The sequence below is a fragment of the Giraffa tippelskirchi genome, chromosome 9, assembly GCF_054371585.1.
Source record: "Giraffa tippelskirchi isolate mGirTip1 chromosome 9, T2T-mGirTip1v1.2.pri, whole genome shotgun sequence".
Taxonomy (NCBI): Eukaryota; Metazoa; Chordata; class Mammalia; order Artiodactyla; family Giraffidae; genus Giraffa; species Giraffa tippelskirchi.
In genome coordinates, this window is record NC_137283.1 from 14,655,261 (window position 1) to 15,127,285 (window position 472,025).

The 472,025-nt window shown below is 42.3% G+C and overlaps 4 protein-coding genes, 4 long non-coding RNA genes and 1 other non-coding gene across 70 annotated transcripts; 4 read left to right on the top strand and 5 right to left on the bottom strand.

Annotated features, from left to right (window-relative positions):
* The first annotated feature begins 3,666 nt into the window (after nucleotides 1-3,666).
* Nucleotides 3,667-145,510, top strand: SNRK (SNF related kinase). Of its 19 annotated transcripts, none has more exons than XM_081527750.1 (12): nucleotides 57,471-57,762; nucleotides 62,419-62,514; nucleotides 63,017-63,094; nucleotides 77,619-77,730; nucleotides 78,454-78,634; nucleotides 92,831-92,892; nucleotides 96,434-96,553; nucleotides 96,649-97,122; nucleotides 131,879-132,020; nucleotides 135,528-135,740; nucleotides 138,478-138,612; nucleotides 142,063-145,510. In XM_081527750.1, the coding sequence occupies exons 7-12, from the start codon at nucleotides 96,481-96,483 to the stop codon at nucleotides 143,291-143,293; spliced, it is 2,268 nt and encodes a 755-aa protein (XP_081383876.1). In that variant the 5' UTR covers nucleotides 57,471-57,762; nucleotides 62,419-62,514; nucleotides 63,017-63,094; nucleotides 77,619-77,730; nucleotides 78,454-78,634; nucleotides 92,831-92,892; nucleotides 96,434-96,480; the 3' UTR covers nucleotides 143,294-145,510. The 19 variants fall into 19 exon arrangements, with proteins under 19 accessions (XP_081383882.1, XP_081383876.1, XP_081383877.1 ...); XM_081527751.1 differs by having other exon boundaries at nucleotides 77,622-77,730; XM_081527742.1 differs by having other exon boundaries at nucleotides 96,434-97,122.
* Nucleotides 48,393-57,365, bottom strand: LOC145520684 (uncharacterized). Its single transcript, XR_014064716.1, has 3 exons — nucleotides 57,300-57,365; nucleotides 52,196-52,328; nucleotides 48,393-49,086 (listed from the first exon to the last, which is right to left on the bottom strand). It is a non-coding gene; the product is annotated as an uncharacterized LOC145520684 (long non-coding RNA).
* Nucleotides 77,504-79,835, bottom strand: LOC145520685 (uncharacterized). 3 transcript variants are annotated; one of them, XR_014064717.1, is made up of 4 exons: nucleotides 79,712-79,835; nucleotides 79,174-79,430; nucleotides 78,713-78,779; nucleotides 77,504-77,693 (listed from the first exon to the last, which is right to left on the bottom strand). It is a non-coding gene; the product is annotated as an uncharacterized LOC145520685 (long non-coding RNA). The 3 variants fall into 3 exon arrangements; XR_014064718.1 differs by having other exon boundaries at nucleotides 78,698-78,779; XR_014064719.1 differs by having other exon boundaries at nucleotides 78,698-78,779; nucleotides 79,170-79,430; nucleotides 79,712-79,815.
* Nucleotides 131,001-131,497, bottom strand: LOC145520682 (cytochrome c oxidase subunit 6C). Its single transcript, XM_081527804.1, has 2 exons — nucleotides 131,454-131,497; nucleotides 131,001-131,406 (listed from the first exon to the last, which is right to left on the bottom strand). Exon 2 carries the CDS (start codon nucleotides 131,383-131,385, stop codon nucleotides 131,161-131,163), a length of 225 nt encoding a protein of 74 aa, XP_081383930.1. The 5' UTR covers nucleotides 131,386-131,406; nucleotides 131,454-131,497; the 3' UTR covers nucleotides 131,001-131,160.
* An 8,734-nt stretch (nucleotides 145,511-154,244) lies between the features above and the next one.
* Nucleotides 154,245-408,712, bottom strand: ANO10 (anoctamin 10). Of its 40 annotated transcripts, XM_081527779.1 has the most exons (18): nucleotides 407,673-407,909; nucleotides 374,310-374,364; nucleotides 374,029-374,210; nucleotides 368,323-368,517; nucleotides 366,450-366,610; nucleotides 365,908-366,016; nucleotides 354,709-354,861; nucleotides 351,281-351,478; nucleotides 350,018-350,152; nucleotides 339,506-339,625; nucleotides 336,617-337,186; nucleotides 334,659-334,714; nucleotides 331,615-331,689; nucleotides 329,619-329,801; nucleotides 321,006-321,197; nucleotides 315,052-315,180; nucleotides 208,700-208,816; nucleotides 154,245-154,576 (listed from the first exon to the last, which is right to left on the bottom strand). In XM_081527779.1, exons 7-18 carry the CDS (start codon nucleotides 354,845-354,847, stop codon nucleotides 154,508-154,510), a joined length of 1,983 nt encoding a protein of 660 aa, XP_081383905.1. In that variant the 5' UTR covers nucleotides 354,848-354,861; nucleotides 365,908-366,016; nucleotides 366,450-366,610; nucleotides 368,323-368,517; nucleotides 374,029-374,210; nucleotides 374,310-374,364; nucleotides 407,673-407,909; the 3' UTR covers nucleotides 154,245-154,507. The 40 variants fall into 40 exon arrangements, with proteins under 40 accessions (XP_081383905.1, XP_081383887.1, XP_081383885.1 ...); XM_081527761.1 differs by lacking the exons at nucleotides 374,029-374,210; nucleotides 374,310-374,364; nucleotides 407,673-407,909 and adding exons at nucleotides 355,201-355,282; nucleotides 407,912-408,017; XM_081527759.1 differs by lacking the exons at nucleotides 374,029-374,210; nucleotides 374,310-374,364 and adding an exon at nucleotides 355,201-355,282 and having other exon boundaries at nucleotides 407,673-407,986.
* On the top strand, nucleotides 154,317-162,060 carry LOC145520683 (uncharacterized). Its single transcript, XR_014064715.1, has 9 exons — nucleotides 154,317-154,599; nucleotides 154,684-154,786; nucleotides 155,128-155,295; nucleotides 156,476-156,599; nucleotides 156,798-156,912; nucleotides 157,974-158,107; nucleotides 159,124-159,428; nucleotides 159,879-160,037; nucleotides 160,151-162,060. It is a non-coding gene; the product is annotated as an uncharacterized LOC145520683 (long non-coding RNA).
* LOC145520686 (uncharacterized) lies at nucleotides 365,445-367,106 on the top strand. Its single transcript, XR_014064720.1, has 3 exons — nucleotides 365,445-365,606; nucleotides 365,825-365,992; nucleotides 366,747-367,106. It is a non-coding gene; the product is annotated as an uncharacterized LOC145520686 (long non-coding RNA).
* On the bottom strand, nucleotides 368,775-368,843 carry LOC145522104 (small nucleolar RNA SNORD36). The gene has a single exon (XR_014065918.1). It is a non-coding gene; the product is annotated as a small nucleolar RNA SNORD36 (small nucleolar RNA).
* On the top strand, nucleotides 407,683-446,071 carry ABHD5 (abhydrolase domain containing 5, lysophosphatidic acid acyltransferase). Of its 3 annotated transcripts, XM_081527800.1 has the most exons (8): nucleotides 408,059-408,207; nucleotides 426,917-427,002; nucleotides 429,548-429,920; nucleotides 436,694-436,848; nucleotides 438,067-438,129; nucleotides 441,025-441,136; nucleotides 444,015-444,201; nucleotides 444,794-446,071. In XM_081527800.1, the coding sequence occupies exons 1-8, from the start codon at nucleotides 408,161-408,163 to the stop codon at nucleotides 444,881-444,883; spliced, it is 1,113 nt and encodes a 370-aa protein (XP_081383926.1). In that variant the 5' UTR covers nucleotides 408,059-408,160; the 3' UTR covers nucleotides 444,884-446,071. The 3 variants fall into 3 exon arrangements, with proteins under 3 accessions (XP_081383925.1, XP_081383926.1, XP_081383929.1); XM_081527803.1 differs by lacking the exon at nucleotides 438,067-438,129; XM_081527799.1 differs by lacking the exons at nucleotides 426,917-427,002; nucleotides 438,067-438,129 and having other exon boundaries at nucleotides 407,683-408,207.
* Nucleotides 446,072-472,025: the final 25,954 nt, after the last annotated feature.

The following is a 472,025-nucleotide window of genomic DNA, read 5'->3' on the forward strand; positions in this document are numbered from 1 at the left end:
TGGACAGTGTACAGAGACTCACAGCCGACAGCCGGGTGGCCCCTTCTGGAAGAGGGTGTGTGAGGCGCCTGGCTGCTGCTGTCTGCTGTCCAAAGGTTGGCTCCTGAAGTTTGGGGTTTTCCCAGGATGTATGTTTCCATTTCCTGAAGCTCATGTGCTTCTCCAGAAGGCCAGGAGGGGTCCTGATGAGGTCTCAGATCCTGTAGCAGTCATTTTTAGGTCCTGATGGCCTTTTAACACAGTCCAGGATGGTCCCGTGTGCCTATGCAGAAGGCCAAGAAAAGACAATTCAAACTGTCCTGGCCCTGGCCCAGAGACTGACTTGGGAGAAAGTCAGTTGGGCACCTTGACCATGGGCTGGATGAAAACATTTTGACCAGTGGTTCTCAGAGCGTGGCCCGCACATCAGCATCAAGTGGGAACTTGTTAGAAATGCTAAAGCAGAGACTCAGCTTTCTATATTTGAACATGTACTCTAGATGATTCTAATACTCAATAAAGCTTGAAAACCACTCCATTAAAAGAAAGCTGGGCGTATGGTTTAAAAAAAAACCTTGCTTTGGCTAAGACCTAGTTCAAATTAGAGCAAAAGGAGAAAACTTCGTGGCAGAGGGATGTGGGAGGTAGTCTGTGCCCCAAACTCAACCAAACACGAAAACTAATACCCGAGTTACAACTTCTCAACCCAACAAAACCACGTCATGAAGCTTTACTAATAAAGAGTAATCTCGGGCTACTACTCCCAACCAGATTCCAAGGCCTGAGTTTATTCTTGGTGCACTCTGGAGACTCCTGGAGCCTGCATGCATTCCTTCTTTCATTCCCACACTCTTAGCTGCTGAATATACAAAGATAATAAAAAAAAAAAAAAAAAAAAACAAAAACCCTTCCTCCACCCTCGAATAGTCTGTTTCAAGGAGAGGCGTATGATTTGTGAATGAAAAATTACAGGGCAGGGTAATCAGTATTGCTACTACCAGGGCACTCTGGGTTGAAGTGGGACTCCCCGCCTAGGGCAGGGAGGAGGAGGTCTCAGCCAGGCCCAGAGGAACAGAAATACTGGGGTGGGGCAGGGGTTAATCCAGTTCAGCCAGTCTAGTGTCTGAGTCAGATCATGACGCAGTCAGATGGGAAAGCTGGAGTTCACAGTTGTAACTTCCCCCTGAGAACAGAATTATCTGCAGAGCCCAGATACACCCTGTGACCACAAGTGTGTGCTGGAGGGTGCAGGGTGTTGACTGGAGGAACCACGGCACCACTGGCAGCTCCAGCCCTCAAATTACTGACCAGCGGCTACATTCTCGACTCTTTTTTCTGATGAGTGTTCCTGTGAGCATTGGCCTGTTCCAAAACCTGGTAACCTGTTCTCAGTCCTATCTCTCCAGTAGACACTGCACACCTCACTTCTATCCCAGCATTTTGTCCTTTTGGAAGTACTTTCAATTGACTGTACTGATCTAGAAAGGACTAGGAATATACCCCCATCCACACAATCAACAGCCTCAATCTTTAGCACTGTCTTAGCAGTACTACTGAGACACACAGCGTGGTGGTCCCCCTTTTGGTCATTTGTTCATTCAAAACTATTGTGCCAGGCTCTGATCCAGAGGGCTCCTGTTACTGATGGTTAATAATTATAGGTTAAGTTTTGAAAGATTTTCTTTGATGTGGACCACTTTTAAAGTCCTTATTGAATTTATTACAATATTGCTTCTGCTTTATGTTCTGAATTTTTGGCCAAGAGGCATGTGTGATCTTAGCTCCCTGACCAGGGATCGCACCCACACCGCCTGTGTTGGAGGTGAGGTCTTAACCACTGGACAGTCATGGAAATTCCTGCTGTAACTTTTAGTCTCCCTAGGAATGAAAAATGCGACAATGAACTACTATTTCTCAGCAATCAAATTAATACTTTGTTTTAAAGAAAATGCTTGGTACTAGCGAGGAGGCTGTGAGAAGGGGCACCTGCGACATTATCATTAGTAATAGAAATGGGACATCCTATCTGAAAAGCAGCTTGACAGTATGTATCAAAAACTATTGAGATGTTAAAACCTATTAACCCAGAAGTTCATCTGGAAGTTTATTCTAAGGAGATTATCAGGAATGTAGACAGAGATTTATACCAGCTACCACTGTGGAAAATTCTTAAAGAGATGGGAATACCAGACCACCTGACCTGCCTCTTGAGAAATCTGTATGCAGGTCAGGAAGCAACAGTTAGAACTGGACATGGAACAACAGACTGGTTCCAAATAGGGAAAGGAGTACATTAAGGTTGTATATTGTCACCCTGCTTATTTAACTTACATGCAGAGTACATCATGAGAAACACTGGGCTGGAGGAAGCACAAGCTGGAATCAAGATTGCCGGGAGAAATATCAATAACCTCAGATATGCAGATGATACCACCCTTATGGCAGAAAGTGAAGAAGAACTAACGAGCCTCTTGATGAAAGTGAAAGAGGACAGTGGAAAAGTTGGCTTAAAGCTCAACGTTCAGAAAACTAAGATCATGGCATCTGGTCCCATCACTTCATGGGGAAGTAGATGGGGAAACAGTGGAAACAGTGGCTGACTTTATTTTTCTGGGCTCCAAAATCAGTGCAGATGGTGACTGCAGCCATGAAATTAAAAGACGCTTACTCCTTGGAAGGAAGGTTATGACCAACCCAGCAGCATATTAAAAAGCATAGACATTACTTTGCCAAAAAAGGTCCGTCTAGTCAAGGCTATGATTTTTCCAGTGGTCATGTATGTATGTAAGAGTTGGACTATAAAGAAAGCTGAGCACAGAATTGATGCTTTTGAACTGTGGTGTTGGAGAAGGCTCTTGAGAGTCCCTTGGGCTGCAAGGAGATCCAACCAGTCCATCCTAAAGGAGATCAGTCCTGGGTGTTCATTGGAAGGACTGATGCTGAAGCTGAAACTCCAATACTTTGGCCACCTGATGCGAAGAGCTGACTCATTGGAAAAGATCCTCATGCTGGGAAAGATTGAGGGCAGGAGGAGAAGGGGACGACAGAGGATGAGATGGTTGGATGGTATCACCGACTCAATGGATATGGGTTTGGGTCGACTCCGGGAGTTGGTGATGGACAGGGAGGCCAGACGTGCTGTGGTTCATGGGGTCGCAAAGAGTCGGACGTGACTGAGCGACTGAACTGACTGATGCATGCACCAACAAAGATGTCACCAAAACATTGTTTTCCGTGGCAAAAAATTAGAAACAGGCTATTTACAACAATAGAGAATGTTTAAACACATTAGAATAAGTCATAGAACATAAACTGTTCGTTAAAAACTCTCTTTAAAGAATTTTAAATGCCACAGGAAATATTCTTATATATGTAGTATGGTTCCAACTTAAAAAAATATATAGTTAATATAAATACGTTTAAAATAACAAAATACTACTGGATAGAATGGAAACTTTTTTTTTTTTTTTGGCTGAGCTGTGTGGCATGTGGAGTCATAGCTCCTCAACCAGAGATCGAACCCGTGCCCCCTGCGCTGGAAGCACAGAGTCCTAACCACTGTACTGCTAAGAATTCCCAAAACTTTAATTTTCTTAACGCTTTCAGCGTTTCTGTATTGTTTTCCTACCATTAGCGTATATCCCTTTAACAACGAAAAGGTGACAAAGCGCGCATGCGCGGGTACGCGGGCGCATGTGCGCGTGCACGCGGGCGCATGTGCGCGTGCACGCACTCACGTGACTTCCGCTCCTGCATGAGGAGCGCTGTATAATGTTTTCTTCAGACGGCTGCCTCCTGGTCCGGTCCTGGTGAGTCACCCAACTCGTCTGGGTTTGTTAATTTTCTCTTTGCAAAATGACTGTGATAATCCCGGCCTCTCCACCAAACAAGATAGTTGTATGTTGCTACTCACTCCTGCCTGTAAAACCCCAGGTGAATGCTAATTACTGTTATTACTAAAACACCAGTGCATTTTGGGAGAGGTGAGTTCCAGTGACGGTGGCATCTCCGCAAAAATAAATAAGACTCAAATAAGCTAGGAATGGTCTCCTGGGACATTGAAGCCTTCATTTCACATGAAGTCTCTTCTTGCCAGAAACCTTCCTCCTGCGTATCACTATGCAGGTACTATTGCTGGTACCAAATGACTTGAAAGCTCGGTAGCAGGGAGCGTTTGTCTATCTCTCATACATGTCAGCTGGGGTTTGGCTGATCTTGACTGGGATCAGCTGAGTTGGGTTAAGGTTGCCTTTTTTTTTTTAATTTTTAAAAATTATTTATTTGGCTGTGCCAGGTGTTGTGGCCTGTAGGATTTTTTTTTTTAAAGTTGTAGCTCGCGGGATCTTCAGCTGCAGCGTACCAATTCTTAGCTGTGGCGTGTGGAATGTAGTTGGACCACCAGGGAAGTCCCCAGGCCTTCTTTCGGATACAGGTCTGTTCTGTAAGCCTGTCATCTTCCCAGGACCAGCAGCCTAGCTGGGGCATGTTCTTTTCCTGGTGATAGGACACGCCCAGTCACACAAGCACATTTCAAACCACTGTATGGTCACCTCTGCTCCTTCACCCTGGCCAAGCCTGAAATCATGGAGCAGGGAAGCTCTCCCCCCACCCTCTGGAGATTCTGGGGGATCTGCAGAATTACAGAGCAAAGAGTGTGGATGCCGCAGAGGGTGAGGAGTTGAGACTAATGATTCAACCTAGCACAAGGAGGGTGGGGGAGGTAAAACGAGCCACGAAGCTGTCAGCTCTGTTCAGACTGAAGGCAAGGAGGGAAAGAGATGGAAAGTCCTGGCTGTGACCTGTTGGAGGCAGCCCAGAAACACCTACTCTGCATCCCTTGATACAGCCAGTATTCATTGGGAGTTTGCCTTGGAACGTGGTGAGGCTCTGAGCTGGGACAAGATGTAGGTGACAATGAAGGCAGGACTCTGTTCCCTCTATTATTTTCCTAAAAAACTTTTCTTTCCACACCTGCAGCCCATTGCTGGGTTTTAAATGCACTTCTATTTGCAGCTTTCTTGTCTTGTGTTGCTGTGGTTTTAAAAGGTGGCATGTACTTAAAAAAAATTGAAGTATAGTTGATTTACAATGTTGTGTTAATTACTGCTATACAGAGAAGTGACTCAGTTATATATATATATATATATACACACATATATACACACATTGTTTTTCATATTCTTTTCTGTTAACGGTTTATCACAGGATATTGAATATAGTTTGCCATGCTATACAGTAAGACTTGTTGTTTATCCATTCTATGTATTATCATTTGCATCTGCTAACACCACACTCCAAGGCCATCCCTCTTCCCACCTTGGTAACCACTATTCTATTCTCTATGTCCATGATTCTGTCTGTTTCATAGATAGGTTGATTTGTGTCAATTTTAGATTTTACATATGAGTAATATCATATGGTATTTGTCTTTCTGACTTGACTTTGCCTAGTATGATAATCTCTAGTTGCATCCATGTTGCTGCAGATGGCATTATTTTACTCCTTTTTATGGTTGAGTAATACTCCATTGTATGTACATACCACATCTTCTTTATCCATTCATGTGCCAATGGACATTTAGGTTGCTTCCTTGTCTTGGCTATTGTGAAGAGTGAACATACGGGCACATGTATCTTTTTGAATTCTAGTTTTATCCGGACATATGCCCAGGAGTGGGATTGCTAGATGATATGGTCATTCTATTTTTAGTTTTCTGAGAAGGTGGCATGTGTTTTTATCATCTCAGGACTGTATCTGAAGCACTTTCCTCATGTGTAAACGTGTTTCTGATTAGAATTCTCCCTGGCAAAATCAAATGGCTGTGTTCCCAGTCTAGACTGTCAGGATCCATCTGATGGTGTGGCCTGTCATCTAGGAAGGAGGGCCACCTGCCAAGACAACACCTGAGGAAGGTGGGGAGTGGGGGAGCTTCTACATACGTGCACGAGCTGAGGAGGTGCCTCGGAAGAGACAGCGGGAGTGGAGAGGTCAGAGACAGAGCCAAGGCTTGGCAGCTGGGAGGCAACTGGCCCCGCATGGGGTGTGGGCTGTGGCTCTGGGCTCATGGGAGTTTTGAGGAAGTGTTGGCTGAAAGGAAGCAAATAGAACCCTCCAGAGCCCTACAGGACCAAGTCCCCGACTGTTCCCTTCATGCTTCTCTGTGCCAGGATCTGAGTCTTAACATGGATGATCAGGGCCTGGCTGGAGAGACCGCATGCACCCTGGGATCCTGAAGATGGAAACTAGCATAGACCAAGGGCTTTACCCCAGCAGGAGAGTCTCACGTAAGATGATTCTCTTTACTTGGAACCAGATGATTCAGCAAACTACCAAACAGAGTCCTCTTTTTCCTTCTAAAGACAAAAAGTACCTAGTGTGGATTTCTGCCAGACAGTGGCACAGGTCCCCGTTAGGTTGGCACCTGCCTGGCAGGAGCTCACTGGAACTGTTAAAAGTCGAGGATTGGGCCCCAGTCTAATGATGCGAGAACCTGTCAGAAGCATCCGCAGACACCTGATGAGCACTGCTCAAAACCATCAAGGTCATCGAAAACACGGAGTGTCAGAGAGACTGACTGCCACAGCCAAGAGGAGGCTAAGGAGACGTGAGGACTGCAGGAACCTGGGTGGGATCCTGAACCAGAACAGGACATTAGGAAAAACTTCAGGAAATCCTGATAAACTGTGGACTTCCGTTAAGAATAATGATCAGTCTTAGTTCATTAATCGTAACAAGTAGACCATCTTAATGTAAGAGGTCTGTAACAGGAAAAACTGGATAAGGGATGTTTTGGAACCTTCTGTGCTTTCTTAATTTTTCTGTAAATCTTAAACTGTATGTTAAAAAAAAAAACTATTAAAAGATAAGCTGGGAGGTTGAAAGTAGACTTGGAAGCCAGCCTTCCAGGGATCCAGTCCCAGCTCCTCCTCGCCTTGGGCAAATCACTAGACCCTTTCTGCTGCACCTCGGTTTCCTCCTCATGAAACGGGACTCCTCACAGGACCTCTGATTGTCCTGGGGACTGAATGAGTTAAAGTTGTCAAATTCTGGAAGAATGTGCCTGGTACCAAACAAGTGCCACACGTGCTTATTTAGTACGTAAATAAAACTATAGGTGTGGATTTACCTCAAATGTCCTGTGAAACAGAAGGAAGTGTACAGTAGCTTGAGTTTTAATTTTCCTTAAAAAGAAATAAAGCATGCTCAGGGCTCAGTTTGGGCTCCGCTGTCCCAGAAATTCCGTGACCCTGCCCGCTCCCTCTGGCTTGGCCTGGATTTGGTTCTTCCTGTTCTTTCTCCCAAGGGGTTCCCATTCTCTGCCAGGTTCAGACAGGATGACTCAGCCTGGAAACCTCCCATCAAAAGGCACATCAGCACAGGCAGATCCCCAGCCCACTTGCCTGTCCTGACTCTTCTTCCCTGGGAGGGTGCTCTGGCATCTTGGTTCCAGCAGTGGCCCCCAGACACCTCTAGCCCCACCCTCTTCGCCGAGACACACAGCCGCAAGCCCTCTAGCTGACTTTCCTGCCTGCACTGATGCCCTTCCAGCTCGGAGAGCTCGGTAAAGAGGGGACATCCCTGCCCAACAGGATGCCTGGGAAATGCGTGTGTTCCTTACGGCTCAGGAAGAGGTCTCTCTCTCAAGAACAATCCTGAACTTTGTCCAAACTGTTGAGAGCTTGCTGCGAGTCATCTTCCTGTGAGCATCTGGAAAAAAAGCCTTGTGTCCAAGCAGAATTGGAAGCACACATCTGCCGTTTCCTTTAGTCAAGACCTTGAATTCCTGGAGCTGTTTCCTGCCCCCGCTGATGGCCACAGTCCCTCTCCAGGGCTGCCAGGTACAACCGAAGCCAAGCTCTGCAGTGTGGCAAAAAACAAAAACCTGAAGCTTCAGAATGAGGCTGAATCTCCCAGTCCTTGTCCCTGGTGGGTTCCCCTACTTTTTTTTTTTCCTAAAGAGGCTTATTTCTTGTTCAGAGACACTGGTGAAGGGGATCATTGACATGCCCCTCTGTTTACAGGTAAGGAAGCCAAGTCCTTCTGGAGACAAAAAAGATTTCAGACACGTTTCCCGTTTGCAGAAGGGGTTGCAAATCCTCATCCACATTCTAGCTGGAGTTAACTTGTTTTCTTTGCTTTTCTTTGTCAGCACTTGGCAGTGACCTACATAGCCCACATGCCTAATAATAACTTGAGCTTTATTAGCACCCAGCATTCAAGGGCCTCTGGGAATTTGGCAAAAGGCGGTATTTAGTAAATCATCTGCTTGTTGCAAACAGACTTTGCACTTCTGGAGCAGCCTTTGAAGAGGAGAGGCTGCTGGCTGGGTCGCTTGTCTGACTATTTTCCTCTTCATCTTTTTATCTGGAAATCTCCAAGGCCATGGCTCACTTGTAAAGAGTTGATATTTGAGACAGGTAACCACTAGTCTGTCTCAGGTATCGACCTATCAGAATGGCTTTTGGCCAAGGGTACCCTCCCAAAGTTCTACCCCCAACTCCTGCCTCTGATTGGCCAGGCATTGCCCCTGAAGCTGCAGGATTAGGGGAAGGTCCAGGGAGTTCCAGGGAAGGTTTCTAGGTGGTGGGACAATGACTGTTCCAAGTGACAGGAAAATAATTCAGTATTTAACCAGCTGACTGTCAACCCTATATGCTCACATATTCTCAGTTCCTAGGAAGTACAGATCCATGCCATGTGGCTTAACATAGACTTGTTCCTAAGTGTACATGATGGCAGATCAAGGAGTAGAAGTGTTTGGATTCAAGAGCCTTGAGGATTTCGTTTGGCTGTGTCTTAGCTCCTCTATGGTCCACTGGAGTGATGGCCAGGTGTAAGAAGAAGAAGAATGGGTGCAAGTCATAAATGATAACACACGATAATCAGAGCGAGGGAAGCCCAAGAGGGCCCCTAAGTCCAAAGGATGGTGTAAAACTAGACATGAGAGACAGGGCAGGACAGGGAAGATGCTGGAAAGATCCTAGGACCAGAGGGTTGGGAGGGTCAGAGCGTCCTGAAGCAAGAGGGTCTAAAACACTTGCCTCAAAAGTATCATCACTTGCTGCCAGGGAAGCTTAGCCATGGTTAAAAATGTCAGGAAGGTGGAGCTACTCAATTCTCAGCAGTTCTTAGAACTGCCTTGTGAAAAGATTTTCCCCAAGTGTTTCCCCTGCAACACATCCAGCAAGCTGTTTCTAGAAAAGTTGTCCCAGATGCCAAAGCTGGTACTTATGAAGGACCATTGTTTGAAGGGCTGCTTCCCACTGGCAAAAAGTGTGATTTGGTTGCAGGAGGGGGTCATTTCCATCACAGAGTCCAAATTCCCTAGGACTTTGGCCATCTCAGAGCAGGATAGCTTTATAGATTTGTACCAATACCATAATTCTAACATAGCCATTTTCAAAGTGGTCTTGAAGCCAATGGAGTTGCAAGAAGTCTCCTGATGGATGCAGATTGCTTTCCAAACATATGAGTCCTTTCTTCTACTCTTCTCAGTGAATGCCACACAATCGTCCAACCATCATTTAGGGAGAACTAATCCCTTCTTACCGGTAACTTATTAAGTGAGTCATTAAGGATGACTGAATTTGTGAACCAAAATTAGCATGTGCCCAGAATACTTTTATTCAGCATTCTACCCCAAATCCTGTCATGCATGCAACATGTGGCAACTTGCAAAGCTCCTGCTGGGCCTGCAGAACTGTTGACAACCAAATGCCCACACTTAGGAGGAAGCAAGTTTTGTTTTCTCTCTTTATCAGTTTGCTGCTACTGTGTTATCCGTGCGGTTGGTTTTTAGATGGCCTGATCTTTATGGTGTTTAGAATTCTATATTCACCACCTCAGTATCTTGGCCCTGTAATTTTCTGGTAACTAGATTGAAAGATACATTGTGGCTCACATGTTTACATAATGCTATAGCCTCCCCCAAAAGCAAGCTGCTTGTACATTGACACTTTGTTATCTTAAACACTGTTATTATTTATATATAAATATAAACATAAATAATATAAATATAAATATAAATATATATAGTGAAAGAAAGTGAAGTTGCTCAGTCATGTCTGACTCTTTGGGACCCCTTGGACTGTACCCTACCAGGCTCCACGGTACATGGGATTTTCCAGGCAAGAATACTGGAGTGGGTTGCCGTTTCCTTCTCCAGGGGATCTTCCCAACCCAGGGATCGAACCCGGGTCTCCCGCATTGTAGACAGACACTTAACTGTCTGAGCTACCAGGGAAGCTATTGCTGTTCTCAGGGAAGCTCTTTCAAATGTAATTTTATTTTTTAAATAGGTTATAAGTTCCTACCATTCAAAAGTCAAAGTAATATCCAAAAGTATAATGGAGAAGTTCTGCTCTCTCTGCTACAGTCTGCTTGGATCCTCCACCCCAGAAGTCATTACTTCACTCTTTTCTTGCATTATCTCTCTGGTGTTTCTTGGGGCAAATAGACAGTTTTCATGTTTCCCTTTTAAGGGAAGGTTTTTAATATTTCACTAGGGCACAAAGCTCCCTTGACCCCACACGAGGAGGTAAAGTTAGATGCGGTGGATAAATTCAGAAGTGACTCCAGAAGACTGAGATTGCCTCTGAAGTCTGTCTTCCTAGGGCAATGAGCAGCACTGTCATCTTTTTACATACCCTGCTCTTGGAAAATGATGGGATAGGATTTTCTTGTGGGTCCCTGCTGCTCTTTTCCCGTCTGCATCCCCCCGTTTCAACAATCCCACAAAAGTCTCTGACAGAGGTGCACATTTTGTTCTCTTCCCCACCCCCACCTCCCTCAAACACACCTGTCTAGGGCCCCATCTCCACTGTGCCTGTGGGGTTAGGTAAATGGATTCTAATGTGTATATGGAATTTCAGGGAGAAGTGACCAGCTCCTTCCAGTCAAGGTTTTTTTGGGCTGGAAGCAGTCCTTCAACACGAGTCTAATGGGAAAAGCTGACACTGGAGGATGTCCCAGATGTACAATATTCAGCTTATTGATGGAGTGTTTACTGTGTGCCAGGTGCTGTGGCGGGTGCCAGCTCAAAGGGTGAGCAGGACACGGTGCCTGCCCTCATGGGCCTCAGGAGGAGGGTTACAATACACTGTGGGAAGAGCTGTGAGAGTGCAGAGCACAGAGAAGGTGTTGCGGGGGGAGGCCTTATGAAAGCCAAGATAAGAGGGGCAGGTAGACTCAGCCAGGCAGTGAGTGGGGCTCCGAGGCAGCATCATGTGCAGAGAGTTCCTTTCTCCTCTCCTACAGCATCCTTTACTAGTGGGACCTCATAGAGATAATTCTGGTGGCGAAAGGAGTGACTTGAGTGGAGATGTAGGGGCCAGAGGAGCTGGAGGTGCTCGGGCGTGGGTGGAGGCAGGGAACCCTTCCCATCCCAACACGTGGACACAGCCCTGGTGGTGCTCCGTCCAAGGGCAGGTAGGAGCCGGTGGTACCAGGAAAGAGTCAGGAAATCCCAAATTCATTCCAGGCTCTGTACCTGGCTGTGGAAGCCTCAGGAAATACCGTGGCAGTGGGAGTGTCAAGGGAAAGGTTTTGAAATATCAGTGAGTCAGAAAGTGAGGCAGTCTAGTTCCCAACGGAAAGTAGATAGCCCATTCAAAACAGGGTAACCTGGGGAGGAATTATTTACAAAGGTGTGGGCGGCTGGGGACCCAGTTGGCGCTGCACCCCGGGGGCCCAAGAAGGAAGGAGATGAGGGATGATTACCAGAGTCTGGCAGGACTGAGTGTCTTGTTAGTCTCCTGGGTCTTGAAAGGAGCAGTGACCTTGGGCAGAGGTGACCCTGCAGGGAGGGGACTAGGGGAAGAAGTTCCCCCATTAACACTGTCTTTCCCTCTGCCAGGCCTCTCAGGTAGTGGGACCCTGCCCTAGGAGAGCGTGCAGGGCCTGTAGATGAGACTCCAGGCAGAGAGGCCCCTGGGGACGGGGAGGGGGCAACAGGAAGCAGGAAGGGAACCCACCAGGCCTTCATTCACTGTGGCCTGCAGTGGCAGGAGACCAGACAAGATGGCTTTTCTTTATGCTTTTCTCCGTCATTTTTGTAACAGTCTCAAAATGAACACACATGACTGTGGATTGGAGAAACTGTGATTTTTAATTTTATAATGCGAAACCACAAACCACATCAACAGTAATAATAACAGCAAGGAATGTGTCCCCAAGGAGACCCCCCACCCCCCAACTCTGGGCAGTACCAGTGCTTTCATTAGTGAGAACGGGAGAGGGACGCCTTGCCAACACTGCAGGCCCATGCCGCACCCTTTCCCATGGGACGCTGACCACAGACAGAGCACACACAACCATCACTCGCAACTAAAGAGTCGCTGGGTCCTCAAGAAAGTGGTGCCAAGCCACTTGTTACTCTGAAGCAAACTTTGTATCTGTGCATGGGGTGGGGGTCGGGGGGGAGGCGGTGGAGGATCATAGAGGAAGATGCTCCGATATCCAGGGTCATGGATTCAGGTCCTGTCCCAGGTGCTTCATCATGGGGGAGCCTTGAGCATTTACACTCTCTGAGTCTTATATCCACGTGACCTGTGAGGGTGATGATGATGATCCTTCCCTCTAAGAGTCATTGTGAGGGTTCATGACCTTGTAAAGTTAGACTCTCTGCAGATATTCCTTGTACATGAAGGAGAGCAGTGTGCAGAGGTCATCACCACCACACAGGCAAGAACAGATACATCCACAGCCTCTAGGAGGCCCGAGTGTGGCACAGCTCATGCGTGGACAGAAAGAACACAGCCTATGGTGAATTGAAGAGAAACACACCCAGCCCCAGAGCCTGCTGGCAGCGATTTCTCTAGTTCCCATCACACAGCCCTCCTCCCTCTAGTCTTTTCCCGTTTCTCTGCCCCCTCCTCCCCTCAGCTCCCTGGGATCCCTGTGCCCAGGATGTGGCTAGGAGCCTCTCGTGGGGGTCTCTCCCTGCCTGCAGGGTGGATGTAGACCCTCAGGTTTAGGACTTTCAGAGGCCTCAGAGGACAGCAGCTATGACAGCCACCTTTCTCTTGCCACCTTGCCTACCTCTGGCATGTAATTTCAGCATATGATTGTTCGCAAAGGCCCCGGCCCCACAAGGGAGGGACAGGACAGGTGAGGCCAGTAAAAACCCCATCTCACCATGAGAGAAAAATCACTGCAGAAGAGGGCATGAAAAGAAGGCAAAATGAGGAAATGGGAAATTTGTGCTGAAGACTGATAGTGTGATCTCACTGTTTCATGCTGTTCTTGTCCAGTCCCTTAGTCGTGTCTGACTCTTTGCGACTGCATGGACTGCAGCACTCCAGGCATCCCTGTCCTTCACCATCTCCTGGAATTCACTCACGTCCATTGAGTTGGTGATGCCATTCAACCATCTCATCCTCTGTCATCCCTTCTCCTTCTGCCTTCAATCTTTCCCAGCATCAGGTCTTCTCTAATGAGTCAGCTCTTTGCATCAGGTGGCCAAAATGTTGGAGCTTCAGCATCAGTCCTTCCAATGAATATTCAGGACTGATTTCCTTTAGGATTGACTGGTTGGATCTCCTTGAAGTCCAAGGGACTCTCAAAAGTCTTCTCCAACACCATAGTTCAAAAGCATCAATTCTTCAATGCTGAGCTTTCTTTATGGTCCAACTCTCACATCCATACATGACTACTGGAAAAGCCATAGCTTTGACGAGAAAGACCTTTGTCGGCAAAGTAATGTCTCTGCTTTTAAATATGCTGTCTAGGTTGGTCATAACTTTATTCCAAGGAGCAAGCAGCTTTTAATTTCATGGCTGCAATCACCATCTGCAGTGATTTTGGAGCCTAAGAAAATAAAGTCTGCCTCTGTTTCCATTGTTTCTCCATCTATTTGCCATGAAGTGGTGGGACCGGATGCCATGATCTTCATTGTTTGAATGTTCAGTTTTAAGCCAGCTTTTTCACTCTCCTCTTTCACCTTTCATCAAGAGGCTCTTTAGTTCTTCTTTGCTTTCTGCCATAAGGGTGGTATCATCTATGTATCTGAGGTTGTTGATATTTCTCCCAGCAATCTTGATTCCAGCTTGTGGTTCCTCCAGCCCGGCATTTTGCATGATGTACTCTGCATATAAGTTAAATAAGCAGGGTTACAATATACAGCCATGACGTGCTCCTTTTCCAATTTGGAACCAGTCTGTTGTTCCATGTCTGGTTCTAACTGTTGCTTCTTGACCTGCATACAGGTTTCTAAGGAGGCAAGTAAGGTGGTCTCATATTCCCATCTCTTTAAGAATTTTCCACAGTTTTGTGATCCACACAAAGGCTTTAGCATAGTAAGTGAAGCAGAAGTAGATGTTTTTCTGGAACTCCGTTTCTTTTTCTATGATCCAGTGGATGTTGGCAATTTGATCTCCAGTTCCTCTGCCTTTTCTAAATCCAGCTTGAACATCCAGAAGTTCTCAGTTCACATACTGTTGATGCCTAGCTTGGAGAATTTTGAGCATTACTTTCCTAGCGTGTGAGATGAGTGCAATTGTGTGGTAGTTTGAACATTCTTTGACACTGCCTTTCTTTGAGATTGGAATGAAAACTGACCTTTTCCATCCTGTGACCACTGCTGAGTTTTCTGAATTTGCTGGCATATTGAATGCAGCACTTTCACAGTATCATGTTTTAGGATTTGAAAGAGCTCAGCTGGAATTCCATCACTTCACTAGCTTTGTTTGTAGCGGTGCTTCCGAAGGCCCACTTGACCTCGCATTCCAAGATGCTGGCTCCAGGTGAGTGATCGCGGCATCGTGGTTATCTGGGTCATTAAGATCTTTTTTGTATTGCCACCTCTTAATATTTTCTGCTTCTGTTAGGTCCAGACCTTTATTATGCTCATTTTTGCATGAAATATTCCCTTGGTAGCTCTCATTTTCTTGAAGAGATCTCTAGTCTTTCCCATTCTATTGTTTTGCTCTATTTCTTTGCATTGTTCATTTAGGAAGGCTTTCTTATCTCTCCTTGCTATTCTTTGGAACTCTGCATTCAGATGGGTATATCTTTCCTTTTCCCCTTTGCCTTTCGCTTCTCTTCTTTTCTCAGCTATTTGTAAGACACTTTCATAGTCATTCCCAGTCCCTTTGACGTTTGGCACCATGGGTGTGAGGCAGTGGCACCCAGTTCTGGAAAGGTTTAGGGCTGGAGAGAAATGCAGTGACGACCACCTCCCCGGACCCTCACCAGCTCTGCCACCTCTGACCGTGACCCAGAGGACAGAGGGAGCACCCAAGCCATACCTCGACCTCCTGGTGCTTAAAAGCACTGACCTCATCTTCTTCTCCAATTTAAACCATGAGATCTGACCTACAACTAGTGGTCTTTGTCCTCAGTATTGGAGGAGGATAGGTGGGCACAGGGAGTCTGGAAAGAGACGAAAGATTATCAGAGCGAAGCGCTTGTTTATCCTGCAACATGTGGAGAGAGAGGTTGCTGTGGCGGCTAAAACTACAGTCTAGAATTGGAATGAGAAGGTCCAAATCCTGTGTCCTCTGGTTGTTGTCAAGGTGATCCACTTACTTGACTCCTAAGCCTCTGATCTATCATGACAAGTGGGATGACCAGATCAGATGTTCTCCTTAAGGAGTGCATGCGTGCAGGCTAAGCTGCTTCAGTTGTGTCCGACTCTTTGCAAGTCCAAGGACTATAACCCGCCAGGCTCCTCTGTCCATGGTATTCTCCAGGCAAGGATACTGGAGTGGGTTTCCAGGCCCTCAAGGAGTTGCCATATCAAATATATGGTATCAAATATACGGCATCAACTTGGACACATTTTTGCCTTAAAAAACAAGAATTGATCCTGAAATTATTCTAGCCCCTGGATGTTTACAGGGAATAAAGGGGACTGAAGAACAAATTAAGGAGCACTACAAAGCACCAAGCATCCCGGTCCCAAATGTGGGACATCCTACAAGAGAAATGATGCGGTTATCTTCAACAAACCAAATGCAAGGAGATGACACTTTTAAAAGGAGCGAGAACTGTTACAGAACAGAGGGGACCATCAAAAGAAATGTGTGAGACTTGTTAAATCCCAATTTGAAAAAAAAAAAAAACCCTAAAAACACATCTTTAAGAGAACTAACCTGATGTGAAGGAATAACTGTTAATTTTGTGGATAGTGGCCTGGCAGTTATATTTCTAAAATGTCCTCACTAACTGCAGGTACACACTGAAGTATTTATGGTGATATGAAAGGACAGCTGGGATTCAGAGGGCCGATGGTTTGGAGTAGCAGGGTTAAAACTGTTGGAGCTGAGTGATGAGTGTCTGAGTTTTCATTTTACTCTTCTGTCTATATTGTATATTTTTGAAAATTTTCATCATGAAACATTTTAAAAATATTTGTCAGGTCTTAGATGTGGCGTATGGGATCTTTTTCTTCCACCAGGGATTGACCCCAGGCCCCCTGCGTTGGGAGGGCAGAATCTTAGGCCCTGGACCACCAGTGAAGTCCCTCATCACAAAACATTTTAATATAGGTACAGATATGTGAGTACCACGGCATTAGGTTGGATCAGACGCCTTTGATGGGGCCTCGTCATCCATGGGCTTACCTGTGCTTATTCCTGGAAGGGTGTGGGTTGCGGGGGGTTTAGGGGTTCTATCCAGCTTTGACTTGCTTCACTTCCTGACTGAGCCACGTGTCTTTCTGACCTGTAGCCTGAGATCCAGCCAGAGCCCACTCAGGGCACCCCACATTGGACCATGACAAGCCCAAAATTGCAGGGGAGTCAGTACGCCATAGGCAGTAAGGCTGGTTGCCTTGTTTCAAAGGTACCTAAACTGTGGTTGAGCGAAGTGAAGGGAGCCCTTCATGACAGCCGGTGGGGAGCAGAGATGGATGAGCGATTCTGTCCTGAGGCCTTCCATGGTACCCGGTGGAGGGGTCTGCCCACAGGAGGCCCTCGATAAGGATGTTATTCATGAGTAAATAAATGCCAGCATCGAAAGAGTAGAGACCATAACGACATCACACCATGAGTAATAGAGTTTCTGAAAGTCAATTTGTTTTGCTTTATATGACTGATTTTAATGTTTTAAAGTTGAAGCATAGTTGATTTACAATATGGTGTTAGTTTCAGGTATACAGCAAAGTAATTCAGTTTTTTATATGTGTGTGTGTGTGTGTGTGTATGAATGTGTATGTATATATACACATTCTTTTTCAGCTTCTTTTCCATTATAGGTTGTTACAAGGTATTGTCTATAATTCCCTGTGCTATACGGTAGGTCCTTATTTGTCCGTTTTATATGTAGTAGTGTTACCTGTTAATCCCATACCCCTAGTTTATCCCCTCCCCTTTCCCCTTTGGTAACCATAAGTGTGTTTTCTGTGTAGCTATATTATTTTCTGTGACTGATTTTAAAATTCCAAAATACCATTTGAGAAAACAAGTAAATGTGAAGACAATCCTTCACCCCACAGCAATACACTTCTGCAAAAGTGGTCAGACATCAAGCTTACTGTCCCTTAGCTCTGCCTTCAACATAATGAACCCCAGTGTCCATGCACATAGATGCATGTGCTGACAGGTGTGTGTGCTCCATATTTTTTCAGATAAAAATAGCTCATGAGCTTGGAAGAACAATCTGCTTTAATTCTGGGAATTTGAAAAAATACATGTAACCAAGAATGGATTCTCAGTTTTGAAGATAATTGACATTTCCTCACAACCGTAAATATTTTAAATATTAGCATAAGTGAGATAACATGCAGAAGCCACGCCTCAGGTCCCTGTCCTGTGATCTTGGGAATCCTTTTTCTCTCTTCTTCCCCTTTCCACTGTCTCCTGGGACTTCCCAGGAGCCATGATTGAATCTGTAGGATTGCCAAATTTTAAAAAATAAGCTACGTGGTTGTCAGGTTAAGCTATACAAAAGGTATCCATATCATGTGTGTTTGTGTGTGTAACAAATACTTTTTTTATAAGAAGCCTGGCAAGAAGAAAGCTAGTTGAGAGATGAAGCTTCCTGCTGCGTGGGTAACCTGTTTAGCCAGGACCAGATGGTTTAGAGGGTGGGTAATGAGATCCAAAGTCCTCTCTATCTAGGTCAGTGTTGAATCCAGCCCCGTTCACAAATCACAGAGATTTGTGTGGCCAGATGTGCGTTCAGGCACTGATGGAAAAGAGAGGATGTTCTGAGACAGACACATCTGAATGTGGGTCGGATTTGGCTCCTTTGGGGGCAGCTTTTAGTCCTGAGTTCTCAGGTGGAGCTGTCATGGAAGAAGAGATTTCCATATAGGATGGATATGCAACTGTGGTATTTTCCCAAAAGATTGCACCATGTCACTGACTTTCCAGGACTTTAAAGAACAACATAGTGTCTAGTGTAAACTAGAACACAGGGACTCCTTTCATATATGGGAGATGAGTGTAAATTATTCAAACTTTTTTACAGATAAATGTGACCATGCATATAAAAAACCCTAATAGTTTGCAAAGCATTTGCCCAGCATTTCACTTCTAGGAATTCATTCTAAGGAAATAATCAAGGTCAAGTCCTAAGATCTTGATAATAATAATAGTAACAGTGATTATTTTCTGCCCAAAATAGAGCAGTGACCTAATCTTACTGCCCAACAATAGGGGATTTTTAGAAAACAATGGTGCAATGGAACATTTTCAGCTACTAAGAACACTGTTGTAGATACATATTTACTGATATGGAAAGGTGTCTTTGGCATATTGTTAAGAGGTAAATATCTGGTTATAAAATAGTCTAACCCCACGTTTGCTTTTCAAAAGCTTTTTCCACACACATGCATGTACAGACAAACATACAAGTATATATGCTTAGAAAAATATATGAGAAGTTAGTTATCTCTGGGTAATAGAGTAACGGGCAACTTTTCTTTCCTTTTTAATTTCCTCTCTTTTCTAAATTGATTTATGATAAACAAGCGTTTGCTTTTATGTCTTTTATTGAAAAGTATTTTAAAACAGAAATTAAGAGCTTTTCAGAAGGACTGTGCAGTGGTGAGAAGGACAGTAGTGGAGGGCTGTGATCCGGGGAGGAAGAGGTCCACCGAGGGGACGGGTAACCAGACTCAGTCCTCTTCATGGGAGACGTGCTTCTGGGGGAGTCAGCCCCAAGCTTGCTTGGAACGACCTTGCGTGGAGTTGAGAAGTGTCTGTGGTCCTCCCTCAGCAATGCGTGGACTCCTGTATGCTTTAGAACAGTCAGGCTGCACACACGGGCTAGTTCGTAGCCAGAGCAAAACCCAGGCCACCATCCCTTTCTTAAAAGTTACTCTTCTTGGCTCACCCCTTATCTTCACTGATTTAAATGTTAGATTTCCCAGTCCATCAAGATAGTTCTTTGAAAACATGAGAGGAGCCCAAATAACCATCAAAAGAAGACAGAGGCAGCCAAAGGTGGTTTCTTTCCTTTTTTTTTTAATTTTTAATTTTTTTTGGCTGTGTGCCATGTGAGGTCTTAGTTCCCCAACCAGGGATCCAGCCCCTGCCTCCTGCTGTGGGAGTGCAGAGACCTAACCACTGGACCACCAGGGAAGTCTTGGCGGTTTCCTTTTAGTTTTGGGGTGTTCCTTTCTTATCACAGATGTCTTGGCTGCAGGGGGGCCCAACCCCAGGTTAACGGTCCTTTTTCCCTCTGGCCCTCTGGGGTCTGCAGTCAGTGCCCTCCCGCCCTTCTCCCACATGTGTGTCCTCAACAAAAGCGAGTGCAGCTGTAAAGTGGGGGTGAGTGAGTCAGCCCTAGAGTGCTAACATCAGCTGGAAAAGCAAGCAAACTGGAAGCCCATCCTAGAGTTCCCAGCCTCCAGGATAAGAGCAGGGCTGGGGTGATGTACCCAGTTTGCCATATGGTGGGCTGCTGGAGTCCTGCAGGGCAGGGCTGGGAGTTAGAAGACATAAATGTTTGGAGGTGAGCATGCCTGGAGCTGAGAAACCCAGAGAGACCCACACAACCATTCCCAGACCCTCTGCCTGCCCCCTGGGTGCTATAGACAAAGGGCTGATTCTGAAAGATTTAGAGGCCAATGGCATAGTTTATGGAACTGCTTTGGATAAATGACACAAACTCTTGGAATCCTGCCTTTGTTTGGAAAGTGGAAATAACACAAACCCAGGGAGTTGTATTGATTAAATTGACTGACCGGAGAGCCTAGAAGAGTCTCATGTAGAAGGTCTGTGGTCCTTATGCTAAAAAAGCAGTCCTGAGTTCTACTTTCAGAGGTAACTTCCTGGGGGCAATGACTGCTCATCATTGACCCCAATGTCAGCCCTCCCTTTCCTACCTGGATTAAACATCCATTTCCCCACTTCTCTTGTAGCAAGGTGTGGTCATGAGAACATGTCCTGACCAGTGGGATATACATGGAGGGATTATGTGCAATTTATGTTACTAGAAGGAGGGGACCTCTTCACACCTTCAACTGTCTCCTGGGCCAGAAACTAGACCTGATTAAGGCTGATGCTTAGTTAAATGTTCACATTGACCCATGAGCTGAGGATGGCAGTAAAACAGAAGGAGCATGGGTCCCTGACAACCTCACAGAACCATCACACCAGCCCCAGACTCCCTGCTTCTGGATTTGTTTACAAGGAAGAAAGGAAACTTCTGAGCTATTTAAGCCACTATTGTTTTGTATTTTCACTCATTTGCAGACTGGCCTAATTCTAACTTAAATATCACTCATGCTGTTTTTAAGACAGTTGGGTTTTTTTTTTTTTTTCTTTTTTTGTCTCACCTGTGAAAACGTTGCTTAGCAGCCTGCCACCCTGACAACAGCCATTCACATTTGTGACATGTCCTCATAGATGCCTCCCAGCTCTCAGAGTGTCTTCAGCCACACTGTCCCCCACCAACCTGATCTGCCTCCCTTTTGTCTGTGGCGAGTCACTGCCCATCCTGAAGAGTTTCCCAGTTGACTTAAGGACTAGGGCTCTTCTGTGGGCGCCCACCATAAGGAGACCCCAGAGTCACCTAATCTCTTTGAACAGCAAAGGAAATTATGTTTATAAGAGAGGAAGTGAATGCGTATCTGGGGAGTGGGTGGAGGCCATAATATTTGAAAAGCTTTAAACTGCAACATTTCAGAGACATTTTTAAAGGTCCAGAGAGATCTGCTTGTGAACTTTTAGGAATGATTTTGTTTTTTTTTGAAACAAGATTTATTTTAGTCTCCCATTTCCTGTTTCTGTTTATTTTTTGTTAAGGGACCTTGATATGATGAAAGAAGCTTGTTCTGAACAAATTTTCTAAGGATTTTTATCTCTGACAGTGTTTTGTACAAAAAAAAAGTTGTTGACTATGAAATTTCTTTGACGTGTTTTATTCCCTTGCTGGAAAGAACTGCATAGGTTTTTTGCTTTTTTTTTTTTTTTTTGTCATTGCTGGCTTGTTGAGTTTTTCTGTGTGTGGTAAAATATACATAAAATTTACCATCTTAACCATATTGAAGTGTACGGTTTGCTGGCATTAAGTATATTCATGCTGTTGTACAGTCATCACCACCATCCATCTTCCATATTTTTTCATTTTCCAAAACTGAAACTGTGTACCCATAAAACAGCTTCCCACTCCTCCCTCCCCTCAGCTCCTGTTCTGCCTTTCTGTTTCTGCGGATTTCTACTTTAGGATCCTCAACTAAGTGGAATCATACAGTATTTGTCCTTTTGTGTCTGGCTTATTTCACTTGGCATAATGTCTTCAGGGTTCATCCACGATGTAGCATGTGTCAGAATTTCATTCCTATTTAAGGTTGAATAATACTTATTTTATGTATATACCACATTATCCATTCATCTGTCTTAACAATTGGGTTGCTTCCACCTTTTGGTTATTGTGAATAGTGCTGCTGTGAACATGAGTGTACAGATATCTGTTTGAGACTATGTTTTCAGTTCTTTTGGTTACATACGCAGGAGTGGAAATGATGACTCTTACAGTAATTCTATGTTTAATTTTTTTTGAGGCGCCATCTCTCCAGTTAGGGGTTGCTTCAGAGTTAAAGTCGGAAGGTGCAGTTTTTTTCCGTAGTGGATAAAACAGTGATCCTAAACTGGACTATGCATCAGAATTATCTGGGAACTCTTAAATACAAAGTCACGAGTTCCCCACCCTCCAGGACTTTTAAGGGAGGTTATGTAAGGGAAGGCAATGGCACCCCACTCCAGTAGTCTTGCCTGGAAAATCCCATGGATGGAGGAGCCTGGTAGGCTACAGTCCATGGGGTCGCTAAGAGTCAGACACGACTGAGCGACTTCACTTTCACTTTTCCCTTTCATGCACTGGAGAAGGAAATGGCAACCCACTCCAGTATTCTTGCCTGGAGAATCCTAGGGACGGCGGAGCCTGGTGAGCTGCCGTCCATGGCGTTGCACAGAGTCGGACACGACTGAAGCGACTTAGCAGCAGCAGCAGCAGCATGTAAGGGAAGAGCCTGGAATCTTGAATTTAGAAAGTTTTCCATGACTCTCATCTATGGAGCGGCCTTTGGGAGCAGGAGTAGTAGTCGTGTTAGTTGCTCAGTCGTGTCCAACTCTGCGATCCCATGGACTGTAGCCTGCCAGGCTTCTCTGTTCATGGGCTTCTCCAGGCCAGAATACTGGGGTGGGTTGTCATTCCCTTCTCCAGAGGATCTTGCCAACCCAGGGATCAAACCCAGGTCTCCTGCATTGCAGGCAGATTCTTTACCGTCTGAGCTACAGGGATGTCTTAGGGACGGTAAGACAGGAGAAAGATTCCAGATGCTCAGATACCATCCGCTACACACACCCAAAGGGAGCTGAGCTTTGTTAAGTCACCAGGGCCCTCTCTGCCTACATCTCCACGTGTGGTAGGCGTTTCTTGTGCAAAAGTGAAGGAGTCAGGCGAGCCATTCGTGTGGCCGCCCGAGGAACCAGACTCATAGCTCTCATGGCTGGGGATTCCCAGCTGCTTACTGGCCTGATTGTCCTTGTTAATCTCGGGCAGGGGGAGGATGTGTGTGCAGAGGAGCTTCCTCAGGGAGTGTTTTCATGCGCCTTTCCGGAGACAGGATCTGATCAGCTTATTTTTCACTATCCAGTGTCTCAGGCTCCTATTTGATGGTGCCCGGAGCCAAGCCTCCTCATAGGTGGTTGGGCTTCCTTCCGCCCAGCCCACCTGGAGCCTTTAATAGGGATTCCTGGTTCAGTGGTGTGGCCAGGGTGGCAGGGCCACCTGGCACATAGCCTGGCAACTCTGCACAGGAGGGAACATCTGTTTGGCCTCTCTCCCAGCAGCCTATGCTTACAGGAAGGCTCCTAGAGGTCTGTGGATCCTCCAGGACAGGCATCAGAATTTTTTTTTTAATTAGGATTTTCTTTTTAGTTTTGTTGTTTGGAATAAAGTCATTCATAGGGAGCTTAGAAAGTTTAGAAACTATAGGAAGATGAAATGGAGGAAAGAAAAAAACCACTGCTAATCACTCCTCAGAGTCTCCCATTTTTAGTGAATTTCCTTCTTGTCTTTCTTTTCCTTACATGGTTTCTTTACTTGCTCACTTTCCCCATGTTGTTATAAACTCATAAACACATTTTACTGGGTGCATGGATCTACCATGGTTTACTTAATTACTTCCCTCTTATTTCATATTTTTTGTTGTTTTTCAATTTTTTCTTTCTATTGAAAATAGTACTCCAACGAACATCGTTAGAGATATAGCCTCTTGCAGATTGTTTCCTTGGGGCAGAGTCCAAGAAATGGGATTAAGTTAAAAGTCATAGATGCATTAAGGCCTTTGTTATGTATCACATTTGTGAAAGGATTGGTACCAAATTGCACAGCCATTAGCAGAGTTCAAAAATGGGTACCATGACCTAGGCTCTGGCCCAGAGGTTTACAGCTACGGGTGACTGGGCACCCAAGGACATCTGTCAGTGTCTGGAGGCATGTTCAGCTCTCACAGTTGGACAGACACTCCTGGTGTCTGTTGGGTAAAGGCTAGGGGTGCTGCTCAGTATCCTACAACGTATGTTACGGCCACACACAGCGAAGAATCATCTCTTCCACAGTGTCACAGGGACCAAGGTAGAGGAAGTCTACTGTAACTGTCAACTGGATCACAGCTCTTTTCAGACAGAAAAATGGAGAATCTTATCAGTCCAGGTTCAGGTGCAGCTGTCAGCTGCGGTGGCTTCTGTCAGTGTTAGACGACATTGATGTTGAAAACTGGTATGACACTAGTTCAGTGTGTCATTTTCAAGGACTTGGCAACCTGCTCCAGAATCACATTTCACCTTGACCTGCCCAGGGCACCACTCGAAGTACCCCTTCCTCCAGGGCCCTGAGAATTGTTACTGGTCGCTTGCCAGTGGTTCAGTCCAGACCACTGCCACCCGTCGGAGATGTTCTAATACAATTATACTTCAAGAGGGGGGTCTACATACTCTTGTTTTTGCTAAGTATTTTGGAATTCTGTGCAAATTTACTTACATGTCAGTTCAGTTCAGTTCAGTTGCTCAGTCGTGTCCGACTCTTTGCGACACCCTGGACTGCAGCACACCAGGCCTCCCTGTCCATCACCACATCCCGGAGCTTGCTCAAACTCATGCCCACTGAGTCAGTGATGCTATCCAACCATCTCATCCTTTGTTGTCCCTTCTCCTCCTTCCTTCAGTCTTTCCTAGCATCAAGGTCTTTTCTAGTGAGTCAGTTCTTCACATCAGGTGGCCAGAGTGTTGGAGCTTCAGCTTCAGCAATAGTCCTTCCAATGAATATTCAGGACTTATTTCCTTTAGGATTGACTGCTTTGGTCTCCTTGCAGTCCAAGGGACTCTCAAGAGTCTTCTCCAATACCACAGTTCAAAAGCATCAATTCTTTGATGCTTAGCTTTCTTTATGGTCTAACTCTCACATTCATACATGACTACTGGAAAAACCATAGCTTTGACTAGACAGACCTTTGTTTGTCAAGTAATGTCTCTGCTTTTTAATTTGCTATCTAGGTTGGTCATAACTTTTCTTCCAAGGAGCAAGCATCTTTTAATTTTATGGCTGCAGTCACCATCTGCAGTGATTTTGGAGCCCAAGAAAATAAAGTCTGTCACTGTTTCCATTGTTTGCCCATTTGTTTGCCATGAAGTGATGGGACCAGATGCCATAATCTTTGTTTTTTGAATGTTGAATTTTAAACCAGCTTTTTCACTCTCCTGTTTCACCTTCATCAAGAGGCTCTTTAGTTCCTCTTCGCTTTCTGCCATAAGGGTGGGGTCATCTGCATATCTGAGGTTATTGATATTTCTCCTGGCAATCTTGATTCCAGCTTGTGCTTCATCGAGCCTAGCATTTTGCATGATGTACTCTGCATAGAATTTAAATAAGCAGGGTAGCAATACATGTCGACTTACATGTCACCTCATTCCAAATCCACAGTAGGCTCTGTGCAATATGTCAAAACCCTCAGACTTTGAGGACAGAATCTCAGAGTCACCTGTGTAGCATGTTGTAGGGCCAGCTAGCTCTTCACAGTATCTGTCCTCCTTCTCCTCCGCTGGTAATAGAATCCCCAACTTTCAGTTGGTCAGTGGCTTCTCAGAATTTATACCTCATTTCCTAGACTTTCACAGCCACCCAATGGCTTATGACTGGAAATGCTGAATGTAACTTCTGGTGGTGCTGTTTCACAGAGGCAGTGTGCCCCTTTTCACTGACAGAAGAAATGAGGATGTGCTGGCTTGACCTAGAGTAGCCACCCTACACCAGGAGGTGGAAGTCGAGTTTTGAGGATGGCAGAGCAATAGTATAGAAGGAGCCTGGGTCTCTGATGATCACAGTGGTACTCTTAACTGCCAGGCTTCACTTCTCAGAGAGTAGCCTCATGTTTAATTTAAGCCACTGTTTGGTGTCTGTTACAGTTGAGGTGTGTATTAATCCTCATTGATATAATTGATGTAATCCAACCTCTCTCATTTCAAAGATATAAATGGAAGCCCGAATGGATTACATCAGGCTCAGTTCATGGTGCCTTTTCTGTTAGCTGTCTGGGAGTTTGCTAAATAAGATTTTTTAAATATGTGAATCATTTAAGAGAAATGGTGTTTTGGGATACTTTGTGAGGTTGATAATACACAAGAAGACCAAAGAACTGGGAGGAAAGCAAAGGTTTTAGCATAAGAGATGAGAGTCAGGGCATACTCGGAAAGGGGAAAAACAAAACATCCTTTATTTTTCAGGGTTAGAGCCTCTGAATCTGGGAGTAGCTACTCTAACAACACCCTTGGTCAGGTAGTGATCCCGTTTTCACAGTTGGCATGTCTGAATGCAGAGACTGTTTATAGAGCAGCATAATTAGTAGATACTTCATGGAAGTGATTGCTGCTGGTTCAATTATTCTTTAATAGATTGGCTAGATCAAGGGGCTGCTCGGGAAGGAGAATCAATCTTTCTTTTCTCCGTATCACGGTAAGTGAGTGCTCATCATTTATTAGGCTTATCCCCTTGGTTTCATTTCATACATTATGTCCTTTCTTAAAATATACAGATTTCTTTCCCCTCGGGTCTAGCAAGTAAAGGAAAAGATAATCTGCATCCCATTGAGTTAGAAGAAAGCTGTGTCTGCGCATCACCTAAGCAACCAGTTACTCAGGGCAATTCCGCCAAAACACCCATCGATTCTGTGAAAAATCCATCAGCCTGGTTGCGAGGCATACCACAGCCTTCTGTTTGCCCTTCCTGGGTTGAGTAACTGAATTTCTCATTTTCCACTGCCTGTATTGGCTTCCTAAAGACCCTGCTGCAGATAGAGCTTTGATTTCATAGAGGAAGTCATCTATCTTTAAAACTCTCATCTTTAAAATTCACTAGGGCTTCACTCACCATTATCAGAACATTCTCTGCAATGAAGTTTAATTGCCCAGTTCAGCATAGAGGGTCAGATGAAACCCAGTCCCTTGGATGAGAAGAAACAATTTAAAAGATGATCGTTACTTGGCTTTTTTCATTTTCTTCTTCCCAGTGCCCAGAAGATGGTTTTTCTTGGCTCTGGGACTAAATGGAGTGAACACCTGGTCCAGATTTACTTGGATCTGTCTTCTCTAGGCAACTGATTCCTGCTGGAAAATATGCATATACCACGTAGGCTCATACCAAAGACAAGAGAAAGCTTCCATTTATGCTGTCTCTTTGATTTAGTTTCTGCCTCCTGAAGGTGAAGTCAGCCCAGGCAGGCCTCGTCCGCTGCTTCAACGGCACAGAAAAGAGGTTGGCCTGGCTGACTGCATGATTACCACAGCGTAGCAGAACCTTGGCAGCAGCCTTTTAAGCAGGGTGCTGTGTTTCTGAAGACTGTTTGCATCACAAAAGAGAAATTCTGAGATGTACCAAGATTCAGCCTACAAAATGCATGGGTGACCAGCCCTGCGAACACCCTCTTTTCAATGCCAAGTTACTCTTCTAATCTGCGTGTGACTGGCCTACTTTCATTCAGCCTCCTTCTCTCACACCCCTTGGTCTAGCTGGTTACATAAGCTGCCACGCCTTGATTCTATCTGTTGTTTTCAACTCTCACTTCAACCTGTGGTGTGCTGGAGTCGGCTTCCGACGGCTCAGGAAAGTGATTGTGTGTTGCTCTTCCCATGTCATGTTCAGTAACATGACATTGGTAGCTTGAAGTCGAGCATGGTAAGGTAATTGTATCACAGAAACCAGCAAATCCTACAAATAGGGCTCCCTACTTCCCCCAGGAACCAGTTGTTAAACATTCTCTGCCATCCAACTGGATTTAGTCCTTTTAAGTCCTTTAAAATAAGGATTGATTTTATTTCGACAAATGTTTAGTTTTATCCTCAGTCCTATAACATAAAAAGAGTATCAATCCTGGACAAAATGGTTATATGTGCCCTGTGTATGTCCAGTTAGAACTGGACGTGGAACAATAGACTGGTTTCAAATCGGGAAAGGAGTATGTCAAGGCTGTATATTGTCACCCTGCTTATTTAACTTATATGCAGAGTACATTATGAGAAATGTAGACTAGATGAAGCACAAGCTGGAATCAAGATTGCTGGGAGAAATATCAATAACCTCAGATATGCAGATGACACTACCCATATGGCAGAAAGCAAAGAAGAACTAAAGAGCCTCTTGATGAAAGTGAAAGAGGAGAGTGAAATAGTTGGCTTAAAACTCAACATTCTGAAAACTAAGATCATGGCATCCGGTCCTATCGCTTCATGGCAAATAGATGGGGAAACAGTGGCAGACTTTATTTTTGAGGGCTCCAAGATCACTGCAGATGGTGACTGCAGCCATGAAATTAAAAGACGCTTGCTCCTTGGAAGAAAAGTTATGACCAACCTAGACAGCATATTAAAAAGCAGAGACATTACTTTGCCAACAAAGGTCTGTCTAGTCAAAGCTATGGTTTTTCCAGTAGTCATGTATGGATGTGAGAGTTGGACCATAAAGAAAGCTGAGTGTCAAAGAATTGATGCTTTTGAACTGTGGTGTTGGAGAAGACTCTTGAGAGTCCCTTGGACTACAAGGAGATCCAGCCAGTCTATCCTAAAGGAGATCAGTCCTGAATATTCATTGGAAGGACTGATGCTGAAGCTGAAACTCCAATACTTTGGCCTCCTGATGTGAAGAACTAACTCACTGGAAAAGGCCCTGATACTGGGAAAGGTGAAGGTGGGAGGAGAAGGGGGTGACAGAGGATGAGATGGTCAGATGACATCACCGACTCAATGGACATGAGTTTGAGTCAACTCTGGGAGTTGGTGATGGACAGGGAGGCCTGGCGTGCTGCATTCCATGGGGTCGCAAAGAGTCAGACATGATTAAGCAACTGAACTGAACTGAATTGATGTATGCCTGCACAGTTTTCTTCAGAACAGGCTCCTCCAATTTGGCCCCCCTCCCTTCATGACTCTAATCTACCTCTAAGGAAGCCTCAGCAAGGCTGGACCAGCTGGAACTTCCCTGACCATTCTTCCCTGTCAGAACTTTTAAAAAAAAAAAAATCATTGGAGTATAGTTGATTTACAATGTTGTGTTAGTTTCAGGTGTACGGCAAAGTGAGTCAGTTATATGTATATTCACCTTTTTTAGACTCTTTTCCCAGGTAGGTCATTACTGAGTATTAAGTATTAAGCACACCTACTGTGCTATACAGTAGGTCCTTGTCAGCTGTCTGTCTTGTATATAGTAGTGTGTGTATGTTCATCCCAAGCTCCTGGTTTATCCCTTCCTCCCAGCATTCCCCCTTTGGTAACTGTAAGTTTATTTTTGAGATCTGTAATAAGTTTTATTTTTTATATCTCTTAAGTCTGTTTCTATGTTATAAATAAGTTCATTTGTGTCATTTTAAAAAATTAGATTCCACCTGTAAGTGATATCCTATGATATTTGTCTTTGTCTGACTTAGTTCACTTAGTATGATCATCTCTAGGTCTGTCTGTGTTGCCACAGATGGCATTATTTCATTCTTTTTTATGGCTGAGTAATATTCCATCACATATATATATATATATATATATGTACCACATCTTTATTCATCGTTGATGAACTAGGTTGCTTCCATGTCTTGGCTATTATAAATAGTTAAAACTCTTAAGCTGAAAAAATCCACATTTCTGTATTCATAGATAAAAGCAACTATGGACTTGTGTAGTACTGTAGTACTTAGTTATTGAAAAAAATCCACATATAAATGGATTCATGCTGTTCATACCATGTTGTTCAAGGATCTAAACCTTACGTATAAACTTTAAAAATATATACAAGATCTCTATATGAGGAAAACTACAAAATTCTGATGAAAGAAATCAAAGAACTAAACAAATAGAGAGAGATTACATATCCATGGATATGAAGACTCAGTATTGCCAAGACATCAGTTTTTCCCACCTTGGTCTGTAGATTCACAGCAATCCCAATCAAAATTTCATTCAGCAAGTTATTTTGTGAATGTCAACAAACGAATTCTAAAATTCACACAGAGGGGCAAAAGATCCAGAATAACTAACACAGTATTGAAGAACAGCAAAATCAGAGGACTGTCAATACCTGACTGTAAGCCTTACTGTAAAGCTACAGGAGTCAAGATAGTGTAGTATTCACAGAAGAATAGACAAATAGACCGATAGAATAAAGAGTCCATAAACACAGTCAAGTGATCTTTGACCAAGGAGTAAAGATAATAGAATGGAGGAATGATAGTCCTTTTAACAAATGGAACTGAAACAATTGGACATCTACTTGCAAAAAATAAACCTAGACACAGAGCTTACACCCTTCACAAAAATTAACTCAAAATGGTTCACAGTCCTAAATAAAAAAGGCAAAACTGTAAAATTCTTAGAAAATAACATAGGAGAAAATCTAAGATGACCAAGAGTATGGCAATGACTTTTTAGATAAAACACCAAACGCATGATCTAGGAAATAAATAATTAATAAGCTGGATTTCATTAAAATTGCAACACTATGCTTTGCAAAAGACAGTGTCAAGAGAATGAGAACAAACCAGGGATAGGAGAAGATATCTGCCAAAGATGTGTCTGATGAAGGACCTCTATCCAAAAGAAACAGTTCTTAAATGCAGCAATAAGAAAGCAAACATTTAAATAATGATTTTTATTTTTATTTTTATTTTTTTATTACTAGATATTGTATACTGTTCCCTGTGCTATACTGTAGACGGTTACTGTTTATCTAGCTTTATATATTAGTTTTTTTTTTTGTTTGTTTGTTTGTTTTTACTTTTTTCTTTTTTTTTTCAATAAATTTATTTATTTTAGTTGGGGGCTAATTGCTTTACAATATTGTAATAGTTTTTGCCATACATTGACATGAATCAGTCATGGGTTTACATGTGTTCCCCTTCCTGGACCCCCCCACCCACCTCCCTCCCCATCCCATCCTTCTGGATCATCCCATTGCTCCGGCCCTGAGCCCTTGTCACAAGCATCGAACATGGAATGGTGTTCTGTTTCACATACGATAATATACATGTTTCAATGCTATTCTCCCAGAACGTCCCACCCTCACCTTCTCCCTCAGAGTCCATAAAATTGTTCTATGCATCTGTGTCTCTTATTCTGTCTCGCATATAGGGTTATCGTTACCATCTTTCAAATTCCATATATATGCATTAGTATACTGTATTGTTGTTTTTCTTTCTGGCTTACTTCACTCTGTATAATGGGCTCCAGTTTCATCCATCTCAGTAGAACCGATTCAAATGTATTTTTTTTAATGGCTGAGTAATATTCCATTGTGTATATGTACCACAGCTTCCTTATCCATTCGTCTGCTGATGGACATCTAGGTTGCTTCCATGTCCTGGCTATTGTAAACAGTGCTGCGATGAACATTGGGGTACACGCGTCTCTTTCAATTCTGGTTTCTTCGGTGTGTATGCGCAGCAGTGGGATTGCTGGGTCATATGGCAGTTCTATTCCCAGTTTTTTAAGGAATCTCCACACTGTTCTCCATAGTGGCTGTACTAGTTTGCATTCCCACCAACAATGTAAGAGGGTTCCCTTTTCTCCACACCCTCTCCAGCATTTATTGCTTGTAGACTTTTGGATAGCAGCCATTCTGACTGGTGTGGAATAATGGAACTGCAGGAATCAACCTGCCTGACTTCAGGCTCTACTACAAAGCCACAGTCATCAAGACAGTATGGTACTGGCACAAAGATAGAAATATAGATCAATGGAACAAAATAGAAAGCCCAGAGATAAACCCACGCACCTATGGACACCTTATCTTCGACAAAGGAGGCAAGAATATACGATGGAGAAAAGACAATCTCTTTAACAAGTGGTGCTGGGAAAACTGGTCAACCACTTGTAAAAGAATGAAACTAGAACACTTCCTAACACCATACACAAAAATAAACTCAAAATGGATTAAAGATCTAAACGTAAGACCAGAAACTATAAAACTCCTAGAGGAAAACATAGGCAAAACACTCTCCGACATAAATCACAGCAGGATCCTCCATGACCCACCTCCCAGAATATGGGAAATAAAAGCAAAAATAAACAAATGGGACCTAATTAAAATTAAAAGCTTTTGCACAACAAAGGAAACTATAAGCAAGGTGAAAAGACAGCCTTCAGAATGGGAGAAAATAATAGCAAACGAAGCAACAGACAAACAGTTAATCTCAAAAATATACAAGCAACTTCTGCAGCTGAATTCCAGAAAAATAAACGACCCAATCAAAAAATGGGCCAAAGAACTAAACAGACATTTCTCCAAAGAAGACATACAGATGGCTAACAAACACATGAAAAGATGCTCAACGTCACTCATTATTAGAGAAATGCAAATCAAAACCACAATGAGGTATCATTTCACACCAGTTAAATAATGATTTTTAAAATAAGCAAATGACGTGAATGAACATTCCATCAAAGAAGATGGCAAGTGAGCATATGAAAAGATGCTCAGCATCATATGTCATTAGGTAATTGCAAATTAAACCAACAATGAGATACCACCGCATACTATTAGAATGGCCCAAACCCAGAACACTGACAATGCCAAATGTTGTCAAGGATGTGGAGCTACAGGAACTCTCAGTTATTGTTGGTGGAGTTGCAAAATGATAACAGCCACTTTGGATGACAGCTCAGCGGTTTCTTCCCAAACTAAACATATTCTTAGCATACAATCCAGCAGTCATGCTCAGCAGTCATTTATTCAAGTCGGTTGAAAACTTGTGTCCACACAGAAACCTGCACATGCATGTTTATAGTAGCTTTACTCATAATTGCGTAAATTTGGAAGCAACCAAGATGTTTTTTTAGTAGGAAAATGAGTAAATAAACTGGCACATCCAAACAATGGAATATGATTCAAAGCTAAGAAGAATGAGCTATCAAGCCATGAAAAGATAGAGGAGAAGCTTAAATGCTTATCACTAAATGATAGAAGTCCATCTAAAAAGATCGTATATCTATACAGTTGCAACTCTGTGACATTCTGGAAGAGGTAAAACTATGCAGACAGTAAAAAGTGGTTCCCAAGAGTTAGCGGGTTAGATGAAGAGGTTCCCTGGTAGATCCGATGGTAGAGAATCTGCCTGCAGTGCAGGAGACCCGGGTTCGATCCCTGGGTTGGAAAGATCCCTGTAGAAAGGAATGGCAACCCACTCCAGTATTCTTACCTGGACAATTCCGTGGAGAGACCATGGGGTTGCAAAGGGTTGGACATGACTGAGTGACTTATACTTAGATGAAGGGGTACAGCACAGAGGATTTTTAGGGCAGTGGTACGATTCTGTCATAATGGGTACATGTCATTATACATTTGTCAAAACCTGTAGGATGTACAATACCAGGAGCAAACTCCAGTATAAACTATGGACTTTGGGTGATGATGGTGTGTCACTGTAGGTTCATCGCCTGTCACACAGGTACTACCCTAGTGGGAGACGCTGGTCATGAGGAGGCCATGTGTGTGTGGGGGCAGGCGGTCTATGGGAAATCTTTGTATCTGCCTCTCAATTTTTCTGTGAATCTCAAGCTGCTCTAAAAAATAGTCTTTTTTAAAAATTGGATTATGGTTATATAGGAAATTGTTTCTGTAGTTTAAAGAAGTATTTAGAGATGAAATGTCATAACGTCTGTAATTTTGCTTTAAAAATACTTCATAAGAAAATGAAACAAACGTAGGAAAATGTTAACAACTGTTAAATCTGAAGGATGGCTATGTGGAAGGCTATGATTCTCTGCTCCTATGGATATGTTTGAAAATTTTCATCACAGTTATTTCAAAAGCACTTCTAGTCATGGAATCTATACATTTGGTCAGTCTCAAGTAGAACCGCTCCTCTGAGTCCCCTGAAATCCAGGCCTGACTCAAGGTTGTCAGCCTGTCAGGTTGTTTTAATCCCAGTAAACGCCTGCGACAGAGCGTACTGTAGAGTTGGCCCTGGGTTGAGAAGATCCCCTGGAGGGGGAAATGGCAACCCACTCCAGTATTCTTGCCTGGAGAATCCCCATGGACAGAGGAGCCTGGTGGCCTACAGTCCGTGTCCATGGGGTTGCAGAGAGTCGGACATGGCTGAGAGACTGAGCCCTGAGTGTCTCTGTTCCCATGGGCTTAGCTCAGGCTCTTGCGTCTGCAGCGGGCAAGATGAGGAGTGACTGACCAGCAGGTATTTAGGCTTTTCCCAGTTCAGCTGGAGGGAGTTCAGTGCAGAACACATGTCATTATCTTACTTTGTTGCTTTTTGTGATTGTACAGACTGACTGAAAATAACTGTTTTTCACTAACCCTCCTAAGCATGACCCTGCTCATGTAATCAGAATAATATTTAAAAATGCACAAAAATATATTTGCTTGTAGTGACACCTGCCTCTTTGACGTAACAGGGAATCCTTTGCTTTTAGAGATCTTTCCTTTCATTCTATCTGGTTGCATGGAGATCTTCCTTGTTCTTTCAGGAGGTTCTTAACCTAGCGTCTTTTGTCTGGCTTCAGGAATCACCACAGATCATGCCCATGGCCTCCCTGCCTTCTCAGCCCTCCCTGCCCAACGTTATCCTGTACTTGCCCCTCAGACTATGAGGAACTCCTGGTGTTTCTTGCCCTTGATGTGGGACCTCAAAGGAACCGAAATCCCAACTCTCATCCTTATCCCCTTGGCCAGATCTCTTGATTCTGGGCTTCCAAGTTCCCTCCTGCTGAGGCTTGATGACTTGAAGAGAACCACAAAGCTGAGACAGGACAGTCTGTGGTCTTGGACAGCCCATGGAATCTTAGTTTCACCTCATAATGAGATTAATAAAAGCCATTTTTTATCTGCCTTGCAGGGCTGTAACAAGAATCAAAAGAAGGAAAGTCTGTCCAAGTCTAAGCTTTGTGTTAAATCCCAGTACAAATGTTTCCTGTTACCCATTTCTATATAATTTGGTTTTTAATGTTACGTAGTATCTTTAGTGACTCTCCACATAGCCAATGCTGTTATTACTATCTATTTACTCATCTGGAATAAAAAAGGTTTAATGCAATATTTTCTACCTGAAAAGTTGTGAATAAGGAAAAAGGGGGTCAGGGGGTCAGTGTCCTCAGCAACAGCCCATGAAATGCCCCTGTAAAGAGGATGCCTGGGCCTACCCAGGTGAGCATCTCTAAAACAGGTTCCTGTTCTAGTCACTGGCTACAGATCTGGCTCCTGTTCGTTTGGGAACTGCTGACGTTGAATTTTGACCAGCTTTGATTTTCCGTCAACCTTCATTTCTTCCTTCCTCCCTCGCTGGTTTCCCAGGCTTCTGTGCTGTTCAGACCTTTGGCACACGGGACTGCTGACATGCCTTTGGTACAGCAAGTTGTTGTGTTCTACTTTTAGAAGTAAACAGAATCAAATGTTATTTATTTAATAAATTTTTTTAAAATTTATTTTTCATATTCTTTTCCATTGTGTTTTATCACAGGATATTGAATAGAGTTCCCTGTGCTCTACAGTAGGACTTTGTTGTTTATCCATTCTATGTATAATTGCATCTGCTAATCCCACATCTCCAATCCATCCCTCCCTTCCCCTCACTCGCCCTCGGCAACAAGTCTGTTCTCTGTGTCTGTGACTCCGTTTCTGTTTCATAGATAAGTTCATTTGTGTCATATTTTAGTTTCCACATGTAAGCGATATCATATGGCATTTGTCCTTCTCTTTTTGATTTGTTTTCACTTAATATGATAGTCTCTAGGTCCATCCATGTTGCTGCAGATGGCATTATTTCATTCTTTATGATGGATGAGTAGTATTCCGTTGTATCACATTGTACCACCTCTTTATCCATTCATCTGTTGGTGGACATTTAGGTTGTTTCCATGTCGTGGCTATTGTACATAGTGCTTCTGTAAACATAGGAGTTCATGTCTATTTTTTAATATTTATGTATTTGGCTGTGCTGGATCTTAGTTTTGGCATGTGGGATCTTTAGTTGCGGGATGCAAATTCTTAGTTGCAGCATGGGGGATCTAGTTCCCTGATCAGGGGTTGAATCTGGGGCCCCTGGATTGGGAGCATGGAGTCTTAGCCACTGGACCACCAGCGAAGTCCTTGTATCTTATTTATTTATGGGTTTTTTTTGGATATGTGCCCAAGAATGGGATTGCTGGATCATATAGCAAGTCTGTTTTGAGTCTTTTGAGGAACCTCTGTACTGTTTTCCATAGTGGCTGCACCAGTTTACATTTCTACCAGCAATTGTAAGAGGGTTCCCTTTTTTTCACACACTCTCCAGCATTCATTATTTGTATAGTCCTGTTTTAGAGTTGAGCAGAGTGAGGTCTGGAGAGTTTGAAGGGGTTCCCCCAAGGTCCTACCATTGGTAAATGACAGAATTCTTTCTCAGCCCACATATGTCCACATCTGATGCAGTTTCTGTACAGCCAGCAGGTTCTTAACCTAGCACCTTTTTTTTTTGCTTGATTTTTTAAAAAATATTTTTTAAAGTTTATTTTTAGTTGGAGGAAAACTGCTTTACAATGTTGTGTTGGTTTCTGCCATACAACATCACAAATCAGCCATAATTATACATATATCACCTCTCTCATGAGCCTCGCCTCCCCAGTCTCACCCCCTAGGCCATTACAGAGCGCCAGGCTGGGCTCCCTGTGTTATAGACTGACTTCTCACCAGTTATCTCTCTCACACTTGGTGGTATATGTGTGTTGATGCTACTTTCTTCACTCACCCCACTCCCTCCTTCCCTCACTGTGTCCACAAGTCCTTTCTCTATATCTGAGTCTCCATTCCTCCCTGCAAATAAATTATCAATACATACTAGTTTTCTAATTCCATATATATATGTGTTGCTGTTGCTGCTAGGTCACTTCAGTCGTGTCCAACTCTGTGCAACCCCATAGACAGCAGCCCACCAGGCTCCTCTGTCCCTGGGATTCTCCAGGCAAGAATATATGTGTTAATACATGATGATTTGTTTTTTTCTTTCTCACTTACTTCACTCTGTATAACAGGCTCTAGGTCCATCCACCTCACTAGAAGTGGCTGAGTAATATTCCATTGTGTATATGTATGACATCTTCTTTATTCATTCATCTGCTGATGGGTATCTAGGTTGCTTCCGTGTCCTAGCTATTGTAAATAGTACTGCTGTGAACATTGTCTTTTTCAGTTATGGCTTTCTCAGGGTATATGCCCAGTAGTGATATTGCTGGGCCATATGGTAGTTTTATTCCTAGTTCTTTTCCTCCATACTGTTCTCCATAGTGGCTGTTATTAATTTGCATTCCCACCATCAGTGCAAGAGGGTTCCCTTTTCTCCACACCCTCTCCAGCATTTATTGTTTGTCGATTTTTTGATAATGGCCATCCTGACTGGTGTGATGTAATACCTTGTTATAGTTTTGATTTTCATTTCTCTAACAAATAGTGATGCTAAGCATCTTTTCGCTTGTTTATTACCCGTCTGAACTTAGCATCTTTTGTCTGACTTCAGGAAATCACTACAGAAACTTACATGTACGTACATTTTTCTAGATAGAGAGTCCACAGCTGCCAAGGGGTCTTCAAGAGATACAAGACTTAAAAATTAAGAACATGCTGCCCATTTTGCCTGGCGTAGAGCCAGTGTTCAACATTTGTGTGCTAGATTGAACTGAGGCCAAGTGGGGGGCGGGGAGGTGGGTCTCAGAGGGATAGCACTCTGTTTACCCTGAAGAGCACCCTGTAGGGAATGACCCCCCTGTTGTAACAGCTGCGGTCTTGGCTATGGTGACTCAGAGAACACACGTAGAGGTTGTGGAGCAGGCCAGGGAAATTTCATGATGGCTGTATAGCCTGTGACCATTTCATACCATGAACAGTATGAAAAGGCAAAAAGATATGGCACTGAAAGATGAACTCGCCAGGTTGGTAGGTGTCCAATATGCTACTAGAGAAGAGTAGAGAAATAGCTCAGGAAAGAATGAAGAGGCTGAGCCAAAGCAAAAACAACACACAGCTGTAGATGTGACTGGTGAGGGAAGTAAAGTCCAATGCTGTGAAGAACAGTATTGCATAGGAACCTGAAATGTTAGGTCCATGAATCAAGGTAGATTGGAAGTGGTCAAACAGGAGATAGCACGAGTGAACATCGACATTTTAGGACTCAGTGAACTAAAATGGACTGGAATGGGCGAATTTAATTCAGATGACCATTATATCTACTACTGTGGGCAAGAATCCCTTAGAAGAAATGGAGTAGCCATCATAGTCAACAAAAGAGTTTGAAATGCAGTAGTACTTGGGTGCAATCTCAAAAATGACATAATGATCTCTGTTTCCAAGGCAAACCTTTCAGTATCACAGTAATCCAAGTCTATGCCCCAACCACTAATGCTGAAGAAGCTGAAGTTGAACGGTTCTATGAAGACCTACAAGGCCTTCTAGAACTAACACCAAAAAAAGATGTCCTTTTCATCATAGGGAAGTGGAAGGCACATCAAAAGATACCTAGAGTAACAGGCAAGTTTGGCCTTGGAGTACAAAATGAATCAAGGCAAAGGCTAACAGAGTTTTACCAAGGGAACGCACTGGTCCGAGAAAGCGCCCTCTTCCAACAACACAAGAGACAACTCTGCACGTGGACATCACCAGATAGTCAATATCAAAATCAGACTGATTGCATTCTTTGCAGGTGAAGATGGAGAAGCTCTCTATAGTCAGCAAAAACAACACCGGTATCTAACTGATTCAGATCATGAACTCCTTATTGCAAAATTCAGACTTAAATTGAAGAAAATAGGGAAAACCACCAGACCATTCAGGTATGACCTAAATAAAATCCCTTAAGAGTATACAGTGGAAGTGACAAATAGATTCAAAGGATTAGATCCAATAGACAGAGTGCCTGAAGAACTATGGACAGAGGTCCGTAACATTGTACAGGAGGTTGTGATCAAAACCATCCCCAAGTAGAAGAAATGCCAAAAGGCAAAATGGTTGCCCAAGGAGGCCTTTCAAATAGCTGAGAAAAGAAGAGAAGTGAAAGGCAAAGGAGAAAAGGAAAGATACATCCATCTGAATGCAGAGTTCCAAAGAATAGCAAGGAGAGATAAGAAAACCTTCCTCAGTGATCAATGCAAAGAAATAGAGGAAAACAGTAGAATGGGAAAGACTAGAGATCTCTTCAAGAAAATTACAGATACCAAGGGAGCATTTCATGCAAAGATGGGCACTATAAAAGACAGAAATGGTATGGACCTAACAGAAGCAGAAGATATTAAGAAGGGGTGGCAAGAACACACAGAAGAACTATACAAAAAAGATCTTCATGACCCAGATAACCATGATGGTGTGATAACTCACCTAGAGCCAGCATCTTGGAGTGTGAGGGCAAGTGTGCCTTTGGAAGCATCACTACAAACAAACCTAGTGGAGGTGATGGAATTCTAGCTGAGCTATTTCAAATCCTAAAAGATGATGCTGTTAAAGTGCTGCACTCAATAAACCAGCAATTTCGGAAAACTCAGCAGTGGCCCTAGGATGGAAAAGGTCAGTTTTCATTCCAATCCCAAAGAAGGGCAATGCTAAAGAATGTTCAAACTACTTCACAATTGTACTCATCTCACACACTAGCAAAGTAATGCTAAATTCTCCAAGCCAGGCTTCAACAGTACATGGACTGAGAACTTCCAGATGTTCAAGGTGGATTTAGAAAAGGCAGAGGAACCAGAGATCAAGTTGCCAACATCCACTGGATCATAGAAAAAGCAAGAGAGTTCCAGAAAAACATTTACTTCTGCTTCATTGACTACACTAAAGCCTTTGACTGTGTAGATCACTACAAACTGTGGAAAATTCTTAAAGAGATGGAAACATAAGACCACCTTACCTGCCTCTTGAGAAATCTGTGTACAGGTCAAGAAGCAACAATTAGAACCGGCCATGGAACAACAGACTGGTTCCAAATTGGGAAAGGAGTACGTCAAGGCTGTATATTGTCACCTTGCTTATTTAACTTTTATGCAGAGTACATCATGTGAAATGTCGGGCTGGATGAAGCAAAAGCTGGAATCAAGATTTCTGGGAGAAATATCAATAACCTCAGATATGCAGATGACACCACCCTCATGGCAGAAAGCGAAGAACAAAAGAGCCTCTTGAAAGTGAAAGAGGAGAGTGAAAGAGTTGGCTCAAAACTCAACATTCAAAAAACTAATACCATGGCATCTGGTCCCATCACTTCATGGCAAATAGATGGGGAAACAGTGACAGACTTTATTTTGGGGGGGCTCCAAAATCACTGCAGATGGTGACTGCAGCCTTGAAATTGATAGATGCTTGCTCCTGGGAAGAAAAGTTATGACCAACCTAGACAGCATATTAAAAAGCAGAGACATTGCTTTGCCAACAAAAGTCCGTCTAGTCAAAGCTATGGTTTTTCCAGTAGTCATGTATCGATGTGAAAGTTGGACCGTAAAGAAAGCTGAGTGTCGAAGAATTGATGCTTTTGAACTGTGATGTTGGAGAAGACTTTTGAGAGTCCCTTGGACTGCAAGGAGATCTACCCAGTCCATCCTAGAGGAAATCAGCCCTGAATATTCATTTGAAGGACTGATGCTGAAGCTGAAACTCCAATACTTTGGCCACCTGATGCGAAGAACTGACTCCTTAGAAAAGACCCTGATGCTAGGAAAAACTGAAGGCAGGAGGAGAAGGGGATGACAGAAGATGAGATGGCTGGATGGCATCACCAACTTGATGGACATGAGTTTGAGCAAGCTCTGGGATTTGGTGATGGACAGGGAAGTCTGGCGTGCTTCAGTCCATGGGGTCATAAAGAGTCAGACACGACTCAGCAACTGAACTGAACTGAGATAACCTGTAACCCAGGACCAACACAGCTCACCTGAAGAAGGCTGATCCCTGATGAAGTCTGTGGAGAGAAGTGTTGAAAGAGAAATGTCCTGCCCCTCTCCTAGACTTGTAGTCTAGTGGCCAGCTGAGGGGTTCCTGCATCTTCTCTGGGTGAACGGACCCTCTAGAAGTTTCCTAGAAGCAAAGAAGTGAAACCTTCTTGAGGAGACTGCCTTCGTCAGCCAGCCCAAGGCTCATTACCGAGTGAGACCAAGTGGAGAGTTGAGCTTCCCAACCTTAAGCAGAGAAGAAAAATGAATAGGAGACTCTGGCAAAGGAACTGCAACAAATGTGGAGATCAAGGAGCATCACTGGCAAGCCAGTTGTCATCCTGGCAACTGCACCAGCCTCCAGCACTCTCATTTGGCATCTTAAAGAACTAGACGTGGATCACGGTTTGGCATCCATTCAGAGACATGAAGTAAAATCAGGACATTTTTATTTTAACAACAGAATATTACAGAACACTTGCTATTAGAATGCATAAAATCTGACTAACATGGGCAGTAAGAAACAAGCGTGAACACCCCCCTCCCCCAGTCAGGCCTCCACTGTGGGATGTTTTTGGTCTTTTGTGTTTCACAGGATGTGTTTAGAGGAGAGATTTCCGTGGCCACTGAAACACAGAAACTCAGTGCCCAGAAAAAGAATGAGGGGAAATAAGAGCCTGCGTGTGTGTCCCGTGGTAAACAATGAGACCGGAAGCATCCATCTGGAACGCAGTCAAAAAACACAACTGCCTGCTGAAATGCTGGGGGACCAACGCTCTGAAAATGGAGCAAGCCCTTACCCAGACTTTGCTAGAGAACAGTATAAAAGAGTTGGGGTGCAGGAGTGAGATGAATGAGGAAAAGTTGGGAGCAAGAATCCCTAGCAGCCAAATACTGTGTGTGTGTGTGTGTCTGTGTGTGTCTGTGTGTCTGTGTGTGTGTCTGTGTGTGTGTCTGTGTGTACGCGCATCAGGCAGAGACAGAGAGGGAAGAGAAGCCCAAATCCTGTTGTTAGAAATGGCTCTGAGTTTAAAATTCCACCCACAACCCATCTCAGTTCCTTTCAGTGGAGTCCTGGCTCTAGACTTGGGTTATGGCAGCTTCTTGAAGGGACCCTGAATGTAAAAGCATGAGAAGAAATACAGGATATGTTTCAAGAGCTTTTAATGTTTCTTAACCAGGTTATGGTGAAGAGGAGAGGTTCATGCAGCAAGCTGGCGTTATTTTAATTCACCTAGTGGAAGATTATTGAAGCATTTATCATACAATTAGGGTCAAGAATGAATCTGGCATCATTTAAGGCAAATGCCCCAAACACAAAGGCGATTCAGTTGGCGTGATTTCTGGTCTTGAGAACAGCAAATCTGGCAGCGATTAACCAGGCAAGAGGAAACGGCAGAGAGCCCACTGTGTGGCCATCCGCTGCCCAGACCAGGACGAGGAACTGTAGGAAGCCAGCAACGAGCAGCAGGAGGGGCCCGCTGGAGCACAGCACGCTGCTGTGGGTAATGGCTGGTGCCTGGAACGTCTCAGGAAGTTTTATGAATGTTAATGTGACTCTGACGGAGAGTAAGTGGTGCCTGTTCTGTAAACACGAGGTATGCCGGGAGCTGGGCCTCCTGGAGGAGGCTCACCCAGTGTCCTGGGGTGAGTTGACTCTAGATCTAGTGCTGCAGAATGAAAAAAGAGAGAGAAAAGCAAAGGAAAGAAAAGAAGTACACTGACCATATCATCAACACAGCTAATGAACAGAAACGAGATTTGAAAGAAAACCTTGATGCTTCTTACAGATGCTTCCATTCATAACCAAAAATTTGTTCAGAGCCTTAAAGCTGTCAAGCTGTGGCAAGAAAGGGTGGCCGTGACGCCCCCTCGCCCCCAAACATCAGGGCAGTCTTCGACCATGAGCCTCCAGTGAGCCTGTCTCCCAGTGTGTGGGAGTCTGGGGTTCAAGCATGGTAACATCTTGGCTTGCTGGTGGATGCTATGAAGCCTGAGCCAAAAGATACATATGTACACATGGCATCCTTTTTTTTTTTAATGCTTATTTATTTGGCTGCACTGGGACTTAGTTGTGGCTCTCAGAATCTTGATCTTTGTTTTATCACATAGGATCTTTGGTTGTGGCTTGTGAACTCTTAGTTGCAGCATGTTCTAGTTCATGTTCATGTTCTAGTTGCAGCACGTGAGTCTAGTTCCCTAACCAAGGATAGAACTCAGGCCCCCTGCATTGGGAGCATGGAGTCTTAGCCACTGGACCACCAAGGAAGTGCCCACATGTGGCATCCTTGTGATTGCTTTGCTTCCCCCTTAGGCTACTCCCTGTAGATGTGTTGAGGTTAAGACTGGCAGACTTCTCTCCAGGCACATACCAAGGGGACTAGTAGGAAGCAAAGTACCAAAATCTGTTCTGGACAGCAGAGCACAAAGTGGGTGGATGGAAAAAGGGAAACCTCACAGACAAGAGGTGACATAATGTAAGAGGGATCCAGATAACACTGGTTTAAACAAGATGGAGGTTACTTCTCTCTCTTATAACACCCTGAACATAGCTGACAAGGCCACTAGGATGGTTTATGATGGAGCAAAGACCCATACACTGGAAAGACCCAGTTTCCATCTTGTTCTCTATTCTCCCTAGGGTGTTGGTATCATCTAAGTGGTCCAAGATGCCTCATCACCGCCATGTGCACATTCCAGCAGCAAAGAAGAGGGGGAGGGTACTCCTCTACCCAACAAGGGATCATTCTGGATGCTCTGCACATCTCATTGGTCAGGAGGTAGTCATGTGACCACACCTAGCTGCAGGGGAGACTGGGAAATTTTTTTCTTCCCTGGGTAGCTGTGCACCCAGCTAAGCACTGTATTTCTATGGCAGCAGGAGAGAGGCAGTCTGCAGGAGTTGGATGTGATAGTTCAGTCTTAGAAATCTTCCACTCCACCCTCCTTCCCAGGTCAGACTTCTCTTCCTCTCTCTGACCCCCCACACCTCCTCTCTGTGTTCCACACAGCACTTCCAGACTTTGTCACAGCTTCTTTCCCCAGATTCCATGGCCCCACTCAGAATTATCTGCTTGTTCTTCTCTTAGTCTCTTCTGCCATCAGATCAGAGAAGCTTTAACACAAGGAAAGGAAGACTGCATTTTGGCTGCATCTCCTTGCATTATGTTGACCACATTCCACCATTATCTCCATAATATAATGGGGGCTTCCTGTAAGTAAAAAGTGCCTCTAACGAGTATGGTGCTATAGGTGCTCAAAAACACTAAGTAAATTATCCCAAACACACTGTCAAGATTCACTCTGTTCTGGAGGGTGGTGACATGCATGTATACACATGTAGGAGGATAAATATGCCAGTGGACAACGACTGGATCATGACAGCAGGACTTTGACCCACATTAGAAGCCCCAGGTACCAGACTGCAACCTCCAAAGCAAATGCCCCAGAGCAGAGTAGGACTTGGTCAGTATATACTTGCTTCCATATTTTTTTCCACTCCCCCTTCCCACCACCCCGACACTTGCTTCCAATTCATTCCCAACCAGGGAAAGCCAAATATCATATATGTTTCCCTGGGACTTCCCTGGTGGTCCACTGGTTAAGACTCGGTGCTTCTAATGCAGAGGGTGTGGGTTTGATCCCTGATTAAGGGAGCCAAGATCCTATGTGCTGCACAGCACAGCCAATAAATAAATAATAATAATAATATAATTTTTTAAAAATAAATACTTTAAAAAAGAATATACCCTCCTAACCAATAATGTAGGATGATCCACTTCTAGTTATTCACGTCCGGCACTCTCGTGCCGGTAACCTCCAATCAGAGCATACCCGAAGGCTTCCCTTTTCTTACTATAAATGCAAATTAAACCCAGACAATTAGAGAATGAAGAACTCCTCCCCCTCGCCCCCACCACCACCAATACACCAATTTTGTGGGGAGGAAGAGTTTCATTCAGTGTAGTTCTAGGAACAGAATGGAACTTCCCCCACTCAGCGTTTTGGCTAAGTTTCTGACTCAAGTTTTACGGCACTAAATATTCAAAGAAATCAAATATTAAAAATTAAACAGGTTTATACTTAGGATTAGAGTCGAGGCACTGCTCAAAGTCAAAGGATCCATGGTGCTATTTGTGACAGTAACACCAGGCTGCCCTTCCAGATTCCGAAGTTGAATTTCAAACGTAAAGACTAAGCCCTTCAGTTTATACTCCGGCTGGAGTGAAGTCTGGCAGATTATAACATGTATCGGTGACCTGACACCAAGCAGTGCATCCCTGGCGCTCCAAGCACCAAAAGTTCACAGGTATCACCAGGGGCATAAAGAGATGAAGGATGCAGGGAAAGATGGCTCCTCACAGGCAGTGGGCATGAGAGTCAATTCGATGAAGTTAGTCAGTTGCCAAGTAGAAGACAGGACATTAAATATGAATGCTGGGAAGAAACTAATTATACGCAAGTCCTGGGTACAGCACGGGCTGCTCGCCTTCCAGGCAGCACATTACCTGCCAGGTGTCAGTGAGCCCTTCCAGGCTTCCTTAACTCATCCGTGGCAGCTCTGAGTCTGTAAACTTTTCCTGTTTACAACCGCAGCCTTATTGTGGCACCAAATGTGGTATCAGTGTCACCCCAACCATCACCTCCTGATGGACAGTATCTTGGTCAGCTCCCCACACCTCCCTGACTCTGGACACCCTTAGACTCTTATCAGAGAGGCCCTTTCCCTTCCTCTCCATCAGCCACAGATGCTCACATTTCTCCCTTTCTTGCCCATTTCTCTTGTCCTCTGCTAGTCAGGCCTTTGTGTGGCTTAGCTGGACTCTCACCCTAGCCCCTGCGGGCAGCTCTGTGCCCTGGCCTCTCTCCTCTCCTGTGTGTGTTTTTTTTTTTTTTTTTTTAATATTTATATATTTATTTGGCTGCACCAGTTCTCAGTTGCAGCATGTGGGATCTTCAGTCTTCATGACAGCATGTGACATGGAGTTCCCTGACCAGGGATGGAACCCGGGCCCCCTGCAATGGGAGCTCTGAGTCTTAGCCACTGGGCCACAGGGAAGTCCCCTTAATAAATTATTAGAGAATAAACACCTAGATAATCACCAGCCAGTTCAACAGACAGGTCACAATGCTGTCTCCCCTCCTAGGAAGAATAACTGCTGGTACTAAATCTGAGTCTCTCATCATCACAGTTCAGTTTGCCTTTTTAAAAACTTCATGAAATGCAGTCCTACAGTAGATTATCCCCAGCAGCCTGGCTCCTTCATCATTGAGTGCACAAGATTCTACCATGTGTCCTTTTGCCACAATTTAGGCCTACGCATCTTTCCTCCCGACTCCTCCCACTAGAATATCTGTCCCCCACTGATCCAACCATCCTCTGTATCCACTCACCTAATTATCATCCATTCTTAGAATTCAATACAAAAGCCCCTTCCTCCTCCAAGAAACACCCCCACATAACCCCATAAACAGCTGTCATTCCTGCCTGGAACTCCTCCGACAGTTTGACCTTCTCTTCCAGCTCTTGCCCCTACATTGCCTCACACCATGGTTTCTCATGCTGCTGTTTCAACCTGCTGTAGAGTATAGCCCCCCAAACCAAACAGCTGGATCATTTTACTTTCATGGGACCCCCATAGAATGCTTAGCATTCATCCAGAAAGATGGTAGATGTCCAGTGAGTTCAATCCGGATGGATCTACTAACCACACTCTGCATGCATGAAGCAGAAGTATCGTGGACTCATCGTTGGGCCGCAGCCTGGCAGTGCCTGGAAGCTGTCCTTAATCTGTGATTGTTTTGTCTGGCACTGTAGATAAACGAGCTTCAGGAACTCAGCGTGAGGCTGCGGTTTGTTCTGGGAGTTGCTTTGAGGACTAGATCCACCCTTAAACTGTTTCCACTGTGTCTGCCTCTAGAGAAGTGACGTGAGAATATCATCTGGCTCTTTGAGCTTCCTTTTTATTTGGATTCAGAGTAAACAGTAGTTTCCTTTCTGGCTCTCCAGGATTAAACAAGTTGGTATATTCCTTCAGTTTGAAGGAAAACAGCAACATCTCTGACATTGCATTTGAGACATGGAAATGGGAGATGATCTTGGTGCAACTTGAATGATCCGTGGCAGAGAAAGGAGTGGGTGGGAAGCTTTAGAAAACCTGTCTGTCTGCTCTGAAAATGGGTGTGAAGTGGACCCAGGGGAGAGGTAGAAGCTGAACAGGCGCCCAAACCCCCATTTGGTCCCCTGACAGTGGCCATGAGGACCGGGTCTCTCTCCTGAGGCTGGAGCAAAGCCCTCTAGGGGCCCCGTTGCCTAGTAGGGACGCTCTGCTTGGGTCTTGGGTCCTATTATTTGCCCTCCATGGAGTCCAGAAGCCGGAAAAACACCTTTAAGCTAGTGGGAGGAGGAGGAACAACTTACCTCCCTCAAAAGCTGAGCAATTGGCAGCAACTTGGATGAACCTAGAGATGATCATACTAAGTCAAGTGAGTCAGAGACAAATACAAATGTCACAAAGAGAAATATCATGTGATACAGAGTCTAAAACACTGATACAAATGAACTGATTTACAAAACATAAACAGACTCACAGACAGACAGACTAATGGTTGCCAAAGGGAACAGGAGGAGGGAAACATGAGTAAGGAGTTTGGGATTAAAATATACACACCTTTAAATAATCAACACGGACCTACCGTATAGCACAGGAAACGATACTCAATATCTTGTTTTTTCTTTTAAATATTTATTTGGCTGTGCTGGGTCCTAGTTGTGGCTGCAGGATTTTTAGCTGTGACATGGGAACTCTTAGTTGCAGCCTCTGGGATCTTGGTTCCCTGAGCAGGGATCGAACCCCATCCTCCTGCATTGGAGGTGCACAGTCTTAACCGCTGGACCACCAGGGAAGTCCCTGTACTCAATATCTTATAATAACCTATAATGGAAAAGAATCTAAAATACATACATATTTAACTGAATCACTCTGCTGTATACCTGAAACTAACACAACATTGTAAAACAACTGTATTTCAATAAAAAAAAAAATTTAAAAGCCAAGAGAAAGAAACAAACAAAAAACCCAGTTATTATGACCAAACTACTAGCAGCAGTTACTAGTGGGAGATAGGCTTATGGTGGGGAACGGAAGAGGATGAGTTTCTGTATTGCATCTTTCTGAATTGCTTCAGTTACTCTATAGCAATGAAAATATTTGAAAAAGGAAACCTAGAAACAGTGGACAGGTATAACGTTGGTTGCCTGGTGAGCATGAGGACACCCCCAGGCTCTCCCACAGTCCTGTTCCGTGTCATATGCTCATCGTAGCCAAGCACCCACTGCCTTCACCCCACCAGTGGCCTACCCCCTTGTTGCATGTTCCCACCCACCCCTACCCTCTTTGCAAGAAACCCTTGGCTTGCCAGGCCTGAGAGACAGTGCTCTTCTCCTACCAAAAGCCACCCACAGCATATTCTACTTCATCAGCTGAGGGACCAGCCTCAGTGGACTGTCCCATTTGATAGATGACTTCACGAAAAAGTATTAGGTTGGTGCAAACGTGATTTCAGTTTCAGACTGTGAATTTTAAATCATTATAACTAGGCTCAGACACATCTTTATTAATCAAAATAGGAACTATTACAATCAACACATTTTTGCCAATGAGAAATAAGTACTCCTGTAACGTCCAAATTCATGCTTTGGGATTCGATGAACTTTTGGAAAGCGTTTTCTGCATCCTACTGGTTGTGGAAGCTTTTTTCCTGCAGAAAGTTGTTGAGAGGCTTGAAGAAGTGGTAGTTTGTTGGCAGGAGGTCAGGTGAATGTAGTGGATGAAGCAAAACTTTGTAGCCCAGTTGTTTCAACTTTTGAAGTGTTGGTTGTGTCCATGCAACCAGGCATGGTCATGGAGAAGACTTGGGCCCTTTCTCTTGACCAATGCCGGCTGCAGGCATTGCGGTTTTTGGTATATCTGATTAATTTTCTGAGCATACATCTCAAATATAATGGTTTCACTGGGGTTCAGAATGCTGTAGTGGATCAGACTGGCAGCGGACCACCAAACAGTGACCTTGACCTTTTTTTGGTGGAAGTTTGGCTTTGGGAAGTACTTTGGAGTGTCATCTTGGTCCAGCCACTGAGCTGGTAGTTGCCAGTTGTTGTATACAATCCACTTTTCATCAGACTTCATAATCCCGTCAAGAAATGTTTCACTGTACGTTCATTAGCAGTTCCTGGGCCAAATGCGTTGTTGATGTTGTGAGTTGGCTCTGCTGCTTTACAACCCACTTTGACCTAAAATAAGAAGATCGTTCAAATTTGCTTTTTGTCTAATGTCATTTCCACAGTCTAAAATAAATATAAAATAAACAGCAGGTTTATCAGGGCTTCCCTGATAGCTCAGTTGGTAAAGAATCTGCCTGCAACACAGAAGACCCCGGTTCGATTCCTGGATCGGGAAGATCTGCTGGAGAAAGAATAGGCTACCCACTCCAGTATTCTGGCCTGGAGAATTCCGTGGACTGTATAGTCCATGGGGTTGCAGAGAGTCAGACACGACTGAGCAACTTTCACACACACATAACATAACCACATTTATTGAGAATATATTCTCATATCAAAGAGCAAAGTTCAACAATGCAAAAATCAGTTCTTTTTGCACCAGCCTAATAGTAATGACTGGGCTAATGCCCACATTTCTTGCACCATGGAGCAGGTTTTAAGAGTTAATCCCTGCTCCACCATTTTTTCTAATGGTCCCACTTCTCAGAATATGTTCCAAACAGAGTGGAGTAGATACTGCTGGTTCCTTACCCAGGTCCCTCCACAATGCCAGAGCCCTGTCCTCACACCTGGAGGGGTTTCTGACCTCTTCCCCAGAGCTGACTTGCCGGATAAGTAATGCGCCCTCCTCCACCACCCAGGACAGCCCTGCAGTCCATGACTAACTGGAGTTCCTCTGCCTCGAGGGAGATCAGGGGATGGATTCTGTGATGCAGCTCATGCTCCAGAGCACGCTGTGGGATCAGGCGGAAGCCAAGTCTGGCAGAGACCCTGTCTTTGCTCAGCCTCTTCCCCACCCCATCCTGTGCCCCTTGCTCCTGTTCTCAGGTCTGCCCTCAGGGAATCATGGTCATCAGAATCCCACCTCAGGCTCTGCTTTGGGGAAACCTGATCTGAGACACAGGGAAAAGTTTTGTGCATGGAAAAGATTTATTACAGAGTCATAAACATAATAAGAGGAAAGCAGATGCTAATTAGAGAGGTGGTCTTAAGGGGGTGGCACTGGGTTTGGAGGCTGTTCCTTTTCACTAGGAGCTATTCTGTTCGCTTGTTCATTATCATGTGCTTGCATCACTGTGATTAAACTATTTTTAATTTAAAACAAAAAAATAAACATCCACCCCCACCTCCGAAGGAAGTTATGGTCCTGCATTTGACTATCATCTGGATCTCATTTTGGAAGGCTGGGTCAGAAAATTCAAAAGTGTGGTTAGTCCTTGAATGAAATCCATATGCCAGGTGAATTTCTTTCTGTAGGTAGATAAGATTTTGTATCATTTTCTACTGTGATTTGGCTGTTTTATAAAAGTAAATCCCAAATCAGAATAGAGTGAAAAAAAAATGGGGTCCAACTGTTTGTTACTAAACTGTGGGACAATGAGTGATGGCAGAACCAACCAATGAGGATGGCACCCTATGTGCTTTTTTAAATTAAATGACAAGGAAGGAGAATTTGAGAAATAGGATAGTCAGCCAAGCAGAAAGACACTGGCCCTGTGGGGACAGATCTAAAAGAAAGGCAGCTCCTGCCTATGGATGGAGTGAAGTGTTGTTTGGGAGGAAGGCAAAGTCCTCACTGTGCAGTGGGCAGGGACAGGGAGGCTGGGAACCCAGGCGCTGCTGTATGACCAAGTTGGCCTCCCTGCACTATGGGATAGGGATGCTGGCTGACGGAGACCTGGAGAAAGGGATGTGGTCCACAGGGACCGGTTCAGAAGCCATTCAGGCAATAGCTGTTTGGTGCCTCCTCCATGCCGGGGGCTATAAGGGGCATGGGGGACCCAGTGGAGAGAGATGCAAAGAAATAAAGTGCATCAGTCAAGCATGTTTGATGACCCTCAACAGAAACAGATTTTATCTCACAGCAGCAAAGGCGAATGTATGGAAAGGAGCATGCACCATGGAATCATAAGAAGATTATAGAATTACCTTGGAAATTGGAAGGAAAAAAAGGCAGCTCAAGCTGGAGGGGCTAAGAAGAAAGGAACTATAGGAAGGGTCGCAGAGCAGAAGGATGTGGTCAGTGCTGTTAGGATAAAAAAAAAACCTCTAGCACATCTTCCATCTGGTGTGTTCCAGAAAAAGGCATGGCAATGGCCAAGCACGGGTCACACATCTGTCCCTGGCCAGGTGGGAGTGAGCAGAGGAAGGATCAGCCCCTCTCATTTGTGGGAGGTGGGGCTCCACTGGAGTTACTCCTCTTTTTTTATGTATTTATTTTTATTTATTTGACTGCACTGGGTCTTAGTTGCGGCATGTGAAATCTAGTTCTCCTACCAGGATGGAAACCCGGCCCCCTGCATTGCAGGGCAGTCCAATGTGGAGTCTTAGCCACTGAGCCACCAGGGGAGCCCTGGAGTTTTACTCTGCTAACAAGGCCACATACTGTGGTGGATTTCCCACAAGGAAACTTGAGGTGCTCCTTAGAGAGGAAGGTGAGATCTAAGCTGTTATGTGAAGGGTCAGTCCAAGTCAGCTCAGGGAGTGGGCAGTGGAGAAATGCTGTGGTCAGGGGACACTGCCCAAGGCTGGGTGCTATACAGCCCGGAGCAGTTTTGGAAGTGCTGAGAACCATAGCTCCCCATTTTCTGTGGTTTCTTATTCTTAAAGAGGTGATTCAGTTGAGGTGCAGCCTCAGGATAATAATGCCATGGAATGGGGGAAATCAGCATGTCTCTGGGCTGGATGCAGAGGGTGAGGAAGGGTGCTCTGTGCTAACAGCTCTGGGCAGTGAAGGATGTCTTCCTTCAGCAAGTAGGAAGGATTGTAGACCTAGAGGCAGGATGGGAGCCAGAAAGCCGCTGCTGTGATCCAGCAGAGGCAAGACTGGGGCTAAAGAGGTGGGAAAATGCATAGGCAAGAAAGGCTTTGCCATGAAGCCAAAGGGATCCCCAAGGACAGTCTCTGTGCGTATGCTACATGGTAAACCATCTGGTTGCCCGTTGACATTTTTGCCCCAACTGAGACACCCAGAGTTGGTGAGGTCACTTGTATGGAGTGGATTTTAAGGACAGAAGGGGCTAGGTTTAAGATCTCCCACTCTACTGCTTTCTTGCTGTGTGGTCCTGCAGGCCTCCCTTCACTGCTCCAGGTTTTCACTAAGGCAGATTTCTTCACCTACCTGTGCTGGACATGAATCTGTGGTTTGGATACTCAGCATATGTTCCCCTTGGTTTAGTAAGACCTCTGATTTTTGTTTGAGGATCTGTCCTGTCTTCATTCTCCAGGAGTGGAGCCCATTCTCAGTCCCCCACCTGACAACAATGATTGGTTAAAGGACAAGCACACATCCGAAGCCAGTCGAATCAGAGCCAATCTTGGGAACTTTTGTAGAAGCCACTGGAAGAGTGTTAACTCTTTTCCACTAAATGAAACCCTGAAGTTAGTCATTCTTAGCCACAACACAGAGCTCAAGAATGGAGCCACAAATGGATGGCAGAGTTGCGAGACCAATAGAAAACAAACCATAATGACCCTCTTTTAGCACCTAGATCAAGCTTGACCTAAAGCCAGTGATACTCCTGGATTTTTATTACGTGTAAATTGCTAATCATGTTGCCTGTTTCACCCCCACAGGAAAACAGAAACAGATAAGATCTGCAGATGTTCTCAAATCACTACCTTGACTCTAGGGCTGGAGTTTGGTTGGCCTTGTCTTTCAGGTGAACTTTGTCCTCTGTAGCAATCGCCCCCTGGGCATGTTCAGCCTGTTTCAGACACACCCATGCTGGCCCACCATGAGGAAACAGGCAGGCCTAGTTGGGCTGCGGTGGGAGCTGCGTGGGAGGGCGCTGGGCCCACAGGTCTGCATTGCCATCTCCATACCAGCATCCCCCCGCACTGTGACTGCTTCTCAAAGAGGTGTTTCTCCCCAGGAGGTGCTGTGGACACTTGTGGTGCCACCTGGGAGGGAATGGGAGGTGCCAGGGTGGGAGTCTCATCGCGGAAGCGTCCAGGTGGGGGGTGTAGCTAGATCCCCTCGTGTGGGTTAGTAATAAAGGCTGTGGACTTGAGGTGGGCTTAAGGGTTCTTGTGCCCACCCCTCCCCAAAGGAGCTCATGGCCCCCAAAGGGTCACCATCATCATAGCAGTCAATTTGGTGGTGGCAGGTTCTTTAGGACTTTGGTCCACCTCAAGTTCTCAGTAACACCCAGCGCACAGGCGCTGAGGGCTGGGCAGAATACGAGTAGCTATGTGAGCTTGGCCAATTGGCTTAACTTCCATGCCTTGATTTCCCAATCTGTCAAGTATGGATAATAACAGTACTGGCTTTGTGAGTTATGAGGATTAAATGAATTAATACCTCTGGGGCTTCAGGACAGGACCTGGCTTGCAGTGTGGGCTTGTGGGTCATGTGGGGGAAGCATTTTTAATGAGCCTGTTTTTGAACTGACTGGCAAGGCCAGGCCCTGGACCAGGTCTTCTGATTCCAGATCTGCCTGTGACTCAGCCAGGAACATGAGGGTGATATTCACAGACTCGAGTGACGTTCAGGCGAGTGCATCCACGCCCTCAGAACACAGAAGCCTCCAGCCGAGTCTTGGTCAGGCGCTCTGTCTGAGTCAGTGGTACATGGGGGGCACACTCACAGCTAGGCTGTGTCCGCATTCACATACCCACCTTGGCAACTGCGAACAGCTAGGGACACTGAACAGAGCTCACTGTGTGTGTCTGTCAGGTTCATAGACTGTTCTACCTTCTTAACGTACCATCTTCTGGCCGCTTTGATGTGAAAGGGATTTGGTTAACAGCTGACCTGACTTTCATGGTGACAAATCTGGGGAGTCTCCCGCATCCGGTTGGTGTGAGTGAGTGAGGGTCTTGAGCTTGCGACTCTAGATCGAGGGTCCTTGTGTCTTGTGGATACACCCTAGGTTTACGTAACAAGCCCCACGACCTACTGGAGACTAAATGAGATTCATTTGCACTGGGTCCACTGCCCTAATTGGCTAGTTGAGGGACTCTTGTCTCTGAAGTTGGGGTGGGAAGGCTGCGGTAAAACATTAGTCACCCTGAATATCTCCCCACTCAGCTTTGGATAAGAACCAGTTCCGGGCAGAAGGGCCACTTCCTCAGGTCTGAAGGCAGCCTTGTGAACAGACTGTTGTAATGGTCTTCTAACTGATCTCAGGCATTCTGTTATGCTCCCATTTTTTCTTTTTTGGTCGGCTCCCTGCCTGGCATGCAAAATCTTAGTTCCCCAAGCAGGAATCGAACCGTTGCCTCTTGCAGTGGAGGCTTGGAGTCCTCGCCCCTGGCCTGTCAGGGAAGTCTCATGTTATGCTCCCTTCTGATCCATCCCCAGGTGGCCACAGGGAGGGCTCCGTGAAATACAACGATGGCATTGGCTTGCTTAAACTTCCCGCGTGCTTCCCACAGCCCGGAGCAGCGCTGTTCAGCAGAACGTTCTGTGACGATGGCTATGTTTTGTGTCTGCACTGTCCAATGTGGTAACCCCTAACCACATGTAGCGATTGAGCACTTGAAATGTGGGGAGTGTGTCTGAGGAAATAAATTCTTAATTGCATTTTATTTCAACCAATTGAAACTGAAATTGCCACACATGGTTAGTGGCTACATATTAGACGGCGTCAGCCTGGAGAATGAAATCCAAAGCCTCAGGCGTGTCCCAGCCCTATCTGAGCAGCCTTCATTTTTTGCCAAAATTCATTCAGGCTGGGGATTCCAGCAATAGCGAATGACTTACAGCTCCCTAAACCTTGTGCCCACTTCACACCTCCTAGCCTTGGCATCTGCTGTTCTCCCTGCCTGGAATGTTCTCATCTCCTGCCCAAACATGCCTTTAAACTGCCTGCCAGTTGCACAACCCTCCTTCAAGATATCGCTCCCATGTGACTCCTTCCATCAAGCTTTATCAGCCACCCCTGCCTTCCCCATGCAGAACTAAGCACCCCTTCCTTTACGCATCTGGAAAAGACATGCTCTGAGGCCCTTCCAGCACATACACTGCCGTGTTTCCTGATTGTGAGTAGACAGTCATATTCACATCCGCATCTCCAGTGCCTGGTGCAGGGTTTGGCTCAGATCAAGCAGTCATTAGATGGTGGCTGAGGAAATAAAATTATTGTAGTAGACATAGGTCATAGTTCAGGCCGTCTTGCATCCAACTTTCTGTCCTAATTTACCCCAGTCACTTCTGGGGACTTCTCTTGAGAGTTGGAAATCAAAGCAGAAGATTGTTTTTTCAATTGAAGTATGGATGATTTACAATATTGTGTTTCAGGTGTACAGCAAAGTGATTCAGTTAGTTATATATATTATATATATATAAATAATTTTTTCAGATTATTTTCCATTATAGATTATTATAAGATATTGAATATTATTCTCTGTATTATACAGAAAATCCTTGTTGCTTGTCTATTTTCTAGTAGTAGTATGGATCTATTAATCCCAAACTCCTAATTTATTCCCTCCCCACTGCCTTTCCCCGTTGGTAACCATCAGTTTGTTTTCTATGTCTGTGAGTCTACTTTGTCTTGTAAATGAGTTCATTTGAATTATTTTTTAGATTCCACATGTAAGAAGTGATATATATTTGACTATCTCTGTCTGACTTATTTTATTTAGTATGATCATCTCTAGGTCCATCCCTGTTGCTGCAAATGGCGAAATTTTGTTCTTTTTATGGCTGATATTCCATTGTGTGTACGAACCACATCTTCTTTATCCATTCATCTGTCTTTGGACACAGATTGCTTCCATAACTTGGCTATTGTAAATAGTGCAACAATGAACATTGACGTGTATGTCTTTTTGAATTAGGGTTTTCATCTTTACTGAATATAGGCCCGGGAGTGGATTGTTGGGTCATATGGAAAGTCTAGGTTTTTAAGGAACCTCCACACTGTTTTCCATAGCAGCTGCACCAATTTACATTTCAAAGGGGAAGATCTTTTCCTTGCCCAGGTTAGTCTTTCTAGGGACTAACAGGAGCATGAGAAATACAGTGAGGCCAGGGCAGGTAGAGGTCACACTCATCATAGCAGCAGCGCACGGGTCACACCCTTTCTGTTGTGCAGCCTGCAGCCTGCCGGAGCTCCAAGATTGATTCTCCAGCCTCCTGCCGAACTTGTGAGCCCCTGATGGCCTCCCAGAAGTTTGCTGGGAGAATTGGCTGGCTCTTGGTCATTGGCTACCAAGAGACCCTCAGTAGCAGCAGTCATGTAAAGAAGCTTCCAGGTCTGCAGAGCCCTGCAGGAGGAGAGGGCGTGTCCTTCTGTGATAGACTCAATGGGTGACAGGACTGAGTTGTCAAAACGCACATAGCTGAGGCTGAAGCCAGAGCAGAAGACCACCCCACTGTAATGCAGTTGAGGAGGACCTGCCCAGCAGTAGACGGAGTGTAACTGACAGTGCTAGGAGCTTGGTATGTGCCAGTGGGGCAGAGCACTGTCCACTCCAACCAGAGGGACTGGGATGTCTGGGCAGTGATGGGCTGGGTCACCCTATGGAGTGAAGGAGAAGAGACTCCAAGTGATGCTGAACGGTTCTGTCGATGGGGATTGGGAAAGTGAGGGCCACCAAGGATTTTTCGGGTGTAACTGGCAAGTCTTGTTAGTGGGAATTCTTTTAAGTAAATATCCCTTCAGTTACACTGTGAACTGAGAACTTCACTCATGCATTCAATAAAGTTTATGAAGGACCTCTTCCTCTCCACAGTGGACCACACGAGCACCTTTTCCCACCTCAAGGCCTTTGCTCAAGCTGTGTCTTCTGCCTCGATTTATCTTTCTGCCTTCTCTGAACAGCTGCCCATCATTCACACCTAGTGTAAATGTTCCTTCCCTATGGAAATCCTCCATGGCACCAGCTGAGGTCTCATGAACCCTGGTACCTCACATAACATCACTTATCAGACTTCCCATTGTGTAGTTATTGGTGGGGCCATTTGAAGAAAAGCCTTTCTTCTCGCTCAGTGGCAGACTCCCAGAGGGCAAGAAGGCCATGTCCTGCTCACAGATGCGGCCTTAGTGCTGCATGGCGCTGTGTCCAGCACTCAAGGAATATATGCTGAATGAGAGGGCAGGTGAAGAGGAAGGAAGGAGGGGAGGGAGGAAAGGAAGCAAGGCCCTCTGGGTGCCCACAATATGGTATTTGTCCCTCATGGTGCTCTGTGCCCTGAAAAATAATAAGTAGCCTCTCCAGACCATGCACTTGGGGCCAAGCAGGGTCAAGACTGTGTCCTCCATATAACCTCATACCTGATCCTTTGTAGGGTGAACACCCCCGGGTTCTGGACAAAAACAGCTCAGACTCCCTGCTGCTATGTCCAAACGCTCATGTTCCCCCCAGAATTCCAATGTTGAACTCATAATGCCCAATGTGATGATATTTGTAGTGAGGTGATTAGGCAATGAGGGTGGAGTCCTCATGAGAGGGATCAGTGCCCTTAATCAGAGAGGATCAGGGAGCTCTCTGCCCCTTCCTCTGTGTGATGATACAATAAGTCTGCCACCCGGAAGGCAGCCCTCACCTGACCTCGCTGGCACCCTAATCTTGGTTATGGAGAGATGTCTGAAATAGCCGCAGCCCCGTGATGCATCACACCTTCACGTTTAGTCTGTTTGTGTTGGGGAAGATTTCACACAAAGTCTGGAACTGAACACTGTGTTTCAGCGTCGGAACTGCTGCGCCAGAGGTGTTAAAGCTCACTTCCTAGTGCAGGTACTGCTAACGTTGGCCATACCTTCTAAGCGTTCTTCGTGAGTTCACTCATTTGATCCTCACATCAGCCACCCTTTGAGGCAGGTGTTATTATTCCAGAATACCGGTGCCAGCCGGAGGCCTGGACCGTACTTGGATGGCAAGAAGGCGGCCCATCCAGGACCCCGAGTCAGTGTGTTGCTTCCCCTTTTGGCTGTTCAGGGGTGAGCAGGGGGCACACAGACAGGATCTAAAGTCACTTAGTCAGACTGTGGTAGTGGTAGTTTAGCTGCTAAGTTATGTCTGCCACCCCGTGAACTGTAGCACACCAGGCTCCTCTGTCCATGGGATTCTCCAGGCAAGAATGCTGGAGTCAGTTGCCATTTCCTTTTCAGGGAAGTCTTCTTGACCCAGGTATCGAACCCCGGTCTCCTGCATTTCAGGTGGTCTCTTGCACTGCAGGCAGATTCTTTACCATCTGAGCCACCAGAGCAGCCCTAATCAGACTGAGGCTTCTTTAAGGGCTTTCTTCAAACCTACGCATACATAATTGACCTATCTCCGGAATTCATCTATCAGCCAGTGGTACCTGCAGTGCAGGTGATACTACAATAAGATAAAAATACAGATCAGGAGCTTCACCTCGAGGCTTTCCAAAAAAGGCTTAATAGGAGTTGTGCAGCAGAGACAATAATTGGGGGAAGTTGTCATCATCAGTTCAGTTCAGTTGCTCAGTCGTGTCCGACTCTCTGCGACCCCATGAATTGCAGCACGCCAGGCCTCTCTGTCCATCACCAACTCCCGGAGTCTACCCAAACCCATGTTCATCGAGTCGGTGATGCCATCCAACCATCTCATCCTCTGTCGTCCCCTTCTCCTCCCGCCCCCAATCCTACCCAGCATGAGGGTCTTTTCCAATGAGTCAACCCTTCGCATGAGGTGGCCAAAGTATTGGAGCTTCAGCTTCAACATCAGTCCTTCCAATGAACACCCAGGATTGATCTCCTTTAGGATGGATTGATTGGATCTCCTTGCAGTCCAAGGGACTCTCAAGAGTCTTCTCCAACACCACAGTTCAAAAGCATCAATTCTGCGGTGCTCAGCTTTCTTCACCGTCCAACTCTCACATCCATACATGACCACTGGAAAAACCATAGCCTTGACTAGACGGACTTTTGTTGGCAAAGTAATGTCTCTGCTTTTAAACATGCTATCTAGGTTGGCCATAACCTTCCTTCCAAGGAGTAAGCGTCTTTTAATTTCATGGCTGCAGTCACAATCAGCAGTGATTCTGGAGCCCAAAAAAGTAAAGTCTGACACTGTTTCCCCATCTATTTCCCATGGAGTGATGGGACCAGATGCCATGATCTTAGTTTTCTGAACGTTGAGCTTTAAGCCAACTTTTTCACTCTCCTCCTTCACCTTCATCAAGAGGCTCTTTAGTTCTTCTTCGCTCTCTGCCATAAGGGTGGTGTCATCCGCATATCTGAGGTTATTGATATTTCTCCCGGCAATCTTGATTCCAGCTTGTGTTTCTTCCAGCCCAGCGTTTCTCATGATGTACTTTGCATATAAGTTAAATAAGCAGGGTGACAATATACAGCCTTGACGGACTCCTTTACCTATTTGGAACCAGTCTGTTGTTCCATGTCCAGTTCTAACTGTTGCTTCCTGACCTGCATACAGGTTTCTCAAGAGACAGGTCAGATGGTCTGGTATTCCCATCTCTTTCAGAATTTTCCACAGTTTATTGTGATCCACACAGTCAAAGGCTTTGGCATAGTCAATAAAGCAGAAATAGATGTTTTTCTGGAACTCTCTTGCTTTTTCGATGATCCAGCGGATACTGGCAATTTGATCTCTGGTTCCTCTGCCTTTTCTAAAACCAGCTTGAACATCTGGAAGTTCACGGTTCACGTATTGCTGAAGCCTGGCTTGGGAGAATTTTGAGCATTACTTTACTAGCATGTGAGATGAGTGCAATTGTGTGGTAGTTTGAGCATTCTTTGGCATTGCCTTTCTTTGGGATTGGAACGAAAACTGACCTTTTCCAGTCCTGTGGCCACTGCTGAGTTTTCCAAATTTGCTGGCATATCAAGTACAGCACTTTCACAGCATCACCTTTGAGGATTTGAAATAGCTCAACTGGAATTCCATCACTTCCACTAGCTTTGTTCGTAGTGATGCTTTCTAAGGCCCACTTGACTTCACATTTCAGGATGTCTGTCTCTAGGTGAGTGCTCACACCATTGTGATTATCTGGGTCATGAAGATCTTTTTTGTACAGTTCTTCTGTGTATTCTTGCCACCTCTTCTTAATATCTTCTGCTTCTGTTAGGTCCATACCATTTCTGTCCTTTATCGAGCCTATCTTTGCATGAAATGTTCCTTTGGTATCTCTAATTTTCTTGAAGAGGTCTCTAGTCTTTCCCAATCTGTTGTTTTCCTCTATTTCTTTGCACTGATCAGTGAGGAAGGCTTTCTTATCTCTCCTTGCTATTCTTTGGAACTCTGCATTCAGATGGGATGTCTTTCCTTTTCTCCTTTGCTTTTGGCTTCTCTTCTCTTCCCAGCTATCTGTAAGGCCTCCTCAGACAGCCATTTTGCTTTTTTGCATTTCTTTTCCATGGGGATTTTCTTGATCCCTGTATCCTGTACAATGTCACGAACCTCTGTCCATAGTTCATCAGGCACTCTGTCTATCAGGTCTAGTCCCTTAAATCTATTTGTCACTTCCACTGTATACTCATAAGGGATTTGATCTAGGTCATACCTGAATGGTCTAGTGGTTTTCCCTACTTTCTTCAATTTAAGTCTGAATTTGGCAATAAGCAGTTCATGATCTGAGCCACAGTCTGCTCCTGGTCTTGTTTTTGCTGACTGTATAGAGCTTCTCTATCGTTGGCTGCAAAGAATATAATCAATCTGATTTCGGTGTTGACCATCTGGTGATGTCCACGTGTAGAGTCTTCTCGTGTTGTTGGAAGAGGGTGTTTGCTATGACCAGTGCATTCTCGTGGCAAAACTCTATTAGCCTTTGCCCTGCTTCATTCTGTACTCCAAGGCCAAACTTTCCTGTTACGCCAGGTGTTTCTTGACTTCCTCCTTTTGCATTCCAGTCCCCTATAATGAAAAGGACATCTTTTTTGGGTGTTCGTTTTAGAAGGTCTTGTAGGTCTTCATAGAACCGTTCAACTTCAGCTTCTTCGGCGTTACTGGTCGGGGCATAGACTTGGATTACCGTGATATTGAATGGTTTGCCTTGGACACGAACAGAGATCATTCTGTCGTTTTTGAGATTGCATCCAAGTACTGCATTTTGGACTCTTTTGTTGACCATGATGGCTACTCCATTTCTTCTAAGGGATTCTTGCCCACAGTAGTAGATATAATGGTCATCTGAGTTAAATTCACCCATTCCAGTCCATCTTAGTTCGCTGATTCCTAGAATGTCAACGTTCACTCTTGCCATCTCCTGTTTGACCACTTCCAGTTTGCCTTGATTCATGGACCTAACATTCCAGGTTCCTATGCAATATTGCTCTTTACAGCATCGGACTTTGTATCTATCACCAGTCATATCCACAGTTAGGTATCGTTTTTGCTTTCGCTCCATCCCATCATTCTTTCTGGAGTTATTTCTCCACTGATCTCCATTAGCATATTGGGCACCTACTGACCTGGGGAGTTCATCTTTCAGTGTCCTATCCTTTTGCCTTTTCATACTGTTCATGGGGTTCTCAAGGCAAGAATACTGAAGTGGTTTGCCATGCCCTTCTCCAGTGGACCACAATCTGTCAGACCTCTCCACCATGACCCATCCGTCTTGGGTGGCCCCACACGGCATGGCTTAGTTGTCATCATACGTGGTATTAAAAACAAGAGGAATGGAGTTTGGGATTAACAGATACACACTAGTATGTATAAAATAGATAAACAATGTCCTACTGTATAGCAAGGGCACTATATTCAATATCTTATAACTGAAAAGAATCTGCATCACTTTGCTGTACACTGGAAAATAACACAACGTTGTACATCAACTATTTTTAAAGAAGAAAGGAAAAAAAAGGAAAAAGCACAGAAACTTTTTGGTTTTGGCCTCATGGATGAGAATGATGTGCCCAGGCCTCAGCATTTCAGCTTTCATCCTGCGAAACTTCCCTGACATGGAACTCAGAGACATTGACCTCAGCACCTTTTCTGAGTGGAGCTCTCCCATGGTCCTCTAGGGTTATTATAACATATATTGAATTTTAAAACAGTCCCAATCTTCAGCCCATCAGGAACGAAACTGCAGTCTTTTTTTCCCTCCTTTGACACTTTTTACAGAGAGAAAATGTGTGACTTTTCTTGATGAGCAAACAGCCAAAGGTGTGTAGGAAAGGTCTGTCATTTTTTTTTCTGGTGGCAAGACACCCTCATCTGAATTCATTAGCAGCTCTTCTGTTTGGGGTTTTAAAATATTCTCTGACCTATATAAGTTCCTTGTTATGTCCTCTACTAATTCAAGAACATTAACTGATGCATGCTATGGCTTTCGGAGCAAATGAAGAAGTAAAGTGTAATCGAAAAAGGACTTGGAGGCTATTCCACTGTCAAAGACATCAAAATCTGTGCTCTACCCATGCTTCTCCTCCTCCTAAGAAAGTTTGTTCTGTTTTTTGTCTGTGCCAGGTTTTAGTCGTGCCATGCGGATCTAGTTCTCCAACCAGGGATTGAACCCGTCCCCCCTGCACTGGGAGTGTGGAGTCTTGACCACTGGCCTGCCAGGCAAGTCCCGAGAAAGGTTTTTCATGTTTATAATTTTGTGAATAAAAGATACTGCTTTTTAGACACGAGTCAGATTTTTCAGTCTACACGTGTATGTTGCTTAATTGTGTTCCTGTATTTTCCAAACTTCTAGAAACTATTAGAGGAACACCAGGACAGGTGTATGTCTGTGTCTTATGAGCAGCTAAGTGTAACGAGTCATGTGGTTAAACACTTGAGCTGATGACCACCAACTCCGGAAATCAGTTCCCTTCTCAGTTTTCTTTTCCCGAATGCATGTGATGCATTATCCCCATTAGTTTATTTATGTGGCAGATATTTATTGAGCTCTTATTCTGAGCTGGATAGCAGTGTGAGATTCCAGAGCTGCAGTGATGAACAAAATACATGACTTGCCCTCGCGGAATTGAAATACTGGTGGATATGAAAGCACTGCAGAAGCAGAAAGCAATATGCCTATCTACTTATGGACACATTCTTTCTTCCTTGTCTCTAAAACCAGTGCTCTTGCAGACTGCACTGTGTGTTGGCATTTACTCTCTGACATCTTGGCAGCAAAGGAACAGTAACCTCCTTGAAGGTAAGACACGGCTTATAGTTTTCACGTTCGCTGTGCTTAGGATGATGGGGTTGTTGGCTCTGAGCCCCACACGTGGTCGTAGGCCCAAGAGTCCCTGGTTTCTTTCCTTTTCTAAATGGCCTTTCAGCTGGAGCAGGTTATTGTGGGCACTGAATATTCAATGACAGTGATAATGAGATTGATTTTTCCTACCAGAACTAACAGTGAGTGAATCTGTTGGAAACATTCCTTTGTAAAAATAAGTTATTTGAATATTCAGTTCTGAGTGTATAGACATTTGGGCATAGTACGTTCCATGTTCAGTAAACGCAGTTGGTTTAGTCTGGTGAGTTTTTCTACCTGGTTTATGACCACAATTGGTCCCTGAAATCTGAATTAGGCCCTTTTGGTTGATTTCACTGAATGGTAAATGAAACAAGGCTGTTTCAACTTTTTGTGCATCTGGGTACTTTCTGGTCTTTTTTGGGCTCTGAGTTCACATAAGTGCTCCATTACCTTGAGTGACTGAGAGTTTACCGTTTAGGAAGTATGGGGAGTATCATGAATAACTCATATTGCAGATTATCGCAGATTGAGATCTACTAAGTAACCAGGTCCAGGCACAGGGAGGGGCCCTGCGTACTGATCAGGGCCCAAGGTTTAGTCATCTTCCTGATGAGTCAGGTCCCCGTGTGCTGTAAGGGGGAGCAGGAGCAGCGGAAAGAAGGGCTCAGCTCTTGCCAGCGGTTTTTGTCCCTTTTACCACTATCCCACACCTCCATGTCTTCTCTATTCAAAGAGGACAGAACAAACGACTGGAAGAGGAGGAAGAGTAAAACCTCCACTGGTCATTTCAGAGGTGGTGGCTGGAGAGAAAGAGAAAGAAGTGAAAGAGGAAGGTGTGGTGGGTACCTGCAAAACCCATTCCACTTCTGTCCAATCTTTCCATCACTTTCTGAGAGCTAGGTGATTCCTTCCTTTTCAGCATTAAATTTAAGTTAAACCTTCAGGACAAAAGGTGTTTCTTGAATGCCTTAATAAGTCAAATGGTTTAAATTTAGAGTCTCAATTGCTGAACGTTTGACTCTTGAAAGCCTTTCGTTTGATTACTTGTGTATTCATGAAGCAAGTGTTTGTGGAGGGGTTACCATGTGCCAGGTGCTGGGGAAACAATGGTGAAAAACAGTCTCTACCTTGGCAGAGCTTGTTAGCTACGGTGAAGGTAAGCAAAAACCAAAAAGTGTGTTGGAAGAACCATGTCAGATGAGCTGTGACTTGCTATGGGAACACAAAGAAGGCCACCCACATGTACACACTGCTACATTCAAAATGATAACCAGCAAGGATTGTATAGTACATGGAGCTCTTCTCAATGTTATGTGCCAGCCTGGGTGGGAGGTGGTTTGGGGGAAGAATGGATACACGCATATGTATGGCTGATTTCCTTCACTGTTCACCCGAAACTACCACAACATTGTTAATCAGCTATACCCCAGTACAAAATAAAAAGTTTAAAATTTGAAAAGAAATCCCAGGTAGCTACACAAAAAAAAAAGCCAATAAATTAAAAAAAAAATATATATATATATATAAAAGAAGTCTGCCCAATCTAGTTTGGGGGTAGGAGTCGGGTCAGAGGTTGTGACATTTAAGTAAGCAACAAGGCTGAGAAACAAATGTCTTGGTGGCTTTCCATCACTGTGGTTTGTACTCTGGGGAGTATCAGAGGAACAAAAGGGCTTTCTGGAAGATGGGCCAGGTGGACTCCCTGAGTGTGAAGCTCTTGCCGAAGACATAGCTCAGAGTGGTCAGCAAGGCTCAGAGAAAACTGTGGTCATTTCCAGTTAGGAGTGGATTGCCATGCATGCCAGTCATGACACTGGGCCCAAACTCAAGAAACATTGAAGCTGTTTCCTGTTTCCTTTTCTTGACTCAGCAAATTAAAAGCGGAGTCAACTAAAGGAGAACTAAAGGAAAGAGTTCCTAGCTCTGAAAGCATGAGTACTAAGGATTTCATGAGTGGTGGTGGTGGTGGTGGTGGTGGTGAGAAACAATGCCTTATTGTCTATGTTATAAAATTACTTATAATCCCGTCTGCCTAAAACAGATTTGGGTAATGTCTTCTGGAAAGATACAGAAGTGTCACAGCAGAGCACGTGATGAGTTTGTTGTGAGAATTGGAGTTTGGGGAACATTGGAAATGGCACATTGGACACTGGTAGAGGGAGGCTCTGCTCACGATGAAGACTTCTAGAATCAGCCATGACATTCAGAAATAGCCTTGGGTTAGGAATGAGAAGGTGTAAGTCCTCAGGAATGGTTCTGATTCTGAAACATTGTAGTCCTAGCCTAGAAACTTCAACCCTTGGTGTGTCAGAGTCCACAGGTATAAAACAGCAGATTGGATTGTGTTCATACAGTCCCCAAATATTCATTGAGCACCTACCGCACACGTGCACTATGTGTTAATATCAGCCTACTGTAGAGAGAATAATGGGAATTGATTCTTGGTCCTTGACTGAGAGTGGGAGGAGGGAGGACGGCTCACAGACTGGTGGGAAAGAATGAAGGAGCTATTAGACATCAATGACAAAAGCAAAGTGCTTTTGGGAACGTGTGGGAAGAGGGGAAACAGCCTTGGGAAGCCCACAGGTGGATGAGAACACAGGTGTTGGGTAGGACTAGCATCTCTTCAGTACCCCCAGAAACACCGTGCTTTAAAGTACAGACACATGACATCGCGTTATATTCCAGTTTTGGGATTGTAGCATTTGTTGTAGCTTGTATGAAAATATCATCACGAAGGAAAGAAACAGAATTCAGGGACTTTGACAGGATTTTCTTTTTTTAAATTGCTTTCTCATTTCTGTTGCTGTTGGCATCTAGAATGCAGGAAAATCCAATTAAAGTAATCAGTTCAAAAAAACACTTAAACAAAATGTTCAACCATATCTAAGTGGAGAAAAAAATTACAATGAACCCCTTTGGGGATCACTTGATTCTGTTTCCTCTCTACTCTCCCCTCAGCTCCACCACACACAATATTTGTTTGGCTGTTGTTGGAATATTTTTAAAGCAAACTCCAGGCATTATTACATTTCATCCATAAATATTTCAGTAGGTATTCTATCAGAGAAGAACTTTTTTAAAATACATAACCACAATGCCATTATCATGGGAAGTAAATACTCATAATGTACCATATTTTCCCAATTAACTCATATTTTTACAGTTGTTTCATTCAGCTGTAAAAATCCCCATTTTCTTTTAAGGCCATTCCCTTGAGGAGGGAGAGAAATGAGTCATTTGTCTACTGGAATAGCCTACATTCTGGACTTGGTTGGTGGTTTCCTCCTGGTGTCATTTAACTTGTGCTTCTGTTTCCTGTAAACTGGATTAGAGTTGGTATTTTTGTTGGTGTTTTGTTTTTTTTTCTAGAAAACTTCACAGAAGATGCTGTGTACTTTCTGGTGTATTACATCACAAGGGTGATTGTCCCATTTTTAGAGATGTGAAAATTGATGAATTTGGGCTCAGGTATTATCAGCATGGTCCATCCAAAATTCCCTGTCACCCTTTTATCTAATTTTATTTATTCATTCATTCATTTGGCTGCTCCAGGTCTTAGTTGTAGCATGTGGCATCTTTTGGTTGTGGCATGCAGTATCCTTAGCTGTGGCATGTGAACGCTTAGTTGTGGCATGTGGGAAAGAGTTCCCTAACCATGGATCAAACCCAGGCCCCCTGCATTGGGAGCAAAAAGTCTTAGACATTGGGCCACCAGGGGAAGTCCCTACTTAAGTTATTGATGGTTGTTGCCTAGATTCTTTATTTCAGCATGTATTCCAAAGCAGTGGTTTTCTAATTCTGTCCTTTCTGTCTCTGTCGGCTGGAATTCTACTCCTTGTCATCTCTTCAGGCCTCCCAGGTGGCGCTAGTGGTGAAGATCCTGCCTGACAATGCAGGAGACTTAGGAGACATGGGTTCGATCCCTGGGACGGGAAGATCCACTGGAGGAGGAAATGGCAACCCACTCCAGTATTCTTGCCTGGGAAATTCCATGGACAGAGGAGCCTGGCAGGCTACAGTCCACAGGGTTGCAGAGTCTGACACAACTGAGCATCTGAGCAACAACTGAGCAGCTGAGCAACAGCATGTCTTTGGTTTCTCCGAAATACAGTTCAAACAAGGAAGGCAGGATACATGCTTGGTTATTTTCCTTTCTTCATTTTTAATGTATTTTAATCCATTGTAATCACTGTTTTTTTGTTGCTCACATTGTCCCCTCCTTGGCGAGTGAAAGCCCTTTCAATTTGGCTTCTATGTGTTTTGACTTGACCCTAGTGGGAATGGATACCTATTTGCTTGGAGAGCAAGCATCCAGAGCTACTTTCCCAGGTAGTAACTTGGGACATCTTCTCTGGCCCTCCATCTTTGTGGTTGCTGTTGTTTTTGGCCTATTTATGACAATTATTGATTTATAAGAGTTGTGTCAGTTAGAAATGCTTTGCCTGCTGTAAGTAAGCATAAAGAACAGAGTTTTCAATTTTTTTCACAGTACAAAAAGTCTGGAGCAGGCAGCTGTTAGCATTTGTTCAGCAGCTCATGAGGTCCAGAGCCAGCATCGCTGATTCTCTTGGCCTCCCCTTCATGGTTGCAAGATGGCAGCTCCTGTTCTGGGCATCACGCCCACTGTCAGGGCAGGAAGAAAGGGGAAGGCCAGAGCCAGCTGCAGCTGTCCTTTTGTATCAGAAGCAATAGGTTTCCCCAAACCACCCCCACCTCCAGCTGAATTCCACCCAGATCTTACTGGCCAGACTGGATCATATGGCCATCTCTCCTCGCAAGGGAGGCTAGGAAGTGAGCAAGTCACTTTGCTGGTCTCTGCAGTCAAGGCTGTCAAGGGGCTGGAGTTTGGAAGTGAATCTAGGGCTTTTGTTTCTGGAAGAATGGTTTTAAGTCCTGAACCAACTTTCCCTATTCTGCTTTTACTTTTTTTATTTTTATATGAGGTCTAACTCCCCTTGATTTGGAAGTAGGGTGGGACAGCTAAAAAGAATTGTGAGCTGGAAATGAGGAAAGCTTTATTTGCAAGAGCACCCTAAGGAAAAAAGTGTTAGCCGTTTTGACGTCCATGATGGTTCGGCTTGGCTCTGTTCAGTTATCAGATGCCAACTCCAGGGCTGGGGTCCGTGCTGCCAAGTATCGTGTCTGCTCCCATGTGTGAGGAGACAGATCAGTTTTACCTTCATGAAGAGATACTGCATTTGTACTGTAGTGATTCCATATGATGCCCAAGATATTTTGTGGCCACAGTTTCACCAGAGGTCACCCAGCCTTCATCCTCTTTTGGCAAAAGAGACATCACTTTGTCAACAAAGGTCCATATAGTCAAAGGTATGATTTTTCCAGTAGTCACATAGGGATGTGAGAGTTGGACCATAAAGAAGGCTGAGCGCTGAAGAACTGATGCTTTCGAATTGTGGTGCTGGAGAAGACTCTTGAGAGTCCCTTGGACAGGAAGATCAAACCAGTCAATCCTAAAGGAAGTCAACCCTGACTATTCACTGGAAGTGCTGAAGCTGTAAGTTCTTTGCCACCTGATGTGAAGAGCACTCATTGGAAAGGACCCTGATGCTGGGAAAGATTGATAGCAGAGGAGAAGGGGGCAGCAGAGGATGAGATGTGGGATAGCATCACTGACTCAACGGAAATGAATTTGAGAAAACTCGAGGAGATAGTGGAGGATGGAGGACCCTGGCATGCTGCAGTCCATGGGGTCACAAAGAGTCAGACACGACTTAGCAACTGAACAACAGTGTGCTAACCTTCAGCCAGCACTCTGTGGGGAGGTGGGAACACTGAGCTTATTCTCGCTGACTGCCACAGATCTGCTTCCTAGAGCCTCAGAGTCCTGCTGCCTTGGTCATCCTGCCTCCCCTCGAGCAGCTCACCTGCCCTGCCCAAGGCCTCCTTACACTGGAGAGTGGGGCCCGAAGACCCTTCTCTGGCCAACACTATGGCCGTCCCATTCTGTGTCCAAATATTTAGTGGTCACGTGGGTCTGATTTTTAAAATATTTTTAATTTCTCCCCTGGAAAAGAATACTTGCTATACTCACTGGTCATTTCCCCTGACTGTTCATGGTTGAAGGGCCGATGAGTAGTTAATGATAACCAACTCAAGGAGGAGCAGTGGATTAATTCCTTCACCAATAGTCTTGGTTTCCTCAAGGCTAATTAATAAGTCACTTGTTAGATTTCATTTATTTATTTCGGCCATGCCATGTGACTTGTGGGATCTTAGTTCCCTGACCAGGGATGGATCCTGGGCCTTTGGCAGGAAAGGTGTGGAGTCCTAACCACTGGACTGCCTGGGAATTCCTTGTAGGAATCTTATTTAGACAACGCTGAAAAGGAGGAAACACTATGTTTCAAGAGTGGATACTCTTTGGGAAAACACTGACAGGGAAGGGGCACAAGAGGGCTTCGGAGGTGCTGGTCTTGTTCTTTTCTATGATCTGGGTGTTGAAACTGCTGGTCACTTAACCAGTATCCATCCTTTTCTCCTACTGGAGCCCTGACATCCTTGTTGGGGCTGCAGTAACATGTGACAAGATGAAAACATTTCCTGACCTGCTTTGGAACTAGTACCGTTCACATGACATACTTTTGGCCAATGCAGTGTAAGTGAAGGTTGATGGGACTTCCAGGAAATCTCAGGTGGACAGGCTCTGTGGGTCCATGCATTTGACCCCTCCAAAGTGCACTGAGGTTATGGTGCCCGCAGCCTTATGTCCAGTCAGTGGTGCCAGATATCCATTCATGTGCTGTTCTGTCAGATTCCCCTGCATGTTGCCTGTTTGGGGGTTTGATTCACTCCTTCAACAGATAATTACTGAATACTTACTACAGGCTGGGCATGTGCTGATCAGGGTGGTTACAGATTCAGATGTCCCAGGGCCAGGCATGTAATTGGAGATGGAGGCCTAGGGTGAAAGGTGAGGGCTGATAGACTGGAGGTCCCAGACCCGGGCCAGCAAGGAGGATGGGAGAGTCACTGCTCTGCTCTTGCTGATGGTTTGACATGTGAGAAGCTCAAATCTCAAATTTCAGAGTCTTCCCATTTTTTCGAGAGAAGCCAGAAATCTTGATTTATTTTTATTTTTTCAAAATTAACTCTGCCATGAGGCAGGTCTTCTATAGCAGAGGAAAACTGGATGAAGTTGGTGTATTAGTTTTCTCATGGTATGTAACAAATTTCCAGAAACTTCGCAGCTTAGAACTCAAGAATTGCGTCAGTCAGAAGTCCAGGTAGACTTGATTGGGTTCTTGGCTTAGTGTCTCACAGGCTCAAATTAAGGTACTAGCTGGACAAGGCCCTTATCTACAGGCTCAGGAAATGTATCTGCTTCCAAGTTCACTGAGGCCAAAGACATGACAATGTACCACATGAGCGTAAACACAAAAATCAAATCTAGTAACACAAAATGACCCAGTGAGATTATCTTGGGAATTTGTTCAGTTGCTCAGTTGTGCCTGACTCTTTGCGATCCCATGGACTGCAGCACGCCAGGCTTCCCTGACCTTTACCATCTCTCAGAGCTTGCTCAAACTTATGTCCATTGACTCAGTGATACCATCCAACCATCTCATTCTCTGTCATCCCCTTCTCCTCCTGCCTTCAATCTTTCCCAGCATCAGGGTCTTCTCTAATGAGTCAGCTCTTTGCATCACGTGGCCAAAGTATTGGAGTTTCAGCTTCAGCAAAAGTCCTTCCAATGATTATTCAGGACTGATTTCCTTTAGGATTGACTGGTTTGAACTCCTTGCAGTCCAGAGGACTCTGAAAAGTCTTCTCCAACACCACAGTTCAAAAGCATCAATTCTTTTGCACTCAGCTTTCTTTATGGTCCAACTCTCATATCCATACATGACTACTGGAAAAACCATAGCTTTGACTAGATGGACCTTTGTCAGCAAAGTAATGTCTCTGCTTTTTAATATGCTGTCTAGGTTGGTCATAGCTTTTCTTCCAAGGAGCAAATGTCTTTTAACCAGGTTGATTTAGCATCTGGAAAATTAAGGCAATATGTCATATTAATATAATAAAGGACAGAACATACCTGGTCATGTTAATATATGCAGAAAAAAGCAGTTGTCAGAATTCAACACTTATTCATGATAAAACTCTCAAACTCCAAGTATAAGGGAATTTCTTCAGGCAGGTAAAAGAGAGTCTAAGAAAAAAACCTATAGCAAACATCAGACTTACTAGCGATAAGACTAAAGGTGTCTTTCATAAGTGTAAGAAGAAAGCAAGGATGTCCATTCTCAATACTTCTGTTTAGTAGCATAGTGGATGTTCTAAGCCCATCAAGAAGATAAGGAAAATAGATTAAAGGTATCCAGGTTGAAGATGAAGAAATATTATATAAAACTGTGTTTGTTTGCATATGATTTGATCCTGTATCTGGAAAATCCTAGTGAATCTTAAAAACCAATTAAAACTAATAAATGAGAATGTCAGAGGATACAAAAACCAGTATTTCTACATACTGATAATGGACAATCTAAGAATGAAATGAAGAAGAACAATGCCATTTACAATATAGCACTTAAAGGAATAAAATACTTAACAGAAATATAACAAAAGATGTATGAGAGCTAAAGATTATAAAACACTGCTCACTAAACTTCAAAAGATCTAAATAAATGGGGATATATACCATTTTCATGAATTGAAAGAGTCACTACTGTTAAAATGGCAGCTCTCCCCAAACTGAATTATATATACAATTCAAATCAAAGTCCAAAACCAGTTTTTTGGTGGTAGAAATTGACAAGCTGATCGTAAGATTTACATGGAAATGCAATATACCAGAATAGCAAAACAATTGTGAAAATCAACAACACAGTTGGGGTACTGTTTTACTCATTTTCAAAGCTTATTATAAAATAATAGTTGTCAAGACTGTGTTACAATGGTGTAATTATAGATGTACATCAGTGGAAATCAATAGAAAGTCTAGAAAATCCTTATGTTTGTGGTAAATCGATTTTCAACAAAAGTGCCAAGGGAATTCAACTAGGGAAAGATATTTTCTTTTAACAAATGGTTTGGGGACAATTGGCTATCCATATGCAAAAAGATAAATAAATTTAAAACTTTATATCATGTGTAAAAATTAATTCAAAATCAATTACAGATTAGATGTTAAATTGAAAACTATAAAACCTGAAAAAACCCACAGGAAAAAATCTTTGTGACTTTGGTTCAGGCAAAAATTTCTTAGATATGATACCAAAAACACAATTCATAAAAGAAAAATTTTCTAAATTGTAAGTCATTGAAATAAAAAATCTTGGCACTTCCAAAGATATCATTTAAAAAAAGAAAATACACTCCACAGCCTGGGAGAAAATATTTGCAAATCATATATCTTATTAAGGACCTGTATCTGAAATAGATAAAAAATTCTTATAACTCAATAAGGCAAATGACCCAGTTAAAAATTGGCAACAGTTTTCAATAGATGCTTCACCAAAGAAGATATTTGTGTGGCTAAAAATAATATTAAAAGATGATCAACATCACTAGTCATTAGGGAACTGCAAATTAAAATCACAGGAGATACCACTATACATTTATTAGAATAAAGATCATCTGAAAGTCTAATGATGCCAAGTGTTGGTGCAGATGAGGAGAAATAAGAACCCTCCTACATTGCTGCTGGGAATGTAAAATGTGGTACAGTCACTTCAGAAAACAATTTGTCAGTTCCTTATAATGTTAAACGTAACAGTTATAGCATGACCCAACAATTTCATCTTGCAGTACCCTAGAAAAATGACAGCATATCCCCATTAAGAGTTTATGTAAATATTCACAACAACATTATCCATAACAGCAAAAATCTGAAAATAAATGAAATGTTCATCACCTGGTAAATGGATAAAGAAGATCTAGTGTATGTAATGGAATACTATTCAGCAGTAAAAAAGGAACTAACTGTTTATATAGCTACAACATAGATAAACGTTATGCTCAGTGAAAGAAGCCAGACACACAAGACTGTGATTTCATTTAAGTGACTTTGTAGAAAAGGCAAATCTGTAAGGATGGAAAACAAATCATTGGTGGCCAAGAGATGGAAATTGGATTGTGACTGACTGCACATGGACAGAGGAAGACTTTTGGGGAGTGATGGAAATATTGGGGTGAGAGAGTCAATTCCTAGGTAGGTTGATAAGAAGTCCAGGGTCCCAAAGGAGGAGAAAGGGGTATGGGGCATCAAGGAGAAAAGGACAAACATGTTTTTTTCTACATTGCTTTGTCTTAGTCAATATAACAGTGTATCAAGAACCTTCTGACTAATCTTGTTATCTTAAGAGGTATATTGTGGGAGTGGGTCTGGTAAGACCTTTCTATTGTTAGTTCTAATCTTGTTAATTTAAGGTGTATGTTGTGGGAGTGGGTCTGGTAAAAGTATATAAGGCCTTGCTAAGACTAGTGAGTGGGGGTACTTTCTGACCCCTTCTGATGTCTTTGTCAGAAGCTTTCTTTGTCCCCTTTTATACTTTAATAAAACTCTGCTACATAAAAGCTCTTGAGTGATCAAGTTTGGTCCCTGGTCTGGAAGCAATATCTTCTTCGGAGATCACGAATCTGACATCGTTCACCATAAGCTATCAGGGGCAGATCAGGTGATAGTTTCATAACTTTTTAAATTTACTAAAAATCATTGAATTACCTGGAGGAGGAAATGGCAACCCACTCCAGTATTCTTGCCTGGAGAATCCCATGGACAGAGGAGCCTGCTGGGCTATGGTCTACGGGATTGCAAAGACTTGGATACAACTTAGCAACTGTAATGCTCAAAATTCTCCAAGTCAGGTTTCAATAGTATATGAACCGTGAACTTCCAGATGTTTGTTCAAGCTGGATTTAGAAAAGGCAGAGGAACCAGAGCTCAAATTGCCAACATCCATTGGATCATCAAAAAAGCAAGAGAATTCCAGAAAAACATCTACTTCTGCTTTATTGACTACACCAGAGCCTTTGTGTGGATCACAACAAACTGTGGAAAATTCTTCAAGAGAAGGGAATACCAGACCACGTGACCTGCCTCCTGAGAAATCTGTATGCAAGTCAAGAAGCAACAGTTAGAACTGGACATGGAAAAACAGACTGGTTCCAAATTGGGAAAGGAGTATGTCAAGGCTGTATATTGTCACCCTGCTTATTTAACTTATATGCAGAGTACATCATGAGAAATGCTGGGCTGCAGGAAGCACAAGGTGGAATCAAGATTGTTGGGAGAAATATCAATAACCTCAGATATGCAGGTGACACCACCTTTATGACAGAAAGCAAAGAAGAACTAATGAGCTTCTTGATGAAAATGAAAGAGAGTGAAAAAGTTGGCTTAAACCTTAACATTCAGAAAACAAAGATCATGGCATCGAGTCCCATCACTTCATGGCAAATAGATGGGGGAAATAATGGAAACAGTGACAGATTTTATTTCCTTGGGCTCCAAAATCACTGCAGATGGTGATTACAGCCATGAAATTAAAAGACACTTGCTCCTTGGAAGAAAAGTTATGACCAACCTAGATAGCATATTAAAAAGCAGAGACATTACTTTGCCAACAAAGGTCTATCTAGTCAAAGCTATGGTTTTTCCAGTAGTCATGTATGGAAGTGAGAGTTGGACCATAAGGAAAGCTGAGCGCTGAAGAATTGATGCTTTTGAACTGTGGTGTTGGAGAAGACTCTTGAGAGTCCCCTGGACTGCAAGGAGATCCAACCAGTCCATCCTAAAGGAAATCAGTCCTGAATATTCATTGGAAGGACTGATGCTGAAGCTGTAATTCCAATACTTTGGCCATGTGATGCAAAGAGCTGACTCATTAGAGAAGACCCTGATGCTGGGAAAGATTGAAGGCAGGAGGAGAAGGGGATGACAGAGGATGAGATGGTTGGATGGCATCACTGACTCAATGGACGTGAGTTTGAGTAGGCTCCAGGAGTTGGTGATGGACAGGGAGGCTTGGTGTGCTACGGTCCATAGGGTCAGAAAGAGTTGGACACGACTTGAGTGACTGAACTGAACTGAGCAACTGAGCAGGCGCACACACACATTGAATAACCATGTATTAATGGTGAACTTTATGGTAGGCAGATCACACTTCAGTAAAACTATTTAAAAATTAAATCTTCCAATTCTAAAATGTTTTGGGGAATTCCTTGGTGGTCTAGTAATTAAGACTCTGTGGTTTCACTGCAAATGGCCTGGGTTCAATTCCTGGTTGGGGAACTAAGATCCCACAAGCCACAAGATACAGCCCTGCACACAAAAACACCAAAAACACTGTTCTCACCTAGTTCAAATTCTTAAAGAACCTCTGTGGAAAATAATGCCCCAAGTTTAAGCCCTTGGGCTGCCTACTTGCTACATTAGTGCTAAGCTGCATGAAGAGAAATTTGAATAAAATAAAATCCTTGTCCTCCAGGAGTTTAAGATCCAAAGGGAGAAAATGGAACAGTTAAGTTATGAAACCCTATAATAATAAATATTCATGGGCAAGGAGGTATAGGTTCAGAGAAGGCCTGGCTCTGACTCAGCAGGATTGGGGGTGGCACAGATGAACCTGGACACTCAAGTGAGGTTTTGAAAGGTAAGTAGGAATTCAGGAGATGGCCAGGTATAGGAAGTGGAGAAAAGGGGTAGGTTATATTTCCAGGTAGAGGGAACAGAATGGGCAAAGGCTTGGAGGTATGAGAAGGCAATTCTCTTTTGAAAACTGGGAAGGTCGCAGATACAGTTTACCTGGAGATAAAGAGCAGGAAACAAAAGCAGGGGCCAGATCATGAAGGGTTTGGCAGGCAGTGTGAAAAGTCTTTGGACAAAAGATTAAGCATTAAGAATTTATTTGTTGGAGGAATATGGGCTTCCTTCCTGTGGCCTGAGTTAAACTGTATCTTGGCAACATCATATTGCACTAATTAAAAAAAATATCCACTAATATACTACTTACCATGTGCCAGCACTATTTTAATACTTCCCTGGTGGCTCAGACAGTAAAAGAATCTGCCTGCAATGCAGGAGACCTGGGTTTGATCCATGGGTTGGGAAGATCCTCCAGTATTCTTGCCTGGAGAATTCCATGGAGAGAGGAGCCTGGCGGGCTACAGTCCATGGTATCTCAAAGAGTTGGACATGACTGGGCAACTAACATACATAAACCCCCTTAATCCCATCTGTAGTGGTTCTCAGACTCTCACCTGTGTCAGATTCACTTGGAAGTCTTCTTAAAACAGAGAAACCACCGAGTTTCTAATTTAGGAGGTCTGGAGTAGAGCTGGAGAATTTACATTTCAGTCTAGTTCCCAGGAGAAGCCACCGCTGCTGGTCCAGGAGGCACACTTGGAGAACAGCTGCCTTACACACACCTTATAAGAAAGGTATCATCATCATCACCATCTTTCCCACTTTACAGAGGAAACAGATGGAAAGTCAAGCAGTCTGCCCACAAGGGCATATAACTCTTAGTGATGGAGCAGGTGGTCAATGCCAGGCAGCGTCTGCCATGTTTCCTGGTTCACAGGTTGCAAAGAAGCAGAGTTAAGGGCTGGCATTTTCAGTCCTTCCTTGCAACTGTCAAGAATATATTACACATGCATACACACACACACACACACACACACACACACACACACACACTCATGCACACATATGCATAGGCCTTAACAAACATCTGAGCTAAAAGAATTAGGGATGCTAACGGATGCCAAGTGGGTAGTGAGGGAAACTGTTTGAGAAACTCTTCAGGCCATTCCAGTGAAGTATTGTTTTGGTCCTACTGGAATGAAGCCAGGATTCAGACATGCACAAGTATCAATGTACAAAATGACTAGTTAAATACGCAAAAGGAAATAATAAAATTAAATGTCACAACTCAAAACTGAACCATACGTGAATCCTCAGTCTCTGTTGTTTCCAATATATTTGAAATGTTTTTGTATTATGAAAATTAACAATATCTAGAGATGATATAACCTTGTTATACATGCTGCTTTAGGTGGGTAGTCCCAAGATGAAAATGGCAGTTCTTTCATGAATCGGCTTGCTTTTCACATCTTAACCTAATTTGTAGCATCTCCCTGGTTGCCTTCCAATAAACAGCAACTTCCCTAAATCAGTGGCATTATGTTATTTCGGAGATCTGAATCACAGAGAGTGTAATCCAAGCCCGCATGCTCCATCTTGTCATTTGTGCGGAGTGCTGTATATCTAATTAAAGCTTCTTACAGGTCCATAAAAAGACCTAACATTAAAAAAGCAGTCTGGGCTGGAGAAAGCCCCAGGGCAGATTGAAGAAGGGGGTTCTCATTAACAATGAACACATTTGCTTAAATTCAAAGTTAAGTAATCATATATTAATTTATACTTGAATATTTTAAAATATTGCCTAAGCATAATCAGATCATGTTACCACATTGATGGTGTGGAACTGAAAATGGGTCATGTTCTTGCCAGCAGCACTCCAGCTTCCCAAGAAACACCGGAGATGAATAAATGATTCACCACATGGCCAGGACTGCAGCCCTTTCTCTGGAAGAGAATTCAAGCCCACTTTATTTAAGCCAAGGTATTATTCTGTTCCTTTTTTATTTATTGTTTTTCTATTCTTGTGTCCTGTTTTCCTTATAGAATTTATTCAAAACCTAAGTTACATTATTTTCCAAGGGCTTATCTAGTAAGACATTGTTTTGTGATGAGTGTTCTATCGCAGGGGCTACAGACCTGGTGGTGGTCTTCAACCACTGGAGTTCCCTTGGGAGACCATTAGAATGGTATTTTTTTCCCCTTTTCTTGGCTATGGGGTTCCCTGAATAGTAATCCCTCCCTAAGGAGAAAAGCGCAAGGCCTTGCAGCTTTGTTTTCCAGCAACAAAGGAATGAATTCCACAAGCTCCTGCTGAACATACTGCTCGAGTTAGAATGTGTGTCAAAGTGAGACGATTCTTTGAAGGCCTTTGTAAGCCAGTGTTATCCCAGAGGTGGGGCCTCAACTCAGGCCTGAGGGGCAGAGGCCCACAGCCCAAGGCTTTCCCCAGCCAGTGACATCACCCCATGCCAGAGTGTTAGAGTAACTTGGAGTCCTCCTTTAAACCCCCCCTTTTTAAAAAAATAATAATAAGCCTTTATTAGATACCTTTTATATAGCAAGACTGTTCTAATTATTTTATTTTTGCTTTTTTAAAAAAATTGGAGTATAGTTGCTTTACAGTGTTGTGTTTCTGCTATACAGCAAAGTGAATCAGCTATATTTATACATATATTCCCTCTTTTTGGATTTCCTTCACATTTAGGTCATCACAGAGCAGAGTCCGTTCCACTCTGTGCAACCCCATGGACTGTAGCCCTCCAAGCTCCTCTGTCCATGGGATTCTCCAGGCAAGGGTACTAGAGTGGGTTGCCATTCCCTTCTCCCTTCCTGACCCAGGGATAGAACCTGCATCTTTTCCTGGACTGCGTCTCCTGCATTGGCAGGTGGGTTCCTTAGCACTAGTGCCACCTGGGAAGCCCCCCTTAACTTTAACCTTCCCTTATTACCCTGAGTGTTTGTACCTCCCAACAATCCACTCTTGCTTTCCAGTCATCTTCAGACATGCAAAGTAGATGCCCAGGAGACAGTCTGGAAAAAAAAAAAGGCTTCTGACGTTTGCAGGTCAGCAGAGACAATTGCTCAAGCCATCTAGATTTCTTTTTCCCCTCCAGTCGATTTAATCACATTTGGAGCATCTAAGCAGCTCACCCCCTCCCCCGCCCTCCCTGCAGCAGGTTGTGCCCTTTTTTGCTAGGGGTTCTCTCTTGGGGGAGGGGTGGAGGGCTGGGAGAATCCGAAATGGAAAAGCAGGTTGGAGAATCTGGCATCTGGCGTGTCACTTATTTCCAGAAAGCAAGGGAAGCTGATCTCCATGGCGCGCCAAGCTTCCAAGGATTGGGAGATGGGAGCGCCTGCCCCTCTCCCCCACCCTCCCAAACTTTCCACTCCGGCCATCGCTAAGCTCCATTTGGGAGCCACCTGCCTGGTGACCATGCCGCTGAACCATCCGGGGCACGGTTAATGCCTGGCATGTTCTGAGTCCCTGACTTCACATGCTTTAATACTTCTCACGACCTTTCGCCTTTTCACGCTTTTCCAGAGGAGGCAGCCTGGCCAGGCAAGGGTCTCCTGCTGACCTTTAAAGCCAGCACTGTGTTCAGATGCTGGGCTTTTCTCTTTTTTAAAAATAGCAACAAAATCAACAAAATTCCTTCTAATTGGGTTCCCAGAGAGAAGAAACTGTAGAGAAAAAAAATACATGTACGTATATTCGTGAACGTATATATTTTTTTCCCGCTCTTTGTTTAAACCTGGGCGGGAGATGGGGGTGAACCTTTAGAAGGGTGAAGTGCCTGGTGCCCTCAGACCCCCGCCCCAAGACGCAGAGTCCTGTGAGGACGCGGTCCCTTCCCTCCGATTTCCGCCACGCCTCGGCTGCTTTTCTGGGCCATTGTCCCGTGTCCCTAGTGCCTCCTCCTTCATCAGCTTGCCCTTGCTCGGGCGCCTCGCCCGCTTCCTACCGCCAGCCGCAGCCCAGACTCGCTGGGGTCGGGGCGCTGCCAGGATGCCCTGCAGCAGCTCGCGCGCCGGAGCCCGCAGGTGCGCCCCGCCCCGCCCTCGCCGCGGCCCCGCCCCGGCGCCTACGTCACAATGACGCGCGTCCCGCGCAGGCGCATCTCTGTCCCCCACCCCCTCCCCGCGGCCGGCTGCCCGCTTGGTATTATGATTAGTGCTGGGTGCGGGGATTCGGCGGCCAGGAGGGAGTTGTCGGCGCCGCGGCCGCTGCGGACTGAAGCCCGCCTGCTTGCTGAGGTAGGGGCGAGCGCGCAGTGCAGCCGGGAGCGGCGGCCGTGGGCGAGGGACGGGCTGGCCGCCGCCGCCGAGCGGCCTCAGCGGTTGCCGGGCTGGGCGCCGGGGCCGGGGCGCCCGCCGCAGGCGGAAAGTAAGTTGCGCGCTCCCCGCGTCGCGGGCCCGGGAGGACGCGGGCCCGGGGCTGCGGCGGCCCGGACTCCGCGCGGCGGCGGTGCGGCCTGATGGCCTGGCGGCAGGCAGCGGGCGGCGGCGGGGCCCGCACGGGAGCGGGCATTGCGGCGGCCGGCCACGGGCGCCCCGAGGCCCTGCCCTTGCGGCCGCGGCGGGATTGCGGCACCTCGGGAGGCGCCTGCATCCCCGCGCCCCGCCCCGGAGCGGGCCGAGTGCGGCGCCCGCGGGTCTCCGCGCCCAAGGTTCTCTCGTATGGTGTTTTCTTCACTAAAGGTGTTTTCCTTTTTCAAAAGAATCTGGAGATCTGGCCGCAGCAAGGGAATTCCTTGCTAAGACTGCAGCCGTACAATAGAATGGGGATATTGTTGTCTGTAGAGAAAGGGCATCGGGGTAAGGAAGGAGGAGCAGTGCTGTTCCCGAGGGACAGCTAGAATTTTTCAGATTGGAAAGCCTCCGTTCTTTTCCATAGTCATCGCCTGTTGATTCCTTTCTGGATCGTTTTACAAAACCCTTCCTTCCTTTTGCTTGGACTTGGGATTCAGGAAAGTGACAGCCTTTTACCCTGAGTGCGGTTGCTGGAGCTATGCTGTTCTTAACAGTTGGGTCAGTTAAAATTCGGTAGCTGTATAGTGAGTTCTGTTCAAGTCCAATATTTGGAGGGTTGAGAGGGGATTTAGGAGTAGGGTTCGTAAGCCTCTGGACGTCTAAGGGTATAGGATTTTTCACACTATCTAGTTACTCCCCCCCCCTTCCATTTAATTGAGTACATTTTCACAATCTTAGGAGCAGGTGGTAAAGCTGACTTAATGCGTTTCACGTTTTATGGTGAAAGGTGAAGCGTGGCAAGCAGGTAATGGAACTGCAAGTGTTCCGCGTCTTGATCAGATTCCACCTGATTCCTATCAAACACCAGATGCCTCAGTTTGGGTTCCTTGTATGGGGTTGAGGTGCTAGTCCCAAATCAGTCTAATTTATCAGAATGTGTATCAGTGTACTTTAAAGCCTGAGGTTGTCAAGGCTTATGTAATCAATTTGTTAATTTATAATCTTGTTACATTGCTCTCCAGATTTATAAAATCATTCCCTTAAGGAAATCTGTCTTCAGCGTCTGCTTAAATATTTTTCTTGGAATTGGATTCCTGAAGAGGAATGTACTGTACTAGTGGTGATTAAAGCAAACTAATTAGACAAGTTTCTTCAAAAAAAAAAAAAATCACGTTGGTTCTTTTATTCGACCAATTGTCTCTAATAGGAAAACAGATGACATTCCCATTTTACAGAAGTAAAAATGAGAGAAGTGACATGACATTCCCAAGGTCACTTATTGAGGCAAGTCACTTACTGAAGCAGTATAGTAATTGAAAGTCAGGTGTATTGAGTTAGCTTTTCTTATTTCTCCATCTTTAAGGTTTTTCTGGCAGGGAACTTTGCCACCTTTCTGTTAATTTGCACAATCAGTTTTTTATCGTTTTCTTTAGTATAGAAAAGTTACTTTCACTGTATATTTTTTTTTCTGCTATTCTGAATAAGTCTTTCTGTATTATTCCAGTAAGATCCATTTGTAGAAAACATACAAGGACTGAGAAGTTATGTAATTTTTATTTTTCTAGAACAGAAGTATACATTGGGCCGTTAAGGTTCAAATGTAATCCCATAATCCTAAAATGAAGGCCTTGAATGTTCGTATTAAAATTGAAGAGCTTTCAGATAATTTTACTTGTTGCAGGAAATATTGTGTGTCTAAACTTTACGATGGGTGTTTCATATAGAAAGTGAAACTAAATAGAAGAAAAAACTATTTTTGGAGCTATTGAGTAGCCCAGGTTCTAAGCATTGGTATAAATAAGGCTTGGTTGCTTCTCTGAAACAGGTTGTTTGAGCCTAAGAATTCATTACACTTCCCAGGAAAAAAGGGTACACTTTCCACGTGATCAGAATTTTAGGAATTAAAAACATAGATGAGGATTTTACTGCATGCTAGCTGTTTGTTTAACCACCAAAATTTAGAGTTTCTAGCCAAGATGTTCTTATAAGAAGACTAATTATTTAGAATATAGATACTTCCCAGTGTGTGTGTGTATATGCAAGTCTATTCTTAGAGCAATTTAGGTGGAAGAGTTGAGTGGTTTGTAGCAGTTTTGAAGGTAAACTAAACCTAAGATCATTTATTCATGGAGCCTTTGTCTACTTTGGGGGCCCTGGGTTAGCAGGTGGCAATAGAAAAGTGAATAAAAATGAGTTCCTGGCTTTCAGGCTATTGTGAATTATATTTACACAGGGGTAAACAATGACAGCAGGTTCAAGTGCTGTGATGAGGCACAGGCAAAACCCCTGGGCAAGGGGCAGTTTGACTGGGGAATGCCTCACAGAGTAGGCGATGGTTGAACCAGTCTTGGACAGGTAGAGTTCCCAGGCAGAGAAAAGGGGAAAGGGCTCCATGGGTTTAGGGAGGTTGAAAAGACAAGGTCAGATGGTGGAGGAAGAATTTAGATCCAAGTGGGTGAAAGGGAGCTGAGGAGGTAGAGACAATGCAGCTGTTTTTGTTTTTTTTAAGGCTGTGGAAAGGAAGGGGGCAAAGAAGGGCAGTAGGCTTGGGGTTGAAGGGGAGGACGTGTTTTGGTATTGTTTTCGTTTGGGAAGGGCCAGTATAAAACCTCTCAGATTTAATGACCTCCTGAGTGAGCGCTGGAAATGTGTTGTCTGGTCTGGATAATCTGGAGCTGCGTTATTCTCACTGCAGATCATTTCCTCATCTTGTTTTCCTGTATTATCTGCTTTGGGTTGAGGCCTTACATCCCGTGGGAAACCATTTCTTCCTGGTGGAAGGGGAGGAACCTGACTAAAGAGGATTCCTGCTCTACCTTCCCTGAATGTTTATTTCTCTGCTGTTACTTCCAGAGCCTTCTGAGATTCTACTTTGGCACCTCCAGCGTTTGGCCTCTGCTCAGGTAGGCTCTTTCCTGACCAAGCAGGCCTCTCTCCCTGTCCTTACTGGTTGTGTCCTATTCCCCAGACTGCTGCCCTGTGGCTACAGCAGTTACTTCAGAGTTGGAGGGCACTGGCTGCCCATGCCCCATGTTTTCAGTTCTGCAGTGTCTCCAGGCTCAGAGCAAGATTAGGGGGAGGGGTGTCTGTCTGAATGTCCAAACACGCAACCCCTCAACTACATGTTGGCCTGAAATGTGATGGAAGTTATGAAATCAGTGCTCCAGAAATGTAGGTTACAGGACATGTAACTGGTCAAATCATAGCCTCGCTGGCCTCAATTTCTCAGTTGTTGTCACGCAGTTACTTCTCTCAAACGCAGAAGACTGTCAGCTCCTTGGAGGCAGAGATGCCTCTTCTTTGATTGTTGTATCCCCAGACCAGTGTTACGCCTCACACGTAGGCAGTGTACCTAAGAAATGTCCTGGTGAAGAAATGTGAAAAATCTGAACTGTAATTTGCTGCTCATTAATGAATACCATACCCATTTTATCCAAATGGGTTGGATAGAAATTGCTTCTCATTCATAGAATCCCAGAGCTAGAGGCAGATGTTCCACTCTAGAACAGCAAATGGTAGATGCTTAGGAAATGTTTGTTGCCATCCTGTATTCCTGGTGTGAGTAAATGCCCCACCTGCTACCACTCTCCACTAGAGTCATTCCAGATTCCTGTCTTTGCTTTGCCCCCTGTGCGTTGCGTTTCTGGATTCTACTTCCTAAGCGTGTCTCCTCCATTACATCCTCCTCACCACTGCCCAGATTCAGGCTGCCCTCATTTTTAAATCTTTAATCATTTTTCTGGAGACATTTTCAGTAGTCTCCTCACTTGTGTTCAGGATCTAGTCTTGCCCTTCCAATCTGATCTTCACTTTGCTGCCAGAGTGGTTTGTTCAGCTGTCATCTCTGATTGCCATGCCCCTGCTCAGGATTCTTCCTTGGCTTCTTAGTGCCAGCTTTCATTTGTTCATTTAATAAAGTGTATCTATATATTTCAGGCAGATGCTACACTCGGCGGGCCCAGGGATGCAGAGCTGAATAAAGCAGACATGTGTCTTACGCGGGCTGAATTTATCATGTAGTCTAGTGAGGGGTACAGATTATTAATCACATAATCACACAAATAATTATATAACCACAACTGTGATACAGGCCATGATGGAAGAGGGCATAGTGCTGTGAGAGGGACAGGAGCTGGTGTGCAGAAGTATAGGAGGAGAGAGAGAGGAATGGTCTGGATGGTGGCCTTTGTGCTGGCCCTAAAGCATGGCAGAGGCTGGCCACGTGTGAGCAGTATCCACTCATGTGCATGGGACACGAGGACCTTCGGGTATGCGGTCCTTCCCTGCCTATCTCTCACCTTGTCTTGTACCCTGTGCTCTGTGTGTGTTACTGTCCCAGGCACACTGAGGCCACTTTCCACCTCAGCCAGTTTCAGTTCTTAGCTTAAACAAAATAATTCTCTGAGATGCCTCCTGTGAACTCCCCAAAGGCAGGTTTAGGGGAAAGAACTCCTCTTCCAGCCTTCCAGTGAGAGGTGTAAACAATGGAGGGCAGTGGCCTTCCTGTTATATCCAGTACAGCCCTTGAGGGGTAGTGTTTTGGGCCAGTGAAGGGTGAGGATAAGGATGTCAAAGTAAGATGGGGAACTAAGTATACAACTCCGCTCAGATGTCAAACTCTGTGAAAGGGAAGCCAGTTGTGAAAAAGCTGGGGTGATTTTAATCCCACTGACATATTGCTGATGTGTATTATCGCCTTTGGCTTCATAATTGTTCCAGGCGGCGCTTATCTTTGTGTTATAGACGAAAGACGTGCCTGTTGACAGAAGTGGAGTATCTCCTTGGGCTCCAAGTCCTATAGTACTCTTTTATGCTATGATGCTGCTCCTCATATTTGCTGAGGAAATGAATTTTGATAATTTTTAATGTGCACCTCAGAGGTTTAGACAATGAGAAAATTTGGCTCTGTGGCACTTTGAAATGTGACTCTTAGGTTGCTGTCCCAGCTCTTCTCTGATGTTCCCTCCCCTTCTATGTACAGACTTATCTCTTAGGTCATTACATTGTCTTCATATTGCATAGGTAGGGGAAAATGTTTAAATAGTATATCTAACTGGGTTTATTATTTAGACACGTTGGTTCTTTTGTATTAAGGAGAGTATATTTTAGGTAATGTAGGTTTCACTCAGTATAATGTATGTAGGTAAAGTTCATTTTAGATCTAGGACACTATACTAACAAATATTCATTGGACAGATTATGAAGCTTAGAGCATGCCGTATTTATGGGTCTGTTAAATAGTCCAAATATTGCACAGTAATTTTTTTTTAATAGTGGACAACAGTTAGGCAATTGAATTTAAGAGTTTAGCTTTGTGTTCTATCTCATTTTCTGCAGGTTAAACAATTCTCTCTTTATTGATAATAAAGCATTATGAGTACTACAGAAGACATGTAGAATGACAATACTCAATCTACAGTTTCAAGACATGATCTGATCCTTTGTTCTCCTCTTCTATGAGTATTTGCTAATCCTCTTGTGAAGGAAAATGCTTTGTTTGAAACAAATGGAGAGACTGTAATTTGCAAAGTATATTAAAATGCAGTTTGAGTAAGGATAAATTTTTTAAAGCAGAAATAGCACCTTCTTAAATTGTACTTAAACGATTTGCCTGGTGTTGACTGTTCTGGGCCATTGGGGAGAAATCTTGCCATAACAAAATTGTATACCAACTGTAAAGATGAAGTTTTTTCCAAGGTGCCATTGCGTTTTTAGATGACCGGTAATTCTCTGTCTTTTGAATGGTTATTTGCCTGTTGTTTCCTTTCTCAAACTGTAGTTTCTAAATATTTCAGAAAGTTTTTAATGGAACTGTTTGTTAATAATGTTTATTAGATGAGTCCTTGGTGGCACTCTTGTTAGTTGATGGCTGGGTCAGGTAACTTGCATGGCGTGTCAGAATTGGAGAAAAAACAGAATTGTCAGAGTAGATTTATTTTAGTGCTGCTGCTGCTGCTAAGTCGCTTCAGTCGTGTCCGACTCTGTGCGATCCCACGGACGGCAGCCCACCAGGCTCTGCCGTCCCTAGGATCCTCCAGGCAAGAATACTGGAGTGGGTTGCCACTTCCTTCTCCAGTGCATGAAAGGGAAAAGTGAAAGTGAAGTCGCTCAGTCATGTCTGACTCTTAGCGACCCCATGGACTGCAGCCTACCAGGCCCCTCCATCCACGGGATTTTCCAGGTAAGAGTACTGGAGTGGGGTGCCATTGCCTTCTCCGTATTTTAGTGCAGAGTAGATTTATTTTAGTGCTGTTGTTTTCCTGGGAATTAGAAAGGCCCAGATCAAAGCGGGGAGGCATTGTATTATTGCAGGAAAAAATACAGGGCTCAGGAGTCAACTCAGGCAGCTCTTACCTGGACATAGGACTGGGGCATAGAAAGACTTTATCCTGTATGACCTTTCTGTTCTATAAAATGGGTATGATACTTCCATCACATTCCTGATGATAAGGAATAAATTATAGAACAAATGTAAAGAATTCAGTGCATACATAGATTCCCAGTAGTTAAATTGTTTATTCTTTTTTTTTTATTGTTTACTGTTTTTGAAACCTACATTAAAAAAAAGTAAACTTCTCAAATGGGCAGTCGTGGCAGTGAAAGATATTTTAAAACTTGAAATGAGACAATGAAAAGAAATGTCAACTGTGGTTTTGCTATAAGTCTCATTTCTATATAAACCTGTAAACCTGCTTAGTTATAAGTTAGTAGGTTTTTATGAAAGTAGTATTGGTAATAATGAGAGAATCTGGTAAGTCAAGACAAAAATTGGTATTTTATGGAATCTTAAAGTGAACACTGAACTTTTGTAATTGGTTTAAATTTTCTAATGACCTTATTCTTCTGTTGCTTTCATGTTAAAACCTAGAGTTTTCCTTTCTCTTGAGGCCTCACATCAGCTCTGTCATGTGAAGCTGCTTCTGTGCATTTTTAACTCTTTGATGACACTTGAATTAACGTAAAGTACAGTTCGAAGATAATGTGGTGAATTTAGTCTAGCAAGTTTTCCATTGATGTTGAGAGACTGAGAGTTCATCACAGTTCCCTAAATAGTGAACTACTAGGTAGTTTTCAGGATCAGCCTTCCTAACCCTATTATATTAATAATCTCACTTCTGCCCACTGGCCTGACTTCACCCACATACCCTCTGCTGTCCGTTTCTCCTATTTCCAGAAAGGGTGTCCCACTGCTCCCTGTGAGGGGTAAGGCCTGATCTGTGCACTGCCCCGTCCTTGGGGGTCCTGCCTTTAGTATCCTTTGCTCTTCCTTTGACATAACTTGCCCAGGTTTTCTTAGTCACTAAGTCGTGGCCAACTCTTTGCAGCCCCATGGACTGCAGCACGCCAGGCTTCCCTGTCCATCACCAACTCCCTCCGTTTGCTCAGACTCATGTCTGTTGAGATGATGATGCCATCCAACCATCTCGTATAATTATTATCTGTTTATACGTAAATAACTTATTTGTAAGATTCTAGGACTGGGGGATTGTATTGTTGCCCACAGTTCATCCCCCACAATTAGGGCTGAAATATTTGCTAATAAAAAGTTAGACTCAGTGTTCCTCTTCCTTCCTTAGCCTGAAAGAATTGCATACTTTGTCCCTCAAAGGAGGCAGAATATTTCATTGAGTATGTCTGTTTACTAAGATTATATAAATATATGTATATATTTCAGGGAAATTGGTTTATTTCATCGGTGTCAATTGAAAAGTAAATTGAATGAATAATTATGTACAGAAATTCAAAATTTTAGTAACCTCTGCCTTTCCTAAATTATAAAGGCAGCACATATTCACTGCTAAAAATTTGAAGAGAAGAGAAAAGCATAAAGAGAAAAGAAATCTGTAATGTTAACATTTTTTTTTTTAAGTATATATGTAGGCAGATTGTATGTTCTGAGAACATTTGGGATCCCGTGCCATGAAATTTAGTGTGAATTTTTTTACTTAACGTTTTATTGTGACCATTTCCCATGAGATTGAATAGATTCAAAATATAGCAGCATAGTTTTGTATTAGGTGTACCATTTCCTTATTGTAGACCTTCTGGTTATTCTGATCTTTTTTTTCCCCGATATAAATGTCCCTGAACATTGTGACTAAATATTTGTCTATTTCTTTAAGACGTAAATCTATTAGTAAGATTATTAAATCAAAGATATTAATTATTTTAAGGCTTTTGATACAGGTATTGCCAAATTGCTTTTCAGAAAAGTAATCTGTGGTGCCAGCAGTATGAGAAAATTCCCAAATGCTTCTGCCTTTTAAGTCAAAGTCGGTGAAACAATTAGGTGCCGATATTTTTGTTCATGGATTAGTTTTTTTTTTTTTCTTTCCAACATTCTTTTTTGACCACTTTTTCATGACCATCTTTGTCACAGCATCAGCAGGGGGTATAAAAAAGATGATATGTAGTTAAAATGAATTTTTACAGTATTAATAAAAGCCCTGGAAGAGAGATTTAGATTAAGTTTTTAAATTCTCCATAGTTCCACCTTACATTCTGTTTTCCTGGCAAAGGAGCAATTGTGGGTTGGCTTTATTTATTTTGGAGTAATTTCTACACACCAACTTGTGCTTAAATCATTATTTATTATGTGGGCACTTTATACCAGAGCTGTCATACTAATTTTTAAGGACTCATTTACCCTCAGGTAGCAATGGTGACATGCCTAGCATTTTTCATCACTTTAATGAGAGGCAGTTCTGTTGAAGAATTTGAACTTATTACCTGTGCTGCTGGTCTAGGTTTTGTGGCTTGGATGTTAACCCCTTTCTCTCTATAAACACTAAGTGCTACTTTCCATCAGTTAATAGATTGTCTGACTCCTCCTTTCATTCAAATCCCTGGGATATAGCTTGTTATATTTAGGGAAAATAAAGATTTCTTAAACCAGCACTTTAAGGGATCGATCTGCGTTGGCAACCCAGTCGCTGCCTTGAGAGACCAGAGCAGACTTTTCAGCCTGGCATTCCTGGTTACCTCAAGTGGCCCTGAGTCCATTAAAATTGACTACCTGGAAGAAAACTCTGAGGACATACTTTAGTAAACAGTTACTTTACCTTCCCTTGGCAAATGCTTTATTAGACATTTGGAGGTGCGTTTTTGCATGTTGGGCCATTTCTCATAATAAATGATTGACTGAAACCTTCTAATTTGCAGTTTCTGTCTTGATTGCATCTAGTGGCTCCAGACTGATCCTGATACCCACATAGTAATATTCAACCAGTCCAGTGAGGAACTCTGGATTCTTCCATAACTTGGGACCTGTTGACTTGTTTGTGATGGTTTCTTCTGTCTTTTTTTGGCCATGCTATGAGACATATGGGTTCTTAGTTCCCCGAGCAGAGGTTGAACCCAGGCCCCCTGCATCGGAAGTGCCAGATCCTAACCACTGGATGACCCTGGTTGCGTCATCCTTGCCTTATAGCCTATGTTAATGCCCAGGAGAAGTACCAGTCCAAAAATGTGGAGTACTTTGGATGAAAAAAACAGCAATGGTGACTGCCACTGGGATTGCGTTTTTTTTGACTTGAAGGTTACTGATATTTCTGGAGGATTGAGTCTACTGCCTTCTTTTCAGCCTATACTGTTTTTGTTATAGGTATCTTTGAAATTTTAGCAGTGAGATCAGGGTGGCAATTTTTGTGAAATGTGCATTAGCTCCTCTACTTGAGTTGACTTTTCTCTAAACGTAGGTTTAGTCTGACATTTCCCATGAGTAAGAGTTACAGTTTTCATATTTTTGCTGTTTGTGAAAGATACCAGATAATTTCCATGTATAAGAAGCTTAAATACAGTTTTAGCATGGTTGCATAAAAACTCATCTTTTAGCTGTCTATATGGAGGGGGAGCACTGGCACAGATCATTTTTTGAGGCATGTAAATTGTTTGGAAGGTTTTTCTGTGTTTGAATACTAGTGGTCTGGTTTAACAGGGGAAATTTATAATATCCCAAAGTGGAGAGAGGCTATGGAGTAGCCTAATTTTTGCATATGGCCTTTTTTTGTGTGACCTGCTTTCTCATGCCATGGCTTGCTTGATAATGATTATCCGCACGAAGCCACCTTTGTTCAGCGTGCTGTTCCCTGCCTCTTCAGGAGAGAGGTGTGACTGGGAGACCTTAGTTTCGTATACAGACCACACTCCAATGGTAAAGATGTCAGTGAAAAGCTAGAAGTGAGTTTTGACAAGAATAACAGGGTGCATTCCAAATCGACAGTAGGTTTTTAACAGAGGCTGGTTTTACAACTGTTTTCAGCAGCTTGCAAAATGTGTGTAGGGCCACCCACACTTCCTTCCTCTTCTCCAGCCACGCCCGCACACTTCAGTTGCTTCTGCTCTCTTTAGTAAACTGGGAGAACATCAATGTATTCTTGCAACACACACCAATACTTGTTTCTCAAACACGAATTTCCATATTATAAACACCCTCGACTGGATAGTCTGTTCCATTTAGGTCCAGCCGCATCATATCCATGTATGAGCGTATGCTATCATAAGTAAGAAGACTGCGTTAGAATGGCCTAATGTAGTGCTTTTGCTGTTTTAGAAGATGTCATAATAGTTAATGTCATTAAAAATAGTGGTTTAGAAGAACATAGTGCATGGAAAATGTTCATCCTGTAGTAGAGGAAAAAGCAGTGCTGTGACTTCATGTGCAGAATCGTAGCTTTGTATAGAAGCCCAGGTGTAAAGAATATAAACTAAAGCTGAATAGAGGCTATCCTTGATGAGATTGTAGATGTTTTTTGTTTGTTTTTCATCTATGGTGCTTTTCTGTATTTTCCAGATTTTCTAAAATGACCTTGTTTTGTGGAAATACTTAGAAAATGGTTGCAACTTCCCTGCATCCCCAGTGTGTATATGTGTGTGTGTGTGACCCCATTTTGTGTCTAACATGGATTATACATGGAAAATAATTTGGAGGGCTGGGTCCAAAATGTTAACAGATGATCACAGACAGTAGAATACAGTAGAATAATGGATGATTTTTTAAAAAAGCTTCCCTTTTTTTGCCAGTATATATGTTCTAATTGTATTTTTTCTTACACTGCGTAGATGTTTCTTTCATAATTGAAACAAAAATACTGAAAGGAAAGTAATTGGTCAATTGAAAAAAGCAGAATACAAGATATAAAGCATGGTCTATGCCATGCTTTTGCTACTGATGTTTTCTAATGAGGCGACTGGCCATACAGAGAGGTCAAGTTTTTCTCAGATCCAGTGGCTAGTGGCTGGTGAGCTGGCATTCAGATCCAGTCATAAGCCTTAACAGACCCAGTCCTCAGCCAGGTTGGACCATCACGCTGCCTTGCTAGACTGTGGATGAAACTGTCTGTTGGAAAGAGAAGCAGGCGTGGGTAATGGGAGGAGCTATTGTATCTCACTTGGAGCTGAAGGAGCAGGTCGGCATCCCAGAGTTCACCTTTCTCCAGACGTGGGCCCGTGCCCATGACTTTGCTTGGCCCCGTCTGTGTGAGCAACTGTCTGCATGGCTCTTCAGCCCCTCATTCCCAGCAGTAATCTTGTTTTCACAGCCACATTTCTTTCTTCCCCAACCTCTTCAACTGCTCTGTTCCCCAAGCTCATACGAGCTTGAGCTTAATGATTACCTGGACTCACCTGTACTGTGCTGTGTAAAGAGCATTGGCCTAGTTTGAATGTTTAGAACTTAAAATTATTAATACAATGTTCCAATGTTGAGGAAAGGCCTGCAAGGCTGCCTTAGTTCCCTCCCTGTGCCACGAGCTTAGGTATCAGTGATCCTGTCATGTTCTCTTTGTTCATGGAGTTTTTTACTCTCAAATGGAAAGCGTCTAGTGCAGAGCTGTTGTGTGTGTCCCCCAGAGCTAGTGTTGATTCCTGCTGGCCTTCTGGAGGACGGAGTGTTGGAGAGGTTGCCCTCCTTGGCTATTGGAGTGAGTATGTCATGCGCCAGAGAGGCTCTTGCAGGCGTGTTGGGCTTTGAAGCCTGGCTGAGCAGCTTGGAGCCGTAGGCTGCTGCTCGTGGGGCAGGTGGAGCCTCCTGGTGCCTCCCTTGCAGGCTCCTGGTGAGGATTCGTGCTCATTACCCAGGAGGCATTTCAAAAACAGTGACTTTACTCTTCATTATTATAATTCCTTCCTCCTTCAAGTGGAATAATCCTTTTACTCTGTCTGCCTGCACCAATCTCTGTGTGACTTGTTCACTGTGAAATCAGTCAGTTCAGTTCAGTCGCTCAGTTGTGTCCGACTCTTTGCGACCCCATGGACTGCAGCACGCCAGGCCTCCCTGTCCATCACCAACTGTCAGAGTTTACTCAGACTCAACGTCCATTGAGTCGGTGATTCCATCCAACCACCTCATCCTCTGTCGTCCCCTCTCCTCCCGCCTTCAGTCTTTCCCAGCATCAGGGTCTTTTCACCGTGAAATACCTGTTGCCTAAAGATTCCTCGGACGGGCTGTAGTTGACAGAGGGGAGAAAAATAATGGAAGACTGGGTCACTGAAAACAGATTGGCCATTTTTATATTATGTCTGTGTGTGTCCACCCTGAGGGTTTATATTTTAACTTTCAGCAAAAGTTAAAACAAATAGAACTAAACTAATATCTTTGTATTTTCTTTTAGGAAAAAGAAGCGACTAACAAAACACAGTAATAACAAGGATTACTCCGCATGCAGTTTGCAGGGTATGTCTTGGAGTTGGTACACAGTTGCCTTTACATAAGCCGCATCTTAACATTCTACATTGGTGTTCAGAATGATTTTCAGGCATTGCGAGATCCTCAGATATCAAAAAATGATTTAATTATTTCCTGTGTTAAGTTGCTCAGTTGTGTCTGACTCTTTGGGACCACATGGACTGTAGCCCGCTAGGCTCCATTGTCCATGGGGATTCTCCAGGCCAGAATACTGGAGTGGGTTGCCATGCCCTCCTCCAGGGGATCTTCCCAACCCAGGGATTGAACCTGGGTCTCCTGTGTTGCAAGTAGTTTCTTTACCGTCTGAGCCACCAGGGAAGCCTAATTATTTCCTATACTAACTCAAAATACACCTGATAGTATGATTAAACAGTATTTTAAAAGATGTTCAATAACAAGGATATTTTTCCTCTCAACTTTCAGTTATTTGTAACTTTCTGTTTTTTAGGTTCATAGTTGTAGTTTGATAGACACAGAAAGTCACTCAGTCGTGTCCGACTCTTTGCAACTCCATGGATCATCCATGGAGTTCTCCAGGCCAGAATACTAGAGTGGGTAGTAGTCTTTCTCTTCTCCACGGGATCTTCCTGACCCTGCAGGAGACCTGGGTTCGATCCCTGGGTTGGGAAGATCCCCTGGAGAAGGGATAGGTTGCCCACTCCCAATATTCTGGCCTAGAGAATTCCACGGACTATCTAGTCCCTGGGGTCGCTGAGCCACTTTCATTTCACTTCACTTTCAGACAATGAAAAAGGGATATGTATATCCAGAAAAGTACCCAAAAAGTGAATTCTTTGATAGTGAAAGCAATTAATCATTTTACTACAGGGTAGCTTGTCATTAAGAAGATAGCCTATGAGATTTTTCCTCATAAACTTGCTAGTAGATTAAAAGTTATTTCATTGTGCCCTTTTGCTAACGCAGTTTTGGAAAGAGAAACGACAATGTGAATAGTGATTTTCTCTGGGTGTCTGAGACCCTAAAAAAGACTCCCCCCCCATATCTGTATATTCCTTTGTAATACATAAATCTTTAAAAAATAATTAAAATGTAAACCACCTGAAATTTGTTTATAAAGCTTTGATTTCTGTGCCACTTTCCAGGAATACATCTAAAGTGATAGATGAAAAAATAAATATTATATAACTTGGGGGCAGCCTAAAGAAGTTTTTTTTTTGAAAGCCAGAGTTGCGTTTGTAAGCTTATGCAATAGAAACATAAGCTCAGGTAGAATTTTAAGAGTTATTACTGCCCTTATAATTAATTGAAGTTAAAGATTTAAAGATAGTTTTCTGCCCCCTGGAGTTAGCTTAGAGTTTTTGTTTTTGAAAATTAAATATGCTTAAATTACTTTCTTTTGGGGAACTACTGTCCAAATAAAGCACGATCTTTCCTCTTGGATTTTCCTATTATCAGTAAAATGAGCAGCTCAGATGACAAGGATAACACACAATACAAAAGAAATTTGCTTTTTCTCCAAAGAGAAAGCCATATAATCTGTATCTTAACAGTGCAGGTTTCTCATTTTAAAAAGTCTCAATAGAAATAGGATTTTGTTTCTGAAATTAATTTGCAGAAACAGTGTAGAGCAGTGGTTAAAAGCAGACTTCAGTAAATCTCAGCTCTTTAACACACTGGCCTTATAGCCTAGGCCAGGTTACTCACTGTTTTTTTTGTGCCTCAAAATGAGACTAATAATCCTATCTCTGGGGGCAATTTACAATTAAATGAAGCACTCAGAATTACTCTGAGGGTAATTTACAATTGCAGAGAAGTTTGAGGTGGCCCCAGATATGTGATTCAGATCATTTTAGCCTGCATGGGAGAATGACTGCGAGAATTTTTTTTTAACATCACGGTATTATTATCCTAAATATAATATTGTTTAGAATGGTTATATGTTTATAAGAGGTCTGCGCTTTGAAATAAGAATTCAGTTTGAATCTTAGCTTCAGCATTTACCTGAAACACAATGCTTTCTTGGCTATAAAATGGGAATAATACTGACCTTTTAGGATTGTTAAGATCCAATGACACAATCTAATTTGATTCACTTTTTGCAAATATATATATAGTGGGTTTTCAGTAAATGTTAACTGTTAGCTTTTCTTCTGTTCTTTTAAGCAAAAATGAGATTTAAAGGTATTTACTGCTAGTGCTTAAAAAAAGACTTTTATGTACAGTTTAGGTTTTTGGGATGTTTTCACCTAAGTAGAGTAATTGCTCTGAGTACTGCTAATAAAAAGTTAACTGAAAATGTGAAACTGAATATGGGAGCATTAGAAAAGGCTTCACTGCACGGATTAATGTGCACTAATAGGAAAGATCTAGTCTTAGGAGATGGCTGTATTTTTCATGGGATTTTGTTATTCTATTTAATTGGTTAAAAAAAAATAATAGAGTTTAGTCTGTGAGATTTAAAATGATGTCTTAATTTGTATAATTATATACATTAAAAAATTTTTCTGAGTCAGGGTCATTTATAAGAACCTATTTCTATATTTTAAGGTTTATACTATAAAGGTTAAGAATTTTAAACTCCATGTAAAATGAGGTCTTTAAAGCCAAATAATCTTTAACATGTAAATAGTTTAAATGCATGCTTTTGTGTTCTTGAAATTGTATGCACGTCATGGTAGGTTTTGTTTGAGAGGTGGAAAACCATAATAGAGACAAGCATAACAGATAAGCACAAAGAATAAGTACTGTCGGTCAGCAAATATTAAAACACCTAATGTGTACCAGGTACTGTTCTAGGTACCAGTGATGCAACAGCAAACAATTTACTTGTAAATGTTTTGAAAAAAGTTGCATTTCAAAATTTGAAAAAATTTTGATTACTTGTTCTGTGTAAAACACTGTTCTTGGCATTAGCAGAGGGTAGAAATAAAACATGGAACCAACCATAGAGTCCTCAAGAACCTTGAGGCCTCAGGATAGAGGTGGTGTGTACTGAAACCTATAAGATGAAGACCACCTGGGATAGAGGTGTCTCATGGTGCTTTGGAAATACAGGGGAGGGAAGGTAGATGAAAAGACTCCAGAAAACTGAATTGTACTCTTCTGGGAGAGTCAGAAGTCTTTACTGAAGGGATATTATATTAAATAGTGCTAATTTTGGGATAGCAGGAAGAAGTTGTTGGTTTCCTTCCAAGTGTATATTTGTTGTGTTTTCCCTTTCTAGTCAGTCCCAGACTTCTTTTTTAAGATGCTAATTGAAATTACTTTTGGAAAATACTCTTCTTTAAACGCTTCTTTAAAGCGTATCAAACTTGCCAGTTTTCTTGTGACATCACCCAAAAGTTGTTTCAACAGATTAACTTTGTATCAGTTTGCAAAATAAAATGGCATTTACATGATCAAGCTTTATAATGTAAACCCTAAATCTGTAAATAGGTAATTATAAATGCCCCTGACTGATTTTGTCTCAATATATTTCAAGCTTCTTATAAAACAAAATTTTCAAAAAATGAAGCTATAAAAGGATAAGTCACAGAAAACTTAATTTTTTATTTCTCTTATTTTGTAGATGTCCATGACGATATTGAAAATGAATTTCTTATTTTCACCGGATATATGAGAAGATCCATTTTAAACAGTCTAAATATTTTTTCTTACGTTGGACCAGCATGGCAGGATTCAAGCGAGGGTATGATGGGAAGATTGCTGGATTATATGATCTGGATAAAACCTTGGGTCGAGGTCATTTTGCAGTGGTTAAACTTGCCAGGCATGTCTTTACAGGTGAAAAAGTGGCAGTAAAAGTTATTGACAAGACAAAATTGGACACACTAGCCACTGGTCATCTTTTCCAAGAAGTGAGATGCATGAAACTAGTGCAGCATCCCAACATCGTACGCCTTTATGAAGTGATTGACACCCAGACCAAACTTTATCTTATCCTAGAACTTGGGGATGGAGGAGACATGTTCGATTACATAATGAAGCATGAGGAGGGACTTAATGAAGACTTGGCCAAGAAGTACTTTGCTCAGATAGTTCATGCCATATCTTACTGTCATAAACTCCATGTGGTTCACAGAGACTTAAAACCTGAGAATGTGGTCTTCTTTGAAAAACAAGGTCTTGTAAAGTTGACAGACTTTGGTTTCAGCAACAAATTTCAACCAGGGAAGAAGCTCACTACCAGCTGTGGATCTCTTGCATATTCTGCCCCAGAAATTCTGCTTGGTGACGAGTATGATGCACCCGCAGTAGGTGGGTACCTTTCAGTATTTGCTGTCTGGAATTCTACTGGTTGAAGTATAGTTGGTCAAATCAGTTGTTGTTCATATGTAAATAATTTGTAAGAGAATTTCTGTTAAATGGATCATAGTAAACAGATTGGGTTTCATGACTGCCGTGTTTCCCTAAAGCTGTCTGAGTTTATTTTACCTTATAGATAGCTAATGTCTAAAGTGTATTTGTTAGCACAAAAGAAGAATAAGTTACTTTTTAAGATAACCTCTCATCGGCCTGTTTTGTTTGTTTTTTTTTTTTTAAGGATCTGAGTGCTTTTCCTATCTTTTTAGATACTTCTAGTTATTTCCTTCCTGTGAATACATTTAAACAGTCATGAGACCCATATTAGAAAGGTACTGTGAATATTACAGTGTATAGAGTGAAGAATTCTGGCATTGGAATCATTTATTGTGACCTTGACCTCTCTGCTTCATTCATCGTCCATAGAATAGAATTCGATCAGATACAGGTATTGGATGTTATCTTGTTTGCTTTTCCCAGTGACCCGTATGGTGGTTACTGTCTGTCTTCCTGTATAGGATAGAAGGTTGATGACAGAGTGCCTACTGTGTGGTGAATCTCACAGTAGTGGTAGCCCTTGGCATCCACCGGCCTGCTCCCTGCACTCCAACACTTTCTGATACTCTCACTCATCATGAGTTACTTAGTTGTGACAGAAGTGTTTATTGCTTTTCAGCTTGTGTCATTTTTGTCCCCTTGGAATCGTATTTGTTGTGAAGGTCATCTAGGAATTTATTTTCAGTTTTTAAGGATTTGTTACTCTGAAGGTGTGGTCAGCTTTTAAAATTTCAGGTTTAATCTTAGAAAAATAATTCTAATATTACAGGCATATGATGTCAAACTTCATAGATAATGAGCCTTTCATTTGCATTCTGATCATTTAAAATGCAGGTTATAGAAGATGAAAGATAACGCATTGAAGAACGCTGATCTTGTCCTGAATACTCTCTACACCAAGGCACTGTTTTTCATGTTAGACTATATGTCCCGAAAAGAAAGGGTTAATAAATGGTTTCTACCCACTACAGATAACCAGGCTTCACTGAAGTCTTTCCTTAGAATATTTGAGGCAGACAGTTTTTGATTAGTGGAGACTCTAATCTGAAAATGGAGGCAAGAATATGCAGATGAGGTAACATCAATGTGTCAACATGAAAAGGATATTCAGCCTCACTAATAATCAGGGAAAGGCAAATTAAAACCACAGTAAGACACGGTTTCTTACTTTTCATATTGAGCAAAGCTAAAGGCAGGCAAAACCAAGTGTGGATAAGACTATAGTACATGAAGAACTCTTGTACTTTGTAGATGACAGTTTGTCAGTATCTAGTAAAGTTAAGTAGACATCCTGAGACCCAGTGGTTCTGCTTCCTGTGTATGCACCATAGAGAAGCTCTCACATATGCTGGAGATTTTCAAAGAATGTTTTTAGCAGTATTGACTCTTCATCAGCAGGAGAATAAATTGTTATATTCGTATGGTTAAACTATATGAATATTAATGAATTATGAAAATTAATGAATTATGTCAGCATGGCTGGAGTTTCACAAACTTGTTTAAGTGAGAAAATGAGTAAAGAGTACATACAGTATTAGAACATTTATAGGAAAGTTTAAAACATACAAAGCAGTATGATACATTGTTGAGGGCTGCAGTACATGCTATGAAGTATGAAGAACGTGTGAGGTCAAGGTAGTTAACTACTTCTGAGGTGCAGGCCTGTCTACAGAGTTTCAGCTGTATTGGTGATGCTTATTTCCGAAGTTGGGCAGTGAATACGTAGGTGTTCATTGTAATGTTCTTTTTTTCCCCTCCTCTTAAATATTGCATCTTAGAACTTTAAATAAGTTTTTAAAAACAAAAAGAAAATTGTCTGAAAGGATAATCACCAGTCTGATAAATGATTAACTTAGGTTGGTAAAGTGGAATTGGGTAGAGTTCATTTTCATTATTTGTATTTATTTCCATACATTTTGTGTGGTTGTGTGATTGGAAGTACTATAGAATTGCTTTAAAAAACAAATGGAAAGTTACATTTCTGTTAATGTAGTATTAGTTTATTATGCCAAAATCAATCACTGATTTTTCACAGATATTTAGCAAAATTAGTTGGGGATAAAGATTAGAATCTGCCACTTAATTATCAGATATTGTTAAGTAAAACAACTTTGGTTCAATTTTATAATTAAGTTTTTTAAGAGTACATTGGTCCTCAACATTGAAAATTAGTTCAGAAATTGTATTTTATTATATTCAAAGATTCAAATTTGATTTTATTTAACTGTTTTTTTTCTGTATCATTACTTTTCTTTCACTTTTTATTAATTCTTTCTAGGACCTTTGATTTCCCTTCTGATTTCTTTTTTAGTGTCTTGAGTTGAAAGCTTTTTTCTTTTATTGTCCTGATTTCTGATGAACACATCTAAGACTGTGTCGTCTTCTCCCACGGTCTCTGGGAACATCCCAGGACTTTCACTCTGCAGTCATTGTTCATCGCTAAACTTTACTGCTTTGTTTCTTGTTGAGATTTTTTGTTTGTTAAAAATTCAAAATGGATACATTTATTTTTCCTTTTAGCTATTTGGTTTTAACTTCTAATTTTAGTATATTACAGTCAAATATGCCTGATTCGTTTCTGCTTTGGGGAATATTTTTAGATTTTCTGTGTGGTTTAGTACATAGTAATTTTTGGTTATGCGTCCCTGTGTGATAAAAATATTTGTATTTTTGGTACATATAGAGTTTTTATACATAATTAAGATTGTTAATTATGTATTTTGTTCCTTTGTGTCATGTTTTTATTCTTATCTGTTACTTTTTGAGAGAATTGTGCTAGTCCCCTACTCAAATCTGTCAATTTTGTATTTTAATCATTCTTTGCTTATACATGTTATTTTCATGCTGCGTTAGGTATATAAAAGTCTATATAATTTGTTTTACATGATGGGCTATCACTTTTAGTAATATGAAACTATTTATTTGCTTATTGCTTTAAATCCCATTTGTGATTTTGTTTCAGGTTTATATTAAACAATATATAGCTTTATTAGGTGTCTGTAATCCATAAGACTTTTAATAGGTGAATTTAGTCCATTCATATTTGTTTTTTACTGGAATATTTGGGCTTATTTGTGCTATTTTGTATTTTTCATTTGCCTTATTACTTCATTATTACCTTTTGCCATATTTTGTTGGAGTATTCAAGTTGTCTTTGCTCCTCCTTTACTGGTTTGCAAGATGTGCAGTCTGTTTCTCTGTATTACTGTCTACTCTTAATGTCTAGAGTTAGTATTTGTATCATTCCCTCTACCATACAAGACTATAGTTTGCTTTCACTTTCCTTTATTTGCTTTTATTTATTTTATACAAAATTTTTAATTTTGAACTTAATTTTACTAATTTTTTGGTTTACCACTGACTTGTCACCTTTCTATCTTAGATTACTTTTGTTTTGTTTTTAATTCTTTAGAGAAGACTTCTGAAAAGTTTCCCAAGTCTTTGTCTGAACGTATCATCACATTTGAATGGTACTTTGGCTGAGTACAGAAGTACATATTAAGAATCGTTTTCTTTCCAACTTTAAAGATACTTTCCAATCATCTTTTGTTTCAGACGCTGCGGGGGCACAGTCTCACGTGAGATTAATTTTATTGTCATTGTTGGGCTATACTTTTCATCTAATCTGTGGTGCATAGTTTCACTTCTAGAAATGCTGTGTTAAGTGGTTTTTCTTGGGTGTTAGTTCTGCTTGGTGCACTTGGTTCATGTCTCCTGCTGCTCCTGTCGGCTTGGTGCTTGGGGATTGTTCGTTGTGTGCTTACCTTCTGTATTGTTTTTGGAGATTCTCTAGCAGTCTGCAAATTCAGTGTCTGAGTAACCTCCAGTTGATGTGGGGGAGGAGCAGAGGGTGGCCTGGTATCTGATCTTAGTGTTTGACAGACTGTCAGTACACCTCTGCCCCTGTGTCCACAGTCACTACCCCCACCTGGAACAAACACCTGCTTGTTCATGCTCAATGAGTTACAGAGGGAGAGAACTGGATTCATTCTTTTTAAAGTTTTTTTCTGGATTCATTCTTGTAGTGATTGTCTTAAGTGCAAGTCTTTCCTGTTTCCAGACTGTCTTCTGAAAAGGACCAACACAGATGCTTCTGTCAGCTGATTCCTCTGTTAGTCTGATCCTGTGTGCCATCTACCTTTGCTCTCATATCGAGAGATTTGTGGGGAGAAAGAGGCTGGATCATACTCAGTGAGCTGTTGATTCCAGTTGCCTCAGTTGGCTTTCAAGAACGTGTACTAAGTTGACTTCACCGAGTTAGAAGGGAAAAGGAACAAAATGGGATTATTCAGGCAAGAATACTGGAGCTGGTTGACATTTCCTCCTCCAGGGGCTCTTCCCGACCCAGGGATCGAATCTGCTTCTCTTGCATTGGCAGGGGGATTCTTGACCACTGAGCCACCAGGAGAAGACTTTACTCTGCTTTAAAAAGCAAAACTATGTTTTATAGGTTTCTTCAAATACAGAAACTCTAAAATGAAAAAACTGTTTCTCAGATCATGCACAGTGTAAAACCCTGACATTGTTTATATCTTTTTACTTCAGTAAATTTTTAAAGTTTAGTTTCAAGTTAAAATGAACTAGATTTGGTATCGAAAACTTGATCATCTCACTTGAGATTCAGAGGCTTCCAGGGAAGTTACAGTTTTGGAACTGAAAACCCCTATATTAGATACTTCCTAGTTTATAGACAAACAGTTTCAAGGATGAAATATTAGGTCTCTTCATTAGTTTATTATTTGCTAAGTTAATAATCAGGAGAAATCATTGAAAGCTAAATTATGTAAAACGTGGCACCATGTTAATACAGTGCAAAGGTTTGGACTTAGAAGTCAATGTGTATAAGCTTTTTGGGATGTAAACAGAAAATCTGTCTACACTGTCCACAATTTGCAGTTCAGTATTTAGTAAAGATTATTCATTTATGGAGTTATAAAAAGTGTCCTCATGCATATGAGTATGCAGAAAACTAGAGTTCTTTTTATAAATCTGTGTTTCGTCCCACATTAAAATATTACTCTCAGTAAACTAGGAAAAGAGGGGAACATTCTCAACTTCATAAAGAACATCTTCAAAAATCTACAGCTGACATACTTAATGATGAATGACTGAATGCTTTCATCTTTATGCTTTCCAAGTTTGGAAGCAAGACAAGGATGTTCACTCACCACACTTATTGGGCATAGTACTAAAAGGCATACAGAGTGGAAAGGAAGAAATAAAACCACCTCAATCTGCAGATGACATGATTTTCTGCATTGAAAATCTCAAGATGTGTATTTACAGAAAAATTACTAGAAATGATAAGTGAATTCAGCAGGATCACAGGATACAAGATAAACACACAAAAACCAATTGCATTTCTCTATATTAACAAACATCTGGAGCCTGAAATTAAAAACAATAATATTTACAATCCTATGAAAGAAAATGTATGTATCTAAGAAAACACATATAAGAAAATAATTTATGCTGAAAAATGCAAAATGCTAATGAAGGAAATTAAAAAAGACTTAAATGAATGGAGAGATAAATCATATTCATGAATTGGAAAACCAGATAGTACAGATGTCACTTCTTCCCAATTGATCCATAGGTTTAATCCAGTTCCTGCCAAAAGCCCTGCAGAGTTTTTGAGGACATAGACAACATTACTCTAAAACTTGTGTGGAAAGGGCACGGACCTAAAGCAGCTAGAACAGTTATGAGAAAGAAGAGCTGGAGAGGAATTGCTACTACACCACTCTGGAAGATAGTTCGGCAGTTTCTTATAAAACTAAATATATACTTCCCATACAACTCTGCAGTTGCACTCCTGGGAGTTTATTTTCACATGAAAATCTGTTTGTGGTTGTTCATAGGAACTTTATTTATAATAGCCCCAAACTGGAAACAGGCCACATGTCCTTCAGTGGGTGAAATTGTGGTGCATCCTTGCCCTGAAATGCTATGCAGCAATAAAAAGGAACAAATGATTCATATAACAGCCTGAATGGATTTTAAGAAAATTACGCTGAGTGAAAAAATGCCAATCTCAAAAACTTACATACCGCATAATTCCCATTTATATAACTCTTGAACTAAAATTACAGAGATGAGAGAACAGACCGGCAGTTGCCACAGGCTGGAGCTGATAGTGAGTGATGTAGTTATAAAGGGATCACATGAAGGAGCCTTGTGGTGATGGAACACTTCTGTGTATCTGGTGTCATTAAATGAATCGATACATGGGATGAAATTACATGGACGCTATACACAAATGAGTGCATGTAAAACAGGGAAATCCGAATAAGCTCTGTGGAGTAAACCAGCCAGTTTCCTAGTTGTGATGATGTGCTCTAGTTAAGTAAGCTGTTGCCGCGGGGAAAATTGGGTGAAGAGTACATGGGACCTCTCTGTGCTTTTTTTTTTTGTGGGGGGGGAGCAGCTCTTGTGAATCTATAATTATTTTCAAATAAAAGTTAAAAAAAATACTTACTATTCTTTGCCTAAAGTGAAAGTGAAGTCACTCAGTCATGTCTGACTCTTTGCAACCCCATGGACTGGAGCCTACCAGGCTCCTCCGTTCATGGGATTTTCCAGGCAAGAGTACTGGAGTGGGTTGTCATTGCCTTCTCCAGGGGATCTTAGCAACCCAGGTCTCCTGCATTGCAGGCAGACGCTTTAACGCCTGAGCCATCAGGGAAGTCAAGTATTTCAATGTAGATGTTCCTGAGCTGTTGTGTAGGGGTTGTTTTTACTTTATTTTTAACAATAATGCCTGATTATGGTCTGAGAGTGAAGGTCGCCATGGCAGAAACACACTGCATTTTTTCATTGCTAACAAATTATTTTTATATTGTATTTTTAAAAATAAAGCCAATTGTAAAACCAGATAATCAGCCAAAAATAATCCTGTATCCACTGAGGTCGGAGCATTTAACCTTCACCATGTTGAAAATATGTACTTGCATTTATTTTGGAGAAGTGGTTCTTAGGTTTTTCTGACTCAGTAATGCCTTAACATCCGATGAAGTCTATGGACACATCTTAGAATTGTGTTCTTTTTAGTTATTCTTTTCTTTGCCTTGCCATACTGCATGTGAAGAACATCTCAAAATCCAGTGTGAATTTAAAAATGACTGTGGTCTCCCTGAAAAGAATTACCTTGTCTTGTCAAAAAGTAGATCAGTAAAACATAAATTCAGACATTCTTGACTGTTAATTTATATGCTAATTATATCTTGTATAATATTTGGGAAATCTTGGTGTATTTAAGCCCAGAGCTATAGTTAAGCTGGAAGCCACGTATAATGTGCTTATAGCGGTCATTCCTCAGTCTGTTCTAGTCCTGTGATAAAATATCTCTACATGCTCTTAACCATGAAAGAGTCTATCAGAGGGCTTAGGAAACAGGAACCACCAAAAGACCTGTGATTCTAGCATTATGTGTATAAAACATTTAAATATTCTCTCTGATATTTTTTTAAAGGATTCCTCCTTCCTATACAGATAGTGCAACCTAACCTAAACTTTGTGACACAACTTTGAAATAATCCAAAAAAGTGTAAACAGATGAAAAATTTTTTCATAGGTTTACGTCAGTCTGCCGTTATAGTTTATACTGTGACTTGATAGCACCTTGCTTTTATTTCAGACTTACTACAGAAAAGCTGTTTATATACTTGCTAAAGCTGTTTATATACTTGTTTATATACTTGTTTATATACTTACTTCGTGCTTGCCAGGCTGCACCAAATTTGTGTACAGTTTGATTTTTCTCAGTTGTCACTTATTAGAGACAGATGTGTTTGTAATGTTTCAGTATTTTCCGACTTGAACCTTTTCTTCCCAGTCAGAATCTGGCCAAGTTTTATATTATTTATTCTTATCCTATTTGTCATTTGGACATAAGGTCTCGATGAGTGTAGGTTGTAAGACCTTAGGCGTGTGTCAGAGTTTTAGGCCCCAAACTCTGGAATTTGGGATTACATATTTCTAAGGGATGATTTATGCCTCTTCTGTGTGTGGGTAAGGAAGTTTGGTCCTTTTTAAAGTAGCACCTTGTGTTACTCTAAAAAGGAGACATAGAACCTACTTGTGTAGGTGTGCCCAGCATGAGCTGCACTAGGGGCTCAGGCCTAGTCACACAGGTAGCATTTGTTTGCCGAGAAGTGAAAAACACATCCCTAGAAATGTGGCACACGTCTTCCACAACCCAACTGTGAAACACAGGGTCACATGCTCCGAAAGGTACCTTTTCAAAGTATAGTGCCATCACTTGTCGTATAAAACCAAAAGAAAAAATGAAAATCCTTCCCTAAACTTTTTGAAGTTTCACATGCCTAGGAGAAATGAAAATTATTTCAGAGATCACAATTAAAAATTGATCTGGCATGAGCCCTTTGTAAGTAAAAGCACTTGATTTAGTATTAGTTATGTCTTCACAGTGCGTTGGCTTTAAATGTGAATGTTGTTTAATTTGAGAAGGCAGTAGCAGTGCCTTGAGTAAAATCTTTTGGGTTTTATAAATAAACTGTTATTAAATTTCATGTCTATAAGGAGATTCTTGAGCAGGAAGTGTCAGGTGTGGTATAGGCTTATAGGTGCCCTTTAGAGGGGGTTTTTTACGCTAACTCAACCGTTGATTTCTTAGTGAAAGGTTTGAGAAACATGATAGAAATGATTTGCGTGTTTTTGATGTTTTCCCTGCTGCCTTTTTAGCCATGGTATATATTGTTCTTACTGTGTAATAAGGTCAGAGAAAATGAAACAGATGATTCTGTTTTGAAAAGTATAACTTACTGTCTAGTGGTATGGTAAGATCTAAACCGGTGGTCCTTAACTTTTCACTCACCAGTTTCACTGGGGGAGATTTAAAAAAGAAAAAAAAAAAAAACTTTGCCTGGGCAACCCTGCTAGAGATTCTGATTCTGATAGTCGTTGGGTGAGGCCCCCCACCTGAAGCTTTCATGAGATTCCGATACGCATCCAGCCTTGACTACCACTGATTCGAATCCATAGAATCAAATGTTTTCAGCGACTAGTGAAAAAATAGATTCCCAGTATTCTAATGTTCTTTAGAGAATTAGTAAGGGAAAAAAAAAAATTTTTAACCTTTAGGTTCAAAAAAGGTGAGAATGTGGATTCATTTTGATGTTGATAATGAAGCTTAATTTCTCCACTCCACCTCCCACTTTTAGGCACACTGTGCTCAGTCAGTGAAAACCAAATTTCAGGTCCCTTTGAAAAGTTCTCTGATGCTTCTCTGCTGCCTGGAACTTGAAGCTAAACACTCAGAGGCTGTCCTGCCTGCTTCCTTTCCACAGCGGTCAGAAGGTTGCTTCATTGCATCGCTCAGAATCAGTTTCTTGGTCAGAAGATGGACAGTACCTTTGCGGTTTTCTCAGGGCTCTGATGACTGTTAACTCGACAGGGGTTTCGTTTTGTTTTAGGTGAATCTTAGTGCACCTCTTCCTCCCTGTAAAATGCTGTAGACAAAGGTGTGCAGAGCTGGTAATTGCAGGTCCTATTCGAATAAAAACCAGAAGTTGGTGTTCACCTACATTTGTGTGTGTGTGTGTGTGTGTATTTTGTCTGAGGACAGTTTTGGGTTGGGGTGTGTGTGTGTGTGTGTGTCTCCCTCTCTAAGGAAGCAAGTGAGAGAAGGCATTTTAGCAGCAGGCTTCCTTTTCCCCGTTCTGTGCTGCTGCCCTTCTCAGACACTGACAGTTGTGGGGAGAGGCGGCCCCTGGGGCTTGGGTGAGGGCGAGTCGGGGTTGTCCTGGGGAGCAGCTCTAAGGAGAGCTGTAAAGAGGGGGCTTTCTTGGGTCTGCAGCCTGAGGTCGCTGTCTCAGGTACCCAACGCTCAGGAGGAAGACAGTGCTTCTCAGTGCCTTCAAAACAGGAATCTGCTATGTCACTCCTCTGCTTGGGACATCTTAAAGACTTGCCATTTCACTCGGTCAAAACTGGCATCCTCACAGTGGCTGGCCTGGCCCTTGAGATTGGTTCCCCCATTTCTTTCCTGACTTTCCCTCCCAGTTTTTCCTGTCATTGCTCAGCCACCGGGCCTGTCAGTCACCCTCCTCCTGCTCCAGCCCTGCCCTCAGGCCTCATCTCCCCACCACTTCCGCTCTCCTTCCCCACTTAGCCCCATCCCTCTGTGCTCTGGGGGTCGCAGTAGTTGCTGCCTTAGGATTGTTGCAGGGATTGGTGAATGGAGACCCCAGGGAGTCAGCCTTGAGCCATCGGCTGTAAGTGTCTCTGCACAGCCACCTCTGGAAGAGAAACGTGACGCCTTACATTTCTCTGGCGCTGCAGTGGCCTCATCTTCCTTCCTGAGGTGCTCTCTCCTCTGGGAATGTGTCCTGGCGGAATTTCTGAAATGTTGGCTGCGTGGGGAGTCTGGGAGGAAGGGCAGGCCTGTGTGGATGTGCTTTTGCGCTCGTGTTTGTAGTTGTGATTGACTTTCAGGATGTTAGGTTTGTGTTGAGGGAGTAGGTTGACTTCTGAAGAAGGGTGTGTGTGTGTGAGTGTGTGTTTAAGGTTACTTTTAAAAAAAAAAAAAAACACATGAAGGTCCTGGTATTTACTTGATAACTGCTTAGGTTCTTGCAACTTCAGAAGAGTTGTTCAAAATATCCAAAACAGTAACTATTTTGATACAGAAATACATATGAAAACTGAAGCCGCCTGTCTTCACCACTTATCTTCACTTCAGGTGTGACATAGCAATCTTTGGGGTGTTGGAAATGTCAGACTGGGTTGTTTTTTAAGCCTTTTATTTGTGGAGAGAAATACACACCTGTGAAAGACTAGTTTGCAGAACAAAGAATAATCTCAGTGACACAGGAAATTCGGAATCCTTTCAGTCAGAATGCACTATGTTGGACAGACTCAGAGCTCCAAATGCCTCCACAGACTGACTGTGGTGTGTTTAAGAACTGTTGAAGGATATGTATCTGCTCCCATGAGGGTTCTGGGCTTCATCACTCTCCTGTGTGTCTCCTGAGGTGAGACTGGTGGGACTCGTCAGCGACAGGCCCCCACTTTCTGGGGAGACCCTGCCCGATGCGTCCTGGAGCTGTCGTGACTCCCACGGTGGCTGTTGGGACATGCTTTCACAGTCACCTTAACACACAGCTGATTTACTTCTTTCAAGGGCTGTGACTTCTTTCAGTCAGATCCTCATGGTAGTGTTGACTTTGGTAGAGAAAGGTGGCTCACTCTTGGCACAGGGCGCCTGGAGCTAGGCCAGGTTCATCAGCAGAGACTCCTGTGGAGCTGATGCTTCGATACAGCCATGATGCCAATTCATGTCCTTCACCAGTTTTCATTTCTTAGTCGCATCATTCTGTATAACCCATTTTCTGTATAATCTGCTCTGTCTCTGGAAGACATTGGTGTATCTTAAGTATTTCTGTCGATTTATTAGCCTGACGGTGATTTAGTTAAAATTATACCCAGTATAGTATAAAGCACTGCCTAATTTACTATTTTAGAACTTTTAATTCGAAATTATTATAATTATTTTTTAATGTTTATTTATTTGGCTGCATCAGGTCTTAGTTGTGGCATGTGGGATCTTAGTTCCCCAACCAGGGGTCAAACCTGTGTCTGCTGCATTGGAAAGCAGATTCTCAACCACTGGGCCACCAGGGAAGTCCCCTAATTCAGAATTATTTTAAACCCTGAAACCTAAGGAAAAATTGTGGGTCCCCAGCATTTGTGGCAACATCTGATGAGTAGGAAAATAAGATTGTGAAGTTAGATCCTCCTCACAAATACACCTTAGTCTCCCTGGTGCCTGGGGTGCAGCCAGGCACAGAGTAGGCACTCTGGTTTGTTGGATAAAAACAAAGGCTTGTAAATGGCTTTAAAAAAAAAAGGGGGTGATGAGATGCAGAGGACATACGTCCTGTTGGCCTTTTCCCTTCGGAATTGGATGGCATGATGCCAAGCATAATCGCTCCAGATGGCAAGTTTGTCCCACGTGCTCAGTAGTAAGGTCGTGGAGAGAGGGAACTGCGTTTGTTTCCATCTTCTCTACGTTCCGTCCTCGTCTCCTGGCAAACACAACGAGCTGTTCCTGTTGGTTGAATAAACATTGCAGAGATGAAGTAATGAAAATTTACCGTCTTCTAGACTTCTTTACAAAGTTGAGTTGTGGCTGCCCTCCCTGACTCTTCCTGATCTCTTTGGTCACATCATACCTCCTTTTTCTCGCCTTCTGTTTGGATATTTCACGAGTGCTACGCTCACCACGAGTCTGATGAGAGCTGTGGTGCTTCTTTGCAGAGGTGCAGTTTCTGAGGTGTTTTACCATGTTTTATCATGAAGCTCTTTTTAAAATCGGACCTTGGAGCTGCGTAAGAAGTGGGCCCAGAACTTTTCGACAGAAAGAACGAGCACGGGCACTACTGCAGTAAACCTGGGGGCATGAAATCCAGATGCAGAACAGTGGCCTTGTTTTTTGTGTGTAACTCTTAAGAGTTCTCATTTTCCTTATTGAGTTTTCAGTTTCCTAGCTATGACTTGGGAAGATAGTAATGGAAAATTGGAGGTCAAGTTTTAGAAAGGGCTACTTCCAAAAGGAACGTCATGTCATTTGAGGGAGCACTGTTTTATTTTTAAAAGCTAAAATAGATTTAATTTGTTGGTTATTGGGTGTGACCGATAGGATTTTTTTTTTTAAGATTTTTTTGATGTGGACCATTTTCAAAGTCTTTATTGAATTTGTTACAATAGTGCTTCTGTATTATGATCTGGTTTTTTGGCCCCGAGTCATGTGGGATCTCAGCTCGCCGGCAGGGATTGAACCTGCACCCGCCGCATTGGAAGGCGAGCTCTTCACCACTGGACGCCAGGGGGGCATCCCATGATTTAAAAAAAAGCAAAACGAAAAGCCCACATACTCATTTTTGTGTTGTAACAGAGTTTTTGTGTATTAACTCTTCACCGACATTTGGAGGTTCTTGTTCCAGTGTGAGAGAACATGGATCGGGAGCTCCAGTAGATTCAGGGAAGCCCCTCGGATGATGTGACAGCGTGTTGGAGCCCAGTTTTGTACTCAGTGGTCGTTTCTAGAGGGCAGAGACTGATTTAACAAATCCTTAAGAGACTAATGTATACAGATACCAGTTGACAGATGTATGAGACATTAAATATCAGTTCACTGTAAGCTTCTATTCTCGCATCAGAGTAGCTGTATTTTCCCAACCTTACCTGTTTTTCAGGGTTTTAAAAAGGATGTTATACCTAAGGTCCTCTTATAGTGTATTAAAAGTTGATTGGGCTTAACCTTTTCAGGAACTTCTGTGATCCATTGAAACTCTGGAGGTCACATGATTCTTGTTTGAGTTGCTGCCTCGGCTCTAGAAGGGGCCCTTTCTGATCTGGAATTTTAGTTCACCTATTTCTCTTGTTTCCAGGGCTTCAAAAACATGATTTCTGCAAGTTATCGTTTTGTTTCTAGTTGTTAGAGCAGGGCCGTCGGTCAGTCGGCTGTAGCCCATTCTGCTCTGCCTGGAAGCAGAAGATTCCCAGAGGTTTTAGACTAGTCCGAATTTTTTCCTCAGTCATGAGTTTGTGGTTGGGGCACAGTGCCATCTGTCCCGTGGACAGTCATATTATCAAGTTGTCAGTAAACAGCTTGATAAAAGTTTCTTGGATTTACCATCTAGCTTCAGTAGTGAAATCATCAGTCAGCAGAGGCAAGAATAGAAAAGAGCTTGTGTTCTGTGACTTTCTAACCTTTGACTCTCTGAGCTGCTATCTGGAGTAAAGGGAGCAGCTTTTCATATGGTGACAAGGCTTTCTCAAGTTGTTCTGGTGTTGTTTTAGGTAGGATAAGTGAACTTCAGAATCCTCAGCCATCAGTGTCTTGTACCAGTTAGGGAACTACTTACTGATCCCTTTCTTTAGATGAATTCTTGGGTTGTCCCCAACACAAGAGAGCACCGGAAAGCAAGCAGATAAAGGCTGTTGGGATACAGAAATGGGCTGTCCACGGCCTGCGTAAGGCTCATGTATTTGGTTTACAGTTGTCATTTTCAGAGTCTCACTCATATCCTTATTTATTAGTTAATTTTACATAAAATTCTAGCAAGATCAATAAATTTGTTTTTTTAACCTTCAGCTCATAGGTAACACAGGGACTTCCTAGAGGCCAGCACACTGATAGCAACAAGAGTTGAGGGAAGAATCGTGAAATTGTAATCAACAACTCTTATTTTTGTCCCTTTGTTTGTTGTCTAGACTCCAGGCTTTTATCTGGGCTTGTGGGTCCTTCGGAGGTAGAGCCAGATATGTGGAAGCATTCTAGAATGGGAACCCTAGGTGGAGGATAAGGTGGAGCCATCTTTTATAAGCCAGATGTTTATTATTTTCTCTGCAAATGAATGAACAGAGATGAACTGTGGCAAGACCCAGGACACAAAGGGTCGCAGAGCCATGTCTCCTGGAAATTCATTACCAACCTGTAAGGTCTTACTACATTTCACCACCTAGCACAGTGCCTGGCAAACAGTGGTGCCGTATACTTGCTGAACACACACATCCGTTTCTGCTTGTGGCCTTTTAGTGTAAGGACTGATGCTGGTGATTAAGTGATGCAGAAAAAAGAAGAGGCCCTAATGCTTTGAAATTGTTCCATTATCAGAAGGCATCACAGGAAGAATTGTATAGTAAGTTGTACTGGCTTAATTAAATATTTCAAGAAGGGATGATAGATCCCTACCTGCGTCATATGTCACAGTAAATTCCAAGTGAACTCAGGATTTGTATATGAAGAATTAAGCTCCCCCAGAGTTGAGTATTCATAAGATCTTGACATTTCTAAACAGGAATCATAAGAAATTGCTGATAGATTTGATTACTTTATGGGTATGGTGCATGTATGTTTAAAATAAAGTTATAATGGGAACAAACAGGGGAAATAATTTGTAATATAGATACCTATTCTTACTAGAGAACGAGCTCTTAAGAAATCATTGAGAAAACTCTCCTAAAGACAAATGCAAAGAGTTGCTTTACAAGTCCTAAGACTAGCCAATAAAGAAAGAAAAGGTTAACCTAAAAGTAATTAGAATATTTGGTACTTAGTGTAAGGGTACAATAATCAAGACTATGTGGGGGACTTCCCTGGTGGCCCAGTGGTTAAGACTTTACCTTCCAATGACGAGGTTGCAGGTTCGATCCCTGGTCAAGGAGCTAAGAGCACACGTGCCTCACGGCCCAAAATCCCAAACATAAAACAGAAACAGTATTGTAACACATTCAATAAAGACTTAAAAAAAAAAGACTATATGGTATTTAAAAAAAGGATTATGTGAGTGGAATTGAATAAAGAATCTGTAAATGAACACACACATGTTGTTTGATAGTTTCTAATAAAACGAACATGCAACCCAGCGAGCCCACTCCTAGGTGTTTACACAAGACAAATGAAAATTTAAGTTTGCACAGGTACCTGTACACACATGTTTTCAGTGACTTTATTCATAACTATCTCAAGCTTAAATAAGCTGTGGAACACCTGTGCAAAGGGATACCACTCAGCAGAAAGAAATGATGAATTACTGGCACGTGCAGCCACATGGACAGATCTCAGATGCATCGGTGAAGAAAGCCAGACTGTCGACAGTACACACCGCATGAGTCCATTTATAGGCAAGACTTTAGGGACATAAAACAGACCTGCTGTTGCCAGGGGCTGGGCTGGGAGGAGTTGTCTGCAGGGCGGCACAGGGCACTCTCTAGAGTGGTGCTCTAGATCTCTGTGTGTCTGCTGTGACGGTGGCTCCCTGACCGCTCATGTTAGAGCTTGCAGAGGTGCACACTAGCAGGGGGGAGCTCTGGTGTGTGTCAGTTTTACCTGGGGAATTGGGGGGAAATAACCGGGACAGTGCAAATTAAAGCAAGTCCACTACATCTTTACCCTCTCTATTCATAATAGGCTAATATGAAAGATTGTGGTATTGGGAAGTGGAGGCTTGCCTCATGCTGCCAATAAAATCTTACTGTCATTAAACACATATCTCATAATCTGAAGAAAGTAAATGTTAACTTGTAAAAACAGGAAATATGTGGTTATATTTAGGAGCTTCCTAGGTAAAGTTTTAATGTGAAGGAATCTAACAGTTATAATTCTGTGTAGAACCAACCAGATTGTACATTTATTGTAATCCCTAGAAAGATATATTGCTTTTTTTTTAATGTAGGAAAATATCCTGTGTATGTTTTTAAACCACATGGCTTGTGGTGGTTTCATCACTAAGTCGAGTCCAACTCTTTCGTGACCTGATGGACTGTAGCCCACCAGGGTCCTCTGTTCACGGGATTTCCCAGGCAAGAATACTGGAGTGGGTTGCCATTTCCTCCAGGGGATTTTCCTGACCCAGGGATTGAACCCGGGTCTTCTGCACTGCAGGCAGATTCTTTACCAGCCAGGCCACCAGGGAATTCCATGCATTTTAAAACCACATGGCTAGTTTAGGCTTTATGCATAGAGAACTAACCAAAACACACATTTCAAGAACTAATATTTTGAATTTTGAACCTTTTTTTATATATAGCAAATACACTATTTTAAAGTTTATTTCTCTTTATCCTCAAATGAAAATGTTAAAATCTCTTGACATGCTTAACATTTTAGGGAGTCTAGAGAAATGCTGTGTTCCGTTAAAGGACACACCTCATTTGACTTTGTGCCTCTGCACCCAAAAAGTTGACTTTGCTGCATTTTCAGAGAGAATCGCAAAAGTCAGCATATGCAGGTGATTTTTATTAACTGGTATTTTAATGGCTTATATATTTGTCTCATGTTAGAACATCTCAATCTTACACAAAAGGCTCAGTGTTTTTAAAAGCAGTTTGAGAAGACATCAAAATGCTCCACTAGCTATTAAATTAAAGCAACAAGTTAATGGATACTTCACATTTATTCTTTAGTCCGTATAATTGGTATTGTTTGAGATGACATTTTTAGGTTTGGTACTGAACTTGGACATTTTTTAACTTTCTAGATCAGAGTCAAATTGTGACATCACTTCGCATTTGTCATAATCCTGTAAAATCACTTCTTAAAATGAAATCAAAGTCCCTGAAGTGTCCATGATGTGGCCGTGTTCCCGTACACACCCTCTCCTTGAAAAGTATCCATGTTGAAATTTGTAGTAGAAGGATGTCCTCTTAGGCATGTTGCCATCCTCTTGACCTTTGTTACTAGGATAAAATATTTCTCATATGAACATTTTAAACTTTGTGGCTAGTATTAAAATTGGACAAAAGTTAGAGATTTTTCTCATAAACTTATAAAAGGAAGTATTTAGGTTTCACAGGTTTTTTGTTCTAAGATCTAATTTTGAAAAGATACGAGTTTGTAACTGACTGTTGCTTCACCAGAGTAGATAGAAACCAGTGCTTCGAGGGAGGAAATTTCTAGGATGCCGGAGTATCCACACTGACTCTGGGAATGTTCCCCAGCTGGATGACTGGTGGGTCTGGCTTCAGGGTCACCTTCCCCTTGAGAACCCTCAGGTTTGTCCTGAAGCAGGGAAATGGAGCTAGAGGGTTACCCAGCCAGCAGCACTGCTCTGACCCCTTCCCAGGCTTCACCAGACCCAAGCCCTCTTCCTAGACACTGTACACCAAGATACCACCAGGAAAACAGGTTACCCAGAGTGTCTCTGGACCACAGCTTTGCCCTTTTTCTTTTCATCACATTCTGTAAGACTCTCAGGGGGTGTTTGTGAAAATCAGTGAGTTTAATATTTGAGTTTTCTTAATCCTTGAAGGAAATTATTTGTGCTAAAAATTAAAAGTAATATAATTCCCATTGTTGCTATTCATGCAGTGGGGAGATTGGTCTGTGAAGCCCTTAAGGGAACCCTGCAGAACCGAATGTCCCCACCCCACAGGTTCACTGTGAGCCAGTGGCTCAGTGAATAGAGAAAGCGTCCTACACGTTCTTTAAATTATCTTTTACATTCCTATAAAGAGGTTTCTGCTTGTTCATTTAAAATATTGACGCATCAGAATAGTCTGTTAAGCACAGCTAATTTAGATTTACTTTTTAAAACAAGTAATAAATGAATGGTCTTCTAAGGTAATTCAGATAATACAGAAGTATATTTAAGAAAAAGTGTAAAATCCCCTTTGCTTTCTCCTGCCGGTTCCACTGGGGCCTCCCAGTTTGCTCAGTAGTAAAGAATCCTCCTGCCAACGCAGGAGATGCTGGAGATGTGGGTCTCCTGGATAGGGAAGATCCTTTGGAGGAAGAAATGGCAACCCACTCCAGTATTCTTGCTGGGAAATCCCATGGACAGAGGAGCCTGGTGGGCTACAGTCTCCGGGTTCGCAGTGAGTCGGACACTACTGGGAGACTGAGCACGCACACATGCTAGTCCCACTGCTGTGTCTAGAGGTGAGCATTCATGATCCTTGCAGACTCTGCGGTGATACATGTAGTACTGTTTGCCCAGACATCCTCTCAGAAAGTACCAGATAGGTAGTGGTGTCCACATTTTGAAGAAGAGAAAACTAAGATGTAAAGAAGCTGGCTCACTTGACTAAGAATACATAACTCATTCGATGGCCGAGGTAGAATTCGGACCTAGGTCTCTGATGCTGTAGCCCAGGCATGCTCTTTTCCTTAGGCTACCCTGAAAGGAATCACACAGCTATTGTGTTCTAGCCTGGCTTATCTTTCCTTCCTCACCTATGAAGTCACTTCCCAACTGGTATCAAAATTAGACTTGTAAAGTGACTTAGGAAAGAATGCTGAGTTGGAAGAGTGTCTGGTGCTTGTCTGGTTCAGATCTGGGTGAACGTGTGTAGTCCTACAGTGTGGGCTTCAAAACCTTTGGCTTCTTGAACTTTTCCCTGTTTTTTCTTGACTTGAAAAAACAAGTTTGCATAAGGCCTTAAACAGCTGACACTGCGAATTATCCTCATTGACATCCCCCCCCCTCACTCAGAGCTTTCCTTAGTCTCCTTGCCCTCTCACTAGCCACTCACTGCCCCTGTTCCTCAAACTGCTGCTTCCGCTGCTTTCTGGGGGCCCATCCAGACGGTCTTTGTAGAAGTTTCTCGTTCTCGCCATTCAGCAGACTTCCGTTGAGCAGACACCGCCTGGGTGCAGCGGATGGACTCGACACTCAAGGAGCTCTAAGCAGTGGAAGAAAACAGAGCTTGTATGGTTAACAGCTCACTGTGGTGATGCTGAAATCACCAGGTGGCCCATGTCTCCAGATTGGAGGGCAGTGAGTGTCAGTGGTAGGAGCCTTTGCTTCTAAGTACATGTTGGAACTGGCAGTATCTGCCTCACCTGGAGGTCTGCCCTGGAGGCTCACATGGTAAAGAATCCACCTGCAATGCAGGAAACCTGCATTCAGTCCCTGGGTTGGGAAGATCTCCTGGAGGAGGGAATGGCTCCCCACTCGAGTATGCTTGCCTGGAGAATTCCATGGACAGAGGAGCCTAGCAGGCTACAGTCCATGGGGTCACAAAGAGTTGGACAGGACTGAGCGACTCATACTGGAAGTCAGAGAACCCACAGAGTGTAGAGTCTGGGATGTCTCCAGAGTTTTGATTGGGTAGACGGAGGTGCCATTGTCCAGGTCAGAACACAAATGGGAACAAATAGGTTTGGGTGAAATGTGATAAGCTTGGTTTGGGCAGCATTGCTTTTTGAAGTCCCCAGGGAACATTTAGGTGGATTCAGGTCTGGGAAGTTTTTTCAAGTAGATGTGAGATGATGACATTCATTCTCACTCTTTCAAGAAAAGAAATGATTCTTTGTTAAATAATAAAACTTCACGGGACTTCCCTAGTGGTCTGGTGGCTAAGACTCTGCACTTTCAGTGCAGGGGGCCTGAGTTTGAATCTTGGTCAGGGAACTAGATCCCACATGTCACAACTGAAGAGTTTGCATGCCTCAATGAAGATGGAAGAGGCTGCGGGCCGCAACTAAGACCTGCTGCAGCCAGATAATATTGAAAAATAATAATAAAACTTGGCTTCCAACTAGAGTGTTGATAAAATCAGGAGTAACAGAGCTATCGTAAAGCATAGACTTATCCACGTTCTGCTTTCCTCTTCTGCCTCACTCCTCAAGGTGTTAGTTCAAATTACCTGACAGTTTTCTACTTTTAGAATGGCCTCTAGTTATGTTCCTTAGATCCAGCCACTGATTTTGTTCAGAACAAGAAAAAATCCTTAAGAAAGAGAGCTCCAGGTGATTTTGAATGCAGATGAGTAGCTCTTACTGTGTAGATAGGAATTCACATCAGTGGACCATAGAGATTAGGCTTCTGAATGTCATACAAGAAACAGAGGCCCTCGATTTTGTTATAGAACTCCTGGGACCCGCACACTTCTGTGACAGTACTTGCTATTCTGAGAAAGCATTCCCTTTAACATCAGTATTGGGTCATATGTCAGTTGCTAGTGACCGTAGTTGGAACTGCAAAGTGATTGCATAAATTCTGCCAGTTGTAAGTAGTGTTATGCAAGGTGCGGATCCCTACCTCATCTGTAGGGGTTTTAGAACATTGTTTTCTTGTCGCTTGTTTCATGAGTCATGACTCATGGCTACTGATAAAAGAAAGCCAGAGGGAAAAAATAGAGGGTTCTACCTAAAACCTTCCTTCTGGTCATCCCATTTTTATTACTGTTTAATCCCTGTTCATTTTTTCTGCTGGCTAGATAATTCACTTCAAAAATGATTTTTCAGAAAACCTTTCAGTAGTTCTGACGTTTTCCCTTCTACACCTTTTGGCAGTTACTTTTTCTCAGCGTAGTCATTCTTTTATTGTTTTGTGTTCATTTTGTTCTTTTGTTAGCCTGCCTGAGTGAACTTTGTAATATAAACTTCACTTCCAACCCTAGAAATGGAGTAATTCAGTTGTATTATGATGAATTGACCTACTGAGTGTTAGCAGATGAGACTTCAGTGCTCATTTTTGTCATCTTGTTTACAGCTACCTTGAGAGCCAGTAAGGACACCAGTAGTTTCCACCCTTTATACTTTCTTTTAAAAAATTTTTTGTTTATTTATATATTTGTCTGCACTGAGTCTTAGTTGCAACCCACAAGATCTGTGATCTTCATTGTGACATGCAAACTCTCATTGGCGGTGTATGATCTAGTTCCTTGATCTAGGGATCAAACCCAAGCCACTTGTATTGGGAATGCAGAGGCTTAGCCACTGGACCACCAGGGAAGTCCCTCCCATACTTTATACTAAAAAGACTTGATTATCTTTCCATCCCTTCCCCTTCTATGAGTTGAAAGATTTTTTTTTTTTAAACCACAGGAACTGTATTTGTGAAGTGATACTTTCTTTTTCTATTATTAACCGAGGGCCTATAGTCAGGTATGAAATAAAAACATGTTTCAGATAGTAGTATCAACATTAAGTTTGATTTTTGAGATAATTGGTGTTTGTTTCCCTGTGGACCTTTAATATGATAGACAGTTGTGTTAACCTTTTTTCTTTTTTAATGAAAATAAAGTCCGTGTTGTGTACTCTCTTCCTTTCCCCACTCATCTCACCCCCTCAATTACAGACTTGGTGAATTCCTTTTGGTCCTGGGATCTCAAGCTGCGACTGTGATCTATACCTTGGGAGTTTGTAGTTTTATTAGCAATTTTTTTTAATGGAAAAGGTAATTTAAAATATCCACTAAAATGAATTTTTATTAAGCCAAGTACCGTTTCTCGTCTCCATTTTGGGTTTAACAATCATTTTTGATTCCATTTTAAATCCTGATTTCACCAGATGTCTAGTCCCCGGGCCCTAACCTTTTTTTTAAACCTGAATTGCTAAAAGACCTTCCCTGTCCTCCGGCCCCTCCCATCTCTGTTAGTTTCTCTTTTGTGTGTTGTCTTTGTGCCATCTTGAACTTTTATCTACTTTCTTTTTCTGTTACGTGCTGTCTGTTTCTCGCAGTGAATTGGGAGCCCTGTAAGAGGAAGAGTGTCTCCCATTTATTTCTGTCCTCGCTGTGACCTGACAGCCTGGCACAGGTGAACAAGAGTGGGGTGGCAGCCACCTCCTCGGAAATGCTTTCTGTGTGCTGGGTCCATCCTGAATACTTACTGTGAATTCCATTCTAATTTTTTTAATGACCACAACAGCTTTAAGAGGAAGTCACGATTCCCGTTTTAAAGATGGGAGACGTATTTTTCAGTAACTTGGTTTAAGTCCTACTTTGTGTTCATTTAGTGACGGTTTTTATCTCTTTCCTTTGGCTGTTAGGATGGAAAAGTTAATGATTCCAGAGACAAAAAGGAGAAGAAGAAGAGAAATAAAGATTCTGGGGGAAAAAAGTAAATGGAATAAATGGTCCCTTGGATGATGTCTCCATGAGAAAGTCATTTGCCCTTTCCAAAAACTGACCCCCTCAGTTACACTGCTGTTCTTCTCCAGCTTCAGTGCTTCAGATGTCATGTAGCTTTGTAAACTACTTGCCCTAGAATTGTATTTCTGAGTTTCTCAAATTGTAAGCATTTCCATGTTCAGCAATTATTTGAGCCTGAACCAGAAACAGAACAATGTATACATTTACATTATTTTTCTCCTTTACTCTTCTAGACATGCGTCGCTTTATAACAAGCTGAGTGTGTTAGCTTGCTTGGGCAAATGATCCTGAAGAGAACTTTTCCAAATAGCTATTGCTGTTGAGGTTACTATATAACAGAAAAAATAAAGTTTTTTAAACAAATTAAAATTTGGGGGTAATTATTAGTTGCTGCTGCTGCTGCTGCTAAGTCGCTTCAGTCATGTGTGACCCTGTGCAACCCCATAGATGGCAGCCCACCAGGCTCCCCCATCCCTGAGATTCTCCAGGCAAGAACACTGGAGTGGGTTGCCATTTCCTTCTCCAATATTATTAGTTGATATTTATATTATTTGTTATATATATATATTTTTATATCTAAACTTTATTTTTTTAATTAATTAATTTATTTTAGTTGGGGGCTAATTACTTTACAGTATTGTAGTGGTTTTTGCCATACATTGACATGAATCAGCCATGGGTTTACATGTGTTCCCCATCCTGAACCCCCCTCCCACCTCCCACCTCCCTCCCCATCCCATCCCTCTGGGTCATACCATTGTCCCAGCCCTGAGCATTTGTTGCATGCATCAAACTGTTTGTTATATTTTTTAATCATTGGTTTTATATAATTGTATTGTCAAATGTCATCTCCAGTTTAGCATAGAGAAAAAGTAAAAAAGCCAAACTAGTTTATCCAGAGTATGAGCTGGCCGAAGAAATAATACAATCAAACTTACTTCATAAAAATTTTTTTGTTCTTTTTTTTTTTTCACAATTTATATGGAAAAATATGAATTTGTTGTATCTCATTACATATGTGTTAATGGTTAGGTTTGGTTACGGTAGTAGCATTGTCAGTATTTTAAAGACAGAAGAAAGTTTTTAACTATCCTGGTATTTATGTTTATGCATTTTATTGGAAAATAAATGCTTAACAATGTTGTGTTAGTTTCTGCTGTTCAGCGAAGTGAATCATCTTATGCATACATATATCCCCTTCCACCCCAGCCCTCTAGGTCGTCCCAGAGCGCCAGGCTGAGCTCCCTGTGCTTTGCAGCAGGTCCCCGCTAGCTGTCTGTTCTACACATGGTGGTGGGTTTATGTCCCAGTCTCCCAGTTCATCCCACCCTCCCCTCCCCCTCTGTGTCCACCTGTCCATTCTCTGTGTCTGTGATTCTGTTCCTGCCCTGGAACTAGGTTCATCAGGACTGTTTTTCCAGATTACACAAACATGTTAATATATAGTGTTTGGTTTTCTCTTTTTAACTTACTTCACTCTGTACTACAGGCTCTAGGTCCATCCACATCTCTAAAAATGACCCGGTTTTGTTCCTTTTTATGGTTGAGTAATAGTCCATTGTATATATGTACCGCGTCGTCTTTATCCATTCATTTGTTGATGGGCATCTGGGTTTCCATGTCTTGGCTGTTGCAAATAGTGCTGCAGCTGTGTGTTTATGCCCAGGAGTGGGATTGCTTGGTCATATGGTAATTTTAGTTTTTAAGGAAACCTCCATACTGTTCTCCATAGCCCTTGTATCAGTTAGTGCAAGACTGTTGCCTTTCCTCCACACCCTCTCCAGCGTGTATTGTTTGTAGATTTCAAAAAATACCTATGTGTCTTCATTGCTGTGTTAGGGCTTTTTCTAGTTACAGGAAGCGGGAATTGACTCTGTTGCGGTGTGTGGGCTTCTTGTGGTGGCTTCTCTTGTTGCAGAGCACAGGCTCAGTAGCTGCGATGCACAAGCTTAGTTGCTCTATGGCATATGGGATCTTCCCAGACCAGGGATCGAGTCTGTGTCCCCTGCATTGGCAGGCAGATTCTTAATCACTGGACCACCAGGGAAGTCCCTGTGTGTAGAGTTGTTGATGGTGGCCATTCTGACTAGTGTGAGTTGATACTTCATTGTAGTTTTTATCGGCATTTCTGTAATAATTAGTGATGTTGGGCATTGTTTCATGTGCCTCTTGGCCATCTGTGTGTCTGCTTTGGAGAAATGTCTGTTTACCACTTCTGCCCATTTTTGATTGGGTTGTTTATTGTTTTAAAAAATTTTTTTTGCTATTGAGCTGCATGAACTGTTTGTATATTTTGGAGATAAATTGTCTGTTGCTTCATTTGCAAATATTTTCTCCCATTCTGAGGGTTGTCTTTCCATCTAGTTTATGGTTTCCTTTGCTGTGCCAAAGAGTTTAAGTTTAATTAGGTCCCATTTGTTAATTTTTGTTTTTATTTTCATTATTCTAGGTGGTGGGTCAAAAAGGATCTTGCTGTGATTTATGTCAGAAACTATTATGCCTATATTGTCCTTTAAGAGTTTTATAGTGTCTGGTTTTACATTTATGTCTTTTACCCATTTTGAGTTTATTTTTGTGTATGGTGTTTGGGAGTGTTCTGATTTCATTTTTTCACATGTAGCTGTCCACTTTTCTCCGTTGTATGTTTTTGCCTCCTTTGTCTTAGGTGAGTTGACCATAGGTTTATTTCTGGACTTTCTGTCCTGTACCATTGGTTTATATTTCTGTTTTTCCATCAACACCATACTGTCTTGATTACTATAGCTTTTATAGTACAGTCTGAAGTTGAGGAGCCTGATTCCTCTAGCTCTGTTTTTTCTTTCTCAAGATTCCTTTGGCTATTTGGGGTCTTTTGTGTTTCCATATAAATTGTAGAATTTTTTGTTCTAATTCTGTGCAAAGGTGCCATTGATAATTTGATAGGGATCGCACTGAATCTGTAAATTATTTTGCGTAGTATAGTCATTTTCACAATATTGCTTCTTTGCGTCCAAGAACATGGTATATATCTCCATCTGTTTGTATCGTCTTTGATTTCTTTCATGAGTGTTTTATAGTTTTCTGAGTATAGGTCTTTTGCCTCCTTAGGTAGATTTATTCCTAGGTATTTTATTCTTTTTGTTGTGATGGTAAATGGAATTGTCTCCTTAATTTCTCTTTCTGATCTTTCATTGTTAGTGTGTAGGAATGCAAGAGATTTCTGTGCGTTACTTTTATATCCTGCAACTTTACCAGATTTTCTGATTTGCTCTAGTAGTTTTCTGGCGTTATCTTTAGAATTTTCTATGTATAGTATCATTTCATCTGCAGTGACGGTTTTACCTTTTCTTATTTGGATTCCTTTTATTGCTTTTTCTTTTCTGATAGCTGTGACTAGGACTTGCACAACTGTGTTGAGTAATAGTAGTGAGAGTGGACATCCTTCTCTTGTTCCTGATTTTAGAGGAAATGCTTTCAGTTTTTCACCACTGAGAATATTTACTCTGGATTTGTTGTCTATGGCAACAAATTATGTTGAGGTAGATTATGTTGAGGTAGATTCCCTCTCTGCCTTTTTTCTGGAGAGTTGTTTTTTTTTTTTAAATCATAAATGGGCATTGAATATTGTCAAAAGTTTTTTCTGCATCTATTGAGATCATCTCATTTTTATTGTTTAATTTGTTGATATGGTGTATTACATTGATTGATTTGCATATATTGAAGAATCTTTGCATCCCTGGGATAAATCCCACTTGATTGTGCTGTATGATTCTTTTATTGTATCGTCAGATTTTGTTGAGGATTTTTGTGTCCATGTTTATCAAGAATATTGGTCTGTAATTTTCTTTTTTTTGTGATATCTGTGTCTGTTTTGATATTACCGGATGGTGGCTTTGCAGAATGAATTTGAAAGTGTTCCTCCCTCTGCAGTTTTTGGGAAGAGTTTGGGAAAGATGGGTGTTAGCTCATCTCTAAATGTTTGATAGAATTCGCCTGTGAAACCATTTGGTCTTGGACTTTTGTATGTTGGAAGACTTTTGATTGTAGTTTCAAATTCATTGCTTGTGACTGATCTGTTTATATTTTCTAGTTCTTCCCAGTTCAGTATTAGAAACTTGTACCTTTCTGAGAATTTCTCCAGTTCTTCAACGTTGTCCATTTTATTGGCATATAGTTGCTTGTAGTAGTCTCATGACTCTATATTTCTGCCATGTCAGTTCTAATTTCTCCTTTTTCATTTCTGATTTTATTGATTTGAGTCCTCTCCCTTTTTTTCTTGATGATTCTGGCTAAAGGTTATCAGTTTCGTTTATGATCCCCAAAACCAACTTTTAGCTCTACTGATATTTGCTATTGTTTTATTTGTTTCATTTTTTTCTGCTCTGATCTTTATGATTTCTTTACTAACTTTGGGTTTTGCTTTTCTTTCTCTAGTTGTTTTAGGTGTAAGATTAGATTGTTTGAGGTTTTTCTTGTTTCTTGAATTGCTGTAAACTTCCTCTTAGAACTGGTTTTGCTGTGTCACAGTAGGTTTTGGGTCATCATTTGGGTCATGTTTTCATTGTCATTTGCTTGTATTTTTAATTTTTTTTTTATTCCTTCAATGATATCTTGGTTATTCAGCAGCACACTCTTTAGCCTCCATATGTTTGTGTTTTTTACAGTTTTTTTTTTTTTCTTTCTGTGATTGATTTCTAATCTCGTAGCATTGTGGTCAGAAAAGATGATTGATATGATTTCAGTTGTCTTAAATTTTCCAAGGCTTGATTTGTGATTCAAGATGTGATCTGTTCTGGAGGATGTTTCATGTGCACTTGAGCAGGAAGTGTATTCTGCCCTTTCAAGTGAAATGTCCAGTTTAATCAATTAAATCTGTCCGGTCTGTTGTGTCATTTAAGGCTGTGTTTCCTTATTTTCTGTCTGGATTATCTGTCCATTGGCGTAAGTGGGGTGTTGAAATCCCCCTCCACTATTATTGTAAAGTCTATTTTATCTAAGAGTGTTACTGCTCCAGCTTTGTTTTGCTTTCCATTTGCATGAAACGTCTTTTTCCATCCCCTCATTTTCAGTCTGTATATGTCTCGGGTTCTGAAGTAAGTCTCTTGTAGACCATGTATGTATATATGGGTATTGTTTTTGTATCCATTCAGCCAGTCTGTGTTTTTTGATTGGAGCGTTTAGTCCATTTACAGTCAAGGTAATTATCAATATGTATGTGCCTGTTACCATTTTAAAAATGGTTTTGGTTTGTTTTTGTGGACTTTTTTCTTCTCTTATGTTTCTGCCTAGAGCAGTTCCTTTAGCATTTGTTGTAAAGCTGGTTTGGTGGTGCTAAAGTCTCTTAGCTTTTGCTTGCCTGTAAAGCTTTTGATTTCTCTCTGCCACTCTCTCTGGCCTGCATAGTTTCTGCTGAAAATCAGCTGATAACCTTGTGGGGATTTCCTTGTATGTCATTTGTTGCTTTTCTCTTGCTGTGTTTAATACTTTTTCTTTGAATATAATTTTTGTTCGTTTGAATATTATATATCTTGGTGTGTTTTTCCTTGGGTTTATCTTGCATGGCAGAGGCCCCTAACCCTGGTGCTTGTCTGTGGCCTGTTAGTACCCAGATGCCCACGCAAAGCTTCATCTGCCGCGCCCATTGCTCACATGACCGCCTGGACCACCTCCTCCCCCAAAGTCCATGGAAAAATTACCTTCAGTGAAACTGGTCCTGGTGCCAAAATAGGCTGGAAACCCCTGCTGTGTGAGACGCTCTGTGCTTCCTGAACTTGGGTGGCTGTCTCTTATCATGTTAGGGAAGTTTTCATCTGTGACCTCTTCAAATATTTTCTCAGACTCTTTCTCTTCTTCGGGGCCCCCTGTCATTTGAACGGTGGTTCGTTTAATGTTGTCCCAGAGGTCTCTGAGACTGTCCTCAATTCTTTTCTTTTGTATAAATTCTGCTCCTCAGCAGTTATTTCAACATTCTGTCTTCCAGCTCACTTACTTGTTCTTCTACCTCAGTTACTCTGCTGTTGATTTCTTTTAATGTGTTTTTCATTTTAGTTATTGTGTTGTTTATCACTGTTTATTTGTTCTTTTGTTCTTCTAGGTCCTGGTTACACATTTCTTATATTTTCTCCGTCTGTGTCTCCATTCTGTTTCTGAAATTTTGGATCATCTTTGCTATCATTTCTGTTAATCCTTTTTCAGGTAGCTTGCCTATTTCCTCTTCTTTGTAGATGTTTACCTTGTTCTTTCATCAGTGATAAGTTTTTTTGTCGTCTCACTTTTTTGGTGGGTGAAGCTGTCTTCCTGTCTTCCTGTTGTTTGGGTTGCACTGGAGTTTGCAGGCGGTTGGGTAGAGCCAGGTTTGGCTGTGGAGGGCAGGGTCTTGGTGAGGGTGGGGCCTATGCTCAGGACCCCTGTGCAGGGGAATAGGTCCTTGTAGGGGAGGTGCAGGGGAGGGAGCTTAGGTTCTATGTAGTTGGAAGGGAGAGGTCTGGCCCAGGACCCCAGCAGGCTTGGCAGAACCCAAGCAGGTGTGGAGAGTGCTGGCTGGCTCCCCTCTAATTCCCCAATCCCCTGAAGGTCTTCCCCCATCCTTGCTGATCTTCTTACAGAGAGTGGGCACCCCTGAATGCGGGAAGCCCCCCCCCAGCTGCCCCTTAGGGGCTCCCATCCATCTCACCTCTACTTGACCTCCCCCTCTCCCTGCCTCCCACTATCCCCCAGGATCTGCAAGGCTGGAGAGGGCCTCGGAGGACTGAGGTTCAGGCTCTGGACCCCAGCAGGCCCCCTGGGACCTGAGTGGGCTGCAGAAGCACTGGTCCCATTCCCTTCTGGTCCTCCAGTCCCCTGAGATCCCCCCCTTTGCTGATCTCCTCACGGTGAGTGAGCCCTTCAAGCATGGGAACCTCTCCCCTCCCTCAGCCCTCCCTCAGGGTGGCTGGTCCCAGCAGCTCCACTTCTCCTCCCCTCCCAGCCCCCTAAATCCTGCCTGGTCATGAAGGGGGTTCCTTGCGTCTGCTTAGGTGTCCACGGCCCCACATCAGTGCCTGGAAGTGCCCTAGTTGTGAGGAGACACTAACTTTGCATTCTCCTACCTGCCATCTTGACTCCGCCTCAGTGTTTATGCATTTTTATTGTAAGCAGTTTGAAATCGCCTCCTCCTGTGGGGAGGAGATAGCCAAGTGCACATTATAAGCAAAAATGTGAATTTCCATCCTCGTGTAATGAACGTCAGTGGAAGGTTTACTTTACAGTTAATTTCTAGATTACGACCACCGTGTACCGTGAATGACACATGCATTGAAGGGAGAATAATTGTAATTACCACCTGTTCACAGTGGCTTGAGAGTTGGAGCAGGTGACCAGAAATAGGTTCATGTTGTACAAATCTGGTTTAAGTTAAACATCAGCTATATAATTTTCTTTAAAATTCACAATAAGGTATTCCTAGAGCTGAGGTTATAAACAAGTTTTAATTCCCGTGGAACCTACATAATTCTGAGTATTTAACCTTAAGTGAAAACAGCAGTTGAGTGTTAACAGATGCGGTGACCAAGGCCGTGTGCCCTGTCCCTTGCTCTCTTTGCTTTTTGTGGCCTAGAAAGCTGCTTGAATTGATGTTGTGTTACTTGAACGTTGATATTACCGTGTCTACACTTTTAGCTTTTGGATTAAATGAATGACTTATGATGTCCTTCCTAAATAGAGTCATTCTTTTTTCATCTGAAAGAAACATCATTTTTCCATCTCAGTGATGGCTTCATTTTTTATTTAGCGGCAAGAAGTAGTGGGTTGTTTGTTACAGGAGTTAGTGTAACGATGGAGTTTTGAAGGTCCTCAGATTATCAGCTGGTCCAGCTTTAAAACTAGTACAGGTGCCTATGCAGGAGACTAGACAGATGATTACTCAGCCTTTCCTTGAATACTTAGAGGGATAAGAAACTTACTAACTTTTCCAGTGTTTTCATGGTAGTAGCATCTGCTATTGAAGTCAGTGTGTGCCCTCCCGGTTGCTTATACCTTCAATCCTAGTTCTTTCCTCTGAAGTAACACATAACCAGTCTTTTTCCTCATTGACATCCCAGCCCAGGAAAATTTTTCTCCTCCATGAGCTTTAATTTTCTTGTCTGTTACACGATTTGGTTTACCTAACCAAGATTGGGGTTTAAGAACAACTTGGATAATTGTGACCTTAGGCAAAACCCTTTTCATGTTTCAGAGTATTAATATCTTAGTTTTATCTCTGGTGTATAATGTAATGGGAAAAATGGCAGTATGTGTCCATAGATTTGAGAATCCTGACAGGTAGTTTAAATTTCTGTTCTTGTCACTAAGAAAGGAATTAATTCATTTCTTCATTGAACATTTATTGACTGTTCTCTATGTGCCTGACACTTGTATCTTAAGTGAATATAAAAACAGAGTAAGATACCTTCTCTGACTGGTTGGGGCTTAACTTCTCTTCCCTAGATCTTTTTACATTGAGTTATAAATGGTTTTTTAAAATTTCTATTTTCTTTAAATTTTTTTATATTTATTGGAGTAAAGTTGATTGACCATGTTGTGCTAGTTTTGGGTATGCAGCAAAGTGATTTAGTTATACATGTCAATTCTTTTTTTCAGATTCCTTTCCTATATAGGTTATTATAGAGTATTGAGTAGAATTCCTTGTGCTGTATAGTAGATCCTTATTGATTATCTGTTATATGTGTGTGTGTATGTATGTGTGTGTATATATATATATATTTGTATGTATACATTAAACCCAGCCTCCTAATTTTTCCCTCCCCTCCATCTTTCCCCTTTGGTAACCTTAAGTTTGTTTTCTAAGACTGTGAATCTCTTTCTGTTTTGTAAGTTCATTTGTATTTTTTGGATTCCACATAAAAGTGATATTACATGATACTTATCTTTGTCTGACTTATTTACTATGATGATGTACAAGTCTATTCAGGTCACTGCAAATGGCGTTATTTCTTTTTCATGACTAAGTAATAGTCAATTGTAATATATATGTACCACATCTTCTTTATTCATCTACCAGTGGATGTTTAGGTTGTTTCTATCTCTTGGCTATTGTAAATAGTTTGCAAAAAAAACATGGGATTGCATGTATCTTTCAAAAGTATGGTTTTCTCCAGATTTATGCCCAGGAGTGGGATTGCTGGAACATTCGGTATCTCTGTTTTTACAGTTTTTCAGAGAACCTCAGTACTATTCTCCATAGTGACTGTTATCAATTTACATTCCCACCAACAATGTAGGAAGGTTCCCTTTTCTTTACACCCTCTCCAACATTTATTGTTTGTAGACTTTCTGATGATGGACATTCTGACTGGTGTGAGGTGATACCTTAGTTTTGATTTGCATTTCTCTAATAATTAGTGATGTTGAGCATCTTTTCATGTGTTTTTTGGACATCTGTATGTCTTCTTGGGAGAAATCTATTTAGATCTTCTGTCCGTTTTTTATTGTTGTTTTTTAATATATTGAATTGCATGAGCTGTTTGTATATTTTGGAAATTAATCTCTTGTTGGTCAGATCATTTGCAAAAAATGTTTTCTACCATTCTGTGGATTGTCTTTTTGTTTTGGGTTTTTTGTTTTTTTTTTTATGGTTTCCTTTAAGTTTAATTAGATCCCTTTTGGTTTTTTTTTTTTTTTTCATTACTCTAGGAGGTAGATCCAAAAAGATTTTCCTGCAATTTATGTCAAAGAGTGTTATCATATTTTCTTCTAAGACTTTTATAGTATTCAGCTTTACATTTAGATCTTTTATCCACTTTGAGTATGCTTTTGTGTATGGTATTAGAGAGTGTTCTGATTTCATTCTTTTAGGCATAGCTGTCCAGTTTTCCCAGCACCACTGATTGAAGAGACTGTCTTTTCCCCATTGTGTGTTCTTGCCTTCTTTGCCATAGATTAATTGACCATAGGTACATGGGTTTATTTCTGGACTTTCAGTCCTACTGATCTATAAGCCTGTCTTTGTGCCAGGTACCATATGGTTTTGATTATTGTAGCTTTATAGTATTGTCTGAAGTCAAAAAGCTTGATTCCTCCAACTCTGTTTTTGTTTCTCATGATTGCTTTGGCTTTTTGGGATCTTTTGTGTTTCCACATAAATTTTAAGATTTTTTTGTTCTAGATCTGAAAAAATGCCATAGATAATTTGGTAGGGATTGCATTCAGTCATTGGATAGTGTAGTCATTTTGACAATATTGTTCTTCCGATCCAAGAACATGGCATATCTTTCCATCTGATTGTGTCATCTTTGATTTCTTTCATCATTGTTTTATAGTTTTCAGATTACAGATCCTTTGTTTCCTTATGTAGGTTTATTCCTAGGTGTTATTCTTTTTGATGCGATGGTAAATGAGATTGTTTCCTTAATTTCTTTCTTATCTTGTGTTATTAGCGTATAGAAATGCAGGAAGTTTCTGTGTATTAGTTTTGTATCCTACAACTTTACTGAATTCATTGATGAGCTCTAGTAATATTCTCGCAGCATGTTTAGGATTTTCTATGTGTAATAGCATCTCATCTGCAAACTGACAGTTTTACTTTGTTTCCAACTTGTATTCCCTTTTTCTTCTCTGATTTTTATGGCTAGGTCTTCCAAAACTGTGTTGAATAAAAGTGGCAAGAGTGGACATCCTTGTCTTGATCCTGATCTTAGAGGAAATGCTTTCAGCTTTTCACTGTTGAGAATGATGTTATCTGTGTGTTTGTCATAAATGGCCTTTATTATGTTGAAGTAGGTTCCCTCTGTGCCCACTTACTGGAGAGTTTTTGTCATAAATGAGTGTTGGATTTTGTCAGAAGCTTTTTCTTGCGTCTATTGAGATGATCATCTGGTTTTTGTTCTTCAGTTTGTTAATGTGGTATATTACACAGATTGATTTGTGAATATTGAAAAATCCTTGCATCCCTGGGATAAAACCTACTTGATCATTGTTGAATTCAGTTTGCTAGTATTTTGTTGAGAATTTTTGTATTTGTGTTTATCAGTGATACTGACCTGTAATTTTCTTTTTTGTGATATCTTTTTCTGGTTTTGGAGTCAAGGTGATCTTGGCCTTTTAGAATGAGTTTGGGAGTTTTTCTTTCTCAGGGATATTTTGAAATATTTTCTGAAGGATAGATGTTAACTCTTCTCTAAAGGCTTGATACAATTCACCTGTGAAGCCATCTCTTGCTGGACTTTTGTTTGGGAGCTTTTGGGTTTTTTTACCCACAGTTTCAATTTCCTTGTTTGTTATTGATCTGTACATAGTTTCAGTTTCTTCCTGGTTCAGTCTTGGAAGATTGTACCTTTCTAAGAATTTGTCCATTTCTTTTAGGTTGTGCATTTTATTGGCAGACACCTGCTTATAGTAGTCTTTTATGATCCTTTGTATTTTATGGTGTCTGTTATAACTTTTCCTTTTTCAATTCTAATTTTATTGATTTGAGCCTTTTTCATTTTTTTTTTTTTTTTTCCACAGTATTTGTTAATTGTTTATTTATTGAGAGACTATTTCTCACCCAAGATAGTCATAGTTTCATAGTTCCGGAACACAGGAAAGTGACAAACTTCCATGGAATTCAACCCCAAGAAATTCTTTATATTCCAAATCACTTTGCACTCTGAAAGATACCCGCCTTCCTCATCTCCTCAAAATCTTTCATGGAATCATAATTTCTGTAGAAATCTGCATATGCCTTCTTTCTTCGTTCAGCCACAGCAAACTTATAGAAAGTTGCAAACCCCAGGGAGACTATGAATGCTCCAACAATATGAAATCGCAGACGTTTGGCCAGGAGGCCACGCATCTGAGGTTTTGCCAAAGCAGTGGACATGGTAGTTTTTCTTCTCGACGGCTAGAATTATAAGAGACGGCTCTTAGAGCTCTTCTACATTTTAGTACCTCAACCACAACGTCCTTCCAGGCTGATGGAGAAATGGACGGCCGCCTTTTTCATTTTTTTTATTTTCTGGTTAAAGGTTCATCAATTTTCTTTATCTTTTCAAAGAACCAGGTTTTAGTTTTATTGATCTTTGCTATTATTTTCTTCATCCCTGTTTCATTTATTTCTGACCTGATCTTTATGATTTCTTCCCTTCTACTTTCTTGTTTGTTTTCTTAAGTAAGATTGTCTTTGCTCTAAACTTCCTTCTTTGAACCGCTGTTGCTGTGTCCCACAGGTTTTGGATCGTCGTTTTCATTTTCACTTGTTTCTAGGTTTTTTGCCTGTTCAAAATAAAATAAACTTGATAGTCTACTTTTATTCCTCTGAATGTTTTTAGTTTTCTTATCAATTTAGTATTTAACAGTATGTCTTTGATTTGCAGATATATGGAGTCTGGGAGTGATCCTTTTCATGTTGGTATGTGGGCAGCCACCCTTTCAAGAGGCCAATGACAGTGAAACATTGACCATGATCATGGATTGCAAATACACAGTACCATCCCACGTGTCTAAAGAGTGTAAAGAGTAAGTAAAAATAATAAAAAGTATATGTGTGTCTTTGTTCATTTTAACTTTTGAACCCAGTGTTTCTACTCTTGGTAAGGGTGTTTTGGGAGTTAACCCCAGAATATGATTTGAAGTTTAACGTTGGAGAACATACTGTATTAGTCTGTGTTTCAAATAAGCTAGTTTTCAAGAAACCGATTATATGCCTCCTCAGCCTCCAGGAGTGGTGGGTTACTTTTACTTGAAGAATTGCAGGAAGAACTACTTTCTGTTTTTGCTCCTGGAATTATTTAAAGCTCCAGAGAAGAGTTAGGGGATTTGCTTTCCTGAAATAGACTACCAGCACACCATTTTTGGGTTTCCATAGCGTGCCTCATAATTGTATTCATGCCCTCCTCCCCGCAGCTGAGTAAAGAGCTCTGTGTGGTCCATGTGACTATAGGAAGCTGATTATTTGGAATTTAAAGTACTATATGTAGCACTGTGATGTATATAGTGATAAATTCATAATGAAATAAAAGAACTGTTGGAAGTTCAGTATTTCGTTGATTTAAAGTTTTTAGTTTCTCCCATCATTTGATATGAAGGAAATCTGATAATTTGAGGAATCTTCTCTGCAAATGGATCGCTAACTTAGGCCATAGTTAAGAACTTAGGAATTCAAACTCTCAAGATTCAAATACTAGTTTCTCAGTTTACTAATGATGTGAGAATGGTGGAACCTACCTTACAGGGTTATTGTGAAAATGAAGTGAATTAATGTATATAAAGCTAATAGCTCAGTCTTAGCACATAAGTAGCACTCAGAATGAATATTGGTGGTGATTGTCATCGTCATCATCCTTATGCCCTGACTGTTATTATTCTTTACCCCAGGAAGTAGGCGCTGTCTGTGGGTGTATATTGTGTGTGTGTGTTAGATGTTTGTATTTCAGGAGTATCTTCATAGCCCCTTCTGAAAAAAAACAGAGTAAGTTATTTTTGTGTTGACATATATCATTCAGAAGAACGGATAAAATGTATATGTGATAAAGTGAGCACCTTTGTACCCAGTAGCCAGCTCACGAAAAGGAACAATTCTAATATTTTAGAAGCCTCTTCTTGGCATCTCCTTCTCAGAGGGATTATCTTGAATTAATCATAGGACCATTCAGTTTCTCCTCTTTCCTGTGTCAGTTTTGCTAAGTTTTGTTTTCTAAGGAACTTATCCATTTTATCTAAATTATCAAATTTCTTGGCCTGAAGTATTTGTAACATCCTCTAATTGTATTTTTAAAGCCTATAGATTAGTGGGTTTGTTGTCCTTTTTTCATTCTAGTATTGATTTTTTTGCCGCCTTCTATTTTTGCTTTCTCTGTTTTTGTCTTGATCAGGCCTGCCTGAGGTTTGTTCATTTTAATGTTTCTAAGAGCTGTCTTTTGTCTTTCTTGATTTACTGTTGTATTTTTTTGCTTGTTTGTTTTATGCTACTGATATTCTTTTGTCTGTGTTATTTCCTGCTACCTACTTAACGAGCTAGTTCTTTTTTCCATTTTCTTACGTTGAATATTCCATAAATATTTCTTTTCTAATGTTTAGTACCATTTTACCTGCATCCCACTAATTTTGATTATAGTCCTTTCGTTATTCCGTTCTGATTATTGTCTAGTTTCCATGTATTTATTTAACCCATTACTTTTAGAAGGGTATTTTAAATTTCCAAATGTGTAAGAGTTTTACTGATTAGCTTTTTGTTATTCATTTCTAACTTAATTGCATTGTGATCCAAAGCTATCGTCTATATGGTCCTAGTTTTTATTAAATTGGTAAGGCTTGCTTTTGGATTAGCATGGAGTCAGTTTTTGTAAATAATCCTTTTATTCTGGAAAAGAATGTACACATTGTTGGGGTCAGATATCTTTATAAATCCTTAAAACTAAGCTTGTTAATTATGCTGTTCAAAATTATTTAAATCCTTTCCTAGTTATTTGATTGCTTAATCTACCACTTAATGAGATATTCTTCCACTGTGTAGAAAGGTATCATAGGCACATAAAAATAGTTATTACCTCCATTAATACAACATGGCCAGCTTATTTTTTTTGTACTTGGAAGTCTCAGTTTTTGATTTTGGTGTTTTGGGGGGAATGTTATTAAATCCAAACAAGTTGAAAACTGTTGTGTCTTCCTGGTGAGTTGGACCTTTGTATCACTGTCTATCTCTAATAATGCTTTGGGCCTTAAAGTCAGTCTGTATCATCTAGTTTTAGCTAATCACACCAGTCTTCTTTTGGTTAGCAGTCAATTGTCTTGTTTTTAGGTACTTCTTTTTTTAGCAAACTGGGAGCTAGAATTTTGATTAATACCACGTAACCATTTGAGCATTTTGTCTTTTAATTGGAGAGTTCATTTGATTTATTATTATTGTACTCACTGATAGATGTGGATGTATTTGAAGTCTGCATTCTTAATTTGCCATCCTGTCTTGAAGTTCTTGCAGTGGAGCTTTGTTTGCATTGCATTTTTTTTTTTTGGATTGGGAGATCAGGTTTCTTGTAAGTTCTTTTAAGTTATAGTCCCTGCACAAAGAATTTGTATTTGCTTTCTTCCTAGTTACCCAGGGGCATTTCCACCCTGAAACCTCTTACAAGTAACTTTTTCACTGTGTGTACCACACAGATTTAGTGTCATTAATTTCGACCACAAACTTGTGTGAGGACCAGCTTGTACCTAGAAGTTCTTAGAAGAAATGCTTCTGTCCCACCTCCACAGCAGTGTTGAGGCAGGCAGGTTTCCATCTTGACATCTTAGCAGGAGATTTATTTCTCACTTCTCATTCCTCCTCACACTGAAGCTGGGTCCCGGTTCTTTGCTGGGTTCTTCTTGTACTTCTCACCTTCAGGAGGCTCTGCACATTATATTCTGCGTATATTCTGTTTTGAGTTATTCAGTGTAGAAGCAGAAAAAATCAGAACAAGGCCAGCTTTGTCATTTGCTCTTAAGAGTGTTACTTTTACTCTATTTTTACTTGCTGAGTAGTTCGTCCATCTCTCCATCCTTCTATCTTTTCCCCTCTTCCTTCCTCCTTCCTTCCTTCTTGCCAACACAACGCCCTTAAACAGAATGTGTGTCTAAAGGTAGATGACATTTTGGTTGCGTTCATCAGGATGGTCGTTCTTTCTTCCGGAAACCGAAGTTAGCTCCGGCTCCCTGTTCTGTGCGGTCGCTGGTTGTTGTATCAGGCTCTGGTGTGCCGCTGCCCCAGTTCACTCAGGGGCAGCTGTTGATACCTAGTGTTAATTCTAGACGACAGGAAACTGCATTTGTGTGTTTGGCTTGTCACTCTATCTGGTGGTTATGATTTTTTATTCTGTGAATCTGATGGGACCACATTTCCTTTATTCCCATCAGCCCCACCATCAGCACTGGTGAACCTAATGAAATCGGTGGTATAAGTTTAGGAAACAGTGTTGAAAAATGCATTAGCTCACCGTTACTCATCCCTGCCAGGACTTTGTTTAACAGTGGACTTACCTTCCTTTCCAGCCTGATCACACGAATGCTACAGAGAGATCCCAAAAGGAGGGCCTCTTTAGAAGAGATTGAAAACCATCCTTGGCTTCAAGGAGTGGACCCTTCCCCGGCCACGAAGTATAACATCCCGCTTGTGTCGTATAAAAACCTGTCGGAAGAGGAGCACAACAGCATCATCCAGCGCATGGTGCTCGGGGACATAGCGGACCGTGACGCCATCGTCGAGTATGTCGGCGCGCGCCAGTGCGGGGCCGCGGGGTCAGGGTTCTTGGGCTGGGCCCTTTTTTTTTTTTTTTTAAATAAGATTGTCTTACAATTTTGTTGATTCATTTATTTTTGGCTCTGCTGGGTCTTTGTTGCTACGTGGGCTTTTCTCTAGTTGCAGAAAGCAGGGGCCGCTCTCTAGTTGAGGTGCGTGGGCTTCTCAGTGCTGGCTTCTCGTTGTGAGCGCAGGCTCCAGGACTCCTGGGCTCAGCAGTCGCGGTTCCCAGCCTCTAGAGCACAGGCTCATAGCTGTGGTGCATGCCTTGCTCCGAGGCACGAGGGCCCTCTGGATCAGGGAAGGAGCCTGTGTCTCATGCGTTGGCAGGCAGATTCTTTACCCTGAGCCGCCAGGGAAGTCCTGGGCTCTATCTTAGTGTGTCGGGGCCTGTGGACACGGTGGAATGGCTAGAGTTCCCAGTTGGCAGGGCTTACATCACTTATCTCTAGAGTTCCTGGCCCCGAGCCTGGCTCATAGGTTTTGTTGTCTTTTGTTTTTATTTTTGTTCTAGTAAATAAGCAAACCGCTGCTAGCAGTGTCAGTGAGTCCTGTGGCCTTTCTCCCTTCTCACAGAGGTGAATTGGAGTAGACCGTTTTGTGTCTTGGTAGCTGCAGTGTCCATTACTGGGTCCTCCTAACTCCTGGGTCTCCCTCTGGTCCCCACAGGGAAGCAGGGGCAGCACCACAAGTTCTTGAAATCAGGAGTTAGCCTATCTATAGTCACACATTTGCATAAGTAAGGGCGAGTGGTCCACAGCCAAGCCCATTTGTGCGCATGTTCAGAGTCATTGTGAGAAGGACCATATGACTTAACGAAACTCAGAAGATTTTACTCTTTGGCTTTTTAGAGCCTTTGCTACAGTAACCTGGAGCCCATGAGATGCACAAGTTAGTTATATTTTTTAAAAACCAAAGCCGGTTTTTTATAACCTATGAAGTTTCAAATCAAGGATAATATAAAGATACAGTTGCTTTAAAAGATACAGTTGCTTTAACAATGATTCATTTCTCTAAGAGGTCCTGTCTGTAAAAATATGAAGTGTTTTACAAGTCAAAAGTCATTTAACTAGTTGGATGAAGCAGTTGAGGGTGATAGAACGAGGATATACTCTGGGGGTTTCCCCTCAAGGGGGCCACTCTGGCCTGGCTGGGTGTTATGACCCAAGTGTCTGACCGCGGGGAAGAGGAGGCTGCAGGCTGGACGTACCGCTGCAGCGGGGCGGACTGTCAGGCTCAGCTCCCCAGGTCTGGTCCGTGAGAAGGGTGGTGTCTTTATAAAGGACATGCATCTTTAGGGTATACTGGAAAGAAGAATTTATAAACTCAGGCTCATAGTTTTGGTTTAAGTACAGATATCTGCAGGTTTCTGAGTGTGTTTTTTGAGTTTTCACAGATTGACCTGCAGCTACTGAAACGACCTAAACAAATGGAGAAGAGCAGGACACTTGCTCTTTTTGCCAAGGATACTCACCGTAGGCATGTGTAGAGAGTGATTTTTCACTTTTGAGTAGTTAAAAGGCTATTTGCATCTCCTTGAATTGGCCTGAGTCTTAAATAAATACATGCAGTGGTGTCCTGTAGAACTGTTTAATTTATGTAAATTCAATTATAAATCCAAAAGGAGGGATAGTTTAAAGCCTCAGGTCTTCCCAGCTGTTCTCAGGCTCGTCTTGCCTGCTGCCTACATTATGAGCAGCTCCCATTGCAGGCTGCTTCCCGAATTCAGAGACACATTTGTCAGTCCCCTTAACACAAGCTCACAGCTTTATCAGAGTGTTGAGGAAACACTCTGAGAAGTCATTCTGGTCCCAGATTTCACCTCGATGTCTTACTTCAGAATCTCTCACCTTGGCCCTGGTTGCCCTCGTGAGCTCTGGCCCCACCATCTGTTTTATGAGTAGCAGCCCCTGTATTGTGTCCTTCCTGAGTGTTCATTGTGTACGTTTGCTAACGACAGAAGGGTCCTGAGCAGCATCCTCATGTGTTCCTGGGCCTTGTGGATCCTCGGTAGCGCACCCCTCCAATGTGTCCCACAGCAGGCCGGCTGCGGGGGCCGGGTGCCCAGTGGGCATGTGCCCCAGCACAGTGCCGGCCAGACTGAGGACTCAGAGCACTACTTTTGAGGTGGATGTACAAATTTTATTTTATTCATAGATTTTATTCAAAGAAGAGGCTAATAACATGCTTTCATTATAATAGATTAATAATGCATTAGTGTCTGAAAATGCCAGGAAATACATAGTGTAAAAGGAAAAGCTTTTTCTGATTTTTCTGATTGATACTCGTGTTTGCATGCACATTCATATAACTCATTTCATAATTCTGTCGGAAGCAAGTAAGCAACTTGCATGAAAATAAACTGACACGCATTAAATTTTTGGATAATGTGTACATTATTGGAAACTTCATTATCTTAAGCATCTAAAACCGACATCCAGCTCAGTTGCCATCAGCAGTTTGGGTTTTTCCTACAATGTTTGAAATGTTTTCAAACATTTTTATGCAGTTGTTTCTTAGAATTTTAAGAATGATCTACTACCAGGTGTTTTTTTTTTTTTTTTCTCCTTTCTGTGGGGGTTCCCCCTCCCATAATTTTAAAGAATTCCAGGTCATTGGATTTCATTTGCTTTTACTTAAAAAACCGAAAACTCAAACAGACCTGGTAATGCGGCTTACGTTCTCTCTCCCTTACTTCCTCAGGGCCCTGGAAACCAACAGGTACAACCACATCACAGCCACTTACTTCTTGCTTGCTGAAAGGATCCTGAGGGAAAAGCAAGAGAAAGAAATACAAACCAGATCTGCAAGCCCTAGCAATATCAAGGCCCAGTTTAGGTGAGAAAAAAATCTTCACTGATTTTAGTAAGTTAACGTTTTGAAATAGCCAACTTTTCCTAAATGTTTCCTAACTCTGGGGCGAGAGGATAAAGAGTGCTGGCAGCCTCGCTGAGGGGCCTCGTGTGGGCTCTCCATGGGCGGGAGGGCCCGGGGTCCTCAGTCACCGGGGACACCCTCCTCTCCTGGGCTCCGCGGGGAGATGGGCTGTAGCTGCTGACCTGGCTGGGAAGACGTCTGTGCAGAAGCGGCCTCAAGCTAGGGTGTTGTCGCTATTTCTGTTAAACTCTTCAGATCTGACATGTAGAGATATGTCATTTTCTTTTAAGTTTTATTCCAGGAACAAGGCTGGGTTTTCCCTCAGTATCTGGAATAATTTTAGAAAACCTACAGGGCATATCTGTGGCATGATGTTATCTCAGGATTGCAGGAATGTGATAGATCAGCTAGTTGATTTATTAGCTACTTTACCTTGGGAGTTCACCTAACCTCTGACTCCGCTTCCTCACCTGTGAAATGGGTGGAATAATGCTCTTTACTTCTTGGGGGTATCTTTGGGATAAACGAGTTAATACGCGTGCGAGGTGGTTGGCGCTGGGTCCTGTGTGTTCGCTGTCATTGCTGTGGACGTGGCCCCACCAGGTCCCCTTCGGCAGAGCAGTGACCGTGCGCTCATCTCCCCTGTGCCTTTTCCAACTTTTTCCTGCTCCTCCTCTCCCGCTGCCTTCCTACTCTTCTTTTTCTTCTATTATATTAGCTTTTCATTGAATATCAAAACTTGGGAAGGGTTACTGTTTTTGTCACCATTACGAAAATTTATTTAGAATTTCTCTTTGTTCAGGTAAAATAATGGAATTATAGTGGAATTAATAGTGATTCAAAAACAGAAGGATGCTCTTGATTCTTAGTAATTCTCTACTTGTACATCCAACTATATATGAACCTATGTGTGTGAATATGTAATAATAAATACTGTTTAAAAGAAGAGTACCCTTGGATTTTAAATTACTTGCAGTCAGCTTGCCATGGGTAGGTTGTTGCTTGGGATGACGCGACAGAGAAGAGACAAGAAAACATTCCCGGGTGACCAAAGACTAAATATTTAAAAGTTTAGTTTGACTGGAGGATGAATTTGGTAACTTCATTTATATCCTGGATGTTTTCTTGCATAACGAAAACCAGGCACTCTGTCTGTTGTCAGCTTGGAAAAGGACTGGGCCCCAGGGAAGGTGGGAACCCTTGCACGTGGGACAAACCAGGAGGAGGTTAGGTGAGTGTTAGGGTCAACCCAGCCCTGACCCGAGCCCTCGAACCCTCCTGTGTGAAAGAGCAGAGTCACCGCAGGCCTGGCCACCTGGCCACCCCAGTGTTTGGGAGAAGGGAACATTTGGAATTGAACTGTTTTATTTTCAGTGGAACAGATCAGAACTCAATCTAAAGTTGATCAGACAGGTAAATGAATTAAACTGGTTTTACTTTATTATAGAAATTACACAGCCAGCAGTAGCTATAAAGAAGTATCAGAGCCTTACATGCAGTTTTCTTTTACCCACCCTGGGGATTAGGGAGTGGAGATGCTCTGGGGGCCTGTCCCCCTCCTGGGCCCCTGCGCCCACTGGCACGTGGTAGATGTCTGCTGACTTGCCTTGTCTTCATTGTCAAAATCCTAGACCCTAACTCGGTTCCATTGCTGGGTGCGCCTTGGGGTCAGGGTGACCTGGGATGCAGAAACGTGGCCTGAGACAGGAGACTGGTGTTAAGCAGCAGAGTTAGCTGTGGAGGGGGCAGTGGGTCCAGCCAGGGAGAGCCTGCCTGGATAGAGAGTCCATTCTTTGTGTCCTGCCAGTGTGCACTCTGTACGGGAGCCTTGAGAGGTCCTCCAGGAGCCGACCCTCTCCGTGTGAACTGTGCCATCAGTGCAGTGCATTTACCGTTCTTGTTGGCAAGCTTTCTTGTCTCTTGTTAAGATAAGCTGTGATGTTCTCACAATGTCATGCTTCTTTAGTCGCGCACAGCATTGGACCCAGATATGTTCTTAATAGATGTGAGCTATTTAACCATCTGATTAACTCATGTAAATAAGAACCGTTGGTTCAGAAGTGGTGATGGAGCGGCCAGTTCAGCTGCAGGGCTTTCCCCTCTTGTTTCCGGGGTGGGTTCTGTTGTGGGGGAGAGGCGAGAATCACCTCCAGTCTTTGCCCCGCCCCCCTCGAGTGGCCTGGCTGCTGATCTGGTGGGTCTGACGTGCCTCCCACCACAGGGCCACCCCAGTGCTTGCCAGGGTGACATTTTGAGCGGTTGCTCTTTGAGGAATATATCCTGAAAGGAATGTTGGGTGCCATTTCCCAGGGCCCAAGGCTCACCTGGAGTTGGCACAGTTGTGTCGTGAGGACAGAGGACTTGTCCAGAGATGCTGCTTGACCTCAAAAACATTGAACACTCAGCTTCTGTAAACTACCAGGCAGTGAGCAGCAAGCAGGCCCACTCCATCCTTGAGAGAGAGGAGGAAGCTCTGAGTTGGGGAAGAGAGGTCTGCTTTAAACTCCTCTGGGTTTTCTTAAAGCTACAGGTTTGATCGGGTTTTGTGTCTGGGATAACATAATTGGTGTGAAGGGCAAGTGTCAGTCTAGCTGTGGCCGCGTCACTGTCTCTGGTGTCTCCTGTTCTCCTGGGCAGAGAGGGCAGTTGGGAGTTCCAGATGTTTATTCAAAAGAGGCTAGAGACCTCGCTTTCAAAAGTTGTCCTTGGGCTGCCAAGCAGTGTTCTTACTACTTGGGTGACTCTGGATCAAGAGTAAAATCAAAGTTCAAGTAACAATAGATTTTGCTGTGTGGCACTCCTGTGTGGTCATTAAAAATATATATATGTATATATATAAATAGAGAGCTTATGGGGTGCATAATTTAATTGATGAAGAAGAGATTTATAGGTGCCAGGATTCACTGACTTTTTCATCAGTAGTGTAAATCCATTAAACTATTTTTATTTATTTTTTTACATGCCATCTTTTCACACCATCCTGTAAAATCTGGAGGACTAGAAATTTCAGGTGAATTTTTTAGCAATAATATACCTACAAAGATTGTGATCTAAGACCAGAAGGAGCAAAACCTGACTGGTGATAAACTCCCTTGTACTGGCTTTTCCTGTGGTATAAAACGTTGATATAGAAGAGATGTTTGCCCCCTTTTTGACAGCTGTGATGAAGTTTTCATTTGGTCAATAAGCCAGAAACTGAACCACATGTGAGAACCACATTTACAAACCTTCTGGTGTCCTTGTGATGTTTACAGGATGTTGAATGGGTTTGCAGGGCCGCTATTTCTTTTTGTTGCTTTCGTTTTCTTTATGTCTGTGGCTTTCGTCCCAGTGTTTTATATATAAGGTATTTGAGTAAAGTCTACATATTATTACACAGCTTTTCTTTTTTTTTTCCAATCTGTTAAATAGGCAGTCCTGGCCAACCAAAATTGACGTGCCCCAGGACCTTGAGGATGACCTCACGGCCACTCCTTTGTCCCACGCGACTGTCCCTCAGTCTCCTGCTCGGGCCACCGACAATGTCCTCAACGGGCACAGGAGCAAAGGCCTGTGTGACTCGGCTAAGAAGGAGGACCTCCCCGAGCTGGCGGGGCCCGCGCTGTCCTCGGGGCCGCCGGCCGGCCTGAAGCCCGCGGCCAGTGGGCGGAAGTGCCTGTTCCGTGTGGAGGAGGATGAGGAGGAGGACGAGGAGGACAAGAAGCCCATGTCCCTCTCAACCCAGGTGGTGCTGCGCCGCAAGCCTTCCGTGACCAACCGGCTGACGTCCCGCAAGAGCGCGCCGGTCCTCAACCAGATCTTCGAGGAGGGGGAGTCGGACGACGAGTTCGACATGGACGAGAACCTGCCGCCCAAGCTGAGTCGCCTCAAGATGAACATCGCCTCCCCAGGCACGGTGCACAAGCGCTACCACCGCCGGAAAAGTCAGGGCCGCGGCTCCAGCTGCAGCAGCTCGGAGACCAGCGATGACGACTCGGAGAGCCGCCGGCGGCTGGACAAGGACAGCGGCTTCACGTACTCCTGGCACCGCCGGGACAGCAGCGAGGGGCCCCCGGGCAGCGAGGGCGATGGTGGCGGCCAGAGCAAGCCTAGCCGCGGCGGCGGGGGCGTGGACAAGGCCAGCCCCAGCGAGCACAGCGCCGGCGGGGGCGGCCCCGCGGGGGGCTCGGGTGGCGCCCCGGGGGGCACGTCGGGCAGCGCGCGCCGCTGTGCCGGGCCCGGCTCGTCCACATCCACGTCCACGCAGCTGGCCGCGCGCAGTGCCGGGGAGCTGGTGGAGAGCCTCAAACTCATGGGCCTCTGCCTCGGCTCGCAGCTGCACGGCAGCGCCAAGTACATTCTTGACCCGCAGAGCGGCCTGTCCTTCTCCAGCGTGAAGGTCCAGGAGAAGTCCGCCTGGAAGATGTGCATCGGCTCCGCCGGCGGCGTGGCTCCCGCCCCGGCCGGGGGTGGCATGAAGTTCTTCTCCGACCACGTGGTGGACACCACCGCGGAGTTGGACCGGATAAAGAGCAGGAACCTGAAAAACAACGTGCTCCAGCTACCTCTGTGCGAAAAGACCATCTCTGTGAACATCCAGCGGAACCCCAAGGAGGGGCTGCTGTGCGCCTCCAGCCAGGCCAGCTGCTGCCACGTCATCTGAGCTCGTTGCGCCTCCTGCTCAGAGCGGCCAAGACCGGCTCACTCCACTGGTCCCCTTTCGGTTTTACTCTCTTAAAGCGGGCAGTTATTTATTACTTTCTCGTTCGCCTGACGACGTGACAAATGCATGGTCTTTGTGCATGCTGCTAGACACTACTTTTCTTTTCCAGCTGAAAAGTCTCGTGTCATTTTTACATTTATAATTTTAATGTGGATGATCAGGATTAAATTAAAATGTATATTTGGAACCTAATATCCATGGAGCACTTAGAAATTTGATGTTCTGCACTTAACTTAGAGAAAATGCTTTTCCCTGTGAAAAATCTAAATTCCCGCCCCGACCTTCAGTGACATGGAAACTCCATGCTCTGAGGCACACTCTGGTGTCTGAGACAGAACCAAAGCAATAACCTTGTGATGCCGATAGGCCTGGAGCCCGCGAGCGTGGGGTGCCCAGCCTCCAGGGCCTGTGCAGAGCAGAGTGCAGCAAGCGTCTGCACTGACAACCTTAAAACCATGACTTCAACGTAACCCACACCTGTTTGTCTTAAGCTATAGTGTGAAAACAGTTTGGGCTCTTAAAATTTAACTGAAAAAGATGTTCTTGTTTTGTAATAGGTGAGATAAAGTACATAGATTTATAAGGCAGCTTCCTCCGTAGTCATCAATCACAAGCAGACAATCTCATTTTGTAATGTGATAAAATGAACTGAAGATGTCTTCACTTGACTTCTAGAGCATGTGTCTGTCTAACAGAACAAAAGGATGCTTGGTGTAAATTCCCTTGAGGAGGGCATACCCCATGCTTCCTGGACAACCATGTAGGTAGAAGAAACGCTAGGGCCTAAATAACATGGAAGCAAAGGTGTTGGCAACGTCAAAACCCCATTTAAAAAAAAAAATTGGCATTCGATTTTTAGGACTTGGATAATTAGGTTGTCTGTTGGTAACTTCCATTCTTTTATGTCCTTTAGCTCAACTACCTATGAGAAGTGGCTGATTAAAAAGTACACATAAAAGGTTAAATACACAAACAGCCAACAAAAATGCACAAAGCCTGCTTTGTTTTTTTTTGTTTTTTGCTGGAAGTGTTTTTTACCTTACCTTCCTGCCTAAACAATAATCAGAGAACTCTTGCTTTAAAACTACTCCTGTACAAGACTACTCTTGACCAGATAATCATCTTTCGTGGCTTTTATCTTGTAGGACACAGTATCATTTTGGGAAGGGGCCAGATGCTACTCTTTCTTGCTGTGCCCAGAGGGTCTTAAAAGCAACGCTTAGTGACACTGATTATAGGATGTGGCTGGTCCCTCTGGCTTTCTCACGCTCCCCAGCGTCCCGTCCTGTCTGAGTGACGGCCGTCTGGTCTGTAGAGCAAAGGACCGCATTCCATTGGTCACGGTTTCTCCAAGTGCACCCCGACTCTGCTACTTTAGGATTCGTGTAGTTTACTCAGAACTCTGAATTGCACAGTATGCTTACTAACCTAAGTAAAGATGATACTCAAAATACCTGTTTTACTTTCTAGACCAAGACTAGATAACGTTTTAAGCTACAGCTCTAGTTCATTGTGATATTTATAATTGAAAGCTATGAGGATAGATGTGTGGGTGAAGCCATAGAACATATTTGCTTGAAATTTCTTGAGCAGGGATCTTACAAAGGGCCAGAAATAAGATGTGTGGTTCACATAGATGGTGAGCGTAACATCTGTATTAAACGTAGGAGGGAAGTTTATAAAGGGCATTGGCAATAAACTCTTTGTTGCAGCTGTTTCCCAAGTAATGTAAATACTTTTTCCTGTGATTATGTATAGCCTTGGAATGGCACCTTTTAACTAACCCATATGTGTTTGGTTTTCAATCGTTTTTTATATTCAGATGTATATATGGTGCTCACTTTTAGGATCAGCAGTGTTGACCATTTATGCTGCATAGCTGTATCATAGCCTTATTAGTCGTGTGTGGTTGGTTGACCCTCTGGGTAGACAGATGTTAGTCTGAGTGGTGTCTTACTCCTTTGTTCATCAGTGAATGATTGTGCATGTGTTGTATGTCATAGTATGTCGTCACAGAAAAGGGAGGGAGCAAATAACCATTACGTTAATATTGGACCAAACGACTTAACTTGCTCTAAAGCTTTTTGTACCCCTTAACCTGTCTTCAGAAGTTGCAGAGTTACAGTAGTGTGTAAATTAAATATTGTGGAAAAACAATTAGTCTTGTATTTTTCTGTATGTGTGTGTGTATATATATATATACATCATATATATATATATAAAATTATGTACTCCTGGCAATTCTATCTGTATTTAAAGTTGTGACAATCTCGACACCGATTTTAAGAATAACCGTGAGACTGAATCAAATTAAAGATGTCCCTTCCAAGTTAGAATCGATGTGTGTTAAGAGGGAACAGAATTATCAGCTGATTTTGGCTGGTTGCTTCCACTGCTGGTTGATTTTCCTCACTGTATAAACATTGACAGGTATGTGACAAACGGGAAGAAAAAAGCCCAGATAATAAAGTGGCATATTGGTGTTCAGCAATATAAACTGTGTCCCATGTTCTGTTTCTTCTCATGAACGCAGCTGTGTGTAGTCCTGGCCTGGGTTAGACCGACGTTCTCCATGCTCTGTGCGTGCCTGCTTCGCCAGATGTGACTGAAAAAATGCTATTGCGACTGTTCTCACTTTAAACTCGTGACCACTCGTGACCAAGTCTCAGGTGGGTGTCAGGACTGTCCGTTAATTAAACTGTATTTCCCCAATTATCTGCTTTCCTCACTCAACCAGTCACCATCCTCCCAATAAATAAACCAAGGCAGTTATAACTGCCCCAGGCTCCTCCTCCTGTCTGCCTGCCTTGCTGTGTATTCACGTGCCCTGTCCTGGCCAAGTGCCCTGCCTTGGCTCTGGTCGTGTGAGTGAGTCCAGGTCAGCCTCTTCTCGTGCAGGTTGAAGACTTCACCTGGGTGTCAGGGAGACAGACCTGAGGACCTTGCCATTCTTTTCTTCTCCTTGCACCATCAGTCTTTGCTTTTCCACCGGATCTTTCATAACAGCAAACCAGACAGACATGATTTTATTCCCCTTTCTTCAGTGTTTCTGTTCTCTCTCTAGCTGTTGTCACCTTTTTCTCCTTCCACTTCTCTTCTCTCTGAACCCTTCCAACCAGGCAGGGCTGCTGTCTCCCCACCAAAACTGCTTTGCTCAAGGTCGGCAGTGATCTCCTCCCTGTGCTAAACCCAATAGTCAATTTTTAGAAACAGCTTTGAGATGTAATCCTCATACCACATAATCCACCTATTTACACTGTACAGTTCAGTACATTTTAGTAAATTCACAGAGTTGGGCAACCATACACCCAAAAAGAAACCTTGTGCCCTTTAGCGCATTCTCCCTTTCTCCTCAACTCCCAGCCCAGCCTCAGTCAGACACACCCTGATCCAGCGGTGAGTTCCAGTCCCACGTCAGCATTTAGAGAGCGCTCGTCCTTGCAGGCTTTGCGTTGCTCAGGACCTTACTTCTCCCTTGCTGCTCTTCAGCCCGCTGGCTCCACTGTTTCCCGACTGCTAAACCTGGAATCCCTCAGGATTCAATTCTGGATCTTTTCTGTATCTTCACACAGTCTCGTGATGATCCCATTCAGTGTTTGTGCTGACAGCCATGTGCTGACAGGAAGCCCGAAATATATTTAGCCCACATCTCTCACAGGAACGCCAGAATCCAACTACCCATTTGATTTCTCCACTTGGATGCGTCTGATAAGCACGTCAGTTTGTACAAGTCCCGAACTCCCTCATAACCCCCTCAAATCTTCACCCTCCTAATGCTCCCCATCTCATAAAAGACAACTTTGAACCTTCGTTTGTTCTGCACAAGTCAAATATCTTGGTGTCAACACTCACTCTTTGATCCCAACATCTAACCCATCAGCACATCTTATTCATCATTCAAATATTGACACCTCACTGCTTCCACTTCTAACATTCTGGTCCATGACACCATCATTACTTGCCTTTTAAAGAGTTGCACCAATTTTGCCCGTGTCTCTCTTCTCCATTCAGCATTGTGAGTGATCCTTCTAAAAGCTAAATCAATCATGTCAGTTTTAAAAGGTGTTTAATTTCCAAACATTTGAGGATTTTCCACATAAGTTCCTTTTACTAATTTCTAGTTTAATTCTGTTTTTGTCAGAAGTTGTCCTTTGTGCAACTTAAATTTTTTAAATTTACTGAAATTTGTTTTATGGCCCAGCTAATGGCCTGTCTTAGTGAATGCTTATGTGAGTGCTTGAGAAGTGCTGCTGCTGACACACTGTTCTGTATGTTCTGTGCATGTCAGTAATTAAGTTAGTTGATAACGGTATTCACGTCTTGCGTATCCTTACTGATTTTCTTCGCCATATAAATTACTGAGACAGGAATGTCAACATCCAACTGCAGTTGTGAATTTGCCCATTGCTCCTTGTAATTCTATCAGTTTCAAGTTACAAATTTTGAAGCTCTGTTGTTAGATTGAAGATTGTTGTCTTCTTGATGAATTGATCCCTTTCATCATTAGAAAGTGTTCCTCTTTATCCCTAGTGAATAATAAAGTCTGCTTTGTGTGATAATGATAGAGCCATTCTAACTTTTTTTTTTTTTAACTTATTGGAATATATTTTGCTTTTAACCCTATCTGTATATTTAAAATGAGAATTTGGGGGTTTTTTGGCAGTCTTTTTATAGAAAGCATGTAGTTGGGTCTTGCTTTTTTGTCCAGTCTGCAAGTCTTTGCGTTTTATTTAAAGTAGAGGTCCCCAAACGCTGGGCCACAGATGGGTACCAGTCTGTGGTCCTTTAGGAAAAGGGCCACACAGCAGGTGAGTGGTGAGCAAGCAAGTGTATCTGCTGTATTTAGCCGCTCCCCATGGCTCACATTACCTCCTGAGCTCTGCCTCTTGTCAGATCAGTGGTGGCCTTAGATTCTCGTAGAAGTGTGAACCCTGCTATGAACTGCACACTCAGAGGATCTAGACTGCATGCTCCTTATGAGAATCATCATCAAACCATCCCCCCTCAGCCCCCTCGCCAATCTTTGGAAAAATTGTCTTCCACGAAACTGGTCCCTGGTGCCCAAAAGGTTGGGGACCACTGATTTATTCAGACCAGTTAGCTTTAGGGTAATTGTCAACATAGTTGAGTGTAAATCTATCTTCTAATTGTTTTCTACTTGTCTCATCTGTTCTGTTTTTCTCTTATTTACTGTCTTCTTCTGGTTTAACTAGCACTTTTTATTGGCTAATTGGCTACATGCCTCAAGTTTTTTTTAGTGGTTGCTGTGGGGGGGGGTGTATTTTTTTTTTAAGGTAGACTGATTTTATACAAATGTAATCTACCTTAAAATAATGCTCCTTATAGAACATAATGTTACAACTCTATACTTCCATTTTTTCCTCTTTTGTTGTCATTTTATTTTTATATTTGCACACATGAGTTTGTTTTAGGCAGTTTTCTTTTTAAGAGATGAAATGGGGAAAGTCTTTTATTACCAAAATCTTTGTTGTTTCCATCCCTCTTCATTTTCTAAAGATCTGCATTTTGGTATTTTCCTTCTGCTTGTAGAACTTTAAATTTTTAATATTACAGGTCTGTTGTCAGTATATTCTGATAGCTTTTGCTTGTCTGAAAACATATTTTTACTTCATTTGTGAAAGGTATTTTCATTGGGTATAGAACTCTAGCTTTTTTATCGCAGTGCTAGTCGCTGTGAATTTCCCTTTGTTGAGTGCTGGATTTTGTACTCATGTAGAAAGTGCTGAGTTTCATTTTGGCATGGGGTTATTTGGAGTTGTTCTCGTTTGGGTCTTGCTTTTCAAGTGATAGGACAGACCCAGAGAGGTCTTTTAGTACTGACTTGCCCACGATGGAGGCAGTGCCCTTCTGAGCAGTTCACCAAGTTCTTCCCACTCTGGCCAGCGGAGCGTGAGTTCTCAGCTTTGTCTAAGTTCGCAGTGTCGGTCAGTCTCCTGCTTTCCTGGGGCTTCTTTCTCCAGCTTCAGGTAATTTCCTACCTGAAAACGTGTATTGATCAGCACTGAATCATAGGCCATAGATTCTGGTGCTCGCTCACTCCCTGCACAGCAGGATACGCCAGACTTCAAGCCCCCTCTGCCCTGCAGTCCAGCAGGGATCGGGTCCCTCAGACTTGTGGGCCTGGCGAGGAACCGTTGAGAGGGGGATGTGGGATCTGGTCTTTCTGGAGCTAATAGAAGCCAGGCGCATTGTGACTGCTGGGGAGTCACCTGTACTCCGGACATCTCTCTCCCAGCAGAGTGCCAAAGGTTGGCAAGGAAGAAGAGGAACACACCAGAATCTTGGTCCTTGTGAGTTCACGATGCCCTTGGGGAAGAAACGGCTTTCAGTTAGCACCAGACGCCCATCTGAGACGGTGACAGGTCTCAGGGCGCTGCTGTGAGGTGCTCCTGAGAGCTCCAGGAATGGGGGAGTCAGGGAGGGGCTGCGGGAGGCAGAGGGGAGGAGGGCGGGGAGCATCGAGCTGGGCAGGATTCGAGCCCAGGGTTCCTCTGTGAGCCAGGGGAGAGCGAGGAACAACCCATTGTTCTTCTTGACTGCTCTATCCCTTCACAGGGACTCCAGGATTTGTGGATTGGGAGCCTGGAAGAATTGGAGGACCTGGGGGCATGGCTAGAAAGAGTGTTGCCGGGAGGAAGACCAGCGTTAGGGCGGGAAGAAGGCAGTCAGCGTCCCGCTGTCACTCAGGGAGCCCTGCTTATTAGAAGGGCCCTCTCTCGGTTTAATGCTCTGCTCTTAGTTTGTTGTCTTGAAATTCTTGAAACTTTTTAAGAGAGAGGCTGTGCGTTCATTTTGCACTGGGCCCTGCAGGTTAGGCACCAGGCCAAGGGGTTAGGTCTGTATTCTGCAGGTATGAAGCAGGTGGTCTCAGCCGCGAGGATGGGAGGCTTTGGCGAGAGCAGAGGCCCACAGAGAGCAGCCAAGGCTTGAGACAGAAGCCTGGGGGCTGCCTCCCGTGTGGGGCTGAGCAGAAGCCTGAGGACGCCAGGAGTGAAGGCCGCAGAGCGGGAGAGCAGCAGGTGAGCACCAAGGCTGTGGCCGGGCACTGGGGTGAGCGGGGTGAGCGGCTCTTCGGCCTCCCTTAGGGTGGAAGCCCTTGTTTTCTGTTTAGAGCCAGACCGCTCTGTAAAGGGTGGTGTGGATCTGTGTCTGCACCATGATTTTCCTGGTACTGAGCAAATGACCGTCTTCACACCGCCTGTGCCTGTGCTGGGGGCGGGGGTGTCGTGCTCCCTGCAGAGGGTCAGCAGACCTGGACTTAGCTAGCTGGGCCTTCCCCGCGTCCTCCCACAGGAGGTGATGGGTAGTGGCAGGAGCCATGTGATCCTGACGCTTGGTGCCGTGTTTTTCCTGTCCCTGAGGGAGTTCCCCAGTAACCAGGAAGGTCTGGAGAGGAGGCCACATGTGGTCCACGTGATCTGTGCTGCAGCTCAAGGAAAAACACCACTGTCCCTCTCCATGGTCAGTTGATGGCTAAGGCTCACAGACCCCTGAGCAGGGAGCCCAGTGCCCCTTCCCTCCTGCAGGACGCGGCTCCGCCTCTGACCCGCCCAGATAGCCAGGAGCTCCCGCGGAGAGTGTGGGTCATCTAGTGATGGACAGCAAACTGGAAAGTCTCTTTGGTCGCAGAGTCCCAGGCCAAACTGCCGAAACCCCATTCCTCAGGCCTGGGTGGTGGCACCGAGCGTCACTCTGATCAGAGTGTGGGTTCTCTTGGGGGATCTGCAGCTATACGCTGAGGCCCAGCTGCTGATGCCGGTCACACTGCCCTCCAAGTGCCGGTCTTGGCTGGGGCTCCTCCTAACTTGCTAGACCTCCTGACTTGACTCAGAAAGTTGCGATGAGCGGCATGCCACACCCTCCCTCAGTGCCTACCTCTGCAGCCCCCAGAGACCACAGACAGGCCTCTGGTTGGGACCGGGGGAAGGCTGGTGCCCCAAGGCTGATGGAGTCCTGAGGACCCAGCCGCCCCCACGGAGGGGCCACGTCTTTCCTTCAGTCCCTGGTGGCCCCGGCTTCTGTCAGGTCCCTTCTCTCCAGGCCACCCTGGGGTGGGGTGCGGAGACATGGGGGCCGTGCTTGGGCCTGGCTGAGCAGCGAGAAGTTCACCGTTGCTGTCCTTGGCGGGGTGTGAGTTAAACTAGGTCAGGAGGCGTCTGGAGCCCAGGGTTCCTGTTCTCGTTGCTCGTTTCCTGCCGGAAGTGGGGCTGGAGCTCGGGGTCAGGACTGAGGAGAGAGCTGCGCTGTGAGCCGTCCTGGCCACGCTGCTGAGAGGTCGGGGAAGTCACTGAGGTCCCTGTGCCTCAGCTTCATCTGTAAAACACAGGAGCAAACCGGAGCTCGGGGGGCATACAGAGGATGGCAGGGGCTCCTGGCTGCCAGCTTCACTGTAGGGCTCGGTATGCCTAACCGTTTGTTTCTGGTTTTGTGCCTAAAACCAGAGGGTAAAGATTTGTTCTCAGATCTTTGTTCTGTTTTGGAGCTGCTGGCGAGGAGTGAGTGAGTGTGGCCACCAGGAGGGAGGGACCGGTCCACTGCCTGCCCCCCACCCCACCCAGGCCTGACCATAGAGAGCATGGGGGCGCCCATGGGGGCGGGTGTTGGCTCAGCCCCTGCCCAGGGGCCCCAGCAAATGTCAGTGGCACAGAACTGAGCGTCCTGCTGGTGGCATGAGAGGGGACAGTTGGGCTGAGTGGTGAATCCGGCCAGGACCCACTGGCAGTGTGTGGACTTGCTGACAGTTTGTATCTCATGCCTGAGGGAGGCGGGGGGGAGGGTGGCAGTTGGGAGAGGCTGGGGTGGGCTCTGCCTGGTCTCCAAGGGGCCTCTGTGCGGCTGCACATGCCTCGTTTGGCTCAGACCCTTCCAGCAGGGAGTGGACGGCGTCACCTCTGTGTCCGGCTTTCCCCACGCGGCCGGGGCTCCTCCCCTGGGGACCTGCCCACACAGAGCTGTCTGGTGACCTGGCTCGGGTCCGGAGACCCCAGGTCACCACCGTGTGGACAAGGCCTCGCACGCCCTCTGAGAACCGAGGGGGCTGTGCACACGGGAGGCTCTGGATTCCTGTCCGCCTGCTCTCCGCTTGGTCCGGGCACACTGTTGGTGTCTCCTCCTGGCACCGTTTCTTTATGCACCTTTTCTCCCGTGGGCTCGGGCTCCATCTCTGGGGGTCTTCTCTGTTTCAGGCGGGCGATGCCTCAGCTCCTGTCAGCCTGTGGGAAAAGGCGGGCTAGGAGAAACGGGAGGAGGCTCTCACCAGGGGGTGTCGGGGAGGACTGGGGAGGGGCCCAGGGGACGACCTGTGGGTCACCACGGGGCCGGAAGCAGCCGAGCCGAGTGGGGGGAGCACGAGGACCCCGGGGCTAGCAGGGCGGGGGGGCTGGATCTGAGGCTGGGGTGGAGCCGCCTGGGGTGAGGCCAGGAGGAGAGGACGGGAGGGGGCCGAGTTGGGGAGGAGACAGTGACCTCGGGGGCTGAGGGTTCATCCGCTTCATGCATGTGAGCCCAGTGTGCTGCGGGACAGCGTCCCCCGGGTCTGTCTCAGGTCAGTTATGGCGACAAGACCATAACTTGTGAAGGTCACCGTGGTTTGTTCCAGCCCTGCTCCTGGGCACCTGCCAGGGGCCAGACGCCACCCTCTCCGAGCACAGGACACACAGAGAGGTCCAGGCGTCTGGCGGCCCCACGCGGATCCGCGTCCTGCCAGCCCCCGTGGACTCCGCCCGAGCGGCTCGCGTGCCCGTCCTCTCCGCAGCCCAGGAACACGCCCCAGTGGAGGTAGGTCCTGTGCGTCCAGGCTGCCCCCAGGTCCCCTGCTCCCCGAGCAGGACTGCCTTAGTGCTGGCTGAGTGATGGGGTTCTGCCAGGGCAGGCTGAGGAAGGGCAGGGCAGGCTTCTGGAAAGGACAGTCACGCGTGCAGGGAGCCTGGGTCCATGCTGATGCGGGGCAGGGAGGGCCGCCTGGAGCAGCTGGGAGCCCGCGGGTGGGAGATGGGCCCCTGGGATCCACACCTGGAACCCAGCGCCCCCCACCCAACCGTGCTCATGTGACTCCCCAAAGCCCACTCTGGGGGAGACGGAGTTGGGTCCAAGGACCCACCTGAAGTGTCTCCTTTCCCAGGAAACAGGGGGCGCCCCGGCTGGGACTTTGGGGCGGCTCTGGGGGGCTCAGGACTGGAGTGGAAGCTACTCGTCCCTGGTGTTCTGAGCTGGGAGTATGTTCTAGAAAGTATCCACCAGGGAGTACTTGCGCCGTGGAGGGGGCTGAGACCAGGGTGGGCAGGGCAAGGCTGACCACAGGTGCCCACACTGGTAAAGGTGGGCTGGCAGAACCCCTAGAACAGCCACGAATGGCAGACAGGAGAGTCAGGCTTCCAAAACCCTGTGTGTAGCAGGTCTGCTGCGGCCACCCCCGTCTTGATGAGAAGGAGGGGCTCGAGGGGCCGGGCCCTGGAACGAGGGAGACGGGTGGAGACCACCCACCCTCCCCATCTTCCCCTGACCGCCTGCAGCGCCCGCAGCTTCCCACAGGAAGGTCCCACTGGCCGCGATGCCCGGCTCGGCGGGCCCCGTGGGGCAGGGCTGGCTGGGCCCTGGGGCGGTTTGAGCAGCCGTTGGTGGGAAAGGAAGCCAGGCTGGGTGTCCCAGGCGGGCTGGGGGCTGCTGTGCCTGTGAAGCCCCTCGGGCACAGCCAGGGCACCCCCCACCCCCATGCAGGTGTGTCCCAAGCACCCCGGGGGCTTCTGCAGGCTCTAGGAGGGGCCCAGCCTCCAGGCAGGCCCAGCCCTTGGCTCCCCTCAGGGCCCCCTATTCCACGACCGGGCCCAGAACAGAGGGGCTGCTCTGTCTACACACATGGAAGGACACGTCATACGTGCACGTGGCCTTTAATAGCTCGGTGGGCACTGTTTCCGTCAGTGAAGGGTTTGTGAACTTATTGCAGGACAGAGCCAGGAGTGTGGAAACGCCGTCTCACTGGACGCCCGTCACTCTCAGCAGGGGCTTGGCTGGATGCCACCCCTGTCGGCCAACAGTGGTGGCGCGGGGAGCTGGTGCTTGGTCCATACGCGAGGCTGGGCCGTGGTGGCTCCAGAGCAAAGTCGGGTAGGAACCTGGAAGTGGGTCCGCCCACCCTCAGGGCGCCTTCTCCTTCCCGCCTTCTCTGCATTCCTCTTTCAGGTTCTCAGCTGTGAGCTTCATCTGCTGTTGAGAGAACACAGGACACGGTGAGCCACGCAAGCCTGGGTGGAGGCACCTCAGGGGTGCCCCCCCACACACACTCTGGGAGACGCCTGGCGCTGCTCCTTCAGGTCCAGGGACGCACACTTGGAACCGAGGAGCCGGGACCACTGACACTGCCCGAGGCCTCCCACGAGTCCGGAGCCTGTTTCTGACCCAGAGGAGCGGGAAACGGTAGGTGTGGGTGGAATGTGTTGTGTGCGCCCAGCTCAACGGGGGTTTTACAGACACTGAAGTGAGAAGCAGCTGGCACCTCTTCCTCCCTGGACCTCCAGCAGAAGGCGGGGAACCACAGGGCTGGGGGCTGGAGCCTGATGGGGGCCAAGTCCGTGCTCTGCCCCTGCACACCGAGTGACCTCGGAAGTGTGACCTCTGAGCCTCGTGTCACACCTGCTCCGTGGGTGAGAGGTGCACACCCTGCAGGCTGATGCTGGGGTTACCGCCCCTGAAGTCCCTGGCCCAGAGCAGAGGCCCCCCAGAACAGCGGACATCTCACCAGCTCTCTGTCCCAACAGCCACATCCAAGAGCCTCGAGGACATGCTATGAAGGCTCAGAGGGACGTGTCCGAGGAAGGGGTCCGCACCCAGGACCACGGCCTGTGAGGACGGAGCGCTCCGGCTCCAGTCCTGGGGCCCCACCCGGCCGCGGGGCCCGGACACCTCTGCCGTGGGTGCTGGAAAGCGTGAGTACAGCTCTGCACTGTTGACTGAATCAGTGATGCCTTTAGAATTTGACTTCACACACACAGATTTTTGATAATAGCTATTTACTTATGGAGAAAGCACAACTCTGAGCACAAACACCGCTGGGGCTCGGGTCCCTGGCTGCCCCCCTGGGAGCCCCAAGTGCCACATGGCTGGACACGACGCACACTCCCCCTGCTTTTGGGGAGGAGACACCTCTGCAGACTGTAAGTCAGTCTCTGCCTCCTGCTCCGCTCTGAAGGCCCCCTTCACTCCAGACAGTCCTCCTCTCTCCTGCCCTGGGTTTAGGGGATGAGGACGAGGGAGGGTGCCGGGGGGCTCAGCCCGTGAGCAAGCCCAGCGCCGGGGGTGGCCCAGGAGCTGACGTTGGCCTAAGGCCACGCCTGTCTGATGGACCCTCAGATTATGTAGCCTTCAGCCTACAGGGTGATGAAGACGGTGTGATCTAGCTCACAAGCCTGGAGAAGTAGAACAGCCATGCCATCTAAGTCTCCCCGGGAAGTTACTTTTGCATCTGGTGCCTTTTCCATCACTGATGTTTGCTGTCCTGTCACGAGCCCACTTCGCCTGTTAACCACTGATGTAAAATGCAGTGTTTCACCCCAGATTCACTGCGGACTCTCCTAGCTGGTGTCACTTAATACTTAGGAGACCTTTTCAAATGTCTTTTCATGAGAGAGAAAAAGGGGTTGGGGGACAGAATTTGACGAGTAGCCATCAGGAATTAAAATCTAAACTAGCATCATAATGAGGATAAAATATTCCCTGGTTTCTCACAGAATCATACAGCCAGGAGTCTTCTTCCACATGGGAAGGAAAATCTTAATGAGGTTTTTTTTTTTAAGTCTTTATTGTTACAATATTGCTCCTGTTTCTATGTTGTGTTTTTTTGGCCAAAGGGCATGTGAGTTTAGCTCCCTGACCAGGGATTGAACCTGCCTGCCCTGCACTGGAAGGCGAAGTCTTAACCACTGGACCGCCAGGGAAATATCCGTAATGGCTTTTGATCAAACGAATTTTGATTGAAAGGCACCTCTGAGGTTCCCCTCGAGGTGCAGACAGCACCCTCCCCATCTGTGTGCGTGGCTGTGGATAGTTCCTCTCCCCTGAATGACCCTGCTCCAAGTGACCTAATTTTGGAGATGCCTCTTTTTTCAGGGCCAAGGCCTGGGAAGAGACTCTGAACCCACCGGGCTGGATGACTCCCACCTGCAGTGCCTGCCCTGCTGAGGGCAGCTCCTAAGGGCAGGGGTCCGCACTGGACTGCATGGCTGGATCAAAGGTAGGGATCTCAGCCAGGACCCTCCATGCCCTCAGCCTCTGCGTTGGGCCAACCCTCCCCCTGATCCCCCTTCCCACCCTGGGTCCTGCAGGGCTCCATCTGTCTCATGGAGCTTTGTGATCCCCAAAGGCCACATTGCCCGCAGTGGGTAAGGAGCTGGGGCTCAGCCTGTCTCCTCCTCGTCTTCTGCACCCCCAGCTGGATATGCTAAGCAGAGAGCAGGACCAGACCTTAAGACCCTAAAGAAAAACCTAAGGGGAAACAAACTGCCACAGCCCGCCTGCCCAAGATGAAGAGTTAAACCGAATGTGAGGTCAGTGAGTGACGCACCAACCTTTCCCGTGCAATCGGGGCAGGTCTCCATGGCTGCTGCCTGCGAGGGGGGGTTGGGGGCCATCTGGCCTTGAGATGGCTCCCCCGGGTCACCCGCCGTTCTCCACTGCTCACAGGTCTGCATCCCCTCACACTGTGCGGTCAGGGAACTCGTAATGAAACTGCCCACATCCTCGCCTTCCAGCGAAATGGGGGGCTTTAGCGGAACTAACTCTAGAAGCATAAAAGTTCTGATCTGAAGGAACCTTGATGATTATTTGGTGCTGTAGTCCCTGGACCTTGTTAAATGCAGACTCCTGGTCCCTCCCTGAGATGATAAAATCCCATCATGCTGGTTTGTAGAGGGAGCCAGGACTCTAAACTTTTACTAGGCCCTCCAAGTTCCTCCATGGGCACACCCAGGCCTGGCAGTCTGATCTGTGGTCTGCCATCTTTTACCAGAACGCAAACTGGGTCACTGGGCAGGTCCAGACCACAATCCGTGCTGAGGGTGCTGGGGTGGACCCTACAGGACCCCAGGCTGCCTCCCGCAGCTCAGCTCTTTGGTGAGGGCGCTTCAGCTGCCCTGCTCAAGAGGGTGGGGTGGGAAGGAGCAACCTCATTCCCTTAAAAAAAAAAAAATAGCTGGCTTCTTTGGGGACTTTAGAATCAAAACCTTTAAAAATATAAGCAGGATAATAATGCTGACTTCTTTCCCATTAAGAAGCATCAGAATGAAGAGCAAACGAAAATTTCCTCAACTCACAAGTCATTAAAACACTCATGTTCCAAATTGTTCTTTAAAAAGCACAGAATGATTTTTGGCACCATTATTAGCAATGATTATACAGGCAGACCTTCTACTGTGCTTCGCAGGTAGTTTTTTTTTGTTTAACAAACTGAAGGTTTGTGGGCAATCCTGTGTTGAATGAACAATTCTATTGGTGGCATTTCTTGAACAGCGTTATTTTTTAAGGTTTTCAACGTTGTTTTTTTAAAGACATAATGCAATTACACACTTAATAGACTATACTACAGTGTAAACATTACTTTTATATACAGGACAAAAAGAAATTCACAACTTGCTTTACTGCAGTGGTCTGGAACCAAACCCGCAGTATCTCGGAGGTCTGCCTCTTAACAGGAACTGACTCACTACGTGTGTCGGCCAAATGTGCAGCTTAACCTGAGACAAGGTGAGTGACAGGGTCCCTGTTCCTGCGGAGAAGTGAAGTGCTGTCTGAGACCTGCACTGCTCCGCGTGTCGCAGACACAGCCTTCCCCTCCCAGACTTGTAGCCGCAGAGACTCCCTCGCTGAGCCCACAGTCACTTTGAGGATCCTTCTCTTCACCTAACTCAGGAAGTCAGTTGATGACACACTACCTGGTTTTCAGTTTGGTAGCAGCTGCTCTGCGACCCCTTCCCCCAGAAGGACCCTGCGAGTTCCTCTCCCCCGAACGCTGCAGGCCACCAGGCTGTCTCAGGGCAGAGCACCAGCCCTACTTCCCCTGCCCCCTCCATTCTGATTTAATGGGGGGCATGGGGGTTAGGAAAGCACCCCCTGGGTGATTTTCTCATGCAGCTGGGGTGGAGAAGCATTACCTGGAACGAAGCCACTTCGGCAGTTAAGGGTGTGGGGGGGGTGTGACGCGGGCCGGAGGGGAGCAGGACCAGGGCCTCCGTTGTCCACAGCTCTGCCCTCGCTTGCCGTCCAGCACAGCAACCCTGCGCCTGTCTCCTCTGCCCATGTCACTGGCTTGAGATCATGTAGTTAGAGTCAGGGCAGACTAAGCAAGGGTCTGCCATCCAGTGAAAAAAGGAAAGTAGACAGCAGGCCTTCTGACGTACCGTGTTTTCACAAAGGGGAGCTTTGAGAGACCTAGAGAGAAGCCCCTCAAACGAGCAGCACCTCCCTGCACCCCCAGCCACCTTTCTCCCAGTCTTCCCCGGCTCAGGGACCACTACCGCCCAGCCCCAAACTTGAGACGTCATCATAGATGGCTCCCTGCCCCTCCCCAGCAGGTCCAAGCACACCACCTCCTCCCACCTTAGGACTGATGCCCCTCCTGCCCTGAAACCACCTCCTGGAATTCCCTACTCGTCTCCAAAGGCAGCCCGAGCCATGTTTAGAACAGGGGACCAGAAACATGCCACTCGAGGGGCTTCCCAAAGACTCGGGGCTAAGACTCAAGTCCCCCTTTTCTCTCTCAGCCCTGCAGCCTTGGCTCTGCTCCTCAAGCACCAGCTCCTTCACCGTCTGCCTCACCCGCCCTGCCGCTGAGCCTTGCTCTTCAGCCCGGCTCCTCCCGGAACACTCAGCCTGGAGGAAGCATCTCCATCAGGTCCCTCTCCTGGACTCGACTCGGGTTTTCCGTTCTCTGTGGAATGTCCAGCGTCTCCTCTCCTGACTCCACCCCAGGGCCTCCAGCAGCTGCACCCCAAGTTGGTGCTCATGAAACACCTGTGGGGGAGCCCCCAGCACAGCTCCAGGCGCAGCCTCAGCGAGAACAACACGGGTAAGTGAGACACACCCACTTCCTGAAGTGAGATCACTTTCTGAACCCAGCCACACATCTGGGACCACAGCGCACACACTGTGATATGGGTTGTACGTCAAGTGCCAGGACTTGAGAGAGTCCAGATGGTGACCTAGCCTGCTAACGGTGCAGACCTGGGTCCAGCCCCTCAGGTTCTCACCTGGTGGGAACAGGCCTCTCAGCTCCCCAAGCCTTCAGGGCTGGCGAAGGGAAGGGGGGTCTGCAGGTAGAGCTGGGGGAAAGAGGATGATGGGAGAGTCAGCCGACATCAGCTTGGTCCCTGCTGGAAACCAAGACGGTCCAAACCCAGCTCCCCCACCCAGTGAGGTGTGGTGTCCACAAGTTCAGTAACTGCATGAGCTGACCCTAGGGAACATAACTGTCAGTTTGACTTAAAGAAAACTAATGTCTACTTAAATCTTTTGGAAGGAGGCGACTGACGTGGTGAAGTAGAAGAACGCAGAGTTCACTCCACCCACAAATACATCAAAACTACACTTAAAACTGGAACAATTTTCACAGAACACCAGCTGAGAGCAGGCAGATCTCCAGTACCCAGCGCTGAAAGAAAGACCCCCACGTAACCTGGTAAGACTAAAGGAAAAAACCGGAGCAGGGTGAAGCCAGGTGGGGCCTGTGCCCCAAGGGAGGGAGCTGTGAAAGAGGACAGGTTTCCTCACCTTGGGAACCTCCTGTGCCAGGACAGAGGGGAGGCTGCAGGGGCCTGGACTCGGCCCACGAGGAGTGTACACTGGCTGCCGGCAGAGAGGAGCCGAAACCGACAGCAGCCACATCCCCACACTTCCCGGCTCAAGACATGCGCCTGCTCTTGTGTACATGCCCGGTACTGAAACTCACCCGACGAGGGGACTTGGTTTGGTGGTGTGGTCCAGAGTACCGGTCTGCCCTGGACGCCTTGTTCTCAGAGTGCTCCCAGGGCGGCGGTGCTTTCATGGGCTGCAGGAGCTCACACTGTGTGAGCGTGCACATGCCCAAGGCACAACCTCTGGCAGTGGAGACTAGGTCAATTTTGTGGCTGTGCACACTGGGTGGCGGGCAGCATCTCAGAGTTGCCTATCCGAGCAGGAGCGCTCCAGTCCCACCTCCCTCGCAGTGTAGGACCGGGTCTGGGGGCTTCTTCAACATCTGGGGAGCAAACCTTAACCCCCAACGAGGCAGTGACCAGCACTGAGCAAAGAGGAGGCCCTGATCATCACAGCACCATGCACACCCCCCCAGTAAGGGGACAGTGGCCAGCACACCCCGAGCCAAAGACACGGCTGGTGTTCACAACAAATACAGCTGTTGCACCAGAAATATTAGAGTGACATAGTTCTACAGAGGGGTGTCCCCACATAAAAACAGTCTTTCAGGACCACAGTACATCACTGTTTCTCCTAAATTTATAGAGAAAAAGAAATAATACATATAAAATGAAAAAGTAGAGGAACTACTCCTGCTTAAGAGAAATTCCTTGAAAGAACAAACAGACCTTTCCAGTCTAGTAGGCCCCCAAGTTGAAAAGGGAGTTAATAAAAATGATGAAGTAATTAAGAAGGCTATCAATAGAAATGTAGATCCTGTAACAAGGAAGTAGAAACCATAAGGAAGAGCCAGTCAAAATCAGACAACTCAACTGCCAAGGTTAAAAACCAGCAAACTAAGTAATTCAGAAGAACCAATATGTGACCTGTAACAGAAATCACCCAATCAGAACAGCAGAGAGAAAGACAGATGAAAAAAATAAAAGAAACATACTAGGTATATGAGATAATACTAAAGCGTGCCAACCTACGCATTTCAGGAGGAGGAGAAAGGGAAAAGTGGATCAAAAATGCATCTGAAGAAATTATGGCTGAAAACGTCCCAAACCTGAAGAAGGAAAAAGGTATCCAAGTGAAAGAAATAGAGTCCCAAATGGGATGAATCCACACGGACCCACACCAAGACGTGTCATAATTAAAATGCCAAAAGTTAAACAGGATTCTAAAGGCGGCAAGAGAAAAAGTCAGTTACGTAAGGGAACCCCCATAAGGCTACCAGCTGATTGCTCTGCAGAAGCACTGAATGTGTGTTACCACTCTCTGGCCTGCAAAGTCCTGAAAGGGAAAAATCTGCAACTTGGGACACTATTCAGAAAGATGATCATTTAGACTAGAACGAGAGGGAAAGAATTTCTCAGACAAGCAAAAACGGAAAGGATATAGCAATACTAAGCCTATCCTAAAGGAAATACTGAAAGGTGTTCTCTAAATAGAAAAAAAGCAAGAACCTATAGGAAAGGGAAAGTCACATTAGGAAGGGCAGATACATAAAAGGATTGAAGATCAGTTAAATAAGCCAGCACATAATCACTTTCACACACAAAAAATCTATCACCTACAAGATGTAATTTTATGATTTTTTGTGATTCACCAGAATCGCAAAATGTGGAAAACGTACATCTGTAGAATGTAGAGCAAAGAGGGCACATGACTATCAGTCTAAAGCAGGCAGATACAATAATAATAAACTTGAAATAATAAATTTGAAAACCAGGGTAACCACAAATCAAAAACATATAGTAGACTCACAAAAATCATTAAGAACTCAAGCATAATACAAAAGAAAATTATCAAGCCACAAAAGGAAAAAAAAGAACAAATATAAAATCAACTGGAAAACGAGGTTTAAAATGTCAATAAATACAGACCCATCAGTAACTACTCTTACATGTCAGTGGACTAAATGCTTTAATCAAAAGACACAGAGTGACAGACTGAAGAATAAAACAAGAACCTACAACCTGCTGCCGACAGGAGACCCCCTTCAGAACCAAAGACACACAGATTAAAAGTGAGGGTGGCGTCTTTGGAGAAATGTCTATTCAAGCCCATTTTTTTTTTATTGGGTGGTTTGGTTTTTTGATACTGAGTTGCATGTTTGTATGTTTTGGATTTTAGTCCTTGTTGGTTGCTTCATTTGCAAATATTCCTCCAAAGAAGACATACAGATGGCCAATAAACACACGAAAAGATGTTCAGCATCACTAATTGTTAGAGAAATGCAAATCAGAACTACAGTGAAGTTATCACCTCACACCTGTCACAATGGCCATCATAAAAAAAAATCTACAAACAATAAGCGCTGGAGAGGATATGGAGAAAAGGAAACCCTCCTCCACTGTCTGTACCAATTTACATTCCTACTACCACTACGTAGAACAGTATGGAAGTGCCTCAAACTCAGAACTACCACATGCCCCAGAAGTCCTACTCCTGGGCATATACCTGAAGAAAACCATAATTCAAAAAGATACATACACCTCAGTGTTGACTGCAGCACTTCTGAAAATAGCCAGGACACGGAAGCAACCTAAATGCCCATCCACAGGGATGGATAAAGATTCGGTACATATATACGATAGAATATTACTCAGCCTTAAAAGGAACAAAACAGTGCCATTTGCAGAGATGTAGATATGCCTAGAGACTGTCATACAGAATGAAGTCAGAAAAAAGTCATATAATATGGATTCTATGTGGAATCCAGAAAAATTGTACAGCTGAACCTATCTGAAAAGCAGAAACAGACAGATGCGGGGAACAAACTTACAGATTCTAAGGGGATGAAGTGGGATGAACTGTGAGATTGGCGTTGACTTATACATACTACCGTGTATAAAGCAGATAACCAATGAGAACCTACTGTATACCACAGGAAACTATATGCAATAATATTCTGTGATAAACCATAATGGAAAAGAACATGAAAAAGAATAGATATACACATATAACTGAATCACTCTGCTTACACCAGGAGCTAACACAACATTGTAAATTAACTATACTTCAATAAAATTAAAAAAAAAAAAAAGGTTACCAAAGGGTAAGGTGGGTGAGAGGGGTAAATTTGGAGTATGGGATTAGTAGGTACACATCACTATATATAAAAAAGACAAGAATTTACTGTATGGGACAGGGAACTACATTCAGTATCTTGCAATAATCTGTAGCTGTACACTTGAAACTAACACAACATTGTAAATCAACTGTAGTTTAATAAAATTTTTAAAAAGTCATCTCTTGAGCCTGTGTTCTCTGCATATTTGAGTTTCAGAGCAAAATTCTCAGGAGCTAAAGCCATTTCAAACAAAAGCCTCACAGATCCGTCTTCCGGTTGAGAGCAAGGGGCCCACAGAAGCCCGAGGCCTGGTTCTCAGCCTGGAGCCGGGAGCCCGAGCCACACGTGTCGCCAGCCACAGCCGGTCAGAGCTGTTCATCATCCTGGACCTGCCAGGCCTACGGGCCTCGCGGTTCCACAGGTGGCGGCACCGGTTGCAAAGATGGCAAAGCGCAACCAGGGAGAGTCTGGCCCCCCGCCCTGGGTTTGGGAAACGTTAGGAAGGAAAAGCCCTCATCAGAGCTGCTCTCTGCTGTGTCCTTTCACACTCCACCAGTGGGTGCAGATATTTTCTTCAAATTAAGTGATCCTTACCACTTATCCAAAATCCGTATGAAATCACTAAGTGAGAACTCTCCACAGACACCTCCGTGGACGCCCCGGGCCTCAGCGTAGGGCGAACACACTCCGTACAGACTGTTTCCTGCGGGCCGTGGGGCTCAGGCAGGGTCCAAGGCCTCGTGCTTCACGGGCGTCTCGGCTGCTGCCCTCCCCCCTCCTCCCCATTTCCTGCATTTCTAACTGTGCTTCTGTGTCAAAACCTCTTTTTTCCTCCTGCTTTGCTGACATAACTTTTAATGTCTATTACATTCTGTCACCCACCTGTAACTTAATTAACAGTGACCAACACTGGCCACTTGATGCGAACAGCCGACTTATTGGAAAAGACCCTGATACTGGGAAAAGTTTGAGGGCAAAAAGAAAAGAGGGCAGCAGAGGATGAGATGGTTGGGTGGCATCACTGACTCAATGAACCTGAGTCTGAGCAAACTCCGGGAGACAGTGAAGGAGCGGGAGGCCCGGTGTGCTGCAGTCCATGGGGTGGCAGAGGCAGACCGAGCGACTGAACACCAAAGAACACTTCACATTACACAGCCATGCGGTGACATTTTCTCCAAGGTAAGCGATCCTTAACACTTACCCAAAAATCCACACGACATCACTGAAGTGAGAAATCTTAACAGACACCTCCATGGGCGCCCCGGGCCTCAGCGCAGGGCGAACACAGTCTGTATAGATTGTTTTCCGTGGGCAGTGGGTTACTTACATTACATACAAGGTACATACACTATTTGTTCCTCGTAACTGCCCTATGAGAGGCACACCATTATCAACATTTTAAACATGAGACACAGGGAAGTTACAAATCCTGCCCGAGGTTGCACAGTTCTGAGGGGGTTTTGCACCCAGTCCTTCTGGCTCCAGGGCCCGGGCTGCCAGCCTCAGCTGCCCGGCTGCTGCTTTATGGCCTGCCAGCTCTGGGCTGCTTTTGGACCACCTATAACATCACCCCACTATCCACTGGGTTCGCCCATGCCATGAGATTCAGATTCCAATGAATCACACTTCCATCCTGTGAAGGTTTGCCTGTATTTTGGAAATGCTAGATCAGGCTGAAATTTTGTCCTGTCCCACCTGGCCCAGATTTTTTCTGCTTCAGCTGAATCTCTCTAAACCAAGGGAGTCCAGCTCTAGAACACACCACGTTTACCCTACTCTGACCTTTAAGCACAAACTGAATCAAGATTTTAAAAGTTGCTTAAAATTCTGGAAAGTTTAAGAGTTAATAAAAAGCACAGAAATCCATTCGAGTATGTTTGAAAGAAAGGCTTCTAAAGGGCACAAGAACAAGAAAGTGGAAAATGTGGCGGGGAAGTTAGCTGGCAAGGCACAAGCGCTTGAGTCGCTAAAACTTGGAAAAGAAAACTAGTGAGAGGCAAACGGCTTGAGGGAGCATCTCCGATGGAGGGAAACGTGAAGAACGAGCAAACCTAAAGCTGGCAACAAAGTGCCACTTACTCAAGACCTGCATGGGGAGAGTCAAACTGCTCAGGAATCATCCGGGAACAGGAAAGGTTAAGATACGCAAGGTCTCCTTTGCTGGATAATGAGAAAGGCTTAGAAGGCCGCTGAGTTGAATGGGTGTCATTTGGACACACCCAGACATGAGAGTGGAGAATAAGAGCTCTGGGCTCTGGAAGGCCTCGGGGACACCCACCGAGGGGGACAGCAGAGCAGCAGGGCGATTCCAGCTCAGGTGGACGATGCCTTAACCCTGGCCACTCGGGCCCGGAGCAGTGGGCCCCGCCGTGTGGGATAAGGTCAGAATGCAGACGGGGTCTGTAAGAGAGAAGGGTGTCTGGAAATAAAAAGAACTGGTGTCCGTAAGATCAAAAGCAAGCTATGACTACTCATGAGGAAATGATATATATAAAAACCATGATGACTACTTCTGGAACATCGCATCAGGTAATGTGCATCGTGGCCGTATCAGAGGCAAGAGTGACATCACAGGGACGGCCCAAAATGGCAGGACAGAAAAGACAAAGGTGACACCAATTCTGTGTAAGAAGGGAAAAGAGCATTTTGTATTTTGGCAAGTAATGATGTGAAACTAGTACAGTGACTCCCAAGTCAGAGGACTAATAACCAAGTTTCTTGTAAAAAAATGGAGTTCCTTTTTTAAAGGCAACATTCACTGTAGTAACTAGATCTCTGGGTGTGATGTTATCCTGCAAACTGAAGTGCAGGAGGAAATCATTCAGGCTGCGCTACAACGCGATCCTGGGCTGTTTATCAGAAGAGCGAGGTCACCAGTCTGATCTGTTACCATCAGCCCACAACACCAACACTTCCACAGTGCTGCCAGGACACTAACCCAGTTATCCAGGCCATCCAGGTGACCCAGAGCATCTGGTCTGCAGGAGGCACTTCCTGGACAAGACGTGCACAGGAAGTAGCTGCCTCTTGATCTGGATACAGGCCTGGGAGGAAGGGTGTGCCCTTCCTGTCTGGAAGCCTGGGGGCAGAGGTTGGGGGGGTGGCTCTCCTCCTGCAGCACGAGCTTGTCGAGGTCAGGAACCCCCTGTGGAGTACAAAGATCACTCAGGTTCCCGGGGACACGAGACCCAAGGAGTCTGGAACCAGCCAAGCCGCGGCAGGAGCGCTCAGTCCTCATCTTTAATGGGCAGTAACACCCCCAGGCTCAGGGTTCAGGCTGGGGGGCAAGGCGTGGATGGGGGCGGACACAGGGATCACAGCAACCCGCCCACAGGGGCCGCTCCAGAGAAGCCTCCCCGTCCACCAGCTCCTTCCGTGAGTCCCGAGTCTCATGAGATGCGACTCGGGGATGGGTCTTCACTGTGGCAGGAAGGAAACCAGAGTTCAGAAAACAAAAGGCTGACATAAACAGTCCACTAAATGACACGGAGGACACCGTCCACTGCCCACACCAGGGCTTCAACCAAGAGTTTAAAAAAATTTAAACATTCTTCCTAAATATCAAGGGGGAACAGTGCTTCATCTAAGAAAACACTGCTGGTAGCCACCAGGCGCCAGAGCACCCGTCACCCATGGCAGCGTCCCTGGCAGTGCTGGGTTGTCTCCCACCTACATGGGGTGTGGCCCTTTGATCAACACAACATCCATATCCTCCATTCATGTCATCGTAATATCTAAAAGTCAACACGATGACTAAAACCAAGGCCGTAATCACCGTGTTGACTCGGATTTTACTGCCTCCACCCCTAGGGTTAGGGATGGCCAGCTGGGTGCCTGTTGATGAGTGGTGCTCCCAGCCCCGACGCCCCTTCTGAAGAGCCTGGGTCAAGGTGGGGCCACAAATGGCTGATGCTTGATCTCTTTCTGCAAGAAAAACACCGTATTAGGCAGACACGTGAGCCTTCATTCTCTTGACTTCCTTTTCCTCAAAACAGCTAATTCCCACCTCTAAGCCTCGTGGACAAGGACTAGGCCCTGTGTTGCCTCTACCTCTTCATTTCACTTGAACTCCCCGTCACCTGCATCCCTCGGGGGGCAGGGGGGTGGCAGGAGGTACTGGGACGGACAGCACTGGCACGGCCCGGCCCCCACTGCCCTGTCACCTAGACCTGCAGTGACACGCCGCCGTGACAGCCATCTGAGGACCCACAGCACCCAAACGCAGCAGACACGTCTGTGGCTTTCCCACTTCCTCTTTTATACTGATGTCCAGAACTGACCTTTCTTAGAGGAGCCAGCTTAACTGTGTGTACACGGCAGAAACACCTGCCTCGGGACACAGCACAGCTTTGTCCGTGAAGAAGAAATGACTTTTCCGCAGACCTGTACTCTAGGTGTCTGAGAGCAAAGAATCCAAGCCCCCAGTGTGATCAGAGCATCCGGTCCATGTGATCAGTGCTTTCTTTAGTGTGACCTTTGGAAAAAGAGATCACAGTCCCCTCTGACGTTAATCCATCAGCCAGCACAATCCTGCTTATGCCTCGGACTTTGGTTCTGACAAAAGCTCTAACCCAAAATCACGTGGTCTGGAGTGGGTCAGAACTCAGCCTCCTCACTCTGTCATTTAGAAACATGAGCTGCTGCGTACATACACGCTGAATCAAACATGTCTTCCCCTATCCAGCTCTTCCTCTACCATCGTCACTGTTATCTTGTGTGGAGCCAAGAAGAGCAGAAAGCATAAGAGAGAAGCTATTTGCTAACAGAGACTCCCCTGGTAGAAGTCATAAAATACAGATGACTTCTGCCTGTTACCCTGAACGACCTGCAAGTCATTTTGTTAAGACAGGATAAATGTTTTAGGAGCACTCGGCCAGGTTTGGGTGGAGTGATATCTGTTGTCTCCAGCAAAGCCCACGGCTGATTCACAGATAAGTTATGCGGCTCTAGAAGAGACAATCAAACCAGTGTTTCCATAAGTTGTTTTGGACAATCAGAACAAACCAGCTTGCACCAAACACACAGTCATGCAGTTGTTCAGGTTGTTGGGCATATATGTTTTTTACCCTTTGAACCAAGCATTCCAGGTAAGTACATGGCAAGCCACGCAGATAAATGCTCTTATTCATACAGGCTTAATTAGACGGGCATGAAATGACTGGAAGGGAAGAGAATAACATTCATAATGACTAATAAAATAAGCTTGGGGTCACGGCCTCAGCATTCCTGTTTTCAAAAAGGAACTGGTGTCAGTAGGAAGGCTTCCCCTGGTGGGCTAGGAAGCTAGTGATGCCCTGGGTACACGCACGGCCACGTGTCCTGAGCTGTGGAAGTGATGGCGACAAGAGGAAAGCATGTGCTGGACGGAAATGAAACAAAACCAACAGCGGGTGAGTTGGGGCCCAGAGGCCTCTTTTCAGACAGCGCTGCACACTCCAGCCCGCCCCGCGGCGCCGGAGCCCCGCCCTCCAGGGATGCTCCTCACTCTCCGGGGAAGCCGAGTCCCGCTGACCTGGCTTGGCAGGCTCTGTGCTGGGAAGAACCTGCAGCTCCCGGAAGAGGGTAGGAGACCCCTGGGCTTCCAGCCAGGCTGACACACTGGACAGGCCCTAGAACCCGCCTCTTGGGTCATCTCTCCGGGTCCTCTAGTCCCCTCCCTGCCTCCTTCTCCCCCGCTCTCAATGCCAAGGACAGGCCGGGCTCGGCTCTCACTTCCCAGACTAGCACCTGGCGGCTGATGCCCGGTCTCCAGGTCCCACTGCTTTACAGGAACCTGTGAATTCCTGCTGCTCTTCAAAGACACACGTGTTGCACCTTCCACAAAGCCCCTCTGGCTGCCACAGGAAGGTGCCAGCCCACACCCTGTGCTCCTGCTTCACCATGCCTGGGCACAGAGGCACCCACTGTAGGAGCTGGCATGACAGCCCCAGATGGCAGGCTCCCCAGGGCAGGGTCCCCTGCAAGGGGAGTGAACAAGATGTGTCCAGATCTGTGGGTGAGCCGGAGAGGCAGATGGAGCAGACGCACAGTTCTGTGCTGAGACCAATGGTGCCTGCCCTTCACAAACCCCTCCCGGGGCACTCTTTTCTTCTCGAGGCTTCAGCATCAGAATCCCTGTCTCTCAGAGGGCCAGTTCTACGGCTCAGGGAGAGCTGAAGCTCCGGCGAGGGGATGAACAGCCTGTGGACAACCTCCTTTAGCACAGAGCAGAAGCCCACTTACAACCACAGAGGTTTGATAGCAGCTTTGGAGCAAAGTGAGGTGGTTTCTCAGGCAGTGAGACCCAAACCTTGACGGTCAGTCATCATCAGTCTGTACCTGATGATCTTTCATAAAACGAGTTCCCAATTGCAGTGTTCATCTAGCAGGTTTGGGAATTTCTTTTTACAAACTCTAAAATTTGCTGTTATTTCAAACTGACAGAAAAAATTGCAAGCAGACTACAGAGATCTTAAATAAAATACCCTTGCTTGGATTTACCAACTGGTTCCGCTTTGCACTCTGCTTTATCATTTATATTACCTTTCTCTTGATCATTTGGGAGTAAGTTGTAGACAACACACCCCTTGCCCCTAGGCACATCCATATATATTTCCTAAAAACAAAGCCTTTTTCTTCCATAATACAGGAGAATGTTCCCTGATGATTTTGAAGGGTGAGGTGACCGTCATTTCCTATTTTATCAAACTTTCCAGATGTTATCAAGTTGACAGAATTCAGAAAGTGTAAAAACAGCTGGGAGCCCCTAAAGCTTCACCGCAGGATGACGAAACAGCAGCTGGCTCTTCTGAGGAAAAGCAGACAGTGATACCTGCACATTTCCCTCACGTTCACGGCAGATGTGACTGTGATGAACTGGGGTACGACAGGACCATGTCAACAAGCGTTCCTGAGCCAGGATGGACGGTGGGCAGCCTGTGAGAAGGCCCCTGTAACAGCTGCTGCCTGTGGATAACCCCTCCCTCGGAGTGTGGGCTGGAGCCAGGACTCGCCTGTAGACCAGAGCACAGCACGGTGAGGGGACGTCACTCCAGAGACGCGATCGCAAAGAGGCTGCGCTTCCGTCCTGGGGGCCCCTCTCTCCCTCGCTGGTATGCGCAGCCCCATGGGGGGACCCACGCAGTGAGGAATGGGTGTCCCGGCCCCGAGGCCATGAGCCTGGGAGGGACCCTCGCTCAGTCAGCTGGGAGACGCCTGTAGGCCTGGCCGACTCCTTGCTTATAGCCTCGAGGGGCACCCTGGTGAGCCTCTGCAGACCCACGGACACTGTGAGGAAGCCAGCGTCTGTTTTGGGGTCATTTGCTATCCAGCAATAGATGCAGGGGATGGTCATGATGGAATATCACCACATCTCATCTGAGGTAAAATATGCTTGATTTCATGAAGCTCCGGGCCGTGGTGTAATCAAGGGTCTAGGGGTCCTGGCCACAGAGGAGGGAGGCGGTCACTTCGCTCTCTCCTCTTCTGATTACTCAACCTGTCTCTCAAATGAATCCTTCTGAATGACTTTTAAGTTTATTTTTAAAATACAACAATAGATCAAAACCTGCTGTATAACACAGGGAACTCTACTCAATACTCAGTAATGACCTATATGGGAAAAGAATCTAAAAACTAGAGTGGATATATGTATATGTATAACTGACTCACTTTGCTGTACCCCTGAAACCAAGACAACACTGTTGAACAACTACACTCCAATAAAATTTAAAAAAAAACAGAATAAAAGGGCCAGTAAGAGAGGTGGGATGATTTACTTATTTTGGTAATATAGATGCACAAGTGTTAGTGTTGGTTTATTTTTTTCTCTGTACCTTGCCAAGTAATAAAAAAAAATGTTGGCACGATTAACCATAAAAACATACATGTGCATAGTTTAAAAGACTCAAGAAAAAATGCTGTGAAAAAAATTCACCCCATCTTGTGCCCCAGTCCCTCACCTTACAGGTAATTGCTTATTAATTACCAATTTCATGATCATTCTTTCAAAAGTTCCCCCCCCCGAAAAAATACATGTCGGCATATGTTATTTTTGAAATATCTATCTTCCTGTTTTTAATACAAAGTGCAGCATAAAATACCCTATTTTGCATTTTGCAAAAAAATCGGGGGATGGCCTGATAACAGGAGTTGCAGAAAGTTCTTATTCTTTTGGCTATCTGCAAGAACTCTTGTGTATGGACAGGGCAATTCACTTAACCAGCCTCCCCGAACCAGGATATTTAGGTTACAGGTATGTGGGTGTCCTAATGAACATATGCATATAGTGTCAGTCGCTTAGTTGTGTCCGACTCTTTGCGACCTCATGGACTGTAGCCCGCCAGGCTCCTCTGTCCATGGGATTCTCCAGGCAAGAATACTGGAGTGGGTTGCCATGCCCTTCTCCAATATGCATTATCTGGGACATAAATCCCTAGAATTCTTCACAGGTTACTAAACACCCTAGTTTCTCTCATTAAACAAAGCTCTCTCCTTCACCTCATATCCAAATGCTGACACTGTAGTTAGTGCCCCCCTTTCCTGCCACACTTGGTCGAGTGTCTATTGTGCTTGTTTTCTCACCTCTCACTTGCCAACCACTCCAAGTAGCTCCTAGTTCCATGAACCCACTGCAGCAGACCCACTGAGGTCACCCTGTGTGCCATACTACTCAACCCCAGGGGCATGCCCTGATCTTCATCTAGTGTTTTCACAGCCACATTTGACATGCTGAAACTACCCTCTTCCTAATACTTCTGCCCTTGACTCTGACGTGACAGCTCACCTGCCTCCTATCCTCCCACATCTCTATCTGGTCTTCTTCTGGCCTGCCCTCAAGAGCTGGCATTCCTCAAAGATCAGTTCTAGGCCCTCTCTTCATTCTAGATCAGCGCTGTCCAACAGAACTCTCACTGAGGATGGCAATGTTTTATTAAGCACTCAATGTGGTCAGTGTAACTGAGGACCTGAGTTTTTTATCTGATTTAATATGAACCAATTTAAATGTTAGTAGCCACTGGTTATGAAATTAATAGCAGCCATGAAATTAAAAGACGTTTGCTCCTTGGAAGAAAAGCTGTGACAAACCTAGACAGCATATTAAAAAGCAGAGACATTACTTTGCCGACAAAGATCCACCTAGTCAAAGCTATGGTTTTCCCAGTAGTCATGTATGGATGTTGAGAATTGGACCATAAAGAAGGCTGAGCACCGAAGAAATGATGATTTCAAACTGCAGTGTTGAAGACTCTTGAGATTCCCTTGGACTGCAAGGTGATCAAACCAGTCAATTCTAAAGGAAATCAACCCTGAGTACTCATTGGAAGGACTGATGTTGAAGCCGAAGCTTCAATACTTTGGCCATCTGATGCGAAGAGCTGACTCATTGGAAAAGACCGTGATGCTGGGAAAGATCGAGGGCAGGAGGAGAAGGGGACGACAGAGGATGAGATGGTTGGAGGGCATCACTGACTCAATGGTCATGAGCTTGAGCAAGCTCTGGGAGATGGTGAAGGACAGGGAAGCCTGGCATGCTGCAGTCCATGGGGTCACAAAGAGCCTGACATGACTGAGCAACTGAACAACAAGCCACTGGTGGCTAAAGGCTACCATGGACAGTGCAGTTCGACATGCTCTCCCTAAGAGAGAGCACAGGCCTCTGCACCACGGCCTCAGCTCCTGGCTCCGGGCAGAGCTCACACAGCTCTACTTCCAGCCTGGATTCTCCCCTAAACTCACGTAACACCCATAACCAAAGTCCACCTGACAGCTTCCTCTGGGTAGTACCAAACTGACAGAATTAAATTCAAGACCCTCTTCTGAAGCTAGGTTATCTTCCCAATTAGTGAAATGCATGGGTAAAGGAGTCTGGTTGCCTCCATCTCCTAATCATTCCTCAGCTTTGTCTACCTCTCCACATCTTGACTCCCTTCCCATGAACCCACCATGGAAACTGGTGGAACATGCTCATTTATTGGACCACGGGTATCCTCTCTGGCTCCACCTCCCAGGCTGCCCTCTATGATGTCACATAATGTAACTAAGAAGATGCTCAGGCCCCTTCAGTGGCTTCCTGTGCCTTGGGGATAAGTCCAGTGTGCAAGGTTCAATGTTGCCAACCACTGGCCAGCTCTCGGTGGCCCTCCCCCCTTCCCTGCAGCCACCCTGGGCTTCTGTCTTCTGCAGTTACCCTGAGGGGAAGATACCATTTCTTTCTGATCCTTTTCCTTGTTGTCAACACCACCTTCTCTAACTCTGGGAAGCAAACAAACAACCCGTCTGTTAGTCACACCATGAAGATTCCTGAAGAGCCGGCTCCTGAGTCCATGTCCCTTCCATACCAATGCACAACCAGAAGGGACTTTGCTGGCTGCCCCTTCACCCGCTCTCCTGCCAGTTGGGCAGCAAAGTCTGCTTAGACATGCCCAGTCAGAGGCAGGGCACTTTTCATAAAGCAGACCCTTCCTCCCCCTCCTGGTGCTGGCTTACATTGATAATTAGAAAGGTCTTCTTTATACTTTCCACATCTACCCCATCACCCCTTCTGGCCTGATCCCAGGTCCCCCTGTTGGAGTCATAACAGAAATGACAACAGTGAGAGCAGCTACCATTACCACGTGCCTGCACCGCCAGCCTCGCAACCACTCCACGAGCTGGGTACTATCACTGCCGCTAGTTGCGAACACAAGAACCTAAAATGTAGAGCAACCAGAAATCCTCCCCCAGTATCAGAGCATTCTGATTGCTCCTGAACTCTTCCATGTCTTTCCTGTAGTGCCTGGAATTTAACGACACTCTGGTCCTTGCCACGCCAAGTGTGGCCCAAGGAGCAGCAGCAGCAGCTTCACCTGGGAGCCTGCCCGGACGCAGAATCTGGGGCTCATTCCCAGACCAGCTAGATCAGAATCTGCATTTTAACAAGATCCCATGGGCACTTTAGAGCCTGAGAGACACTAGTCTTGGTGTGCCCAGGACACAATGGAACATACACTTGTTAATTCACTAGACCAATGACCAATCACAAACACCTACTATTCATGCTGGCATTATACAGGCACCAGGATCCTCTGAGCCCCTCACAGCTGAGCTTGTGTCCAGCAGAGAGATGGGGAGGGGAGGGGAAAGATGTTAGGCAGGAGTGTGGTGGGGGAAACAAGGTGTCAATGCTCCCGGGGGCCACGGGTCAGGGAGGACTGGGGAGCTGGCACCTGACCAAGTGTTATATGAAGGAAGGAACTGGCTGGGCTGTCACTGAGATGGGCTTTCTGAGCAATGGGAGGGTGACACCAAAGAATGAAGGTGGCAGAGAAATCCAGGGAAAGAGAGTGGGCAGGAGACAGGGATGGGCCCAGGAGGCCTTGAGGTCGCACCCCCTTGTCCTGGAAATTATTCTCTTCCTGCAGCCTCTGGTTATGTAATCTTTTCTGGCAGCCTCACCTCTATCTTATTTGAACTTGCAGCTAAGGAGACAGGCCAGCTTTTTCCACATGTACTTGATCTGGTCAGATTTTTTTCTGCCTGTACTTTTGTGATTGATTTTTTTTTAAAGCAAGACCTTCAGTTGCTCCTGATTAAATTTTAACTTGTCCTTTTTGACTATCATCACTGAGGCCTGCTATGATCTTTTTGAGCGCCTTCATCCAGCACATCCCCCAACTTTCCCCCCATCTTTCCTTTTCATCTTCGTTCCACGCAGCTCCCTTTGGCTATGCATTTTCCTGATACTCAGAGCTTCTGGCAGACTTTAATCTATCAGAGGCAATTACAGGCAAATATCCCTGATGAACACAGACACAAACATCCTCAATAAAACACTAGCAAACAGAACTCAATAATACGTTAAAAGGATCATACACTGTGAACAAGTGGGATTTATCCTAGGGATTCTTCAACATATACCAGTCAATCAATGTGATACAACATATTAACAGACAATAAAAACCATATGGTCATCTCAATAGATACAGAAAAAGCTTTTGACAAAATGCAACACCCGTTTATGATAAAAACTCTCCAGAAAGTAGGCACAGAGGGAATTGATCTCAACATAAAAGGCCATTTATGACAAATCCACAGCTAATGTCATTCTCAGTGGTGAAAAGCTGAATGTATTTCCTCTAAGATCAGGAACAACACAAAGATGTCTATTCTTGCCACTTTTATGCAACATAGTTTTGTAAGACCTAGCTATGGCAATCAGAGAAGAAAAGAAAAATAAGAGGGATCCAAACTGGAAAAACAACTGTTAGTGTTTGCAGATGACATGGTACTATACATGGAAAATCCTAAAGATGCTGCCAGAAAGGCACATCAATGAATTCAGTAAAGTTGCAGGATACAAAATTAATACACAGAAATTTCTTGCATTTCTATACACTAGCAACACAAGCTCAGAAACAGAAATTAAGGAAACAATCTCATTTACCATCACATCAAAAATAATAAAATACCTAGAAATAAACCTATCTAAGGAGGCAAACGACCCATAGTCTGAAAACTATAAGACACTGATGAAAAAAAATCGAAGATGATATAAACAGATGGAAAGATATACCAAGTTCTGAGATTGGAATAATCAGTATTCTCAAAATGACTATTTTACCCAAGGCAATCTACAGATTCAGTGCAATCCCTATCAAATTACCAATGGCATTTTTCACAGAACTAGAACAAAAAATTGTACAATTTGTATGGAAACAACAACAACCAAACAAAACCCTGAATAGCCAAAGCGGTCTTGAGAAAGAAAAATGAAGCTGGAGGAATCAGGCTCCCTGACTTCAGACTACACTACAAAAACTACAATCATTACAACAGTATGATACTGGAACAAAAACAGAAATATATATCACTGAAACAGGACAGAAAGCTCAGAAATAAACACATGTACCTATGGTCAATTCATCTATGACAAAGAAGGCAAGACTATACAATGGAGAAAAGGCAACCTGTTAATAAGGGGTGCTGGAAAAACTGGACAACTACATGTAAAAGAATGAAATTAGAACATTCTCAAACACCATACACAGAAATAAACTCAAAATGGATTAAAGGACCAAATATAAGGCCAGATTCTATAAAATTCTTACTAGGAAAATATAATCAGAACACTCTTTGACATAAATTGCAGCAATATATTTTTGGATCCATCTCCTACAGTAATATAAATAAAAACAAAAATAAACAAACAGAACCGAATTAAAGTTTCTGCACAGCACAGGAAATCATGAACAAAATGACAACCCACAGAATGGGAGAAAATACTTGCAAATGATGTGACCAAGGGATTAATCTCCAAAATATACAAACAGCTCATGCAGCTCAATATCAAAAATACAAACAACCCAATCAAAAAATGGGCCAAAGGTGTAAAGAGACATTTTTCCAAAAAAGACATATGGATGTCCAAAAAACCATGAAAAAATGCTCATCATCACTAATCATTAGAGAAACGAAAATTAAAACTACAATGAGTTATCACTTCACACCAGTCAGACTGGTAATCATCAAAAAGTCTACAAACAATAAATGCTGGAGAGGGTGTAGAGAAAAGGGAGCCCTCCTACACTGCTGGTGGGAATGTAAATTGGTAACAGCCACTGTGAAGAACAGTATAGAGGTCCCTTAAAAAATGACTACAAATAGAGCTACCATATGATCCGGCAGTCCCACTCCTGGGGCTATATCCAGAGAAAACTGCAACTGGAAAAATATATGCACCCCAGTTTTCATTGCAGCACTATTTACAATAGCCAGTACATGGACACAATTTAGATGCTCATTAACTGAGAAGTGGATAAAGAAGATATGGAATACACACACACACACACACACACAATGGAATATTACTCAGCCATAAGAAAGAATGAAATAATGCCATTTGCAGCAACTGAGATGGATCCAAAAGATTATTATACAAAGTGAGGTAAGTCAGACAAACTTATGGGAGTTCCCTGGTGGCCCGGTGGTTAAGAATCCGCCTGCCAATGCAGGGGACATAGGTTTGATCCCTGGTCCAGAACTAAGAACCCACATACCGCAGGGCAGCTAAGTCTGTGCACCGAAAACTACTGAGCCCGTGCACTCCAAATACTGTAGCCTGCATGCCCTAGAGTCCACCCTCTGCAACAAGAGAAACCAGCACAATGAGAAGCCTGCACACTCGAGAGTAGCCCCTGCTCGCTGCAAAGAGCCCGTGTGCAGCAATGAAGACCAGTGCAGCCAAAAATAAATCAACAAATTTATGGTTACCAAAGGGGAAATGTGGGAGAGGGTCATAAATTAGGAGTTTGAGATAAACACACACACACTACTATACACAATCAACAAGGTTCTACCATATAGCACAGGGAACTCTATTCACTATTCCGTAAAAACCTGTATGGGAAAAGAATCTGAAAAAGAATGGGTATAGGTATAACCAATTCACTCTGCTGAAAGCCTGAAACTAACACAGCTTTATAAATCAACTATACTCTAAAATAAAATAAACCTTCAATCTATCAGAACAAGGTGCCTTCCCTTTTACTGCTGCTCAGCATTGTCCCTTCCCAGCCAGTCTCTATTTCTTCCTTCCTACCAGAGCCTGTCTTTCCCTTTAGAACCTGAATATGCCAGGTGCTTCCAGTCTCCCCATTGGTCAGGGCATGAACTAGTAGCTGAATTCTGGCCAGTGGGGCTTGAGGATGAGTCTGTTGGAGGACTTTTGGGTAATGTTTTCTTCCTTAATATAAAGAGGCTCTGAAGAACAGCACCGTTTTCTCCCTTGCCTTCGGATGTGGGTGTGAAGCCTTGATGCCTGGAGCTGTGGCAGCCACCCTGTGACTATGAGGAAAGCCAATGCACTGAGGGTGGCTGGACTGGAAGACGGAAAAGGCTTCCCTAGTTCCTTAACGATGTCACCGGCTGTTCCCAAAACCCTGGGCCAGACCCACTTAGGGATCTACTGTTGTATTACACTTTGAATCCATTTAATAACATTTATTATTTATAAATAATATTTATTCTTTATATGGGAACAAACCAGAAATATCCCAGGTTATGAAAGTTCCTAAATCTCATCATTCTTACCTCCTGTAAATTACTGGGCACTTTCTCAACTAAATGTGTCATCTCTACTGTTTATAATTCCACCTCGTCTGAAGGCTCTGTCTGGGCACGTTTTTCTCCCTTAAATTATAAAGTTCTCTTAACTGCACCAGTCAATTTTCTGACAAGTTCATTCTTCTGGTGTACGTCGAGGTACTGTCTGTGGTTCTTAGTTATACTATATTTTATATATTTCATACTGTGATATTTTAAGGTTTGTTCAGAAATCCAAATCACGTTCTTTGACATTCCAGGCAGCTGTTATTTCCCTTTCTCTTTGGTTACAAGCTCTTGACCTCTCTCTGCACAGGGAAGCAGGTCTAGGCCCCTCTCTGCACACAGGGCTCCAACACAGTGCAGAAGCACCTTGAGGCCCTTCCTGTGAGCTGACTCTTGTGGCCCACCTCGGGCATCCCCAAGTCCCCCTCGGCCCCGCGAGTGTGCCCCGGCTCTGGTCTCTGCCCCCTCCTTCATTTTCAGATCTCTTTCTTCCTCGTCTGCTCTCATCGGTGAAGCAACCTGGCCATCGCCTCAGCCCTCTCTCCAGCGCACTGTTCTGCTCTGCACACAAGCCAATGCCAAGCTGGCAGAGACAGGGCCCTCCCACGGGAGGCAAGGTGTGGGCGCACAGGCATGACAACTGTTTTTTCGATCACACTTCATTTTCACAAGAATCAGGGGGAGTTTAGGGTGACTGGCAGGGTGAGAGGTGTTGGCAGATTTGCTTCTGCATCTTGGAAACACATGCCAAAGAGACCACATCCTTCCCACTTGGCAGTGCGGGCCTTATACTCACGGTCCTCTGGTCCCACTTGGGCCAGTGGCCTGTGTGGTCAGTACCAGGCGTCCTCTGACCAGGCTGACGCTTCTTCTTGTTTCTGGGCCTGGTGTGCCGTTGCCTCTCAAACCGGTCAGAGTCTCCCGCCATGGGAACAGCATCTGCTGTAAATACTCCACCCGTAGCTCTGCATTTTTCCTTTTCCCTCATGTCAAATTCTTCCACCCTCACCTCTTGACTCTAAGCCTCCTTGGGATACTTGTTTTCCTGGCTTCCTTCTTGAATTTTTCCATCCTGCACAGGAATGTTTAATCCCTTCTGAAATGTTAGAGCCTCGACCTTCTCTTCTAACAAGGAGATCAGTGAGAATTTACAGGAAACACATCGCCTTACACTTGCAAGCACTTTGCACGTGTGATGGGACTGGTTCTCAGGCCGGGAGACCCCGAGGCATCCCAAGTGAAAAGGGGCTCGTTGCAGGCCACTGGTGCTGGGGTGGGGGCATGTGGCCTCCCCTTCTCTACGTCTCACTAGGCTTCCCGCTTCACAGATGGGTAACTGTGCTGAGGTCACACGTCTGCAGCTAATGAGCTTAGCAGGCTACAATGCAGGGCTGCCTGGCACCAAACCACTACTTTCCCAGTCCCCTCCATTTCCACATTTTCTGTCACTCAAGGGAAGTATACATTTCTCTGTGACTTTTCCTAAAAACAGTTGTTTTGATTTCAGGAAACTGCAGTTTTCCTATACTTGTCTGCCACTCTATTTCTGCTCCTACCCTGTGGAGCAGGGCACGGGCTGTGTAGCTCAACTCTGACCCAGCACACTTCCAGCTCTGAGTAACCATCAGTGTTCCAAAGGGACCCCCCCGGCCCCGCCCCCGCTCCCGGATTGTTTCCCAGAAGATTCTCCTGCTTTTTTCTTTTAGCCTTCTCATGGCACAAATGACAGATTTGGAAAAGCACGTTTTCAAGTTTGATGATGTGCCATTTGTCCATTTGTCCATTTCTCCTTTTATAGATCGTGCTTTAGGAGGCTAGGAAATCTTAATGCCTAATGCAAGAGACTCTTGAGAGTCCCCTGGACTACAAGGAGATCAAACCAGTCAATCCTAAAGGAAATCAACTCTTGAATATTCACTGGAAGAACTGATGCTGAAGCTGACGCTCCAATACTTTGGCCACCTGATGCGAAGAGCCAACTCATTGGAAAAGATCCTGATGCTGGGAAAGATTGAGGGCAGGAGGAGAAGGGGACGACAGAGGATGAGATGGTTGGATGGTATTACTGATTCAATGGACATGAGTCTGAGCAAACTTTGGCACATGGTGAAGGACAGGGAAGCCTGGCGTGCAGCAGTCCATGGGGCCACAGAGAGTCAACGCGACTGAGCAATAGAGCAACAAATGCAAGGTCACAAAGATTTTGTCCTATTTTCTCTCCCAGATTTATAGTTCTGGGTTCTACCTTTAGGTCTGTGGGCCATGGTGATGTGAAGTGTGGGTCTGTGTTCATTTTGTTGTATATGGAAGCCCAACTGCTCCAGCACCATTTGTTGAAAAGACTGTCTTTGCATCTTTGTCAAACATCAGTAGTACCGCCTGGTGTCTGTCTCATACTATTGGTTTTCCTCAAATGTCTGTTGCTCCTTAGTGGTTCCTTTGCATTTCTGGAAGAAGGCACTAGGTGATCTTTGGTGGCCTACTTGCGTTTGGGGAAGGGGGACTAGGTGACAAGATGGGGGGGGCCTCCTAGGGTGTCCTCTCTCCTGGTCCCACGTCTCCACCTCGTTCTCCCCTCTGCATGGGGGAGGGGCGTGGGCTCCGTGGAAGCAGACTGTGTCACCCCCCAGCCTCTTTCTCTTTGGGGTGTGCGTGCAGGTGGCAGGAAGGGACCTGCAGCCCGCAAGGAGTGCAGGGTTAGCATCTTCCAGCCCCAGGCACAGGGCCTTTCCTGTGGCCCCTCCCTGTGGTCGCGGAAGTCCAGAATGACCTGGAGATCCCTCACAGTTCCAAAGCTCCTTGCCTGCCTCACCCGCTTCCCAGCTTTTCTCCCTCTGGGGAAGAGGAGCTCCCGTAATGATGCTGGCCTGCTCCCCACCCCCCTCCCCACGGCGCCGCCCTTAGCTCCCAGCCGTCAGCTGCAGCATCTGTGCTCCAGTACTCTTGTCAGCCTTTCCTAGTCTGCTTTCTTTCTACAGAAATCTCTCCCATCTTTTGTGGTTAGCTGAGGGTGCTCTTTCTTATTTTCCCATGTTTTTAACGCATTATGCTTTTATTTTTCCTTTTGTTTGAAATGCTCTTTGGAGGAGGCAGAAGGAGAGGGGCTATTTTGAGCTCGGAAGTCCTACTGGATGGTCACAAGGGTCGGGGACACACGAACTCACTGTCGCACAGAACGTCCATCAAGTCATCCCCAGAGACAGAGGGGAGGCTGGACAGATCACCAGGCTGACTGGATGCGCTGTATGTAGAAAGCGGGCTGGCCGGGAAGTCTGGGAGAGTCCTGAGCTTGTGTGGTCTCACTCTCCACCTGGGAAAGACTGCATCTTCTTAACAAAGGCTCCTCTCACCCTCCAGCTCTGTGGGAGGGAGCCAGAGAGCAGGGCGTGGGAGGGATGCTGGAAACCGCAAGTCACATGTGACTGACTGGCCCGAATCAAGCCCATGGTCTGTCACATCAACAACTTTGTTTCTTTCCCTTAATCATCTTTCAAGATGGACTAGGGTCTGCCTCTGTTTTCTGGAAGAAAAGTACACATGGATGTATTTGTAACATCAACCCAGTACTCAGTCATGCTGCTGCTGCTGCTGCTGCTAAGTCGCTTCAGTCATGTCTGACTCTGTGCGACCCCATAGACGGCAGCCCACCAGGCTCCCCCGTCCCTGGGATTCTCCAGGCAAGAACACCGGAGTGGGTTGCCATTTCCTTCTCCAATGCATGAAAGGGAAAAGGGAAAGTGAAGTCACTCAGTCATGTCCGACTCTCAGCGACCCCATGGACGCAGCCGACCAGGCTCCTCTATCCATGGGATTTTCCAGGCACGAGTACTGGAGTGGGGTGCCATTGCCTTCTCCACTCAGTCGTACTAGGCTTTTAAAAACTATATTAAGAGATTCTCTGTCGTCCTTAGAAGCATCAATACTCTTGGTCCCACAGACTGTTTTTTTAAGTTTCTGTAGCATTTTCTTCTGTGATAAGGCCGGCTAGCCACCATGGTGAAATATCAGGGACCAGCATCGTCAAACATGTGATTTCCACCATATTTATGATCCAAAGAAGGACACAGTTGACTCTAAAATTTTTCAGGTTCCCATATAGATTGAAGTTCTCTCATTAAATCACTCTGTGTAAAAAATTTTTTAAAAGGGGGAAAAAAGTAAACACAAAAACATACCAGATATCTTTCAAGATTCTCTTCATTTGTTAATGGGTTCCTGCTTCTGCCGTTCGTTCTCTTGCTAATTTTGATCTGTGTGTTTACACATATTTTTAATTCATTCAATGATTTCACACACCAGCAGTTTCAATTTGTTTCAGGCACAATGGACTGTTAAAAAAGATCCAGGCTATTTTCAGGTTGGAAAAATAATAAATTGAAATTGGGATGAGTCTACAGGATTTTTTTATTCTAATTACAAAATGGAGTTCTTTCCATAAAAGTAAAAATGTTCTTGTATAAACATATAGCGTGCTCAGTCATGTCTGACTCTTCGGGACTCCATGGGTGGTAGCCCGCCAGGCTCTGATGTCCACCGGATTTTCCAGGCAAGAATACTGGAGTGGGTGCCATTTCCTCCTCCAGGGATCTTCTCAACCTAGGGATCGAACTTTTATCTCCTGCGGCTCCTGCAGTGGCAGGTGGGTTCTTTACCACTGAGCCATCTGGGAAGCCCATAGTACATATAACAAACAAGATCAATTCAAATATCCTCCTATATTTCCTAATCTTTCCCTTGCATGTTTTTTCTGGTTTGTTTGCTTTTTGGCTACACCACACAGCACGTGGGCTCTTAGTTCCTCAACCAGGGATAGAACCCATGCTTCCTGCAGTGGAAGAGCGGAATCTTAACCACTGAACAACCAGGGAAGTCCCTCCCATGCATCCTTAGAAGCATCCAAAAGTCATCACATTTGTGGAGGCAGGTTTTACCAATGCTCACTCAGTGGTAAGTGCCAGGCGTGGGCACTGCTATTTCTTCTTCATCTGCACGATGGTTCTGAGAAGTGGAATGACCACCCCATCGTCCTGATGAGGAAGTTCAGCTCTGAGAGGTCGGTCACTGTGCCCAGAGTCAGAGCAGTGCTGGGGGCAGGGACCCCCCCCAAACACTCCATCCCCAGCTTTTCCCTCAGCTCGGTGGCCAAAGAACTCAGTAACCACAGACCAGAGGGACCCTGGTGTACCTGCTCCTTGGCTAGTTTTCCTCAAATGAAGAACACAAACGGAACAACTTAATTCTCATAAACATGTGAAATATTACTCTTCCTATTAAAAATTATAAAATATTTCACAAAGACATTGCATGGGAAAGAATTCCATACAATCTGCACCCCTCCCCACCCAACTTCTTTAAGAAACGAGCATTGTTTACATGCTCCTATCCTGGCAGCCCCTTGGAGCTCATCCTTCACCCTCCACCCCAAGCAGGGTCCACTCCCCTGGATCTGGTGTTTATATTCCCACGTGGTGGTTCCCCCCAGATGTATTGTGCCTAAGCAATATATAGAATTACTCTGTATGCTTCAAAGCTTTATGTCAGCGGCAGAGTGGCCCACATGGGGCTCCACGGTGAACGGTTTAGTAATGTGCCACTTCCTGCAGCCCCTGGAGAGTGGTCTCCTCTCCCAGCAGCCCTCACTCTGTGTGTAGCAGAGGTGCCTTCACCGTGCTGGATGCTGGGGGAGTCCTGGTACACCTCCACCTGTGCCCTCCACCCCACAGCTGTCCTGCATCCTGGCCCCGTCAGCACAACGCCTGGCCGCCAGCACCCAGGACCTCTTGGCCAGCCCAAGGGTGAGTGCTGAGGTGGGACAAGTGACTAGAGTTCTTGTCTTCTCCTCAAGCCAATTAAAAAACACACCTCGACGTCCTCACTGAGGATGATCAGACAGCTTACATCTCAACTGGAAGAAATGAAGATATTAGCGACAACAAATCAGCAGACCATCAAGCCCTCATCCATTGTCTACCAAGGGTGTCAGCTCTGCTCCAGGCAAAAGAGAAGGGCCTGTTTTCAGGAATCATCCTGCCATGGCGGACACTTGTTTTGTCTTAGGGCAAATGGCCCCTTTCCACACCAACCAGGATTAACCATGCCTCCTCTGTCCTCCCCAGAGGGAGGGCCTGGGAAGCCTCTAATCCAGCCTGCTCCGTGTTCAAGTCCTTGGTTGACATATTCCTTCCTCCACTTGCCACTGAGCCCCAGACACTGGAGCTTGCAAACAGTGAGTGCTCAGCAGAGGAGCTGGGGGGAGGGGTCCCTGCCAGAGTAGAGTCACAGCTCTCAGTGGTGCACAGGGCACCCGGAGCACTGCACTGCACTCACAGCAGCACCACAGACACTTCAACGTTTCCAGGGAAACAGTAACACCCAGCATCCGCTGTCAGAGCCGAGCCAGGGAGGTCAGTCTTTCTCCCCGGTTAGACACAACAGGGCAGAGTAGAAGGACCCGAGCTCATCTCCTCACGAAAACACCAAAAATCACAACTACCTGCTGGACGACCATTGACAGAAAGAGACTGGGGCCTGTCAAAGAGATATTCTACATCCAGAGACAAAGAAGCCACAACAAGATGGGAGCAGACTCCAGAAGCATGAGGAGCTACAATTCTGCAACCTGCAGAACACAGACCACAGACACAAGAAGCCAGACAGAACGAGGTGGCAGAGGAGTATGTTCCAGACGAAGGAGCAAGATAGAGCCCCCAAAGGACAGCGACGTGAGGTGGAGACGGGCAAGCTACCCGATAAAAGAGGGCTTAGGTGCTTCACTGCCAACTCTGAAGAAGGAACTGCCAGGTTGTGAGAGGCCAATGGATAGGGCTACCTACACAGGAAGGAGCTGTGGGTGGCCTCCAGGAGCCAAGAACAGCCCCCAGCAGACAGCCAGCAAGAAGACAGGGACCCCACAGTCTTACTGCCACCAGAGATAAATTCTGTGCATCTCAGAGAATTGAAACCAGACCTCTCTCGACTTAAGCCTCTGAGGAGCCCAAAGGCCTGGCCTCCACCTTGGCTGCAAGGTGGTAAGACCCGAAGCAAGGGACCCAGAGAAACTGTGAGATGATAAAGGTATGTTGTTCTAAGCCTATAAGTTTGTGCTCATGGTTACAGAGCAATCAAAAACAGTACCCAAGCTATAAGCTATTTATACTACATTCTTGATGAACTGAAGACATGAAAATAGTTCAGCAGAAATTATCTCCAAAACTTTTATGGTTTTAAATAAAAGAAAATTGAGAAAATGTATCAAATACGGGCCATAATTTTCAGCTGTACATTGACCTAATATCCTTTCAATCTTAGGCAAAGTCATAACATTCCTGTGTGTTGCCTGTGTGTAGCTCTTCTGGAAAACTCTTCCTAGTTTTGCAGGATTTTGGCAGCTCTAAATGCAACCCTTTGGTCACGTCTAAACACTATAGTTCCAAGCAGTCCAATCTGGAGATATCTTGGGGTAAACAGGGTGCTGTATCTTTTTTTTAATTTGGCCATGCTGCGAGGCATGTGGTATCTTAGTTTCCTGACCAGAGATCGAACCCTTGGTCTCTGCATTGGAAGCATGGAGTGCCAACCACTGGACTGCCAGGGAAGTCCCAGGATGCTGCATCTTAAAGAGGAAGGACCTTCTGTAAACTCACAGTGTTAGGACTTTATCAAGATTCAAAACTTTGTGTTAACTTATGAGAAACTGGAAAACTTCTTAAACCTTTTTTAAACTGTAGGTTTTTCCCAAAGAACCTAAAATGTATCCTTGTGTGTGTGTGTTTGTGTTAGTCGCTCAGTCGTGTCCAACTCTTTGTGACCCCATGGACTATAGCCTGCCAGGCTCCTACATTCATGGAATTCTCCAGGCAAGAATACTGCAGTGGGTAGCCATGCCCTTCTCCAGAAAATGTATACTTATTATTGCCTAAGCATTGATAAATTTATCTGATATTGCTATATTTTCATCAGCTACCTTGTCAAATGTAAATTACCTAGTTCTGGCCTGAAGAGAAAAACAATTTTCCTCTAATTTATTTCAAGTGGCACCGTAGGTAAGGTAAAATAATGTTAACTGTTCTTGAAAGTGTACTGTGGAGAAGGAGAAAGAAAAGAAAGAGATCATGACAGTGGAGAGGGCCCTGTCAGCATATGAGGAAGCTGATCACACACAGGTTCTGGGATAAACACACATCAGTCACAGCTGGAGCAGGAGTGACCCCACCTGCCACGGCAACTCCTCAGTGCCGCCTTCAGGCCCCTTCTAAACAGGCCTCTAGATGGCGACGGGCCTGGGTGCAGGACGATGTAAGACTCCTGCTCCTGTGGGGCTGCGCCTGCCCCCTGGAGTGCTGGCTGCCTGTGGTGCTTGCTGAGGGAGAGAGACCCAGAAACAAGGAAACACCAAAGCCACACAGTGTGCAAATGTGTCCACTCACCACTTGACTCATTTCCAAGTCGGCAGGATATTTACTGAAAACTATCATGACCACATTTTTCGAGGCCAATCTTTAAATCCTGCAATACTGAGATGTGGGAGGTTTAAAAAAAAAAAAAAAAGGAGCCATCATCACCTGTTTGTTGCAAAGTCTGAAACAAAAGTCATATTGTTATGCTCATAATGTACCAGTACTTGCAGAATTGTGTCCTGCACACACATCCAGCTGACAGGAACATCAAGTATTAATGACACTGGAAGGCTTACATCACGAATTGTGTGACACCTAACTCCTGGCAGCCAAAACATGCAGAATGCACTCTAAAGACATGTGTGCTGGACGTCTCTCCCAAAAGCAAACTGCTGCTTCATATCCCTCATTACCCACAGAGCAAGAAAGATGAAGTGAATGCTAAATTCCAGGTACTGTTCCCTCTCCATCCATGGGCCCACAGGCAGCTTTGGACAACGGTGCAGCTGGCCACAGGACTGCTGTTTGAACACCTGAGGGGAAGCCCGGTGGCTCCCCCTACCGCACAGCGTGCACGCCAAATCTCCGTAAGAGCAGATGCCCTGTAACAACAGGGACACTGGGTGACCACAGGGCCCAGTCATCAGTTTAGTGATGGGAACACAGAAGCCAAGGCTGGGAGACTCACCCAAGCTTCCACCATGGCTTCTGCACCCAGAGCTCAGACCGGAATCCAGGCTTCAGCATCATAAACGCCTAGAAGGCTGCTGGTTAAGGTCCCTTGACCCAGGAGTCCCCAATCCCTGGGCCACAGACAGGCACCAGTCTGTGATCTTTTAGGAACTGGACCACACAGCAGGAAGTGAGCGGTGGGTGAGTGAGAGAAACTTCATCTCTATTTACAGCCACTCCCCATCATTCTCATTCCCACCTGGGCTTCCGATGATTCTGCATTATGGCGAGTTCTAGGATTATTTCATTATATATCCTATGTAATAACAGAAATAAAGTGCACAATAAATGTAATATGCTTGAATCATCTGGAAACAACCCCCCTCCGTTCCCCTACTCCGTGGAAAACCTGCCTTCCATGAAACCAGTTCCTGATGCCGGAAAAGGTTGGGGACCACTGCCCTGACCCAAGGAATGTATCAAACTGACTGCAGGGGTTCTAATCCCAAATAAAATGTTTCTCTTCCCACTCCACCCTTCTCTGCTCCCAGAAACAGGGCCTGTCCCTTGGGATCCCTCACAGGGATGGTACTATCTTCTCTGGATAAACAGATGGACAAACGGGGTCACCGGGTCAAGGGGGAAGGTATCACTCTAGAAGGCACGTCCACGACAAGCTGGGTCCTGAGCACACACAGAGGGGCCGCACTCTGGCTGTGGCGCATCCAGGACGCAGGGGTGCACAGCAGAGAGCACAGCGGGTAGGACCCGTGCCCACAAGCGACAGCCTCCCTGGGGCCATGACCACAAGTCTTCAAAGAGAAGAAGAGTTGCCAGGAAGACAAGGGGACATGGGAGCCAGCAGAGGGAACAGGAGATGCAAAGGCAGAAGGCCAGGGGTGTCCTGGGACCAGAGTGCCGCTCCGTGCGGCCGGGCAGAGGGCTTGAGCGGGGAAGTGAGGCGGAAACACGGGACAGTGAGGGGCCAGGGGTCTCCTGAGGAAGGCGGAGGTGCTGAAGGACTCTGAGCAGGAGCATGATGCAGAGTTATGCTTACATTTGGGAGAGCAGCTGTGGCCACAAAGGGGGAGCTGGGCCGGAGAGGAGAGAGGGAGGTGGAGACCAGGCAGAGGGCAGGTAACACTCTCCCCCAGGGTGACAGGGGAGCCTGGCAACACCCTCCTCATCACAGTCCTGCTAAAAACAAAGTGTTGCTAAAAAAAATAGTGGCAAAGTCCACGTACCCTTTAAAGTCACAAGTCAGGGATGTGAGTTCCTAACTCTAGCAAAGGAAACCCTGAGACACTGCTTGTTGCCCTCATGAGCAGCTCTTGATCAGAGAGACTTCCCCAGTGATGTAAAAGAAGAATCTTAGTTCTTCTAAAAAAAATGATTTACAAGCATAGTTAATTTATTAAGTATACCTTATTATTAAGTATACCTTAGAGGTCTGGGTTATATTATTATGGTCCTTAGAAATGATAATTTCTGTACTTTTTAAGGCACCAAATGAAAATAGAGACATAAGGAAAACCAGCAGTATATACTGTGATTTTTAAAATGGGTTTGATTTTCAACCCAAGTGCTTCCTGTTTTGAGAAATTCAAAGGTATAATTTAAGGGTCTGGCAAGTGAAGAATTTTAACCAGCACTTAAGAGATTCAACGAATATATACCGTGTCCCAATCTGCTCCTCTCACACTGCCCCAAGTTTAAGGCGCCGCAAGGGTACACAGCATGTCTGCTGAGTGAGTGAGTCAAACTGCAATGGTCTTCACCCTCACCTGGCCCTAGGGGCAGGACTGGGTTACCCTCTTGCTGGTTCTTCACTTATACTTGATCACAGGTTAAGAGTTCTGTACTCCAGGTATTTCCTGACTGGTTACAATATTTGTCCAACATCAACCTCTTCTTGCTTTCAAGTTACCTTAACTATGAAGTATTTAGCACTAACTGATCATGCTGATTTAAACACCACCAGTGCCCAGATAGCCAGCATCCATGGGGGAGGACCAGACATGGAACAGCTGGGGCTGAGCCACCAGCAGAAAGAGGAAGCACCATTCTTACTTCCTCTGTAGTTGAGCATCTGTATCTTTCAGAATCCTGTTTCCTCCGATACAAAACATAGTTCATGTTACTTTTAGTTAGCTGCTGCCGGGAAACAGAAGGAATTTTACCAGTTGATTTTAATATACAATAGAAGAACAGTTAATAACAAACAAGAAAACCATTCAACAGCATATGCATACAACACTACTAAACTGTCAGTCAGATCAAAACCAACTAACCCATATAATTTGTATCTCACACTCAGGATGAATGTCGTGTTAACAAAATGCTGGACTGAAAAAGCACTATCAAAGCTAAGTGTCTTTAAGTGGGGGTTGACTTTTTACAACTTTTTACATTACATACGAATATTATTCTTTCTTTTGTCAGCATTATTACTCCTGAGGATCCATCCTTTGAGAAGAAGATTGAAAGGAGGAAGAGAGTGATTTGTGTCCTTCACTTGTGTTAGATGAGAAGCTGGGATACCACCACACTATTTGCTTTGAAAATGAACAATAAAATATATTCCACTCTGTGAGATGATCTAACCTTTTCCTGCCTCACAAAGCCTTCCATATTTAACATATGTTGAGAAAAAGGTAAAAACAAAGGGAGTGAGAATGTTGCACAAGTTGTGTTTTTCAACTGTATTTACTACGAAGTTATGTCAAAAAGATTTTCCCTCCAAGTAATTTTAAATACATCGTATTACTGTCATTTTAAAGTATATTTTAAAATATTCATATCTTCTTGCTGGCCCCATATCTGATTTTGGTGGGCGATACTACTTGAATTCCATTACCTAGATGGTTATGAAACATTCTATGGCTGCAATATTCTGAGTCCTTCTGCATTTAAAAATCTCTTAAAAAAAAAAAAAAAAAAGACATTCCAAGCCGGCAGCATAGTAAACTATTTTTGATGTGCTCTTAAAAACCATAAGGAAGCACAGTGTACCTTTTATAAGACTAATAAGACAGGAACGTTTCCAAGCCCACTGCATCCTATTAGCCTCACCCAACTGAACAGGCAGAGAGATCTGCGCCAGCCCTCTGCACTGAGCTGCATTAGGACATTTACTCTGAGTACAACGGTGCTATACTTGAGAAAAAGATGTTTTCTGTGACCTTTTCCAGGTGGAGAATATGACTGCAAATGGTCTGAAGGATCACTTTTCTCTGATAACTCTTGATAAATGACTGTGGTTCTGGGGATGTGACAGATAGAGGCTAACATCTTCCCCACTGGTTCACCTATAAGAAACATTCCATGACGAGGTTCTGGTGTGTGCACTGAAAACTAACGATTACCTCAACCGTCACATCTATGGCCTTGGCAAGAAGTGCTGTGATTTGCTATTACACGTGAATGTAGTTACCCTAGGAGAGAGCTGGTGCTGGATAACAGGACAGGCACCAATGCCATCTGACTGACACATTAATCCAGGATGTACTGGGTGCTACACTAGGAATCAGAGGGCAACCCAGCCCACTCTGGTGCCACACTTCATACCACCTTGGTGTCTTGTAATTTTCCCATGAGAGAAATTTGCCTCCCCATTCACATTCCTTCAAAAGCAGATCATACTGATTTTGGCCACTGTCTTCCAGCTGAAGACTCATGACTTTGTATGTCTGAAAGCAAACAGGTCCCTGATGAAGGAAGATTAAATGAGATTTAATCCTTGGAAAGCCCAGGGGGCTGGCAGAGGAGTGGAGCTAAATTTTGAAAAGACATTCTATTTTTCTTTGGTTCTTTGTCCCCTAATCAAATCGATGGAAACACACTTGAAGTAACTCACAGAGCAGGTTGGTGGGAGTCTCCACGAGGCTCCCATTCGTCCTGATTCTCTGTGGAGTGATGCCATCGTCACGATGCCCAGAACAGTGCAAAGTATATACCTGGGGTGCAAACAAGCAGGTGGCTTCAAGCCTAGTGGAGGCCCATTGAAAGATGATACCTCAATCTGTACTGCAGCGCCAGGAACGAGAGCATCCTGGAGTCAAGTCACTGTTTCTCAGAAAACTTAGTTTCAAGGGGATTGACTATGGGCTAACCAATCATTTCTTCCCAAGACTTGGAAAGTGGCAGACTTCTTCCCAAGACTTCCCAAGACTGCCACTGTGTTAAGATGTAATTAACTCTCAGGAACTTCGATGTTTTCTCTCTGCAGTGAAATTGTTTGATTTGAGTGCCCTGCGTCTGTCTACAGCATAGGCCCAGGTATTAGAGGGGAGATGTGTGCACGTATTTTATTAATTAATTAATTAATTAATTCATTTTTTAAGGCCACACTGCGCAGCTTGTGGGATCTTAGTTCCCCAACTCGGGATTGAACCTGCACTCTCAGAAGTGAAACTGCCAAGTCCTGACAACTGGACTACCAGGGAATTCTTATGTGCGTGTATTTTAACCTGACAAATCCCCAAATAACAGACACGTCTGAACTGTCACAAGCTCATGACTTAAATTTAAGATTCCTGAAGCCAGGGATGGAAAAACAACCAGGTCACACAAGCAAACATGAGTGAAAACCAAACCCACTCGCCCTCTGAGGTAGTGATACTAACTAGTTACCACTCATCCACCCTCTAACCAAGAACACAGGGCTCGAATGGGAATCTGAAGAAGGCTGAAGAATGGTGGGTAAAAATGTGGCCAATCAGAAATGCCAGAGCAGAGAGTTGTAAGAGATCGTGGAAAGGAGGTCATGAGAGCCGTCAGCCCAGACCCCTGGTGGCGCCACCGTCCCCTGTGTGACCGCTGACGCTGGCTGACAATAGTCAACGGCTGAGGCACCAGCCCACTTAGCAGCCAGCCCTACGGAGCATGCGGTGCCCACTCTGGACGGCCCTCGGCCCTTCTCAGCCAAACGCTCATCTTTATAGTGAGGCGTTCTGGTACCACTTCTCAGTCACAGAGAGAATTCTCCCTTTTGATCAAATCAAAGAAACCATACACAAGGCAAACAATGGCCTTTATTCCCTGCCTTGTTTGAACAATGAAAATTATGTGCACTATGATCTCAAACAAAATCTTGGCTATGACAGAGCCATAAAGACAGCCTGCACTTGGGATTACAACAGTCCAGATACGTCTGGAGGCCGCAGCTGTTGGAGACCTCAAACGCTCCACTTTTTGTTTCCTGTTCGGTCCTACTTTCCACTTTTCTGTGCCTATGTCTGACTGTAAAAGAGGCCCGAGGAGAGGATGAGCACAGTTTTCTCCGCCCTAGAATGTGTGAACCTTTCTGGTTCCAGGTCAGTTAAAGGCACGTTATTGTTTGCATCTAGTGGGGCAACCCTTACAAGGGAAACATTTTACAGTCATCCACGGAGGCAGAGCACTTTCTTCAGAGAACAGGCAATTAAATGGGCTGCAGGGCTACGTCCCTGACAGCAGGAGCTGAATCAGATCCATTTTCACCTCACCTGCTCTTACCAGGAAAGCAGCCTGTGTGTCCCCCGGGGCACCTGCAGGGATCAGCAGCACTGGGAGGGCTTCGCCGAGCCTGCCTGGCCAGCGTGGGCCACGTGCAGCTGAAAGGGCAGGGCTCTGAAGCCCCCCACCACACAACACCCGCCTCCACCACAACCATTCAGAGAAGCCAGCCTTGTGAGGGACGTAATCCTCAACAGCTTCCCCAGCAGGAAGGCTGGCCGGCAGCTCAGACCTCTGGGCCTGAGCTCATCCCTGGAAAGGATGTGAGACTAAGCCCTGGGAGGCTGAAAGACAGAAGCACCAGAACAAAAGGGATGTACGAGCTCCTGAGAAGACAAATGGAAAGAAAAGCAGGATAATTTGCTAAAAGGAAATGAAGCCAAAAAATGAGGATGCAACTAGTAACCCACAGACAAAGAATGAAGGTTAAGAGTAAGGCTTTTGGACATCAACAAATTCAAAGAGTGGCTCCTCTGTCCTTTTCCTTTCTTGGAAAACTGAAAAAGAAAGAAGAGATAAAGATGAGGAGTGGGAGGAGGGGGCAAAAGAAAGGAGAACAGTGACTGACTTGCACGCAAAGATTCTATAGAATTTTATACCTGGAGCTCAGCTCTATCATGTTGAGTTAATATCATTATTCTTATGAGAAACTTCAGGCTCTAAATTCATTTCTACCACCAGATGAAGTCTGCCACTGAATGAGCAAAGGCTTTCAAGCATGAGCCCAAGAAGAACCATCCAACGAGAGCCCCGCTGCGATTTCTGAAGGAAGGGCTGCCATCCGGAGACCACCACTCTACACTTCCAGAACCCCCTTGAAATCCAAATTAGTTTTGGTTGATTAGCATTCCAAGAGGGCTTGTTAGGGATTAAAACACAGCTGGACAGCAAAAAATTTTAAGGACTCCCAGGGCTTGGAGGGATCCACGACTGCTCATTGCCAGAAAGCAGGACGATTTTCAAAGTAGGTAATTATTTCTCTTCTGCAGGATCTCCATGGGTGGACTACTAAAAAGGAGGACTTTATTTCCTAGTGGCCAAAAGTTTCTTGTGGCGTTCCACTGAGAAATCTGTTATTTACCCTGAGAAAACCGTAAGTAAAAATGATACATACCTCCCAATGTTCACTGCAACACTCTGTACAATAGCCAAGACATGGAAACAACTCAGATGTCCATTAACAGAGGAATGGATAAAGAAGATGTGGTACATATATATAATGGAATATTACTCAGCCATAAAAAAGGAACAAAATTGGATCATTTTTAGAGATGTGTATGGACCCAGAGTCTGTCATACAGAGTGAAGTAAATCAGAAAGAGAAAAGCAAGCATCATATATTAACACATATAGGTGGAATCTAGAAAAATGGTACAGAAGAACCTATTTGCAGGGCAGATGTAGAGAATGGCTATGTGGACACAGAGCAGGAAGGGGAGGGTGGGATGAATCGGGAAATCGGGACATAGAACCACTACCACGTGTGAAACAGACAGCTAGTGGGGGCCTGCTGCAAAGCACAGGGAGCTCTGTGCTTTGTGCTCGGTGTCAGCCTAGAGGGCTGGGATGGGATGGAGGGTCAACAGGGAGAAGATATATGCATACATGCAGCTGATTCACTTCACCGCACAGCAGAAACCAACACAACATTGGAAAGCAACTGTACTCCAATTAAAAAAAAAAAAATCTGTTCTTTATACCCATTTGTTCTATGGTAGAAAAGCCACAGATTTAGAGGCTCTGATTTGTGCCTCCATCTACTTGCTCACCCCATGTGTTTGTTTCTGACATTATGCCCATTTTACAGAGGATGAAACTGAGGCCCAGAGAGGTTTGGGAACTTGTCCACAGTTACTCAGTAATGGTAAAGCTGGAATTCCCGAGACACGTATACCTGATGCCAAAAGCCATTTGCAAACCACCCACCCAGTTCCTGGCACACTGTATGTCCTCAGAGGCCCTACACACTTCCTTTAAGGTCAGTGTTTCGGTAGAGACTGTGAGAATTACAATTCTTTAGTACACTGTTCTGATTGTAATTGTTTAATCACAGATCATCTTCGCGGAAATGATTTGTGCACACCATCCTGCATACAGTTTAAATAAACCAGATTGAAGTTTTTGCAAATGGTTTTCTACAACATACCTTAAAAAATGGTGAACCCATTAGTCTAAGAAGTTAAAAAAAAACAATCTGGATTTTTCTGTCTCTACTCAAAGCAGTATTTATCACATGTGAAAGGAGAGGAGGTTGGAGTTGTGTTTTCCAGACATTTGGCAGCTCATTTTCTCTTGTGCCTATGACTAAAACCAGACTTGCAAATTTAAAATATGACTATCATTTTTTTCCCAAAACAATTTAAAGAAAAGAGGCTGCAAATCTACCCACACAAACACTGCTTTAAGCAACTTGAATGAAGAACTGGAGAGAAACTTAAGATTCAAAATAACAAATAAAATAACAATAGAAGATTCCAAACAAACAAGATTTTTTTTCCAAATTTGCCTTAGGCTGGGGGAAGAATGAAGGATATAAAGCTATAGCCCTGATAACAAAGTTACCTGGCCAGTAGTAAGTGCCTTGTAGACTTTACCTAAAAGGACTGCCACCAACAGGAAGGAAAGAAATGAAAACTCAAAAATGTATGACGGAAAAATTCATTTCCTCCCAACCACATGCTAAGGATAGGAACACACATTATTAAACAATCACTTAATAACATTATTTAAACAGATCTCTGAAAGAAAAAGGGAAAGAGATGATGTCCTGGTGAACTGAGTTTTGGCATTCAGAGGCATTTTTTCACATTTGGAATTTTGCTCTCTGCTCTCCCACTACCTTCTTCGCCTGTTCTCAAAGTTGTATCTCATTTGTAAATGTCATCAGCAAGGACATTTGGTTAAGTGTACAGAAAGCATGAGCTGTTCAAAATCTAACACTAAATCTTATTTCATGATTGTCCTGGGGAACTACAGGAGCAGAATAATCCAGACCTGTTCTCTGAATCCAACACAAGAACCCTTTTGGGGATCAGTCCAATCAATCAAAAGATAGGTTATTTCAAATATCTATTTCATGCACCTAACAATTAACACATTATCATTTATATTGCCAATTAAAACCCTGTGAAGGTGATTTCCAATTTCAAAGGTGTTTTAAAGGGAATGTAAACACACTGATTGAGAACCTACTATGTGCTAAGCACCGTGTGAGGTATTTCACATAGTCATTTTATTTGAAGTCAAATTCTACCTGCTTCTCCTCAAGCCCGGGAGAGGTGGTACAGGGAGGAAGAAAGAACACTGGACCAGGGGCTAGATTCTGGACCCCGCTGAACACGGAGTGGGTAGCCACTCCCGTCTCCAGTGGATCTTCCTGACCCAGGGATCGAACCCAGGTCTCCTGCATTGTAGTTGATTTTGTCACCGTCTGAGCCACCAGGGAAGCCCATTTAAATTCTGATTCTCCAAATTTCTCATCTATAAAATGCTAGAGTGAAACCTGCCAGGCCTACCCTCCCAGGCTGTGTAAGAATTCATTAAGGTATTGGATTTGCTAGTATCCTCCTGAGAGCCAAGATCAGTAAGAATGTAAACTGTAAGTATTATTATACCCCAGGTCACATCAAGGCTGGACTCTGTAGAGCTTTGAACAGGGCTCCATCTCTCTGTAATGACTGTTTTTTACAGTTTACAGTGTAAAGAGGGGCTTCCCAGGTGGCTCAGAGGTAGAGAACACGCCTGCCAAAGCAGAAGACACGGGTTTGTTCCCTCGTCCAGGAAGATCCCCTGGAGAAGGAAATGGCAACCCACTCCAGTATTCATGCCTGGAAAAATTCCATGGACAGAGGAGACAGAGGAGCCTGGGGGGCTACAGTCCACGGGGTCGCAAAGGGTTGGACACAACTTAGTGACTAAACAGCAACAACAGTGTAGAGGGATAAAGAAGTAAAAGCCTCAGAGATGGCTCAACAACAGCAATGGTATCAAAGTTCAAAGAACTATCTTGGATATTAAGTTAAAAGTATTAAGGTGCAATGAAATCAGTGGAAAACAGAGGCCAACAGCTAAGGTTCTGCTAAAAGAGGGGGCCAAGAGAACACAGGGTTCAGAGCCAGAGACCTCGGTGAGCAGCACAAGCATCAGGATTTATTGATGCTCTGATTTTAGATAATTATCTAATAGTTTCTTTTTCTGTTTTTTTTTTCCTTTTAACCTTTTATTACACAGAAGTAGAGATAATAATATAATGAACCTCCATGGACCTACCCACCACCTAGCTTCAATAATTATCAACTGATAGCCAAGCTTGGTTCATCTGTCAGCCAGCCTCCTCTCCTGGATTAGTTACTTATTATTGCATTAGGTATCTACTATTGTGTGACAAAATACTTCAAAACTTGGTGGCTTAAACATTAAGTATTTATTCTCAGGAATTTGGAAGCAGCTGGGTGGCTCTGGCTCAGGGACTCTCAGGAAGCTTCAGTCAGAACACAGGCAGTGACTGCAGTCATCTGAAGGCTTGACAGGCTACAGGAGGGGTGATAAGCTGCAGTCCTCAGGCCGAATCTGGCCTACTGCCTGTTCTTGTAAATAAAGGTTTATTGGAACACAGCCTCTTCCTTTCATTCCCATACTGTGCATGGCAGCTTTTGCTCTATAATAGCAGGACTGAGTAGGTTCAAGAGAGACTCTATGGCCCACACACCTAAAATATTTACTATATTTTTACAGAAAAAGTCTGCCAACCCCTGGATTAGACTGTGTACTTCCAAGATGGTTCGTTCATGTGGCTATTGGTGGTCAATCACGTTCCTAGTCATGTGGGCCTCTCCACTGGTGACCTGAGTGTTGGTCTGCAACCTCAGGAATCCCCCAGGTGACTGGCCCCCTTACGTGGAGGGCAAAGAGAGACCAAAGAAAGGGGAAGACCACTCCAGACTGCTAGGGGGAAGTTTTAATAAACAAAAGAAATTACATACATACAAGGCTTGTCTTGTGTGGCTGCAAGATAAGCAGATCTCTGCATCCACCCACCAAAACCTTAAAAGTTAATATAAAGGCTTTCACTGGGTTCGGTCACAGGCACAAGACATGACTCCCTCAAGGCTGCATCCTTGAAACCACTCCTAGTGTGAGAATGGTGGGCAGAATGTACACTCCAATGATGAGGGAGGGTTGAGGAGCCTCGAGTGCCTACATTCACCTCTGGAGCCAACCAGCAGTCGTGTCCTCTGATGACCTACCTAATGCAGAGTGTCCTCACAACATGGCAGCTAACTTCCCAAAAGCAAATGATCCACAAGGGAGAAGAAGGCAGAAGCCACAATGTCTGTCTTACGATCTAGCCCCAGAAGAGACATACCAATGCTTCTGCAGTACTCTACTGATTACACAGACCAACCAGGATAGAGGGTTGGTGGGGACTCCCAGGGTATAGACACTAGGAGGCAGGGGTCACTGGAGACCATTTTGGAAGGTAACAACCATGGCTAATGACCCTTTCCTTAGACCATATAGTTAGCCTTTGGGACAGGATCTTTTCTATAGGGCTTTTCAATTCTACCATTTGACAATTATACGAATTGCAGAACTTTCTGATACTTCACATTTTTGTGCTTTGACCATACCATGTCCTCAATATTTGTTGCTGAATTTTAATATCTGTACTTTAATTTTGACTTATTATGAAGTCAGTAGAATTAACTACTTATATTCTTAAAGCTGTTATCAACATGAAATGGTTACCTTCCTTTAGTTAAATATTTCAGGAAGTCCTTATATCCAAATATTTCCTGTTTTCTGCATTACGTTCTTAGGAGAAAGAAGCAAAATCACTATATAGCCTGCTCTTAGGGATTTACTTTAAAGGCTCAACTTCCAAGGCTCTCAATCACTGTATTTCCAGCCCAATCTCAGGTTTACATTCACTATATGATATGATATTCAAAATCATATCCCTGAGGTTCTGCAGCATTGGAAATCCATGCAAACTAATATTATTTATTATATTTAAACAGGTTTTCCATTTTAACAGTCGACAGAGGATGAGATGGCTGGATGGCATCACCGACTCGATGGACATGAATTTGGGTAAACTCCGGGAGTTGGTGATGGACAGGGAGGCCTAGCATGCTGCAATTCATGGGGTCGCTGAGTTGGACACGACTGAGTGACTGAACTGAACTGAGTAATTAAAAATGAAAGTAATTTTTTAAAAAGCCTGTCACAGGACACAGCTTTAAAAAGCCTGTCCTGACACAGTAAGAACTCAATGATGGTTTCCTAAATCCCAAATATAACACACAGAGGACAACTTCAAAGCCAAAGGACTACAATTTAATAACAGAAAAAGGCACAAAGGGATGAGGCTGTGGCCCATCATCTAATTACTGACTCATTCATTCAACAGATATGAATTCTGTGTCTGAAGTAATCCTGTCTCTAAGATGCTTCTAGTCTGGTAGTCACAGAAATATATCTTTGATCTTAAGGAAGCCAATAATACAGTCTTTTAATATCTTTAGAACAACAAAGCTATAGTAATAAAGACAGTATGTTACTGGCACAAAAACCAGGAATATACATTAATGGAACAGGATAGAACGCCCAGAGATAAACCCACACATCTGTGGTCACCTAATCTATGACAAGAGAGGCAAGAGCATACAATGGAGAAAAGACAGTCTCTTCCACATGTGGTGCTGGGAAAACTGGACAGCTACATGTAAAAGAATGAAATTAGAACACTCTCTAACATCACAAACAGAAATAAACTCAAAGTGGATTAAAGACCTAAATGTAAGTCCGGACACTATAAAACTGTTAGAGGAATACATAAACGGAACACTCTTTGACATAAATAGTGGCAAGATCTTTTCTGATCCACTTCCTAGAATAATAAAACATAAAAACAACAACAAACAAATGGGACCTAATGAGACTTAAAAGCTTTTGCACAGCTAAGGAAACCATAAACAAGAAGAAAGACAACCCACAGAATGGGAGAAAATATTTGCAAATGAAGCAATGGACAAAAGGGTTAATCTCTATACAAACAGCTCATACAGCTTAATAACAAAAAAAATAAACCAATCAAAAAATGGGTAGAAGACCTAAACAGACATTTCTCCAAAGAAGACATACAGATGACCAAAAGGCACATGAAAACATACTTAACATCACTGATTATTAGAGAAATGCAAATCAAAATTACAAGATATCACCTCACTCCAGTCAGAATAACCATCATCAAAAAGAACTATAAACAATAAATACTGGAGAGGGTGTGGAGAAAAGGGAACCCTCTTACACTGTTGGTGGGAATGTAAACTGATAGTCACTATGGAGAATATGGAGGTTCCTTCAAAAATTAAAATGAGAACTACCATATGACCCAGCAATCCCAGTCCTGGGCCATACCTGGAGAAAATTATAATTCAAAAAGACACATGCGCCCCAATGTACACTGCAGCTCTATTTGCAATACCCAGGACATGGAAGCAACCTAACTGTCCATCAGCAGAGGAAGGGATGAAGAAGATGTGGCACATACATATACACAATGGAATAGTTCTCAGCCAAATGAAGGAATAAAACTGTACCATTTGCAGGGATGTGGATGGACCCAGAAGTGAAGTAAGTCAGAAAGAGAAAAACAAATATTGTGTTTTAGGCATATACCTGGAATCTAGAAAAATGGTACAGATTAACCTATCTGCAAAGCAGAAATAAGACAGCGATGTAGAGAACAAACGTGTGGACACCAAGAGAGGGGAAGCAAGGTGAGATGAATTGGGAGATTGGGGTTGACATACATACGCTACTATGTATAAAAAAGATAACTAATGGGAACCTTGGAGAAGGAAATGGTGACACACTGGTATTCTTGCCTAGAGAATCCCGTGGATGGAAGAGCCTGGTGGGCTGCTGTCCATAGGGTCGCATAGAGTTGGACATGACTGAAGCGACTTCGCATGTATGCATGCATTGGAGGAGATGGCAACCTACTCCAGTATTCTTGCCTGGCGAATCCCAGGGACGGCGGAGCCTAGTGGGCTGCCGTCTATGGGGCTGCACAGAGTCGGACATGATTGAAGTGATTAGCAGCAGCAGCAGTGAGAACCTACTGTATAGCACGCGGAAATCTACTCAGTGCTCCTGGTGACCTACATGGGAAGGAAATCCAAGAAAGAGCGGATACATGTATACATATAACTGATTCACTTTGCTGTATAGCTGAAAATAACAGAACATTGTAAAGCAACTATATTCCAATAAATTAAAAAAAAAATACATCTTAGAACATTTGGTTTAAAAAAAAAATAGATGCATTCCTAACAGCCCACGCATTTATGTGGAGAAGGAAGACCTGGTCTCACACATGTGGGCCCTCAAGGCAATTATACAATTACTAATCTAGTATAGAAGCTGAGACTGGAACTCTAAGAACTTTTAATACCTCACCAGAAAACATCTTTCTTTTCTTTTTAAACATACAGTTTTAAGCATTTCTGAAGTTTCTAGAATAATTTATTATAGGGTGAAGTTTTTTCTTTACAAACACAGACATATTTTAATGATATATGTATACATGGTTCAAAGCACATGTACAGTTCATGTGCTCAATTCCACAGTACAGTGAGCCTGAGGCCCTTCCCTGCGGGGGACATCTCTGCTTCCAGACCCTTTCTGCCCTCACTGCTGCTCATCATCTCATATGGCGACTAGGAAGATGCCACATTTTATTCTGTTTCATGGCTTATTAGTAATTTCCAGAAGAAAAAATAAATCTGGTTCTGATTTAGCCATATCTTTTACGTCTGGGGGAATAATTAAATATACAAATGTTAAATTTTTCTCAGAGGCCTAGGAAATGAGAATAAGTAGCAATTTATACTGATTGTTTACTAGGGAGACAGAAATGATCAGAGGCTTTCTTGAGCTTTCGTGAAGCATCTTATTCTAGTGTCTGGACGCATTCGTGCACTTTAAAACGTTTTTCCTTCAGTCAGAGCAAAAGCTGCAGAGGGGAAAAAAAAACAACCCTAACCAACAGTGGTAAGGACAAGATTATTCCAGAGTCAAGTACAAACTACTTTAGAATTCTATCTGGCTTGATTTAGGGTTATTTTATGGTCTCTTCAGGAGCTACCCTTTTTACCGACATCAACCACAGTCAGTCCTTTCAGAAAAAGTAGGATTTGGGCTTCATCAAGGCTAGGCATGGAGTCCTTCTCCAGCGCTCTCATGTAATTCCTCAGAATGTATTCCCTTCCCCAGTGATCCCAGAAAGGCAGATGACCTAACTGTTTCCATTTTTGCCCGAGCACCTATTTTAAGATTCCTCTTTTTTTGTCCAAGGACATCATTTGTCATTTACCTAATATATTAGCTTCTGAACTATGTATGAGTCAACAAACTCAGTTTGATTAAGTGGAGATTTAGTCAGAGCTGGCTGAGGGGACTTGGGTATGAAAGGCATCACCTGGCCAAGGGCAGAGCGGTAGATACACAGAAGTGGGCGCCAGGCCCCTCTGTCACACGGTGGAGGGGGGCTCTCTGGGGAGGGAGGGTCTGAGCAGCTGGAGGTGGTTGGGGTCTCTGGGTAGTCAGGGTTACCATACAGGAGGGGTGCTTGGGGATCCATGAGCAGTGTGACTCTGTGAGACCCATAAGAGGAGACCTACTTTGGGGTCTCAGTAAGAGGTACATGGGCCAGTGTTTGTTGGCGCACTAGTTACTTTGAAGACAGTTATCATTTATGAATTGGAGAGAAATGTACCATGTGAAAAATCAAGTGCAAATGGCTAACAGACCCCACCTCCGAGCACTGCTATCAGGAGTCGCAGCCCACGCAGCAGGCTTAGAAGAGTGCCTGGCTCAGCCGTCCTCCCATTGCTTGCTGTCTGCTACCACCCTTGGTGATCGTCACTGCCCGGCTGTGCTCGTCCTGAAAACAGGCAGGGCTGCTGCAAAAGTGGAATTGACTCACCATTCCCTCTGCTTTTACGGCACCGTTTCACCAACCGTTTCACTCCTGGTTTGCCCAGTGACTCGGGGCACCCAAGCCTGAGGTGGTCCCCCTCCGGCACCAAACTCATCTCCCTGCCACTGCCCTTCTTCACGTGTGTGTCTCACACTGTGTCACTGCGGCTTCACTCTGCCCGTGTGTGCGAGGACCATCTACGGAGACTCTGAAACGGGGGGTCAACCCACTTGCCCCGAAGCTGCACAAGGCTGTGAGACAAACTCCTGACATGGGAGAGAGGGAGAAGCCAGCTCAGAGGGGCCTGCTGGAACTGTGGACTTCAGTTTACCTTTAGGTCGTTTGAGTTCATGAAGCTGGAGCCGACTCGGCACCCAGGGAAATGGACCATCCCCTCTCCAACGATGGAGGCTTCAGCAAAAACTGCCTCCATAACTGGCTCCTCAGGAGCCAATTCTTTATCTGGATTCAATATTTCCTTCTCAACTACATGTTGGCAGATCAACACGTGATTACATATTCAATTGTCAAATACTTTAACATCCTCATTCTATGTTGTAAAACTCGTAACTTTCCATTAAGAATGTAGATCTAGCTACCACACCTTGAGAGAACAAATAGGCAGGGAAAGTAAAACTCAGAAGCTCCTGGGAAATGTCAGAAATGGCTTAAATACACTTAACCCTAGAAAACAAAAATGTTACTTAATGCAGGCTGGCCCAGACGGCCCGCTGGTCAAGGTCTCACATTTGGTTAGAACCCTGGAGGGCCCTAATTCACATTGTGGCATCGTCTTCAAGTCCTTATTTGTTCTTTCAACTGGTTTCTGAGGCTGTTCTCTTTCTCAGAGGCACCACTGGACCAGCTCCGGGGCTTTCGTGGGCGCTCGGCTCCTGAGAGGGCGGTCTGCCCAGAGGATGACTGCTCTGAGGATGTTGCGTCCTTGTGCTCCAGGCCAGCCAGGGAGCAAACGGTACCTGGATAAGACTCCTTTCTATTTTTAACTGGATCTTAAAAATTACTGAGAGTTGAATACATCAATTTGAAAAGAAATAAAAGGGCATCACTAGGCTGATATTTACTGTCTAGAATTCTCTGTAAAGGTCTCACTGACTGAAGTCTAATCATTTCAAGATGCCCTTTGCAAAGCAAACAATTTTATTTTCCCCCGTTTGCCTCTCACCTTCAAGTATACTTCATTTGCTTATGTATTTAGAAATGCCACAGTTTCCTATCTGATGCTGAGAAAAGAACTGCTCTGGGTACCCTTCCCCTCCACGCTCACTCCCCCACTTCCCACGGCCCCTGCCCCATGAGCTGGAGGAACAGCCAGGTCCCCCGGGGCCACACCTCCTGCACTGGAATCACTTGGGTGTTGGCTAAAACATGCATGTTTCTGGCCCATAAGTCCAACCTTTTATTCTATAAAACAAAAATCTGAGGTGTGAATATGCTACCTGCTTATTCCTGGGGCAGAACCTGACTCCGAATTTGCTGTTTTTCGGCATTCACCTGATGGCACTTGGGATCCAGCTTTGCTGGGGGCCAGGGTTGAGGAGAGGGTTCCTGGAGCAATAGGAAGGGTCTTTTAAATGTAGGTAATCTGGGTCCACCTTAGATTTAGAGGAACAAATCTTCATGGTGTGGTGCCTAAAAATATGCTTTTTTTTTTTTTTTTTGTCACACCACACAGCTTTCGGGATCTTAGTTATCCTACCAGGGGCTAAACCCTAGGCAGTGAAAGCTCGGAGTCCTAACCACTGGACCACCAGGGAATTCCTACACATGCATTTTTGAAAGTTTTACTTTCAAGATGTACAGCCCTGGTGACTCAGTGGTAAAGAATCCGCCTGCCAATACAGGAGACACAGGTTTGATCCCTGATCCATGTAGACCCCCACATTCTACAGAGCAATGAAGCCCATGTGCCACAACTATTGAGCCCGTGCTCCAGAATCTGAGAGCCCCAACTACTGAGGCCACATGCCACAACTACTGAAGCCCATGCATCCTACAGCCTGTGTTCTACAGCAAGAGAAGCCACTGGGATGAGAAGCCTGCACACTACAATTATAGAGTAGCCCCCACTCTCCTCAACGAGAGAAAAGTCTGTGCAGCAAGAAAGATCCAGCACAGCCAAAAATAAAATAAATAAAATTACACATAAAAAAAGAACTGTCCAATGACTTAAAATTTCTCAATCACGTTTTGTCCATAAAATGAGAATGGTATCGAAAAGTAGCAATTCAAATATAAATTAAACACAATATAATAAGTATTCATGAATAATCTTTCCTACTGACAAGTCTGTTGTCAATTTCTGGTCACTTAACAGTGAAAGAGTCTGGGGACAGGCTAGGCATTAATGAGATTTATTCTTAAATATGTTTTCCATAACTCCACTTCTGATCAGGGCCCAACTGACCAGAAGATGTGGCAGAAGTCCTCCTCTCTGCCTTTAGTCCACGGGAACAGCCCAGTGAGGTGAAGCTCCACTTGTTTACAAAGCACACAGTTAAACGTCAGAGTGAAAAAGAAAAAGAAAAACTCTATATCCTAGAAATGACACTAGTTGAGCAAGTCAAACTAAAGACATGCCACTGAATCAGAGTTTTTGAAAAGCACAAAATGGGTGACCTTCCACACCTGTGACCTTTCAGAACCTCCGCACAGTGAGACTAAAGAGGAAACACGATGAAAATCTTTGTCTCCAACTGGCAGCAGTGTGAGCTTGGGTGACCCAGGCAGCGGTGTCAACCACACAGCAAAGTCCTGGGCCAGAAAGAGACAAGAGAGCAAGAGAGGACCTTCTGCCCAGATTGTACTCTGGACGGTTTTTAGTCTCAAGATTATAATTTTAACAAAAACCAGCAGGGGTGGGAGGTGGGGGGAAGGATGCTTTTCCTGGATTTGCAGTCAAGGCCCTAGGAAACCACAAGTACTCAACATGGCTCCCTCCCTACTTGGATCCAAGACACTGGAGCTGCATCTGCATGAATTACATCACCTTCAGGGCAAGCCAGAATACCCTCTATGGAGGCATTTGATACATATACTGAGTCGACAGGCTTCCCAGGTGGCTCAGTAGTAAAGAATCCATCCTGCCAACGTAGGAGACGCAGGAGATGTGGGTTCAATCCCTGGGTCAGAACGATCCCAAAGGACAGAGGAGCCTGGAGGGCTACAGTCCATGGAACTGCAAAGAGTCGGACACAACTGAGCATGTACACACACACACACACACACACACACACACACACAGAGTCAACACCTCTTGGATATCTGTGTTCCACCACACACAACTGAGCACGTACACGTACACACACACACACACACACACACACACACACACACACACACACACACACACACACACACACACACACACACACACACACACACAGTCAACACCTCTTGGATATCTGTGTTCCACCAGAAACTTAACAGTAAAATCGACACCAAAATCACGTTTTCTTAGAAGGGGATGTTAATCAGAGAATCGTGTCTATGTCCTCAGGAGAAAAGACCTCAGAGAGACTTAAAATCACTTACAGTTTTTCATCTTTTTAAATAATAGACAGACTTTAGGTTAATGTTTCACTTCTTAACGAAGATGAGCGTAAACCAAACTCATCTTTGACTTTGGACTTTGCTTTACTGTCAGCTAGGGAGTACCTGAAGATGAATCCAGGAGCCGAGAGGGCTGGGGACATTACTTAGCCACATCCGTAGTAAACACTAATATCCATCAATCCCTCCAAAGCAAATATGACAGATCTAAAGTAGGACTTTCCAGTAAATATGTTTAGTAACAGGAGACGTGTTAGTCATCTCCAGCACTGAGAAAGACCCTTTGCTTTTTAGAAAAAATTCATGGCAGGGTGAAATCCTAAGTGAGAGGAGAAGAAAGCTTAACTAACATGAAATAAGACCTCCCTGACATGGAGGAAAGGTGTGTACACAGCCAGCCTGCCCCAGTCTATAAAACTTCACTAGAAATGGAATCAGTGGAGAAACATGATTTACCAAAACTCTTCCATAGACAATGCTGTTCAATTAAAACAATTTCTGCTTACATCATCCCTAAATGTTTTGAATGCCAAATGCCCTCCCATACAATTTTAAGCTGACATCTAATATTTCATCATAAATTAAAACAGCTGCAAAATATATTTTCTAGCATACTGTGAATATTGACATTTTAAAAGTAAACTCTAAGGCCACTCTTTTAAAGATATCCAAGAAATGCTTAACATTATAGTGATGTGATATTCACCACCATCCATTCAAGAGACACAAATATACTCCTAATGATAAGTAAAAATTTTGTTTTCCCCTTTCTCCTTCTTTGAAGTACTATTTTCTTTCTACTACTTCCAAAGAATCTTACCCTAATCAAATATTTTTTTGCTTGAAAGTCTTTATCAATCACTTTTTAATACTTTGCTGTAATAATTTTATGCTCAAAATGGAAACTTAAGAAGACTTTAAAATTTCCTATGAACAGAAGTCTCAAGATAAGTATTTAAATTTTCTTCTGGTCTGACTGATCATTACAATTATTATTAGCCAACCCTCAGAATGAGAGAAAATAATAGCAAATGAAACAACTGACCAAGGATTAATCTCCAAAATACACAAGCAGCTTATTCGGCTCAATACCAGAAAAACAAACAACCCAATCAAAAAGTGGGCAGAAGACTGAAACAAACATTTCTCCAAAGAAGGCATACAGATGGCTAATAAACACATGAAAAGGTGTTCAACATTTCTTGTTATTAGAGGAATGCAAGTCAAAACTACAATGACGTATTATTACCTCACACGGGCCAGAGTGGCCATCGTTGAAAATATCTACAAACAATAAATGCTGGGAAGGGTGTGGGGAAAAGGGAACCCTTTTGCACTGTTGGTGGGAATGCAAAATGACACAGCCACTGTGGAAGACAGTATGGCGATTCCTTAAAAAACTAGGAATAAAACCACCACATGACCCAACAATCCCACTGCTGGGCATATACCCTGAGAAAACCATAACTGAAAAAGACACATGTACCCCAATGTTCACAGCAGCACTACTTACAATAGCTAGGAATGGAAGCAACCTAGGTATCCACTGATGAATGGATAAAGAAGTTGAGGTACATAAACACAATGGAATATTACTTAGCCATTAAAAAGAATGAAATAATGCCACTCGCAGCAACACAGATTGACCTGGAGATGATCATTCTGAGGGAAGTGAGACAAAGGCAAATATCATGTGGTATCACTTATATGTGTAATCTAAAAGAAAATGACACAAGTGAACTTATTTGTAAAAATGAGAAACAGACTCACATAGAAAACAAACTTATGGTTCCCAAAGGGGAAAGGTATGGGGGGAGGAGTAAATAGGGAGTTTGGGGACTGAAATATATACATTACTATATTTGAAATACATAACAAGGACCTATACTGTGTAGCACAGGGAAGTGCTCTCAGTATTCTGTAAGAACTTAAAGAATTTGAACAAGAACAGATACATTATGTGTATAACTGAATCACTTTGCCATGCACCTGAAACTAACACAACATTGTTAGTCAACTATATCCAATACAAATTAAAGAAGATAAACTGGAATCTTCTATACTCACTTAAACTGGTTAACTTCAAGGTTGCAGGAAGTGCTGAGCAGAAATTCTCCGATTTATGTCTCCTTGCATTTGCTAAAGAAATACATTCTTATTTTCAGGACAGTTGCCCTTACCTGCTGCTTGAGCGCCTCCAAAGATTCAAATTCCAGTCTGGCCAGTTTCATCTGGATATGCCGTGGCTTATCAGGTATGGCAAATGCAAGGATGAACTTCAAAGCCAGGAGCGTATGCTGAAAAGAAGAAAGAGCACATGTTGCCGGGACACACTGGACCGTGTGGGCAAGGAGACAAATTAGCACCTAAACACTGTGATCCTCTCATCGATCCTGGGTCACTTCTAACTACTGGCCTGTGATGAATCACAGATCAACCAGGTCCATAACTTATATTTAATTCACCCTACTGTGGCCACTCAATCATTACTGACTTACTTTGCTTTCTTCTTTTAAAATCAGTTATTCCCTTAAAATGATACCATATGCTAGGCTCAATGAAAAATAAAGTTTGTTCTGAAAAGTCTACCACCAAATGCATTTTTCTACTTGTGTCTTAATTCCCAGTGTATTTAGGGTGCCACATGTACAGAGTCAAATGTGTCTCTTTGTGTAACCACACCCTCGTCTGTGCTGTGCTTCAGGCTAAGTTACATGAAACATGCATGTGCCTTAAACAGCAGGTGCCTTGAATCCTCTGCTTCCCCAAGAGTGTCTGGTGCAGTGTCTTTCATGAAATGGCAATCAATGAGTATTGATGAGCTGACTGACTAATGTACTGCTTTATGCTGCAGACTCCATATATTGTGAGGCAGAATACAGACAGGTAGAGTATGTCCTTTATATGATGGGAAGTGGATCCATTATAACACGGGAAACTTAGAAGCTATTTTATTTCTCTTCTCTACCAACGCCATATAGAGATTCTCTAAAATAATCATATGAGGTTTGTGACTATGCTTCTTTCTCTGCAGAAATAAGCCAGCAGGACTGCTTCCCCTGCTCAGATGCGCAGCCTCGACTCAGTGTTTCTCTAATGCTGCCATCATCTCGTGACCCAGGGCCAACACCCACAGAAACCTGAACGGTCGTAAGAATGAAGTTGCCTCTTTGATGATGGCGTGAATTAGTAAATATCAAAGGCTGTAAACTAAAAATTCAAGGTAGGTAAAAATTAAAAGGCATTAAGAAAATCAGTGAAGGAGAGGGAACAGCCTCTAAGATATGTTGCACCGAATAATTGGCAGAAAAGACAGTTAAAAAAGAAAAGTGAATTCTTTACTGTGATATTTTAAAAAGGGGGATGAAGGACAAATAACATGTGGATATCTCCTGGGAGAAGCATGAAATAATGGAGGAAATCAGCATCATGCCAGAACAAGCAATAATTCAATACAAAGACTTGAAAACTGGCAGAAGCCCAGGGCAGGCCGGGGACTGCCTGGCATTAACAGGAGGTCTGGAGTGGACTAGGGAAGGGTAGTCTTCTCTGAAATGTGACTGTCATGACCAAAGAAGGCACTGGAAGATACTGCCTAGGTGTCTGCAATGTGAAAACAAGGAAATAAAACAGATGACATCATGTGTTGCAATTCTGAACTAAGTGAATTAACAGGAACCTGGAAAAAATCTACAAGTAAGAAATGAATAATTCAGAAAGAGCTATAGTGTGTCATTATTTCATTCCACTGGACTACCAAGATATAATTTTATATAAGACTTAACCTCTCTAGCAGAAGAGTTAACACAGGAAATATCCTTTATTTTTTAGAAATAGTGTGGTGTGTCCTCAAGTTGCCAGAGCCCCACCATGATCCAGTCGTGGGCCGCGTTCCATTTCTCTTAACAAATCTGTCCCTATTTTCTCTTCTTTGGAGTCTCAGTAGGAATTACTGAGAAAGAAGACCCTGCCAAGGTCTTCCCTTGCACACAGGGGACTTGTGTGATAGGACCAGCTACTGGGTGACTGGGAAAGGCTGCCACAGACCTTGGTCCTCCTGGTTTCCATATGAAATGTCCATAAAACTCTCTCGAATTGAAAAGAACTTGATATTGATTAGACAATACTATTTAAAATAGGAAGTCATTTTAACATTGTTAATACACTTAAATAGCAACAACCTTTTGTGTTCTCTACAGTGAACCACTCAAAGGAGAAAGGGAGAGATACACGCATCTGAATGCAGAGCTCCAAAGAATAGCAAGGAGAGATAAGACAGCTTTCTTAAATGAACAATGCAAGGAGAGATAAGAAAGCCTTCCTAATTGAAAAATGCAAAGAAACAGAGGAAAACAACAGAATGGGAAAGACTAAAGATCTCTTCAGGAAAATTAGAGATAGCAAGGGAATATTTCATGTAAAGATGGGCATAATAAAGGACAGAAATGGTATGGCCCAGCAGAAGCAGAAGAGATGAACAGGTGGCAAGAATACACAGAAGAACTAGACAGAAAAGATCTTAATAACTCGGATAACCATGATGGTGTGGTCACTCACCTAGAGCCAGACGTTCTGGAGTATGAAGTCAAGTGGGCCTTAGAAAGTATTACTACAAACAAAGCTAGCGGAGGTGATGGAATTTCAGCTGAGCTAGTTCAAATCCTAAAAGATGATGCTGTGAAAGTGCTGCACTCAATGTGTCTGCAAATTTGGAAAACTCAGCACTGGCCACAGGACTGGAAAAGGTGAATTTTCATTACAAGCCCAAAGAAGAGCAATGCCAAAGAATGTTCAAACTACTGCACAATTGCACTCCTCTCACATGCTAGCAACATAATGTTCAAAATCCTTCAAGCTAGGCTTCAACATGTCCTATCTTTTTGTCTTTTCATACAGCAGAGGCATTAGTTTGCCAACAAAGGTCCATCTAGTCAGAACTACGGTTCTTCCAGTAGTCATGTATGAATGTGAGAGTTGGACTATAAAGAAAGCTGAGCACGAAAGAACTGATGTTTTTGAACTGTGGTATTGGAGAAGACTCTTGAGAGTCCCTTGGGCAGCAAGAAGATCCAACCAGTCCATCCTAAAGGAAATCAGTCCTGAATATTCATTGGAAGGACTGATGCTGAAGCTGAAACTCCAATACTTTGGCCACCTGATGTGAAGAATTGACTCATTGGAAAAGACCCTGACACCGGGAAAGATTGAAGGCAGGAGGGAAGGGGACGACAGAGGATGAGGTGGTTGGCTGGCATCACTAACTCAATGGACATGAGTTTGAGTAAGCTCTGGAAGTTGGTGATGAACAGGGAAGCCTGGTGTACTGCAGACCATGAGGTCACAAAGAGTCTGACATGACTGAGCGACTGAACTGAACTGAGGCTTCAACAGTACATGAACTGAGAACTTCCAGATGTACAAGCTGGATTTTGAAAAGGCAAAGGAATTAGAGATCAAACTGCCAACATCTGTTGGATCATAGAAAAATCAAGAGAATTCCAGAAAAACCTACTTCTGCTTCATTGACTAAGCTAAAGCCTTTGACTGTATGAATCACAACAAACTGTGGACAATTCTGAAAGAGATGAGAATACCAGACCACCTTACCTGCCTCCTGAGAAACCTGTATGCAGGTCAAGAAACTACATTTAGAACCCGACATGGAACAAAGGACTGGTTCAAAATTGGGAAAGGAGTATGTCAAGGCTGTATATTGTCATTTTGCTTATTTAACTTATATGCAGAGTTCATGATGTGAAATGCCAGGCTGGATGAATCAAAAGCGGGAATCAAGATTTCTGGGAGAAATATCAATAACCTCAGATATGCAGATGCCACCACTTTAATGGCAGAAAGCAAAGAGGAATGAAAGAGCCTCGATGAAAGTGAAAGAGGAGAGTGGAAAAGGTGGCTTAAAACTCAATATTCAAAAAATTAAGATCATGGCATCTGGTCCCTTCACTTCATGGCATATAGATAGGGTAAAAATGGAAACAGTAATAGACTTTATTTTTTTGGACCCGCAAAATCACTGTGGATGGTGACTACAGCCAGGAAATTAAGAGACGCTTGCTCCTTGAAAGAAAAGCTATGACAAATCTAGATAGCATATTAAAAGCAAAGACCTTTGCTAACAAAGGTCCATATAGTCAAAGCTATGGTTTTTCCAGTAGTCACATATGGATGTGAGAGTAAGGCAGTAAAGAAGGCTGAGCACCAAAGATTTGCTGCTTTTGAACTGTGGTGCTGGAGAAAGCTCTTGAGAGTCCCTTGGACTGCAAGGAGATCCAACCAGTCAATCCTAAAGGAATTCAACCCTGAATATTCATTGGAAGGGCAGATGCTGAAGCTCCAATACTTTGGCCACCTGATGTGAAGAGCCGACTCACTGGAAAGACCCTGATGCTAGGAAAGACTGAAGGCAGGAGAAGAGGGCAGCAGAGGATGAGATGGGTGGATGGCATTACAGACTCAATGGACATGAGTTTGAGCAAGCTCTGGGAGATAGTGAAGGACAGGGAAGCCTGGCATGCTGCAGTCCACAGGGTCGCAGAGAGTCAGACACGACTTAGCAACTGAACAACAACTCTACAGTTTACTTTCCTAAAAATACCCTATTTAAAAAAATGCTTTTAAAAGCCCATATGCAGAGAAATCATTTTCTTTGGAATTGTATTTTCAGCATAGGTTCCCAGCAGACCTACTTATTTCAAGCTTTTCACTTCCTACTGAACAGCTCCAGGGTCACGCTCTTGAAGAGACTCCACCAGCCACACAGTCGAGCGTTCTTCACTGGCCCCCAGCACCACCAAAAGCCAACAGGGAAGCATCCCTGTGTACATTCCCTCTGTTCACAACTAGTGTCCTTAACACTGCAGCGAAAGAGATGTTCTGGCTCCCTGTCTAGGTGGGGAGATGAGTAAAGACAGGCCGCCACGGTGCCACGTGGGAGTGTTACTGCTGGGTCTACACTGGGACCAGGGGCACTCGGACCAGCAGGAATCCCAACGTTCACTAGGTCAGAGAGGGTTCCCTGCAGGAAGTGAGTTTGAGCAGATACCCGATGGATGAGAAGGAATTATCTAGGCAAGGAGAAGGGGGCTGAAGTGTTTCCAGAGAGAGGTTAAGCACACAAAGGCCTGGGGGTGCTGAGGAGAGAGGGGCTGCAGAGGCAACTGGAAGCCAAGTGACATAGGAGCTGTGTCACCTGGCAGAGGAGTGAGGCGGCGCCGAAGGCATGAATGCAGGGTGACTCGATCAGACTTCTTAGTCTGTGGTGGGCGGAGTGAACACGTATGCAAGTGCAGGCAAGTCAGCAGGGTGACCGGACTGTGCGGGAGAGCAGCGGGGCTGCAGCAATCACCGGGGGGCTCGTCAGGAGAAGACTCACCAGGTCCCCTCGACACGTGCACTCAAATGATAAGCCCAGGGCGAGGGGCAGTTGAAGGGGAGGAGGGGTCTGCACAGGCCATAGATTTTTAGCTGTCTGGGGGAATGTCTAAATGGAGATAGACATCAACACGCAGTGTGATGGATGGGTCTCAAGTTCGCGAGAAGGCTGGAGGCAGAGACTTGGGGTCACTGATGTGCGTGTAAGTGGCCGATGAAGCCACGGGAATGGATGAGTTGCCCAAGGCTGTGCGGTGAGATGCAGCAAGATGCAGTGGGGGAACTGAAACATGAACGACAGGCAAAGGGGAGGGGTCAGCAAGAAGCCTGAGAAGCAGCAGGCGGGGGCAGGCAGAAACCAGGAGGTTCTGGAATGACAGACACACAGTGGAGAGAAAGAAGCCCGTCAAGGTGGGTGTTGGAAGGTCAAGTTTACCTGAAGCCTGAGGAGGAACGTTCGGGTGTAACCACCAGCAGCTGCTGGTGACCCTGGTGGGAGTGGTCACAGATGCGGGACTCAGAGGGCTGAGAAGAGCCTGGCGGGCGAGGCTGGAGGAGGCAGGGACCAGCAACAGGCTTCAGAGAGTCTGCCTGCCAAGGGGGGCTGCGGGCTGAGGGTCCATCTGGAGGGAGACCTGGGCTGGCTGGCTATTTGCTCTTTAAAGATGTAAGTCCTAAACATGAGAGATGCTTTGGGGCAGAGGAGAGGACGGCCAAAGCTGAAGATCCTGGAAGAAGTCCCAAGGAACGGAGCCAGGATGAGTGCCAGGTAAAGGCCAGCCATAGACAGGGGGTCTGCATGGTCCCTGGCGAGGAGGGACGGGTGACCCACGAGTGCCAACGGCACTGAAGGGGGCAAATTTGAGACCAAAGAATCTTAAGAGACATTTATTGCTTAGAATATGCAACTTAATACTTAAAACGAGGATGAACAGGTGAGAATCATATGTAGGGTCCTCACTTTTCTTTCACAGAACTAATTGCAAATCATCAGTAAATATCCTTTCCTCAAAACAGGTAATCACAGTCCCCAGCAGAGGGGGAAAAAAAAGTATCTCAAAGAACAAAATAAAAATGCCAACTCTTTTACCTATATTGGAAAAAATATCAACATCTCCATAATGAAAGTTTGTTTGGATGGTGGCAATTTGAGTGAGCTCTTTACCTTTAGTCTTTAACAGATACGTGTTATTTTTGTACAGGAAAAAATGCTTATGTGGAAAAGAACACAGGGATTCTACTTCTCATGTAACAGATGAACTACACGGGCCTCACCCGGCTCCTAACCCGCCTGGTCACCACTGCCCATGTGCCCAGTAAATAGACCCAAACCACACAACCTGTAGCTCAGAGAATCTGGCTTTTAATCTCGAGCCCAGGAAGCTGGAGACAGCGATCACTGTGCATCTGTACAGTCTGCAAACACACAGAGTGCACTGGTGAGGGGCCAGATTGCTTTGATGGTGGCCTTCTTATCTCTCAAAATCTTCTGAATGTTGATTATTCCACCACTTGGCTACAGGTTCAGAAGTTCCACCAACTATAGATTCATTTAGATTAATGCATATCATCTTTAAAAAGTGAAAATACTCTGGGAGGGTTAAGAAGCATCACCATTCACAAATTAATTTAACTGGCTGGAGTTAGCAGACATTCGGGGCTTTCCTGATGGCTCAGCTGGTGGTAAAGAATCTGCCTGCAAAGTGGGAGACCTGGGTTTGATCCCTGGGTTGGGGAGATCCCCTGGAGGAGGGCATGGCAATCCACTCTAGTATCCGTGCCTAGAAAATCCCCATAGACAGAGGACACTGGCGAACTACTGTCCATGGGGTTTCAAAGAGTCAGACTAAGCACAACTAGATGCGACTAAGCACAGCACAGCAAACACTCCCCCACCCCCCAAACCGTGAGCGCTAGGAAGTGGGATGGGGAAGGCACCACCACAGGAGCTTCAACACAGGGAACCAGCTTCAAGGAAGAGGGGTAAAGAGACGCAGAGACGGTTATGTGGCAGTCTGATGGGAGGGGAGTTTGGGGGAGAATGGATACATGTACATGTATAGCTGAGTCCCTTTGCTGTCCACCTGGAACTATCACAACACCGTTAATTGGTTATATTTCAATATAAAATAAAAAGTTAAAAAAACGCATCGTGGGGAAGAGAGAAAAGCAAATCATTCCTTATTGGAAAAATAAAACAAATAGAAAAAAAGAGAGAGAGAAGCTGAGAGGAACCAACATTGTCTGAGTGAGAAGCAAAGAATAAATCAGACCCCACTTTCTTCTTCCTGAGTTCTTATACCAGGATCCAGAATTCAAGAGGAGCATCATGATAGATTAAGTAAGCTTCTGTAGGCTAGCCTAGAAACCTAAATAACATTTATAGCACTGTGTTTCAAAAGATCAATTTTTAAAATCTCATTTATATTTTTCCCACAGAAAATCTGTTTCAAGGCTGGGAACTATTTTATGCTAACTGAACAGAGGAAAAAAATTGTAAAAAGCATTTTAGCTATTTTTACTTGTTTTCATAAATAAAAGAAAGCCTAAGATAAAACACAAATCTGCTCAGATGTGAAGAAGAACACCCTTGAAATGAATAGCTGGATTAGATTTTCATAGCCTGTCTGTGAAAAGAGAAGACATTTTGTGGGCCATGATTGTGATTATTTGCCAACTATCTTCCTTTAAAGTGAAACTCATAAAGTTTACTCTAAACAAAGTAAAGGAGAAAAGAAAAAGTGAGGGGTAGGGTGGGGAGATGGGTAGAAGGCTGAAACTAACCAACACAAAGAAGTTGGCGACCCATAACAACATGCTTCAAATAGTGATTATAGCGTGTCTTAGCTGGGAAAGGGAAAAGGAAGAGGACCAGGGGAAGCTGGCACTCAGAAGCTATGCGCTATCTGATGCCAGCAGTAAAGTACTGCCATCACCACGTTGCTCACTTGTGGTCACTGCAGGGCTGTCAGGCTCTTGGGAATCTAGTAACCAGGTGCACAGTGAGTGAGTGGAACCACTTTTACAAAAACTAGAAAATTCATAATATGATCGACAGTAGCAGCTGTGTTTGTAGCAGTGTGCCCCAAACCCTGTCTCTGCTGGAATAGAAAATGCAAATAGAGTTAAATGCTTGGAATTCTGTAAAGCTAATTTGATTTCTACAGAGGTAGGTCTGCCAGGTTACCTCTTTTCATTCAGAGCCCACTGAATAAAAGAAAGTCCTTCAAAAAAGCATCCTCTCCTCCTCATCAGATAAATTCAATGCCAAGTGCCAATTTACAAATGATTAACTAAACTGAGACTGAAAAAATTATTGAATCAAGCCCTTAAGGGAAAAAAATCAAGGATTTTCACTTTAAAATGGTAGATCAAGCATGCACACGTCTTACTCTACCTCTCTAGGGTCTCCTGAAATGACAAAATATATAATCTAAAAAGAACAAGACTGGAAAACAAGAGAATTTGCCAGAACTTCTGGATATAGGGCTTATGGAGTGGAAAGGGCTGCTCAGGTCTCCTGAGACAAAGGCAGGTCCTCCCAAAGGAGACTCAGAAGAAAGCCAATGTGGGATTCAGCCCCACAAAAGGAAAGGATTGGGGCAGGGAGTTAGCACCAAAGTGAATGCATTAAAGAATTGCCTTCAGAAAACTTGGGGCCATAGGAGGTCCCTTCTCATGCCACCTTATGAGACTGGTTCGAGATGGCAGAGTAGAAAGATGTGTGCTCATCTTCTCCTGCGAGAACACCAAAATCATGCCACCTTGTAAGAGAGAAACCGCAAGTTCTACTGTTAAACTAAAGCCAAAGACTTGCCCTTTAAAGAAAACATGTCGTCTTCTGGGACAGCTCCTTGTGTGGGGTTGCCAGGCCCAAGAAAGTTGAGACCAAGGTCATACCAGACTCTTACTAAATACTTGGCACAGGTGGGAGAAAATATCCACTCTTGGCTTCTCCTTCAAGAGTAGAGAGATGAAACTTACATTCAATGTTTCATTTTATCGAAAGACTTCCCTAGGAACTGGTTACTGTCTCACTAGACTCAGCACTGGAGAGGCTCCTTCATACTTTCCCTGCCTGGGGCGGGCGGGGGCAATGAGAACAAGGGAGCGATTGTTCAAAATACCAGAGAAACTGCAATACTAAAGTTAGACACCAGAGGGAGCAAGAGATTACAAACACTCCCCCCCCCCCCCCCCCCCCAAAAAGAACAAGCAAACTTCTCTAACTGGGAAACTATGTGAACAAATCCAGCAAAGACACCATCTCCAGAAAAGGTTTGAGACATTCCCAGAATCTCTATCTGGGCTGACTAACGGAGGTCTTTGCCTGTACAAAGCTACTCTGTAAATATTGGGAGAGGTGGCTGTTTTTTCAAGTGCCCAAATCTCAGCAAAATTTAACAAGAACACAAACAGGGAAATATGACACAATAAAGAAAAATAATAAATCTCAAAAAAGACCCAAAAGAAACAGAATTTTATAAATTGTATGACAAAGAATGCAAAACAATCATCTTCAAGAAGCTTAGTGAATTACAAGAGAACACAGATAAACTAATCACAATCAGGAAAATGATGAATAAGAGGAGTGAAAGTGAAAATATCAATAAAGAGATAGAAACTATAGAAAAAAAGAGAGAACTAAACCAATTCTAGAGCTTAAGAATGCAATAACTAAATTGAGAAGTTCACTAGACGGGTTCAACATCAAACTTGCTCAAGGAGAAGAAAATAACCATGAACCCTAAGACGGGTTATCTGAAATGACTGAGTCAGAAAAGCAAAATGAAAGAAGAAGAAAAATGAAGAAAGCTTAAGATACTTAGTAGAGGGACTTCCCAGGTGGTCCACTGGCTGAGAATCCACCTTCCAATACAGGGGATGCAAGTTCTTTCTCTGGTTGGGAAACTAAGATCCCTTATGCCATGATGCAACTAAGCCCATGCACCACAACTGATGAGCCCATGTAACACAACCAGAAAGAAGCACATGTGCTGCAGTGAAAGCCTGCATGCTGCAACGAAGATCCCATGTGCCACAACTAGGATCTGACGCAGCCAAAAGTAAAATGAATAAGTATTTACAAAAAAAAGATATTTAATGTACATCAGCCAGGCTTCATATTCTCCAAACCAGGCTTCAACAGTGTGAACCAAGAACTTCCAGATGTACAAGCTGGATTTTGAAAAGGCAGAGGAACCAGAGATCAAATTGCTAACATCAGTTGGATCACAGAAAAAGCAAGAAAATTCCAGAAAAACATCTACTTCTGCTTCATTGACTACACTAAAGCCTTTGACTGTGTGGATTACAACAAACTGAACAATTCTTAAAGAGATGGGAATAAGAGACCACCTTACCTGCCTCCTGAGAAATCTGCATGCAGGTCAAGAAGCAACAGTTAGAACTGGACATGGAACAAAAGACTGGTTCAAAATTGGGAAAGGCGTTATGTCAAGGCTGTATATTGTCACCTTACTTATTTAACTTATATTCAGAGTATATCATGTGAAATGCCAGGCTGGATGAAGCACAAGCTGGAATCAAGATTGTAAGGAGAAATATCAATAACCTCAGATATGCAGATGACACCACCCTTATGGCAGTGAAGGGTGAAAGCAAAGAGGAACTAAAGAGCCTCTTGATGAAAGTGAAAAAGGAGAGTGAAAAAACTGGCATAAAACTCAACATTCAAAAAACTAAGATCATGGTATCTGGTCCCATCACTTCATGGCAAATAGATGAGGAAACAATGGAAACAGGGACAGACTTTATTTTTTCAGGTTCCAAAATCACTGCAGATGGTGACTGGGTCACAAAATTAAAAGATGCTTGCTCCTTGGAAGGGAAGTTATGACAAACATAGACAGCATATTAAAAAGCAAAGACATTACTTTGTCGACAAAGGGCTGTCTAGTCAAAGCTATAGTTTTTCCAGTAGTCATGTATGGATGTGGAGTTGGACCATGAAGAAGGCTGAATGCCAGAGAAATGATGCTTTCAAACTATGGTGTTGGAGAAGACTCTTGACAGTCCCTTGGACAGCAAGGAGATCAAACCAGTCAATCCTAAAAGAAAGCAATTCTGAATATCCATTAGAAAGACTGATGCTGAAGCTGAAGCTCCAGTATTTTGGCCACCTGATGCGAAGAGCTGACTCATTGGAAAAGACCCTGATGCTGGGAAAGACTGAAGGCAGAAGGAGAAGGGGACAACAGAGGATGAGGTGGTTGAATGGCACCACTGACTCAATGGACATGAGTTTGAGCAAGTTCTGGGAGATGGTGAAGGGTGGGGAAGTCTGGCGTGCTGCAGTCCATGGGGTTGCAAAGAGGTGGACATGACTGAGAGACTGAACAACAATGTACATCAGCAAGCAGACCAATACATGCATCATGGGAATCTCAGAAAGACAAGAGCAAGAAAGAGGCAGAGAGCTTGTTTGAAGAAATAATGGTCAAAAACTTTCCAAATCTGAGGAATAAAATGGACATTCAAATTCAAGAAATTTAAAAGACTTCAACTAGGATGAACCCAAAGAATCTGATATTGAGATACACTGTAATAATACTGTCAAAGGACAAAGAGAGACTCTTGAAAGTAGCAAGACACGTGCCACGTTCAAGGAAGATCCCATAAGATTATCAGAGGAGTTCTTAGCAGAAAAAAGTACAGGCCAAAGGGGAGTAAAATGACATATTTAAAGGGCTGAAAGTAAAAACCTGCCAACCAAGAATACTATATCCTGCAAAACTATCTTTCAAAAATGATAGAGAAATAAAACCTTTCCAGATAAACAAAAGCTAAGGGAATTCATCACCAACATCTTCCTTACAGGCAATGCTAAAGAGAGTCCATCAAGTTAAAATGAAAGAATGCTAGACAAAAACACAATAGTATATAAAAATATAATATTTCCTGGTGAAGGTAAATACATTGACAAAAACAGTATACAGTAATGGTGTATCACTTTTGACTCTGCTGTAGAATTTAAAGGATAAATTCATTAAAATAACTATAACTATAAAATTGTGTAATGAGGGGAAACATAAAAGAGTAGAGATTTTGTATATGAGTGAAGTTTTTTTATCTTTTTTAGAATAGACTATTATAAGATCTTTTATGTATTCTCCATGTTAACCACAAAGAAATACCTATAGAAAATAGATAAAAGAAAAATGAGAAAGAAATCAAACCAAGATGCTACCAAAAAAATCAGCAAAACACAAAGGAGTATATCAAGAGAGGAAAAGGACAAAATAACTGTAACCATACAGAAAACAATGAATAAAATTGCAATAATAATTTTGTTACCACAAGTAATTACTTTAAAGGTAAACAGATATTCCCCGATCAAAAGACACAGAGAAGCTGAGTGGAATAAAAAAGATCCAACTACATGCTAGCTCTAAGTGCCTCACTTTAGATGTAAGAACACACGTGATGAAAGTGAAAGGACACAGAAAGATACTCCATGCAAATGGTAACAAGCAAAACAAAGACAAACAAAAAATAGGTGGCCATACTTACAAAATAGATTTTTTTTTTCAAAATAGATTTTCAAGACTGAGATAGACAAGGAAGGGCATTATACGATGATAAAGGGTCAATTCACCAGAAACAATAATTACATATTTTAACATCAGAGTACCCACATATATGACGCAAAAATTGACCAAACTGAAAGAAAAAGTAGGCAGTAACATAATAATAGTAGGAGATTTAAATACTCTGCTCTCAATAATGGATAGAGTAACAAGACATTAGAGCAATAAGAAAATAAGAGGACTTGAACAGCACTGTAGACCAACCGGACCTAACACGGGCAGAACACTCTGCTCCACAAGAGCAGAACACACATTCTTCTAAAGCACACGCGGAGTATTCTCTAGGATGGATCACCTGTTAGGCCACAAAACACATCTTAACAAATTTAAGAAAAATGAAGTTATATCAATTATCTTTTTAGACAACAGTGGAATGAGTCTAGGAATCAACAGCAAAAGGACAGCTGAAAAGTGAACAAATGTTAAGTGAAAAGTAAATAGCACACTCTTCAACAACCAACAATGGGCCAAAGAAGAAATCACAAGAGAAATTAGAAAAAATTTTGAGATAAATGAAAATACAATATACCAACACTCACGGGGTTCTGCAAAAGCAGAACTAACAGGGGAAATTATAGTCTTAAATGCCTTCATTAAAAGAGGAAATATCTCAAATCAACAACCCACTTTATGGCTCAAGGAACTAGAAAAAGAAGACCAAACTAAATCCAAAGTTATCAGAAGGAAGGAAATAATAAAGATTAGAGCAGAAACAAATGAATTAGAAAATAGAAGGCAATAGAAAAAAAAAAAAATCAATGAAACTAACAGTTGGTTTTTTGAAAAGACCAACAAATCAACAAACTTTTAGTTTGACTAACAAAGAAAAAAAGCTCAAATAACAAAAATAAGAAATGAAAGACAAGACACTATAACTGATGCCAGAACTAAAAAGGATTATAAGAAACTACTACAAACAATCAGATGCCAAGGATTCTAGGGAAAAAAATGGATCAAATCCTAAAAACATAAAACCAACAAAGACTGAATCATGAAGAAATTAAAAAAGTCTGAACAAATATAGAACTAGTAAAAAGACTTAATCAGTTATTAAAAAAAAAAAAAAAAACTTCCCAGCAAAGAAAAGCCCAGAACCAGATGGCTTTACTTAAGAATTCTACCAAATATATAAAGAGAAATTAACACCAGTCCTTCTCAAATTGTCCCCCAAAAAACTCAAGAATAAAGGAACACTTTCAAATTCATTCTCTGAAGTCAGCATTACTTTAATACCCAAACCAGACAAACATACTGCAAGAAAACTGTAGACTAATATTCCTGACAAATATTGATGCCAAAATCCTCAACAAAATGCTAGCAAAGTGAATTTAGCAGCACACTGAAAGGATTATACACCTTTATTTTTAGCCAAGTAGTTTTTATTTCTGGAATACAAGGATAGTACAACATATGAAAAGAAATCAGTATAATATAACACATCAACAGAATGAAGGGGGAAATGATCATTTCAACTGAAAGAAAAAAGCATTTGACAAAATTCAACTCCTTTTCATGATATATTTATCATATATCATATTGACTGTATTCAGTCAATAAAAAGAAAATAAGGAAAGTACCTAAACATAGAAACGGCCAGATACGAAAATCCTATAGCTAACATCACTCAATGGTGAAAAGCAAAAAGCATTTCCTCAAAGATCATGAACCGGGCAAGGATGACCTCTCCCACTCCTTCTGTTCAATGTGTTACTGGAAATCCCAGCCAAAGCAATTAGGCAGCTGCTATAGAACACAGTATGGAAGTTAAAAACAGAATTACAATATGATCCAGGAATCCCACTTCCAGGTACATATTCCAGGAGAAAAGAAAACAGGGTGTTGAAGACATATTTGCATATCCACGTTCAACGCAGCACTAATCACTGCAATAGCCAAGAGACAGAAGCAACCTAAATATCCATGGGTGGATGAATGGATGAAGAAAATGTAGTGCATATATATGGTGGATTATTACTCAGTCATTTAAAAAGAAGGCAGAGAGTTTCAGTTTAGCAAGCTAAAAAAACTCTACAGAGATCTATTTTACAAAACATGCATACTGTTAACATCACTGTACTGCACAGTTAAAAATGGTTAAGATGCCAAATTGTATTGTTAGGTGCTTTATGCACAGTTAAAAGACTCAACGGCCAAAAATCCCAATGGCTCCCACTCTCCCTGCTAAAAAAAAGCCAAACAAGGAGCAGTACTGATGTCCAGGATGGCAGACACTCAAGTTCTTCAGACACAGAGTGAGGCCAGTCAAACCTTGGGTGGCCAGTCTGTTCCCTGCTCCTGAACCTTCTGGGACTCTCCTCATGTAGAATCCCCTACCAGGAGAGCCCTTCTGGGAACAGACCTGTGCACCCATGCTGGCAGAGGGAAGCCACCGCAGCTCCTGTCTCACCATCCCAACCACCAGAGGTCTACAAGGCTGAGGACCACCAATGCAAAGAGCAAGATGAACAAACAGAGTTAACCCTTGAGGACAAAAGCAGACAGTTGGGGAGCACTTAGGAACTCGAAGTTTACTGTCCACAAGTGCTGTACGAAAAACAAAAATTATTCAAGGAGTTACTCTAGGAAGACAGAAACGGAATCTAAGAGGACAACATGGAAAACAAGAAACAGCAGCATCTGACCATGACTTACAAGAGACTAAAAGAAAACAGGAGATGACCCTTTGGAGTTGAATGCTTAGAAGCTTCTTCTTTTAGAAGCAAAGTATTAATCCTAGGTTGTATTTCCTTCTCTTCAGGTTCAATAACATGATTGGTTAAACAGTATATGATATTCATAACATTATAAATTTTCATTCTGTTTTTATAATCAATTGGGAGACAAATCATAGCAAATTATAATGATAATCTAGAGTATAAAAATAATAAAGGAGCCAGCAAAAATTGGGAGAGGAGAGGGCAGTGGAAGCCAAAGAAAGATTACCTAAGTTAACAGCCTCATGTTCAAGGAGAGCACACAGTATTGCCTAAAGTTGACATATTAAGAGACACATCTTTTAATGAAAATTTTAAAGCTGTAATGCAATCTCTATAATAATTTATAAAATAATACTATAATAAAAATTGAGAGGATAAAGTGGGAGATGAGGTAAGTGGGCTAAATAATTATAGCAACCAATACTGTCTAAGTTGATAGATCAAAAAAGGAAGTACATTACTGAAAGTTATAATGATGAATACAGGGGGAACCCAAACCAGAAACTGTTAGCACTGACTGCTTTTGGGTAGAGAGAACAGGAATGGTGGAGGAGCTATTCACAATAGTCAAGACACATAAGCAAGCTAAGTGTCCACTGACATATGAACAGATCAAGATGTGATACATACATATAATGGAATATTACTCAGCCACAAAAAAGAATGAAACAATGCCATCTGCAGCAACATGGATGGAACTAGAGATTGTCATACTTAGTGAAGTAGGTCAGAGAAAGACAATACAGGATACTGCTTATATGTGGAATCCAAAAAAAAAAAAAAAGGTTACAAATGAACTTATATACAAAACAGAAATAGAGTTACAGAGGTAGAAAATAAATTTATGGTTACCAGGGGGTAAGAGGTCGGGAAGGATACACTGGAAGATTGGGATTGACACATACATACTATTAATATGTAAAAAACAGCTGAATAATAAGGACCTACTGTATAGCACAGGGAAGTCTACTCAATACTTTGTAATGGCCTATTTGGGAAAAGAATCTAAAAAAGAGTGGATACATGTTTACGGGTAAATGATTTACTTTGCTGTACACCTGAAACGAATACAACACTGTATATCAACTAGACCCCAATAAAAACTAAAAAAAAAAAAAAAAACAGCCAAAAAACAATGATGATTTCTTTCAGGGTCTTCAGGCTCTAACCCTGGTGAGTCACTGCCAGAACCTGAGAGGCGCAGTGCCTAGGATCCCAGCGCACTGTTCTCCCGACCAGAGTCTCTGCCAGGTGCATGGAGATGTATGTACAGGGCAGGACTGAGGCTGCCACCATCACAGCCAGCCTGGGCCTCTGCTCTGTCCACATGATCAGTCAAGTGAGGGAGTAGGGTTTAAAAGGTAAATGGAAAGCTGAATCTAAAGGAAGTGAACAAGGTAAAAATAAATAGGAAAATGTTAGGAGAACCAATTAAAACAGAGAGAGATATAAAAGTAGTTGATTACTATAAAAACACAAAAAGTTATTTTATCTCCTCTTCCTCTGTCTCATCCCTTAATACATTATTGACCAGAGATGTATGAACACCACAGGCATTAGTTTTCACAAAAAGCTCCCAGTCAATCATGTGTTAATAAAACAGTGGTTTGAAAAAAACATGCCAATTAAACTAAAAGAATAAAAGGAAATAATTTTAAGGGTTGCAAATAAATTAAGCTGAACACCTCATCAGCTTTTCCCTTAAAAAATATAATCTCCATTGTAGGGACCTGCCAACAGAAGAGGCTCCTCATGGGTGAAGGACATAGAGTGATGAGACTGTCATTTGTTGCTGGGGTGAAAAAGCTGGCTTTCAAGGCTTTGGCAATCCCTGTGTCACCAAACAACACATCTACCCAGCGTGAAAGCTCGTTGCCCTTGAAGTGATTAATTTATAGGCTCTCTGAGTTTCTCTCAGCTCTAAAGTCTGTGTATTTCCAATATAGAGCTTGTAAAGCTTGTTCTCTTCCTGACCAGAGGTACATTTCATGCACAAAGCCATTTCTAGGCCAGATTTGGAAGGAAGTGGAATCTGTAGGAGGGTTATGTTTTATTTGGAGTTTGCTTTGTTTTTTCAACAATTATTTCGATCACTTGCCAAGTAGAAAAATTCAAGCAACAGTTAATAACGGTGTGCCAGCAAATGCTAACTAAGGCCTGTGAAGCAAAGTGATACCCTGAGATTGCGGTTTCATTTCACTATATACTTACTTCATTTACATTAAGTGGACCATCAAGTGGGAAATTAAGTCACGCTGGAGAGACACACAGTGTGTGTCTCTAGACGTGAGACACAGAGGCCAGCCTCGGTACACTCCAGAGACCACAGGGTGGTGGCTCTGCCACAGCGCAAAGAAATGGAATCGGCCTCCAGGGACTCACCTGCCTGATGCCTGGCTGGCCAATGACAGAGCTGACCCAGCAGCCCTGACTGCTCACCTGACCCCGCCAGGCAAGGAGGGCAGGCTCAGGAGATCAGGCGGTGCGAAGTCCGGCAGGAAACCAGGTGCAGTCTTGAGCCAACTGGGCTATCCCTTCCTTCCTGGCTTCCCCAAACACTGTTTATACTCAGATACATACAGGTACAGTGGACACTTGGAAGAACCTCAAAACTGGGGAGGGGGGGATGTCTCCAAGGCCCAACGGCAGGGGGATTTCAAGCCACAGGTACGAGAGGGGAAAACAGTTCTTCCCCTTCACTGAGGGGGTGGCAGGATGTGTTCACAGCTACAGCACATATGTGACATGAGCCTGTGACCCCTGAGATGCGTCTTCATTCACAGACTTTTTCTTCTTTCCTCTAAGTCTTTTTTTGTCTTCCTAGTCCCCCCCCCCGCCCCCGGCTCTAACACATATGCTGTGGCCATGGGAACAATTTGTTCAGTGCAGAACTAAATGAATTAATAACTAGTCATACTTAATCACACTTCCTTGAGTCTCAATGTAAAGTGAAGATACATCTTCACTACATACAAGTGAAGATGGCATTTCTTTAACTCTATTGGGCAAAAGCTCTCTCCCTTCTCGTCAGGTCCACCTGCCTGCTTTGAACTGGTCTGAATTTGACAAGGCCCTGTCTCAACTTGACCTCTGCAACATGCCCCCTCCAGGGGATGAAGCCAGGGTCTCTGGAAGGTTCACGCCTCTTCCTTCTTCCCTAAAGCATCACTTTCCTTTACTCCTACCACACTCTGGTCATTATGAAGCTCAATCAGGTATGTACGGGAGTAAACAGAAGCTACAGCTTTCATGTAAGGATCCCCTGGTGGACAGTGATGCCTGTTGCCATATCAGGTATGCAAAGATTTTAGAGTTGAAACAATCTGCAAGAGTTTTTAAAGTCACTTCCAGGGCCAGAAACTGACCTTCACTGATTATGTGTCACAGCTGAGAGCAAAATTCTAGATATTCCTTTCTACAAGACACTTCTTCTCCCCATGGGACCCTCCTGGTGGTGCTCTGTGAACACACAGCAGCTACGGCAGAGCAAAAGCTTAGGGACCGGGCAGACCTACATGCAGACACCTCCCGCCGGCTCTTGTGCACGTCAGAGCTGCGTGGGAGCCTTGCTCTCCTCAAGTGACAAGAGCACCCTCACACCCGATGTGTGCTGAGTAGTCAACATATAGAAATGCTAATTCTTGGGGACTTCCCTAGTGGTCCAAAATTGGGAAAGGAGTATGACAAGGGTGTATACTGTCACTCTGTTTATTTAACTGCTATGCAGAGTACACCATGCGAAATGCCAGGCTGGGTGAATCATAAGCTGGAATCAAGCTACCCGGGAGAAATATCAATAACCTCAGATATGCAGATGATACCACTCTAATGGCAGAAAGTGAAGAACAACTAAAGAGTCTCTTGATAGGAGTGAAACAGGAGAGTGAAAAAGCTGGTTTAAAACTCAACACTAAAAAAACTAAGATCATGGCATGCACTATCACTTCTCAGCAAATGGAAGGGTAAAAAGTGGAGGTAGTGACAGATTTTCCTTGGGCTCCAAAATCACTGTGGGTGGTGACTACAGTTATGAAATTAAAACATGCTTGTTTCTTGGAAGGAAAGCTATGACAAACCTAGACAGTATATTAAAAAGCAGAGACATCACTTTGCTGACAAGGGTCCGTCTAGTCAGAGCTATGGTTTTTCCAGCAGTCATGGAAAACACATCTCCCTCGTGGAGACACATCTCCCTTGTGGAGAACTCCAAATAATTCATAGAGATAGCCCTCAAGATCATTACACATTAGGGCTCAAGAGCGCATGTGGCTTCATGAAGCAAGGAATGCTCCCCATCTTCCGCTTCCCAGGGCTCATTAGGATATAGCATCCACAACTATTCCGTGTAGAACTTACCAGCAATATCCTATTGTTTGACAGGTGTTGCCTTAACAGAACATTTTATATCTTTGCCAGAGCAAGGAAAATAGAAAAGCAGTTGCATAAAGGCAGTGGATGTAAAAGAAAGAGGAAGGGAAAAAAAAATAAAGTCTGCTTTAAAAGAGAAATAACTTCATATAACTGAACAGGGAGTTGGTGTGAAAGAAAAGGGCTAGAACTTTTTATACCTACACATTTAAACAACAGACCAAAGATAAAATTTTACATTTTCCACTGACACACTTTCTTAGAGGAAATACTAGCTTGCTACCTTTTCTCTTCTTACATCAACTAGATATGTTTAATGAACATTATTGTTAGAAAAGTTAAAACAAAAATTGAACTTACTTTTTCAGCAAAGTCAGATTTTCACTGGGAATATTAAAGTCCCCTCACAGTTAAAAAAATAACTTTAACAGCTTACCCAAGAGAGGAATTTTCATATGCAAATAATAATAATTTCTAAGCTTTGATAATAGCAAAAAGCAATTTTTCCTGGCTATTCTGAGTTTACCATAAATCTGAACACTTGAATTTTTTTTGTCTTTTGAAATACATATTTGAAGGTAATGTAGTTCTATGGTTGGGGGGAGACGTATACAGTGAAAATTTTCCTTCTTGCTCTCACCTCTGTCTGCCAAGGGTCATGTTGTGCTCAGGGGCCACAGATACAAGTGCCAACTACAGAAGGTCACTCACCACCCTGTTCTACAAGAATGAATTCATTTGCCACTGCAGTCACTGACCTTCAACACACCCTGAAAAGAATGGCGCAGAACAGACCTTCAGATAGATATTTTCAGGAGAAATTTTTTATGAACTTGGGTTCTTGCATTTTCCCACACTTAGACAAGCATTAACACCATGAACTAAAATATCCGTTCCCTGTGACTAGCAGCAACCTTGTTAATGAGATGTGAGCTTGATTATACATATCCATAGCCAAGATCACCTATATGCTTGAGACAGGCTGGGACCTGTGACCTGAGACCCTTTCCTGCAATATTTGCACTTGAACAAATGTTTCCAAGCAACAAAATACAAAGAAGCTATAAGGGCTTAAAAATAACTGCATGAGTGTGCAGCTGGGACAACTTATGGACAATAAGACACAAAAAGACCAAAAAAAACACAACTGCCACTTATGAAGAAACTGGAGCAAAAACAGAATGCTGGGAGCAAAAGCAGGGTACTGCCCATTCCCCCTGCACTCAACACCACCAAAGGGGTGGGCAAACCCCTCTGGTCCAACTCCTGGACATATCCCTACCCTTACCCCACGTAAAGAATCGGCTCTCCTCCCCGCCTCAGGGAGTAAGCAAGGAAACCTGTTATGTGTTTTTGCTGTTCCCCTCTACTGCAGTATGAGTCCCAATAAAGCCTTGTCTGAATTTCTTGTCTGGCTTGTAGTCAATTTCTTTTGATTGGAGAAGGCCAAGAACTCTGGTTGGTATCATGCTGACCTCCTCCCTTACTTCTTCAAAACAGTTTCTCAGGGCTATCCCAGAGCCTATCCCTGGGCCATAGTCTTCAGTAAGACACTGGATAATCTCAACTAACAGCTCCTACGATGTTAGTCGCTTTTTTCCCCCCAAGTCAACACAAGTAAATACGACTATATTATCGTTATTCTTCATCTTAACAAAAAAGGAGTATACAGCAAGTGTTCTGCATTTTTATTTTTATACGTATTATTATTGGAGCTCTTTTCATATTTCTACATAGAAAGCATCCCTAATTTACTGAACCAGTGATGGACATTTATGTTATTTTCAGTATTTTGTTATTATTAGGGATACTGCAATGAATATCCCTATATATTTATCATTTTGTACATATGCAAGTATACTTGTGGGATAAATCCCCAAATGTAGAATAGTTTTTCAAAGGATATCTGTTATTGTTCCAAACTGTTCCCTGTGTGGTGCTGAGCCAGTGTGCGCTTCCAGCAGCTGAGTATGAGGGTGCTTGCCCCTCTGCGCCTGGCCAACTCAAGATAATCTCCCTCTTGAGGATTTCCAACAGTCTGATAGGTGACAACTTATGTTTCAGTTTGGTTTCACTTTGCATTTCTTACTCAGCAGTGTTAAGTACCTATTCATATGCTTAACAGTCATTTGCATTTTATTTATTTCTGAACTTTCTGTTCAACTTGAAAAGTATCTGAAAAGACAGGAGTTGGAGAAAAAAGAAAAAGGAAGGCGAGGAAGAACAGAGTACACTAAGTTTTGTGCAAGCACAAAGAATTTGACTTCTGGCTTAAATTTAATGTAATTGATATTAGAACATGTTAAATTATAATGATTTTTTTTTTTTTACTATCATTCTTTATTAAGAGATCTTATTTTTAGAGGAATTTTAGCTTTGCAAAGTAATTGGATAGAAAGTAGAGAACATTTCTATGTCCCCTTCACTCCCCCTCAAAGGTTTTCTCTATTATTAACATGATACTGTGCTACATTTGTTACAACTGAAGAACCAATATTGATACATTATTATTAACTAAGGTCCACAGTTCACATTTGGGCTCACTGTATGGGTTTTTACAGACTGTATAACGTCATATACCCACTATTATACAGAATAGTTTTACCACCATAAACATCTGTCAGCCACTTCATCCCACCCTTTTTCCCTCCCTAACAACTCCTGGCAACCACTGATCTTTTTCCTGTCCCTATAATTTTGCCTTTTGTAGAATGTCATATAGGACTCACAGAGCATGTAGTCTTTCCAGATTGGATTCTTTCACTTAGTAATACATATTTAAGGTTCCCTTCTACCTTTTCATGCTTGATATCTTATTTCTGCTTAAGAGTGAAAGCACTCCACTGTATACGTGTGCCATAGTTTATCTAGCCATTTACTGAAGGGTATCTTGGTTGCTTCAAATTTGGGGGAATTATGAATATGGCTGACATAAACATTCACATGGAGGTTTCTGTGTAGACTTTAGTTGGGTAAATATCTAGGAGGGCAATTGCTGGAATGTATGGTAAACCTACATTTAGTTTTGTAAGAAACTGCTAAACTGTTTTCCAAGAGGCTATACCATTTTGCATTCCCACTAGCCATGAATCAACTGTTGGGTTTATTTATGGGTTGTTATGTTATTTTATGGGTTGTTATGTTGAGTTTTAGGAATTCTTTGTATATTTTGTATACAAGTCCTTCAGGAGATATGTCTACTGAAAATATTTTCTCCTAGCCTGTGGCCTGCTGTCTTGTCATTACCTTTTGAAGAGAAGTTTTGTAATTAAAAAAATTTTTTTAAGTCCATCTTATTTCTTTCATGCTTTTGGAACTGTATAAAAATTCATTGCTAAACACTAGGTCACCTAGATTTTCTATATTATCTTCTATAAGTTTTATAGTTTTTGTTTCACATTTAGGTTTCTGATACATTTTGGGTTAATTTTTGTGAATGATGTAAGGTCTGTTAACTATATATATATATATATATTTGCATGTAAATGTTCAGTTAATTTAGCACCCTTACATCCTCAGTTGAAATGACTATCCTTTCTCCATTAAACTGCCTTTGCTCCTTTATCAAAGATCAGTTCACTGTTTATTTGAGTCTATTCTGTTCAACTGATATATTTATCTCTTCTTTTACCAATACCACATCATCTTGATTTCTATAGCTTTATGGTAAGTCTTGAAATCAAGAAGTGTCAGTCTCCTGACTTTGTTCTTTCTTTTTCAGTACTGTGTTGACTATTCTGGGTGTTGTGCCATTCCACAAAAATCTTTAGAATCAGTTTGTCAAGATACAGAAAATAACTTGATGGGATTCTGATTTGGACTGCATAGAATATATAGATTAAGTTGGGGGAAAACTGACATTTTAACAATATTGAGTCTCTTCATCCATGAACATGGACTATTCAGATTTTGACTTAATTTCATCAGAGTTTTACAGTTTTCCTTATTAAGACCTTGCACGTATTTTGCTAAATTTATACCTAATTCAACTTTTATTTTGGTACTAAGGTAAGTGGTGATGTGTTTTTTATTTCAAATTCCAATTTTTACTGCTAGTATTTAGGAAAGCATTTGACTTTTGATCTACTAATTTTTACCACTGTTTTTAGAGTCAAATAGAAAAAAGTTGTCTATATGTTGGTGAATGCAAAATAAAAAACACATAATCTGACCCCTGAGTTTGTGAAAAATAACATATTCGGCTCTCTATCCATACCAGAATCAGACATCTTAGAGAGTTCCCGTAATGATAAAGAAGTTTAATGTTAATAACTTTTCCATTAATAACTTTCCCATTTTACATTTTTAAAACTCAAGCAGCAAACTTGAAATAAGATTCCTGAACAAATTCTCAAGCCACATGAACTAAAGTCATATTAAGGGCACCCTGTGCATTAGAAAATGTTGATGAGAAGAACACGCATGTAGTCTCGGGATGCAATAGAGCAGTAGGTTAAAAAAAACACTTCTGTTAAACTGTGCTACAGTTCTGAAAAACTGCATCATGGTCATAAATTCTTAAGCTTCTAATCCATTCACAGATGAACTTCCATGAGTGGATTAGATGTCTGACAAGTCCAGGTACAGTAGTCTTTTTTATTACTTTTACTTAGGCTTTACAATATACAGTATTAATAGCAGATATATTATTCCAGGGAACTAAAATTACAAAATCATAAAGGGTTTTAGAACTCTTAGCTGTTCAGCCAGAGTGAGCGAATGGAAGTAGCTTTCAGTTGTTGGTGGTTTTCTACTCCCAACTGTATAAGTCAGTTTGGCCATCCAGTAAACTCTCAAGATTTGGTACTAAATTATTTTTTTCTATTTAAAGTTCCACCTTCAAAGGCTAAAAAGTCAACTGCACAGCAATTCTAAAACAAGCTTAAGAACTAAACAGACACTTCTCCAAAGAAGACATACAGATGGCTAACAAACACATGAAAAGATGCTCAACATCACTCATCATCAGTTCAGTTCAGTTCAGTTCAGTTCAGTCGCTCAGTCGTGTCCGACTCTTTGCGACCCCATGAACTGCAGCGCGCCAGGCCTCCCTGTCCATCACCAACTCCCGGAGTCTACCCAAACCCATGTTCATCGAGTCGGTGATGCCATCCAACCATCTCATCCTCTGGCGTCCCCTTCTCCTCCCGCCCCCAATCCTACCCAGCATTAGGGTCTTTTCCAGTGAGGCAACCCTTCGCATGAGGTGGCCAAAGTATTGGAGTTTCAGCTTCAACATCAGACCTTCCAATGAACACCCAGGATTGATCTCTTTTAGGATGGAATGATTGGATCTCCTTGCAGTCCAAGGGACTCTCAAGAGTCTTCTCCAATACCACAGTTCAAAAGCATCAATTCTGCGGCGCTCAGCTTTCTTCACCGTCCAACTCTCACATCCATACATGACCACTGGAAAAACCATAGCCTTGACTAGACGGACTTTTGTTGGCAAAGTAATGTCTCTGCTTTTAAATATGCTATCTAGGTTGGCCATTACCTTCCTTCCAAGGAGTAAGCGTCTTTTAATTTCATGGCTGCAGTCACCATCAGCAGTGATTCTGGAGCCCAAAAAAGTAAAGTCTGACACTGTTTCCACTGTTTCCCCATCTATTTCCCATGGAGTGATGGGACCAGATTGCATGATCTTAGTTTTCTGAACGTTGAGCTTTAAGCCAACTTTTTCACTCTCCTCCTTCACCTTCATCAAGAGGCTCTTTAGTTCTTCTTCACTCTCTGCCATAAGGGTGGTGTCATCTGCATATCTGAGGTTATTGATATTTCTCCCGGCAATCTTGATTCCAGCTTGTGTTTCTTCCAGCCCAGCGTTTCTCATGATGTACTCTGCATATAAGTTAAATAAGCAGGGTGACAATATACAGCCTTGACGGACTCCTTTTCCTATTTGGAACCAGTCTGTTGTTCCATGTCCAGTTCTAACTGTTGCTTCCTGACCTGCATACAGGTTTCTCAAAGACAGGTCAGATGGTCTGGTATTCCCATCTCTTTCAGAATTTTCCACAGTTTATTGTGATCCACACAGTCAAAGGCTTTGGCATAGTCAATAAAGCAGAAATAGATGTTTTTCTGGAACTCTCTTGCTTTTTCGATGATCCAGCGGATATTGGCAATTTGATCTCTGGTTCCTCTGCCTTTTCTAAAACCAGCTTGAACATCTGGAAGTTCACGGTTCACGTATTGCTGAAGCCTGGCTTGGAGCATTTTGAGCATTACTTTACTAGCATGTGAGATGAGTGCAATTGTGCGGTAGTTTGAGCATTCTTTGGCATTGCCTTTCTTTGGGATTGGAATGAAAACTGACCTTTTCCAGTCCTGTGGCCACTGCTGAGTTTTCCAAATTTGCTGGCATATCGAGTGCAGAACTTTCACAGCATCACCTTTGAGGATTTGAAATAGCTCAACTGGAATTCCATCACCTCCACTAGCTTTGTTCGTAGTGATGCTTTCTAAGGCCCACTTGACTTCACATTCCAGGATGTCTGGCTCTAGGTGAGTGATCACACCATCGTGATTATCAGAGCAATGCAAATCAAAACCACAATGAGGTACCATTTCACGCCCATCAGAATGGCTGCTATGCAAAAGTCTACAAGCAATAAATGCCGGAGAGGGTGTGGAGAAAAGGGAAACTTCTTACACTGTTGGTGGGAATGCAAACTAGGACAGCCACTATGGAGAACAATGTGGAGATTCCTCAAAATACTGGAAATAGAACTGCCATATGACCCAGCAATCCCACTGCTGGGCATACACACTGAGGAAACCAGAATTGAAAGAGACACATGTACCCCAATGTTCATCGCAGCACTGTTTATAATAGCCAGGACATGGAAGCAGCCTAGATGTCCATCAGCAGACGAATGGATAAGGAAGCTGTGGTACATATACACAATGGAATATTACTCAGCCATTAAAAAGAATACATTCTAATCAGTTCTAATGAGGTGGATGAAACTGGAGCCTATTATACAGAGTGAAGTAAGCCAGAAAGAAAAACACCAATACAGCATACTAACACATATATATGGTATTTAGTCAATCGGTAAAGATAACCCTGTATACGAGACATCAAAAGAGACACAGATAAATAGAACAGTATTATGGACTCTATGGGAGAGGGCGAGGTTGGGATGATTTGGGAGAATGGCATTGAAGCATGTAAATTATCATAGGTGAAACGAATCGCCAGTCCACGCTGGATGCATGATACAGGCGCTCAGGGCTGGTGCACTGGGATGACTCAGAGAGATGGGATAGGGAAGGAGGTGGGAGGGGGGTTCTGGAAGGGGAAAACATGTACACCCATGGTAGATTCATGTCAATGTATGGCAAAACAAATACAATATTGTAAAGTTAAAAAATAGATAAATAAACTAATTTTTAAAAAATAAAAAACAAGCTTACTTACCACTCGCTAAACAGGTTTTCCTTAATTAAAAAAAAAAGCAGCTCTGATATATGATGTATCATCATCCCATTTGAAGTGTACAATTCAGTGGCTTTTAGTATATTCACAGAAGTGTGCAACCATCACCACAATCAAACACTGTCCTCACACCTCCAGTGATTTCCCTGGTGGTTCACTGGCTAAGAATCCACGCTTCCAATGTAAGGGCCCCCGTTCAACCCCTGGTCACAGAACTAGATCCCACAAGCTGCAACTAAAGACCCTGTGTGCCACAACTGAGACCTGGTGCAGACAAATAAATATGTATTTAAAAAAAATGTTACTTCCTTACACCTCCAGAAACATCCATTCCCTTTAGCCATCATCGGTTCATGATCTCCATCTCCTGGGGCCCTAGGTAATCATTAGTCTACTTTCTGCATCTACAGATGTGTCTATTCTGGACATTTTATATAAATGGAACCATACAACAGATGGTCCTTTGTGACTGGCTTTTCATTTAGCATAATGTTTTCAAGTTTTACCCATATGGTACAGCATGTATTAGTAGTTCATTTCTTTGTTCTGTCTGCTGCTGCTAAGTCGCTTCAGTCGTGTCAGACTCTGTGCGACCCCACAGACGGCAGCCCACCAAGCTCCCCCGTTCCTGGGATTCTCCAGGCAAGAATACTGGAGTGGGGTGTCACTGCCTTCTCCGTTTTTCCGTCTAATAATACTCAATCGTATGGACTAACCATATTTTACTTATCCATTCATTAGTGGATGGACATTAGGGTTGTTTCCATTTGGGGTCTCTTATAAAAAATACTACTATGAACACTGATGTACAAACGTTTCTGTGGACACAGTTTTGTTTCTCCTGGGCACACACATAGGAGTGGAACCACCATACTAAAGAAAAGCGGCAGGAGGAAAAGTAGGTGATACAGGGCCCTGAAGCCAAATGAAACAAGTTATCTCCAGGAGAGGGGAGTCAAGTCAAAGTAGAAATGAATGGCTAAGAAAAAAGATCGAGAAAGAGGTGACTGTGTGTTAGCACTAGTGACCTTGAGAGTGGCATTTGGTGGAATGATGGTTCAAAAGAAAATGAATAAGAATAACTGGAGGCCGTGATCACAGCCAACTTTTTTTAAAGGAGTTTGTTTAAAGAAAAATGGGGCAAAATTGGAAGATGTGAGGTTGCGGTGGGAGAAACAGCGGTACGTTAGTGTTCCGACAGGAATGATCCCGTAAGAGAGGGAATGCGATGATTCAGGCGAGAGCGGGGGACTGCTGGGCCACCTGCTGGAGGGACGTGAGAGTGGGGCCTGCTCACAAGTGGGGAGGTGTCCTTCATGGGGTACAGACATGGTTCTCCTGTAGTTACCAGAGAGGTGGGTAAACATGGGGAGGGGTGCAAGCAGCACAGGGGCTGGGAGTTTTCATCTGATACCTCTGTTTTCTCAGCAAGGTGAGAAGCGAGGTCATCAGCCAAGGGAGAGGGAGGGGAAGGAGGTAATGGAGGACTGAGAGAGGAGAAGGCATGGAATTGTCATCTCAGCGAGCAGGAAAGATAACAGGCCAAGAAAAACCACACGACTACATGGGGGCCACTGAGGTCAGCAACCGGGGATTTAAACTGAGGCCAGTCACATGGCTGTATCCCAGGATGTTAGGGCCATCTCCCTTGGCATGTTCCCTCCACTGATCCCCCTGAGGACCAGCTGAGTTAGCTCACTGCTCAGACTGGATGGTTAGTCTTTCCCCCCTTTTACCATCTGAGGGCCCCTCCTAGAATTGCATGGGCACAGGCTGCTTGATCTTCTCAGAGTCTCTGAGGAAGCTGAGTGTGCAAAATTTCCAACCGTACCAACATGATTCACCACGTGCTGGTTCCAAATGCTTTTTTTTTCATTTTTGGTACCAGACTCTGTCTCTAGGTCTTAGGGCACAAAGATGAAAAAGACATATATAAACCAAGTTATAAAATCCTGTAGAGCGGTGTGCTCCAGTACTGTCATTCCAGAGCAAGGGCCAGGTGCAACAGGAACAAGGAATTGTGTTCACTCTAATTTCTGTTGCATGGAGATGAAGAAAAGCAAAGAGGATTTTTAACATTAAAAAAAAAAAAGCTTAAATACCTGCTACATGATGAAATACTTAATTTCTTTACATAGAACTCAATGTACTACTTTGCCCACTCCTCAGATAACTCAGCTTGGTTCCCTCCCTGGGAACTGAGCACCTACCAAGGAGCGACAGTCACCAACACCTGCGGAGCCATTAGGAGGAAAGGAAAAGGCGGCTGGGAAAACAGAATCTTCAGATTCCTAACAGGAATCTCAACTGCACATCTGAACGTCGTCTTTTATACAAAATGTGTATATTTTAAAGCCCCAAAAGTTCGATATTACACTGGTGGCACTAATTTTTACCTTTGGGATGCTAAACACCCGCTAAACCTGGGCACTGTCTCCACCTGTGCTTCAGTGTAAGCTCGTGTACACATCCACGAGGGACCGCACAGCAGGCTGTGCAGGCTCATGTAGCAATGGCTTTAGGAGCAAGGAGCTGAGGCAGGTGTTTATCACTAGGAGCGTGGATATGTCAATTCTGGTACATTCAAACCATGGAAATATATGCAGAAGACAATGAACCAGATTTATATGGGCTTTCCAGGTGGCACAGTGGTGAAGAATCTGCCTGCCAATGCAGGAGACCTAAGAGACATGGGTTCGATCCCTGGGTTGGGAAGATCCCCTAAAGAAGGAAATGGCAACCCACTCCAGTATTCTTCCCTGGAAAGTTCCGTGGACAGAGGAGCCTGGTGGGCTACAGTCCATGGGGTTGCAGAGAGTCGGACACAACTGAGCACATAGATTTATATCTGGCCACATAGATGTGTATCATAAACATAACACTGAGCAAAAAAGAATCAGGTAGACATTCGGAGACCAAATCCATGCACATAAATTAAAAAACAAAAACAGGCAACACAATTAATAAAAGTGAGTATTAAAAATGAGAAATATACCAGCATGGGTACTTATGCTGGGGAAGGGCCACAGAAGTGGAAATATAAATAAAATACAAACAAAGATGCTTGTGCCATGAATCAAAGAGTAGGATCAACTTGATTTTGTGTGTCTAACGTGGTGGTGGTCATAGGGAAGGGGAACAGCAGTTAGTAAGGATGGATTTTGTGTACTTGCAGATTTCCAGTATGTCTAGTCCTTGTAAATCATGCTCCAGAGACATCTACAACGTGCCGTGACCTGCACCTAACAGTCTATCACAATTCTATCACCATGCCGTGTTTTGCTACAATCGTCATCTCGATGTAAGGATGGTATTTAATAGGAACTAGAAAGCTAAATTAGCTCATGCTCAATCTAATGCAGAGTAAAGCTTTGAAATAAATTCAGAAAGAACGGTAGATGAAAAGACTCCTATAGAATTGAACTTGACACCGTGATGAGTAACTTAGCACACGAAATACCACACAGCAGACCCTGTTAACCACATGTATCCAAGCTCATCCTGACAGCTAGAGCTGACTGCAAAAATGTGCGTGCGTTTCACTTTAGAATAAATACATGCTTCCTACAGCCTTCTGGTTTCTCACACGCTTTCTGTTCTCTATCTCTAAACTAAAAATTATACCCTAAAATAAAACCAGCTACAAGGAGGAGACCAGCACAGGTGGAAATCAAATGAACTCGTGTGTCGTGAGAAAGTGCCAATCACAAGGCTCCGGCTCCAGGGAGATGATACAATGCGAAGCCTGGGGCCGGAGCGGCTCTGGGTCTGATCAACCAAGACTCACTGCCCCTGTTCCTACTCCAGGGGGAAGTTTTGTGTGATCCTGGAACAATCGCTCAGGTTTCTTTGCCTCCCTTTCCCTGAGTGACACAGCTCCTGGCAACAAAGACAGCCGATGAATGAGCACTGGAAGAAGGGTCAGGAGCTCTTGTTTCGTTCCCAGCTTATTACCTATAAAAGAGGCGATTATAACCAATCCCCACTGGGCTACATATGACCTCTGTTACTTGGAAAATAAAAATATGAAAACCCTGGAGACCTGTTACAAATGCTGATCCTGGAGTCCTTGTCAAGAGACCCCTTACAATGGAGACTATTGTTCAACAAGATCCATACAGCCGGCAAATCTCCTTCAAGGGCTAAGACAGACACACTTTAGAAAAAACTGTTCTAAGGAGAAGTTGAACAAAGATTTCCACTAAACCTGTTTTCCTGTTCTGAGGATGTTCTTAGCACAAGACAAGGCAGCCCTGAAAAGCTTTTAGTTTAAGTTGAGATAATTTAATTTGCTCCACAAAATTCCTTCACATCCTCCTTTTGCTTACTGTAACAATAAAATATCCTGAAAATAGTTCTACGTAGAAAATATTTCTACGTGAATTCTCTCATGAAAATTATGAACCCCGTTAACAACAAACGAAGACATAGACAGGAAACACAAAGTCTTAAATCTCCCATCAGTCTTAAACCAATTTCTTGCATTCCATGAGCTTCTAAGTCCCTGCAAGGCTGAGACAAAGTCCCTGAGCATCTGAGTTGCACGGAATATGGCGGAACCTAAGGACACATGCGTAGAGTGCCAGCACCGTTCAGGGTAAGGCAGGCGAACTCCACCTAAAGGCCACATGGTGGCTCCAAGGGCGATGGCGGGCTCACCCTGTCACTGTTCACCTACTGCGGCTCTCTTCTCTTTCCCTGACCCACTCCTGCCATGGTGTCACTTCATCTTTGTTCTATTCTTCTGGAAGCTACCCCTTCTGGAGGCAGTGTGGGTGTGGATCCCAGTTCCATCCTGCATGCTTCCCAGTAAGGGCAGGGTAACAAACCCGAGCACCACCCATTCAGTGGGTAACAGGTGAGGGGGTAATACTAGGAAGAGGCCAGGTTTGCACAGACAGAGTCACCTGTGAGGAGGCTTGTTGGTGACTGAATGTGGTTCCAGAGGGCCCATGGGAATACCCGTGTGGGGGCTGCTGTGGAAGAATGACCTGTGGGAGAAGCTTGGAGCAGGGAGCGGTGAGTGAGGGCGAAGAGATGACTGGGCTGAGAAGGTTATCAGAACTGCTAGGTCCCACCTGGGACCCTCCTGAGGACAATGCTTCTCAGCTGGCCCCAGAGGCTGGCGAGAGCTTCCTGTCAGTGCCTGTCAGGAGCTTCTACTCAGTCTTCCAACCTCTGTGAGTGAAAAGCTGCCTTCTTTGCCTTGGAAAAGCTCTGCCCTGGATGGTGGGCACTGAGGCGGTAGGGGGCGGTCAATCAGGACAGGAGGGACAGGGCTCCAGGCCAGTGGGCTGGTTCTAACTGAGCCACTGCCATGGTTTGCTCTGTGAGCACACTCCATGTGGGTGAGGGGAGCGCCCACTCCACACCTCGAAACTAGTAGGAATTCTAAATGCAGATAAATGTAATTTAATGTATTTAGTTATTACTACATCTCTGTAGCTGAGGGATGAAAGTACTGTCCATCCCCATTTGTCCATCACCTTGGAGAAAAGATGAAAACCACTGAGAATCTTCACATCCACAGCTGCTAGGAAGGTAAAGAGCAAAAAAGCTATATGGTCTCTCGGTGAAAATCTGCAGCATGTGGGTGCTGCCCTCCCCTGCCACAAGCAATGCCCACCTTCTGCAGAATGACTTTCCCGACATTCCCAGAGCATGACATGAAGCCGGGACCCCATCACAGCACTGTCATGACACACACAGAGAAGCTGGAGCCAGCCAGTGAGTGTGTGTACAAACAAGTAGCCACAACTGAAAAATAACACAGAAATCTTTTCAGGGCCTACTGGTGCTAATTTGTTCTAAGGGCTTTACATGTAGTGACTCATTTAGTGCTGACAATCACCCTATGAAGTGAGTACTCTTATTATCTCTGTTTTTAAAAACCAAGGCACAGAGGAGTTAAACAACTTGCCCAGGATCACAGAGCCAAGGAAATGGCAGCATGTGATTAGAAATCGGGCACGCCATAGACTACAGTGTAGAGCAGTTAAAAAGAGAATGAAGTACATTGATTTTAGATGGAAGCTGAGGATTCCTATTTCTCTCTGATATCAAAAGACTATCGAAAGAACAACAAAGAAATTAAAAAGGCACAACTCATAATAATGAAGGAAATGGGAAGGAGACCATAAGAACATGGGATATTTCTACAAATTTCTGGGAATCCAAAAATAGATGCAAGAGTGTAAGGCGAGGAAACTGAGAGGAGGAAACTGGGCCCAGAGCCCCGATGGAGGGAGCTTCAGCTATGAAGGAAGCTGACCAGTTAGAAGTTGGGAAGTCTCCAGACCTGCACAGTCCCCCATAATGGTGGGAACAGTGACATGGGGGCTCCTTCCCTCCCCACAGCCCTGTGTGCAAATGTTTTACAGCTAAGTAACAACCCTGATACACCTGCAAGACACAGGCCACACACACACACACACACACACACGACATACTTACTAAACACAGGAAGGGAACTTTCTTGGGGTGAGGGGACTAAGGAGCTGAGCAACATGGTCTGTATTCTGGTCGTGGGGAATGGGCAGCACATTCTGCCTGTCAGATCATCTATCATAGAGCTAAGCTTCTGCTAGTAGGAAAATGTCACTTTGATGATGATATCCTGAGCCAGCCATGCTAGAAACAGACAGCCAAGAATCACCAGACACTTGAGAAAAGCCATCATAAAAACAGAGAAACAGACAGACACACTGCCATGCACACATATCCCAGGGTGAAAGAAAGAAAATGAACCTCAGAGGAAACATAATTCAGGTAATTCAGATAATTCAAGGAACAGAAGATATGTTTGTTTGTTTTTTTTTAAAAAGATGATAGCCTCAGAGAGAACTAAGAAAATTTTGCATTCATACAGGGAGTGTGGACTCTCATGAGAAAGGAAAAGCTAGAAAACCAGAAAGAAGTCTTAGAAATTACCAAATGTTTGCCAAAATGAAAACTTCAACAGGAGAGTGAGGGAATCTAGTCTAAGCAATTTACAAAACAGAATCAAGAGAGGCTAGGAAAAAACAAGGTTCCCAGTAACTCAGCCATCAAGAATCCGCCTGTAATACAGGAGACACAGGAGATGTCGGTTTGATCCCTGGGTCAGTAAGATGTCTGGAGGAGGGCATGGTAACTCACTCCAGTATTCTCGCCTGGAGAATCCCATGGACAGAGGAGCCTGGAGGGCTACAGTCCATAAGGTTGCAGAGTCGAACACGACTCAAGCAACTGAGCACATACAGCACAGACAAAGAACAAATTAAACCAAATTAAACAGAATGAAGAAAATACTAACAGAAAATAAATAAGTAAAATAGAAAACAAAAATACAGAAAAATCAGTAAAACCAAAAGTTAGTTCTTTGAAAGATCTATAAAATTGATAAACCTCTAGCTAAACGGATTAAGAATAAAAAAGAAGACACAAATTACAGTATCAGGAAGAAACAAAATCTGAACAGCTTTCTGCACCTATTGAAGACACAATGCATAATTTAAGAATTTCTCAGGCCCAGATGGTTTTACTGAGAAATTATGTCAGACATACAAGGGATAAATAATATCAACCCTATATGACCTCTTGGGCTTCCCAGGCAGCTCTGTAGTAAAGAATCCACCTGTCAATGCAGGAGACAAAGGTTCGATCCCTGGGTCAGGAAGATTCCCTGGAGGAGGAAATGGCAACCCACTCTAGTATTTTGCCTGGAAAATCCCACAGATGGGGGGGCCTTTTGGGCCACAGAGTGGCAAAAGAGTCAGACGCGACTTAGCAACTGAGTATGCACACATATGACCTATCTCAGAAAAAAAGGGGAGAGGCTTCCCTGGGGGTCCAGTGGTTAAGAATTTACCCTGTAGTGCAGAAGATACCACTTCAGGCCCTGGTCCAGGAAGATTCCACATGCTGCAGGGCGACTAAGCTTGTGTGCCACAACTACTGAGTCCATGTGCCACAACTACTGAAGCCCAGACACCTAGAGCCTGTGTTCCACAACAAGAGAAGCCACTGAAAGGAGAAGCCTGAGCACTGGAACTAGAGAGTAGCCCCAACTTGCTGCAACTAGAGAAAAACCTGTGCAGCAGGAAGACCCAACATACCCAAAGATAAAAAACTAAAGAAAACCTCTTAAAAAAGACTTAGCAATTTCACTCTGAGGAATTCACCCAAGAGAAATGAAGACATATATACATGAAAAAGCATGTACAAGAGTGTTCACTGCACCTTCATTCAGAACAGTAAACATATGGAAATGATCAAAATGTTCATCAACTGGTGAATGGATAAGAAAATTGTGGTATATTCACACCATCAGTTCAGTTCAGATCCGTCACTCAGTCGTGTCTGACTCTTTCCATTGTTTCCTCGTGGACTGCAGGACGCCAGGCCTCCCTGTCCATCACCAACTCCCAGAGTTTACTCAAACTCATGTCCACTGAGTCAGTGATGCCATCCAACCATCTCATCCTCTGTCGTCTCCTTCTCCTCCTGTCCTCAATCTTTCCCAGCATCAGGGTCTTTTCCAATGAGTCAGCTCTTCGCATCAGGTGGCCAAAGTATTGGAGTTTCAGCTTCAACATCAGTCCTTCCAATGAACATTCAGGACTGATCTCCTTTAGGATGGACTGGTTGGATCTCCTTGCAGTCCAAGGGACTCTCAAGACTCTTCTCTAACACCACAGTTCAAAGCATCAATTCTTCAGTGCTCAGCTTTCTTTTTTTTTATTTTTTATTTTATTTTATTTTTTTTATTTTTATAAATTTATTTATTTTAGTTGGGGGCTCAGCTTTCTTTATAGTCCAACTCTCACATCCATACATGATTACTGGAAAAACCACAGTGTACCTTTGTTGGCAAAGTAATGTCTCTACTTTTTAATATGCTGTCTAGGTTGTCATAACTTTTCTTTGAAGGAGTAAGCGTCTTTTTATTTCATGGCTACAGTCACCATCTGCAGTGATTTTGCAGCCCCCCAAAATAAAGTCTGCCACTGTTTCCACTGTTTCCCCATCTATTTGCCATGAAGTGATGGGATGGGATACCATGATCTTTGTTTTCTGAATGTTGAGCTTTAAGCCAACTTTTTCACTCTCCTCATTCACTTTCACCAAGAGGCAATTTAGTTCTTCTTCACCTTCTGCCACAAGGGTGGTGTCATCTGCATATCTGAGGTTATTGATATTTCTCCCAGCAGTCTTGATTCCAGCCTGTGCTTCATCCAGCCCAGCGTTTCTCATTATGTACTTTGCATGTAAGTTAAATAAGCACGGTGACAATACATAGCCTTGACGTACTCCTTTTTCATATCATGGAATACTATTAAGCGGTATAAAGAAAGACACTATACACAGGGACATGGATGAATCTCAAAAGCATTATGTTGAATTTAAAAAGTCAGACACAGAGAATTCTCACTATGTTATTCCATTTCTAAGAATACAAAAGACAATTACATTTATAGTGATAGAAAGCATTTCAATGATAGTCTTTGACTGGGAGTAGGAGGGTCTAGGGCTTCCCTGGTAGCTCAGCTGGCAAAGAATCCGCCTGCAATGCAGGAGACCCTGGTTCGATTCTTGGGTCAGGAAGATCCCCTGGAGAAGGGATAGGCTATCCACTCCAGCATTCATGGGCTTCCCTGGTGGCTCAGACAGTAAAGAGTCCACCTGCAATGCGGGAGACCTGGGTTCAATCCCTGGGTTGGGAAGATCCCGTGGAGGAGGGCATGGCAACCCACTCCAGTATCCTTGCCTGGAGAATCCCATGGGCAGAGGAGCCTGGAGGGCTACAGTCCACGGGGTCACAAAAAGTAGGACATGACTGAGCAACTAAGCACAGCACAGGAGGGACTAATTGCAGAGGGAAAGGAGGGAACTTTCTGGAGTTATGGAAATAGTCTCAGTCTCTTTGTGGTGGTTCTTACATGGATGTATACGAATACGAATTGTGAACATTTAAAATGGGTGCATTCTGTTTACAATAGCCAGGACATGGAAGCAACCTAGATGTCCATCAGCAGACGAATGGATAAGGAAGCTGTGGTACATATACACAATGGAATATTACTCAGCCATTAAAAAAAATACATTTGAATCGGTTCTACTGAGATGGATGAAACTGGAGCCCATTATACAGAGTGAAGTAAGCCAGAAAGAAAAACAACAATACAGTATACTAATGCATATATATGGAATTTGAAAGATGGTAACGATAACCCTATATGCGAGTCAGAATAAGAGACACAGATGCATGGAACAATTTTATGGACTCTGAGGGAGAAGGTGAGGGTGGGACGTTCTGGGAGAATAGCATTGAAACATGTATATTATCGTATGTGAAACAGAACACCATTCCATGTTCGATGCATGAGACAAGGGCTCAGGGCCGGGGCAATGGGATGACCCAGAGGGATGGGATGGGGAGGGAGGTGGGTGGGGGGTCCAGGAAGGGGAACACATGTAAACCCATGGCTGATTCATGTCAATGTATGGCAAAAACTATTACAATATTGTAAAGTAATTAGCCCCCAACTAAAATAAATAAATTTATAAAATTAAAAAAAAAAAATAAATAAAATGGGTGCATTTTGTGGTATGCAAATCATACCTCAATAAAACTGATGTAAAACCACGCACAAGATAATGCAGAGAATGCTTGACTCGTCCAATTTTATCTGCAATATTAACTGTGTCAGATTGAGATTTGCACAAATCAAACTGTAAAGATACAGAGGAATTCAGAGTTTTCTGTCAATATACAACTATGGAACTATGTGGGCAAACAGTGACACTTCATTTAGCTTTCATCACAGTGACGGACTTCTTAGGATTAAGCATAGGTCTTCTTTTGAGTTGCCTGAGGAAGCATAATGCAAGTATTATGGGTCATATTTTAAGTTTTAATTATAAATCCTTTCACTCTACAAGTTGTTTACCTCAAGCAAAGTTACTTTCCTGCCTTAGCTATGATGTCGTAACTTTCAGCAGTGCCTTCTCATAAACATTATGCAAATATCACTGTTTAAAAGATTAGCTGTGGGCACTATGCTGGATGGGCAGGTAATTCTAAAGGATTCCACACTAGTCTATTCCACTCATTAGTTTCATAGTTCCCACAAATACGTCAGTCACCACTGTATCCCTAGTGTGCAGCACAGCACAGGCACACGGGCCCCTGGGAAATGCTGAAAGGATGAATGAACTCTCTCTCTCTAACCCAGAGATATTCTTACAACAGGAAATGGGAATGGCAGGTTCTTGTGCAGGAGCTAAACAGAATGACCGAGCCCAGGAGATGGCAGAGACAAGAGAAAGATCGGCCCCATAGCACCCAGCATGTCTGTACATGGTTCAACATGGAACCAGGACTGTAGAAAAGAGCGACCTTATGAGTTTTCCAGCCCTAGCACAAACTGTGAACATAATCAAGCTTTACAAAGCTCCAAGAGCACCTGTGTGCAATCTCAGGCAGTCAGCCTGTGGTGGTTGGTATGGAAATCTCTAAAATCTCTAGGTAGGTTTTCAATTCTCTATCAAATGGCTTTTCATGTTTTCACCCTCCTGACAATTTTTTTAAGTTGATACTGACTTCATCTATTGATTCATCAAATCAATCAGACTTGATGGCCAGAGGGAGATCTGTTACTATCCTCTTCTGTAATATTCCAGGTCCGATGTTAAAATTATTGTTTCATTACTTGTACTGTCAGAGGAGTGAAAACTTGAAATGTTTCTGGAAGTGCCAAGGACCGTAACTTTTATATTTAGAAATGAAACCACTCTAACTAAGATATGCATGATGGTCATAGTCAGGGGCCTCTTCTCCAGGACCTCTTCCAAGGAAAAGCAAGGCCGTGGGTCTCCAACTATTCCTTAAACATATTTCTGTCTCCAGTGTTTAATCTTTTAATGACTAAAAGTACTTAAATATTCTTGTAAGCATTCACATATATCTGTGTTTATATTTAAGTCCTCAGACATATTTTTTTACATCATCTAGCTTTCCCTCGTTACACTGCAAGTTCCATGAGGCAAGGGGCTTAATCTGCTTGTGTGATGGTGAGTGCCACCTGGAAATATTGTTGGACCCACCCAAATATTGTTGGACCCACTCAAATATTGTTGGACCCACCCAAATATTGTTCAGTCAGTGCAGTTCAGTCGCTCAGTCGTGTCCGACTCTTTGCGACCCCATGAATTGCAGCATGCCAGGCCTCTCTGTCCATCACCAACTCCCGGAGTCTACCCAAACCCATGCCCATTGAGTCAGTGATGCCATCCAACCATCTCATCCTCTGTCGTCCCCTTCTCCTCCCGCCCCCAATCCTACCCAGCATTAGGGTCTTTTCCAATGAGTCAACCCTTCGCATGAGGTGGCCAAAGTATTGGAGTTTCAGCTTCAACATCAGACCTTCCAATGAACACCCAGGACTGATCTCTTTTAGGATGGACTGGTTGGATCTCCTTGAAGTCCAAGGGACTCTCAAGAGTCTTCTCCAATACCACAGTTCAAAAGCATCAATTCTGCGGCGCTCAGCTTTCTTCACCGTCCAACTCTCACATCCATACATGACCACTGGAAAAACCATAGCCTTGACTAGACGGACTTTTGTTGGCAAAGTAATGTCTCTGCTTTTCAATATGCTATCTAGGTTGGCCATAACCTTCCTTCCAAGGAGTAAGCGTCTTTTAATTTCAAGGCTGCAATCACCATCAGCAGTGATTTTGGAGCCCAAAAAAACAAAGTCTGCCACTGTTTCCACTGTTTCCCCATCTATTTCCCATGAAGTGATGGGACCAGATGCCATGATCTTAGTTTTCTGAATGTTGAGCTTTAAGCCAACTTTTTCACTCTCCTCTTTCACCTTCATCAAGAGGCTCTTTAGTTCTTCTTCACTTTCTGCCATAAGGGTGGTGTCATCCACATATCTGAAGTTATTGATATTTCTCCCGGCAGTCTTGATTCCAGCTTGTGTTTCTTCCAGCCCAGCGTTTCTCATGATGTACTCTGCATATAAGTTAAATAAGCAGGGTGACAATATACAGCCTTGACGTACTCCTTTTCCTATTTGGCACCAGTCTGTTGTTCCATGTCCAGTTCTAACTGTTGCTTCCCACTCAAATATTGTTGGACCCACCCAACAATTGTTGGGTGTTGCTGTTGTTGTTGCTTAGTCACTTAGTCATGTCCAATTCTTTGTGATCCCATGGACTGCAGCCCACCAGGCTCCTCTGCTCATGGGATTTCCTAGGCAAACATACTGGAGTGGGTTGCCATTTCCTTCTCCAGAGGATCATTCCAACCCAGGGATCGAGCTTGTATCTCCTACCCTGGCAGGCGGATTCTTTACCATGGAGCTACAGGGAAGCCCAATAGCAAATGTAGATACTGCTTAACTTAAAAGAAGTATCAGTAATTACAATTGTATTTTTAAAATTACATTGTAGTTTGTAGCCACTTTATTTACAACTGCCCCAAATTGGAAGAAACCAAGAGTCCTTCGGGAGATGACTTGATAAACGGACTATGAGGAACAGCTACACAATGCAGTATTATTCAGTGGTGAGAAGAAATGAGCTGTCAAGTCATGAAACAACAGGGAGGGGATGTCCCTGATGGTCCAGTGGCTGGGATTCTGCACTCCCAATGCAGGGTGCAAGGGTTCAAATCCCTGGTCGGGGCACTAGATTCCTCATGCCCCAACAAAAGATTCCTCATGCCCCAACTAAAAAGAGCCTGCAAGAGCCACAAACAAGACATGACAGAGTTCACAAGGACGCATCTTAGATGCATATTACTAAGTGAAAGAATTCAATCTGATAAGGCTACATATCATATGATTCTAATTCTGTGACATTCAAGAAAAGACAAAAGTATAGAGAAAGTATAAAGATCAGTGGTGGGAGGGAGGAAGGGCATGATAAAGAACTGTAGTACAGGAGATTTCTGAAGATGCTGGAACTATTTTCTATGATACTATAACGGTGGCATCATGCATTTGTCAAAACACATAGAATGTACAACACAGAGTGAATCTTAATGTAAATTGTGGACCTCAGTTAATAATATTTATCAATATTAGTTCATCAACAGTAACAAATGTACTAAACTAATGAAGGATGTTTAATAATAGTGGAAACTGCTTTGAGGAACTGGAGTTAACTCTATACTTTCAATATAATATTTGTTCAAACTGAAACTGATCTAAAAAGTAAAGTCTGTTAATTTAAAAATTACACTAGAAATCAAGATTTCAGAGTTTTTACTATTACATCTTTCAACAGATATATTCTGATTGCAAAATTATTTTCCATTAAAATATTTTTAGAAGGATGCTATAATGATTTCCTCTCTTACATAACACTGCTGTAATGGCCCAGAAAAAATACTCAGAAAACACTTTCCCCCAGTTGGAAACCTATTTAAACACTTTATTAAACATAAAATATTCAATCCCATGAATATGGGGATGGGTAAACAGTGACAAACTTTATTTTGGGGGGGCTCCAAAATTACTGCAGACAGTGACTGTAGCCATGAAATTAAGACACTTGCTGATTGGAAGAAAAGCTATGACCAACCTAGACAGCATATTAAAGAGCAGAGATATTACTTTGCCAAGAGAGATCCATCTAGTCAAAGCTATGGTTTTTCCAGTAGTCATATATGGATGTGAGAGTTGGACTGTAAAGAAAGCTGAGCGCCAAAGAATTGATGCTTTTGAACTGTGGTGTTGGAGAAGACTCTTGAGAGTCCCTTGGACTGCAAGGAGATCCAACCAGTCCATCCTAAAGGAAATCAGTCCTGCGTGTTCACTGGAAGGACTGATGTTGAAGTTGAAGCTCCAATACTTTGGCCACTTGATGCGAAGAGCTGACTAATTAGAAAAGACCTTGATGCTGGGAAAGATTGAAAGAGGGAGGAGAAGGGGATGACAAAGCATGAGGTGGTTAGATGGCATCACCAACTCAATGGACATGAGTTTGAGCAAGCTCCAGGAGTTGGTGATGGAAGCCTGGCGTGCTGCAGTCCATGGGGTCTCAAAGAGTCAGACATGACTGAGCGACTGAACTGAACTGATTAAATCCCAGGTTTAACTAATAGAAAAAGTGTATCCAATTTAAAAAGAAATATTAATGGAAAAAATCAAGTATAAATAAAACAGTTATTTTTCTCCTTACTCACATATTTTGAGAAAACTAAGTTTCAAAATTTCAAAATTCTATGCTGAGGAAATGGAATATTCCTTGCAAGTGTAGATTTTCTACTTTGGTCTGAAACCTCCTAACGCCTGTCTCCTACAGAGAATGAGTATTCAGGGTATCTGGATGAATACCAAGGATGTCACAATTCTGCACTGTAACCAGTCTGACTGATATACTCCATGGGTACCCCCACACTTTGCTAAAATCCCCCAAAGTGAAGGCCTGTGATTAATTGATATGGCTCTAATTATTAACAATACACTTACAACAATGGCTTCAGGAAGAAACACAACTCCAGTTGATCCCACTTTAAATTCATGCCCTCAGGAGGCGTCTTAGGGCCCGGCATTTGTTCTTTTTTCCTGGTCCATTCAATCTCCCACTCTCCTATCCAACTCCACACATCTCCAACTCCAACTCCAACATCTAATACCTCTCTCCACTTCTTTGCTTTTAGCACCGACCTTGCAATTTCATGGAGAGAAGAGAAGCTTTCAGAAGAGAATCTATGTGAGTTCCCACCATCACTCAACCCCACTGCCTGCCTGGACCCTCCCCTGCTCTCTCTGGATTGAGGTCCAACCTGTCCACTTACGTTTGATCCCATTTGTCCCTCACACACAGTCAAACGCATCAGTCTAGCTCTTCTCACCCTTAAGGAAGCTGCTACAATGCCGTGAGTGACAGCATTCAAGGTGTGACTTTGAATCTGCTCCAATTCATTTTTTAAAACCCCTCACATATACATCATTCATGAAATATTCTTGCAAAATTGTTTAAACTTAATTGAATCAATCCTCCAGCTCTAATTTCCAATATAATAGAGGAACTAGTTTTTAAAAAAGAAAAAAGGAAGGAAGGAAAGAAGGAAGAAAGAGAGTGAGGGAGGGAAGAAGCAAAAGAAAAAATGACAGATCTACACTGTGAAACAGCCTATAGGAAACTGACCTAGATGCTTCATAAGTTAACATCACAGTCACTTCATCAAAGAAAATCTGTGATCACAAATGAACACCTAAAACATTAGTCAATAGAGAAACACAAGGGCAGATAACACAACATACCTATTAGAATGGATAAAGCAAACAAAAAACAAACAAAAAAAACCTGTCAATACCAAGTGCTGACAAGGATGTGGAACAACTGGAAATCACACATTGCTGATGAGAATGCAAAATGTTACAGTCATTGTGAAAGACAACTGGCCGTTCCTTACAATTTCAAATATTCCCTTAACATATCACACAGCAATCCCACTCCTAGGTATTTTATTCAAGTGAAATGAAAGCCTATATTCACACAAAATACTCTGGGCAAATGCTTATAATAGCTCTACCCAAAACTGCAAAGACTGGAAACAATCAAAACATTCCTTTTCTACAGAAGAACAAACTGTGGTGCATCCACACAATGAAACACGACTCAGTCACACACAGGAACTATCAGTAAGTGCAACAACATGGACGGATTTCAAATGCCTTATGCTAAGAGAAAGAAAACAGACCCAAAAGGCTGTATGCTATATGATTCCGTGTGGATGATACTCTGGAAAAGGCAAAACTGTAGTGAAGAATAGACCAGTGGCTGCCAGGGGTTAAGGATGGAGGAGGTTTGAGTACCGAGAAAATCTGAGCTCTCTTTTTCTCTAACCTCTTCATTTTTATTAACGGAAGACTGTCCACACATTTGCTCATGAAAGAAAGCCAGTGGGCTCAAAAAATCCACCAGACTTAATTATCCAAAAATAAGACTGTTTCTCCAAGTCAATAAATGGAGGACTCTAAGCAGGAGGGGAAACACTTTTCCAGAAATGAGGGTTTTCTTGTTGGCAGTTGAAAGCTCCTTGGTTGACAATGAGCGGAAACAATCTCTCTTTGATTACTGTTTTAAGTTATTAACATTTTAAGTTGGCCAAACCAAAGCTTTCACTAAGAGACACCTTCACTAACTTTGGTGTTTCACAGTATATTTATATGTTAAAAACTGTTCTTTGTATAATTCAGAGAAACTAAACAAAACAAAGACGGGTTAAAGGGAATGAATGTATACATAAACAAATATCAACTACAGTAAGAGAAACCACCATTTAAAAATACAATCTTTTATAGTTATTTTAGAAGGAAGGTATACATTTGGCTTTTATGCTTAAAGAAATGTGTATTTGTAGTCATGATAGATATAAGTTGCCATGTAATGAAATGCTGTTATCATGGATTAAAACAGATGATCTACAAGATCCTTCTAAGAAATCTATCTAGTCTAGTCAGGTGAAAGTGTTAGTTGTTCAGTCATGTCCGACTCTTTGCAACCACGTGGGGGTAGCCTGCCAGGCTCCTCTGTCCACGGAATTCTCTAAGCAAGAATACTGGAGTGGGTTGCCATTTCCTTCTCCAGGGGAATCTTCCTGACCTAGGGATGGAACTCAGGTCTCCTGCATTGCAGGCAGATTCTTTACCATCTGAGCCACCAGGGAAGGGAAGTTTAAACCTCTGTTTTCTCTCCAATTTTATTACCACCAGTTATTTTGCAAAATTTTTTTGTCCTTTGGTTTTTAGATTAAATATATAATCATGATTTCTAAAAATGTAAAGACATAGAAAATTCAAAGGGAAAGAAATCACCCAGATCTTAAAAGCCAAAGAAAAAACAGTGCTGTTAGCATTTGGATTACCACCATCCAGGCCCTTTCCTATAGAAATGCATACATGTAAACATACACATTCATTAAGTTTTTCACTTAGCATTATATCAAGGTTCTCTTCCCAATGATAAGGCTTTACATACAGTTTTATTTTTGTAGTGGCAAGGTATACCATTATAAGCAGAGGCTAACATTTAATATCAGACAAACAGCAGCTTTTCAGTCTTAAACCTTACATTCAATATTGTGAAAAACTTGTGAGTCTTCACTGTCAGTTTCTTCCTTTGGTGTCATTCTTATAGTAAAAGGTTTCCCCATTCAAAGATCAACTAGATATTCACTTGGAATTCTTTCTAGTACTTCAATGATTTTCATTTTTACATTTATATCTTTAATTTTTTTTTGAATCTATATCTAATGCCTAATTCAAAGAGGGGATTTAATTTTAATTACCCCCCTCAAATAGCCAGCCAGTTGTCCTAACACCATTCAATAACCAATTTATCTTTTTCTTTAGACAGGAAATACCTATCCTAACATATATCAAATATATGTACATCTACACTTTTGATGGGCTTCCCTGATAGCTCAGTTGGTAAAGAATCCACCTGCAATGCAGAAGACCTGGGTTCAATCCCTCGGTTGGGAAAATCCCCTGGAGAAGGGAAAGGCTATCCATTCCAGTACTCTGGCCTAGAGAATTCCATGGACTGTGTCCATGGGGTCCCAAAGAGTTGGACATGATTGAGCGACTTTCACTTTCACAGTTTTTACAGCTCCTAAAAACTTTATATTCTGTTCTATTTATCTGTCTGTCTACTCTGGTGCCAATACCATGTTTTTCAGTGGTTGCAGCTTTATAACACATGATAAGGCAATCCCCTTCCCCTGCATTATTTTTTCCAAAAATCTTCATAGTCATTATCTCAGCATTTATTTGACCTGACTTACTAGGCGGCATATTAAAAAGCAGAGACATTACTTGCCAACAAAGGTCCATCTAGTCAAAGCTATGGTTTTTCCAGTAGTCATGTATGGACGTGAGAGTTGGACTTAAAAAAAGCTGAGCGCCGAAGAATTGATGCTTTTGAACTGTGGTGTTTGAGAAGATTCTTGAGAATCCCTTCTACTGCAAGGAGATCCAACCAGTCCATCCTAAAGGAAATCAGTCCTGAATGTTCATTGGAAGGACTGGTGTTGAAGCTGAAACTCCAATACTTTGGCCACCTGATGCGAAGAGCTGACTCACTGGAAAAGACCCTGATGCTGGGAAAGATTGAGGGCAGGAGGAGAAGGGGATGACAGAGGATGAGATGGTTGAATGGCATCATCGACTCAATGGACATGAGTTTGGGTAAACTCCAGGAGTTGGTGATGGACAGGGAGGCCTGGTATGCTGTGGTCCATGGGGTTGCAAGGAGTCAGACGCAACTGAACTGAACTGACTCCAGAATCAGATGTTTTGACATGCTGTTTATTCACTGTTATTTTATGTTAACTAGTCTTCTCTGGTGTTAGATTTGAGTGATGTATTTTCTCTTTGGCTATTTACTTTTTCCATAAAACTGTCATGTACTTAATCACATTTAACTAAGAACCAAAAGGAAACAGAAGCAACTCAATAAAAAGAACTGTCGGGAGACCTGATGGCTGTCCCTGAATTTTTGTTTTATCACGGCAGTATCCTGTGCCAAGTCTCTGAATGTTACTGAGTCCTGGGGTAGACACAGCCCCTGCTTCTCCCAGACCACCTGTTGTCTCTTCAGTTAGCAGGGTTTGCTGGAGTGTGTGGAATTTCATCCTCATGACATGGCACCAATCTTCTCAAGAGAGGGAAGTCACAGACTGATTTCTGGCGGTTTTCCTGAAGTTGATCTGTCCTTCTTTCCTTCCCATGTTACATCAGGTGAAAACTCTGTGCTTATAGGATGCAGGGAGCCCCAATTCCCGACCAGCTCCCTGTGTCTGTACCAGTGGAGTTCTCCCCCTTTCTCTTCGTAAGCTTCTCCCCTTACCTCACCATCTTATCAGGAAATCCTGAGCTAGATCACATTGTGGAAATTTGTATAAGCAAACTGTGCCACTAATAAACATTAAAATCATTAGAGAACCTAAGATTACCTGTTAAAGGGGTCTTTTGCAGAGAATAGTCAAGGGTTAAGAAAAAACAAAAAAAAAACTAATACTGGGGTTTCAGAGGCTTTTGAAACAAACTGATTAATTTTTATTTCTATTTTTCAAAACCTCACTAAAATGACAGCCCACAGTGTCCGGACCCCAGCAAAGCTCAGGAGGCAGGGCTCTGGGATCTCTGTCGGGTCAGCTGAAGGTCTGCAGGAGGGCAGAGACTCCCCCGAGTCCCTCTCTCCCAACCTTGAGAGCCAGGCCTCCAGCCCAGTGGAAGACAACAGACCTTCTCTCCAGCCACCCCAAAAGTGAAAATGCCGCTACACTGCAAGAGAGGTCCGGAGACAGAGACAAGGCAGGGAACAGAAGAAAACTTCAGAGAGACCACATTGCATTCATGAAACAAAGTATAGAATATCAGTTTTAAAAGGGAGTGGGAAGGGGTATTCCCTGATGGTCCAGTGGTTAAAGCCTCGCCTTCCAGTGGAGGGGGTGAGGGTTCAATTCCCACTTGGGGAACTAAAATTCCACATGTCTTCCAGTCAAAACACCAAAACATAAAACAGAAGCAAATTTGTTACAAAAATTTGTAACAAACTCAATAGAGACTTTTGAAAATGGTCCACATCAAAAATTTCTAAAAAAAAAAAAAAAATGAGGGTGAGTGAACAAAGAAGAGCTCTTGGATGCTAAACATCTGATAGCAGAAATAAATTGGATAGAAGAATTAGAGAATACTGCTGAAGGCATCTTTGCAAATAGACAAAAACAAAGCAAAACAAACCAAAAAAGGAAACAGAAATTGAGGGTGGGGGAGAAAATACACAACAAACGATAAGTCCAGATAATGCAAAAGAGGCCCAGAAATAAAGTGAGATGATGGGGAAGAGATGATTTTCAAAGAGATAAATCAAGACATTTCACAGAACTGAAGAACAAGACTGCAAATGTCACATTCAACTGATGGTAAATAAAACAAAAACACCAACCCACAGAAGCATATTATTATGAATTTCTAACCACCAGGGCTAAGAGACAACTGTGGAAGCTTCTAGAGAGGATGAATAGGTCACATACAAAAGACTAGGGCTAAGACTGGCATCAGCCTGTCAACAGCGATGCTAGAGGCAACCAAGCAACATCTTCCAAATTTGGAAGGAAAACAAGCATGAAGCTGTTTTCTGACATACAAGATTCCAAAATTTCTTGAATGCTCTTGCCAGCACAGGAAGGGGACTAATAAAAGGTGTGGGATGAAGAAGAGTAAATTCTTATGACGTTGGAAGTGAGGGTGAGAACTGGGAAGCATATTTAAGGAGTAGCCTGACCAGGAGGAACAGGATGACACGGATTACAGGAACACCCTCTACAAAGAAAAGAACACTGATTGGTCACTTATCAGCTGATAAGAAAACCTGATCACGACACACTACATGCTCATCTATAAATAATACCTGCACAGTAACAATCATTTAAAGATTAATTTAAGCAAAAGCCGTGATGTAAAACTACACCAGGAGGATGGAGCAATGAAAGTATATGGTGGGTGTAAAAGCATTGGCATTACATAGCAGGAAATCAGTAACACTGAAAAACATTTGGAAATGTACAGGTAACACGCAGAAGAAGAAAGGGCTAAAATGTTGAGTCACTGACTCTAGGATATTAGAAAGGGGCAGTGACCTCTTATTTTGTTATCACTTTCAAAAGAATATTCAGTTTTTAGGATTATGAGTATGTGTTATTTGCGAAAGTAAAGTATGATTAGAAAAGGAAATGGACTGTGTGGTCAATTATAAGCAGAAAAATGTGTAAAATCTAGCTTCTAAATTACAATGAGTACTAAGGTTGACCCTTAATTTGTGCCTTTAGAGAACCATGGGAACTCAGGGCTGCAAGCACGTGATCAGTTATCTGATTCATGCCACCTACCGCCAAGAGTGAAACCCACCAGTTCATGAACATCTGCTCCAGGAACTGCTCTCAGGACAGCCATGCCCTCCGGAGTGGGCATCTCAGTGGACGACACACTCAAGGGAATGTGCTCACAACAAGCCCTGGCCCCCGAGTCTCTCCCTTTTCTGAGTTCCTACTTCTGACTGCTCTCTGCCTCCTGAGGGGCTCTCTCCACTTTCCAAAATGTGCGACCCAAGCGGCCAATAACAGTTCCAGACTTAAACCCTTCACCAGGAGGGCAGCCAGACCGAGACAGGCGTCCCTGGCCAGTGATTCCAAACCCTCCAAGGAAGGCTGCACAGTGGAGCCTGGGCTGCGAGCTCACAAGCTCACCACTGGGCAGGGAATGGGGTGGGGTGCAGTTGGGCAGCTCCCACCAGGAGCCTTGGCTGTACCCACCACAGTCAGGGAGCAGGGAGACCAGCTTCCAGAAGAAACAGGTAATGGGCAGGCAATCCAATAAATAAGACATCTATGTTAGAGCAAGAGACTGTTTATTGAATTTATGCCTTATGAGATTCAATTTGGGGCCATGTTCAAGAATTATTTAATTATATCTCCTCTTAGGAACAAATGATTGTACGCTCTAAGCTTCCTGTGCTCTGGGCACTGATGACTGATCAGCACCAAATTCTACAAAGCAGAAATCCAACAAGACAATCATTCTTCAGGAAAAAAAAAAATCCATTCTCTTCTTTGTCAAGCTTTGTCCATTTGTACTGGAAAGTGACTCAACTCAGAGAAGAAGGTCTGTTTCCTGCTCTTGGCCTTTTTCTCAGCGTTTAGTAACCAGATATTTTTACAGTGTTTGGAGGAAATCTTGCCATTTTTCCTTCATGTGACAGGTTTTGCTCTTTTCATTCACATTTCATCAAAGGGACCATACTTCTGCCACTAGATTTGCGTTAATAGTCCCTGCAGATGCACCCTGGGGTGTCACTCAATACAAGGCCAGGTTCCCAACCAAGCTGAAGATACATATGACTAAAATGAATGACCCCAGCACCTCGTCTGGCTCAATGGACTCATAAGCCAGGATTGTGTATGGAGGGGCGGTACTCTCCCCCAATGGCATGACCAACCAATTGAGTGTTTGGACTTTCTCAGCCTGCAGCTTACCGTGGTGCTCAGTAGGGACACGGTGTGAGGACCCTGCTGACAGCAGGGGCAGGGAGGAGGCGGCAGGTGCTCACAGTGACGCTGCCGAGATCACACAGGCTGACAGGGTGGACTCTTCAACCATTCCCATTTCAGGTGCTCAAAGCATTTTGTGATTCAATTAGCGAATAGTATTGGTACATGCTAGAGAAAATTATTTTTCCTTTTTGTGTGCGCTAAAGAAGCATTTTGCTACTAAAAAGGGGGAGTCTATTTCCAGGTGACTAAATAAGAGGGCACATACAAAAAAAAATCTTCATCTATGAGCACAAGAAAAGTACAGTGACACCCACAAAATTAATGAGGTAATATTTTGTTCGCTTTCTTAATATTGCTAATGGTGCCAGAAAATTAAAGTGCTACCTGGTGTTACTTAGCCTGGCTCATTAGTATACAGTGTGTAACATCTTTAAAATTGATATTACGTAACAAAATTAAAAACCTGTTTTTATATTCTCTCATGGTCATTAGTGGTCCTAATTTAAAAAAAAAAAAAAAGATGGTCTCACGATAAATAAACAACTACTTAAACATTTACAAATAAAAATCTCCTTTTGTTTAAGAGCTCTTCTATCGTAACTAATCATAATCCCATTAAGTACCTTCTGGATCAATACGGAGCTTTTAAGGTTTTGGAAGCCCTTGAATACTATTTTTCTGATCTTCAGAGAAATTATAGTAAGCAGTTATCAGCATGACACACAGATGAGGAAAAGACAACTTGAAGCTCAGGGAGGGCCTGCTTAATGTCACCCAGTTTTCAGGGAGTTGGGGCTAGAACCAGGCTTTTGACAATCAGTCCTGTTCTCCTTTTCTTACTAAATCTACTGACATCTCCAACAGCAAAAGCCTTAGCTGGTGTATATATGGCTCTTGCCTCCATTTGTTCCTTCCTGTTGCAATACACATTCAGCCTGAAAATTACTGCAACTCTAAAACTTCTTTCATAAACACCAGCAAAATAAAAAGCAAAACGTCAAAAGAACCCATATCCTGGCAGTTTGGAAGACAGAGAGAATAAGAATCTGCCTGAGGAATGGGATGGGGAGGGAGGTGGGAGGGGGGTTCAAGATGGGGGACACATGTACACCCATGGCTGATTCATGTCACTATATGGCAAAAATCACCATAATATTGTCAAGTAATTAGCGTCCAATTAAAATAAATAAATAAATTAAAAAAAAAAAAAAGAATCTGCCTGCCAAAGCAAGGGACACAGGTTCGATCCCTGGCTGGGAAGATTCCACATGCCATGGAGCATGTAAGCCACAACCACTGGACCCATGCTCTAGAGTCATCAAGCTGCAACTGCTGAAGCCCATGAGCCTAGAGGCTTTGCTCTGCAACAAGAGAAGCTACTACAATGAGAAACCCAAGCACCACAATGACGAGTAGCCCCCATTTGCCACAACTAGAGAAAGCCCGCACAAAAGCAACAGAGACCCAGCACTGTCAAAATATAATAAATAAAAATAAAATCATAATGGTAAAGACTAAAAGCTTGGTAAAACCCCACACCCTTATTAACATTGGGCAGTAGATACTATCAGAGAAAAAACACTTGCTATATACTCAAAACTAGTCTAAACCATGGAGAAGGATGGAATGCTACCCCAATTCATTCAGAGAAGCTAGAATCTACGTAATACCAAAACCTGATTTTTAAAGAAGACCAAATTCACTTATACATATATATGCAAAACTTCTAAATCTACATAGTATTGATAAATAGAATCCAGCAGTGAATTAAGTGAATAATATAAAATGACCAAGCAGGTTTAATTTCAAGAAAGCAGAAATGCTCACCAATAGGAAAGCTGTCAACATAACTTATTACATTTTTTAAAGTAAAAAAATACAAACCATATCAATAAAACATAGGAGCTAAAAAATCATTTGGTAAAATTCAAGTAATTTGGAACTAAACAAGCAAGCAAACAACTACCTAAAACAGAAGGAGAAAAGATACATAAATAAGATCAAGACCATTACTACAAACCTATAACAACTTATTAAATGGTGAAACACTTAGGCTATTACCATTTAAGTCAAGACTAAGACAGAGATATTTACTATTCAATATCGTTTTGGAGGCCCTAACTAATGCAAAAGAAGATGCAAAATAAATAGTGTAAGTGTTAGCAGAGAGAAGAGAATATCATCCGTATTTGTAGCTTTGAGTATAAACCTAAGAAACAACTAACAACCAATTATTACTAAGAAGAGAGCCTAGCAGTTGTTGGATACAAATATATATATCATAAAGTTTCTCTTCATACTAGTAAGGTATTCAGCACCACTCATTTTCCCTCAAGGCCTCATTTTCCCTTTTTCAAAGAGTCTTGAATAGCTTTCTGGCTGAAACCATGAAAACGTATGGTTGCCAAATCACTCTACCAGCAGTAAAATTCAATCTGCCCATGTACTGATAGTGGCAACTATTTCACGGCAGCCAGCTGATGACAGACACTGTAATAGGCTGTCAATTTCAGAGGTGTTAAAATGTGGGAAAAATGTCCTCTTAGAATCAATGAAATGAGGTGGGGTAATCTGTTGAGCTTTTATTCTAAGCTATAACTTTACAGACAAACCCCCAAAGTTATAAAGTTACACAGTTTATAAAGCTTCATATAGTTATAACTATATATAGTTTATAAAGCTTATAGTTTATATAGTTACAAGGCTATAACTTTACTCACCAAACCCACTCTTGACTGTAACTAATCTGAAGATGAGATGTCTTTTAAATCCCAGACAGACATGGGCGCACACCCATGTACACAGGTACACACACATACACACGTACCCAGGTACACACACACACATCCCTATAGATAAGTTTCCAGATCTGTATCACTTCCTTCTAGGTCAACCTAGAATGGGGGCCAAAGAAACAAAAGACGAAGCGTGCATAAAAGGTTTATGGAGGGTGGGGGGGGGGGCTGATATGACAAACTGAATCACCTCGTATTTTCCAGCAAAGAACTTTGTCATACACTGGAGAAAGGAAGTATAAAATGTTATAAATTCCAGACATATTTTTTAAAAGGTGAACAGAGTCTTACTAACGATAAGGCCATGCCTGTGAGATGGGCTCAATGAACTGTGGCTTTGGTAGAAAAACTAAAAGCACTCCCAGCCCTGGGTCTGGGTCAGCCTCACCCAGTCTGCAATCCCAGCTGCTGAATGGGTTACAGCAGAAATAGCAATTCTGTTCCCTTCAGGTAGGTGAGGAACCCGAGATGGAAGAAGCAGATAGAACAACTTTAGATAAGTCTTATCATAAAGGTACAACAACATTTTTTAAAATCACTGGGCTATTTTGTGCTGTCTTCTTTCCACACATGTAAAATGCTTAACAGAATTTCATCTACTACTTTTGTGGGTTAGATATACTCGATGTGAGCTGCCTGGTGCTCACAAGATTCTCCTTGTTAGATTGCAAGGTTGCTTTATCAAGCTTTTGACAGGTTTGAGTCAGATACACGAAGTCTGCAAATAAAGTTTGTGTGTGTTGTTAGCTGCTCAGTTGCGTCCGACTCTTGCGACCCATGGACCACAGCCTTCCAGGCTCCTCTGTCCATGGGGTTCTCCAGGCAAAGTTTGAATGTTAGCTAATTTTGTATTGGGGTTAATAGTTTAGGGAATCCTAATGTGTTTGTTTTTAAGTTTATTGGATATTAATCAAAATATAAATAAAAGTGATGATCTCGTAAAATTTACTAGGTTTACAAATAAAATAAGCTTAATAAGCTGAGTTTTAAGAAATACTTTTTTTAAAAAAATATCTACAGTTTTACTAACTTGAGTGTTAAGACACAAGTATTTTGAGCAATTCTTTCCATGCACTCAGACAATGAAACACAAACAAAACTCCACTGATGGAAAGATAGAAAAATCAAAAGGATTGAAGAGGTGAAGGGGTCTGAGAAATCATGAGGACAGAGCTCTTCAGAGGTGAGAGGGGAGGAGAGGTTGAAAGAAGCCATGACACAACACCTAAGACTAAGATTCCTATGATGAGAGAGACAGTTGGATTATTCACCTTCTGATTGGCCAGAGCCTGGCATGATACCTACACATGACTGCTATATCTGCCTGGGGGTTGGTGGAAGGAAAGAGGTGGAAGCTGACAGTGAGTGTTATGGGGAAGATGGGGGAGGAGAGCCAGGGACCCCTTCCCAAAAGGCCAGCACAAGGTCCTCGCTCAAATTACTTCCCCCACTTCACGCTCGGTGACATGGAACATAAGGAGGACAAGAACACCGGTGTAGAGAGCGGTTCCGATCTGGTGATTTCTCCTTTCCATCTTAAAAGCAAACCGAAGATCATTAAAATTACCCATGTGTAACCCCCTGATTGGAGGTATCCTTTTCTACAGCCAATAAAACCAAACTGTTATCTGTTAGAGGATTCAGAAATCAGAACAATACGGGCTCCCTCTAGTGGTGTAAAAACTCTTAAATACCCTCAGATACTTAAAAGGATGTTCCCACTTTAGTCATTTTTATATTGCCTAGTCCTTCTCCTCTTGGAAAATCCAAATCCAACCAACAGTTCACTGCAAATAGTCATCCCAGTAGATGAGGAGAGGAAAGTAGGCTCAGGGGCCAAATGTGACAGCTCCCAAGTCACAAAGCAAGTTTACTTGCTCCCTTCAGGATCAATGAGAAGCTTAAGCAGCCATGAACGAAGAGGTGGGGACAGACAGAGCTAAGCCACGTGATGTGGGGGCATCGGAGAAAGAGACCTGTATTCGGCAAACAGAAGTGAGCTGTACCATGACATAAAAAATTAACTTTCTCATACGGCTATGAAATCATCTCTTAAGAAAACAAAAAGGATTCGTTCCTAACAGGCTTTGGGCCAATCCTGGCCTCAATCTGCAGGCTGCTCTAACAGTTAAGTCGGCTTGATTTTCTTCAGTGCTGTCATGTACAGAAAGCTCTCATCACTGCCCAGTTATGCATCTTATCAAAGACTGTACTCCACTGAGGCGGTTTGATGGCGGAGGTAGAAGGATTTTTTTTTTTTTTTTAGCAAAACTGAGCATGGCTGCCATTTGCATTGAAGCTTTGAGTCTTGTTACATAATGATGCAGCAACGTGCTGGGGATCTACAGGTGCAAAAAAAATCAACACACAGAGGAACTGAGGAAAAAGCATGAAACACCTCCACTAAGAATGTAAATAACAATTATGAAACAGATGGGCAATGTAATTGGTACCTAACAGATTACAGCTCTGGCTGTGATGGTATCTATTTTCTGCTACTGCTAAGGGAGATAGTCTTTCTTTTTTAAAAATTAGGTTATTTCACCTAGTTGAGAGGAGAAAGTCTTTTTAGAAAAGTATTCTTGAATCAGTTTCTCAAAAAATTATCAACTAGTCCAAAGCCTCTTTCAAAGATGATGGTAAAAATCTGAGCGAGGTTCTTCTGAATTCTCTAAGTACAATGACAGTTTCTCTGATTTTAGTAAAACTAAGGTAGAAAACATGAAAACAAAAGCAGCTTTCTGGCACAGTATGAGACAGTGTCAGCATAAGGAAGATTCCGCGACCGCTAACTGGGTTTCTGAATATTGTATAAGGTTTATACTAAAAAGTGCCATTTATAGTTGAAAATAAATACAATTAAATTCCAATGTGTGTCTGGTAATTTCTATAAAATGCTGAACGCTGGATGCCTGGTCAGAATAAAATTCTCTCTTGTGCGACTTTTTCTATGGGAAAATCACAGCAAAATTAGAACTGCTTTAATTACCAGAGCACTTCTCTGGCTTAGCTTGAGGACTACTTACAGGCTGGTTCCCCTGGACATTCTGTCACTCGTGGACGGACCGAGCTGCGTGTGTTCTCACAAGATGCCATCATCGCCAAGGGTTTACTCATGTACAGTGACACCCCAAATATGCCACATCAAAGCCCTTTACTTATGGTGTGCTGCAAAGCCTCAGTCAGCCCTCTTATTCACCAGGAGTGAGCTAAGACGTTTTCTTCACATTCTCTTTTCAGTCATCTTTCAAGTCATAGAACCCAAACACCATCACTTTGCAACAGACACTCCAGAGGAGCAGGTGACATACACACACACACAGAGTCAAGACACCAAAACTCTCAGGTCAGCGGGGTTTGCTTCTATATGGTTATTAGTCTGCGGTTTTCACATCTGTTTCTTTTTTTCATGTTTCACAAAATAGTATGGTCCCTTGGGGCAGAGGTTATATCTTTTTTATTCATCTCAAAGGGCCAGGGTATTATGAGTATGTGTAACAGGAATAAAAGATACTTATTGAACAAATGAATTTTATGTTTCAGTTTGTAGCAGCGACAGATATACCTTGTTTCTCAGAAGAGCAAAAAAAGGTAAAGAATTGAACATGTAAATAACTCAAGAAAAAACCCTTCCCTCCAAACATTTTTGAATATTAATAAAATATATTTAAGAGACAGTGTTCCTGCAAAACTACAATTTAAAATGAGCACACTTTGGACTTCCCTGGTGGTCCACTGGTTGGGAATCCTCCTGCCCATGCAGGGGTCACAGGTTTGATCCCTGGTCTGGGAAGATCCCACATGCCGCAGAGCAGCTAAGCCCATGTGCTGTAACTACTGAGTCTGTGCTCTAGAGCCCATGCTCTGCAACAAGAGAAGCCAGTGCAATGAGAAGCCTGCACACCGCAACTAAACAGTAGCCCCTGCTCGCTGCAACTAGACAAAGCCTGCACACAGCAATGAAGACCTAGTGCAGCCAAAAATAAATGAAAATGAGCACACTTTAATACACTTCACCATATGCTTATTAATCCTCAACTTTTCAAAAAGAGAAAATGCTATTACAGTATTATCTAGATCTGATTCGCCACAACTCATTGATAATGCTGTTCTCATCTCAGAAATGACAATTCCATTCTCTAAGCTCTCAGGTCACATCTGGTCCTTGACGTCTTTTTTCCTCCAACCTGCAGCCTATCATCAAATTCTTTTGGCTCTGCCTTGAAAATATATCCAGGACCTGCCCACTTCTGCCACCTCCACATTTACTATCCTGGCTGAAGGTTGTAGGTCACTGCCTGCCATGGGCTCCTAACTGGTTCCACTGCCTTTACCCTTATCCCATTACCGTCACCACAGCAGCCAGAGTGACCCCATTAACACATGGCCCCAACCACTCATCCCCTGCTCAGAACCTCTGGAAGCTCTCATGTCACCCAAAGTTAAGCCAGTCTTGCCCTTGACCTGAAATTTCTGGACTCATCTCCTTCCACACTTTCCCTCGCTCACTACGATCCAGCCACATGTGCCTCTTTGCTTATCTTGAACAGAGCAGGCTGAGGCCTGCCCCTGGGTCCTATACCAGGTCCTACCTCCCTGTCATCCTCCCTGGGCGGCCTTCTCAGACCGAACTCCTAAAACTGGATCACCGCTCCCATCACGACACTGCTCACCTCCCTTCCTCACTCAACTCTCCCCTTAGCACTTATCACTTACATGTACTGCATATTTTATTTACTTATTCATTATCTATCTTCCCCCCTAATATATACTCCATGAGGGCAGAAATTTTTCTTCTTCCTTTGTGTGTTTGATGCTGTGTGTGATCTCTGCCAAGAAAATGTCTGGCACTGAGTAGATGCTAATAAATCCTTACTGAATTAATTGAATCAGTTACAATTTCTATTTACTGGAAGACTCTAGAGGTCACCTCAGTTTCATAAGGAGACAAGTTACGTCAGTGCTTTTTTTGCTAATAGACTTGATGTTGTTACTTTTTCACCCACGAGTTGATGAACAGTTTCTCTCTGCATCCCCAGCAACAAGGAAAATCACTAGATACCTTCTTCCTCTTACCAGAGTTCAGAGAAGGTGGGGAAAAGACAACAGAATTTTTCTGAAGCATTGTTTGAGGGAAGCAGGTTGGGTGTTACAGTCTTCTCAGCTCTGCTTCACAGGAGGGAGGGGCAGAGGCTTGGCGAGGCTCAGCAGCCCCCCACCACCACAGTGCAGGGTCACAGGGCACCTGGGCACCCTCCTCGCCCACAATGCTTCCTCACCCAGCACCACACACAGACAATTACGTGTGGGAGGGACCCCACCAACAGCCTGCCACTGCCAGCCCCTCCCTGCAAACTCAGCCCTGCCTGGAGGTCCTCACAGCTAAGACTGAGCCCTTCACAGAGGGCCTAAGGACAGGAAACACTGCGAAGCTCTGGTAGTAGCTGGGCTGTGGCAGAGTCACTGGTGGCTCAATGGCCAGGGAAACTCAGGCTGATCTCTAGGTCCCAATGGATGGGGATGGCCTTCTCCAGAGTGGCGAGGATGAACATGTTAAACTTAGGGATCTCCGCTATGGGCTCCAGGGAGCCGCTCTGTTACTACTGACTGTGATAAAAATGGAACGCCACCAGCACACGAGGGTGGTTTTGAAAAGAAAGCGAAGATTCTACAGTAAGGATGTGAATACTGAAGCGAATAAACAACCACCAACAAATGCTTACAAATAACGTGGTCACACGAGAAAGAAACATCCTAGGTGGCTGTGAAGGGTAGAAGGAAAACGGAAAGGTACTTATTTTAGAACACTGGAAATAAATTAGAGTTGGAATAATTTACAGTATTTTCACAACCAAGAGAAAGCTGTTGATGTTTAAGAGAAAACAAAAGTGAGAGAAAAGAAGGGAATAAAAACAAAACAGAAAAATGTTTGAATCCTACTATAGGTACACCTCCATATTTTTCAATTTTTCAAAAACAACCAAACATTAAAAAGCCATGAATGGGACCTCATCAAAATGGAAAACTATTTTCCCATGAAAGCTTATCTGAAGCTACAGATGGGGAGAAAATATTTGCAACCCACAAGTTCAACAAAGGACTACCTTCTAAGGACACACAACAAACATTTAAAACTCAACTGTGCAAAAAGAAATTCAGTTAGAAAATGGGCAAAAGTCATGAACAGACAGTCCACTTTGGAGGATACAGAGATGGTGAACAAGTACCCCAAAAGATTTTCAACATCATTATCCATCAGAAAAATGTAAATTAAAACCCAAATGAGGTATCAATACAAACCTATGAGTGTGACTAAAATAAAAATCTGTGATAACACCACTCTGACAAGGATGTGGAGAAACTGGAGCACTCATACATTGCTGGAGGGGATGTAAAAGTCTATAGACACTCAAACAGGCTGGCAGTTTCCTATACAACTAAACATGCAGTGATCATACAGCCCAGCAATGTTACTCTTAGACATTTATCCAGAGACATGAAAACACGTTCACACAAAACCTGCACCAACATGCCACAGCAGCTTTATCTGTAGTAGCTACAAACCCGAATCAGCACAGTTGTCCTTCAGTGGGTAAATGGCTGCACAAGTTGTGGTGCATCCACACCATGGAAAACTACTGATACTCAAAAAGGAAAAGCTACTGATACACATAACTTGGATCACTCTCCAGGGAACTGTGCTGAGAGGAAAAAGCCAATCTCAAAATGGTCTGTAATGTATGATTTAATTTACCTAACATTTTTTAGAAGACAAAATTCTGGAAGTAGAGAACAGACTGGTGGTTTCCAGGGTTAAGAGATGAGGGTGGAGGGAAGGATGGCGTGGTTATACAAGGACAACATGCTTATGGTGACAGAACTGTTCTGTAACTAGACTATGATGGTTTATACACAAACCTCCCCAGGTGATATAACTGTACAGAACTGAACACACACACACACACGACTGCAAGTAAAACTGGGGAAATCTGAACAAGATCAGAGGGTTGTCTCAATGTCAGTATTCTAACCTGTGACATGACTGTAGTTCACCAAAATGTTGCCATTGGAGTAAAGTGAGAGAAAGGTTCACAGGGTCTCTTCATATTATTTCTTACAACTGCCTGTGAACCTACCATTATCTTGGTACAAATTTCAATGAGAAAAATCATGAAGTCATTACTTTGACATGGGTCTGATTAGGCACCTTCTTCTAAGTGCCTTGGCCCTAAATAAATTTGTCATTATGTGCAAGAGAGCAAGCTTGTAGAGTTGGAAAATGTATTTGATTCAATTGACAGTTAATTAAACTCACTAGATTTACGTTTAAAACTCTCCAATTATCCTAAGTCAGCTAGAGATTGCATTCTTCATGCTATACACAACTCCAGCTAGACTGGAAAAAAAAGATTATCTTTTTACATAGTAGGACACAATCATATTTAGTTTCGGTGCAATCATACTGTTTTCAAGATGACAAAAATTAACTACGTAATGTTTATTCCATTTCATAGTTAATTAAAAACATTAATAAGCAAGAATGGCAGCGTTTGATTATGACCAATTAGGGAATTTCTATAAGCAATATTAAAAATTTCATGATCACTTTAATGATTTTATTTTTTTAAAGACTACAGCTTTAAGTGATACAAAGACAGTTAATGCAAAAAGAGTTAATGGCAATAAAATAATGGGAGTGCAACATGCACAAAATAAAAAGTATTATTATATTTCTGACATAATTTACTTACACACTACAGTTCTTTAGCTTTTTTTTTTAACTGCTGCTCTTATAACACAAATTAGATTTTTGAAATTCACAAAATATAGCCCACATATTAATCTATTGATTTGAGAGTATCTGCTAAATCTCAGAAAAATGTCTTAACAAGGTCCTAGCTCTAGACTGACATTCCCAATTCTATTTTGTCTGAGAGTAGGGTCTGCATAAACTCTTCCATATTGAATTAATGTCTAACATCTCATTCCTATCTCTGCCTGAAAATAATCTTTTATAACATAACCCTAAGCATCTCTCTTCACCTGTAAACCACGACTGCAGACACACAGAGTCAAGATTTTGCTCGTGTCTCTCAGCATCACCGGTCTTCCTATGTGGGCTGCCACCTTACCTCCAACTTTTAGGTTTTGGATGTGCAGTCTGAACCGGCCCTAAAACCCCAGAGGATCAGAGAAGCTCATGTCTGTGGTCTGACAAGAACAAGACCTGCAGGTTTCTCTGGAGAGAGAATCTGCCTTCCTGAATTCAAAAACCTCTCACAAAGTGTGCCTGCAGGGGTCAGGGCACCAGCTCCTCGAGGCCCCTGGGGCCCTGCCTGCCTCTGGGGTGTGTTTCTGGGCAGCACACGACAGTGAGGTCCTTGGGGCAAGGGCTGAATTGTAAAGAAGCTCAGTCTTGTCACATAAACCCAGGGGTCACAAGCTCCTACCGTGCTTCCTTAGAGAAGGGTCCTGGCTGTAAGCTGCGGTGGGTGTGGGGAGAAGGGTGAGCACCCCCAAGGGGAGGACAAACCTCGCTGTGAAAAGTGGCTGCAGACCACGGCAGCTCACTCAGGTCAGTGCATGATTCTCCCAGACTCACTGCTGGCTCATGCCTCTGGGCTCTGCTCTGACAGACTCCTGAGAAAGATGTCCACCCTCTCTCAGCCAATTTCCTGAGTCAGGATGAGAGTCCTGGGAGAGCATGGCACCAAATGTCTGCAGGCTGAGTACAAAAGGGGAGAGCTTGGCACAGAAACCGACCTCTCCTGAGGTGGGCAGCCAGTGGCCCCCAAGTGTTCAGTAGACAACTTACTACCACACACGAGAATGTGAGGAAACCCCCTGAGGACCAGGAAAGCAACATGTGAATAGGTTGGAGGGAACAGTGCCTACTGCTTACACAGGACTTGAAACAGTGTCTGCTCCCCACCAGCCAGACGGGAAACCTAACAGGTCTTCGGATAGAGTATTCAAGAAAGTCCTGATTCAGTACCAGGAAATAATTAAGGAAAGAAGTTAGAAGCAGACATGGAACAATGGATTGGTTCCAAATTGAGAAAGAAGTACGTCAAGGCTGTATACTGTCACCCTGCTTATTTAACTTTTACGCAGAGCACATCATGAGAAATGCCAGGCTGAATGAAGCACAAGCTGGAATCAATATTGCAAGGAGAAGTATCAATAACCTCAGATATGCAGATGACACCACCCTTATGGCAGAAAGTAAAAGGGAACTAAAGAGCCTCTTGATTAAAGTGAAAAAGCAGAGTGAAAAAGCTGGCTTAAAACTCAACATTCAAAAAATGAAGATCATGGCATCTGGTCCCATCACTTCATGGCAAATAGATGGGGAAATAATGGAAACAGTGACAGACTTTATTTTCTTGGGCTTCAAAATCACTGCAGATGGTGATTACAGCCATGAAATTAAACGATGCTTGCTCCTTGGAAGGAAAGCTATGACCAACCTAGACAGCATATTAAAAACCACAGACTTTACTTTGCTGACAAAGGCCCATATAGTCAAAGCTATGGTTCTGCCAGTAGTCATGTATGGATGTGAGAGTTGGACCATAAAGAAGGCTGAGCACCAAAGAATTGATACTTTCGAATTGTGGTGCTTGAGAAGACTCTTGAGAGTCCCTTGGACTGCAAGGAGATCCAACCAATCCAGCCTAAAGGAAATCAGTGCTGAATATTCATTGGAAGGAATGATGCTGAAGTGGAAACTCCAATACTTGGACCATCTGATGCGAAGAACTGACTCATGGAAAAAGACCCTGATGCTGGGAAAGATTGAAAGCAGGAGGAGAAGGGGACAACAGAGGATGAGATGGTTGGATGGCATCACTGACGCGACGGACATGAGTCTGAGTAAGCTCTGGGAGTGGGTGATGGACAGGGAAGCCTGGCATGCTGCAGTCCATGGAGTCGCAAAGAGCTGGATATGACTGAGCAACTTAACTGACTGAACCATTATAATAAAACAAGGAGGTGTAGCTATTAATTCCAACAAAGGAGAAAAACACAAAATCATACACATACACACAAACTTCTAAGAATTTATAAGAAGGCAGAAAAGCGAACAAATAACAGATGAGGCAAATAGTAAGTCAATACAAGATGGCAGGCTTAACTCTAACCATATCAACAACCAGGTTAAACATAAATGCTGTAACATTCCAACTAAAAGGCAGAAGTTGTCAGACTGTACCCAGCAATAATACTTAATCACATGCTACCTGAAAGAAACACACTTAATATATATAAACACAAACAGGATGTTTATCCTATTTGTGTTTATGTATTTTAAGATGACAGAGGAATACTTTCTCCCCACAAATTCATCAAAAGATCATTTGAACGCTGAACAGCTGCCACAAAACAGCTTCTGACACTGGCGGAGGACACCAGGCACCCAGAAGGGCAGCCGCTTCTCTTCGAAAGGAGATAGGACAACATATAAAAGACAAAAAGAGAGACAAAAGAGTTAGGGACAGAGATGTGTCCTGGGGAGGCAGTCGTGAAGGAAGAGAAGTTTCCACGCGGTAGGAAACCCTCTCACACGTGGGTCTGTGGGGAGTTTGGGGATCTCAGAAGGCAACATAACCAAGAGAAGAAAAAAAAACAAGAAAAACCCACAGAAGACACGCCTAACCACAACTGTGGAAAAGAGAACTTTCCCGGGAAAGGCTCTAACCTAACCTAACAACGCACAGCCTGGCCTGCTCACAGAACAAAAGATTGAGCGAAGACCAAAGGAGAGTGAGCTGACTGCTTACAGGCCCCTTCCTGCCCAGAGACAGACAGGCAGGCTTGTGACAGCCAGAGCCGGAAGGCAAGGGGCTGCTACAATCTCAGCCCCAGAGACGGCATCTTCCACCAAACTGTGAGCAGGCTCCCAGCTGCTAACCACATCTTCCTGAGATCCCGGACGGCTGACATCCACCAGGAGGGTCGCAGTCTGAGATCACCTCTCCAGAGGAGACACACGGCACACTGGAGACTGTGCTCTCCCAGCACACCTGGGAAACCGAGTGGCCGGGACCAGGGAAGTGATTAAGATGCACAGCCCTCCTGGGACAGTGCACTCGCCAAGCATCTGGTTGCCTGAGCTGTTCAGACCTGGCAAGGGCACAAAACGCACACCCAACCCACAGAGACTGAGCCAGAACTGTGTCTGAGTGTCTCCTGTGGAGGTATGGGTCAGCAGTGGCCTGCTGCTGGGGCTCTGGGTGCAGCAGACCTGGGTGCGGCATAAGCCCTCTTGGAGGAGGTCGCCATTAACCCCACCATAGAACCACTAGAACTTACACAGGACTGGACAAACAGGCTCTTGGAGGGCACAAACAAAACCTTGTGTGCACCAGGACACAGGAGAAAGGAGCAGTGACCCCACAAGAGACTGACCCAGACATGCCCATGAGTGTCCAGGAGTCTCCAGGAGAGGCGTGGGTCAGCGGTGGCCTGCTTCAGGGTCAGAGGCACCTTTTGAAGGAGGTCACCATTATCTTCATTACCTCCACCACAGTTTGGCCTCAGGTCAAGCAACAGGGAGGGAACACAGGCCCGCCCTTCAACAGAAAATTGGATTAAAGATTTACTGAGCACGGCCCCGCCCATTAGAACAAGACCCAGTATCCCCCTCAATCAGTCTCTCCCATCAGGAAGCTTCCATAAGCCTGTTAACCTTCTCCATCAGAGGGCAGACAGACTGAAAACCACAACCACAGGAAACTGACCAATCTGATCACATGGACCACAGCCTTGTCTAACTCAATGAAACTATGAGCCACGCCGTGTAGGGCCACCCAAGACGGACGGGCCATGATGGAGAGTTCTGACAAAACGCAGTCCACTGGAGAAGGCAATGGCAAACCACTTCAGCATTCTTGCCTTGAGAACCCTATGAACAGTAGGAAAAGGCAAAAAGGTATGACACTGAAAGATGAACTCCCCAGGTAGGTAGGTGCCCAATATGCTACTGGAGATCAGTGGGGAAATAACTCCAGAAAGAATGAAGAGACGGAGCCAAAGCAAAAACAACACCCAGTTGTGGACGTGATGGGTGATGGAAGTAAAGTCCAATGCTGTAAAGAGCAATATTGCATAGGAACCTGGAATGTTAGGTGCATTAATCAAGGCAAACTGGAAGTGGTTGACAAGAGATGACAAGAGTGAACGTTGACATTCTAGGAATCAGTGAACTAAAATGGACTGGAATGGTGAATTTAACTCAGATGACCATTAAATCTACTACTGTGGGCAAGAATCCCTTAGAAGAAATGGAGTAGTCATTGTAGTCAACAGAAGAGTCCAAAATGCAGTACTTGGATGCAATCTCAAAAACGACAGAATGATCTCTGTTTGTTTCCAAGGCAAACCATTCAATATTACCGTAATCCAAGTCTATGCCCCGACCAGTAATGCTGAAGAAGCTGAAGTTGAATGGTTCTATGAAGACCTACAAGACCTTCTAGAACTAACACCCCAAAAGATGTCTTTTTCATTATGGGGTCTGGAATCCAAAAGTAGGAACTCAAGAGCTACCTGGAGTAACAGGCAAACTTGGCCTTGGAGTACAAAATGAAGCAGGTCAAATGCTAACAGAGTTTTGCCAAGAGAACGCACTGGTCATAGCAAACATCCTCTTCCAACAACACAAGAGAAGACTCTACACATGGACATCACCAGATGGTCAATACCGAAATCAGATTGATTATATTCTTTGCAGCCAAAGATGGAGAAGCTCTATACAGTCAGCAAAAACAAGACTGGGAGCTGACTGTGGCTCAGATCATGAACTCCTTATTGTCAAATTTAGACTTAAATTGAAGAAACTAGGGAAAACCACTCGACCATTCAGGTATGACCTAAATCAAATCCCTTACAATTATCCAGTGGAAGTGACAAATAGATTCAAGGGATTAGATCTGATAGACAGAGTGCCTGAAGAACTATGGGGAGGTTCGAGACACTGAACAGGAGACAGGAATCAAGACCATCCCCAAGAAAAAGAAATGCAAAAAGGCAAAATGGTTGTCTGAGGAGGCCTTACAAATACTGAGGAAAGAGGCGAAACTAAAGGCAAAAGAGAAAAGGAAAGATACACCCATTTGAATGCAGAGTTCCAAAGAATAGCAAGGAGAGATAAGAAAGCCTTCCTCAGTGATCAGTGCAAAGAAAGAGAGGAAAACAATAGAATGGGAAAGACTAGAGATCTCTTCAAGAAAATCAGAGATACCAAGGGAGCATTTAATGCAAAGATGAGCATAATAAGGGACAGAACTGGTATGGAGCTAACAGAAGCAGAAGATATTAAGAAGAGGTGGCAAGAATACACAGAAGAACTATACACAACAGATCTTAATGAACCAGATAACCATGATGGTGTGATCATTCACCTAGAGCCAGACATTCTGGAATGCGAAATCAAGTGGGCCTTAAGAAGCACCACTACAAACAAAGCTTGTGGAGGTGAATTCCAGTTGAGCAATTTCAAATCCTAAAAGATGATGCTGTGAAAGTGCTGAACTCAATACGCCAGCAAATCTGGAAAACTCAGCAGTGGCCACAGGACTGGAAAAGGCCAGTTTTCATTCCAATCTCAAAGAAAGTTAATGCCAAAGAATGTTCAAACTACTGCACAACTGCACTCATCTCACATGCTAGCAAAGTAATGCTCAAAATTCTCCAAGTCAGGCTTCAACAGTACGTGAACCGTGAACTTCCAGATGTTCAAGCTGGATTTAGAAAAGGTAGAGGAACCAGAGATCAAATTGTCAACATCTGCTGGATCATCGAAAAAGTAAGAGAGTTCCAGAAAAACATCTACTTCTGATTTATTGACTACGCCAAAGCCTTTGACTGTGTGGATCACAACAAACTGTGGAAAATTCTTAAAGAGACAGGAATACCAGACCACCTTACCTGCCTCCTGAGAAATCTGTATGCAGGTTAAGAAGCAACAGTTAGAACTGCATATGGAACAACAGACTGGTTCCAAATTGGGAAAGGAGTATGTCAAGGCTGTATATTGTCACCCTGCTTATTTAACTTATATGCAGAGTACATCATGAGAAATGCCAGGCTGGATGAAGCACAAGCTGGAATCAAGATTGCCAGGAGAATTATCAATAACCTCAGATATGCAGATGACACCACCCTTACAGCAGAAAGCAAAGAACTAAAGAGCCTCTTGATGAAAGTGAAAGAGGAGAGTAAAAAAGTTGACTTAAAACTCAACATTCAGAAAACTAAGATCATGGCATATAGTCCCATGACTTCATGGCAAATAGATGGGGAAACAATGGAAACAGTGACAGACTTTATTGCGGTGGGGGGGGGGGGAGGACTCTAAAATCACTGAAGATGGTGACTGCAGCCATGAAATCAAAAGATGCTTGCTCCTTGTAAGAAAAGCTATGACCAACCTAGACAGCATATTAAAAAGGAGACACATTAATTTACCAACAAAGGTCCACCTAGTCAAAGCTTTGGTTTTTACAGTAGTCATGTGTGGATGTGAGAGTTAGACCATAAAGAAAGCTGAGCACTGAAGAATTGATTCTTTTGAACTGTAGTGTTGGAGAAGACTCTTGAGGGTCCCCTGGACTGCAACGTGATCCAACCTGTCCATCCTAAAGGAAATCAGTGCTAAATACTCTGGAAGGACTGATGCTTAAGCTGAAACTCCAATACTTTGGCCACTTGATGTCAAGAACTGACTTATTGGAAAAGACCTTGATGCTGGGAAAGATTGAAGGTGGGAGGAGAAGGGGACGACAGAGGATGAAATGGTTGGATGGTATCACTGATGCAATGGACATGAATTTGAGTAGGCTCTGGGAGTTGGTAATGGACAGGGAAGCCTGGCGAGCTGAAGTCCATGGGGTCACAAAGAGTCGGACATGACTGAGCAACTGAACTGAAACAGGATAAAAGAATTTTTTTTTTTTAAAGGATACCATGTAACAGTCGTTAAAAGAAAGCTGGAGTTACTATATTAGTATTTGACAAGGCAGATTTCAAAACAAAGAACACTAGGGTAAAGAGATCATAGCATAAAAATAAAGGAGCCAGTTCATGAAAAGGACAAAAGAATTATGTGCCTAATAACTGAGCTTCAGATAAAAATAAAAAACAGGAAATAGTGATAGAATTATGAGGAGACACAGACACACAATTTCAATAGGAATTTCAAAACTGTTCTCAATAACTGATAAAAGAGGTAGATAGAAAATTCAGCAGCAGAATACACACTCCTTTCAGGTGCAGGAGGTATATTTACCAAGAGAGACCATACTACGGGACAGTGAAGTCTCAATAAATTAAAAAAATTCAAATCAGACAATGTGTATCCTCTGACTACAACGAACTAGAAATCAGTAGCAAAAGATCTGTGAAGAACCCCATGAACATCTGGAAATGAAACAACACACTTCTAAACAATTTATGGATCAAAGAAGAAGTCAAAAGGAAAATCAGAAAAGGTTTTGAACCAAGTAAAAATGAAAACAGCATCTGCCAGAGTTTGTGTGATGCCTCTAAAGCACCTGAGAAAACAGCTTCCATCTGAAGAAACTAGAAAGACAAGAACAAACTAAACCCAAGGTAAACAGAGGAAACAATAAAGAACAGAGCAGAAATCAAAGAACCAGAAGAGTAAAACACACAGAAAATCAATGAAAAGGAAAGTTTTATTGATCTTTAAGAATATCAATAAAACTGATACCTTTCTAGCCAGACTGAGGAGGAAGAAGAGAAGACGCAGATCATCAGTCTCAGGGATAAGAAAGGCGCCTCCTGGTGATGGGGAAAGAGAAAGCATGCAGCTGAAACTGGAATCCTGTCCTGGAATCAGGGGAACACTGCATTAGACCACGACTGGCTATGCAAGCACATCAGTCATTAACCCTAAATGGGGAGGCCAGGGGAACCTGTGGGAAAGGTCGGGTCTGAGCTGAACCCTGAAGGACAAGGGGTCCCATGACAAGCAGATGCTGGATGGGAGAAAAATCCAGAAGATAGGAAATCCCAGGCAAACACTCAGAGGCAGAGTGGTGTGGTGTGGTTGGTGTGGTGTGTATGCTGAAAGGCTGGGGTGATGGTACCGTGGGGAGGAAGGACTATAGCTCAGAGGCAGATTACAAAGGACCTTAAACTCCTTACTAATGAGGCTAAACTTTATTTTTCAAGAAAGGTAAACAGGCAAAAACTTTCCAGATTCTACGTGACAGAGTCAGCACTCTGCTTTTCAAAGGCGAGATTGGAAAGGAAGAGAGTGAAGTCAAGGACAGCAGTGAGGGGCTCGCTGAATGACCCCAGCAAGGCATGACCACAGTGGCTCGGTGCAAGGTGGCCATCATTTCAGGAAGGAGACCAAATGGAGGCAACTTCTGGAGGCAGAATCAGCAGAGGGGAGGCAAAAGAAATCTCCAAAGGGCAACTAAAACATGTTCCCTGGTTTCAAAGTGAATTACCATGAAGGTAACGATCATATTTGTTGAGATCTAAAATCATGAGAGACAAGCAAGCACGACAGGGGGGTCCCAGGGAGGAGGCTGTGCTCTCTCCTGAATGGCTGAGATGGGGATGAGGGTGGAATGGCCCTGGGAAGATGTCCTCAGATGGCCAGAGGCCAGCGCCAGCAAATGGGGGCACAGATTTATGAGTCAGCTGTTCAGACAAAGCCAGCTATGCTACAAGAGCAGTGACCATGCTCTAATGACATCAAGCCCAGGCTTCTGTAGGAATTAACTACCCAATCCATCTTTTCCAGTTTTTAATCTAATCTCTTCTAAAGACCTGACATTTCACACAAAATGATTTTACTGCATGTCAAGATACAGCTCATAAATATTCCAACATTTTTAAGCTAAAGCAAGTACACTTAAATTGGGGTTTGGGTAACTAGCCCCCGTTTAGGTCTCCTTCAGAGCTTCTCCAACATCTGTGAAGAACCAACTTGGTAAATTCAGTCCATGATGGACCTGTCTACAGTCCTATGTGCTCAGGCTGAAGTGTGTCCCACCCAAATTCATACGTTGAAACTCTAGCCACCCTCCCCCCGCAAAGGGACTGTATTTGGAGATAGATAAGGGTTTACAAGGAGGTAATCAGAGTTAAATGCGGTCACAAGAGTGGGGCCTGATAAACAGAGCTAGCCTCTTGACACAGAAGGGGGCAGTGGGGTGGGGACACTCTCCCCTCGCCATTCTCTCAAAGTACTCAAAGAAGAGGCCATGTGAGCACATGGTGAGATGACAGTCACCTGCAAGCTGAAAGGAAGTGGCCTCAGAATAAAATTCTACCTTGCTGACGCCCTGAGCTTGGCCTTCCCAGCCTTGAGAACTGTGGGAGATCAATTTCTGTTGTTTAAGCCATGCAGTCTGCAGCACTGAGCAACACAGCCACAGCAGACTAATCCATACTGCCTGCCTTGCACAGCACACAGCTCATGCCACAAGTTGAACACTACTCTAATTAACCTATGCCTCTGTCAACAAGATGAGCTGCAAGGAACCATAAGTCCAACTGCCTTGTGTGTGTGCTTAGTCGCTCAGTCATGTCCAGCTCTTTGCAACCCTATGGTCTGTATAGCCTGCTAGGCTCCTCTGTCCATGGGATTCTCCAGGCAAGAATACCGGAGTGGGTTGCCATGCCCTTCTCCAGGGGATCTTCCCAACCCAGAGATCAAACACAGGTCTCCCGCATTGCAGGCGGATTCTTTACTGTCTGAGCCCTCAAAGTGCCTTAGAAGTTTCTAAATGCTTCCCTTCTGTTTCTGTGCTTATCTCACTGAGGAGCAGTAATGAACATTTTGTGGACTACCATCAGTGCTGCAGATCGGTCTGCAGACCGTGCTACAACCAACACTGACTTGGAGTCTATGATTTTTTTTTTAATGCAACATTTAGCTTCAACGTAGAACTAGAAAAAAAGCCATAAATTTTAAACACGTTAGAAACTAGATGTATGCCTGCAGTGAGGGGACTAACAGCGCAGCTCAGGATTCTATTGTATCACATGCAGGCAAGATCCCTCAAGCCACTGCAGAGTGCAGCTTCCTAAAAATGAACAGCACTGAGCCTTGTTTATGATGCCCCTGGAATCCTGTTTCTCTTTAGCTCATCCATCAGTCTCTGTAATCATATCTACAGAGCACATTACAATTTGATTACAAACTTATAGCTGGAGTATTACTTCTTCAATTGACAATACATATATCAAACCCACAAAACAGATGTCCTCAAGAGACTCCAGCTTAGACGGATGAGCAAATTAACTCCCATGATCCTGATGATGAGGTGAGGGCCCTCTGGTTCCAATGCAGAGATGTCTAACTTTCTGATGGCCATTTCAGAGGATCTTCAATGAAGTCTAATTTATATATTTGGTTTTCATTCCAAACCATTATTGGTTTGTTTTCCTATAAAGTGCTGTTTGCTTATCAGAATTTCAAAGCCTCAGATAGCTTTTATACCTCAAATGAGAACCATGTTTATCATTTCTGTTCACATCGAAACAGGCTGGAGATCAAGAGAGATAATCGTGGTCTCAAGCTTGCATCATGCCTTTACAAAGACACAGGTGTATGAGATCATCGAATACATATTTTTGCAAACTGGACTTCTGCGAAAAGCTTTGCTAGCTGAACTTGACTCTTCTTTTATATCCAAGAAAGAGAGAATTGAGTGCTACTTTTCTCACTTCTTTTCAGTTCTTACAACTGTAGGACTCAGTGAGGTAGAGCCAATGTGGAAGAGAAATTCAAAACGGTAAAGATTCCAACAAATAACCAATGGCAATCTCCTCCTAACAGAGATGGATAACTGTTCATCTAAATCATCTCCTCATCCTTCTGGACACAAAGTTTCTAGCCTCCCAGTGGCCACATTGCTTCCTAATGGCCATGGATAATTTTCACAGCCAGCAGAATGTGAAGAAGTGAAAGCATGATCTTTCCAAGCCTGGTCCATAAAATCCTCTCTCTTGCCATCCTGTAGATCTCTCCTCCCCAGCTCTTACATTTAGGCCACTGGTCCACTTTGAGTTGGTTGTTGTATATGGTGTTAAGTGGGAGACATTCTTTTGTATGTGGATATCCAGCTGACTCAGCACTATTCTTTGAAAAGACTGTTCTTTCCCCAATTGAATAATCCTAGCAATCTTGTCAAAAAACAACTGATTATAAATGTGTGAGCTGATTTCTTGACTCTCAATTCTATTTTATATGTCTATGTATGTATATATATTGTATACTATATATGTATATACATCTATATGTATTTTCTCATGACACAGTCTTGATTACTTGGCTTTAAAGAAAGCTTTGAAATTGTGAAGTGTGAGTTCTCCTGCTTTTTTGTTCTTTTTCAAGATTGCTTGGGCCCCTTTCATTTTCATATGGATTTTAGGATCAATTTCTGAAAATAAATTATCTGAAATATTAACATGGATTGTATTGAATCTGTAGATCAACTGGGGAATACTGCCATCTTCATAGTAGTAAGTCTTCCATTTTATTCTTATTTATACTATTGTAAATGGAATTGTGTTCTTAATTCATTTTTGGTTTGTTCATTGCAACTGTATAGAAATACAATTGCATTGCTTTTATATTCTATAAACTTGTTGAATTAATAAATATGGTAGTTCTAATAGTTTTTAAAGTAGATTCCTTAGGAATTTCTATTTACTAGATCATGTCATCTGCAAACAGACAGTCTCACCATTAAGTATGATGTTAGCTGTAGGTTTTACATAGCAGCCCTTTTCAGCTTGAAAAATGAGATAATTTTTAAAATGCTGCTGTCAAGGCTTTACTAACACTCACAGGGGACTGTTATGTTTGAGAGCTTGGTCTGGCCATAAAATGATATATGGGAGAGAACTCATATGCTTATTTCTAGGAAAAATGCAAGTATGGAAATGGATTAGCTGATCAAGATGCCCTTGATACAACGGAGACAGCTGAGATGCTCCACACCCATGAGAAGACACTGAACATCACTAGTCATCAAGGAAATAAAATTCCAAACCACAGTGAGACACCACTCCACACCCACTAGGATGGCGGTAGTTAAAAAGAAACAAACAACAACAAAAAGCCATAAAACAAACAGAAAATAAGTGTTGGTGAGGATACAGAGAAACTGGAATCCTCATGCACTGCTGGTAGGAATGCAAAATGGTACAGGTGCTGTGGGAAATAGTTTGGTAGTTCCTCAAAAAATTAAACATAGAATTACCATATGATCCACAATTCCACTCTTAGATAAATACTCAAGAGGAACTGAAAGCAGGGACTCAAATACTTCCTTGCTGATGTTCATTGCAGCATTATTTACAATCATGCTAAATAAGCCAGAGAAAAAGGGACAAATAATTGTACCAATTTTCACTTATATGAAATATCTAGAATTGGCAACTTCATAGCAAATAAAGGTGAGGTTAGGGGGGACTGCATGAACAGGGATGGGGGGTTACTGCTTACTGGATAGTGGTTCTGTTTGGGGTGATTAAAACAGTTTTGGAAATTGAGAGTGGTGATGGTTGCATAACACTGTGAATGTATTTAATGTCACTAAGTTGTATACTTAAAACGGTAAATTTTGTATATATATTTCACCACAAAATATACACACACAAACATATACTTTAAAACTAGGTCCACAGTTATCCGTACACACACACATCTGAACCACTTTCAGTACCAATGTTTTGGTGTTCTTATCGAGGCAAAGCCCTGTGACCTTAACTATGCCACTGCATACAGAGCACAAGCTCCTTTTGTTCAGTATTGTGACCACTCACTTATGTGCAAGCCAAGAGCTTTCTACGATTCATAAGCAACAGGGATGTGTCACACCAGTGACAGGATTATGCCATCCTGCACTCTCTCCTTACAGGTACTGATGCTGGAAATCAACCTCCATCAAGCAGGGTTCTTATTTGCAAGCCATAAACACCAATTTTGTTTTACTTGGGCAAAGAAAAAATTTGTTAAAGGGCTACCGTGCAGCTCACATACCCTCCAAAAGGTCTAAAAAACCAGGCGTGGCAGTCACATGGCAGGAACAATGTTCACGATCATGTATACAGCTTCTCCAGCAAGGAAGCCAGGGCTGCAGCTGCTGGGCACAGACCTAACACCCTCAACAACAGCCCCTACTGCAGTCTCCCTCCCCACAGTGGATTCTGCATGGTCCCTGCTTCAGGGCCGGGGGGGGGGGTGGGGCGGTCACTGGCTTCCAGTTCAAAGTCTGGAGTGGCAAGGTTACAACCAACTGAATATAGATCATGGGCTGTGCCCATATGCTGGAGCAAAGGAGGCCAGGAAGGGAGCACCTGGAACTGCCTGCTTCGAGACTGCGAGGGGTCCTTGGCCTCTTAAGGGCGGTCATTCTTTGGACACAGGAGGGAGCCTTAGAAATGAATGATGAAAGAAAATGACATGTTCACTGCACCATGTCTTCAGGCCAACCAGCGTATAAAAGTAACAATTTAGGCTAAATCTGCCTGAAGTGGGTTCTCAGTGGAGGAAGAAGCACTAAAAGTATCAGGCAAGCAAAAGCTCAGTCCTTTGGAAGAGCCAGGCGGAGCTGAATATGGTTAGAGCGTGCAGAGGAGAGCAGGGGGGCAAGGCTGCAAGCTTCTCCATCCAAGGCCTGCAAAACTCAATCTGAACTTGAATCCTGAAGACGGTGGAGAGCCAGAGAAGGCTTTCAAGGAGAGAATGATATCAGATTTGTGTTTCAGAACAAGCATTTGGCAACAGAATGGATTGGAGAGCCCCAAGCCAGGATGCCAGTTAAGAACTTGCTATAACTCAGGCAAGAAATGGCGAGGACCTGCTCTAAGGCTATGCACAAGGCGATGAGTGGAGGGGACTTTAGTCCAGATGAAATGACTGCTGGACTGACGGGGAGTGAGGGAAATTCAACTCCACCTTCCAGCTGACAGCAGGTGGATGTGCCAGGCAATGCAGTTTTGGAAGCACACTGGGTGCGCAGCTGGAGGCAGTCTGGGTGCAGAGATGCCCAGGTGGGTGGTCAACAGGGGGTGCTGCAGCGGAAGTCACGGAGAAGACTGCTCACCAGGGCCACAGGGAATGCCCAGGGAGTGAGGAGGGACAGGAGAGGAGGAATGGATGAGTCGTCCAGAGGAGGGGAAGTCCTGGGAGAAGGTCAAAAAGGAACAGCTGAAGAGGTGGGAAGAAAACCTGGAGACTAACCTCTCGGAGCAAAGAATGAATTCCTAGGATGAACTGAGTCGTTTATCTCAAATGAGCACTATGCCATGTGTACCATATTTAGTCATTCTCCCGGGCTATTGTTTAAGCAGTTCTCCACACAGATAACGATGAAACTTCAAGTTTCTATAATGGTTGTACGAGTCCGTTTCTAATTACGAATACATTTTCTACCTAGTTCTGAAGACCTGGGTTCTTGGGGGGAGAAAAAAAAAAATCCCAAGCAAATTTGAGGAAGCAGTTTGGTCAAGTTTCTAAGTCAGTGCTCCAACTTCCTTAACCCACCCCCTTCTGTGTATGTTCTGAGACGTGACTTCAAAGTGGTCATACTAGCAGCTATAGTCCACTGCTTACCACATTCTAGTCTGGCTGCAGTTCTTCTGGAGCCCAAGAGACCAGGAAGATCTCCCTAACATACATCTTTTCTTCTCCAAGAGCCCTGTGCACAGCCCATGTGTATCAGTTGGGCCAGGGGAGCGAGCATGAGGGAAAAGGGAACATGGATTCCCCATGAGGGCAATTCAGCCATGGGTTTCTAGCTCATCAAACTGCCCACTGGCCTCCTCCTGCTTGTCATCCAAATACTCGAGATTCTGCAGGACCCAAAAACAAATTTAGGGTCTTCTGCCAAAACACAGTCCCCTTTTAGCATTCCCTGTCTCAGTGAGTGGCTCTCCAAGCAGTATCCAAGCTGGACACCTTGGGTCACTCAGACAACCCCTCTACCCTAACACACTCCACATCCAACACGTCACTGAGGCCTTTGAATACTGCTTCCCACATATGCCACTCCAGAAGAGCTGCTGCCCACTGTGGTCTGGGCTACCAGGATCCCCGCCCCTGACGCCCTGAAACCTCCTCCACCTGAGCATGAGTGAGAACCACCCTCTACTCTGCACCTCAGCCATTCTTCATCTATTTGTATGACCATTTGGCACTTCGTATCCACACTACCTAAGGCTCCAAGAGGCCAAGGACCAAGTCTGACTCTGCTCAGGGCCTGGCACAAGGTGTGTGAGGCCCCACATCTGCTAGGTGAACAGATGTCCCCTCGGGGGACATGGTCAACACCACGGTCAGAGGTCAATGAACCGGCCTTCTCTGACACCACAAAGAGCTTTAACCACATTTGCTGAGGAGGAAGTAATGTAAAGAGAGTAGAATTATTAAGTAAGAAAAAATGGTTTGCTTTCTCTCCTTTTTCTAAGTTCTTAAAATAAACCTGTAAATGGCAGAGAAAGGGAACTGATGCATTTAGGAAGAGCAGGGACTGGGTTTTCAAATTTGCTCCTCTCCATTCCAGACTTTTCTTCTTCTATTTCCAATATCAAAATGGCAGCAGTTCATGAGGAATTTAATGGCGATTGGTCACTCCAAACCTTGGGTTGTCTGGAAACCATTCCTTTCAAACCCAAGTATCTGCTGCCACTGCAATGTGCCAATATCATCTCTGTGCTTTGGATTTATTTAGTTTGTTTGTTTTGCAACGGAGTTACCACTTCTGTCTTCAAATGACAACATTCAATATACTCTAGCATAGTCACATAATATAATTAGAAAGCATTATGTTAAAAAAAAATCACTGAAATCAGCACATTGTAGGGAAATAAAACCAATCGAATGATGAAAATGATGAAGCTTTAAAAAGACTGCCAACTTACCTCTTCAGTTAGGGATATGACTAACATACGGAGCATAACATTCTCTTTCCCATTTTAGACTCACTTTTGGAATTAGCAACATACTAATTGTCTTGTTCCATCACCAAATCGTTAAATATCTTCATATTTTATTAATCTCTCTAATAAACCATCACTTTGACAATTTATTCCCTGGGTTTAGAGATGTAATGTTGATGATTATTTGTATAAAGCTAGAAACGGCATGTCTGTGGGGCACTGCAGCTCATTGCCAGCCACATGGAAGCGTCACGGTGCATACCAGCACAGGATCCTAGATGATTAATTAACAGGTCGGAGGGAAAAACTGCTAAAAAGAGCCATCGCTGGCAAACAACTTCAACAGACTGAGATAATTGGAAAACTATACTGAGAGAACATGGCATGCTATGCAATTTACACAAAACGTTAAAAGAGACAAAACTAAATGGCAGCAGAAGTCAGGGAAGGTGTTGCTGTTGGGTGGTGGTGAGTAGAAAGGGCAAGAAGAGGCTTCTGGGAAAATGCTCAACGTCTTAGCAGTATGTTCACTTCTGGAAACTCATGTAGCTTGCTACTCATAACCAATAACTATATGTATGTTACATTTTAATAAAAAGTTCTCTAGAATATTCTGAATATTGACTTAAAATATCCTACAAATATTACAGAAGGTAGCATCTACATTCTTATTTCAGCCCCACTTTCAGCAGAGGACATTTAAATTCTCTTAGGGTCTAAAATAATTCCTAACTTGTTTTTATTTTACTTCAACAAGAGTGGAAAAACAGTGTATGTTTATAAAATACATACATATAATGGATATAATACACACACACATCATGCTACTTTTTAATGGCTTGGGGAAAAGTTACAAAGGATTTAATTCACAAATTTAAGACTGATAAGTGTGGTGAATTTCTGAGAAATTTTTTCACATTTTGTTCAATGACTATATATTTATAAAAATTAAATTTTAAAATGCCCCTTATCCAATTAAACTATTACAATAAGTCCAGCAAGCTCCTTATAGATGATATATTAGATATGACCTATTAAGATAGATATATTAACAAGAATATATTTTGTAGTAATAAGGTACAAATTAGAATAAGTATGGTGATAATCGAAATAATATAAAATATGCTGTAAACTAAATGAAAATGAAGTAATCTTTAGTTCATAAATGAATTATCATATATTATGTGTCCAAAAATACCAAACTAAATTTGATTTTTTAAAAAGGTGTAAACTATTACTAGAGAATGCTGGTTTCTCACAAAATAATGCAGCCACCTAAGTCCAAATCTATCCATATATTCTCAAAATAATAATAATAATAAATCAGAAGAATGAGGAAAGAACAAATGAAACCATCCATTATTCATGCCTGCACTATAACTAGGAGATAAGGGATGCTGTGAACTTCATGACACATGAAAATAGGGAAAAATCCATATCTAGTAAGACCAGCTGAAGAGCTCACACTGGTGTGGGAAGTCAAGTCAGGGACTCCGAACAAAATGTTGAGAGAAATAGAGTTGGAATGGTGCTGGAATAAGATCCCCAGGAAAAAAAAAAATTCTGTTGTGAGTGGGGAACCACTGAGAACAGGTTTGAGCAGAGGTTTCCTGGAGAATCAAAGGGATGGGGCTTCAAAATGAACAGAACCAGAAATGTAGTCTTAGGAAGGCACTATTTCTTGGAGAAAGATTACATGGACGGATCCGGCACCCAGGGAAAACAGTGATTATGGGGAAGAAGAAAGTAAAAATTACAGTCCTTCAGAAATACTTCAGAGCAATGCTCACACTTCTCACCACAAAGAAGGTACTCATTTCAAAAATGGCATTTTACCAAGAAAAGGAAGCACTCTTAAACCAAGGAACTGAGTACACCACTCAAACCTCTTACCCTGGCCAACCAGAACTACTACTGCTAGTCCAGGAAAATTAATCATTTTCAAAGTGAACAAACAGCAGATAATATCTATATAAAATTACTATGAGAATAAAGCAAACAGTGAGTCGCGGTGTTTCAGTTTTTCATTTTGTTTCCCTCACAAAATAAAAAATACACAAGAGCCAATCAACAAACAAAACATGAACTAGATGAAAATTATAACTTAATATTTGAATCTAAATGAAATAGTCTTAAACAAACACTTATAAATGTGAAAGAAAGCCTCTAAGTAAGAAATTTTAAAACTCAGAACAGAAATATCAAACAAATGAACAAACAGAAAGATACAAAATGAGAGTGACAACCCAGTAAACAATTAAATAAAAAAGACAAATTCATCTTAGAAATGGTGATTAAATTAAAAAAGGGCCCAGGGAGAATGGATAGAAATGAAAATAGGATAAGGAGCACTGAAGAAAGGCTTAAAAAGCCTATGGGACAAAAATAAAATAGATGTCAGAATGAAAGAAAGTGATTGATACAAAAGACAGGCGAAGAAGATTTCACATAAATGTAACCGGAAAAATAATAGAACACAATTAATATTGGAAATTATTAAAAAAGAAGACAGAAATAAGAGACATGAAATGGCACTGAAACGACCACCATGTCTGTGATCTGGACCAGTCACCTCTGACAAATATACCTATAAAGTGGTTAGATTTTAAAGATAAATTTTAAAAAATAATACTAAACTCCTGGGCCTCAAAGCAAAATCACTAGGTCACACACAACAGGAAAAAAAATCAGACAGGCATCAGTATTTGACAGCAATAAATCAAAATAATAATGCAGTAGCATTTTCAAGAAACTTTCAGAAATAGTAACCAAAAGATGTTGAATCCAGCCAAGTTGTCCTTCAAATGTAAATACTATAGCAGAATAGTCTTAAACATTCAAGAAATTAAACACTCTTCTCAGAATCTTTGGCTACTCAAAGTAGGGTTCATGGCCCACAGCACTGGCATTATCTGGGACTTGGTAAAGAATAAGCATCTAGGCCCCACCTGAGAGGTCCAAATGACTAGTATGCCCAGTACTGTTTCAGAAGCATCATACTAGACAACAAGGGTCATAGAAAAAGAGGTGAACCAGGAAACTTTGCCAAGATAGCTGATGGCAAGCACTGAAGGGATTTAACTGCTTAACCATGGACTAAAAAAAGATACATGTAATTGCTGAATATTCTGACAAAGTAGGAACAATATAACCGAAATAATGAGAGGATAAAGAAGAATACACTAATAGTCAAACAGATAATATATAATCAAAGGATGTTACTTAAAGTCAACAAACCAAACAGTAGAAATCTAAGTAAAGGCAAAGAGAATTAAGGACGTTATAGGAGGTAAAACTATAAAGGTGTAAGAGAAATCTTTCTAAATACCTCCCACGAAAAATGAAAGGAAGGAAACAGATGATATAGAGAAAGAAACACAGTAAATATAACGTAACATAGTACCATAGTATATGTAAGTAAAATAACATGACCATGTTGAGACCAAACATCTCATGCATCTCAATTAATGCAAATAGACTGAACACACCAATTAAAAGTAAAATATTTCAAACTTCCTTGCAAACGAAAACCCACTTCGAGGCTGTATATAACAGACACACCTAAATCAATGTAATTCAGGAAGGCTAAAAATAAAATAGACTAGATAAAATGGAAATCTTAAGAAAATAGGGTATACAATTTGAACATCAAAGTAGAATTTAGGTCAAAAATTACTAAAAAGTTACAAAGAAATATTTTTATGATGTTAAAGGTCACAATTCAAAATGAAAACATAGCAGTTATAAATCTCAGTGTGCCAAATAACACAGGACTCCATTCATAAACCAGAAACTATAGTAGACGCTTTGTAACAGGAACATACTACTTCAGAGAACACTTTAACGCCACTTTTGAACCAAGAAAAGTGGACAAAGGGTAAGTAATAGTTTAGGAGATCTAAACAATATGTTCAACAGAGTGGAGTTTTGGGAAAAATAGATAAAGATACTGATAACATTACATACTAACAGAGAATATGTCTTTTTCTCAAGCGCACATGGAACATTCAAAAATCATGGTGGTATGTTAGGTCATAGAAAAAAACTCAAACTCAAGTGGCACGGATGTTTCTAAAAGATAAAATCTAAATATTCTTTAAATTAAAACCTAAATGTACAATACTACTAATAAACTCTAGGCAAAAAGATTAAAAAAATAAATTTTCAGTCACAAATATGGGTGCTTTGTTTACTTCAGCCACATGCTATTTAACTAATATTCAACTATTTTGAAGACAAAATGATAGATTCTCAAGAATCAACAAACATTTTTAAAGCAAATGCCATTCTACTTTGGAAAATATTTTTAACATTTTTGAAAATTATAAATCCTGTCTTAATCGTTGTCCAAAGAATTTACCAAGGTCTGCTTTATTTTAATCTTAGATCTGTAAATTTTTCCACATTTTCCAAACTGTATTATGAGGATGAAGGTAAACTAAGGGTGTGTCCATAACTCATAAAAAATCTCTATCTTCGAATGTCTGTGGCAGAGTTTTTTCTTGCATAAATATTTTAAAATAAAAGTTAATATTTTATATTTCTGCTTTGTAATTGCTATAAAAATATATACTATATAGGTCTCAAAAATAAAAACGTGCGATCTCACAATACTATTTTTTATTGTAGTTAATTAAAAAACATTAATGAGAGAGCTTATGGCACTGTCACAAGTCCAGTGATAGTTCTGCTCAATAAATAGAAATCCTCATTACTGACAGTCACCACAGATAGGTCTCCAGCTAGAAACCTACTGATTCATTTGGCAGCCCCATAGGTGACATCAACTGTATCTTGCCAAATAGAAGAAAAGTAGAATCACCAACAGCTATAGGATGAAAGTCTCAAATACTCCCAAAGATACTAAGAATGCAAAGGTCTAAGAATCCTAGGGACGAGGACTCAGTCTTTCTAAATAAACAGGCAATAAATAGCAACTGATGCTTTGATGACTGCAAATGCTTTTCCTTAACTTAAACTTTGCACATAAATTTTCAAAATTTGTATTAAGTTTAAAATAGCTCAAAATTCTTCCTAAGGATTTAGGGGGAAAATTCGAGCAGCCATCATCACTGACGTGCTGTTCTCACTCAGCTTGGAATGGGTTTTATACTAAGTATGAAAATACGAGCTGGTGTGTCTATGGAGAGAAGGGTAGGAAGGACTGAGAAACAGTCTAACTAGGTCTTTGGAAATCCCAATGTTTGTAATAGCCATGCAACAGTTCATCATAACACTGATTCCTTAATTAATGACATCCATGATTATATCTCTACTTGCAAGAATACATAAAATTCTTTAAACAAAGTTATTTTGTTTTTAAATTTTACTTTTATGTCATATAATAAAATTGACTTTTTTAGCATACAGTTTCATGAATTTTAACACATGCATAGACTTATGTAAACCACCACCATAATCAGGGTACAGATCAGTTCCATGACCCTCAGAAATCCCTCAAGCTTTATCTTCATAGTCATACAAAGCAAAATTAATTTAATTCACATTATTTTAATATTTTCTCCCCCACAAAAGAATAAAACAATCTCTCTGAAACATCTGGGAATCCCTGACCCAAAAAACACAGTGATAACGAAAGGTTTACATGTGTTCAGGTCCTTTTTTAATCCTCATGAAAAGAATTCACAAAACGTATATGCCCTGCTCTAGAGGCACTGCTTGCTCTCTGATTAGGAACTTAGTGATCCTTGTTCCACAACAGACAGATCTTCTCTGTTCTATCTTTGTGGCCTGTGGCTAAAATGGAGCCCCATCAGGAAGGGGTTTATTATACCTCTGCTTGCTCCCAGCCCCAACACTCAGCTCAATACCTCAGCGAAACAGGTGGAGAAGAGTTGAACAAGGAAGAGGCCTGAAATAGGGAGATGCCAGCAGAAAAGAGGTGGTAATACATTCCAGAGGATGCAAATAAGAAGTGAAGGTAGAAGAAAGCTGAGGAACAACGAGGGTGAGGAAGAAAGAGGAACACAGTAGAAAATGAGACTGAAAAGAGGGTTGAAAAACCAGGTTAAGGTAAGTTCATCCAAAGAACTGGATCATTGAGGCTCTAAGTCACCCCACTCTCAAACGCTCTCTCCTGAGGAAAAATTATTTGAAGTAGGATTTCTAGGTCAAAGAGTATACCTATTTCACATTTGTTTAAAAGTCATGAAGCTTATTTAAAGAAAGAAAAACCCTCAAAAACACCCTAATCTAGTGCATTTTTGCTGAATTATACTGATGCTTTTCTCATAGTTGCAAAACGATCTATTTGAAATTCATTCTTATTTTTAAAATGATAAAAAATGCACAAACCACATAGACTGCTCCTTTGCTTTGGCCCCAATCCAATCCTGGCACTATCATTGGAAAAGCAGGTCAAAACATTTGTTATTAATAATCAGCTTTTGCTCTTCCTCAACTGTAGGTGAAACTGATCTGAACCTGAAATAACAAGCACGTCAGTCATGGTCCTTCAGCCTGTCACGTCCTCGTGAGGCAAGGATTTCTACTATCCTGAAAAGGTCAATACTGTTTTGTAAAATACCAAATTATGAATTCTAAAGTTCAATAACATTGGCTGTCCTCTTACATATGCACTCCTTTAAACAAAAATTTTTTAAATACCAATAGCATTCTTATTTGTACTAAACAACTAGGTGTAAAACAAACTCATTAACTTCTGCTCATGAATCCTTATTCTTACATATGTATTTGTTTATCTGAATATTAAATATTCCTCGAAGCCTATATAGAAACCGACCACACTGGCTGCCCCCATGAAAGAGAATTTGTGGATTGGGAGAAAGAGGCAGAAGGATTTTTTTTCACTGTGTTTTTGACCTTACACGTTCTGAATCTTATAAATGTATTACTATTCAAAGAATAAACACCAACGATTTTAAATAAAGATCATTTCTTCCATAAGAAAATAGCTTTGTAGTTTCCACAGTGCCAGCTAACAGAAGTGAAACCATATCAATAGATACTGTCAGGTATCAAGCCGCATGGAAGATGAGGCCAGCTGCTACTGCCCAAACAAAAGATGCATATGAGAGAGAATGACTTCTCCAAAAAAATGATTAGAAGTTATACAAATATGGAGAAGGAAATGGCAACCCACTCCAGTTATTCTTTCCTGGGAAATACTATGGACAGAGGGGCCTGGCGGGCTACAGTCCACAGGATTAGCAACGAAACAACAACAATCTAATAATATACATAGAAATGCTTTATTTCCTTATAAATCAAAATATAATAAGTAATTTGACTCATTAATAAGAATTCAAAAAAAATTTTTTTAAGTTATAGAAATAAAAAGAGCATAGAAGGAATGCTTGGAGCTGATTATTTCTCTCAAAGATAGCAATGCTCAACTGAATACCTTCTGTTTTCAAAATTCTGTTCACTTGTGTGTGTGCGCGCACGTGCATGCATGCAACAGAACAATGCAGCTGAGGTCATAAACAGCACAGTCTCTAAAGAGTATAATCCCCTAACCCAGACTCTGGACAATTCCAACATGCAGAGCCAAATAGCGGAGGTGACCTCTCTGCAGGACAGTCCACCACCCCTCCCCACGGTCCCCGGATCCACCTGGAAATGCACAGCCACAGAGCAGGACTGTGGAACAGCAGAGCTCCAGTCAAGAATGGGAGCAACAAAACGGGTGATGTTCCGCCTCAGAAGCATGAACGTTATTCGAATCCAGTGACTCTTAGAAAGGAAAGAATGAAGTAGTCAACCGCCAAGCTGCAAACCAGAACAGGTCAGGGCACTGTTTCTAGTCCACAAGGAGAGAAGGACTTACTCCAGAAGGCAAATCAACTGTCAACAGCACACTTTGAGCTCGACTGACAGTTTTTCAGTGTCGACTAGACACTTTCAAGGAAGGAAGCAGCCTGCTGACTTACGTTTTGGTATGAGCTGCTATCTATCTTTCTGCAAACTACTAACCCACAGTTCTCAGACCAGCCCAGTGTTAGTATCACATGGAGTATTATCACTGTTAACTACGATGAGTACAAAGGACAGGAAGTCTTAGTGATACATGGACCAAAACAACAGAGAGAAAACTCCAACACAATTTGTTTCAGCTAATGTGTGAATTAATAACTATGATATCAGTTGACAAAGGCTTGACAAAGTTCCTTCCCAAAGACTTTAGATTATAAACCTTTTCTTTCTCCCGAAAGAATAAACAAACAGGGCTTGGCACCCTAGTCATAAAAAGTCACTGAACCTTATTTTAAAGCATAAAAACTACAAAATAAGCACTCAGTAAATATCTGTTACCTAACTGATCAATCAGCTTTCAACTGGATCACAGTCACATACTATTTAGTCTTTTATATTTAAAAACTATTCTACAGGCTAAATCTTTAAACAGCGTCTTGGCTCAGAATATTTTATAGGCTATTTAAAAAGTTCTCAGAAAAACTAAACTCAGGAGTAAACTTAATATTCCGAGTTGTTTAAAACATTTTTAGTTTGAAATTATTTAAAAACTACCAAATGCTAACTTTATGGTTTTTAGTGACTCAACTAACATTGATCTTGATCCCTCACTGAACCATTCCCACTGTGCTGCTTCCTATTTGTCCCAGAATCCTGCTGATTCTAGAAGCACATGAAGGGTACCTTATGCCTCTAAAAGGCTTAACAGCAGTGCATATCACTTTCCACACAATTATTTGCATTTCTGTACATGACCTCCATGCAGAAAAGAGAGTCTGAATACAATAAAATATAAAGACAGCTGACTCTTTGTGTTCTTGGCATGACCAGTGAATTTTCCAAAGTCTGAGTACTGTGGCTCACCTCCTTAATTTCCTCTCATAAGCAAAACAATACTCAAGATGAGCGGCTCCTTTTATACTGAAAGAAAGTTATGAGGGCTCAAAAAGGAAAAGCCAAAGAAGCCTAGTTTTCTCATCCCTTTTATTATTATTGCGCTGTCTCTAAAAATTCAGCTATAAAATGTCATTTGGAGTTTGAGAAGAGCCACTTGATAGGTAAAATCAAATTTTAGATTAACTGGTATTAAGTTGTTTGATTCTTAATTTTGGAAAAAAAATATTTCTTTCACCTCGTAGAAGACTAGGTTGAGTAAACATATTCTGAGCCACAGACAAAAGGTTTCCCAAAGCATGTTTCTCAATATTTTCATATATTTTAAATTTTATCTTTTTAATATATGTAGAGGAAAAATTACTCATTGGGGGGGCAGCTCTTTAAGTTTTAACAAATGCACTGAGCTGTGAGACCATTACCATAATCAGGATAAAGAACAATTCCATCACTCCAAAAAATGCCCCTTGTGCTATATACCTCTGTCGTCAAATACACACCTTACTTCTAATCCCTGACAATCACCCTCAGTAAATTTTCATGTTCGAATTGAGACAGGGTGCACATTACAAAAATCATGTGACAAATTTAACCACACAGGGAAGACAATGCAATGAGCTCTCCCCACAGTCCTGCTCCTCTGTCCTTCCTGAGCCCTCAGTGGAAAAGAGCATCGACCCAAATGAAAGTTGCTCTTTCTCCCTGTGGTTCCTTTTCTACAACTGATTGTGAAAGACTATTAATAAATTTTATTCTTTCTGCTCCAATCCCATCAGCTTTCTGATGTGAAATACTCCCTCAACTTGAGTTCCTTGTGCACCAATGACCATATCACAGACTTAATTATTAGCAAAGGTGGTACCAATTAGTTTTCCTCGCAAGTGCTGAAGTAGAAAGGATAATGTGAGTGCTGCAACCTTCATGCACATGTAGACATGGTTCTGGCCGGGGCCCACTGACATCAGCACAGGGATAATCATATCTCTCTGTTCTGCAGCTCACCCTCCACCCTGTGCTCAAGCTGCCAGAGGAGAAACTTGATCTTTAGACTGCGAATTGTCGTATCTTATTTTAAAGAAATACATACACACACGTGTGTGCACGCATACATATGTATATATGAATATGTGTATGTGTAAAACATGGCATTTACATTTTTTCGGTTGGGATAGAAGAGTTTTTAACTAAAATATGTAAGGTAAAAAGACATTTTCTTACAAAGTCATCAACATTCAAAATCTTTCTTTCCCTTCCTTTCATGGTTCTTAACCATCTTTGTAAATAGTCCATTTTTAGTAACATTTATAACATAATGGGTTTGGGAACACATTTTATTAACTAGGAAGAAATTACAGTGGTAATATTAACGTCTTACATTTATAAGCACCTTGGAGTCTATAAAAATACTCTCACAGAGCGTCTAATTTAATCAGTCTTTACCACATGGCCCCTTGGGGGAGCTACAAAAGCCCCTCTGAACCTTTTAGGCTACAGACCAAAGAGAGGAAGGGAGGAGGAAAACAGAAGTAACAGCAACATAAAACGACATTACAACATATCAAAATAACTACAAAAATCAGGAACTGGTAAAATTGGTATCATTTCACCAAACCAATTAATATATCAATTTCTATGACACTAAAAAAAAAAAAATATTCACACCTGGTTCAATCTTTGATATAGAATTCCAGTGCAAAGAAACAGTGAAGGGTTTCTCGAAGTGAGATCTGACCTAGAGGACTAACGCAACATTTTGGGTTTGAGTACTGCTCACACGGGAAAACTTTTCTAAAGAAAAGGGATGATTAAGTAGGGTTTGGATGCTAAGAAGAGCTTCCCTGGTGGCTCAGTGGTAGAGAATCCACCCGCAAAGCAGGAGACGTGGATTTGATTCCTGGGTGGGGCGATCCCCTGGAGGAGGAAATGGCAACCCACTCCAGTATTCCTGCTTGGGAAATTCCATGGACCGAGGAGCCGGGCAGGCTACGGTCCATGGGGTCACAAGAGTTGAACACAGGTTAGCAGCTAACCACCACCACCACCAACAGATGCTGAGAAACACGAATGTCAAGGAACTATTTTCATTGAGGTGAAAAGCAAGAAGATAACATCAAAAATGACAACGTTAAGTGCTCAGCCTGTGGGTCGAGGTCTCTTTACAGAGCAGGAGTGGGGTTTCTCTTCTACGTATCAATACTTTCGGTGTAGACCAGAAGTAGCAGGTTAAATGGAAGTCAAACAGTAACTTATATGAAAGCACAGGCAGAAGGCTTAAAGATCGGGTCCTTAAGAACAACTATTCCGACATCCTTTCTGTTCCTGACAGAAGAAATAAACTACAAGGACGCAAGCATAAAGCGCTGGGACCTAACCAACAGGACCACAGGAATCAAAAAAACAAGGCAGATTGGAGGATAATGGAAAGAGGACGTGGCAGACTCCTGCTCGTCTTTGGACATTTGTGGAAAGAGCAGAGAAACCTGGCGGCTGCAGAGACAGAGGAGGGTGTGGCTGTGGGTGTGGTCCTGGTCGGAGGACGGCCAAAGCTGTCTACATCCACAAGGCCAGGCTTCTGAGGCATGAACCCGCTTCACCCCCTTCATACTTCCATGCAGCAGCTACCCCCTCATAAGGAAAGGAGCAGAGATACGGTGAGTTCAATTCTCAACCTATTCATTTTCATGTATCACTGGGAATGGCCAGGTAGAGTTGACATTAATGAGGGGAAACTACTATTGTGGTTCTGCCTCTGAGCATGCAAAAAGGGACCAGTTGGTAATGAAATGTACATGCAATGTGAAGTTTTCCTCATGAGCTCTGACGCCTCCATCCACTTCCCCACCCATTACCCCTCATCCTCCAAATCATGCTCTTCACTCTAAGCAAACCCACATGGCCTGTGACCGCACCATTCCCGTCACTCCTGCCTCAGGAGCTGCCCCAGCGTCCCACTCTTCCTTCATAGAGGTCCCCTGCCTTACAAGGCCTCCCCAAATGAACTCCCCTTGGATTGGCTCTTCTCAACATCCCATCTGATACTATAGAGAGTGGAGATTTCTTACACTCTTAAAATCAACTTTCAACTTTCTGAAGCACAACTTGCTGGCCATCTTAGGGGGAAAAAATAAAGCCCAAATGCTTTCTTATCTCCCCATTCTCCAAGGAATGAAGTAGAAAAGCAGAGAAAGGAGGCAGGTTTGACTCTGAATTGGTTTATGCATCTGAAAGGGAAGTCTGCTGTCATGTAAGGAGGTGGTTGGCAGATAAAGCCAAGATGAAGCCAATGAACTGGGCAGGTCTGTGGCTGAGGGTGGGGAGCACAGGCTGGGATGTAATAGGAGATACCTGAGGGAACAGGTAATTGACAGCAGGCTCTGAAAGCACTTAGAGGGGACCAGAGTGGCAGTTCTCAAAGATGAATAGCCCAAGTCATTTTCTTTATCTATGGATATATTGAGTATTTGCATTTGAAAACACAGGGCATTTTCCAATTTCACTTTAAAGAAAATAATGTAGCTAGACTTTGAAATTATGACTTAAGAGACTACAGAAACTGTAGAGTTTTCTGATTCTTAATCCTTGCAAAATTCTTTTTCTGAAAACAGCTCCGAGTAAAAACTGATCTCTTTCAGAGGCGTGAGACCTGCCTTTTCCTAAACTTTCTAGGGTAAGAAGCAGGTTAGGTTACCAGCGTCAATATCTTAAAAGAATGCAAAGCAATTTACAAACACTGGACATCAACAAAGTCATATTTAAACAGATTATGCACTAACATTCAATTTGGAGGGCACTGGGTCCTTCAACAGAACAAATATTTCCCATTAATTGACAAACTTAAGGGCCAGGCCCCTAATCCCATATTCCCCAAGGACAGAAGCTCTTTTAGGCAGTTCACCTAGGTCAAAATTCCTCAGCTAATATAAAAAGTTAGTCAAAATAAGAATCTATTAAAAATGCCAACCTTTAATGTTATATTTTAGCAAACATTTAAATGTACATTTATTTGCAAATCTTTTCATGTGGAGCCAAGGCCTTTTCTTTGAGTAGGATCCAGTGATGGAGTTTGCCGTGGTCTTCTAGGCATAAATAACAGCCATGCTGCTGCTGCTGCTAAGTCGCTTCAGTCGTGTCCGACTCTGTGTGACCCCATAGACGGCAGCCCACCAGGCTCTGCCGTCCCTGGGATTCTCCAGGCAAGAACACTGGAGTGGGTTGCCATTTCCTTCTCCAACGCATGAAAGTGAAAAGGGAAGGTGAAGTCGCTCAGTCGTGTCCGACTCTTAGCGACCCCATGGACTGCAGCCTACCAGGCTCCTCTGTCCATGGGATTTTCCAGGCAAGAGTACTGGAGTGGGGTGCCATTGCCTTCTCTGAACACCCATGAGACAATGTCAAAGATTCCTAGGTTTGTTTTCTTTCAAGAGTGAAAATTTTAAGACGCTCGTGAAGCAGTATGAAAACAGAATCTCGAAGCTGCCCATATTTTTATGATTTTCCCTAATCTTTTACAATTGACTCATCTTTATCCAATCTGATAGTCATTTGTCTTCATGGAGTCTTTCCAAAGGTTTTCATGAAAATGATGCCTCTCTCTATTTTAGCACACACATTTCATCAGTTTTCATTCCATTTAATTAATTTATGCCAATCACAGTTGGGAGAATACCACACATAAACAGACTCGGGAACTAAATGCCTCTTGGTGAGTACTTCACTCAGCGAGTGGACATCCTCCCCATGGACCCCCACCAGCAGGCTGGGAGAGTCTGTGCCAGGGGGAGGACTGTCAGGAGGGGATGGGAAGAGCTGGTGGCCATGGGGGAGGTTAGGAAAATAGCCTTCTACTTACTGCGCTGTGATTTAGCTTTTGGAGGATTCTATCTGTGAGCATTTCTAAAGCCAGGACTACATCTTGGTATGTGAGTGTGTGTTAGTCACTTAGTTGTGTCTGACTCTTTGCGATCCCATGGACTGCAGCCCGCCAGGCTCCTCTCTCCATGGAATTCTCCAGGCAAGAATACTGGAGTGGGTAGCCACTCCCTGCACCAGGAGATCTTCCCGGCCTAGGGATCAAACCCAGGTCTCCCACATTGCAGGCAGATTCTTCACCATTTGAGCCACCTTGATAATGCCTGCCATATTATAAGCACACAATAATTACATACCCAATGAAAGAATTTACCTTGACTGTCTTTAATTATTTCCACACTGTTAAGAGAACACAGAGCAATGTTTCATTTGGATAATACTGAAGAGGGGGACAGTGCATTAACAGACCAGAAAATTACCAAGATTATATGAAGCAAAAGGAAGAAGGAAAACCCCCAGTTCAATAACTCCATCCCAAAGGACTCTAACCTAAAGGTCAAAAACCTTTACCTTCCCAGGAGCCCAACACATGCTGAGACACTGGGAAGCGGAGATCAGATGAAGAGTTGGTTGTGGGTTCCTTCCTAGGCAAGTTTTTAAACTGAAATCCCAGAATTTAATCAGACCTTTCATCCAGGTGAAGAGACTGTTATGGGAACAGGTATTCTCCTCTGAGACAACAATAATAACTAACAATTACGAATACTTAACCTTACCAAGCACTATGGTGAGCACACCAAGTGTGTTTATTCACTTGTCAGCATAACAATTGTACTGAACTGTTCAAATTCATTCAAAGACACATAACTTGTCAAACTGGAGTCAGGATTTGAATCCAGAGCCTATGTTCTTAACCACCGTACCATACAGAAAAGTCAGTTCACCTTTTCTTATAAATAATATAATCTTAATATTTTGCCCAGGGATTTTGCTAGTGTATTTCCCAAATGCACAGCAAAATCTTTCATTAAAAAGTTGATGGTAGGGACTTCCCTGGTGGCCCATGGATAAGAATCTGCCTTGCAATGCAGAGGACGTGGGTTCGAGCTCTGGTTGAAGAACTAAGATCCCACATGTCGCAGAGCAACTAAGCCCATGCGCCCCCACTACGGAGCTAGGGTGCCTCAACTAGAAAGTCTGAGGGCTGCAAAGAAAGATGCTGCATGACAGAATGAAGATCCTGCATGCAGCAATTAAGACCTGATAAAGATAACAAAAGTTTTATTCTGCTATTGCAGAGATGGTTAGAACTGCAGTTCATATCCCCGGAGCCTTGACCAGGTGCCCAGCTCTGTGTTTGGCATTTCACATGTACAATATCTTGCCTTGTAAAAGTGATAACAAGACCTGCATTATGTTCAGCACCTGCTCCATGCCAGACGCTTCTGCTCAGGGATACACACATTTCATTTCTTACTCTACTCCTCAGAGCATTCCTGGGGAGGATGCTGCACTGGCCTCAGGCAGTCAAGGAGATGAGCTTATGAGACAAGGTGACTGGCTCAGGGCAACAATGCATTAAAAGGCAGTGCAGAAATAGAATCTCCATAGAGTGAAATATTTCTGTGTATCAGTAGTTCAGTTCAGTTCAGTTCAGTTGCTCAGTTGTGTCCGACTCTTTGCGACCCCAGGAACTGCAGCACGCCAGGCCTCTCTGTCCATAACCAACCCCCGGAGTCTACCCAAACCCATGTTCATCGAGTCGGTGATGCCATCCAACCATCTCATCCTCTGGCATCCCCTTCTCCTCCTGCCCCCAATCCTACCCAGCATTAGGGTCTTTTCCAATGAGTCAACCCTTCGCATGAGGTGGCCAAAGTATTGGAGCTTCAGCTTCAACATCAGACCTTCCAATGAACACCCAGGATTGATCTCTTATAGGATGGATTGATTGGATCTCCTTGCAGTCCAAGGGACTCTCAAGAGTCTTCTCCAATACCACAGTTCAAAAGCATCAATTCTGCGGCGCTCAGCTTTCTTCACCGTCCAACTCTCACATCCATACGTGACCACTGGAAAAACCATAGCCTTGACTAGACAGACTTGTTGGCAAAGTAATGTCTCTGCTTTTAAATATGCTATCTAGGTTGGCCATAACCTTCCTTCCAAGGAGTAAGCGTCTTTTAATTTCATGGCTGCAGTCACCATCTGCAGTGATTCTGGAGCCCAAAAAAATAAAGTCTGACACTGTTTCCACTATTTCCCCATCTATTTCCCATGGAGTGATGGGACCAGATGCCATGATCTTAGTTTTCTGAATGTTGAGCTTTAAGCCAACTTTTTCACTCTCCTCCTTCACCTTCATTAAGAGGCTCTTTAGTTCTTCTTCACTCTCTGCCATAATGGTGGTGTCATCTGCATATCTGAGGTTATTGATATTTCTTCCGGCAATCTTGATTCCAGCTTGTGTTTCTTCCAGCCCAGCGTTTCTCATGATGTACTCTACATATAAGTTAAATAAGCAGGGTGACAATATACAGCCTTGACAGACTCCTTTTCCTATTTGGAACCAGTCTGTTGTTCCATGTCCAGTTCTAACTGTTGCTTCCTGAACTGCATACAGGTTTCTCAAGAGACAGGTCAGATGGTCTGGTATTCCCATCTCTTTCAGAATTTTCCACAGTTTATTGTGATCCACACAGTCAAAGGCTTTGGCATAGTCAATAAAGCAGAAATAGATGTTTTTCTGGAACTCTCTTGCTTTTTCGATGATCCAGCGGATATTGGCAATTTGATCTCTGGTTCCTCTGCCTTTTCTAAAACCAGCTTGAACATCTGGAAGTTCACGGTTCACGTATCGCTGAAGCCTGGCTTGGAGAATTTTGAGCATTACTTTACTAGCATGTGAGATGAGTGCAATTGTGCGGTAGTTTGAGCATTCTTTGGCATTGCCTTTCTTTGGGATTGGAATGAAAACTGACCTTTTCCAGTCCTGTGGCCACTGCTGAGTTTTCCAAATTTGCTGGCATATCGAGTGTAGCACTTTCACAGCATCACCTTTGAGGATTTGAAATAGCTCAACTGGAATTCCATCACCTCCACTAGCTTTGTTCGTAGTGATGCTTTCTAAGGCCCACTTGACTTCACATTCCAGGATGTCTGGCTCTAGGTGAGTGATCACACCATTGTGATTATCTGGGTCATGAAGATCTTTTTTGTACAGTTCTTCTGTGTATTCTTGCTACCTCTTCTTAATATCTTCTGCTTCTGTTAGGTCTATACCATTTCTGTCCTTTATCAAGCCCATCTTTGCATGAAATGTTCCTTTGGTATCTCTAATTTTCTTGAAGAGATCTCTAGTCTTTCCCAATCTGTTGTTTTCCTCTATTTCTTTGCACTGATCCTTTTTTTTTTGTATCAGTAGATACAGATGTAAATCAGTCAAGAGACAGAGAGAACAGCACACATATGGCAAAATGTTCCAAATTAGTAACCCCTAATAAAGGGATACATAGGAATTAACTGTACTATGTTTGCAACTTTTCTTTAAGTCTGAAACTAATTATTTTTTTAAATAAGAAAATAAAGCCTTCAGTCAGGGCATAAAAGAATCCTAAAGGTTCAGTTCACTCTCGGGAGACACTTTTAGTCATTACAAAGAGATGAGAATCAACGCTGTTTCCTTTGTTGTTGTTTAGTCACTAAATTGTACCCCATGGATTGCAGCACACCAGGCTTCCCTGTCCTTCACTATCTCCCGGAGTTTGCTCAAACTCATGTCCACTAAGTCAGTGATGCTATCCAACCATCTCATCCTCTGTCACCCCCTTCTCCTCCTGCCTGCACTAGAAAAAAAAATTACCTAACTTACATTCTTTAAAAAAAAAAAAAAAAGACAACAAAGAAGAAACTGTGATAAAGTGATCTTTTAAAAATTATCAATTAAACATGCATGGTGCAGACTGGCTTGCTGGTCACCAGAACCTAACCATCAGAAATGTAGTATAATTTCTAACCTGAAACTATCATAAATTATTAACTGGCTATACCCACTCCAATATTCTTGCCTGGAGAATCCCAGAGATGAAGGAGCCTGGTGGGCTGCCGTCTATGGGGTCGCACAGAGTCGGACACGACTGAAGCAACTTAGCAGCAGCAGCAGCATACTCCAATAGAAAGAAAAAGTTTTTTAAAAAAGGAAACGCAGTGTAATTTGTAGGTGAAAAGTGGATTCATTTTCACTCTAGAAAAAGAACAGCATTTAGTAGGTGAATTGTTAGCATTCAATATGTTTGAAGCATCTTGCCAAGTTTAGAATTAAGAGAAAACTGTGGGCGCATTTAACACTAAAATAAAAGATTATCAAACATTTGATGTTTAAAGGAATTTAAGCCATTTCTATCTTTTAGGAAATGGAGATCTTTGTATAATTCTACATTTAAAACAGTGATCCTTCAATAAAAAGTGAGCTAAATTTGTCTCAGAAGTGAGAATAATGATGATTATTTAAGAGAAACTATTTAGGTACTAATTTAATCCTGTGGGATGAACTTGATGAAGTTCCCAGCATTTGACTATTTTAACCTAGAAAATGGTATTTTTATACAATTCTATGATATAGTTTCATATATTAGTAGGCTATTCTCTTAGTCTGTAATAAATTTCTGCAACTATTATACAAATAAAAGTGTCATGATTTTTTAAAACACTAGATGGCAGTAAATACACAAAAGTTGTAACATGACACAGCTACCAACATAAAATGAAGATTATTTTTGTTTTTTATTCAATTTTACCATTGCACATTCAATCAAGTTAAACAAAAAAAAAGAAAGAAACATAGGATTTTTTTAAATCCAAGACATCCCTGGTAGTCCAGAGGCTAAGATTCTGCATTCCCAATGCAGGGGGCCTGTGTTTGATCATTTGTCAGAGAACTAAATCCTACATGCCTCACAACTAAGACCTAGTACAGCCAAATAAATAAATTAAGTATTTTTAAAAACTCTGAAGAGTCAAAAACCTAAATAAAAATTAAAGTTTCCTGGCTTTAAAAATCTGAAACAGAAAAGATGCTGAAATGACCAATTAATCCACAATTTAAATATGAGAACACTGTCAACATCAACTATATTAAATTGTGGCATTTTCTACGTCTTCTTTGTTTTGTTAACAGATTCTAATCACATAAATGTATTTAAAAGTTACTTAATTTGGAGGAAAAAAACCTTTAAAATGTCTTAAATTTCTTTTTCCATGATGATGTTAAAAATTATATAAGAAACCACTTTACATATACTTATGGCTTATTTATTATAGCTTTTTCAAATTAGTGAAATTTCTACTTTTTCATGGGCCATGAATGTATATATACAAGTACACCATGTTGTTTAATATACTGCTAACAAAATATCTTTTTAAATATTTAACTCAATAGTAACATTTTACCTAGATTATAGGAAAAATAGGAAATAAAATATGATTTTAAGATTTGAATTTGGAAAACATATTTGCAGTCAAAGAGAGAAATCTTAGAAATATTAATTTGATCCATTAATTATTTTGATGGACTTTTCATAATATTCTGAATTTAGAATTTCAGTATGATTTTTTGTTAACGTATATGGTAAGAAATCAAGAACTTACATTTTCTAATTTATTTGTAAACTTTCCACTTTTTGGATTCATTACAAGACCAGATGGCATTCAGCTCAGGTCTCAGCAACACTGAAATAAAATTAGCTAACGTACTCAATTTTTTTTGTTACTTCTAACACTTTCTCTGAGCTTGATTTTGTTCTGATACACAAAATTCTCTATTATTTGAAATTTCATTTTTTGGCCACACATGGATCCCATGCAGTTTGTGGGATCTTAGATCCCCAACCAGGAACTGAACCTGCACCCTCATCAGTAAAACATGGAGTCTTAACCACTCGACCACCAGGGAATTCCCTAAAATTCTCAATTTAGAAACCAAAGCTAGGTCCACTCAATTATATGAAAGTAAATAAAATAAAAACAAATAAACCTTCAAATACAACACTGTGGCAGAAAAAGAGGACTTATTTTAATACCAATCTGTGCCAATATAACCCAGCTTTTGAGTAATAGTTTTAAAACATCAGAAAATAAGTAGCTATAGTTACTAACAGCATTTTAAAGCAAACGCACACCCAAATAGCAAAAACAATCTTGAAAAAGAAGAACCAAGTTGGGCAGTTTCATATTTTCTGACTTCAAAACTTAACTACAAAGTTATAGTAATCAAAGCAGTGTGGTACTGGCATAAAGAGAGCTATCACTTGTCTCCAAACTCATCAAGTTGTATACATTCAATATGTACAGCTTTCTGTATGTCAATCATACCACAATAAAGTGGCTTAAAGAAAAAAGACACCCTAATACCAAAACCAGACAAAGATGCCACAAAAAAAGAAAACTACAGGCCAATATCACTGATGAACATAGCTGCAAAAATCCTTAACAAAATTCTAGCAAACAGAATCCAACAACATATTAAAAAGATCATACATCATGACCAAGTAGGCTTTATCCCAGGAATGCAAGGATTCTTTAATATCCGCAAATCAATGTAGTATACCACATTAACAAATTGAAAGATAAAAACCATATGATTATCTCAATAGATGCAGAAAAAACCTTAGACAAAATTCAACATCCATTTATGATAAAAACTCTCCAGAAAGCAGGAATAGAAGGAATATACCTCAACATAATAAAAGCTATATATGACAAACCCACAGCAAACATTATCCTCCATGGTGAAAAATTGAAAGCATTTCCCCTAAAGTCAGGAACAAGGCAAGGGTGCCCACTCTCACCACTACTGTTCAATATAGTTTTGGAAGTTTTGGCCACAGCAATCGGAGCAGAAAAAGAAATAAAAGGAATCCAGATAGGAAAAGAAGTAAAACTCCTACTGTTTGCAGATGACATGATCCTCTACATAGAAAACCCTAAAGACTCTACCAGAAAATTACTAGAGCTAATCAATGAATATAGTAAAGTTGCAGGATATAAAATTAACACACAGAAATCCCTTGCATTCCTATACACTGAGAAAACAGAAAGATAAATTAAAGAAACAATACCATTCACCATTGCAACGAAAAGAACAAAATACTTAGGAAAATATCTACCTAAAGAAACAAAAGACCTATATATAGAACTATAAAACACTGATGAAAGAAATCAAAGAGGACACAAATAGATGGAGAAATATACTGTGTTCATGGACTGGAAGGATCAATATAGTGAAAATGAGTATACTACCCAAAGCAATCTATAGATTCAATGCAATCCCTATCAAACTACCAACAGTATTTTTCACAGAACTAGAACAAATAATTTCACAATTTGTATGGAAATATAAAAAACCTCGAATAGACAAAGCAATCTTGAGAAAGAAGAATGGAACTGGAGGAATCAACCTGCCTGACTTCAGGCTCTACTACAAAGCCACAGTCATCAAGACAGTATGGTACTGGCACAAAGACAGAAATATCGATCAATGGAACAAAACAGAAAGCCCAGAGATAAATCCACATACCTATGGACACCTTATCTTCGACAAAGGAGGCAAGAATATACAATGGAGAAAAGACAATCTCTTTAACAAGTGGTGCTGGGAAAACTGGTCAACCACTTGTAAAAGAATGAAAGTAGAACACTTTCTAACACCATACACAAGAATAAACTCAAAATGGATTAAAGATCTAGACGTAAGAACAGAAACTATAAAACTCCTAGAGGAAAACATAGGCAAAACACTCTCCAACATAAATCACAGCAGGATCCTCTATGACCCACCTCTCAGAATATTGGAAATAAAAGCAAAAATAAACAAATGGGACCTAATTAAACTTAAAAGCTTTTGCACAACAAAGGAAACTGTAAGAAGGTGAAAAGACAGCCTTCAGAATGGGAGAAAATACTAGCAAATGAAGCAACGGACAAACAATTATCTCAAAAATATACAAGCAACTCCTGCAGCTCAATACCATAAAAATAAACAACCCAATCAAAAAATGGGCCAAAGAACTAAACAGACATTTCTCCAAAGAAGACATACAGATGGCTAACAAACACATGAAAAGATGCTCAACATCACTCATTATTAGAGAAATGCAAATCAAAACCACAATGAGGTACCATTTCATGCCCGTCAGAATGGCTGCTATCCAAAAGTCTACAAGCAATAAATGCTGGAGACGGTGTGGAGAAAAGGGAACCCTCTTACACTGTTGGTGGGAATGCAAACTAGTACAGCCACTATGGAGAACAGTGTGGAGATTCCTTAAAAAAATGGAAACAGAACTGCCATATGACCCAGCAATCCCACTGCTGGGCATACACACTGAGGAAACCAGAATTGAAAGAGACATGTGTACCCCAACGTTCATCGCAGCACTGTTTATAATAGCCAGGACTTGGAAGCAACCTAGATGCCCATCAGCAGATGAATGGATAAGAAAGCTGTGGTACATATACACAATGGAATATTACTCAGCTATTAAAAAGAATACATTTGAATCAGTTCTAATGAAATGGATGAAACTGGAGCCCATTATACAGAGTGAAGTAAGCCAGAAAGAAAAACACCAATACAAAACACCTATACTAATGCATATATATGGAATTTAGAAAGATGGTAATGATAATCCTATATGCAAGACAGAAAAAGGGACACAGATGTATAGAACAGTCTTATGGACTCTGGGAGAAGGTGAGGGTGAGACGATCTGAGAGAATAGCATTGAAACATGTATATTATCATATGTGAAACAGAACGCCAGTCCAGGTTTGATGCATGAGACAAGTGCTCAGGGCTGGTGCAATGGGATGACCCAGAGGGATGGGATGGGGAGGGAGGAGGGAGGGGGGTTCAGGAGGGGGAACAAATGTAAACCCATGGCTGACTCATGTCAATGTATGGCAAAAACCACTACAATATTGTACAGTAATTAGCCTTCAACTAAAATAAATAAGTTAAAAAAAGAAAGAAAGAAAAAAGACATATACAGACCAATGGCATAAAGAGAAAAGAAAAAAATCCTGACATATATGGTCAAATGATTTTTGACAAGGGTGCCAAGACCATTCACTGGGGGGAAAGACAGTCTTTTCAACAAATGATTGTGGGAAAACTAGACATTCAAATGCAAAAGAATGAATCTGGACCCTTTTCATATACAAATTTAGTTATACAAAAATTAACTCAAATCCAAGATCTAGACTTAGTATCTAAAACCATTAAACTCCTAGAAGACAACATAGGGCAAAAGCATCATGACATTCAAGTTGGTAATGAATTCCTGGATATGACAGCAAAAGCAAAAAAAAGAAAATAAAAAAATAGGTAAGTTGGACTTCTGTGTATCAAATGATAGTATCAATCAAGTGAAAAGGCAACCCACAACATGGGACAAAGTATTTGCAAATCATATATCTAATAGGAGATTGATATCTAGGATATATAAAGGATTCCTACAACTGAAAAATCAACAACACAATTAAAACATGGGCAAAGGACTTGAATAGACATTTCCCTGAAAAAGATACACAAATGGCCAATAAGCACATGAAAAGATGCTCAACTACCTCACACCATTAGGATGACTTATCCAAAAAAACAGAACATATCAGTGTTGTCAAAGATATGAAGAAACCAGAACCCTGGGCATTGCTAGTGGGAATATGAATGATACAGCTGCTATGACAAATAGTATAGCAGAGGTTATGACAAGAGGTTCCTCAAAAAAGGAAACCTAGAATTACCACGTAATCCAGCAGCAACTCTCTGGCTATATACACAAAAGAACTGAATGCACAGAACTCAAACAGATATCTGAATGCCCATGTTTGTAGCAGCATTATTCACAGCAGACAAAAGGTGGAAGTGGCAGTGTGTCTGTCCATTGATGGATCAAGAGATAAATAAAATGTGATATATAGGTATATATGAATAGCATTTTCAATCTTAAGAAGAAGTGAAATTCATAACATAAATGAACCTTGAAGACATTATGCTAAGACAAGTAAGTCAGAGGATAAATATTGTATGATTCCACCTACATCAGGTTTCTAGAGGTTACTACAGGCTAGAGGAGGGGAGGATGTGGAGTTGGTATTTAATGGGTACAGCACTTCAGTTGGGGAAGGTGAAAAAGTTCTGGAGATGGATGGTGGTGATGATTGCTCAACAATATCAAGGTACTTCATGCCACAGAACTATACACTTAAGAATGGTTAAGAAGGTAAATTTCACATAATGTGTTTGTTTATTAATACAACTAAAAAATTTAGAAGAGGTTAAAATGGTAAATTTATGTTATTTATGCTTTACTACAACAAAAGAAAAAGAAAGAAAGTGAAAGAGCTGTATACATTTATCTATGACAACCTCCTCATACCTCCTGGCCCTTTGATTTATTCTGGGTGATCGCCACGTTAGTAATGGTCTCCATATTAGTGAATATAGGTAACATTACAGTGATATCCTCATAAAAACAAGCACACACCAAGAACATTCATTCTTCTTTTATAGGAAGTTAGCCTTGGTGACCAAAGGAAATACTTCTTACTTAGAGGTGTAAACGTAGAAGAAACGAAACAGCCTAAAACACTGCTGGTATTTTGGCCTATGTGGATTAATTTTAAACACCTTTCTTCTACGTCATGACTGACTCTAAATGAGCCCATGGCTGTGCTTCTGTCTCCTATGCTTCAGGTGATCGGGAACACCTAACTGACATTCTCAGAGTAGATTAAAATGGGGTCAGAATTCTGAGTGAGATGTCTCCACCAGCATGGAGGAAGGTGCTTTTCAAACTGCTCTGGGAAATCAGAATGAAGTCACATCCAGGACTGTCAAAACAGGCTACAGAGGCCCCAGAGTTCACCAAAGGAAAAAGATATAGACAGGAAAGAGTCGGCTGTCTTTGAATGAAATTCATGGGTTTCTGCTCCATGGACCCTTCACTTGGCATGTCCTTCTCTTGTCCAGCTGCATCTCTGGTAAATGTACTAAACTAAAGATATCTGTGGGTGTGTACAGTGTGGTGCTAGATATCCATTTCTTCTTGACTACATTAAGAAGCAGAATTCTTCAGAACATTGTAAATCAACTATACTTCAATGAAAAAAGACAAAACGGAAGGAGCAGAATCCCTGAAGACAAAAATAAAATAGATGGCTTGTTTTCTCTTAGCACCAGATTCAGTGTAATATACATAGAGTAGAGTTAGCCACTCAGTCGTGTCCATCTCTTTGTGATTCCATGGACTGTAGCTCCCAGGCTCCTCTGTCCATGGGATTTTCCAAGCAAGAATACTGGAGTGGGTTGCCATTTCCTCCTCCAGGGGATCTTCCCAATCGAACCCACGTCTCTTACATCTCCTGCATTGGCAGGCAGGTTCTTTACCACTAGGGCCACCTGGGAAGCCACACTCAATACTGAGTGTAATTTAATTAAGGAGTAAAAAGGATGAGCACTGGCCATCCTTTTGTGTTGTACAGGCAAGACTCAGAAAATGCTATACACTAACAAATATATAACTAATACTGAAAATAAACTTATCCAAAAATATCCCTTTTCCCTTTTTAAATAAACACTGAAATTCCCAGCTTCCTTTTTAAAACTCCATTAATTCAACAGTCACCTAAACACTGAACTGCATCCCTGCAGTGTTTTAGTCACTACTCTAGGGAGTAGCCTATTTTCTGAGATAGAAAAGCAGACATCATTCTGTTCTCATGAACCCAGTGGTGCACAGGAGGGTTGAGATGAGGTCCTGAAGGGGAAACCCCATGATGGGATTAGTGACCTTAAAAAAAAAAAAAAAGACACCAGAGAGTACGAAGGCAGCTCTCAGGAAGCCAAGAAGGCCCTTAGAAGCACAAAATTTGTCAGCAGCTTCATTTTGGACTTCCAGACTTCAGAACTGTGAGAAACACGAGTCTTATTTAGGCCACCCAGTCTATAGAATTTTGTTAGAGCAGCCTGAGTGGATAAAAGTCATTGTAAAAGAAGTTTCAACAATCAAGTACAAATCCTCTTGAAACAAATGGAAAAACAGAAAATCTCAGCAAAACAAACAAAACCCAGATGTTATAATTATAACATAGAACTAAATGTAACTTTTAGAACTGAAAAATGTCATCATAGAAACTTTTAAAAACTCAGTGGATGGGGTCAACAGTACAGTGGAAATGACAGAGGAAAGAATCAATGAACTTGAGGAATACGAACAGAATTCACCCAAACTGAACAACAGAGAGAAAACAGGCCAAAAAAAAAAAAAACAAAACAAAAGCTGAACCGAACCTTAGCGATATGTAGGAAAATACAAACAAAAAAAACAAAACCAACATTCAGATCATCAGAATCCCAGATGGAGAAAAGAAAGAAGAAAGAGTATCTGAAGAAATGAGGCCTGAAATTTTCCCAAATTTGGTGAAATAAGCCTAAAGATCTAAGAAGTGAAGTAAACCCCAAACAAATAAATCAATCCACACCAAGACCCATTATAACTCAATTTGGGAAAACTAAAAATAAAGAAAAAACTTTGAAAGCAACCAGAGGAAAAGTGCAATAGTACCTACCACCAGTCTGAATGAAAACAGATTCCTCATCTAAACCTTGGAGAAGGAAGTGCCAGAATATTTTTCAAGTGCTGAAAGAAAAGAATCATAATCCACGAATTCCATGCCTTATGAAACTATCCTTCAGGAATGAAAGAGGGGGAAAAAAAGTGATCAGATAAAGAAAAGCTAAGAGAATTTGTTGGTGGCACTGGTTAAAGGAAGTTCTTCAAACAGAAAGGTTATTGTGTTAGTTTTCTAGGCCTGCCACGACAAAGTATCAGGAACTGGGTGGTTTAAACAACAGAAATTTATTGCCTCACAATCTGGAGACATGGAGCCTGAAGTCATGGCTTCAGGGGACCTGTTCCCTCTGAAAGCTGGATGGGGGACTCCTCCCTTGGTGCTGCCTGGGTTCTGGTGGTTGATGGCAATCCTTGGGGTTCCATGACCTGGAGCTAAAGCACTTCCATCTCTGTCTCCCTCATCACAGGGCATCCTTCCCTGGGTTTCTGTCTCTTCTCTTCTTGTAAGGACAATGGTCGTACTGGATAAGTGTCTCCTCTACTCCAATATGACCTCACTGGAACTACTCAGAGCTGTTAACAACTCCATTTCCAAATCAGGTCACATTCTGAGGTTCTGGGGGTCAGGAATTCAACAGACCTTTGGAGGAGACACAATTTACTACATAACAAGTTACCAAAGAAAAGTTTTCAGACTGTAGGTTGCCATTCATATAACATTCTCAAAATGAGAAAATTATAGAAATGGAGAAGAGATTCATGACTGCTGATGCTCAGAAAGGTGAACTGAGGGACCAGAATACCATGTGTGACTATAACGGGGTAGGAGGAGGGAGACCTTTGTGATGATGGAAATGTACATATCTTGACTGTAGGGGTTTAATGAATCAATACATGTGATAAAATGACAATTACACACACACTATACCAGCGTCAAGGTCTCGGTTTTGAAATCATGTTACAGTTACGTAAGTTGTAATCACTGGGGCGAACTGGGTGAAGGGTGCATGGGACCTCTGTACTATCTTTCCAACTTCCTTTGAATTATAATTATTTCAAAATAAAAGGCTTAAAAACATAACAAAGTAAAAATTAAAGTCACAATTAAAGAATAATAAGTTTCCTGTAGAAAACTTAAGGTTTTTCCTCACAAGATTTTTTAATTGAGGCTTTTATTTCTGTTGTACTCTAAGGAATCAATTTAGATAATGACAGTAAAATAGTTGCTTGAATACTACAGGAAGAGACCAAAATGGTAAGAGGAAGCATAAGAGTTAGAACCTCAGGGCAACAACAAAGTTCCTGTTAAAACTGATTAAGAGATCAGTTCCTGATATCTGATTAAGAGATCCCTGATACAAAACAACACTGGCCTAATGAACAGGAATATATAGGAAGACTGAGCCAGCCAGGAGTCTAGAAAAAGTGATGGCAAAATCAAGAAATGGGAAGTGCTGAAATCATCCATCACTGCTTAGAAGCTGATGATGGACACCGAGACCCAGCTCAGACAGAGCTCTGCTCTGAGGGAAGGAATGATTTTTAGGTTTTCTGCATCTCTTAAGACTATTACACTCCTCTTGCTCTGCCTCTAAATTCACTAAGAAACTGTCTAATAACCAGTTCTACTTATACTTGAACACGGACTGTTATAAGCATTGGAAAAGTCTCCTTATGGCAGATTAACCACCTGGTATTCTGGTCAGTTCCTTGTGATTCTCATGATTTTTAAGTGAAAGCCAGCCCCGGAGCTGAAAGCCCCTAATTAGCTCTGGACATGCTGACAAAGACAGTCTCCAAGATCTGCAGAGTTAAGGGCCGTGTCTTAAATCAAGAAGATGCACTGTGAGCCTGGCCAGTTGGCCATCCCGTCTAAGGGACCTCTGTCTTGTTCTTTCACTGCCACAGGTGGCAAGTCACCTTGCAAATAGCTCTCCAAAATCCTGTTCAACCAACAAAATTCAAAACAGGCTGACTTTTATCTGCAAAACATTCCTTCTCTTCCTACTTGCTGCTGTCTAAAATCCTTCTCCAAAATGAATACTCCACACACAGCTTCTATCATGAACACAAATTCCTATCAAACATGCTAAAAGAGCAAATAGAACAAAGCAGAATCTCTTTCTTCTACTACCAGAAATGTACAAGTTCATAATTTCATTTCTTAGGGTTAGCCCCAAGTCCTGAATCACCGCTCTGTGATCCTACTAAGCTCTGCTTTGACAAACGTTCACTACTATTCTATTTTTTTTTAGTATCTAAAAATGAAAGATCATAGTATCCTTGACAACTATAATTACAACAAGAAAATTCCTGCAAATTCTTCCATTTGTTATTGATTAGAGCTTCATTTTCAAGATGTACAGTAATCTGTATTCAGAAATATGATAAACAAGTTAAATATCAAAGAAATACACAGACAGCCAACTTATACTTCGTATGTGATATTATGAGTCTTCCTATTCTTTGCATCTTGGAGTTTTAGTGTTTTACAATGAATCCCGTACCTGGTGCAAATAAGACTTAAAACAAGTCATGATCGAAAAGCATTCCTTTAGGATTTATTTGCTTAAGAAAGTAGAAGTTACAGATTCCCTACAACTGACTAAAAAAAAATATTAAGTCCACATAATTCTATTTCAAATAGGATTTCTCTCCTCAGCACTAGACACACCAGCACAATGGATGGAAAAGTACAGTCCTGTTTGCACCATGGTAACTGTTTTGTACGTAGACAACAACCAGGAATGCACAGCCTGGATCCTCGTGTGTTCCCATTACCTGAACTGCTTTGCCTTCTAACTAGTTAATGCAAGTCACTGAACTGCCCATCACTGACAGGCAGAGACATCACTGCCTTAGAAAAACATAGGCATCTGACGTAGAGACTATTTAAAATAGATTTAAATGTTCACTTACCTCCACGGCTACTACGATCAAAATGAGGTCTGCTTTTGACTCTGGGAAGAGTGCATTCACTTGTGGTGACATTCCAATCAGAGCACAGTTGGTGACCACAGATATAACACTCATTGTTTCAAAAGCCAACTGAAAGAAAAAAAAAATATGAAATGAAAAATCACATTTGGGTGTGTGCTCAGTCGTGTCCGACTCTTTGAGACGCTGTGGACTGTAGCACGCCAGGTTCCTCTGTCCATGGAAATTTTCCCGGCGAGCATACTCAAGAGGGTTGCCATTTCCTTCTCCAGGGGATTTTCTTGGCCCAGGGATCAAACCCATGCCCCTGCATTGGCAGGCAGATTCTTTACCACAGCACCACCTGGGAAGCCCAAAAACCACAATGACTGTGTATTTCCTCATTCTTTTTCATATTATCTAAAGTAAAGAAAAAGTCTTTCCTTAGTTCTAAACATCCCAAGGACGTGTAAAACTTTTTCTCTGTAGTGCCATGATTTTATTTAGCTCAAAAAAGCCATATTGTTAGAAGGTATTTCGGATACCTTAGGCTTGAATATCCCAAACAGTACGTTCTATCTTTCCAACTAGAGGTGGCCAGGGACCTGAATTTGGAACACATCCAAGAAAAATACACTATTAAAGTTACTTGACTCTATGCATATCTAAAGGGAAACTAAAGTAGTGCAATCAGAGGGAATGTTTTATATTCAAAAACAAAGATGACTTTAAATAGAATTCATTTTGTGAAACTGTCCTACTTAACAGACCACACATCACATCTGGTTCAACCATACCCAAGGCACCAGTTACACTGATCCCTTTCTAGTGGCATTTACCAAATCACCTGTAGAACTTTAGAAAAAGACAGATACCACATCCCACTGAGACCTACTAAGACCTCTGATCCAGGGTCCCATGAGGAGACCGGTGCACATTACTGAGTGTGGACTGGGGAAACGTTCTGACCGTTGTTCTCTTCTTCCCTTTTTGCATGCACAGCACTTGGTGATCACTACTTAAGAACTTACTAATTCTAAGAAATGCAATTACCACTAGAAATATAGAAGCAAAACAAAACATGATTGACTCTCAACTTAATAAAATCTTGTCCCATGACAATTATCTACCATCTTGTATTTTAAAAATCCTTTATGTAATCTTATTATTTTTTGACAGTTTTCTTTATAACAAATCTACATAGGACTTTACCTTCTCTTAAAATAGCTTTAAATTTCTATTTATTTAATTACTATAAATTCAATCAAAAATCCAATGTTACCAGTGTACAGGGAAGAGTCTCTTTGTCCCCTTTCTCCCCCTTGTCAGTTTCTGTTCTTCCCACAAGATAACCACTATTATTAACTTCTTGTGTAACTTTCCAGACACTTTGTTTGCAGATAAATATAAGCAAACTTGCACATACACTTTCTTATCCTCCTCTCAGCATAATACACATTGTCAAGTCCCTTGCTTTGGTCACTCAAAATGCTGTGGATGTTATTCCATGTCAGGACTCAGAGATGATCATTCTTAAGTCACAACTAAAGACTTAAGTCACAACTGCTCAAGTATTTTATCGCATGAAGGTACCAAGGTTTATTTAATCATTTCCTTATTGGTTATTATTACAAACAGTGCTACAATTAGAGACCTTGCAAACACATCCTTTAAGAAGTGTGGAAGTAGGATAAATTCCTGAAAGTGGAATAGTTGAGTCAAAGGTGCCACTGTATTCGTTACTCTGAGAGACAGTACCAAGCTCAACTCCCCAGGGTTGACCAGTTTGCCTTCCCATCGGCAGCACAGGACAGTGTCTGACTTCCTGCCTTTTTAATACATTTCTATCTAAACTTTTTGATTTTTAAATATCACTTATCATGAGTTATAATTTACATATAATAATTGCACCATAAATTTATGGTATACACTTTATTAAGCTATACTTGCCTGGGAAACCACTATCACAAACAAGATATTTCCATTTTCCCCCAAAGATTCCTCATGATGCTTTGCAATCCACCCCTCTCTTTATACCTGGCACCAAGCAAACTTTGATCTATTTTTTCATCACTATATATTAGTTTGTTTTTACAGAATTTTATCTAGTTAGAGTCACACAATATATATGCTTTTATGTCTCCTTCTTTCACTCAACATGATTTTGAGGTTGATCCATATTGTATGTTATCAGTAATTTATTCTTCTTTTTATTGCTGAGTAGTGCTCCACTGTATGAATATATCATGATTTTTTTACCCATTTACCTACTGGGTTGTTTGGCAAATTGGGTTGTTTCCAGTCTTGGACTATTCTGAATAAAGTTACTATGGACACTCCTGTGCAGTCTTTGCAGGGATATGTACTTTCCCCTGGATTTCTAAGAACAGAGGTGCTGGGGTATGGTAGGTATATGTTGAGCCTTTTTTTAAAAAAAAAAAAAACTGCAATTTAGTTTTGCAAAGTAACCATTTACATTTTTATTGGTAATGTATGAGAGTTCCAGGTACTACACATTATTGCCAACACGTGGCACCGTTAGTCTTCATTTTAAAACAGGTATATAGTGCGATCTCACTGTGGTTTTCTTGTGCATTTCCCCGGTAGCTAATTCTAAATCTTTCCTTGAGTTCATCGACCATTTACATATATTCTTGGTGAAGCATTTCTTCAAATCTTGCCCATGTTTTTATTTAATTGTCTTATTACTGAGTTGCAGGAGTCCTTCACGTAATCTGAATACAAGTTCTCTGGCAGACGTATGTGTTGTGAATATTTTCTCTCCTTCTGTGTCTTGACTTTTTTTCCCTCTTAACTTTTGAAGAGCAAACACTCTACCCCCTCATTTGGAGATTTAATTACCCCAATACTATCAGTAGACAGTCGATGATTTTCTCCATTTAACAGATTTTACCTATATCACGTACCGAATTTCTGGACTTTCTATTTTGTTCCATTGATCTGTCTCAATAATGCACCAGCACCACTCTACTTTAACAACTGAGGTTATGTAACACATTTTAATACGTAGGAAGGAGTGTCCCTGCCCTTCCTTAGAGTTTTCCTGCTATTCTATTTCATTTCTTTTTCCCTGTGAACTTGACAGGTAAGTTTATCTAATTAAAAGAAAAACTTCCATGGGGATAGTGCTACATTTATAAGCTAATTTGTATATTAATTTATTTGTAAATTAAAGGAGAACAGATACACTTAGGATATTGAGTCTTCCTATTTTAGGTATTGCTGTGTAACAAATCATCCCAAACTGTGTAACTTAAGACAACAATCATTTCTTTAGTTCATTATTCTGCAGATGGACAATTTAGACTATGCTTCCCTAGGCACTTTTTTTGGTCTAGCTGACCTTGACTGGGATTCTTCATGTATGTGTGGTCAGTGGGTGGGTAAACCAGAGACATAATTGGCCTGAGGCAGCTAGTTAGAATTTCTAGAACAATATTCAATAAGAGTAGTGACAGTGGACATTCTTGCATGGTTCCTAATCTTAGAGAGCATTCAATCTTTCACTAACAAGTATGGTTGTTAGCTTTAAGTTTTTTTAAAATAGATGTTCCTTATCAAGTTGAAGCAGTATCCTTCTATCCCTATGTTTCTCAGAGTTTTAAAAATGAATGAGTGTTGGATGTTGCCAAATACTTTATAAATACTGACTGATATAATCATGAGGTTTTTTTTTTTTTGGAATATTAATATGGTAGACTACACTGGCTGATTTTGAATACTGAACCAGAGCTTGCATCCCTGGACAAAATTCCACTTGTCATGGTACATAATTCTCCTCATATATTGTTAAATCTTATTAGTTAAGATATTATTAAGCTGTTCTTAAAGAGATGGGAATACCAGACCACCTGACCTGTCTCCTGAGAAATCTGTATGCAGGTCAAGAAGCAACAGTTAGAAGTGAACATGGAAAAACAGACTGGTTCCAAATTGGCAAAGGAGTACATCAAGGCTGCATATTGTCACCCTGCTTCTTTAACTTATATGCAGCGTACATCATGCGGAATGCTAGGCTGGATGAAGCATAAGCTGGAATCAAAACTGCCAGGAGAAATATCAATAACCTCAGATATGCAGATGACACCACCCTTATGGCAGAAAGCGAAGAACTAAAGAGCCTCTTGATGCAAGTGAAAGAGAGTGAGAAACTTGGCTTAAAACTCAATATTCAGAAAATTAAGACCAAGGCATCTGGTCCCATCACTTCATGGCAAATAGATGGGGAAACAATGGAAACAGTGAGAAACTTTATTTTTGGGGGGGCTCCAAAATCACTGCAGATGGTGACTGCAGCCGTGAAATTAAAAGATGCTTTTCCTTGGAAGAAAAGCTATGATCAATCTAGACAGCATATTAAAAAGAACAGACATTACTTTGCCAACAAAGATCCATCTAGTCAAAGGTATGGTTTTTTCAGTAGTCATGTATGGATGTGAGAGTTGGACGGTGAAGAAAGCTCAGCGCCAAAGAACTGATGCTTTTGAACTGTGGTGTTGGAGAAGACTCTTGAGAGTCCCTTGGACTGCAAGGAGATCCAACCAGTCTATCCTAAAGGAAATCAGTCTTGAATATTCATTGGAAAGACTGATGCTGAAGCTGAAACTCCAATACTTTGCCACCTGATGCGAAGAACTGACTCACTAGAAAAGACTCTGATGCTGGGAAAGATTGAAGGCAGGAGGAGAAGGGGACAACAGAGGATGAGATGGTTGGGTGGCATCACTGATGCAATGGACGTGAGTTTGAGTAGGCTCCTGGAGTTGGTGATGGACAGGGTAGCCTGGCGTGCTGCAATCCATGGGGTCACAAAGAGTCAGACATGACTGAGTGACTAAACCAAACTGAAAGCTGTTCTGTGTATTTATTCACAACAGATATTAGTTGTTATCTTCTTTTATACTCTGTCCTGATTTACTACCATACTGATACTAACTTCATAGAATAATTGGAAAATATTCCTTCCTCCTCTGTTTTCTGGGACAAATTATGTAAAATTGATGTTAATTTCCCTTTAAATGTTAGAATTTGCCAGTAAAACCATTTTGGCCAGGATATTTCTTTTTTGGGAATTTTTAATTGCATATTCAATTTCCTTGTAATTGTGAGGATACTCAAATTACCTATTTCACATTGAGTGAGCTGTGGTAGTTTGTACTTTTAGAGAAACTGGTCTATTTCATTCAAGATGATATGTAGCCAAAAGATACAAGAACTGATTGAAAATGAAAACACAGCATATCAAACTTTTGGGGATACAAGTAAAGCAGTGCTAACAAAGAAATTTGTAGAACTAAAGGCATATACCAGAAAAGAGGGAAAATCTCAAATCAATAGTCTAAGCCCCTACTCAAGAAACTAGAAACAAAGAACAAAATAAACACAAAAGAATCAGAAAGAAGGAAATAATAAAGATACGAGTACAAATCAATGAAATTGAAAGCAGTAAAATAACAGAGAAAATCAATGAAACAAAGAGCTGTTCCTTGGAAAAGATCAATACAATTGTCAAACCTCTAACAAGACTAATGAGAAAGAAGAGACAATTCTCACACTTCATACTTTCTCTTTCACCCATGATTATTTACAAATGTGATTTTTAGTTTTTAAGTATTTGGTGATTTTCCTATCATATTTCTGTTACTGATTTTCAATTTGGTTCCATCATGGTCAGAGCACACATTGTGTATAAACTCAATTCTTAAAAATTCTTAAGTTTGTTTTATGCCCCAGGAGATGGTCCATATTGTTGCATGTTGTGTAAACACTTGAAAAGAAAGTATATTCTACTATTGTTGAGTAGAAAGTTCCATAACATGGATTAGATTCTATTACTGGATGGTATTTTTCCAAAACTCTCCATAGAGCTTTTATTTAAAATCACAATGCTTCATTTTTTTATTTTTTAAAAAAATAATTTTTTCTCAAATAATTACCTGCCATACACCAATACTGGCTGAAGGTTCTGAGAATGGACGTTTGAAGACTCTGCACATTTTTAAGGCATCTGAACTAACTTCAGTGAGATTATTTAGCACAGCGAAGGCAGCTGCCAGTGGGTAAACACAGGAGAAAAGGCTCACATAACCAAACTGCAGGAATAACTCCAAGTAATCATCAAAGGTGCCCTGAAAATGTAAACAAGAAAACAGGCGTTTTAATATCACTTAATAAGAGCAGTCTTTCGCAATACTATTCAAGGCAGGAGCCTCTAACAACAACAACAAAAATCTCAAGAGTTTCTCCCAATTCCTTCTTCACAACAACAGAATATAAATTCAAAGACCCTTTTATATTAAAATCCTTGAAATAAAGAATAAAAAGTGATTTTGCTGCTCATATCACATCAAATCACTGAAATATTACATTTTTCCTAAGGTAAATAACAGCAATGCTAAAGCAATTTGCTCCTGACCAAGTAAAAAGAAATAATCCAGTAACACTATTAGAAATCTTACATGATGGTCCCTTCACATCATGGGTACCGCAGAATCTCTGCCTTCCATTAAAAACTTGATGGTGGTGATGTCAGCATAAAGAGCAAAGTAAGAACATCCAGAAGTTGGCCTCTCCATAAAAGCAAACAAAAACTAACTATAAAATTTGTCAAAATCTACTTTGTTAGTATTCTGGAAATTAACCAAAGGCTTGTATCAATTATGGAAACATTTAGTCAAGAATAACAGCTCAATTTTGAGTCTCACCTTCTGCTCCCCAGACTTCCCCAGTGGCTCAGATGGTAAAGTGTCTGCCTGCAATGCAGGAGACCAGGGTTCTATCCCCGGGTCAGGAAGATACCCTGGAGAAGGAAATGGCAACCCACTCCAGTACTCTTGCCTGGAAAACTACACGGACAGAGGAGCCTGGTAGGCTACAATCCATGGGGTCACAAAGAGTCAGACACGACTGAGCGACTTCACTTTCACTTTCTGCTCCCCAGTTCTGTAGCAGCTTCAAAAAATAAGAACAGCATGCATTCCCATACCAGAGGGAGGAGAATGTGGCTGCAGATCTTTGAAAGTCTCATCCAAAGAGAAAGCATTATCTGGCCTGGCTCTAGAAGACTCCACTCAAAAGAATTTTCCCTATTTAACCTCACTGAGTTTTAGGGTGCTAAAGGCTCCTCCCCAACAGATGTTAACTGTATTTTAACATCAGACTTGACCTGCATACAGATTTCTCAGGAGGCAGGTCAGGTGGTCTGGTATTCCCATCTCTTGAAAAATTTTCCACAGTTTGTTGTGATCCACACAGTCAAAGGCTTTGGCATAGTCAATAAAGCAGAAATAGATGTTTTTCTGGAACTCTCTTGCTTTTTCGATGAGCCAGTGGATGTTGGCAATTTGATCTCTGGTTCCTCTGCCTTTTCTAAAACCAGCTTGAACAACTAGAAATTCACTGTTCATGTATTGCTGAAGCCTGGCTTGGAGAATTTTGAGCATTACTTTACTAGCATGTGAGATGAGTGCAATTGTGCAATAGTTTGAGCATTCTTTGGCATTGCCTTTCTTTGGGATTGAAATGGAAACTGACTTTTTCCAGTCCTGTGGCCACTGCTGAGTTTTCCAAATTTGCTGACATATTGAGTGCAGCACTTTCACAGCATCTTTTAGGATTTGAAATTGCTCAACTGGAATCCATCACCTCCACTAGCTTTGTTCACAGTGATGCTTTCTAAGACCCACTTGACCTCACATTCTAGGATGTCTGGCTCTAGGTGAGTGATCACACCATCATGATTATCTGGGTTGTGAAGATCTTTTTTGTATAGTTCTTCTGTGTATTCTTGCCACCTCTTCTTAATATCTTCTGCTTCTGTGAGGTCCATACCATTTCTGTCCTTTATTGAGCCCATCTTTGATGAAATGTTCCCTTGGTGTCTCTAATTTTCTTGAAGAGATCTCTAGTCTTTCCCATTCTATTGTTTTCCTCTATTTCTTTGCACTGATCACTGAGGAAGGCTTTCTTACCTCTCCTTGCTATTCTTTGGAACTCTGAATTCAAATGGGAATATCTTTCCTTTTCTCCTTTGCTTTTCGCTTCTCTTCTTTTCACAGCTATTTGTAAGGCCTCCTCAGACAGCCATTTTGCTTTTTATCATTTCTTTTTCTTGGGGAGGGTCTTGATCCCTGTCTCCTGTACAATGTCACAAACCTCTGTCCATAATTCATCAGGCACTCTATCAAATCTAGTTCCTTAAATCTATTTCCCACTTCCACTGTATAATCGTAAGGGATTTGATTTAGGTCATACCTGAATGGTAGAGTGGTTTTCCCTACTTTCTTCAATTTAAGTCTGAATTTGGCAATAAGGAGTTAATGATCTGAGCCACAGTCAGCTCCCAGTCTTGTTTTTGCTGACTGTATAGAGCTTTTCCATCTTTGGCTGCAAAGAATATAATCAATCTGATTTCAGTGTTGACCATCTGGTGATGTCCATGTGTAGAGTCTTCGCTTGTGTTGTTGGAAGAGGGTGTTTGCTATGACCAGTGCGTTCTCTTGGCAAAACTCTATGAGCCTTCGCCCTGCTTCATTCTGTACTCCAAGGCCAAATTTGCCTGTTACTCCAGGTGTTTCTTGACTTCCTACTTTTGCATTCCAGTCACCTATAATGAAAAAGACATCTTTTGGGGGTGTTAGTTCTAAAAGGTCTTGTAGGTCTACATAGAACCGTTCAACTTCAGCTTCTTCAGCATTACTGGTCAGGGCATAGACTTGGCTTACTGTGATATTGAATGTTTTGCCTTGGAAACGAACAGAGACCATTCTGTCCTCTTTGAGGTTGCATCCAAGTATTGCATTTTGGACTCTTTTGTTGACTATGATGGCTACTCCATTTCTTCTAAGGGATTCTTGTGAGAGGTGAATCTTTTAATAACTGGAAAAAGGCATCTTCATTGAAGTGGGATGCCTGGACACTGGTGACTCTGATTTATCACCTGAGCAACATCACCACTCCTCCACAGGACCCATAGGCCTGCTCCTCACACAGTTGCTTCAGAGGAGCCAAGCAGCACTCTACATGGTGCAGTGAGGGGTGAGGGAGCCATCCATGCCAGCGTCCAGCCTTCTCACCCTCATGATCATTCAGTGCACATGCAAAATTGACAGTTTCAGTTTAAGAAAAACACTCACTGCAGTATTTGGAAGCAACAGGAAACAATCATTACAAATTCATAATTTTAAGTATTATTACTGTATTTTACAATCAGTCTTTCACCAAGATACGCATGCCAGGTTCAGTAGATGAGAGCTTTAGTAAGTCAGATTCTACTTCTAGTCAGTCTCTTTATTTTCTATTTTACTAAAATATGAAATACACAAACAAAATTACTGGGGAATTACAGAGTACTGGGGATAGCAGGAAGTGTTTCTTCCAGATGCTCTGGATATTTGGATGAAGAATGAACCCAGGGATTTTGAGTGAGTTTCACTGACTGTCTGCAAGCCTTGCCAAAGAGTAATGCCAACCGCATGTGTTTTGGGAGCTGGCAGGTTGACACTCAGCTGGGGATTCAGTGGTGAACAGTTTCTAAACAACTCTTTGGTTGCATTTGGCTCTAGAAAGAATTTCCTTATGTTCCGTTGCAGCATTCAGATGTGGTTTTTAAATACACCCAGCAATACAGCATCGATTTGTTTCTCTGAAGAGTGAAGAAATCAAGGGTTGGGAAAGAGTGAAAATCTTAGCAATCCTGCCATTGTTACCACAATTCGTTCTTAAGAAATCCTGATAGCCTATGCTTGGCTTTCAAAACTGCATTGTTTCAGCTCATAAAATAAAAGGTTGAGGCTCTGCAGAGATGTGTTGGTTACAGTTTCTCTCTGATGCACCACAGGGCAGCCTCCAGAAGTCACATAAACATCGTCTGGCCTGTCTAGCATCCAAAACCCAGGGAGCCCCTTCCCCACAGAACAGCACACCCCACATTCTACATTTCCATCTCACAACAGGATTTGCAGTGGTAGTATTTACATGGTAACACTATCAGTACTTTGATACTTCTGAGTACTTTTGGTTCAGTCAATTCAGCAAATCAGGGACATAATCTTTCAGCAAGAAGCAAAAAAGAAAAAAAAGCAAATTTAACAAAGTAAACAATCACATGTTAAAAAATGCACTAACTCTGATGCTGAGAAAGACTGAGGGCAGGAGGAAAAGGGGACGACAGAGGATGAGATGATTGGATGGCATCACCGACTCAATGGACATGAGTTTGGGTAGGCTCCGGGAGTCGGTGATGGACAGGGAGCCCTGGTGTGCTGCAGCTCATAGGGTCGCAAAGAGTCAGACACAACTGAGCGACTGAACTGAACTGAATTGAACCAAGATACACGCTACTGTATCAGCTGCAAGTTAGCAAAAGAACAACTTACTAAGATGCTTCTGAGGACCTATTCACAAACTTTAAGAACAAAGCAATTATTTATAATGCTATGGTATATCTGTGACATAGTAATTTTACATATATAATTTATTACATGTATGAAAACCAAGTTTCAGGTGCCAGGGGATCCATCCCACCAGCCCCTCACACTGCCCCTCGAGAAACATCACGTCCCAGAGTTTCCCACCCAGAGTACAGGAGAAGGAAAGAAAGTGCAGGATGAAGGCAACAGGCGGCACACAGCAGGGGCTGAGCTGCTCTCTTCCTGAAGCTGCCCTTTATTCACCATGGCACTGAGTGCCTGCTGAATGCCAGGCTCTCTGTTAGCAACAGACTTTCCACGATAAAGAACACGGAGACCCTAACCCAGTGACTGAGAAAGGAAAATTGCTAGCAAATGGCACAAACCCTAAAAAATATTAGCACATTCAACATCACAATGTGGAATACTGAGCAAGCGAAGTTAATCACTTAAATGCAAACGTGGTGGTCCATTAAGAACCTTATGAGAATACTAATTGAAGGAAGTAAGATGACTGCAACAGAAGTAAAAAAAAAATGTTTTTTGATAAAATTCAACATCATTCACAATAAAAATTCTTCTCAAATAGGAAAGAGAAAAAGCTTCTCAAACTGATAAAGTTACTACCAAAAACATAATACTCAATGGTCAGGAAAAAAAAAAAATCAGGAACAAGATAAAGATTCCTGTTGTAACAATTTGTGTCCAAACTGTATTGAACATATTAGTGAGTCAAATAATAAAAAGTTTAAGGACTGAAGGAAGACAGAAAATAGCCATTAGTGAAGGGGGGAGGGTTAAGAGTTTGGAATCAGCAGACACAAACCATAATATTATATATAGGACGGAGAAACAACAAGGTCCAAGTAAATGTGCACAGGGAACTATATTCAATATCCTGTAATAAACCATGTTAGATAAACCATGTATATATATGTATTCCTTTTCATATATATATGTATATGTGTGTGTGTGTGTGTGTGTATATATATATATATATATATATGCCCCCTGAAAAACTTGTATGCAGGTCAAGAGGCAACAATTTGGAACAGGTATGGAACAACAGACTGCTTCAAAATTGGGAAGGGAGTAAAGCAGGAGTATTGTCAGCCTGGTTATTTAATTTCAATGGACAGTACATCACACAGAATACCAGGCTGGATGAAGCACAAGCTGGAATCAAGACTGCTGGGAGAAATATCAACAAACTCAGACATGCAGATGATACCACTCTAATGGTAGAAAGTAAAAAGAACTAAAGAGCCTCTTGACAAGGGTGAAAGAGAGGAGTGAAAAAGCTGAATTAAAACTCAACATTCAAAAAAATAAGATCATGCCATTCGGTCCCATCACGTCATGGCAAATAGATGGGGAAAAAATGAAAACTGTCACAGACTATTTTCTTGGGCTCCAAAATCACTGTGGACAGTGACTGCAGCCATGAAATTAAAGGATGCTTGCTTCTTGGAAGAAAAGCTATGACAAATCTAGAGAGCATATTAAAAAGCAGCGACATCAGTTTGCCAACAAGGTCCATATAGTCAAAGCTATGATTTTTCCAATAGTCATGTATGGATGTGAGAGTTGGACCGTAAAGAAGGCTGAGCACCAAAGAACTGATGTTTTCAAACTGTGGTACTGGAGCTGACTCTTCAGAGTCCTTTGGACAGCAAGGAGGTCAAACCAGTCAATTCTAAAGGAAATCAACCCTGACTATTCACTGGAAGGACTGATGCTAAAGCTGAAACTTCAAAACTTTGGCCACCTGATGTGAAGAGCTGACTGGCTGGAAAAGACTTTGATGCTGGGAAAGACTGAGGGCAGGAGGAGAAGGGGACGACAGATGACAAAATGGTTGGATGGCATCACCGAATCAACGAACATGAGTTTGAGCAAACTCTGGCAGATAATGAAGGACAGGGAAGCCTGGCATGCTTCAGTTTATGGAGTCGCAAAGAGTCAGACACAACTTAGCAACTAAACAACGACAACAAAATAGCTGAATTACTTTGATGTACAGCAGAGGTTAACACAGTAAATCAACCACACTTAATAAAATTAATATTGAAAAAGAAAATATCCGGGGACATATGTATACCTATGACGGATTCATGCTGATGTTCAGCAGAAAGCAACACAATATCATAAAGCAATTATTCAATTAAAAATTAATACATTTAAAATTAAAAAAGAAAATGTCCATTTTTTACTTGTAGCTGAAATAACTGTCTACATACAAAAATCCAATAAAATTTTTAAAAGTTGGAAATAATAGGAGAATTCTGCAAAGTTTCTGGATAAAAGATATAAAAACCAATGAGCATTCCTATATGCCAGCAACAAACAATTGGAAATTATTTTTCAAGAACTACCATTTATAGGGAATGGGAGAGTCTCAGTATCTATCACTGATGACCTATTCAACACAAAGCAAAAAAGAACCTAAGCAAAAAAGAACCTTTGCAAACTGTCTGTCACCCGATCAGTCATGTAACCTAACAAGGCAGCCCTACACGTGGAGCCAAACACCCACCCCTCACCCTAAAGGAAGTCCACCTCCAAAACTGCTGAACCTGAATCTCAGGGAAAAGCAATGGGACAAACTGGCTTCACAAAAATTCATGCTCTGAAAAACAAAAAGGTGGGAGGATTACTCTAGATCAGCAGTTTTCAAACTTTCAGGTCTCCGAGGCCCTAAACTCTTTAAAATCACTAATGATATCAAAGACTTTTTGTTCCTAAAAGTTATTATACCTAGCATTATTTACTGTGTTAGAAATTAAAAAGAAGAACTGAAAAAAATATTTCTCATTGACTCACTTCAATAATAAAAAGCATATTAACATAAATAAAATATTGTTTGAAAAATAATTAATTTTCCAAAATAAAAAACGTTGAGAGTGGAGGGTGGTGCTCACTTGCATCTTTGGCACACATTTTTGATGCCTAGCTTGTGAGAAGGCATCTCATTTGCTATGTGTCAATACAGTATTCTGGTTGGGATACTCAGCATGAAAACTCAGCCTCACACAGCTAGGCGGTTGGATATGAACCACTCCCAGGAGTGGGACAGCAGTCCACAGTGAGATCTGAGGGGCTACACAGCCCTGGCCCTGTTACTGGAAGAACTGGGTCAGGAGACCCCAGTGGATGACCTCTGGTGGAGACATTATGGAGAATTTCTTTTTCCTTATACTCTGTCTCACACTTTCCAAGCTTTCTACAGTGAGTAAGCAAGTATTACTTTTTGGAATAATGTTTTAGTCTCAGTCAAACTCCTTTTTCCCAAAGCCTGGCAACACTGTTTTAGATTCACATGTAGCATATTCAGGATGATTTTACAGAAAATACAATTCTAAGCTCACTGGCTTCAGTGAGGAAACAAACAAATGCATCCCCAAAGCACAACCCCATTTCCAAATAAATGGAGAGAGTTAAACAGCAATATCTGATGTCAATCTTGTGAAGAGAGTGAAGGAGGAACTTGTAGGAGATGAGGAGGGAAGAATGGTCAGATAACGCAGGACCCTGCAAGCAAGTTAAGTGACTAAGGAGAGAGACATTTAACCCCAGCGTTCACTCACAGTTCCACCGCCGGGGAGGAAAATTAGTACACAGCTCCCTTGACTTCACATCAAGAGAGCCCATGCTGAACAACAGAAAGACTCTGAATAGAAAAGTCTTGAATCTTATTTCTTTAGGCACCAACTGATTAATAACACAGAGCTTTATCCACCTATTATTAACGTGAGAAAAGTGGCCTTCATTGTGAGCAATGCGCTTCCATTTTTTGAGTACAAAGTGTCCAGAGCACACAATGGCTCCACAGCTGTCTCGCCTCTCCCTGGCTCTGCCATCTTTGAAACATCCCCACCACCCTCAGCAGAGCAGTCTCACAATTCATGGGACTCATCCTTTGGATGTTTGGCATAAACTTCAGGTTCAAGACAGCAGCATCTTGACACACTGTTCCATCTTTTTAACTGCGAGGTACTTCATGGTAAGGAAACTGGCTGGAAAGCACTTGCAGAATAGTCATACCTGAGATGATGAATATGTACATATTTGCTGTATACAGTCTGGACATGACTATTATTATTCACTTTCAATGTTTAATTCGGCAATAGCCAAACTTACCAAGTAAGTTCCCATTTCCTTTTCCAGAACGACTTGTTCATATAATGTAGCATCAATATCTGCCTTTAAAGCTTCCACCTTCTTCCTCACCCGCACGTGGTGCTTCTTTTGGAGCCAATAAGGAAGAAGAGATTCCACAATCTGGTTAAGGATCTGGGAGGTAATCAGGAGAGTAGCCAAGCTCTACAGAGAAGCACATAAATGATATGTGGCAATGTGACTTAACAAAACCAAAGCATGTGTACAATTATGCAGTAAAAAAAAAAAAAAAAGGAATCTAACAAACAGTGTATTATTATGTTATAAAAACTAGTATCAGAAAAGCTAGGTATAAAAAAAAATCAAGAAGAGCTAAGTGTTAGAATGATGTTTCTAATTTACTGTTTCTTCACAAGACAGACAGACAAAAATACAAAAAGACTAATACAAATACGATTATAACAGAAAACTGGTTATGAGTTGGGAGGACAACAAATTAAATTGAAATTGTGTTTTTTACAATCTAATGTGAGTCTAAATGATGTCACCAACTTTGAAAGTTTAGTCAGAACTTACTACAAAATTAATATATCCTCCCTCACCGTAGAAAAACTTAAAAAAAGAAAAAAAGTCAGCCTTAACTGCACAACCATGTCAGAACCACTGATAACATCTTACTTAAGTATTTCTTCCTAATCATATGTAAAAATAAAAGTAGAAACATCTGTATGTATACAGCTTTGTAGATCTCTTTGCTCACTATCCTGTGAGCACTTTCCCATGTCATGAATAATTCTTTTTTACTAGCCCATGCACCGTGCTTGAATGTAAGTACTATTTCCAACTCCCACTGTTAGAAGCGCTGCTCCTCACCTACATGCATGAATCTTTATCCCACCTTTGATGACTTACTAGGAATGGAATAAGGTTCTTAGGAAAGTTACTCAAGTGGTTGCTAGAGGTGTTGTGTCAATTTCTACTCTTCCTAGGTAGGCTGAATCAGTGTTTCCATCACAAACCACCTTTGCTGATATTAAAATTCTTTGTTTCAAAGAGTTCTTTCCTGCCCCTCATCCCCTGTTAAATAAAGGAAACTCTCAAAAGTATAAGAAGTGAGGGGTCATATCTCGCTAATACACTAATGGTGGGACTGGAGAAGGTATGTATGTCTAACCTATTGATTTCAAATGCATTATTTTCAAAAATAATTTGTAAAAGTAGCATTATATCTAGTATAGTTACTATGAACACAGCATTTTACTTTTATGTCAGCTTTTAAAACTGTAACTACAAAATCTTTTTAACTTTCTCTGTTATACAAATTTTTTAATTTCTCGAAAAATGATCCCAAGCTCTCATATAAAGATTAAGAAGCCTAAACTTTGAGACACTAACAATCGCAGTATATCAAAACCAGAAAAAAATAGCCCTTAGTGGTAGGTGGCTCAAGTATTAAAAAAAAAAGAGAGAGAGAATTTAGAAAGCAATAATTTATAGTTCATTTGTTATTCACTATGACTATGAGATCCAGAAATGGTAACACAACAAAATATATGTCAGATTTTCATAAGTATCTCAGAAATTATACAATACTGTATAGCATCTGCTGGTCTGCAAAGTTTAACAACTTACTAGTTTAAAAATGAAATGTGTAAGACCTACTTAAGGTTATACCAACCACCCCCACCCTGAGACACACACAAAAGTTCAAATGATGAATTCACTTTTTGCTGTTAAAATTGCTTTTACAAGCTTTGGTATGAACTATATATTTGATTTTAGTGCCCTAAATGATTAATTTTGCACTTTGGTTAGCTTCAACTAATTTCTTTCCAGTTGAGTACAATACATAGTGCAATTGCTAATGGGTTTATTTTTTTTTTTAGAACTGAGCTTAGAAATACACAAAATTTAATAATTTTGTCAAGATAATAATGGAAAGACCATTACATTACTATACGAGAGGACACCACCTTGCAAATCAAAAAAATTGATACCCTCTGTTTTTCACACTCACCTGACGCAAAAGCTTCATATCCCTCAAGACAAAGGCAATGTAGAAAAGTGAGGCAAAGCAATTCAGAAAGTTGAACTGCCGAAAAAAAAGAGCGAGCCATATTTAACATTGTGTCACTGAACTTGATTACAATTTGTGAAGCCCTATACCCAAGCCACAGGTGCAGTGCCCCACATCAAGGTCATCTTTGGAACTGAGCGAGCCCCACAGCAACCACTGCCATGAGCCGTCCTGATCTAAATTGGCTGGCTCCCTGACCCCTTACTAGGTAAAAATACCCACCCTAACCAATCACCTAATGCCACCCTTCTAGCAGGAATTTTCTTTGTCTTGAGGCTGTAAAAACTGGCTACCAACCCAGGAAAATCATCTGTTCTCTCTTAAGCCGACCCGCTGGTTCCCACTCTAATGAACTCTATTCTCCTCTCATTCTGCCTCTTGTTTGGAAATTCTTTTCTAACTCACATACAGACCATGACACAATTGTAAATATCACATTTAAAGATGTCATGAGGGACTTCCGGTCCCAATAAGATGGCAAAGACTTGCTTCTCCTACACCCCGCTCCCCATCAGGAAGCACACCTACGAACTCCAGAAATATCTTAAGAGGCAACCAAAGCGGAACTTGGAAAGGTGCTGAGAGGACTACACAGCACCAGCGCGTCTTATGTCCCTACTACTTTCTTATAAAAGAGAGAGTTCAGTATCTCCCACCCCTAACCTAGAAATCTGGGCAGCCCAGGGAGGCACATTCCCTGCCCACCCTGCTTAGAATAGGAGTCCTACAACAGGCAAGCCCAGCATCACTAACAATGAGCTGCCAGGGGATGTGCTCCCCTTCCTCTCTGCCCTGCCAGGCCTGCCACTCCCCGCCCCACAGAGAAGATACCTGGATGGAGGGGTCAGCACCAGTAAAAAGGGACCCAACCCAACAAGCAGCCCAGCCCTGGAAGCCTCTCTGTACCCAGGACTCTGAGACTCTCCACTCTCCCAGAGACACACCTAGGAAGCTGGGTGGCAACAGCAAGACAGACGAGCCACAACAACCAGCCGGATAGCATCTTTGTCACCATGGGCCTGAGACTGCCCTGCCCAGACACATGGTTCAGGGGTCGGGGGTGTAGAAGTGGGCGTGGGGACCCCACCATAACAACTGCCATTTCCTTTTTTCTTTTGGTGGCACCATGCGGGCATGTGGGATCTTGGTTCCCTGAACAGGGATGGAACCCATGCCCCCTGCATTGTAAGCGTGGAGTCTTAACCATGGGGCCACCAGGGAAGTTCCCCAACAGGTGCCATTTCTTCCATTAGTTCACCTGCTCAAGAACCTGCAACTACCTCTGGGACACACGAGTTTCCTTCCTGCCCACCAGCCCCACGCTGGCTACTTCCGGCTTTACAACACTGCTGAGACAGAAGACTGCTGTGTGCAGTGTGAGCACTTCATTAGTGACCGAAGGGGGAGTCGCTGGAGAGAGTGAGCAGTAACGTAATGTGGGGCAGGGGCAGGGATGGGGGTGTGAAGTTACAGTAGAAGTGGAAGGGCAAAAGCTCGGAAGGCTGAGAAACACCCTCCCCGTAGGACTGAAAAGGAAGGGAGAGGCGGGACTTTTCTGCAGGTCCAGTGGTTAAGACTCCATGCTGCCAATGCAGGGGGCACAAGTTTGATCTCTGGGCAGGAAACAGGAAACCAAGATTCCACATGTAGAGTGGCATGGACCAGAAAGAAAAAACATTCTTTTTTTTTATTATTATTAAAAAGGAAGGGAGAGGCCTAACACACACAGGAGAGGATGAGCAGACTCTCAGGAATGAGTCTTTTTACAAGACAGTCACCTGACACTGTATCTGGCAGCAGCAGAGAATAACCCAGTCTTACAAATGGCTAAATTCTTTAAGACAAATGGAGTGTTTCACCTCTAAGGGCAAGAGCTCTGTTTTGTGATCTTTTTCAAAGAATCTTTTAATGCATCACACATTCCCCTGCTCACTTTCTCACACAGACAACACAGAACGTACCATCCTTGCTGACTCAGCACCAACATTTTGAATATAAATTATTTTACAGGGCTAGAATGAGGCCCTCAGAGCCTTTTTAGATACAGACGGCTGCTTGCCCCTTTTCTAACGTCCAAATTGCTAAAGCTGTTGAAGTCTCATTACTTATTTATGAGAGGTTTTCTATTTCCTTCCCTACTCTTGCTTCTATAAATGTACCTACTTGTAGAAACCTAATCACCTTCCTAATGATGGCTTCTGATCCTTTAAGGATGGAAAAACCAGATAAATAAGCTTCTCAGAATGACTTCTGCAGCTGGAACAAAGGCTCTTTCTAAGCGAGGGCCTGGATTCCTCTCTCGGGAGTAAAGTACACGGACTCTGTTAAATCAATTCCAGTGCAGAACTGCAGAGTTCAGAGGACTCTTTACGCTTTCTTGATTCTCAGCCGTGTTACAGTTGGCTGAGGTAACCTCCTGATACACAAGGTGCTTTCAAGCCACCTCTTTGTTATTTCTAATAATGGTGGGAAGAGGCATAATTGTGAGCTTTTATATAAGCAGCAAGCAGGTTACACAGTACTTACCCTCCATCCCTTTCCTCCTGCCCTTCAAAACATGCTAGAAACCTCTTGGACTTTGGAAATTCCTCAGACAAAATTTTAAAAAATAATAATTTAGCACACCCATAACTAAACAGTAGGTGGATAACTGGAAAGATTGGTGAATAATGAAACATTCAAACCTGAGTCACCAAAAGGAAAATAATAGAAACATATCTATAGTGTTTCAAACAACCAGAAATTGGCTGTAATACTAATTTTTATATTTAAAGTCTTATATCATGGACACATTTGTAATAAGACGGCTGAGTGTGCATGTAAATACACTTATACAATCCTTGCCTTCTTGGACAAAGTATATTAACTACTATTACCTGATATTTTAAATTACAATCAAGTCTTCATATTTATAGTCCTAAATGTTAAACAGTATACACTAGTTTCATAATTACAATGGATCTGTATATAAAAGTTCTACTTACCACTAACACTTTCAGAATTAGGTGATTCTGGTAGGCAGATTCCAATCTGTGATTCTCTAAAATATTAAAAGGGAGAAGTAATGTCTCTCAGATAAGAAAGCAGAACGGGAGTTGTTGTGAGGTGAGGTGAAGCCTGTGCTGAGGGCAGCCATGTCCAACCACAGAGCCTCAGTCAGTAACCGCGCTAGACAATCAATCACGGCTACTGCTTCCCACCAAGAACATCAAACAACAAAGAAACTAAAGACACATTTTTCAAGGTACTGAAATAGCACTGTGGTCTGAAATTATTTTTTAACATATTAATGCAACAAAGAAATGATCCCACACACAGCCACCAGAAAAAGACTGTGTGAGCAGTAATAGCAAAATTGAGAGCAACCTCTGAGGAGTAGTAGGGCAAGAAATCAAATTTACAAGGATTAATTTAAAAGGAAACTCAAGTTTCCATTCTCACTCAGAAAAAGAGTCATTGTGCAGGTCCCAAGTTGTTGTTATCGTTAAGATGTGTCCAACTCTTTGCGACCCCATGGACTGTAGCCTGCTAGGCTCCTCTGTCCATGGGAGTCTCCAGGCAAGAATACTGGAGTGGGTTGCCATTTCCTTCTCCAGGGAATCTTCCAGACCCAGGGCACGAACCTGCATCTCCAGCATTGGCAGGCGGATTTTTTACTGCTGAGACACCACAGCAGGACAAAAGGACAAAAAAGGCAGATTCTGGACAGAAGTATCACCTTGCACAGAGAGGTAATGTTAGGCTGACCTGGATTTGAACCTAAACTCAGTCAGTCAGTCACTGTGTGACCTTGGGCAAGTTACTTAACCTCCTGACACTCAGCCTCCTTGCCTACAAAACAGGCCTGACACTACCCTTCTCCCAGGGTTACTGTCTGGATTAGAAACACTACAAAATCCATAGCTCAGCTCAAGGAAAGCACTCAGCAAATAGTAGCTAGCAACTATGCTCCAATAAAAATTTTTTTAAAAATCTTATGAGGACAAAAACAAATAAATGGTGTGTGTTAGTCACTCAGTCGTGTCTGACTCTTTGTGACCCCATGGACTGTAGCTTGCCAGGCTCCTCTGTCTGTGGGATTTCCCAGGCAAGAATACTGGAGTGGGTTGCCGTTTCCTTCTCCAGGGGATCTTCCTGACCCAGGGATCAAACCCGGGTCTTCCGCATTGCAGGAGGATTCTTTGCAGGCAGATTCTTTACCGTCTGAGCCCCCAGAGAAGTCCCAAATAAATGGTGTCTGTTGTTATATAACTAATATAAAGAATTTAAAATATCTGTATGGTACAGAAGTTCATGCCTAGACTTCTTCCTAGGGGTTAATATATTAATAGCATATTTATTTGTCTGACTGAATAAATTAATTAAAGAGAAAATTACCTATCAAGACCCTTTTTAAACTATAACCAAGTTCACCTTTTACCACAGAGACAGACAAGAACACCCTCCTTCACTGAGTTCAATGGCCGACCTCTGCCCCACACAATTACATAAGTGGTTTTCAGACCCTAGATACAGAGTACGGTGATGATTCAGTCAATCTTATCCCTAGCATAAAACACAATATAGTATGAGAAGCACAGGTTGGATAAGCCTGGCTCTGCCATTTGCTGTCTGAACCTTGATAACGCTCTGTATCTTTCTCCATAAAATTGTGAAATAACTTCTATTTCATGGTGCCCTAAGGAGGGGAAGACGAGGAACTATGGATAAAGTGCTTAGCAGGGCACCTAGAACATAGTAACTAACAATACATCAGAGCTGGGAGAACCGTGACCTGGAGATCATGGGAGTTCCCAGAGCCCATGAACTTCTCCTTGTGTCTCTACAACAAGCCCAGAGCAACATCTATCTGCTTTGCCAGGTAGTGGTTCTAAGAATCCTATGATCGAAGCAATGTTTCTTAAAGGCAGATAAGACATAAATACAAAGCGTCAAGTCTTACCCCATGAGGTTAAAAACTCAGCAGCATATCGATATAGGCGGTTCATGATCTCGATCACGATGGCGTAGATGATGCTGGGCACGTACAACAAGAGGCTGGTCCACTCGGACCCACTGTCCTCGTGCAGACCCAAGGCCCAGGCCTCCATGTCGAAGTAAATCATCATGACAAACAGAGAGAAATAGAGACAGAGGCACACGAAGGGCAGGGAGACCAGGTAAATGCGCAGCTGTCTCTTGTAGCTGGGGTAGAGCGGCTCCTCCCGGCCAGTGACTGCATTGATACCCAGGACTCCGTGATACCCTGGCCGGGGCTCCTCAAACTTCCTCTTCATGACCAGGGTACCCCACCGGTAGGTCATGCTGGCACAGCCTCGCTTCCACACTTCCAAGATCACCGTGGACCAGAGCAGGTTGAACGAGGCGAAGATCACGTACTTGTCATAGTCTTCCCAAGCAAACAAGTAGTAAGGTAACCCAATGATGGCCATGGGGATTAAGGCAAACGTGAAATACTCCAGAAATCCAAAATAAAGAGCGATGGTTTCTCCAAAGTAGCTACGAATTCTGTCTACAATCAAAGGGGGAAAAAAGAGACCTTTAGCACAGACTGCCAAAGACTTTTTTTTTTAATAATCATTTCAAGTAAGCTTATTCACTTCAGTTAAGTGGGGATCATTTAACAACCTTATTTCCCAATCAGTGTGTAATAGTAAATTCATCCTCCAGAAGTACAAAGGTCCCGCTTGTCTGCAGAGCAAGCCTGACACCTCCCTGGGCTTCGGGCTCAGGCCACAGCTCTTGGGGCGGCTCTGCCAGGCATCCCAGGCCTGCTTCTCTTTGCCTCCTCACTGATGGATGCCCTCCCTCTTCACAAGGAAAAACTCACCTTGGGCTCATCCCAAATCTCCAAGGTTCCTAGTTTAAATCAGCCATGGCCAATGAACCATCTTTTTATTTTTTTACTGACCACACCTCTCAGAATGAAGAACTTCCCCAACTAGGGATGGAACCCATGGCCCATGCCGTGGATGCACAGAGTCTTAACCACTAGACCACCAGGAAGTCTCACAGCCAATGAATCATCTTAATTTGGGGGTTTACTTTCTGGTCCCCATTTTTCTCTCACTTTAATACTTTACAGTAATAGAGGTTATTTTCAAAGAAGACTTCCCATCCACAGTATCCTGCTCCCCCCCTCCACCCAAAGCTATATATTTTCATCAATGTATCATGGAAAACTTTTCAATACCCTGAAGAAAAATTATTCAAAAGCACAAACAATATTCTACATGTTAACTTCTAGAACAGCCATGGAATACATTTATCTAAACTTTCATACACGCACTGGGCAGAAGAAGGGCCAAGCAACATCACTGTTAACCGTCTGTGAACTTGACACAAGCTAACTAATGCAAAAGAGGTCACGAACACCATGTCCTTTGTCAGCCACATCTACATGGGTGAGTGCTTAGACTGTAAAAGCATCCTGCATTGGGACCAGGGTGGGATGCAGGTGGTAAGGGAGGTGTAATAGTCAGAATTAGTATTTCTTGGTTAATTACATGCAGTTTAAAAAAAAGAAAAACACAGTGTTTCAAGATAATGCATCAGATCAGTCTACAGGGATGGTTCAGACTAAACAAAGATACTATTTTCCCCTATCTTTAATTCTTCTATTAACTCAGGAGCATGTTAAAAAAAAAAAAAAAAAAAAAAACAGAGGGTATGACAAAGTAACCTAAAATGAGAATCAGGTTAAAAGATACCCAAGCAATAAAAAAAAAAAAGACATTCATGGCCCTGGGCTCCAAATCAAACCACCTCTCTCTTTTGATCTCAGGACAAGTTCAAGATCTTCCAGAGCCCCAGCTCTTCCAGAGGCCTCAAGACCACTACTACACCCCTGCTCAGCCTTCACCATCAACTCGCTTTTCCCCACTTGCTTTCTAAGATATAGCTACTGGAGACTGTCACTTATAAGACCTAGAAGTAATATGTAAATTTATAGCCACCTAAAGGCTAAACAAAGTGAAAAAACGTTGTATAAGTGAAACATAGGATGATTTTTACATCACCTGGAACTATCAACATTTTTCCTTTCAAAGAATTCAAGTAAAAACTCAAAATTCAATTTCAAAATTGGACCCTAAAATGATTTTTTGCTCATTATGACAACATTATAATGACCATTTTCAGAAATGGAAATTGGAAAGAAAATTTTAGAGGAATTCCTTTAAACAAAGTCAAAAAGGCAATGTTCTTTAAAGAAACTGAGAGTAATACTTATGGTGAAAACTACCAGCTTAAATATAATCTTTATGCTTAAAAAAATCACTAAACCAAAAAACTTGAACATCCATATTGACATAAGTTTACACAGAATAATGTTCAACATCCACTGAATAAATTAACGATTATTCTTCTAAGTGCCTTCAGAGAAAATGGACAGATCCAGTAATGCACACCAAGATCCTTATGAATTATCTCAAAAGATGCTTATGCCTGCTAGTCTGCTGCTAAGAATGAGCAGAGCTTGGCTCACTCCAAATAATTAGCTCTAAAGAAACAGCAATTTTCAAATACGAAATATTCATGGTCAGAGTGGATTCGTACAAACTATGTTCTACAACAAATCAGACACACACTCAGGATGGCCACTCTGGATTGCCCGTGTCATTGGTGACATTTAATAAAAGCCTGTAATTCACTTCATCTAAAATGATATTAAGAAGAAAATAAATAGATCATGCAACCCACCTTATCCTCCTCACCATTTGTTTTGCCCACACCCAGCTGGTGAGTCCTGCCCATCACAGCATTAAATATCCACCCAAGAAGGACATCACCACTGCTGTGTCCTCCTCTAAGAGCCGGCACTGACACATACCTAGGGGCTGAAACTTCAAGGTAAGTCGAGAATACCAGGCGTCCTCAAGCTTCTTCAGGGCCTCATTGTCATGCAGCGGGAACACCTGAACCACGATGCCAGACGTGAGCAGCCTCCTCACTGCGGAAGGAAATGACGAGACAGGTTTGAGATTTTTCGTGACACACTTTCATCAAATGCTACCCAGACTCTCCAGGAAGAGAAAAGGGCTACATAAAGCCCAGTACTGTCCTGCCTGCTCCCAAGGGGTATTCTTCTGTTCTTCGGGACGTCAACATCTTCACTATTTCCTTTGACTATGAAAGCAATACAAATTGATGTAACATTTTCAATCTTACAGAAATGCACAGATTAGAACTGGAGAGGCCCTGGTTATTCTCTCCCTCCCACAAAAAATTAACCACTGTAAATAGCAATTAAGTGTGTAAGCTGACTTCAAAAGAAACATCCATAAATATTTATTTTAGATACAAAAGGAACCATTCGCTACACATCATTCTGTAATCTTCTCAAGAAGTGGTAGCAAATGATGAGTATTTCTCAATGCCAATGTAAATAGAACATGAATATCATTTTACATGGTGTCATAATATTCCCTTCCATTAAGTGCTATAATTGAACTAACCCTCTATTGAAAAATGTTTCCTTTTTTGGCTATTATAAATAATGTTAAAATCCTTGTAGCTATAACTTTCCCCACGTGCCCATGATTTCCTTGTTATATATATTTAGAAGTGCTAGGTCCAAGAACACAGCATATGTGTATTAAACTTCGATACATATTACAAAATAGCCTCTAGAAAAATTTTACTCATCTGTCTTCCCACTACAGTGAAAATAAGATGATGTTCAATTCATGCTCACTGATACGGAGTATTTTCAAAACCATTTTTCTCTTTTCTAATCTGCTAACAAAGGCTTACGTTCACAGCCAGCAAATACCAAAAAAAAAAAAAAAAGACTTCCTGCTTTCAGCAATCATTTGGTATGATTGTAACACTTGTGCACATATCTAGGAGATGCGAGAGGCTGGGACCTGGGACCCTTCACAGAAGTGTTTGCACCTGGACAAAAGTTTCTTGCAGCAACAGAATATAAGGGACTAAAACTTACCTTACACAGGCCAGGTGCAGTTGGAGCAAAATTATGAACAGTGAGATTCAAAAAGGCCACAAACCAACTGCCACTTCTGAGGCGCTGAGAGCAGAAGCAGGGTACCGCCATGATCCCTGCACACAGCACCACTGAGGGGGTGGACAGAGCAGGTAAACCCGCCCTCCATCCTGACCCACCAATCCGCGCCCACCCTCATACCTGAACCCGTCCCCTGCCCCTCATGCCCAGGAGTGAGCAAGGGCACCTGTCACTGCTTGCCCATGTGCTAAAGCACAAGTCCCAGTAAAGCCTTGCCCGAATTTCACCTGGCCTCTTATCAATTTCTGTTGAATAGAGGCCAAGAACCCAGGTCGGTTACAGAAAGACAAACAAATTTAACCGAAGACAATATCCCCCAGTGATATTAAATGAACACGGGGTAATCTTTCACCCATCATTATTTAGAGTGACTCTGGGCGGGCGGGTCTTTGGGTCTTTCTGAGGAAACGTGTTCTGTTCACGGAGAACTCAGATGCACTGCCTTGTGCCCTATCTGGGGAGATGGGGTACTTTTCACATGAGTTCCCAGCAGTCTCTTCCTAAAGACTACGGCCGCTTATAAAATGGAATTCATCCAGAAAGAAAGGCCCACTGTTTGCATCCATGGATAAGCTCGGAGTTCTTTAAGGTTTATCAGCTCATCTCTACTGAGGGCTGCCTTCTTTATCTCCAATCTACCTTGTTCCCACAGACAAGTGATGAGCATATCAGGCAACAGGCCCCTCAAGGAGGACAGCAAGTTAGTATCTGCAGCGTGGAAGAGAAACACGATTTGTTTTCCATGTAGATATACTACATGTAACAAAGAGAGATGGCATCTCAGGACAGAGGTCCTATTACAAAACCTTCAGTGTAATTTTAAGGAAAACCTAACTTCTTAGAAATGGGGGGGAGGATAATAAAGAAGAGATATTTGATACTAACAATAGGAAAAATTATCAATATGATCACGAGGGACACTGTCTTTGGTTACATTTGTTCGTCTCAGATACGTGTAGAAGTATTAAAGTCATACTGGTCAAACGACTGCTGGAAGCAGGAAGTGTTTTTCTGATTTTGATACTTGCTGTTTGTGAATGTAGGCCTTTGTTATCAGGTTGGAAAAGATAAAACTGATTTTGAAGATACAAGAAAAAGTACGGATCTCAAAAAAAAAAAAGGATTCTTAATAGCTGGTTCTTCTTACAACTACATCTCATGTGTAAGTTATACAGAGGGGAAAAGTCTTAAAAAGCTAGGGATGTGATAAAAAGCCTCGTTCTTCGTGACTGAAAAAGGTATATAGTCAAAATATCAACAACTAGAGTAAAAAAGTATATGGTTTAAGTTATATGAGCTCTGGTGCTGTCAAATCCATTTTTTAAACATTTTTATTCTAAAGTGTTTCAGTGAATTGTTTCCTTCAGCTAACAGGAGTGAAAGGCAATCACCCACATCAGTTCTGCTTCTTAGCTCTTACTGAGGGAGGCTCAGCTGTATCTTATTCTTCTATCACTATCCTATTCAACTACTACATCAAGTTTAACTTTGAACTGACTTATGGCATCTAACCTACTATTTTACTATTTCTAAGCTCTTTTTAAAGAAATGATGCCATTCTGCTATAGAAGACATTCCAGGCCTGCATACAAAGGTGCTTGTAAACCTCTAAAAATAGGGTTGCAAACTAAGGGACTCAGAGAGACTATAAAGCTGCAAGTCCTAAATTACTGGGCTTCTCTTCACCACCAATGCCAAAAGCATGGTTCCGGTTTCAGCTTCTAAAAATAGAGGAGGCTTTTTTTTCTTTTTTCTTCAGTCAGTCCTTGGACTTTTCTCTTGTCAGCTAAAAATGTAATTAACGTGAGCCTTACCGTCAAAGGAAAATATAATGCTGTCCATCCCTATTTAAAGAAAGGAACAATTTAGGACTTCCCTGGAGGTCCAGCGGCTGACTCTGTGCTCCCAATGCAGGGGGCCTGGGTTCAATCCCTGGTCTCCCTGGTCGGGCAACTAGATCCCACGTGCTGCAACTAAGAGTTTGCATAGCACAACAAAGATCCCATGTGCCAAAATCAAGACCCGGTGCAGCTAAACAAATAAAAATAAACATTAAGAAATAAAGAAAGGAACAATTTAAACCAAGATTCCTTTCTTTAAGAACGCTGAATGATCCACTGTCAAGCACCAGGACTATTACTATTACAGCCGTTTAAGAATTAGTCACACTAACCATAATCTAATTTAAGAGAGACTGTAACTTGGCTTATACTAGGACCCTCTAAATAAAATAATGCAATGACAATACTAACACAGCCTTCAGTTAATGTGACATAAAAGTAAACACAAAAGTCCCCCTCACAATTCCTTACAGTGTCTCTATGCAACAGGGAGGACAGGTGACGCTGCCTCCAATCCAGCAGAGGGGCGATGAGCACACAGCACCCACAGGGAGAGGAGGCTGCTCGGGGAACACAGGGCCCCCGCTGCCCTGCCACTGGCCCCCCTCCCAGGCCCTGCCTGCATCCAGGGCTCAGGTGTGAACAGACCCCTCCTGTCTTAAAGAGGAACAAACTGCTTCTCAGGGATACCTGCGTTTTCAAAATGCATTTTTATATTCCTGTATTGTTTTCATCCCTGCTCAACATAATAACTGCAAATATGTATGTGGCAAAACACAGTGTGTGTAGAGACATACACAGATAACACAGATATATGGTATGATACCCAGCAATACACAAACACACACATTAATGGTTTGTCTTATATGCACGCCTGCTACAGGATATTTACTTGACATTCTCTCTATTCTTCTCATAAAGCAATACTAATTTTAGAAGACAGAATATATCTGACCACTCTAATTTATCCACTCGTATACATAAGATATTCAGAGGTAGTTATTGTAATGTCCTAAAAAAGAATAACAATATAATATTTAAAAACCTCACTAGGGATTGCCATACCCCATCCATCAAAACATGACAATCATCTGATAGACATTTTGAGACAGAGCTTTTACCTAAACTAAATAATATCCCTTAGGATAAAGTTAATATACAAGAAAGTCTCCCCTCTCTCAACACCTCTTTAAAAAGAAAATTTTTCGCCAGGTTACTTGCATGACTGTTAATTACTAGGAATCAACAGGCAAAGGCAGTCAGAGAGTCTGAGGAGATCTCAGCTCACACAGAAAACTAGAAAAGGGATGCCCCAAGATGGCCGCTGAGGACTAGGACACACGTATAACCAGAAACAGAATGTGGACCTCCTGGTAACAAGTGGTGGCAGAAAGACATCCCTGTCCTGTTCTTGTTCATGAGGCCAAATTAAAAACAACAAAGGAAATAAGAGCCATAAAGGGAAACCCTACCTTTGATGACAGTAAAACAAATGAACAAACAAAAAACTATAAAGTGAAATGAGAAACTATGAAAAGTGGCCTTAAAAATCAGCCCAGGGTTCTAAGCTAAGAGCAAGCTGGGGCCAAGCAGGCAGGGGGCGGGGTTCTCCTTACACACTGAGGGGTGGGAAACTACTGTCCCTGTACCCAGAATGCAGGCTAAGGGGGTGCTCCCTGCCTGGGACCACAGCCAGACCAGAGACACAAGGCTGGAGGAGGGAAAGGGCACGTCTGCCATCTTGGGAAAAGAGCTGCCTACTGGCACGGAGGATGGACAGAGGCAGCAATGCAGCTGTGGTCTTGGTTGCCCACAGACGGAAAAGTCAACCCAGCAACACTTCTCTTAAGAACAGGGCTCCAGGGATTTAACCCTCCCTGGTGGTCCAGTGGTTAAGAATCCACCTTCTAATGCAGGGGATGAAGGTTCTATCCCTGGTCCAGGAACGAAGATCCCACGTGCCACAGGGCAGCTAAACCCATACACCACAACTACTGAGGCCGAGCACTGCAATGAAACGTCCTGCATGATGCAACTAAGGCCCAACACAGTCAAATAAATGAAGAAATAAAGAAAAGAGCTCCACGGAGGCTCTAAGATGACTCAAGGAGAACACACTGTCAGGCAGAATCCAAGCTCCTGACCACCACAGTTCCTGACTGGAGGCCCCCCAAGATCCCCTCTTCCCAATACACACACTTCCTTCCCAAAATAGCTGGTCTGGAAAAAATAGGGGTTCATTAAAAAAATAAGCAAATGCCACAAAGAAACTGACATCAAACTATGCAAGAATACTGTAAGAGAAAAGAGGAAAATCATTTTTTAAAAAGGCAGAGAAGAAACCCAGCAAAAAAGTTACAGCATAGAGCAAAGAAAAATTATGGAATTCTTCAAGGAGTTCATGAAATTAAAGCAAGCCACATCTCTGAAATTAAAATCAAGGAAAACCTATGAGAGCTGAAGGTGGGAGCCTGGAAAATCAAAATATCAGAAAAATAAAACTATTACAGACACAAAGAAAGTCACCGTAAAAGCTACTGAAAAAGTAAAGACTGAAAGAACAAAGCTGGAAAATGGTGGACATGCCTAAAAAGTTACATAAAAACTTTAAAATATTTCAGAAAATATATAAGACACATATATATATAAGTATACACATTACACACACACACACACACACACACACAAATGGCATTCTTAAAGACAAGAACAGAAAATAAAACCAAATAACTCTTCAAAGGGAACTGAAGAAAATGTTTTTGAAATCACGGTCATCTTTAATCTGCACAGCAAAGACAGTATGTCCAACAAAAAACTGCTACAGGGTAATTAATATCAAGACATACACAGATAACTGGAAATGCAGACAAAGAGAAATGATAAGCACCTACATTCAAGTTTAGACACCTTCCAAAAGTCATACAGGTCAACAAGGAGAGCAAGCAAAAGCATCTGTACCACATGACGAACTCAGCGACAGAGGAAACAACATAATGCAGTTTACATGGAAGTCAGGCAGTAAAGAATGAACACACTCTTGGTTCCCGAGTGTACACGGGACATTTTCCAAGACAGACCATATGTTAGGCCTCAACAGATTTAAAAAGATATGGATTATAAAAAGTATCCTCTGACCACAGCGGGATGAAGTTGGAAATCAATAACAGAAGGAAAACTGAGGAATTCACAAATGTGTGTAAAGTAAACATCACATTTTGAAACAGCCAGTGGGTCAAGGAAGAACTACAGGGGAAATTAGGAGATACCTAGAAATGAATGAAAACCAAACACAATATACCAAAACATATGGGACACAGAGAAAGCAAGTCTAACAGGGCAGTTTATAGCAATAAATGCTTTTATTTAAAAACAAGAAAGATCTCAAATAACAACCTAACTTTACTATTAAGGAATTAGAAGAAGAAGGGCAATTTAGACCCAAAACTAGCAGAAGGAAGAAAATGAGAAAGATTGGAGCAGAGATAAATCAAACAGGATAGAAAGATAACAGAGAAAATTACAAAAACCAAAAGTTGGTTCTTTGAAAAGATCAACAAAATTGACAAATCTTTAGCTAGATGAACTGAGAAAAACAGACAACATAAATTACTAAAATCAGAGATGAAAATGGGTATGTTACTATTGATTCTAGAGAAATCAAAAAGATTGTAAGAGTATACTATGAATACCTGTACACCAACAAACTGGCTAGCCTAGATGAAATGGACAAATTCCTAGAAACACAAAAGATAGCAAAACTAAATCAGGAGGAAAGAGAAAATGTGAACAGATTTATAATTATAAAGGAGTAACTAAAAAAAATCTCATGACAAAGAAAAAACCTGAACTTGATACCTTCACTGGTAAATTTTACCACTATTTAAAGGAAAACTAATACCAATCCTTCTCCAATTTTCCCCAAAAATTTAAGAGGAAGGAACATTACTAACTCACTGTATGAGGCCAGAATTGCCCTGACACAAAGTCAGACAAAAGCACTACAAGAGGAGAAAACTATAGACCAATATCCCTCATGAACAAAGATGCAAAATTCCTCAGCAAAATACTAGCAAAGTCAATTCAGCAACATGTTAAAAGGATTATACGCCATGACAAGTAGGATTTATTCTGAGAATTCAAGGATAGTTCAATATACTAAAATCAATCTATGTAATATATCACATTAACAGAATGAAGGGGAGGAAAAAAAAACCCACATCCTGTTGAATGGTGAAAGAATGAAAGTTTTCCTCTAAAATCAGAAATAAGACAAAAGATAATCACTTTCATCACTTTTATTAAACATGCTATTGGAAGTTTTAGCCTGAGCAAATAAGCAAGTAAAAGAAATAAAAGACATCAACACTGAAAAGTTAGTAGTAAAATTGTCTCTGTTCACAGATGCTGCTGCTGCTGCTGCTATCATCTTATATGCAGAAAACCCTAAAATTTCCACAAAAATACTATCAAAGCCAATAAATGAAGTTAGTAAAGTAGCAGGACACAAAGTCAACACCTAGAAATCAGTTTCATCTCTATACCCTAACAATGAACTATCTGAAAAGATAATGATGGAAACAATTCTATTTTCAATAACATAACATCATGAAGAATAAAATACTTAGGAATTAACTAAGGAGGTGAAGGGCTTCCCTGGTGGCTCAGATGGATATGGGATATGTCTCTATATATGTATGTTTTAATTTCTTATAGCATTGTTTTATAGTTTTTATTTGTATAAGTCTTTCACCTCCTTGTTGTGTGTTGTGTGTCAGTAGCTCAGTCATGTCTGACTCTTTGCGTGGGAGACCCAGGTTGAATCCCTGGGTGAGGAAGATCCCCTGGAGAAGGGAATGGCAATCCACTCCAGGATTCTTGCCTGGAGAATCCCGTGGACAGAGGAGCCTGGAAGGCTACAGTCCATGGTGTCGCAAAGAGTCAGACATGACTGAGCTACTGACACACAACAAGGAGGTGAAAGACTTATACAAATAAAAACGATAAATCAATGCTATAAGAAATTAAAACATACATATATAGAGACATATCCCATATCCATGGGAGTTGATCTTGTTAAATGTCAATACTATCCAAAGTAATCTACAGATTCAATGCAATTCCTACCAAAATGCCAATGATGTCTTCTGCAAAATTAGAAACACCCATCCTAAAGTGCATATTGAATTTCATGGAAACTCCAACAGCCAAAACAATTTTAAAAAAGAAAAACAAAACTTCCTGATTTCAAAACTTACCATAAAGCCATAATAATCAAAACAGTGTCATACTAGCATACAGACAGACTATACAGGCCAAAGGAATAGAATAGAGAGCTCAGAAACGAACTCTCACATATGTGGTCAAATGATTTTTACAAGAGTACCAGGGCGACTCAATGAGTGAAGAATAGTTTTTGACAAATGGGTGCAAACTGGATATCCACATGCAAAAGAATGAAGTTGCTTAACACCATACACAAAAATTAACTCAAAATGGATTAAAAACCTAAACCTAAAATCCAAAACTAAAATAAATAAATAAATAAAATCCAAAACTATAAAGTTCCTAATGTAAAACACAGAGAATAAGCTTCAGGATGGTGTCTTTGGCAATAATTTCTTGGATATGAACCAAAGGTACAGGAAAATGTTAAAATTTTGTGCATCTAAAGACAGTATCACCAAAGTAAAAACTGGCAGCCCACAGAATGGGAGAAAACATCATTTGCATATCATATATCTCATAAGGGATTAGTATCCAGAATACACAGAGAATGCCTAAAACTCAACAATCACAACAAAAACTTGATTCAAAAATAGGCAAAGGACATGCATAGACATTTCTCCAAAGAAGACATATACTCAGTATCAACAATCAATAGGTAAGTGCAAGTCAAAAACTACAATGAGATAGCACCTCATACCTGTTAGGATGGCTACTATCAAAATATCAGAATATAGTAACTGTTGGCAAGGAAGCGGGGAAACTGCAATGCTGTACACTGTTGGCGGGAATCTGAAATGGTACAGTCCCTGTGGAAAACAGGATGGAAGTACTTCAAAAAATTTAAAAATAGAATTATCATAGGATCCAGGAATTCCATTTCTTGTTATATACCAAAAAGAAATGAAAGCAGGATCTCAAAGAAATATGTGTATACCCATGGTCCTTACATTACATCATTACTCACAATAACCAAAAAGTGGAGGCAACCCAAGCAGCCACTGATGAAGGAATGAATAAACAATACGCGGTACATACATACAATGCAACACTGTGTAGTCTTCAATAGAAGGGAATTCTGACATACGCTACAACAAAGATAAAACTTGAGGACATGACACCAAGTGAAATATGCCAGTCACAAAAAGAGAAACATTGTCTGATTTCACTTATTTGAGATACACAGAACAGTCAAAACCATAAAGATAGAAGTGAAGTGGTGGTTGCCACATCTTAGAGCAAGACAAGGTGGGAGAGTGATTATTTAATGGATACAGAGTTTCAGTTTCACAAGATGGAAAGAACTAGGGAGATGGACAATGTTGATGGCTGTAAAACATTATGAATGTATTTAACACCACTGAACTGTACATTTGAAAGTTTTGAAAATGGTAAATTTTATGTGATATGTACTTCAATACAATAAAAAAGAGAGAGAGACTTAAGAGATATAATAACAAAAACAAAAAAAGAGTGATCTATGATTGGATCTTGGTTTAAACAAACTATTTGGTGACAAGTGAGAAAATCTGAATACGGACTGACTCGGGCATCTGTCCTCCTGGGTGACACTGACTATTACAAGGAAATGAGACTGGGGACACAAAAACTGATACGTTTAAAGAATTTCTTAGGCAGCAAAAATGTTCTGGGCCTTGCTATTATCTGGGTTTCAGGAAAATCTGGAATTACATGTCGTAAATACTTTCAGTCTACAAACTGGTATTTTCATTCAAATGGAATTACACAAAATCACAAAGTTACAAACTGCTAATTTGCATTCAGGTATGATGTCCCACTGTGACTCTTCCTAAGTCTTTCTATGTTTGTATCTGTTCATACTCAGTGAGATGAGAGGATATGGGAAGAAGGCTCCAGGAAAAGACCATGTGTCTAGTTTTTATTCCTCCACAGATTTTCATTACACTATAATGTCTGGGCATACGGTAAACTTGGCTAATTTTAACTGAGTAATATGCAAATGCATTCACACTGAATTTTAAGCTTACTGAATGTTGTGAACCTTGATAAAGAAGAAGTTGAGAACCATAAAGAACAAACAACTTGATCTAAAGCTACAATATCATGAAGGTCTAAAGGCAAAATATATAATGGTGAAAAAATAAATTACTGTAAAGTTGTGTAAGTGTTTCAGTAAGGGTGGAAAAGTCATTATAATTTACTTACATATACTAAGCAAAATATAATTGCATTAGAATGTATATTCATGAAATTAGTTGATACAATGACTTACATAACGATTTTCCTGGGTACAGTTTTGCCTGGGGGTAACCAGGGATCATTTTTTCATCTCTGGCTCGAAGATTTTCAAGTTCATGTTTGATAATGAATTGACGTTCTGCCATGCTGAGGAAATCATCATTATCATCTAAAACAAAACAAAAATTCATAGTTATTCTCTCAGTATTAGCCAAAATAAAATCTAAAATATTCAAATAACCTGGGATTATGAAATAATGGTATAGACAATAGATAATTACCATAAAGAGTAATCCAAGTAATAAAAATTAAATAGAAAAGGATATTTTATAAGAATAAAAATATTCTGTAATGGCTCCACATAATACAGTTCTTCAATCATTATGCTAATGATTATATAATATGGTTCAAACAACCAAATGGTAGATACTTGCTTGCCCTCATTTAACTGAAATGAACAGAAAGTAATATATTCTTTAATTTTAACAATATTTTTAATTAGGAATGGATCTGAAGTTTGCCTACATGGCAAATTCTCTTCCAAACTCTCAACCCCAGGCCAATTTCCTTGTGGAATCCAACATCCCTCACATACATGAGGGAGAAGAAAGTCTGATAAGAAAATAGTGTCATTTTTTGACAGGTGAATCCCCTCAAATGTGGTGAATTTCACTTCAATCATTTATTTACCAATATATAAAAATCCAGAGTGACTCAGTCTGAAGAAGTCTAATTGTATCTTCTAACTCTGAAAGGCCTTGGAAGGGACCAGCTAGTTTGGTTCTGAAAGCAACCTCCTACTCTGCTATCACAGCCATCCTGGATTTAGCAGTTCCTTCCAGAAAGCACTCTCTTTTGAAACCCCATTTGAGGCTAGAACAGAAGCAGGATAGGGGATTATAGGACATGAAACACTACTGTGCTTCTTACTTATATCAAGCTAATGAACATCACCATTCTAAGACTTAGAATTATATAAATAAGTAACATGTGTCATCTTAGTTTGTGTTCATCTATTTCAGAGGTTACAAAGTAAATCTGCAACCCCAAATCTGATCCCACCTGGTTTGAGAAATAAAATTTTATTGGTACATAGCCTCATCCATTCGCTTATGGCTGCAGGCTGCTTTTGCCTGACAATGGTTGTGCTGAGTAACTATGACAGATCATAGTGTCCACACAGCCTAAAATATTTACTATCAGGCCCTTTACTGAAAAACTTTGCTGACCCCTGATCTATTCATCAAAGACTTCCTTTTGATAAATTGATTCTGATACAAACAATCTTGGAACTTACCGTCAAAATCTTTGAAGTTGTGTCGGGTTCCATACGTGAAGGCTCTCATGGTGTTCTCACTGCACTCTTTCACCAACCCCACTGCTTCTGCCCCCAGCAACAATCGAATCTTGGAGGCACCAACTAGATACAAGTTCTGATTTTCTAGTGTTTCTTTCTCATATTTATTTAACAACGGTCTAAACAACAGCTGAGCACCTTTGGAAACAAAAGATGAGCACAATCTTGGAAAGTGATAAACATGAAAGTTTCAAATATGAAAGCCTTTTAAATAAGTGTTCTGTTTCTAGTTTGGCAGAAGGCAAATAAATTTTATTAACAATTTAAATCCATCTCCCAAATAAATAATAAATAAAAGTAAGCTGGAGAAGGCAGTTCTTTATAGCTTTTTGAAATAAATGCCAAAACTGGAAAATGTAATAAGTGGCTTGTCAGTTATTCAAATCAGACATAGGTATTAGACAAGAATCAAATATTTGCTAGCTCTAAATATAAAACAGCACTAAGTAAAAAAACAAAGCAAAAGGATATAATTTAATATAAAAATACAAAAATTTAAGAAAATTAATTTGAAATAAAATATCCCAATAAAAATGCAACAAATGTAACACAATTACATAAGACTACAACAGATTGTGTGAATGTTAAATACTGAATAATAAACAGTGAAATAATTTTTCAATGATTTTTCCCAAAAATATTAATACACTCAATTAGGTTTAAAGATAAGTAGATATTGTTATTTGATACTGTATATGTAATTATTTCACTTAAAAGATTATGTAGAAAAAGGAATTTTTACTAATTTTTAATTTCTATCTACATCACTTTTTAAGGTGCATTTATATCTTTACTATTTATCCTCTATAAAGTGTTGACAGGAGTTATAAAAATACCAATCAGATGGAGCAGGATAATAAGCAGAATTTATATTTTCCTTACCCAGGGGATTAATAAGGTTAACTTGCTATGGCATTATTAGGTACTTTACAACAGAGGCGTTAAAAAATAAATAAAAGATATGTTCAATTTAAAGAAAACACAAATGGCTCTTAAATAGAAAATCCTTAATGTCATCCATATTAAGATAAATGCAAAACAACACCAACATGTTATTTTTCACTTCTCACACTACAAAGATCAACTTAGATTGAAAAAATAGATGGTGGGGGTGTTAGCCACGAAAGTGGTCCACTCCACCCGGCTCTCCCCTCCAAAGAATTTGCTGTGAGAAGCAGAGCTGACTGACAGCCGTCCGCTTGACCCCCTTTGACTGCAGCACCCCACACCTAGGCCATGGGCTGAACCCCAGGGAACAGCGGAATGAACCCACTGTGCAATGCTGAGCCTGGCTAATATGCCATAGTCTGAGGCTTTTCCTATCCAAGTCTCCCTACTTCCCTTTCTCCTTTCACAAGCTGCAGACATGCACCAAAGTCAGAAGGCTATCAGTGTCTAAGCCTGTTCCGTCCTACTTTATCTTTCTACAGATGACCTCCTCTACAAACCTCCTGTGCATTGAATCCCACTTAGCATCTCTTGCTTGGAAGACCCAAATGACACAGCATGTAGGGAAGGTACTCTCAGACATGGCTAGGGGAACACAAAGTGCTATAACTTTCATGGAAAACCATTAGTCAGAATGTTGTTCTGAAAAAGAGCACTCTCTCATCGCAACCCCCCACCCCTGAAGCAATGACTTTCAGCTTATTCATGTGATTCCTTTAGGATTTGTTTTCATGTCACCAGACAACATGCTTTTAGAGCTTTTTTTTTTTTTTAAACTTTGGCAAATGAGGATTAACCTCTCTTTCCAATCCACCTCCCTCATTTCCACCCACCATTTCCATAACACCATTCTCACAATATCATTATATCATCCTTTTCATTCCATCAACAGTACTTTCATTATTATGGCTACATACATTATAGTTGAGCCTTACAAGGTGCTATGATTTTCCTTTCCTACAACTTACCATTTCCCAAAAGTTGGTACCTATCTTGTTTCATAATGTGCTTAGTTTATTATATACTTATTGATAATTCAACCCCCCAAGCTAACTGTTTAAGTCTTCCCTCAATAGAGGGAAGAGAAAGAGTCTGACAACATCATCTTTTTCAAGATCTTATCTTTACTCTACCCTCACACCTTGTTGGCAGCTGGGTGAGTTCAGAAGTCTAGACTGAAACCATTTTCCTTCAGAAATGCATATATTACTTCACTGCCTTCTAGCTTCCAGTGTTTCTGACCTATTTTCTTTTTTTGGAACTTTGTAGTGTCTTCCTGTCCCCAGGATTCTGAAACGTTCCAATCATATATGCCAGTTTCAGCCAGTCTGGGCATTGCATGCGCCCATTCAATCTGAAAAAGCATACATCAGTCCTGAGTTTTTCTTTGAGGATTTCTTCCTCTCCTTTTTCTCTGTTTCCTTTCTAGAACTCCTTTTATTCAGAGGTGTACCTCCGGGACATCTTTAGGGGGTGTTTTGTGTAGTTTTATGAAGTGTCTGATGAAGGACCGATGCTAAGGCTGAAGCTCCAATACTTTGGCCACCTGATGTGAAGAGACGATTCACTGGAAAAGACCTTGATGCTAGGAAAGACTGAGGGCAAGAAGAGAAGGGGACGACAGAGGTTGAGATGATTGGATGGCATCACTGACTCGATGGACATGAGTTTGAGCAGACTCAGGGAGATAGTGAAGGACAGGGAAGCCTGGCATGCTGCAGTTCATGGGGTCGCCGAGAGTCGGACACAACTCGGCGACTGAACAACAACGAAGTATCTGCTCAGGTAAAATGCCCTCCACCTCTTACCCAGGTCCAGCCCCCTTTGTGCCAGAGAGCAGAGGGTTAAACTTTGGCTTCTTCCATGAAGTCATCTCTTACCACCCTGAAAAGCATCACCAAGCGTCACTTCTTCCTTCTGTTTACTTTCATAGCAAGCACACATATGAGAGTCATTTTTAAGTATCATGCACTGTTTTGTAACAGCTTTTTCATTAGCTTTTTTCCTATTCCTTCGACTTCCTGGATCTAGCATTCAGTCTCCTTACCCTGACAGTAACATCCTTGCTGGCAGACATGTTTCTGTCTCTCTTAGCACCACAACCAACACACAAAGAATACTCAAAGATATTCATACATTTGACAAATATTTATTAAGTACCTACTATGCACCAGGTACTGTACACAGGGGCAGAGTTTACAGCTGTGAACAAAATCACTCAAGTTGTTTACAGTCTAAGAGAGACTTAAAATCTAACATTGACTTAAGACCTCCTTTCAAGTCCTAGGTATAGAACAAACAGCAAAGAAATGAACTTGAATTTTAAAAATAGATCAACCAGAAAACTGTGAAACACATTTGTAAATATAGTTTTATTCAAGTGGGCATGACTAAATCAGAGTAATATTTATTTTACTCACCTCCATCTTTCTTTTTAGTGATGATTCTGTTTTTCAGCCATTCTTTGGTTTCTTCCTTGACATCCTGAGCAAGTTCTATGACGACCAAAGGTGTGAAAGAACTCTCCTGAGTATCCAGAGCTGATAAGGTCACTTTCATCTTTGACAAACTTGCTGAAAATAAGAAGTAAACATGGGTTCTCATGGAAAAAAACAAATATAGACTATATCTGGATTTTCTTTTAATGAAAATTCACCACAATTCACCACAAGTCTGGCTTCTTAGACAAAAGAAATTTTCTCATGATCCAGATGGGTTACATGCCAGGCTCACCCAATGGTTCATAGCACCTGTGGGGGCCAGGCTCTATACAAAAACAAGGGAACAACACCCTTGTCTGTAAGCAGATCAGAATATGGTGGAGGGGACATTCAGGTTAAGTTATGGGATAACAGTGTAAAAGGTACTCTCACAAGAGGACTAAGAAAGTATTTACAGAGGGTGTGACTGACCTGAACAGGACTTAGAAAGATGAACGAGAGTTTGCCTGGTGGACGATGGATGGCATTCCAGGTAGAGGAAATAGAGTGCCCCCTACAAAATAATGATGAAAAATAGCCCAGAGACTCAGAGAAACAGAAGTGATTAGCTATGGCTGGAGCATGAACTATGGTTTAGGGGAGGGAGGATGGGAATGGACTGGTATCTAATGAGGGCTCCTGACCATTACAAAACAACTGCGCCTTGTCAACATACAACAGAAGTCACCAATTCATTATGAGCAGGGAACTGACATAGTCCAGTTTCATGTTGTGGTATGGAGTCTATGTCCCTAGCATGAGCTTCCCCTCCCAGTGTCCCTATCTTTCTCAGAGGTATCATCTTTATCTCTGTTGCCAAGCCTGAAAACTATCACAGTCAATCTGGAGACGCACTGATGGTTTCAGTCACTAAGGCCTAATGACCTCCCTCTAAAGTGTTTCTCATGTCAATCTCTCTAACTCAGTGATTCTCATCGGGGCAATTTTCAGACTTTAGACTCCTTTATTCTAACTTTGTACTTAATGGAAGTTTTAATGACTCCAAAGCACAAATGCAAATCGATTATTGGGTACAATCATAGAAGGAGGGACCAACAACACGGGACACCTTTCCTTTGTTTGCAGGAACTTACAGTCTTGCAGCAAGCTGATCAAACAGACGGAGACTGGCCTGGACTCATAAGCTTTTGTTTTTCACTAACAGAGCGTACGTTTTGTTTGGGGCAACACAGGTGTTATAAATTAATGCTGGATTCAAACTATACTACAGATACACCAGGAATGCTATTTCCAGGTATCAGCCAAATGAGAGTCAGCATGCTAGGCTGCCAAGTCAAAATAGTACTGAGTTCTCACCTTCAAAGAGCTAATAATGTGGTCAGGAATTATATACAATGACAAGAGTTAGCAACTAGAGCTATGGGAACTCAGCACACCTCATAAACAAAAGTTATGGTCCAGCAAAGAGGGAAGCATGTTCTACGCAGGGAACAACACGTGTAAAGTCAATGAAGTGAGGGTAAAGTCCTGACCAAAGCAGGATGATATTTGTAAGCTGCAACCATATGGGAAAGTCTGCAGCCATTTACATCTGACTCGACAGTCAGTAAGAAGTCACTGGAGTTATCGTTACCATCTTTCAAATTCCATATATATGCATTAGTATACTGTATTGGTGTTTTTCTTTCTGGCTTACTTCACTCTGTATAATGGGCTCCAGTTTCATCCATCTCAGCAGAACCGATTCAAATGTATTTTTTTTTTAATGGCTGAGTAATATTCCATTGTGTGTATGTACCACAGCTTCCTTATCCATTCGTCTGCTGATGGACATCTAGGTTGCTTCCATGTCCTGGCTATTGTAAACAGTGCTGCTATGAACATTGGGGTACACGCGTCTCTTTCAATTCGGTTTCCTCGGTGTGTATGCCCAGCAGTGGGATTGCTGGGTCATATGGCAGTTCTATTCCTAGTTTTTTAAGGAATCTCCACACTGTTCTCCATAGTGGCTGTACTAGTTTGCATTCCCACCAACAGTGTAAGAGGGTTCCCTTTTCTCCACACCCTCTCCAGCATTTATTGCTTGTAGACTTTTGGATGGCATCCATTCTGACTGGTGTGAAATGATACCTCATTGTGGTTTTGATTTGCATTTCTCTAATAATGAGTGATGTTGAGCATCTTTTCATGTGTTTGTTAGCCATCTGTATGTCTTCTTTGGAGAAATGTCTGTTTAGTTCTTTGGCCCATTTTTTGATTGGGTCGTTTATTTTTCTGGAATTCAGCTGCAGAAGTTGCTTGTATATTTTTGAGATAATTGTTTGTCTGTTGCTTCGTTTGCTATTATTTTCTCCCATTCTGAAGGCTGTCTTTTCACCTTGCTTATAGTTTCCTTTGTTGTGCAAAAGCTTTTAATTTTAATTAGGTCCCATTTGTTTATTTTTGCTTTTATTTCCAATATTCTGGGAGGTGGGTCATGGAGGATCCTGCTGTGATTTATGTTGGAGAGTGTTTTGCCTATGTTTTCCTCTAGGAGTTTTATAGTTTCTGGTCTTACGTTTAGATCTTTAATCCATTTTGAGTTTATTTTTGTGTATGGTGTTAGGAAGTGTTCTAGTTTCATTCTTTTACAAGTGGTTGACCAGTTTTCCCAGCACCACTTGTTAAAGAGATTGTCTTTTCTCCACTGTATATTCTTGCCTCCTTTGTTGAAGATAAGGTGTCCATAGGTGCGTGGGTTTATCTCTGGGCTTTCTATTTTGTTCCATTGATCTATATTTCTATCTTTGTGCCAGTACCATACTGTCTTGATGACTGTGGCTTTGTAGTAGAGCCTGAAGTCAGGCAGGTTGATTCCTCCAGTTCCATTCTTCTTCCTCAAGATTGCTTTGGCTATTTGAGGTTTCTTATATTTCCATACAAATTGTGAGAGATGGTAACAATAACCCTATATGCGAGACAGAATAAGAGACACAGATGCATAGAACAATCTTATGGACTCTGAGGGAGAAGGTGAGGGTGGGACGTTCTGGGAGAATAGCATTGAAACATGTATATTATCATATGTGAAACAGAACACCATTCCATGTTCGATGCATGAGACAAATGCTCAGGGCCGGGGCAATGGGATGACCCAGAGGGATGGGATGGGGAGGGAAGTGGGTGGGGGGTCCAGGAAGGGGAACACATGTAAACCCATGGCTGATTCATGTCAATGTATGGCAAAAACTATTACAATATTGTAAAGTAATTAGCCCTCAACTAAAATAAAGAAATTAATTTAAAAAATAAAATAAAAATAAAATAAAGGATTTTTACATAAAAAAAAAAAAAAAAGAAGTCACTGGAGGTTTCTGAGCAGAGGGCTGACTATGTGCCAGAGTGATATAAGTCCCAACAGATACATTTAGGGGGCTTTCGTCCTGGTATTCTTTCAATTCCTCTGAACCTTGAAATTCCTTGTAACAAAAAGTTTGGGAAAAGGTTAATCTACCGATAGACTATAGAGGTTTACCATCATCATCTTTTACATGGAAATATCAAATACAATAAACATTAATCATGGGGTTACTATGGGCCAGGTCATGATGGAGTCTAAAGGTACAAAAGTAAATAAGGTCTACATCTTACTTTTGAGAAGTGAGGAAACATCAAATCATTCTAACACACAGGCTCGGTGTTGGGTTGACCAAAAAGTTCATTCTGGTTTTTCTGTTGCATCTTATGGAAAACGTGAAAGAACTTATTGTCCAACCCAATATAATCGCAATAACCAGAGGGATAGGGGCAGACTGAGGAGGGAAAATTACTTTCTGGGAAGGGAGCCTGAGAACTAGAAAGTCTTCAACTTGGAAAAGATACACAGATGACTCCAAGGTTTCTAACCAGGGACATGGGAAGAAAGGCTGTATGTGATCAAACAGCAAAGATGGAAGGAATGGTGAGGTTACGGTGACAATAAAGGGTTCAACAGGGCATATATGCACAGGCATCAAAGGTCAAAGGTTTTTAGCCTTTATGTACTGCCTAACGTAAGTGAAAGAAATGGCAACCCACTCCAGTATTCTTGCCTAGAAAATCCCATGGACAGAGGGGCCTAGTGGGCTACAGCTCACAGGGTCGCAAGAGTTAGACACAGTGACTGAACCACCACCAAAGTGAGTGAGAATTATTCACAATCAATGGGTCATAAAACAGTCTTTCTGAGAAACTAGAGGCAGGTTTCAGTTCTTAACATGCATATGAGCCCTATCTAGAAATTCACAGTAAATACTTGCTCCTTTTAGTCTCGAAGCACAACCTTAACCTTAAAAAGATGTCCCATATATTACAGACAAAATGTCACAATCTCTGATATACAAAGAATTCTTACAAATCATCAACAGAAAAATACAAAAAAAACCTGAAATGACAAGTCACAAAGAAGAAATAAAGTGGACAACACACTTGAAAAGGTGTTCCAAGTTACTAAGAAAAGAATGCAAAGTAACAATGAGATGTTTTCCCTTTTCAGATTTGTTGAAAGGTGGATAGAACCCAGGTCTGGCACAAGAGCAGAAAACTTGGCATTTTCACATATTGCTGTCAGATGTTGTAACTTGATTCCACCTTCCCATAAAGCACAGTAGCAATCTGAAAAAATGGTATTAAATACACCATTCAAGAGAACATTGCCAGTTCTAGGAATTCATGTTGTTCAGTTGCTCAGTTATGTCCAACTCAGATCCCACTGACTGCAGCACTCCAGGCTTCCCTGTCCTTCACTATCTCTGGGAGTTTGCTCAATGCCATGCCCATGGAGTGAGTGATGCCATCCAACCATCTCTTCCCCTGTGGCCACTCCTCTTGCCGTCAATCTTTCCCAGCATCAGGGTCTTTTCCAAAGAGTTGGCTCCTTCACATCAGGTGGCCAAAGTATTGGAGCTTCAGCATCAGTCCTTCTAATGAATATTCAGGAATTTATACCAAAAATATAATAAAATAAAAAATGTACACAGAAGAAGTTCATTACAACTCTCCTTTTTTCTATCTTTCCTATAATGTCAAACAGGAGAGTGGCTAAATAAAGTCTAACTATACAACAGAATCATTAATACCAGGATACAGATCCAACTCCATTAACATGAGAATGTTTCATAACACACCATAAGGTAAAAATGCAAAGTGTGACCCCATTTATGAATATATATAATCCATAATAATTGTAAAATGACAACACTAGCTACTGCATTCAAAGCACTGGGCTACGTTTTTCTTTTTTTTTCTTTTTTGGCTGTGCTGCTCTGCATGCAGGAACCTAAGCTTCCGGACCAGGGATGAACCCATGGCCCCTACAGTAGAAGCTCAAAGTCCTAAACACTGGATCATCAGGGAATTCCCCAGGGCTACACATTTTTTGGCTCAGTCAGTAAAGAATCTGCCTGCAATGCAGGAGACCTGGGTTCGATCTCTCGGTTGGGAAGATCCTCTGAAGGAGGGCATGGCAACCCACTCTGGTATTCTTGCCTGAAGGATTCCCATGGACAGAGGAGCCTGGCGGGCTACAGTCCATGGGGTCACAAAGAGTCGGACACGACTGAGCGACTAAGCACTCAAGAGTCTCACACCGACCTCATGAAGAAGGAACTTCAATGTTTTCACTTTACAGGTGAGAAAACTGAGGTGAAAGAAGTAAAACAGTCCACATCACAGTCGCAAAGAGGGGAACTGGGCTTCAAAACCAGACAGCCTGATGCCAGAGCTCACAACCTTAACCACAAGGATGTATATATACCTACTCATCACATTTGACAGACTTGTGTATTGTACACACTTGTGTTAGTCACATGTGGGTATGTGCATTCAATAAAAATTCCATCAATGATTAGGCAGATATATATTTTCCTTGGCCATTTCCAGGTAGTAGGATTCATGATGATTTTTATTTTCTTTACATTTTTCTAATCTGAATTTTAGTGAGCAGGTATTTATGATTAGAAACATCTTCTACGTTTATAAAACAGAAGACTCAACTTTTCAATAACAGGTGTAAAATATACACTGCAGTAAAGATACCAAAGATACCAAAAGATACTTCTAAAATTACATAACACAAGATAATATTTTGCTTTATTCCTAGGATTCAAAACATATTAACTTTGAACACAAGAAGTTGGCTAGCTTCAAAAGATTCTTTTGTTTAGTTTTGGGTAAAAGCATATAAACTGAAAGAACTTGTTATCTCTTCAAGAGACTGGCAAAACCACTGCAGAAGCTGGACCAGGATAGAATTTTTACAGCAAAAGGAGCCTTAGGGATTAATTAGTCCCAAGACCACACACTATTTCATGTTAATAAAACCCAAAGTTACACAACCATTGTGGCAGAAAGAGGACTGAAATCCAGCCCTCTTTCAATGATACCATGCCATATGCAAAGAACCTTTCTTCCCCCTTTTTATGAACTTAGTCAATAATGTTGGTTTATAGTCCCACCACAACAGTGGCTTTACTACAGCTGTGTAGCCAGCCACGCACTCTCGATCATTAAGAGACTCATAGACTAACATAAGTGCCAGTGTTGCTTAGGTTCTGCTCTGAGCAGTTCAGTGGAGCTTCGTAAGCTTTGGCCCCTTCAAGGCTCCAGTACATAAGATGTTCTTGGAGGTTTCAACACTGCTTGTTTTCAGGTGCTTCACACGTGTGCCATCCACTGGGCCACAGTGTACTTACAGGCTGGGTGACCTAAGAGACAGGAACCTCTCCTAAATGACCGTGGTCCTGTCCCTGAAGCCCTGTACCCTCCTTCCGTGGCCCTCTGCTCGGGGAATTTCCATCACTGCATAGTATCACCCCTCTTTGGGCTCTGCATGCAACATCACTTTTGTGGCTCACTGGTCAGTGCAATCCAGGCCTGCTCCAAACCCCCCTCTCCACATGGGCTGGCCCAACAAAGTGGATATCAAGTATAAGGTGGTAAAAATAAGAAACTTCATGGCAGCCAGGGCTCAGCTGAGTTCTGCAATCCACTTTCACCAGAGGGTCTTAATAGGAGCTGGCTTCACCGTTACCATGCACACTAGACTGTGTGTGTGTGTGTGTTAGTCACTCAGTTGTGTCCAACTCTTTGCGACCCCACGAACTGTAGCCTGCCAGGCTTCTCTGTCCATGGAATTCTTCAGGCAAGAACACTGGAATGTATTGCCATTCCCTTCTCCAGAGGATCTTCCCGACCCAGGGATTGAACCCTGGTCTCCTGCATCGCAGGCAGATTCTTTACCACTTGAGTAGTACATGGAACCAAAAAACCGGGTAGGGGGACATGGTGGGTTTAAATGTGGGCATGGCAGAGGGCCTCACAGTTCCTGTTGGGGCCAATCTGAAAACAGGCAATGATTCAACACATAGACTTCCAGGGCACGAGAGAGTAGAATGATTTCTGCTACCATGGTCAGTGTCCCGCTTTTATCCAGAAAGTTGGCCAGGCCAGCACCCAGGAATAACTACAAGACACAGAGCAGCTGGGTTCCATATGTCCTCAGCACAGGATCAGTAGACAGCCATCCCAAATTCTTTCTCCTTTATCATGTATTGAATTGCTGCTGCTGCTGCTAAGTCACTTCAGTCGTGGCCGACTCTGTGCGACCCCATAGATGGAAGCCCACCAGGCTCCTCTGTCCCTGGGATTCTCCAGGCAAGAACACTGGAGTGGGTTGCCATTTCCTTCTCCAATGCGTGAAAGTGAAAAGTGAAACTGAAGTTGCTCAGTCATGTCCGACTCTCAACGACCCCATGGACTGCAGCCTACCAGGCTCTGCCATCCATGGGATTTTCCAGGCAAGAGTACTGGAGTGGGGTGCCATTGCCTTCTCCGGTATTGAATTGCACACAGGGCTAAAAGAGACCTACAAAGGAACAGGCTCCCTGTTGCTTTTATGTTAGCTATTGGAATCACCTGCCTATAATAAGAGTGAAATCCTGACCATGGTGGCTGAAATGCACGTGTGTAAAGAAACTCACCTGTGAGTTCAACCAAGAGGGCGGGGGGTGTTCACATATTTTATCAAGGATCAAAAAAAAAAAAGAATAACGACCTCTTACTTCTCTTCTTGAGTTTGGGTAAAGAAGAAAAGTCAATGGAATTATCATAAATTCAAAGATTAATAATAAGTAAATGGACAAGGCTGTCTTTAGGAATCACCTTACATCAGACTCAAGGAGAAGCTCTAATCAAAATGACAAAATTACTTTCAGTCATAAAGTAGAGCAGGAACACATCCGTGAGAGAAAACTGAAGGGTTACACTGATCAAGCTGGAAGACAAAAGATTTCCTAGGAGCAAAGTTGTAATTTTAGTGGTTGGTGCTAGAAGGAAAAGGGACAGGACCCCTCCTAAGGCTCCTGAGGTCTAAGACAACTTAGAGGCAGCCTCTAAAACCTCGGCAGGTAGTTAATTATGAGAGCAATTGTGAGACAGTCCCCCTTGAGACCTAGAGCAACTGCCCCTCAGAGGCACCTAAGATGTGGGCAGATCTGAGAACAGAACTTGAGCACCACACACCCCCGCCCCTCACTAGAGTTCCACAGGGACACCCCCAACACAGGGAAGATGGTGAGGCTCATTCCCTGAGGCACGTATCTAGGAATCTCCCGGCCTCAGGGCTCCACAGAAAGGTGTGGGAAAGTTGAGACATGATGCCATAAAGACGACCTGGTCACAGCAGCCCAGACCTGATTACATGCTGCACTCAGTAGTCTGTCTACATTTAGCACCCCAGACACTATCAAGATTTCTGCTTCTTTAGGCTGGAATAATGTCTGAGAACCTAGAGCAACACTGAATCTCCTCCCCAAGCACAAGACCTGGCACACAGCTGAACTGCTCCTAAGTGATAAATGAATGAATTCACCTGATGAACACACTACCATTTACGAAGATGTTTAGGGAGAATTTTTAATGATCCAGGAAAATGCTAAAAATACAACAGGAAAAAAGCAAAACACAAATACAACAATATGACCCCAATATGACCCCATATGTAATATATACACTTAGTTATTTAGGATTCCCTGGTAGCTCAGTGGGTAAAGAATATGCCTGCAGTGCAGGAGACCCAGGTTCAATTCCTGGGTTGGGAAGATCTCCTGGAGAAGGAAATGGCAACCCACTCCAGTATTCTTGCCTGGAAAATCCAAAGGACAGAGGAGCCTGGCGGGCTACGGTCCATGGGGTCACAAGAGTTGGACATGACTTAACCACCACCACATTTAGTTATGCAAAAAACAAAAATGAAGAATTGCACCAGAATATCAGGGTTGGTGAAATAACATGGAGTTTTAATGTTCATCCCTTATACTTTTCTCTATCTTCTGAGTTTTCTTCACTGAGCTTGATGGGTTTGTTTTTTTAAGTGCACACGCTTTCCAATTTACCAGGGCTTTTCTTTCCCTTTCCAGTATTTTAGATCTTTTCAATTTCATTCTTCATCTGCAGTTCTACAATTTAACAATAGCTGGTCATAACAGATATGATCTACTTTGTACAGTTAACTTACAATTGTCTGTCATACTCACAGAATGGGCTGTTAGAAAACATCTAGTTCTCTAGCTCCGTGTAACTTTAAATTGAAAGTAGTCACAAAAGATTTAAATTTTTTTAAAATCCCACAGGATTGGATTGTTAAACATTAAAACTCCACAGAGTTTAAAATATTTTAAATATTTGTGACGTTTTTTAATCCGAATAAACCTCAACTCTGAACTCTGCAAGGGTGGGACCTCCATACACGGCCTGGGTTGCTGGAATAGGGTTTTAGAGAAGACAGCGCCCACCAACGCTGGGGCGGCCAAGGCTCCAGGTAAATTAAGAGAAGCACCCCGTCCAGTCACAGTTCTCAGGTGTCCCAGGCACTACCCCTGATTTGCATCTATTATTTAAGCTACCCGATGTGTCCCAGTTGAAAGCCTGGAAACTCGATCACCTCGATGTGAGAAACAGAACCCACAAGCTGGCTGGTGTCACACGCGTTCCGAGATGGGCGATCGCTTCCCGCTCCCCCGACTGTCCAGCGAAGCGTGAGTCACCGGCCCCCGAGAGCTGGTCCTTCCCCAAAACGCCCTTCACTGTGCTTCGCCGACTTCTCCACCCCGAATCACCTCATTCCCCATAGGTCTGGAACACCTCAAGCCCCCGCATCCTGCCTCCACGAGCCACCAGAGTTCAACCTCACCAGATTTCTCCTATTAATCCTCCACCTCAGACCAACCTCGGCCCTCTGCAGCATCCAAACCTGAGAACGCCACTCCCACCTTCACTCCTCCCCGCTCCGCCCCCGACTCGAAAAATACCCAACCTCGGCGTCCCTCCCGGTCCCATTTTCCCATTCCCGGATTGCCAGCCCCGGAAGGTACACCGGGAAGGAAGGGTGGCGGCCAGGAGTCCCTGGAAGCGTCGCGCCGCCGCCCGGCAGCCCAGCCTCAACGACCCGCATCGACCTGGGCTCTGGCCGCCGAGTGCCAGGGGTCGCACGCCCCCTCCCCGACTCACCCGCCGCCTCAGCGCTCCACGTCTTCGGGGGCGGGCCCGAGAGCCGGCGAGTCCCCGAGGCCCGGCGAGCAACTCTCGGGGCTGGAGGCGGGCGGGGCGGGCGCCGCTGAGCGCTGGGCGTGGCGGGCGTGGCGGCTCGAGACGCAACCTCGCGTAGGCGGGGCGGGGCCGCGGTGGGGTAGGCGGGGCTTGGTGCTGAGGCCTAGCTGTGCGTCACCCTCGGCGGAGAGACCTGGCTGCCCCACAGAAACGCTAGACGAGCCAAACCCGGCTCTCGCCTGCAATGAGAGCTGAGGCTGCTAAGGAAAAGGGTTGCCTTTGGGGCTGTCACTCCGCGTGGGGGCGGGACCACGGTAGGAGAGGCGGGGCCTCGCGGGGCTGTCCAGAAAAACGGGGGCAGGACCAAAATGGAGAGGCGGGGCCTCCTAGGACTAGGCTGTCGTGTCAAGAGTCCAACGGCGACCCCTAAAGAAATATGCCCTTTTTACATTTTCCTCTTTTCCTGTCTCTTAAGGCCCAAACTGGGGCTTCCCGGGTGGCTCAGTGGTAACGAATCCTCCTGTCAATGCAGGAGACGCACGAGATGCGGGATCGAGCCACCAATTGGGAAGATCCCCTGGCCAAGGAAATGGCACCCTTCTCCAGTATTCTTACCTGTAAAATCCCATGGACAAGAGAAGCCTCGCAAGCTGTCGTCCAGGGGGTCGCAGAGTCGGACACGACTGAGTGAGCACAGAAGGTCCAGAATCCAACGTTCTTGTCACTTTCAAATATAAGAACAAGTCTCATTTTAGTTGTAATTCACTCTCAGGCAATGAGAAGTCCAAATCCAGTATATTATTAAAACTTCATATCCAATACAGCCAAATAGCTTATAGATTATAGCCCCCTGGCCCCGCCTTCCCCTACCTCGGAGAAAACCTCTTACTCTCCCTTTCTTCTCCACCCTAGCTACGTTAGTCTCCCTGCTCTGTCGGGAATTCACCAGACACCCTTTACCACCTTTGCTACCTCCCACCTCGGGATCTGTGCCCTGGGGTTTTGTTCCCTCTGCCTCCAAAGCTCTTTGTTAATTAAGGAGATGATTTATTTCCTTCCTTCCCTCACAGGAATCTGGACTCAAATCCTATCTTTTCACCGGGGCCCTTTCTAACTATTCTTTAATACCTGCTCTCCAGTCCATCTCACCATCTTACCTTAACATACTTCTTTTTTCCTTAGCGCTCATCACCTTCTAACGCTTTATATTATTTTTTGTCAATCTTTCACTAGGATGTAAGCTTTACAAGGGCAGAGATTTTTCAGTTTTATCCATGATACATCCCCAGTTAAGGGTCCCAGTAGGCATGCAATAACTCTTAAAAGGAATGAGAGAAAACAGTGAATGAACACTTTCTCCCACAGTTCATTCCAGACAGATGCCTTGAAGTCCTACAACGCCAGAGAAGCTGGGTCTGCTTTTCTATCCCCCGACCCTGCTTTGTGTTTTCCAGGTTCAAGACAGGAAAGAGGAAGACCAGGGATAGAGCACAGAAGCCTAATTATTTGGAAGGGACTGTGTGTTGATCTTTCTACACTCCTAATGCTCTGTCATAGCAGCTCACAACTTATTGATCAGTTCTCCTGTGGCCATCATGGTAGGGGGCCAGTTCTTTTTCTTCTAAAAATCAGGACAAATTTTTATGAGGTTCAATAGGTTTAGACATTGATTACTCAAAAGACTTTTTTTTTCATCTGCACACTTCCTATTTTTTCATTCCTTGAATTTATGGCCATCTCTCCATATAACATCTTCTGATATTTATATGCTGGAAGGACTGGAAAAAATAAAAATTGAATGGAAATATTAAAAATGCCTTTCACAAAGATGGTCTCCTTTACAATTAACACATTAAAACTGTAAGTATGACAAATTAGTTGTTGGAAAACACAAATGGTAGACTTCAGTTAATGATATGGACTCCTGTATCAGTTAGTTGTGGCTGCATAACAAACCACTACACAGAATTAGGGATTCCATTCTCCACCACTCTCCTTTGGGGCATTTCTTTCATAATCTCTGGCACCCAGAACATCCTTTATCCAGTTCTTCTGGCCAGAAAGATAAGAGTTCCTCTGGAGTTTGTTACCCTTTATATCTATTGTGCTGCTCTGTGCAGCTGGGGCTGCCCTCAGGGCAATGTTGAGGGGAAAGAGAGAGAAAAACGGACAGAGATTCTCCCCCTACTTCACACAAGTGTCCCTCTTCCCATCTCCTCTGATCAGAGGGATAGGTTTTCGATCAGGGTCTAATTATCCATGTCACTGTACTATAGTAATGAAGTACTGTGACTAAGGAAGCTCCAGGACAGAGAAGGGAGAAGCAAAAACAGTCATGAATTTTCACCCCTTTCTCCACCTTGTAGCAACCTTTTCATATTTTGTCCAGAGGTTTCAGTTGTAATCAGTGGCAGACATAGCCTGCAATGGAGTTACTCGGTTTTGGCCAGCACCAGAACTTATCAATTTAATAAACAAAAAAATGTGTTAATTTATATTTCTCTTATTATGAATGACAAGACATTTGCATTTCATTTGCTACAAATTATTTATGTATTTTGTCTACTTTTCTACTGGATATAGAAATACTTCATATAATTATAAAAATAATTCCTTTCTTAGAAATGAATGTCAAAACTTGTTCTCAGTTTGACATGTCTTTTGACTTCTCTTATGCTATTTTATTTGCTTTGTTTTTTCCCTTTGATTGTTTTGGTTTTATTGGTCATGCAGACCTTTCCCATTTCTAATTGGTCAATTTTTACCAAACTTTTGTTTTACTACTTACTACATTTAGTTACATTATACTTAGACCTACACCTCTCTTGTATTACTTTGAAAATCCATGGTTTCTTCTTCTTCTTTTTTTCTGGAAGAACTTTTTATTACTTTTATGTACAGAAAACTCAATAATGTACACTTGACCAAGTTTGGTGGCTAGTTCTTTGATCTTTGCCTTCTCTGGCTTGGCAATATGAGCTACTGATTTTGAACCCAGGACACTGCCTCCCCATTGATGGTAGATCTCACCATATCTGTCATTGTAACTAATCCTGGTGACTTCCACCAGTTTAGCCAGTGCGCCCTTGTCTCCTGAGTTGACTTGTGTGAAGGCCACAGTGGTACAGGTCTTCCCGTGGACCAGATGCTCCAGCCTGGCCTTCTCCTTGATTATGAAATAGGGAACCCCATCTTACAGCACAGGGCAGGCAGAAAGACCACGATCTGGAAGACAACATTAACTCTAGAGTGTATTTTGAGCAAAAACAGTAACTTAAAAGCTAATGTAGAGAACCTACTGTTTAGCAAAGAGAACTCTCTCAAGGATCTGTGGTGACCTAAATGGGAAGAAAATCTAAAAAAGAGTGGATATATGTATATGTATAATGGATTCACTTTACTGTACAGCAGAAACTAACACAATGGTATAAAGCAACTATATTCCAATAATTTTTTTTTTAAAAAAAGCTAACGTGGTAGCAATTGCTCAGGGTTAAAAAGCTCATGTATTTCCACTTGAAGGTTTAATTGAGAAATTCACATGATTGCAACATGGTTTCTTTCTAATGTTTCATGATTTCACTTTTTTTCCTTTAAAAATTGGACCCATCAGGAATTTATTCTGATGCAAGTTACGTAGCGTAGATCCTACTTGATATCTTGATAGCTATGCATCTGCCCTACCTCATTTACTAGTTAATCCATCTTTCCCTGATAGATTTTAAATGCCACTGTTACCATATATTAAATTTACTTCTATATTTTTTGACTTTCACAATACATCATGTTGTTTCTTTAAACTCTCCAATATAATCCACCCCGTCAGTTCTTGGATCCCTAATTCCCATCATGACCGTCTAGGAGAGCAGCCACTGAAGCCTCCCCTTTGGTAAACTTGTTCATTCCAGGCAACCATGCTGCTGCTGCCGCTGCTGCTAAGTAGCTTTAGTCATGTCTGACTCTGTGCAACCCCATAGACAGCAGCCCACCAGACTCCTCTGTCCCTGGGATTCTCCAGGCAAGAATACTGGAGTGGGCTGCCATTTCCTTCTCCACCAGGCAACCATAGTGGATTATTTATGGAACTTTTTCCACTGCATGCCCTAGATTTGCTATAACCCGTTTTCCCCTGGTAGCTGGTAAAGAATCCGCCTGCAACGCAGGAGATCCTGGTTCGATTCTTGGGTCGGGAAGATCCCCTGGAGCAGGGATAGGCTACCCACTCCAGTATTCTTGGACTTCTCTGGTGGCTCAGATGGTCAAGAATATGCCTGCAATGCGGGAGACCTGGGTTCAATCCCTGGGTTGGGAAGATTCCCTGGAGAAGGGAACAACTATCCACTCCAGTATTCTGGCCTCGAGAATTCCATGGACGGGGAACCTGATGGGCTACAGTCCACGGGGTCGCAAAGAGTCAGACGTGACTAAGCGACTTTCACTTTCACCTTTCGGGCTTCCCTGGTAGCTCAGTTGGTAAAGAATCCACCTGCAATGCAGGAGACCCTGGTTGGATTCCTGAGTCGGGAAGATCTCCTGGTGAAGGGATAGGCTACCCCCTCCAGTATGCTTAGGCTTCCCTGGTGGCTCAGTCAGTAAAGAATCTGCTTGCAATGTGGGACACCTGAGTTTGAGCCCTGAGTTGGGAAGATCCCCAGAGGAAGGCATGGAAACCCACTCCAGTATTCTCTGGAGAATCCACATGGACAGAGGAGCCTTGTGGGCTACAGTCCATGCGGCTGCAAAGAGTTGGACACGACTGAGTGACTGAGCACAGCACAGCATATTTTCCCCTAGTGGCAAGTTCACCATTATCTTCAAACCTAGCCAGGTCAGACCCAATCCCAGATTCCCATCTTCAGGGTCTCATTTCTGCAACCACTTCCAATATCAAATATGTCAGACAAATTTCAACAGAAAACAGAAATCACCCTGTGTATTTTACACAGGAAGAGATTGAATAAAGAGAATTAAGTCCTTATCAAATCATTGGGAGGCCTGAAGAAGCACTTCTAGGCTAGATATCTTGGAGTGGATAACACTGCCAAACTGGTCCACCATGGGAGCTGCTACTTGTGAGGCTACTGGAGCCATGCTAGGGCTGGAGACACAGTCTCTGCCTGAGTGTAGAAAAGGGGCATCTTATCCTGTGATCCCAGATCTCAGAGTTGGATTAAAAAGCTGCCACAACCACTGCTGCTTCTTGACACCTGGGAAGCTTGAGAATAAGGAACTAGCTGCAATGAAACCACATCCTTCTCTTCCTGTGGCAGGGCCAGGAGCCACAGGAGGATGGTTTCCTAACTTCCATCTTCCTGATCTCAAGTGAATACATATAATTAGGAAACCAAATGCTATTTTTAGGCTTCCAATCCCTTAGCTAGCGCTTCTTCATATACATCTTTCCCATTTCTTATGAAGTTTATTCCCAGGTAATTTACCTATCTCATCACTAGTATAAATAAGATCTTTTCTTCCATTATAGCTTCTATTTGGTTGTTGTAGCCTGTTACATGAACATTATGCATATTAATTTTATGCTCTGAATAAAATCTTTTACAGTTTATAAGTGGTTTATTCCACAACAATCTCCAATTTAATCACACACTTCTTTCCTTCTTGTCTGATTTCTGACATTAAGACGCTCACTCTTCCCTACAGCATGGGATTCCCAGATGGCTCAGTGTTAAAGAATCCAACTGCTAACTCAGGAGATGCAGGTTCGATCCCTGGGTTAGGAAGATCCCCTGGAGGAGGAAATGTCAACCTACTCCAATATTCTTACCTGCAGAATCCCATGGACAGAGGAGCCTGGTGGACTACAGTCCATGGGGTCACAAAGCATTGGTCGAGACTAAGCAATTGAGCATATCCCTAGAGTACAGCTAACCCCTTCACTCCTGTTAAGACTTTGTTTAGGATGTCATTCTCTCAATAAGTCCTACTCTGATCTCCCTATTGAAAAGTGTAACCTACTCTCTCTAATCCTTTGAAACTCTATTTTGCTGTTTTCATTCCTGCTCTCCATGGTCCTTACTGAGTTTTCCTTAGTGTCTGGTCTTTCATGGACTGCTTCCAGTTTTCCTTCAATTCTTTGATGACTTTTTCTCGCCTCCTTCACTTCTTTCTGAAGTGCTACCAGCTCCTATTTTATCTTCTGTCTCACCTTCTCTCATGTGAGCTGCTTGCAGGCTTTAGATGTTGGTAGGGTTCACGTTCCTGGCTGGAAGGAGTTTTTCTCATGGCTTGGCATTAAGTGAGTGAATTTAGCTTTTACTTCTTTTCAGTGAAAAAATAGGCAGCTGGAAGGCTGCTCATAGCACGGTCCTCCTCTCTCCGAGCTCGCTGGCAGGCTTTCTCCTGAAAATACATGTTATTTCCGCCTGCGTCTTCCCTGAGCTTTGCCCTCTTTGCTTCTGCCTTCATTCTCTGCATGCTGCTCTCTGGGCTGAGGTTTGGCTTTGTTCACCGTCTACTCTGAGCCCTTTGCCTTAGAGGATCCACCAGCCCCACCTGAGATCTGCTCTCATGACATGGGTGTGCTGACTCCACTTCTGCCCATGTCCTTACTGATCCTCACTGCCCTGGGGATCACTGCCGTCAGTTTTGCATGGTTTGGAGCCTCAGATGTCTCCTTGTTTTGTCAAAGATGAGTGCTTTAGTCAGTTCTGGCTACCATGTGCATGCATGCTCAGTTGTGTCCAACTCTTTTGTGATCCCATGGACTGCAGGGGTCCACCAGGCTCCTCTGTCCATGGGATTTCCCAGGCAAGAATACTGGAGCGGGTTGCCATTTCTTCTTCCAGGGGATCTTCCCAACCCAGGGATCGAACCCACATCTCCTACATCTCCCTCTGGCTACTATAACAACAGCAAAAAAATCATAGACGGGTGACTTAAAGAAAAAACAATTTTGAGGTTTTCCATATTGACATCTAAAAATAAAAAGCAGAAATTTACTTTCACATATTAAAAGACCCATCTCATTCTCCTAGAAAGAAATATATAAACTGTTTCCTTCCTCCCTGTAAGTGTTGAGTAGATGAAATATTATATATGTATTTTTAGTATCTTAGGGAAAGTAATTGTTTTATTTCTACCATGTTTTTACCGGAAACATATAACAGAGAAATGACCATTTGACACCTGCCAAATAACCAAGGACACAATATGGCTCCCAGTGTTATTTCAATTTCTTGTCTTAGCAGGGAGCAGGCCAAATGGCTCATGGCTCTTTTCTGTGTCTTCTGTGTAACTAACACATTCCTGAAATAAAGCCATTGAAATACTAGAATTCCTCTGTGAAACTGTTCACCTGAGGAGAACTGCTCATCCTAAATATTTGGATTTTGATTAAGATGAGTATCTTCAACAATCAAAACCTCTATCATTAGTGTCAAGAACTATAAAGGGTATGACATCTTATCATACTTGTGAGCTAGTAAGTTAACCCATCAGTTTCATAGATGCCAAGAGAGGACAAGATACCCCTGGGTCAGAGACAGAGGACTTTATTACTCATTGCACAGCTGTCAGTCTGACCTCCATGCTTCTATCAGCTCACCTTGTCCCCATGGGAAGAATTTGTGGAGCAGTCCAGATAGATTCAACACACTCACCAGGTTTGCACCATGGCTAAGAAACTCTGGGTTTAGGTAAACCTGAACTTCTAATGGGGCAGTAGTAAGCCTGCTCAACCTTGACTCCTGAGGGAGATATTATCTTTATTATTCTAGACAGAAGACAAACCTGCCCTCTGCTCCATAGGGAGAAACCAGCTCCATTTCAAGGCTGTTTGCTGTACAATCCATCTTTCAAAACATAGTTTGGAACCAACATGTCAGTGCCTTTACTCAGAAGACCCATGTGGAACTTTCTCCCAACAGTTAGGAGTAGCCTTGCCACCAGCCCAACTCAGAGTTGGAGAAGTGCATTCTGCAGCCTGGAAAGGCAGTCAAACTCAGAGTCACAGACACTTTGTAAGAGGACAAAGTTTACTGGGTATCTTTTTTCTGTATTTTTTAATCTTAAAAAAGTTAAACTACACAACACAGGTACTTAGTACAAAAGTAAATACTAAAAGAGAGTAGGCAGTAAAATGTAGGTCTCTCTCCCTATGCCCCAGTGAGTCAGCTTCTCTCCCCAGAGGAAATCAGGTGATTTTGAATTTCCTGGAAATTTCCCTTCCTCCTGCCCTTCCTTCTTTCCTTTTGCCTTTCTAACTTTCTCTCTCTCTCTCCCCTTTCTCTTTTCCTCTTTCTTTCCCTTTCTCTCTTCCTTCCTTCCTCTCCTTCATTCTTTCCACAAACACACATGCACAGGGTTGGATGTGTGTGTATACTCATGTTTTCCCTCTACCTGAAATTCTTGTTTACTCCTCTGCACAATCCAACCCACCAAAAACAATTAAAATTAAGACAGATGAAAAATCTATAACCCCAAACACTCCAGTTCTGTACAGTGACTTTCAAAATTCCTGCATTCCCTTATTCCTGCATTCCACACTGGTGACCACTCACTGAGCTCACACATGTAGGGCAGTTAGGATCTAAACGCACAGTTCTAAGCTAAAGAATGCAGCTGCCCTTTGAACAATGCTGGGATTACGGGCACCGACCACTGGCAGTCAAATAATCTGTGAACAGCTTTACAACAGACTCAACCAACCAGATCGTGTAGTATTGTAGTACATATTTATTGGGAAATAAATCACATGAAGGGGATCTGTGAAGCTCATACCTGTGTTGTTCAAGGCTCAACTGAAGTCTTCCCTGGTGGGTCAAACAGTAAAAGAATTTGCCTGCACTGTAGAAGACCAGAGTTTGATCCCTGGGTTGGGAAGATCCCCTGGAGAAGGATATGGCAACCCACTCCAGTATTCTTGCCTGGAGAATTCCATGGAGCTTAGCAGGTTACAGTCCCTGGGATCACAAAGAGTCAGGCACAGCTGAGTGACTTTCAACTGCAGTTAGAGCAGGAAACATAAATGTACTTTAGGCGATCAGAAGAGGGATACATACTCAGAGCTGGAGGGACTGCTGGGAGGATCAACGGTAGATGTGACATCCAAGGTGGCTTTGAGGAAAGGAACAGGGATACATGTGAGCTGGGTGGCAGTTGGGCAGCAGAGGAGTAGACAGGCCTTAGGGAAGAAGGAAGATGTGAGCAAAGGTACAGGGAGGCAGGAAAGTGAAGCACAGACTAAAGAAGCAAGGAGCAGTCCATGGAGCTGGGCAGAAGGCTGGTGAGGAAAGAGGAGTCGTTCATGGTGAGGACTCAAATGTGATGCTGCTGCCAATTTTGTTCTTCCTGGGCATGATGAGTGCAGCAAAAATGACTGCTTTGGTCCCACCACAAGACGAGGTTCCTGAAGCCACGTGTAACAACTCATGCATCATTCAGGACATCTTACTGCTGGCACCTACTTGTTATGGCAAGCAAAGCTTTCTGAGCCTAACTTAAGCCCCCGAACCCCCACTGTTGTTCATTATTCACATCAAAAGTTGGTGCTCTGAACCCTGGAAAGCCCTACACATCTTGTCTTCTTTCATGTATCCTGGACATAATTTAAAATCATTCAGGGACTTCCCTGGTGGTCCAGTGACTATGACTTCACAGTCCCAATGTAGGGGGCCCGAGTTTGATCCCTGGTCAGGGAACTAGATAGCACATGGCACAGCGAAGACCCAGTGCAGCCTAATAAATAAATACATTTTTTAAAAAGAAACTTCTGTTGTTTATAAAATAAAATCCTTCCATCTGACATCTTCCAGGATATCCTACAGATATTACTCTGCTATTTAAGCATTGTCCAGTACACCTAAGTCTATAGACGAAAATGAATTGCGACTTTTATAAAGTCACACAGTTCATTAATCTATAGAAATAGAAATAGAAATGAGCAATCAAACAGATGAACTAAAAAAAGGGAATGTGTTAAAGGTCTGTGACTTACTGTGACTCATAGTTTGGGTTTATTTTGTTCCCATAATTTGGAAGTTCTGATAGGTTCTCTTTGAGAAGCCCAGTGAGTGAGAGGTAAATATTCTCATATGGCGAATCCTTAACAAAAAAGCGAAAAACATACACCCAAATCAGTGTTGTCCTAGTGTGGGTTTCCTCAGGAGAAGACCCTGAGACAAGGATTCATGGCAAGGAGTTCATTTGGGAGGACAGCCAGGGGCCACTGGTGGGGAGTGAAGGAGGGAAGAGGGGAACGGAGGGTGTCGTCCAGCAGGCCATCTGTGGGTGGAGGGGACTGAACCCACCCTGGCTAACTCTGGGAGCCAGTGGAGAACACAACACAGTTTCCTGCCTGATGGGTGAGGCAGTTGGCTGAGAACTGTTGGCTGGAAGAGGTTTGTGTGCATGTATGCGTGCGTGCTAAGTCCCTTCAGTTGGGTCTGACTCTGTGCGACCCTATGGACTATAGCCCACCAGACTCCTGTGTCCATGGGATTCTCCAGGCAAGAATACTGGAGTGGGTTGCCATGCCCTCTTCCAGGGGATCTTCCTGACCCAGGGATCGAACTGGCATCTCATATATTTGTTCTCTGGTAATTTTGGCTGCAATTCCTGTTGGGAGCACCACAGGCACCCTCAAGCTACCAGATACAGTGCTGGCCACAATACAGTCAGGAGGGGATACAGGTGGGTTACACCTGTATCTGCTACAGGAGTCATTACAGGGCCAAGGGAGCCCTTTGGTACATGTCCTACATTTACAAATGCTTCCAGATTTAAGTTAAAACAGCATTTCCACAGGTACAGAAGTAGTTATAGAGATATACACACAGGATTGAAGGAAGGTGTCTATCAAGCAAATTTCACTTTGTTTCCCTTTAACAGACTACGGTAGTAATGGTTATATATGATGAGTTTAATATTTGTCATTATTCTGTAATTAGTATAACTACATTGTCTTGTATTTTTGTCTTAAAAGATGTACTTCATTAAATGTGGATGTTTAAAATATTTAATTAACAATTTAAACATTTCATATCCTTGCTTTGACTTTTTTTTTCTTTAATATATTTGGAACCTTGAAAATTTAACCTGAGCCTTGGTCTCCATTGGAAAGGTCTCCATTGAAAACAAGAGAATCATGGAGAAGTTAGGAGTCTTTAGGGCCTTCTATATATACTATATGTCATCTGAAAATGGTGATAGTTTTTCTCCTTCCTTTCTGATTTGGATAACTTTTATCTCTTTTTCTTGCTTAATTACTGGGTTAGGACATCTTTTCACACAGTTTTTAGCTTGAAATCATGTAACTTTTATATATTCAAAAGACTTTTTTAAAAAGACAAAAATAAATCCCTAAAGTAGAAAACAGTTTGGATAAATGAGCCTAACTTTATTTGAAATGTGGCAACACAGCTACACAGAGAACAGAATTATTTCAGTACTCTGATAATCTACTCTTTGTGGGATCTGATTTAAGGATAAATGAAGAGAATGAAATCTCAGATTTCACTCCAAAATGTATTATTAATATAGTGTTATAATCCTAATCTAGGAGAAAACAAATATATCATTGGAATTAGGACAAAACAAAAATTACAAATCAAGATTTTCAGTATAAGAGATTCAAAAACAAATATTTCGTCAAAGAAGTTAAAACACTGTAAAGTTAAAATGTCTACGTGAACTCATCCTTTAAGAGTATGTATGTCTTTCCTAGATCTGTACACTGGACAGTCACTCCAAGATGAACCACTTTACAACACTCCCCTTGAAGAACTGATGTTTGAACATATCAGTCATTAGACACATTTATATTCAGTGGGTTTAAATGTCACAGTTCTCACTAGTGGTTGCATGTTTTCTGGATTGGGAAGAAAGGGTTGGAAAGCACACTCCCAGTTCATACTGTGGAAAGAGCTTACTGAAGCTGCTCCTCTCAACCAAATCCGCTCTGATAACATTTTTCAAATGAGCACAAAGCATAGTAAAGAGAAAGCATCTGGATCAATGTTGGCTGAAGAAGAAAAAACTATTGGCGGCAAAGCATCACCCCATCTAGTAGAGAACTTGCCATCTCTGACTAGCACCAGTTCATCCCCTCTCCCCACACCACCACCCCAGTTAGCATGCAGCCTCAACTTCCAGGCCCCTGCAAACCAAAAAGACCCTGCAAGGTTTGCTTCTAATATTCCCATTTTTCTCATCACATAGCAGAAGGGGAGATTCACACACACCCAATAAAATGATGACTTCTTTTACTTGCAATATTCTACTAAACAAAACTCTTTTAAAATACACATTTCCATTGCCACATTACAGTGATAAGCAATATTCATAATAATGACCTTGCAGGTCTGTCAGACTCTGAGGAAACTAATGAATAATTAAGAAGAGGAGACAGGTTTTCAATAGGACTTCATGCTTAGTGCTTTTTGTATTCTAACAGTTTTAATAGATGGTCACGGTTGAGTGTCTAATTCCCCAGTCATGCGAGTAAACAAAGGCTTTATTGTGTTTCAATGGCCCTGTCATGGTAAGTTTTTCTGGTTGTATTAAACCAAAATCTGAGGTGTGTTACAAATCCTTAGCCAACTCAAGCACAGCCATGCAGGCTGCCACATAAGCTGCAGCCAGAGGGAGCTGCGGATAGCTGGAACCACTCAGAATTTATCCTTTTCCTTCTGGATTAAAAAATAATAATAATTGTGGGAATTAAGGATTACTATAAATGAAATCATATGCCAAGATATTGTTCTCACTGAGGAACCATTTGTTAACCTTAGACATACTAACATGTTTAAAGAATTTGACAGAGGATTGATAAAATTTGTTCAGTTCAGTTCAGTTCAGTCACTCAGTTGTGTTCAACAATTTGCGACCCCGTGAATTGCAGCATTCCAGGCCTCCCTGTCCATCACCAACTCCTGGAGTTTAACCCAAACGCATGTCCATCGAGTCGGTGATGCCATCCAACCATCGCATCCTCTGTCGTCCCCTTCTCCTGTCCCAAGTCCTTCCCAGCACCAGGGTCTTTTCCAATGAGTCAACTCTTCACATGAGGTGGCCAAAGTATTGGAGTTTCAGCTTCAACATCAGTCCTTCCAACGAACACCCAGGACTGATCTCCTTTAGGATGGACTGGTTGGATCTCCTTGCAGTCCAAGGGACTCTCAAGAGTCTTCTCCAACACCACAGTTCAAAAGCATCAATTCTTCGGCGCTCAGCTTTCTTTACAGTCCAACTCTCATATTCGTACATGACCACTGGAAAAACCATAGCCTTGACTAGACGGAACTTGGTTGACAAAGAAATGTCTCTGCTTTTTAAGATGTTGTCTAGGTTGGTCATAACTTTCCTTCCAAGGAGTAAGCGTCTTTTAATTTCATTGCTGCAATCACCATCAGCAGTGATTTTGGAACCCCAAAAAATAAAGTCTGACACTGTTTCCACTGTTTCCCCATCTATTTCCCATGAAGTGATGGGACCAGATGCCATGATCTTAGTTTTCTGAATGTTGAGCTTTATGCCAACTTTTCCACTGTCCTCTTTCACTTTCATCAAGAGGCTCTTAGTTCTTCTTCAGTTTTTGCCATAAAGGTGGTGGCATCTGCATATCTGAGGTTATTGATATTTCTCCTGGCAACCTTGAGTCCAGCTTGTGCTTCATCCAGCCCAGCATTTCTCATGATGTACTTTGCATATAAGTTAAATAAGCAGGGTGACAATATACAGCCTTGACGTACTCCTTTTCCTATTTGGAACCAGTCTGTTGTTCCATGTCCAGTTCTAACTGTTGCTTCCTGACCTGCATACAGGTTTCTCAACAGGCAGGTCAGGTGGTCTGGTATTCCCATCTCTTTCAGAATTTTCCACAGTTTATTGTGATCCACACAGTCAAAGGCTTTGGCATAGTCAATAAAGCAGAAATAAATGTTTTTCTGGAACTCTCTTGCTTTTTCGATGAGCCAGTGGATGTTGGCAATTTGATCTCTGGTTCCTCTGCCTTTTCTAAAACCAGCTTGAACACCTGGAAGTTCACAGTTCACGTATTGCTGAAGCCTGGCTTGGAGAATTTTGAGCATTACTTTACTAGCGTGTGAGATGAGTGCAATTGTGCGGTAGTTTGAGCATTCTTTGGCATTGCCTTTCTTTGTGACTGGAATGAAAACTGACCTTTTCCAGTCCTGTGGCCACTGCTGAGTTTTCCAAATTTGCTGGCATATCGAGTGCAGCACTTTCACAGCATTATCTTTGAGGATTTGAAATAGCTCAACTGGAATTCCATCACCTCCGCTAGCTTTGTTCGTAGTGATGCTTTCTAAGGCCCACTTGACTTCACATTCCAGGATGTCTGGCTCTAGGTGAGTGATCACACCATCGTGATTATCTGGGTCGTGGAGATCTTTTTTGTACAGTTCTTCTGTGTATTCTTGCCACCTCTTCTTAATATCTTCTGCTTCTGTTAGGTCCATGCCATTTCTGTCCTTTATCGAGCCCATCTTTGCATGAAATGTTCCCTTGCTATCTCTAAATTTGTTAGAACTAATAAATGAATTGGTAAAATCACAGAATACTACATCAGTATACAGAAATCTGTGGCCTTTCTATATACTAATGACAAGCTATCAAAAGAAGAAATTTAGAATACAATTCCATTTACAATTGCATCAAAAAGAATCAAATACCTGTATTATATATAGTAGTATGTATCTGTTAATCCCAAACTCCTTATTTATCCCTCCTCCTCTTTCCCCTTCAGTAACCAGAAGCTTGCTTTCTATATCTGTGACTGTGTTTTGTAAACAAGCTCTTTTGTGTCATTTTTCAGATTCCATCTATAAGTGGTATCAGGTATTTGTCTTTCTCTGACTTACTTCACTTAGTATGATCATCTCTAGGTCTGTCATGGTGCTGCAAATGGTATTATTTCATCTTTTTATAACTAATATTACATAAACACATTTTATCCATTCATCTGTTGATGGGCACTTGGGTTGTTCCCACGTCTTGGCTACTGTAAACAGTGCTGTTATGAACACTGGGGTGGATGTATCTTTTCTTTTTTTCTTATGGAAGTAGAGTTGATTTACAATGTTGTGTTAGTTTCAAGTGTACAGCAAAATGATTCATTTTTTAGATTCAGATTCGTTCCCTTTATGGCTTATTATTAAGTATAGTTTCCTGAGCTATACCGCATGTATCTTTTTGGGTTAGAGTTTTCATCTTTTCCAGATATGCATGGTTTCTCCATTTTTAAGAGCTCTTTGTGTACTTGCCCTCATTTGTAAAATAACTTGCAAATATTCTCTCCCAGTTTGTCATTTGCCTTTTGACTTTGTTGATAGTGTTTCATTCTGTTTGTTTTTAGATAGTAAAATTTATTAATCTCTTCCTCTTTTATGTTATTCCTCCTTTTGAGAGGCTTTCCTTACTTCCAAGTTATAAAGTAATTCACTTCTTTGGTTTCATGTTCTACATTTGGGTCTCTGATCCATTTGGAGTTTATTTCAAACAGTGTGAAGTTTAGACTCATTTTCATTCTTTTCCAGATGGCTGTTTCTCTGTCCCAACACCATTTATTAAAAAGCCTATATTTTCCTCAGACAGGATTAATTTTAGACATTAACTTAAGATAAATGAGCACCCAGAGACTAAGGAACAAACATCAGTGAGAAATGAGATCCACAAATAGACACTTTAGGGGGAACTGAACCTCCCCTTCACTGTCTGGAACAATGCTCACAATGGTAGACAAGTGTTGTCCTCCACTGGCCGCTCCAGATCCATGCTCTATCCTGCCCAGTGTCTGTCTCAGTCCTGCCGACACCACTGTAAAAAGGCCCTCCTAAACCCTTTTCACTTACACCTCTCTGCCTTTGAGCATGCAGTCTGTGCCTGCCACAGCCTGACATACCAACAGCTTCACAAATACACACCAAACTATCAGCAGAAAGGTAGGAAACAATGGTTCCATTCCATCACCGCCAAATTAGAAAGTTTACAGAGTGAAGCTGAAAAACACTCAATTAGGTCACACTTCATTTAAAAGTTCAGTGAGGTGGGACTTCCCTGGTGGTCCAGAGGATAAGACTCCAGGCTCCCAGTGTTCAATGCCTAGTTTGGGAACGAGATCCACATGCCATGAAGAGTTCGCATGCCGCAACTAAGACCCAGTGCAGGCAAATAAATAAATTTAAAAATACACATTTTTTTAAAAGAAAAGAAATTCAGCGTGCTATGATTTATCTTGATCATCTTCCTTATTTACTATACAAGGCTCTGGTCCAATTTGTGACTGGTTTCACAAATCAAGTCCACCGTCAAAGGCTTAAGGTCGAACACCTCCTAGGACGTTAAAGATAGTATTCTCCGCCTCTGAAAAAGATTCCACTAGAAGCATTCCTAAGATGCTTTGTGCTGGAATTTTCTCTGGGGTGACTGCTTTGAAGTCAGATAGGAGGAAGTAGAGGCTCTGGTGCCTGCGGTCATGTCTGACTCTCTGTGACCCCACGGACTAGACCGCCGGGCTCCTCTGTTCATGGAATTTTCCAGGCAAGAACACTGGAGCGGGTTGCCATTTCCTCCTCCAGGGGATCTTCCTGACCCAGGGATGCAACTCAAGTCTTTTGCATCTCCTGCATTTGCCAGCAGATTCTTTATCACTGCACCAACTGAGAAGGGCACAGGCTCTGGTATGTTTGCTTAAAAAACAAAATCCCTTGACTTACAGTCAAATCCCAAATGCTACTTCCTGAGTTCATTTCCTTTCCCTGATATTTCTGTTCTTAGCTTTTAAAAGGCTCTAGCAAAGGTTTTAAACAGCTCTGCCGGTTACAGGTTGCTTAGTTGACCACTGGCAAAACTTTCACGGGAGGTTTATTATTCTACTGCTGAGTCATGTTCAAAGTTATGACTTAACCTTTGGTTCAGTGAATAGTGACCTTGGGAATAAACCTTAACTGTCTCACTACTATATAAAGTAAAAACAAAAGCTACCAGGAGTTCTATTTCCTATGCTTATAAAAGGGACACTTTCCAGTCCCCTATTTTGAGCAGGGGTGACAGGGAAGGGGAGAGAGCAGAGACTGCACTCCTGTCTGGTACCTGTCCTGCTCCTCTATACCCTTGTCTTACAGCAGGTGTCACTCTGATTCTGAATTTGTCTGTGAGTTAAATGAGTAACATATCAACGAAACAGGAGGGAAGTGAGCAGGGCACAACCTTTAAAAGAATGACATAGCCCAAGGACATGACATAAACTAATTAGAACCAAGTGGGTCCAAGATGGCAGCTGAGTCAACTTCCACTGGACCTTGAACATCAATGTACACTCACTGTAACACATCAGCAAGCTAAGTGACACACCCACAGGCACCATGACAGTTCCAAGACTGACCATGATGGTCAAAAAGTGGGCAGCGGCCCAATTCCTAGAAATCTCCATCCTCTTCCCCCAAATAGCTGGAATACTCTTCTCATTCATTAGCCAACCCATCCCTATAAAAACCGACAATCGCATACCCTTGGGCCACGGTCACCTTCTGAGATGGCCCACACTCTGTAGAGTATGTTTCTTCCACTTAAGCCTCTTTCCTATCACTTTGTCTCTCACTGAATTATTTCTGTGATGAGATGTCAAGAACCTGAGCTTCAGTAAGTCCTGAGACCAGGTGTGTGATGTCAGTTAAAACACTTGGTTCAAGACCCAGTCAGGGTTTGGCTGGGTTCGAGTCCTAGTCCATGGATTCAAGTCCCAATCTGAGTTACACAGTTTCAGCAACGTTATGGTGAAAGGGACTTCAGAAGTCATCTAATCCAGCCTCCATATTTTACAGGGAGGAAACTGTAGCGCTAACAGAATGATATTCAGAGAGCCATAGTCATGCTGTGTCAGAGGTCTCCGTGTTATTTACATGGACTATTAGGAGTGTTTACTTCCAGCTGAGTTCCAAACTGAGAAATTGGTATTGGTTACGTGAAATCCTCCCTTTCAAATATTGCAGAGTTATCCCTGTCATGAAGGTAAACACTAACTTGTTGCGAAAGGTGAGAAAGAGGGAAAGCACCCTCTCTTCCCAAAGGAGAAAATTCTTTTCCACCTTCCAACCATTGATGTCTAGAATTCTGTCATTAGAGCATCATTCCTTCACCTGTTGACTCCAGTCCAGGAGACTGGGTTACTTAGTATTCAGAGTACTCAACTCTGTCTAATTCCAAATTACCTTCCAGTCATATTCCCTTGGGCTCTGGAAGGAGACAGACTGCAGGGTTTTGGATTTTTTATGCAATCACTGTGCCACAGTGTGACATATGCACAGACTTGACTCTTTTGGATCTCATCTTCTTCATTTGTAAGTAAGGATAATACTAGCTGAGAACTCAGAAGTTTACATAGAGATTAAACAAGCTTACTATATAAACAGTGGTAACTGTTTAACATTAAAGCTGCCTGAGGTCATTTACAGCTAACAAGAGGCTGACCAAAAAACTTAAAAAAAAAAAAAAAACACAAAAAATGGGGAGTGTGATATTCACTGGGGGTTTTGTGAAGCTCTGACATATTCCTGGGAATCTAGATGCCACATGCATACACAGGGCAGTGTGCATCTTTCATCTCTGCCTGAGCTTGAAGTTCTAGGCAAGCAGGAAATGAAGACTAAGACCAACATGTAAATTGCCTGCCCCAATACACACATAAAACCTCTAAGGAAGGGCTGGGAGACTTATTGGATACAAGAGTATAAGGAAACCACTGTCCAGTTATTAGCTTACCACAAAACTAATTAACGGAGAAGGCAATGGCACCCCACTCCAGTACTCTTGCCTGGAAAATCCCATGGACGGAGGAGCCTGGTAGGCGGCAGTCCATGGGGTTGCTGAGAGTCGGACACGACTGAGCAACTTCACTTTCACTTTTCACTTTCATGCATTGGAGAAGGAAATGGCAACCCACCCCAGTGTTCTTGCCTAGAGAATCCCAGGGACAGGGGAGCCCGGTGGGCTGCTGCCTATGGGGTCGCACAGAGTCGGACACGACTGAAGCGACTTAGCAGCAGCAGCAAACTAATTAAGCAGTACTTTGGCACCCACACATGGCAAAGAATATAGACTTTAAGAATTAGATCAGAAAAATCATGAAGCCAACCAAACAACAGCAGCAGCAATAACAAAAGTGAACTCTGAGAACCATAGCAAACCCTGGGGAGGGAGGAAAAAATAATCTGATTTCCAGAGTTACCATGTTATATGAAATGTTATTTTCAACAAAAATTATGTTATCCAAAAGTAAAAAATCCCAAGCAAAAGACCCAGTAAAGTATGATCCATACACAGAAGAAAGGACAAAACAAAAAGCAGTCCAGAGAATCTGTGCCTGAGGAAGCACAGCTGTTGGGCTTACTGGACAAAGAATTTAAAACCAACTATTATTATAAAAAATTCTTAAAGAGATGGGAATACCAAATCATCTTATCTGTCTCCTGAGAAATCTGTATGTGGGTCAAAAAGCAACAGTCAGAGCCAGACATGGAACAATGGCCTGGTTCCAAATTGGGAAAGGAATATATTCAGCCTGCTTATTTAATTTCTATGCAGAGTATATCACACAGAATGCCAGGCTGGATGAATCACAAGCTGGAATCAAGATTGCCAGGAGAAATATCAACAACCTCAGATATGCAGATGATACCACTCTAATGGCAGAAAGTAAAGAGGAATTTTTAAAAAGTCTTTTGATGAGGGTGAAAGAGAAGTGTGAAAAAGCCAGCTTGAAACTCAATATTCAAAAAACTAAGATCATGGTGTATAGTTCCATTACTTCATGGCGAACAGAAAGATAAAAAGTGGAAGCAGTGACAGATTTTCTTTTCTTGGGCTCCAAAATCACTGTAGATAGTGACTGTAGCTATGAAATTAAAAGACACTTGCTCCTTGGAAGAAAAGCTATGACAAACCTAGACAGCTTATGAAAAAGCACAGACATCACTTTGCTGACAAAGGTCCATCTAGTCAAAGCTATGGTTTTTCCAGTAGTCATGTATCGATGTGAGAGTTGGACTGTAAAGAAGGCTGAGCACCAAAAAATTGATGCTTTTGAACTGTGGTGCTGGAGAAGACTCTTGAGAGTCCCTTGGACTGCAAGGAGATCAAACAAGTCAATTCGAAAGGAATTCAACCCTGAATATTCATTGGACGGACTGATGCTGAAGCTGAAGCTCCAGTACTTTGGCCACCTGATGTGAAGAGTTGGATCATTGGAAAAGACTATGATGCTGGGAAAGACTGAAGGAAAAAGGAGGGGGGCGGCAGAGGATGAGATGGTTAGACAGCATCACCAACTGAATGAATATGAATTTGAGCAAACTCTCGGAGATAGTGGAGGATAGGGAAGCCTAGCATGCTGTAGTCCATGGGGTTGCAAACAGTCAGATACAACTTGGTGACTCAACAACAACAAATTATTATTAAAATATTTTAAAAAGTTAAGGAAGCTGGGTCTAAAGAATTAAGTGTGAAGAAGATGTCAACCAAGTAGAAAATTCATAAAGAAATAGAAATTATTAAAAAATAATCAAATGGAATTTTTGGAGTTGAAAAGTATAATAACTGAAATAAAAAAAAATCACTACATGGACTCAATAATTGAACTGGCCAAGAAGAATCAACCAATTGAGATGATCTAGTTTGAGGACCAGAATGAAAAAAATGAGCAAAAATAAACAGAGTATCAGAGACCTGCAGGAAAACATCAATCATACCAAAATATACATAATTGAAGTCCTAGAGGAGAGAATAGAGAAAAAAAGAGGAAATAAAAGATAGTATTTTTTAAAAAATATGGTCCAAAATGTCACAAATTAGATGAAAACATTAATTTGCATATCAAAGCAACATAACCAGTTTCAATTACAGCAAACTCAAAGAGGTTCACAACTAGACACATCAGAGTTAAACTGTGAAAAGCCAAAGAGAAAACCTTGAAGTTGCAAGAGAAAAGCAACTCATGTGCAAAAGACCCTCAAAAAGATTAGCAGTTGACTTCTCATCAAAACCCATGGATGCCAAAAGACAGTGTGATGATTGACATATTTGAAATACTGAAAGAAAGACTGCTAACTAAGTCTATATTTAGCAAAACTACCCTATAATAATGAAGGAGAAATTAAGACTTTCTAAGGTACACAAAAGCTGAGAGAATTAATCACCAGCAGACCTACCTTAGAAGGATACTAAAGGGAATCCTCAGGCTGAAATGAAAGGATACTGGACAAGAACTTTCATTCCCATGAAATAATAAAGAGCACCAGTAAAGGTAAATAAATACATATGTAAACACAAAAGACAGTATAAATGTACCTTTCTTCTACCTGATTTAAAAGATAACTGCTGAAGTAATCATTATAAGACTGGGCTGATGTGCTTATAATGTGTAAAGGTGTAATTTATCTAACAATAATAGGCAATGGAGGGACCAGAAAATGGAGCCATGCTGGAGTTTTGTTCAACATTTAGTTGGAGTTATGCTGTAATTTTGTATACTATTAAAATTAAATTGGTATTAATCCAAACTAGATAGTTTTAAGTTACAATGTTAATTGTAATTCCCAGGCAATCTATGGGAAAAATGGCACCAAAATACAGTAAAAGAAATAAGGGAATTAAAATGATACATTATAAAATATTTATTTAATACAAAAGGAGACAGTAATGAAGTAACAGGAGAACAAAAAAGACATCAGACATGCAGAAGAAAAAAATGTCGCGACAGATGCAATTCCTACCGTATCAATGGAATGCACTGGAATACATTTTGGAATTGTATGGAACACAAAGGGAATACACATCCCACTCAAAAGGCACAAATTGGCATAAACACAGGATTCAACTAAATTGAAAGACATAAATAGGTGGAAAGTAAAAAGATGGAAAGACACATAGCAGGTCAACAATACCAAAAGGAGAGCTGAAATGGCTATACTAATATTAGAAAAAATAGGTTTTAAGTCTCAAATTGTTATTAGTGCAAAAGAAGGACATTTGACAATGATAAAGGATTCAGTTCTTCTGAAAGACATACCACGTACAAACATGTATGGAAATAATAAGAGAGCCACCAAACACAAAATTGAAGGGGGAAAATTCAACAGTTCAGAGTCTTCAATATCCCACTTTCAATAATAAATAGAAAAATCAGAGAGAAGATAAATAAGGAAACAGAAAACTTGGATAGCACTATAAATCAATGAGACCTAACAGACACTACAGAATACTCCACCCAGCAACAGCCGAATACACATTACTCTCAGTGCACATGTAACATTCTCCAAGATTTCCTCTATGCCAGGTCATAAAGCAAGCCTCAGTACATTTAAAATAACTTAAAACATACAAAGAGTGTTCTCTGACAGCAATGTAATAAAAATAGAAGTCAACAATAAAAAAGAAAATCTGGTAAAGTCTCAAATATGTGGAAATTAAGCAACACACTCCTAAATAACTATAGGTAAAAGAAAAAAACATAAGGAAAATTAGAAAATAATATGAATGAAAAGGAAACATGAAATAGTAAAACATATAGAACAAAGCCAATGTTTTGCTGAAATTTACAGTTGTAAATGTCTGTACTGAAGAAGTAACAGTTTATATCAGCAACCTAACTTTCCACCTTAAGAAATGTTTAAAAATAAGAGCGAACCAAACAAAAATCAAATGGAAGTAAAAAATAAATATTGGAGTGGAAATAAATAAAATAGATAATAGAAAAAGGATGGAGAATATCAAAGAAACAAAAAATTGGCTCTCTGGAAAGATCAATTAAATTAACAAACTATTACCTGGCCTATATAAGAAAAAGAGAGAAAATGCAAAGTACTAATACCAAGAATGAAAGAGCGATCAGCACTATTAGCCTTTCAGAAATAAAAAAGAATATTGAAATACTAAGAGCAATTATATGACAACAAATTAGAAAGCCTAGATGAAATATACAAATCACTAGAAAGACGAAAACTAACTCAAGAAAACATTAAACACCTGTATCAATAAGAAGTAAAGAGACTGATTTAGTAATTTTTTAAAAATTCCCACATCCAGATAGCTTCACTGGCGAATTCTGTGTAACCTTGAAAGAAGTTTTGGCACCAATCCTTTACAAATTCCTTCAAAACTATGAGGAACAACAATTCTTAACTAAATATATAAGACCAATATTACCATGATACCAGAATCAGACAAAGACATCACAAAAGAGGCTAGACCTCCTTCCCTTATGACTATGTTGTTGTTGCTATTCAGTCGGCTCAGTCATGTCCAACTCTTTGCGACCCCATGGACGCCAGGCTTCCATGTCCTTCACCATCTCCCAGAGACTGCTCAAACTCATGTCCATTGAGTCGGTGATGCCATCCAACTATCTCATCTTCTGTTGTCCCCTTCTCCTGCCTTCAATATTTACCAGCATAAAAATCCCTTACAAATAAGCCAAATGCTGCAACATATTAAAGGGAATATATACTATAAGGAAGTACAATTTATCCTAGGATTATAAAGGTGGTTTAATCTGTAAAATATACATACCTACATAAAGTATATATACACATACACATAATATTAATAGATTAAAGGAAAAATCCACATGATTATCTCAATGGATGCAGAAAAAGCATTTGGCAAAAGCCAACATCCTTTACAAACAAAAACATTTCCCAAATTAGAAATACAAAAGGATTTCCTTAACCTTATTAAGGACATCAAAGAAACATTCACAGCTAATATCACATTGATGGTGAAACACTGGATGATTTCATTCTTAAACCAGGAATAAGACAAGAAAGTCTACACTTCCCACTTCTACTCAATACCATACTAGAATTTCTAACCAGGGGCAATTAGGCAAGAAAAAGAAATAAAAGACATCAACTTTGAAACGGAAGAATTAAAACTATCTCTTTTCACAGATCTTATATATTGAACATCTTGAAGAATTCACAGTAAAACTGTCAGAATTAATATAAGACTTTTACTAGTTAGGAGGGAACAAGGTCACAGGATATAAGGTTGATATACAGAAATCAATTTTGTATCTATATGCTATCAATGAACAATCTGAAAAGGAAATTAAAAACACAACTTTGTATACAGCTTAATAAAAAAATAAAATACTTAGGCATTAATTTAACAAAAGAAGTTCAATACATGGACACTAAAAATCACAAAATATCATTGAGAAAAATTAAAGAAGCCCTAACTAAATGGAAATACATCTCATTTCACATTTTACTCCTTGAAGTGATCATAGATATGAACAATGTCTGTCAAACTTCAGCTGCCTTTTTCCATAGCATTTGACAACTGATCTTAAAATTCATATGGAAATGCAATGAACCCTGAAGAGTCAAAACTATCTTGCAAAAGAACAAACTTATTTTATTTACACATCCACATTTCGAATTTACTAAAAAGCTACAGTAATCAAGACATCATGATACTGACATAAAGATAGACACAGCAATGGAATAGGATTGAGACTAAGACTATACCCCTACATTTAAGGTTAATTAATTTTTGGCAAAGGAGCTAATGGGGAAAAATAGTTTTTTCAACAAATGATGTAAAGACCACTGGATATCTACATGCAAAAGAATGAAGTTGGACACCTATTTCATACCATACTTAAAAAATTAACTAAAAATGTATCAAAGACATGAGTGGAAGGGCTAAAATCATAAAACACTTAGAAGGAAACATAGGATTAAAATGTCATGATCTTGGGTTAGGTAATGGTTTCTTAAATGTGACACCAAAAGTACAAGCAATCAAAGAAAAAAACAGATGTTCATAACAATTTAAAAGTTTTTTGGGATAAATGATACCATCAATGAAAGTCACTCAGAATGGGAGAAAGTATTTCCAAGAAATTTATCTGATAAGAGACCTGCATCCAGAATTTATGAAGAACTCTTGCAGCTCACAACATAAAGAAGACAAATAATCTAAAAACAGAAAAAAAGAAAAAAAGACAAAGACAAAAAGAGAAGAAAGTAAAAACAGACAAATGACTTCCTGGGTGGTCCAGTAGTTAAGAATCCACCTGCCAATGCAGGGGACACAGGTTTGACCTCTGCTCTGAGAAGATTCCACGTGCCTTGGGGCAACTAAGCCTGTGAACCACAACTACTGAACTTGTGTGTCTAGAGCCCATGCTTCACAACAAGAGAAGCCATAGTAAAGAGAAGTCCACGCATCTCAACTAGAAAGCAGCCCACGCTTGCTGCAACTAGAGAAAGCCTGAGTGCAGTAATGAAGACCTAGCACAACCATTAAAAAATAGACAAAGGATTTAAACAGCGATTTCTTCACAGAAGATATATACAGAGCTAACAAGCACAAGAAAGATGCTGAAAATCAGTAGCACTTGTTGTTCAGTTGCTAAGTTGTCTGACTCTTTGAGACCGCATGGAATGCAGCATGCCAGGCTTTTCTGTCCTTCACTATCTCCCAGAGTCTGCTCAAATTCAAATTCATGTCCACTGAGTCAGTGATGCTATCTAACTATCTCACCCTCTGTTGCCCTCTTCTCCTTTTGCCTTCAATCTTTCCCAGCATCAGGGTCTTTTCCAATGAGTTGGTGCTTTGAATCAGGTGGAAAGGCTAATCAATACCATGATGAAATACTATTTCACATCCAGTAGGGTGGCTTTAATCAAAAAGGACGACAAGGGACTTCCCTGGTGGTCCAGTGGTTAAGACTTCATGCTTCCACTGGAGGAGGCATCAGTTCAATCCCCAGTTGGGGAATTAGGATCTTGCATGCTTCAATGCTGTGCCATGTGGCTTTAAAAAAAAAAAAGGACAATAACAGGATGTGGAGAAACTGGAATCCTCATATATTGCTGGTGGGAATGTAAAATGCTGTGCCTGCTTTGGAAAACGTTTTTGCTATTCTTCAAAATGTTCAATATGAAGTTACTACATGATCCAGAAAATCTACTCCTTGGTATATACTCAAGAGAATTGAAACTGATTGTCCACACAAAAATGGGTACATAAATGTTCATAGCAACATTATTCATAATAACCAAAAACCATGAACAAATCATATGTCCATCAACTGACAAATGGGTAAATAATACATGGTATGTTCATACAATGGAATATCATTTGGCCATAAAAAGGAATTAAGTGTTGCTATATGATAACAAAGACAAACGCTAAATTAAAGAAGTCAGTTATAAAAGGCCAAATATTGTGTGATAACATTTGTATGAAATATCTAGAACAGGCACATCTGTAGAGGCAGAAAATAAATTCATGGTTGCCTAAGGTTGGTGGGAGAAAGAGATGCTAATGTTTCCTTCTGAACATGAAAACACTCAGATGAAAATGTTCTGAAATTAAACACCAGTGATATGCTTATAACACTGTAAATATACCCAAAAGCATTAAACCAGACACTTTCAAAGAGTGAACTTTATGGCATGTATATTATACATCAATAAATCTGTTAGAAAAAAAAGAAGACCGCATACCCTATGTTAAAGTATCCAGTGCGATGTCTGTCTATAAGACTAGTCCCTCATCCTCTCCACTTGGGGTGTCCCGACTCCTGTTAGCAGTGTCCACACACATAATCTGACAAGGTCCTTCTCACTCACATACATACGTATCATCCTGTGGCTGACACACATACCTCCACAAGAGGGTAGAGAATTTCACAAGAGTAGTGGAGTTGAGCAGTGAGAATGGAGACATCACCAAGCACAACAGCATCTGGGTGGGAGGCAGAGGTGTTTGGAATGTTCTGCAGCCAGGTAAGAGGACATGACAGGGGCAAGACCGAAATACAACAAGTAGTGTTGTATTCCTGTTCAAGCAGGAAACTGCTTGAACATTGAGGAGAATCACTGACTTACAGAGCAAAATCATCAAGGATATCATCTGGTGTCCTTTTGGAGTGGTTAGAAAAAGAAGCAACAGGAAATCAAACTTAAAAAAATAAAAGGGTCTCCTCTGGTGGTCCAGTGGTTAAGATTCTGCGATTCCACTGCATGGGGCAGGGGTTCATCCCTGGCTGGGAAACTAAGATTCCATGTGGCACATGGCATGGTCAAAAAGTAAAAATTAAAAAAAAAAAACGAACAACCAACTACATTAACTTGAACTTCGGGGGGATATATCATAAAGAATTTCAGGAAAAATGCAATCAGAAATTCTTTTGCAGAAAAAAAAAAAGCTTCAATAAAAAGCAAGACTGTCATCAAAGAATTTCTGGGTATGGATTAGAGGCAGGGTTTAGGGAAAGTATGCATGCAAGAATTAAAGTAGTGGATCATTATTTTCTAGGCTTTAGGTTGACTTGAGTATTTATTCATAGCTCTAAATAATCATCTTAAGCCAACTGTGTTCCGACTTTGTGTTAATTCAGCATCTTTTATTTCCTGTCTGATAAGTTGTGTGCATTGTTGTATATATTAACATTAACGTAAGAAATGAGCAATTTACTATCTCTGAAAGAAGTCAACAGCCTCCAATTCACTTGTGGAAGTTGTATTTATAATAACAAATACCTGTGTTAATTTCCTTTCACAAGAAACACAATAGCATCTTCCTTCAGGGAGCACCTTCTGATGAAGTGAATAATAAGCGCTCATCACATCACTTATTCCTTGTCTCTCTGATGTGCCAGAAAGTCTGTGTTCCTTTCAATTAATATTCTGCTTCTCATACAAAAGCTGTTTGGCAGTAAATGTGATATTTTTAAAGAACAGTAAAATTAGGTGAAATAATGGATGCGAAATTTGGACAAAGTTTAGAATAAAAGGACTAGTCATAATGTTTCTCAAATGACTGTATTCAGTTCTATTCAACCCAAGCCTACAAATAATAAATATCTACTATGTGTCCTAACGGAGAAGGCAATGGCAACCCACTCCAGTGTTCTTGCCTGGAGAATCCCATGGACGGAGGAGCCTGGTGGGCTGCAGTCCGTGGGGTCACTAAGAGTCAGACACGCTAAGAGTCAGACACGACTGAAGCGACTTAGCAGCAGCAGCAGCAGCATGTGTCCTAAACTGTCCTCAGTTTCACAGAACTTATTATCTTGCAGAGAAGAAAACTTACGCAGGATGTTGTAAAAAACAAAACAAAACAAAAACAAGCTTACGCCATAAAGACATGCTGTAAAACTTTACAAAATTCCTCCTTTAGGACTTCCCTGATGGCTCAGTGGTAAAGAAATCACCTGCTAACGCAGAAGACATGGGTTTGATCCCTGATCCGGGAAGATCCCACATGCCACAGGGCAACTAAGCCCATGAGCCACAACTACTGAGCCCACACCCCAGACCCTGGGAGCAGAAACTGCTGAGCCTGCACTCCGTAGAGCCTGTGCTCCACAAGAAAAGCCACTGCAATGACAAGCCTGCGCACTCCAACTAGAGAGCAGCCGCCACTCTCTGCAACCAGACAAAAGCCTGTGCAGCAACGAAGACCAGTACGGACAAAAAGAAAGAAAGAAAATTACGAAAAAGAAATACATTCAGAAAAATTCCTCCCTTTAGAACAGCCATTGTGTTCAGTTGTGCAGTGCATGTTCTATACCAGACTCTGAGGGGCACCATTCACATGGTAGATATCATAGATTTGTAATTTATTACATTTTTTTGAAGATGGAAGCAAAAAGTGTCTTGGGAAAGGATGGGGCTTTTCTTCTAAACTAGCACAGAGATGCTACAAGAGCTGGAGGCAGCCGAAGCAAAGTCATTCAGTGCAGGCAAGATGATGAATTTCTTTATATATATATAGTAAAAGTGAAAGTGGCAGTCACTCATGGACTGTATAGTCAGTCCATGGACTACTGGAGTGGGTAGCCTATTCCACCTCCAGCGGATCTTCCCGACTCAAGAACCGAACCGGGGTCTCCTGCATTGCAGGCAGATTCTTTACCAACTGAGCTATGAGGGAACCTCCATATATATATGTAAGAATTACCCCATGAGACTTTGAGTAACTGGTTTATGGATGATTACATTATTCAAATCATTATGCGTAAAGGTGGGAAATGCGCTCATTGTAAGCAAAATAGAGAGTGGACTGTTATCTGAAACATTCATTAACTTTTACATTTCCCAACTTGAGGATGTTTAATGATACATTGATAAAGACTTTCTAGCATGCGCTTTCTGTGTTATTTACTGAGTTTTGGTTTTGTTTTCAGAACAGTTTTAATCTATTAATAACTCCAAAGAAGCAAGATCGTGCACAGATGACCAAAATATCACTTTAACATAATTTAAGTCACTTACATGTTAAAGAACATGTTCATTTAAAATAATACTATCTTTCTATCATAGCTTCAGGGTTTTTATTTCAAATTCTGATTTGTATGCTCTTCAAAGTGCAAACATCAGCTTAGGAATTAAACCTGTATTTTGAGTGCTAAGGATAATACAAAAAGAAGTACTTAATGTCTCTTTGTTTTCTTTCTCTCAAGAGAGAAAGAAGTCTCCCACTTGAATACAGGCTAAACTGTAGTGACAGTTAAAAAATTAAGAAAAGATTGGGAATTGCAGTTAAAAGAATGAAACGTCTCATCCTGGATTTGGAGGACTGAATTGTTAATTTGGCAATCTCTTTTTCTGTAAGTTGTTAAAATGGTTAAAAATGAATATGAGAGACCAAAATTCTATCTTGTGTTGGAAAGCAACCAGGATTCTATATATTTTGTCTAGAGATAATTGCTCTCTTCTTTCATTTTCAACCAAAAAAGAGATAACGTTATGCTGACAAGACACTCATGAGGAGAAAAAAAAACAGTGGCTATATCTATATACGTCTTTATCTGTCATAGATATCAATCTTATCATTTATCATTAAGCAAATTTTTAGTTTTTAAAATTTTTTTGAAAATTATTTATTTATTTATGTTTGGCTCTGCTGGGTCTGTGGCTCAGCTGGGAAAGAATCTGCCTGCAATGCGGGAGACCTGGGTTCGATCCCTGAATTGGGAAGATCCTCTGGAGAAGGCAAAGGCTACCCACTCCAGTATTCTGGCCTGGAGAATTCTATGGACTGCATAGTCCATGGGGTCGCAAAGAGTCAGACATGACTTGAGCGACTTTCACTTCACTTCCCTTCACTTCTCGCTGGGTCTTGGATGCTGTTTGGGCTTTCTCTAGCTGTAGTGAGCAGGGGCTACTCTCTGATTGTGGTGTGTGGGTTTCTCATTGCAGCGGCTTCTCTCACTGGGGAGCACAGGCTCCAGAGCGCAAGCAGGCTTCAGTAGTTGCAGTTCACAGGCTTAGTTGCCCCATGGCATGTGGAATCTTCCCACACCAGGGATCGAACCCATGTCTCCTTCATTGGTAGGCAGACTCTTAACCACTGGACCACCAGGGAAGTCCTTTAGTTGAAATGAAATTCTATGGCCTCAATCTGGAGATCATTCCTAATCTTCTAATAGGTTGGGAGACTTATGGGTAAGAGCCTAAAATTTTGAGCAGATTCTGCTGGTATTTTTTACATAATATTTATATGACTGGACCAACTTGATTTCCAAGTTTCCAATTAGGGTGAAAAACAATCCATCTGTTCCAATCCTCAGAAGTGAAACTGGGCAAAAACAGTGGATTCACCATTCTTATAATTAAATGACCCAAGTGTATAACTGATTTACAAATGTAATTGACAGCTGAAGTCTCAGTTGTTCTAATTGACTAGTTACACCATTACTCAGATGGGCCGATTGGCAATAGGAACAGAGTACTCTGGCTGGTGACAGTTGCATTATGGCTCTAGAGTGTATCCTTGGCTGGTATCCCAGTGGTTATTGCTTCCCACTAAGAAGGCCAACAAAACTAGTCTTGTCAGATTCATCGATAAAGCCTCCATTGCCAGCACCTTTCAATTGCCCTGTAATAGATGCAGATCTGTTACCACTGCTGGAAACAGAACTCCAAGAGAGTGCCTTAGCAGTGGAGGCTGGGAAGGGGGTGGGATAGCTTTTATCTTCCTCAGGGGACAGCCACCACTATGCTTGGACATATATGACACAGGAGACAGAGAAAAGTTCTTTTTATTCTGGACAAAGGAGCCTGGCGGACTACAGTCCATGGGGTCACAAAGAGAAAGATATGACTGAGCGACTAACACTTTTACCAACTCTATTTATACTTGTTGGTAAGCAATGGAACTTTTCTATTTATTGATTTCCCTTTTGTATGATGGAAATTATATGAGCTGTGAAGAGTGATGGAGGGGACTTCCCTGGTGGTCTAGTGGTTAAGAATCCGCCTTTCAATGCAGGGGACACGGGTTTGATCCCTGGTCAGGGAACCAAGATCCCACATGCCTTGGAGCAACTAAGCTTGTGTGCTATAACTACTGAGCCTGCACACTGCGACTAGAGGATCTATGAGCTGCAAGGAAAGACCTCTCATGACTCAATGAAGATCCTGCGTGCCACAACTAAGATCCAATGCAGCCAAAGAAATCAATAAATTTACAAAAAATGAAAAGAATGATGGAAAGATTAATTAGTTTAACCAGGCAGCATTTTTAATTCCTTGGAAGTGTTACTTAAACCTGGCTGTAACTCAGTCAGCTAAAAGGGTTTATTTGGTCCCCACAGTATATAGACTACAATAGAGTTCTAAGTATTTATAGGATTTGTAAATGAAGTAGAAGACAAATTTCTATTCTCAAGGAATTGTCATAGTTCAGGTGAGACAGGACCAACCCCAGTGAACACTGGTAAGCAAACTAATGAAAATACAATTAACTGCAGCCACTAGCTATGACTCTGATGTTCCTCCAACGGCTCCATGACCAGATGCAGAGGTGATGAACAGGAAAGCCTGCTAGACTCAAGGAAGGAAAACTAGGTTTATAAAATGGATTCACTGTTGAGAGTTTAATTATTTTGGGAAATCCTTTAGCATAATCTCATGCTGCTGTGTAATTCTGTCTGAAAGGCTTGATTACAGTGAACAAACAAATTTTGATTACACTGAGAAAACAAATTTTGATCACAAAAAAATGCCAGATTCAAGCTCATATAGACATGTGTCATCACTAAAATGATCCCTTTTATTTACATACAACCTCCTCTCAAGAAAATAAGGCACAAATGTACATAAGTGATAGTTTAAATGTACAGTTTGGGGAGATGGACTCATTAATAATGCTATTAATAGATACTAACGTAGCAGACAGGGACTTCCCTGGTGGTCCGGTGGCTAATACTCCCAATGCAGGGTCCCAGGTTCCATCCCTTGACAGGGAATTAGATTCCACATGCTGCAACTGAGTTTGCATGCTGCAACTGAGTTTGCATGCTGTAACTAAAAAAAAAAAAAAAAAAAAAAATTCCACATGATGCAACTAAGACCCAGCACAGCCAAATAAATAAATAATAAAGCAGCAAATGGCAGTATACACATTGCATGTGCTACTGAACTTGGAAGATTAATAATAGCCCATTTTCCTCATCTGCAGCTGAAGAAATTATATTACATTAGAGATGACACACAAAAAAAACAGCGGAAAGTAGCTAAGCAACACTTTCAAACTTCAAAGGAGAAAAGCCCTAAATTTAGCTTTTAAACGTATATTCATCAGCACAGCTAAAAAAAAAAAAAAAAGTCTTCATAAACTGATTTGCAGCATCTTTTAAAATAAAAGCCTGGAGCAGGTTGTAACGTCTAGATAAAATTCTTGTGCAATGTGTTGAGAAGCTACAAGCCACCTCTACTGCTAGGCGCCTTTCTGGATTGTCCACTCCATTAATCTCTATCCGAGTGTCCCATTTTCTCCTAGAAAATTTGCTTAATAATCTGGATTGTGCTTACATGGTTGTGTTCACTTTGGGATCATCATTGCAATCTGCTGTGTAATTCAACTTAAAAGAAAACAAGCCTTATTTGAGACACTTTCATAAATCATTACCGTACTTGCTTTATCTAATAAACAGGTCTCTGTCTTTTCAATGCTTAAATGTGCTAAGCTGTGCCTGTGTACCTTTACGGAAAATTGTTAATACCCTTGTCATCCACTGCTTTGAAAATTTCTAGTTGACTTGTGCTCTCTTCCACGTGAAACCTTAATTTTCCGGCTTGCCATCTGCTTTGTAATTCTCCTCCACTAAGATAGCGTAGACAGTGAGAAGCTCTTAAAAGAAAAAAAAGAGCCCTGATTTGAAGTGATTGCCAATTTCTGGGGTGTAAATACTCTCAATTTCAAAATCTCACAAGGTTTAACATCCGTCTCATGAAATTCTTGAATATTTTAATAGTAGACACTCATGAACCAACAAGAACCAGCTCCAGCAACAAAGGTAAGCAGTAAGATCGTTGCTAGTTTTGCACTGACTCTGAACACTATTTTCATGAACTGCTAGCTCACTCACACCACCACAAAGTTCCTCCAGCTGTGGGCATACACAATCATAATATATTTCAGTGTGGAATCAATGATGGGTGAAAATTGCTCCCTCTGTGCATCCCTGCAGAGTGAAAGCTAAATAAGCCAATTTCCTGAATTACTTAGAACCAAGTATTTATTGCATCACAAACAGATATTTCCCACTTGTCAGAAAATGTAATAGAGCCAAGACACCAATTGCTGTTTGTTTTCTGCCACAAGTGCAGACTAAACGGAATGGATATTCAATAAACTGTGTTAAACTGAAGGATGCATTTTCAAAATGGTAAGGGCGGTAAATGAACAGGCAACATAAATGTCAGAGGGAATTATGGGCATGAACACCTTCTTTCTGCTACTGTATAAACCAACCCCTGTTACAAACGTTCAGTGGCATAATGACTACATAGATGAGTTTTGCTCTTGGAAGTTCACACACAGAAAGGCAACTGACATTTTCAATGTCAACAATTTGGAGGGCAACATTTTTTCTGGTTTATGAGAATGCCTATTATTTCAGCATGAATTGATCAGAAAAACAAAACAGCCAGAATAAAAGGTAAAAGATGTGAAACAGGGTGAGAAAAGTCCTTTTTAAAAACACTGATTCTACTGAAAAGGAAAATCTAGGACTCCTCTATTGTAATTAAATGAAGTGGAAGGTGGAGAAAAAGGATACGATGAAAATTCTCTCCCCGAATCATTCTGACTTCAAATTTTCTGGGGCCAAGAGACATGATTGTAAACTGAGTGCTAGTCCCTCTGGTTTCTTCTTTCCTCTGTTTTCTGCCTCCAACTGCAACGGCATTTGAGATTGAAATTAGACCATCACCTCTATGACTTCCTTCTCTATCCAAGTTTGGGTTTCCTAAGAAGTCATGCAATTATTAGAAAGACCTTAGAAGAGGAGCTGGTACAAGCATGGGATGATTTCAACGGTTACACATATCTGACTTTGGATCACGTGTTTTGGGGGGAGAATTGGCCTTGCCGTATGTCTGGATATTCATCCACACATCTGACTTTCTGGCGTTGGAACCACTACAAGCCGTGGTGACAGAGGAGTGGACAGCACTGCACAACTCTCACCGTGTCTCGCTTGTGATGTTTCTCTTTATGTGTGTCTGTGCTATCTTAGCCCTCACATCCATCCTTTCCCTACTGCTCAGCTCACTTCCTCTTTGGCAGCGGTGTGTCATGAGAGTAGACTTTCTGATTAAAATTTTCCTGTTGTGATGGATTCCTGTAACAGTGGTGTGAAGACCACCAAGTTATAACCTTTTTGCCATGCTCAGGACCTAAGCCAAATGCCGTGCTTATCAGTAAACAAGAATGAAAATGAGAGTAACAGTTTGGAATCTGCAGGAAGCAGTCTCTGAGGCAGAGTTTAATGTTCAGGGTGTGCCTTCAAGATCACACTGGTGGGGAAGGAGGGGAGAAAGTGGGATGGGGCGGAGGAAGAAGTTTGAGCCGTGACACAAGCTTGACAGCCTCAGCCACAGGGAGTTCTGGAGCAGAAACGACTCAGCAGAATTGTTCCACTTTGGGTGCAAATGGTTGGTCCTTTAATATCTCTACCTCCAGTCTTCATTAGATGTGAGTCTTCCTGAGAAGGACTTGCCTTTGATGAGGCGGCTCGCTGTAGCTGATGCGCTCCCTGAAAGGACGGTAAGCTGGGAGCTGTTCCACTGAAACTCTCACGGCAGCTGGGGTAGTAAGTCCCTCTGTGAAGTGGGGTTTCAGCACCACATCTCTGTGGGCACCACTACAAATCTCTTAACCCTGAAAAATACCTAGCATCATTCACACAGCAGATAGCCTTTATAAAGAGCATGACAGGCTATCTAGTATAAGTAGGTAGTATTAGCAAGTAGTTCACTTATATGTGGAATCTAAAATGAACTTATTTACAAATCAGAAACAGACTCACAAAGAAAACAAATTTATGGTTACTAACGGGAAGGGGTGCATAAGGGACAAATTAGGAGCTGGGATCAACAAAAAGAAACTACCATATATAAAACAGATAACCAACAAGGTCTAGCTGTAGAGCACAGGGAACTATATTCAATATCCTGTAATAAATGATTTGGAAAAGAATATGAAAAAGAATATATATTCTGTTCACCAGAAACTAACACAACATTGTAACTATACTTCAACTTAAAAAATAAAAAAAGAGACTACCAAGTAATACATTAAAAAACCATTGGTTAAAAAAAAAAAACCATTGGTGATTTCAACAAGTGGTGCTGGGACAACTGGATATCCATAGGCAACAAACACAAAAACCGTTCACCCAAACTTCTCACTTTATACAAATATTAACTCAAAATGGATCATGGGCTTAAATGAAACATGACTAAACCATATGACTTTTAGAAAAAGACAAAGGAGAAAATCTTAAAGACCATAGGTTAGGCAAATAATACTTAAACAACACCAAAAGGATAAGCCATAAAACAAATCAATATGTTGGATTTCATTAAATTAAAAAAATGTTTTCTCTGCAAAAGCCCATGTGAAAAGGATAAGAAGACAAGCTGCATATAGGAGAAAATATTTGCAAACCACGTATCTGACAAAGGATTAACAACGAGAGAATATTAAAAATTCTCAAAAGTTAAAATGGGCAAAAGATACAAATGAATAGACATTTCATCGGAAAGAATATACATATGTGTATAAATAAGCATGTGAAAAGATGCTCAAAATCACTAGTTATCAGGGAAATGCAAATAAAAACCACAATGGGACATCATTACTGGTCTATCAGGATAGCTAACACCAAAAAAAATACAACACCAAATATTGGTGAGGATATGGAGAAATTAAATCAATTACATTTTGCTGTTGGGAGGAGAAAATGGTACATCTAATCTGGAAAACAGTTGGCAGTTTCTTAAAAAAGAAAAAAGAAATATGCAACTATCATGTAGCCAGCAATTACACTCCTGGGCATTTATCCCAGAAAAATGAAAACTTAGGTTTCCACAAACATCTGCACACAAATGTCTATGGCAGCTTTATTTGTGTAATAATACTAAAAAAAAAAATCCCAGATGTCTTTCAACACATGGCTGATTAAACAAACTGTGGTGCATCCAACCATGGAAAACTACTCAGCTATAAAAAGGAGTGAACTATTATATTCATTCAGTGACAATTACGAATTATCATAAGAATTGTCCAGGGAGTTATCCTGAGAGAAAAAAAAGTCAACCTCAAAAGGTTACACATGGTATGATTCCATTTATATAACTGAGGGGGGGTGGGTCTGGCCTTTCTCATGTGCACATGTGTGTGTTTGTGTGTGTGTAGTCACTTCAGTCGTGTCCAACTAACTCTTTGCAACCCTATGGACTGCATAGCCCACCAGGCTCCTCTGTCCATGGGATCCTTCAGACAAGAATACTGGAGTGGGTTGCCATGCCCTCCAACAGGGGATCTTCCTGACTCAGGGATCAAACACACGTCTCTTATATCTCCTGCATTGGCAGGCATGTTCTTTGTTGTTGTTCAGTCGCTAAGTCAGAAAATAAAAATCTGTCTTTGCGACCCCAAGGACTGCAACTCACCAGGCTTCTCTGTCTTTCACTATCTCCCAGAATTTGCTCAAACTCATGTACATTGAGTTGATGATGCTATCCAACCATCTCATCCTCTGTTGCCCACTTCTCCTCCTGCCCTCAATCTTTCCCAGAATCAGGGTCTTTTCCAGTGAGATGGCTCTTCGCATCAAGTAGCCAAAGTATTGGAACTTCAGCATCAGTCCTTCCAATGAATATTCAAGATTGATCTGCTTTAGGATCAGCTGGTCTGATCTCCTTGCAGTCCAAGGGACTGAAAGTCTTCTCCAGCACCACAATTCAAAAGTATCAATTTTTCAGGGCTTAGCCTTCTTTATGGTCCAACACTCACATCTGTACATGACTACTGGAAAAACCATAGCTTTGACTATACGGACTTTTGTTGACAGTGTGATGTCTCTGCTTTTAAATATGCTGTCTAGGTTTGTCATAGCCTTTCCTTCCAAGGAGCAAACATCTTTTAATTTCATGGCTGCAGTTACCATCCACAGTGATTCTGGAACCCAAGAAAATAAAAATCTGTCACTGCTTCCACTTTTCCCCCATCTTTTTGCCATGAAGTGATGGGACCGGATGCCATGAGCTTAGTTTTTTGAATGTTGAGTTTTAAGCCAGCTTTTTTCACTTTCTTCTTTCACTCTCATCAAGAGGCTTTTTAGTTTCTCTTTGCTTTCTGCATTAGAGTGGGATCATCTGCGTATCTGGGGTTGTTGATATTTCTCCTGGCAATCTTGATTCCAGCTTGTGATTCATTTGAGATGCCTGGCTTTTTGTATAATGTATTCTGCATATAAGTTAAATAAGCAGGGTGACAATATACAGCCTTGACATACTCCTTTCCCAATTTTGAACCAGTCAGTTGTTTCATGTTCAGTTCTAACTGTTGCTTCTTGACCTGCATACAGGTTTCTCAGGACACAGGTAAGGTGGTCTAATATTCCCATCTGTTGGTAGTGATCCACACAGTCAAAGGCTTTAGCGTAGTCAATGAAGCAAATGTTTTCCTGGAATTCCTTTACTTTCTCTATGACCCAACGAACGTTGGCAATTCCATCTCTGGTTCCTCTGACTTTTCTAAACCTAGCTTGACGGCTCAGTTCACGTCCTGCTAAAGCCTAGTTTGAAGGATACTGAGCATAACCTTGCTAGCATGCGAAACGAGTGCAACTGTGCAGCAGTTTGGACATTCTTTAGCACTGCCCTTCTTAGAGACTGGAATGAAAATTGATCTTTTCCCAATCCTGCAGCCACTGCTGAGTTTTATAAATTTGCTGACGTACTGAGCACAGTACTTTAACAGCATCATCATCTTTTAGGATTTGAAATGGCTCAGCTGGAATTCTATCAACTCTACTAGCTTTGTTTGTAGTAATGCTTCCTAAGGCTCACTTGATTTCACACTCCAGGATGTCAGGCTCTAGGTGAGTGACCACACCATTGTGGTTAATCCAGGTTATTAAGACTTTTTTTGTACAGATCTTCTGTGTATTCCTGACCTCTTCTTAATCTCTTCTGCTTCTGTTAGGTCCCTCCCATTTCTGTCCTTTATTGTGTCCATCCTTTTATGAAATGTTCCCTCAATAGCTTCAATTTTCTTGAAGAGATTTCTAGTCTTTCCCATTCTATTGTTTTCCTCTATTTTTCTTTGCATTGTTCACTTAAGAAAGCTTTCATATCCCTCCTTGCTATTTTTTGGAACTCTGCATTCAGTTGGGTATATCTTTCCTTTTCTACCTTGCCTTTCACTTCTCTTCTTTTCTCAGCTATGTGTACAGCCTCCTCAGACAACCACTATGCTGTCTTCTTCTTTTTTTTTCCTTTTGGGATGGTTTTGGTCACCACCTCCTGTGCAATGTTACAAACCTCTATTTATAGTTCTTCAGGTACTCTATCTACCAGATCTGAAAGTATGAAAGTGAAAGTTGCTCAGTCATGTCCAACTCTTTGTGACACCCAGGAGCCTGCCTGGCTCCTCTGTCCATGGAATTCTCCAGGCCAGAATACTGGGGTGGGTAACCATTCCCTTCTCCAGGGGATCTTCCCAACTCAGGGATCGAACTCAGGTCTCCTGCAGTGCAGACAGATTCTTTACCATCTGAACCACCAAGGAAGCCCAAGATACTGGAGTGGGTAGCCTATCCCTTCTCTAGAGGATCTTCCCAACCCAGGAATTGAACCGGGGCCTCCTACATTGCAGGCAGATTCTTTACCAGCTCAGCTATCAGGGAAGCTCCTGAGCTACCAGGGAAGCCAGATCTAATCCCTTAAATCTATCCATCTCTTTTACTGTATAATCACAAGGGATTTGATTTAGGTCATCCCTGAATGGCCGAGTGGTTTTCCCTACTTTCTTCAATATATGTCTGAGTTTTGCAATAAGGAGCTCACAATCTGAGGTACCGTCACCTCCAGGTCTTGTTTTTGCTGACTATATAGAGCTTCTCCATCTTTGGTAGCAAAGAATATAATCAATCTGATTTTGGTACTGACCAACTGGTGAGGTCCATGTGTAGAGTTGTCTCTAGTGTTGTTGGAAGAGGGTGTTTGCTATGACCAGTATGTTCTCTTCACAAATCTCTGTTAACCTTTGCATGCTTTATTTTGTACTCTTTAAGGCCCAACTTGCCTGTTACTGCAGATATCTCCTGACTTCCTACTTTTGCATTCTAATCTTCTAAGATGAAAAGGACATTTTTTTTTTTTTTGGTGTTGGTTCTAGAAGGTCTTGTAAGTCATCATAGAACTGGTCAACTTCAGCTTCTTCAGCATTAGTGGCATAGACTTGGATTATTGTGATGCTGAATGATTTGCCTTGGAAGCAAACCAAGGTTATTCTGTTGCTTTTGAGATTGCACCTAAGTATTGCATTTAGGACTCTTGTTGACTGTGAGGGCTACTCCATTTCTTAGACATGATGGTCATCTGAATTAAATTTGCCTATTCCCGTCCATTTTAGTTCACTGATTCCTAAAATGCTTATGTTCACTCTTGCCATCTCCTGCTTAACCACGTCCAATTTACCTCAATTCATGGATGTAATATTCCAGGTTCCTGTGCAATATTGTTCCTATAGCATCGGACTTTACTTTCACCACCACACATATCCACAACTGAGCATCATTTCCGCTTTGGCCCAGCCTCCCCATTCTTTCTGGAGCTATTAGCAATTGCCCATAGCTCTTCTCCAGTAGCATATTGGAACCTTCTGATTTGAGGGGGGATGGGGCTCATGTTCTGGTGTCATATCTTTTTGCCTTTTCATAATGTCCATGGGGTTCTCGTGGCAAGAAAACTGGAATGGTTTGCCATCCCCTCCTCCAGTGGACCATGTTTCATCAGAACTCTTCACTGTGACTTGTCCATCTTCGGTGGCCCTGCTTAGCATGGCTCATAGCCTCACTGAGTTATGGAAGCTCCTTTGCCACAACAAGGCTATGATCCATGAAGGGCTCTCCCAAGATAATATCTGCTTAGTCAAGGTAACTGGTGAGTAGGTCACCAGAAAGAAGTGGATTTGGAAACAGGGCAGCAGGTTGGCCTGGAACTCTGTGGGGTGTGCTCTCAGACCACCACCAAAGTACAGGGAGGCAGTGATGGAGAAGTTCTGGCCCAAGCAGTGACTGAGGTTGGTGTAGGAAGGACTGTCCAACTATAGATTGCATCAACAGATTTTGTGCCTCCCAAGAAGACACAGTCCAGGAACACCAGGGTGGTGTGGAATTAAAAATGGAGCAGCAGGGTTCCTCCACTGTGGGCAGCACCCAGAGGCCGGGTAGATGGCTAATTCCAGCTTGGACGTGTTGCCATGGTCACGGACTGCTCCACCACCAGCAGGAGCAAGGTAAAGCCTGGGCAGAGCTACCCCCAGAGTGGGGGAAGTTCACGAAATCCCACAGCCCTATGCACTGCTGAATAGACTTCAGTATCAGATCAACGGTGACTTATTTAATTTTTTTTTTTTACTGTGCAGCAGCCATAGGCATCTATGAGAGCGGGCTCCAGGTCCATAAAGTCTTGAGGATGCATACTCGCCAGTTTAACTTTCTGAAGGTGCTGCAGGAGTTGCTTTCATATTCTTAGGTTTTGATACTAAACTCAGTACCACAGGACTGGGACTGTAGTCCACGTAGTAGAGTCCTCAATAATCAGTCTGGGCCTTATAGAAAGAGGTGCCCTCAGTATAGATATGGTCTGACAGATGGAGATGTTAGAGGGTCAGTTTCTGCAAACACACTGCAAGTCTATAGCAACGCCATGAATTCCTGGAACAGGGCTTTTATATGTTCTACTCTTCCCTAATGTATTTATGAATTGGATCAGATATAATAAAAATTCTTATCAGTTATTGATATGCCCCAAAAGATAGTAACTTGCTTTCCCCCCCTCAATCACAGAGGACGCCATCACTATCCTTAAGGAACTTCCAGTGTAGTTGGAAGAATATTCAATAATGTCGGTTAAAAAGTCACAACAACTAGACAAGGCTGAGAATCTGAGTACCAGATGAGTGCCAGAAACTCTCTGGGTTGGGCGACTCAGAGGAGAGAGAAAGAGGCTACAGAGAGAGAGTGGAATTAGGGAAGGAGAGCGAGCAACTGCATCTAAAATAAAGGGTAATATATCACAGTGTGTGCGTGACACATGCTAAGTTGCTTCAGTCAAGTCCAACTCTTTGTGACCCTATGGACTTTTGTAGCCTGCCAGGCTCCCCTGTCCATGGGATTCTCCATGCAACAATACTGGAGTGGGTTGCCATCTCCTGCACTAGGGGATCCTCCTGACCCAGGGATCAAACCTGTGTCTCCTGGGTCTTCTGCATTGGCAGGTGCGTTCTTTACCACTACGGACACCTGGGAAGCCCAATATATTAAGAGTAGGTTCCATAAAGCGGGAGCCTGATCTCAATCCATTGTTTCTTAGTGCCTAGAAGAGAGTGGTTGGATGGCATCATGGACTCAATGGACATGAGTCTGAGCAAACTCTGGGAGATAGGGAAGGACAGGGAAGCCTGGAGTGCTGCAGTCCATGGGGTTGCAAAGGCTGAGACACCACTGAGTGACTGAACAACAACAACAAAGAATAGAGTGGGCACAGAGTGGGCAAATGGTAAATAGGAAAGAATGAATGGAAGGGAGTGATAGCAATACAAAAGCAGACAGTATCTGATGGCTAAAAGACTTGAAAACAGGTCAAGAAATTTTGATATTTACATTAGTGATGTCCCCTCAAGAACTCTTAAGCATCTAAACGCTGACTCTTCTCACCCCCTGCCTTGTGTACAGAGGGCGGAGATGGACGGGGGCTGCTGGTATTGATCACTCCTGTAACTCCAGGGTCTGGAGTAGTGCCCCGCATTATCAGTGAATACCGCCTGATTAAAAGGTCAGTCGCCCTCTCCCTCTGGCCACCCACCTGCGGGGAAGGGCCGGCCGAAGGCCACTCAGCTCCTCCATCCAAGTATTTCCATTCGAGAATGCAACATCTACTGAATGCTAGCCGGGCTCTTTCTGGGCAAGTCGCGCCTCAGTCCCCAAGGTAATGCCAGGTACTAGTCCAGTGCCCAGCACCTGACACTCAATATCAGCGGATGATGCATTAATACAGTCATTACTGAAGCTGGTTACCACCTAACCCTGCCGGACGAGTCTCACCGGTTTCCGGCAGGTGGACGGTCCCGCCTACCACTCACAGCAGAGCGCGTCAGACAAGATGACGCCGGCGTGGCTGGTGGGTGGGGCGGCATGGCCCGGCAGGCGCACGCGCGCTGCCGCGCCGTCCTGTCCTGCGAGTGGGCGGGCGACGCATGCGCGGGCGGCGGCCTTAAGGCGGCCGCGGCCCCAAGCATCCCAGTCGGCCTGTCAGCCGGCTAGGAGGTACCGTCTGACAGTCGCGCGGCAGCCATGGCGGCAGAGGAGGAGGAGGTGGACTCGGCGGACCCGAGTGAGAGGTCAGTGCAGCGGGAGCTGCGTCTGGCTCGGGCGCGCGGGCAGTGCTAAGGACTCTAACCTGCCCGGTCGTTCGGTTGTCCCGCCCCGGCGCGAATCCGCGCGGCGCGGGGAGGAGAAGCCTCTGGCCCCGCTCTGCCCTCAGCGGGCGCTCTTCGAGTCTGAATGTGACCCCGGCTGCGCCAGGAGCGCTTGACCCCCACGCCAAGGGGCCCCGCGGGGTCGTGTGAGCGGCTCCGCCGGGCAGCCGCGGGGGTGGCTGGGCACCCAGCCCTGCTGAGGTCAGTTTTGCGGCAGAGACGGCTGCGGACCCCAGCCCTGGCCCAGCTGGACCCACGGGCGCTGAGCGGCGTCGCTGCACTTGACTCGAGTCACGGGAAACGGCCGAGTCACTCTGTCCGCTTCCGAGCGCGGCTTCCTACCTCAGTTAAGCGCTGCGCTCGGTGCAGCCGGGAGAGAGGGCGAAAGTGCAGTCCGGCCGGTGTCTCCGGAGCCTGAGGAAGGGGCGGCGCTTCCTCGGGGCGGTGGTGGACCAAGAGTCCAGGTTCACCGCAGAAGCCGCGGGTCGGAAGGGGCTGTCGGGGGGAGGCGGAACGCAGAGTCGGGGAAAGGGACTGGGGGAGTGAGTCTAAGGCTTTAGTTTTCAGGAAATGGGTAATTTACCCGATAGTTTACAGAAAGAAAGTTAACAAGATATGGATAGCAAGTTCACTCAATAATCTCTCTGAGATCTTCCTTTGCTTCCAAGTGTTCTGGCGTTACTGGAGAAATGTGTCTGCTCTTCAGAAGACACATATGTAAAAACCTTTATGAAAGTGGGAGAAAGATGTCTGGTGGGAAGCTTTTTAAACAAATTTTATTTATTGAAGTACAAGTGATTTTCTATATTGTGTTCAGGTGTACATTAAAGTGATTCAGTGCAGAAGAAAAAAAATATATATATTCTTTTCAGATTCTTTACCATTATAGGTTATTACAAGGTATTGAATATAGTTCCCTGTGCTACACAGTAGGTTCTTGCTTATCTGTTTTATTTGTAGTAGTGTGTATCCGTTAACCTTAAGCTCCTAATTTATCCCTCCCGCCTTTCCTTTTTGGTATTCATCAATTTGTATTCTATATTTGAGTCTGTTTCTGTTTTGTAAATAAGTTCATTTTTACCATTTTTTTTTTTTTATTCCACATGTGAGGGATATCCTGTGATACCTGTCTTTCTCTGATTTTGTTCCGTTAGTATGGTAATCTCTAGGTCCATTCATGTTGCTGCAAATGACGATTTTTCATTCTTTTTTTAAGGTCAGTGTTCCCTTGTGTGTATTGTGTGTATATATACACCACATTTTCTTTATTCATTCATCTGTTGATGGACATTTACTTTCCTGTCTTCCAGGACTTATAAATAGTGCTACTGTGAATATTGGGGTGTATGTATCTTTTGAAATTAGAGTTTTCATCTTTTCTAAATATATCCCCAGGAGTGGGATTGCTGGATCATATGGAAACTCTATGTTCTTTTTAAGGAACCTCCATGCAGTTTTCCATAGTGACTGCACCAGTTTACATTCCCATCAACAGTTAGGAGGGTTCTAATGAGAAACTTTTTGATATACAAATATATTGTTTATTTTATTGTTTTCTGTCTGTAGTTTCATGCACTTGACAGTAGATGAAGAGCAGTTAATTAGTGGAAAAATTACATTGCTATGAACATTATTGTTTTCTTTCTCAAGGCCAGTCATTCAGATTGGAAAGTAAATAGACTTATATGCTAATCCCCAAATGTGTTTAATATTTTGACCTCAGTTCTACTTCAGATGGTTGCTGGGAGAAATTTGCGTTATGAAACATAACCTAAATGACAGAAGATAATATAAAGTCCCATGGAAAGATGACAGAAGGGAAGAGTTGTGAAATGCTAGAAACTAGGTTCTTCCCTTGACTTTTGTTTACCTAAGTCCCTCTTCACTTCACAAGTCCGTTGTTTTGGTTTGTTGATGAACTTACTTGTTGAGGTAAGATGCCTAATGTCTTGTGATCACAAGTAGGAACCTGTTAGCTTGTCACCATCTAGTTCGTCACAACATTTTTGGCTCTGAGACTACTTTTATGGGGTCTTTCTGGCCTCCATGTTGTTGGGAGGCTTGCGAGTCCAGGGCACAACCAGGAAAGGAATCTGCGGTTTTGGGTGAGAGCGGGAGGTCCCTGTAGATAGACTATGAACTATCCTTAGCAGTTGACCAGTCAGGCTCTTGTTAGAGGTGGGCCTCTTTGATGCTCTTGGTGATTGATACACTTGAGCAGTATCCAGTATATAAACTGGTGTGACCTTGTGAACTCTACTAAGCAAGTACCTGCTTATGCTGGGTGTTCCCTAATATATTTATATTTAAACCTTAAGGTTGAGCCTATGTGCTAGGTATTACTATACCCATTTTTCAGGTGCAACTGGAGCTGGGACTGCAGCTGCTACTCCACCAGTGAGTAGTGGGAGTGGATTGGAACTCTCTCGGTATCTGGATTTAGTCTAAGGAGATTTCCCACATCTCTGCTTGCTTCTCACTGGGACTGGGCTTACTAGGATGTTTAGTTCTTATTTCCTTTGCTTCACTGATACTTTGTTATTTAGTCCTTCATTGATACAGAGCTCACTTTAATTTTTTTTTTAATTGGTTAATCAGCAGTCCAACTGTCCCAAGAGCAAAGTGGATTGTGAGAAGACTGAAGTCTTTGAATCAAGTTCCTTATTCTTAAGACATTTCAGATTTAGATGGGGCAATGACATCTAAAGGAAACAATTATAAAACGGTCATTTGAAGGCTTTTTGTTCTTCACTTGCTAAATCATATCCGACTCTTTGCAATCCTATTAACTTAGCCCCCCAGGTTCCTCTGTCAATGGGATTTCCCAGGCAAGAATACTGGAGTGAGTTGCCATTTCCTTCTCCAGGGGGTCTTCCGGACTCAGGGATCAAACTCAGGTATCCTGGTTTGCAGATGGATTCTTTACCACTGAGCCATGCTTAGAAGCCCCAAAGGCTTTTGGGATCATATGATTCTTTTCGTTTCCTTCCTAGTCCAGACAAGCATGCCTCAGAGCCATTTGGTTTTCAACATCTAATCCTTTTCAGTTGCAGTACAGTTGAGAAAGCAATATGTAACAAGAGATAGGTAGACTTCTGTTAATTGCTGCAAGGTTTGTCCCAGAGAATGTTTAAGTATCAGTTGGGTTTAGAGGAAAGCTGTCACGGAATTGCCTAGTTGCAGAGTAGACCGTAGACCAGCCAATTTGCAGTGGTGGTCCAGAGTTATTGCTAAATTTTCAGGAATTTTGCCAACAGTTGGCAGCTTGAAATCAGTCATGGTGGTTGTACTTACATCATGGAAATCATCAAATAGTATGAATAAGGGATTTCCCCCCCTTCCTCTCCAGTGGGTTTACCCTACGGATTTTCATTAGAGTTTGATTGTGTTTCTTTGCCTTGGAGATAAGATAGAGAAATCCACTCTGGTATCTTTTAAAAGACTTCTCAGATCAGTGACCCCTCTCTGTTGCCATCTCCCCTTTCCAAATCCTTACCTCTTGACTTCTTAAAAACCATAGAACTCCTCAGTGTCACATTCCAGTGGACTTCTATTTTTCTCTATACTTAACCTTTCTTGGGTCCTTTTTAGTGTTTGACACTAAAGATAGCTACTCCCTTTGGAGACTTTCATCAGACCTTCTAGCTCTTATGACATTTTGCTTCTTGTCTTACCTGAGACCAGTAGTTACTTGTGTTTTTTACCCCCATTCACTCTCTGAGATTCTGTCTCCATCTGTGTTTTCATTGTGTTGTTTACTCACAACTGCTTAAGCTATCCTGTCTGTAGGGAGGGCTCAGAACTCCTTAGGATGAAGCCTTCTTCAGTACTCTAGTGATGTTCTAATTGTGTATCAAATGTTTGCAACTGGTTTCTCAAATGTAACAAGTCCCAACCAGGATCTCATTTGCACCTCCTTCCCTTGAACTAAACCATACAAAAAGCTCAGTGTTTCCCCTTGACTTCCTATTTTTGTTAGGGTACGTAGGTATTACCGAGATAATCACAATGGTGTGATCACTCACCTAGAGCCAGACATCCTGGAATGTGAAGTCAAGTGGGCCTTAGGAAGCATCACTATGAACAAAGCTAGTGGAGGTGATGGAATTCCAGTTGAGCTATCTCAAATCCTGAAAGATGATGCTGTGCAAGTGCTACACTCAATATGCCAGCAAATTTGGAAAACTCAGCAGTGGCCACAGGACTGGAAAAGGTCAGTTTTCATTCCAGTCACAAAGAAAGGCAATGCCAAAGGATGCTCAAACTACTGCACAATTGCACTCATCTCACACGCTGGTAAAGTAATGCTCAAAATTCTCCAAGCCAGGCTTCAGCAATATGTGAACCGTGAACTTCCAGATGTTCAAGCTGGATTTAGAAAAGATGGAGGAACCAGAGATCAAATTGCCAGCATTCGTTGGATCATCGAAAAAGCAAGAGAGTTCCATAAAAATATCTATTTCTGCTTTATTGACTATGCCAAAGCCTTTCTGTGAATCACAACAAACTGTGGAAAATTCTTCAAGAGATAGGAATACCAGACCACCTGACCTGCCGCTTGAGAAATCTGTATGCAGGTCAGGAAGCAACAGTTAGAACTGGACATGGAACAACAGACTGGTTCCAAATAGGAAAAGCAGTATGTAAAGGTTGTATATTGTCACACTGCTTATTTAACTTATATGTAGAGTACATCTTGTGAAATGTCGGGCTGGATGAAGCACAAGCTGGAATCAAGATTGCCGGAAGAAATACCAATGACCTCAGATATGCAGATGACACCACCCTTATGTCAGAAAGTGAAGAAGAACTAAAGAGCCTCTTGATGAAAGTGAAAGAGGAGAGTGAAAAAGTTGGCTTAAAGCTCAACATTCAGAAAACTAAGATCATGGCATCAGGCCCATCACTTCATGGCAAATAGATGGGGAAACAGTGGCTAACTTTATTTTTTTGGGCTCTAAAATCACTGCAGATGGTGACTGCAGCCATGAAATTAAAAGACACTTGCTCCTTGGAAGAAAAGCTATGACCAACCTAGACAGCATATTAAAAAGCCAGAGACATTAATTTGCCAACAAAGGTCCATCTAGTCAAAGCCATGGTTTTTCCAGTAGTCGTGTATGGATGTGAGAGTTGGACTATAAAGAAAGCTGAACACCAAAGAATTGACGCTTTTGAACTGTGGTGTTGGAGAAGACTCTTGAGAGTCCCTTGGACTGCAAGGAGATCCAACCAGTCCATCCTAAAGGAGATCAGTCCTGAGTGTTTAATGGAAGAACTGATTTGAAGCTAAAATTCTAGTACTTTGGCCACCTGATGTGAAAAGCTGACTCATTTGAAAAGACCCTGATGCTGGGAAAGATTGAAGGCAGGAGGAGAAGGGGACGACAGAGGATGAGATGGTTGGGTGACATCACTGACTCAATGGACATGAGTTTGGGTGGACTCCGGGAATTGGTGATGGACAGGGAGGCCTGGTGTGCTGCAGTCCATGGGGTCGCAAAGAGTCAGACACTGCTGAGCACTCATGCAGTCATTCGCACACACAGTGTGGTGTTATTGTATGTCCTCACTCTGACTTCCAAGCCCTTTGCAGGCGGTGAGGCTGCTAACTTTGGAGTCTTATTTCCTTCCTGTGCTCTGGGCTCAAGCCAAGCTGTGTCTTCATTGTTTCCTACACATGTTCCTTGCTCACTTCCCATTTTTCCATGACTTGGTTCAAGTTGATTTCTCTGACCCCAAACAGATGGTGATCTCCCTTTCTTTAAGATCCATGGTGTTTCCTACACTTTCTTTATGGCGCCTCCATCATGTTCTGTAGTATCGTTTTTCTGTACTTGTTTTGTCAGATCATTGAAGACAAAGCTTTTGTGTTACTCAAATGTCTGGTTGAGCCCAAAGGGGCTTTATAAATAGAAAGTTTCAATAAAATTTTAAGAATTAAACATTTTAACTGTTTTAAATTTATGCTGACACAAACATTGTGATAAAAAAATCTAGTACTTGATTATTCATTTTGCAGTTGATTTAAATTTTTTCATTCTGAAATATCAAAGTACATCAATAGATAACTGTTATAAGAAATTCAAAGTTTAAATTTGACTAGGATAAGGTTGAGCAGTTAGAATCATAAATATAAATTATGTCAGAGAATTGCAAATATGGTTCTTCTCCTCGACCTTGGATGAACCAACAGGGAACCATGCTTCACTGTTCTGCCTGTTCTCCAAAATGCCAGTTACAGACCAGCAAATGCAGATGTCATTCCTGTGACAAAGAACCTAACAAAAGGTTTTAAAGTCCCATGGGTGGTACACTTAGTAAAAGCAACACTGACTAATACATTTCAGAATAAAATGTGCCTCTAAATGAGCCCTTAAAGTCTATATTATTTATAATAGACATTCAGAAACATTTTATAGTAAGATTTCTGGTCTAATTCCATAGTTCTGTAATTTCTCACTCCTGATTGTGAATCATGAAATAATTGTCTAGAAAACTGTTTTTTTTTCTTAAAGTTTATTCAATTTGAGACCTAGGATCTTTAGTTTTTCATTTTCTTTATATAGTGGATGAACTCATTTCGATTCTAACAACAAAATGTAACTTGGATTTATTAAGCAATGTAAAATCTAAAAGCTCCACATGTAGCTTCTTCATTATGTATGTTGAATGATGATGATATGTCTTGTTCCAGAATGGCTTTTTTACTATGTGTGAGAAGGTATGAAGCAATTGGGGGAAAAGATTTCCAGCACATGGAAAAAGTTATAGGTTAGGAAAATAACTTTAAAAATTGTAGAAAAATATTTTTAAATAGAAAAAAATGAAAAAAAATAGTTACAGGTTAAAAAGTTAAAAGAATGCTAATTAATGTGTTGGAATATTAATATATTCAAGAGCCTGTGTTGTCATTGATCTCATGGTTATGATAATTTGCCCCCCTAGTATCATTTATTTAAAATAAAATGGCATGTTAATCACTTAAATTATGACTTGTGTGAGACATACTCTGTTTTTTTTTTTCTTCTTCTTCTTTTCCTGGGTAGGATTTAAGAAGTCATTTCCCAGGAAAAAAGGTCTTTATTTGCCCAAGGGTTATCATTTTCAGTCTGGAAGTTTTCAGTCATTCACTGGTTAAGGAATTATTTCAGAGGAATACATGTGTTCATAATTCTAATCAATTTGGATAATTATAATAAAAATAAAAACCTCATAGTTTCTCTAAATGAGGTAGATAGAATACTTGCTTAGAGTAGCTTATAGAAAGCAGTAATAACATAGTTTTTCTTTCTTGATAGTACCAGTCAGTATAGGCCATTTTAAACAAAACTGTAATATAATGAAATTCTCTTTACTTGTAACCTAATTAGAAATGTTATTTAAGTAGCCAAAACTGTGTGGAAACTGACCAGACTTCTGTATATTTTCATCAGAATACTTTGAAACCTCTTTCACTGTTTCACAATATTTACAGTTTGTGCAATTCAGATTTAGTAATACTATGGATAGTCAAATGCCTTAGAGAAGAAAACAGGAATTACTAGGAAATTTAAATGTTGATAGCCTAGGATACAAGTACAATGTTAATGCTATTTTTAAAAAGAGAGAGAAAGAGTATGTAGAAAATTCAGGGGAACAGTTTCAGTTTTATTTGTTGAACTGCTGCTGCTGCTAAGCCACTTCAGTCGTGTCCGACTCTGTGCATCCCCATAGATGGCACCCCACCAGGCTCCCCCCGTCCCTGGGATTCTCCAGGCAAGAACACTGGAGTGGGTTGCCATTTCCTTCTGCGATGCATGAAAGTGAAAAGGGAAAGTGAAGCCGCTCAGTCGTGTCCGACTCTTAGCGACCCCACAGACTGCAGCCTACTGGGCTCCTCCGTCCATGGGATTTTCCAGGCAAGAGTACTGGAGTGGGGTGCCATTGCCTTCTCCCATTTGTTGAACTCGGGATACTTAAAATCAGATTCTTGAGTTAACAAACTGTTAATATGCTAAGCACATCTTATTTGGCTTTCCTTAGAGTTGCCACCTTTGGTATAGTGTTTTAAAGCTTTTCTTATTCAGAAGTCTGCTCACTAAAAGTATTGTTTACATGTTAAAGGTTGCAAAGCAAGTTTATTTAGTATTTTATTTAGATGTTTTAGGGCTTGGGTCCTCAGCCTTCCTAATGAGGTTGGTTCTCAATAGATAAGACAGTGTATGATAAAATCTTCTTGATGCCATTGATAGATAGAGTCCCTATTGTGAATGTCTTATCTTTATATTACAGCTGACACTTTTCATCTCTTCTGAAGTCAGGGCCTCAGCAATGTATGATGGTATTTACTGTTTATCTGCTTATTAGAGAAGTTAATTTTTGCTTTTCTGTGTATCTCCCAAAGCTCTGAGGAGGCAGCCCTGTATCTTGTTGACTGTATCATGGCCATGGTAAATTGAATTGTTCTTTTGGATTTTGTGCCCTCAGAAGGGTGGCTGGACATCTGACAAACTTCAGACTGTGTGCTTAGTTCCAATCTCAGTCTTCCACACAGTAAGCTGAGAAATGCAAAAGCAACTCTGAATGGCATAGGATATTTTGTGGAAGAGGCAGAGGGTTTCTTTGAAGATGAGGTCAATTTACCCCAAAGCCAGGAAGTGAGGTTGTATGGGTGTTTTAGAGAGTTGAATCATAGAGGTTGCCAGCTAAGGTGTGGGACCTCATGAGCAAAAGCTTGTAAACTGAAGGGAGGAAAAGGTGAGACCCTTGCTGTCACTCTTTAAAAATGTGCCTTTGAGCCTATTATGTGCTAACACTCAATCCTGTAGAATAACTCTAAGAAAAAAATAAAGGCAATTTGTATAAAATATTGTCACCTAATTAAGGCAAAAACTGATTAGACAGAAACCATGAGGGCCAAGGGAAGAGAGGTATCTTTACAGTTCCATTTACGGTGAAGATAAACTTTTACTGTATTTTGTTAAATATATTATTTTTCAGTTTAAATATACTTTAGAAAAGCTCCACTTAAAAAAATTATCCACTTTGTTGAAAAAGCTGCTGTAAAAAACCTGGAGAGTTATTATTGGCCCCTCTTGTGGTTGAAGAGACCTTGTTTTTAATGTAATGCAATAAATAGCCTTGCAATCATAAAAACATTATTTTGCCCCTTCTCTTTGAGTTAAAGCAGTCACTGGGAGGCAAAATGCATAGACAAGACAATCCTATCCCTTAAAAATTGGTTCTGTAATGAGTGGTGAATAGGTGAAGGTAGGCATGATTCTTATATTAACGGCTGACACATCACATTTTAAACTCTAGTGCCTTGTGCATAGTAGGCATTCAGAAACTGAAATTTTTTATATATGATTTGAATACTGAAACAAAGATTGCATTTGTGTTTCCTCTGCCCCAATATGTCTATGATGTGAGGGGGAACAATAGTAGATTATAGTTCATTTTACTTGTATTTGTTGTTTTTGTTGTACTGGCCTCTGATTCTCTTTGGCCAAGAACTGTGCTGTTATTGAGGAATATTTGCTGAAAAAAATTAATGAAATTGAGTTGTGAGTAACTTTCTGTTGGTACTAGTTCATGTACTTGTGGCCAGACATAGATAGATGTTGATGACTATCTTATCAAGAACTTTTTTTTTTTAAGAACTTTTTTTAATTTTAAGCTCTGAGGAGCATAAGATTCTTTTAGTTGCCTGTTAAGCTGTAACTAAGAAATAACAGTTTTAGTTGCAGCTTAGCAGGCAGTTGAATAAATTGAAAATTTCATTGCTGAAGACTTGAGTTGTTTTTCCTTTATCATTTGTCAGTTGTTCACATATTTGCAAATAGACTGATAGTAGTAATGCTTTCTGTTATCTTGATACTTGATAATAAGTTATACGTAACATTTGTCAGAGATGCCTAGAGGTCTTACCTCCTGTTAATTCAGAAACCGGTAGCAGAGAATGTTAGATTGGAGCCTCATTTTAATATACGCTATTATGGATCTTCTATTCTATCCTTCTTTTTTATTATTGAGGCATAATTAACATATATCTTTGTATTTGTTTCAGGGGTATAACATAATGATTTTTATATATTGTGAAATGATCATCACAGTCAGTCTAATTAACCATGCATAGTTATAGAATTTTTTTCTTGTGATGACAACTTTTTTAGATTTGCTCTCTCAGCAACTTTCAAATATGCAGTACAGTATCATTAACTGTAGTTGCCATGCTATACATTACATCCCCGTGACTTACTTATTTTATAGCTGAAAGTTTTTTCCTTTTACTCCCTTCACCCATTTTTCCCACTCTCCTCCTCTGTCAACCACCAGTTCATCTCTGAGCTTATCGTTGTTGTAGTTGTTTTGAAAGATTCCACATGTAAGTGAGAGCATATGAATTTGTCTTTCTCTGTCTGACTTAATTTCACTTAGCATGATACCCCCTAGGTTCACCCATGTTGTGCAAATGTTAATATTTCATTCTTTTTTATGGCTGAATAATATTCCATTATGTATATGTTTTGTGTAACGTACACTCTTTCTCTATCAGTTTGTTGATGAACACTTAGGTTTTTTTCTGTATCTTGGCCATTGCATTATCGATAATGCTTCAGTGAACACTGGGGTGCATATATCTTTTCAAGTTACTTTTTTTGTCTTCAGATAAATACCCAGAAGTGGAATTGCTGGATCCTCAGGTAGTTTTATTTTTTGAGGAAACTTCATACTGTTTTCCACCAACAGTGTGCAAGCGTTCCTTTTTCTTCATATCATCTGTAACATTTTTTTCTTTCTTACCTTTTTGATAATAGCCATTCTAACAAGTGTGAGAGGATATCTCATTATGGTTTTGATTTACATTTTTCCGATGTTAGTGACCTGAGCATCTTTTCATCTGTCTGTTTGCCATTTGTATGTTGTCTTTGGCAAAAAGTGTATTCAGATCCTCTGCCCATTTTTTAATTGGACTTTTTAATTTTTTTTTGCTGTTGAGTTGCATGAGTTCTTTATGTATTTTGGATATTAACCTCTTATCAAATTTATGATTTTCAGATGTTTTCTCCCATTTCGTAGGTTGCCTTTTTGTTTTGTTGAGGGTTTCCTTTGCTGCGCAGAAGCTTTTTAGTTTGATGTAGTTGCACTTGTTTATTTTTGCTTTTGTTGTGTTCTTTAAAAACTGATACCTGAGTGTTTGGCTTCTAGTCAGCCTAAATCTAGGTGCCAACTGAGATCCTCCCCTTTGGGACACTGTGTTGGCACACCCTCAACTACTGGGAACTAGTAAAAATAAAATTAGCTTCTTGGACAATCACAAAGGATTGAAAGACAACCAGGAGCTAGCGCTGAACAATGAGATTAACCTCCTACAACCAACCCTTTACCATTGGGAAACGTGGTTTTTCATCTAATGCACAGAAACCAACACAGAGAATCAAGCAAAATGAAGAAACAAAGGAATATGTTTCAGACGAAGAAACACAATAAAACCTCAGAGGGGAAAAAAACCTTACCGAGATAGAGATAAGTGCTATGGGACCACAGTCATAAGCCTCCCCACTGGTCCCCGGATCTGGAGGTGTCCCCTGGGCAGCAGTCACACAAATCACGGCTCCAGAGGATTGGACGAGCTCCCTTCTGGAAGACGCTGGTGAGCTATAGCAAGGCAGAGGGTGAGTGTAAAATGGCATCCCCTAGCCTGTGCTCCATGAACGCACCTCTGTAGTTGCTCGTTTGCCGTACCAGAAACCTGCTTCTAAGGCCAAAACTCTGGACAAATAAACAGGCCTCTTCTGAGAGAGACGAGGGGTGTATTTCGTCTGTGTGGTGTCCTAGGGGTGATAGTCTCCAAGAACTGTCTCTGTGATTGTTACAGCCCCATGGCACCCAGGAACACAAGCCCCTCTGACTGCCAGAGCCGGGGGAAAGAAGGGGTGTCCTCTGGATAGCAAACCTAAAAACTGGGTCACCAAACAGAAGATGGCAGAGAGCAGGAAGATGATACCCACCAGTCTCCGTCCCTGGAGAGCATCCCAGCAGGCCCCCGCCCCTTCTGCCATCGCTTTAAGACTAGGAAGTGAGTCTCTCACATGAAGCCGGGGTGCTTTCAGAGGGCTGCTTCTGGGCTGGGCCCTGGTGCCCGTGAGGCTACACACAAGCCCTTTGAGAACCGTTCCTTGGTATGCCACACCCCACGTATGTCATAGCCTTGAGCCTTAAAACCAGACATTTTTGGGGCTCATCTTTCAGGTGCCAATCTTCAAAGTCAGGGAGCCGTATGTGGGTTATGAGCTGTTTGCTCCTCAGGGAGTAGCTCTGGGTTTTGCATTACCTCCTGATTGTGGGTTGCTGCACTATATGGTAGGGTTTACGGTGAGGTTGTGTCTCAGCCTTTCCCAGCTGCTTTGAAGTGGTTTCTCTCTAGTTTGCCCCTTTTAAGGAGGGCTTGCTCAGCCAGCTTTTAGGTTATTGTCAGAGGAGATTGTTCTGTCTGTAGCTGTAGATTCAGTGTGTGCGTGGAGGAGATGAGAGCAGGATCTTCCGTCTAGAACCGGAACCCCAGCGTTCTTCTTTTCACATATTATCTCCACTGTATAACCCACCTGCCATGAAAACCTGACCAGGTACATTTGCTTTTGTTTTTGTTTAGTCACTCAGTCATGTCCGACTCTTTTGTGGCCCCATGAAGTGTAGCCCGCTAGACTCCTCTGTCCATGGGATTTCCCAGGGGAGGATACTGGAGTGGGTTGCCATTTCCTGCTCCAGGGGATCTTCCTGAACCAGGGGTCGAACCTGAATCTCCTGCATCTCCTGGATTAGCAGTTGGATTCTTTGCCACCTGGGAAGCCCACATCTGCTTATAGTCCTGTCCTGTAATCCTCTGTATGTATGTGTGTTCATATGCATACATACATACATAGCTATGAAATTTACTATGAAGTCTTTATGTCTAAAGATAAAAAGAAGAAATTTGACTAGCAGATAAAAAGGAAAAATTTATGTATATGACAAAAAAGCATGAAGTACAATGCTTCTGATCACCTTCCTAAATTGTTCATTCTGTTGATTACCCTTTTCTTGATTGACCTTTTTGCACTGACGTTTGTTTGTTTTTTGTTTTGTTTTGGGAGGTTCGGCCTGTAACTCGCCTGTGTCCTGTCTTCTAATGGGAACCGGTGGTACTGGAGGTGCTCTCTGCCTATAAAAATGATCCTCATTGGCCTTCCTTCATCTGCTTCTCTTATTTCTTATGACCAAGGCCTTCATTTCACACACACAGTTATGAAGCACTCACATGGCCATCAACCAGTTAGTGTTTTTGGCACTGGCAATATAAGAATGACGTTAAACGTGGGTTTAGCTTTCGTTATGCTCAAAGTGCAGTAGGGCAGATAATGAATCATGGGAAGAAGGGGAAGGGTGTATTCCAAGGATATTCAAGTCCAGGAAGCAAGAGGACAGGGAATGTTATATGTCTAGAGGACAGAGAATAAGAAATGGCAAAAATGACATTAAAGCTTCAAGTGAAAGATTGGAGCAAGGCTGCAGTTCCCAGTGTAGGTCAACTAGAAGTAGCCTTACCTTTAAGACAAGCAGTTCATGTAAAATGACAATTCTCTGTCAATTCTTATCTTTGAGCTGCCTCTGAACCTTATATAAAACTCTTATTTTATGCCTCGTCAATGTTAGTGAATCATAGCTATTGTTGTCAGTATAAAATCAACTACTATTTATTGAGTGTATTTACTCTACCTTGGAACATATTTCCTGCTTCAGAAGACATGCAGCAGTGGGAAGGCATGTAGTAGGCGCACAGGTAACTGGAGTGATGATGTTGCTCCAGGGTGAGGAATGCCAGCAGCCACGAGAACCCTGAAGAGACTAGGAAAGAGTTTTTCCCTTAGAGCCGATATTGGGAGGCAGCCCAATGACATTGAATTCAGACTCGGGTCTCCAGAGCTGTGACAGCATTAATTTCTGTGGCTTAAAGCATGTGGCAATTTGTTAGAGCAGCCATTGGAAACAGTGCCCTTGTCACCTCGCCACATGCATGACATACTTCATTGTGTACATGTGCTCATGCCTTTCCTACACGGGGAATGCCTGAGCCACCACTGCAGCTTTCGAAATATCCTCTGGTTTTGGTTCAAAATAGTGGAGAGCACCAAAATTGCAACTGGCTGTTGAACAACCATCGACAGGAGGATGCTGGAACCCACCAAAAAAAGATACCCCATGTCCAAAGACAAAGAAGAAATCGCAGCAAGATGGTAGGAGGGGAGCGATCACGATAAAATGAAAATCTCATACCCACCAGGTGGGTGATCCACAAACTGGAGAACAATAATGCCAATGAAGTTCTTGCACTGTTGTGAAGGTTCTGAACCCTACGTGAGGCTTCCCAGCCCAGGGATCTGACAAAGGGACTGGGAATCCCCAGGGAATCTGACCTTGAGGGCCAGCGGGATTTGATTATAGCCTTTCCAGAGGACTGAGGGGAAACAGAGACTCCAGTCTTTGAGGGCACAAACAAAATTTTGAGCACGTGAAGCCCCAGAGGAGAGCAGCAGTAACCCCACCAGAGACTGAACCAAAACTAGTGTTGGAGGGCCTCCTGTGGAGGCGTGGGTCGGCAGGGGCACACTGCAGGAACGGGGGCACTGGAAGGTCCCCTTGGGCGTAAACCCTCTTGAAGTTCACCATTAATCCTCCCATAGAGTCTGCAGACCCCAGGACTAGGTTGCCCCTGGCCAAACAACTACCAGGGAGGGAGTGCAACCCTACCTGTCAGCAGATAATTGGATTAAAGCTTTACTGAGCAAGGCCCTGCCTGCCAGAGCAAGACCCAGTTTTTCCCATGTCAGTCCCTCCCATCAGGAAGCTTACACAAGCCTCTTAGCCTCATCCATCAGAGGACAGACAGAAGCACAGTTTCGCAGCAGCTAAAACTAAAACCATATTACAGAAAGCTAACCGCGATGAAAAAGCAGAAAGTTATGTCCCAGATGAAGGGACAACATAAAACCCCAGAAAAACAACTAAATGAAATGGAGATAGATAACCTTCCAGAAAAAGAATTCAGAATAATGATAGTGAAGCAGATCTAGGATCTTGGGAAAAGAATGGAGGCAAAGATTGAGAAGATACAAGAAATGTTTACTGAAGACCTAGAAGAATTAAAGAACAAAAAAACAGAGATGAAGAATACACTAGAAGGAACCAATAGCAGAATAACTGAGACAGAAGAATGGATAAATGACCTGGAGGACAGAATGGTGGAAATCACTGCCACAGAAGAGAATATAGAAAATAGAATGAAAAGAAATGAAGACAGCCTAAGAGACCTCTGCTGCTGCTGTTGCTGCTGCTGCTGCTAAGTCGCTTCAGTCGTGTCTGACTCTGTGCGACCCCATAGACGGCAGCCCACCAGGCTCCCCCGTCCCTGGGATTCTCCAGGCAAGAACACTGGAGTGGGTTGCCATTGCCTTCTCCAATGCATGAAAGTGAAAAGTGAAAGTGAAGTTGCTCAGTCGTGTCCGACTCTTCGCGACCCCATGGACTGCAGCCTACCAGGCTCCTCCGTCCATGGGATTTTCCAGGCAAGAGACCTCTGGGACAACATTAAACACACCAACATTCACACTGTAAGGGTCCCAGAAGGAGAAGAGAGAGAGTGAAAGGACCTGAGAAAATATTTGAAGAGATAGTAGCTGGAAACTTCCCAAACATGGGAAAGGAAATAGTCAACCAAGTTCTGGCAGCACAGAGTCCCAGGAAGGATAAACGCGAGGAGGAACACACCGAGACACAGAGTAATCAAACTGACAAAATTTAAAGACAGAGATGAAATACTAAAACCAAAAGGGAAAAAATGACAAATAACATACACAGAAACTCCCGTCAGGCTAACCGCTGATTTCTCAGCAGAAACTCTCCAAGCCAGAAGGGAATGGCATGACCGATTTAAAGTGATGGAAGGGAAGAACCTACAACCAAGAATACTCTACCCAGCAAGACTCCTTCAGATTTGATGGAGAAATCAAAAGCTTTCCAGACAAGCAAAAGTTAAGAGATTTCAGCACCACCAAACCAGCTTTACAACAAATGCTAAAGGAACTTCTCTAGGCAGGAAACAAGAGAAGGAAAACCTACAGGAAATAAACCCAAAACAATTGAGAAAATGGTAATAGGATCATATATATCGATAATTACCTTAAATGTAAATGGATTAAATGCACCAAGCAAAAGACATAGACTGGCTGGTGGATGAGAGCATGTGCTGTATGCCCTTCCACTTACCACATCACTCTGCCTGACCCTCCCTAAATTGTATATAACTATTTTATATTGTTAATCATGTTCCAATTATGGCTTGCAGTTGTAATTATCTGTTATTTGTTGTCTGTCTATTGATTGTGAAAACTGATAAATATCTTTTACTATTGTGATTACATAACTATGATCGCAGTATTACTCAATACTATTGTATCATGATTGATCAACAGAAAAATAATAGAACTCTCTATCACCAAAACTAGGCTGTAATAGAAGAACCTGTCATCACTTTTTAAAATCCAGATGCATATCAGAATTATCTTGAAATTTTTTGAAAAGTACAAATGCTCAGGTATTGCTTTTTTTCTCCAGAGCTCCAGATATGTTTCTAATGAGCAGTCGTGTTTAAAAACAACTGGACTATATGATGATCTTTTACTTTTATCTAGTTTGTTTCATTTTTTCTATTTCATATTGAGTGCTTCCATTTCATTTAGTTTATGTTCTCCAGTTTCTCCATCTCTTCTTTTTTTTTTTTGGATGTTCTTTCTCAAACCTTTATCAAGTGTAGTAGAAAAGCTTTTGTATACATATATATATATATAAATATGTATGATATATGTATTTTAGAAACATGAATTTTTGCCTAATTGGAAAAATTATGACATTTTGATTCTATTTCTTTGACTTAGTATGACTAGAATGCTAGATTTCTAACTAAAAAATAGATATGCAACAAGCAACAAAGGTGTACTGTATAGCATAGGGAGCTGTAGTCAATATCTTGTAATAACCTATGATGGAAAATAAATTCAAAAATAATATATGTGTATTTGTATAACTGAATCCCTTTTCTGTGTACCTGAGACATTGTAAGTCCACTACACTTCAATAAAATATATTTTTTTTAAAAAAGAAAGAAGTACCCTATTTGTGAAGATCCAGTCCAAAAACAACTTCCCGATCCCTTTAGGGAGAATTAATCATTGTTGGCTGTTTGGTAACTGATACACCCCAAGTGAATAGAATAGTTCCATAAAGATAGTGTGTGCTTAGTAAGTAACTGTAGAGTGAGTTCATTCTATCATGTATTAGAGTTGTTGGGGTTCCTGTTTTCTTCCATTAGATTTTTTTTTGCTTTTATTTTTAAAATTGAGATATAATGAACATGTAACATTGTTAAGTTCAAGATATACAGTGTGTTGATTTATCCATTTATATATTGCAGCATGATTCCCACCATAGCTTGGCTATCACCTCCGCCACATCACATAATTCTCTTTTTTGCGTGTGGTGAGAACATTTAAGATCTAGTCTCTTAGTTATGAAGTCTACAGTACAGTATTGTTGACTGTAATCACTATGCCATGCATTCAATCTCCAGAACTTATTCATCTTCTATTAACCTCACCTGGTTTGATTTTTCATTATTCCTCATCTTCTTGTCTCCATCCCTGTTGCCCGAGCCTTCATTCTGGCTATTGCTTCTCATCTGGAATCTGCTTCCTCTTCTCGAATTCATTTTCTCTCATGAGAAAGGTCACACTTTAAGTGGTACAGGTCAAGTGCTGAGCTCTTGGGAACTGTTAGGTGACCGCTGATACCCCACGTCATGTCAGGGTGTGCCTACGTTCTGCTGCTGAGCCAGGATTTGAAGGCTCCCCCTCTGTTTGGTTTGCTACGAGCCTCACTGTACCTTTCCTCACCTCTTGCCCAAGGCCTGCTTGCTTGTTTTCTGTTTGTCCACCAGATGCCTGGGATATTCTCATCATTTGCTGTTTGCTGGAATCCAAAGCTTTTGATAGTTAACCAGGTCATGTTATGGTAGATTGTACATGGGCCCGACCTCTGCATTTGTTTTAGGAATGTGTTCTTAACCATGATATTTGAAGCCCTTTTTTTTTTTTTTCCAATCTCATTCTTTAATAAGGTTTCTCTTCTCTCTGCCCTCATAGAAAGTGTGTTTTATATTTGCTGTGAATCTGCCATTGAAATGATCAAACTCATAGTCTTTGACTTTTTGTACTTCCACCCTGATAAGAAACTGTCTTGCAGTGGGGTAGGGGAATGCCTTTTTTCTCTTTTCTTGTTCTGCCCATTTTTAGTCTACTTGACTGTGTGGAGTGTGACTATCCATGAAGGTAAGATGGACTTTGAGATCTACATGGAGGTTCTCAGGTTGAAGGTTTCTGTATCTCAGTACTTGGTCACAATGCTTTGTACCTATTTGGTGAATTTGTCACCTGCAGACAGCTTCCTCATCACACAGACAGTGGACTGTCTGTTCTGCTTGTCTTCTCCCTGTGTAGCAGTTGGGAGTTGAGAAGAGCACGAACTCACCTCTTTGTATTTTGTTTTGATGCTCTAGGTCAGGATGGCTAACTGGTTGGCTTCCCACATGGTGCCCTACGTCAACCTCACACCTTAAAGAAGCTGAAGAGAAAATTTTAAAATGTAAGGTTTTCTTCTTATAAGTGAACTGAGCTGTTTACTAAAATAGGTCCAATATATTGCATTGCCTTGAAACTGAAGATAAGATTCTGTGGTGTGTTAGTTGTTGGCAAAAGAACTTTTTTTCCTTTTTCATGTCATCAGTAAGTGTGTAAGTGTGGAAAGAAGGCAAGGGTTCTCAAATCTTTTGGTCTTGAGGTCCTTTTATACTCTTCAATTAAGAAGGACCCCAAGGGTCTTTGTTTAGTGGTTATAGCTATCAATAGTTACTGTATTAAAAATTAAAACTGTATAATTTAAACTATGGTAACTTATTAATTTACTTTAAAATCCTAGCAATAAACACATTGCAGCTTAAATAACGTTTTCTAAAAATAGCTACTTTCTGAACAAATGTATCGAGACAAGTAACATTGTTTACAAGTTTACAGATCTGTTTAATGTCTGGCTTAAGGTAAGAACCCTGGATGCCTATATGTACTTCTGCATTTAAACTGTTGGTCATCACTTACCAAGCGTTCTCTGGAAGGCTCCACTTTATACTCATCAGAGAATGAGAGTGGAAAAAACAAGTAAAGTCTGAGACTATTTTGAAAATAGTTTTGATCTGGGAAGGCCTCCCGAAAGGGTCCCCAACTCACCAGAGGTCCCCAGACTGTGCTTTGAGAGCAGCCTGCAGCTGCTGCAGTGCAAGCAGCCTTGTCTATTGGAACAGATAGTGGAGTATGGCCATGCAACCTGGTTTAGGCCCTGGGCTGCAGCCAGGGCTTCCAGGATCTTGGAGAAGTCCCTTTTCTCAGTCTCCTAGTTTTTGCCTTTAAGAGGAAGTGGTTGTGGTGATCCTTAGAATTCTTTCTGGTTTTAGGATTGTAGGATTCTTTATGTTGACATTCATAGTAGTACGGAAACTTTTTTGTTGCTGTTGTTTCTTGTGAGTGCTGAAGTTTACCCACACGTGTACTCTCAGAGTATTCCTAGGTATCTGTGGCTATACTTTCAAGTAATGTTATTTACTGTGCAGTTTTGTTTAGAGGAGGAGATTAAGTGGTATACATCTGTGATTATTGTGTATGTTTGTGCAGATACTTACACCTGTTTTTCATCCTCTCTGCCACAAATGAATTTCGTTTGTAAATTTGAATGATTCAGAAATAAGTGACCGTAACTGGATATATCCCTGGAAGGGGACAGTTAGCCTTTTTACATGGAATTTTTAACATGAAACTCCATTGGGTAATCTTGTTCTCGCCAAAGCTGGGAAGGTTGTCATTGCAGTTTACTAAATGAAAGAATTCTTGCCAGGAGATTTTAAAAAAAGAAAAAAGGGTGGGAGCACTACGAACTCATTTCATGTATCTAATGAACATACTGATTTCTTCCTGCTAGGTTCTAGGGATGCAGATAGGAGAATTGGCCCCTGCTCTAATGTCAGACACAGGAGCACCAACTAATACAGTGAGATGAGCTCTCATAGAGGTCACAGGTAGTTTTTATGAGAATACTCACACAGTATCTGTGTCCAAAATGCCAGTGTGGTTGGGCTTGGCACTAACACCAGCTCACCTCCCTCTCCAGACTGCTGTCTTTCCCTTCACTCAGGTAACGTGGACTCTATTAATATTCTCAACAAATGCTGGGTTTCCCTTTCGGCCACCATGTGGGGACAAAACCGAAAATGATTTCTCAGGTTAAAGGGCAGAAACTCGCAGTTCTCTGGTATTTGTCCACTGCAGACATATGTGCACAAATCTTTAAGGGATATGTCTAAAGTGTAGCTGTTCAACTGATAATGTGAGGTAAAAGGATTTCAAATTAGTGCCATCTTTAGTCAGTTTGGGGGGAGATTTAAAATATTTAGTCCTGTAGCACTGAGGATAAGAATGATGTTTTATCTACGCAATTGTGATTATTTATTTTCTCTGGAGTATTTACTTTTGTGGATCTGAACTCAGACTACGTAGCACTCACACTGAAGAGTTCCTACCATACCCTGTGATCTTTTTCTACTAAACCTTGTAGTGACTTAAGATTTCAACACATGTTCAATATGTGTACTGTTAATCTTTCCCTAAATTCATGATGACTTTTTAGGAAAAAGTGTTTCTTTTGAGTCTGACTTCAATCTTTAATGCTTAACCTTCAAGTGTTCTACACACACAAGGTACTATTACTTTGTTATTGTCGGTAAAGCCAGAGACCTTAAAATAATGGATTCAGTGACCACTATGTTCCTCTCCAGCACCCTCCACTAATGGACGTGGAAGGAAGTCCAAAGAGCTAATATGACTTGCCAGGAAACCTAGGACACAGGTACTTGAGACTTGTCTGAGATAGCTCTTCCTACTAAGGTGTGAGATACAGTCATTAAGAATTACTTGGTTCAGTAAAATGTGTACATTTTTTTTAAGGGCTGACATAATAAAGGCTAAAATCATGTAAATGCATGCTAGGTGGTTCTTAGATGATTAATTTCCAGTTGCTCTGAGACTACTCCCCTTCTCAGAAGTCGTGAGGCTAAACAGAATTTCTCTTTTTATGTTTCCGTTAGGTGTCCCCTGCACATACAAAAAAGGACCTGTTCGTGTATCTAATGGAAATAAAATATGGACGCTGAAGCTCTCTCATAATATTTCAAATAAGACTCCGCTTGTCCTCCTCCATGGTTTTGGAGGAGGTCTTGGACTCTGGGCACTGAATTTTGGTGATCTTTGCACCAATAGACCTGTCTATGCTTTTGACCTGCTGGGCTTTGGACGAAGTAGTCGACCCAGATTTGACAGTGACGCAGAAGAAGTGGAGAATCAGTTTGTGGAATCCATTGAAGAGTGGCGATGTGCCCTTGGACTGGACAAAATGATCTTGCTTGGACACAACCTAGGTGGGTTCCTGGCTGCTGCTTACTCACTGAAGTACCCATCCAGGTGAGTGAGGGTGTCAGAAGACAGGCACCCTGGCGTCCATTTCCAGTTCCCTTCTTTGTTGGTCGTTGGTGTCTGACCCTTCGAAAACAGACATTCTCTTAAAGGACTCTGTAGATCAAACAGCCACAGCTGATGGCCAGCTTAGTAGCATAAATAATATTGCCAGGTTTTCCTGTTACATCTGCTACACATTGGTAGGAGGCTTGTGAAAGGACTTTTTATTTGTTAGAATGTACACAATTTAAGCCACACTTAAAAACTGTTGTGTTGTTATAATTTACACTTATTATCATCATTAGACCTATGGATCCAGCAGGCTTTTCTAGGTTTCAGGAAGCAGCAGTAAGAAACCAGAGGTTAGAGATCAGAAGACATAGGCTCTTGTGCTGTCTTTATGGCTTAGAGGAAATCACTTAACTCTAAATTTTAGTTTCCTCATCTCTGAGCTGCAGAAAATATACCCACATTATATCTTGTAGCATTTTTACTCTACTGTGCCCTAACCTTTATTGCTATAGAATTTTTTTTCGGTCATTAAATTAATGATTGTTTACTTCAGAATCTTTGTAGCATCTCCTCCTTCCTTTACCATATTTTCTTATGCTGTTCCCTGTTATTTATGTTGCTAATCTGAGAGGAGGTCACATTGGAGTGCTCAGAAAATAGAAGCAAAGCTCATTTTTGTTTTGTTCATCTTTTTGGAAAGAAAACAAAAAACTGTCAGCATTTTTGTGTTGCCAGTGTATTTTTCCACTAGAGTAATGGACTAACCCAGAACTGTGACCGACTTTGACGTTGAGATCTGTGAATGGGATGATGGTCATTTTCAGAGGGTGTGGGTGCACCTGTCAGGCCATCCCATTGCATAACTGCAGGTGTGCTGTTGACACAGCACCGTCCTCTGTGTGCCAGAGGGTAAAACAGTCTTGTCAACTGGCAGGTGTGTGCTCTCAAAAGAAATCAGATTTCCTTCTTCTAGTTGGCTTTTTGGAATTATTGTCTTTTATCAAGTCCTACTCTCAGTGATAAACAACTACCTGTATTTGTGGGGAAAGAGCGATTACTCTTCTGGTATAATGCAACATGGTATCTGTGGAGGTTGGGCTTCCTCTGTTTCTGGTCAGGTATTTGTTTTTATTGGAGTGTAATTTACAGTGTTGTGTTAGTTTCTGCTGTACAACAGTGTGAATCAGCTCTGTGGTATACATATATCTCCTCCCTTTTGAGTCTCCTTTCCACCCCACTTCCCACCCCTCTAGGGCATCACAGAGCACTGAGCTGAGCTCCCTGGGCTATACAGAGGCCTCCCACTAGCTGTCTGTTTTACACACGGTAGTGTATATATGTCAGTGCTGCTCTCTCCGTCCATCTCACCCTCTCTCCGTGTCCACAAGTCCATTCTTCTTGTCAGGTATTTATTATGTCTGTCTTGTGGTATTTATTCCCTGGAGGTGGGACATGGCACTCAGGGGGCCAGGCTCTGGTCATGAAACCGTACGTCACAGGTTCCCGACCCTTCATGGCTATCTGCCATTTAGGTCACTTGGTGAGATTTTCATTTGCAGTTGGGAAATGCTCTAAAGAAATAAGATGCTTCAGTGATTTAGAAGGGAATAACCACTTGAAAACCATCTATAAAAGAGAATAAGGGAGCAGAACAAGTATGTAAAATAAAGCCAGTGATACCTGCATTGAACTGACTACGTTTTAGAAAATGATTCTTGAATGTTTGTGCCTAATAAATCTGAACTACTGTGAGAGGACCAAGAACCACTAAGTATTAGCAATGGATGAATGAGAGAATGCTTGAAATAATTAGCATGTTTAAATTGGCTGATTGCTGCTAAATATTGAGTGAAACTCTACAGAATGTGTTGGACATGAAGGCCTATATTTTTTACTGCATAAAAATTGAATCTTGAAACATAAGTTGATTTCAAAATAACAAGGTTCTTTGGGTTTTCAGAGATCCCAAGTCATGAGTGAAGGCCAATGTGTTCTTTTCTTATTACTATTAATGGTCCCCACTTGTGTTAATTTCTTACCTTACAGAAATTTTTCCTCTTCCATCCTAACTAAGCAAATTCATTCAAATTTACATAGAAGATCTGATGTTATAGCTAATGGAACAATTCAGCAGATTCACAGATCCAGATGTAGTTAAACACAAGTGATGGCCACCGACATTTGTTCATAATTATAGCAAGCTCACAGTCAGTGAGGTTTAGCATTAGGTGTTTCTTCAAGTTGCACTCATACTAAACATATGGGTGGTCGTCAGGGTCACCGTCTATGTGATCTGAGAGGTTTTACCTGAGCGAGAAGAGCTGCTGGGTGCATTATACATATTTCCTCTGGTGCAGTAGAGTAGTCTGTTTTGTATTGTAAGGAACTACCTACTCTAAATGTCACTTATCCAACTTTAACTTGATCCAAGTACCTTTTTAAAAACTTTTGTTTAGAATTATTTTGAGAGAGAGGTACAGAGATTCAATCCCTGTTCCTACATGTGCATATCCTCCCCTACAAGGACCATTTTTATTATGCTGTCGTGAGTTTAAAATAAATCTTTGCATTTCAGAAAGACTTGGGTGGGAGGGTGAGAGGAGGGGGAAAATGGTCTAATAGAGACCAAATGAAATTCAGTTAATTTCCTTCACTCACTGTGCATCTTGTCTTTCTTTTTTTTTTTTTGAGTGGACTTTGAGAATACCACTTTCTGCTTTGCCACCTCAGGTATGGCAGATATAGTTTTCATCATTTTTCTCCCAAGAGAGCCACATCTCTTTAACTTCTGTTGTATCTATGCATGGAGGAAAAAAATCACAAAGACAACATTTTTTTTTACTTACTGGGACTTAAGTCGTAATCTGTACATATTGACCCTGTCTTTTATGGGCAGCCCTGTTCTTTCATTCTTGGTTTATTTTTATAGGATGGTTTGGGGAGAAGAATAAAAATTCGTAATTTAAAGTACTTGTTTAGGAAGGATTCCAATAATAGAGAACAAGTAAAAACTGATTTTTTCCAGTTTTTGGTACATTGGGTCAGCAGAGGGCCTCTGTCCGTAACAGTTGTTCTACCTTGTGGCAGTGACCCCATATATTTCCCAGATTCTTGATACTGATTATCAAGAATCAGTAACCAATGATTCAGCAATCGTGATACCCGATGTAAAAGTACCTGGCTGAATCTTCCATTGAAATACCAGTGTTGAATGAAACACTCTAACATTATAATCCAGCAGGTTGTGTGTGTTTAAGTAATGTTGAGTGACTGTGTGCCTGTAAGGCTTACAGTGCATTGGGGGAAGAGACAGAAATAACCACATGAGTAGCATGCCAGCTGTGAGATCTCTTGATGAACACCTGGCCCTGTCTCAGGGTCCATTATGGTACTCTAAAGAAGTACAACTGGAGCTGACATGGAAGTCTTGGAGGAGAGTAGCAGGAGAGCATTCTAGGCAGTAGGGACAGAAATCGCAAAGGCCCTGTGCTAGGGGGACACCTGGGCCATTCTGGAAAGGCAGTGCAGTGGATGGGCAGAGAAGTTATGAACTGATTAATAGATTATTCCATATGGAGGCACAAACCCCATATTCCTTCCCCCAAAATGACCTTAGTTCATCTCAGTTCTCGTACCATGATGTGTAATAATTAGACAGGTTGCCTGTGATTTTGCTTGTCGATTGGTGTGCCGTATGACAAGCAGGAACCACTGTGTGAGGTGTCCTGGGCTGCCATGCTACACTACAGAATCTTCTTCATCAAGCAGTGTCAGGTCACCTTAAGGTGGCAACAGAGGGAGAGTAGAGTAAACCCGCAAAAATAGCCAAAGATACCATCTCCTTTCTTACATCTGTGTGCTCCTTTTTAATTTTCTTTTTCTTCTGGCTCCTGCCACTCAGGATCCCATGGGCTTTTCTGGTGGCTCAGTGGTAAAGAATTCACCTGCCAAGTAGCAGAGATCCAGGAGACGTGGGTTTGATCCCTGGGTCAGGAAGATCCCCTGGAGGCGGAAACAGCAACCTGCTCCATCCTTGCTTGGAAAATCCCATGAACAGAGAAGCGTGGCAGGCTACAGTCCACAGGGTTGCAAAAAGCTGGACATGACTTAGCGACTAAACAACAACTACTCAGGATCCTGTACAGAGTCTGTTTTTTATAGGTATTTGTTATAAACTAAGGAAAAGGACACTATGAAAACTTTTATTAACTTAGAAAGTGTTTAGCAAAGAGATCATTCCAAGTCACAACAGAAGAGGTTACATCTGGTCTTTTTCACTCAAAGGTTTTCAGATCATCTTGCTTTTGATCTTGCCTGGCTGTCTCCTGACCATGTGGAGCTGGGCTGAGCGTTTCCTCTTGGTTCCTCTTGAGATGAAAGACTGACTGTTCTACTTGACCCAATTAGAGGTATTTGAGTTCATTGTTCTGTGCTCCATCCTCCCCTCAGTAGCTTGGAACTAATGGGAAATACCTGGGGCTAACTTCATCTTGAGAATGTCTCATTTGTGCACTGACTTCTTTCTAGTCCTTTTTCTTGTTCCTTAGCAGGTCCTGTAAACTCCTTTGTACACTTTGGTTCTGGGTCTGGCTGTTTTGTTGTATTCTTACTGGCTGGTGGCTGACTGTATGTCACATGAATGTCTGGTTTGTAGAGCCTTGTTGGCGTTTAGGCTCAGCCCTTCCATGAGCATGTTGGAACAGGTGTTACCTACTTCTTAGGCCTGTAGGCTGTAATCTGGTCATCATCTTCAGACTCAAGACCTACTGTAATGACTAAGCTGGAGAAGAATGCTTCTTTATGTTTTGAAACTGATGAACTGTTCTCTTGTTCCTGCTTTGCTGGTTCTTTGTTTTTCTTGTAGTTTGCATTAGTCTCTGAATCTCGATAAAGATGTCTGATAAGCTGACTCACATGCTGTCTGACTAGACCCATTCTTTAAGCCTAGATGTGAACTGACAATCCCATCAAGCTGCCCTCTGTGGGATATTAGAAAGGGTTCGGGGTTACTGTATGAGTTTGGATCCCAGGTAGAGCAATGGTAAAGAAACCACTTGCCAGTGCAGGAGACACAGGAGACGCAGGTTCAGTCCCTGCGTTGGGGAGCTCCCCTGGAGACAGAAATGACAACCACTCCAGTATTGTTGCCTGAATAATCCCATGGACAGAAGAGCTGGCTGGGCTACAGTTCATGGGGTTGCAAAGAGTCGGATGCGACTAAGTGAGCACTCACACACAAACACATACATTAAAAGTAAATAATTCCTGTCAAATGAGTCACACAGTACATCTAAGCTTTCTTCTCATGCCATGAGATGAAAGATGGGACTGAGTATTCTCCAAGGGTCCATGGAGCTCTATGCTCTGGGTCTGTTCTCTGAAGCTTTCTGTCTGAGAAAATGCTGTCATAGCAAAGTACTCATTACTAACTAATCTGTGCTGACAAAAATACTAGAACTTTTTAATTAATTATTTATTTATTCTGGCTTTTCTGGATCTTGGCCGCTGTGCAGGCTTTTCTGTAGCTGCAGCGAGCAGGAGGTACTCTCTAGTTGCGGGGCGTGAGCTTCACATTGCAGTGGCTTCTCTTCTTAGGGAGCACAGGCTCTAGGCACATGGGCTCAGTAGTTGCGGAGCACGGGCTTTGTTACTCCATGGCATGTGGAATCTTCCCAGACCAGGGATCAAACCCATGTCTCCTGCATTGACAGGTGAATTGTTCAGCACTGGACCACCGGGGAAGTCCAAAAATAATAAAACTTTTTACATTGGGAATAATAGCTATCTGTTTCCATATTCTGGTTTCTTTACCTTTCTATTTCAATTGTGACTTAGGAAAGGGACTTCAGAATCAGTGTCAGTTCATCCTTGGGAGATCTTCGCTGGCATTTGTTGGCTGTTTTGGCTACAATTGAATATTGTTTTATGTCAGGATATTTCTGTTTTGTTGAGGATCTTGATGATGTGTGGTACTGTGATGCAATCATGAGGATGTGGTTCTGGTTTTCCCTCATCAGAAAGACGCTTCATTAGATGGAAAAATTAAAACTATTGGTGCCACAAAGCAATTTGATATGGGTTTGAACTGAAGCTGTTCTATCTCTTTAATCAGTAAAGAAGAAAATTAGGAAAGAATTAAGAACAGAATCTCATGCCAGGATGTCATGATGTTATGGGTAGGGTACATGTGTTCCTGTTCATCAAACTGAAATCCCAAACTATTTTCTGCCCATAGTGTTACATTATTTTTGTGTTTATGGAAAGTTCATTCAAAGTCCTTTTGAATCCACCCAAAGTCCTAATGCTTCTTAAACTTGTAGAATGATTTGGCTCATAGGAAATAACTATTGTTGGTGCCTGAAGTTATTCCATGAGTGTAATATTAATCTCCAGTCATTTCTGCAGTGTCAACCTTGAGGTATATGGAACCATATCATTTGCCAGAGTGTAGCTTAAACAACAAATGCTGTCTTTTCTTGATTCTCAAGAATAGCTACAGTTACCATATACCCTTTCACACATCCATTATTATCTACATTTAGATAGATTAAATATGAAGCCCTCTTTCTACCAGACGCCTCTCAAATCCTACCAGATCTCACCAGTTCACATATAATAAGAGCAAGATGTAACCTGTTCAGTCCTCAGTTTTCTCTTCAATGCCAGATGTTTGAAGGAGGTTCATTCTACCTTATAAATCGTGTAAGTTCTTTATACTCTTAGGGTGAATTCGCCAAATGATCTTTAGTCTGTTCTTTCCCGTACAGGGTTAGTCATCTCATTTTAGTGGAGCCTTGGGGTTTTCCTGAACGACCAGACCTTGCTGATCAAGAGAGACCAATTCCAGTTTGGATCAGAGCCTTGGGAGCAGCGTTGACTCCCTTTAACCCTTTAGCTGGCCTCAGGATTGCGGGGCCCTTTGGTGAGTGCTGTTATATCTGTATCCTGTTTGTGTGTTTGTGCTCAGTCACTCGGTTGTGTCCCACTTTATGACCCCACGGGCTGTAGCCCGCCAGGCTCGTCTGTTCGTGGAATTCTCCAGGCAAGAATACTGGAGTGGGTTGCCATTTCTTTCTCCAGGGGATCTTCCCGACCCAGGGATCAAACCGCATCTCTTGCATCTCCTGCTGTGCCAGCTGGAATGCCACATATCTGTATCCTGGGAGAGCAAAATGTTTATAGAGAACAACAGAGGTGTATTTGCTGATTACCATTGTTAGTTAAGATCTTGAAAACAAAAACAAACCTTACTTTTTCTCCTCCTCTAAATAGTACCAGTCAATGCCTAAAGATGACTGAAACCAGCCTCCTCTCCTTAAAGAGGAATCTTTATATGGTAAGCATTACAGATAATTAGCAGGCAGAGGACATGGAAAATGCTAAGGATAAGGTTAGGCGACCTTGAACATTCTGAAAAAGGCCAAGCCAGCAGAGTCACAGGTAATGTATCTACTAGCCCAGGGCATGGGAGGACATGATCTGTTGGGGAGTGTTTAAGCAGCTGATGATATCCAGCTGACAGGTCACAAAGCCAGACCTGGGATAACAACCATCACTCAGATTCCTTTCTTGCCCCATAATGTTAGTGTTAAGAAGATAAAGTCATTCTTTCCTACAAAGACTTGGGAGAAGTCTCTGATTTAAGTTCATTTCACTGCTCTGTCTCAGCCTCATGGCCAAGGGAGCTTCCTTCCCTCGTTGTCACGGATGGTAACGGTCTGCATCTCTGCCTTTCCCTCTTACGGCTATGTCAGTGAAAAGGGCTCTAGGCTGGAAGTAACAGAAGGCCTCAGAGGCCTAAAGCAGAAGGCCTTTTATTGTTTTCTTAACAAACAGTCTGGAGGCAGGTGGTTTTAGCGTTTTTTTCTAGAAGCTAGTGAAAGGGTCTGGGTCTGTGTATGTGATTCTCTTGACCTTTTACCTCACAGTTCAGTGGTTGCTATTGCAGGAAGTGTCAGCTCCTCAAGCAGCACTATGAACAAGAGGAAGGGGGAGCATAAGGCTCTATGTCAGGGAAGAAGGTCTCCCCTGGGAGCCCCAGCAGGCTTCCCCATGGGTCTCTGCCCACCCCTGATGTTCTTCCATCAACCAAGAAGAAGACTTTTCTGTGACTGATCAGTCATCCTTCATTTATTTCCAGGGGTTCGAGTGAGGGGCCTGCTTTCCTGGGCACGTTGCTGCCTCACTGACACACAGAAGTCAGGTTCGCTTAACAGGGAAAGAAGATGGGCGTGGTGGGTGGGTGAGGGGGTGGCAGTAACTTCTGTGCAGGTGGCTGTAGACTCTGCCGCCCTCTGCCCAGGCCCAGCCCCTCCTTGTCTGAGTGCCATCCCTTTGTGGTGTGAAGAGCAGCGGGATGCAGGAATGAGAAGAGGGCATAGAGACTGAATTGGTGACCACGCCTCATGCCCTCAGTACTGACGTAGATAACCTCTCTTCACCAGTCCAGTTCAGTTCAGTTGCTCAGTTGTGTCCAACTCTTTGCGACCCCATGGACTGCACTAACCAGGCTTCCCTGTCCATCACCAACTCCCGGAACCTACTCAAACTCTTGTCCATCACGTCGGTGATGCCATCCAACCATCTCATCCTCTGTCGTCCCCTTCTCCTCCCACCCTCAATCTTTCCCAGCATCAGGGTCTCTTCCAGTGACTCAGTTCTTTGCATCAGGTGACCAAAGTATTGGAGTTTCAGCTTCAGCATCAGTCCTTCCAATGAACATTCAGGACTGATTTCCTTTAGGATGGACTAGTTGGATCTCCTTGCAGTCCAAGGGACTCTCAAGACTCTTGTCCAACACCACAGTTCAAAAGCATCAATTCTTCAGCACTCAGCTTTCTTTATAGTTCAACTCTCACATCCATACATGACTACTGGAAAAGCCATAGCTTTGACTAGACGGACCTTTGTTGGCAAAGTAATGTTTCTGCTTTTTAATATGGTGTCTAGGTTGGTCATAGCTTTTCTTCCAAGGAGCAAGTGTCTTTTAATTTCATGGCTGCAGTCACCATCTGCAGTGATTTTGCAGCCCCCCAAAATTAAGTCTGTCACTGTTTCCATTGTTTCCCAGTCTATTTGCCGTGAAGTGATGGGACCAAGATGCCATGATCTTAGTTTTCTGAATGTTGAGTTTTAAGCCAACTTTTTTACTCTCCTCTTTCACTTTCATTAAGAGGCTCTTTAGTTCTTCTTCACTTTCTGACATAAGGGTGGTGTCATCTGCATATCTGAGGTTATGGATATTTCTCTTGGCAATCTTGATTTCAGCTTGTGATTCCTCTAGCCCGGCATTTCACATGATGTACCCTGCATGTAAGTTAAATAAGCAGGGTGACAATATACAACCTTTACTTACTCCTTGCCCGATTTGGAACCAGTCTGTTGTTCTATGTCCAGTTCTAACTGTTGCTTCTTGACCTGCACACATATTTCTTAAGAGGCAGGTCAGGTGGTCTGGTATTCCCATCTCTTGAAGAATTTTCCATAGTTTGTCGTGATCCATACAGTCAAAGGCTTTGGCGTAGTCAATAAAGCAGAAGTAGGTGTTTTTCTGGAACTCTCTTGCTTTTTTGATGATCCAGCAGATGTTGGCAATTTGATCTCTGGTTCCTCTGCCTTTTCTAAACCAGCTTGAACATCTGGATCTGGAAGTTCACAATTCACATAATGTTGAAGCCAGCACCCCTCATCCCAGTAGGGCTCGCCAGCTTAGGGGCTGGGTCCTCCTTTGATGAGCTGCTTAAGAGCATTAAAGGCCTGAAATGTAAATGGATTTTGCTTGATCATAGCTCTACAGGTAGCAATAATGGGGAAAGTAGAGGATGAGAGGAAATGGAAGATAATGATGGGAGAAGGAAGAGGCCGAGGAGGGACCTTTAAAGCTATGCCCTCTGCCTCCCATTGGTGCTCACACGGGGTAATGAGGGCGGTATAGAATGTCTCCTGCATCATGAGAATCCTTGGTGGAGCTGTGTGGTTCCTTCAGAGAATCAGGGAGGCAGGTGAAGGAAGTAAGACCTCGCTACAGTAATGGGCAGTCATAGCAGAGAGGAGAAACCAGCCAGTCCTTGGGCCCTAGAAGGGAAAACAGTGACTTGATAAAAGGCTCCTGCTCTTCTTCCTCTTTCCTCTGGGGGCTCTGCCCCTGCCTCTCACCTCAGCCGTGGGACCATGGGAGCCACTATGGATGACCTTAGTGGGCGGTACTGCTAGTGTTCCAAGTAGACAGTCTGAATGCATTTTCCTAGGAAATATTTATATCCCAGTTCACTTCATTTGGCTTCCCTTGTGGCTCAGATGGTAAAGAATCTGCCTGAAATGCAAGAGACCCACGTTCAATCCCTGGGTCAGGAAGATCTCCTGAAAAAGGAAATGGCAACACACTCCAGTGTCCTTGCCTGGAGAACTCCATGGACAGAGGAGCCTGGAGGGCTACAGTCCATGGGATAACAAAGAGTCGGACACAACTGAGTGACTTTCACTTCACTTTACTTCATTTAGATGCTAATGTGTTGTAAATGTGGAAAAGATACAAATTATTAAGTTAATTTTATGGTATGCCTTGTCGTATTCACCTGCCTTGTGTAATAGAATTTATTTTCCTACAAAAACAAGTCTTAGGCAACTGTTTTTGACCTCTTGAAGCATATCTGTAAGTCAGTATATGACAGTCTTTCATTCTTATTTTAATCTTTCCTTAGGGAACTCGAGAGCAATTTCTAGGATCTGTGCTTTTTTGAACCTAAAATGCATATTTGAACATATGCATAATGTAGCATTTAATATTTATTATAGACGCAAACACTGAAATCTTCTCTTGTTTAGGAATCGTTTAGTGACTCACATCGTGTCCAACTCTTTGCAACCCCATTAACTGTAGTCAGCCAGGTTTCTCTGTCCGTGGGATTTCCCAGGAAAAAATACTGGAGTTGGTTGCCATTTCCTTCTCCAGGGGATCGTCCTGTCCCAGGGATCGAATCTGTATCTCTTACGCTGGCAGGCGGATTCTTTACCGCTGAGCCACCAGGGAAGCCCCGAAATCTTCTCTACTATTATATAAATTAATTACAACTTAAAATGTTTGTTTTCTATTACATAGGTTTAAGTCTAGTACAGCGTTTAAGGCCTGACTTCAAACGGAAGTATTCTTCAATGTTTGAAGATGATACAGTGACAGAATACATCTACCACTGTAATGTCCAGACTCCAAGGTAAGGGTCTTGGTTCTAAATTTACTGTGTTTGTGTTTTAGACTTTTCTTTTTTGAAAATGTGTGAACAGTCCAGGAGATATTTATCAGTATGTAAATGACTCAATTTAAAAGGACAAGTAGTTCTTAATTTACTTATCTTTCATGGAGGACCTGTGATGTAAAACACTGTACTGGATTCTGATGAGAGAATAAAAAGTCAAATGTACTTTCTTCCCTTAAGGGGCCCATGGACAAGTTGAGGGAAGTCTTGGTCTCGGGCATCTTGTTAAGGTGACCAGAGTTGAGAGATCATAAAGAATTTCAGATAAAACAGTGTTCTCAAACTGAGCATGAATATTGTACAGCTCTTTTTTAAGAGCTCTGGTATAAACAAAAGTAAATGGCCTTCTATACCATAGATCTTCTTAGAACCATTTATTATGCCAAAGGGTTTTAAATCTCCCGGGCGTGTGGCAGAGATAAGACAGCCTTTTCAAGTTCCTTTGCTGACGGCACCCCTCTGTGCACAGCACCTCTTCAGTGGGAAACACTGAGAGGGAAGACGGGATGGGGAGTCTATGTTAATTTTGACAGTGATTAGGGGAGAGAGCATAGTAGCTAGAGGAAGCAAGAGAGCCAACCAAAGGTATAGCTTATTTAAAAAAAAAAAAAAAAGACTTCTAAATGTCAGATACAAAGTGCCAGTGGAGACAATGGAGCTTGAAAGTCTTGAGGAGCTGGGAGGAGCCCCGAAGCCAGAGCCTGGAGTCGGTAGAGAGAGGATCAAGAAGGGAGTGTGATGGTGAGAGCTCCGGTTTCCATTCTGCGTTCTGTACCAGAATTGTTGAAGGAGTTTATCAGAAATGTGGTGTCTGAACCCTGTCTCTGAGACTGATTCAGCAGTTCTGGGCTGCATCTTTACGAAACACTTCTGATGATTCCAGTAGAGGTGGGCCATAGACTATACTTTAAAATGTAAAAATGGTTCCTCATCCTTTCTAAGATCCAGACTTGGGTGAAAGGCTGAGAGGTGAGATGTAAAAATAGCTCCTTCACTTTTTTTTTCTTTGCCTCTCTCACTTCTCTCAGGGCTTCTCTGGTGGCTCAGATGGTAAAGAATCTGCCGCCAATGCAGGAAATCTGGGTTCAATCCCTGTGTCAGGAAGATCCCCTGGAGAACGAAATGAGAACCCACTCCAGTATTCTTGCCTGGGAAATCCCATGGACAGAGGAGCCTGGTGGGCTACCTTCCATGGGGTTGCAAAGAGTCAGACACGACTGAGCAACTAACACCACTTCTCTCAAAGAATATGTACACCTACTTTATTAAAAAGATTGAGGCCATGAGAGCACTGGAGGTATAGCTGTAGCTTCCATCTTTTTGATAAAGTAGGCTATAGGTTGTCTGCCAAAGGAGAGGGAGGCTGGAGAGGTTTGGAGTCCGCAAGTGACTGATGTTTTGTGACTTACCAGGCACTTGACTTGGGTGAATTAGGTCTGAACACTTGTCAGTGGCCTGTTCCAGGGAACTCATCTGTCTTCCTGCGTGGTCTCAGTGTTTTGTTCTTCACCTACGCACATTTCACAATCACGTGTACCCATGTGGGCCTAGTTTGTGGCCTGTCCTGTGGTGGAACTTGAATTCACAAATGACCATTCACAAGCGTGCCTAGTACCACAAAGAGCAGAGAAGTGACCGCAGAAAGGATCTGTCCTAGGAGTTTGCCAGATGTTCTGTATTCTTTTATGTGACGGTCAGTCAGGTGTGGCCCAAACGGGAAGACATAGGAGAGGCTCAAGAGAACAAAGTTTAGTATACTCACAGGTCCTGGAGCGGGGTCACTGAGGAAGGCTCACAGAAGATACAGCAGGTTTTGATCAGGTGGCAGAAGACAGGCGTGAGGGGAACTCCAGGCAGGAACCTTTACTGGATTCTGCAGGAGAGGCAGGCAGCACAGGGTGGGCAGCGTAGCACGGACAGCTTAAATTATTTCAGTGGGCTCTAAGATATCCAGGTGGTTTCTAGTTGTTTGGCACCTGGCCCTGGGATGACTAAGGCAGAGGAACATCACCTCCTGGGATGTGCAGGCCAGACAGACGAGGTACAGCTCCATGTTAGTTTGCATATAAAGAGGTGGTCCCAGCTGAGTCCTTTGGTATCTCTAAAAATAAGTTAACCCCAAGAGGTAGTCTCTTCCCAGCTAGAACGATTTTTAGGAGGACTTCCCTGGTAGTCCATTGGCTAAGACTGCACGCTCCCAATACAGAGGGCTCAGGTTTGATCCCCGGTCAGGGAGCTAGATCCCACTTGCCACAACTAAAAATACCAAATGCTGCAGCAAAGATTGAAGATCCCACATTCTGCATCCAAATAAATATATGTTTGTTTTTTTAAAAAAGGTTTTCAAAAGTGTCAAGCATCATAATATGCAGAAAATTAAAAATATGTAATAATTCACAAAGAATACTTAATCTGAATTTGTTCTTATTTTGGTGTTGATGTTGCCATTGTAGGTAAAAAGCTGATGTCATGAACCTGTGGAAAACTGCCTTGTGAATAAATTAGAGTGAAAAAAAAAACAAATATGTTTCCACTCTCCCCAAAGGAAATTTGATAATTTTATGATAGGGACTTAGGGTCACATGTTTTGATTTGGAGGAGGATCATTTTTTGTAAGAGTTTTTTTTTTAGAGGTTAAAACATCCTTGTTTATCTAACAAAAAAGTATATCTTCTGTGAAGTTTGTTCCTTACACTTCCTAGTAAATTATTTTCTGTGCAAGCTGCAGTCTTTCTAAATGGGTGTGAATCTGAATATGAGCATGTTTTAATAGAGGTGAGAGTGTGATGTGCACTTATCCCCTAGAATCATGCATGTGATTTTTCTCTGTTTTAAGTGGTGAGACTGCGTTCAAAAACATGACTATCCCTTACGGATGGGCAAAAAGGCCAATGCTCCAGCGAATTGGCAAAATGCACCCTGACATTCCGGTTTCCGTGATCTTCGGTGCCCGATCCTGCATAGATGGCAATTCTGGCACCAGCATCCAGTCACTACGACCACAGTCATACGTGAAGACGATAGTAAGTGTGTGGTGTAGTTTTGGTTCTCCGTTGCGTGTGATGTCTGTTCTATTACCTTTGCTTTCATTGAGCTCTCCAGTCATCCCTGTGCCTTCACATCGAAGCTATACCTGCAGTCTTGGTCAGAGACCTCTAGTCATGTGTGATTGGGGCAGGGTTTGATCCAAACAAATCTTCGTGTCCAGACAGCAAATCACCATTCTTGGGGCCTTGTCTGTCCTGGAGCCACAGCATCTCTAAGGTAGGAGAGACCAAACGAGGGACAGACAGGTCCAGTAGCGTCTCTACCACCTCCCAAGGCAGCACATTCTCACCTTGGGCAGTGTTTCCATTGGCCCTACTGTTAGAGATCAACCTAGAATGTTATTTTTGCATCTTAAAACTGTAGTAAGATTCACTGGATTTTCTCTTTATTCTCAAATCCTTTATTTAATCAAGTATATACTAGTCACTGCGGATTAGTATTGCTTTTTCTTTTCTGTTTCTTTCATGTATAGCTGTTGTCAGTTTCATTGCGAAGTCTCTTTAAGTGTGTAAAAGCATTCTTAAATGCTTTTACTGGCTGACCACCTGACTGCTTTTGGTTTCCTAGGCCATTCTCGGAGCAGGCCATTATGTGTACGCAGATCAGCCGGAAGACTTCAACCAGAAAGTGAAGGAGATCTGTGACACCGTGGACTGAGCACACTGCTGATAATGTGGGAAAGCCACACGGCCGACACGCTCCTCAGCAGTAATTCGCCGTCTGTGACGCAGAGTAAGGAATCTGATGCGAGAACCAGACAGTCTTCCTGACTGTACTTTGCACATGTTTTCTTTATGAAGCTGCTCACACATTTAAACCAGTTAGTGCCTTCTAGAGGAATGACTTTCCTTTGTCCTACACAAAATCAAAATATACAAATCCAATAACTGTAATAAAAGGTTATTTGTCCCTCTGCCATACTGAAAAACTGTAATTTTTCAACTGAAATTTTTATTTCTATCTAACTTTGCTAGGTCCGGTACTTTTTATATTGCCGTCTATATTGCCAATTTTAACAAGTGATTTTCTGAGTTTATTATTTAATATACTGTAAAGGTGCACTTTATTTTCCTTGCTTATATATACCATGTCTAATAACTGATAGAATTACTCAAAATTCAGTGTGTTTTTATGTAAAAATTTGTCATTTTCTTAGAATATGTCACTTTGTTTTTGAAATGGAGTGTTGAGACAGGGTTTTGGTTAGGAAGATGGGAACTGATTTCTAGTATTGATTTCTCTGAGTATTTCATGTACTGAAAAACCTCAACTAAAAGTCTCTCCTTTTTTCCCCCATTAATACTGTTATTCTTTTCTGTGAGCCAGGATGCAGCAGAAGGAACAGATTCCCTCACTGAGGGGACATTAAGACTATTACCTTCCAGTAAGCCAATCATATATTTTCATCTAACTCTTACAGACAGGTGCTAAAACTGGATTACATTTTTACCACTAAAATATAAAAATTGCTGGTGCCATTATGTCTCATGGCACCAGAAGTCAGCTAATATTGGTTGTTGGTTTTTTTTTTTTTGAAGAGTTTTATGTTGATTAAATAACTTACATACTTGAAGTTATATGACAAAAGTTCTGGAAGGTTGATTGAACTATGCGACAGTAACTACCATCAAGTGTAGCACTTTCTTGCTATGTTACTACAAGGGATGCTTCTCTGAAACTGTGAAAAAGCTCCACGTGGTACCTGGCTACGACTGAGAAGACCCTCTGCAAAAGAAAACGGCAGAGGGTGGTCAGCAGCAAGGCATCTTTGCCTTCTGTTTTGCTTCACGTTGCTGGTCTAGGAAAAAGATGGTTATGCAAATAAAAATGGTGAACTAGAGCAAACAATGACTTCATGGTTTTGATTGTTGCATTTGAAAAATGGTCAGTTAGTAAAGTTTTAGCTGTTAGAAAATGAAAGGTTGTTATCACTGATGATGAACGGTGAGGAAGACCAATTGCTCTGTTTTCAACATTATCTTTCCATCCAAAAAAAAAGCGAATTTTGCTGAAGCACAACAAATAGCTTCCCAATGAGCAGTTTTTGTCTCAGTTTAGGGATGGACTAGGTTAGGATAGAAGGTAACAGGAGAGCCAACCCTAGCCTGGAGAATAAAAGTAGCATTTACTTTTTAGATTCAGAACTATTAATGGTGCTAATAATGTGGGTTATTTTGGTATTTTTATTTGACATACTCTCCAGTCTCTGTTAATTTTCCTTTGCTGTGTGAATGGCGGTTTTCAACTGTCCAAGAAGGTTTCTGCACAGAAAATGTGGTCTTAACCCTTAGAGGGAAGTTACCAGGTTCGCTTAGTAGATGGGGCTTCTGGCCACTGATGTTCCAAGTGATTTAGGAAAAAGATATACCCAAATGTCAAGTGGAACTTACCTTCCTACCGACTGATTTTGCTTTCTTTGAAAATTATTGTCGTAATTCTTTTTTTAAAGGTGAATTTTACATTGGGCTGTTGTGTATGTCATTTTGTGAAGATTGAACTAGTACAGAAGTTCAAATCCTTGAGTTCCTGAAAATACAGTGGGTCCTAAATGTTTTCTTTTCCTAAAAGAATCTATCTCAGCATTTGACCTTTGCTACATCATGTACAAGGTACCTTATTTTTACAGAAAAAAATGTGACTGTGGTAGTCACAGTAGGACCTGTGTGTGTTTTCTTGAGTCTTTGTTATGGCCCTGTTGGTTTATACTAGTTATCATAGGACCATAGATGCAATGAGTGTTGAGGAACACTTGTCTACACTCTTCCCTTGTGGGACTTTCCTTGTGGCTCTGCTGGTAAAGAATCCGCCGGCGATGCTAGAAACCTGGGTTCGATCCCTGGGTTGGGAAGATCCTCTGGAGAAGGGAACGGATGCCCACTCTAGTATTCTGGCCTGGAGAATTCCGTGGACCATATAGTCCATAGGGTTGCAATGAATTGGACACGACTGAGCGACTTTCACTTCACCACTGTGTGTGTCCACTAGTATGATTTTTGTTTTCTTCTAAAACTAATTTAAAACAAATAAACTTTAGTTTATCTGGAGTTGGTTTTAGAATATTATCTAGAAGTACTTTTGAAATTTCTCCATTCATATAGATCGTATATTTATATTTAAAGGGCATACTAGATTCCAGTTAAACAAGAAGCTTTTTCCTACATAAAGGTATTGTAAAGAATAAACAGTAATAGCCAGAAGAACTCAAGAAAAGAACAATGCAGAAGAAGGGATAACTCTACTAGATATTATATCACACTATAGACAATGGAGGAAAAGTCCAGGAATTTAGTCTATGATAAAGGAATCATCTTATTGGTGGAGAAAAAGACTTTAAAAAGCGATGTTGAGACAAATGTCGTTAACCATATGGAAGATAATAAAATTGAATCCATCTCTCATACTGTACAGAAGGATAAAATCCGAATGGATTAGAGACCCAATTGTAAAAATTAAACCTTCTAAATAACTGGAAGAAAACATACCTGAACTCCTTTGTGACCTGAAAGTGGGGAAACATCCCTGTGACTGAAAATCCAGGAACAATGAAAGGAGGAATTTATATCTTTAATGAATGAGTTTTGGATGGCCAAAAAAAGCAAAGTTAAAAGTAAATAATAAAGTGGCAAAAAATATTTGCAGCATTTATCACAAAGGGCTGATATAACCCTAATACATAAAGAATTTCTAAACTTTGAAAAGAACCAGAAAGAATGGGCAAAAAGATATGGACAGTTCACAGAAAATAAAATGCAAATAAATAGCTCTTAAACAAATGAGGATACACATAAAAAGAGAAATGCAAATTAAAACCACCGAGATAACCTTTCTTCCCTGTTGAATTGCAAAAAGTGCAAGTTATACGGTGCACTCTGTTAGTCAGACAGTGAGGAAACAGGCACTCCAAACAGTACAGATTCCTGTGGGTGGAATTTGTTAAAAACTCTCAAAATTAAATATGAGTTTATCCCTCAACCTTACAGTCTCACTTCTAAGTATCTGTCTGAGGTGTACTGGTAAAAATATGAGTCTGTGTACAAGTAAAGATCTTCATGACAGTGCTATTTATAACAGCTAAAGAGTGGAAGCCACCCAAATGTCCATGTAGAGGGAATCGATGGAAGAAACCTGGCAGATTCGTACAGTGGAATACTGCACAGCTGTTTTAAAAAAAAAAATGAGGGAGCATCTCTAGGAGAAAGAGGGAGACAGCTTCAGAACCACCCACCCTTCCCCCCACCCCCAACGGAGACTCATCTCAGTTGGTCTCTAGTCTTATTTTTAAGGACTCTGCTGTTGAATGCCTGGAAAGGGTGGTGAGATGGCCTTCAGGTTGTACTGACTTTGCTAGCATTGCTAACCAACTGTTGCAGGCTCTGAAAATACAAACAGTCTTGAACTTCTGCCCCTTCCCTCCCCCCCAGAAATGCTGTCCTGGAGTCGTCTTCAGAGAGGAAGTGAAAAAGAAGAGGAGGAGGTTGTGTTACCTGATTGTGTAAGAAAGGAGGAGACAAATGAAAAAATTAAAAAAAAAAAAACATGTATTTGCTTCTTTTTTTAAAAAAAAAGGCAGTGGTAGGATTAGTTACACTAGTAACCAAGAAATCAGTTCTCTTGGCGGGGTGTGGGGGGGTGTGGGGGTGTGATGGTAAGGGGAGGGAGCTGGCCAGAGGTGGCACCTAGATCTGTATCTTGTTTTATACTTTTTACTTTGGAACCCAGTCAGTTTTCTGTCATTTAAAAAAATCAACTCTTAAAAGGAAAACTTAGGGAATTTCCTGGTGATCCAGTGGTTAGGACCTGGTGCTTTCACTGCTGTGGACCTGGGTTTGATCCCTGGTCAGGGAATGAAGATCTGCAAGCCTCATGGGGACCAAAAAAAAAAAAAAAACAACAGCTAAAACTTAACTATCTATGAAGTTGGTGGTGTAACCACACATAGAAGAATTACTTCAAGCAATTACAAAGCCCAGCATTTTGTTTGCACTTTCCTAATGGAATATATCCTATAAACTGAAGAACTACAGAACTGCACTTAGTATTTTTATTTTCAGCAATGATATTGGTATTGTCCTTCTAAAACTATGTATTTACTTGTGATAAAGCAAATATTATGTCAAAGGAATTAAGAGCCAAGGTTTTTGTACAAAAGAGGAAGAGATACAAGAATAAAATCAAGTAAAAGCCCCGTAATTGTATTTTTCACTGAAAATACCAGCAAAATACAGTGATCTATTTTATCTTCCTAAGAAATGCATATTGCATAGCTTTACCCATTGAAAAGGCCTGGAAGCAATCAGAATCCAGGAGCAAGGCATACCCTAGCACCAAAACTGTCCCATTAAAAGGGGCAGGGAAGACTCAAGATAAGGTTGGACGATCTTGTGTCTGAAAGCAAGGAAGCAGTAAGAGTAAGGTGATGTCAAAAGGACCCAGGAGCCAACTATAAAGAGCTTCCATTGGCCAAAGATGGAACAATTTGAGCATCAAAAAAAATAACAGTTGACATGAATCTATAAAAATCTGTGAGGTCATAATTAATAGTCATCTTTGGAGACTACTAGTGCACCAACTTAGTATTTTGAAAATTGTTGACTGGAAAAATGAAGTATTTATCCTGATTTCTTTGTGTATCAGATTAACTTGATAAGAGAAAGTTTTTCACTGAAGGATCATAACGAAATGCCAGAGATTTGACAGGAAATCACCCTTTTGTCACCTGTAGTGAAATAATGGATCTATGCTGCTGAACGTATTAGGTAAAAAATTTATGGGGAACGCCAATAAAGATGGCTCAGGTCGATAACATCTGAACCCAGTGATCAACATTTAGTGTTACTAAAAAAGGAACAGTCAGAAGTTGCATGCCTCTGACCTATTGCAATAGCAAGAACCCAACACCAGGCATGATGAATTGTCCAAAACAAAGTTGAATCGCAATCTGAGCAAGCCTTTTACATCTAAGGATCAATTTGTGAAAGCACAGGATATTGAGGACCATGTTAAACAACAGGCTTAATCCAGAATATGGAAATAATCCACTTTCTTCAGCACGTTGAAGGCATAAAAACAAAGATGGTGGTGGTAGAACTTAAAGTTTGGAGAAACAAAGGTCTTGTTTGGATCCTGATTTGCACAGAACCAACTTAAGACATTTTGGGAATCAAAGAAAAATTTACGACAATTGGATATCAGATGATATTTCATGGGGTGAAATAGGTACAGTGACTATGTGCTGTTTTTTTTTTTTTTTTTAAGCTGTTATTTGTTAGAGGTATATATTAAGTATTTGTGGTTACATTTATGACTGGGATTTACCTGAAAATATTCCAGAAAGAAAAAGGCAAGGAACAGGAAGTAGAGAAGATAAGCAGAATGTTATGTTGAAGCTGAGTGACAGATACATAAGGGCTTATGTACTTAAGAGTTTATTATTCTATTTCCTTTACTTTTATGCATACTTGACAATTTCCATGATAGAAATTTACAGAACAAAAGAGAATGGAAGAATGGAGTAGATTGGAAGTTGCCAGTATAGACAACTTTGTTTTTAGGAGTAAAGAAAGAGCAGAAAAAAGTGAGTAACAGCCGGAGGAGGAAACCTTATGATTAACTCTACAGAGGAAGGATATGATGATGCAGAAAAGGGTGGTTAGGGTGAGGTATTAGCAAAGCTCAGGGCAGCTAGGAACTCTCACATACTATTGGGGAGACTGTAATAGGTAATCACTCCTTTGAAAAATAACTTACAATATTGGGTGGGCCAAAAAGTTCATTTGGTTTTCCTGTAGGATGTCATAGAAAACCCTGAACAAACTTTTTGGCCGACCAAATATACCATTAAATGATATGTGCCCCATACCACTTGATGCAGCAGTTCTGTTTCCAGTGTCTAGTCCCACAAATACACCAACACCAATGTGCAGAGACAGCTATCAGCTGTTCATTGCAACTTTGTATTTTGAAAAATCTGGAACCCAATATATGACTGATTAAGTTCCACACTGGAGTATTTATGCAGCCTTAAAAATGAGGTAGATCTCAATATATACACATGTATCAAAACATACTCATGTTCTATAAGTTGCAATAACTTACTCATGTTCTGTAAGTTGGAATAAATGAAATATATGAGGTAGGTGTATCTATAAAGTGACAATATGAAAAATTTCCAAAATATCTTTAATGAAAAAACCCAAAGGAAAACCCCCCAAAATTCAGAATAGCATTTCATGTATATATATACATATGCATATGCGTGCATGCTAAGTTGCTTCAGTCGTGTCCGACTCTTTGTGATCATATGGACTATAGTCTGCCAGGTTCCTCTGTCCATGGAATTTTCCAGACAAGAATACTGGAGTGGATTTCCATGCCCTTCTCCAGGGGATCTTCCCAATCCAGGGACTGAACCCATGTCTCCTGTGTCTCCTGCATTGGTAGGGTTCTTTACCACTGTCTCCACTTGGGAAGCCCCCATGTACATATACACTCATAAATATATATATACAGAATATACTTACCATGTACTCATATATATATATAGACTTTTTGATGAGTTTGTTAATAATAGTTACCTTTGAAGAGGACAATTCCTTGTCATACATGTTTTTGTAAGTTTTGAATCCTTGTGCCTTCCTTATGTTTTAATAAAAACCTCATAAAATATAGAAAGACATCTTGTTTACATACAAAGCAGGTAGGAAAATAACTGAAAGGGCTTACTGGCTCAGTGTTCTATGTGGATGTGAGACCCAGAGTGTAGGGAGAGGGCCAGGTGTTCAGAGTATGAAAAGCTGTAAGTCTCAGTCATTTAATTGTGGAAAATTGGACTGTGAAGTTGTAACAGGCCTTTGTTGGTCTTTAGGTATTAATAGAAACATAGCCCCAACATGAAACTGCCCTCTTTGCCGTCTTTTGCATAAACATGTTGAAAGAGGGACTTGAATTAAAATATCTGTCTGCCTGTATATGAAGCTCTCCCTCTATTTCTGTCTCTTCCGCATCTCACATGCACCCCGTATTTCTCCTGTTACTTCCTCTAAAAACTCTCTTTAGGAAAAAATGTTTAACATTATACTTAGAACTGGTTAGAATATCTTTTTTGGCTGGAGCATGGCTTTTACGATTACTTGATGAGCTCCCAGATTTAAAATTGAAAAACACTCCAAAATAAATTAATTTATTTATTTATTTTAGCTGTTCTGGTTCTCAGTTATGGCAGTCAGGATCTTCAGTCTTTAGTTGTGGCGTGTGTGACCTAGTTCCCTGACAAGGGATTGAACCTGGGCCCCTTGCATTGGGAGCACAGAGTTTTAGCCACAGGACCATCAGGGAAGTCCCTGAAAAACATTCTTATCAAAGTAGTTTACTAAATAAATGGGTAAAGAATTTTATTCCACCAACTATTTTAATCCTTAAACAAATTTCTGTATACTCACTTCAGGCATAGACAGTTTTCATGAAGTGCCCATTAATTGTTTGAAAATCTAGATGATTAACCCAGGCCTTTTTCCTTATTGAACAGTGCATCTGTTTTGAGAGAAGTGTTGCTTAGCTGACAGATGTGAGGGCTGAGAGTTCTAAATCAGATTTGTTGCATTGTATGACTTGGGACACTTGTGGAGACGGGTATGAAAAGCTGAATGATTGGCCCATGTCCTCCTTGGTAAAATTAGATGTATTAGTCACAATGATCAGGACAAAGGGATAAGTGCATTACAAACATTACTGCTGTGTTTGTTGTGTTCATTATGAGCTATAGGCTAGTTTTTACCTGTGAATGTTTTTATATCTGGAAGTTACAGCAGTGGAAGCAATTAAATATTGTGACCAAGACGCCAGACACAAACGACTGATATTTCGCCTTCCTGTGCCAACCAGCTTGCTATATCTCTGCTGACTTATGGAAACCCCAACACATCTTTAACTTACATCTATTCAAGTCTTGAACATGCTGCTTTCCATGGGGTGGGTGGGGCAGGGGGGTTCGGGGGATCCAAAGAGGAAAAGATGGTGGAGGCGGGAGGCCTCTTGCTGACCTGTAGGAGACTACTGAGGGGCAGCTGTCCTGTCTCTGTGTGATGGGACAGACCGTGAAAGTTTTCAGTGATGATCTGAAGGAGGGAAGCATCTCCTCTGTGTCTCCACATGACTTCTCAGCTTCACGTGGCCAGCACCAAAAATGTGAGTGGCTGACACATTTCTCTTGGCAGACAGACATTGCATCTTCAGGTGCAGTCTTTTCAGCAAACATCTGAGCATGAGGTGCGGACTGCGTCAGCTCTAGAAACAGCGAGGCTGAAGCTCTATGCTTGAATCATTGAGGCTGCTTATTACGAGCACAGAGTTGAGACCCTCCGCCCAGGAGATTCTGATGCTGTTGATCTGTGGGTGGGCCTGGGAATCTACATTTTAACACCCCACCCCCACCCCAATACATCTGACATAGGAGGGTTGAGTTTTTTGTTTGGTTTATCAATCATTTAATTGTATTGGATTCAAACCACTACAAACACTTCCCTCCTGGCAACAGCTGAAATCTCAGTTCAGTTGTTATATCCTTAGCTATAATCTGGACCTGGCAACCAGCTGGAAGTTTGGACAGAGATTATATACAAACTTTAAGGCTCCCTTCTCTGGCTCTCCCCTTTATAGAATTCTCCATCATTTTGCAGTGACCATGCTTGCCAACAAAGGTTCGTCTAGTCAAAGCTATGGTTTTTCCAGTAGTCATGTACAGATGTGAGAGTTGGACCATAAGGAAGGCTGAGTGCTGTAGAATTGATGCTTTCAAACTGTGGTATTAGAGAAGACTCTTGAGAGTCCCTTGATTGCAAGAGGATCAAACCAGTCAATCCTAAAGGAAATCAACTATGAGTATTCATTGGAAGGACTGATGCTAAAGCTAAAGCTCCAATACTTCGGCCACCTAATGGGAAGAGCCAATTCATTAGAAAGGACCCTGATGCTGGGAAAGATTGAAAGCAGGAGGAGAAGGGGACGACAGAGGATGAGCTGATTGAATGGCATCACCAACTCAATGGACATGAATTTGAGCATACTCCAGGAGTTGGTGAAGGACAGGGAAGCCTGGCATGCTGCATTCCATGGGGTCACAAAGAGTCGGACACAACCTAGTGATTGAGCAACAACAATGCTTGCCCTATACTCTGCTCTCTGGCTCTTGAAGCCAGAAAGACTGCTGGTTGTCTACCAGAGCCCTGGGTTGTGGCAGAGTTCCTCAAGCTAAGAGTTGTGGACATGCTGTTCTCTCCATTCCAAGTATCAAGTCCCTTCCTGACTCTGCTTGCCTGTGTTTCTTCTCTGGTGCCTTCAGGGAGTTGTTTCTTGGTCTTGTTCAGTTTATAGTGGTTACAGATGGGTGGATTGGTCTCCAGTCAGATTTTCCCCAGCTGTCCTAGAAGCAGAGCTCTTGGATCAGACTTTGAGATCACTGTTGTCTAGCATTCCTTTTGTACAAGCTTGGGACCTGGCTAGGGAGAGGCTTCCATCACTGCAAGACACACTTGCATCTTGTTTCCGTACTTACTCTATGGAGAGTTCACTTTACTGCAGAAGGTCAACAAGAATTAGCCAGTGCAGGAAAAGTGGTGTGAGATTTGCACTGCTTTTAGAAAATTTGGCCCCAAACCTAGCTGAGATGAAAACCAAATATAGTTTGCAGTCAGTACCCCATCTGGAAACTGTCATTTCTACATCATCTCCCTAAAGCAGCTTCCTTTTAAACCTATCTTTAGCTTTTGTGGGCCTCACACGCCTTGCTTACCATGCCCACCAGTGGCTCCAGAGCTTGCAATGTTGTGTTGGCCCATTATTTCCAAGGCCTTGGCCCTCCCTAGAATTACATTTCTCATTCTTATGGTTGGAGCCATGCTGACTCCTTGTCATCTAATAGCCAGAGGGCTATACATTTCTACCAAGCCAGGAAAAGCAAAATGCTTATATTTTTGAGAAATGCCAAATTCTCAGAAATCAGAAAGGTTCTGACAACTTCAGATAGTAAAGTACCCCAGTATTCTGCGTTGCTCAAAACCCCATGGCACCAACTGTAGAATAAGATTAGTGACATCTTTTTAGTCTGAAAGCACAAATCTTGAGGGATGAATGCTTTTAAACTTCTGCATGGCTGATGAACACGATTCACAACTCCCTAAACCTAACCCATAACAACCCTAGGAAGTGATGCTTTTGATACATTCCCTCCATAGCTCCACTCCCTAATGCTGATAAAGAAGGAATCTGAAAATAATAAGCTGGCTCTACTAAGGGGTTTGTTTACTATTATAATGGAATTTGTAAATTAATGTAACATGGAATTCTGTGACTCACAGTCCTGTGACCTGTGAATTGGAGCTGACATCTAGCTCATCCTTCATCTTTGGCCTGTGGGGACAGGAGCCAGCTATTAGCGCAGGTGTCACACACACAGCTGTTGAACAACCACCACTGTCAGAGATACGAGACCCAAGGAAGAGGAATGAGGCCCACGGGCTCAAAATGGGCATCACCAAGACTTGCACGTAAAGCCCTGGGTGTCCGAAGCTGGACCCATCCTCAGCATTCAAGCAACTGGCATTCCTACCACACTTCCAACCTGCTCTTTATAATCTGATGTGTGGCTCAGAATTCCTTGTAAAAGCCAGGGTTTCCTGGTTTCTAATCTGTTTGCTGGAAGAGAGACTGAGCAGCAAGGAGCAGCAAAAAATAGCTTCATTTTAAAACATAAGCTTTTTACCTTTTTATTGCAACTTGAACCATCATGGCCTCGGATGGAGCTCCCAAGAGATCCACTCTTACAGAAAAGCAGTAGGTCCCCTCCCTGTAAATGAGAAGTTAAAAGAATAGTCAACGGTGGTGACCTTGTGATGAGCTTGGCAGAGGATATGCAATTAGGAATCTGGTGGGTTTGAGGAATGGAAAGATGGTCATCAAAAATACCTTATCTTCCTCCTAACTATCTGTTCTGGGTACCTCATAAAATTTTGGATTTCCCCCTAAGGACAACAGGTGGATGTGGAAGTATATATGGAGAATGTGGAGGATGGAACCAGGTACATTTGAAAGGTGTCTCCAAAAACCATCCCCATTTTACCAAGGAGTAAAATGAAGCTCCGAGAAGTTAAGTGACTTGCCCAAGATCATATAGCTAAAGAGTGGTCACCCAGGACATTGGTACCAACATAGTCTCATTCCCTTTAGAGGTTTTGTTTTGTTTTAATTTGGACTTCCTTCTGCATATTGTTGCCAACTATTACAAATAATGTGTAGATTTGTCCTGCCGTGTGTTTGAGTGGGCAGGATCTTTACAGAAAAGTACAGACACCACAAAGGTAACTCGGTCATCTAGCTAAGTTTTGATCTAAATCTCACGAAATTGCCATCTCCCATGAGCCAGAAGTACAGAGATATTTTCAGAACGATTACAAGTTTCCCTGTGTTGGAAGGTGCGCCAACAAATGTTGTAACAGTTCAGGCCAAATTCAACGCTAAGAGGGACTCCAGTCAGGAAATTGAGCAAGGTGTATACTCTCGCCTACTGGGTCATAAGCTCTTTGGGAGTCTGTTTCTGCTCATCATTATTTTTGTGTACTTTTGTTAACTATACCTTAGGGTAAACATGTTACATTGTTCCAAAGGGAGAGAGATTGCATCTGGCCTGGGGGGTCAGGAAAGCTGAAGCAGGAGGTGGAATAAGAAGGAGGTATGCAAAATAAAATAAAGTGAAAAAAAAAAAAAATCAGAAGTTGGTGCTAAGAAGCTGGTGTTTAAATACTATTCATCCTTCATGAGAACTAACATTTATGGAATGCTAATAATGTGCTAGGAGCTTTGAGACATTTAACTTGTTACAGCAGACACACCTGGTGCCCTGCACACATGGCTTTTGGAAGGTTAGCTTCTACTGGCATTGGCTATCAACTGGTTCACCTTGACCTTTCTCCTGAGGACCACTGTTGGCTGATGGGAAAACCCTTGCCTGGAGATGTAATCTAGAGGTCAAAGTTAAGGAATTCCGACAAAGAGATAGAAAATAGGAAAAAACAAGTGATGAGGGCTATGAGTATTGAATTTCCCAGGTCTGTCTTCCATCTAAGCTTCCTTGGTGGCTCAGTTGGTAAAGGTGCCTGCAATATGGGAGACCCAGGTTCGATCCCTGAGTGGGGAAGATCCCCTGAAGAAGGAGATGGCAACCCACTCCAGTGTTCTTGCCTGGAGAATCCCATGGACAGAGGAGCCTGGTGGGCTGCAGTCCATGGGGTCACAAAGAGCTGGACTCGACTGAGCAACTAACACTTTCACTTTCATCTTCCATCTAATAAACATTTCAGAAAGAGGAGCTTTAAACTTTTTTAAGTAGAGAATAGAAAATTGTTTGTTTGTTTGTTTTTCTTTCTTTCTGTTTTTTTTTTAAAGTTAATTGGTTTGAGGTGCCCTCAGGTGGTAAGAAGCAGTAATGGGGGGAAAGACACACGTGGCCGTCACCTAGTGAAATTTCAACCTCTTACAGATGCCAGGGATCCTTGGCTAAGTATAAAGAGAAAATCCTACACGTTTCCTCAAGGAGACATAACATGTGAAGTTTCAACAAACAGAATAGCATCTGGTTGCTCATCTTCAAAATGGGAACTGTCTACACAATTCAGAAGGAAATGGATGCTGAACCTAAAATTCTATGCCCAGTTTACTGAGAACAAAGTAACGGTGTTCTTGAACATGCAAAACTCTGGACTGGACTGGATGTATAATTTGTGGGACTCAGAGCAAAATGTAAACGTGGGGCCCCTTGTTAAAAAATACTGAGACTTTGAAGATGACAGCAGCAGACCATTAAACCAAGTGTGGGGCTCTTCTGAATGCAGAGTCCCAGGTGACTACCTGGGTTTGCAAGATCATGACAATTCCCTGGACTCAGAAAAACTTACCACCTATGAGCCCTTTCTGGAAAAATGAAAAATTAATTTAAAGAAGGGGTGAGGAGGGAATTCCCTGGTGGTCTAGTGGTTGAGACTTGGAGCACTCCCCAGGTTCTGGCCCTGGTTAGGGAACTAAGATCCTGCGAGCTGTGTGGCGTGGCCAAAACAAAAAGTGAGGAAACCAACTAAAACACCAAAATACCCTCCTAGTAAAACTCATAAGGCCTCTGTGGGCCATAGTTTGCTAACCCCTGATATAGAAGCACATGACATAGATCAGGAGAGGTCAGGGTGAGATGGATATAAGGATTAGGGTTAGCAGGACATTGCCTCATTCACCTCAGATTGTGTAAAGAGCATCCCATGAAGTTGTGCAGTGCACAGACTGCACAACTGTACACGATAGACTTGAGGGTAAGATTTTTTAAAAAGCAAACCTTCCAATCTAGACTGTCATACCCTGAGAATGTCTGAGTGCTAGGGCCCTAGACAGCACCCTATTCCTCAGTGGAGTAGAAGTGACAGATTTCCTCTTCCTCGGAGAGGAAAGTGGGGATAGAGGAGTATATACTCTCTTGCCGAAAGGTAATGCACTTCGAAAAATACCAGGTTTTCAGCATCACACAATGTCTTACTTCCCAGAGGATGAGGAAGTCAGACCCACCCAGTGAGCTGGTCTCATGGAATTTGGCCTCCCTGCTTCGTGGGGCCTGTCCAGCTCTGCCACACTATGGAAACGGGCAGCCACCCAACCCTCCTGAGGCAGAATCACACATCTCAGAAAGGACCAAGAAGGTCATAGTTCTTCTCACTTTCCTGGAACCCCATCTCTGGCCTCCTGGGACAGCTGGGCACACAGTTGTGCAGTAAAGCCGAGGTTACCTTTGGCCACTCTTGGCAGCAGCTGCTCCAGCAGGTCAAGAGCAGGACAAAGTGCAAGGGAGAGATTGAAGCAGGTGCCACTTTGAGCGAGTTTGATCAGGGCTGGATGAGAAAGACGGAAAACTCATTTGTCTGACAAGCTCTGACCTGTTGGCAAAGACATTCACTGGGAGTTCTGCTGTGGACAGGGCAGTTTGCCCAGCAAATGCTGGGATGTGGGTGTTGTGCCCGGAGTCAGGAGCTAAATGAGGCAAAGCTGGAGAAATGAAGTTGGAGCCAGAAAGGGAGATGTTAGAGCAAGGGACGTCCTGGTGGGAGACAGGGCAGCCACTGCTTTTTGAGGGAGGGTCTTGCCTTCTTGGCAGGACCGTGGGTATCACCTCACACACAGGCCTCACTCTGGTGAAAAGAGCAGCATCTCCACCAGCTGCTTTTAAAAATTCTAATCTCAGCTGTGGAGCTGGGAATCTATTCTGTGACAACAGCCTTCATAAGACCCACCCAGAGATTTGACAGAAACTTCTCATGGTTTGACTCAAGTCCCCATGAGTGTCCTGCTTCAGAGCTAGTTATTTACTCAGGGACTGAATGGGTTGCTCAGGAAAAGTATGACTAACACCAGGAAGGAGTAATTGAAAGTAGTTTTCTGAAAAAAGATATCCAGAGAGAAAAGCCCCCACACAGGTTCTGAGACTCACACAGGTGAGCTGCTTCCTGGAGACAGACAAACACTGGACTGAAGGGTTCTGATACTGGTAGTATAGCAGAACAACCTTGGGGTCTTGTTAGAAATTCTAAGGCCCTGCCTACTGAATCAGATCCTCTGGGCATGAAGGCCAAAAATCCATATTTGACAAGTTTCCTGGGTGCTTTAGACATCCAGCCTGGTTTGGGAAACCTGGCCTAGGGGATTCTTCCTGGCCTGAGAACAGAGCTGAAATGACTGCCCCAAACTTCCCATATTCCCCCACCACTTCTGCCCTTTTGCCTGCCCGTGCCACCGTCCAGAAGATGGAGACCAGGAGCTCCTGGTCAGGACATGGTTCCTGCTTCCAAGAGCCCCCAGTGCAATGTTTAAACCCTGGTACCAGCTACATCCTCCTCCATAGCCTCAGACAGGAAGTTAGGGAAACCAGCCCTTGAATGACGTAAGTATGGCAAAGCAGGAAAGTAATTAAGAGTTATCTTCTCAGTGTGCAAGCAGCAGCCTGTTGCCCGTACAGGTTGCCCTAAGGGACGTTGGAGACAGCCCTTTCCACTGGACACTCATGACTGGCATGCTGTCCTCTATCTATGCTCCAGACAGGTATGTGTGGTGCCCTTAGAAAGCCCCAGGGCACAGTGGCCAGAGTCCATCTTGGCCAAGTTGTAATGTCCATCTACACCAAGCTGCAGAACGAGGAGCATGTGATTGAGGCCCTCCACAGGGCCAAGTTCAAGTTCCCTGCCCGCCAGAAGATCCACCTCTCCAAGTGAGGATTTACTCAGTTTAATGTGGATGAATTTGGAAACATGGAGAAAAGCAGCTCATCTTGGATGGCTGTGGGGTCAAATACATCCCTAAACATGGCCGCCTGGGCAGTTGGCGGGCCCTGCACTCCTGAGAGCCTTGGTTCTGTCCATTCCTCACTCGTGCCCACCAATAAATCCTATTTGCCTGCTTTGGTGGTAGTGGTGGTGGTAGTGATGGTTTCTTTTGTTTTTAATTGATGCTGGGGAATATCCAAAGGAGCCACGTCAGGCCACTGTAAAGGCAGTTGGTACCAGGGATCATTCACTTCCATCTGAACATGTTTCAGACTCCATCAGCAAAGTCATGTGTCTACAGAGAAAAAGAAAGGAAAGGGAATTAAAGCTTCTGATGGAAGAATAAGAAAATATGCTAAAATACGCAGAGTGAATATGGGTAGTAAGTATACAAAGTCAGAATAACTGCCCATAGTCTAGTGTTCGATACCGAAGACATAAATACATAACTAGACACACAAACTAGAAACACATTATAAGTTAAAGATGAAAATTTGTGCTAATGGAAAAAGGATTCAATCTAGAAAATTATCCGGGCAGAGCAATTTGTTAAATCAAAGTTGTAGGACTCTTCAGTTTTGCTGGACTCCTCCAGTGAAACCCAGAGGCTTGGAGATCTTTTGGCTTTTGGGGGAGCTTTTAAATTACAAATTCAACTTCTTTAATGGTTGAATAGTCCTTGAACCACTAGAGAAGTTGAATTCAGAATGTAAAAGCTCCAGAAAAATCTTCTGGTTTCAGCTCTGACACATAACTTAAAAGTCGTTACTCTCATTCTTAAGAAAAAGCTAAAAAAATTGCAAATCAAGGACTTTTCTTGGACTTATCACAGGTCTGAGGGCAAACAGCTGTTTCAAAACCTGAAGAGACAGACAAATCCAAGACTCACAGTTGAGATCTGCTTACCTGGGGCAGAAGCAAATGGCGAACTGGGGTAGATGGTCTTTCAAGTTAAACAAAGGGATGCTGTCTCTTGCGCCCCCTGGAGGAGGACCTGACAACCCACCCCAGTATACTTGCCTGGGAAATCTCATGGGCAGAGGAGCCTGGTGGACTGCAGTCCATGGGGTCCCAAAGAGTCAGATATGACTGAGCAACTGAACAGGCACACACGCGTGAAGGACTCACACCCATGACGGGGAGACCACGCAGACCTCAGAGAGAACTCAGACGAAGACTGTGAATAGGCAAGAGGAGACATAAAAATGCTCAAAACAGCTGTTGAAAAATTTTCAAATTCACTAACAGTTTGAAAGAAAAGCAGAGTAAGCCCCTGAGATAGGTTTCCTAAATTCTTGCCGAGCTGGCTGCAGCAAAGACTCTCTGGTGACCACATCACACTGTTACATCCTTTGTGGAAAGCAATTTGGCAGCTGATGCCAAGAACCTTAAACACTTAAACACTTGTCTGCCTTAAACACTTGTCTGCCCTTTCACCTGGTACCTCCAGTTCTAGGAAGTGGTCATAGAGAAACAGTTGGGGTCAAAGGCTCACATCCAAACATGTTTGTCTCGCACTCTAGTAATAGGGAAGTGCCAGAATATGCAAAATGCTAGCAAGGAATGGTTGTTTAAACAATTCACGGTATCCATTAAAATGAATGTGGAGGAACTTCCCTGACAGTCCAGTGTCTAAGACTCCACACTTCCAACGCAGGAGGCAAGGGTTTGATCCCTGTTCAGGGAACTAAGATCTCACTCTTGCTGTGTGGCCAAAAAATGTAAAAAAGAATGTGGAGGATCCATTAAAATTACACTTTGAGTTCTTGATTGTAGGATAAAATGCTTATGCTGCAGTCTTTTTAAAAATTTTATTTTTATTTATTATTATTTTTTTTTAATTTTAAATTGAAGGATAATTGCTTTACAGTACTGTGTTGGTTTCTCTTTCAATATGATGCAGTCTTAAGGGGAACAAAGAACACAAACTTATGTAATTCACACATTTTCACCTGCACTTTAAAAAAAAGCAGTCAAAAGGAAACACAAAATTTTAGAAGGGGCTTCCCTAGCAGTCCAGTGGTTAAGACTCCGCTTTCCAATACAGAGGGTGCGGGCTCAATCCCTGATTGGGGAGCAAAGATCCCACATGTCTCATGGTCAAAAAACCAAAACATAAAAAAGCGATGAGTTTTATTATAATGAGTTCAATAAAGATTTTTAAAAATGGTCCACATAAAAAAAAATTTATTTCTGGGTAGTAGCTGGTAAGGAGATTGGAAAATACAGATAAATATTCCAGAGACTAAATTTTAGTAATAAACAAGCCATTTTATGTGAACTTCTACAAGTCTTTTTTGTTGAGCTGAAAAACCTTTTTTGGACTATAACAGTCAATCAACTCAACGAAAGTTAATTAACTTGAACAATGTGCTGAAATAATTAAATTGATAAGAAAACTCATTGAATTTTTAAAAAGCCCTGAGACTACTTACCGTGATTATATAAATTGTACATACAGAGAAAATTATTTTAATGATGAGCGGAAAGGGAGCGAGGAAAGGACTATTAGCCTATGCTGAAACTAGTGTGTGTGTGTGTGGTGGAGGGTTCATGTGATTCCTTTATGAATTCGCATCAGCCATTCTTTCTCCATTTTTCTATCCCTTTAAAAATATTTTAAACACAGAAAGAATGACAGAATAATAGATTCAACACATGTTAGCATTTTGCCCCATTCAGATTCTTCTGTTTCTAAAGAAATAAACATGATAGACACATTTGAATTCCCTCCTTATACCTCCACCCCCTCCAGTTTATTCTCTCCACCGCACCCCACTCTTGCCACACTCACGTCTGTTGGTTCGCTGCTTTTCTACCATATGAGAGAAGCAGCTGTCAAAATCCTAGCTATGAACTTCACTTATTTGTGCATCCGGCACAGCAGGGGGCTCAGGACTGCCCCTGTCCTAAGCCTTTTTAGGCAGCCTCTGCCTGCCAGATGCGTCCCTGCCATGACCCTGGGACTGTGTCCCTCAAAGGGCACCCCAGCCACTCAGGGCCCCTGGATGCTCTCTCTCTAAGCCCCCTGGGCTGTGTGACATGAGAAAGCCTTCACTGCAGAGCAGCCTCTTCCTCAGTAGCAGAGGCATCCAGGCTGTGAGCTGTGGTCCCTTCCGGCTGGAGAGTAGGAGGCTGGGCAGCATCTCTGGGCCCCTCCCCCCATCGCAGCCTGTTTTTCTAGCCTTCCTTTTTCATCTTTCCTATGCTGACTGAGAAGTGTTCCCCCACATTTCATCTTTTGGAAACTGCAGTGGTTGAGGAAGTGGACATGGGGAGGAGAGTGAGGAGCTGGGGGTGTTATTGGGTCTGCTGGGCGCTTTACTTACTAGCACCTTAGGTGGCGCTGGTGGTAAAGAACCCTCCTGCCAACGCAGGAGACATAAGAGATTTGGTTTCAATCCCTGGATAGGGAAGATCCCTGGAGGAGGGCATGGCAACCTGCTCCAACATTCTTGCCTGGAGAATTTCATGGACAGAGGAGCCTGGCGGGCTATGGTCCATAGGGTTGCAAAGAGTCAACACGATTGAAGTGACTGAGCATGCACTCATGCAAACTGACTTATTTTTGAAAGTCCCCTCTGGATGCATCATGTGGAGATGACCCTGGGAAAGGCATTCTGACCTTGGCCTGTGTGATAGAGAACCGTGACTCCCCTGAAGATGGTCATGTCTCAGAGAAAGACAAATATATGATATCACTTATATGCAGAATCTAAAACAAAAAGAATTATAAAAATAAACTTATTTGCAAAGCAGAATCAGACTCATAGACTTGGAGAAGGAACTTATGGTTACCAAGGGGGAAGGGTGGGAAGGAGGGATAGTTAGGGAGTTTGGGATCAACATGTACACAGTACTATTTTAAAATGGATAACCAAAAAAAAAAAAAAAATGAAACAAAAAAATGAAATGGATAACCAACAAGGACCTACTGTATAGCACAGGGAATATTTTGTAACAACCTATATGGGAAAGAAATTTGAAAGAGAATAGATACAGTGTATAACTGAATCATACTGTTGTACACCTGGAACTATCACAACATTGTTAATCAACTATACTCCAAAATAAAATAAAAAGTTAAAAGAATGTATGTATATGAATACCTGAATCACTTGCTATATGGCAGAAATTAACACAGCATTGTAAACCAACTATACTTCAATAAAGTAAATTTTTAAAAAAATCATTATTAAAAAGGCTGTGTTGTCATTTATGGAATCTGTGGATGTACTGTTATGAGGTTGGGGGAATTGAGTGGCAGATGGAATTAAGTTGCTAATCAGCTGACCTTAACAGAGGGAGAGTGGCCTGGATGAGCCAGGTGGGCCCAGTGTCATTACTGAGGTCTTTAAATGTGGAAGAAGGGGGCAAGCAAGTCTGCATCACAGTGACTTAAGGGAGACTCAACTGGGCGTTGCTCACTTTGAAGGTGGAGGAGGGGACCACGAGCCAAAGAGAGCAGCAGCTCCAAGACGCTGGAAAGGCGAGGAAAGGAATCCTCCCCTTGAACCTCCAGAAAGGAGCTTGGCCTTGTGGAAACCTTGATCTTGATCCAGCGAGATTTGTTTTGGACTTGGGAACTCCAAACCTAGAAGATAGTGAATTTGTGTGTTTCAAGCCACTAACTTTGTGGTCGTTTACACAGCAGCAACAGGAAACTAACACATTTGGAAGTTCTAGGATGTCATCAAGGGTTAATTTGGGGAGTAGGGAGCCACTGAGGGAGGGCACTCGACCAATTTTTCTCTTAAAAGGCCTTGATCCTGGGATTTGGGGAACTGGACATTTGGTTTTATGAAAAAGGAATCCAGAGGCTTAGAGTGAGGGATAAAGCACTTGACCTATGGAAGAACAGAGGTAAGAATTTACATCCAGCTTCTCAAAAACCACGGAAGCAGGAAGACCTGGAGTGGAGTGAAGTATTTAAAATGTTGAGAGAAAGAACCCACTAACCTAGAATTCTATGCTTCGTGAAACTTTTCTTTCAAAAGTGAAAGAGAAACCAAGACTTTCTCAGACAAACAAAAATGGAGGGTATTTGTTGCCAGATCTGCCTCGCAAGAGAAAGCTAAAAGACGTTTCTTCTTTAAGAAGGAAAATAATACAGATCAGAGACTCAGACCAACATAAAGGAAGAGTGTCAAAGAATAAGTAGAGGTTAAAAAAAAAGCTTGGGATTTTCTTAATTGATCTAACAGATAAATTTGCTCAGCATCATACTGACAGTGTATTATCGCTGTGTCATTGTGCTCAGGGCCACACAGCTGGAAGTGGTGAGGGGAATGTTCACACCCTTGTCAGCCTGGAAAGGCAAAGCCCTGCTGAGAGCTTCAGCCCCACCCCCATCCCTCCCCCTCTATGAGCTGAGCTGTCCAGAGCCTTGTTGGAGTAGAGCTTGTCCAGCTGTGGTGTGAGCCGTGAGCATCTTCACATCTGCCTCGCCCCAGGTGGGACCCCAGCACATGCGGCACCTGAGCCAGCCAGAGGCATAAAAGCCTGGCCATTTGGGCCACACGTGGACGCTGCCAGGTGATCCTTGCTATGGAGTCCTTTGCAAGACGAAATAAGTCTTTGGACAGCAAAGACAGTCCTTGGAGAGATGGAGGCCACATCTGGGGGCTGGGGGAGGCCAGCTTTGCATTCCAGTATTCCAATATTTCCAGGCTGCTTTTGTTTTTCAGCACAATAAGATGCAGTCGGAGCCTTCCCATCTTTAATGATTGTCTCGGTTTTTGAAGGTGAGGCGTGGGGGCTTGCGCATGTGTCTTGATAAGGGAGAGCTTCTGGACCAGGGACTCCTGCGGAGCTAGCAGCCTCCTGCCCTGGCTCAGTCGCGCTCAGGCGCCTGCCTGGCTGTGCATCTCATCTTCCTGTCCCTGCTGCCCCCAACCGCCTGCAGGCAACAGAATGAATTCAGCACTGGGCAGGGGCAGCATGTTATCACCCGATCCACAGTCTGAGAGGGAAGCGGACCTTACCCATTCAAAGGACAAGGGTAGCCATTTGTCCCCACTCATCACACCTTCCTCCGAGATCCTGCCTCCACTTGTAGGGGAAAAGGAGGCACACCAGCAGGGTAGCTGCCAGTGAGGATGAAGCGGGTGGGGCAGGGCTCAGGCAGCCATGAGTAAAGACTCAGCAAGCTACAGGGACTAGGAAACAATAGGGATTCGGATACCAGCAAATCATTTTTCTTAGGCAAGCCCCTGAACACTATGTTTATCAGAAATTCTCTCGCTAAATATGCAGGAATTTTAGGGTGTCAGTTTCACATGTAAGGAGGTTGGAAGTCACCGTTCCATCCTAACAATACACAAAAAGCCAAATAGTCTCAAATCAACTCCTCCTGGATCCGTAAGAGGGGAGGACACTGTCAAACCACTGCCCCTCAAGACTGGAGAGGCAGACCAGTGAACATAACAGGTACTTACTCACTGGAGCAGAGACTCAGGAGTGGAAGCCAGCATGGGAACCAGTGCCAGGGTAGGAAAATCTCAACATAATTGATAAATTACTGGAGCTCAGTGTGGACAACTCAGAGTTCAAAACTCCAGGGGGACCTGAAGACTCCAGGGTTGTTCCCACAGCACTGAGATTTACCTCTTGGAGCTCTGTCAGATTCCCACAGTAAATATCTGAGAAAAATCTACTCAGGAGGCTGGCAGGTAGAGGGGGAAAAATCATTTTGCAAAGCTTCTTCAAAAGGCTGCCCCTAGGAGAAACTAGTTAACCAGAGCCTAACCTGCTGGGGTGTTATCAGAGCCTGAGTGATCTAGGGGAAGAGAAATACCCAGCTCCAGTCCACTCAAGCCATCCTGCCCAACCTAAGGGGAAAAGAATAAACAAACTCTTGGGAAGTCCACAGACCAGGAGCACTAAAGGACTGAGACCTAATTGCAGGAACTATAGAATACTGCCCCTCCCTCCCACCTCAGCACCACATTGCTAAAGACCTATTTATAGCCGTTCTTTTTTTTTTTTTTCCTTAAAAAAATGAATATAGCAATTCCTTTTACCCAGTACATCGTGTCTGGTTATGAAATAAAAGGTACAAGCCATACCGAATGACAACACAATTTGAAGAGAAAGAACAAGCATCAGACATGGCAGGGATGCAAAAGTTTGAAACAACTAGGGTTGATATGGTAAGGGCTCTAATGGGTGAGGTAGACAGCATCTAAGAGCAGATGAGCAATGGAAGCAGAGAGAGAAAGCCTGAGAAAGAACCATAAGAGAAGTGCTAGAGCTAAAAAATACTAACAGAAGTAAAGAATGCCTTTGATGGGCTTTTTATTAGATTGGACATGGCTAAAGAAAGAACTTGAGGTTATCTCAATAACCAAAAAGCAAAAGGAACAAAAGCAGAACAGTATCTGAGGACTGTGACACAATACAAAATTGTAATATGGTAATGGGAATGCCAGGGGGAGAAGAGAAAAGAACAAAAAATATTTGAAGAAATGATGGCTGGGAATTTTCCAAAATAATCTTAGACATCAAACCACAGATCCAGGAAGCTTGTAGAATAACAAGAGTAAATCCACCTGCCCTTTAAAAAAAAAGTTATATCTAGGCATCTCATTTTTAAAGTACAAAGAGAAAGATTTAAAAAAAAAAACAAAACCCTGAAAGAAGCCAAAGGAGAAAAAAGAAAAGAACTTTACCTATGGAAGAACAAAGGTAAAAATTATACCCAACTTCTCAAACACCTTGCAAGCAAGGAGATAGTGAAGTATTTAAAGTGCTGAGAGAAAGAAGTCACCAACCTGGAATTCTATACCTTGTGAAGTTCTTTTTCAAAAGTAAAGGAGAAATAAAGACTTTCTCAGACAAACAAAAACTGAAGGTGTTGTCAGTAGATCTGCCTTGTAAGAAAATGCTAAAAGACATTTTTTTCTAAGAAGGAAAATAATAGAGGTCAGAAACTTGGATCAACATATAGTAAGGAAAAGCATCAAAGAAAGAATAAAGGTAAAATTTAAAACTTTTATTTTCTTTTTCTTCATCTCACAGATAAATTTGCTCAAAATAAAGCAACCGTGTATTCGCTGATGTATAATTGTCTTATGTACATATATATGCTTTTGTATGCTTATATATAAGTGCAATAAGCGACAGCAATGAAACAAGAGATGGAGGGAGAAACAGGATGATTTTATTAGTGAAAAGAAATGCAACAGATTTCTGTATATTAATTAATCTTATATCCTGCTACCTTGCTGAATTCATTTATTAGTTCTAATAGTTTTTATGTGGAGGTTCTTTGTCATAGAGGATCATGTCATCTGGAAATAGTTTTAACTCTTCCTTTCACCACTTCCCTGGTGGCTCAGATGGTAAAGAATTTGCCTGCAATGCAGGAGACCCGGGTTCGATCCCTGGTTCAGGAAGATTCCCCTGGAGTAAGAAATGGCAACCCACTCCAATATTCTTGCCTGGAGAATCCCATGGACAGAGGAGCCTGGTGGGCTACAATCCACGGGATCTCAAAGAGTCAGACACGACTGAGCACGCACACCATCCATCACCACTTAAAGGAAAAAAACTCATGTCTGATTCTGAGGGATAAGTGTGTATCACACTCCCACTTCAGTCAAAACACACTCATATTCAGTTTCTCCCCCATTTAAGAAAAACCACAGCTCTGATCTGTAACCTTTGCTGATTTACATGTTATAAACATTCCGCTCATGGCTGATGTCAAGCTACCAAGGTGACATGACTGAACACAGGAGAATGGCAGCAGCTCGCTGTTTTATAGACTTGCCACCACTCAGCCACAATAAACATAAATATCCTCAGAGCACAGAGAATAGAGAAACATAGCAGAATAATTGGGAAGAGATGATTTTGAGTCTTATCTTTGTTTTTAATATCATTTAATTGTAAATTTACATCATTTAATTTTATAATGGTTGTGTTTGACAACCCGCTCACAAAATTCCTGAACATTTACCAACCAGCTCTTGTGGACCGGGGGAGAGCGGGCTTCGGCACAGTGCCACATGTGTGGCCATTTAGCAACTCAGAGTCACTTCAGAGCCCTCACCCCAGATGCCACTAGGATTAAGTCTGTGGGTTCAAATACGGTATCAGATGATCTGCGTGCCCCCGCTTTCCCCCACCCTCAGCCTGTGCTCTCTTTTGCAATATCTGGAGGTGACAGATGAACTTCACTTCTTGGAGGGAAAGAGCATCATATAGTGGAGAGAGCACAGGCTTTGGAGTCAGAAACAGCAGGATTGTTCAGTTCTGCACTCATTGTCATGTGACTTTGGCTGAGCTAGTTAACACTTTGAGCCCCAGTCTCTGCTTCTCTAAAATTCGGGTCATAGTGATTATTTCACAAGGTTATTATGGCTTTGATAGTGGTTACTAATTATAATCCATTTTCCTCTTTTACAGAGTTACTGAATTTTTAGCCAGACATATACCTGTCTGGATGAAAAATTGCATCTCCCAGCCTCTACTGCACCTAGATGAATATGTTCTGATTGATGGGATAAAGGTGGAAGTGATGTGTGTGATATCCAGGCTCTACTCCTAAAGGGAAGAAGCATACCTCCTTTCCTATGTTCTAGCTTCTTGTTGGCTGGAATGCTGATGTGATGGTATGGGCAGAAGCAGCCATCCAGACCATGAGGGAGAGACCTTGTGTCAAGAGTGGCAGAGAACTCAGGTAGAAGGAGCCTGGTATCACTTGGCAATTGTGGGTTCACCTTTCCAGCCTTGGACCACCTATTTAGCCTTTTATGAGTGACAGAAATGGCATTTAAGCCTCTATTATTTTACGATATTCTTTAAAATTTTTTTTATTGTGGTAAAATATAAGTAACATAAAATATATCATTTTAAGTGTATGATTCAATGGCATTAAGTACATTCACAATGTTGTGCAACTACTACCACTATTGATTGCCAGAACTTTTTCATCATCCCAAACAGAAACTTGACCCCTTAAACAATAACTCTCAATTTCCCTCTCCCTCACCCCCAAGTATTCTCTAATCTACTTTCTGCCTTTTTGAATTTGACTGTTCAAGGTGCCTCATATAAGTAAAATCATATTAAACTTGGCCTTCTCTATTTCATTTATTTCACTTTGGAATAAGGTTTTCAAGGTTCATTTGTGTTACAGCACATATCAGAATTTTGTTCCTTTTTAAGGCTGAATAGCATTTCATTGTAGATATATACTATATTTTGTTTATCTATTTATCTGTTGATAGATGTCTGGATTGTTTCCACCTTTTAGCTATAGTGAATAATGCTACTATGAACATTAGTGTACAAATTATTTTGGGTCTCTTTGTTAAAACAGTAGAGCCAAATATGACTAATATCAGCCTGAAATTAAATAATGCGGACAAAATATTGTCCCAGTGACTAGATGGTCCCTACTCATTCTTCAAGAGAGAACAGGTCACGGGATGTGATGAAGCAATTTGGGTTGAAACCAGTATGTGATAGTTGGCTCATGTCAGCTCACAAGAGCCAATGTGAGCTTGATTTTAGAATCTTGGTGACCTGAAATCATTCATGGTGGGAACATTTACACCATGATAACTGGTGAACTGTACAAATCAGGGCTTTTTAAAAAAATATTTATTTATTTAGCTGCACTGTCTTAGTTGAGGCATGCAGGATCTTTTCAATTGCGGCATGCAAACTCTTAGTTGCTGCATGTGGGTTTTAATTCCTTGACCTGGGATCGAATCCATGCCCCCTACACTGGGAGGCGGAGTCTTAGTCACTGGACGACCAGGGAAGTCCTCGCTTTTTGGTTTCAGAGAGAGCTGGTTGGTGAACACTGACTAGTTCAACACTGGTGAGCCCCCACTGGGGAAAGCCCTCCCTAGATGGAGGCCCAGTCCTTTACTGCCCACAATACCTTATGATAACCCCCTCTTAGGTGGAAATGTTAACTCCATTACTGAAGAGTATGGATTGTTGTGTTTGAAGATGATGTGGACATTTGTTTGTACATCTAAGTACCCATATCCATTCTGAAAACTGCTTAAGGTAACAGCAGAGAGGACACTAGTTAGACATGCCAGAAGTTAGCAGCTAAGAAAATGCATGATTTTCCATGCTCTCTTCTCTGTCGGGCCATACCCGAGGCTTTGTGTTATGATGGCTGTTAATGAGAGTGTAACCTCCATCAGCACCCAGGTCCCTGATGGATAAGCACAGAAGCCCCAGCTGATCTGTGGTGAAAAGATGCCACAAGCAAGAAATAAACCTCTGTAGTTTTAAGCCACTAAGATATTGGAGGTGTTTGATCTGCACTGAGTGCACACGTGCTCAGTCGCTTCAGTCATGTCTGACTCTTTGCAACCCTATGGGCTGTAGGCCGCCAGGCTCCTCTGTCCATGGGATTCTCCAGGCAAGACTGGAGTGGGTTGCCATGCCCTCCTCCAGGGGATCTTCCCGACCTAAGGATCAAATCT

Coding starts and splice junctions, on each gene's coding strand:
- SNRK (XM_081527742.1), top strand. CDS start 96,534: ATGGCAGGATTCAAGCGAGGGTATGATGGGAAGATTGCTGGATTATAT. Junction 97,123..131,878: donor GTATGATGCACCCGCAGTAG/GTGGGTACCTTT, acceptor TTTGATTTGCAG/ATATATGGAGTCTGGGAGTG. Junction 135,741..138,477: donor GACCGTGACGCCATCGTCGA/GTATGTCGGCGC, acceptor TTACTTCCTCAG/GGCCCTGGAAACCAACAGGT.
- LOC145520682 (XM_081527804.1), bottom strand. CDS start 131,385: ATGTCCACTGCTTTGGCAAAACCTCAGATGCGTGGCCTCCTGGCCAAA.
- ABHD5 (XM_081527799.1), top strand. CDS start 407,970: ATGACGCCGGCGTGGCTGGTGGGTGGGGCGGCATGGCCCGGCAGGCGC. Junction 441,137..444,014: donor TGTAATGTCCAGACTCCAAG/GTAAGGGTCTTG, acceptor CTCTGTTTTAAG/TGGTGAGACTGCGTTCAAAA. Junction 444,202..444,793: donor AGTCATACGTGAAGACGATA/GTAAGTGTGTGG, acceptor TTGGTTTCCTAG/GCCATTCTCGGAGCAGGCCA.
- ANO10 (XM_081527757.1), bottom strand. CDS start 408,003: ATGCCGCCCCACCCACCAGCCACGCCGGCGTCATCTTGTCTGACGCGC. Junction 355,283..365,907: donor TTGTCCATGGGATTTTACAG/GTAAGAATACTG, acceptor ATTATTTTGTAG/GGGGCACTCTATTTCCTCTA. Junction 331,690..334,658: donor TAATTCTGAAAGTGTTAGTG/GTAAGTAGAACT, acceptor TTTTTTCGGCAG/TTCAACTTTCTGAATTGCTT.